This window comes from Mastigoproctus giganteus, chromosome 2 (genome assembly GCF_048544385.1).
Source record: "Mastigoproctus giganteus isolate SK-2022 chromosome 2, ASM4854438v1, whole genome shotgun sequence".
Taxonomy (NCBI): domain Eukaryota; kingdom Metazoa; phylum Arthropoda; class Arachnida; order Uropygi; family Thelyphonidae; genus Mastigoproctus; species Mastigoproctus giganteus.
The window spans coordinates 267,055,925-267,632,640 of NC_143576.1; the positions used below are offsets into that span (position 1 = coordinate 267,055,925).

General features: G+C 38.8%; 2 protein-coding genes across 2 annotated transcripts in view; both read right to left on the bottom strand.

Moving 5' to 3' along the window:
• Window positions 1-11,895: 11,895 nt before the first annotated feature.
• Eogt (EGF-domain O-GlcNAc transferase) lies at window positions 11,896-269,822 on the bottom strand. Its single transcript, XM_090390322.1, has 17 exons — window positions 269,718-269,822; window positions 253,353-253,542; window positions 247,432-247,529; window positions 233,745-233,853; window positions 217,908-218,008; window positions 196,002-196,106; window positions 177,210-177,316; window positions 168,634-168,737; window positions 145,023-145,109; window positions 104,251-104,322; window positions 82,699-82,785; window positions 76,520-76,588; window positions 57,981-58,067; window positions 29,720-29,811; window positions 18,569-18,671; window positions 17,727-17,890; window positions 11,896-11,977 (listed from the first exon to the last, which is right to left on the bottom strand). The coding sequence occupies exons 2-17, from the start codon at window positions 253,536-253,538 to the stop codon at window positions 11,896-11,898; spliced, it is 1,653 nt and encodes a 550-aa protein (XP_090246448.1). The 5' UTR covers window positions 253,539-253,542; window positions 269,718-269,822.
• A 116,102-nt stretch (window positions 269,823-385,924) lies between these two features.
• Window positions 385,925-576,716, bottom strand: part of LOC150090458 (uncharacterized) — a 246,823-nt gene continuing 56,031 nt past the window's right edge. Inside the window, exons 2-8 of the mRNA XM_090390323.1 lie at window positions 490,553-490,673; window positions 481,068-481,219; window positions 455,275-455,340; window positions 438,946-439,065; window positions 424,125-424,257; window positions 386,139-390,209; window positions 385,925-386,038 (exon numbers count right to left, since the gene is read on the bottom strand). Of these exons, the coding sequence (XP_090246449.1) occupies window positions 385,989-386,038; window positions 386,139-390,209; window positions 424,125-424,257; window positions 438,946-439,065; window positions 455,275-455,340; window positions 481,068-481,219; window positions 490,553-490,673 (4,713 nt within the window). The 3' untranslated portion in view covers window positions 385,925-385,988. The remainder of the gene's footprint in view (window positions 386,039-386,138; window positions 390,210-424,124; window positions 424,258-438,945; window positions 439,066-455,274; window positions 455,341-481,067; window positions 481,220-490,552; window positions 490,674-576,716) is intronic.

Genomic DNA, 576,716 nt, shown 5'->3' on the forward strand with positions numbered 1-576,716 from the left:
TGTGGGATAGGTGGCTGCATACGTCTTACATTCCACTTACATTGTGGAATGGTAATCCCTTTAAAGCGCGGATGAGCTGTTGCTGAGGTAGCGCATTATAGAAGTAGTGTTGATGTCAGTGATATAACTACAAAGGAATTAGAAAATCAGATTGTTTATGTTTATATATCTAGTATAAAATCACAGAACCAAAATATTGTGAAATATAGTACTTTAGCATTATAACACAAACTAAAAATATGCAATGTAGGTGTATTATTTTAATTGAATTTTTCTCGCTTTGAAGGACCTTTCACAAGAAGCTACTGTTACAGGCAGGGTAAGAAAAATTTATAGTGCTATTTCTTTATTTAGATAAGATTCTATTAGACAATACTCATGAAGTAATTGGAGAAGTTGTAAAAGGGTTACAGATTTTATATCCTGCAGAATTGACAAAACATGATTTTTCAAATATCCATTGAAATATCAAAAGATATTTGAAAAATTGTTTGTCTTCCAGTGATTAGCAGTGGAGGACAAACTGAAAAGCTCAGAGGTGCGACGTCACAAAACGGGCCATACTTCATAAAAATAATGGAGTTTCTCTGTTATTTTCGAAATTTATAAAACACTGTCCCTCCCTGATATTTTTTTCTTTAAGTGATTATAAATCCCGAATTTATACTTTTTTTCACTCTCACAAAAATTTCTTGAATCATAAGTAGCATATACAAAGATAATGCAGTATGTATTTTAATAAAATTTTTATTTTTAAGTTGACCAGACGCTATTATCCGTGTCGGAAATATGCATTAATCTTTTGAATGGCTATAGAAAGCAGTTGACTAGCATGACTTCTCGGTATGCGGGATAGGTGGCTGCATACATCTTGCATTCCACTTACATCATGGAATGGTAATCCCTTTAAAGCGCGAATGAGCTGTTGCTCAGGTAGCACATTACGCAAGTAGTGTTGGTGTCAGTGATGATGATATAGTTCACACACGTGGCAATCAGTTGTTGAGTTTCTGCGAGGAAGAAAGGTAATCCCTTTAACCCTTAATTTGCACTTTCTAATTGCTTAAATTGCCTAAAGGCCGAAGATGGAAACAAAGCATACAAAGTTAAGCCTCTTGTAATTTGTTCGTTATGTGGAAATTTTCTTCATTCTACAGAAACTTTTAAATGTAATTACCAAAAGGAATTCAAAAAATCTGCTATAAAGAAGTTCTTTAAACACAGGTCAGCCTGAAATTAAATCAAAATGAAGCAATTTTAAAATATATAACTGGTCAGATGCACCCTTAAAGTGCTGCACCTGGGACTCGCACCCCACTCTAGTTCTGGCTCTGCATGTACTCATTTCTCGTCTGGCTTATGAAATCTACCGAGTTAATTTGTATCAACAAGTTCCAGACCTGAAGCAACCTTCTCCACACATTCTAATTGAGAACCACCAAAACTTCAACTCTTCACGTATTTTCATTGAAGTCTTTTAGAAGAGAATACTTCTTCATGAATTAACTCCTCCTTGAGACATATATGAAGTGTTTGGTGTTGGCCTTGAGGAGTTTCAATAGTTCAAACTGTAGCATAACCTCAGGGACTATCTGGTGAGTATGGGCTTGGCATACCCACGGTCCTGACCTGAATGTCATCATTCTTCTCTTTCTTGGTGATTCCCTTCTACTTTTGACTCTCTCAGGGTAACTCGGGAATTTTTTTTTTTTTGGCTGGTGCAGCACAAGCCTCAGGCTTCCTTGCACCATATAGCTAATAAATATAATATATATATATATATATATATATATATAAAGTTCTTTTTGATAGGTCACAGTTCACTTAATGAAAGTTAATTAATTTTAAAATTAATTAGATATCAGTACTATTATTGAATTTAATTTTAAACTTAACTCACACTATTTCTAGAGGTTTTTATCCTTTTGCCAATTTTTTCTGTTCTTTCTTAAAAAGTAAATATTGATTGCAGCTCTTAAATTTATATACTGAGCTTGGGCTCATTTTACTTGATCTTAAATAATTATGTAAAAATCCATAGTGTCTTGGGCTATTTTTTTGGATTATGTTTTTGCCACTAATTTCCCTATTCTATTTTTGGGATGGTAAATCTGTGTGCCTTTTAGAAACGTGAAGTAATTTCTTATTTTTCCATAATTTTGGAATGACATCTAGCATTAAATTTACTAGTTACAAAATATGAGCTTTTTTCATTTTGGCAAATTATTTTATCATGGGTCTCAAGTTGCCTAACATGGCCGTTAACAATTTCATGGACTTACTCCATGAACCCTTATAAAAATATGTCATCATCATCATCATCAGCCATTTTCAATCCACTGCAGAATGAAGGCCTCTCCAGCAACTTCTCAGTTACTTTTGTTTTGTGCAATGGCCATCCATTTACTACCCACGAACTCGCGAATTTCATCTGTCCATCTCCGTTGTTGTCTTCCAGGTTTTCTTCAAGCTCCTCTTGGGTACCATTCTGTTATTTCCTTAGTCCATCTGTCATCATGTCTTCCAGCTATGTGTCCTGCCCAGGACCATTTTAATTCTTTAGTTTTGATAAGAATGTCCTTTACTTGAGTTTGCTGCCTAATCCATGTGTTTCTCTTCTTATCTAACTGTCTGATTCCTGATATAATTCGTTCCATTCTTCACTGTGCAAAGCCATTAGAAAGAGACTCAGAGAGGACATAAGAAGATTTAACACAAGAAAAGTAGAATGAGCATTAAGGGAAAACAAAGGACTTAAATCAGCAGCCATAAGTAATACAGAAAGATAAATGATACTGAAACCAAAGAATAGCGATGGTGTACTTATAAATAGCAGAGAATGCATAATTCAAATAGCAGAAGACTACTATAGATAATTATACAAGGAGCAAGGGAATGATGCCAGCAGTGGGGAAGATGGATCACAAATTAGTAACACATACGACATACCCAATATCCTTACTGATGAGGTAGAACATGTGTTGCAGAAAATGAAGAATCAGAAAGCCCCTGGGAAGATGAAGTTATTGTAGAGTTGTTATAATTGGGAGGAAGAGACATGATACAAAAACTGCCAAGACTCTTCACAAAATGCATTAGAAAAGGTGTGACACCTAAGGAGTGGAATAATGCAATCATAGTTTTGCTGCATAAGAAAGGAGATAAATCTGAAACTGGAAATTAGAGATTAATTAGCTTGTTATTCCACATCTACAAGTTGTTCACATGGGTCATTACTAACAGATTAGAAAGAATACTTGATGAGAATCAACGGAAATGCAAGCTGGCTTTAGGACAGGATTCTCAACTATGGATGTAACATCTTTCACGTAATATCACAGTTAACGGAGAAAGCAAACGAATAAAAAACACCATTATGCCTGGCATTTGTGGATTATGAAAAGGTATTTGACTTCATACAGCATAAGGCAATGTTTCGGGCACAGGAAAGACAAGACATAGATACCTCATATATTATGATTTTGAAGAAAATATATGAAAACGTTACCTCCTTTTTAGACTACCCAAAGATAGTACCAAATTTAAAATTGGGAAAGGAGTCACAATATTTCCGAAGTTGTTTACTGCTGCACTTGGGGAAGCTTCAAGAAGATTAGAATGGTTGCAGAAAGGAGTCAATGCAAATGGAGAGTGCCCAAACCATTTATGATTTGCAGATGACATTGTGATAATAAGCCGTGATCCCAGAGAATTAGAGGAAAATCTTAATCAGTCATGCACAGTTAGCAAGGATTTCGAACTAAAGATGAAATGACTAAAACAAAAGTAATGACGAACAAGTATCACTGATGTTGGAGTAATTGAAAAGGTGGATTCATATACTTATCTGGGACAAGTCATTAGCTGTAATAATGATAAATGGCTGAAAGTCAAGAGAAGAATAAATCTTGGATGGATATCATTCAGAAAATATAGTCACATACTGAGGAGCAATATCCCAATTTGTCTGAAACGTAAAATCACGAACCAATGTATACTCCCCATCATGACACGGAAGTGAAACTCACCAAAAGAACGGAAGAGAAGCATAAATGGCTAAATTATCAAAATAAGAGACTTGGTTTACATTATGTAAACATTACATAAAAAATATTCCAATTTGTTTACATTATGTAAACAAATTGGAATACTGGAGTGGAAAAGAAATAGGAATGAAGATTTCTAAGGAATGGGCAAACAATGAAGCTATCAATTTTGGCAAAGGCAGACAGCAACAGCTACTGTCTTTCATAAGAAAAAAAAAAATTTCGATCACAAGGAAACAGCGAGACATAAGGTTGCTATAAAACTGATTGCAGAAGCTGAGAAAGAGGCCTCAGAAAATCTGTTTAAAGAATTTATCTCAGAAAAATTAATAACAGCAAAAATGTTTTGCACTGCATATAAGGTGGCCAAAGAAAATCAGTCTTTTCATAATTTTGAATCAGAGAACCTATCAGAGAAAGAATTAAATGGGATTGCCATGGGTCATATCCTTCATTCAACTAATGCTTGCATTAATATCTTGAACCACACACATTAGTGATGAAATGTGAAAAAATTTGGCTAATAAAATCGTTATGTTGAAGAGTAAAATTTCATTGATAATTGACGAATCGACCAAGCTGAGTAAGAAATCCACATTAATCGTTTACGTTGGAACTTGAATATTTGACAGTGAAATGAGATCTCCTGTAAATTTATTTTTGGACTTGATCAAACTCGAAAGTTTTGCTGCAAAAGGGATATTTGGTTCTCTGCTTGATTGTCTTCAGTTATATGGTATGGCAGAAAACTATTTAAAAACTCAATTTGTATCACGTGATGATGAAGGTGTTATGATAGGTAGTAAAAGTGGCATTATGAAACTAATGAAAGAAAAATTCCCTTCTTTAATAGTGTGGCGATGCGCTAATCACTGATTAGAACTATTAGTTGGTGATATTGTGTAAATCCACTGCAGGTATTAATAGGTTTAAAGCATTTATTGATAAACTTTATGTCATGTATAATGCGTCACGAAAAATGCCAGAGAATTGAAGGTGTAATTAAAATCGGTTTGATCACCAGTACCCTACTTTATTTTAGAGAGCCGGCCGGGCTAGCTGGGTGGGTAAAGTGCCTGCTTGGCAACCCAAAGGTCGCGGGTTCGATTCCCGCCTAGGGCTTGGATCAAAGTACTGCAAAAACCTTGGGAGGTGCATTATGGCCACAGAAGCAGATGCGCCAACAACTACCAAAAAAAAATTATTTTAGAGAGCCGGTTGTTAAAAATTTACCAGCACACCCCTGAGTGTAACCATTGTCTTGTATAGAGGGATAACAATATCTTTTTCCCTACTAGCAAAGGTAGTAGAAAACACAGACAGGACACCATGTACTTTCTGATCCACCTGTTTACACTGTATGGGAAATTTCATGCCAGATTTAATTTGTAATACCTAAGTCTTTTTCATCTTGAACCACTTTTAGCTCTTCTTCCCTACCTTAAATGTGACTAGAATTTCTGTTCCCCAAATGTACAACCATACATTACAAGAATTAAACTTTAGCTACTATTTTCCATGAAAATATATGCAATTTATCAAAGTATTTTCTGAAACAATATGACCTGGCTTGAATTAACTGCACTTCCCACTTCATCACTGGAAAACAATAGCTTCCCTTGGATATTCTTGTCAATGTGAAAATCAGAACTAGGAAGAGATCCAACATTGTGCCTTCAGGTACCCCACTTTTTAACACTGGTTCACCCTGAAGGCTGACTGTCTTCTATTTTTTAGCCAGCCTTGATCCAGCAATCACAGTGCTTTTATAAATATTCATTGTTTTCAGTATTCTGCTGTTTATATTTATTGACAATATATAATGTAAATTCTTTGGATGAACATCTCATCTGTTGTGAAAGAAACCTTTAATAAACATATAATTTATTAAGATTCGTTAATAAACAACTATCCATAAGTAAATTAATAAGCCTTTCATTTTGAGAGTATGAAGGTAAAAAGCTGTTTTTCTTTTTTTTAACACAATCCATGACATTAAACGAACATTTTTAATTCTTCAGCTTACTTGGTCACGAATAATGTTTATCAGTATATATCAAAATCTAAAAGAAAGATAATAAAACTAATTTTCTATTTGTATAGAACACAGAATTATGTATCTTAAGTCATAAAATTTCATGTGCTAAGACATATCCTGAGATATAATTTATTAACAATAACACAGAAACAATTATACCCTGTTTCCTGCATAAGAACATACTAAAAATACATTAACTGCAAATCGGGCCTGCTATTAATAAAAATTATACAGAAAAACTAAAACTATAATGGCCAAAAAATAAATTTTAATGTATGTTAATGCATCAGCAAATATCACAGAAAAAATAAGAAGATATCCAGCAAATGTTTGTAAAGCAAAGAATAGTATCCTTATATCATATACAAAAAATATATATATGTACATTATATATAAAATACAGATATGTTAGAGTCTGATTTCTTTCAACTAAATGAAAATGTATTCTACAATTTCCTAGCTACAAAGAGGTTGCATCTTCCTAACTACAATTTTGTTATTCACAAATACCATGTAATGAAAAAATAACTTTCTCAGCTCATTCATTATAGGTGGGAGTGAGGCATCCTTAGAATAGACACAGATTTACAAAATTCAACACTGAAGACAGCAATTTATTTAGTTGCCTTGGTTGTAATTTAATACTATTTGTTTAAATTTACTTTTAAAGAAAGATTTTCGACTGTTCTCTTTACAGTACGGAGAGCTATGTAAATAATCAACAATATATTAAATTTAAAAAATTGGCTTTTAAAGTAAAGATGCAGAAATTGATATTTTGCAATTATGACCATTAAATCATAAATTGTTAATTCTTTGCATAAGTATTTATATTCACAAAATAAACAAACCTCAATTGTTTTTTTTTTTTTTTTTTGAGGGGAGGGTCTCCTAATATTTTTTCTTGCTGGTAAAATTTCATATCCATAAGACAGTTTTACTTTCTTCATCCAGACCACTTGCTGGTCACAACTCTTTTTTTTTTTTTTTTTTTTAATTGTAAATGGAATTTTACTTTTCAAAAAATTTCAGCACAGTTCAGGCACTTATCCCATCTGTATGTTAGATTTTTTATATGGTAAACACATTGCTTCAGAATACTTGAGAAATAATAGCAACCACTGACTAGGCTTTTGTCTATACTGAAAGTATATACCAAACACCCTGCAACAGTCTGATTGGCATTTACCATCAGTTAAAAAATTTTCACAAAACAGCAAATTTAACTCACAGAGAGTTAGAAGGCAGGCCTTACTTTTGTTTATCACCACTGTAAGGTTGCTCATGACAGTATCAGATAGTCTGATAAAGTAACTGAAATACTACATGAATATTTCTGTTCTCTTTTATGACCACTGAAGTAAATTGTTGAAATACAATATTGTACTTAAGTCACTGAAGAAACTGTAAATAAGCCCAAATTTATATGAAGAGGGAAAGTAACCAGTGTTATTATTATTATTAGTAGTAGTAGTAGTACTGACAAATGATTCAAGAAAGCAACCTCATACAGCATCAGCTAAAAAAAAAAATGCCCCAATACCCACCTCCCTGTCCATCCCTCTAATAATATGTCAAATTCTTCCTTAAATTTATTGAAGCTATCCTCTTCTACAACATCAGATAACAGTTTCCAAACAGATGGCAGTTTCCAATAATTACTCTCCAGTGAGAAGCAAATTTTTACACACCTATCCTGCAGTCATCAATTTAAGTTAACTCCGTTCACTTAAAGCCCAAGTGACCAGAAAGTGTGCAAATCTGAGTGTTTCCGATAAATGGAAAGTAAATGAAAAGTTGGGAGTCTGGTGTTTCTACAAAGGAAAGAGGAAGTGGGAAAAAACTGATGGTTAATGGCCACTGATAGACCAACAACCATAATTGTATAATGTATAGCTGCTGAGAAAAGAAAAGTAAAGGAGAAAGAAAAAAGGAATGATGAGAGTAGATTAGCATAGCTACTAAAAATGGTGAAAAAAAAAAAAAACATTTTAAATGGTATTAGCATTAGCAAGGGCACATGTGCAAGAAAGCAAATTTATATAGCATCAGCCAAAAAAAACCCCCTTATTTCACCCACCCCCCTCGCTCCAAATGTTTGTCAAGTTCTGTCTTGAATCTATTTAAGCTATCAACTTCTACAACAACAGATGGAAGTTTGTTCCAGCAATCAACCACCTGCTGGCTAAAGGCAAACCTCCACACATCTATCCTACAACCGTCTTTCCTCAATTTGAATTTATGCCCTCTCAGGCGATTATACTGAGCAAGAGGAAGAATCCCATCACCATTGAGCATGCTCAAACCATTAAAGGCTTTATACACCTAAATCAGATCACCTCGCAGGTGCCTAGTCTGCAGACACTAATTTGCAAAACTTAAGCCTATAGAAGTAAACTCTTATATATAATTATGTTGCATATGGCACAATTCTAGTGTTTTTTTTTTTTTCACCTTTTTTAGTAGCTATACTACCTACTCTCAGTTTTTCTTTACTAGGATTTTTCCTCACTACTTGCTTCCATCAGTCTGACACAAGCAGGGATTCATCTGATATTCCAGTGAGGGTATTCAGGAGCTCTGCAGACTCTGATAAGCTTTAGTTGGAGTTTCTACTGCCATTACATAACATGGCATGGCAAAATTTAAACTACTACTTCTCCAGACAACTGATAAGTGCAGTAAAATACTGTATTATAACATCTAATGTTTTATATCAGTATAACATAATTTAAATATTCTGGGATGACCATGCGGTCAGAGGAGTTCACATGATAGAGAGAATACAAGAAACTGCACTGTATTTAGCAGTAATGGGTTTGAACCCTGGTCACTCAAGGCATGAGTACTAATGCACCTGCACCTGACCACTTTGCTATCTTTTTAATAGCATTGTAGCAACTTTGGCAATTAAATTACTTCCTTTGAGTTTTCACGTATATAAATATATATATATATATATATACATACACAGGCAACCCCCATATAACATGGTACTTCTACAACATGGTTTCGCTCTAATATGATTGATAAATTACGGCAATCCCTGCACAGTACTTCTACAACAAGGTTTGAGAATTGCTGGAAATCTCGTATAACACAGTTATTTTTGAGCTTTAGTGCTGGGAAAACCTTGCTATTATGTTATGTGTAATTTTCAACATTTCCATTCCTTTTTTGTGAATCACTGCTGTTTACTCGCTAGTTGTTACTGCCTTCGTGATATTTTTCTAAAGCACATTTCTGGAGGTAACTAACATAAAACAATTTGCAGTTTCCAGTTTAATAATAATGGAGGCAAATAATGGAGTTATTTATTTTGGCGAAAGCAGACAGCAACAGCTATTGTCTTTAAGAAAGAAAATTTTCGATCATAAGGAAACAGTGGGACATAAAGCTGCTATAAAACTGCTTGCGGAACTGAGAAAGAGCTCCTTGAAAATCTGTGTCTAAAGAGTTTATCGCATGAAAAATTAATAACAGCAAAAATTTTTTGCACCGCATATAAGGTGGCCAAAGAAGATCAGTCTTTTCATAATTTTGAATCAGAGATTGACCTACAGGAATTAAATGGGATTGACATGGGTCATATTCTTCATTCAAAAAACGCTTGCATTACTATCTTGAACCACATTAGTAATGAAATGAGAAAAAATTAGTTTAAAAAAATCGTTATGTCGAACAGTAAAATTTCATTGATAATTGACAAATCGACCACGGTGAGTTGTTATGTTGTTGTTTGGAGCATTAGCAACTAAGGCCATATTGCTCGGGAGATATGCGGTGGTCATTGCCTGACCTTTCCGCATCCTCCATATTTGGTGGGCACGGGCCCGAACCCCGGTCCAATCAAGAAGCGCATGCTATGCACTGCTGCTCCTGCCCACCTGGCTACGGAGGCGCCCCACGGTGAGTAGGAAATCCGCTTTGATCGTTTACGTTCAAACTTGTATATTTGACTGTGGAATGAGAGCTCCCATAAATTTGTTTCTGGACTTGATTGATTGAACTCAAAAGTGTTACTGCAAAAGGGATATCTGATTCTCTGCTCGATTGTCTTCGGTCATACAGCATGACAGAAAACTATTTAAAAACTCACTTAGTTTGTGTCACATGTGCTGGTGCAGCTGTTATGATGGGTAGTAAAAGTGGTGTTACGAAACTAATGAAACAAAAATTCCCTTCTTTAATAGTGTGGCATTGCGCTAATGACCGATTAAAACTATCAGCTGGTGATACTGTGAAATCCGTTGCAGTTATCGATAGATTTAAAGCATTCATTGATAAACTTTATGTTATGTATAACGCGTCACCAAAAAAATGCCAGAGAATTTAAGGTGTGCGCCAAATCGCTGGATATTGAACTATTAAAAATTGGCAGAATTTTAAGCACACGATGGGTGGCATCGAGCTTCTGGTCTGTTTCAGCTGTTTGGAATAACTATGAGGCATTAGTTAATAATTTTCAAGAAGTAAAGAATGACTCGATGCGGGACCAAAAAGAAAGATGTACATATGAAGGATTCCAGAAGAAAATTATGACTACAAGCTTTATATTAGACTTAGGTTTAATGTGTGATGCTCTTCAAGAATTATCAGACTTGAGCTTGGACTTGCAGAAGCATGATATAGATTTGTACAGGGCGAATAAAAAAATAAAAATTATTGCACAACTTTTTCTCGAAAGACAAACAGTTCCGGGACAGTATTACAGAAATTCCGCCAAAGCTGCCGAAAATGTACGATTTCAAGGAGTTTCACTTCATGGGACAGACTACAGAAATTATTCTCCAATCAATCCAGAAGGTTTCTACAGAATTTTGAAACAATCAGTAGAAAGTAGGCTGCTTGATAGTAAAAGTGCTGATTTGGCAGCGTCGGCCCAAGTACTTGATAGGAAACATTTGGCCTGAATATACTAACTCTCAAGTGACATTTGGTGAGAATGAAATTAGAAAATTATCAATTAGGTTTCAGTTAAATGATAGAGATACAATTCGTGGGTTTCGGGAATATCTAATTGAAAAGATGATTTCGGAAGAATTAAAGAATTTAATGAATGCTCTGAGTACGATACCAGTTTCATCAAGTGAATGTGAATGAGGATTTTCACAAATGTATCTGATCGTCAGCCCAACCAGAGCTTCGATGATGACAAAAACAGTTTCTTCACTACTGTTTCTTAAAATTGTAGGTCCACCGCTGACACGCTTCGATCCAGCAAAATAGGCCGATTCGTGGCTGCTTCAGAAATGCCATCTAGCAACAGACACAAACAGTAAGAAAGAATTCGGCATATTGGGTCGGATGAGAACTTAATAAAAATTTGGAATATTTTATAAAACTTCATTATGAAATTATTTTTACTTAGTACTTATTTTTATTTTTTACTTATTACTTTTTATTTATTAAATAAGACTCACCTTTGACTTATTTTTTATACATTTTTCTTATTTTTTTATATACTTGTATAATAAATTTATGCTTAATAAACTGTGTTAATATACTTAATTTGTTGTTCTTATTCCAAAAACATTACTACTGAAGTAATGATATCAGGAAATAATTTTTTAGTTTACTTTTCATATCCTTTTAATTTTCAATTTTTCCTGATAGCAAAGAATGAGTACCGCCACATATTTTTTTTTACAAAAAAAAGCACTGTACACACACACACACACACACACACACACACACACACACACACACACACACACACACACACACACACACACACACACACACACAGCTCTGCTTATGAAAAATTCTTGGTTGCAGTATTTTATTTATTTATTTTTAAACTGTTTTATGTCATTTCGTTTGCACAGCTGTAAAATCTGGCATAAAAGTGGATTGTAATAAAACAAACCATTGTAAAGCAGGGCTGACTATACTGAAATGGAACAAAACAAAAAGATAAATCAGCTGAAAGTTATCTATGTACTACACCTTCAAAACAACCCTTTAGTATACTAGTGTTACTACATATATAATTACTACAAAAATAAGATGCAGGATATTTCAGAGACTGCTGGGAATCATTGGGGTACAAGTAAACACATGGGTTGTGTTAGGGTAGCTAAGAAAAAGAACAGGTGCATGTATACTTGTGTGTACACCAATGCTAGGAGTTTAGTAAATAAATTTGATGAATTTGAGGTATTGCTCAAAACATCAAAGGCAGATATTGTGGGGATTTCAGAGACGTGGTGTCACACAGATATAAGAAATGCAGAACTGGAATTTGGGGAGTACAATGTCTACAGAAAGGATAGACAGGATAGGAAGGGAGGAGGGGTTATGCTATTAGTTAAAAAACACATAAAATCCAAGGAAGTGAAGCCAGTCGACATCGCTGGACAGTGCAGTGTCGAGTCAGTTTGGTGTGACATAAGCATTGGGAGATCAAAATTGATAGTAGGAGTGTGCTATAGGCCTAATGACTCTGATGAGTATAATAAGAAACTGTTCGGAGAAATAGAGTGGGCCAGTAAATCAGAGAGTCTTATAATGGGGGATTTTAATTTCCCAGATATTGACTGGAATTTGGGGGCTGGTCACTCACACAGTAGCAAGGCTTTTGTGGATTTATTGGATGATTGTTTTCTACATCAGCATGTTCGGGAGGCAACTAGAGGGAGTAATACTCTTGATTTGATTATCAGTAGTGATTCTTCATGCATTAAGAATCTGCAGATAAATGAACCACTTGGTGGCAGTGATCACAGTGTGCTGAAGTGGGAGTTACTCAAAGAGGTAACTACCATTAGGGGTAAAGGGAAGGGGTATTGCTTTCGTAAAGGCGACTACAATGGACTGAGACAGTATTTAAATTCTATACAGTGGGATCAACTGATGATATTGCCAACAGCAAATTCAAAATGGGAAGCATTCAAAGAACTTATCGTGGAAGCTACTAGGCTTTACATACCAACTAAGAAATATTGTTCAAGGTTTAGGCCTAAATGGTTGTCAGATGAACTAATGAGGCATATGGCAGAGAAGAAAAATGCATGGGATACATACAAATTAACACGTGACACGGACGCCTATGATAGATACAAGTTGATCTGTAACCAAGTTACAAAGGAGGTTAGGCAGGCGAAGGCAGATTACGAGAGATCCTTGGCAAGGGATGCGAAGAAAAACAGCAAAGAGTTCTTTACTTATGTAAACTCTAGAAGGAAGGGGATGAATCAGATTGGTCCACTTGAGATCGATGGGTCAACTGTTGATGACCCTGCTCGGGTAGCTAACAAACTAAATGATTATTTTGCATCGACATTCACACATGAGGAGTTATTCAGTGAGGGGAATGCCAGAGGTGTATTCAATTCTAGCAGTAAGCTAGAGAATCTTGTAATAACTGAGAGCAAAGTGGAGGAGAAATTGTTGAAGATAAACACAAGAAAGGCACCTGGGGTGGATGGGATCTATCCAGTTATATTAAAGGAGGCAGCAAAGGAGGTAAGCAAACCCTTAGCCATAATTATGAGAGCTTCCTTGGACTCAGGGGAGGTACCCATTGACTGGAGATGTGCAAATGTGACCCCAATTCACAAAGGGGGATCAAAGGCTGACACAAGTAATTATAGACCTGTGAGTTTAACTTCTGTTCCCGGAAAATTAATGGAGGCACTGGTGAAAGAAGCACTGCAGGATCATCTAGACAAGACTTCAGTTATAGCTAGGACACAGCATGGTTTTGTTAAGGGGAAGTCTTGCCTGACCAATTTGATTGGATACTATGATGCAGTCACAAAAGAACTGGATGCAGGGAATAACTTTGATATTATATACTTGGATCTTAGAAAGGCTTTTGATACTGTTGCACATGGAAGACTGCTGTACAAATTGGAGCAGTGTGGCATTGGAGGCAAGTTGCTGCTATGGATAAAGGGGTGGTTGAGGGGGAGAAGACAGAGAGTGGTAATCAATGGACACTGCTCATCGTGGACTAATGTTATTAGTGGAGTCCCTCAGGGTTCAGTATTGGGGCCTTTATTGTTTTCTGTATTTATAAATGATATTGATGATGGTATATCAGGCTTAATGTCCAAGTTTGCAGACGATACGAAGGTTGGCAGGGTTGTCAAGGACACTACTGACACTATGCTGCTGCAACAGGATTTGGAAAGGTTGAGCAGATGGGCTTCGAGGTGGCAAATGAAGTTTAACATTGACAAATGTAAAGTACTACATATGGGAAACAGCAACCCCAGAGCAGCGTATCAACTCTGTGGTACTACACTGACAGTGGTAGAGAATGAAAGGGACCTGGGGGTGGTGGTGCAGGCAGATATGAAGTTCTCTGAGCAGTGCAGACGAGCTGCAAGAGTAGCTCATGGTGTATTGTCAATGATATATAGGAATTTTTCTAGCAGGGATAAGGAGGTGATTATTCCCTTGTATAAGGCAATGGTCAGGCCACACCTAGAGTACTGTATACAGGCCTGGAGGCCTCATTTCAGGAAGGATGTAGAGCTGCTGGAACGAGTACAGAGAAGGGCAACTAGATTGGTGAATGGGACAAAGGGGTTCTCTTACGAAGAAAGGCTTAAGTTTTGCAAATTACAGTGTCTGGAAACTAGGCACCAGCGGGGTGATCTGATAGAGGTGTACAAAGCCTTGAATGGTTTGAGCATGCTCAATGCTGATGGGATTCTTCCTCTAGCTCAGAAAAATCACCTGAGAGGGCATAAATTCAAATTGAGGAAAGACAGATGTAGGATAGATGTGCGGAAATTTGCCTTTAGCCAGCGGGTGGTTGGTGGGTGGAACAGACTTCCATCCCTTGTCGTGGAAGTTGATAGCCTAAATAAGTTTAAGGCTCAGCTGGACAGGTATTTCGAACGAACAGAGGGGTGAAGTGGAAGTGGTTATTTTTATTTATTTATGTTACTTTTTTTTTTTTTTTTTTTTTTTGGCTGATGCTGCATAAGCTTGCTTTCTTGCATCAAATGCCTCTACTAATGCTAATGCTAATATTCTAGCATGCCTCTCTAACATTCTGTTTTCTGCAGCAGCAGCATGTTAGAGAGTCAACAAGAGGAAGTAGTACTCTTTATCCGGTTATCAGCAGTGATTCTTTACGCATTAAGAATCTGCAGACATAATTACTGTCAACAGTTAAGGGAAAGGCTTTTGCTTTCATAAGAGTGACTACAGAGGTTTAAGACAGTTTTTAAATTGTGCGCAGTGGTTCCAACTAATGATGTTACCAACAGCAAATTCTAAATGGGAAATATTCAGGAAAGTAATCAAAGAAGTACTAGGCTTTTCATACCAACAAAGAAATACTGTTCAAGACTTAGACCTAAATGGATATCAGATGAAATATTGAGACATATGGCAGAGACAAAAAGTGCACGAGATGCATATAAATTATTAGATGATCCAGAAGCCTATGGCAGAAATCTGTAATCAAGTCAGAAAGGAGGTTAGGCAAGCTAAGGCAGATAATCAGAAGTCTCTGGCAAAGAATGCAAACAAAAACAGCAAAGACTTCTGTGCTTGTACTAACACTAGAAGGAAAGGGTTGAATCATATCAGGCCATCTGGGGTTTGTGGATTAACTGTTGATGACCCTCCTCAGGTTGCGGATAAATTGAATAGGTATTTTGCATCTATATTCACACGAGGAATTTTTAGGAAAGTGGATGCCAGGAGCTAAATGACTTTGTGATAACTGAAAGGAAAGTGGAGGAGAAATTGTTGAAGATGGATAAGAAAAGGAACCTGAGGTGGATGGAATCTATCCAATTATATTAAGAGAGACAACAAAGTAGGTAAGCACACCTTTGGCCATAATTATGAAAGCATTCTTGGATTCAGGGGAGGTGCCTAGAAACTGGAGATGTGCAAATGTATCCCCAATTCATAACAGGGATTCAAAACCTGACATGAGTAATTACAGACCTGTTAGTTTAAGGTCTGCTCCATGCAAAATAATGAAATTACTGGTTAAAGAAATAATGCATGACCATTTGGATAGGAATGCAATTATACTGTAATCACAGTATGGATTTGTTAAGGTGCAGCCTTGTCTAACCAATCTGATAGGTTATTATGGCGCAGTGACCAAGGAACTGGATGTAAAAAATAATTTTGGCATCATATACTTGGATTTCAGGAAGGCTTTTGATACTGCTGCACATAAAAGACTGCTGAACAAACTGGAGCAATGTGGCATTAAAGGCAGGTTACTGATATGGATGAAGGGATGGTTAAGTGGAAGAAAACAGAGAGTGGTTATCAGTGGGCACCACCCTTTGTGGACTAATGTTATTTGTGGAGTTTCCCAGGGTTCAGTGCTGGGCCCATTGTTGTTTTCAATATTTATAAATTATACTGATGAAGGTACATCATGCTTAATGTCTAAATTTGTATATGATTCTAAGGCTGGCAGGGTGGTTAACAACAGTCATCATGGTAAGCTACTTTAACAAGATCTAGGAAAATTGGATCGATGGACTGAGAAATAGCCATTGAAGTTAAACATTGACAAATGCAAGGTACTGCTCATGGGTGGCAGTAACTCCAGAGTAACTTATCGACTGTGTGGTACTACACTCAGGGTAGTGGAGAATGAAAAAGACCTGTGGGTAATTGTGCAATCAGACGTGAAATTCTCTGAGCAATACAGACAAGCTGACAGGACAGCTCATGGTGTTTTGTCATTGACATAGAAACTTTGCTAGCAGGGATAAGGAGGTGATTATCTCCTTGTATAAGGCTATGGTTTGACCACATCTTGAGTACTGTATTCAGGTCTGGAGGCCCTTTAGGAAGGATGCAGATCTGCTGGAACAGGTGCACAGAAGGGCAACCAGATCGGTGAAGGGAACAAAAGGCTGTACTTAGCCAGAAAGGCTTCTGTTCTGCAAACTGTAGCATCTCTAGACCTGCTGGGAGATCTGATTGAGGTGTTTAAAGCCTTGAATGGATTGAGTAAGTCGAATGTTAATGGTATTTTTGCAGAGTGCGCACATAAAGGGGTAGAAATTCAAGCTGAGGAAGGATGGTTACTGGACAGATGTGCGGAAGTTTGCCCACAGTCAGCGGTGGTTGAATAAATTCAAGGGAGAACTGGACAAATTCTTGGATGGTATGGATGGTTTTTTTTTTTTTTTTTGGCTGATGCTGTGTAAGCTTGCTCTCTTGCATTTCTTTCTTTGCCATTACTACTATAATAATAAGAAAAATTAAAATACCTGAAATGCAGCTTAAATTTAAGTTCTCTGTATATCACAATGAAATATTTAAATTTAAAGGCTAATTAAATATTTTCATTTATAGTTACACAAAATAAAAGTATTTACAAAACACTTTTTTTTTCAAGGAATGGATAAATATTCATTTGATGAATGGTATACCAGACAGATCCACTACTGACTATCACAGTTTTTAAAATCATTGCTGGTTTTGTAAATAGAGAATTGTGTATTGCAAATACATCTTAGATATATTATACAACCAAGTTTTTCTTGATTTCAAAACTATAGAAATACTCTTTTAAAAAATAGACTTAGTGATTAAATTAATCAATAGTCACTAATCCAGTTTTGCATTAAAGTAGTCTCCTCAATAGAGGCACACGTAACAGGGATAAATAAATAAGTATTACCTTACATATTACTTACAGGTCATGATGTATAAAAAATTTATTGGCTTTTCTATGAGTTGCTATAAAAGCTGGATGCTGTCTTACATGATCTGCAGCTATCTGTAGAAGTGTCACGAATTCTTCAATGTCGAAAGCATAATTAGTAAACTTGGCATGAGCTCCTAATGTTGGATGATGGCCCTGTATATCATTTAAGTATGTTGTAATAGTTAACATTTTTTTTTAAATCTAAGAAATATATAGTACAATATGCAGATTAACTGTTATTTAACAAAACTATTAATGAAAAAATACTTAGTTGAGAAATTTAACACTGATCAGCTTCAAACTTTAATCAAAAATTTTTAATATTGATTAAAATGATTGAATTAATATCAGATCTAGTCAGATAAGAAAGGTCATGGTTAGGCCACATCTCGAGCACTGTGAACAGGTCTGGAAGCTTCATTTTAGAAAGGATGTGGATATATCAGAATAACTGCAAATAAGAGCAATAAGATTAGTCAGGAACTCAAAACGGGCACTCTTAACGAGAAAAACCTCAGTTTTGCAAATTATGGTACATGGAAACTAGGCACCTACACAGAGACGACTTTAAATGGATTAAGCAAACTAAATGCTGAGGACATCCTTACTCTTCTTTGGACAAGAATTAAGGGGGAAAAAATTTAAACCAAAAGAGAATTGTTGGGAAAACTTCCATCTAGCATTATGGAAATAGGTAGTTTGAGTAAATTTAAGTAAAGATTAAACAGATTGTTAGAGGGGAATGAAGTACAGATTAGGGGGATATTTTTTTTTTTTTTTGGCTGCACTGTATACGCTTTACTTTCTACTAATAATACAAATTCACATTACCTCATCTTCTGGATATAATTTCTCCTTCTTTTCCCAGGTAGTGTAGTAAAGTCCTCTCAACCTTGCTAAGTCTGCATAGCAGTTTTCATCATCACAGTTGTAGCTTTAAAAATGTGAAATTTGTAATATAATTTTTTATTAAATACAGTGTACTTTACTTATATATTTATTAAATGACATTGAAAAAATTAAATTTATGAGAGAGAGAGAGAGAGAGAGAGAGAGAGAGGGAGGGAATTAGTGAAGGATAATCCTGCTGTTGATTAATATTTACCCCTTTTTACAAGAAAAGACTTCAATCATGTGGACTACAGAGCTTGGCAACCAAGCACCTTAGAGGGTAACCTGATTGATGTTAATAAAACTCTAAGAGGGGTTGGTAAAATGAATGAAGGAAGAATTTTCACTGCTATAAAGAATTCTAGGTGCCATAAATTCAAGTTACAGGGAAGAGGTTTAAACTAGGCTGTAGGAAGTGTTCTTTTAGCCAATTAATTGTTGATTACTGGGATACACAGGTAGTTGAGGCTGATAGTCTGATGAAATTCAACAAAATTTGGACAACTGGATAGGGTAAAACTCTAGATCTTGGGTACCAGTCCATATTTCAACAAATGGACAGGAACAAAGCAATGATTGGAAGGTGCCACTCACTGCTTTCCCTGCCCACTGTCCTCCTAGGTTGATATGCCTAGGGCATTTCCCCCACCACTTTCTGCTGTTTTTAAATCGGGAACTTGTTTTCCGATTTTAAAACAGCAGGATGGGAGTATAAGTGCCCCTCCTTAACAATCAGAAAGAAAACGTCTTCACAATAATTACCCAATCACAGAACCTGACTGTACAATTACTCCATTTTTACGACCACGCCCACTGCGTGGAGACAAGTGGTACCCAAATAATGGAGTTCAGCCCTGGATAGTTACCTACATCAGGAGGGAAGTGCATAATCTGCATTTTCTTATTTGCGTTTTACTTTTTTTTTTTTTTTTTGGATGGTTCAGGAAAAGCCTGTGGTTTCCTTGTATTATATGGCTAATACTGATACTAATTTGGAAATCAGAATTCTAAAACTTTTAATACAGATCTTCATTCAACTGTCAGGACTATTCAAACTGATATGGAATTCAGTTTGAATAGCATGCAATTTTAAGTAATATATAATACAAAAAAAGTTAATGCAAAGCATCATTTTAGTTCATAGTAAATCAGAAATAAGTGAAATGGCATCATTTTTGTTACATCTCATATTGCACTACCTCAAATAAGGAATGCTTCCACAGTAGAGAAGACTAATGTTACTCATTCTAGGCAGATACCACCAGATGTCACAGTTTTGAGGCTTGTTGGCCTGTCATTAGTTGGCAGTTATGTACTCCACTGAAACAATGACTGACAACCCAGTTATGAAGTTAACTCCACAACATGAGAGATGACAGACAGTGTGCGACAATAAAGTACTATAAAGGGTTTGTGGCTAAAAGCCTCAGACTATGGGAAATTTACTAGACAAACAAGTTATTGCCTAGCATCATTTTAGTTCGTAGTAAATCACCAAAGTAGGTGAAATGGCATCGTTTTTGTTACATCTCATATTGTGGACACCTTCACAACGAATTTCCCATTATTGCACTATCTCGAATAAGCAGTGGTTTCCCAGCATAGGAAGACTAATGTTATTCATTCTCGTACCACCACCCAGACGGCACCATTTTTGAGACTTGGCGGCCTCTCATCAGTGGGTGGGTGGGTGGGTGGGTACTGCAGTGATACAATGAGTGACAACCCAGTCATGAAGTTTAACTCAATAATGTGAGAGATGCCAGATGGTGTGCAATATTAAAAGTACTTAAAAGGGTTTAGGACAGAAAGCCACAGACTACAGAAAATTTACCAGACAAAATTTACTAAACCCTTTTTAGTACTTCACTATTGTGTACCATCTGGCATCTCTCATATTGTGGAGTTAACCTTCATAAAAGGGTTTATGATAACTAAAATAAGAGAGGTATATGTAAGAGATACATAAGACGTACGTAACAGATGTATCACTGGGGTACCTAACTGCCTAGCTGGAAGACAAGATACAACGGATTTATGATAACTAAACTAAGAGATATATACAGTAAACCCCCACTATTCGCGGGGGTTATGTTCCTGAGAAATGCCGCGAATACTGAGTTATGGCTCCCATAGTAATAAAGAGGTTCTGTTCCAAAGTATGAAATATATAAGAAAAACTAGTCTAAAATTTTGTCTATGTATGTATTATACAGTAAATCCCCGCTATTTGCGGGGGTTACGTTCCTGAGAAATGCCGCGAATACCGAGACACGAATACTGAGTTATGGCTCCCATAGTAATAAAGGGGTTCTGTTCCAAAGTATGAAATATATAAGAAAAACTAGTCTAAAATTTTGTCTGTGTATGTATTATGTACCTTCATAATATGACTATGTACATAGACAGTACATGGTGAAATGCAAGCATACAGCATCGAAATGAAAATAAGAAACAATTTAATATTAAATGTAATATTTATTAGAAATTTCAAACAAATCTTTCAAACAAATCTTTCAAACCAGCGTTTTTGCTAGCTAAAAAACTTATCCCGCCAGTGCTTTCACCAGTTTCGCTAAAGTGTTGATAAAGGAGTTTTGCCTCTTCACGAATGATGAGTGAACTTAACAGAATTTTATTTTGAGTTCGGTCTTCTATCCACAGATTTAAAGCCTTTTCCATTTTTTCTAATTTAACTTCACGAGTTACAGAGCAAATTTTTGAAGCAATTAGCGCGTTTTCACGGACACTACGGCGGATTTTTTCTTCCAATTTTTTGATTGATCATACCATTGACTCATTGATTTTATAATGTTTTGCCACTGAGGAGACACTTTCACCATTAGAAATTTTGTCTAATAACTCAATTTTATTTGCTAATGTCATCATCTTCTTTGATCTTTTCGCATTTCCCTTGTTATTCGTAGCCATATTTTTGTACGGGTTAGAAAGAACTTGTCCACAATAAAGTCACTTTCTTCCGTTAACACACTTGAAAAAAGTCTATTTTACACTGCAAAACAGTAGATTTATCACTTTTGTAAGCATATCAATTTATAAATTCATTCAATTTATAAGCATATAAATTAAAAGCAAACGACGAAACCCTTCCACGACAAGCGCATAACACATACTGAACAAGGATTAGCGAGAAACATCCACCTTGCAATTTTTTCACCCCTCTCCCCCACCCACTGATCGCTGTTTTGACCAGGAAAGATAATTTTAGCCATGGCCATGTTTTTTTTATGGCGGAAAATGTTCATGGCGCTTTAGGTTTTTTTTTAGGTTTCATTTTATATTAAATCAGCGATCGTGAATATGCAAAAAACCGCGAATACAGATACCGCGAATAGCGGGGGTTTACTGTACTTGCGATTGCAACATATCTAAATGTCTCCTGAAAACATCGTTGATTGAGGTACCCGATCTTGTAGATGAAATTGAGGGATTAGTGTTGAGAGTTAGACTGAACATTTCTAGCAGGAAAGTAATTAACGGTTTAGTTTCAGTCCAAAATTAGTTTAATACGGGCATATCGCCACTTATGATCATGGGTATGCGATATGTCAATTATATCCTGTATGCCTTTTCGAGAAATATAGAAAACTGTTATATCACTTGGCCGTTGGGTAACAAGCACTCCACTGTACATATATAGCCAATGGGCCAAACATTGATTGTTGGACCAGATGACAGATGACATCTAAGTATGCTGCAACAATGCATACCTCGTCCATCTTGAACCATGCACTGTATGTTTAACATTGATACCTCCGTCTTTATTTTCTTAGGTTGGCTTGCTTGATACGCTCAACAACATTCTGCATTTGACTTTGGTATCACTGAGCATTCAGCTATAGCAGCATGGCAGTCAGTCTCTTTCACTAATCTGAAAATTATTGATGTGAAAACATCTATAGTGACACCTAACAATGGAATGTAACAGAAATGTGGATTACAACAATACAAATACTTGTATTGTTGCAATTCACAAAGGGGGATCGAAGGATGACATTGGTAATTAAACCAGTTAGTTTAACTATTGTTCCAGGTAAAATAATGGAGTCACCAGTTAAAGATGCATTGCAGGATCATCTAGGCAAGACTGCAGCAATAATTCAGACACAGCATGGGTTTGTTAAGGGAAAGTCTTGTCTGACAAATTTGATTGGATATTATGATGTGGTTACAAAGGAACTAGATGCAAAAAATAACTTCGATATCATATATATGGATCTTAGAAAGGCTTTTGATACTGTTGCATATGGAAGACTGCTGCACAAATTGGAGAAATGTGGCATTGGAGGCAAATTGCTGCTGTGGATAAAGGGATGGTTGAGTGGAAGAGAGAGAGTGGTAATCAATGGACACTGCTCTTCATGGACTAATGTTATTAGTGGAGTCCCTCAGGGTTCAGTGTTGGGTCCATTGTTGTTTTCTGTATTTATAAATGATATTGATGATGGTATATCAGGCTTAATGTCCAAGTTTACAGACGATATGAAGATAGGCAGGGTTGTTAATGATACTAATGACAGTACGCTGCTGCAACAGGATCTAGAAAAGTTGAGCAGATGGTGAGAGGTGGAAAATGAAGTTTAACATTGACAAATGCAAAGTACTGCATATGGGTAGAAGTAACCTTAGAGAAATGTACCAGCTGTGTGGTACTACATTCAGGGTGGTAGAGAATGAAAAAGATCTGAGGTAACGTGCAGGCAGATATGACGTTTTCTGAGCAGTGCAGACAGGCTGCAAGAACAGGTCATGGGGTCTTGTAAATGATATACAGAAATTTTGCTAGCAGAGAAAAGGAGGTGATTATCCCTTTGTATAAAGCAATGGTCAGGCTGGGTCTTGAGTACTGCATGCATGTCTGGAGGCCTCATTTTAGAAAGGATGTAGAGCTGCTGGAATGAGTACAGAGAAGGGCAGCAAGATGGGTGAGGAGAATGAAGGGATACTCTTACCAAGAAGGGCAGATTAGAGATTCGTATGTGCTGAGAGCAAAAAAGAATACTTTTTTCTTTTCTTTTTTTTTTATGAAGAGGAAGCAATATTTATGAAGTGCTTATGGTTATAATAGGTATAGGAGAAAATTTTCTTGTTTTATACTCCGGCAGACCACCATGTCAGTGCAACTTTCCTATAAATGAATCAATACAAATGTGACTGGTAAATTCGTATTTACCAGTCACGGGCTTGAACCCTGGTCAGCTTAAAGAGTGTGTGCTACTGCACTCATACTCCTGACCTACATCAAAACAACTGTGACATTTATAATGTGTTTAGGAAAGATAGGCAAATGAGGAAGGGGAGGTTGGGGTCCTCCTTATCAAAAGCAGACTGAATGCAACAAAAGCACTGCAAGGTTCAGAGCTTATATGCCAGCACTGAATTTACTATACTATGATTGTCATTGAAGATAAGCACAGGAGCAGTTGACTTTGTTTTCTGAGATATATAAATTACAACTTATCAAGTTCAACTTATCAACAAGTTCAAGGAAGAACTAGACAAACATCTGGAGTGAATGGATAGGTGAAATGGAAAGGATTGGATTAGAAAACAGGCCTCGCGCGTTGGGTTGCATATCATCCAAGTTTCTTGTGACAACTGAAGTCAGTCGGCGCAAGAAACTTGGATGAATGGGAAGGGTGGTTTTTTTTTTTTTTTTTTGTCTGATGCTATATAAGCTTGCTTTCTTGCATAATATGCCCTACTAATGCTAATATATATAAGTCATAATTTATTGGGTTTTGGGTTCGAATCCCAATTTGCTGTAAGTAGGTTAGTATATTCTTTAATTTTAACGGGTTAGTAAAGCAGACAAAATTTTTTTGGTTACAAAGAAATTTTATTGGGACTATAGAAATGGGTATGCATGGGACATTTTGTATGGCTTTCTCTCTGTTCAACGCCCCTGACAAAGTAGCGGAGGTATGGCTAAGTGGATGAATGTATTTTTCCATTTCCTGCTTAACCCATTTCTGTTCCTTTTTCACTTTATTTTATTCTCTTTGCTCTTTTATTTTATTTATTGCTTTTTATCATAGTTTTTTAACTATAAGATTATACAAATTAGTAATTAACTAGTAAAAAACCCAGTCAAACTGGCTACCACTAACACACCAAATTGTTAGTCAGTGGCAATAAAATAGGCCTTAATGCTTAAAATGCATCATTCCAAGTTATAAATACACCTGCAAAAATTGATCCAAAAATGATTACGATCATGCCCTAAGAAAAATAATGTGAATATAATGTTTAATTGCTAACCCTTCTCCATGTCTTCCATCGTGCAGTATGACTGATGACCTTTGAGGTTATGATGAACATCATGGCAAGATCCAATCTTCTTCACATTTCGAGGGTACAGCTCTAAAACTGTGTTTACAGGCTGGACGCTAGTTAGTACACCGGACCTAACCTACTGGTAACACTTTAGGAGGATTCTGGTTCAGCTAGTGTAACCTTGCTACCTCTACTCTGCCAGATAGTGACTAGAGGGAGTCAGTGTAGTGTGTATGTGGAGGGCATGTCGAGGCCACGAGGCAAAGTTATGTCAAGGATTTGGGTATATTCTTACCATGTGTATGCCATATCCAAAAATTTCATTACTTCATACAGCATGTCTCTCCCACTTTTTCTTACTATTGAATATGCCGTGAATTGTCAAACTAATAGAGTTAGCTTATATGCGAAAAGATCTAAACCTCCCAAACACTTTCTATTTCATTTCACAAATATACGTGGTCTCAATTGCAATCTCAACGATGTCTATTTCCACTTGCAGCCTGCCAAACCCTATGTACTTTTTCTGACAGAATTTCAGTTATCGGTAGATTCAACTACTGCTCATCTCGGTTGCCCAAATAATTCACTGTATGATTCCTTTCGCCTCAAAGGTGGTACTTGTGCATATGTCCATTCCGATATTCCCTGTGAGAGACTGGTAATTTGGAATCTCCTCTTTTCAATCTTCTCTGGCTTAAAATCTCAATACCTCATTATGTCAAATTCATTTGTTGTCTCTACCATTCTCCCAACTCCATTAATCACTTAAAACTCTTTGACTTCCTCTCTTTGAAATTTGACTTTCTCCAGTCAAACTTTCCTAACAGTGAGGTAATTTTCCTTGGTGATTTTAATGTTCACAACTCCAGCTGGCTTTTGTTTTCTAGTCACACCGACCCGGCTGGTCAACATGTTGAGCCTTTTGCAATTACTAAAGACCCTGCACGGATTGTTCATTTACCTACAAGAATACCGGACAATCCTAACCATACAGCCAACACACTTGATCTTTTTCTCACAAACAACTCTTCTAAGTATACCGTTGAAATGAGTGGTCCTTTAGGCACCTCAGATCACAACTTAGTGATTGTCTCTTCTCCGATGGAGCCTTTATCTCATGGCTATTCCCAAACTCTTATTGTTTGGCATTACAAGAATGCAAAATGGGACGACCTTTGAGATTTCTTCTCTTCTTTTCTTTGGTCGGATTACTGTTTCAAAACTTCTGATGTCAATGTTTTCTCAGATCGTGTAAGTGAAATTATTCTTGTAGGAATGGAATCCTTTATTCCAAACTCCATTTTAAAATCTAATCCTTTATCTAAACCTTGGTTTTCCAATAAATGTGTTAATGCTGTTCAAGAGAACATTGCATATCGTAATTGGCTTGTTTCCAAATCTTCAGTTTGATTTTCTGCCTACACCAAATCTCGCAACAATTGTAAAGCAGTTATTAATCAGTCCAAACTAGATTTTGAACAGGCTAAGAGTAGAAAACTTGCTTCTTGCCCTAATGGTAGCTGAGCATTCTGGTCTTTTGCCAAAGCTATTGGCTGCAACTTTTGCCATCTCTGCTCTCACCTCTGTCTAAACTAAATGGTTCTGTTGTCACTTCAACCAATGATAAAGCTGACCTGCTAACATCCCATTTTTTTTCCAACCCACGTATTAATGATCTTGGTAAAACACCTCCCACCGTTCCCAACACGCTCTATTGCCTCCTGTGGTCGTCCGTCAAACCAACCGTTCCCAATACGCTCCATTGCTGCAATGCCTCCTATGGTCTTCCGTCAAAAGGATATCAGAAGGCTTTTAATGAATCTTGATGCTAAGAAAGCCCCAGGTCCTGATGGTATTTCTCCACTTGTTCTCAAAACCTGTGCTCCTGAACTTACTCCTATTCTTTGCCACCTTTTTTCACTTTCTTATTCCAAAGGTGTTTTTCCTTCTGCTTAGAAATTTGCTCATATCCAGCCAGTTCCTAAAAAGGATGACAAATCCCTCTCATCCAATTATCATGCCATTGCAATTACTTCTACTATTTCTAAAGTAATGGAGAAATCAATTACCAGCCAACTCTTAAAATACTTAGAAACCTTCCGTCTGATCAACGATTGCCAGAATGGATTCCGTCAGTGTCAATCCACTGGTGATATTCTGGCTTATGTTACCCATTTATTCACAAATTCAATGGAAAAGTTTGGGGAAACACAAGCAGTTGCTCTTTACATCTCAAAAGCTTTCAATCGTGTTTGGCATAAAGGTATTCTAAAAAAAAGCTTCCATCTTATGGTTTGCCAACTGTTTTTTGTAATTGGTTATCGAGTTTTCTCTCCGATCGCTCACTGAGGGTGATAGTAGCTGGCTCTCTGTCTTCTAACTTCTCCACTAGTGCTGGTGTCCCCCCACTTTTCAGTTCTTCCACCGAGTCTTTTCCTCTTGTATATTAATGACCTTCTTCCACTGACTGGAAATTCTATCCATATTTTTTCCGATGATAGCACATTGCATTCCACTTTCCATTTTGAGAAACCGTGCCCTGCTCAATCGGCTTCAACTTCTCGAATATCCGCTACCAATTCCTTAAATGCTGATCTCCAGGCAATTCTCCAATGGGGCAAAGACAACTTAGTTGATTTCAATCCTTCTAAAACTCAGTCTTTTTTTATATTTCGCAAAAAGGATTCTTCTGTTCCTATACTGCACGGTATTATCTTTGGTGACACTCTGATTTCGAGGCAAAATGATATATCTCTTTTGGAGATTACCCTGGCTTCTAATCTCTCTTGGCATAAGCACATTACAAATATTGCTTCCTCTGCATCTAAAAAACTTGGGATTTTCTTTCACTCTTACTGTTACTTTTCTTTCAAACAGCTATTCACTCTGTACAAATCGCAAATCTGCCCTACCATGGAATATTGTTTCCACATCTGGGGCAATGCTCCCAAAACCTCTCTCAGGCTTCTAGAATTCATTCAGAAGAGGGCAGTTAGGTTAATTAATGACTCCTCTCTAACAGAGTCTCTCCGTTCTCTGTCTCCCAACTTCAAACTCACAGAACCAGCTTTTCATCTTCCGTGTTTATTCATTCAACTGCCGTTTCCTGGAACAGCCTTCCTTCATACGTATTTCTTGAAAATTACAGTCTACAGAAGTTCAAGTCCAATGTCAACAAATATCTTCTTTCGTCTTCTCAACCTCCAACCCAAGCACGGTATTAAGTACTATTGGTTCTAATACCTCTCATGTTTGGGGTTTTCATAAAAAAAAAAACCCTATTGCAACAGCATTAATGTCAATTTAAATAGCACCAATATCAATAGCCAGCAGCAAAAAACATAAAATAAGAAATAATGGTTGGCTCTGCAGCTATGAGCATTTCCAGTTTTTTAATTGTAAATCCCCACTTTTCAAATCTAATTCCAGCCAGAAATGGCAGGAAAGACTTTATGTTGAAACCTCATGCCCTGTGAATTAAGTTGAGTTTAGAAGGATTTTATTTTGTAGAGATGGAATACATTTGAACAAAGGTAGTGCAGAAGTCTTTACCAATATCACTGAAGCCTTCAGCAATGATTATGAGCACTTCCTTGGATTCTGGGGAGGTCTTTATGGACTGGACTGGAGATGCGCAAGTATATCCTCAATTTGCAAATGGAAATAAAAGGAGTGACAAGAGTAATTATAGATCCAATAGCTTGATTTCTGTTCCAGGAAAAATAATAGTGTCACTGGTTAAAGAAGTAATGCAGTATCCTCTGGACAGAAATGCATTTACACTGCAAGCACAGAATGGAATTTTGAAGAGGCACATGTGTCTGATCAATCTGATTAGATACTATGGTGCAGTAACATAGTAACAGAATGTAAAAATAATTTTGGCAGAAAAGCTTTTGATACGGTTTCACATAAAACACTGCTGTATAAACTGGAGCAGTGTTGCACTAAGGGCAAGTTATTGCTGTGGGTAAAGGGATGGTCGAGTGTGAAAAGATAGAGAATGCTTATCAATGAGCACTGCTCTTCTTGGACTAAAGTTATCAGTGGAGTTCTCCAGGGTTCACTGCTGAGCCTATTGTTGTATTCTATATTTATTAATGATGAAGGCAATAATATTGTTGATTCTACTGCGACAAGATCTAAAAAAATTAGGTAGATCGGTCTAATTTTTTGACAATTAGCGATTGAAGTTTAACATTGACAAATGCAAGGTATTGCATATGGACAGCAGTAATCCCAGATTAATGTACCAGATGTGTACTACCACACTCAGGGTAGGGGAGAATGAGAAAGACCTGGGGAGTAATTCAAATTGTGCAGTCGGATGTGAAGTTCTCTGAGCAGAGCAGACAGTTGCCAGGACAGCTCATGGGGTTTTGTCAATGATTGCCGGTATTTTGCCAGAAAGCATAAGGAGTGATTATCTCATTGTAAAAGGCAATAGTTAGGCTGCATCTTGAGTAGTGTATACAGGTCTGGAGGAATCATTTTAGGAAGGATGTGGCTTTGCTGGAACATACGTACAGAAGAGCAATGAAATTAATGAGATAAATAAAAAGATCCTCTTACTACAACATCTCAAGACTAAGCATCTGTGAGGAGATCTGACTGAATTGTTTAAGGAAGAACTATACAAAATATTAGAGAGGATAGACAGGTGATATGGGAGGTATTTTTTTTTTTTTTTTTTTGCTATTGTTGCTGTATAAGCTTGATTTCTTACACCATTTTGCACTACTAATACTATTATCTAAAGCAAGTATTCATAAAGGCACTATCAATACTTACATTTCGAACACTGCCCCCCAGTCTGGCATAAACAGCATGTGGGTCAATCCTGCTCCATGAATTCCTATTAAAATATCTGTATTGTGACTTGTCTGAAAAAGGATAATAAGTAAATTCACCTACAGGGTCATATTACAAACATATAAAAGTAGTTTTTTTTTTTTAAAATCTTCTAATTCTGAAATCATGTTGATCTTTAAAAACAATCATGATTTCAGAGGTGTAACAAGGGGTGTTTCTGGGCAAGTTAAAAATTATATATTTTAAGCTTGGTTTTCCTGAGAGTATTCATTTAGTATTAATATAACTAGTGGCAAAATGATGCAAAGAGGCAAAGTTTATGGGGCATTAACCAAAAACCCACTTTATCTGCCCGCCCATCATTTATCCAATCCTTCTAGAACTTTATTAGAGGGAATGAGTAAATGCTTCCACAAATGTAGGCAGTGGTTTATTCCAATCAATTACTTTCTGGTTAATCAATTACTCTCTGGCAATTTAATTCTGAGACTATCATTTATCAATTCTAGAACTATTTATTGTAAAGACGTGTATTTATCAATAATAATGGAATTTTACAGATTTATAGTTGTTTATTTGTTATTTGGTTTTTAGGAGCATTAGCAACTAAGGCCATATTGCTCCGGGGATATGCGTTAGTCATTTCCTGGCCTTTCCACATTCTCTGTATTTGGTAGTCATGGGCTCGAACCCCGGTCTAATCAAGAAGCGTAGATTTATAGCTTTTGATTTACTCGCCGTTAGGGAAAAATATTTTACAGGGCTCTTTTATAGATAAATATGTTCCATTCTGCCACATGTCATTTTAATATGAATTAGTTAATGCAAAGGTTTGAAGTAATCACAGTGAGTACATATATTGTCCATGCTGACACAGAGAATTTCAATAAATTATAACTTTTTAAACAATTAATGAAAATTCATAAAATTTTAATTGAGCAGTAACTAGTACCAAGCCATCTCTATACTAAGATTCTCCTTAATCAAAATATTTTTTTGAGATCCAAAGAAATCTTGTCAGAGCACACTTTCCACACAACCTACAGATAGAAGTTAATGATGGATAGTTATACAGAAATGAGAGACAGGTCAGAGGGAAGGACTTATGCTCTTGATTAAGAAGCGCACAGATTCCAGGGCAGTACATCCAACTAGTATGGGTTGCCAGCGTTGCACTGGCAACCCATACTAGTTATTTCTGAGATAAGCACTCAGAAAATAAAGCTGAGAATGTTATAGGCCAAATGACTGTGATGAGTACAATGATAATAAACAGAACAATATATATACGGCGATGAGCCAAAATATTATGTTGTTGTTATTTGGTTTTTTAGGAGCATTAGCAACTAAGGCCATATTGCTCCGGGGATATGTGGTGGCCATTCCCTGACCTTTCTGCATCCTCGGTATTTGGTAGTCACGGGCTTGAACCCTGGTCTAATCAAGATGTGTGTGCTATGCACTGCTGCTCCTGCCCACCTGGCTACGGAGGCACCCAAAACATTATGACCACCTACCTAATATGATGCTGGTCCTCCATGTGCAGCCAAAACAGCTTGTACCCGGCGAGGCATGGATGCTACAAGATTTCTAAATGTCTTGTGGGACCTGGTACCAACGCATAACCAGCAGATCCTTTAACTCCTGTAAGGTCCATGGTTGAGAAGCTGCAGATCGGAGTTGCTGTTCCAACGCAAACCACAGATGCTTGATGGGATTGATGTCTGGAGAATTTAGAGGCCAAGGAATACCTGGAAGTCTTCCTCATGTCTTCTTCCTGCAAACCAGTCTCAAACAATCCGGGCAGTGTGGCATGTTGTATTATCCTGCCGAAAGATGGCACTGCCATAGGCGAAGACTGCTGCAATGAAAGGGTGTACCCGGTCAGCAATGATGTTTAGGTAGGTAGGTAGTAGATGTCAGAGTGCCCGGCACATGGATAACTGGACCCAGGGTATTCCTGCAGAACATCGCCCAAAGCATGACATCACCGCCACCGGCTTGTTTTCATCCCACGGTGCATCCAGGTGTCATCACTTCCTCAGGTAAACAATGCATACATACCCGGCTGTCCACATGGTGCAACAGGAAACATGATTCATTGGACCAGATAACCTTCTTCCAATCACCCAGTTTCGATGCTCGCGTGCCCATTGTAGGTGCTGTTGCCGGTGAACTGTGGTTAACATGGGCACTTTGAGCAGCCTGGGGCTACGCAGCCCCATTTTCAGCAGGGTTCTATGTACTGTGTGTTATGACACATTACTCTTTCGCTCATTCTCGAGCATTGATGCGCCGCAGTCATCCAACACCTCGCTGGTGGTTCGTGGGTTTTCCTCAGACCACTTTTGGTAGGTACTAACCACGGCTGACCGTGAGTATCCCACCAGCTGTGCCATTTCGGATATGCTCTGACCCAGTCGTCTGGCCATTACAATTTGGCCTTTGTCAAACTCGCTGAAGTCCGCTGCTTTTTCCATCTGAAGAAAAAGGGTAACACTAATTAACGGAGCTCAGTATCAGGGGTTTTTTATACCATGTCCCGACCCGCGCACAGGGCATAGTTCAACCCATGCACACACCATAGTTCACCTGCAGTTGTTTCGATCTGCATAACGACTTGCTGGTCATAATGTTTTGGCTCATCCATGTATAACAAATATAGATAAACAGAGTGAGCCAATAATCAGAATGCCTTATTGTGGGGATTTAAATTTTCCAGATATTGACCGGAACCTGTGGGTTGATCACTCGCTCAGCAGCAGAATACAGTGGACCCCCTGCTTTACGATTGGTTCACTGTATGATCAAATCATGAACTCTCCATAATAAAATACTGATCACTATGAAAATAGGATGAGACTTTTGAAAATGTTACGAAACAAGCGTTATTAATTTAATACTATTTCCTTTTCAACACGAGCCTTTAATACGGGCACTAATCTCATTTTCCTTCACATTTCAATTAATATTACTCCTATGAAAATAGGAGTAATATTAATATGTAAGCACCAGTCATTGTGATCACATTTGCCAATTGATTTTAATTGTATTAAACGGCAATTCAAATAAGTGAAAATAGGAGTAATATTATTCACAGACTACAAAATTAAGATATAAAGCACAAATTCACTTTATTACCTTACCAATTAACAAAATTAAATGATACGTGAAAATTGGAAGAATATTTTCCACAGTTGGCAAAACAAAAATAAATTTATGCTTACATACATAATTAATACTATAATATATACACGCTAACTAATTGATATTTCAGTTCATTGATATTTTAGGGGGGTAAAATTTAAAACAGTAAAAGAGAAGCAATCAGTATCGAAGAACATGAATGGGTTGAGCACGCTGAATTCTGACGGGATCCTTCCACTTGTTCAGATTACGAACCTAACGGAGCATAAATTCAAATTAAGAAAAGACAGATGCAGAATAGATGTGAGGAAATTTGCCTTTAGCCAGCGGGTGGTTAATTGCTGGAACAAACTTCCATCTGTCGTGGAAGTTGATAGGTTAAATAAATTTAAGGAGGAACTGAACAAGCATTTGGAGGGAATGGTGTGATTTCTTTTTTTTTTTTGGGTGATGCTGCATAAGCTCATACGCTTGCTTTCTTGCATCACGTGCCATTACCACTACTACTACTACTACATGGCACACAAATTGCACAAGTGAGATATGGAGTAACAAGTTTATGAAGCTTCTGAGAAGATTCTGAAAATTTATTTATGTTTTTTATATGATTGAAGATTTTAGTGAAGGGAAAACACATTTCACCATAATAATGTAAGAACCCACAGAATTCCAACTCACTCAGCAGCAGAATATAGTGGACCCCAGCTTTACAATTGGTTCATTGTATGATCAAATCACTTTATTATGAACTCTCCATAATAAAATACTGCTCACTATATGATACGCAGTAAGTGCCAGTGATCACATTTGCCAATTGAATTTTAATTGTATTAAATAGAAATTCTAATAAGCGAAAACAGGATGAATATTATCCACAGGCTATAAAAGTAAAGATGTAAAATAAAGCACATATTCACTTTATTACAATGTAAAAATCCACAGAATTCCAGCTATCGGTATTATCGCAAATGAAATAAGATTGAGTTTACTACCCGTTTATAACAGATTGCACTAACAGAAAAGCCCAATAAACCGGAAAATGCAAATTATTTATTTTTTTTATGGTTGTGACCTCCAGAAATGTGCTTTAGAAAAATATCACAAAGGCATTCAAAACTGATTCTTATAACCGAACACATGATAATGAAGAAAGTGCAGTGCATTTTAAAGATTTGAATTGATTTTTTGAAATTTGATTCTATAAAGTGCTAATTCTACTAACCAGTGATCATTTTAACTGGCGCCTCTCTTATTTTTACTTTATGATGGGCTTAAGACTGTCTCTGACCGGACCATGTGGTCCTTTATCTCAGGCAATAACAGTTTTTGTAAACTTGTACCTGTGTCTTGTTTTCGCATCCTTTGGTGGAAGTGATGTTTTGTGTTGTTCTTATTTGGCATAAATTTATATAAAACTAATACAATTTCCATTATAAAAATTACCTTTTAGAGAGATAAATAGCTTAATTATATGGGGAAATTTTCAACTATTGAGGTCTTAGAACAAATTACCAAAAAAATGTGTTATTGGGTTCACATGATATTGTCATGATGTTTGTTTGTTTGTTATTTGGTTTTTAGGAACATTAGCAACTAAGGCCATATTGCTCCGGGATATGCGGTGGTCATTCCTTGACCTTTTCCGCATACTCCGTATTTGGTGGTGACGGGCTCGAACCCCGGTCTAATCAAGGAGCGTGTGCTATGCACTGCTGCTCCTTCCCACCTGGCTACAGAGGCGCCTTATTTTCATGATATGACGGAACGATTAACATCATAAAGCCAGGGTCCACTGTATTCTTGATCAATGATCTTATTGTCAGCAGTGACTCATCATGCATTAAGAATCTCAGGTAAATGAACCACTAGATGGCAGTGATTGTAGTGTGCTAATGTGGGGTTTGTGTCATGATTGACTCCTGTCAAGGGTGATTATAATGCCCTTGGACATTTAAATCCTTTACAGTTCAACCCAACTTATGCTATTAACAACTACAACTAAGCCAGGGAAGTAATAGAAGAAGCTACTAAACATTTTCTATCAACTAAGAGATACCATTTAAGGTATAGATCAAAATAGATACCAGATGATATGATGTGCCTAATGGCAGAGAAAAAATACATGGAATGGAAGTTATCAGTGGACAGAGAAGCCTATAGCAAGCATAAACTAGCCTGCAATCAAGTTACTGAAGGTGTTGAGCTGGCTAAGGCAGATTATGAGAAGTTACTAGTTAAGAATGCAAAGAAAAGTAGAAATTGTTGAAGTTAAAAATAATTAAGGAATCTGGGACTGATGGGATCTATGCAATTATATTAACTTAATCAAAAGAGGTAAGATCTTTATTATAAATTATTAGAGCATCCTTGGATTAAGAGGAGATTCCTACAGAATCAAGAAGTGCAACTGACTCTATCCTATTCACAAAGGGGGGGAATCAAAAGGCAAAGTGAGTAGTGACAGACCTATAAATTTGACTTCTATTTCATTATTTTTTCTATTCCAGAGAAAATAATTGAGATAGTGTTTAAAGAAATACTGCAAAATCATCTTGACAGGAATGCAATTATATGGAAATCACAGCATGGATTTTTTAAGGGCAGATCTTCTTTGACTAATGTCATTACCTACTATGAGGCAATCACATAGGAAATGGATGCAAAAAATTTTGACAACACAACACTTATATTTCAATAAAGCTTTTGATGCTCTTCCATGTTAATCAATGCAAACCAGACAAACTGGAGCAATGTGCCATTAGGGGGACAAGATGCTGCTATAGATAAATGGATGGTTGAGTGGAAGGAGACAGAGTTGTTATCAATTGCGCCTACCCCTGATGGACTAATGTTATCAATGGAGTCCTCTTGGGGTTTAGTGTTGGATCCCTTATTGTTTTCAATATATGTGTAGCACTGCACGTGTAATTTTGCAAATTACATATGAGCACTAATGGGATCTGCAAAGAATGACAATATTCACACATAACACGCTATCAAAACTATGACATGACTCAAGATCTCAACGTGCAAAAGTGTGAGATGGTAACATTGCACATTCCATTTTGCAACGAGGAAACAGAGATCCTGTCAGAAATGGAATATGTCAAGATCAATGACAATGAAGAGCTCATACTAGAACAGCATAAATTGTATGAATCAGACTTGGACATTCGCAAATCGATTGAAATATATAAGACTATGTGTCAATACAATGACGATGTCGACCCTGACAAAGCATGCGGTATTCCTTAGCCTTGAAACGTGAATGTGAGAAGAGGACCCCTTTTGAAACTTTTACAATCATCCAACCAGCAAGATGAATGAGAATCCAAAGCTTGCCACATTCAACCGACACGGTGAAATTGCAAAGAAATGCAAAAACTCGATGAATGAGGACTTCAGTAACTTAATGAGAATGGCCAACGACAAACAAAAGATTCTAACTCATGCATCTATCTGTGCAGGCAGCACATTATTATCATCACCATCCTCCCCACACCAGGTGGAAAAGGCCTGGGTTCAATCCTGTCAATGACACGAAGAACTTTTATGAGCTTTTTTCACTCCGCGGCTGAGTTAGTCGGTCTCAGGTAGCAAGGTTTTATGCCCAGAAACTGGGGTTTTTCATCAAGCAAAACAGACAAATCGACCAAAGAACACACAATTTATAAACACAACACACATGGGTATATGTAATATATTTCAGGGTGACCATAATGTAATAGTTTTAGTGCTCATGCATGTAATTTGGAGTTGGAGTTGGTTCTCTCCCAATTGGGAACTGATTCAGATATTCTTGACCAGCCAAGCAGGTTATGGCAAAACAAAATGAGGCCTCCAGACCTGTATGTAGTACTCAGGGTGAGGACTGGCCATTGCCTTATAAAGGTATGATAACCTCCTTGTCTCTGGTAGCAAAATTTCTATACATCATTGACAAAACTCCATACCTGCTCTGGCAGCTCATCTGCACTGATCAGAGAACTTTATATCTGACTGCACAATTACCCACAGGTCTTTTTCATTCTCCACTGCCCTGAGAGTAGTACCACACAGTTGGCATGATTCTCTTGGGTTACTGCTACCCATATGCGGTACTTTGCATTTGTCAAACTTCAGTTGCCACTTCTCAGCCCATCTACCTAACTTTTCTAGATCCTCTTGTAGTAGCATACTGTCTTTACTATCATCAACAACCCAGCCACCCTTTGTATCATCTGCAAACTTAGACATTATGGCTGATATACCTTCACTGATATAATTAATAAATATACACAACAACAATTGCCCAGCACCGAACCCTGGGGATTCCACTAATGACTTCAGTCTACATAGAGCAGTGTCCATTTATTACCACTCTCTGCCATCTCCCACACAACTTTCCCTTTATCCATTGCTGCAACTTGCCCTTAATGCCATAACGCTCCAATTTATACAGCAGTCTTCCATGTGCAACAGTATCAAAAAACTTTCCTGAAATCCAAATACACAATATCAAAATTATTATTTGCCTCCGGTTTGAAACCTTTGTGATGACAACATCATAGTATCCAATCAAATTGGTCAGACAAGACTTCCCCTTAACAAACCCATGTTGTTTCTGAACTATTACTGCAGTCTTGTCCAGGTGATCCTATATTACCTCTTTAACCAGTCACTCCATTTGTCACCCTTAGCAGCCCCTTTTGAATTGGGGATACATTTGCATATCTCCAGTACATTAGGACTTCCCCTGAATCTAAGGATGCTCTCATAATTATGGCTAAGGGTTTGCTTACTTCTCTCGTTGCCTCCTTCAATATAACTGCATAGATTCCTTCTGCCCCAGGTGGCTTTTCTTACAGAATTCCTCATGGGTGAATGTAGATGCAAAATACTCATTCAGTTTGATAGCTGTCTGAAAAGGATCATCAAAAGTCAAACCACAACATCAAGTGGACCAATCTGATTCATCCCCTTCTTTCTAGAGTTTACATAAGTAAAGAAGTCTTTGTTGTTTTTCTTTGCATCCTTTGCCAAGGATTTCTCATAATCAGCCTTTGCTTGCCTAATCTCCTTTGTGACTTGATTACAGACTAGCTTATATCTGCCATAAGCTTCTGTGGCACATGCTAATTTACATGCATCGCACGCATTTTTCTTCTCTGCCATGAGCAGAGAAGAAAAATTTGTGGATGATCCATAAAATATTTACAATACAAAAGTTCTTCTATTTCGTAATCAATATATACAAATCAAAATATCTAAAAGAAATGCAAAAGTGACTGACACTAACTTTTCTACACCTGAAAGTTAGAGAGGTAACAAGAGAAAGAAATACCCTTGATCTGATTATCAACAGCAACCCATTACGTATTAAGAATCTGCCGATAAACGACCTACTAGATAGCGGTGATCAGAGTATTAGCATTAGTAAAGGCATATGATGCAAGAAAGCAAGCTTATGCAGCATCAGCCAAAAATAAAAAATACTTCCACTTCCTTCACCCTTCCGTTCGTTCGAAATACCTGTCCAGCTGAGCTTTAAATTTATTTAGGCTATCAACTTCCACAACAAGGGATGGAAGTCTGTTCCACCAACCAACTACCCCCTGGCTAAAGTCAAATTTCTGCACATCAATCCTACATCTGTCTTTCCTCAATCTGAATTTATGCCCTCTCAGGTGATTATTCTGAGCAAGAGGGAGAATCCCATCGGCATTGAGCATGCTCAAACCATTCAAGGCTTTATGCACCTCTATCAGATCACCTCACCGGTGTCTAGTCTCCAGACACTGTAATTTGCAAAACTTAAGCCTTTCTTTGTAAGAGCAACCCTTTGTATTAGCATTAATAGAGGCATATAGTGCAAGAAAGCAAGCTTATGCAGAATCAGCCAAAAAAAAGGGGGGGGGGTAAACACTTCCACTTCACCCCTCCATTCGTTCGAAATACCTGTCCAGCTGAGCCTTAAATTTATTTAGGCTAACAACTTCCACAACAAGGGATGGAAGTCTGTTCCACCAACCAACTACTCACTGGCTAAAGGCAAATTTCCGCACATCTATCCTATATCTGTCTTTCCTCAATTTGAATTTATGCCCTTTCAGTTATTCTGAGCAAGAGGAAGATCCCATCGGCATTGAGCATGCTCAAACCATTCAAGGCCTTATACATCTCTATCAGATCACCCCGCTGGTGCCTAGTCTCTAGACACTGTAATTTGCAGAACTTAAGCCTTTCTTTGTAAGAGCAACCCTTTGTTCCATCCACTAATCTTGTTGCCCTTCTCTGTACTTATTCCAGCAGCTCTACATCCTTCTTGAAATGAGGTCTCCAGACCTGTATACAGTACTCAAGATGTGGCCCGACCATTGCCTTATACAAGGAAATAATCACCTCCCTATCCCTGCTAGAAAAATTCCTGTGTATCATTGACAAGACGCCATGAGCTACTCTTGCAGCTCGTCTGCACTGCTCAGAGAACTTCATATCTGCCTACACAATTATCCCCAGGTCCTTATCATTCTGTACCACTGTCAGTGTACCACAGAGTTGCCCTGGAGTTGCTGTTTCCCATATGTAGTACTTTACATTTGTCAATGTTAAACTTCATTTTCCACCTCTCAGCCCATCTGCTCAACCTTTCCAGATCCTGTTGCAGCAGCATAGCATCAGTAGTGTCTTTAACAACCCTGCCAACTTTTGTATCATCTGCAAATTGGACATTAATCTTGATATACCATCATCATAAAATCTCATCTTTTTCCAATAAATGTACTAAGGCTGTTCAAGAGAAGAATGTTGCATATCGTAATTGGCTTGTTTCTAATTCTTCAGTTTCATTTTCTGCCTACACCAAAGCTCGCAACAATTGTAAAGCAGTTATTAATCAGTCCAAACTAGAGTTTGAACAGGCTAAGAGTAGAAAACTTGCTTCTTGCAAGTTTATTGGCTGTAACTTTTGCCATCTCTGCTCCCACCTCTCCAAACCAGATGGTTCTGTTGTCACTTCAGCCAAGGATAAAGCTGACCTGCTAGCATCCCATTTTTCTTCCAGCTCATGTATTAATGATCTTGGAAAAACACCTCCCACCATTCCCAACATGCTCCATTCAATGCCTCCTGTGGTCTTCCGTCAAAAGGATATCAGAAGGATTTTGATGAATCTTGATGCTAAGAAAGCCCCAGGTCTTGATGGTATTTCTCCACTTGTTCTCAAAACCTGTGCTCCTGAACACACTCCTATTCTTTGCCGCCTTTTTTCACTTTCTTATTCCAAGGGTGTTTTTCCTTCTGCTTGGAAATTTGCTCATATCCAGCCAGTTCCTAAAAAGGGTAACAAATCCCTCCCATCCAATTATCATCCCATTGCAATTACTTCTACTCTTTCTAAAGTAATGGAGAAATCAATTAACCGCCAACTTTTAAACTACCTAGAAACCTTCCATCTGATCAACGATCACCAGTAAGGATTCTGTCAGTGTCGATCCACTGGTGATATTCTGGCTTATGTTACCCATTTATGGATTAATTCAATGGAAAGGTTCGGTGAAACACAAGTAGTTGCTCTTGACATCTCAAAGGCTTTTGATCGTGTTTGGCATAAAGGTCTTCTAAACAAGCTTCCATCTTATGGTTTGCAACTGTTTTTATTAATTGGTTATCCGGTTTTCTCTCTGATCGCTCACTGAGGGTGATGGTAGATGGCTCTCTGTCTTCTAACTTCTCCACTAATGCCGGTCTCCCCCAAGGTTTAGGTCTTTCCCCCACTCTTTTCCTCTTGTATATTAATGACCTTCCTCCATTGAATGGAAATTCTATCCATAGTTTTGCCGATGATAGCACATTGCAGTCCACTTTCCATTTTGAGAAACCTTGTCCTGCTCAATCAGCTTCAATTTTTCGAAAATTTGCTACCAATTTCTTAAATACTGATCTTCAGGTAATTCTCCAGTGGGGCAAAGACAACTTCATCATCATCATCATCAGCCATTTTCAATCCACTGCAGAATGAAGTCCTCTCCAGCAACTTTCCAGTTCCTTCTGTTTTGAGCACTGGCCTTCCATTTACTACCCAAAAACTCATGAATTTCATCTATCCATCTCCGACTTTGTCTTCCAGGTTTTCTTCTAGCTCCTCTTGGATGCCATTCTGTTATTTTCTTATTCCATCTGTCATCATGTCTTCGAGCTATGTATCCTGCCCAAGACCATTTTAGTTCTTTAGTTTTGATAAGAATGTCCTTTACTTGAGTTTGCTGCCTAATCCATGTTTTTCTATTCTTATCTAACAGTCTGATTCCCAATATATTTCATTCCATTCTTCGCTGTGTAGTTCTCAGCTTCTCTTCCATTCTTTTGGTGAGTGCCCAAGTTTCACTTCCATAAGTCATGGTGGGGAGTATACATTGATTCATTATTTTACATTTCAGACAAACTGGGATATTGCTCTTCAGTATGTGGCTATATTTCCTGAATGCTATCCATCCAAAATTTATTCTTCTCTTGACTTCCAGCCATTTATCATTATTACAGCTAATAACTTGTCCCAGATAAGTATATGACTCCACCTTTTCAATTACTGCTCCTTTAATCATTATTTTCCTTTCCGTGGCATACTTGTTCATCATTACTTTTGTTTTAGCCATATTCATCTTTAGTCCAAAATCCTTACTAACTGTGCATAACTGATTAAGATTTTCCTCTAATTCTTTGGGATTGTGGCTTATAACCACAATGTCATCTGCAAATCGTAAATGGTTTAGGTACTCTCCGTTCACATTGACTCCTTTCTGTGACCAGTCTAATCTTCTGAAAGCTTCCTCAAGGGGAGCAGTAAACAGCTTTGGAGATATTGTCTCCCTGTCGAACTTCTTTCTCGATTTTAAATTTGCTACTGTCTTTGTCTAGTCTAATAAAGGAGGTAGCACTCTCATATATTTTCTTCAAAATCATAATATATAGGGTATCTATGCCTTGTCTTTCCAGTGCCTGAAACATTGCCTTATGCTGTATGGAGTCAAATGCATTTTCATAATCCACAAATGCCAGGCATAATGGTGTTTCATATTCATTTGCTTTCTCCATTAGCTGTGATATTACGTGAAGGTGATCCATAGTTGAGAATCCTGTCCTAAAGCCAGCTTGCTCTTTCGGTTGATTCTCATCAAGTATTCTTTCTAATCTGTTAGTAATGACCCTTGTGAACAACTTGTAGATGTGGGATAACAAGCTAATTGGTCTATAATTTCCAATTTCTGATTTATCTCCTTTCTTATGCAGCAAAACTATGATTGCATTATTCCACTGCTTAGGTATCACACCTTTTCTAATGCACTTTGTGAAGAGCCTTGCCAATTTTTGTGTTATGTCTCTTCCTCCCAATTTTAACAACTCTACAGTAACTTCATCTTCCCCTGAGGCTTTCCGATTCTTCATTTTCTTCAATGCATGTTCTACCTCATCAGGAAGAATATCGGGTATGTCGTATGTGTTGCTACTTTGCAATCCATCTTCCCCACTGCTGGTATCATTCCCCCGCTCCTTGCATAATTCTCTATAGTAGTCTTCTGATATTTGAATTATGCTTTCTCTGCTGGTTATAAGTACACCATCGCTATTCTTCAGTTTCAGTATCATTTGTCTTTCTGTATTACTGCTCATGGCTGCTGATTTAAATCCTTTGTTTTCCCTTAATGCTTGTTCTACTTTTCTTGTGTTAAATCTTCTTATGTCCTCTCTGAGTCTCTTTCTAATGGCTTTGCATAACTCAGTATACTCAATTTTCTCCCTGTCAGTGTTTTTCTTGCTTTTCATTTGTCGTCTTCAGTTCATCATGACAAGTGTTTCTTGACTAATTTTTCCTTCTTTGGATTTCTGTTTCCCTATAGGTTATTTTTGTTTCCCTAAAGACAACTTAGTTGATTTCAACCCTTCTAAAACTCAGTCTTGTCTTATATCTCGCAAAAAGGATTCTTCTGCTCCTATGCTTATCTTTAGTGACACCGATTTCTAGACAAAATGATATATCTCTTTTGGGGATTACCCTGACTTCTAATCTCTCTTGGCACAAGCACATTACAAATATTGCTTCCTCTGCATCTAAAAAACTTGGTTTTCTCTTTCGCTCTCGGCGTTACTTTTCTTCCAAACAGCTGCTCACTCTGTATAAATAACAAATCCACCCTGCCATGGAATATTGTGCCCACATCTGGGGGGGTGCCCTCAAAACCTCTCTCAGGCTTCTTGATTCCATTCAGACGAGGGCAGTTAGGTTAATTAATGATTCATCGCTAATAGGGTCTCTCCACTCGCTTTTTCATAGACATACTGTTTCTGCTGCATGCCTCTTCTACAGATACTTCCATGGGGACTGTTCTTCTGAATTGGCTTCTATAATTCCCGCTCTCTCTTTCAGAATAGTCTGAACACGTGTCGTCACCAGCCAACATCCATTTACTGTTCAACTTCAAAGTCACAGAACCAACTTTTCATCTTCCTCATTTATTCATTCAACTGCCATTTTCTGGAATAACCTTCCTTCATACGTATTTCCGGAAAATTACAGTCTACAGAAGTTCAAGTCCAATGTCAAGAAATATCTTCTTTCGCCTTCTCAACCTCCAACCCAAGCATGGTACTAAGTACTATAGGTTCTAAAACCTCTCGTGTTTGGGGTTCACATAAAAAAAAAAAAAAAAACCGTTGACCCATCAATATCCAGTGGACCAATCTGATTCACCCTTTCCTTCTTGAGTTTAAATAGGTAAAGAACTCTTTTCTGTTTTTCTTTGCATCCTTTGCGAAGGATTTCTCATAATCTGCCTTTGCCTGCCTAATCTCTTTTGTAACTTGGTTACAGACCAACTTATATCTATCATGGGCTTCCATGTTACCCATTAATTTGTATGTATCCCATGCAGTTTTCTTCTTTGCTATATGTCTCATTAGTTCATCTGACATGCATTTAGGCCTGAACCTTGAACAATATTTCTTAGTTGGTATGTAAAGCCTGGTAGCTTCCAAGATTAGCTCTTTCAATGCTTCCCATTTTGAATTTGCTGTTGGTAACATCATCAGTTGGTCCCACTGTATTGAATTTAAATACTGTCTCAGACCGTCATAGTCACCTTTACGAAAGCAAAAACCTTTCCCTTTACCTGTGATGGTAGTTACCACCTTGAGTAAATCCCACTTCAGCACACTGTGATCACTGCCACCAAGTGGTTCATTTATCTGCAGATTCTTAATGCATGAAGAATCAATACTGATAATCAAATCAAGAGTATTACTCCCTCTAGTTGCCTCCCGAACATGCTAATGTAGAAAACAATCATCCAATAAATCCACAAAAGCCTTGCTGGTGTGTGAGTGACCAACCCACAAATTCCAGTCAATATCTGGCAAATTAAAATCCCCCATTATAAGACTCTCTGATTTACTGGCCCACTCTATTTCCCTGTACATTATCTTATTATACTCATCAGAGTCATTAGGCCTATCATCATCATCATCATCATCAGCCATTTTCAATCCACTGCAGGATGAAAGCCTCTCCAGCAACTTTCCAGTTCCTTCTGTTTTGAGCACTGGCCATCCATTTACTACTCAAAAACTCTTGAATTTCATCTATCCATCTCCGCCTTTGTCTTCCAGGTTTTCTTCTAGCTCCTCTTGGGTACCATTCTGTTATTTTCTTAGTCCATCTGTCATCATGTCTTCGGGCTATGTGTCCTGCCCAAGACCATTTTAGTTCTTTAGTTTTGATAAGAATGTCCTTTACTTGAGTTTGCTGCCTAATCCATGTGTTTCTCTTCTTATCTAACAGTCTGATTCCCAATATAATTCGTTCCATTCTTCGCTGTGTAGTTCTTAGCTTCTCTTCCATTCTTTTGGTGAGTGCCCAAGTTTCACTTCCATAAGTCATGGTGGGGAGTATACATTGATTCATTATTTTACGTTTCAGACAAACTGGGATATTGCTCTTCAGTATGTGACTATATTTCCTGAATGCTATCCATCCAAAATTTATTCTTCTCTTGACTTCCAGCCATTTATCATTATTACAGCTAATAACTTGTCCCAGATAAGTATATGACTCCACCTTTTCAATTGCTGCTCCTTCAATCATTATTTCCCTTTCCGTGGCATACTTGTTCATCATTACTTTTGTTTTAGCCATATTCATCTTTAGTCCAAAATCCTTACTAACTGTGCATAACTGATTAAGATTTTCCTCTAATTCTTTGGGATCGTGGCTTATGACCACAATGTCATCTGCAAATCGTAAATGGTTTAGGTACTCTCCGTTCACATTGACTCCTTTCTGCGACCAGTCTAATCTTCTGAAAGCTTCCTCAAAGGCAGCAGTAAACAGCTTCGGAGATATTGTGTCTCCTTGTCGAACTCCTTTCTCGATTTTAAATTTGCTACTGTCTTTGTCTAGTCTAATAAAGGATGTAGCACTCTCATATATTTTCTTCAAAATCATAATATATGGAGTATCTATGCCTCGTCTTCCAAGTGCCCGAAACATTGCCTTATGCTGTATGGAGTCAAATGCCTTTTCATAATCCACAAATGCCAGGCATAATGGTGTTTTGTATTCATTTGCTTTCTCCATTAGCTGTGATATTACGTGAAGGTGATCCATAGTTGAGAATCCTGTCCTAAAGCCAGCTTGCTCTTTCGGTTGATTCTCATCAAGTATTCTTTCTAATCTGTTAGTAATGTCCCTTGTGAACAACTTGTAGATGTGGGATAACAAGCTAATTGGTCTATAATTTCCAATTTCTGATTTATCTCCTTTCTTATGCAGCAAAACTATGATTGCATTATTCCACTGCTTAGGCACCACACCTTTTCTAATGCACTTTGTGAAGAGCCTTGCCAGTTTTTGTGTTATGTCTCTTCCTCCCAATTTTAACAACTCTACAGTAACTTCATCTTCCCCCGGGGCTTTCCGATTCTTCATTTTCTTCAATGCATGTTCTACCTCATCAGGAAGAATATCGGGTATGTCGTATGTGTTGCTACTTTGCAATCCATCTTCCCCACTGCTGGTATCATTCCCTCGCTCATTGTATAATTCTCTATAGTAGTCTTCTGTGATAGGTATCATTCCCTCGCTCATTGTATAATTCTCTATAGTAGTCTTCTGCTATTTGAATTATGCCTTCTCTGCTGTTTATAAGTACACCATCGCTATTCTTCAGTTTCAGTATCATTTGTCTTTCTGTATTACTGCTCATGGCTGCTGATTTAAATCCTTTGTTTTCCCTTAATGCTTGTTCTACTTTTCTTGTGTTAAATCTTCTTATGTCCTCTCTGAGTCTCTTTCTAATGGCTTTGCATAACTCAGTATATTCAATTTTCTCCCTGTCAGTGTTTTTCTTGCTCTTCATTTGTCGTCGTTGGTTCATCATGACAAGTGTTTCTTGACTAATTTTTTCTTCTTTGGATTTCTGTTTCCCTATAGGTTTCTTGGGCTTTATCACTTTCAGAAAGTTGTAATATTCCTCGTCGATATCTTGGTCCTGAGCAGTCTGCAGAAGCTCAAACTTGTTCTTAAGTTCCAGTACATACTGCTTTTTCTCCTCCTCTGTTATTTCAAAGACCTTTGTATTATTTACTCGAGTCAGTTTTTTCCTTTCCTACATCTATATCAAGTGTACATCTTACCATTCTGTGATCACTTCCAACATTTACCTTATTCAGGACGGTAACATCATTCACAATATATCTTCTGTTAGTGAGGATGAAGTCTATTTCATTAGTTGTTAATCCATTTGGACTCTTCCATGTCCACTTTCTGTTCACCCTTTTCTTGAAAAAAGTGTTCATTACTGACAGTCCTTGAGATTCTGCAAATTAGCATTAGCATTAGCATTAGTAGAGGCATTTGATGCAAGAAAGCAAGCTTATGCAGCATCAGCCAAAAAAAAAAAAAAAAAAAAAAGTAACATAAATAAATAAAAATAACCACTTCCACTTCACCCCTCTGTTCGTTCGAAATACCTGTCCAGCTGAGCCTTAAACTTATTTAGGCTATCAACTTCCACGACAAGGGATGGAAGTCTGTTCCACCCACCAACCACCCGCTGGCTAAAGGCAAATTTCCGCACATCTATCCTACATCTGTCTTTCCTCAATTTGAAGTTATGCCCTCTCAGGTGATTTTTCTGAGCTAGAGGAAGAATCCCATCAGCATTGAGCATGCTCAAAGTCTTTCACCTCGTTTATTTCTTTCACCAATTCCAAAATTTCCTATAGTTCCTCTTTCTGCGCTGTTTTGCCTTTTTCCAACCTTAGCATTGAAGTCCCCCATAATAATAGTGTAGTGGGTTTTCTGCTCATCTAGAAGACTCTCAATTTCAGTGTACATTTCTTCAACCTCTCCATCATCATGGCTCGATGTTGGTGCATAAATCATTATAATCTTTAGCTTGTACCTCTTAGAAATCTTGAATATTAGTCTTGACACCCTTGGTGATGTACTTTTGAATTCCAAAATGTTGTTTTTAAAATCTTTATGGACCAGAAACCCAACTCCACCTTCACTCCTTTCACTGTTTCCATTGGTGTACAGCAGATTTCCACTTGATAGACTTATAAGTGATTCATTTCTTCTTCTTGTTTCAGCCAAACCGATGATATTCCAATTCACATTTTCTAATTCCTTTTCCAGCTCTAATATCCTGTCTTCACCGATGAGTGATCGTACGTTATAACAGGCCAAGTTCAATTTCCGTGCATGGCAGCCTGGTCGTACCCAGAGATTCTTAGCACCCTCTGCTTCCACTCTGATCCTCTCGCTGCCGTAAGAGGGAGAGTGAAAGCTGCTGGGGACTGAGGGCCATTTGTATTGTTGTGCTCTCATTGCTGGAGGGTTTAGTCTTTTCCTCTTCACACTGACCAGGCGTCTTGAAGAGAACCACTCTACACGTTCGTTGCCACCTAAGTGACATAACAGGGCTTACCATCGAGAAGGTGTGCATGAGTGGATTTTAGGGAGGCAGGCCAACCGGACTTCTCCTAAATCTTCTGTAATAGAGAGATATTGGATCCATCAGTGTTTTAGGCTGAGTGTCTGATAACACACAGGATACCTGTTCCCCTCTAGACCATTAGGCCTATAGCACACCCCTACTCTAAATTTTGATTTCCCTATGCTTATGTCACACCAAACTGAATGATTACTGCCCTGTCCGTCGATGTCGATTGGCTTCACTTCCTTGGATTTATGTGTTTCTTAACTAATAGTATAACCCCTCCTCCCCTTTCTATCCACATTGTATTCCCCAAATTCCAGTTCTGCATTCCTTATATTTGTGTGACACCATGTCTCTGATATCCCAACAATATCTGCCTTTGATGTTTTGAGCATTACTTTGAGCAATTCTTGCACTGCTTCTATTGGAATGAGCAGAAGCCTGAAAAACAAGATTCAGGATATTTCAGAGACTGCTGGGAGTCATTTCGGTACAAGTAAACACATGGGTTGTGTTAGGGTAGCTAAGAATAGAAATAGGTGCATGTATACTTGCGTGTACACCAATGCTAGGAGTATAGTAAATAAATTTGATGAATTTGAGGTATTGCTCAAAACATCAAAGGCAGATATTGTTGGGATATCAGAGACTTGGTGTCACACAGATATAAGGAATGCAGAACTGGAATTTGGGGAGTACAACATCTACGGAAAGGATAGACTGGATAGGAAGGGAGGAGGGGTTATGCTATTAGTTAAGAAATACATAAAATCCAAGGAAGTGAAGCCAGTGGACATTGCTGGACAGTGCATTGTCGAGTCAGTTTGTTGTGACATAAGCATTGGGAGATCAAAATTGAGAGTAGGAGTGTGCTATAGGTCTGATGAGTATAATAAAAAACTGTACAGGGAAATAGAGTGGGCCAGTAAATCAGTGAGTCTTATAATGGGAGATTTTAATTTCCCAGATATTGACTGGAGTTTGGGGGCTGGTCACTCACACACTAGCAAGGCTTTTGTGGATTTATTGGATGATTGGTTTCTACATCAGCATGTTCGGGAGGCAACTAGAGGGAGGAATACTCTTGATTTGATTATCAGCAGTGATTCTTCATGCATTAAGAATCTGCAGATAAATGAACCACTAGGTGGCAGTGATCACAGTGTGCTGAAGTGGGATTTACTCAAAGAGTTAACTACCATTAGAGGTAAAGGGAAGGGTTATTGCTTTCATAAAGGCGACTACGATGGACTGAGACAGTATTTAAATTCTATACAGTGGGACCAACTGATGATGTTACTAACAGCAAATGCAAAATGGGAAGCATTCAAAGAACTTATCTTGGAAGCTACTAGGCTTTACAAACCAACTAAGAAATATTGTTCAAGGTTTAGGCCTAAATGGATGTCAGATGAACTGATGAGGCATATGGCAGAGAAGAAACATGCATGGGATACATACAAATTAACACATGACACAGAAGCCTATGATAGATACAAGTTGATCTGTAACCAAGTTACAAAGGAGGTTAGGCAGGCGAAGGCAGAGTACGAGAAATCTTTGGCAAGGGATGCAAAGAAAAACAGCAAAGAGTTCTTTACTTACGTAAACTCTAGAAGGAAGGGGATGAATCAGATTGGTCCACTTGATATTGATGCGTCAACTATTGATGATCCTGTTCAGGTAGCTAACAAACTAAATGAATATTTTGCATCGACATTCACACATGAGGAGTTATTTAGCGAGGGGAAAGCCAGAGGTGTATTCAACTCTAGCAGTAAGCTAGAGAATCTTGTAATAACTGAGAGTAAAGTGGAGGAGAAATTGTTGAAGATAAACACAAGAAAGTCACCTGGGGTGGATCGGATCTATCTAGTTATATTAAAGGAGGCAGCAGAGGAAGTAAGCAAACCCTTATCCATAATTATGAGAGCTTCCTTGGACTCAGGGGAGGTACCCATAGACTGGAAATGTGCAAATGTGACCCCAATTCACAAAGGAGGATCAAAGGCTGACACAAGTAATTATAGACCTGTGAGCTTAACTTCTCTTCCAGGTAAATTAATGGAGGCACTGGTTAAAGAAGCACTGCAGGATCATTTAGACAAGACTTCAGTTATAGCTCAGACACAGCATGGTTTTGTTAAGGGGAAGTCTTGCCTGACCAACTTGACTGGATACTATGATGCAGTCACAAAAGAACTGGATGCAGGGAATAACTTTGATATTATATACTTGGGTCTTAGAAAAGCTTTTGATACTGTTGCACATGGAAGACTGCTGCACAAATTGAAGCAGTGTAACATTGGAGGCAAATTGCTGCTGTGGGTGGCTGAGGGGGAGAAGACAGAGAGTGGTAATCAATGGACACGGCTCGTCGTGAACTAATGTTATTAGTAGAGTCCCTCAGGGTTCAGTATTGTTTTCTGTATTCATAAATGATATTGATGATGGTATATCAAGTTTAATGTCCAAGTTTGCAGACGATACAAAGGTACGCAGGGTTGTCAAGGACACTAGTGACACTATGCTGCTGCAACAGAATCTGGAAAGGTTGAGCAGATGGGCTGAGAGGTGGCAAATGAAGTGTAACATTGACAAATGTAAAGTACTACACATGGGAAACAGCAACCCCAGAGCAATGTATCAACTCTATGGTACTACACTGACAGTGGTAGAGAATGAAGGGGACCTGGGGGTGGTTGTGCAGGCAGATATGAAGTTCTCTGAGCAGTGCAGACGGGCTGCAAGAGTAGCTCCTGGTGTATTGTCAATGATATATAGGAATTTTTCTAGCAGGGATAAGGAGGTGATTATTCCCTTGTATAAGGCAATGGTCAGGACACACCTAGAGTACTGTATACAGGTCTGGAGGCCTCATTTCAAGAAGGATGTAGAGCTGCTGGAACGAGTACAGAGAAGGGCAACAAGATTAGTGAATGGAACAAAGGGATGTTCTTACAAAGAAAGGCTTAAGTTTTGCAAATTACAGTGTCTGGAGACTAGGCACCAGCGTGGTGATCTGATAGAGGTGTATAAAGCATTGAATGGTTTGAGCATGCTCAATGCTGATGGGATTCTTCCTCTCGCTCAGAATAATCACCTGAGAGGGCATAAATTCAAACTGAGGAAAGACAGATGTAAGATAGACGTGCGGAAATTTGCCTTTAGCCAGCGAGTGGTTGGTTGGTGGAACAGACTTCCATCCCTTGTCGTGGAAGTTGATAGCTTAAATAAGTTTAACGCTCAGCTGGACAGGTATTTTGAACGAACAGAGGGGTGAAGTGGAAGTGGTTTTTTTTTTTTTTTTTGGCTGATGCTGCATAAGCTTGCTTTCTTGCATCAAATGCTTCTACTAATGCTAATGCTAATACCTCAAATTCATCAAATTTATTTACCAAACTACTAGCATTTGTGTACATGCAAGTATACATGCACCTGTTCTTATTCTTAGCTGCCCTAACACAACCCATGTGTTTACTTGTTCCGCGATGTCTCCCAGCAGTCTCTGAAATATCCTGCATCTTGTTTTCCAGGCTGCTGCTCATTTCAATAGAAGTAGTGCAAGAATCACTTTCACCTCTGCCAGTGGCTACTGTTAATCTATTAGTCCTTGTCCCCAAACTAGAAGTCCCCTTAGTCCCTAAACCAGAAGTTTTCCGACCCACCTAACACTGCCTTGACAGCATCAGCAAATATTCTTGCATCCTTTCTATTTAAGTGTATCCCATCCCTGTAGAAGCAGTCTCTCCTGTTAACAACTACAGACCAGGCTGAAAAAAAATTCTATCCCTTGAGAGCCTTGCAAAAGGGGTAGAATTTCCAGGGCCAAATTTATCAACAAGGCTCTCATCATATACTCCCTCTTATTGTGTCTGGGCAGAATTGCAGACACTTTTAAATTCATCCCTACTTCACAGCTTTTTTTCAATAGTGACCTGTACTTGTTAAGTAATTCCGCCGGTCTCCTACTCTTAATACCATTAGTGCCAACGTGTACAACTATATCACCTTTTGTGCCCTTAAAGATGATATCCGCTCTACGTCATCAACCTTTGCCCCTGGCAGACATACCCTGTTCCACCTATCATTTTGGTTCCACCATCCATTTTGACATAGTTACGCATGAGCTGGATTTAGGTAATAATTTTGATATAGTTTATTTGGATTTTAGCAAAGTCTTTGACTCGGTCCTTCATGAGCGGTTACTGTATAAGCTTGAACAGGTTGGGATTACTGGTAAGATTCTAAGATGGAGTGCTAGGTGGCTGCAGGGCAGAAGACATAGGGTTGTGATTAATGGATATTCTTCAGATTGGTGTAATGTCAGGAGTGGAGTCCCTCAAGGATCGGTTCTTGGACCGCTGTTGTTTCTCATTTTCATAAATGACATCAACAAAGGGATAGAAGGCATGATGTTAAAATTTGCAGATGATGTAAAGATTGGTTGAGTTGTTAAGGATCGGTGCCAAGCAGGGCTCTTTCAGGATGACCTGAACAGACTTAAAAGATGGTCAGAGAAGTGGCAGGTATGTTTTAATGCTGCTAAATGCAAGGCTAAATGCACTTGGAGAATAGCAACCCACAAATAAATTGTACACTTGATGGGGTTGAATTAAAAACAGTGGAGGAGGAGGAACAGGATCTGGGAGTTACAATATATGCAGATATCAAGCTTTCTGAACAGTGTAAACAGGCAGCCAGGAATCCTTATGGTGCCATATCGATGATTTATTGAACGTTATCTGGTAGAGATAGGGAGCTCATAATCCCACTGTATAAAGCAATTCTAAGACCACACACTTGGAATACTGTGTTCATGTATGGAAACATCATCTGAAAACAGACTGAGCTTCTTGAAAGAGTCCAAAGACGGGCAACTCAAATGGTGAGATTGGCAGAAGGACACCCATACGAGGAAAGACTGATTACGTGGGCTGCAGAGCTTGGAAATCAGACATGGAAGAGGCGAACTGATTGAGGTTTACAAGGCTTTAAGAGGGATTAGTAAAATGAATGAAGGTGGAATTCTCACTGTTATAAAGAATTCCAGAACTAGTGGTCATAAATTCAGACTACAGGGCTTGAGGTTTAGATTAGATTGTAGAAAGTTTTCTTTTAGCTAGTGAGTCATTGATTGTGGGAACAAGTTATCCAGTACAAGTTTGTCTAGTTGTCCAACGACTTTACAGGCAGTTGAGGCTGACAATTTGAATAAATTCAAAGGTCAACTGGATTGTTAACCATGTGAGGAGGGAAGCACATAGGCCTGACGTAGACCAGTGGTTAGGCCTATGTGCTTTTGTTTTGTTTGAGAAAAATGGGCATAATTTCCGTCTTGGCCTAGTGGTCTTTTTATTCCCTAGGATCCTGATGTATGACGCACATTTTTCGTAACTATTTAGGATATGCTCAAAGAAGAAGTTCGTCGCAATTTCAGGATCATCTGTAGCAATCACCCCATCCCACAAATACTGCTGGAGATCATAACAGAGCTGATTGAGAGAGCCTGGAGTCACAGATCTCTAAGTGTGCATGATCTCTTCCACAATTTCTTCATTTTCAATTACCATTAAGATGGGACGATGATCAGAAATGGTTGCATCCAGTACTGCATAGGTTAGTGAGCATTCCCCAATTGCGAAGTAAAGAAGGGAATTGTGGGACTCTCCCCATATGATGATGCAAGAAAGCAAGCTTATACAGCATCAACCAAAAAGGAAAAAAAAAAAGAAAAAAAAAAAACCTGAAATGTTTGTCTAGTTCAGCCTTAAATTTATTTAAGCCATCAACTTCCACAACAACAGATGTAAGTCTGTTCCAGCAATCAATTACCTGCTGGCTAAAGGCAAACTTCTGCACATCTATTCTACAACTGTCTTTCCTCAATATGAATCTATGCCCACTCAGGTTCTTAATCTGAGCAAGCGGAAGTATCCCATCAGCATTGAGCCTGCTCAAATCATTCAAGGCCTTATACACCTCAATCAGAACACCTCTCAGGTGCCTAGTCTCCAGATGCTGCAACTTGCAGGACTTAAGCCTTTCTTCGCAAGTGCACCCCTTTGTTCCTCTTACCAATCTTGTTGCCCTTCTCTGTACTCGTTCTAGCAACTCTACATGCTTTCTAAAATGAGGCTTCCAGGCCTGGATACAGTACTCAAGGTGTAGCCTGACAAAGGGATAATCACCTTCTTGTCTCTGCTAGCAAAATTCCTATATACCATTGACAGAACTCCATGACCTACCCTGGCAGCCCCTCTGCACAATTACCCCGAGGTCTTTTTCATTCCCACCTTCCTGAGTGCAGTAACACATAGTTGGTTATCTTTCTCTTGGGTTGCTGCTACCCATATGCAGTACTTTGCATTTGTCAATATTAAATTTCAGTTCCCACCTCTCAGCCCATCTACCTAACCTTTCTAGATCATGTTGCATGGGATACTGTCTTTATTGTCATTAACAACCCTGCCGATCTTTGCATCATCTGCAAACTTGGACATTAATCCTAATATATCTTCATCGATATCATTGATAAATAAACAAAACAACAATGGGCCCAGCACCGAACCCTGGGGGGATTCCACTAATGACATTAGTCCATGTAGCAGGGTCCATTTATTACCACTCTCTGCCATCTCCCACTCAATCATCCCTGGGTTTTTTTTTTTTTTTGGCTGATGCTGCATAAGCTTGCTTTCCTGCATCAAATGCCTCTACTAATGCTAATGCTAATGCTTTATCCACTGCTGCAACTTTCCCTTAATGCCATAACACTCCAATTTGTACAGCAGTCTTCCATGTGCAACAGTATCAAAAAACTTTCCTGAAATCCAAGTATATGATATCAAAATTATTATTTGCATCCAGTTCCTTTGTGACAACATCATAGTATCCAATCAAACTGGTCAAACAATACTTCCCCTTAACAAACCCATGCTGTGTCTGAACTATTACTGCAGTCTTGTCTAGGTGATCCTGTATCACCTCTCTAACCAGTGACTTCATTTTTTTTTCAAGAACAGAAGTTAAAAATAACAGGTGTATAAGTATTTGCCCCCTCTGCACCCCCTTTGGAATTGGGGATACATTTGCAAGCTACCCTTTTTTAGGCCCTGAGGCAAAGAACATGTTCGCGCCACTACTTAATTAATGAAAATTGCAAAAAGAGGAGACAGCCAAAGACGCCAGGCCTCTAAAGGCTCCAGGCCAGGAGGCAATTGCCTTGCCTGCCTAAATGGTAGCTACGCCACTGTTTGCACATATCCAGTCAATAGAGACTTCCCCCGACTCTAAGGATGCTCTCATAATTATGGCTAAGGTTTTGCTTACTTCTCTTGCTGCCTCCTTCATTATAACTGGATTGATTTCATCTGCACCCAGGTGCCTTTTTTTATGTTTCACTTCAACAATTTCTCCTCTACTTTGCTCTTAGTTACTACAAAATCACTTAGCTCCCTGTTAGAGTTTGATAAACCTCTGGCATTCCCCTCCTTGAATAACTCCTCATGTGTGAATGTAGATGCAAAATACTCATTCAGTTTATTGGCTATTTGAACAGGATCATCAATAGTCGAACCATGTATGTTAATCGGACCAATCTGATTCATCCCCTTCCTTCTAGAGTTTATATAAGTAAAGAACGCTTTGCTGTTTTTCTCTGCATCCTTTGCCAAAGATTTCTCATAATCTGCCTCTGCCTGCCTAACCTCCTTTGTGTCTTGATTACAGACTAGCTTATATCTGTCGTAGGCTTCTGTGTCGCCTGAAAATTTATATACAACCCATGCATTTTTCTTCTCTGCCACGAGCCTCATTAATTCATCCAACATCCATTTAGGCCTGAACCCCGAACAGTATTTCTTAGTTGGTATGAAAAGCCCAGCAGCCTCCAATATTAAGTCTCTGAAGGATTCCCATTTAGAATTTGATGATATTACCCTTGATAATATCATCATTTGATCCCACTGTATAGAATTTAAAATCTATCAGACCACTGTAGTCACTTTTACAAAAACAAAAATCCTTCCCTTTACCCTTGATGGTAGTTACACCTTTAAGTAAATCCCACATCAGTACACTGTGATCACCGTCACCTAGTGGTCTCTTTATCTGCAAATTCCTTATGCATGAATAATCACTGCTGATAATCAGATCAAGTGTATTACTTCCTCTGGTTGTCCCCTCAAACATGGTGCTGTAGAAAACAATCATCCAATAAATCCACAAAAGTCTTGCTAGCATGCGAGTGACCAACCCACAAGTTCCAGTCAATATCTGGAAAGTTAAAATCCGACATTCTGATTTACTGGCCCACTCTATATTTCTCTGCACAACTGTTCATTGCACTTATCAGAGTCATTAGGCCTATAACACACTCCTACTATCATTTTCCCTTTCTCAGTGTTTATGTCACACCAAACTGACTAGTTTAAATCCTTCTTACTATTAAACATGAGATGGTATGTAAGTCCTCTTGCTTTTTCAAAATTATGAAAAAGGTCATACAGGTCGACCATCATTAATCCGGCAGCATTGGGACCTGTGGGGTGCTGGATTAGTGATTTTGCCGGATCACCGGTGGTTATTTCAGAACATACACTTTACTCAACAGTTAACTACCTCATCATACCTTTAAGACGTTCACTGCCAAGGTAATTGAAGAAAAAAAATTCCCCAGGGACCAAAAAATATTTAGCAAATAATTTGAATTAGCAAAAAATATTTAGCAAATATTGTAATGTCAGTGAAAAAAGGACATTACAATAAATATTGTAATGTCATTTTTTCACTTAAAATATCAAAAGAAAAGAGTTTTTTTTTATGTCGCATATATGTGGCTGACGTGGCCCAGTAGGTTACTTTATTTCTTAAGAAACCGTGTCGGCCACATACATGTGACGCTATTACGGCATACATATGAAGGTCCACAGAGAAGTACGTTACTACCCTGTGTGAAGGTCGTTTGTAATTAGTTTATTGCAAGCGCGGTGAGCGCTGCAATAAAACTAATTGCGATAAAATAAACTCTCAAAAATGTCGCAATAAGTTTGTCAGTATTGTTAGAGATTTTGTGAAAACAAGTTTGTTAGTGCACTGTATTATGCATCATATTGTGTTGTGTTTTTCCGCAAGTTTGTACAAGTGTGTTTAAAAAAAAAAAAAAAAAAAGCTAAAAAGGAATGGCTAAAAGAAAATTACTAAAATAAGAGGAACTGAGAGAAATTACTGGAATTTACAACTAAGCAGAATTAAACTTCTCACATATACACCGCTGTCGAGGTTTTTCAGAAGTTCAACTTTATCTGTTATTGACAATGTACAGTGTTTGTACTTTACTGGCCCTTCACAAGAGGCACTTCCTTCATGCATTGGAACCATGGCTAAATATGAGCAGATTATAATAATAAATGCAGTAAAGCAAGTATAAATGGCTTGCCAGTGTTTAGAAGTTTGTGCCAACAGCTGATGCTGCAACCAATGCCACCAAAACAGTATCAGCAGGTCGGTGTGCCGACCCAGGAAATTTGAAATAACGTTCACAGAAATTATGTCCAAATTAGTGGTGGAACCGGATTAGTGATGGTTGCTGTATTAGCTATTTTATGATTCAGAGTTCTAAATTTAGCACATTTTAAAACTGCCCAAAATTTGTAATTACTAACGAAACAAACTGTTGTTATTTTATTAATTAATGTTGATCAAAATGGGTGGAGTTTTATGATCAGATGGATTTCTTGTACACCAAACACAGCCAAGCTCAATAAAATTGGTTGTGAGGAAATAATAGTATATAACTGATGTCAATGGCTATCAACTAACTGATTTGAAAATGCCTTGGAAAATTTTCAAGCAAGATGAAAGTGCGAATTAGCAGGTAACAAAGAGAGTTGCTTGCTGAATTCGGTCATCAATGGCCTAATTAAGATTGATGTCAGCAATATTACTATTTTGAAAATTCTGCAAGGAATGCCAATATTATCAGCAATTTTGGCCTTAATAATGAGTTTGATATCTTAGTTTTAAAGAAAACAGAAAAATTCATTCCAAATATGTACTCAGAGTTCTGCTTTTTTTTACCTTAGCTACAGAAAATAAGGGAGATCTAATTTACTTACCATTAATTGTTCAATAAATGGCATTTGTCTGTTAAAGTTTACTTTTTTGACTTGGAAATCCGACACAGTCTTCATTACTTGAATTATCTTCAGCACACCAAATGAGAGAAAGCAAATTATAAAATTAAATTTCTGTATAATATTTAGTTTAAACCTTTGGTAGGAATACCCTATAATTGATGAAGCAGCTCTATGCTGAGAGTTGTTTCTCAAAAAATATGGGATTTCTACCAAAGCTTACAGTTAATATAAGAAGAAGAATTTAAATGATAGGTTTCTATTAATTAGCACACTGACAAGTAATTCACAGCTCCAAATAGTAACTGTGGATTACGTGACCATATTTACAACCAGTAGCGTTAGGGTCTTTTTAACACAGTGCCTCGAAAAACAGTTTAATTTTTGTGTAAACATTATTTATTTATTTATTATTATTTTTATAATGATCACCACAAACAAAGGTATTGGAACCTATTAAAGATAAATGCAGACCCAGATTTAGTGGTGAACTCCAGGTATGGGCATGGACCCAGATCAAGATTTTGCTTGATACCACCCAGGCGTGCTCTGTAAATGAATGGTTTTTTTTTTTTTTTTTTGCTAATTTCTTGGGAGAAAGACATAGCTTGTTTATTTTCGGTGTTTATGAATGATATTGATGATGGGATATCAAGTTTAATGTCCAAGTTTGCAGATGATACAAAGGTTGGCAGGGTTGTTAAGGACACTACTGACGCTATGCTGCTGCAACAGGATCTGGAAAGGTTGAACAGATGGGCTGAGAGGTGGCAAATGAAGTTTAACATTGACAAATGTAAAGTACTACATATGGGAAACAGTAACCCCAGAGCAACGTATCAACTCTGCGGTACTACACTGACAGTGGTGGAGAATGAAAAGGACCTGGGGGTAATTGTGCAGGCAGATATGAAGTTCTCTGAGCAGTGCAGACAAGCTGCAAGAGTAGCTCATGGTGTCTTGTCAATGATATACAGGAATTTTTCTAGCAGGGATAAGGAGGCGATTATTCCCTTGTATAAGGCAATGGTTAGGCCACATCTTGAGTACTGTATACAGGTCTGGAGGCTTCATTTCAAGAAGGATGTAGAGCTGCTGGAACGGGTACAGAGAAGGGCAACAAGATTAGTGAATGGAACAAAAGGTTGCTCTTACGAAGAAAGGCTTAAGTTTTGCAAATTACAGAGTCTGGAGACTAGGCACCGGCGAGGTGATCTGATAGAGGTGTATAAGGCTTTGAATGGTTTGAGCATGCTCAATGCCAATGGGATTCTTCATCTTGCTCAGAATAATCACCTCAGAGGGCATAAATTCAAATTGAGGAAGGACGGATGTCGGATAGATGTGCGGAAATTTGCCTTTGGCCAGCGGGTGGTTGGTTGGTTGGTGGAACCGACTTCCATCACTTGTTGTTGAAGTTGATAGCCTAAACAAATTTAAAGCTCAACTGGACAGGTATTTCGAACGAACGGAGGGGTGAAATGGGAGTGGTGTTTTTTTTTTTTTTTTTTTTGGCTGATGCTGAATAAGCTTGCTTTCTTGCATCATATGCCTGTACTAATGCTAATGCTAATTAACTAATTATAATAAGAGATTAACCAACACTGCAATCCACAGTTTTTTTTTTTTAGTTTCTGGTATTAGATTAACATAGACAAATATGCTGCTACTAAATTGTGCCTTTAGACATCTAGCATTAGTCAGTATCATGCAGACTTAATCTACTTTAAGGATACAAAAGGTGATATTGTTGTACATATTGGAACTAATGACATTAAGAGAAGGAGACCTACAGACTTATTTGACAAGTACAGGGAAATGTTGAAAAAAAAAAGTCACAAGAATTAGAGTTAATTTGAAAGTGTCTGCAATTCTGTCAAAACACGATAAAATTTTTCTCAGCATGGTCCGTGATTGTTAACAGGAGAGACTGCTTCTACAGGGATTCGATACTTTTAAATAGAAAAGGTGCAAGGATATATGCTGATGCTATCGAAGCAGTGTTAGGCGAATTGGAAAACTGCTAGCTTGGGTAGGATACACAGACTAATAGATTAACAATAGCAACAGACAGAGTTGAAAGTGATCCTTGCACCGATTATATTGGAACAAGCAGCAGTCTTGAATGCAGGGTGCTGGAGATTTTAAGGACTGCTGGGAGTCATCACTAATATACCTTCATCAATATTATTGGTAAATACACAAAACAACAATGGGCCTAGCCCTGAACCCTGGGGGACTCTGCTAATAACATTAGTCCATGTAGAGCAGTGTCCACTCATTCTCTGTCGCCTCCCAATCAACCATCCCTTTATTGCGGTAAATTGCCCTTAATGCCATACCGCTACAATATTACGGCAGTCTTCCTTCCACATGGAACAGTATCAAAAGCTTTGCTTAAATCTCAATAGTAGTCTTCTGCTATTTGAATTATGCCTTCTCTGCTGTTTATAAGTACACCATCGCTATTATATCAGTTTCAGTATCATTTGTCTTTCTGTATTACTGCTCACGGATAGGCACCTCCGTAGCCAGGTGGGAAGGAGCAGCAGTGCGTAGCACACGCTTCTTGATTAGACCGGGGTTCGAGCCCGTCACCACCAAATACGGAGGATGCGGAAAGGTCAGGAATGACCACCACATATTCACGGAGCAATATGGCCTTAGTTGCTAATGCTCCTAAAAACCAAATAACAACAACAACAACTGCTCACGGCTGCTGATTTAAATCCTTTGTTTTCCCTTAATGCTTGTTCTACGTTTCTTGTGTTAAATCTTCTTATGTCCTCTCTGAGTCTCTTTCTAATGGCTTTGCATAACTCAGTATACTCAATTTTCTCCCTGTCAGTGTTTTTCTTGCTTTTCATTTGTCGTCTTCGGTTCATCATGAGAAGTGTTTCTTGACTAATTTTTTCTTCTTTGGATTTCTTTTTCCCTATACGTTTCTTGGGCTTTATCACTTTCAGAAAGTTGTAATATTCCTCGTTGATATCTTGGTCCTGAGCAGTCTGCAGAAGCTCAAACTTGTTCTTAAGTTCCAGTACATACTTCTTTTTCTCCTCTTCTGTTATCTCAAAGACCTTTGTATTATTTACTCAGTTTTTTCCTTTCCTACATCTATATCAAGTGTACATCTTATCATTCTGTGATCACTTCCAATATTTACCTTATTCAGGAGGGTAACATCATTCACAATATATCTTCTGTTAGTGAGGATGTAGTCGATTTCATTAGTAGTTAATCCATTTGGACTCTTCCATGTCCACTTTCTGTTCACCCTTTTCTTGAAAAAAGTGTTCATTACTGACAGTCCTTGAGGTTCTGCAAATTCCACAAGTCTTTCACCTCTTTCATTTCTTTCACCAATTCCAAAATTTCCTATAGTTCCCCTTTCTACGCTGTTTTGTCTTTTTCCAACCTTAGCATTGAAGTCCCCCATAATAATAGTGTAGTAGGTTTTCTGCTCATCTAGAAGACTCTCAATGTCAGTGTACATTTCTTCAACCTCTTCATCTTTCTAATTCCTTTTCCAGCTCTAATATCCTGCCTTCACCGATGAGTGATCTTACGTTATAACAGGCCAAGTTCAGTTTCCGTGCATGGCAGCCTGGTCGTACCCAGAGATTCTTAGCACCCTCTGCTTCCACTCTGATCCTCTTGCTGCCGTAAGAAGGGGAGTGAAAGCTGCTGGGGACTGAGGGCCATTTGTTTTGTCGTGCTGTCATATGCTGGAGGGTTTGGTCTTTTCCTTTTCACGCTGACCAGGCGTCTTGAAGAGAACCACTCTACATGTTCGTTGCCACCTAAGTGACATAACAGGGCTTACGATCGAGAAGGTGTGCATGAGTGGATTTTAGGGAGGCAGGCCAACCGGACTTCTCCTAAATCTTCTGTAATAGAGAGATATTGGATCTATCTGTTTTAGGCTGAGTGTCTGATAACACACAGGATACCTGTTCCCCTCTACTACCCCCAAACTCATGAATTTCATCTATCCATCTTCGCCGTTGTCTTTCAGGTTTTCTTCTAGCTCCTCTTGGGTACCATTCTGTTTACTTTCTTAGTCCATCTGTCATCATGTCTTCGAGCTATGTGTCCAAGACCATTTTAGTTCTTTAGTTTTGATAAGAATGTCCTTTACTTGAGTTTGCTGCCTAATCCATATGCCCATCTTGCATCACATGCCTCTACTAATGCTAATGCTAAAAATAAACACAAACTCAGGGCCAATGGTACCTCGGAACAGATGCACACGGGGAAGGATTACCTCAGTACAGTAGCGTGCACCAGTTACAGTACCGCCTTCCAATATCTGGAGTTGTGTATGTCCATTCAAAATAATGCCTCCCCAGATGAGAACACCTCGACCGCAATATCAATCCCTTTCAGTGATGTTTGAGGGCTGATACTGTGTGCCAACCTCTCACCAGATTAGCTGACATCCAGAATCTCTGCTGAGACTGAATCTACTGTCATCAGTAAAGAGTACCTTAGCCCACTGCCCTGCTGTCCATTCCTTGTGTTCAATGCACCACTGTAAACGATGTCTCCAATGGGCAGGTGTTAAACGGACATAACGTACTGGCCATCAGGCAAATAGTCCCCCTTTGTGGAGTCGTTTGGCCACAGTAAACTATGATATCCTGCGTTCTTTGCTCCTGTGCAGCTGGTTTGCAATGGATCCTGCTGTCGGGTGTCGGTCCCTCTTGGCCTGCAGGAGTATATAGCGGTCATCATTGGGCGTTATTTTTTGTGGACGACCACCACTGGTCCTTCAAACAGCTGTACCTGCCATTCTGAAGGCCAAACACGCAAGTCAGATGATGCTATGGATGGGGTGATACCAAACTCTGCAGCCACACTCCTTGCACTTCGAGCTTCCCAATTATTCGACCCCGGGTAAAGTCACAAAGATGGTGTCTACTGGCCATTTCATTGTCTGTAGTGCTGTATGTAACCAATCGAATGTGTGTAAGAATCGTGCTCACCATTTGGTAATTTGCTCATAATTTGCACTGCTGAACTGCTGTTCGTTGCACATAACTGCTTAATGTTATTAGTGGAGTTCCCCAGGGTTCAGTGTTGAGTCCATTGTTATTTTCTGTATTTATTATTGATATTGATGAAGGTATATCAGATTTAATGTCTAACTTTGTAGATGATACAAAGGTTGGCAGGGTTGTTAATGACACTAATGACAGTGCACTACTGCAACAGGATCTAGAAAAGTTGAGCAGATGGGCTGAGAGATATCAACTCAAGTGTAACATTGACAAATGAAAAGTACTGCATATGGGTAGCAGCAACCCAAGAGTAATGTATCAACTGTGTGGTACTACGCTCAGGGTGGTAGAGAATGAAAAGGAAATGGGGTAATCAATGGACACTGCTTCATATCTGACTGCCTATGCAGTGAGATATGAAGTTTTCTGAGCAGTGCAGACAGTCTGCACTGTGATTATGTGATTATCCCCTTATATAATGGTCAGGCCACACCTTGAGTACTATATACAGGTCTGGAGGCCTCATTTTAGGAATAATGTAGTGGTGCTAGAATACAGAGAAGGACAACAATATTAGTGAATCGAATAAAGGGTTGCTCTTACAAAGAAAGGCTTAAGTTTTGAGAATTGCAATGTCTGGAAGACTAAGCACCTGCGAGATAATCTGATTGAGGTGTATAAGGCCTTGTAATGGCTTGAGCAAGCTCAGTGCTGATGGGATTCTTCCTCTTGCCTAGATTAATTGCTTGAGGGGACATAAGTTCAAATTGAGGAAAGACAGTTGTAGAATAGATGTGTGGAAATTTGCCTTTAGCCAGCCGGTGGTTTATTGCCTGAACAAGCTTCCATCTTTTGTTGTAGAAGTGACAGTTTAAATAAATTCAAGGTAGAACTAGACAAACATTTGGAGCAAATGGATGGTGGGTGAAATGGGAAGGTTTTTTTTTTTTTTTTTTAGTTGTTGCTGTATAAGCTTGCTTTGTTGCATCATATGCCTCTAATAATGCTAATATGATACTTTTAAATCTCTGGCCTTTACAGCATACTGTAACACGACAATCTATACTATGTGGAGATGGGGGAAACCCTTGTGCCGTTAGACCCTAAACACACTTTACACTAATGCTAATATGCTTGCTTTCCTTCATCATTTGCAAGTGTTAATGCTAATACTATTATGGCAGCAAAAATGAAACTCTGGAATCTTTGTTAATATGTGTGAGGAATTCACACACCTTTTCACTTTTTTTTTAAATTCCATTGTAAAACTCTTTTCTCTGAAGCATATTCATTGTTATTCAATCTCATATTGGACATTTAAATGCAGATGTAAAGCATTTGCAATGGAAATCATGCATTTTCAGTGATCAGTGTATTTTGGTTTCAGTGGTGTGAACAAAGTGGATTACCTGCTGCGTACCTGTACAATTGATTGCTGATTGCTGGAACAAACAGTTCTACAACAAATCTATCATTATAGAAGTTGAAAGCTTAAATAGATTTAAAGCCATACTAGAAAACATTTGGAGCAAGTGGATGGGTGAAATGAGGTTTTTTTTTTTTTTTTTGGCTGCTATATTAGCTTGCTTTCTTTCATCATGTGCCTTTACTAATTCATCATGATTCCAAATAAAGTTTTTGGAGAAATAGATAGAAATGAATAATTTAAAGCAGATTAGCACATTTTTGTTCTAGTTCCATTTATTTTTTTGTAATGATGATTGACCATAGTTGACTTTGGTAATCTTTTTTAAGACAATCTATTCATAAGTCACGAGACTTCAAATTTCATTGTAAATGTATTTTGAATTATCTGTACTAAAATGCATAATATGAACCCTATATTTTTCATAGGGGGAAATGGAATGGAGTCAACTTCAATACACCATGCACTTCAAAATACATTGCTTTTCCAATTATTCACTCCCGCAGATTGATGCTTTATCATGGTGGGAGTTTGCACATGCCAATGAAGCTGAGAACTGTGCCACTGGGATCATATACTCCTATCAGGGGCACCCACGATGCACAGATCCAAGCTAACAAACCAGATTAAGGTCATCCAATATCTGCCAACCTGCAGAGGCTAGTGTGGCAATTGTGGTCCATTCCCTCAAAATGGTCTCACAATAAAATAAACAGCCCTCATTCTCTGGAGGCTTGCACACTACTACCTACGGTAATGGGAAGACCAGCTCAATGGCACAGGGTACTAAGAATCACTGGGTTTGATCAGACTGCCTTTAGATTTTAAACATTGGATACTAATAATAGAACAATTGCTTAAAAAACGGTACTCACATTGAATAAATCTGCAGTGGTATATTGAGAAGAGGTGGTTAGTATTTAGGTTGGATTGTTAGCTAAGAAACTAAGGGGGGAAAATGAAGAAAAACGGAATTTAAAATAAGCGCAAGGAGGTAGAAGTGTACACATCCGATCCTTGGTTGTCATTGAAAAGGGAAGAAGTATTTTGAAAGCTTGAATAAAATAATACGATGAGGCCAATAGTCATTATGAAGGACTTTCATTAAATAATAATGTCTTCAGTTGGCAATTGAATGGGCAGAGAACGTGTGTTATTTTAAAGGTTTAAGTTTATACTCTTGTGATGCACTTTTTGACACGTGGGAAATTTAACCGTGAAAGGTTCCAAGCTGGTGAAAGGTTGAAGGGGAGTTTGGCGTTAATATTTTTAAGATTAGAATGATGTCGACACCATTCAATCATGAGTGCTTCATATTGAAGAATTCTATAATTAGATTTGAGTTTAATAATGGAAATAGCAGAGTCGACGAGAGGGGTGTGATTGTGAGTTTGGGCATGAATTGTGAGTTCTGTACGGGCTTGACTTGTTCTACAACTGTTGAAATGGTAATATGCACAGGTGTTGGAAGATTTGGAAGAACCGAATTTGGTGGTAGTACTGCCAATGTAACAGGCGTCACAGTTTGGCTGACATTTTATGAGGTATATTATATTATTGAGATCTCTGGTGGAATAAGTGTGTGTATCTTTATAGGAATTAAAAAAAGATCCTAGTTTATTGTAAGCGGAAAAGACGAGAGAAATGTCTGTGTTATTAAGAATACGGCGGAATTGTCCTGCAAGTTCATTATGGTAGGGGAGGACTATACGAGTGTTGGTTTTGTTATTGTGTCCGGTTGGATTGATAATTCTATTTTTGGCGGTGGAAACTGTGTTTAGGATGAATTGAGGGGGGTAACCTCTGGCTAGAAATTTTTTGGTAAGGTATTGAAGTTCATTATGTAGGTCATCTTGTGAGGAGCTAAATTTTAAGGCGTTGTGAATTTGGTTGTGTAAGACAGCTTTTTTAGTGCTGAGGGGGGGGGGGTGAAGAGAAATGTAAGTACTTGCCATATAGAGAGTGAGATTGAGAAAATTGATCTTGTTGTTCATTCCGAATTCAAGGGTGAGTTTTAGCCTGTCATGTACTGAATTAAATTTTGAAAAGAGATTGTTAATGATGGGTCTATTGCCTATAATTAGGATGTCATTGGCATAGCGTAAGTATAATTTTATTTCAGAGGGAAAGGGTTATAAAATTTGTTTCTCGATAGTGGCTAGGTAAATTTCGGACAGGGGAGCAGAAATGCCTAGGTCTATTGGTAACCCGAATGTTTGTTGGAAAATTTTATTGTTAAATCTAAAATACCTGGCATCTAATAAAAGTGTGATGAGTTCAAGGATATGGTCGACAGCGTTTGGCTAAAGTATCATCTGCAGTTAAGAATTCCCGTAAAGCTTGCAGAGTAAAAGGGATATGTACATTAGTATAAAGGGATATGACGTCAAAGGATGCTAATATGTCTCCGTCAGATATTACAGTATTGTCTATTTTTTGGAAAGCTTGATTGGTGTTATTAATTTTGAATGTAGAGAATCTGGTGAGAGGTAATATAATTTTGACAAGACAGGTGGTAAATTGGCAAAGGCTGATCTGCTGAAAGAAATAATAGGTCTTAATGGGTAGCCGGGTTTATGTAACTTGGTAATCCCGAACATGTGGGAAAGGATGTTATTGCGAATTCCTATTTGTTGTAATGTAAAAAGATTAATTTCCTTGTTTTGTCTGGCCTAGTTTCCTTGTTTTACCTAGCCACTATCGAGAAACAAATTTTAAAACCCTTTCCCTCTGAAATAAAATTATACTTACGCTATGCCGATGACATCCTAATTATAGGCAATAGACCCATTATTAACAATCTCTTTTCAAAATTTAATTCGGTACATGACAGGCTAAAACTCACCCTTGAATTCGGAATGAACAACCAGATCAATTTTCTCAATCTCACCCTCTTCTCAATATACCACTGCAGATTTATTCAAGGTGAGTACCATTTTTCAAGCAATTGCTATTCTATTATTAGTCCACCAATACAGTATTATAAGATTTCTAAACTTTTACATTGGATACTTAACATCTGGTCTATGAGAACAGATTCACACCTAGAAGAACCTTTACAAGAACTGAAAAACATTGATTGGGCATCATCGGTTTATGTGAGATTTGAAGAAAAGGAGAAGATTTTGTCAAACTAGAAGATGGACATTGGCAGTAATACAAAGGAACAAACAATGGATGATGTAGAAGAATTGAGTTCCCGAACAACAAAAGACTAACAGATTGAATCATAAAAGTAGAAGATATTACAGAAAAAACTGCTTGCTATGCTATTCAGTTAAGCAGTCTCTATTCTGACAGAATCCCAGTTATCAGTTGATTCAACCACTGCTCATTTCAGTTGTCCAAATTATTTGCTCTACGATTCCTTTTGCTTCAAAGGTGGTATTTGTGAATATGTCTGCTCTGATATTCGCTGTCAGAGACTTAGTAATTTGGAATCTCCTCTTTTTGGTCTCCTCTGGCTTAAAATCTCTCTACCGCATTGTGTCAAATTCATATGTTGTCTCTACCGTTCTCCCAACTCCACTAATCACTTGGAGCTCTTTGACTTCCTCTCTTTGCAACTTGACTTTCTCCAGTCCAACTTTCCTAACAGTGAGGTAATTTTCCTTGGTGATTTTAATGTTCACAACTCCAGCTTGCTTCCATTTTCTAGTCACACTGACCCAGATGGTCAAGATGCTGAAGCTTTTGCAATTACTAATGACCTTGCACAGATTGTTCATTTACCTATCAGAATACTATACAATCCTAACCACACAGACAACAGCTTGACCTTTTTTTCTCAAAAAACCCTTCTAAATATGCAGTTGAGGTGAATGGTCCTCTAGACACCTCAAATCACAAATTGGTGCCTTTCTCAACCTCATGTTGTTTGGCATTAAAAGAATGCAAAATGGGATGATCTGCGTGATTTCTTTTGGTTGGATTACTTTTTTGAATCTTCTGATGTTAATATTTCCTCAGATCATGTCAGTAAAATTATTTTTGTAGGGATGGATGTCCTTTATTCCACACTCCACCTTAAAATCTCATCCTTTATCTACACCTTGGTTTTCCAATAAATGTGCTAAGGCTGTTCAAGATATGAATGTTGCATATCGTACTTGGCTTGTTTCCAATTCTTTGGTTTCATTTTCTGCCTACACCAAAGCTTGCAACAATTGTAAAGCAGTTATTAATCAGACCAAACTAGATTTTGAACAGGCTGAGAGTAGAAAACCTGCTTCTTGCCCTAATGGTAGCTGAGCATTCTGGTCTTTTGCCAAAGCTTAAGCTGACCTGCTAGCATCCCATTTTTCTTCCAACTCGTGTATTAATGATCTTGGTAAAACACCTCCCACCATTCCTAACCCGTTCTATTCAATGCCTCCAGTGGTTTTCCATAAAAAGAATGTCAGAAGGATTTCGACAAATCTTAATGCTAAAAAACCTCCAGGTCCTGATGGTATTTCTCCTCTTGTTCTCAAATTTTTTTTTTTTTGGTAGTTGTTGGCACATAGGCTTCTGTGGCCATAATGTACCTCCCAAGGTTTTTGCAGTACTTTGATCCAAGCCCGAGGCAGGAATCGAACACGCGACCTTTGGGTTGTCAGGCAGGCACTTTACCCACCTGGCTAGCCCAGTCGGCCTTGTTCTCAAAACCTGCACTTCTGAACTTACTCCTGTTCTTTGCCACCTTTTTTCACTTTCTTATTCCAAAGGTGTTTTTCCCTCTGCTTGGAAATTTGCTCATATCCAACCAGTTTCTAAAAAGGGTGACAAATCCCTCCCATTCAATTATCTTTCCACTGCATTTACTATAACTAATAACATTTGTCCACGAAGAGCAGTGTCCATTGATTACCACTCTCTGTCGTTTCCCATTCAACCATCCCTTTCTCCATTGTAGCAACTTACCCTTAATGCCATACCTCTCCAATTTGTACAGCAGTCTTTTATGTGCAACAGTATCAAAAGCTTTCCTGAAATCCAAGTATAAGATATCAAAATTATTTTTGGTATTCAGTTCATTTGCGACCACATCATAATATCCAATCAAATTGGTCAGACAAGACCTCCCTTTAACAAACTCATGCTGTGTCTTAACTATTACTGTAGTCTTGTCTAGATGATCCATCCTGCAATGCTTCTTTAACCAGTGATTCCATTATTTTCCCTGGAACACAAGTTAAACTAACAGGTCTACTTGCATCACTTTTTGAACCCCCTTTGTGAATTGGTGATACATTTGCACAGTTCCAGTCCATGGGGACCCCCCCCCCCCTCCGAGTCCAAGGAAGCTCTCATAATTATGGCTAAGGGTTTCTTACTTCCTTTGCTGCCTACTTTAATATAACTGGATAGATCCCATCCACCTCAGGTGCCTTCCTTATGCTTAACTTCAACAATTTCTCCTCCACTTTCGCACAGTTATTACAAAATCACTTAGCTCCCTGTTAGCGTTTAATAAACTTCTGGCTCGGGTGCCTCCGTAGCCAGATGAGAAGGAGCAGCAATGCGTAGCACACGCTTCTTGATTAGACCGGGGTTCGAGTCCATCACCACCAAATACGGAGGATGCGGAAAGGTCAGGGAATGACCACCGCATATTCCCGGAGCAATATGGCCTTAGTTGTTAATGCTCCTAAAAACAAAATAACAACAACAACTTCTGGCTCTCCCCTCATTGAATAACTCTCACGTGTGAATGTAGATGCAGTCTACATTCACACATGAGTTAATAATCTTTAGGACTGTAAACTAGGTGATAATGATAATTTATTCTCACTAGATGTTACTTTGTTAATACAAATGTAAACATTGAATGCACATTAGATATTCTTTGGGATGTATTAAATAATATCACTCTATGGATTAATTATGCAAAATTCCTTTTAAGGAAATTTTTCACTTAATTAAACTTTTAGTTGAAGGCAACTATATCACCTTTCGAGACAAAGTATACAAACAAATTTTTGGTTTGACAATGGGATTGAGTGTAAGAGGCTCAATATCAGAGATCTAATCTCTCAGTGGTTCAGCATACACATTTGATGCCTTTTCTACCCCATATTTATGAGAGCTTCCTTGGACTCAGGGGAAGTACCCATGGACTGGAGATGTGAAAATGTGACCCCAATTCACAAATGAAGATCAAAGGGCGACACAAGTAATTATAGACCTGTTAGTTTAACTTCTGTTCCCGGAAAATTAATGGAGGCACTGGTTAAATAAGCACTGCAGGATCATCTAGACAAGACTTCAGTTATTGCTCAGACACAGCATGGTTTTGTTAAGGGGAAGTCTTGCCTGACCAATTTGATTGGATACTATGATGCAGTCACAAAAGAACTGGATGCAGGGAATAATTTTGATATTATATACTTGGATCTTAGAAAGGCTTTTGATACTGTTGCACATGGAAGACTGCTGCACAAATTGGAGCAGTGTGGCATTGGAGGCAAATTGCTGCTATGGATAAAGGGGTGGTTGAGGGGGAGAAGACAGAGAGTGGTAATAAATGGACACTGCTCATCGTGGACTAATGTTATTAGTGGAGTCACTCAGGGTTCAGTATTGGGTCCATTATTGTTTTCTGTATTTATAAATGATATTGATGATGGTATATCAAGCGTAATGTCCAAGTTTGCAGACGATACAAAGGTTGGCAGGGTGGTCAAGGACACTACTGACACTATGCTACTGCAACAGGATCTGGAAAGGTTGAGCAGATGGGCTGAGAGGTGGCAAATGAAGTTTAACATTGACAAATGTAAAGTACTACATATGGGAAACAGCAACCCCAGAGCAACGTATCAACTCTGTGGTGCTACACTGACAGTGTTAGAGAATGAATGAGACCTGGGGGTGGTTGTGCAGGCAGATATGAAGTTTTCTGACAGTGCAGACGGGCTGCAAGAGTAGCTCATGGTGTATTGTCGATGATATATAGGAATTTTTCTAGCAGGGATAAGGAGGTGATTATTCCCTTGTATAAGACAATGGTCAGGCCTCACCTTCAGTACTGTATATAGGTTTGGAGGCCTCATTTCAAGAAGGATGTAGAGATGCTGGAACGAGTACAGAGAAGGGCAACAAGATTGTTGCCCTTCCCTAATGCTAATAACTGTCACTTAAAAGAAGTTGTCTACTTTGAAGTACGTAACTTTTTTTATTTATGCCTGTTTTAGACTTGAGTCTAAAAGCAGGCATAAATAAAAAAAAAAAGTGGCTTCAAGAAAGTAACCTTCTATAGTGATTCAGTGCCAAAAACCAAATGTGAACTAATAAAATTAAATAAGCTGTAACTGAGAAAATATTATATACAGTATATTATTTGGCCTACAGGAAATATAGAAATGGATAGCTTGCTACTAAATGAAGGAGGACCCCAGCAATTTATAAAAAAAATAGTAATTAGTATTGGCAATGATCATCCATATCTTGAAGAAAAAAAAAAAATATATATATCATACTATTGGAGGTATTTAGACAAATTTCTTATTAGTGATAGTAGCACTTTCAAGACATTTTATATTTGTTTAATAATATTTATCCTAGACTCAATTTTACATTGGAAAAGGAAAATATGGATACTAAATTATTAAATTTCTAAATTTCATGCTTACTTGGGACATAAGTAAATTTCAATTTAACATCTATCGTAAACCAACAAACACCAGTATGCTTCTACATTATAACAGCTATCACCTGTTTACCTACAAAAGATCTATTATTTTAATCAGTTTCTGAATGCCTATAAATATTCAACAACGGAATCTACTTTAGACTCAGAAATACAGATATTAACCAGCAGATTCTTAAACAGAGGTACCCCTTTGCTAAAAGAAACTGTATTAGGGTACAAGCTAAGGATATGATACAAAAACTACACCAACCAACAATGGTAACATAAAAAAATACTTTATTTCTGTTCCATACATTGAACAGTGGCAGCAGCTTAATAGATTCTTTAAAGATACCGAATTTCAGATTGTGACCAGACCAATATGGAAATTACATGCTATATTGAACAAGTCATCATCATCATCATCATCAGCCATTTTCAATCCACTGCAGGATGAAGGCCTCTCCAGCAACTTTCCAGTTCCTTCTGTTTTGAGCACTGGACATCCATTTACTACCCACAAACTCATGAATTTCATCTATCCATCTCCGCCTTTGTCTTCCAGGTTTTCTTCTAGCTCCTCTTGGATACCATTCTGTTATTTTCTTAGTCCATCTGTCATCATGTCTTCGAGCTATGTGTCCTGCCCAAGACCATTTTAGTTCTTTAGTTTTGATAAGAATGTCCTTTACTTGAGTTTGTTGCCTAATCCATGTGTTTCTCTTCTTATCTAACAGTCTGATTCCCAATATGATTCGTTCCATTCTTCGCTGTGTAGTTCTCAGCTTCTCTTCCATTCTTTTGGTGAGTGCCCAAGTTTCACTTCCATAAGTCATGGTGGGGAGTATACATTGGTTCATTATTTTACGTTTCAGACAAACTGGAATATTGCTCTTCAGTATGTGACTATATTTCCTGAATGCTATCCATCCAAAATTTATTCTTCTCTTGACTTCCATCCATTTATCATTATTACAGCTAATAACTTGTCCCAGATAAGTATATGACTCCACCTTTTCAATTACTGCTCCTTCAATCATTATTTCCCTTTCTGTGGCATACTTGTTCATCATTACTTTTGTTTTAGCCATATTCATCTTTAGTCCAAAATCCTTACTAGCTGTGCATAACTGATTAAGATTTTCCTCTAATTCTTTGGGATCATGGCTTATGACCACAATGTCATCTGCAAATCGTAAATGGTTTAGGTACTCTCCGTTCACATTGACTCCTTTCTGCGACCAGTCTAATCTTCTGAAAGCTTCCTCAAGGGCAGCAGTAAACAGCTTCGGAGATATTGTGTCTCCTTGTCGAACTCCTTTCTCAATTTTAAATTTCCTACTGTCTTTGTCTAGTCTAATAAAGGATGTAGCACTCTCGTATATTTTCTTCAAAATCATAATATATGGGGTATCAATGGCTTGTCTTTCCAGTGCCCGAAACATTGCCTTATGCTGTATGGAGTCAAATGCCTTTTCATAATCCACAAATGCCAGGCATAATGGTGTTTTATATTCATTTGCTTTCTCCATTAGCTGTCATATTACATGAAGGTGATCCATAGTTGAGAATCCTGTCCTAAAGCCAGCTTGCTCTTTCGGTTGATTCTCATCAAGTATTCTTTCTAATCTGTTGGTAATGACCCTTGTGAACAACTTGTAGATGTGGGATAACAAGCTAATTGGTCTATAATTTCCAATTTCTGATTTATCTCCTTTCTTATGCAGCAAAACTATGATTGCATTATTCCACTGCTTAGGTATCACACCTTTTCTAATGCACTTTGTGAAGAGCCTTGCCAGTTTTTGTGTTATGTCTCTTCCTCCCAATTTTAACAACTCAACAGTAACTTCATCTTCCCCCGGGGCTTTCTGATTCTTCATTTTCTTCAATGCATGTTCTACCTCATCAGGAAGAATATTGGGTATGTCGTATGTGTTGCTACCTTGCAATCCATCTTCCCCACTGCTGGCATCATTCCCCTGCTCCTTGTATAATTCTCTATAGTAGTCTTCTGCTATTTGAATTATGCCTTCTCTGCTGTTTATAAGTACACCATCGCTATTCTTCAGTTTCAGTATCATTTGTCTTTCTGTATTACTGCTCATGGCTGCTGATTTAAATCCTTTGTTTTCCCTTAATGCTTGTTCTACGTTTCTTGTGTTAAATCTTCTTATGTCCTCTCTGAGTCTCTTTCTAATGGCTTTGCATAACTCAGTATACTCAATTTTCTCCCTGTCAGTGTTTTTCTTGCTTTTCATTTGTCGTCTTCGGTTCATCATGAGAAGTGTTTCTTGACTAATTTTTTCTTCTTTGGATTTCTTTTTCCCTATAGGTTTCTTTGGCTTTATCACTTTCAAAAAGTTGTAATATTCCTCGTCGATATCTTGGTCCTCAGCAGTCTGCAGAAGCTCATACTTGTTCTTAAGTTCCAGTACATACTGCTTTTTCTCCTCTTCTGTTATCTCAAAGACCTTTGTATTATTTACTCGAGTCAGTTTTTTCCTTTCCTTTCCTACATCTATATCAAGTGTACATCTTACCATTCTGTGATCACTTCCAACATTTACCTTATTCAGGACGGTAACATCATTCACAATATATCTTCTGTTAGTGAGGATGAAGTCGATTTCATTAGTAGTTAATCCATTTGGACTCTTCCATGTCCACTTTCTGTGCACCCTTTTCTTGAAAAAAGTGTTCATTACTGACAGTTCTTGAGATTCTGCAAATTCCACAAGTCTTTCACCTCTTTCATTTCTTTCACCAATTCCAAAATTTCCTATAGTTCCCTTTTCTGCGCTGTTTTGTCTTTTTCCAACCTTAGCATTGAAGTCTCCCATAATAATAGTGTAGTGGGTTTTCTGCTCATCTAGAAGATTCTCAATTTCGGTGTACATTTCTTCAACCTCCTCATCATCATGGCTCGATGTTGGTGCATAAATCATTATAATCTTTAGCTTGTATCTCTTAGAAATGTTGAGTATTAGTCTTGACACTCTTGGTGATGTACTTTTGAATTCCAAAATGTTGTTTTTAAAATCTTTATGGACCAGAAACCCAACTCCACCTTCACTCCTTTCACTGTTACCATTGGTGTACAGCAGATTTCCACTTGATAAACTTATAAGTGATTCATTTATATTGAACAAGTGCTCAGTCCTTTCTTCTTTTGTGATTCAAATAAATGACATATACACCATTTCTTATAGTGATTTGACTCGTCACACCAAGGATCTACGCGATTTCCACTGAATATTCGAGTAAAACAGCACGCATCCTCGGCACATGTTTTTGTTCCGCAGGGTCAGAATTAGCCTTCCACGTTGTTAACGAAAACCGAACATTTTTATTTGACGAGGCCAAAATTCTTAGTGTCCAATGTTATTATACGAGACTACTAACTACAGAAACCATCCAAATTAAATTACACAAGAATTCTATTAACATTCACCGTACATATCTAATATCCGATTCGTGGTCATTTGAGCACATGCATGAAGACAAATAATCACAGCCTTTGACGTGGGAGGACAAATTATCTATCTATTTAGGATTCAAGCTCATATACTACATAATTTCCATTCCTGTGATCACGACATATGGTCAAAAAGCACTGTCAGCTTCAGAAAGGAAAATCATTTTTCAAATCGTTTTTATCTTAAAACTTCTTAAATAATTTTTAAGTAATTTTTTTTAGATTGTTTTTTGAATTGTTTCCAATTGATTTTTTATTGTAATCATTTTGTGTTAATCTTTTATTCATTTTAATTTCTGGAGAGTATCATACGGAAGTGTTCTACATATCATAATGAGGTAAATTTCTCTTATTCTTCTACAAATATTCATATTAACGTAGAACGTATTGAGCATCACAGCTCTGTTATATACTAATAAATCCTTCTAAACAAATTAAGAAGGTACATACAGGTATTTAGTTACAAATAATAATATCCAATAGTAATAGAAGTAATAACTAATAATTAAATGTACACTAAGAGTAAAGGATAAACAAAAACTAACGTGATAAAATTTACCAAGAATATGGGGAAGTGTAACACATTACACCAATATTTACATTTTTCTTATACAAATGCTGTACACAATGGGAAATTTTTCTTTTTTTTTATAAATCCTTCTAAACAAATTAAGAAGGTACATAAAGGTATTTAGTTATAACTAATAATAAAAGTAATAAACAATAATTAAATGTACACTAAGACCAAAGGAAAAACAAAAACTAACATATCAAACATAGCACTGAGCTATTGTAGCATTACAGTCACATATTATATTTCTCAGTGTGAGTGTGTTTGGCATGTTGCAGTGCCATGAAAATTCACGGTAAAAGTGTGAAATTCAATCACACTTAGATCAAATCATGCCTCATAAGACAGGGTTTATAACCTGTTAAACCAACCCTACTTTCAATAAATTATCAATAAATTAACTTCTTATATTAGAAATATGAAATAGTTACCTCATTTTCATTCAGAATCTGACGATACTGTGTGCTCCGTGATATTAAAGTTATTCGAATTTTACCTTCCTGTAATAAGAAAAATGATAACAGTTTCAGCTTAATGGCAAGAATAAAAATATGAATAAAAACACGTTAATTTATCAATATTAATAAAATTTGGGATATAGAATGAGATCACAGATAGTTTTATTTTAAATTTTGAAATGATAAAACAGTATATTACATTGCATGGGTACCATTCAAAGTTTACCACACACACACAGCAAACAACCTTCAAAAATTCTTACAAGTGTGAAGTGAAAGATCACAAGCAAGTGAGAAGGGAGAGAAACCATTCTCTTCCTTTATAGCTTAAATTACTCAAATACTTAAATTACTTTATAGCTTATAAAACAGGAAATATATTGTGCAAAAGGATAGGAAGAACAGGACCAGGGTATGCCTGCAAGGGAAAAAGTTAATGAAGTCATAGAGCAGCTCTCACGTTTTTAGGACATAAAAGGTGATCTTGCTGTAAGTATTAGGACTGCGTTTTAGACTGAAATTAACTAAGTTATCTTTACCCCATTGGAGAATTACCTATGGATAATTTAAGAAATTGATAGTGGATATTCGAGAAGATGAAGCTGTTTATGCAAGGTTTTCAAATTAGAAGGTGGAATCTAGTGTCATCAGCAAAGCGAATTACCTCCTTCTGCTCACTTAGTGACTTAGTGTTTATTGTCTGGCAGCACCGCAGATCTCTCCCAACTCTGCATAGTACTGTGTGTTGCATACAGTTCTCTGTAAAGGCCAGAATATGCAGTATAGTCAGAGGCATTGCTAGAGTATGTGGTGCCCAGGTGCCAATTGCAATTTGATGCTCAGGTGCCAATTGAAATTTGGCACCCCCCCTTTAAAATTTTCTTCATATGTCTATGTAAGTTTCAAGTTTTCAGGTGCCCCTTGAATGTTTGCGCCCGGGTGCAGTGCACCTCAGGATGGCCCACTCCTGAGTAAAGTGTTCAGTTGTGTTGTTCTGGCTGTTTAGCCAGGACCCCCTTGTGAGACCCCATGTTGCCTGTAACTAACCTTGTGGAGGTAGGCCAGGCAGTAGAAAAGAACTCTGGCTAGGCAACCCCAAGAAACACCTGAGCTTTCTACGGGTGCCTAAAAAAAAAAAAAAAAAAACCGCATGTGTACCCTGTATGCACAAAAGTTGTTTTATGTGAAAACATCTTTGACGAAAATCAGAACTGTTTTAAAATCGAACAGCTAGAACCGAGGTCACAAATGATGTAACGTTTCATGGTCACGTCCACTACTAATCTACCGAAAAGAGATGCTTGGAAGAGGTTAGCAAAATCCAAGCCAATAGCCTAATAGCCAATAGTAATGTCAAGTTTTCCCTTTAATAAAATGGCCTTGGTTTTGTCTGCTGCTATGGAGAGTTTGCATTCCTCAATCCAGTTGGAGAGGAGGCTAATAGAACTGTTAGCTCGATCTTCAAGGAGGTGTCTAGAGTCTGCCCGAATGATGAGGACAAGATCGTCAGCAAATGCCCAAGATCCAAGGTGAGGAATTCATTCAGAAGAACTGACAAAAAGGAATGGTGCAAGGGCCAAACCAACCCTGCAGGTAACCTCTCAACCAAGTTACCTTAATAACAGATCCATCTCTGTTGAAATGGATATGTAATGAGTACAGATGGGTGTTGGCAGCTTGGATGAGATGATAGATTGTATCAGTGGTACTGCAGCCAACCTTGAAGCTAAATTGGAGGCAGAGCTGAGATTTTGAGTCTTGTTGTGGGTTGAGAGGCGAAGGAGTCGCTCAAGGACTTTTCTGAAGACAGAAAGCAGAGCAATTGGGGGATATGATCTAGGCAGGTGGGGTGGTTTCTCAGGATCCTTGAGTATCAGCTTAACATTTGCCAGGTGTCTGGGAAAGTGTCTTCTATAAAGCACCTATTGAACAAGGAGAGCATAGTGTTTAGGCAGATTTCTGCCAGTTTCTTCAGGTTGTTGTTTTGGTTTTTAGGAGCATTTGCAACTAAGGCCATATTGCTCCGGGATATGCGGTGGTCATTCCCTGATCTTTCCGCATCTTCCGTATTTGGTGGTGATGGGCTCAAACCCCGGTCTAATCAAGAAGCGTGTGATAAGCACTACTGCTCCTTCCCACCTGGCTACAGAGGGGCCCAGTTTCTTCAGGACCTCTACCTCAACTAGATCAGGTCCAGGGCACCTCCTGTCCTAAGGCAATGAAGAGCTCTTCTCTGGTAAATGGTTATTCAGTTAGTGGGTTGCAGTAGTTCTGATTGTGGGTGCATGTTTCTATTTGATGTGCTGAAGAAGGCTGTTCATCCTCAGGGAAAAGGTGGTCCAAGATGTTTTTGACTGTGGCATTCCAGGAGCAAAGTTATAGTGCCTGCAGGAGTGATCGTTGATTAAGCAATTTCGCCTCTGGGGAGCTTGTCAGTTATGACAGTAGACAAGTTCCCATGGGTCACTTGTCCTGTAGAAGAGACAAGGGTGTGCCAATGAAAGATACAAGAGGAAAAGCATGAGAGAAAAAACTGAACTTTGTGGAACACGAGTATTAGAAGAACAGTGAGAAGAAAGAGAGCCGCCTATGATCAACTGCAGCGAGCGGTCTGAGAGAAAACTCGATACCCAATTACGAAAAATAGTTCATAAATTATAAGATGGAAGCTTATTTAGACCTTTAGGTCAAACATGACCAAAAGCTTTGAAATGATAAGAGCAACTGCTTGAGTTTCACCAAACGTTTTTATTAAATTTATCCACAGATAGGTAACATAATTAAGTACATCACCAGTGAATCAACACTGACAGAATCCATTTTTTGCTAAGATGGAAGGTTTCAAGACATTTAAGAATTGATGGTTAATAGATTTCTCCATTACTTTAGAAAGAGTAGAAATTTAGAGCAATGGGACAATAACTGGATGGGTTGAACTTGTTACCCTTTTAGGAATTGGCTGGATATTAGTAAATTTACAAAAAGAATGAAAAACACCAGCAGAATAAGAAAGGGTAAAAATATGACACAGAACTGGAGTAAGTTCAGGATTTAAAAACTGGAAAAATACTATCAGAAACTAAAGCTTTCTTGGCATCAAGATTGTTCAAAATTCTTCTGATATCTTTTTTGACAGAAGAGCACAGTAGGCATTGAATGGGGTGTGCTAGGAATAGTAGGAGGTGGTTTTACAAGGTCATCAATACAAGAGTTAGAAGATGAGTAGGATAATAGCAGGTCAGCTTTATCTTTAGCTGAGGTGGCAATAGAACCAATAGGTTTTAATAGAGGTGGGAGTACAGATGGGTATAAGTTGTAGCCAATAGCTTTGGCAAGAGACCAAAATGCTCCACTAATGTTTGAACAAGCGACAAGTTTTCTACTCTTAGCCTGTTCAAAATCTAGTTTGAACTGATTAATAACTGCTTTACAATTGTTAGGGGCTTTGGTGTAGGCAGAATATGAACCTGGAGATTTGGATACAAGCCAATTGCAATACGCAACATTCTTATCTTGAATAACCTTTGCACATTTATTAGAAACCAAGATTTAGATAAAGGACAAGATTTTAAGGTGGAGTGTGGAATAAAGGGTTTCATACCTAGAAGAATAATTTCCATGACATGATTTGAGCAAACATTGACTTCAGAAGATTTAAAATAGTAATCCAATCAAGGAAAAGAAGAATAGAAATCTCGCAGTTCATCCCATTTTGTATTCTTTAACAAAATACCAAAAGTGTCAAAGGTTCCACTGGAGAAAAGACCATCACCAAGTTGTGGTCTGAGGTGCTTAGAGGACCATTCACCTTGAATGTGTACTTGGAATGGTTGTTTGTGAGAAAAAGATCAAGCGTGTTGGTTGTATGATTAGGATTGTCTTGTATTCTGGTAGGTAAATGAACAATCTTTGCAATGGCATTAGTAATTGTAAAAGCCTCAGAATCTTGACCAGCTGGGTCTATTTGAGTAGAAAACTGAAGCCAACTGGAGTTATGAACATTAAATTGCCAAGCAAAATAACCTCACTGCTAGGAGAGTTGGACTGGAGAAAGTCAAGCTTCTAAAGAATTCCAAGTGATTAGTGGAAGATAGATAGAGCCAACAGATGAATTTGATAGAATGAAGTTGAGATTTTAAGCCGGAGAAGGTCAAAAAGAGGAGATTCCAAATTAATAAGTCTCTGACAGGGAATATCAGAGTAGACATGTGTACTACCTTTGAAGCAAAAGAATCACACAGCAAATAATTAAAACAGCTGAGATGAGTAGAGGTTGAATTATCTGATAATTGGGATTCTCTCAGAAAAAGTAAGTGGGGATTGGCAGACTAAGTGAAAATGGACATCACTGAGATCATGTATATTTGTAAAATGAATGTGAAAGTGTTTGAGAGGGAGGTTTAGATCTTTTTTTGCAGATTTGTTTGTTTTATAAGTTTGATTATTTATGATGTAGTCAGTAGTAAGAAAAGATGGGGGGACGTGTAATGAAAGTAATGAAATTTTTGGATATGACATAAACAGGAAGAAAATACCCAGCTCCTTGTCATACATGGTTTTCACAATGTCCACACTACTTGGACTCCCTCCATTTGCTATCTAGCAGAGTAGAGGCAACAAAAATTAAAAACTAGCTCATCCAGATGAAACCTAGAGATTTACTAATAGGTTCAGTCTGGTGGGCTATCTAGTGGCCATCCTGCGAACACCATTTTAGAGCTGTACCCTTGATATGTAAGGAAGAACGAATCTCAAAAAACCTCACACTGAATGATGGAAGCGATGGTGGGCATATTTGTTAGTTTATCATAACCAAAAAGTTATTTGTTATGTTAAATAGAGGGAAAGGAATGAACCACACTGATACACCAGATACAACCAGTATATCCATTAATGAATCTGTTCTGGCTGCTGATGAACTAAATAAATACTTTGCATCTATGTTTACAGATGGGTACACAAGAATTATACCAAGTGATACTTCTAGTATCACTTGGTATCACTTCTAGTATCACTTCTAGGAGCTGAATTTAGGATAAATGAGAGGAAAGTGGAAGAGAAATTATCAAGGTTAAAAGTAAATAAGGTTCTGGGGCTGATGGAATCTATCAAATTATATTAAAAAGAGCAGCAAAAGAGTAAACATTCAGTAAACATTCAGCCATAATTATGAGAGCATTCAGCTTCCCTGAATTCAGGAAAGGTCCTTATAGATTCGAGATGTGCAAATATCTCCCCTATTTCTAGAGGGAATGAAAGGGAGAAGTGAGTGATTAATAAAAGCTCTTTTATTAATCTTTATTACTTTGTAAACTGACAGAAGGCATTATCCCATATTGTTGTATTACAATGGAAATGAAAAACAAATTTTTTTTTTTATACTAGTTTAACAATTACATCAAACTACTCTCAGATGTTTATCATGGCTGCACTCATAAAAAAAAAAAATTTAAAAATGGGAAAACACTATCATACCAATTCTAATACAATAGTGTTGAAAAAGAGAGTTCAAACTGAGTCAAAAATATGGATTCTCCATCATAAATCTGGAGAGTTGGCAGATATGGTAATATGATTTTATTTCATTCTTATAGAAATTTCACTCCAATGAATATCACTGAAGATTATTTTTAAAGAACTGCTATTTGTTCAAATAATTTCTGTGTTATTTTATGTGTTATGTAATTTGACTTTAAAATTAATAATAAAATAAACGTATTTGTAGAAAGATTGTTTTGAGGACATATGTTATTTTTAAGAAATGCAGTACAGTATAAAAACTTATTATAATTTTCATATATGAATTTTAATTTTCATTGTTTATTGTTATTTTATGATCATTAATACAAAAATTTCATTTTAGCAGAATCTAAAATGTGCATCATGAGAATTCATCAACTGCAATAGATTATAAACTATGATTTTCTGCCAAACAAATGAATTGCTTAAGGAAAAGTTTCTAGAGCAAATGACTTTAAATCATGAGAGGTAAGCCTTTTTGCAAACAGTTATGGTAGTTTTTTTTTTTTTTTTTCTGTCCACTGAGGTCCATATCTGCTTTTCTTATGTTTCTTTTAATATGAGCAGCACACTTTAAAGTTAGAAGTAGTAATATACTGACACTTAAGTTATGTACAGTAATAAAGACTTACAGTATTCATATCCTGCTTAACATCTAATTTATGGAGAATATGCCTGTTAAAAGCATGAAATAACCCACTACTGTGACAACCTGGCACCTGAAAAAGAAATTAATAAAATAGTTACTGAAGGACATTACAGAGGAGCTTTAGAAGTATTTAAAAATTAAAACAAAAAACTCTAAAACATTTATGCTACAGTTAGAATTCTTTGTGGGGTGCTTCTCTTCTGATAACTGTGGATTAATTTTTTTTCTTTTAGCTTTTGTTTAATTTCTCTTAATTTACAAACTATGGAATGGTGAGGGATTAAAGCACTCTTAATTTAGCTCCCAATGGCCCAAAGAAGTTTGGACTTGAAAGCAGCTTAATTTTGAGTAATTATTAATAAGCACATTTTATTTTATATATATATATATATATATATATATATACAGTGTTTTTAAATTATTATTATAAATGTCTAAATGATTATTTTCAATTTATCACTTGCAACGTTAATGCTATTGCCGTGTAGCAATTAGACATTATACGTGCTTGATATATTATAGTTCGATTGTTTAAACTACTTCAATTTTCTAGTATTTATTTTCTATAAAGGTATTAAGGTGTATACGGAACAGGGAATTCAGTTAGAATGTGTAGTCTAACCTATTCCTGGGGGTCTGTAATGGTATTAAAGATATGATTAAGACAATGAAGGTAAAGTTAAAATTATAATTATTTTAACAAACTTTAAATAGCATTAATTAATCATCAAATCAATATCAACTAAACATTCCTTTGCCTGGTCATCTACCCGCTACTTCATTGGGGGCTTTGAGCGGATCGATAGCCAGATTAAAGGAATGTCTCATAATTACCTGTTTCTGTTAACTCCTTATCAATTTTGACATTGTACTGGGATTATTTTTGCTCTTATAAATTTAGTTAATTGAATATGGATAGATACAATTTAATTTGTAATATCAGATAATTTTAATTTTTAGAAAGACTAATCTTAGCATCCTAATCGGCAAACTGGTGGAGGAGAAACAAAGCCCAATGGATAATTATTGGAATAAGGGAGAAGAGTTATACTTACGGTATCTGTCCATTGGTGGTCTGTCGGAAAAAGAGGGGTTAGGCCCGTTCTCTGTTTGTTATATAACAGGGTTGGTTTTGAGTGTGCAGCCGCGCCTATTTTTAATTGATATTGTTGCAGTGCGATGCAATTTGTAGGTCATGAGATGAGAGGTCTGATTTCTACGTAGGCCGGGGGTGGGGGGGGCTGAGTCCGGGGGGAATACTTCCGATTTATTAGAAATTACGTGGTGAAAATAACATATACACGAATTGGTTGTTTGTTATTTACACGCGTTGTCTATTGTTATTTACATGAGTTAGTTGTTGCTATTTACATGAATTAGTATTTGCTATCCCTTTGGACTGGGCCGGTATAGCTTTTCTAAGGCATAACGGCCCATATTGTCCTAGGGGATAGCTATTTACATATATATACAGCCTCCTATCAAGTGAATGTTTACCTTGCGTCGTTCATCTTAGTTATGTTCTTTTGTACGGTGTTATTTCCATTTTAGATTTTTAATTTTTGGATGGGTGAGTTAATATGGGATAACGGATTATAGTGCGGTCAGAGGACGAGCCTCCTCTGAGCGCAATAAATCCGGACCTCAATTTAGGTAGTTTTTCTTTTGCATTAAGAATTAGACATTTATTCTGATTCTGGTTTACAGTTGTTTTATTGTATTGTCAATAATATTATATGTGCAGATGTTTGGTTGATTTTTGATGTTCATAAGTATGGCCGCTTTTATGTGGCGTTTGCTGTAATTGTTGGGAATATTGTTTTTTTTTAGGGTTTTTAGCAGTTTTATAATTGCTTCTGTTGTGTTTTCTGTACTGTTGCATATTTTTTATTAATCTGGTTGTTTGGTTTCTAATAGTGTTTCCATATGTGTTTTGCGATGTTGCTATCCCAGCGGATGAGCTTTATGGGCGGGAAGTTGAAGTGGTCTCTTTTATCATAATGTTTAGTTTCGATATTGTTATTGTTGATGGTGATCTGGCTGTCGAGGTAATATATTTTTTTTTTATGAAAAACCCCAAACATGAAAGGTATCAAAACCTATAGTACTTAGTACCGTGCGTGGGTTGAAGGAGAAGTATGCTTGCATGTTGCTATTTTGGTTGGTCCATTCTATGCTGTTGTTGTTGTTATTTAGGAGCATTAGCAACTAAGGCCATATTGCTCCGGGATATGCGGTGGTCATTCCCTGACCTTTCCGCATCCTCGGTATTTGGTGGTGACGAGCTCGAACCCCGGTCTAATCAAGAAGCGTGTGATACGCACTGCTGCTCCTTCCCACCTGGCTACGGAGGCGCCTCCATTCTATGCTGAGGTCAGTAGGGTAGATTACTTGGGCTAGTGTTTCAAAATTGTCGTAGTCGATGACTAGGACATCATCGATGTATCTATATATGTTGATTTCTTCTGTGATGTTATTTTCAAAGTGGTGTAAGTATAGGTTGGCAATTGTGCTGGAGCAGCAAGATCCCATTGCTATCCCTCTGGTCTGTAAGTAGATTGTTGTTTCCCATCATTACGTAGTTATTTTTGACATTGAGATCGATTAGATCGTACCAGTATTGTTTGTTGCATTTTAAATTATTTTGGTGGTTTTGAAAGTATATTAAGAGGACTTTAATTAGATTGTCATGTGATATGCTAGTGAAAAGGTTTTTGAAGTCGTAGGTGTATATGCTTTTGATCTTACTGCTATTGTTTTGGATATTATCTAGATATGTTTTGTTGCTGGTGATGATTTTGGTGCTAGTTAATTCGCTGATTATAACTTTAAGCTTATCTTTCACTAGGTTGCTGGAAAGTTTTGTATAACTGTTTTTCCCTGATGTTATGAACCTTTTGCCAGTGGGTATTTTGTGGAACTTGGGGATCCAGTAAATGAAAGGGTATTTTGTATTGTCTAATTTCAGTTTGAGTTTTTTGTGTAATGCTATAATCTTTTTACTGATGCTATTAGGTGTGGATTCTACTTGTTTGTATGTTTCACTGTGGTTCATTTCTTCTTTAATAGTGTCTATGTAAAACTTTTTGCATATTATACTAAAATTGTTGTTGGCCTTGTCTGTGTTTGTTATAACGAATTTCTTTTGTAGTTCTTTCGTCTTTTGGCTAATGCTTTTCTAATTGTATTGTTTGACGTAATTCTGTATTGTTAATACTCCTTGGATTCTATTCATAATTTTTTCTGTGGTATTGTTTATCCATATTTGGAATGCCTCTATAGGTGTATGTATTAAATTTGTATGCAGTTTTGAATGCAAATTGTAGCAAATCCTTGTATATGGATTTACATGTGTTAACTAAATTGGTTGGGCTATTGGGTCTGAATCTGGTTCCTTTTTCCATTATTTCTTTAAGTGTGTGATCCTCTATAATGCTGAAGTTGCCTGTAATGATGCGGTTGTGATGTGGATCTAGGTATTTTTTGTATTTCTTATCTTGGCAGTGGGCAAAGTTGATCAATATTGTTCATATTTCTAATGGTGTTTTTGTAGTTTCATATGGTTATGCCTATCGGTTTTGTGAAACTATTTCTGACTTTAATGCTAATGTTTTTGATAGGTAGGAACTTCTTGGTGTTATTCATAATGTCACGGATGTTAACGTGGTCAAATGTTCGGTTCAGGAATTTGATGATGCAGTATTCTTTAATTGTGCTGTCTTTGTAATCAGCGCCGATTCTGAATTTGAAAACATCTTCAAATTGCTGAGGTGTATGTTCTGAATCTTGAGTTTTTGGTGAATTCTATTTAGTGCTTTAAGTTTGCTGATTTTAAGTGTAAATAGGGTATTGTGGATGTTTTTAACGTTAATGGGGTCCGTATCCCATTCTGTGATGAGTTTTTCGAAGTTGTTTAGGCTTTGTGTTTTGCTTTTACTATCTTCGTTAATTTCTTGTTTAATTTTACTGTTTTAATCCATTTTTGTGCCAGTCTTTGTTGAGCTGAAATATAATGTATGTACATTGGCCGGGGTTGGTGTATGTAAAGTTTCTTCCATTGAATCTGTTGTTAAGTCTGTATGGGTATAGGGATTTATACATTATTATTAACATGTCCTCCATGTTTTCTCTTTCAGCTGTATTTTCTATTATGGCTAGGATTGCAATAGTTATATTTGTAAATTTGTGCTGTTGAAAGTGTTTGTATTCTATTTCATTGGTGTATTTGTCTGCGGTGTTGCTTTTTGTAGGGTTTCCTCTATATTTCTTTATTTGTGACCAGTGCAGGTTTATTCTTATGTGCAGTTCTGTGCTGATTTGTCCTATGTATTGTATTCTACATGTTTTACAAGTAATTAAGTAGATGACATTTTTGGTGTGGCAAAACTTTGGTGCATTATCGTCGTTACGTTGGTGTATGCTATGCATTTGCGGGCATGTTTTTCACAATTTACTGTTACATTTATTAAATTTTAGTTTATTCTGGTGTCGATGGAATTCTCCGTAGCTTTCTTTGTTTGGGATGTTATGGTGTTTGGATTCACTTGTGATGTGGTGGCATTGCATACTATATGACCGTTATCAGGAAATATTGGGTCCTGTATAGTCATGTGTGATCCAGGGGTGCAATTTATGCTGTGATACCCGTACAGCATGTTATTTTTTTTTGTATGTTCGTTCATATTTATTCCATTTTTACAATGTAATTTAAAATTGTAGGCCCCGGTTCCTTGTGGTTACTCCGCAATACCTTATATTCAAGTTTTGTCGATTTTGTATTATTACAATTATGATGCATCACGTTGATGGAAGGCTCAGAATTTGGCGAAAACAACATGAATCCATGGACTTAATCATGTCTGACGACTACTGTACAAGGTGGTGGGGGCATTGTTATGGTTTGGGGAATGTTTTCTTGACACACGTTGGGTCCATTGATACCCATAGATTCACATCTGAATGCCACATTGTTGTGGACCAAGTGTATCCGTTCATGTTGACAGCTTATCTTCAGTCAGATGGTTACATCCAACAAGATAATGTGCTGATGCTCAAATCCCGAATCACTATGGAATGGTTCCAGGAACATAACAATGACTTTTCTTTGCTGCAGTGGCCCGCTCACTCCGCAGATCACAATCCTATTGAACATCTTTGGGATGATCTGGACAGGGCTGTTCATTGCAGGCCTACACCTCCGTTAAATCAGAAGGAACAGTGTGACACACTCGTGTCTGCATGGTACTTCATTCCTGCACAACATTTTCAGCATCTTGTTCAATCCATGTCTAGACGAATTGAGGCTGTTTTGAAGACTAAAAGAGCTCAACACACTGCTAGGTAGGTGTACTTAATATAGTGGCAGCACAGTGTGTATATATATATATATATATATATATATATATATATATATATATATATAAAAAACAGTAAAGTGCAGCCATTATCAATCCACTGCAGGATGGAAGCCTCCTCAACAATTCATGTTGAGGGAAATGGACTATAATCTGCCACACCGGTCCAGTGCGGGTTGGCAGATCGACCGTATTCAGAAGTTAGGGGCTTGAACCCCAGTCTACTCAGAGCGTGTGCTACTGCACTCCTGCTCCTGCCCACTCAGCTACGGAGGCCTATATATATATATATATATATATATATATATATATATATATGTAAAGTCTCTCCCTGAATAATTAAATACATCAAAACTTAGCAATAATAAACATAAAAAATGTAACAAGGTGCTACATGGCTTCTATCAATTTGGTAAATAGCAAACAGAGCACATAGAATTATGGTAGAGTCACAGAAGCCTTCAATGGTTATATACTATTAAGAAAATAGCATTCCCATTAGTAGGGATATGATGCAAGAAAGCAAGCTTATACAGCAGCAGCCAAAACAAAAAAAAAAAAAAACCTTTCCCATTTCACTCATCCGGCCACTCCAAATATTTGTCTAGTTCAGCCTTAAATTTATTTAAGCTATCAACTTCCACAATAACAAATGGAAGTCTGTTCCAGCAATCAAATACCTGCTGGCTAAAGGCAAACTTCACATCTATTCTACAACTGTCTTTCCTCAAGTTGAATCTATGCCCCCTCAGGTTCTTAATCTGAACAAGAAGAAGTATCCAATCAGCATTGAGCCTGTTCAAGCCATTCAAGGCCTTATACACTTCTATCAGATCATCTCACAGGTGCCTAGTCTCCAGATGCTGCAACTTTCAGAATTTAAGCCTTATTTTGAAAGTGCACCGCTTTGTTCCTCTCACCAATCTTGTTGCCCTTCTCTGTACACATTCTAGCAACTCTACATTCTTCCTAAAATGAGGCCTCCAGACCTGCATACAGTACTCAAGGTGTAGCCTAACCATTGCCTTATGCAAAGGGATAATCACTTCCTTGTCTCTGCTAACAAAATTCCTATATATCATTGACAAAACTCCATGACCTGCTCGGGCAGCCCATCTGCACTGCTCAGAGAACTTCATATCTGACTGCACAATTATCCCCAAGTCTTTTTCATTCACCTCCCTGAGTGTAGTACCACACAGTTGGTACATTTCTCTTGGGTTACTACTACCCATATGGAGTACTTTGCATTTGTCAATGTTAAATTTCAGTTGCCACTTCTCAACCCATCTGCCTAACTTTTCTAGATTCTGATGCAGTAGCATACTATCTTTACTGCCATTAACAATCCTGCCAACCTTTGTATCAACTGCAAACTTGGATGTTAAGCCTGATATACCTTCATCGATATCATTGATAAATACACAAAACAACAATGGGCCCAGCACCGAACCCTGGGGGACTCCGCTAATAACATTAGTACACATAAAGCAGTGTCCATTTATTACCACTCTTTGCCATCTCCCACTCAACCATCCCTTTATTCATTGTAGTAACTTGTCCTTAATGCCATATCGCTCCAATTTGTACAGCAGCCTTCCATGTGCAACAGTATCAAAAGCTTTCCTGAAATCCAAGTATATGATAAAATTATTTTTTGCATCCAGTTCCTTTGTGACCACATCGTAGTATCCAATCAAATTGGTCAAACAAATAAACCCATGCTACAAGGAGGAAATATAGCATAAGGAGGATGCCAAGATGGATGAAAAGTGAGCGGGCCTGTCTAACAGAGAAAAAAGAGATGGCATGGGACAGTGAGAGAGAGAGAGAGAGAGAGAGAGAGAGAGAGAGACAAAAAGTACTGAGGCCTATGACAGCTACAAGTTAATCTGCAATAGTACTACAGAAGGCATTACGTTGGCAAAGGCATGTTATGAGTAATTACTGATAAGAGAGAGCAAAGAACAGGAAACAGTGATCTTTTCATGGATGCAAATACTAAGAATAAAAAAAAGAATCAGATCTGAACCTTATATGATGGGCATAGGAAAGTCTTAACTAACATAACTACCACTGTGGACAAACTGAACAGGTACTTTGCAACACTGGTATTTAGAGAAAAAACGTTCTTTGTAATGGGAGGAACCATGTGAGTGAAACTAGCACAGTTTTCACTCATAGCGAATCACTATTGCTGAAAATAGCAATATTGAAATTTCAGACTATTTATTAGAAAATCTTTTGAGCCTAAAGGCAAATAGAGCTCCTATTAGTAGTGACAAATGATGCAAGAAAGCAAGCTTATACAGTATCAGAAAAAAAAAAAACAAAACTCTCACATATCAATATTCACCCCACTCCGACAGTCTAATTCTTCTTTGAATTTATTTAAACTACCCACAATCTCAATGGCAGATGGAAGTTTGGTCCAACAATCAACTACATGCTGGCTGAAGGCAAACTTCCTCACATGAATCCTGCAACCACCCTTCTTCAATTTGAATTTATGTCCCTTCATGTGCATGTAGTCCGAGCATAAAGAAGAATACCATCAGCACTGAGACTGCTCAATTCATTCAAAGCCTTAAACACGTCAATCAGATCACCTTGCAGGTGCCTAGTCTTCAGATGCTGCAATTTGCAGAGCTGAAGCTTTTCTTGGTAAGAGCAGCCCTCTTTTCCACTCAACGATCTGTGGCATTCTCTGCACCTGTTCCAGTATCTCTACATTCATCCTAAACTGAGTTCTCTGGACCTGTAGGCAGTACGCAAGATATAACATAACCATTGTCTTGTACAATGGGATAATGAACTCCTTATCCCTGCTAGCAAAATTCCTGTATATCATTGACAAAACCCCGTGAGTTGTGCTGGCAGCCTGTCTGCACTGCTCAGAGAATTTCATACCTGGCTGCACTATTACCGCAAGTCTTTTTCATTTTCCACCATCCTGAATGTAGTACCACATAGTTGGTATATCAATCTACTGCTCTTAATGGACAAATATTATTAGCGGAGCCCCTAGTATTCATCATTGCTGCACCCATTATTGTTTTCTGTATTTATTAATAATACTGATGAAAGCATACAGGCTTAATGTCTAAGTCTGCAGATGATACAAAGGTCGGCAAGGTGATCAATGACAGCAATAAAGGTATTGTACATAAAGTACAACAATCCTACTGCAACAAGATCTACAAAAATTTGGCAGGTGAATTGAGAAATGGTAATTTATGTTTAACATCAACAAATGCAAGGTACTGCATATGCGTAGAAGTAGTCCTATACAGCACTGTGGGGAGATGAGATGGGTCATTGCATATGTCTCTGTGATACCCTAAGGGTTCACCAGAGACTTATGTGACACATGATAAGCACGCGCACACGCACGCACGCGCACACACACACACACACACACACACACACACACACACACACACACACACACACACACACACACACACACACACCACAATACCCCCAGAGGTCAAAGCAAGGAGAGTTGTCAAATTGGGGAAAGTCAAGTCAAGTCAAGTCAAGTAGGATAAGCTTAATGGGATTTGGATTGATTGTCAGTTTGCACTATTTCTAAGGTGCAGGGGAAGGGGATTGGCACAACATTTTGTCTCAGGTTCTGTCTGTGTGTTTGCAATAATCTTTGTGCTTATTTAGGTAATGGCTATATAGTAGGCTTCTTTGGAAATACAGAGATGTTCATGATCTCTAGGTAAGAGCTGATCCTTGAAATTAGTAGACTCCAGAGGCTGTCTTAATTTGGGCACCCATACAGCAAGTGTTGCCAATTTTAAGGAGCGCCACAGGTACAGCATGGTTCATCAGCCAGTCCAAGCTGGTGGAGCTTGGCCTTAAAGGATCCATGTCCAATTATAATGATATAGTTATGCTTAGTCCAGAAGAACAAGGGAGGTGGTCTCGGAGCAAATAAAACTACATTTGGTAGGGATCATCAATTCTCCCTTGGTGGTCGGCTCTCAGTCTGCCTAAAATCTTTGCTTTTTTTTTTTTTTTTTTTTAAAAAAACCCCAAACAAAAGTGGTTTTTTTTTTTTTTTTTTTTATGTGAACCCCAAATACGAGAGGTATTAGAACCTATAGTACTTAGTATCATGCTTGGGTTGGAGGTTGAGAAGACGAAAGAAGATATTTTTTGACATTGGACTTGAACTTCTGTAGATTGTAATTTTCAGGAAATATGTATGAAGGAAGGTTGTTCCAGAAAACGGCAGTTGAATGAATAAATGAGGAAGATGAAAAGTTGGTTCTGTGGGTTTGAAGTTGGACAGTAAATGGATGTTGGCTGGTGGCGGCACATGTTCGGACTGTTTTGAAAGAGAGAGAGAGAGTGGGAATTATAGAAGCCAATTCAGAAGAACAGTGCCCATGGAAGTATCTGTAGAAGAGGCATGCAGCAGAAACAGTACGTCTATGAGAAAGTGAGTGGAGAGACTCTGTTAGAGATGAATCATTAATTAACCTAACTGCCCTCTTCTGAATGGAATCAAGAAGCCTGAGAGAGGTTTTGGGGGCACCACCCCAGATGTGGGAACAATATTACATGGCAGGGTGGGATCTGTGATTTATACAGAGTGAGCAGCTGTTTGGAAGAAAAGTAACGCCCAAAGCAAAAGAGAAAACCAAGTTTTTTAGATGCAGAGGAAGCAATATTTGTAATGTGCTTGTGCCAAGAAAGATTAGAAGTCAGTGTAATCCCCGAAAGAGATGTATCATTTTGCCTAGAAATCGGAGTGTCACCAAAGATAAGCATAGGAGCAGAAGAATCCTTTTTGCGAGATATAAGACAAGATTGAGTTTTAGAAAGATTGAAATCAACTAATTTGTCTTTGCCCCATTGGAGAATTACTTGGAGATCAGCATTTAAGGAATTGGTAGCGGATATTAAGCTGATTAAGCAGAACAAGGTTTTTCAAAATGGAAAGTGGAATGCAATGTGCTATCATCGGCAAAACTATGGATAGGATTTCCAGTCAATGGAAGAAGGTCATTAATATACAAGAGGAAAAGAGTGGGGGAAAGAACTGAACCTTGGAGGACACCGGCTAGAAGACAGAGAGCCATCTACCATCACCCTCAGTGAGCGATCAGAGAGAAAACTGGATAACAAATTACTAAAAACAGTTGGCAAACCATAAGATGGAAGCTTGTTTAGAAGACCTTTATGACAAACACGATTGAAAGCCTTTGAGATGTAAAGAGCAACTGCTTGTGTTTCCCCAAACGTTTCCATTGAATTAGTCCATAAATGGGTAACATAAGCCAGAATATCACCAGTGGATCGACACTGACGGAATCCGTACTGGCGATCATTGATCAGACAGAAGGTTTCTAGGTAGTTTAAGAGTTGGTGGTTAATTGATTTCTCCATTACTTTAGAAAGAGTAGAAGTAATTGCAATGGGACGATAATTGGATGGGAGGGATTTGTCACCCTTTTTAGGAACTGGCTGGATATGAGCAAATTTCCAAGCAGAAAGAAAAACACCTTTGAAATAAGAAAGTGAAAAAGGTGGCAAAGAATAGGAGTAAGTTCAGGAGCACAGGTTGTGAGAACAAGTGGAGATATGCCATCAGGACCTGCGGCTTTCTTAGCATCAAGATTCATAAAAATCCTTCTGATATCCTTTTGATGGAAGACCACAGGAGGCATTGAATGGAGAGTGTTGGGAATGGTGGGAGGTGTTTTACCAAGATCATTAATACATGAGCTAGAAGAAAAATGGGATGCTAGCAGGTCAGCTTTATCCTTGGCTGAAGTGACAACAGAACCATCTGGTTTGGACAGAGGTGGGAGCAGTGATGGACAAAAGTTGCGGCCAATAGCTTTGGCAAGAGACCAGAATGTTCGGCTACCATTAGGGCAAGAAGCAAGTTTTCTACTCATAGCCTGTTCAAACTCTAGTTTGGACTGATTAATAACTGCTTTACAATTGTTGCGAGCTTTGGTGTAGGCAGAAAATGAAACTGAAGAATTGGAAACAAGCCAATTACGATATGCAACATTCTTCTCTTGAACAGCCTTAGCACAGTTATTGGAAAACCAAGGTTTAGATAAAGGACGAGATTTTAAAGTGGAGTGTGGGATAAAGGATTCCATTCCTGCAAGAATAATTTCACTGACACGATCTAAGCAAACATTGACATCAGAAGTTTTGAAACAGTTATCCGACCATGGAAAAAAAGAAAAGAAGTCTCGCAGGTCATCCCATTTTGCATTCTTGTAAGGCCAAACAACACGAGGTTGGGAATAGCCATGAGATAAAGGTTCCATTGGAGAAGAGACAATCACCAAGTTGTGATCTGAAGTGCCTAAAGGACCTCTCACTTCGACTGTGTACTGTGTACTTAGAAGGGTTGTTTGTGAGAAAAAGATCAAGCGTATTGGCTCTATGATTAGGATTGTCCGGTATTCTTGTAGGTAAATGAATAATCTGTACTAGGTCATTAGTAATTGCAAAAGATTGGAAGCAAGGGTAGGCAGGACAGAAAGCTACCCCCAGCAGAGGGCCAAATGGCCAGATAATCCCACACCTCTCAGTTGACCAGCATCAGCAGAACCCCTTCAATGATGGTTAAAATCCTGCCTGGGGAGTGTCCCAGGCTAGCAAAAGAGCCCGAAAGCATTGTAATCCCACACTGATGGAGAGGCAACATCAGCAGCAAAGGAGCTTCAAGGAGAAGAGGTGAAGGCAGGAATCCCATTGGTTTATCCCCTGCAGAGAGAAGTATCAGCGTTGGCAAGAATCTCTGGTGGAAGCTTTGTCAAGAGAAGTTGAGAATCACCCGGTGAAGTCTTCTAGGAGCAGCAAAGAACATGTTGGAGCACTGCAAGAGAAGATGAAGTTACTGTGGATGGACAGGGAAAAAAATTAGAGGCGGCTCTTAAGTGGCCACATAATAGAGACTTGGTGACATGATTCCAATGGTGCATCCTGTGAAGTTGAGAATCATTACTGGGTTTGGTATATCCTTATGGCTGAAAAGTTATTTAATTTCTGGTGTGACTGGTAGTGGGGAAGCTATTCCACAGAATGAGCTGCGGTAGTCATAGATGTGCCAGTTTGTGGTTATGAGTGATAGCGGCGTCAATTTAAGACTGTGGTAGCACAGGTCAAGAATGCTTTGTAGGCTTCTTCTGATTCCAATACCCTAGCCTCTGGATGGAGTGTCGGTACACTGAGGGCCATAAGAAGCTGGTAGCGGTGGTCAAGATAGATCGCACAGGAGTGCATCACATGGTTCCAGTCCTCTGACTCTCCACAGATGCAAAAAGCATCTGTCAGCCAGAACAAAGTCGAGAAGATGCCTTTTAAATGATACATGGCCAGTCAAAAGAAAGGACGTGTTGACGTTAGGATAGACCCAGTTACAACGTTGTTTGTTGAGGAAGGTGACATCTGAAATAAAGAGTTTAGTAATTTCACCTGTTGATGAGTTATTCCATCATGTCTGCCATAAGGAAACCAGTTCAGTCCACACACGCTTTAATGGTGAGTATTTCAGCCTCTTTATTCTTCTTGATGGCATGAGAGAGGCAGAAGTATATGACATGGAGATCTAGGACTAGGCATCCAGTAAGAACTTGTAGTGCAGCGGTTGATATGGTTCAACATGCACAAGTCATTTGCAGCATCATACGCCACTGGACCTGAAGGATCAGATGTTGCATTCTTATTATCGTTATCCTGTTATACCACACTGTGGCACCATATGTGACAATGGGAATAAATACAGCTGTGTAAAGATGATGTAAAACCCGGCCTTTGAGGCCGCAGTCTTTGAAGGTGAAGTGCCAACCTGGTAATATAGGCTTTAATTTTCTCTTCAATGGAACATAGGTGGGGAATGAAAGTTCCATCCAGTGTAATACTCAGATATTTGACAGCACGTTGGTTTTTGAGTGATTGCCCTTTATAACGGATGGACAGAGGCCTCCTCACATCCAACTCCTTTCAGTAGAAGAGTTTTGCTCTTTTCAGTAGAGACTGAAAGTTTGTTGTTCTCGGCCCACTCGGAAAGAGCAGACAGTACTGCACTGGCCCTAGTTTGTATTGTAGCTCTCGTAGGTCCTTCAATGATGATGACAAGGTCGTTGGCATAAGAAGTTTCTGTGACATTGGGATATATCCTCAGAAGCGATTGACTGGAAATCCTATCCATAGTTTTGCCGATGATAGCACATTGCATTCCACTTTCCATTTCGAGAAACCTTGTCCTGCTCAATTAGCTTCAATTTCTCGAAAATCTGCTACCAATTCTTTAAACGCCGATCTTCAGGTAATTCTCCAGTCTGGCAAAGAAATTTAGTTGACAACTTAGTTGATTTCAACCCTTCTAAAACTCAGTCTTGTTTTATATCTCACAAAAAGGATTCTTCTGCTTCTATGCTTATCTTTAGTGACACTCGGATTTCTAGGCAAAATGGTATATCGCTTTTGGGAATTACCCTGACTTCTAATCTCTCTTAGCACAAGCACATTACAAATATTGCTTCCTCTGCATTAAAAAACTTGGTTTTCTCTTTCGCTCTCGGCGTTACTTTTCTTCCAAACAGCTGCTCACTCTGTATAAATCGCAAATCCGCCCTGCCATGGAATATTGTTCCCACATCTGGGGTGGTGCCCCCAAAACCTCTCTCAGGCTTCTTGATTCCATTCAGAAGAGGACAGTTAGGTTAATTAATGATTCATCTCTAACAGTCTCTCCACTCACTCTCTCATAGACGTACTGTTTCTGCTGCATGCCTCTTCTACAGATACTTCCATGGGCACTGTTCTTCTGAATTGGCTTCTATAATTCCCTCTCTCTCTCTTTCAAAACAGTCTGAACATGTGCCGCCACCAGCCAACATCCATTTACTGTCCAACTTCAAACTCACAGAACCAACTTTTCATCTTCCTCGTTTATTTATTCAACTGCCGTTTTCTAGAGCAACCTTCCTTCATACGTACTTCCTGAAAATTACAGTCTACAGAAGTTCAAGTCCAATGTTAACAAATATCTTCTTTCATCTTCTCACCTCCACCCAAGCACGGTACTAAGTACTATAGGTTCTAATACCTCTCGTGTTTGGGGTTTACATAAAAAAAAAAAAAAAAAAAGAAGCCAATCATGCAGGATCATATTCCACACTGCTGGACCAAGGATGGAACAGCCTCTGGTAAGTTGCCGGGTGATGGAATGGAACTGTGTTTTGATGGCGAGACTTTGGTTAGAGAAGTAGCTCTTGAGGCAGTCGAACAGATTCTGAGGAGAGCAATCGGTGGCCCTGACCTTCTGTAGGATTGCCAGCCACCAAACGGTGTCAAAGGCACCCTTAAAATCTATAAAAATTGCATAGACATAGTGGCCTCAGAATCTTTTGCAAGTTTCAGAATCGTGGTCAGATCATCAATTGTGGAACAACTCTGCCTGAACTCAAACTGGAGGGGAGCTGCAAGACTTTTAGTTTCGTATGCAAGCTGGAGGCGAAATAGCAGGAGTCTCTCAAACATTTTACCAGTATTGGTAAAAGTGCTATAGGACGATAAGCTGATGTCCTGCCAGTGGGATCCTTTGGTAGAAGTCTCAAGTTTTAAAGCTTCCAGCATGATGGAAATATGCCATCTTTCAGGCAGGTGTTGAAAAGCTGAATGAGGATAGCAGGAGTGATAGTCCAAAGACATTGGACAGATTCCGCCTCGATGAGGTCCACACCAGGAGCCTTGCCATTCTTGATCTTGTTGTTGGCCATGGCCACTTCCTCTTCAGTAAAAGATCTTCAATAGCGGTAGGTTGGAAGTTTTGGTTGTCGATAGTGACTTGATTATGGAAGTCTGTGTTTAGGGTAGCATCATCTTGGTAAATCAAATCATCCAGAATTTTGTTCATTGTGTCCAGCCAATTTGTTGTCTCAGGAGTGCCATTATTGTGTATGGAATCGATGATGTCTGTACACCTGATTTGTTCCTGACAAGTTTATGCACCAGGCCCCCAAAGGTTCCTCTTCCCTTCTGTCTCTACCAGTGTGAGCCATGAGTTTTTTTTTTGGCATGGTAAATCCTATTGCAATATTCTCTGCGAAGGGCTCTGAATCTTCCTTTGTATTGATCAGCAACGTGGGGAAGCTCAGTTCTGCATTCATGCTGGTATGCTCGAGATCATTCCGCAGGTTAGTAAGATCCTGAGACCACCAGGGGACAGGACCTTGGACTTTTAGAACATTTCATCGATTCTTGTGAGGCTTTCAGGAGCAATGATCGAACAAAATCAGTTTTCTGGGTACTATTCATGGAGTGATACCTATTGAGGGCAGAGGGGCTGCAGGTGGCTTCTCGGATGATCTCATCAAAAAATGTCTCATCAAAAAAATATTACAACTTTTTGAAAGTGATAAAGCCCAAGAAACGTATAGGGAAAAAGAAATCCAAAGAAGAAAAAATTAGTCAAGAAACACTTGTCATGGTGAACCGAAGACGACAAATGAAAAGCAAGAAAAACACTGACGGGGAGAAAATTGAGTATACTGAGTTATGCAAAGCTATTAGAAAGAGACTCAGAGAGGACATAAGAAGATTTAACACAAGAAAAGTAGAACAAGCATTAAGGGAAAACAAAGGAATTAAATCAGCAGCCATGAGCAGTAATACAGAAAGACAAATGATACTGAAACTGAAGAATAGCGATGGTGTACTTATAAACTTGTCGATCAATTCGGCCCTGGAAAGACTGTGCAAGGCTCAAGGGGTAGAATTTTTTTCAGCCTGGACTGTACTTGTTAACAGGAGAGATTGCTTCTACAGGGATGGGATACACTTAAATAGAAAGGGTGCAAGAATATTTGCTGATGCTATCGAGGCAGTGTTAGGTGGGTCGGAAAACTGCTAGCTTGGGGGGAGACAAAGACCAATAGATTGACAGTAGCCACTGGCAGAGGTGAAAGAGATTCTTGCACTGCTTCTATTAGAATGAGCAGAAGCCTGAAAAACAAGATGCATGGTATTTCAGAGACTGCTGGGAGCCATTGTGGTACAAGTAAACACATGGGTTGTGTTAGGGTAGCTAAGAATAGAAACAGGTGCAGGTATACTTGTGTGTACACCAATGCTAGGAGTTTAGTAAATAAATTTGATGAATTTGAGGTATTGCTCAAAACATCGAAGGCAGATATTGTTGGGATATCAGAGACGTGGTGTCACACAGATATAAGGGATGCGGAACTGCAATTTGGGGAGTACAACGTCTACAGAAAGGATAGACAGGATAGGAAGGGGGGGGGAGGTGTTATGCTATTAGTTAAGAAACACATAAAAACCAAGGAAGTGAAGCCAGTCGACATCACTGGACAGTGCAGTGTGGAGTCAGTTTGGTGTGACATAAACATTGGGAGATCAAAATTGAGAGTAGGAGTGTGCTATAGGCCTAATGACTCTGATGAGTATAATAAGGAACTGTACAGGGAAATAGAGTGGGCCAGTAAATCAGAGTGTCTTATAATGGGAGATTTTAATTTCCCAGATATTGACTGGAATTTGGGGGCTGGATACTCACACACTAGCAGGGCTTTTGTGGATTTATTGGATGATTGTTTTCTACATCAGCATGTTCGGGAGGCAACTAGAGGGAGTAATACTCTTGATTTGATTATCAGCAGTGATTCTTCATGCATTAAGAATCTGCAGATAAATGAACCACTAGGTGGCAGTGATCACAGTGTGCTGAAGTGGGATTTACTCAAAGAGGTAACTACCATTAGGGGTAAAGGGAAGGGTTATTGCTTCCGTAAAGGCGACTACGATGGACTGAGACAGTATTTAAATTCTATACAGTGGGACCAACTGATGATGTTACCAACAGCAAATTCAAAATGGGAAGCATTCAAAGAACTTATCTTGGAAGCTACTAGGCTTTACATACCAACTAAGAAATATTGTTCAAGGTTTAGGCCAAAATGGATGTCAGATGAACTAATGAGGCATATGGCAGAGAAGAAAAATGCATGGGATACTTACAAATTAACACATGACACAGAAGCCTATGATAGATACAAGTTGATATGCAACCAAGTTACAAAGGCGGTTAGGCAGGCGAAGGCAGATTACGAGAAATCCTTGGCAAGGGATGCAAAGAAAAACAGCAAAGAGTTCTTTACTTATGTAAACTCTAGAAGGAAAGGGATGAATCAGATTGGTCCACTTGATATTGATGGGTCAAGTGTTGATGATCCTGCTCAGGTGGCTAACAAACTAAATGAATATTTTGCATCGACATTCACACATGAGGAGTTATTCAGCGAGGGGAATGCCAGAGGTGTATTCAACTCTAGCAGTAAGTTACAGAATCTTGAAATAACTGGGAGTAAAGTGGAGGAGAAACTGTTGAAGATAAACACAAGAAAGGCACCCGGGGTGGATGGGATCTATCCAGTTATATTAAAGGAGGCAGCAAAGGAAGTAAGTAAACCGTTAGCCATAATTATGAGAGCTTCCTTGGACTCAGGGGAGGTACCCATAGACTGGAAATGTGCAAATGTGACCCCAATTCACAAAGGAGGATCAAAGGCTGACACAAGTAATTATAGACCTGTGAGCTTAACTTCTGTTCCAGGAAAATTAATGGAGGGACTGGTTAAAGACGCACTGCAGGATCATTTAGACAAGACTTCAGTTATAGCTCAGACACAGCATGGTTTTGTTAAGGGGAAGTCTTGCCTGACCAACTTGATTGGATACTATGATGCAGTCACAAAAGAACTGGATGCAGGGAATAACTTTGATATTATATACTTGGATCTTAGAAAGGCTTTTGATACTGTTGCACATGGAAGACTGCTACACAAATTGGAGCAGTGTGACATTGGAGGCAAATTGCTGCTATGGATAAAGGGGTGGTTGAGGGGGAGAAGACAGAGAGTGGTAATCAATGGACACTGCTCATCGTGGACTGATGTTATTAGTGGAGTCCCTCAGGGCTCAGTGTTGGGTCCATTATTGTTTTCTGTATTTATAAATGATATTGATGATGGTATATCGGGATTAATGTCCAAGTTTGCAGACGATACAAAGGTTGGCAGGGCTGTCAAGGACACTACTGACACTATGCTGCTGCAACAGGATCTGGAAAGGTTGCGCAGATGGGCTGAGAGGTGGCAAATGAAGTTTAACATTGACAAATGTAAAGTACTACACATGGGAAACAGCAACCCCAGAGCAACGTATCAACTCTGTGGTACTACACTGACAGTGGTAGAGAATGAAAGGGACTTGGGGGTGGTTGTGCAGGCAGATATGAAGTTCTCTGAGCAGTGCAGACGGGCTGCAAGAGTAGCTCATGGAGTATTGTCAATGATATACAGGAATTTTTCCAGCAGGGATAAGGAGGTGATTATTCCATTGTATAAGGCGATGGTCAGGCCACACCTAGAGTACTGTATACAGGTCTGGAGGCCTCATTTCAAGAAGGATGTAGAGCTGCTGGAACGAGTACAGAGAAGGGCAACAAGATTAGTGAATGGAACAAAGGGGTGCTCTTACGAAGAAAGGCTTAAGTTTTGCAAATTACAGTGTCTGGAGACTAGGCACCAGCGAGGTGATCTGATAGAGGTGTATAAAGCCTTGAATGGTTTAAGCATGCTCAATGCTGATGGGATTCTTCCTCCAGCTCAGAATAATCACCTGAGAGGGCATAAATTCAAATTGAGGAAAGACAGATGTAGGATAGACGTGCGGAAATTTGTCTTTAGCCAGCGGGTGGTTGGTTGGTGGAACAGACTTCCATCCCTTGTGGTGGAGGTTGATAGCCTAAATAAGTTTAAGGCTCAGCTGGACAGGTATTTTGAACGAACAGAGGGGTGAAGTGGAAGTGGTTTTTTTTTTTTTTTTTTTTTTTGGCTGATGCTGCATAAGCTTGCTTTCTTGCATCAAATGCCTCTACTAATGCTAATGCTAAACAGCAGAGAAGGCATAATTCAAATAGCAGAAGACTACTATAGAGAATTATACAAGGAGCGAGAGATTGATGCCAGCAGTGGGGAAGATGGATTGCAAAGTAGCAACACATACGACATACCCAATATTCTTCCTGATGAGGTAGAACATGCATTGAAGAAAATGAAGAATCAGAAAGCCCCAGGGGAAGATGAAGTTACCGTAGAGTTGTTAAAATTGGGAGGAAGAGACATAACACAAAAACTGGCAAGGCTCTTCACAAAGTGCATTAGAAAAGGTGTGACACCTAAGCAGTGGAATAATGCAATCATAGTTTTGCTGCATAAGAAAGGAGATAAATCAGAAATTGGAAATTATAGACCAATTAGCTTGCTATCCCACATCTACAAGTTGTTCACAAGGGTCATTACTAACAGATTAGAAAGAATACTTGATGAGAATCAACCGAAAGAGCAAGCTGGCTTTAGGACAGGATTCTCAACTATGGATCACCTTCACGTAATATCACAGCTAATGGAGAAAGCAAATGAATATAAAACACCATTATGCCTGGCATTTGTGGATTATGAAAAGGCATTTGACTCCATACAGCATAAGGCAATGTTTCGGGCACTGGAAAGACAAGGCATTGATACCCCATATATTATGATTTTGAAGAAAATATATGAGAGTGCTACCTCCTTTATTAGACTAGACAAAGACAGTAGGAAATTTAAAATTGAGAAAGGAGTTCGACAAGGAGACACAATATCTCTGAAGCTGTTTACTGCTGCCTTTGAGGAAGCTTTCAGAAGATTAGACTGGTCGCAGAAAGGAGTCAATGTGAACGGAGAGTACCTAAACCATTTACGATTTGCAGATGACATTGTGGTCATTAGCCACGATCCCAACAAATTAGAGGAAAATCTTAATCAGTTATGCACAGCTAGTAAGGATTTTAGACTAAAGATGAATATGGCTAAAACAAAAGTAATGATGAACAAGTATGCCACAGAAAGGGAAATAATGATTGAAGGATCAGTAATTGAAAAGGTGGAGTCATATACTTATCTGGGACAAGTCATTAGCTGTAATAATGATAAATGGCTGGAAGTCAAGAGAAGAATAAATTTTGGATGGATAGCATTCAGGAAATATAGTCACATACTGAAGAGCAATATCCCAGTTTGTCTGAAACGTAAAATAATGAACCAATGTATACTCCCCACCATGACTTATGGAAGTGAAACTTGGGCACTCACCAAAAGAATGGAAGAGAAGATGAGAACTACACAGCGAAGAATGGAATGAATCATATTGGGAATCAGACTATTAGATAAGAAGAGAAACACATGGATTAGGCAACAAACTCAAGTAAAGGACATTCTTATCAAAACTAAAGAACTAAAATGGTCTTGGGCAGGACACATAGCTCGAAGACATGATGACAGATGGACTAAGAAAATAACAGAATGGTATCCAAGAGGAGCTAGAAGAAAACCTGGAAGACAAAGGCGGAGATGGATAGATGAAATTCATGAGTTTGTGGGTAGTAAATGGATGGCCAGTGCTCAAAACAGAAGGAAAGTTGCTGGAGAGGCCTTCATCCTGCAGTGGATTGAAAATGGCTGATGATGATGATGATAGAGAACCTGGAAGTATCATGCATGTAAATTTGGCGAGGGGTAACTTGATCAGTAATACAGTATGGGATAAGGCGGTGATCACTGGTGGTCGCATATTTGTGCACCTGCCATTGTTGGAGAATTTCTGATTGAAGGCATTATAAGGGTAACATCCAAATTGGAATCCCCAGTTCCTGAAGAATAGGTGGTAGGTTGACCCAGTAGATTAGTGATCTCCAATCTGCGGCCAGCAATAGCTAGGAACTAGAAGCCTCGTTAATATAAAGCTACTTCTAGAAAATAAATTAATATGCCAATTAATGTCAATAAAACGGCAAATTTTAAGAAAAATGTCTATTAGCTGGAGCTGTAAAATCTTCCATATGTTAGTATAAGCAAATTTATGCAAGGAAGAAAGCTTATAGGGCATCACCAAAAAAAAAAAAAACAAAAGAAAAACTTTACCCATACCTTTTAATAATTAAACCCACCAATTTCCAAATCATTAGGCTGAAGTTAGAATAATCTAACTATGAAACATTGATATAGCTTTCATTAGCAATGCTAATTATATAAAATATAATGTTTTCAAACTATAAGTAAAAGATTACTTACAAGTGGCATATTATAGTACATGCCAAAAATCATTCTTGGCAATAACGGGAAAACAGCATCTTTAAAACAAACCTGTAAGTACAGTATTCAAAAAATAGGCATTTTAAAAGGAATGTAGAAAACACAAATTTACAACAGCTATTTATATAAACTATTTTAAGAGTATGGTTTTAAAAATGAACTATTAAAAACAATGCAAAACAAAAATAGCAACCGATTAATTATCATGCTATTTATTCTCTCATTCTACCCCAAACTTCACCAGGTTTAAAACAGGGAAATACACTTTTACTACTGCTTTTTAATCTACCTTTGGAAAACGAAATTAGAGGAGTCAGAAAAGAACAGGAACAAAATATAATATGATGATGTATTAACATGATGGCAGAAGATGAATGGAGCATAAAACAACACTTACAATAAGCTTACAAATCAACCAGAACAAAATTAAACCCTCATTAATCCAGATTAATTGGGGGGGGGAGGTCATCTGGATTAAGTGATAATCCAGATTAGTGAAGCAAAAGATAGCCCTAAAAGACAAAAGAACTTAGAACACAAATAAATGGAAAATTTAATGATATAGGTAGTGCTGACTAAAATAAATAAAAAAAAATAAAAAAAAAATCACTGTAGAGAATTTATTTATATAGAAGACTCGGAAGCTGTACTTGTTTTTAAATGTAATAATGCAGGTTTGAAGAAACTGTCAAGTTTTGTCTGAAAGGAAATCTGCTGCTGTTCTTTAATTAGGATCTCCCTCACAATTCTCAGGTGTTCATAATACCCCTGCAATTTCTAATTTGTTGAAGTGTCCACATAATTGATTACTGCATTAATGCCTTCTCTTGAAAAGCTAAGAGGTTTCTTCTTAATTGTAGATTTTTGTAGTTCTAGTTCATTATCTGATTCATCAGATAATGCAGTTTAAAGGTTTAGTACAATCCTTAATAACATCTGCAGCAATTTCTTCCTCTGTCAGAAGCCAAAATCCAGGATCTTCTTCTTCCAGTTCAAGCTAATCTTGGATATTTTCTTGCGTTATTTCAGTCTCTCCAGCTGCCATCAACACAGTGTGAAAATGATCTAGCTCTAATCCTTTAAAGTGAATATCACCATTTATATTTTGCAAGAGTTTTTTCCAGCCATTCATTAAAGTTTCCTTTTCAGTGTCCCTCCATGCATTGTGGCCTCCAAGCAGACTTGATATTGTATGATATTTTCCAGCGTTCTTCTTCCTCGTGTCATTATCTTCATCCATTCTGTCTACCAACACTAAAATCACCTCATCAAGGTACTTGCACTTGTAGAGCCTCTTGCAGGCCATAATGATGCCTTGGTCCATGGGCTGTATTGAGGCAGATGTATTTGGCAGCAAAGCCAAGAACATTATTTTACCATCCTTACTGGACATATTTTCAACATCTGGATGTGCAGGTATTGTCGAGGATTAGAAGTTGTTTAATCTGCTAATCTGAAAATTTCAACAATTCTTTCTGGTACCTCTTGACTTTGGGTATGAAGTGGTTATGGAACCAATGCTTTCTTGTGTGAACCAAGCATTTTGCAAGTTGTAGTACACAACAGGCAACATGTGCATACAGTCTTTTAATGCCCTTGGATTCTTAGCCTTGCCGACCACAACAGACTTTAGCCAATGAGTTTCATCTGCATTGGCACAAAGAAGTGCTGAAATCTTCTGCTTGCTCTTTTTCCACCCTGGTGTTAACTGCTCTGTACGAGATGCTTTCAGTTTTGTTTTAGAGGGCTAAAACATAAGTAATGATGAACATGTATGCCACAGAAACGGATATAATGATTGAAGGAGCAGTAATTGAAAAGGTGGAGTTAGTCATATACTTATCTGGGACAAGTCATTAGTTGTATTAATGATAAATGCCTGGAAGTCAAGAGAAGAATAAATTTTGGATGGATAGAATTCAGGAAATATTAGCATTAGTAGAGGCATATGATGCAAGAAAGCAAGCTTATTCAGCATCAGCCATAAAAAAAAAAAAAAAAAAAAAAAAAAAAAACCACTCCCATTTCACCCCTCTGTTCGGTCGAAATACCTGTCCAGTTGAGCTTTAAATTTGTTTAGGCTATCAACTTCAACAACAAGTGATGGAAGTCGGTTCCACCAACCAACCACCCGCTGGCCAAAGGCAAATTTCCGCACATCTATCCGACATCCGTCCTTCCTCAATTTGAATTTATGCCCTCTGAGGTGATTATTCTGAGCAAGATGAAGAATCCCATTGGCATTGAGCATGCTCAAACCATTCAAAGCCTTATACAGCTCTATCAGATCACCTCGCCGGTGCCTAGTCTCCAGACTCTGTAATTTGCAAAACTTAAGCCTTTCTTCGTAAGAGCAACCCTTTGTTCCATTCACTAATCTTGTTGCCCTTCTCTGTACCCGTTCCAGCAGTTCTACATCCTTCTTGAAATGAGGCCTCCAGACCTGTATACAGTACTCAAGATGTGGCCTAACCATTGCCTTATACAAGGGAATAATCACCTCCTTATCCCTGCTAGAAAAATTCCTGTATATCATTGACAAGACACCATGAGCTACTCTTGCAGCTCGTCTGCACTGCTCAGAGAACTTCATATCTGCCTGCACAATTACCCCCAGGTCCTTTTCATTCTCCACCACTGTCAGTGTAGTACCGCAGAGTTGATACGTTGCTCTGGGGTTACTGTTTCCCATATGTAGTACTTTACATTTTTCAATGTTAAACTTCATTTGCCACCTCTCAGCCCATCTGTTCAACCTTTCCAGATCCTGCTGCAGCAGCATAGCGTCAGTAGTGTCCTTAACGACCCTGCCAACCTTTGTATCATCTGCAAACTTGGACATTAAACTTGATATCCCATCATCAATATCATTCATAAACACCAAAAACAACAACGGACCCAACACTGAACCTTGAGGAACTCCACTAATAACATTAGTCCACGTTGAGCAGTGTCCATTGATTACCACTCTCTGTCTTCTGCCACTCAACTATCCCCTTATCCATAGCAGCAATTTGCCTCCAATGCCACACTGCTCCAATTTGTGCAGCAGTCTTCCATGTGCAACAGTATCAAAAGCCTTTCTAAGATCCAAGTATATAATATCAAAGTTATTCCCTGCATCCAGTTCTTTTGTGACTACATCATAGTATCCAATCAAATTGGTCAGGCAAGACCTGCCCTTAACAAAACCATGCTGTGTCTGAGCTATAACTGAATTCTTCTCTAGATGATCCTGCAGTGCTTCTTTAACCAGTGCCTCCATTAATTTACCTGGAACAGAAGTTAAACTAACAGGTCTATAATTACTTGTGTCAGCCTTTGATCCTCCTTTGTGAATTGGGGTTACATTTGCACTTCTCCAGTCTATGGGTACCTCCCCTGAGTCCAAAGAAGCTCTCATAATTATGGCTAGGGGTTTGCATACTTCCTTTGCTGCCTCCTTTAATATAACTGCATAAATCCCATCCACCCCAGGTGCCTTTTTTATGTTTATCCTCAACAATCTCTCCTCCACTTTCCTCTCAGTTATTACAAAATCATCCAGCTCACTGCCAATGTTTACTTTACCTACATCATTCTCCTTCCTGAATAACTCCTCATGCGTGAATGTAGATGCAAAATACTCGTTTAGATTGTTAGCCACCTGAGCAGGATCCTCAACTGTTGAACCATCAATATCCAGTGGACCAATCAGATTCATCCCTTTCCTTCTCGAGTTCAAATATGTAAAGAACTCTTTTCTGTTTTTCTTTGCATCCTTTGCCAAGGATTTTTCGTAGTTTGCCTTTGCCTGCCTAATCTCCTTTGTGACTTGGTTACAGACCAACTTATATCTATCATAGGCTTCCATGTCACCCATTAATTTGTATGTATCCCATGCATTTTTCTTCTCTGCCACATGTCTCATTAATTCATCTGACAACCATTTAGGCCTAAACCTTGAACAATATTTCTTAGTTGGTATGTAAAGCCTGGTAGCCTCCAAGATTAGTTCCTTGAATGCTTCCCATTTTGAGTTTGCTGTTGGTAACATCATCAGTTGTTCCCACTGTATAGAATTTAAATACTGTCTCAGACCATCATAGTCGCCTTTACGAAAACAAAAACCCTTCCCTTTACCTCTGATGGTAGTTACCTCCTTGAGTAAATCCCACTTCAACACACTGTGATCACTGCCACCTAGTGGTTCATTTATCTGCAGATTCTTAATGCATGAAAATCACTACTGATAATCAGATCAAGAGTATTGCTCCCTCTTGTTGCCTCACGAACATGCTGATGTAGAAAACAATCATCCAATAAATCCACAAAAGCCTTGCTAGTGTGCGAGTGACCAACCCACAAATTCCAGTCAATATCTGGGAAATTAAAATCCCCCATTATAAGACTCTCTGATTTACTGGCCCACTCTATTTCCCTGTACAATATCTTATTATACTCATCAGAGTCATTAGGCCTATAGCACACTCCTACTCTCAATTTTGATTTCCCTATACTTATGTCACACCAAACTGACTCGACACTTTCCTGTCCATCGATGTCGACTGGCTTCACTTCCTTGGACTTTATGTGTTTCTTAATTAATAGCATAACCCCTCCTCCCCTCCTGTCCTGTCTATCCTTCCTATACACATTGTATTCCCCAAATTCCAGTTCCGCATTACTTATATCTGTGTGACACCACGTCTCTGATATCCCAACAATATCTGCCTTTGATGTTTTGAGCAATACCTCAAATTCATCAAATTTATTTACCAAACTCCTAGCATTGGTGTACACGAAGGTATACATGCACCTGTTTCTATTCTTAGCTACCCTAACACAACCCATGTGTTTACTTGTACCGCAATGACTACCAGCAGTCTCTGAAATATCCTGCATCTTGTTTTCCAGGCTTCTGCTCATTTCAATAGAAGCAGTGCAAGAATCACTTCCACCTCTGCCAGTGGCTACTGTTAATCTATTAGTCCTTGTATCCCCGCCCAACTAGCAGTTTTCCGACCCACCTAACACTGCCTCGACAGCATCAGCAAAAATTCTTGCCCCCTTTCTATTTAAGTGTATCCCATCCCTGTAGAAGCAATCTCTCCTGTTAACAAGTACAGTCCAGGCTGAAAAAAATTCTACCCCTTGAGCCTTGCACAATCCCTCCAGGGCAGAATTGATCGACAAGGCTCTCATCATATACTCCCTCCTATCGTGTCTGGGCAGAATTGCAGACACTTTCAAGTTCAACCCTAATTCACGGCTTTTTTTCAACAGTGACCTGTACTTGCTAAGTAATTCCGCCGGTCTCCTACTCTTAATATCATTAGTGCCAACGTGTACAACTATATCACCTTTTGTGCACTTAAAAGATGATATCCGCTCTACAACGTCATCAACCTTTGCCCCTGGCAGACATACCCTGGTCCTATTCCACCTATCCTTTTTACAAAGCATGTTCCCGTTTCCCTGACAATAGAGTCACCAACAACTACTAGTTCCTGTGGGACCAGCGCATTCTGCCTAGGGGGCTGCTTCTGTGTTGCCTGATGACCAAGTGCAAGCTCTGGCGTTGATGTGGGCAGCTGAGAGCTTGATGGGCCCCTCAATTTATTTCCTTCGAGGGCATCCACCCTGTCCTTCAAGCTCTCATAAAGGCCCATAACAATGCTGAGTTGTCGCCTGATTTCCTTGCACTCCTTACATCGTGCACACACAAAGACATCCCCCTTGGCAGTATCATGTCCCGTACCCGACTGCTCCGCAAACATCAAGCAAACAGTGCATTTTAATAGACTGTGATTCAGAGGGCAACTGCCCCCCTCAGTTCTCCCCTGAACCACAGCACTCCCATTAGCTTGAGCCTTTTGCTTTGCTGCTCTGGTCAGAGTCATGATTCCGATTTAATTCAATAAAATTCAAAACAAAAATTAAATCCTTAAGTTATATCCCAAAACAGTTATGTTATATATATATTTTTTCGGTATCTAGTGTTTTCTACGAGTTCCCTTTATACAACTTCCGTATCACGTGTACCACTATAGTTATGTATTAATTATTTGTTACGATTAAGTCGTTATATATATATAGAGTTAAAAATACAATTTAATTGACAATAAAGTTTATCAAGATTAATAGATTTACTGATTAATTGACAATATTATATTATGCACTATACTACACTAAGCTTATGCTATCGTGTAAAAATGGCGGGAATTCACGAACGGTATTTCTACGGACTCGTAAGTATTGATTAGCTTCCAAATCTCGCTATCTCAATTTAGAATAAATTAAGGATCCTAACTAGGTCTATAATCTACTTATAGAAGATAATTTGATATAACAATTGGTTAATAAATCGACTAAATTTGGTTAAAAAAAAAAGAAAAAAAAAGACCTCTCGTTCAATTTGTGACATGTGGATTTGATACCGTTACCGATACTAAGTAATATCTACAAAATCTCTGTCTAAGTTAAACTTTAAACTAAGTATCGTAACTAGGAATATAAAGCTACTCTAGAAAATAAGTTAATATGACAATTTAAACTAATAAAGCAGAAAATAAATCAGGAAAAACTTCTCTGTTTCAAGAGCTTTAAGGAGCAACGTCCGCACAGGCTAACCTCGCACCCAGACTTTTGTCACATACTGAGTCACATACTGAGGAGCAATATCCCAATTTGTTTCAAATGTAAAATAATGAACCAATGTATACTCCCCACCATGACTTATGGAAGTGAAACTTGGACATTCACCAAAAGAATGGAAGAGAAGCTGAGAACTACACAGCAAAGAATGGAACAAATTATATTAGGAATCAGACTGTTAGATAAGAAGAGAAACACATGGATTAGGCAGCAAACTCAAGTGAAGGACATTCTTATCAAAACTAAAGAACTAAAATGGTCTTGGGCAGGACACATAACTCGAAGACATGATGACAGATGGACTAAGAAAATAACAGAATGGTACCCAAGAGGAGCTAGAAGAAAACCTGGATGACAACAACAGAGATGGAGAGATGAAATTCACGAGTTCATGGATAGTAAATGGATGGCCACTGCATAAAACAGAAGGAACTGGAAAGTTGCTGGAGAGGCCTTCATCCCGGAGTGGATTGAAAATGGCTGATGATGAACTTTGTTGAATGTCTGGTGCGTCAATCGTTAGTCAGTGGGAAAAGTGGCACTTAGGATCCCTCACCATATCCCTGTCGTTAGGCTCACAGTTTGTGTGTGCAATTTGCAGGAGGTGTTCCGTATTTTCATCAGTAAGCGAGCTCCTGTATCTTGACTCGATGAATGTAATGAGCTAAAAGCACTTTCACAAATCCATGTTGACCCAAACCTTGTTAGAATTTTTACTGCACACTGTTGTAATTTCAGGATATTCGTTGTTGGTTTGCAATTCTATCCAAAATTTTATGTAGTAAATAGACTTAAATAATTCAGTAACCTTTGATTTTGTTGCAAATTCACATATTTCCAATTTAAACTGAGCCTCATCTATTCAAACCATTCTTTTATTTCCCGAATCCATTTAGATGTGATTTCTACTAATAGAAGGCTAGCAGCAAATGATAGCACACTCTGTTTACCTTCCAGATATTTGAATCAAACACCCTTCAGTTTATTTAAGAATTCTAATATTATATCAGTTTCATACATATTTGTTACTTCATTTTGAAAATTTTTAAGAGTGGGGAAGAAAATAAAGTTATTACTTCTTACATCTTGAGTGAAAAGTTCAGATTTCTTTTTGAAACTTAAAATAGACTCACAGAGATCACTGATGTTTTTAACTTTTCCTTGGAGACGAATGTTTAGATCATTAATGTAAGAAAAAATATTAACCAAAAATGCTAGATTGGGAAAATGGTAGGTGTTCCTCAAAATTTCAGCAGTGATTAAGTTTTATCACTGTCTTCAATCTTCTGCAAAAAACTCAATTTCACTTCCTAAATCCTATATCTTTTTAGCATTCTTCACTTGCTTAATCACCACACATTGTTATAAGCAACCAGTTCAGCATAAACATTTTTTTAGCTGCCTGTGTGACAGTGCTGATTTTGATCACAGAAAATTAACTAATTTGGTCATTTCAGTCAGAGAAAGTGAAAGACCCCACTCAGTTTTGAGCAGTGTGGAAGTATGATACAGTGATAGGAAATAAGATTGTGTTTTGTTTCTTTAAGCCTGACAACAAGCCCACTGATTTCACCTATCATGGTTGGAGCTCCATTTGTTGTAATGGAAAACACATCTTCAGTTCTAAGTTCTTTTGAAGTTAATAATTTTAAAACTTCATTAGAGATTATTTCTACTGTTGTCTGTCCACGTAGAGCTATTAATCCCAATAAATCTTCAAAAAAAAATACATTACCATTAAAGAATCTCACAAAAGCTACAAGTTCAGCTGTATCTGTGCAATCCAAAGTTTCATTTATAGCTAAACAAAAGTATTTGCCTGCAAGCAGTTCAGCAAGTAATTGATCAGATACATTGTTTGTGAGTTCAAGACAGCATTATGTAGCCATATCATTTGATAAAGGAATTTTTTAAAACTTTTTGACTGTTTCTTTCCCCCTCTAATATGCAGTGTTTCACCACCTCAGCATGAGTGAAGAGTAGCATTTTCTTACCTTGAATCCACAATACGGTCAAAGAAGTTTCCACGCATTTTTCCTGTTATGCAGAAGGTCTACACAATATTACACTAGCCTGCATGTATGATGCTTTTAAGTTATCTAGCTTACTTTCTCTGGATTTTGAGTGTGTGGGAAATTTTACATGAAAATTGTTATGCTTGGTCTCATAATGTCTTCTCAGATTACATACTTCAACAATTGACAGGCCTTCATTACAGATTAAACACATGGGTAAATTATTATTAAGTAGTATGAAACAAAAGTCATTTTGTCCATTCTGTTTTAAATTGATGGTTTCACAGTCAACTTTTCTTTGTTTGTGGAAGTCATTTTCGGCTAAAACTGAATAAAAAGAATAAAAGAGGAACATAATTAATTTACACCACATAAAATGCATAAAAAAAGACAATTATAATAAAGTCATGGCTTGCTAGAACACAATGCTACCATCTGATAAAGATAAAATAAATGGGTGTAATTTGTTTTTTTTCTTTTATATTAAAATTGTTTTTAAAAGTGCCTAAAATGTGAATAACACAAATTCAGGAATTCTAAAACAAATTTTCCATTTTTTTAAAGAGCTATTCTAGGGTCGAAAAATGGTTGGATTTCAAACATTTACATTGAATTTTAAAATGGTTATATTGGAAACCATGCAGATATCAGCTCTCTCAGGAAGCAACTTTCATCATGATAGAGATGTGCTACGCTGTAATGGCAATTATCAGTAATTACAACAATTTAGCTATTCTCAGATTGGTGGAAAATTCAAAATAACTTCTATGAAAATGAATTCATATTTATTAAACTCATACTGATTTTTTTCTGCAATTTTCAAACTCTTTGGCTACTAATTGGTGGGCCAGTTCAAACAACCTTTAGCCATTTGAGTAGCTCAAGTATAAGGCAATTATAAGACTGCATACGGAATACAGGTGACCCCCGCTTAACGCTGATCATTCGTTCCGGAAAAACAGAGCGCTAAGTGAATCCGCGCTAAGTGAGCGCCACTTTCCCATAAGGTAACATATGTATTTGTGAGCTGCGGTCGGTGCCATAGGATATTTCCTAATCAACAATAAACGGTAATGAAAAGATGCACAAATGTCGGTCAAAATATTTAATATTCAAATATTTGCATTACATACGTATAATTATGTGGTAACTACTTGCGTATCAAAAGTAAACTTAAAATTCCAATTAAAATAATGAATTTAATTGATTTAATTTAATGGATGAATTTAATCATGGAAAATGTGTGGATTTTGAGTTGAACTTTGGCCCTCTTCCAAATAAACTAAAAGGGGTATTAATTTTAAATGGCCTGCAGCGTTACCACCCAACAATAAAGTCAACTGATCCTTCGCCGCTTTGAAATTTGGCATATTTTTTGTTCTTTCAATATGAAACTTCTTTTAGGCATTCGTTTCCACAAAAGTCCCGCTTCATCTATATTAAAAAGTTGTTGAGAAATATAACAGCTGAGCCTTAAACTTATTTAGGCTATCAACCTCCACCACAAGGGATGGAAGTCTGTTCCACCAACCAACCACCCGCTGGCTAAAGACAAATTTCCGCACGTCTATCCTACATCTGTCTTTCCTCAATTTGAATTTATGCCCTCTCAGGTGATTATTCTGAGCTGGAGGAAGAATTTTAACAAGTTCTTTTTTGAAAGTTTTGGCTCCTTGATCTGCACTAGCGGCTTCTCCCTGGGGTTTAAATATATTCTACCAGCCCTTACCAGTTTTAAATGGTTTCACATTTTTTTTTTTTTTTTTTTTTTAGGCGAGTTTTCTTCAGATCATCATATTGGCTAATCTCTTTCTCTCTCTCTCTCTTTTTTTTTTAAATATTTAACTTAACTGACTTCTGCATTGGAATATTATCTTCAATAAAATTAGTCTTTCCATTTCAATCCTAATAGCCGTCCTAGTTTCTTGCAGTGGAACAGCTATCTTTGCAGCTGATAAAATTAATTTTTTATAATTGTTCTTACAGTTAAACTTGCAAGTCCTAAATTATGGCACACATCCGCTTGTCGTTGACCGGAATCGATTAGCTTCAAAACGTCTAATTTAATTTTCAAATTCAGTCTTTTTCTTACATTTATAGTCTTCGTACTGCGCCCAGACGTTGTTGCTTTTTCATTCCTGTCGGTCATTATTAACTCTTCGAAAATATAACTGCGTTGGTTGAATTAATTATGATACAATGTTCAAGTAAACTTTCCGTAACGCACGATGTCTAATACTGTACTGAGTGATGACTAGACTTCGGATAAATGCATATAACCCAAATATTACAAGCAATATATTCGATCATTTTTTAAAATGTTGATCTCGGAACTACATAACAAGTCACTGTACTGCAATTAAATTAGCGTGCGAGAAAATTTCACTGAGCGTGGGAAAATTCCTCAAGTCGGCGTGGGAAACGTTTTAATGCTGTTTTGCTATTCATTTGCAAGCTATCGACTCCATCAAATGAAACGATTTTGTTAAATTTGTCAAAAATGTAATCTGTAAAAGAGCGTTATAGTGATCTGTGACAGCGTTATAGTCAGATACGGGTTATAATATAAGAAGAGCGTTATAGCGAATCAGCGTAAAGCAAACCGCGTTATAACGGGGGCCTGCTGTACTGTGTCCAAATATGGAGATCTCATCTGAAAAAAAGACATTCAGCTTCTTGAAAGTTCAAAGATGGGCAACTCGCATGGTAAAATCAGCAAAAGGGTGACCATAAGAGGTAAGACTTCGATTGGGACCTGAATGAGGATTAAAAGTTAAAATGAATGAAGGTAGAATTTTCACTGCGATAAAGAATTCCAGAACTAATGTGCCATAAATTCATATTACAGGAGAAAACACTTTGATTAGATTCAAAGAGGTTTAGATTAGACTGTAGGAAGTTTTCTTTTAGACAACGAGTTGTTGATTACTGGAATAAGATGACTCTACAGATAGTTGAGGATGACAGTTTGAAGAAATTAAGGTCAACTGAATAGTTATCTATGTGAAGAGGGGGGGGGACCATAATTTGTATTTTATCTATTTTTTTTTTTTTTTTTTTGGATAGTTCAGTAACAGCCTATGGCTCCCTTGCCCTATAGGGCTAATACTAAATCAGGAGCTTTACTTGCCTTTAAGCTTGAAAGTTTTTCTAATAAACAATCGTGTGATATTTCAGTATAGCTGATTTTATGCCTCCCAGCTTCTCTTCACCAATTTCTCCTCCCCATTTCATTTGTAAATATTGACTCCAATAAATATAAATTCTTACAAACACTGGGGGGATGTAGATTAAATAAGTAGGTTAACAGGTTCTGCTTTAAGGTGGATCTAATAAAATACAGTTCAAGTAAAGGGTAAAGCCTCAAGATTTATCATGGGATGATATCTGAACTGAGAGACGATGACTTTTTTTAAAAATGAAACTTACAGTTCTTAGCACCAGGTGAGGGTTATACACTGAGAAGACTGAATATACGATATGTGACAATAAAGTTCCCAGACTGGGGCAATAAAAAGAACATAATGTGAAGGAGCTCAAAAATAGTTTTATTCAAAGTAATCACCACCTGATTGCCTGCACTTATTACACGGTTCTAAAAGTGTCCGAAAAGTGTCAGCAAAGGAGTCCAAAGAGATGATGTTCAGTTTGGCTGGTACATTTTTCTTTACGACCTCAGTACAATGCCATGTTTCATCAGAAATGTTTTCACACGTGCAGAATGGGCAGTGGCACTGTCATGCAATAAGAACCAGCTGCATTTCTCTTGAAACTGTGAACTCACCCGAAACGCAGTTCAATAGTTTTTGAAGCACTTGTATGTACTGACTCTGTCTCTCCCTCCCTTTCAGGTATAAATTCCTTGTGAATCAACATTTGTTGAAAAACATGATGACCATCATCTTGATCTTGGCAAACAAAACTTTTTGGGTGTTGGTGATGATTTTGAAGTCCACTGCATGCTCTAACGCTTTGTCTCTGGGTTGTACTAAAACATGCAACTCTTATCTCCATTTACAATGAACTCAAGCAAATTAGTATTGCCTCAACAAGTCTGGATGAAGTCATTGCATGATGACACTCCTTGCTGTTTCACTCATCAGTGAGGTTGTGTGGTACAAATTTTTCATGGACCTTCCTTTTACCTAAATATTCGTGCAATTCTACATGAAGATTTAGGAAAAAGGAATTATTCATATCCAACTAATCAGCCATCATTCTGAGGGTCAAATGACAATCTCTTGCCAAAATATCTTGAACTTTTGCAACTGTATCCTCATTTTGAGAAGTTGACAGATGCCCATCTCCCGGTTCATCATGAACATCCTCACGCACGTCTTAGAACCACTTATACAATTCAAACACACTGGTATGACTTAATGTTTCATCACCATAAACAGTTTTTACCATCTAAAAATATTTTTAAATGTTAAAAACAATGTTTTTAACATTATTTCTGTTGTAGATGTTCCTGGTTTAAAGAAAAATTATTTGATATTCATTCATTGCTGAGAGTAAAGAGGAGGAGAAATTGTTGAAGATAAAAATAAGAAAGGCACCTGGAGTGGATGGAATCTATCCAGTTATATTAAAGGAGGCAGCAAAGGAAGTAAGCAAACTGTCAGCCATAATTATGAGAGCTTCCTTGGACTCAGGGTAGGTACCCATGGATTGGAAATGTGCAAATGTGACCCCAATCCACAAAGGAGGATCAAAGGGAGACACAGGAAATTACAGACCTGTTAGTTTAACTTTTGTTCCAGGAAAATTAATGGAGGCACTGGTGAGAGAAGCATTGCAGGATTATCTAGACAAGACTTCAGTTAAAACTTGGACACAGCATGGGTTTGTTAAGGGGAAGTTTTGGCTGACCAATTTGATCGGATACTATGATGTAGTCACAAAGGAACTGGATGGAAGGAATAATTTTGATATCATATATTTGGATCTTAGGAAGGCTTTTGATACTGTTGCACATGGAAGACTGCTATGCAAATTAAAGCAGTGCGGCCTTGGAGGCAAATTGCTGCTATGGATAAAGGGATGGTTGAGAGGGAGAAGACAGAGTGGTAATCAATGGATACTGCTCTTCGTGGACTAATGTTATTAGTGGTTGTTATTAATTAATTAATTAAGTGTTATTAATGATATCGATGATTGTATATCAGGCTTAATGTCCACGTTTACAGATGATACAAATATTGGCAGGGTTGTTAATGGCACCAATGACAGTACACTGCTGCAACAGGATCTAGAAAAGTTGAGTAGATGGACTGAGTGATGGCAACTGAAGTTTAACATTGACAAATGTAAAGTACTGCATATGGGAAGCAGAAACCCCAGAGTAACGTCTCAACTGTGTGATAAAGGCAGAGAGTGAAAAGGACCTGGGGTAATTGTGCAGGCAGGTATGAATTTTTCTGAGCAGTGCAGGCAGTCTGCAAGAGCAGCTCATGGTGTCTTGTCAATGATATACAGGAATTTTTCTAGCAGGGATAAGGAGGTGATTATCCCCTTGTATAAAGCAATGGTCAGGCCACACCTTGAGTATTGTATACAGGTCTGGTGGCCTCATTTTAAGAAGGATCTAGAGCTGTTGAAATGAGTATAGAGAAGGGCAACAAGATTAGTGAATGGAACAAAGGGTGGCTCTTACGAAGAAAGGCTTAAGTTTTGCAAATTAGTGTTTGGACACTAGGCACCTGCGAGGTGATTTGATTAAGGTGTATAAAGGCTTGAATGGTTTGAGCATGCTCGATGATGGGATTCTTCCTCTTCCTCAGAATAATCACCTGAGAGGGCATAAATTCAAATTGAGGAAAGACAGTTGTAGGGTAGATGTGCGGAAATTTGCCTTTATCCAGCGGGTAGTTGGTTGGTGGAAAAAGCTCCCATCTGTCGTTGTGGAAGTTGACAGCTTCAACAGATTCAAGGAGGAACTAAACAAACATCTGGAGTGGCTGGATGGGTGAAATGAGAAGGGTGTGTGTGTGTGTGTGTGTGTTTTTTTTGGCTGAGGCTATATAAGCTTGCTTTCTTGCATCATGTGCTAATGCTAGAAGTATAGCAAATAAATCTGATGAATTTGAAGTGCTGATCAAGGCATCAAAAGTGATATTGTTGGGATATACTCAAGATGTGGCCTAAGGCAATGGTTAGGCCACATCTTGAGTACTGTATACAGGTCTGGAGGCCTCATTTCAAGAAGGATGTAGAGCTGCTGGAACGGGTACAGAGAAGGGCAACAAGATTAATGAATGGAACAAAGGGTTGCTCTTATGAAGAAAGGCTTAAGTTTTGCAAATTACAGAGTCTGGAGACTAGGCACCGGCGAGGTGATCTGATAGAGGTGTATAAGGCTTTGAATGGTTTGAGCATGCTCAATGCCAATGGGATTCTTCATCTTGCTCAGAATAATCAGCTCAGAGGGCATAAATTCAAATTGAGGAAGGACGGCTGTCGGATAGATGTGCGGAAATTTGCCTTTGGCCAGCGGGTGGTTGGTTGGTGGAACCGACTTCCATCACTTGTTGTTGAAGTTGATAGCCTAAACAAATTTAAGGCTCAACTGGACAGGTATTTTGAGCAAACAGAGGGGTGAAATGGGAGTGGTGTGTTTTTTTTTTTTTTTTGGCTGATGCTGAATAAGCTTGCTTTCTTGCATCATATGCCTCTACTAATGCTAATGCTAATATCAGAGACATTGTGTCATACAGATATAAGCAGTGTAGAATTGGAATTTGGGGAGCACAGTTTGTAAAGAAAGGATAGACAGGGTAGGAAGGAAGGAAGGGTTATGCTGTTGGTTAAGAAACACATAAAATCTAAAGAAGTGCATCTAGTTGACATGGGTTGACAGTGCAATGTTGAGTCAGTTTGGTGTGACATAAACACTAGGAAAGGGAAAATGAGATTAGGATTGTGTTATAGGTCTAATGACTCTGAAGAGTACAACAAATAATTGTGCAGAGAAACAGAGTGGGCCAGTAAATCAGAATGACTTGTAATGGGGGATTTTAACTTTCAAGATATTGACTGAAACTTGTGGATTGGTCACTCACACACTAGCAAGACTTTTGTGGATTTATTGGAGGATTGTTTTCTACAGCAAAATGTTCAAGGACTAACCAGATGGGGTAATACTCTTGATCTGATTATCAGCAGTGATGAAGCATGCATTAGGAATTTGCAGATAACAGAACCGCTAGGTGACAGTGATCACAGTCTACTGATGTGGGATTTATCTAACTACCATCAAGGGTAAAGGAAAGGGTATTTGTTTTTGTAAAGGCAACTACAGTGGTCGCAGGCAGTTTTTGAATTCTATACAATGTGATCAACTGTTGATGTTAACAATAGTGAATTCTAAATGGAAGGCCTTCAGTGAATTAATCTTGGAAGCTACTAGGCTTTTCATACCATCTAAGAAATATTGTTCAACATTTAGGCCTAAATGGATGTCAGATGAACTAATGAGACATGTGACAGAGAAAAAAATTGCATGGGATAAAGATAAATTAACAGGTGACACAGAAGCCTACGGCTAGTCTGTAATCAAGTTACAAAGGAGGTTAGGCAAGCGAAGGCTGATTATGAGAAATCCTTGTCAGAGGATGTAAAGAAAAACAACAAACATTTCTTTACTTATGTAAAGTAGGATCGGTAAGGGTATCTAATCGATGAGCTGGACAAGTTTTGCAGACCCAGTGAACGCTAATTTTTTAATTATATTTAGCCGGTTTATTGAGTTAAATTATTATTGTTTTTTTTTATGGAAACCCCAAACACGAGAGATATTACAACCTATAGTACTTAGTACCGTGCTTGGGTTGGAGGTTGAGAAGAAGAAAGATGATATCTGTTGACATTGGACTTGAACTTCTGTAGACTGTAATTTTCAGGAAAGACATATGAAGGAAGGTTGTTCCAGAAAACAGCACTTGAATGAATAAGCGAGGAAGATGAAAAAAGTTGGTTCTGTGAGTTTGAAATTGGACAGCAAATGGATGTTGGCTGGTGGCAGCACGTGTTTGGACTGCTTTGTTAGAGAGAGTGGGAATTATAGAAGCCCATTCAGAAGACAGCTAGGTTAATTAATGACTTCTCTCTAACAGAGTCTCTCCACTCGCTGTCTCATAGACGTACTGTTTCTGCTGCATGCCTTTTCTACAGGTACTTCCACGGGGCACTGTTGTTCTGAATTGTAACACTGAGAGTGAAAGAGGAAACCAAGTTTTTTAGATGCAGAGGAAGCAATATTTGTAATGTGCTTGCGCCAGGAGAGATGAGAAGTCAGGGTAATCCCCAAAAGAGATATATCGTTTTGCCTAGAAATTGGTTTATTGACTTAATTGTTAGATTAAATTATTTCTATAAGTAGCTTATAGACCTAGTCTATAAGCTACTTATAGACCTAGTCTATAAGCTACTTATAGAAATAATTCTAGGGGCTTATCAGATACTCAGCCTAAAACACTGATGGATCCAATATCTCTCTATTACAGAAGATTTAGGAGAAGTCCGGTTGGCCTGCCTCCCTAAAATCCACTCATGCACACCTTCTCGATGGTAAGCCCTGTTATGTCACTTAGGTGGCAACGAACGTGTAGAGTGGTTCTCTTCAAGACGGTCAGCGTGAAGAGGAAAAGACCAAACCCTCCAGCACATGAAAGCACAACGAAACAAATGGCCCTCAGTCGCCAGCAGCCGACCGGGCTAGCTGGGTGGGTAAAGTGCCTGCCTAGCAACCCAAAGGTCGCAGGTTCGAATCCCGCCTTGGGCTTGGATCAAAGTACTGCAAAAACCTTGGGAGGTGCATTATGGCCACAGAAGCCGATGCGCCAACAACTACCAAAAAAAAAAAAAAAAGTCCCCAGCAGCTTTCACTCTCCCTCTTACGGCAGGAAGAGGATCAGAGTGGAAGCAGAGGGTGCTAAGAATCTCTGGGTACGACCAGGCTGCCATGCACGGAAACTGAACTTGGCCTGTTATAACGTAAGAACACTCATTGGTGAAGACAGGATATTAGAGCTGGAAAAGGAATTGGAAAATGTGAATTGGAATATCATCGGTTTGGCTGAAATAAGAAGAAGAAATGAATCACTTATAAGTTTATCAAGTGGAAACCTGCTGTACACCAATGGAAACAGTGAAAGGAGTGAAGGTGGAGTTGGGTTTCTGGTCCATAAAGATTTTAAAAGCAACATTTTGGAATTCAAAAGTACATCACCAAGAGTGTCAAGACTAATACTCAAGATTTCTAAGAGATACAAGCTAAAGATTATAATGATTTATGCACCAACATCGAGCCATGATGATGAAAAGGTTGAAGAAATGTATACCCAAAACTGAGAGACTTCTAGATGAGCATAAAACCCACTACACTATTATTATGGGATTTTTTTTTTTTTTTTGATTTGGTAGTTGTTGGCGCATCGGCTTCTGTGGCCATATTGCACCTCCCAAGGTTTTTGCAGTACTTTGATCCAAGCCCGAGGCGGGAATCGAACCCGTGACCTGTGGGTTGCCGGGCAGGTACTTTACCCACTCGGCTAGCCCGGTCGGCATTATTATGGGAGACTTCAATGCTAAGGTTGGAAAAAGACAAAACAGCGCAGAAAGGGGAACAATAGGAAATTTTGGAATTGGTGAAAGAGGTGAAAGACTTGTGGAATTTGCAGCATCTCAAGGATTGTCAGTAATGAACACTTTTTTTTCAAGAAAAGGGTGAACAGAAAGTGGACATGGAAGAGTCCAAATGGATTAACTACTAATGAAATCGACTTCATCCTCACTAACAGAAGATATATTGTGAATGATGTTACTGTCCTGAATAAGGTAAATGTTGGATGGGATCACAGAATGGTAAGATGTACACTTGATATAGATGTAGGAAAGGAAAGGAAAAAACTGACTCGAGTAAATAATACAAAGGTCTTTGAGATAACAGAAGAGGAGAAAAAGCAGTATGTACTGGAACTTAAGAACAAGTATGAGCTTCTGCAGACTGCTCAGGACCAAGATATCGACAAGGAATATTACAACTTTTTGAAAGTGATAAAGCCCAAGAAACCTATAGGGAAAAAGAAATCCAAAGAAGAAAAAATTAGTCAAGAAACACTTGTCATGATGAACCGAAGACGACAAATGAAAAGCAAGAAAAACACTGACAGGGAGAAAATTGAGTATACTGAGTTATGCAAAGCCATTAGAAAGAGACTCAGAGAGGACATAAGAAGATTTAACACAAGAAAAGTAGAACAAGCATTAAGGGAAAACAAAGGAATTAAATCAGCAGCCATGAGCAGTAATACAGAAAGACAAATGATACTGAAACTGAAGAATAGCGATGGTGTACTTATAAACAGCAGAGAAGGCATAATTCAAATAGCAGAAGACTACTATAGAGAATTATACAAGGAGCAGGGGAATGATGCCAGCAGTGGTGAAGATGGATTGCAAAGTAGCAACACATACAACATACACAATATTCTTCCTGATGAGGTAGAACATGCATTGAAGAAAATGAAGAATCAGAAAGCCCCGGGGGAAGATTAAGTTACTGTAGAGTTGTTAAAATTGGGAGGAAGAGACATAACACAAAAACTGGCAAGGCTCTTCACAAAGTGCATTAGAAAAGGTGTGACACCTAAGCAGTGGAATAATGCAATCATAGTTTTGCTGCATAAGAAAGGAGATAAATCAGAAATTGGAAATTATAGACCAATTAGCTTGCTATCCCACATCTACAAGTTGTTCACAAGGGTCATTACTAACAGATTAGAAAGAATACTTGATGAGAATCAACCGAAAGAGCAAGCTGGCTTTAGGACAGGATTCTCAACTATGGATCACCTTCATGTAATATGACAGCTAATGGAGAAAGCAAATGAATATAAAACACCATTATGCCTGGCATTTGTGGATTATGAAAAGGCATTTGACTCCATACAGCATAAGGCAATGTTTCGGGCACTGGAAAGACAAGGCATTGATACCCCATATATTATGATTTTGAAGAAAATATATGAGAGTGCTACCTCCTTTATTAGACTAGACAAAGACAGTAGGAAATTTAAAATTGAGAAAGGAGTTCGACAAGGAGACACAATATCTCTGAAGCTGTTTACTGCTGCCTTTGAGGAAGCTTTCAGAAGATTAGACTGGTCGCAGAAAGGAGTCAATGTGAACAGAGAGTACCTAAACCATTTACGATTTGCAGATGACATTGTGGTCATTAGCCACGATCCCAAAGAATTAGAGGAAAATCTTAATCAGTTATGCACAGTTAGTAAGGAATTTGGACTAAAGATGAATATGCCTAAAACAAAAGTAATGATGAACAAGATTGCCACAGAAAGGGAAATAATGATTGAAGGAGCAGTAATTGAAAAGGTGGAGTCATATACTTATTTGGGACAAGTCATTAGACAGCGAAGAATGGAATGAATCATATTGGGAATCAGACTGTTAGATAAGAAGAGAAACACATGGATTAGGCAAGAAACTCAAGTAAAGGACATTCTTATCAAAACTAAAGAACTAAAATGGTCTTGGGCAGGACACATAGCTCGAAGACATGATGACAGATGGACTAAGAAAATAACAGAATGGTATCCAAGAGGAGCTAGAAGAAAACCTGGAAGACAAAGGCGGAGATGGATAGATGAAATTCATGAGTTTGTGGGTAGTAAGTGGATGGCCAGTGCTCAAAACAGAAGGAACTGGAAAGTTGCTGGAGGGGCCTTCATCCTGCAATGGATTGAAATGGCTGATGATGATGAGACCTAGTCAAGCATCGTGGTTTATTTTGAATTTAGATAGTGTGATTTTGAAAGTAATTAATACCTTGTGTTCGCAGATTACCATTCGTAACTTGCCGCCATTGTTATACGATACATGTACCCCAAACTAGTTGGTGTACGGTTTAATGGAAAACTAGATAGCAAGTATAGTAGCATAAATTAATCAGTAAAATTTACTAATCTTATTAAATTTCAATTAAATTGTACTTTTTTAACTAAATACATATAATGATCTACTTTTTACAAACGTAACATTATATTAATACATATAACTTGATGAGATGAGAAAGTCATATAAATGACTCGGAGATAATATTCGATACTGAAATATATACAAAGGGTACTAGGAAAGTTTTGCAATATGACGCAACAATGAATCACAGGAAGCTGCTTGTTGCTGCATGTTGAGACATGTTCATACGTGCATAGTAGCTGCCGCGCCAAGTCGATGGGCTCAGTTATTCATTAGTAGTGAGAGTGTAAAGTGCTTGCGATGGCATCGTGGTCACGAAATGAGATAAGGACAGTTTTGCGGTATAATTTCGTGCGTGGTTTAACCATAGACCAGTGCTTAGAAGAAATTACTCTTGCACTAGATGATGATTGTCCACATCGTACAATGATATTCAGGTGGTATAGAGAATTCCAAAGGGGAAATTTCACTGTGGAGGATTCTGAGAGGCCGGGAAGGCCACGAACGTCAGTTACGGAGGAAAACGTTACTGCTGTGAGGAAAATGCTTGACGAAAACAGGCGAGTGACCTACCAACGGATAGAGGATACTTTGGGCCTAAATGCACCAGCAATTCGTTCGATTCTGCAAGATCATTTGCACGTGAAGAAACTTTGTTCTCTCTGGGTGCCGCATCAACTGACTGAAGAGCAGATGACACGACGTGTGACTTGGTGCCGGGAGATGTTAAAAAAGTTTGATAAGGGACAATCTCGGTATGTGAACAACATCGTGACAGGTGACGAGACTTGGCTGTACTATTACGATCTGCCGACCAAGGCTCAAAACAAAGTTTGGGTCTTTGATGATGACGACACACCCGTAATTGTCAGAAAATCCCGATCTGTAAAGAAGAAAATGATAGCTGTATTTTTCAAATCGAGTGGAATTGTGGAACGTGTCGTTTTGGACACGCAGAAGACAGTCACAGCTAAGTGGTATACTGAACAATGCCTGCCTAAAGTCATTGGATCTATGAAGAACCTGCGGCCAAAGTCAAAAATGGACACCTGGTACCTCCATCACGAAAATGCTCCAGCTACCGCGCCAAAGCCTGCACCGAATATTTGACCACGACAGGACTGAAACTTCTCAAGCACCCTCCCTACAGTCCAGACCTTGCTCCCTGCGACTTTGCACTGTTCCCGCATGTGAAAACGAAGCTAAAAGGAAGGCGGTTTTCCAGTGATGAGGACCTTCTACGGGCTTGGGACAACGAGTGTGCTTTACTCCCTAGTGAAACTTGGCAGAACTGGTTTAAAGATTGGTTTCGGAGGACAGAGAGGTGTATTGAATGTAGAGGAAATTACTTTGAAAAAATTAAATAAACAAAGCTGTATTGCAAAACTTTCCTAGTACCCTTTGTATATAGTGTTCTAACTGCATTGGGAGTGAAATTATATTTTGTATTTTGTATTGGAATTTTATTTAAAATTTAATAGAAATCATGACTCAGACCAGAGCAGCAAACAAAAGGCTCAAATTAATGAGAGTGCTGTGGCTCAGGGGAGAACTGAAGGGATCGGCAGTCCTCTGATTCACAGCCTTTTGAAATGTACTGCTTGTTTGATGTTTGCGGACAATCAGAAACAGGACATGATATTGCCAAGAGGAATGTCTTTGTGTGCATGCAATGTAAGGAGTGTGAGATAATCAGGTGCCAACTCAGCATTTTTATGGGCCTATATGAGAGCTTGAAGGACAGGGTGGATGCCCTCAAAGGATTTAAATTGAGGGGCCCATCAAGCTCTTGGCTGCCCACATCAATGCCAGAGCTTGCATTTGAACATCACGCAACACAGCAGCAACCTCCAAGGAGGAATGCGCAGGTCCGAAAGGAACTAGTTGTTGTCGGTGACTCTATTGTCAGGGAAATGGGGAACATAGTGTGCAAAGAGGACAGGTGGTACAGGACCAGGGTATGCCTGTCGGGGACAAAGGATGATGATGATGTTGTAGAGCAGATATCATCTTTTAAGGGTACAAAGGGTGATATTGTTGTACACGTTGGCCCTAATGATATTAAGAGTAGGAGACAGGCGGAATTACCTAACAAGTACAGGTCAATGTTGAAAAAAAGCCGAGAGGAGGGAATATATGATGAGAGCCCTGTCGATCAATTCGGCTCTGGAGAGATTGTGCAAGGCTCAATGAGTAGAATTTTTTCTCAGCCCGGTCTCTACTTGTTAACAGGAGAGACTGCTTTTACAGAGATGGGACACATTTAAATAGAAAGGGTGCAAGAATATTTGCTGATGCTATCGATGCTGAGTTAGGTGGGTCGGAAAACTGCTAGCTTGGGGAGGATACATGGATTAATGGATTAACAGTAGCCGCTGGCAGAGGTGAAAGTAATTTTGCACTGCTTTTATTGAAATGCAATCGAGCAGCAGCCTGGAAAGCAAGGCAATGGGGATTTCCAGGCCTGCTAGGAGTCATAGTGGAACAAGTAAATACATGGGCTGTGTTAGGGTAGCTGGAGCTGGAACAGGTGCACGTATACTTCCATGTACACCAATGCTAGGAGTATAGTTAATAAATTTGATGAGCTTGAAGTGCTAGTCAAGACATCAAAGGCAGATATTGTTGGGATATCAAAGACGTGGTGTCACACAGATATAGGCAGTGCAGAGTTGGAATTTTTGGAGTACAACGTGCATAGACAGGATAAGAAGGGAGGAGGAGTTATGCTGTTAGTTAAGAAACACAAAATCTAAGGAAGTGCATCCAATTGATGCTGGTGGACAATGCAGTGTTGAGTCTTTTGGTGTGAAATAAGCACTGGGAAAGGAGAAATGAGAGTACATGTGTGTTTTAGGCCTAATGAATCTGATGAGTATAATGAGGAATTGTGCAGATAAAGAGTGGGCCAATAAATCAGAATGTCTTATAATGGGAGATTTTAACTTACCAGATATTGACTGGAACTAGTGAATTGGTCACTCGCATACTAGCAAGACTTTTGTGGATTTATTGGATGACTGTTTTCTACAGCAACGTGTTCAAGAGGCAACCAGAGGGAGTAATACTCTTTATCTGATTATCAGCAGTGATTCTTCATGCATTTCTGCAGATAAAAGAACCACTAGGTGGCAGTGATCACAGTGTGCTGAAGTGGGATTTACTCAAAGAGGTAATTACCATCAAGGGTAAAGGGAAGGGTTTTTGCTTTCGTAAAGTCGACTACGGTGGTCTATGACAGTTATAAACCCCCCGCTATTCGCGGTATCTGTATTCGCGGTCGCTGATTTAATATAAAATGAAACCTAAAAAAATTTGAATTTTAAAGTACCGTGAATATTTTATGCGATAAAAAACATGGGCGTGGCTAAAATTATCTTTCCCAGTCAAAACAGCGCTCAGTGGGTGGGGGGGAGAGGGGTGACAAAATCGCGAGCGTGGATGTTTCTCGCTAATCCTTGTTCAGTATGTGTTATGCGCTTGTCATGGAAGGTTCCTTCGTTTGCTTTTAATTTATACTTATAAATTTATAAATTGATATGCGTACAAAAGTGATAAATCGACCGTTTTGCAGTGTAAAACAGACTTTTTCGAGTGTTAATGGAAGAAAGTGACTTTATTGTGGACAAGTTCTTTCTAACCCGTACAAAAAATATGGCTGAATAACAAGGGAAATGTGAAAAGATCAAAGAAGGCGATGACATTAGTGAATAAAATTGAGTTATTAGATAAAATTTCTAATGGTGAAAATGTCTCCTCACTGCCAAAACATTATAAAATCAATGAGTCAATGGTACGATCAATCAAAAAATCGGAAGAAAAAATCCGCCGTAGTGTCCGTGAAAACGTGCTAATTCCTTAAAAATTTTGCTCTGTAACTCGCGATATTAAATTAGAAAAAATGCAAAAGGCTTTAAATCTGTGGACCGAACTCAAAATAAAATTCTGTTAAGTTCACTCATCATTCGTGAAAAGACAAAACTCCTTTATCAACACTTTAGTGAAACTGGTGATAGCACTGGGGGGAAAAAATATTTTTGCTAGCAAAGGTGCTGGTTTGAAATTTCTAATAAATATTACATTTAATATTAAATTGTTTCTTATTTTCATTTCGATGCCATATGCTTGCATTTCACTATGTACTGTCTATGTACATAGTCGTATTATGAAGGTACATCTAATACATACATAGACAAAATTTTAGACACGCCCATGCATTCGGAGCAAATGTATGAGTGAAACGAGAAGGGTGTGTGTGTTTTTTTTTTGTTTTTTTTTTTTATGGCTGATGATATCTAAGCTTGCTTTCTTGCATCATGTGCTTTTGCTAATGCTACAAGGAAGGGGATGAATCTCATTTGTCCACTTGATGTTGGTGGTGCGACTGTTGATGATCCTTTTCAGATAGCTGACAAACAATGAATATTTTGCACCTACATTCACAAATGAGGAATTCTGTAGCTAAATAATTTTGTAATAACGGAGTGCAAAGTGCAGGAGAAATTGTTGAAGTTAAACATAAAAAAGGCACCTGGGGCAGCTGGAATCTATCAAGTTATACTGAAGGAGGGGGTAATCGGAGAAATGAAAATGTATCACCAATTCACAAAATGGGTTCAAAGGGCAATGCAAATAATTATAGACCTGTAAGTTTAATTTCTGTTGTGGGGAAAATAGTGGAGTTACTGGTTAAAGAAGTGATGCAGGATCACCTAGACAAGACTGCAGTAATAGTTCAGACACAGTATTTGTTTGTTAAGGGAAGTCTCGCCTGACCAATTTCATTTGGCTATTACGATGTGGTCACAAAGGAACTGGATGCAAAAAATTATTTTGATATCTTATACTTGGATTTCAGGAAAGCTTTTGATAATTTTGCACATGTAACTGCTGTACAAACTGGAGTGCAATGGCATTAAGGGCAAGTAGCTGCAATGTATAAAGTAATGGTTCAGTGGGAGATGACAGAGAGTGGTAATAAATCGACACTGCTCTACATGGACAAAAGTTATTAGTGGAGTCCCACAAGGTTTGGTGTGTTAGCAAGGGCACATGATGCAAGAAAGCAAGCTTATATAGCATCTGCCAAAAAAAAACAAAAAAAACACACAGCCTTCTCATTTCACTTGTCCACTCGCTCCAAATGTTTGTCTAGTTCTGGCTTGAATCTATTTAAGCTATGAACTTCTACAATGACAGATGGAAGTTTTTACAGCAATCAACCACCCGCTGGATAAAGGAAACTTCCGCACATCTATCCTACAACTGTCTTTCATCAATTTGAATTTATGCCCTCTCAGGCAATTATTCAGAGAAAGAATCCCATCAGCATTGAGCATGCTCAAACCAGTCAAGGCTTTATACACCGCAATACGATCGCCTTGCAGGTGCCTAGTCTACAGACAGTGTAATTTGCAAAACTTAAGCCTTTCTTCGTAAGAGCAACCCTTTATTCCAACAGCTCTACATCCTTTTTAAAATGAAGCCTCCAGACCCGTATACAGCACTCAAGGTGTGGCCTGACCATTGCCTTATACAAGGGAATAATCACCTCCTTATCCCTAATAGAAAAATTTCTGTATATCATTGACAAGTCATCATGAGCTAATCTTGCAGACCATCTGCACTGCTCAGAAAAATTCATATCTCCTTGCACAATTATCCCCAAGTCCTTTTCATTCTCTACCACTTTCAGTGTAGTACCAAAAAGTTGATACGTTACCCTGGGGTTACTGCTTCCCGTATGCCGTACTTTACATATGTCAATGTTAAACTTCAGTTGCCACCTGTCAGCCTATCTACTCAACTTTTCTAGATCCTGTTGCAGCAGCGTACTGTCATTAGTGTCATTAACAACCCTGCCAACCTTCAGATCATCTGCAAACTTGGATATTGAGCCTGATATACCATCATCAATATCATTGATGAATACAGAAAACAACAATGGACACAACCCTGAACCCTGATGGACTTCACTAATAACATTAGTCCACGAAGAGCAGTGTCCATTGATTACCATTCTCTCTGTCTTCTCCCACTCAACCATCCCTTTATCCATAGCAGCAATTTGCCTCCAATACCACACTGCTCCTTTTTGTCCAGCAGTCTTCCACGTGCAACAGTATCAAAAGCCTTAGTAAAATCCAAATATATGATATCAAAATTATTCTTTGCATCCAGTTCCTTTGTGACTACATCATAGTATCCAATTAAATTAGTCAGACAAGCCTTCCCCTTAACAAAGCCATGCTGTGTCCAAGCTATAACTGAAGTCTTGTCTAGCAATGCTTCTTTAACCAGTGCCTCCATTAATTTCCCTGGAACAGAAGTTAAACTAACAGGTCTGAAATTACCTGTCTCCCTTTGATCCTCCTTTGTGGATTGGGGTCACATTTGCACTTCTCCAATCCATGGGTTCCTCCCCTGAGTCCAAGGAAGCTCTCATAATTATGGCTAAGGGTTTGTTTACTTCCTTTTCTGCCTCCCTTAATATAACTGGATAGATTCCATCCACCCAGTGGATTGGAATCTATCCAGATTGTGATTTTTTTTTTTTTTTGGCTGATGCTGCATAAGCTCATACATTTGCTTTCTTGCATCACATGCCACTACTACTACTGCTACTACCCCAGGTACATTTCTTATGTTAACCTTGAGAAATTTGTCCTCCACTTTTCTCTCATTTATTACAAGATTATCTTGCTTACTGCCAGAGCTTAATACACCTCTGGCATTTCCCTCCCTGAATAACTCCTCATGTGTAAATGTAGATGCAAAATATTCATTTAGTTTGTTAGCTACTTGAGCCGGATCAACAGTTGAACCATTGCTATCAAGTGAACCAATCTGATTCATCCCGTTCCTTCCTGAATTTACATAAGTAAAGAACTCTGTGCTGTTTTTCTTTGCATCCTTTGCCAAAGATTTCTCGTAATCTGCCTTTGCCTGCCTAACCTCCTTTGTGACTTTGTTACAGACCAGTTTATATCTATCATAGGCTTCTGTGTCACCTGTTATATGTATCCCATGTATTTTTCTTCTCTTCCACATGTCTAATTAGTTCATCTAACATCCATTTAGGCTTAATCATGAACAATATTTCTTAGTTGGTACGAAAAGCCTAGTAGCTTCCAAGATTAATTCTTGTCATTTTGTGTATTTATTAATGATATCAATGAAGATATATCAGGCTAAATGTCCAAGTTTCCAGATGATACAAAGGTTGGCAGGGTTGTTGTTTGTTTGGTTTTTTTTTTTTTTTTAGGAGCATTAGCAACTAAGGCCATATTGCTCCGGGATATGCGGTGGTCATTCCCTGACCTTTCTGCATCCTCCGTATTTGGTGGTGACGGGCTCAAACCCCGGTTAATGATAGTAAATATAGTATGCTACTGCAACAGGGTCTAGAAAAGTTAGGTAGATGGGCTGAGAAGTGTCAACTGAAGTTTACTATTGACAAAAATCAAAGTACTGCATATAGGTAGCAGTAACACAAGAGAAATGTACCAACTGTGTGGTACTACACTCAGGGAGGTGGAGGATGAAAAAGCCTGTGGGTAATTGTGCAGTCAGGTATAAAGTTCTCTGAGAAGTGCAGACGGGCTGTGAGAGCAGATCATGGAGTTTTGTCAATGATATATAGGAATTTTGCTAGCACAGACATGGAGGTGATTATACCTTTGAATTATGCAATAGTCAGACCACACCTTATGTATTGAATACAGGTCTAGAGGCCTCATTTTAGGAAGGATGTAGAATTGCTAGAATGAGTACAGAGAAGGTAACAAGATTGGTTGGAGGAACAAAGGGGGTTCTGTTACCAGGAGAGGCTTAAATTCTGTCAGTTGCAACATCTGGAGACTAGGCACCTGTGATGTGATCTTATTGAGATGTACAAGACTTTGAATGGTGTGAGCATGTTCAATGCTGATGGGAGACTTCCACTTGCTGAGATTAAGAACCTGAAGGGGCACAGGTTCAAACTGAGGAAAGGCAGTTGTAGAATAGATGTGCAGAAGTTTGCCTTTAGCCAGCGGGTAGGTGATTGCTGGAACAGACTTCCATGTGTTGTTTTGGAAGTTGATCACTTAAATAAATTTAAGGCTGAACTAGACAAAAGTATGGAGTTACCGGATGAGTGAAATGGGCTTGCTTTCTTGCATCATATACCTCAACTAATGCTAATGCTAAAACTAGACAGAGAATATCAGAGTGTATACATATACATAAGTACTACCCTTGAAACAAAAGGAATCATGGAATGAATAATCAGAGTAGCTGAGATGAGCAGTGGTTGAGGCAATCAATAACTGGGATTCTGTAAGAAACAGTAAGTGGCTTTTCAGGCTGTATGTGGAAATGGACATCAGTGAGATTCAGTAGATAAATGAAAAGTAGAAATGTGACATGTTGTCTGAAGTAATGAACTTTTTGGATATGGCATATGCACAGCAAGAATGTACCCTGACAATCACCCCTGCATACATACATACACTACTTAGACTCCCTCTAGTCACTATATGGCAGAGATTATACACCAGCTGATCTGGCCTCCTAGAGAGTTACCAAAAGGTTTGGTTTGGTCTGGTGGACTATCTAGCAGCCAGTCTGTGAATAATGTTTTAGAGCTCTACCCTTGAAATGTAAGCAAGACTGAATCTTGCCATGATGTTCTTCATAACTTCAAAAGACATCATTTATACAGCATGATCAAAAAGATGGAGTTACTGGAGCTTTGCTCTGGACACTAAGCATGGGTTTCACCACTTCAAGTCTCTAGGAAGCAAAGTTGGAATATTGCACAGTTGATGAAAATCATCTACATTTTAGAATTGCCTGGTGACACGGAGGAACGGCATTCTTCTGTGTAGTGTGGACAACACTTCTTGACTCTGCTTACTGTTCACACAATGTTTCTGAAATTGCAAATTGGGGTAATGGTATATCCAGAGTTACCAACAGTCCCATGTAGAGGAGTTCTTTCTCACAAAATGATTGGTATTCACTGAAATTTGGTCTACTTGAATTACAAGTGTCACGTGAATATCAGTTCCATCAGCAATTTAGGCTCCATGGTAGCAGCCATAGCTTGTCCAAGAATCATGGACTGAAACTGAAGCTGTTGTTGTTGTTATTTGGTTTTTAGGAGCATTAGCAACTAAGGCCACATTGCTCTGAGGATATGCAGTGGTCATTCCTCAACCTTTCCACATCCTCCGTATTTGGTGGTCACGGGCTCGAACCCCGGTCTAATCAAGAAGCGTGTGTTACGCACTGCCGCTCCTGCCCACCTGGCTACGGAGGTACCTTATGAAAGCATAAGAACTTTCCCATGTCTCCTAGCTGTTTTTTTTCTTCTTTCTTTTCAAGTTTATAGAAATATCTCTGGATTCCAGGAAATGAGATAATAGTGGAATTTATAAAAGCTGTCTTCTCCACAAGGCCAGATGATTAGTATATCATCCTTTGGACTAATATTATTAGTGGAGTCCCTCAGCGCTATTATTAGTGTTGGGTCCATTATTGTTTTCTGTATTTATAAATGATATTAATGATGGTATATCAAGCTTAATGTCCAAGTTTGCAGACGATACAAAGGTTGGCAGGGTTGTCAAGGACACTACTGACACTATGCTGCTGCAACAGGATCTGGAAAGGTTGAGCAGATGGGCTGAGAGGTGGCAAATGAAGTTTAACAGTGACAAATGTAAAGTACTACACATGGGAAACAGCAACCCCAGAGCAACGTATCAACTCTGCGGTACTACACTGACAGTGGTAGAGAATGAAAGGGACTTGGGGGTGGTTGTGCAGGCAGATATGAAGTTCTCTGAGCAGTGCAGACGGGCTGCAGGAGTAGCTCATGGAGTATTGTCAATGATATACAGGAATTTTTCCAGCAGGGATAAGGAGGTGATTATTCCATTGTATAAGGCGATGGTCAGGCCACACCTAGAGTACTGTATACAGGTCTGCAGGCCTCATTTCAAGAAGGATGTAGAGCTGCTGGAACGAGTACAGAGAAGGGCAACAACATTAGTGAATGGAACAAAAGGGTGCTCTTACGAAGAAAGGCTTAAGTTTTCCAAATTACAGTGTCTGGAGACTAGGCACCAGTGAGGTGATCTGATAGAGGTGTATAAAGCCTTGAATGGTTTGAGCATGCTCAATGCTGATAGATTCTTCCTCTAGCTCAGAATAATCACCTGAGAGGACATAAATTCAAATTGAGGGAAGACAGATGTAGGATAGACGTGCGGAAATTTGCCTTTAGCCAGCGGGTGGTTGGTTGGTGGAACAGACTTCCATCCCTTGTCGTGGAGGTTGATAGCCTAAATAAGTTTAAGGCTCAGCTGGACAGGTATTTTGAATGAACAGAGGGGTGAAGTGGAAGTGGGTTTTTTTTTTTTTTTTTGGCTGATGCTGCATAAGCTTGCTTTCTTGCATCAAATGCCTCTACTAATGCTAATGTTAATCCATATACACTATCTCAGCACGGGAGCTCTTCCCATGGATTCATACACCTTCAGACCTTGAACTGAATGCTTCCACATGGAGTAACAAGTTGTTTGTCCATTTTAGCATTTAGCATTAGCATTTAGCATTAGTAGAGGCATTTGATGCAAGAAAGCAAGCTTATGCAGCATCAGCCAAAAAAAAAAAAAAAAAAAAAAAAAAAAGTAACATAAATAAATAAAAATAACCACTTCCACTTCACCCCTCTGTTCGTTCGAAATACCTGTCCAGCTGAGCCTTAAACTTATTTAGGCTATCAACTTCCACGACAAGGGATGGAAGTCTGTTCCACCCACCAACCACCCGCTGGCTAAAGGCAAATTTCCGCACATCTATCCTACATCTGTCTTTCCTCAATTTGAATTTATGCCCTCTCAGGTGATTTTTCTGAGCTAGAGGAAGAATCCCATCAGCATTGAGCATGCTCAAACCATTCAAGGCTTTGTACACCTCTATCAGATCACCCCGCTGGTGCCTAGTTTCCAGACACTGTAATTTGCAAAACTTAAGCCTTTCTTCGTAAGAGAACCCCTTTGTGCCATTCACCAATCTAGTTGCCCTTCTCTGTACTCGTTCCAGCAGCTCTACATCCTTCCTGAAATGAGGCCTCCAGGCCTGTATACAGTACTCTAGGGTGTGGCCTGACCATTGCCTTATACAAGGGAATAATCACCTCCTTATCCCTGCTAGAAAAATTCCTATATATCATTGACAATACACCATGAGCTACTCTTGCAGCTCGTCTGCACTGCTCAGAGAACTTCATATCTGCCTGCACCACCACCCCCAGGTCCCTTTCATTCTCTACCACTGTCAGTGTAGTACCACAGAGTTGATACGTTGCTCTGGGGTTGCTGTTTCCCATATGTAGTACTTTACATTTGTCAATGTTAAACTTCATTTGCCACCTCGAAGCCCATCTGCTCAACCTTTCCAAATCCTGTTGCAGCAGCATAGTGTCAGTAGTGTCCTTGACAACCCTGCCAACCTTCGTATCGTCTGCAAACTTGGACATTAAGCCTGATATACCATCATCAATATCATTTATAAATACAGAAAACAATAAAGGCCCCAATACTGAACCCTGAGGGACTCCACTAATAACATTAGTCCACGATGAGCAGTGTCCATTGATTACCACTCTCTGTCTTCTCCCCCTCAACCACCCCTTTATCCATAGCAGCAACTTGCCTCCAATGCCACACTGCTCCAATTTGTGCAGCAGTCTTCCATGTGCAACAGTATCAAAAGCCTTTCTAAGATCCAAGTATATAATATCAAAGTTATTCCCTGCATCCAGTTCTTTTGTGACTGCATCATAGTATCCAATCAAATTGGTCAGGCAAGACTTCCCCTTAACAAAACCATGCTGTGTCCTAGCTATAACTGAAGTCTTGTCTAGATGATCCTGCAGTGCTTCTTTCACCAGTGCCTCCATTAATTTTCCGGGAACAGAAGTTAAACTCACAGGTCTATAATTACTTGTGTCAGCCTTTGATCCTCCTTTGTGAATTGGGGTCACATTTGCACATCTCCAGTCAATGGGTACCTCCCCTGAGTCCAAGGAAGCTCTCATAATTATGGCTAAGGGTTTGCTTACCTCCTTTGCTGCCTCCTTTAATATAACTGGATAGATCCCATCCACCCCAGGTGCCTTTCTTGTGTTTATCTTCAACAATTTCCCCTCCACTTTGCTCTCAGTTATTACAAGATTCTCTAGCTTACTGCTAGAGTTGAATACACCTCTGGCATTCCCCTCGCTGAATAACTCCTCATGTGTGAATGTCGATGCAAAATATTCATTTAGTTTGTTAGCTACCCGAGCAGGGTCATCAACAGTTGACCCATCGATCTCAAGTGGACCAATCTGATTCATCCCCTTCCTTCTAGAGTTTACATAAGTAAAGAACTCTTTGCTGTTTTTCTTCGCATCCCTTGCCAAGGATCTCTCGTAATCTGCCTTCGCCTGCCTAACCTCCTTTGTAACTTGGTTACAGATCAACTTGTATCTATCATAGGCGTCCGTGTCACGTGTTAATTTGTATGTATCCCATGCATTTTTCTTCTCTGCCATATGCCTCATTAGTTCATCTGACAACCATTTAGGCCTAAACCTTGAACAATATTTCTTAGTTGGTATGTAAAGCCTAGTAGCTTCCACGATAAGTTCTTTGAATGCTTCCCATTTTGAATTTGCTGTTGGCAATATCATCAGTTGATCCCACTGTATAGAATTTAAATACTGTCTCAGTCCATTGTAGTCGCCTTTACGAAAGCAATACCCCTTCCCTTTACCCCTAATGGTAGTTACCTCTTTGAGTAACTCCCACTTCAGCACACTGTGATCACTGCCACCAAGTGGTTCATTTATCTGCAGATTCTTAATGCATGAAGAATCACTACTGATAATCAAATCAAGAGTATTACTCCCTCTAGTTGCCTCCCGAACATGCTGATGTAGAAAACAATCATCCAATAAATCCACAAAAGCCTTGCTACTGTGTGAGTGACCAGCCCCCAAATTCCAGTCAATATCTGGGAAATTAAAATCCCCCATTATAAGACTCTCTGATTTACTGGCCCACTCTATTTCTCCGAACAGTTTCTTATTATACTCATCAGAGTCATTAGGCCTATAGCACACTCCTACTCTCAAGTTTGATCTCCCAATGCTTATGTCACACCAAACTGACTCGACACTGCACTGTCCAGCGATGTCGACTGGCTTCACTTCCTTGGATTTTATGTGTTTTTTAACTAATAGCATAACCCCTCCTCCCTTCCTATCCTGTCTATCCTTTCTGTAGACATTGTACTCCCCAAATTCCAGTTCTGCATTTCTTATATCTGTGTGACACCACGTCTCTGAAATCCCCACAATATCTGCCTTTGATGTTTTGAGCAATACCTCAAATTCATCAAATTTATTTACTAAACTCCTAGCATTGGTGTACACACAAGTATACATGCACCTGTTCTTTTTCTTAGCTACCCTAACACAACCCATGTGTTTACTTGTACCCCAATGATTCCCAGCAGTCTCTGAAATATCCTGCATCTTATTTTCCAGGCTGCGGCTCATTCCAATAGAAGCAGTGCAAGAATCACTTTCACCTCTGCCAGTGGCTACTGTTAATCTATTAGTCCTTGTATCCCCCCAATCTAGCAGTTTTCCGACCCACCTAACATTGCCTCGATAGCATCAGCAAACATTCTTGCACCCTTTCTATTTAAGTGTATCCCATCCCTGTAGAAGCAGTCTCTCCTGTTAACAAGTACAGACCAGGCTGAAAAAAATTCTACCCCTTGAGCCCTGCACAATCTTTCCAGGGCCGAATTGATTGACAGGGCTCTCATCATATACTCCCTCCTATCGTGTCTGGGCAGAATTGCAGACACTTTCAATTTCAACCCTAATTCACGGCTTTTTTTCATCAGTGACCTGTACTTGTCAAATGTTGATGTACTTGTCCATGTTGAATCCCTTCCCTAAAAACAGAAAATAGCAATGTAAGGAAAGCAAGCATTAGCATTAGTAGAGGCATTTGATGCAAGAAAGCAAGCTTATGCAGCATCAGCCAAAAAAAAAAAAAAAAAAAAAAACCACTCCCACTTCACCCCTCTGTTCGTTCAAAATACCTGTCCAGCTGAGCCTTAAGCCAGCAAGTGGCTGGTTGGTGTTCCACCAACCAACCACTCGCTGGCTAAAGGCAAATTTCCACACGTCTATCCTACATCTGTCTTTCCTCAATTTGAATTTATGCCCTCTCAGGTGATTATTCTTAGCGAGAGGAAGAATCCCATCAGCACTGAGCATGCTCAAACCATTCAATGCTTTATACACCTCTATCAGATCACCTCGCTGGTGCCTAGTCTCCAGACACTGTAATTTGCAAATCTTAAGCCTTCCTTTGTAAGAGCACCCCTTTGTTCCATTCACTAATCTTGTTGCCCTTCTCTGTACTCGTTCCAGCAGCTCTACATCCTTCTTGAAATGAGGCCTCCAGGCCTGTATACAGTACTCTAGGTGTGGCCTGACCATTGCCTTATACAAGGGAATAATCACCTCCTTATCCCTGCTAGAAAAATTCCTATATATCATTGACAATACACCATGAGCTACTCTTGCAGCCCGTCTGCACTGCTCAGAGAACTTCATATCTGCCTGCACAACAACCCCCAGGTCCCTTTCATTCTCTACCACTGTCAGTGTAATACCACAGAGTTGATACGTTGCTCTGGGGTTGCTGTTTCCCATGTGTAGTACTTTACATTTGTCAATGTTAAACTTCATTTGCCACCTCTCAGCCCATCTGCTCAACCTTTCCAGATCCTGTTGCAGCAGCATAGTGTCAGTAGTGTCCTTGACAACCCTGCCTACCTTTGTATCGTCTGCAAACTTCGACATTAAGCTTGATATAATATCATCAATATCATTTATGAATACAGAAAACAATAATGGACCCAACACAGCCCTGAGGGACTCCACTAATAACATTAGTCCACGACGAGCAGTGTCCATTGATTACCACTCTCTGTCTTCTCCCCCTCAGCCACCCCTTTACCCACAGCAGCAAATTGCCTCCAATGTTACACTGCTCCAATTTGTGCAGCAGTCTTCCATGTGCAACAGTATCAAAAGCCTTTCTACGATCCAAGTATATAATATCAAAGTTATTCCCTGCATCCAGTTCCTTTGTGACTGCATCATAGTATCCAATCAAATTGGTCAGGCAAGACTTCCCCTTAACAAAACCATGCTGTGTCCGAGCTATAACTGAAGTCTTGTCTAAATGATCCTGCAGTGCTTCTTTAACTAGTGCCTCCATTAATTTTCCTGGAACAGAAGTTAAACTCACAGGTCTATAATTGCTTGTGTCAGCTTTTGATCCTCCTTTGTGAATTGGGGTCACATTTGCACATCTCCAGTCTATGGGTACCTCCCCTGAGTCCAAGGAAGCTCTCATAATTATGGCTAAGGGTTTGCTTACTTCCTTTGCTGCCTCCTTTAATATAACTGGATAGATCCCATCCACCCCAGGTGCCTTTCTTGTGTTTATCTTCAACAATTTCTCCTCCACTTTACTCTCAGTTATTACAAGATTCTCTAGCTTACTGCTAGAGTTGAATACACCTCTGGCATTCCCCTCGATAAATAACTCCTCATGTGTGAATGTCGATGCAAAATATTCATTTAGTTTGTTAGCTACCTGAGCAGGATCATCAACAGTTGACCCATCAATATCAAGTGGACCAATCTGATTCATCCCCTTCCTTCTAGAGTTTACATAAGTAAAGAACTCTTTGCTGTTTTTCTTTGCATCCCTTGCCAAAGATTTCTCGTAATCTGCCTTCGCCTGCCTAACCTCCTTTGTAACTTGGTTACAGATCAACTTGTATCTATCATCTGTGTCATGTGTTAATTTGTATGTATCCCATGCATGTTTCTTCTCTGCCATATGCCTCATCAGTTCATCTGACATCCATTTAGGCCTAAACCGTGAACAATATTTCTTAGTTGGTATGTAAATTCTAGTAGCTTCCAAGATAAGTTCTTTGAATGCTTCCCATTTTGCATTTACTGTTGGTAACATCATCAGTTGGTCCCACTGTATAGAATTTAAATACTGTCTCAGTCCATCGTAGTCGCCTTTACGAAAGCAATAACCCTTCCCTTTACCCCTAATGGTAGTTACCTCTTTGAGTAAATCCCACTTCAGCACACTGTGATCACTGCCACCTAGTGGTTCATTTATCTGCAGATTCTTAATGCATGAAGAATCACTGCTGATAATCAAATCAAGAGTATTCCTCCCTCTAGTTGCCTCCCGAACATGCTGATGTAGAAAACAATCATCCAATAAATCCACAAAAGCCTTGCTAGTGTGTGAGTGACCAGCCCACAAATTCCAGTCAATATCTGGGAAATTAAAATCTCCCATTATAAGACTCTCTGATTTACTGGCCCACTCTATTTCCCTGTACAGTTTCTTATTATACTCATCAGAGTCATTAGGCCTATAGCACACTCCTACTCTCAATTTTGATCTCCCAATGCTTATGTCACACCAAACTGACTCAACACTGCACTGTCCAGTGATGTCCACTGGCTTCACTTCCTTGGATTTTATGTATTTCTTAACTAATAGCATAACCCCTCCTCCCTTCCTATCCAGTCTATCTTTTCTGTAGACGTTGTACTCCCCAAATTCCAGTTCTGCATTCCTTATATCTGTGTGACACCAAGTCTCTGATATCCCAACAATATCTGCCTTCGATGTTTTGAGCAATACCTCAAATTCATCAAATTTATTTACTAAACTCCTAGCATTGGTGTACAAGCAAGTATACATGCACCTATTTCTATTCTTAGCTACCCTAACACAACCCATGTGTTTACTTGTACCGCAATGACTCCCAGCAGTCTCTGAAATATCCCGAATCTTGTTTTTCAGGCTTCTGCTCATTCCAATAGAAGCAGTGCAAGAATCTCTTTCACCTCTGCCAGTGGCTACTGTTAATCTATTTGTCTTTGTATCCCCCCAAGCTAGCAGTTTTCCGACCCACCTAACACTGCCTCGATAGCATCAGCAAATATTCTTGCACCCTTTCTATTTAAGTGTATCCCGTCCCTGTAGAAGCAATCCCTCCTGTTAGCAAGCATTTTAGCTTACAGAGTGATAACTTGCTTATAAAGTGTGAGCAGCTAGAATGGCAACATGGATACTATCTTTCAAAAGGCCAGGGATGTTTTGCCAGCTGTAAGGGAACATTGATGTATATGGTACATACATCAACATTGGCTCAGATATTGCCATCTTGAAGGCGTTCGGTCGGATGTAGAACATCATGTGAATTTCTTTTAGACCTGGGGGTGAGTTCCAAAGGATAAAGACAGAAAGAATGCCTACTTTAATTCTGTACTGAAACATCACCATTCCTTACATTCCCGACCTCAATGAACAGACTGATAGGTTAGCAAAAATAGGGTTATGAATAAAATGAAAGTTACTAACATAGCATGCCTAAATAACTAAATGACACCACCATGGACTGCAGGAAAGCAAATGAAATTTACGATTAATTTTCAATAAAATTAATTATAATTAATATGATGAAATATGGCATTAGTATTAGTAATGGCCTCATGGTACAAGAAAGCCTATGGCTTTCTAAGTGGTAGATGACTTTCATCAACCAGTGAAATACCACCACTTTGCTATTTGAGGCTTGAAGTGGTGAAACCCGTTTAGTCTCTAGAGCAAAGTTTCCGGCATCCCCCTGTCCTCATACTTCTCCTTCAACCCATGCACGGTACTAAGTACTATAGGTTTTGATAACTTTCGTGTTTGGGGTTTTCATTAAAAAAAAAAAAATGCTGCACCAGCCAAAAAAAAAAAAACAACCCGAATAAAAATAAAAGAAAAGGAAATTAAACCTATCATCCTATGCATTTCCCTCAACCGAAGGTACTATCCAGATGACCTTTGAATTTCCCCAAACTGCCAGCCTCTACCACCCATGTAGGCAACTTATTCCAGTAATTTATAACTCGCTGGCTAAAATAAAACTTCCTACAGTCCAATCTAAACATCCCCCCACCCCCGTTACTTGAATTTATGTCCCCTAGTTCTAGCATCATTTATAATCTTGAAAATTTTGTCCTCATTCATTTTACTGATGCCTCTCAGAGCCTTAAACACCTCAATTAAATCTCCTCTAAGGTGTCTAGTTTCCAAACTCTGCAACCCACATATTCGAAGTCTTTCTTCATAAGGACGCCCTTTTGCCAATCTAACCAGGTGAGTTACCCGTCTTTGCACTCTTTCAAGAAGCTCAATGTCTTTCTTTCTTTAGGTGCGGTCTCCATACATGAACACAGTATTCCAAGTGTGGTCTAACAAAAGCTTCATATAATTGGACTACCACGTCCCTATCTCTCCTTGCAAAAGTTCCATAGATCATCGATAGGACACCATGGGCCTTCCTTGCAACCTGTTCACAATGCTCAGAGAATTTCATGTCTGACCATATCGTAACACCCAAATCCCTTTTCTTTATTACTGGGTTTAGTTGAACTCCACCAAGTGAATAAGTTATTTCGGGATTACTGTTTCCAAGGTGTAATACCTTACACTTTGGATTAAAGTATAGCTGCCATTTTTCTGACCATTCATGAAGTCTATCTAGGTCTCTCTGAAGAAGCTCAGTTTGATAGTGATCATTAACTACTCTACCAATTTTAACATCATCTGCAAATTTAGACATCACGCCCTCTATCCCTTCATCAATGTCGTTTATGAAAATTAAAAACAACAGTTGTCTTAAGATACTTGGGGAACCCCACTTCTTACATTAACCCAATCTGAGGAGTAGCCATTTATCACAAACCTCTGCTTCGAAGCCATCCTGATATCCATCTAAGGATTTTCAGTGATTCCAACCTGTTCCAGCTTATATGTTCCCGCTCATGTGGGACTGAGTCAAAAGTTTTGCTGAAATCTAAATAAACAATGTCGAAATTATTCCCTAAATCCAGCTCATGAGTGACCCTTTCAAAATAGTGAACCAGGTTTGTTAAACATGATTTTCCCTTTAAAAAATCATGCTGAGTATCCTTGAGAATTTCAATTCTATCCAAATGATCCTGATTTCTACCCTTGATCATTGCCTCCATGATTTTCCCTACCACTGAAGTCAGATTGACAGGTTGATAATTTCCCACTTCACTCTTACCCTTATGTATGGGAGATACATTGGCACTTTTCTAATCCAACGGAATCTCCCCAGAATCTAGTGATGCTCGCATAATTAGCCTCAATGGTTCAATGCACTCACTTGCCACCTCCCTCAAGATATCACAGGGTATATTCCACCAACTCCAGGAGCCTTACTGGCCTGTAGGCGCTAAAGTTTTTCCATTAAATAATCTTGCGAAATTTCAATATCATTAATTACATATTTTTCAACTTCGCTCCCACAATTTCCCATTGCCACAAAAGGTTTTTCTTCTGTAAATATCAATGCAAAATAACTGTTGAGTTCATCTGCAATGGTAGCTAGTGTATTTAATACTATCGCCTTTCCCTTAAGTAAAGGTCCAATCTGGTTTGTCTTGCTCTTCTTAGCATTTATATATGCGAAGAATTCCTTATATAATTGGACTACCACATCCCTATCTCTCCTTGCAAAAGTTCTCTTTGCTCTGTTTGCTAGCAATTTCTCATAAACTACCTTTGCCTGTCGAACCTTTTCTGTGGCTCTATTACAAATCATCTTGTAGCTGTTATAGGCTTCAGTACTTTTTATTGCTCTGTAACATTTCCATGCCACCTCTTTCTTCTCAAGTAATGTGGCAACTTCACTATTCATCTAACTTGGAACCCTCCTCGTGGAGTATATTTTTAATGGTAAATATGCATTCAAATAAATACCAATAAATGTTATTTATTTATTAATGTAATAAACTATTCAAATAGTATAAAAGTTTTTAAAAAACCTATTTCTTAGAATTAAAGTAACATTTTACTTTATAGTTCATTTTCTTTTGCAACACTGCACTTAATGATATAATTTTTTTCACTTTACCTTTTTGCCTCTGAATTGACCAAGGTGCAAAACAGGATAGTCTGTAAAGGCCTTCCATGTAATATCAAAATTGCTATGATATGGAATCTGAAATTTAAAAATTGAGCATTAATATATTTGTGAATATATTAATATATATATTTGAACTAATGAGACAAACTCATTTCAGGTGCTGGGCTACTCTGATTGCACACTTCCTGAACATTTCTAAGTATCCTTAAACATCAAAGTAATTTTTTACCCATGTAATATAATAAATAGCCACCTTTGGTGAGTTAGTGGTTATAAGTTGGCAGTGTTGCCTAGGCTATATTGTACCTATTTATAATATTATAAATATACTATATAAGAAGTCTGTCTTATTCAAAACAGTAAAGTTCATATAGCTATATTTTTACGAGGTAAGCAAAAACTTCATCCAGATTTGTATTATTTCCTATAATCTGGGAAAGTGATAATAATTATTGCAGTTGTACTTGAGAATGGAAGTAGTATTTCTGATATGAAAATAATGTGCACATTCCAAAAGACACCTTTTGCAGTAAGGCAGGATGAACAATGCATCTGAGGAAATTTTGACCGGTAGTAAAAATGAATTAGTGTTGTTATCCTTGCCAATAGTATTCCCTCTTGTCAGTTTTATCAAAAACTGGGTTCCATAGTTGTGGCTCACATTTTGTTTGCAAGAATTTATTGTTTGCTTGCAACTGCCAAATTTTTAACCATTGGAATCTGAAACCTCATTGGATATGAACCAGAAAGTCTACACATGCACTTGAAAAGATGTAGTTATAGTTCTTTGGCTACTTGATTAGCATGCTTATTCTCTGAAATACCAGTATATCCAGGTATCAAACAAAACGTGACAGAATGGTTGGTATCACATAAACCTTTCCCAGATGACAAGATCGATTTTATTATTGGCTGTAAGGTTGAGAATTTATTTTCTAACTTCCAGATCATGCTCATAGAATCTGAGTATATTAAGCTCCATGTGTTGGGCAAACATTGATATTATCCATAACTAACTTCATTGCAAACAGTACTGCTATATAACTACCACATTCAATTGGGAGAAATATAACATTAGCATTAGTAGAGACATACAATGCAAGAAAGTAAGCATATGCAGCATCAGACAAAAAAAACAAAAAAAACCCAACCCTCCCATTTCATCCCTCCATTTGTTTCAAATGCCTGTCCAGCTCAGCCCTAAATTTATTTAGGCTATCAACTTCCACAACAAAAGATGGAAGTCTGTTCCACCAATCAACTACCCACTGGCTAAAGGCAAATTTCTGCACATCTATTTTACAACTGTCTTTCCTCAATCTGAATCTGTGCCCCCTCAGATTCTTAATCTGAGCAAGAGAAAGAATCTGATCAGCATTCAGTTTACTCAACCCATTCAAGGTCATATACACCTCAATCAGAGCACCTCGCAGGTGCCTATTCTCCAGTCGCTGCTATTTACATAACCTAAGCCTTTCTTGGTAAGAGCACCCCTTTGTTCCCCGTCACCAATCTTGTTGCCCTTCTTTGTACTTGTTCTAGCAACTCTACATCCTTTCTAAAATTAGGCCCCCAGACCTGTACTCTAGGTGTGGCCTGACTACTGCCTTATATAACAGAATAATCACCTCCATGTATAGAAATCATATAAAACAGAAAGACTGTAGCAGTACCCATGGCAGAGTCAGTTTTAAAGCAATCAATTTTTGACTATTGTTATTAGCATTAGTAGAGGTATATAATGAAAGAAAGCAAGCTTATACATCGTCAGCAAAAAAAAAAAACCTTCCCATTTTTACCCATCCATTCACTCCAAATGTTTGTCTAGTTCTGCCTTGAATTTATTTAAGATATCAATATCCACAATGACAGATGGAAGTTTGTTCCAGTAATCAACCATCCGCTGGCTAAAGGAAAATTTCTGTATATATATTCAACAATTGTCTTTCCTCAATTTCAATTTATGTCCTCTCAGGCAATTAATCTGGACAATAGGAAGAATCCCATCAGCACTGGGTTTGCTCAAACCATTCAAGGACTTATACACCTCAATCAGATCACCTCGCAGATGCCTAGTCTCCAGACAGTAATTTAAGCCTTTCTTTGTAAGAGCAACCCCTTGTTCCATTCACCAATCTCATTACCCTTCTCTGTACTCATTCCAGCAACTCTACATCTTTCCTAAAATGAGGCCTCCAGACCTGTATACAGTAATCGAGTTGTGGCCTGACCACTGCCTTATACAAGGGGATAGTCACCTCATTATTGCTGCTAGAAAAATTCCTGTATAACATTGACACCACGAGCTACTCTTGCAGATTGTCTGCACTGCTCAGAAAACTTCATATCAGACTGCACAATTACCCACCGGTATTTTTCATTCTCCACTACCCTGAGTGTGGTACCAGGCAGTTAATATGTTTCTCCGGGGTTACTGCTACCCATATGCAGTACTTTACATTTGTCAATGTTAAACTTTAGTTGCCAACTCTCAGCCCATCTGCTCAATTTTTCTAGATACTGTTGCAGTAGTATACTGTCATTAGGGTGACCAGATTAACAATTTGAACTCGGGGTACTCATGGTTATGTTTGAGGTATTCATTCCTCGTTTTGGGGTACTCGAATTATATCTTTGAAAAAAAAACGAACAATTTTAATAACAAATATTTTATTTTTATATTTTGTTGATTTACAAGTTCATGGAATGCAAAATTAGTCAAATTTTAATAAAATTAACTGATTTATAGCCTGTGCTTTAATTAAGTTAATTTGGAAAATTTTATTGCAAGTGTTACAAACACTAAAGGAAACTTTTATAGATATTAACATCAAATTTTTACATAATTGTTTACAATACATATTCGATAAACCTGATTTATTTTATCAATAAGAAAATATTTACCTAGCAATATTTTTCATTTGAGCGAATTTTCTTTAACAGTTTTTCATTTTTAGTGCACATGCATAAAATTCTTAGCATGACATATTGCGATTGGTTTTCACCAATTATATATCTCCAATTATATAAACCATCCTTTTCTGATGCACATGCAAGAGAGAGGTTTCACTTAAACTCACTTCATGCAAGAGCTTCACCCTTTGCTGGAGAAAGAAAGAAAGAATCACATGCTTTGATACAACATCTCCTTTAGTTTGTTGCCTGAGCCTTAAAAGATTACAATGAAATAAAAAAGAAGTCAAGTAGAATTTAAAAGGTCACAAAGTAAGCATAATATAAATATTCCTTAACCCTCTTTGTAAATAGAATAGACTGTCATTTTTTGAGTCTTTAAGGGTGCATTTCAACAACAACTTTATTGTCAGTTAATTCTTTCTTCCTAAATAATCATCTAAACAGGGTGTTTTATGATTTCTGCTTTTTTCAAATAGCCATTTCAAATTTTAAAAAAGGGGTATCTTGGAAATATAATTCCAACAAAGGGGTATTATGCCCCAATATGAGGTATGTCTGACAAACCTAACTGTCATTAGTGCCAATAACAACCCTGCCATTCTTCGTGTCATCTGCTAAATTGTAAATTAAGCTGATATACCTTCATCGATATCATTAAGAAATACAGAAAACAACAATGGGCCCAATGCCAAACCATGGGGGACTTCACTAATAATATTAGTCCCCAAAGAGCAGATCCATTTATTACCACTCTCTGTCTGGTCCCACTCAATCATCCCTTTATGCCATACTGTTCCAATTTGTAGAGGAATCTTCCATGTGCAACAGCATCAAAAGCTTTCCTGAAATCCACGTACAGTCAGTCCTCATATAACACGTGTTTAAACTACACGAATTCGATCATACACAATTTATAAATAGGGGAACGATATCATATATAACACAAACCGAATTCGCTTATGCACGATTCGCCTTTGTGTTTACAAGAAACAGCAGTCGAATGTGGAGTCACCCCAACTGAACGCAATATAGGAATGAAGAGAAGATTCTGAAAATGTACAGTATTTGTTTTTTATATCAGTGAAGGGGAAACACATTTCACCATAATAATGTAAAAATACCAATGCAATTAGATCGATTTTACTACCAGTTTATAACAGATTCCACTAGCAGAAATGCAACCGGAAACTGTTTTATTGTTTTATGGTAGTAACCCTATGTGAGCTAGTGAGGTGTTAATACTGTGTCTCTGCCTTTACAGTGTTGTTTATTCAGTTGCTACATGTGCGCAGCTTTGTTTATGTGTATCAAGCGTGCCTCCTCATTTTGTAATTGTGCTTTATTCCCTAAAAATGAGTAAAATTCTTAAATGGTGTGAAGAGGAAGCGTCCTGGTGAAGACACTACAGATTCAGAGAGAAAAAGAAAAGCAATATCGATACAGAGGTGGACTGGGTCAAAAATTCTTATCCAAGAAAATTTGTAGCGGTCTCATACTAGCGTTTATGGCCAAAATCACACTGGCTTCCGGCCCACCCGGGGAAATATGAAAATATGAAATTGTGAAACGCTTTGAGCGAAATGAAAGCCCATGTGATATTGCACGTGCTACAGGCTTAAATGAGGCAATGCCGAGAATTAGAAAGAATGCAGAGAAGATACTTTCATAGCAGGAACAACTCAAAATGTAATTAAAATCTATTGGATCAAGACACAAAGAATTGGAAGAGATGGAACGGCTGTCATCTGTTTGGATAGAAAATCAAATAAAGAACAAATTTGCTTATGATAGAAGCAAAAGCATTAGCAATAATTTATTACGTAAGTATTTTATTATGATTATTTATTGTGTTTGGTAATGTTTTGGTTACAAATGTGTGTTCAATCTTGGGTGGTCGGCACCTAACCCTATTTTTCCATTAGGGCCTGTTGTTTATATTGCACGATTTTGCATTGCACGAGGGTTTCTAGGAACACAACTATCGTGCTATATGAGGACTGACTGTACATGATATCAAAATTATTTTTGCATCCAGTTCCTTTGTGACCATATCATAGTATCCAATCAAATTTGTCAGATTAAAACTTTCCCTCAACAAACCCATGCTGTGTCTGAATTATTATTGCAGTCTTGTCTAGATGATCCTGCAATGCATTTTTAACCAGTGACTCCATTATTTTCCCCAGAACAGAAGTTAAACTAACTGGTATTTAATTACTCGTGTCATCCTTAGATCCCCCTTTGTGAATTGAGGACACATTTGTATATCTCCAGTCCGTGGGGACTTCACCCAAGTCCAAGGATGCTCTCATAATTATGGCTAAGGGTTTGCTTACTTCCTTTGCTGCCTCCTTTAATATAACTGGATAGATCCCACCACCCCAGGTGCCTTTCTTATGTTTAACTTCAACAATTTCTCCTGCACTTTGCTCTCAGTTATTACAAAATCATTTAGCTCCCTGCCAGAATTTTCATAAACTTACTGCATTCCCCTCACTGAATACCTCCTTACATGTGAATGTAGATGCAAAATACCAATTCAGTGTCAGCTACCTGAATAGAATCATCAACAGTCAAACCATCGATATCAAGTGGATCAATCTGATTCACCCTCTTGATTGCGACTTGATTACAGACCAGCTTATATATACCATAGGCTTCTGTGTCGCCTGATAATTTATATGCATTCCATGCATTTTTCTTCTCTGCCACAAGTCTCATTAGTTCATCTGACATCCATTTGGACCTAAACCTAAAAAAATATTTCTTAGTTGGCATGAAAAGCCTAGAAGCTTCCAAGAATAATTCTTTGAAATGCTTCCCATTTAGAATTCACAGTTGGTAACATCATCAGTTGATCCTACTGTATAGAATTTAAAAACTGTCTCAGACTACTGCAGTCACCTTTATGAAAGCAAAAACCCTTTTTTTACCCCTGATGGTAGTTACAACTTTAAGTAAATCCCAGACACTGATCACTGCCACCTAGTAGTTCCTTTATCTGTAAATTCTTAATGCATGAATAATCACTGCTGATAATGAGATCAAGAATGTTACTCCCTCTGGTTACCTCTCTAACATGCTGCTGTAGAAAACAACCATCCAATAAATCCACAAAAGCCTTGCTAGTGTGCGAGTGACCAACCCACAAGTTCCAGTCAATATCTGGGAAGTTAAAATCCCTCATTATAAGACAATCTGATTTACTGGCAACTTCTATTATGATCACATCCCTCATGGAATTGTTGCATATTATGATTTTTCAGAGTTGTTTTCCCCATTATCAAAAATAATTATCACAGAGGGTAAGGTTTAACAATAGTGTGGATCAGGTGTGTAGGTCTCTTGAAAAAATATCAATGGATATTCCAGCTGTGCATCGATTCTTGCAGCCTAATGCCATTGGTCCTATTCTCAGAAGGTTCACTGTCATAAAAAGTTGTTCACTAGAGATTAAAGTGTAGAAATTACATTTGAATGCACTAGAAAACTGAATTTTGGCCAATTTCTGAGGAAAAGCATTTTCCTTCTGAGGCGAAGAGGGATTGATTTGCCTTTATATAGGGGCTTTGGACAGATGTTTAAAAGGCCACTAGGGTAGCACAAAGGGCATTTCATTGAGTGATGCAAAGCTTTGAGAGTATGCTTTTTTTTGTAGCTGAATCATAAGACAACAGAAAAATAGTTTAGATGGGTTTAGATGAGGGCACAGCACAAAAGCAGAGTGAATCTACTTGAAGCCCATGTCTCAACAGAAAGGGCTGGGCTCTTAGTACGTTTAGTTTCTTCATGCAGATATACCTTAAGTATTTTATTAGATGAAGCAATAGTGAGTTTGGAGACTAGCAGTTCAGAAAATGAGACCATCTTCGGATTCATGGGAAATTCCTGTGGATTGGAGATCTGCAAAATTATCTCCAAACACAAGTTACGCTTACAGATCTGTTAGCTTAACTTGTGTTTTGGGGAAAATAACAGAGTCACTCGTTAAAGAAAAGCATGACCATCTAGACAAGAATGCAATTATACTATGGTCACAGCATGGATCTGTTAAGGAGTGATGTCGTCTGACCAATCTGATTGAATACTATGATGCAGTAACAAAGGAACTGGATAAAAAAAAATTAATTTTGATGTGGTACATTTGAATTTTGGGAAAGATTTTGATGCCGCTGCACATAAGGCACCAACTCAGCGTTCTGATGTGTATCTATGAGAGCTTGAGGTGTGGGGTAAATGCCCTCGAAGAAATTAATATGAGGGATTCATCAAGCTCTCAGCTGCCGAGCTCAAGGACAGAGCTCACTCCAGTGCATCAGGCAAAACAGAGGCAATCTGAAAGGCAGAATGCGCTGGTCCCAAAGGAACTAATTATTGTTGGTGACTATTGTCAGAGAGATGGGGAATATACTGTGCAAGAATGATAGGTGGAACAGGACCAGGGTATGTCTACCAGGAGTGAAAGTTGATGACGTCGTAGAGCAGACATCCTCTTTTAAAGGTACAAAAGGTGATATTGTTGTACATGTTGGCACTAATGAACTTAAGAGTAAGAGATCTGCAGATTTACTTAACAAGTATAGGTCAATGCTGAAAAAAAGTCGCAAGTTAGAGTTGAATACGAAAGTGTCTGCAATTCTGCCCAGACACAATAGAAGCGAGTATATAATGAGAGCCTTGTTGATCAATTCGGCAATGGAGAGATTGTGCAAGGCTCAAGGGGTAGAATTTTTTTTAGCCTGGTCTGTGCTTGATGACACAAGAGAATGCTTCTACAGGGATGGGGTACACTTAAATAGAAAGAGTGCAAGAATATTTGCTGATGCTAGCAAGGCAGTGTTAGTTAGGTCAGAAAACTACTAGCTTGGGGAAGGGGGGGGGGATACACAGACTAAAAGATTAATAGTGGCCACAGGAAGAGGCAAGAGTGATTCTTGCACTGCTTCTATTAGAATGAGCAGCACCATGGAAAACAAGGCAATGGAGGCTTCCAGGAATGTTGGGAGTCATAGTGGAACGAATAAATACATGAGTGGGTTAGGGTAACTAAGAGTAGAAACAGGTGCATGTATACTTGCTGTTTGTTTGTTTGTTATTTAGTTTTGTAGGAGCATAAGCAACTAAGGTCATATTGCTCCGGGAATGTGCGGTGGTCATTCCCTGACCTTTCCGTATCCTCCGTATTTGGTGATCACGGGCTCGAACCCTGGTCTAATCAAGACCGGGGTTCATAACTAACAGCATTACGTGTGCTACACACTGCTGCTGCTCCTGCCCACCTGGTTACGGAGGTGCCTACCCCATGTATACTTGCATGTACACCAATGCTAGGAATATAGTTAATAAATGTCATGATTATGAAGTGCTGATCAAGATATCAAAGGTAGATATTGTTGAGATATCAGAGACATGGTATCACACAGTTAAAGCAGTGCAGAATCGGAATTTGGGGAGTACAATGTGTACAGAAAGGATAGACAGGATAGGAAGGGAGGAGGGGTCATGCTGTTAGTTAAGAAACACAAAATCTAAGGAAGTGCATCCAACAGATGTTGATGGACAATGAAGTATTGAGTCTGTTTGGTGTGAAATAAGCACTGGGAAAGGAAAAATGAGAGTAGGTATGTGTTATAGGCCTAAATAATCTGATGAGTATAATGAGCAATTCTGCATAGAAATAGAGTGGGCCAGTAAATCAGAATTTCTTATAATGAGGGATTTTAACTTTCCAGATATTGACTGGAACTTGTGGGTTGGTCAATTGCCCACTAGAAAGACTTTTGTGCATTTATTGGATGACTGTTTTCTATAGCAACATGTTCGAGAGGCAACCAGAGGGAGCAATACTCTTGATCTGATTATCAGCAGTGATTATTCATTCTTTAAGAATTTTCAGATAAGGGAACCACTGTGTGACAGTGATCACAATGTACTGAGGTGGAAATTACTTAAAGAGGTAATTACCATAAAGGGTAAAGGGAAGGGTTTTTGCTTTTGTAAAGTCGATTACGGTGGTCTCAGACAGTTTTTAAATTCTGTACAGTGGGATCAACTGATGATGTTACCAACACTGAATTCTAAATGGGAAGCCTTCAGGGAATTAATATTGGAGGCTAATAGGCTTTTCTTTCTAACTAAGAAATACTGTTCAAGGTTTAGGCCTAAATGGATGTCAAATGAATTAATGAGGCTTGTGGCAGAGAAGAAGACTACGGGATGCATATAAAGTATCAGATGACACAGAAGCCTATGACACGTATAAACTAGTCTGTAATCAAGTCACAAAGGAGGTTAGGCATTTCAAGGTAAATTATGAGAAATCTTTGCAAAGGATGCAAAGAAAAACAGCAAAGAGCTGTTTACTTATGCAAACTCTAGAAGGAAGGGGATGAATCAGATTCAAACACTTAACATGGATGGGTTGACTATTGATGATCATGCTCAGGTAGCTGATAAACTGAATGAGTACTTTGCATCTACATTCACACATGAGGAGTTATTCAATGAGGGGAGTGCCACAAGTTTAACAAAGGCTAACAGGGAGCTAAGTGATTTTGTAATAACTGAGAGCAAAGTGGAGGAGAATTGTTGAAGGTAAACATAAGGAAGGCACCTGGGATTTTAGCATTAGCTTTAGTAGAGGCATTTGATGCAGGAAAGCAAGCTTATGCAGCATCTGACAAAAAAAAAAAAAAGTAAAGTAAATAAATAAAAAATAACCACTTCCACTTCAGCCCCCTGTTCATTCGAAATACCTGTCCAGCTGAGCCTTAAACTTATTTAGGCTATCAACTTCCACGACAAGGGATGGAAGTCTGTTCCACCTACCAACCACCCGCTCGCTAAAGGCAAATTTCCACACATCTATCGTACATCTGTCTTTCCTCAATTTGAATTTATGCCCTCTCAGGTTATTTTTCTGAGCTAGAGGAAGAATCCCATCAGCATTGAGCATGCTCAAACCATTCAAGGCTTTGTACACCTCTATCAGATCACCTCGCCAGTGCCTAGTCTCCAGACACTGTAATTTGCAAAACTTAAGCCTTTCTTCGTAAGAGCACCCCTTTGTTCCATTCACTAATCTTGTTGACCTTCTCTGTACTCGTTCCAGCAGCTCTACATCCTTCTTGAAATGAGGCCTCCAGGCCTGTATACAGTACTCTAGGTGTGGCCCAACCATTGCCTTATACAAGGGAATAATCACCTCCTTATCCCTGCTAGAAAAATTCCTATATATCATTAACAATACACCATGAGCTACTCTTGCAGCCCGTCTGCACTGCTCAGAGAACTTCATATCTGCCTGCACAACCACCCCCAAGTCCCTTTCATTCTCTACCACTGTCAGGGTAGTACCACAGAGTTGATACGTTGCCCTGGGGTTGCTGTTTCCCATATGTAGTACTTTACATTTGTAAATGTTAAACTTCATTTGCCACTTCTCAGCCTATCTGCTCAACCTTTCCAGATCCTGCTGCAGCAGCATAGTGTCAGTAGTGTCCTTGACAACCCTGCCAACCTTCGTATCGTCTGCAAACTTGGACATTAAGCTTGATATACCATCATCAATATCATTTATAAATACAGAGAACAATAAAGGACCCAATACTGAACCCTGAGGGACTCCACTAATAACATTAGTCCACGATGAGCAGTTCCATTGATTATCACTCTCTGTCTTCTCCCCCTCAACCACCCCCTTATCCATAGCAGCAATTTGCCTCCAATGCCACACTGCTCCAATTTGTGCAGCAGTCTTCCATGTGCAACAGTATCAAAAGCCTTTCTAAGATCCAAGTATATAATATCAAAGTTATTCCCTGCATCCAGTTCTTTTGTGACTGCATCATAGTATCCAATCAAATTGGTCAGGCAAGACTTCCCCTTAACAAAACCATGCTGTGTCCAAGCTATAACTGAAGTCTTGTCTAGATGATCCTGCAGTGCTTCTTTAACCAGTGCCTCCGTTAATTTTCCGGGAACAGAAGTTAAACTCACAGGTCTATAATTACTTGTGTCAGCCTTTGATCCTCCCTTGTGAATTGGGGTCACATTTGCACATCTCCAGTCCATGGGTACCTCCCCTGAGTCCAAGGAAGCTCTCATAATTATGGCTAAGGGTTTGCTTACTTCCTTTGCTGCCTCATTTAATATAACTGGATATATCCCATCCACCCCAGGTGCCTTTCTTGTGTTTATCTTCAACAATTTCTCCTCCACTTTACTCTCAGTTATTACAAGATTCTCTACCTTACTGCTAGAGTTGAATACACCTCTGGCATTCCCCTTGCTGAATAACTTCTCATGTGTGAATGTCGATGCAAAATATTCATTTAGTTTGTTAGCTTTTTTTTTTTTTTTTTGATTTGGTAGTTGTTGGCGCATCGGCTTCTGTGGCCATATTGCACCTCCCAAGGTTTTTGCAGTACTTTGACCAAAGCCCAAGGCGGGAATCGAAGCCGCGACCTTTGGGTTGCCGGGCAGGTACTTTACCCACTCGGCTAGCCCGGTCGGCTAGTTTGTTAGCTACCCGAGCAGGGTCATCAACAGTTGACCCATCGATATCAAGTGGACCAATCTGTTTCATCCCCTTCCTTCTAGAGTTGACATAAGTAAAGAACTCTTTGCTGTTTTTCTTTGCATCCCTTGCCAAAGATTTCTCGTAATCTGCCTTCGCCTGCCTAACCTCCTTTGTAACTTGGTTACAGATCAACTTGTATCTATCATAGGCTTCTGTGTCACGTGTTAATTTTTATGTATCCCATGCATTTTTCTTCTCTGCCATATGCCTCATTAGTTCATCTGACATCCATTTAGGACTAAACCTTGAACAATATTTCTTAGTTGGTATATAAAGCCTAGTAGCTTGCAAGATAAGTACTTTGAATGCTTCCCATTTTGAATTTGCTGTTGTTAACATCATCAGTTGATCCCACTGTATAGAATTTAAATACTGTCTCAGTCCATCGTAGTCGCCTTTACGAAAGCAATACCCCTTCCCTTTACCCCTAATGGTAGTTACCTCTTTGAGTAACTCCCACTTCAGAACACTGTGATCACTGCCACCTAGTGGTTCATTTATCTGCAGATTCTTAATGCATGAAGAATCACTACTGATAATCAAATCAAGAGTATTACTCCCTCTAACTGCCTCCCGAACATGCTGATGTAGAAAACAATCATCCAATAAATCCACAAAAGCCTTGCTAGTGTGTGAGTGACCAGCCCCCAAATTCCAGTCAATATCTGGGAAATAAAAATCCTCTGGATGGGATCTATCCAGTTATATTAAAGGAGGAAGCAAAGGAAGTAAGCAAACACGTAGCCATAATTATGGGAGCTTCCTTGGATTCAGGGAAAGTCCCCATGAACAGAAGGGGTGCAAATGTATCATCAATTCACAAAGGGGTTTCAAAAGGTGTCACAAATAACTACAGATAATCATCCAATAAATCCATAAGACCTGTTAGTTTAACTTATGTTAGGGGGAAAATAATGGAATCGCTGGTTAAAGAAGCATTGCAGGATCATCTAGACAAGACTGCAGTAATAGTTAAGACACAGTATGGGTTTTTTAAAGAAAGGTCCTGTCTGACCAATTTGATTGGATACTATGATGTGGTTGCAAATGAACTGAATGCCAAAAATAATTCTCATATCATATACTTGGATTTGGATTTCACCGGCCTCTATAGCCGAGTGGTAAGGAGCGGGAATGCAGTAGCACACGCTCTTTGAGTAGACCGGGGTTCGATCCCCTGACTGCCAAATACGGTTGATCTGCCAACCTGCACTGGACCAGCGTGGCAGATTATGGTCCATTTTCCTCAGCATGAATTGTTGAGGAGGCTTCCATCCTGCAGTGGGTTGATGATAATGGCTGCAGTTTACCTTTTTTACTTGGATTTCAGGAAAGATTTTGATATTGTTGCACACGGAAGACTGCTGTACAAATTGGAGAGGTATGGCATTGCTAATGCTAATTAAATGGAAGTTGCTACAATGGATAAAGGGATGGTTGAGTGGGAGACGACAGAGAGGGGTAATCAATGGACACTGCTCTACGTGGACAAATGTTATTAGTGGAGTTCGCCAGGGTTCGGCCTATTATTATTTTGTATATTTATCAATGATACTGATGAAGGTATATCAGGTTTAATATCCAGATGATACAAAGGTTGGCAGGGTTGTTAATGAGAATAAAGACAGTATGCTACTCCAACTGGATCTAGATAAGTTGGGAAAATGGGCTGAGAAGTGGCAACTGAAGTTTATCAATGACAAATGCAAAGTACTGCATATGGGTTGCAATAACCGAAGAGAAACGTACCAACTCTGTGGTACTACACTCAGGGAAGTGGAAAGTGAAAAAGACCTGGGGGTAATTGTGCAGTCAAATATGAAGTTCGCTGAGCAGTGCAGACGGACTGTCATGGAGTCTTGTCAATGATACATAGGAATTTCGCTAACGGGGACAGGGAGGTGATTATCCACTATACAAGGCAATGGTGAGGCCACAGAGTACTATGTACAGGTCTGGAGGCCTCAATTTAGGAAGGATGTAGGGTTGCTAGAACAAGTACAAAGAAGGGCAACAAGATCAGTGATGGGAAACAAAGGGGTGCTCTTACCAAAAAAGGCTTAAGTTCTGCAAATTGCAGTGCCTGGAGAGTAGGCACCTGCGACGTGATCTGAGGTGTATAAGTTCTTGAATGGGTTGAGCAAGCTGAATGCTGATGGGATTCTTCCTCTTGCTCAGACTAAAAACCTGAGGGGGCACAGTTTCAAAATGAGGAAAGATAGTTGTTAAATAGACGTGTAGAAATTTGCCTTTAGCCAGCAGGTAGTTGATTGGTGGAACAGGCTTCCATCTTTTGTTGTGGAAGCTAATAGCCTAAATAAATTTAAGGCTGAGCTGGAACGGCATTTAGAATGAATGGAGGGGTGAAATGGGAGGATTTTTTTTGGCTGATGCCGCATAAGCTTGCTTTCTTGCATCATATGCCTCTACTAATGCTAATGCTAATAAAAGACTGCTGCACAAATTGGAGCAGCTTGGTATTAATGTCAAGTTCCTGCTCTGGATAAAGGGATGGTTGAGAGGGAGAAAATAGAGAATGGTTATTTATGGACGCTGCTCTTCATGGACTAATATTATGGACTTAATATTGACAAATAATATCAACTTAATAGTCATTAAATTTTACTCTATAGGTAGATTTATTGTCCTAGTCACACTTGTTATTTTATTTTTTAAATTAGCTAGAAATTTTGTAAGTTACTACATAATATACATAAAACCTTATATCATTCAATTCTTGCCACCATTGTTACAGTTAGAGAGTGAATGATAGGAGAGTTCAAACTGTGGTAAATGGGTAGTTTTAATGTTCAAATAATTTAGGTTGGGATTAGTTAGATAATTTTGTTATATATTATAATTTTATAATTAACTTATAAATTTCAACCACTTGTTGCGTACATATCTTTTTTGTGTTAAGGATATAACTAATTTAACACTGTGATCATTACTGTAATGTAATGTATATCTCGAACTTGATAGTGTAAGGTAAAATGTAAAACTAGATAGCTTAAGGCATATAAAAATGCATTTCGGAATCTATTAGCTTAGTGTATTATTGTCAATTAATCAATTAAATTGTATTTAAAATGGAAATCATGCCCCAGACTACAGCTGCAAAGCAAGGGGAACAAAGTAAACAAAGCAGTTTGAGTCTGTGACTTGGACGGGAATGGAAAGGGACGATTCTGCAACACATCACAGCCAAAAAAATATGCAACTTGTGAAATGTTTGCGCACCTTGGCTAGATCATGTCCTGGAACAGGACATGATCTAGCCAAGCAGAATGTCTTTGCATGTGCTAGATGTAGAGAGTGTGTGAAGAAATTAGGTGCCAACTCAGCATTCTGATAGGCATCTATGAGAGTTTGAAGAGTGGGGCAGATGGACATCTATCCCACTCTTCAAACAAAGGCATCAAGCTCTCAGATGGCTAATACAATGCCAGAGCTCACTCTTGTGAATCAGGCAACACAGTGGCAACCTTTAAGGCACAATGCGCTGGTACCACAGGAGCTAGTTATTGTGGTTGACTCTATAGTCAGGGAAACATTGTGCAAAACTGATAGGTGGAATAGGACAAGGGTCTGTCTGACAGGGAAAAAATTGAAGATGTAGAGTAGATATTGTCTTTCAAGGGCACAAAAGGTGATATTGTTCTACACATTGGCACAATTACATTGAGAGCAGAATATCTGCAGACTTACTTAAGTACAGGGCAAAGTTGAAAAAAAAAGTCGAAAGTTATGACAAAATTTGAAAGTGTCTGCAATTCTGCCCAGAAAGAAGGAAGAATAACAGCCCACTCTATAAGATAAGAGCCTTGTCAATCAATTTGGTGCTGGAGAGATTGTGCAAGGTTCATGGGGAAGAGGTTTTCTCAGCTTGGTTTGTGCTTGTTAACCAGAGACTGCTTCTACAGGGATGGGATACACTTAAACAAAGGATGCAAGAATATTTTCTGATGCTATCAAAGGCATTGTTAGGTGGGTCGAAAAACTTTTAGATTGGAGGTAGATTCACAAACTAATAGATTAAGAGTAGCTGCAGGCAGAAGTGATTCTTGCACTGCTTCTATTAGATTTAGCAGCAGCCTGGAAAGAAAGGCACTGGGGATTTCAAGAACTGCTGGGAATCATCATGGAACAAGTAAATTTTGAGGATACACAGCTCTAAAGGGTACACTTCGAGGGTACAGCTCTAAAACGGTGTTCACAGGAGAGCCACTAGTTAGTACACCGCACTGAACCTATTAGTAACTCTCTAGGAGGCTTCTGGATCAGTTAGAGTATAATCTTGCTAACTCTACTGTGCCAGATAGTGACTGGAGGGAGTCCAAGTAGAGTGTATGCGGGGAGCATTGTCGAGGCCACGTTATGTCAAGGATCTGGGTATTTTCTTACCACTGCTCATCTCAGATGCCCAAATTATTCGCCGTATGATCCCTGTTGCCTCAAAGGTGGTACTTGTGCATATGTCCATTCTGATATTCCCTGTCAGAGACTTGGCAATTTGGAATCTCCTCTCGTTGATCTTCTCTGGCTAATCTCTCTACCTCATTGTGTCAAATTCAGCTGTTGTCTCTACCGTTCTCCCAACTCCACTAATCACTTGGAGCTCTTTGACTTCCTCTCTTTGCAACTTGACTTTCTCCAGTCCAGCTTTCCTAACAGGAGCACAGGTTTTTACAATTACTAATGACCTTGCACAGATTGTTCATTTACCTACAAGAATACCGGACAATCCTAACCATACAGCCAATACGCTTGATCTTTTTCTCACAAACAACCCTTCTAAGTACATGGTCGAAGTGAGAGGTCCTTTAGGCACCTCAGATCACAACTTGGTGATTGTCTCTTCTCCAATGGAACCTTTATCTCATGGCTATTCCCAACCTCGTGTTGTTTGGCATTACAAGAATGCAAAATGGGATGACCTGCATGACTTCTTTTCTTCTTTTCCTTGGTTGGATTACTGTTTCAAAACTTCTGATGTCAACGTTTGCTCAGATCGAGTCAGTGAAATTATTCTTGCAGGAATGGAATCCTTTATCCCACACTCCACTTTAAAATCTCATCCTTTATCTAAACCTTGGTTTACCAATAAATGTGCTAAGGCTGTTCAAGAGAAGAATGTAGCATATCATAATTGGCTTGTTTCTAATTCTTTCAGTTTCATTTTCTGCCTACACCAAAGCTCGTAACAATTGTAAGGCAGTTATTAATCAGTCCAAACTAGAGTTTGAACAGGCTAAGAGTAGAAAACTTGCTTCTTGCCCTAATGGTAGGCGAGCATTCTGGTCTTTTGCCAAAGCTATTGGGCGCAACTTTGGCCCATCTCTGCTCCCAGCTCTGTCCAAACCAGATGGTTCTGTTGTCACTTCAGCCAAGAATAAAGCTGACCTGCTAGCATCCCATTTTTCTTCCAGCTCATGTATTAATGATCTTGGTAAAACACCTCCTGCCATTCCCATTCAATGCCTCCTGTGGTCTTCCGTCAAAAGGATATCAGAAGGATTTTGATGAATCTTGATGTTAAGAGAGCTCCAGGTCCTGATGGTATTTCTCCACTTGTTCTCAAAACCTGTGCTCCTGAACTTACTCCTATTCTTTGCCGCCTTTTTTCACTTTCTTATTCCAAAGGTGTTTTTCCTTCTACTTAGAAATTTGCTCATATTCAGCCAGTTCCTAAAACGGGTGACAAATCCCTCCCATCCAATTATCGTCCCATTGCAATTACTTCTACTTTTTCTAAAGTAATGGAGAAATCAATTAACCGCCAACTCTTAAACTACCAAGAAACCTTCCGTCTGATCAACGATCGCCAGTATGGATTCCGTCAGTGTCGATCCACTGGTGATATTCTGGCTCATGTTACCCAGTTAAGGACAAATGCAATGGAAAAGTTCGGTGAAACACAAGCAGTTGGCTCTTGACATCTGAAAGGCTTTCGATCGTGTTTGGCATAAAGGTCTTCTAAACAAGCTTCCATCTTATGGTTTGCCAACCGTTTTTAGTAATTAGTTATCCAGTTTTCTCTCTGATTGCTCACTGAGGGTGATGATAGATGGCTCTCTGTCTTCTAACTTCTCCACTAATGCTGGTGTCCCCCAAGGTTCAGTTCTTTCCCCCACTCTTTTCCTCTTGTATATTAATGACCTTCTTCCATTGAATGGAAATCCTATCCATAGTTTTGACGATGATAGCACATTGCATTCCACTTTCCATTTTGAGAAACCTTGTCCTGCTCAATCAGCTTCAACTTCTCGAAAATCTGCTACCAATTCCTTAAATGCCGATCTTCATGTAATTCTCCAGTGGGGCAAAGACAACTTAGTTGATTTCAACCCTTCTAAAACTCAGTCTTGTCTTATATCTAGCAAAAAGGATTCTTCTGCTCCTATGCTTATCTTTAGTGGCACTCTGATTTCTAGGCAAAATGATCTCTTTTGGGGATTACCCAAAAGCACATTACAAATATTGTAATGTGCTTGTGCATCTAAAAAACTTGGTTTTCTCTTTTGCTCTCAACGTTACTTTTCTTCCAAACAGCTGCTCACTCTGTATAAATCGCAAATCTGCCTTGCCATGGAATATTGTTGCCACATCTGGGTTGGTGCCCCCAAAACCTCTCTCAGGCTTCTTGATTCCATTCAGAAGAGGGCAGTTAGGTTAATTAATGATTCATCTCTAACAGAGTCTCTCCACTCGCTTTCTCATAGACGTACTGTTTCTGCTGCATGCCTCTTCTACAGATACTTCCATGGGCACTGTTCTTCTGAATTGGCTTCTATAATTCCCGCTCTCTCTTTCAAAAAGAGTCCGAACACGTGCCGCCACCAGCCAACATCCATTTACTGTACAACTTCAAACCCACAGAACCACCTTTTCATCTTCCTCATTTATTCATTCAACTGCCGTTTTCTGGAACAGCCTTCCTTAATACGTATTTCCTGAAAATTACAATCTACAGAAGTTCATGTCCAATGTCAACAAATATCTTCTTTCATCTTCTCAACCTCCAACCCAAGCACGGTACTAAGTACTATAGGTTCTAATACCTCTCGTGTTTGGGGTTCACATAAAAAAAAAAAAAAAAATACATGGGCTGTGTTACATTAACTAAGAATAAGAACAGGTTGTTGTATACTTGCATGTACATCAATGCTAGGAGTATAGTAAATAAATTTGATGAATTTGAAGTGCTGGTCAGGAAAACAAAGGCAGATATTGTTGGGATATCAGAGGCCTGGTGTCACACAGATAACGAATGCAGATTTGAAATTTCGGGAGTACAATTTTTACAGAAAGAATAGACACGATAGGGAGGGATGGTTATGCTGTTAGTTAAGAAACACAAAATCTAAGAAAGTGCATCCAGTTGACACAGATGGACAGTGCAACGTTGAGTAAGTCTGGTGTGCCATAAGCACTAGGAAAGCAAAAATGAGGGTAGGAGTTTGTTAGAGGCAACCAATACTCCAATTGGTTGCCTCTCACTCGCACACTAGCAAGACTTTTGTGTATTTATTAAATGATTGTTTTCTACAGCAACATGTTTGAGAAGCAACCAATTGGAGTAATACTCTTGATCTGACCATCATCAGCAGTGATTATTCATGCATTAAGAATCTGCAGATAAAGGAACCACTGGGTGACAGAGATCACAATGTACTGATATGGGAATTACTTAAAGATGTAACTACCGTCAAGGCAAAAGGGATGGGTTTTGCTTTCCTAAAGGTGACTACAGGGGTCTCAGACAGTTTGTAAATCTGTACAGTGGGATCAACTGAGGTGTTACCAACAGCAAATTCTAAATGGGAAGCATTCAAGGAATTAATCTTGGAAGCTACTAAGCTTTTCATACGAACTAAGAAATACTGTTCAAGGTTTAAGCCAAAATGGATGTCAGATGAACTAATGAGACTCGTGGCAGAGAAGAAAAATGCAAATGATGCATATAAATTATCAAGGGAAACAGCGGCCTACAGTAGATAAAAGCTAGTCTGTAATCAAGTCACAAAGCAACTTAGGCAAGCAAAGGCAGATTACAAGAAATCTTTGGCAAAGCATGCAAAGAAAAACAGCAAAGACTTCTTTACTTATATAAATTCTTGAAGGAAGGAAGGGAATGAATCAGATTGTCCACTTGATATCAATGGTTCGACTGTTGATGATTATGCTCAGGTAGCTGCCAAACAGAATGAATATTTTGCATCTACATCCATGAGGAATTCCAATAATAAACTCTAACAGGGAGCTAAATGATTTTGTAATAACTGGGAACAAAATGTTGAAGTTAAACATAAGAAAGGCACCTGAGTTGGATGGGAACTAGCCACGTATATTAAAGGAGGCAGCAAACGAAGTAAGAAATCCTTAGCCATAATTATGAGAGAGCATCCTTAGATTCAGGGGAGGTCCACTGGGACTGGAGTTGTGCAAATTTATCCCATCCCTGTTCACCAAGAGTGACATGAGTAATTACACATCTATTAGTTTAAATAATGGAGTCACTGGTTAAAGAAGCATTGTAGGATCATCTAAACAAGACTGCAGTTATAATTCAGATGCAACATTTGTTTGTTATGGGGAAGTGTTATCTGACTAATTTTATTGGATACTGTGATGTGGTCACAAAAGAACTGGTGAGGGAAAAAAGCTTTGCTCTTACCATGAAAGGCTTAAGTTCTGGAAATTGCAACAACTGGAAACCATTCAGGACCTTATACACCTCAATGAGATTGCCTCACACCTGTGAGGCAATCTCATTGAGGTGTATAAGGTCCTGAATGGTTTGAGCAAGCTCAATGCTGATAGGATTCTTTCTCTTACTCAGATTATGCAACTGAGTGGGCATAAATTCAAACTGAGGAAAGTTGGAAAATAGATGTGTGGATGTTTGCCTTTAGCTAGCAGGTGGTTGATTGCTGGAAAAAACTTCAAATCTGTTGTTGTGGAAGTTGATAGCTTAAATAAAATCATGAAAGAACTGGAGTGAATTTTATTCACTCCAGTTTTTACCCATCCATTTTGGAGTGAATGGATGGGTAAAATAGGGTTTTGTTTTGTTTTTTTTTTCCCTAGCTGATGCTCTATAAGCTTTCTTTCTTGCATCATATGCCTCTACTAATGCCAATGCTAATTAGTGAATCCCAGTGCTGGCTGGCTCAGCTATTGTTTTCTTTATTTATTAATGATACTGATGAAGATGTATAGGCTAATGTCTAAGTTTTCAGAAGATACAAATACTGGCAGGGTGGTTAATGAGAATAATCAAGGTAAGCTAATTTTTCGAGATCTATAAGATCTCAAAAAATTAGGCAGTTCAAGTTTAACCTTGACAAATGCAAAGCACTGCATATGGGTAGAAGTAACCCCAGAGAAACATATCAACTGTGTGGTACTACACTTAAGGTGGTAGAAAATGGAAAAAGACCTGGGAGTAATTGTGCAGTCAGATATGAAGTTTTCTGAACAATGCAGACAGGCTGCCAGGGTAGGTCATGGGGTTTTGTCAATGATATATAGGAATTTTTCTAGCAGGGCAAAAGGAGGTGATTGTCACTCTGTATAAGGCAATGGTCAGGCCATGCCTTGAGTACTGCATACAGTTCTGGAGGTCTCATTTTAAGAAGGATGAAGATTTGCTTGAGCATGTACAGAGAAGGGCATCAAGATTGGTGAGGGGAAACGAAGGGATCCTCTTACCAAGAGAGGCTTAAGTTCTGCAAATTGCAGTGGCTGGAGACTAGACACCTGCGTGGTGATCTGATTGAGGTGTATAAGGCCTTGAATGGGTTGAGCACGCTGAATTCTGATGGGATCCTTCCACTTGTTCAGATTACGAACCTACGGGGGCATAAATTCAAATTAAGAAAAAACAGATGTAGAATAGATGTGTGGAAATTTGCCTTTAGCCAGTGGGTAGTTAATTGCTGGAATAAACTTCCATCTGTCGTTGCGGAAGTTGATAAGTTAAATAAATTTAAGGAGGAACTGGATAGGCATTTGGAGGGAATGGTGTGATTTTTTTTTTTTTTTTTTTTTGGCTGATGCTGCATAAGCTCATACACTTGCTTTCTTGCATTACATGCCTCTACTACTACTACCACAAGATTGGTGAGAGGAACAAAGATTTGTGTTACCAAGAAAGGCTTCAGTTCTGCAAACTGCAGCATCTGGAGACTCGGCACCTGCAAGGTGATCTGATTGTGCTTAAAGCTGATTGTGATCTGATTGCAAGGTGTTTAAAGCTTTGAATGGTTTGAGCAAGCTCAATGCTAATGGGATTTTTCTTCTTGCTCAGATTATGCAACTGAGAGGGCATAAATTTGCCTTTAGCCAGCAAGTGGTTGATTGCTGGAACAAACTACCATCCGTTGTTTTGGAGTGAATGGATAAATGAAGTGGGAAGTGTGGGGTTTTTTTTTTTTTTTTTTTGCTGATGCTGTATATGCTTCCATTCTGGCATCATATGCCATTACTAATACTAATATATTTTTAAATTGTACTGCCATTGCTCTTTTCTTCAGCAAAAGCTGAGAATCTCTCCATGATCAAAATCAAATGCAAGTATAGCACAGCATAGCATTTGATTCAAATTTATTTGAATCAAAATTCAAATAAATCTCCAGCAATTGTATAGCACTGTATCTCATAGGGCCAAAACAGCTCAGTTCTTGGGTTAAGGTAAATATAGCAGCTATCTTGTTTGTAAATGAGTTTTACTTTTATACATCAGTTGGTTGTTCAATTAGAAAAAATACATTATTCACAGTTTGGCATACTATGAGAGAGACTATCCACCAGCTGATGAGAAGCCAGTAAACTTTAAAACAGCTGTCTTGGTGGTATCTAAGATTTTTAAATGTATAATGGGTGATACTGGGCAAATCTATCTGGGTGATGCTGTACCGTTTAAAACATGGTTAGCAACTTAGGCAGAAACTTGAATAATGTATTTGTCTTTATCTTGAATAAGTCCAAGCCTTAACACTGAGTACCTGGTCTTCAATGAGAGCAAAAATTTCTCCACAATCGAAATCAAATGGGTAAAGCATGTTTTGATTTGTTCACTTAATCATTTACATGACACTATGGGCCTCCTTGCCACCTGTCTACACTACATGGATTTCATATCTGCCTTTGCCCAAACTCCCAAATATCTTTCTTCCTCAACCATGCTTCATTGAACTCCTACAAATGTATAAGTTACTTTGGAGTTGCTATTTCACAATAGTACAAGACCTTCGGTTTTGCTTCATTTAAAACATAGCTGCCACTTCGGTGACCATCCTTGAAACCTATCCAAGTCATCTTGAAGGAGCACTGCTTAGATAGAGTACATTTCTGTGATCCTTGATCATTGCTTGATCATTAAAAGAAAGCTAATCTGTGCTTTAATGGAAATTCCAATCATAATTAAACATTCCCAAAACTTTCAGGTATATTCTGTCATTGGTTCTCCATTAATGGCAACAAGAAAAAATTATAAGTATTAAAAAATTATGCTTAAGTGGACTCCAAAATCTATTATTCTTTTTTAGAAAAAAAGTAATTCAATGTTGAACATTACTGCTGTACAAAGCTTTCTCCAAATAAACTTTTTTATTTATTTATTTTTATTAAGAGAAATAAAATATTTCTCTTAATAAAAGACTCATGTAGCATATATTAGATATGGTAGCAGTCTTGTGTACTTCTAACAAACTCACAAACAATATCAAATATTGTTTGTAGGTTTGTGAGAAACTAATTCATTCAGTCTCTCTCTCTCTCTCTCTCTCTCTCTCGCCATTTGAAAATTTGCAATGAATTATTGTCACATGGTCTGATATGCAAAGTAAATATTTTTATCAAAGCTTTGAGCAGTATTAAAAAGCATACAAAGAGTGCAGAATTTTACTGTATAAAGACAAAATTAAATGCAGTTAATTTTAAATTAAGAGAACTTCCCACACGAAACAAGCAAGTACTCAGTGGGTAATCATACATTTGTGATTATTTATATACAAATGAATAAATTTCCACTAAATATTTTAACTTCTTTCTTCGTAAACAGTTTCAAATAATTTATTACCATTGAAGCTAACTTACCGTGTCCCAGATAAGGATGTCAACAGCAGTAGAAAATGAATTGTTTAAATGAAGAGTGGCATACAAATTCAGGAAGTCACAGAAATGATGATACATATTTACAGCTGAAAAAATATAAACTACCTTCAGATATCAGAAGTAGTACTTCACATACATGTCTCAACCAAAAACAGAGCTATCTCATCTATAATATAATATTATTGATGAATTAGTTCTCCTCAAATGTGTAATATTGTTAAATAATTACAAACAATACTGGATATAACTTATTGTGTCTTATCAACTGCAAGTACATAGGTTTACTGTTTACATGCTTAACTTTTCTTCTGGTATTTACAAATTAATATAAATAACTTTTTAATGCAAAGGAATGTATTCAGGCTTATAGCAGCACCTAATGTAATTACCATCATTAATCCAGTTACTTGCTACTAATTATTTTCAGATACAAAGAGTAAAATACTGCTTTCATACTAATATCACACACACACACACAACCCAGGGCATGAATCTGAATTTAATCAAGACCTTGTTAGATATTTGGAAAAAAAATGCCAGACAGTGGCAAACTGCCAATAATTATACAAAACCTGAGAAGCTTCTTCTTACAGGAATACTCTAAAACCAGCTGAGATACCTGACAACCACTGGAATCAATGCCAATATGTAAAAACTTCCAAGCCCATTTATAACTAACAGTTTTTGTTAAAAATCAAAATTTAATTAACAACTGTATTTATAAGTACAGATATTAACAAAAATGATTTTTCTGCTCCTATGCTTATCTCTGATGACACTTAGATTTCTAGACAAGACCTTAATTACCCTGACTTCCAACCTCTCTCTCTTGGCATAAGCACATGAAAAATATTGCCTCCTATGCATCTAAAAACTGGGTTTTCTCTTTCGTTCATGGCATTACTTTTCTTCCAAACATCTATTAACTCTGTATAAATCTCAAATCTGCTTAACCGTGGAATACTGTTCCCACATCTGGGGCAGTGGCTCCAAAACCTCTCTCAGTCTTCCAGAGTCCATTCAAAAGAGGGCAGTTATGTTAATTAATGACCCATCTTGTTAACAGGAGAGATTGCTTCTACAGGGATGGGATACACTTAAATAGAAAGGGTGCAAGAATTTTTGCTGATGCTGTCGAGGCAATGTTAGGAGGGTCGGAAAACTGCTAGTTGGGGGGGGATACAAGGACAAATAAATTAACAGTAGCCACTGGCAGAGGTGGAAGTGATTCTTGCACTGCTTCTATTGAAATGAGCAGAAGCCTGAAAAACAAGATGCAGGATATTTCAGAAACTGCTGGGAATCATGGGGGTACATACAAGTAAACACATGGGTTGTGTTAGGGTGGCTAAGAGGAAGAGCAGGTGCATGTATACTTGCGTGTACACCAATGCTAGGAGTTTGGTAAATAAATTTGATGAATTTGAGATATTGCTCAAAACATCAAAGGCAGATATTGTTGGGATATCAGAGATGTGGTGTCACACAGATATAAGGAATGCTGAACTGAAATTTGGGGAATACAATGTATATAGAAAGGATAGAGAGGGGAGGAGGTGTTATGCTATTAGTTAAGAAACACATAAAATCCAAGGAAGTGAAGCCAGTCGACATCGATAGACAGGACAGTGTCGAGTCAGTTTGGTGTGACATAAGCATAGGGAAATCAAAATTGAGAGTAGGAGTGTGCTATAAGCTTAATGACTCTGATGAGTATAATAAGATATTGTACAGGGAAATAGACTGGGCCAGTAAATCAGAGAGTCTTATAATGGGGGATTTTAATTTCCCAGATATTGACTGGAATTTGTGGGTTGGTCACTCACACACTAGCAAGGCTTTTGTGGATTTATTGGATGATTGTTTTCTACATCAGCATGTTCGTGCGGCAACAAGAGGGAGCAATATTCTTGATCTGATTATCAGTAGTGATTCTTCATGCATTAAGAATCTGCAGATAAATGAACCACTAGGTGGCAGTGATCACAGTGTGTTGAAGTGGGATTTACTCAAGAAGGTAACTATCATCACAGGTAAAGGGAAGGGTTTTTGTTTTCATAAAGGCGACTATGATGGTCTGAGACAGTATTTAAATTCTATACAGTGGGACCAACTGATGATGTTACCAACAGCAAACTCAAAATGGGAAGCATTCAAGGAACTAATCTTGGAAGCTACCAGGCTTTACATACCAACTAAGAAATATTAGCATTAGCATTAGTAGAGGCATATGATGCAAGAAAGCAAGCTTATTCAGCATCAGCCAAAAAAAAAAAAAAAACACACACACCACTCCCATTTCACCCCTCCATTCATTCGAAATACCTGTCCAGTTTGTTTAAGCTATCAACTTCAACAACAAGTGATGGAAGTCGGTTCCACCAACCAACCACCCGCTGGCCAAAGGCAAATTTCCGCACATCTATCCGACATCCGTCCTTCCTCAATTTGAATTTATGCCCTCTCAGGTCATTATTCTGAGCAAGATGAAGAATCCCATTGGCATTGAGCATGCTCAAACCATTCAAAGCCTTATATACCTCTATCAGATCGCCTTGCCGGTGCCTGGTCTCCAGACTCTGTAATTTGCAAAACTTAAGCCTTTCTTCGTAAGAGCAACCCTTTGTTCCATTCACTAATCTTATTGCCCTTCTCTGTACCCATTCCAGCAGCTCTACATCCTTCTTGAAATGAGGCCTCCAGACCTGTATACAGTACTCAAGATGTGGCCTAACCATTGCCTTATACAAGGGAATAATCACCTCCTTATCCCTGCTAGAAAAATTCCTGAATATCATTGACAAGGCACCATGAGCTACTCTTGCAGCTCGTCTGCACTACTCAGAGAACTTCATATCTGCCTGCACAATTACCCCCAGGTCCTATTCATTCTCCACCACTGTCAGTGTAGTACTGCAGAGTTGATACGTTGCCCTGGGGTTGCTGTTTCCCATATGTAGTACTTTACATTTGTCAATGTTAAACTTCATTTGCCACTTCTCAGCCCATCTGTTCAACCTTTCCAGATCCTGCTGCAGCAGCATAGCGTCAGTAGTGTCCTTAACAACCCAGCCAACCTTTGTATCATCTGCAAACTTGGACATTACACTTGATATCCCATCATCAATATCATTCATAAACACCGAAAACAACAACGGACCCAACACTGAACCCTGAGGAACTCCACTAATAACATTAGTCCACGTTGAGCAGTGTCCATTGATTACCACTCTCTGTCTTCTGCCACTCAACCATCCCCTTATCCATAGCAGCAATTTGCCTCCAATGCCACACTGCTCCAATTTGTGCAGCAGTCTTCCATGTGCAACAGTATCAAAAGCCTTTCTAAGATCCAAATATATAATATCAAAGTTATTCCCTGCATCCAGTTCTTTTGTGACTACATCATAGTATCCAATCAAATTGGTCAGGCAAGACCTGCCCTTAACAAAACCATGCTGCTTCTGAGCTATAACTGAATTCTTGTCTAGATGATCCTGCAGTGCTTCTTTAACCAGTGCCTCCATTAATTTACCTGGAACAGAAGTTAAACTAACAGGTCTATAATTATTTGTGTCAGCCTTTGATCCTCCTTTGTGAATTGGGGTTACATTTGCACATCTCCAGTCTATGGGTACCTCCCCTGAGTTCAAAGAAGCTCTCATAATTATGGCTAGGGGTTTGCTTACTTCCTTTGCTGCCTCCTTTAATATAACTGGATAGATCCCATCCACCCCAGGTGTCTTTTTTATGTTTATCCTCAACAATCTCTCCTCCAATTTCCTCTCAGTTATTACAAAATCATCCAGTTCACTGCCAATGTTTACTTTACCTACATCATTCTCCTTCCTGAATAACTCCTCATGCGTGAATGTAGATGCAAAATACTCGTTTAGATTGTTAGCCACCTGAGCAGGATCCTCAACTGTTGAACCATCAATATCCAGTGGACCAATCTGATTCATCCCTTTCCTTCTTGAGTTTAAATATGTAAAGAACTCTTTTCTGTTTTTCTTTGCATCCTTTGCCAAGGATTTTTCGTAGTCTGCCTTTGCCTGCCTAATCTCCTTTGTGACTTGGTTACAGACCAACTTATATCTATCATAGGCTTCCATGTCACCCATTAATTTGTATGTATCCCATGCATTTTTCTTCTCTGCCACATGTTTCATTAGTTCATCTGACAACCATTTAGGCCTAAACCTTGAACAATATTTCTTAGTTGGTATGTAAAGCCTGGTAGCCTCCAAGATTAGTTCCTTGAATGCTTCCCATTTTGAGTTTGCTGTTGGTAACATCATCAGTTGGTCCAACTGTATAGAATTTAAATACTGTCTCAGACCATCATAGTCGCCTTTACGAAAACAAAAACCCTTCCCTTTACCTCTGATGGTAGTTACCTCCTTGAGTAAATCCCACTTCAACACGCTGTGATCACTGCCACCTAGTGGTTCATTTATCTGCAGATTCTTAATGCATGAAGAATCACTACTGATAATCAGATCAAGAGTATTGCTCCCTCTTGTTGCCTCACGAACATGCTGATGTAGAAAACAATCATCCAATAAATCCACAAAAGCCTTGCTAGTGTGCGAGTGACCAACCCACAAATTCCAGTCAATATATGGGAAATTAAAATCTCCCATTATAAGACTCTCTGATTTACTGGCCCACTCTATTTCCCTGTACAATATCTTATTATACTCATCAGAGTCATTAGGCCTATAGCACACTCCTACTCTCAATTTTGATTTCCCTATGCTTATGTCACACCAAACTGACTCGACACTGCCCTGTCCATTGATGTCGACTGGCTTCACTTCCTTGGATTTTATGTGTTTCTTAACTAATAGCATAACCCCTCCTCCCCTCCTGTCCTGTCTATCCTTTCTATACACATTGTATTCCCCAAATTCCAGTTCCGCATTACTTATATCTGTGTGACACCACGTCTCTGATATCATAACAATATCTGCCTTTGATGTTTTGAGCAATACCTCAAATTCATCCAATTTATTTACCAAACTCCTAGCATTGGTGTACACGCAGATATACATGCACCTGTTTCTATTCTTAGCTACCCTAACACAACCCATGTGTTTACTTGTACCGCAATGACTCCCAGCAGTCTCTGAAATATCCTGCATCTTGTTTTTCAGGCTTCTGCTCATTTCAATAGAAGCAGTGCAAGAATCACTTCCACCTCTGCCAGTGGCTACTGTTAATCTATTAATCCTTGTATCCCCCCCCAACTAGCGGTTTTCCGACCCACCTAACACTGCCTCGACAGCATCAGCAAAAATTCTTGCACCCTTTCTATTTAAGTGTATCCCATCCCTGTAGAAGCAATCTCTCCTGTTAACAAGTACAGTCCAGGCTGAAAAAAATTCTACCCCTTGAGCCTTGCACAATCCCTCCAGGGCCGAATTAATCGACAAGGCTCTCATCATATACTCCCTCCTATCGTGTCTGGGCAGAATTGCAGACACTTTCAAATTCAACCCTAATTCACGGTTTTTTTTCAACAGTGACCTGTACTTGCTAAGTAATTCTGCCGGTCTCCTACTCTTAATATCATTAGTGCCAACGTGTACAACTGTATCACCTTTTGTGCCCTTAAAAGTTCAAGGTTTAGGCCTAAATGGTTGTCAGATGAACTAATGAGACGTGGCAGAGAAGAAAAATGCATGGAATACATACAAATTAATGGGTGACATGGAAGCCTATGATAGATATAAGTTGGTCTGTAACCAAGTCACAAAGGAGATTAGGCAGGCAAAGGCAGACTACGAAAAATCCTTGGCAAAGGATGCAAAGAAAAACAGAAAAGAGTTCTTTACCTATTTAAACTCAAGAAGGAAAGGGATGAATCAGATTGGTCCACTGGATATTGATGGTTCAACAGATGAGGATCCTGCTTAGGTGGCTAACAATCTAAACGAGTATTTTGCATCTATATTCACGCATGAGGAGTTATTCAGGAAGGAGAATGACGTAGGTAAAGTAAACATTGGCAGTGAGCTAGATGATTTTGTAATAACTGAGAGGAAAGTGGAGGAGAGATTTTGAGGATAAACATAAAAAAGGCACCTGGGGTGGATGGGATCTATCCAGTTATATTAAAGGAGGCAGCAAAGGAAGTAAGCAAACCCCTAGCCATAATTATGAGAGCTTCTTTGGACTCAGGGGAGGTACCCATAGACTGGAGATGTGCAAATGTGACCCCAATTCACAAAGGAGGATCAAAGGCTGACACAAGTAATTATAGACCTGTTAGTTTAACTTCTGTTCCAGGTAAATTAATGGAGGCACTGGTTAAAGAAGCACTGCAGGATCATCTAGACAAGAATTCAGTTATAGCTCAGACGCAGCATGGTTTTGTTAAGGGCAGGTCTTGCCTGACCAATCTGATTGGATACTATGATGTAGTCACAAAAGAACTGGATGCAGGGAATAACTTTGATATTATATATTTGGATCTTAGAAAGGCTTTTGATACTGTTGCACATGGAAGACTGCTGCACAAATTGGAGCAGTGTGGCATTGGAGGCAAATTGCTGCTATGGATAAGGGGATGGTTGAGTGGCAGAAGACAGAGAGTGTTAATCAATGGACACTGCTCAACGTGGACTAATGTTATTAGTGGAGTTCCTTAGGGTTCAGTGTTGGGTCCGTTGTTGTTTTGGTGTTTATGAATGATATTGATGATAGTATATCAAGTTTAATGTCCAAGTTTGCAGATGATACAAAGGTTGGCAGGGTTGTTAAGGACACTACTGACGCTATGCTGCTGCAACAGGATCTGGAAAGGTTGAACAGATGGGCTGAGAGGTGGCAAATGAAGTTTAACATTGACAAATGTAAAGTACTACATATGGGAAACAGTAACCACAGAGCAACGTATCAACTCTGCGGTACTACACTGACAGTGGTGGAGAATGAAAAGGACCTGGGGGTAATTGTGCAGGCAGATATATGAAGTTCTGTGAGCAGTGCAGATGAGCTGCAAGAGTAGCTCATGGTGTCTTGTCAATGATGTACAGGAATTTTTCTAGCAGGGATAAGGAGGTGATTATTTCCTTGTATAAGGCAATGGTTAGGCCAAATCTTGAGTACTGTATACAGGTCTGGAGGCCTCATTTCAAGAAGGATGTAGAGCTGTTGGAACAGGTACAGAGAAGGGCAACAAGATTAGTGAATGGAACAAAGGGTTGCTCTTACGAAGAAAGGCTTAAGTTTTGCAAATTACAGAGTCTGGATACTAGGCACCGGCGAGGTGATCTGATAGAGGTGTATAAGGCTTTGAATGGTTTGAGCATGCTCAATACCAATGGGATTCTTCATCTTGCTCAGAATAATCACCTCAGAGGGCATAAATTCAAATTGAGGAAGGACGGATGTCGGATAGATGTGCGGAAATTTGCCTTTGGCCAGCGGGTGGTTGGTTGGTGGAACCGACTTCCATCACTTGTTGTTGAAGATGATAGCCTAAACAAATTGAAGGCTCAACTGGACAGGTATTTCGAACGAACGGAGGGGTGAAATGGGAGTGGTGTATTTTTTTTTTTTTTTTTTTTTGGCTGATGCTGAATAAGCTTGCTTTCTTGCATCATATGCCTCTACTAATGCTGATGCTAATGCTAATCTCTAACAAAGTCTCTCCACTCTCTTTCTCACAGATGTTCTGTTTTTGCTGTATGCCTTTTCTTTTTCATGCACTGTTGTTCTTCACACCGTTCTGAATTGTCTTCTACAATTTGCACTCTATCTCTCTCTTCCAAACTAGTCCGAACACGTGCTGCAACCAGTCAGCATCCTTTTTTTTGTTCAACTTCAAACTCACAGAATCAACGTTTCGTCTTCATTATTTATTCCTTCAACTTCCTTTTTCTGGAACAACCTCCCTTCATACATATTTTCAGAAAATTACAATCTACAGTAATTCAAGTCTAATGTCGACAAGTATCTTCTTTCATCTTCTCAACCTTCGACTCATGCAGAGTACTAAGTACTATGGGTTCTAATATCTTTTCGTGCCTAGGGTTTTCATTAAAAAAAAAAGTATCGATACTATCATGAATAGAGAGAGAATCAACATTATCCAGATAAGCCATAAAAATGGGACTAATAAATACCACCTTGTTCTACGAAATGAATGAAGTACATCCTACTATCAAATTTAATTACTGCAATGCATGAAACATTACTGATGACAGAATTATGCATATTTAAATTTTATCAATTATTATGTGGTGTATTCTTCCGTAACACTGATTTATTAATATTGTGCCTGATGTAACCTGATGTAATTTGTATAACCTAATCTGCTCAAAACAAAATAACACGCAATTTGTAGGTTAGCTCTAAAAACTGTCTATTCTGTATGAAGAAATAGCTTTAAAAACTATCTATTCCTATATGAAGAAATGTTCCTTTGTATTATTATTATCATCACACCTACCATCTCCCTCAATATAACATGCACACCTCATTAACTTAGTTTTAAAGGACAACTGATGTTAAACATTTTATAATCAAAATTTTTAAAAATATCATACTTGCATCAAGCTTCATGATAAATGTTGGTCTATTAAGTACAACATCACAATGTTTATCCTGAATAGGACGATAAGGCAGCTCTGAGAAGTGTTCAAGTTCTGCAAACCTAAACAAATTAAAGTTTATTTTGCAAGACAGTAAATCTTCTATAAAATATTCCTATACAATATAATAATATTCATAGGGAATAGAAACAAGCACATTCAACCACTAGGGGAAAGTCATATCTAATGAAAATCAGTCATAACTTTGTGGATACACTCTGCATGATTAATCAAGGCTGCTACATGAGTGGGTGTGTACGATGTGCACTGCAGGGAGGCATATAATCAAGAGGGGATGCCATCCAAAAGTTTAATTGTTTACAAAATTTTAAAATTAAAAATGGCAATGACTGTTCTCATTTTTAATTTTGTATTAGTATTAATAGCAACAAATGATGCAAGAAAGCAAGCATATATATATATATACACAGCATCAATGGAAAAAAAATTTAAAAGAAATCTCCTACGGGAGTTTGTACAGTTATTCATTAGCATTAGTAGAGGCATTTGATGCAAGAAAGCAAGCTTATGCAGCATCAGCCAAAAAAAAAAAAAACCCACTTCCACTTCACCCCTCTGTTCGTTCAAAATACCTGTCCAGCTTATTCCTAATTTTTTTTTATGTAAACCCCAAACACAAGAGGTATTAGAAGCTATAGTACTTAGTACCGTGCTTGGGTTCGAGGTTGAGAAGGCGAAAGAAGATATTTGTTGATTGGACTTGAACTTCTGTAGACTCTAATTTTCAGTAAATATTTATGAAGGAAGGTTGTTCCAGAAAATGGCAGTTGAATGAATAAACGAGGAAGATGATGTTTGCCATTTGGTTTTTAGGAGCATAAGCAACTAGGGCCATATTGCTACGGGATATGTGGTGGTCATTCCCTGATCTTTCCGCATCCTCCGTATTTGGTGGTTACGGGCTCGAACCCCAGTCCAATCAAGAAGCATGTGCTACGCACTGTTGCTCCTTTCCACCTGGCTATGGAGACACCTCCGAGGAAGATGAAAAGTTGGTTCTGTGAGTTTGAAGTTGGACAGTAAATGGATGTTGGCTGGTGGCGGCAGGTGTTCAGACTGTTTTGAAATAGAGAGAGAGTGGGTTGGCTGGTGGCGGCAGGTGTTCAGACTGTTTTGAAATAGAGAGAGAGTGGGAATTATAGAAGCCAATTCAGAAGAATAGTGCCCATGGAAGTATCTGTAGAAGAGGCATGCAGCAGAAACAGTACATCTATGAGACAGCGAGTGGAGACACTCAGTTAGAAATGAATAACCTAACTGCCCTCTTCTGAATGGAATCAAGAAGCCTGACAGAGGTTTTGGGGGCACCACCCCAGATGTGGAACAATATTACATGGCAGGGCGGATTTGCGATTTATACAGAGGGAGCAGCTGTTTGGAAGAAAAGTAACGCCGAGAACGAAAGAGAAAACCAAGTTTTTTAGATGCAGAGGAAGCAATATTTGTAATGTGCTGTGCCAAGAGAGATTAGAAGTCAGGGTAATCCCCAAAAGAGATATATCATTTTGCCTAGAAATCGGAGCGTCACTAAAGATAAGCATAGGAGCAGAAGAATTATTTTTGCGAGATATAAGACATGACTGAGTTTTAGAAGGGTTGAAATCAACTAAGTTGTCTTTGCCCCACTGGAGAATTACCTGAAGATCGGCATTTAAGGAATTGGTAGCAGATTTTCGAGAAGTTGAAATTGAACAGGGCAAGGTTTCTCAAAATGGAAAGTGGAATGCAAAACTATGGATAGGATTTCCAGTCAATGGAAGAAGGTCATTAATATACAAGAGGAAAAGAGTGTGGGAAAGAACTGAACCTTGGGGGACACTGGCATTAGCGAAGTTAGAAGACAAAGAGCCATCTACCATCACCCTCAGTGAGCAATCAGAGAGAAAACTGGATAACCAATTACTAAAAACGGTTGGCAAACCATAAGATGGAAGCTTGTTTAGAAGACCTTTATGCCAAACACGATTGAAAGCCTTTGATATGTCAAGAGCAACTACTTGTGTTTCACTGAACCTTTCCATTGAATTAGTCCATAAATGGGAAACATAAGCCAGAATATCACCAGTGGATCAACAGTGACGGAATCCATACTGGCGTTCATTGATCAGACGGAAGGTTTCTAGGTAGTTTAAGAGTTGGCAGTTAATTGATTTCTCCATTACTTTAGAAAGAGTAGAAGTAATTGCAATGGGACAATAATTGGATGGGAGGGATTTGTCACCCTTTTTAGGAACTGGCTGGATATGAGCAAATTTCCAAGCAGAAAGAAAAACACCTTTGAAATAAGAAAGTGAAAAAAGGTGGCAAAGAATAGGAGTAAGTTCAGGAGCACAGGTTTGGAGAACAAGTGGAGAAATACCAGCAGGACCTGGAGCTTTCTTAGCATTAAGATTCATAAAAATCCTTCTGACATCCTTTTGACAGAAGACCACAGGAGGCTTTGTTTGTTTTGTTTGTTTTTGGTTTTTTATTGGCGCATTGGCAGCTGTGGCCATAATGCGCCTCCACAGGAGGCATTGAATGGAGTGTGTTGGGAATGGTGGGAGGTGTTTTACCAAGATCAATAATACATGAGTTGGAAGAAAAATGGAATGCTAGTAGCTTAGCTTTATTCTTGGCTGAAGTGACAACAGAACCATCTGGTTTGGACAGAGGTGGGAGCAGAGATGGGCAAAAGTTGCAGCAAATAGCTCTGGCAAAAGACCAGAATGCTCGCCTACCATTAGGGCAAGAAGCAAGTTTTCTACTCTTAGCCTGTTCAAACTCTAGTTTGGACTGATTAATAACTACTTTACAATTGTTGCGAGCTTTGGTGTAGGCAGAAAATGAAACTGAAGAATTAGAAACAAGCCAATTACGATATGCTACATTCTTCTCTTGACCAGCCTCAGCACATTTATTGGAAAACCAAGTTTTAGATAAAGGACGAGATTTTAAAGTGGAGTGTGGGATAAAGGATTCCATTCCTGCAAGAATAATTTCACTGACACGATCTGAGCAAACGATGACATCACAAGTTTTGAAACACTAATCCGACCACGGAAAAGAAGAAAAGAAATCACGCAGGTCATCCCATTTTGCATTCTTGTAATGCCAAACAACACGAGGTTGGGAATAGCCATGAGATAGAGGCTCCATTGGAGAAGAGACAATCACCAAGTTGTGATCTGAAGTGCCTAAAGGACCTCTCACTTCGACCATGTACTTAGAAGGGTTGTTTGTGAGAAAAAGATCAAGCGTATTGGCTGTATGATTAGGATTGTCTGGTATTCTTGTAGGTAAATGAACAATCTGTGCAAGGTCATTAGTAATTGCAAAGCCTCAGCATCTCGACCAGCTGGGTCGGTGTGACTAGAAAACGGAAGCCAGCTGGAGTTGTGAACATTAAAATCACTAAGGAAAATTACCTCACTGATAGGAAAGTTGGACTGGAGAAAGTAAACTTACAAAGAGAGGAAGTCAAAAAGCTCCAAGTGATTAGTGGAGTTGAGAGAACGGTAGAGACAACAGATGAATTTTACACAATGAGGTAGAGAGACTTTAAGCCAGAGAAGATCAAAGAGAGAAGATTCCAGATTGGCAAGTCTCTGACAGGAAATATCAGACTGGACATATGCACAAGTACCACCTTCGAGGCGAAAGGAATCATACAACGAATAATTTGGGCAGCTGAGATGTGCAGTAGTTGAATCAACCAATAACTGAGATTCTGTCAGAAAAAGTACATGGGGTTTGGCAGACTGCAAGTGGAAATGGACATCGTTAAGATTAGAATTGAGACCACGTATATTTGTGAAATGAATTAGGAAGTGCTTGAGAGGTTTAGATCTTTTCGCAGATAAGCTTGCTCTATTAGTTTGACAATTCATGGTGTATTCAATAGTAAGAAAAAGTGGGTGGGACATGCTTTATGAAGTAATGAAATTTTTGGATATGATGTACACATGGTAAGAATATACCTATATTCTTGACATAACATGGCCTCAACAATGCTCCCCGCATATACACTACTCGCACTCCCTCCAGTCACTATCTGGCAGAGTAGAGGTAGCAAGGTTATACACTAGCTGATCCAGAAGCCTCCTAGAGAGTTACCAATAGGTTCGGTGCGGTGCACTAACTGGCGGCCAGCCTGCGAACACCATTTTAGAGCTGTACCCTCGAAATGTAAGGAATATTGGACCTCGCCACGGTGTTCATCATAACCTAAAAAGTTATCAATCATACTGCATGATGGAAGAGATAGGGAAGGGTTCTTGAAGTTATTTAAGCTACCCACTTCGACAACAACAGAGGAACTTTGTTCCAATAATCAATTACCTGCTGGCTGCAGCCAAACTTCCACACATATATCCTACAGCTATCTATCCTTCCCCGATTTGAATTTATGTGTGCAATTTGAGAGACATTAGTATTGAGCTTGCAAAGCCTTAAACATCTCATTGAAATCACTGCAGATGCTGCAATTTACAAAACCGAAGCCTTTCTTGGTAAAGTACACCCCTTTGTTCCTCTCACCAATCTTTTTGTCCTTCTCTACACCTATTCGAGTAGATTGAAAATTTTTATTGAGGTAAAAACATTACTAAAAAGATAACAGCCAATTACATTATCATCTAAAATTTGTTTCTGACTATAGCTTATAACAAACAGAATGATAAAAACTCTGAGTTGTCGGGTTTTTTTTTTTTTTTTTTTTTATTTTAAATTCTGGAATGAATTTTGTTATTTTTTTGCTGACTAGTATGAAATACATTAAAATAACTTTCTGCAATTATTTTCTTTCTCTTTTCTGGCAGAGCACCCATTACACTTTATAAACATAGGTGCCTCATAGTTATATAGCAGCATTCTTGTGCACAATGAATCAATTGAAGTTGGAAGTAATATCTCACATATTTTGACACTGTGCTGGTTTGAATGCAAATTCTCTGCTATACTGTCAATATTTTGCATGTAAGCTCATCAGTTCAAAGCAATGTGGACACTTCACATATTGCATCAATTAAACTTCCATCTATTAATGGATTGAGCACGCTGAATTCTGATGGGATCCTTCCACTTGTTAAGATTGCGAACCTAAGGGGTCATAAATTCAAATTAAGAAAAGAAAGATGTAGAATACATGTGTGGAAATTTGCCTTTAGCCAGCGGTTGGTTAATTGCTGGAACAAATTTCCATCTGTCATTGTGGAAGTTGATAGGTTAAATAAATTTAAGGAGGAACTGGACAGGCATTTGGAGGGAATGGTGTGGTTTTTTTTTTTTTTTTTCTGGCTGATGCTGCATAAGCTCATACACTTGCTTTCTTGCATCACATACCACTACTACTACTACTATAAAAATCGACTACATGATGCTAATGTGTTATGTCAGTAGAGGCGGAATGGAATGGAATAGAAAACAAACTTCAATCTGTCGTAACAGAGGTCAACAACTTAAATAAGTTCAAGGCAGAACAAAGCAAAACAGCAAAAGGCTTTTTACTAATGTAAACTGTAGAAGGAAGGGGGTGAATCAGATTGGTCCACTTGATATCAATGGTTTGACTGTTGATGATCCTGCTCAGGTAGTTGACAAACTGAATGAGTATTTTGCATCTACATTAGCATTAGCATTAGTAGAGGCATTTGATGCAAGAAAGCAAGCTTATGCAGCATCAGCCAAAAGAAAAAAAAAAAAAAAAACACTTCCAATTCACCCCTCTGTTCGTAGCTGAGCCTTAAACTTATTTAGGCTATCAACATCCACGACAAGGGATGGAAGTCTGTTCCACCAACCAACCGCTGGCTAAAGGCAAATTTCCGCACGTCTATCCTACATCTGTCTTTCCTCAATTTGAATTTATGCCCTCTCAGGGTGATTATTCTGAGAGAGAGGAAGAATCAAATCAGAATTGAGCATGCTCAAACCATTCAAGGCTTTATACACCTCTATCAGATCACCTCGCTGGTGCCTAGTCTCCAGACACTGTAATTTGCAAAACTTAAGCCTTTCTTCGTAAGAGCACCCCTTTGTTCCATTCACTAATCTTGTTGCCCTTCTCTGTACTTGTTCCAGCAGCTCTAGATCCTTCTTGAAATGAGGCATCCAGACCTGTATACAGTACTCTAGGTGTGGCCTGACCATTGCCTTATAGAAGGGAATAATCACCTCCTTATCCCTGCTAGAAAAATTCCTATATATCAATGACAATACACCATGAGCTACTCTTGCAGCCCGTCTGCACTCCTCAGAGAACTTCATATCTGCCTGCACAACCATCCCCAGGTCCCTTTCATTCTCTACCACTGTCAAGTGTAGTACCACAGAGTTGATACATTGCTCTGGGGTTGCTGTTTCCCATGTGTAGTACTTTACATTTCTCAATGTTAAACTTCATTTGCCACCTCTCAGCCCATCTGCTCAACCTTTCCAGATCCTATTGCAGCAGCATAGTGTCAGTAGTGTCCTTGACAACCCTGCCTACCTTTGTATCGTCTACAAACTTCGACATTAAGCACAATATACCATCATCAATATCATTTATGAATACAGAAAACAATACTGAACCCTGAGGGACTCCACTAATAACATTAGTTCACGACGAGCCGTGTCCATTGATTACACTCTGTCTTCTCCCCCTCAGCCACCCCTTTATCCACAGCAGCAATTTGCCTCCAATGTCACACTGCTTCAATTTGTGCAGCAGTCTTCCATGTGCAACAGTATCAAAAGCCTTTCTAAGACCCAAGTATATAATATCAAAGTTATTCCCTGCATCCAGTTCTTTTGTGACTGCATCATAGTATCCAATCAAGTTGGTCAGGCAAGACTTCCCCTTAACAAAACCATGCTGTGTCTGAGCTATAACTGAAGTCTTGTCTAAATGATCCTGCAGTGCTTCTTTAACCAGTGCCTCCATTAATTTTCCTGGAACAGAAGTTAAGCTCACAGGTCTATAATTACTTGTGTCAGCCTTTGATCCTCCTTTGTGAATTGGAGTCACATTTGCACATTTCCAGTCTATGGGTACCTCCCCTGAGTCCAAGGAAGCTCTCATAATTATGGCTAAGGGTTTGCTTACTTCCTCTGCTGCCTCCTTTTATATAACTGGATAGATCCGATCCACCCCAGGTGACTTTCTTGTGTTTATCTTCAACAATTTCTCCTCCACTTTACTCTCAGTTATTACAAGATTCTCTAGCTTACTGCTAGAGTTGAATACACCTCTGGCTCTCCCCTCGCTAAATAACTCCTCATGTGTGAATGTCGATGCAAAATATTCATTTAGTTTGTTAGCTACCTGAGCAGGATAATCAACAGTTGACCCATCGATATCAAGTGGACCAATCTGATTCATCCCTTTCCTTCTAGAGTTGACATAAGTAAAGAACTCTTTGCTGTTTTTCTTTGCATCCCTTGCCAAAGATTTCTCGTAATCTGCCTTCGCCTGCCTAACCTCCTTTGTAACTTGGTTACAGATCAACTTGTATCTATCATAGGCTTCTGTGTCACGTGTTAATTTGTATGTATCCCATGCATGTTTCTTCTCTGCCATGTGCCTCATCAGTTCATCTGACATCCATTTAGGCCTAAACCTTGAACAATATTTCTTAGTTGGTATGTAAAGCCTAGTAGCTTCCAAGATAAGTTCTTTGAATGCTTCCCATTTTGCATTTGCTGTTGGTAACAGCATCAGTTGGTCCCACTATACAGAATTTAAATACTGTCTCAGTCCATCGTAGTCGCCTTTATGAAAGCAATAACCCTTCCCTTTACCCCTAATGGTAGTTACCTCTTTGAGTAAATCCCACTTCAGCACACTGTGATCACTGCCACCTAGTGGTTCATTTATCTGCAGATTCTTAATGCATGAAGAATAACTGCTGATAATCAAATCAAGTGTATTCCTCCCTCTAGTTGCCTCCCGAACATGCTGATGTAGAAAACAATGATCCAATAAATCCACAAAAGCCTTGCTAGTGTGTGAGTGACCAGCCCCCAAATTCCAGTCAATATCTGGGAAATTAAAATTTCCCATTATAAGACTCTCTGATTTACTGGCCCACTCTATTTTCCTGTACAGTATCATTATTATACTCATCAGAGTCATTAGGCCTATAGCACACTCCTACTCTTAATTTTGATCTCCCAATGCTTATGTCACACCAAACTGACTCAACACTGCAGTGTCCAGCGATGTTCACTGGCTTCACTTCCTTGGATTTTATGTATTTCTTAACTAATAGCATAACCCCTCCTCCCTTCCTATCCAGTCTATCCTTTCTGTAGACGTTGTACTCCCCAAATTCCAGTTCTGCATTTCTTATATCTGTGTGACACCACGTCTCTGATATCCCAACAATATCTGCCTTTGACGTTTTGAGCAATACCTCAAATTCATCAAATTTATTTAATAAACTCCTAGCATTGGTGTACACGCAAGTATACATGCACCTATTTCTATTCTTAGCTACCCTAAAACAACCCATGTGTTTACTTGTACCGCAATGACTCCCAGCAGTCTCTGAAATATCCTGAATCTTGTTTTTCAGGCTTCTGCTCATTCCAATAGAAGCAGTGCAAGAATCTCTTTCACCTCTGCCAGTGGCTACTGTTAATCTATTCGTCTTTGTCTCCCCACAAACTAGCAGTTTTCCGACCCACCTAACACTGCCTCGATAGCATCAGCAAATATTCTTGCACCCTTTCTATTTAAGTGTATCCCATCCCTGTAGAAGCAATCTCTCCTGTTAACAAGTACAGTCCAGGCTGAAAAAAATTCTACCCCTTGAGCCTTGCATAATCTTTCCAGTGCCAAATTGATCAACAAGGCTCTCATCATATACTCTCTCCTATCGTGTCTGGGTAGAATTGCAGACACTTTCAAATTCAACCCTATTTCACGGCTTTTTTTCAACAGTGACCTGTACTTGTTAAGCAATTCTGCCGATCTCCTACTCTTGATATCATTAGTGCCATCGTGTACAACTATATCACCTTTTGTGCCCTTAAAAGATGATATCTGCTCTACAACGCCTACATTCACAAATAAGGAGTTATTTAAGGAGGGAAATAGCAGTAATGGAGGAATGTGATGAAAGAAAGGAAGCTTTTCCCTACAGGTCTTATGGTAGCATCTGCCAAAAAAAAAAAAAAAAAAAACCCCCAATTTCGCACATCCATCTAACTGCTTGTCAAGTTCTTCCTTGAATTTATTTAAGCTATCAACTTCCATAACAACAGATAGAAATTTGTTCCACCAATTATCCACCCGCTGGCTAAAGGCAAATTTCTACATATCTATTCTACAACTGTCTTTCCTCAATTTGAATGTATGCCCCATCAGGTTCATTATCTGAGCAAGTGAGAGAATCCCATCAGAAATCAGCATGCTCAATTCATTCAAAATCTTATACGCCTTAATCAGATCACCACACAGTTGCCTTATAGCCGACCGGGCTAGCCGAGTGGGTAAAGTACCTGCCCGGCAACCCAAAGGTCGCGGGTTCGATTCCCGCCTCGGGCTTGGATCAAAGTACTGCAAAAACCTTGGGAGGTGCAATATGGCCACAGAAGCCGATGCGCCAACAACTACCAAATCAAAAAAAAAAAAAAAAAAAGTTGCCTTATTTCCAGCCACAGCAATTTGCAGAAATTAAGCCTTTCTTCATAAGAGGACCCCTTCGTTCCCTGCACAATCTAATTACCCTTCTCTGTAGATGCTCAAGGTCTATACATCCTTCCTGAAATGAGGCCTATAGACCTGTACACAGTACTCAAGGCGTGGCCTGACCATTGCCTTATACAAAGGGATAATCACCACCTTTTACCTACTGGCAAAATTCCTGTATATTGTTGATAATACTCCATGATCTGCTCTGGCACAGTACTCAAGTACTGTGTCAGAGTACACTGGCAGCCTGTCTACATTCCTCAGAAAACTTCATATCTGACTGCAGAATTACTCCCAGATCTTTTTCATTTTCTACCACCGTAAGTGTAGCTACACAGTAAAGAACATATGCAATATTTTGCATTTGTCAATGCTAAACTTCAGTTGCCACTTCTCAGCCCATTTGCCTTCACCTGCCTAACCTCCTTTGTGACTTTATTACAGACAAGCTTATATCTACCATAGGCTTCTGTGTAACCTGATAATTTATATGCATCCCATACATTTTTCTTCTCTGCCACGACTCTCAGTAATTCATCTGACATCCATTTAGACCTGAACCTCGAACAGTATTTCTTAGTTGGAAAGAAAAGCCTAGTAGCCTCCAACTTATCTAGATCCAGTTGGAGTAGCATACTGTCTTTACTGTCATTATCAACCCTGCCAACCTTTGTATCATCAGCGAACTTGGACATTAAGCCTGTTTTCCTTCATCGATATCATTGACTAATACACAAAACAACAATGGCCCCAGCACCGAAGTCTGGGAAACTCCACTAATAACATTTGTCCATGAAGAGCAGTGTCCATTGATTACCACTCTCTGTCATCTCACACTCAACCATCCATTTATCCATTGTAGCAATTTACCCTTAATGCCATACCTCTCCAATTTGTACAGCACTCTTCCATGTGCAACAGTATCAAAAGCTTTCCTGAAATCCAAGTGTATGTTATCAAAATTATTTTTGGCATACAGTTCCTTTGTGACCACATTATAGTATCTAATCAAATTGGTCAGACAAGACCTCCCTTTAACAAACCCATGCTGTGTCTTAACCATTACTGCAGTCTTGTCTAGATGAACTGTAGATCATTTATAGTTCATGTAGGTCTATAGTTACTTGTGTCACCTTTTGAAACCCCTTTGTGAATTGGTGATACATTTGCACACCTCCAGTCCATGGGGATGTCTCCTGAATCCAAGTAAGCTCTCATAATTATGGCTACGGGTTTGCTTACTTCTTTTGCTGCCTCCTTTAATATAACTGGATAGATCCTGTCCACCCCAGGTGCCGTTCTTATGTTTACCTTCAACAATTTCTCCTCCACTTTGCTCTCAGTTATTACAAAATCACATAGTTCCCTGTTAGAGTTTGATAAACTTTTGGCATTCCCCTCATTGCATAACCCCTCATATGTGAATATAGATGCAAAATACTCATTCAGTTTATCAGCTACCTGAGCATGATCATCAATAGTTAACCCATCTATGTTAAGTGGTCCTATCGGATTCATCCCTTTCCTTCTAGAGTTTATATTAAAACCTAGTTTACAAAGTAAAACAAACTAGGGTTTAAAAAGTAAAGAAATCTTTGCTGTTTTTCTTTGCATTCTTTGCCAAAGATTTCTCATAATCTGCTTTCGTTTAATAAATTCTAAACTCCTTTGTGATTGATTACAGACAAGCCTATATCTACCATAGGCTTCTGTGTCACCTGAAAATTTATATGCATCCCATACATTTTTCTTCTCTGCCATGAGCCTCATTAATTCATATGACATCCATTTAGGCCTGAACCTTGAACAGTATTTCTTAGTTGGAATGAAAAGCCTAGTAGCCTCCAAGATTAAGTCCCTGAAGGCTTCCCATTTAGAATTCAACATTGGTAACATCATCAGTTGATCCCACTATACAGAATTTAAAAACTGTCTGAGACAACCCTAGTCACCTTTACAAAAGCAAAAGCCCTTCCCTTTTCATCTTGATGATAGTTACATCTTTAAGTAATTCCCATATCAGTACATTGTGATCACTCTCACCCGGTAGTTCCTTTATCTGCAAATTCTTAATACATGAATAATGAGTGCTGATAATCAGATCAAGAGTATTACCTTCTCTGGTTGCCTCTTAAACATGGTGCTGCAAGAAACAGTCATCTAATAAATCCAAAATGTCTTGCTAGTGTGTGAGTGACCAACCCACAAATTCCAATCAATATCTGGAAAGTTAAAATTCCCCATTATAAGATATTCTGATTTACTGGCCCACTCTATTTCGATGCACAATTGCTCATTATACTCATCAGATTCATTAGGCCTATAACACACACCAGCTCTCATTTTTCCTTTCCTAGTGCTTATTTCATACCAAACAGATTCAACACCGCATTATCCACCAACATCAATTGGATGCACTTCCTTAAATTTCACGTGTTTCTTAACTAATAGCATAACCTCTCCTCCCATCCTGTCCTGTCTATCCTTTCTGTATACATTGTACTCCCCAAATTCCAATTCTGCACTGCTTATATCTGTGTGACACCACGTCTCTGATATTGCAACAATATCTGCCTTAGATGTCTTGACTAGAACTTCGGTCCCTCCATATCCGGGTGGGCAGGAGCAGCAGTGCGTAGCACACGCTTCTTGATTAGACCAGAGTTCGAGACCGTGACCACCAAATACGGAGGATGCGGAAAGGTCAGGGAATAACCACTGCATATAAATAAAAATAATAAATTTTCTCTTTATACTCCGGGACGACCAAACGGTCAGAGGAGTTCACAAGATAAACAGAATACAAGAAACAGCACCATATTCAGCAGTCACGGGCTTGAACCGCGGTCACTCAAGGCACGTGTACTTATGCACCCGCGCGCCTGACCACTAGGCTACGGCGGCTATGGCCTTAGCTGCTAATGCTCCTAAAAACCAAATAACAAACAAACAAACAACTAGCACTTCAAGCTCATCAAATTTATTAACTATACTCCTAGCATTGGTGTACATGCACCTGTTTCTACTTTTAGTTACACTAACACAACCCATGTATTTATTGTTCCATTGTAATCTTCATTGCCTTGCTTTCCATGCTACTGCCCATGCTACCTGCAGCCACTTTGATGATGCTTCGATAGCATCATCAAATATTCTTGCGCCCTTTCTATTTAAGTATACCTGATCCCTGTAAAAGCAGTCTCTCCTGTCAACAAGCACAGACCAGGATGAAAAAAATTCTACCCCTTGAGCCTTGCACAATCTCTCCAGGGCCAAATTCATCAACAAGGCTCTCATCATATACTACCTCTAATCGTGTGTGAGCAGAATTGCAAACACTTTCACATTGAACCCTAAACTCGTGACTTTTTTTTCAACATTGACCTGTACTTGTTGAGTAAATCTGCAGATCTCTTACTCTTAATGTCATTAGTTCTAACGTGCACAACAATATCACCTTTTGTGCTCTTAAAAGATGATATCTGCTCTACAACATCATCAACTTTTGCCCCTGGCAGACATACCCTGGTCCTGTTCCATCTATCCTTCTTGCATAGTACATTCCCCGTCTCCATTACAATAGAGTCACCAACAATAACTAGTTCCTTTGGGACCAGCGCATTCTACCTCGGAGATTGCCTCTGTGTTACCTTTGATATGGGCAGCTGAGAGCTTGATGCACCCCTTCATATTAATTTCTTTGATGGCATTCACTGTTCACCTCAAGCTCTCATAAACGCCCATCAGAACGCTGAATTGGTGCCTAATTTCTTGACACTAGGTATCTAGCAGACACAGAGACATTCTCCTTGGCTAGATTATGTCCTGTTTTAGAAAGTTCAGCAAACATTTCACATTTCGCACATTTTTGAGACTATGATCCATTGGAGAATCGCCCCCTTCATTTCTCCCCATTTCATTTCATAGCATTCGTTAGCCCCATTCATTTCACAGCACTCGCTAGTCTGTGATCTTTGCTTCGCAGCTCTAGTCTGGGTCATGATTTCTGTTTAAATACAGTTTAATTAACAATGGAATTTAATAAGCTTAATAAATATTTTTGATTAATTGATAATACTATACTAAGCTAACAGATTCCGAACACACTGCTTCGTATTACATTATCTAGTTTTACGTTATACTTATGCTATCAGTTCGAGATATATACGTTGTGCTTTTTCTTATCGATTACAATATGGGGGCTAGTTCAACAATATTGGCGCCTACACCAGTTGTCGTAACTTCCAAAAAAATCACTAGTTAAATTCAAAATAAGAAGCTAACAAATGCTATTAAACCTATTTAATATCTTTGTAAAACACAATGTAGTATGTTAATTAATGACGAATACAGTAAAACTATCTAAATACTTATCCCTTTATAGCAGCAAAAAATCCACCAAATGTTCTCTTCCAAAACACAGTGCCCTGCAATATGGCTTTAAAATTAAGCTTTAAAAATGGCTGTCCTAACCATGACTCATTTGTTGAAGTAGCAAAATATTTTAAATTAATATAAAACTAAAGTTGGATATGAATGATTTATTTGATGAGGTTTCAGCACTGAAAAAAAAATTATGAACTGCTTCAGATGTTACAGAAGGAAGACTACTGTACAAATTGGAGCAGTATGGCATTAAGGGTAATTTTAAGGGTAACTCATGTATTAATGATCATGGTAAAACACCTCCCACCAATTCCCAACCATTCAATGCCTCCTGTGGTCTTCCGCCAAAAGGAAGTCAGAAAGATTTTCATGAATCTTGATGCTAAGAAAGCTCCAGGTCCCGATGGTATTTCTCCACTTGTTCTCAAAACCGGTGCTCCTGAACTTACTCCTATTCTTTGCCGCCTTTTTTCACTTTCTTATTCCAAAGGTGTTTTTCCTTCTGCTTGGAAATTTGCTCATATCCAGCCAGTTCCTAAAAAGGGTGACAAATCCCTCCCATCCAATTATCGTCACATTGCAATTACTTCTACTCTTTCTAAAGTAATGGAGAAATCAATTAACTGCCAACTCTTAAACTACCTAGATACCTTCCGTCTGATCAATGATCGCCAGTATGGATTCAAATAATTTATTGAGGATACCTTAAAGGTTAAGGGAAACTGCTAGTTTGGGGGGGGAACAAGGGTAATATAGATACACGTATATCTGAAAATATTCGTCAGAGTATCACTTGCACAAACCTCAAGAATTCTTGTTTGTTATCTCAACAGAACATATTAGCAAGATGTTCTGTGGGCAGAAATGTTAACATTACCATTATTTGAGGAATATGATGCAAGAAAGTAAGCTTATAGAGCATCAGCCAAAATAAAAAAAAAAAGAAAAAGCCTTCCGATTTTGCGCATCCGGTCACTCCAAATGTTTGTCTAGTTCAGCATTAAATTTATTTAAGCTATCAACTTCCATAACAACAGATGGAAGTCTGTTCCAGGATTCAACTACCTACTGGCTAAAGGCAAACTTCTGCACATCTATTCTACAACTGTCTTTCCTCAATTTGAATCTATGTCCCCTCAGGTTCTTAGTTTGAGCAAGCAGAAGTATCCCGTAAGCACCGAGTCTGCTCAAACCATTCAAGGTCTTATACACCTCAATTAGATCACCTTGCAGGTGCCTAGTCTCCAGATGTTGCAACTTGCAGCACTTAAGCCTTTCTTTATAAGCACACCCCCTTTGTTCCTGTCGCCAATCTTGTTGACCTTCACCGTACTCATTCTAGCGACTCTACATCCTTCCTAAAATGAGGCCTCCAGAAATTTATGCAGTACTCAAGGTGTGGCCTGACCATTGCCTTATACAAAGGGATAATCACTTCCTTGTCTCTGCTAGAAAAATTCGTATATATCATTGACAAAACGCAATGACCTGCTCTGGTTAGCCTGTCTGCACTACTCAGAGAACTTCATATCTGACTGCACAAATGCTCCCAAGTCTTTTTCATTCTCCACCTCCCTGTAGTACCACACATTTGGTAAGTTCTCTTGGGTCACTGCTACCCATATGCAATACTTTGCATTTGTCAATGTTAAACTTCATTCATTTTACTTATCCCCCAGGGTTCACCGAACCCTGGGGACTCCACTAAAAACATTAGTCCATGAAGAGCAGAGTCCACTGAGTGATTTCTACTGTGTCATCTCCCACTCAACCACCCTTTTATCCATTGTAGCAACTTGCCCTTAATACCAAACTGCTCCAATCTGTATAGTCTTCCATGCACAACAGTATCGAACATTTTCCCGAAATCCAGGTTTATGATATCAAAATTATTTTTTGCATCCAGTTCCTTCATAACTACATCATAGTATCTAATCAAATTTGTCAGACAACACTTTCCCTTAATAAAACCATGCTGTGTCTGAATTATTACTGCAGTCTTTTTTGGATAATCCTGCAATGCTTCTTTAACCAGTGACTTCATTATTTTTCCCGGAACAACAGTTAAACTAACAGGTCTATAATTACCCGCGTCAACCTTTTGATTCCCTTTGTGAATTGGGGATACATTTCCACATTTCCAGTCCATGGGGACTTCCCCTGAGTCCAAGGATGCTCTTGCAATTATGGCTAAGAGTTTGCTTATGTTGCTGCTGCAACAGGATCTGGAAAGGTTGAGCAGATGGGCTGAGAGGTGGCAAATGAAGTTTAACATTGACAAATGTAAAGTACTACACGTGGGAAACAGTAACCCCAGATCAACGTATCAACTCTGTGGTACTACACTGACAGTGGTAGAGAATGAAAAGGACCTGGGGGTAATTGTGCAGGCAAATATGAAGTTCTCTGAGCAGTGCAGATGAGCTGCAAGAGTAGCTCATGGTGTCTTGTCAATGATATACAGGAATTTTTCTAGCAGGGATAGGGATGTGATTATTCCCTTGTATAAGGCATTGGTCAGGCCACACCTTGAGTACTGTATACAGGTCTGGAGACCTCATTTCAAGAAGGATGTAGAGCTGCTGGAACGAGTACAGAGGAGGGCAACAAGATTAGTGAATGGAACAAAGGGTTGCTCTTACGAAGAAAGGCTTAAGTTTTGCAAATTACAGAGTCTGGAGACTAGGCATCGGCGAGGTGATCTGATAGAGGTGTATAAGGCTTTGAATGGCTTGAGCATGCTCAATGCCGATGGGATTCTTCCTCTTGCTCAGAATAATCACCTGAGAGGGCATAAATTCAAATTGAGGAAGGACGGATGTCGGATAGATGTGCAGAAATTTCCTTTAGCCAGCGGGCAGTTGGTTTGTGGAATAGAATTCCATCACTTGTTGTTGAAGTTGATAGCCTAAACAAATTTAAGACTCAGCTGGACAGGTATTTCGAACGAACAGAGGGGTGAAATGGGAGTAGTGGTTGTGCTTTTTTCTTTTTTTTATTTTATTTTTTTTTTTTGGCTGATGCTGAATAAGCTTGCTTTCTTGCATCATATGCCTCTACTAATGCTAATGCTATTTCCTTTCCTGCCTTTAATATAACTGGACAGATCCCATTGACCCCAGGTGCCTTTCCTATGTTTAACTTGAACAATTTCTCCTACACTTTGCTCTCAGTTATTACAAAATCATTTAGCTTCCAAAGTTTAATAAATTTAAACTTTGGAAGCTAAATTCCAAAGTTTAAATTTATTTATTTTATTTATTAAATTTATTTATAACTGCATTCCCCTCACTGAATATCTCCTTATGTGTGAATGTAGATGCAAAATACTCATTCAGTTTGTCAGCTACGTGAATAGGATTATCAACAGTCAAACCACCGATATCAAGTGGACCAATCTGATTCATCCACTTCCTTCTAGAGTTTATATAAGTGAAGAAGTCCTTGTTGTTTTTCTTAGCATCGTTTGCCAAAGGTCTCTCATAATCTGCCTTCACTTGCCTAATTTCCTTTGCCACTTGATTACAAACTAAAGACGTATGGTAATAAACAGTATTACTATTAGTAATGGCCGCATGGTGCAAGAAAGCCTATGGCTTATGCTGCACTAGCTAAAAAAAAAATGAATAAAACAATGATAAAAAAAAAACAAAACAAAAAAAAAAACTAATAATTAATAAAAGAAACTGAAATTAAACCTATCATCCTATGCATTTCCCTCACCCGAAAGTACTATCCAGATGACCTTTGAATTTTCCTAAACTGTCAGCCTCTACCACCCATGTAGGCAACTTATTCCAGTAATTTATAACTCGCTAGCTAAAATAAAACTTCCTGCAGTCCAATCTAAACATCTCCCCCCCACCGTTACCTGAATTTATGTCCCCTAGTTCTAGCATCATTTATAATCTTGAAAATTTCTTCCTCATTCATTTTACTGATGCCTCTCAGAGCCTTAAACACCTCAATCAAATCTCCTCTAAGGTGTCTAGTTTCCGAACTCTGCAACCCACATATTCGAAGTCTTTCTTCATAAGGACACCCTTTTGCCGATCTAACCAGGTGAGTTACCCGTCTTTGCACCCTTTCAAGAAGCTCAATGTCTTTCTTTAGGTGTGGTCTCCATACATGAACACAGTATTCCAAGTGTGGTCTAACAAAAGCCTTATATAATGGGATTATCATGTCCCTATCATTACTTGCAAAAGTTCAATAGATCATCAATAGGACACCACGGGCCTTCCTTGAAAACTGTTTACAATGCTCAGAGAATTTCATGTCTGACCGTATCGTAACACCCAAGTCCCTTTCCTCCAATACTGAGTTTAGTTGAACTCCACCAAGTGAATAAGTTAGAAAGAAATTTCTTTGGAGATCCCTCCAAAGAGCCTTCATTTTCCACCTTCAGCTGTGGACGTAAGCGTTTGAATAAATTTAAGAAAGAATTAGGCAAACTATTAGGGAGGAAGAAAAGAGGAAGTGGGGATTTTTTTTTTTTTTTTTTGACTGATGATAAGCTTGATGATATTTTTGATAAGCTTGCTTTCTTACATTATTTGTTAATACTAATAATTAATATTGATACTAATCATTTCCAAAATATTATCTCAGTCCCCAAACCTTTTATATGCACTTATGTTAAACATTATACTTATCAAAAAAAAAAAAAAAAAATCACTCACCATGACTGAAGTGGACTTTTATGATAATTTTCACGGGATAAAGCTTCTTTTTTTAATTTACAGTGTCCTCCAACTTGCCCTTCTTTTATTACATCATCTCGATATCTGAAAGAAATTAATTTTTTGTTGCTACTAGAAATTTTCTTAATTATATACACCATTAAGAGCATAAACAGTAAAGCTATCACTAAGAATGGGAGAACTCCAATTCTACATTAATCTGATAACAGCTGGAGTGAAATGAAAACCTTTCAACACTTTATGGATATTGCACTCATAATATTCAACTGGTTGCAGACATTATATATCATAAACTAGAGTCTATAATAAGCCTGCATTAGAGGTTTATTATTATATTATACAGGTGTAGCATTAGCATTAGTAGAGGCTTATGATGCAAGAAAGCAAGCTTATTCAGCATCAGCCAAAAAAAAAAAAAAAAAAAAAAACCCTCTCCCATTTCACCCCTCCGTTCGTTCGAAATACCTGTCCAGTTGAGCTTTAAATTTGTTTAGGCTATCAACTTCAACAACAAGTGATGGAAGTCGGTTCCACCAACCAACCACCCGCTGGCCAAAGGCAAATTTCCGCACATCTATCCGACATCCGTCCTTCCTCAATTTGAATTTATGCCCTCTGAGGTGATTATTCTGAGAAAGATGAAGAATCCCATTGGCATTGAGCATGCTCAAACCATTCAAAGCCTTATACACCTCTATCAGATCACCTCGCCGGTGCCTAGTCTCCCGACTCTGTAATTTGCAAAACTTAAGCCTTTCTTCGTAAGAGCAACCCTTTGTTCCATTTACTAATCTTGTTGCCCTTCTCTGTACCCGTTCCAGCAGCTCTACATCCTTCTTGAAATGAGGCCTCCAGACCTGTATACAGTACTCAAGATGTGGCCTAACCATTGCCTTATACAAGGGAATAATCACCTCCTTATCCCTGCTAGAAAAATTCCTGTATATCATTGACAAGACACCATGAGCTACTCTTGCAGCTCGTCTGCACTGCTCAGAGAACTTCATATCTGCCTGCACAATTACCCCCAGGTCCTTTTCATTCTCCACCACTGTCAGTGTAGTACCGCAGAGTTGATACATTGCTCTGGGGTTACTGTTACCCATATGTAGTACTTTACATTTGTCAATGTTAAACTTCATTTGCCACCTCTCAGCCCATCTGTTCAACCTTTCCAGATCCTGTTGCAGCAGCATAGCGTCAGTAGTGTCCTTAACGACCCTGCCAACCTTTGTATCATCTGCAAACTTACTTGCTAAGTAATTCCGTACTTGTAATTCCTGTACTAAGTAATTCCTGTACTTGCTAAGTAATTCCGCCGGTCTCCTACTCTTAATATCATTAGTGCCAACGTGTACAACTATATCACCCTTTGTGCCCTTAAAAGATGATATATGCTCTAAAACTGATGACAGCTAAGTTACTTATTACAATGAGATCCCAAGTACTATAAATATTAGCAAAACATATAGAATAAGAAATATAAAATAATGATATTAAAAGTGGTTGAAAACTTTTTTTTTTTTTTATATTCACCTTCATAACAGCCATGAAATGCAGAATACTAGTGATAAAACAAAACAGAGATTAAAATAAAGTTTAACATCTGAAATAAAAGGCTAAATTCCCAAAAGACAGCGTGTGCATAGCTTTTGTGTCTGTTGATTACAAAAAGAAAGCGTGTGACATGTTCCAGAAAGTAAAAACCTAACACACACAGAAAAAATTACAAATTATCAAAAAAGGTTGCATTACTGACTCATACCACACATAGTTTTATATAACTTTTTTAGAGACTTTTGCATTTACTCCTCATGCAGATTGTTCATTTACCTACCAGAGTATCAAACAATCATAACCACACAACTATATACATAGTTATATATAATGCATGGTATACCAGTTATGCAAATGAAATTACAAATGGTTATAACTTTAAACCCATTGTGGGCACATCTGAACCTCAAAGTGCTACAGAGGCCATTAAATGTAAATTAAACATCATCTACCAGAATGACACTAATATCAATTTTAGTATTTCTCATTTATTGCAATTCTTTTTGATCTGAATCATTCTTTTGTTAATCAACACGGTTGGCCACAAACAAATAAAATAACATGTTTACATTAAATTAATATAAACAATGATTAAAAATATGAATTTAAAATTAGCAATGTCTTTCTGTCTAATTCACATAACATTTATCACCACATGCTTCAGCAACATCTTGAATAGTTGATGCATGCAGGCTTACGGACACATTCCAAGTGCCAGTAAAAAAAATTGCAGAAGTTTCATTTTTGCAAGTGCAAACAAGGGATATTCAAGTAAACAAGTTGAAAACCAATAAAAAGGGAATGTGGGAGTTTTGTTTTAACAAGTGCAGTAAGCATTATCAATGCACCTTCACAATGGTGGGAGTGTTAGCAACTCTGAGCACATGTTTTGCAAGAAACTCTGTTTCTGCCACGTTTTTTCTATACATATACTTTCACAGGTACTGTTCTTCTGAATTGACTTCGATAATTCCTGCTTTCTCTTCCAAACCAGTCTGAACACATGCCCCAACCAGTCAGCATCCTTTTACTGTCCAACTTCAAACTCATAGGACCAACTTTTCTTCGTCCTCGTTTATTCCTTCAACTTCTGTTTTCTGGAACAATCTTCCTTCATGTGTATTTCCTGAAAATTACAATCTACAAAATTCAAGTCTGAATTTGTGTATGAGGGGACATTGTTGAGGCCACATAATATCAAGGAGCTGCATATGTTCTTGTGTATGCCATATCCAAAAATTTCATTACTTCAATTCAACATACTCCCCATCTTTTCTTACTACTGAATACATCATGAATTGTCACTCTAATAGAACAAACTTATCTGCGAAAAGATCTAAACCTCCCAAACACTTCTACATTCATTTCACAAATAGAGTGGTCTCAGTTCCAATCTCAATGATGCCCATTTTCACTTCATCATCATCATCATCATCAGCCATTTTCAATCCACTGCAGGATGAAGGCCTCTCCAGCAACTTTCCAGTTCCTTCTGTTTTGAGCACTGGACATCCATTTACTACCCACAAACTCATGAATTTCATCTATCCATCTCCGCCTTTGTCTTCCAGGTTTTCTTCTAGCTCCTCTTGGATACCATTCTGTTATTTTCTTAGTCCATCTGTCATCATGTCTTCGAGCTATGTGTCCTGCCCAAGACCATTTTAGTTCTTTAGTTTTGATAAGAATGTCCTTTACTTGAGTTTGTTGCCTAATCCATGTGTTTCTCTTCTTATCTAACAGTCTTATTCCCAATATGATTCGTTCCATTCTTCGCTGTGTGGTTCTCAGCTTCTCTTCCATTCTTTTGGTGAGTGCCCAAGTTTCACTTCCATAAGTCATGGTGGGGAGTATACATTGGTTCATTATTTTACGTTTCAGACAAACTGGGATATTGCTCTTCAGTATGTGACTATATTTCCTGAATGCTATCCATCCAAAATTTATTCTTCTCTTGCCTTCCAGCCATTTATCATTATTACAGCTAATAACTTGTCCCAGATAAGTATATGACTCCACCTTTTCAATTACTGCTCCTTCAATCATTATTTCCCTTTCTGTGGCATACTTGTTCATCATTACTTTTGTTTTAGCCATATTCATCTTTAGTCCAAAATCCTTACTAGCTGTGCATAACTGATTAAGATTTTCCTCTAATTCTTTGGGATCATAGCTTATGACCACAATGTCATCTGCAAATCGTAAATGGTTTAGGTACTCTCCGTTCACATTGACTCCTTTCTGCGACCAGTCTAATCTTCTGAAAGCTTCCTCAAGGGCAACAGTAAACAGCTTCAGAGATATTGTGTCTCCTTGTCGAACTCCTTTCTCAATTTTAAATTTCCTACTGTCTTTGTCTAGTCTAATAAAGGAGGTAGCACTCTCGTATATTTTCTTCAAAATCATAATATATGGGGTATCAATGCCTTGTCTTTCCAGTGCCCGAAACATTGCCTTATGATGTATGGAGTCAAATGCCTTTTCATAATCCACAAATGCCAGGCATAATGGTGTTTTATATTCATTTGCTTTCTCCATTAGCTGTGATATTACGTGAAGGTGATCCATAGTTGAGAATCCTGTCCTAAAGCCAGCTTGCTCTTTCGGTTGATTCTCATCCAGTATTCTTTCTAATCTGTTAGTAATGACCCTTGTGAACAACTTGTAGATGTGGGATAACAAGCTAATTGGTCTATAATTTCCAATTTCTGATTTATCTCCTTTCTTATGCAGCAAAACTATGATTGCATTATTCCACTGCTTAGGGGTCACACCTTTTCTAATGCACTTTGTGAAGAGCCTTGCCAGTTTTTGTGTTATGCCTCTTCCTCCCAATTTTAACAACTCTACAGTAACTTCATCTTCCCCCGGGGCTTTCTGATTCTTCATTTTCTTCAATGCATGTTCTACCTCATCAGGAAGGATATTGGGTATGTCGTATGTGTTGCTACTTTGCAATCCATCTTCCCCACTGCTGGCATCATTCCCCTGCTCCTTGTATAATTCTCTATAGTAGTCTTCTGCTATTTGAATTATGCCTTCTATGCTGTTTATAAGTACACCATCGCTATTCTTCAGTTTCAGTATCATTTGTCTTTCTGTATTACTGCTCATGGCTGCTGATTTAAATCCTTTGTTTTCCCTTAATGCTTGTTCTACTTTTCTTGTGTTAAATCTTCTTATGTCCTCTCTGAGTCTCTTTCTAATGGCTTTGCATAACTCAGTATACTCAATTTTCTCCCTGTCAGTGTTTTTCTTGCTTTTCATTTGTCGTCTTCGGTTCATCATGACAAGTGTTTCTTGACTAATTTTTTCTTCTTTGGATTTCTTTTTCCCTATAGGTTTCTTGGGCTTTATCACTTTCGAAAAGTTGTAATATTCCTCGTCGATATCTTGGTCCTCAGCAGTCTGCAGAAGCTCATACTTGTTCTTAAGTTCCAGTACATACTGCTTTTTCTCCTCTCCATTTTCACTTACAGTCTACCAAATCCCAGGTTCATTTTCTGACAGAATCCCAATTATTGGTAGATTCAACCACTGTTCATCTCAGTTGTTTTGTTTGGGGTTTTTTTTTTTTTTTTTTAGGAGCATTAGCAACTAAGGCCATATTGCTCCGGGAATATATGTACACGTTGGCACCAATGATATTAAGAGTAGGAGACCGGCGGAATTACTTAGCAAGTACAGATCACTGTTGAAAAAAAGCCGTGAATTAGGGTTGAACTTGAAAGTGTCTACATTTCTGCCCAGACACGATAGGAGGTAGTATATGATGAGAGCCTTGTCGATCAATTCGGCCCTGGAGGGATTGTGCAAGGCTCAAGGGGTAGAATTTTTTTCAGCCTGGACTGTACTTGTTAACAGGAGAGATTGCTTCTACAGGGATGGGATACACTTAAATAGAAAGGGTGCAAGAATTTTTGCTGATGCTGTCGAGGCAGTGTTAGGTGGGTCGGAAAACTGCTAGCTTTGGGGGGAGACAAGGACTAATAGATTAACAGTAGCCACTGGCAGAGGTGGAAGTGATTCTTGCACTGCTTCTATTGAAATGAGCAGAAGTCTGAAAAACAAGATGCAGGATATTTCATAGACTGCTGGTAGTCATTGCGGTACAAGTAAACACATGGGTTGTGTTAGGGTAGCTAAGAATAGAAACAGGTGCATGTATACCTGCGTGTACACCAATGCTAGGAGTTTGGTAAATAAATTTGATGAATTTGAGGTATTGCTCAAAACATCAAAGGCAGATATTGTTGGGATATCAGAGACGTGGTGTCACACAGATATAAGTAATGCGGAACTGGAATTTGGGGAATACAATGTGTATAGAAAGGATAGACAGGACAGGAGGGGAGGAGGGGTTATGCTATTAATTAAGAAACACATAAAGTCCAAGGAAGTGAAGCCCGTCGACATCGATGGACAGGGCAGTGTCGAGTCAGTTTGGTGTGACATAAGCATAGGGAAATCAAAATTGAGAGTAGGAGTGTGTTATAGGCCTAATGACTCTGATGAGTATAATAAGATATTGTACAGGGAAATAGAGTGAGCCAGTAAATCAGAGAGTCTTATAATGGGGGATTTTAATTTCCCAGATATTGACTGGAATTTGTGGGTTGGTCACTCGCACACTAGCAAGGCTTTTGTGGATTTATTGGATGATTGTTTTCTACATCAGCATGTTCGTGAGGCAACAAGAGGGAGCAATACTCTTGATCTGATTATCAGTAGTGATTCTTCATGCATTAAGAACCTGCAGATAAATGAACCACTAGGTGGCAGTGATCACAGTGTGTTGAAGTGGGATTTACTCAAGGAGGTAACTACCATCAGAGGTAAAGGGAAGGGTTTTTGTTTTCGTAAAGGAGACTATGATGGTCTGAGACAGTATTTAAATTCTGTGCAGTGGGACCAACTGATGATGTTACCAACAGCAAACTCAAAATGGGAAGCATTCAAGGAACTAATCTTGGAGGCTACCAGGCTTTACATACCAACTAAGAAATATTGTTCAAGGTTTAGGCCTAAATGGTTGTCAGATGAACTAATGAGACATGTGGCAGAGAAGAAAAATGCATGGGATACATACAAATTAATGGGTGACATGGAAGCCTATGATAGATATAAGTTGGTCTGTAACCAAGTCACAAAGGAGATTAGGCAGGCAAAGGCAGACTACGAAAAATCATTGGCAAAGGATGCAAAGAAAAACAGAAAAGAGTTCTTTACATACTTGAACTTGAGAAGGAAAGGGATGAATCAGATTGGTCCACTGGATATTGATGGTTCAACAGTTAAGGATCCTGCTCATGTGGCTAACAATCTAAACGAGTATTTTGCATCTACATTCACGCATGAGGAGTTATTCAGGAAGGAGAATGATGTAGGTAAAGTAAACATTGGCAGAGAGCTGGATGATTTTGTAATAACTGAGAGGAAAGTGGAGGAGAGATTGTTGAGGATAAACATAAAAAAGGCACCTGGGGTGGATGGGATCTATCCAGTTATATTAAAGGAGGCAGCAAAGGAAGTATGCAAACCCCTAGCCATAATTATGAGAGCTTCTTTGGACTCAGGGGAGGTACCCATAGACTGGAGATGTGCAAATGTAACCCCAATTCACAAAGGAGGATCAAAGGCTGACACAAGTAATTATAGACCTGTTAGTTTAACTTCTGTTCCAGGTAAATTAATGGAGGCACTGGTTAAAGAAGCACTGCAGGATCATCTAGACAAGAATTCCGTTATAGCTCAGACGCAGCATGGTTTTGTTAAGGGCAGGTCTTGCCTGACCAATTTGATTGGATACTATGATGTAGTCACAAAAGAACTGGATGCAGGGAATAACTTTGATATTATATATTTGGATCTTAGAAAGGCTTTCGATACTGTTGCACATGGAAGACTGCTGCACAAATTGGAGCAGTGTGGCATTGGAGGCAAATTGCTGCTATGGATAAGGGGATGGTTGAGTGGCAGAAGACAGAGAGTGTTAATCAATGGACACTGCTCAACGTGGACTAATGTTATTAGTGGAGTTCCTCAAGGTTCAGTGTTGGGTCCGTTGTTGTTTTCGGTGTTTATGAATGATATTGATGATGGGATATCAAGTTTAATGTCCAAGTTTGCAGATGATACAAAGGTTGGCAGGGTCGTTAAGGACACTACTGACGCTATGCTGCTGCAACAGGATCTGGAAAGGTTGAACAGATGGGCTGAGAGGTGGCAAATGAAGTTTAACATTGAGAAATGTAAAGTACTACATATGGGATACAGTAACCCCAGAGCAACGTATCAACTCTGCGGTACTACACTGACAGTGGTGGAGAATGAAAAGGACCTGGGGGTAATTGTGCAGGCAGATATGAAGTTCTCTGAGCAGTGCAGACGAGCTGCAAGAGTAGCTCATGGTGTCTTGTCAATGATATACAGGAATTTTTCTAGCAGGGATAAGGAGGTGATTATTCCCTTGTATAAGGCAATGGTTAGGCCACATCTTGAGTACTGTATACAGGTCTGGAGGCCTCATTTCAAGAAGGATGTAGAGCTGCTGGAACGGGTACAGAGAAGGGCAACAAGATTAGTAAATGGAACAAAAGGTTGCTCTTACGAAGAAAGGCTTAAGTTTTGCAAATTACAGAGTCTGGGGACTAGGCACCGGCGAGGTGATCTGATAGAGGTGTATAAGGCTTTGAATGGTTTGAGCATGCTCAATGCCAATGGGATTCTTCATCATGCTCAGAATAATCACCTCAGAGGGCATAAATTCAAATTGAGGAAGGACGGATGTCGGATAGATGTGCGGAAATTTGCCTTTGGCCAACGGGTGGTTGGTTGGTGGAACCGACTTCCATCACTTGTTGTTGAAGTTGATAGCCTAAACAAATTTAAAGCTCAACTGGACAGGTATTTCGAACGAACGGAGGGGTGAAATGGGAGTGGGTTTTTTTTTTTTTTTTTTTTTGGCTGATGCTGAATAAGCTTGCTTTCTTGCATCATATGCCTCTACTAATGCTAATGCTAATGCTAATATGCGGTGGTCATTCCCTGACCTTTCCGCATCCTCCGTATTTGGTGGTGACGGGCTCGAATCCCGGTCTAATCAAGAAGCGTGTGCTACGCACTGCTGCTCCTTCCCACCTGGTCATCTCAGTTGTCTTAATTATTTTATATGATTCTTTCACTTCAAAGGTGGTACCTGTGCAAATGTCTGCTCTGATATTCCCTGTTAGAAACTTAGTAATTTGAAATCTTCTCTTTTTGATCTTCTCTGGTTTAAAATTTAGTATCTTCTTTCAAGTAAACAAGTATCTTCTTTTGTCTTCTCAATCTTTAACCCAAGCAAGATACTAAGTACTATATGTTCTTATACTTCTCATGCTTGGGGGTTTATATAAAAAAAATCTATTCTTGGTGAAGCAAACCACAGCAAAACAACAAATCATGTCACACATTAAAAAGGGGGAGCTCAGTTTGAACAAGAACAAACATGCATGTCACAAGGGTTTAATGAAAAAAAAAATTTAAATAAAAAATATAAATTTTCAATTTTAAAAAAAATGGACAATTTTTAATTGTTTCCTGTCAATAAAAGTTTGTAAAAAGGTAGCACTTAGGGGGAATAAAATATGAAATACTTAAAATATGCTTTATTATGAAAAATTAAAATATTCAAGAGTTATTCTGGTTTATTTTTTATTTTTATAAATTTTGCAATTAAGTTATTTTTATTTAAATACCAATAAAAATGGGGAAATGGTATATCTTTCTGTCAAGCATAGATAGTACAAACTGAAATTTGTATAACTCTGGACAGGGTTAAATTTGTTCTTTTTTGACTTCTTTACACATCTATTTTTGGTGTCTGTTCCTCTTTTTGGCATCCAGCAGTAGTTTGCTGTTATACTGACATACCCTCCCCTGGTACAGTTTTCCCATTTCTTTTATATCCTGATGGACTCTTCACAATAATTTTCACTTAAGAAAACTAAATTTCCTTGGAAATAGTTGGGAGTACCTCACAGTTGGTACATTACTCTGCTTTTTCTGCTATCCATATGCAAAGTGTTGCATATGGGTAGCAGTATAAATATAGTAAATATAGTAAACAACAATGAGCCCAATGCCAAACCCTGAGGGACTCCACTAATAACATTAGTCCATGAACAGCAGAGTCCATTGATTACCTCTCCCTGTCTTTTTCCACTCAACCATCACTTTACCTTTGGCAGCAATGTGCCCTTAATGCCTTACTGCTCCAATTTGTACAGCAGTCTTTTATATGCAACAGTATCAAAAGCTTTCTTGAAATCAAAGTATAAGATATGAAAATTAATTTTTGCATTCAGTTCCATTGTGACCACATCACAGTATCCAGTATCCAATTAAATTTTGCCAGACAAGATTTCCCCTAACAAACCTATATTGTGTCTGAAGTACAAATGCAGTCTTGTCTAGATGACTGCATACTTCTTAAACCAGTGACTCCATTATTTTCCCAGGAATAGAAGTTAAACTAACAGGTCTGTAATTACTTGTGTCACTTTTTGATCTCCCTCTGTGAATTGGGGGATACATTTGCACATCTGTGGGGAGCCCCCCCCCCCCAAATTCAAGGATGCTTTCATAATTATGGCTACTTCCTTCACTGTCTCCCTTAATATTGCATAAATCCCATCCATCTAAGGTGCAGTTCTTATGTTTAACTTCAACAATTTCTCTTCAACTTTCCTCTCACTTATACAAATTCATTTAACTCCCTTTTAGAGTTTGATAAATGTCTCGCCTCCACTTCCCTAAAGAATTCCTCATGCATGAATGTAGATGCCAAATATTCATTCAGTTTGTTAGAAACCTGAGCAGGATCACCAACAGTCAAACCATCAATATCAAGTGAACCAATTTTATTCATCCCCTTTCTTCTAGAGTTGACATAAGTAAAGAAGTGTTTGCTGTTTTTCTTTGAATTCTTTGCTAAAGATTTTTTGTAATCTGCCCTTGCTTGCCTATCCTTTGTGATTTGATACAGACTAGTTTATATCTATCTTAGGCCTCCATGTCACCTGTTAATTTATATGCATCCCATACATTTTTCTTCTCTGCCACGAGTCTCATTAGTTTATCTAACATCCATTTAGGCCTAAATCGTGAACAGTATTTCTTAGTTAGTATGAAAAGCTTGGTAGCTTCCATGATTAATTCATTGAATGCTTCCCATTTAGAATTGGCTCGTGGTAACATGATCAGCTGGTCCTACTGTATAGAATTTAAAAAGTGTCTGGGGCCACTGCAGTCAGATTAGTGAAAGCAAAAACCCTTCCCTTTGCCATTGACAGTAGTTATATCTTTAAAGTAAGGATGCCAAAAGCATTCATTTTAATCAATCCATTTAAAGACTCCAATAATCTAATCAGGTTTCCTTGCAGGTATGTAGTTTCCAGACACTATAATTGATAGGTTGTATAGTGATATTTCATTTATCTATGAATTATTCCAAGGTCTTCTGTTAAAATTCAGGAGTTTTCCTAAAATGTCTATATTATTGATGTAAGAATAAAACTAAAACCACCATTTATTAGCAAGGGGTGTGCTAAGACAAAAATCTTATAATCTGTTAAAGCTGTGCTACCTCTTTGTCGCAACGTGGACAGTGTGAGATCTCAGCACTAATACTGCCAATAACAACAGAAGTATGGAAAAGACTTCCAAAAGCTCACAATCACACAATAATACCTACACTCAATTAAACTTAAATTCTTGGAAAAGTGATTGTAACTGAAGTGTAAAATTCCTTTTACACTTCACTTACTAATAATTAAACTTCAAGGAAGTTTAATTATTAGTAAGTGAAATATTAATAATAAAAGAATCTTAAATATACTTTAAAAATCGAAAGACAAGACCTTGAACTTCGAAAATGCGCACGCACACACAAAGGAAATCTGTTCTACATAATCAATTTGTAAATGCAGTGAAACTCAATGTGACATCGGAAGACAAAAGTTAGAAATCAATAACCTTGTATGAAGATTTCTACACTATGGTTAGCCTGCATTATTTACAACACACAGAATTACATTAATTTATGTAAAAAATCAGTCCATAGTTCCCAACAACCCATCCCAATCATAATAGTAAAGTCCTAATGACTCCCAACATTCCTGGAAGTTTCCAATGCCTTGCTTTCCATAGTGCTGTTCATCAGCTAGGAAAATAAAAAAAAATAAAAAAAAAACCCTGCTCCCATTTCACACCTCTGTTCATTCCAAATACCTGTCCAGCTCAGGCTTAAATTTATTAAGGCTATCAACTTCCACAACAAAAGATGGAAGTCTGTTCCACCAATCCACTGCATATAAAGGCAAACTCCCGCACATCTATCCTACAACTATCTTTCCTCAATTTGAATTTATACCCTCTCAGTTGATTATTCTGAGCAAGAGGAAGAATCCCATCAGTATTGAGCATGCTCAAACCATTCAAGGCTTTATACACCTCAATCAGATTACCTCGCAGGTGCCTAGTCTCCAGACACTGTAACCTGCAAAACTTCAGCCTTTCTTCGTAAGAGCAACCCTTTGTTCCATTAGCATTAGCATTAGTAGAGGCATTTGATACAAGAAAGCAAGCTTATGCAGCATCAGCCAAAAAAAAAAAAAAAAAACCCACTTCCACTTCACCCCTCTGTTTGTTCAAAATACCTGTCCAGCTGAGCCTTAAACTTATTGAGGCTATCAACCTCCACCACAAGGGATGGAAGTCTGTTCCACCAACCAACCACCCGCTGGCTAAAGGCAAATTTCCGCACGTCTGTCCTACATCTGTCTTTCCTCAATTTGAATTTATGCCCTCTCAGGTGATTTTTCTGAGCTAGAGGAAGAATCCCATCAGCATTGAGCATGCTTAAACCATTCAAGACTTTATACACCTCTATCAGATCACCTCGCTGGTGCCTAGTCTCCAGACACTGTAATTTGCAAAACTTAAGCCTTTCTTCGTAAGAGCACCCCTTTGTTCCATTCACTAATCTTGTTGCCCTTCTCTGTACTCGTTCCAGCAGCTCTACATCCTTCTTGAAATGAGGCCTGCAGACCTGTATACAGTACTCTAGGTGTGGCCTGACCATCGCCTTATACAATGGAATAATCACCTCCTTATCCCTGCTGGAAAAATTCCTGTATATCATTGACAATACTCCATGAGCTACTCTTGCAGCCCGTCTGCACTGCTCAGAGAACTTCATATCTGCCTGCACAACCACCCCCAAGTCCCTTTCATTCTCTACCACTGTCAGTGTAGTACCACAGAGTTGATACGTTGCTCTGGGGTTGCTGTTTCCCATGTGTAGTACTTTACATTTCTCAATGTTAAACTTCATTTGCCACCTCTCAGCCCATCTGCTCAACCTTTCCAGATCCTGTTGTAGCAGCATAGTGTCAGTAGTGTCCTTGACAACCCTGCCAACCTTTGTATCATCTGCAAACTTGGACATTAAGCTTGATATACCATCATCAATATCATTTATAAATACAGAAAACAATAATGGACCCAACACTGAGCCCTGAGGGACTCCACTAATAACATTAGTCCACGATGAGCAGTGTCCATTGATTACCACTCTCTGTCTTCTCCCCCTCAACCACCCCTTTATCCATAGCAGCAATTTGCCTTCAGTGTCACACTGCTCCAATTTGTGTAGCAGTCTTCCATGTGCAACAGTATCAAAAGCCTTTCTAAGATCCAAGTATATAATATCAAAGTTATTCCCTGCATCCAGTTCATTTGTGACTGCATCATAGTATCCAATCAAGTTGGTCAGGCAAGACTTCCCCTTAACAAAACCATGCTGTGTCTGAGCTATAACTGAAGTCTTGTCTAAATGATCCTGCAGTGCTTCTTTAACCAGTGCCTCCATTAATTTTCCTGGAACAGAAGTTAAGCTCATAGGTCTATAATTACTTGTGTCAGCCTTTGATCCTCCTTTGTGAATTGGGGTCACATTTGCACATTTCCAGTCTATGGGTACCTCCCCTGAGTCCAAGGAAGCTCTCATAATTATGGCTAAGGGTTTACTTACTTCCTTTGCTGCCTCCTTTAATATAACTGGATAGATCCCATCCACCCCGGGTGCCTTTCTTGTATTTATCTTCAACAGTTTCTACTCCACTTTACTCCCAGTTATTTCAAGATTCTGTAGCTTACTGCTAGAGTTGAATACACCTCTGGCATTCCCCTTGCTGAATAACTCCTCATGTGTGAATGTCGATGCAAAATATTCATTTAGTTTGTTAGCTACCTGAGCAGGATCATCAACAGTTGACCCATCAATATCAAGTGGACCAATCTGATTCATCCCCTTCCTTCTAGAGTTTACATAAGTAAAGAACTCTTTGCTGTTTTTCTTTGCATCCCTTGCCAAGGATTTCTCATAATCTGCCTTCGCCTGCCTAACCTCCTTTGTAACTTGGTTGCATATCAACTTGTATCTATCATAGGCTTCTGTGTCATGTGTTAATTTGTAAGTATCCCATGCATTTTTCTTCTCTGCTATATGCCTCATTAGTTCATCTGACATCCATTTTGGCCTAAACCTTGAACAATATTTCTTAGTTGGTATGTAAAGCCTAGTGGCTTCCAAGATAAGTTCTTTGAATGCTTCCCATTTTGAATTTGCTGTTGGTAACATCATCAGTTGGTCCCACTGTATAGAATTTAAATACTGTCTCAGTCCATCGTAGTCGCCTTTACGGAAGCAATAACCCTTCCCTTTACCCCTAATGGTAGTTACCTCTTTGAGTAAATCCCACTTCAGCACACTGTGATCACTGCCACCTAGTGGTTCATTTATCTGCAGATTCTTAATGCATGAAGAATCACTGCTGATAATCAAATCAAGAGTATTACTCCCTCTAGTTGCCTCCCGAACATGCTGATGTAGAAAACAATCATCCAATAAATCCACAAAAGCCCTGCTAGTGTGTGAGTAACCAGCCCCCAAATTCCAGTCAATATCTGGGAAATTAAAATCTCCCATTATAAGACTCTCTGATTTACTGGCCCACTCTATTTCCCTGTGAAGTTTCTTATTATACTCATCAGTCATTAGGCCTATAGCACACCAAACTGACTCGACACTGCACTGTCCAGCAATGTCGACTGGCTTCACTTCCTTGGATTTTATGTATTTCTTAACTAATAGCATAACCCCTCCTCCCTTCCTATCCTGTCTATCCTTTCTGTAGACGTTGTACTCCCCAAATTGCAGTTCTGCATCCCTTATATCTGTGTGACACCACGTCTCTGATATCCCAACAATATCTGCCTTTGATGTTTTGAGCAATACCTCAAATTCATCAAATTTATTTACTAAACTCCTGGCATTGGTGTACACGCAAGTATACCTGCACCTGTTTCTATTCTTAGCTACCCTAACACAACCCATGTGTTTACTTGTACCGCAATGGCTCCCACCAGCAGTCTCTGAAATACCATGCATCTTGTTTTTCAGGCTTCTGCTCATTCTAATAGAAGCAGTGCAAGAATCTCTTTCACCTCTGCCAGTGGCTACTGTCAATCTATTGGTCTTTGTCTCCCCCCAAAGCTAGCAGTTTTCCGACCCACCTAACACTGCCTCGATAGCATCAGCAAATATTCTTGCACCCTTTCTATTTAAGTGTATCCCATCCCTGTAGAAGCAATCTCTCCTGTTAACAAGTACAGTCCAGACTGAAAAAAATTCTACCCCTTGAGCCTTGCACAATCTTTCCAGGGCCGAATTGATCGACAAGGCTCTCATCATATACTCCCTCCTATCGTGTCTGGGCAGAATTGCAGACACTTTCAAATTCAACCCTAATTCTCGGCTTTTGTTCAACAGTGACCTGTACTTGTTAAGTAATTCTGCCGGTCTCCTACTCTTAATATTATTAGTGCCAACGTGTACAACTATATCACCTTTTGTGCCCTTAAAAGATGATATTCGCTCTACAACGTCATCAACCTTGTATTCACTAATCCATTCCATTCACTAATCTTGTTGCCCTTCTCTGTACTTGTTCCAACAGCTCTACATCCTTCTTAAAATGAGGCCTCCAGACCTGTATACAATACTCACGGTATGACCTGACCATTGCCTTGTACAAGGGGATAATCACCTCCTTATCCCTAATAGAAATATTTCTGTATATCATTGACAAGACACCATGAGCTACTCTTGCAGACCGTCTACACTGCTCAGAAAACTTCATATCTGCCTGCACAATTATCCCCAGGTCCTTTTCATTCTCTACCACTGTCAGTGTAGTACAACAGAGTTGATTTGTTACTCTGGGGTTACTGCTTCCCATATGTAGTACTTTACATTTGTTAATGTTAAACTTCATTTGCCACCTCTCAGCCCATCTGCTCAACTTTTCTAGATCCTGTTGCAGCAGTGTACTCTCATTAGTGTCCTTAACTACTCTTCTAGCCTTCGTATCATCTGCAAACTTGGACATTAAGCCTGATATACCATCATAAATATCATTTATAAATACAGAAAACAACAATGGACCCAACACTGAATCCTGAGGGACTCCACTAATAACATTAGTCCACAAAGAGCAGTGTCCATTGATTACCACTCTCTGTCTTCTCCCACTCAACCATCCCTCTTGATCTGATTATCAGCAGTGATTCATCATGAATTAAGAATCTCCACATAAAAGAACCACTAGATGGCAGTGATCATAATGTATTAGTATTGGCAAATAATACAAGCACGCAATCAAGCTTATTAGCATTAGTAGAGGCAGATGGTGCAAGAAAGCAAGCTTATACAGCATCAGCCAAAAAAACTTCCCATTTCACCCATCCATTCTCTCCAGACATTTGTCCATTTCTTCCTTGAATTTATTTAAGATATCAACTTCCACAATGACTGATGGAAGTTTTTTCCAGAAACCAACCACCCACTGGTTAAAGGCAAATTAACACACAACTCTCTTTCCTCAATTTAAATTTATGCCCCCTCAGGTGAGTTATCTGAGCGAGAGGAAGAATCCCATCAGCATTGAGCTTGCTGAAACCATTCGAGGCCTTATACAATCTCATTACAGCATCAGCCAAAAAAAAAACTTGTTTGTGCCCTATGCATGAAAGATGTTTTACATGAAAACATCCTTGGCTTGTGGATGAGATTTGAAAAATCCAAGCCAATAGCCTAAACTTGGGAAGTATGATTGTAGCCATTTGTTGAATAGTATGATTGCAACAATACAAATATTTGTCAACAATCTCTTTTTTCATCTCGCATTTTAATTACATTCCATTTTAGTGATGCTATAGATGTTTTCACATCAAAAAATTAAAAAACACTTCCCATTTCACTATCCATTCCCTCCATTTGTCTAGTTCTTCTTTGAATTTATTTACGCTATCCACTTCCGCAACAACAGATGGAAGTCTGTTCCAGCAATCAACCCTCAGATGGCTAAAGGCAAACTTCTGCACATCTATTCTGCAATCATTCTTCCTCAATTTAAATTTATGCCACCTCAGGTGCATAGTCTGAGCAAGAGGAAGAATTCTATCAGAATTGAGGCTCACTCAATCCAATGAAAGCATTAAACACTTCAATCAGATCACTTTGCAGGTGCCTAGAATCTTACCATGAAGCCTTTCATGATAAGAGCTGTTGTTGTTGTTGTTGTAGTAGTAGTGGCATGTGATGCAAGAAAGCAAGTGTATGAGCTTATGCAGCATCAGCCCAAAAAAAAAAAAAAAATCACACCATTTTTAGGAGCATTAGCAACTAAGGCCATATTGCTCTGGGGATATGCCATGATCATTCCCTGATCTTTCCGCATCCTCCATATTTGGCCCACGGGCTCGAACCCCGGTCTAATCAAGAAACGTGTGCCACGCACTGCTGCTCCTGCCCACCTGGCTACGGAGGCACCCATGATAAGAGCACTCCCTTTGTTACCCTCACAAAAGTTAAATATGGTGGATGGGATCTATCCAGTTATATTAAAGGAGGCGGCAAAGGAAGTAAGCAAACCATTAGCCATAATTATGAGAGCATCCTTCGAATCAGGGTAGGTCCCCTGCAGACTGGAGATGTGCATTTGTATCCCCAATTCACAAGGAGGGGGGTCGAAAGCTGACACGAGTAATTACAGACCAGTTAGTTTAATCTATTCTGAGTAAAATAATGGAGTCACTGGTTAAAGATGCATTGCAGGATCATCTAGACAAGACTGCAGCATTAATTCAGACACAGCATGGGTTTGTTAAGGGAAATTCTTGTCTGACAAATCTGATTGTTTATTATGATGTGGTTACAAAGGAACTGGATGTAAAAAATAATTTTGATATCATTTACTTGGATTTCAGAAAAGCTTTTGACACTGTTGCGCATGGAGAACTAATGTACAAATAGGAGTACAATGGTGTTAAGTGTAAGTTGCTACAATGGTATTAAGGGTAAGTTGCTACAATGGATAAAAGGATGGTTGAGTGGGAGAAGACAGAGGGTGGTGATCATTGGGTGCTGCTCTTCGTGGACTAATGTTATTAGTGGAGTCCCACAGGGTTCGGTGTTGGGTCCACTGTTGTTTTGTGTCATATTTATCAATGATATTGATGAAGGTATATCAGGCTTAGTGTCAAAGTTTGCAGATGATACAAAGGTTGGCAGGGTTGTTAATGACAGTAATGGCAGTGTGCTACTGCAACAGGATCTAGAAAATTTGGGCAGATGGGCTGAGAAGTGGTAACTGAAGTTTAACTTTGACAAATGCAAAGTACTGCATATGGGTAGAAGTGCCGACCAGGCTAGCCAGGTGGGTAAAGTGCCTGCCTGGAAACCCTGGAAACCCGTGGGTTCGAATCCCGCATCGGGCTTGGATTAAAGTACTGCAAAAACCTTGGGAGGTGCATTATGGCCACAGAAGCCGATTTGCCAACAACTACCAAAAAAAAAAAATGGGTAGAAGTAACCCCAGAGAAACGTACCAACTGTGTGGTACTACACTTAAGGTGGTAGAAAATGAAAAAGACCTGGGAGTAATTGTGCAGTCAGATATAAAGTTTTCTGAGCAATGCAGAAAGGCTGCCAGGGCAGGTCATGGGGTTTTGTCAATGATATATAGGAATTTTTCAAGCAGGGAAAAGGAGGTGATTGTCCCTCTGTATAAGGCAATGATCAGGCCACGCCTTGAGTACTACGTACAGGTCTGGAGGCCTCATTTTAGGAAGGACGTAGATTTGTTTGAGCGTGTACAGAGAAGAGCAACAAGATTGGTGAGGGGAATGAAGTGATCCTCTTACCAAGAGAGGCTTAAGTTCTGCAAATTGCAGCGGCTGGTGACCAGGCACTTGCACGGTGATCTGATTGAGGTGTAATAAGGCCTTGAATTGGTTGAGCACGCTGAATTCTGATGGGATTCTTCCACTTTTTCAGATTACAAACCTAAGGGGGCATAAATTAAAATTAAGAAAAGACAGATGTAGAATAGATGTGCAGAAATTTACCTTTAGCCAGCAGGTGGTTAATTGCTGGAACAAACTTCCATCTGTCGTTGTGGAAGTTGATAGGTTAAAAAAATTTAAGGAGGAACTGGACAAACATTTAGAGGGAATGATTGTGTGAAATTTTTTTTTTTGGCTGATGCTGCATAAGCTCACTTGCTTTCTTGCATCAGATGCCACTACTGCTACTACTACCAATCTTCTTGCCCTTCTCTGTACCTATTCCAGCAGCTCTAAATCCTTTGTATGATGTACTGATGTGGAATTTACTCAAAGATATAACTACTAACAACCAAGTTGCTGTTCTCACTGAAAATCTACCAATCTGCTTTGACTCGTACCAACCTTGACAGCTAAATTTGCACTTTTGAATGTAGCTTGTAGGGAAGGTTAGTGTCATGCCATCTTACAATCCAAAGATCTTCTTTTAAGTTTCTGGGCAAAAGAGTTTTCTCACCACTCTTTTCTGAACCAAGGTCCTGCCAAATTCCTGTTAGGATATAAATTGAAACTGAAAATGTTACTTGCAGAATAGATGTGCCCAAAAAATTTGCTTTTAGGCAGCGAGTAATTGATTGCTGAAATGAACTTCCATTTGGTGTTGTACAAGTGAGCAGTTTCAATAAATTTAAGACAGGATAAATAAATTGCTAGAAGGGATGGACAGATTATTATCATTATTTTGTCTCATTTTGCATAATGCTTACTTCCTTTCATCATTTTCCCTACTAATAACCATGTTCTGTGAAATTACTTTTACATTATTTGTTGCAAAAAATGTTAAAAATGATGACTATCATCCACAGTTGGACCTGGCAGTACGGTAGTTTTGCCACTGTTTTATTCATGGCAAAACATTAAGGCAATCTGTGAATGTAGCATGCCAGATTTAAGGCCTTCCAATCAGTTAAAAACAAACTTTTACTTGCATAATTTCCCACTGCATTGCTATTTTTGACTGCTATTTTTAATGAAGTTCTATCAGAAAATGGGAAATAAACCTTTAAGCTTTTAATTTCAAAATTTTCAATTACAGGCACTCCCCAGCTTACGTAATATTCATCTTATGGAAATTCGACTTTACGTAAGTTTTTGCCGGCAAGTGCACACTTAAAATCATGGAAAAGTATTTTCCATCCCATAGGAATAAATGGAGGTATTGTGAAAATATCGTAATGTGAACCCAATAACACACTGTTTTTTTAGTAATTCATTCCAAGACCTCGGAAGTTTAAATTTTCACTATATAACTAAGCTATTTATCTCTCTAAAAGGTAATTTTTATAATGGAAATTCACTACACTTTCATCTTTATCATATGTTCCATTATATGAATCAATTTTGAACGCCTGTGTGATATTTTTCTAAAACGCATTTTTGGAGGTCACTGCCATAAAACAATAAAAACAATTTGCACTTTCCGGTTTATTGGGCTTTTCTGTTAGTGTAATATATTATAAATGGGTAGTAAACTAGATCTTATTGTATTTGTGATAATACCAATAACTGGAATTCTGTGGGTTTTAGTTATGGTATTATGGTGAAATGAGTTCTCCTTCACTGAAATCTTCAATCATATAAAAAACATAAATAAATTTTTAGAATCTTCTCTTTATTCCTATTTACTTATTACAATGGTGAAAGGAAAGGGCCCAACAGAAAGTGCAAGTGCTGGCAGTGCTAGGATACGAAAAAAAATTGGTTTAGAAATGAAGATGATTAATTAAGTACGAAGCAGGACAAAGTTTGTCATCTATTGCACAGAATTAGGTCTCGCTGCTTCAACGGTGAATGCTGTCTCAAAGGACAACATATTAAAAGAACATGTTAAAGGAGCAATGCATTTAGGGTCAACAGTGATCACAAAACAGCATTCAGGTGCTATATCGAAGATGGAAAAGCTATTAATAATATGGATGGAAAATCAGATTAAGAAGCAAGTGCCCGAGTCCGATGTCATTCAAGCAAAAGCAAGAAGTATTTATGAAGATATATTTAGGATAAGTACGGCAAATCCCAAGCAAAGTTCGTGGCAAGCAACAGGTGATTTAATAGGTTCAAGCATCGTGCTGGTTTCCAAAACATTAAAGTATGAGGTTAAGTTGCCAGTGCTGATTCTGCAGCTGCAGAGAAATTTTGTGATGTGCTGGAAAAAACCGCTTCTAAATCTCCACAGCCCTCAACTTCCACAGTGGTGTGCTTATTAGCTGGAGAGTTAATTCTGGCAAACGATACTCGAGGGTAAAACTTGCTGACATTATGCCTGTCTCCTCTCTCTTTTTTGTAATTTTATAATTTTGAAATTTTGTATACTTTTGTAATTTTTCCTGCACATGAGATAAAAAAAATTGAATAAACAATTCTATTTACATGTTCGTTGAACATTTCTTTTTTGCTTCAATCAAATTCAGCATGCATAGCTGCAAGTGCTGCATAAGCATTTAGGGAAATTCCGACTTACATAAAATTCGACTTACAGAGAATTCTGCGGAATGCAACCCTTACGTAAGTCAGCAAGTGGCTGTAGAGATAACTTAAACGAAGTTATATTGGAAAATGGGAAATAAACCTTAAGCTTTTAATTTACAAAATTTCCAATTACAGCTAACTTGCATCATATGCCTCTACTAATGCTAAATTATCCATACTATACACACCACAACAAAAATATTTTTTCATTAACTTGTACAATGAAAATTTGAATCAAGATTCAATGTGATAAATAAGACAAAATAATTATAAGTTTTCGTCTTAACTATCTAAACCAAATAAATATCGAAGCGTTTAGGTATGTATTCATAATTAAGAAATACTCACCTCATTGGTTCAGGAATATCCAACAAATTTTCAAAATTAAACAAAATATTTTTAGCTCTACAAAAGCGGGTAAACTTGGAGCATTCCAGTAATGTATCATCCTAAAATTAAACATTAAAATTAATATTATCACAAAAAAAATACATTTTTATGAATTCTAACACTGCTATATTATCTGACATTTGAAATTATTTTAAAATTTTCATTTATTACTTATAATATGGTCAGTAAGAAAGTGTTTTGTAAGTAAGTTTTAAAAAAAATCACACTTTACCATATGAATAATATTTTAATCAGTTTGTCAGTAGGAAAATAATAATATTATTATAACCTTGTCTTCATATCCAAGATTAAAAAGGGACTATGTTTATGAATAGTCCATATTGCATTCCATCTTTGTACCAAGTTTTGGGTTTCACAGAGATTACATGGCTCAAAGAGAATTAATTCAAAGGTTATATTTTAAGACAGTTTAATAAAATATAATCTTGTAATTAATTCTTTTCCTACTACTATATAATCTTTGTAAAATTCCAAAATTAGGTCCAAAGACAGAATTGAAAATATAATTCAGAAACACAACCACTTTTTAATATGAATATTAGGATTGATTAGAGCAAGGTTGTAATACTTTTATCATTTTCCTACTAAGAAACTAATTTCACAAGTTTAAATAAGCTTTAAATATTCATATGTTAAGTTTTATATCTTAAAACTTGCTCAGTAGCATATCCGCAGATTTTTGTTCTCTAACTCAAATAGGAATGTCTTCTAATTATCTCTGAAGTCGATTGAGACCATTAGAGTAAGGGGGAAAAGGAACTCATCACTGAAACATTTGAAACTCCATCTTCTTGTAGACTAATATTATTAGTGCAGTCCCCCAGGAGTTCGTGTTGGGCCCATTGTTGTTTTCTGTATTTATCAATGATTTCGATGAAGGTATATCAGGCTTAATGCCCAAGTTTTCAGACAACACAAAGGTGGGTAGTGCTGTTAATGACAGTAAGGAAGGTATGCTACTGCAACAGGATCTAGAAAAGTTGAGCAGACGGGCTGAGAGCTGGCAACTGAAGTTTAACATTGACAAATGCAGAGTACTGCATATAGGTAGCAGTAACCCAAGAGAAATGTACCAACTGTGTGGTACTACACTCAGGGAGATGGAGAATGAAAAAGACTTGGGGAGGGGTAATTGTGCAGTCACATATTAAGTTCTCTGAACAGTGCAGACAGGTTGTCAGAGCAGGTCATGGAGTTCCAACAGCAAATTCTAAGTGGGAAGCTATTAAACAATTCATACCCATTAAGAAATACTGTTCAAGGTTTACGCCTAAATTGTTGTCAAATGAACTAATGAGACTCGTGGCAGAGAAGCAAAATGTATGGGATGCATGTAAATTATCAGATGACACAGAAGCCTAGGGCAGATATAAGCTAGTCTGTAATCAAGTCACAAAGGAGGTTAGGCTGGCGAAGGCAGATTACGAAAAATCCTTGGCAAAAGATGCTAAGAAAAACAGCAAGAATTTCTTTACTTATATAAACTCTAAAAGGAAGGGAATGAATCAGATTGGTCCACTTGATATCGATGGTTTGACTGTTGATGATTCTGCTCAGATTTGGTTTTTGTTTTTTTGTTTTTTTTTAGGAGCATTACCAACTAAGGCTATATTGCTCCGGTGATATACGGTGGTCATTCCCTGATCTTTCCACATCCTCCATGTTTTGTGGTCATGGGCTCGAACCCTGGTCTAATCAAGAAGCGTGTGCTACGCACTGCTGCTCCTATCCATCTAGCTACGGTGGCACCGCTCCTGCTCAGATAGCACACAAACAAAATGAGTATTTTGCATCTACATTCACACATGAGAAGTTCTTAAGGATTGAAAATGCCAGAAGGTTATCAAATTGTAGCAGGATGCTTAATGATTCTGTGATAACGGAGAGCAAAGTGGAGGAGAAATTGTTGAAGTTAAACATAAGAAAGGCACCTGGGGTGGATGGGATCTATCCAGTTATATTAAAGGAGGCGGCAAAGGAAGTAAGCAAACCCTTAGCCATAATTATGAGAGTATCGCTGGACTCAGGGGAGGTCCCCACAGACTGGAGATGTGTAAATGTAGCCCCAATTAACAAAGAGGGATCGAAGGGTGACACGAGTAATTACAGACTAGTTAGTTTAACTTCTGTTGCGGGTAAAATAATGGAGTCACTGGTTAAAGATGCATTGCGGGACCATCTAAACAAGACTGCAGCAATAATTCAGACATAGAATGCATTTATTAAGGGAAAGTCTTGTCTGACAAATTTGATTGTATATTATGATGTGGTTACAAAGGAATTGGATGGAAAAAATAATTTTGATATCATATACTTGGATTTCAGGAAAGCTTTTGACACTGTTGCATGCATGGACCACTACTTTACAAATTGGAGCAGAATGGTATTAAGGGTAAGTTGCTACAAGATAAAAGGATGGTTGAGTGGAAGAAGACAGAGGGTGGTAATCAATGGGTGCTGCTCTTCGTGGACTAATGTTATTAGTGGAGTCCTACATGGTTTGGCTGGGTCCACTGTTGTTTTGTATATTTATCAATGATATTGATGAAGGTATATCAGGCTTAATGTCAAAGTTTGCAGATGATACAAAAGTTGGCAGGGTTGTTAATGACAGTAATGGCAATGTGCTACTGCAGGATCTAGAAAATTTGGGAAGATGGGCTGAGAAGTGGCAACTGAAGTTTAACATTGACAAATGCAAAGTACTACCTAGGGTAGAAGTGACCCCCCAGAGGAACGTACCAACTGTGATTAAGGTGGTAGAAAATGAAAAATACCTGGGAGTAATTGTGCAGTCAGATATGAAGTTTTCTGAGCAATGCAGACAGGCTGCCAGAGCAGGTCATGGGGTTTTATCAATGATATACAGGAATTTTGCAAGCAGGGAAAAGGAGGTGATTGCCCCTCTCTATAAGGCAATGGTCAGGCCATGCTTGAGTATTGCATACAGGTCTGGAGGCCTCATTTTAGGAAGGATGTAGATTTGCTTGAGCGTGTACAGAGAAGGGTAACAAGATTGGTGAGGGGAATGAAGGGATCCTCTTACCAAGAGATGCTTAAATTCTGCAAATTGCAGCTGCTGGTGACTAGGCACCTGCGAGGTGATCTGATTGAGGTGTATAAGGCCTTGAATGGGTTAAGCACACTGAATTCTGATGGGATTCTTCCTCTTGTTCGGATAACGAACCTAAGGGGACATAAATTCAAATTGAGGAAAGACAGCTGTAGAACAGATGTGCGGAAATTTACCTTTAGCCAGTGGGTGGTTAATTGCTGGAACAAAGACCTGGGAGTAATCGTGCCGTCAGATATGAAGTTTTCTGAGCAATGCAGACAGGCTGCCAGGGCAGGTCATGGGGTTTTGTCAATGATATATAGGAATTTTGCTAGCAGGGAAAAGGAGGTGATTATCCCTCTGTATAAGGCAATGGTCAGGCCACGCCTTGAGTACTGCGTACAGGTCTTGAGGCCTCATTTTAGGAAGGATGTAGATTTACTTGAGCGTGTACAGAGAAGGGCAACAAGATTGGTGAGGGGAATGAAGGGATCCTCTTACCAAGAGAGGCTTAAGTTCTGCAAATTGCAGTGGCTGGAGACTAGGCACCTGCGCGGTGATCTGATTGAGGTATATAAGGCCTTGAATGGGTTGAGCACGCTGAATTCTGATGGGATCCTTCCACTTGTTCAGATTACGAACTTAAGGGGGTATAAATTCAAATTAAGAAAAGACAGATGTAGAATAGATGTGCGGAAATTTGCCTTTAGCCAGCGGGTGGTTAATTGCTGGAACAAACTTCCATCTGTCGTTGTGGAAGTTGATAGGTTGAATAAATTTAAGGAGGAACTGGACAGGCATTTGGAGGCAATGGTGTGATTTTTTTTTTTTTTTTTTGGCTGATGCTGCATAAGCTGATACACTTGCTTTCTTGCATCACATGCCACTACTACTACTATTACAAACTTCCATCTGTCATTGTGGAAGTTGATAGGTTAAATAAATTTAAGGAGGAACTGGACAAACATTTAGAGAGAATGATTGTGTGAATTTTTTTTTTGGCTGATGCTACATAAGCTCCTATGCTTGCTTTCTTGCATCACATGCCACGATTACTATTACTATTATTCTCGGGTAATACCACCACCCAGATGGCACCGTTTCAAGGCTTGTTGGCCTATCACCAGTGGGCCTGTAGGTACTGCAATCATGCCAATCCAGTTGTGAAGTAAAACTGCACAATAAGAGAGATGCCAGCTGGTGCACACAGTAATAATACTAAAAAGGATAAATGCACAAGGTGTAATAATCCATGGACTGATAATTCGTTATAAGAATATCAGTGATACATCATCATATTTTTCTGTGGTAGTAGAAAAAAATCTAATGCAATATATGGTTACTCATTGTGAAGGTAGTCACAATATGAAATACAATTAAATCAATGCCATTTACACTACTTCTGTATTTTCTTTTACTACTATGGAGAAATATGGTGATGTATCATTGATATTGGTAATTCTTATAGTGAATTACCAATCCGTAGCCTATTACACCTTGTGCATTTATCCTTTTTAGTATATCCAGTCTATAGGAATAATTATTGCACAAATTAGTTAAGAGTAGCGGGCTCATGGTAAACTTTATGTGATCAATGGGGGGGGAGAGAAAGCATGCACTGCATTTTTCCAACAACCAAGCAGATGGCGGAGTATTTTAATGGCAGTTGGCAGAATATTTTAATAAATAAAAGTAGATACAAAAAAAATACAAATAAATAAATAAAGCTGAAAAAAAAAAAAAAAAAAAACACTCTGCTAAAATTTTTAGGTGAAATGTTTTCAAGTAGCCATAAGGGATGCGTCAGGGCTCTAAGCTAGAAAATACAAAAATTTAATATTCAATTGACTATACAGCTAGGCCAGGAGTACTGTAAATAAAGTAAATGAATTTGGGCTTTTGATTAGGCCAACTAATGCTGATATGATAGGACTAGTGGAGACATAATGACATCCAGAGAAAGGGGGTGAAGAAAACCTATCTCTGCATGGACTGCTGTCTTCCCTTTACTGCAAAGCTGAAAAAAAAAAAAAAACACTCTGCTAAAATTTTTAGGTGAAATGTTTTCAAGTAGCCATAAGGGATGCGTCAGGGCTCTAAGCTAGAAAATACAAAAATTTAATATTCAATTGACTATACAGCTAGGCCAGGAGTACTGTAAATAAAGTAAATGAATTTGGGCTTTTGATTAGGCCAACTAATGCTGATATGATAGGACTAGTGGAGACATAATGACATCCAGAGAAAGGGGGTGAAGAAAACCTATCTCTGCATGGACTGCTGTCTTCCCTTTACTGCAAACTATCTTGTGCAGTAAAGGGAAGATAGTTTGCAGTAAAGGGAAAACAACAATATGTTACAGACCAAACGATTCTGAGGAGTATTACAAAAACAATTTTAGGCAACATGAAGGGATGTTCAAGCATGATTAATTGTGGACTGCAATTAATCATGCTTGATTAATCATGCTCTAAATTGTGGACTGCAATATACCACGGAGAACCAGATTTTTGAGCTATCTGGAGTAATTGTTATTTATTCCAATATGTCAAAGGAAGTATAAGAGACTCTAATATCTTTGAAGTGGTTCTCACTTCAAAGGGATTCAAACTACATTCAAAATTTGAAAGTATAGCAATCAATAGCAAGTAGTGACTACAATGTCATAAAATGGGTAGTGCTCAAAGAAAAAGCCAAGGTCTTCAATTCCAAGAAAGGGAGCCTATAGTGCACTGAGCTCTATTAATTAGTAAAAAAACTATTCGGTTTGATCTTAGTTCATTATGGTACGTTTTCAAAGGAAGCTATATCCTGGAAGCTAGATATGCATTTGTTCCAATGGAAAAATCCTAGAAATAAAGGTGCCCAAGTGGATGAACAAGAGTGTTAAAGGTTTAATTGAGCAAAAGATAAAAAAGAATGGAGATAGTTACAGACTATTAAAGAACCTGATTTATATGAGTACTATAAGAGTGTGTGTGTGTGTGTGTGTGTGTGTGTATATATATATATATATATAAAAAAACACTGACAGCTTTTTTTATATATATTTTTGAAATATTATATATTTAATAGTATGAATCAGAGCTATAATGCTCAATACATTCTATGTTGATATCAGTATTTGTAAAAGAATAAGAGAAGTTTAACTCAATATGATACGTAGAACACTTCCATATGATATTCTCCAGAAATTAAAATGAAAACAATAAAAAAATCAAAAATCTTACATTAAAGTAAGAAATAATTAACGATAATTAAAAATCAAATGAACACAATTAAAAATCAAATGAACACAATTAAAAATCAAATGAACACAATCAAATGAACACAATTAAAAAATTAAGTACAAAATTAATTTAACAAAGAAAATTGCAAAACGATTTTCCTTCCTAGATATAGCCGGCGAGCTTTAACAGAATTCTCATGTAATTTAATTTTGACAGTTTCTGCAATTAATTTGGCCTTGTTAAATAAAAAGTATGTTTCTCATTAATAGCATGAAAGGCTAATTTTGATGCTGCTGAATGAGAAGCATGAACTGAGGTTGCGTGTTGATTAATACGAAAATTCAGAGGAAACCACATAGAATCCTGATAAGACAAGTCACAATCACCGCAAGAAATGTTGTATACTAGGTCATTTATTTGTGTTGCAAACGAGGAAAGCAGACAGAGAGTAGTCATAAATGGATGTTGCTCAGTGTGGACTAGTGTAGCAAATGAAGTCCCTCAGATATCAGTACGAGATTAAGACCACTCCTGTTTCTGATCTTCCTTAATGACAGTGACAAGGGAGTGCAGGGGCAGTTTTCAAAGATGCTGATGATTCAAAGGTAGGAAGGGTGGAAAGTTAATGTTTAGAACTGTGCTATTTTGCTTCAAAATGACATCAGTTACCCAAATGTTCTGAACAATGACAATTGAAGTTTAATGCTTTTATTCACTTCGGGTGTGTCCGCCATGATGGGTTAATGCAGTGATTTTCAATCGGGGTGCTGCAACAACATTCCAGGGGTGCCATGTAATTTGGGTTTAAGTTATTTAAACTTTTTTTTTCAATATATATATTTATTTCATTATAAAAAGGTACATCCTTATCTTAACCTATGTGAGTTAGAATTTTCTGTGCTTACCACGATGAAAACTAACAAGGGGAAAGACTACAAATGATTGAGGAAGAAATGAGCAATGAGCGTACTTCACTCCAATATTCCACCTAATATCAAAGAGATCTTTTCTCAGTGAAAAGTTACATAAACTGAATGTTTAAATACCTTCCATTGTACAGTATCTTTTTAATTTTGTGGTGATCTATAATTGATGTTTATTTAGCACCACTATATAAAGAATAAAATTATTATATAAGTATACATAATTTGTATTATGAATTGTAATTTTGTTTATAATTATATTATAACTAATAACTATCATATAACAATTTTTTAAAATATTATATATATATATATAATGTTTAGCTTGTAAAATAGATAAAGTGTCTGTAAAAATGAAACTAAGAGAAGATTAAGAAATAATCAAAAGTGGAAGTGAAGTAGTGGTTAAACAGGTGAAAGAATTTGAAAAACCTAGTACAAAAATGAACTGAATCTGAGGAAGCAAAAAAAAACAAAGAAATAAATAAGTAAATAACACTATATTCAGATATGGGAGAGTAATTTTAGCAAGAGGTCAAATCAGGGTCAATTTGCAAATATGCAAAATCTGAATATAGTAAATGAAAATATGATACATAGTCAGGAAATTCATCAGGGGAAATAACTCTTGACCATGTATCAGGCACTGCATTCCCAAACTTGTCTGTAGTATTAGAAAAAGGGGAAAGCAAATATGTGGTCTTTATCGTAATACTAGTAGACAAGGTAGTCCCCCTATGCAGTGTAAAAATAAAGTTAATAATGTAAAATTAAAATAAATACAAATTTACAAAACTGTAATGTGAAATATAATACAAATGTCAAGTCCGGAAAGGATGAAAGGTTATTAAATTAATGTGGTTGAAAATTAGAATTCAGACATAAAGCAGAGAAATTTGAACAAAAAAGTGTGGACAAGCAGATTTGTAATACGAGGATGATACAAACGCTCTGTCTATCCTCAATCCTATCGCTATTTTCGGCTTCAATTGACCATCTTTTTCTTCCCTTCCCCTCCACAAGAATTTTATCATTCCCTATACCATTTGCTTGTCCACACTTTTTCATTCAAATTTCTCTGCTTTGTATCTGAATTTTAATTTACAATCACGTTAATTTAATAACCTTTCACCCATTCTGCACTTCACATTTGTATTATATTTCACATTACACTTGTGTAAATTTGTATTTATTTTAATTTACATTACTAACTTTATTTTTACACTGCGTAGCAACTACCTTGTCTACTAGTACTACAAAAAGGCCGCGTACTTGCCTGCCCCCTTTTTCTAATACTACAGACAATTTTGGAAACAGTGCCTGATACATGGTCAGGAGAAGTCCCCCTGATGAATTAGCATTAGCAGAGGCACACGATGCAAGAAAGCAAGCAGCATCAGCCAAAAAAAAAAACTCTCCCATTTCACCTCTCTGTTGGTTCCAAATACCATGTCCAGCCCGGGCTTAAATTTATGTAGGCTATCAAGTCTGTTCCACCAACCAACTACCTGCTGGCTAAAGGCAAACTTCCACACATCTATCCTACGTCTATCTCTCCTCAATTTGAATTTATGCTCTCTCAGGTGATTCTTCTGAGCAAGAGGAAGAATCCCATTAGCAGTGAGCATGCTCAAACCATTCAAGGCTTTATACACCTCAATCAGATCATCTCGCAGGTGCTTAGTCTCCAGACACTAATTTTCAAAACTTCAGCCTTCCTTCGTAAGAGCAACCCTTCGTTCCATTCACTAATCTTGTTGCCCTTCTCTGTACTCATTCCAACAGCTGTACATCCTTCTTATGAGGACTCCAGACCTGTATACAGTACTCAAGGTGTGGCCCGACCATTGCCTTATAAAAGGGGATAATCACCTCCTTATCCCTGCTAGAAAAATTCTAGTATATCATTAGCATTAGCATTTTAGCATTAGTAGAGGCATTTGATGCAAGAAAGCAAGCTTATGCAGCATCAGCCATAAGCTTGCTTTCTTGACAAGACACCATGAGCTACTCTTGCAGACTGTCTGCACTGCTCAGAAAACTTCATATCTGCCTGCACAATTACCCCCAGGTCCTTTTCGTTCTCTATTACTGTCAGTGTAGTACCACAGAGCTGATACGTTACTCTGGGATTACTGCTTCCCATACGTAGTACTTTACATTTCTCAATGTTAAACTTCATTTGCCACTTCTGAGCCCATCTGCTCAACTTTTCTAGATCCTGTTGCAGCAGCGTACAGTCATTAGTGTCCTTAATAACCCTGCCAACCTTAGTATCGTCTGCAAACTTGGACATTAAGCTTGATATACCATCATCAATATCATTTATAAATACAGAAAACAACAATGGACCCAACACTGAATCCTGAAGGACTCCACTAATAACATTATTCCACAATGAGCAGTGACCATTGATTAAAACTCTCTGTCTTCTTCCACTCAACCATCCCTTTATCCTTAACAGCAATTTGCCTGCAATGCCACATTGCTCCAATTTGTTCAGCAGACTTCCTTGTGCAACCATATCAAAAGCCTTTCTAAGATCCAAATATATGATAACAAAGTTATTACCTGCATCCAGTTCCTTTGTGACCACATTATAGTATCCAATCAAATTGGTCAGGAAAGACTTTCCCTTAACAAAACCATGCTGTGTTCGAGCTATAACTGAAGTCTTGTCTAGATGATCCTGCAGTACTTCTTTTTCCAGTGCCTCCATTAATTTTCCTGGAATAGAAGTTAAACTAACAGGTCTATAATTACTTGTGTTGCCCTTTGATCCTCCTTGGTGAATTTAGGGTCACATTTGCACATATCCAGTTCATGGGTACCCCCCCCCCCCCCCGAGTCCAAAAAAGCTCTCATAATTATGGCTAAGGGTTTGCTTACTTCCTTTGCCACCTCCTTTAATATAACTAGATAGATCCCATCCAACCCGGGTGCTTTTTTATGTTTATCTTCAACAATTTCTCCTCCGTTTCCTCTCAGTTATTACAAAATCATCTATCTCACTGCCATAGTTCAATTCACCTCTGGCATTCCCCTCCCTAAATAACTCCTCATGTGTGAATGTAGATGCAAAATACTCATTTAGTTTGTTAGTCACCTGAGCAAGATCATCAACAGCTAAATCATCAATATCCAGTGGACCAATCTGATTCATCCCTTTTCTTATAGAGATTACATAGGTAAAGAAATCTTTGCTGTTTTTCTTTGCATCCTTTGCCAAAGATTTCTCATAATCTGCCTTTGCCTACCTAATCTCCTTTGTGACTTGGTTACAGACCAGCTTATATCTCGCATAAGCTTCCATGTCACCCATTCCCATGCATTTATCCCATGCATTTTTCTTCTCAGCCTGTCTCATTAGTTCATCTGACATCCATTTAGGCCTAAACCTTGAACATTATTTCTTAGTTAGTATGTAAAGCCTAGTAGCTTCCAAGATTAATTCTTTGAATGCTTCCCATTTTGAATTCGCTGTTGGTAACATCATTAGTTGATCCCATCGTATAGAATTTAAATACTGTCTCAGACCACCGTAGTCACCTTTATGAAAGCAAAAACCCTTCCCTTTAACCCTGATGGTAGTTACATCTTTGAGTAAATCCCACTTCAGCACACTGTGATCACTGCCACCTAGTGGTTCCTTTATCTGCAGATTCTTAATGCATGAAGAATCACTACTGATAATCAGATCAAGAGTATTGCTCCCTCTAGTTGCCTCCCGAACATGGTGATGTAGAAAACAATCATCCAATAAATCCACCAAAGCCTTGCTAGTGTGTGAGTGACCAACCCACAAATTCCAGTCAATATCTGGGAAATTAAAATCCCCCATTATAAGACTCTGATATATTGGCCCACTCAATTTCCCTGCACAGTTTCTTATTATACTCATCAGAGTCATTAGACCTATAACACACTCCTACTCTCAATTTTGATCTTTCAATGCTTATATCATATACTAGGTGGTAGATGACTCTCATCAACCGGTGAAATACCACCACTTTGCTTATTGGAGGCTTGAAGTGGTGGAACCCATGTTTAGTCTCTAGAGCTAAGTTCCGGTCAACCCTTCCCTATCTTTTCCATCATGCAGTATGATTGACGACTTTTGAGGTTATGATGAACGTCGTGGCGAGATCCAATATTCCTTACATTTCGAGGGTACAGCTCTAAAATTGTGTTCGCAGGCTGGCCGCTAGTTAGTGCACTGGACCGAACTTATTGGTAACTCTCTAGGAGGCTTCCGGATCAGCTAGTGTATAATCTTGCTACCTCTACTCTGCCAGATAGTGACTGGAGGGAGTCCGAGTAGTGTGTATGCGGGGAGCATTGTCGAGGTCACGTTATGTCAAGGATCTGGGTATATTCTTACCACGTGTACGCCATATCCAAAAATTTCATTACTTCATACAGCATGTCTCACCCGCTTTTTCTTACTATTGAATACACCATGAATTGTCAAAATAATAGAGCAAGCTTATCTGCGAAAAGATCTAAACCTCCCAAGGACTTCCTAATTCATTTCACAAATATACGTGGTCTCAATTCTAATCTCAATGATGTTCATTTCCACTTGCAGTCTGCCAAACCCCATGTACTTTTTATGACAGAATCTCAGTTATCGGTTGACTCAACTACTGCTCATCTCAGATGCCCAAATTATTCGCTGTATGATTCCTTTCGCCTCAAAGGTGGAACTTGTGCAATGTCCGTTCCCTGTCAGAGACTTGGAAATTTGGAATCTCCTCTCTTTGATCTTCTCTGGCTTAAAATCTCTCTACCTCACTGTGTCAAATTCATCTGTTGTCTCTACCGTTCTCCCAACACCACTAATCACTTGGAGCTCTTTGACTTCCTCTCTTTGCAACTTGACTTTCTCCAATCCAACTTTCCTAACAGTGAGGTAATTTTCCTTGGTGATTTTAATGTTCACAACTCCAGCTGGCTTCCGTTTTCTAGTCACACTGACCCAGCAGGTCGAGATGCTGAGGCTTTTGCAATTACTAATGACCTAGCACAGATTGTTCATTTACCTACAAGAATTCCGGACAATCCTAATTATACAGCCAATATGCTTGATCTTTTTCTCACAAACAACCTTTCTAAGTACACGGTTGAAGTGAGAGGTCCTTTAGGCACTTCAGATCACAACTTGGTGATTGTCTCTTCTCCGATGGAACCTTTATCTCATGGCTATTCCCAACTTCATGTTGTTTGGCATTACAAGAATGCAAAATGGGATGACCTGCGAGACTTCTTTTCTGCTCTTCCTTGGTCGGATTACTGTTTCAAAACTTCTGACGTCAACGTTTGTTCAGATCGTGTCAGTGAAATTATTCTTGCAGGAATGGAATCCTTTATCCCACACTCCACTTTAAAATCTCGTCCTTTTATCTAAACCTTGGTTTTCCAATAAATGTACTAAGGCTGTTCAAGAGAAGAATGTTGCAAATCGTAATTGGCTTGTTTCTAATTCTTCAGTTTCATTTTCTGCCTACACCAAAGCTTGCAACAATTGTAAAGCAGTTATTAATCAGTCCAAACTAGAGTTTGAACAGGCTAAGAGTAGAAAACTTGATTCTTGCCCTAATGGTAGCCGAGCATTCTGGTCTCTTGCCAAAGCTATTGGCCGCAACTTCTGCCCATCTCTGCTCCCACCTCTGTCCAAACCAAATGGTTCTGTTGTCACTTCAGCCAAGAATAAAGCTGACCTGCTAGCATCCCATTTTTCTTCCAACTCATGTATTAATGATCTTGGTAAAACACCTCCCACTATTCCCAACATGCTCCATTCAATGTGTCCTGTGGTCTTCCGTCAAAAGGATATCAGAAGCATTTTGATGAATCTTGATGCTAAGAAAGCTGCAGGTCCCGATGGTATTTTTCCACTTGTTCTCAAAACCTGTACTTCTGAACATACTCCTGTTCTTTGCCTCCTTTTTTCACTTTCTTATTCCAAAGGTGTATTTCCTTCTGCTTGGAAATTTGCTCATATCCAGCCAGTTCCTAAAAAAGGGTGACAAATCCCTCCCATCCAATTATCGTCCCATTGCAATTACTTCTACTCTTTCTAAAGTAATGGAGAAATCAATTAACCGCCAACTCTTAAACTACCTAGAAACCTTCCGTCTGATCAACGATCGCCAGTATGGATCCACTGGTGATATTCTGGCTTATGTTACCCATTTATGGACTAATTCAATGGAAAGATTCGGTGAAGATTCAATGGAAAGATTCGGGTTTTGATCGTGTTTGGCATAAAGGTCTTCTAAACAAGCTTCCATCTTATGGTTTGCCAACTGTTTTTTTATAATTGGTTATCCAGTTTTCTCTCTGATTGCTCACTGAGGGTGATGGTAGATGGCTCTGTCTTCTAACTTCTCCACTAATGCTGGTGTCCCCCAAGGTTCAGTTCTTTCCCCCACTCTTTTCCTCTTGTATATTAATGACCTTCTTCCATTGACTGGAAATCCTATCCATAGTTTTGCCGATGACAGCACATTGCATTCCACTTTCCATTTTGAAAAACCTTGTTCTGCTCAATCAGCTTAATATCCACTACCAATTCCTTAAATGCTGATCTCCAAGTAATTCTCCAATGGGGCAAAGACAAATTAGTTGATTTCAATCTTTCTAAAACTCAGTCTTGTCTTATATCTCGCAAAAAGGATTCTTCTGCTCCTATGCTTATCTTTGGTGACACTCCGATTTCTAGGCAAAATGATACATCTCTTTCTGGGATTACACTGACTTCTAATCTCTCTTGGCACAAGCACTTTACAAATATTGCTTCCTCTGCATCTAAAAATCTTGGTTTTCTCTTTCACTCTTAGCGTTACTTTTTTTCCAAACAGCTGTTCACTCTGAACAAATCACAAATCCACCCTACCATGGAATATTGTTCCCACATCAGGGGGGGGTGCCCCCAAAACCCCTTTCAGACTTCTAGATTCCATTCAGAAGCAGGTAGTTCGGTTAATTTATGACTTCTCTCTAACAGAGTCTCTCCACTCTCTGTCTCATAGATGTACTGTTTCTGCTGCATGCCTTTTCTACAGATATTTCTACAGATACTTTTTCTGAATTGGCTTCTATAATTCCCGCTCTCTCTTTCAAAACAGTCCGTACACGTGCTGCCACCAGCCAACATCCATTTATTGTCCAACTTCAAACTCACAGAACCAACTTTTCATCTTCCTCATTTATTCATTCAACTGCCGTTTTCTGGAACAACCTTCCTTCATACGTATTTCCTGAAAATTACAGTCTACAGAAGTTCAAGTCTAATGTCAACAAATATCTCCTTTAGTCTTCTCAATCTCCAACCCAAGCATGGTACTAAGTACTATAGGTTCTAATTCATCTCATGTTTGGGCTTTTCATTAAAAAATAAAAAAAAAAAAATTTGAAAAGTTGAAAACCACTGGGTTAACATATGCTGTTCAGCATTACAATAAATGAAGGTTTTAAACCTGAAGAAATCTAGGAGTTACTTATAAGCTAGGGGGCGAGGAGTTAAAAGTGGTACAGGATTAAAAAAAAAAGCACTTAAGGAAAGGATTATGATTCAGTCAGACATGAACTTTTCCATGCAGTGTAAACAAATAGCTAGGAAATGCATTTAACTTTGTGGCTTTCTCTCATGTATCAAGATCATTTATACATGTACCTTTGGAAGCAGGAAAAAGGATGTCACTGTCCTTTCATATAAGACAATGGTGAGACTGAATTTACAATATTGTATTAGGTCTGTAGGTAACCTGATTAATGCAAGGCACGAATTAATGCCCATGTGAAAAACAGCTCAAGAAGGTTGGACTGTGTGGCAAAAGCTTGGCAACTAGGCACCTCATACAGCACTTATTGGGGTATAAAAGGCAATGAAGCACATGAATTAAATTAATGAGGGAGGTATATTTTCACTAGTAAAAGACAGAAGAATTAGGGGTGACAAAAATATTATATTAGGAAGTAACAGAAGGCTGGAGCTCATGATGCTTTCGGCAGCAATTTGTAGATCCTTAGAAAAAATTGCTTGCCACTGTTGTGGTCCAGGAGAAGGGCTTGGTAAAGTTCAAAGTAGAATTGGATAGCCGATCTTTTGATGATAGGGAAGGTATGAGTGATTGAGAATTTTTTCCCTTTCTTTTCCTCCCAGTTTTCTTTTGTTTTTTTTGGAAGATGCATAAAAAGTCCTTTCACAGATTATTCAGCTATTACAATTCCAAAGTCAAAATATATGTAAGTAGCCTTTGGAGAATAATATTTCTTGTAGCTGATGCAGAAATGTTAATTTTTTTTGGCACTGTTAATGCTACTGTTTTATTCAGCTTTATTATTTTAACTCATTTTATCTTCAAATTTGCTGTTTTAATTTTAGTTTTATGTATTTTAGTTACTATCTGTTTATTTATCTGCCATTTTTCCTTTTGTCACAAAAATGTGTATGTTATGTTTACTGCTGACATTCATTTCATTTTGCTCAATAACGCTCAATTCGTTTATTTATAATACTAATCATGCTTAATAGTAGAAGAAAATAATAACATGAGCTTACAGAATGCTCAGGTCTACAATAAATAAAGAGTTCCTGCTGCCTTTCTTTCACATAACCAAAATCACCTTGTCTGAAGAATGTATTCACCTGTTCATCCTTTGTTTTAACCCTATAAAGAAAAAGAGAGAGAGAAATGTTAAAAGGAATGATAATATGTAATGGACCAGTAAAATGCAAAAGTTAGCATATACTCATAAAAATAATCTACATCGTTTATACATGTATCAAAACAAGTTGAGAGGAAAAGATATATACAAAATATCTATAACTATATTTCAGTTTAAGAAAACAATATATTTTGAAATTAAATACACTTTAAATATACACAAATAATATATAAATAAAAAACATTTAAGGGCAAGATAGCTGGAAAAAAAAAAGTCAAAAATTTGGTTCAGTGAAGCAGTAGTATCAGTATTAGCCATACAATGCAAGGAAGTCACAAAAAAAAAAAAAAAGAAGTACATAATAAAATACAAATTATGCACTTCCCTCAGGTTACTATCTGGTTAACCTGCGAATTTCTTCAAATTATCAGCCTCAACTATCTGCAGAGGTAAGTTGCTCTAGTGATCAACAATTTGTTGGCTATAAGAAAACTTTCTACAATCTGGTCTAAATCTCTTCCCTCAAAATTTTAATTTATAGCCCCTAGTTCTGAAATTCTTTATAACAGTGAAAATTTCAACTTCACTCATGTTCCAATTCCCTCTCAGAGCTATATAAACCTCTATCAGGTCTGCTCTAAGGCACCTAGTTCCCAATCTCTGTAGCCTACATAATTAAAGTCTTTCCTAGTACGGCCAACCCCTTTGCCAAACTCCCCATGCGAGCTGCCCGCCTTTGGACCCTTTCAAGAAGGTCAATGTCATATTTCAGATGAGGTCTCCATATGTGGACACATTATTCCAAGATTATTCATAGTTTTACAACCACCTTATACAGTGAGATTATGACTTCCTTATTTCTACATCATTGATAGGACACCATGGGCTTTTCTGGCAGCCTGTTCACACTGCTCAGAGAACTTCATATTTGTAATAACTCCCAGATTCCTTTCTTCCTCTACTGTTTTTAATTCAACCCCATCAAGTGTAGCGTATAAGATATTTTGGAGTTCTACTTCCCCAAGCGTATAATGTATAGTGTTAATTGTAATGTGGCTCCAGTAAAAAAAAAAAAAAAAAAAAAAGTAAAAGTGCAGCCATTATCAACCCACTGCAGGATGGAAGCCTCCTCAACAATTCATGCTGAGGGAAATAGACCATAATCTGCCACGCTGGTCCAGTGTGGGTTGGCAGATCCACCGTATTCAGCAGTCAGGGGCTTGAACGCTGGTCTACTCAAAGAGCGCGTGCTACTGCACTCCTACTCCTGCCCACTCGGCTACGGAGGCATCTCCAGTGGTTTCCCCCAAATCTGCATCTAAAAATGTGATGAATATATGCTCTGTAAAGGCCAGATTTATGTAAGTTAGTGCATGTTCATGCAATGTTAGTGTGGCTATGTTGGTTTGTTCATCTGGCCTCAGCCTAGGGGGCTTGTGTTTTGACACAAAATCTCTAGTTTACCATCAAGTGCCACAAGGATAAGGGCCGGGCAGTAGGGAGTGTGAAGCACTGGTAGGATGAACTCTGAGGTAGACAAGGCTACAGGCAGGGAGAAACTAGTAAAAAAAAAAGAAAAAAAAAAGTGAAATTTAGGAAGGAGTAATGAGGAAATAGGAAGTGGGGGGGAAGATAAAGTGGTAGAAGGATATAGGGCAGCAGAAGTGAAGGGGGACACAGGATGCTCATCCTGCTCCAGGGGTGAGAGTTAAAAGTTGACAGTGGGGTGACCCACTGGCAATTGGGGGGGGGGGGGGGGGAGAGAGAACAACCACTCCAGGTGGTAGGACTGAAATACCCACGTTGGAGTGCTTGGAAGGGGTTCTGTCCCACGCTGGCCAGTGTCAGCAACCCGCATAATGCTAGCTAAGGAGTCACAGCATGATGTCTGCATGTGGCCATATGCCCATCAGTCTGTCCAGTGAGGGAGGTAGGGGAAATGCAATTTATTACATTCAGCTTTCATTCATGCTATTTTAAGATTTTTTCTTACATATTCTTTTTATAATTTATTATTATTATTTTTTTTTTTTTGAATTCTATGATGATTTTTTTTCCCTGTTATTCTTCTTTCACACACTGGGGGGGGGGGGGATGCAATGGTATGTAGTGTACTTAAATTAAGATAAGGAGATACATAGCATATAGATTAACATAAGGATTACTAACTACATAATATCTAGATAAATATTATTTCAAGTGTATAAATGTGTAATCCTTCACACACACATTCAGCATTCGTTTTGCACACTCGGTATCTTTCTTTCTTTCTACACTGCATCTGTGGGCACCTGAAGCAGCCAGTGCAGATATGGGAGCTGCTTCATTGTATCTGAAAACTTTCAAGAATGTTATTGCGACTGAGGGCTATCTAGTAAGTCAAGTGTTTAATGTTGATGAGACCAGTTTATTTTGGAAGCTTATGCCAAGCCGAACATTCACTTCAAAAGAAGAGTAAACTGCCCCAGGTTTCGAAACTGCAAAAGATAGGTTAACACTTTTGTTATGTGGCAATGCAGAGGGTGATTTTAAGTGTAAACCACTTCTAATTTATATGTCAGAAAATCCTCGTGCTTTTAAAGGAATATCAAAAAGCTCCTTATCAGTTCACTGAAAATTGAGCAAAAAAGCCTGGATGACAGCTCAAATCTTCAAGGATTGGTGTTTAAATTGCTTTTGCATCAAAACAAAAAAATATTGCCTGAAGAAGAACATAGCATTCAAAATCTTGCTCATTCTTGACAATGCCCAGAAATCCTGCACATCTGTCTGATCTGCACCCAAATGTGAAAGTTACCTTTCTTCCAGTGAATACAAGTTTGTTAATTCAGAAATAAATTTGTTAATTCAGAAATGTTATAGCTTCCTTTAAACTTTATTACCTAAGAAGATCTTTTTTACAATTGGTTGAAACTACTGATGGAATAGGCAGTCTTTCAATTCAAGATTATTGGCAGAATTATAACATTTTTGATGCTGTAAAAAATATTGAACTCGCATGGGGTGAAGTTAAGAACTCAACAATGAATGCAGTGTGGAAAAAGCTGTGGCCATAAAGAAGCCATGGTTGAAATGCCGGAGGTAGTTGAGATTGTGAGAACTGGCAAAATGATTAGCGGAGAGAGATTTGAAGAACTGGAACTAGCAGATATCACAGAAGTCCTTGAATCTCATAGAGAACGATTATCAGTGAACAATATTTTTCGCAATGTGAAGTAGAAGATAACAAAAATGATAAAAACGAAGAATATGCACACAAAAGTTTGACTGCAAAGAGACTAGCTGAGTTTTTAAGACTTGCAAATCAGCTTAGCCAAGAAGCTGTGGATAGGGATCCCAATTTGGAGGAGTTTAAATTTTTGCAGAACTTTACCATTAGCTTTAGTTCCTTATGAAGAAATTTATAGAGAAAAATTGCATGCTTCTAAGCAAACAATTTTAACTAATTTTTTTCAAAAAGTGCTGGATACTGTTGCAAGTTTATCACAAGAAAACAGCAATGAAGAAGCAATGAATTTAGATTAAAAATCTAGAGGTAAATATTAGAAAGATTAATTTTATAGACATGTTTCTAATTTTTTTTCTTTTTTTTTTCTTACTGAATGAAGACAATTTTTTTCCATTTAATTTTTTTTGCACATGTTTTTTTTTTTTTGCGTACAGGTATGGAACCCTCATTATGTCGTATAAACTGTTTCACATTGCGCGTATTTTGACTGTGCAGTGTTTTCCCGGAATGTAACCCCTGTGCAAATTAGGGGACGACTGTACTCTATATTTGAAAAAAAAAAAAAGTTCCTCTCTTATTGAGTGCCTGGGTTCCGTAAACCCAGGAACTCTTAAGGCAAAAACTTGAAAAGCAGGAACTACCAATTGGGGGGGGGGTAACTCCTGCCTGTACTTATAAAACTAATAACAAAGAAACTTATAACTTATTAATAAAAATATCCATACTAAGTATATCATCAAAATGTAAAGTGTGTTTTCTTTCACCCAATCCCATTCACTCACATCAGTTATTCCCATTTACCATAAGAGTTGGTCACTCACTTTTATCCTACTGGTCCACTTCCACTCACCATAACTCACATTCATTCCCTTTTACCACAATCACTATTACTCTACAGACTTACACATTGTCACAGTCAGTGAGCACCTAGTACATTCATACTACTCGCATTCTGCTCTCATCCAATCATTCAGTCACTTTCTCTCATTCATTCCATTCATCCATCTCTTTCTCTCTACATTGCACCCCAGGTATCTCAGCTTACTATTATTTTTAAGCTGAGGTGCCTCCCTGGCTGCATGAACTTCACCCTCCCCTCTGATCACTACTGGCAGCCCCTGGACTCCAGGGCTCCCACAACAAAGCAGGGTGACCCAGAGGAGGGAGGGGTTAGGCCCTATTACCAATCCAGTAGTTGTCAAAGCCAGGTATCTGTATAGAATGCTGATACAACTACCCTACCAGATTTAGATGTCATCATCTGGGTGTGGTGGGAGACATAGGCAGTGTTGGCTAGTGATTATTACTTGGCTGTGGGGAGGTTGTAGGGCCTGTCTTTGCAGATTTCCTCTTATTTCGAATACTCTTTAAGTGTAGTTTTCAAACAGAAGTGGACTGGCCATAAGACTTACCAGGGAGAACCCATGGTGGGCCGGGGACAAATGAAGGCTGCCGTGATTTTGGCTATACACACTAGTATGAGGATGCTACAAGTCTTCTCTGGTAAAAATTTTGAACTAGTCTGCCTCTATTTACAAAAGCTTTGTATATATTTTCTTCTAATATAAATAAGTGTTCTTGTCCACTTAGAAGGGAGCCAATTTCTGCTTATTAATTGTGTTCTAGAAATATCATATATTAGAATTATCATATACTATATATAATATACTATCATATATTATATATAGAATGTGTGCCCAGTCTTCACTCTTGCTGTAGGTACAGTTTGGATCATCAGTCAACCCCAAGGAAGTAAGTTTTGTCTTTAAGGAGCCATGACCAGTCAGAATATAGGTTATGTAGAGTCCCGGGGCATACCACTTTGGTGGCTTTGGACTGACCATAGCCACCTATCGCAGAAACCTTTTGGTGACAGCACTTCCGGTTTCTTGCTCTCAATTATTTTGCCATAACTTGTGGAGTTTTGTGGAAACTTTTTTTCCTTTAAGCTTTGATGTTGTTGACTGTGTCTAGGGCTATCCCCAGAAATTCTGTGGGTATGCCCTTCTGAAGGAGAACTGCTTGGAGTACCAAGCAGTGGTCCTTCAAGATTAACGACTCTCCTAATCTTTACATTGTCTGCAAATTTTGACATAGTGCCCTTTATCTTTCATCAATGTCGTTTATGAAAATCAGAAACAACAGTGGTCCAAGAACCAATCCTTGGGAAAACCCACTTCTGATATTTTACCAAGCTGAAAAATATCCATTAATCACAACCCTCTGCCTTCTGCCCTTAAGCCATCCTGTAATAAATCTTAGAATTTTACAATAATCTGAACATTTGGCAGTCTATATAGTAACTTCTCACAAGAGATTGGTCAAATGCATTGCTCAAATTGTTTCCTATATCCAGCTCATGGGTAACTGTGTCAAAATAGTTTATCAGGTTTGTTAAACATTATTTTCCTTTAACAAAACTGCACTGTGTATCCTTCAGAATGCCATTTTATCTAAATGTCCATGGATTGCACCTTTAATCATTGCCTTTAAGATTTTCCCTACCACTGGGTTGGGACTAACCAGTCTGTAGTTACTAACTTCACTCTTAGCATTAGCATTAGCATTAGCATTAGTAGAGGCATATGATGCAAGAAAGCAAGCTTATTCAGCATCAGCCAAAAAAAAAGAAAAAAAAAACAACCACTACTCCCATTTCACCCCTCAATTCGTTCGAAATACCTGTCCAGCTGAGCCTTAAATTTGTTTAGGCTATCAACTTCAACAACAAGCGATGGAAGTCTATTCCACAAACCAACTACCCGCTGGCTAAAGGCGAATTTCCGCACATCTATCCGACATCCGTCCTTCCTCAATTTGAATTTATGCCCTCTCAGGTGATTATTCTGAGCAAGAGGAAGAATTCCATCGGCATTGAGCATGCTCAAGCCATTCAAAGCCTTGTACACCTCTATCAGATCACCTCGGCGATGCCTAGTCTCCAGGCTCTGTAATTTGCAAAACTTAAGCCTTTCTTCGTAAGAGCAACCCTTTGTTCCATTCACTAATCTTGTTGCCCTTCTCTGTACTCGTTCCAGCAGCTCTACATCCTTCTTGAAATGAGGCCTCCAGACCTGTATACAGTACTCAAGGTGTGGCCTGACCAATGCCTTATACAAGGGAATAATCACATCCCTGTCCCTGCTAGAAAAATTCCTGTATATCATTGACAAGACACCATGAGCTACTCTTGCAGCTCGTCTGCACTGCTCAGAGAACTTCATATCTGCCTGCACAATTACCCCCAGGTCCTTTTCATTCTCTACCACTGTCAGCGTAGTACCACAGAGTTGATACGTTGATCTGGGGTTACTGTTTCCCATATGTAGTACTTTACATTTGTCAATGTTAAACTTCATTTGCCACCTCTCAGCCCATCTGCTCAACCTTTCCAGATCCTGTTGCAGCAGCATAGTATCAGTAGTGTCCTTAACAACCCTGCCAACCTTTGTATCGTCTGCAAACTTGGACATTAAGCCTGATACACCATCATCAATATCATTTATAAATACAGAAAACAACAATGGACCCAACACTGAACCCTGAGAAACTCCACTAATAACATTAGTCCACGTTGAGCAGTGTCCATTGATTACCACTCTCTGTCTTCTGCCACTCAACCATCCCTTTATCCATAGCAGCAATTTGCCTCGAATGCCACACTTCTCCAATTTGTGCAGCAGTCTTCCATGCGCAACAGTATCAAAAGCCTTTCTAAGATCCAAATATATAATATCAAAGTTATTCCCTGCATCCAGTTCTTTTGTGACTACATCATAGTATCCAATCAAATTGGTCAGACAAGACCTGCCCTTAACAAACCCATGCTGTGTCTGAGCTATAACTGAATTCTTGTCCAGATGATCCTGCAGTGCTTCTTTAACCAGTGCCTCCATTAATTTTCCTGGAACCGAAGTTAAACTAACAGGTCTATAATTACTTGTGTCAGCCTTTGATCCTCCTTTGTGAATTGGGGTCACATTTGCACATCTCCAGTCCATGGGTACCTCCCCTGAGTCCAAAGAAGCTCTCATAATTATGGCTAGGGGTTTGCTTACTTCCTTTGCTGCCTCCTTTAATATAACTGGATAGATCCCATCCACCCCGGGTGCCTTTTTTATGTTTATCCTCAACAATTTCTCCTCCACTTTCCTCTCAGTTATTAGAAAATCATCTAGCTCACTGCCAATGTTTACTTCGCCAATGTTCAATGTTTACTTAGAACCACCTTTATGTATTGTTACTTTAGCACTTCTCCAATCCAAAGGATTTGCTCCCAAGTCCACACCCACAACAGATGGAAGCCTGTTCCAACAATCAACTACCAACTTGCTAAAGGCAAACTTCATGCACCTATCCTGCAACCATCCTTCCTAAACTTAAATTTATACCCCTCAAATAGTCTCAGCAATAGGAAGAATGCCATTCACATTCAAGTTACTCAATCCATTCAAGACCTTAAACACATCAGTCAGGTCACCCTGCAGGTGCCTAGTCTCCAGATGCTGCAATTTGTTCCGACAGATCTACATCCTACCTAAAGTGAAACCTTCTGACCTGTATACCATAAAGATATGGCCTAACCGTGGCCTTGTACAAAGGGATAATCACCTCCTTATCACTGGTTATCAGCAGTGATCATTCGAGTAATACGAATTTGCAGATAAAGACTAGGTGGCAGTGATCACAGTGTACTGATGTGGGATTTACTTAAAGATACAATTACCATCAGGGGCAAAGGAAAGGATTTTTGCTTCCGTAAAGATGACTACAGTGGTCCCAGACAGTTTTTCAATTCTGTACAGTGGAACCAACTGATGATGTTGATAACAGCAAATTCTAAGTGGGAAGCATTCAAGGAAATAATCGTGGAAGCTACTAAAAGTTTCATACCTATTAAGAAATATTATTCAAGGTTTAGGCCTAAATGGTTGCCAAATGAACTAATGAGACTCGTGGCAGAGAAGAAAAATGCATGGGATGCATATAAATTATCAGGCGACGTAGAAGCCTATGCCAGGTACAAGCTAGTCTGTAATCAAGTCATAAAGGAGGTTACACAGGTGAAGGCAGATTACGAGAAATCTTTTGACAAAGGATGCTAAGAAAAACAGCAAGGATTTCTTTGCTTATAAAAACTCTAAAAGGAAGGGGATGAATCTGATTGGTCCACTTGATATCAATGGTTTGACTGTTGATGATCCTGCTCGGATAGCAAACAAACTAAATGAGTATTTTGCATCTACATTCACACATGAGGAGTTATTAAGGTTTGAAAATGCCAGTAGGTTATCAAATTGTAGCAGGGTGCTTAATGATTTTGTAATAACTGAGAGCAAAGTGGAGGAGAAATTGTTGAAGTTAAACATAAGAAAGGCACCTGGGGTGGATGGCAACTATCCAGTTATATTAAAGGAGACAGCAAAGGAAGTAAGCAAATCGTTAGCCATAATCATGGAAGCATCCTTGGACTCGGGAAGTCCCCAAGGACTGGAGATATGCAAATGTATCCTCAATTCACAAAGGGCAATCGAAGGTTAACACGAGTAATTACAGACCAGTTAGTCTAACTTCTGTTCCGAGTAAAATAATGGAGCCACTGGTTAAAGATGCATTACAGGATCATCTAGACAAAACTGCAGCAATAATTCAGATACAGCATGCATTTGTTAAGGGTTTGTTGTTGTGTCTGCTTGTTATTTTTAGGAGCATTAGCAACTAAGGCCATATTGCTCCGGGGATATGCGGTGGTCATTCCCTGACTTTTCCACATCCTCTGTATTTGGTGGTCATGGGCTCGAAACGCGGTCTAATCAAGAAGCATGTGCTATGCACTGCTGCTCCTGCCCACCTAGCTATGGAGGCACTGTTTGTTAAGGGAAAGTCTTTTCTGACAAATTTGATTGGATATTATGATGTGGTTACAAAGGAACTGGATGCAAAAAATAATTTTGATATCATATACTTGGATTTCAGGAAAGCTTTTGACACTGTTGCACATGGAAGACTACTGTACAAATTGGAGCAGAATGGTATTAAGGGTAAGTTGCTACAATGGATAAAAGGATGGTTGAGTGGGAGAAGACAAAGGGTGCTGCTCTTCGTGGACTAATGTTATTAGTGGAGTCCCACAGGGGTCTGTGTTGGGTCCACTGTTGTTTTGTATATTTATCAATGATATTGTTGAAGGTATATCAGGCTTAGTGTTGAAGTTTGCAGGTGATACAAAGGTTGGCAGGGTTGTTAATGACAGTAATGGCAGTGTGCTACTGTAACAGGATCTAGAAAATTTGGGCAGATGGGCTGAGAAGTGGCAACTGAAGTTTAACCTTGACAAATGCAAAGTGCTGCATATGGGTAGAAGCAACCCCAGAGAAACGTACCAACTGTGTGGTACTACACTTAAGGTGGAAAAAAATGAAAAAGACCTGGGAGTAACTGTGCAGTCAAATATGAAGTTTTCTGAGTAATGCAGACAGGCTGCCAGGGCAGGTCATGCGGTTTTGTCAATGATAAACCGGAATTTTGCTAGCAGGGAAAAGGAGGTGATTGTCCCTCTGTATAAGGCGACACTTTGAGTACTGCGTACAGGTCTCAAGGCCTCATCTTAGGAAGGATGTAGATTTGCTTGAGTGTGTACAGAGAAGGGCAACAAGATTGGTGAGGGGAACGAAGGGATCCTCTTACCAAGAGAGGCTTAAGTTCTGCAAATTTCAATCGCTGGAGACTAGGTACCTGCGAGGTTTTTTTTTTTTTTTTTTTTTTATGAGAACCCCAAACACGAGAGGTATTAGAACCTATAGTACTTAGTACCGTGCTTGGGTTCGAGGTTGAGAAGATGAAAAAAGATATTTGTTGGACTTGAACTTCTGTAGATTGTAATTTTCAGGAAATACGTATGAAGGAAGGTTGTTCCAGAAAACGGCAGTTGAATGAATAAACAAGGAAGACGAAAAGTTGGTTCTGTGGGTTTGAAGTTGGACAGTAAATGGATGTTGGCTGGTGGTGGCACATGTTCGGACTGTTTTGAAAATGAGAGCGGGAATTATAGAAGCCAATTCAGAAGAACAGTGCCCATGGAAGTATCTGTAGAAGAGGCATACAGCAGAAACAGTACGTCTATGAGAAAGCGAGTGGAGAGACTCTGTTAGAGATGAATCATTAATTAACCTAACTGCCCTCTTCTGAATGGAATCAAGAAGCCTGAGAGAGGTTTTGGGGGCACCACCCCAGATGTGAGAACAATATTCCATGGGGCGGATTTGCGATTTATACAGAGTGAGCAGCTGTTTGGAAGAAAAGTAACGCCGAGAGCGAAAGAGAAAACCAAGTTTTTTAGATGCAGAGGAAGCAATATTTATAATGTGCTTGTGCCAAGAGAGATTAGAAGTCAGGGTAATACCCAAAAGAGATATATCATTTTGCCCAGAAATCGGAGTGTCACTAAAGATAAGCATAGAAACAGAAGAATCCTTTTTGTGAGATATAAGACAAGACTGAGTTTTAGAAGGGTTGAAATCAACTAAGTTGTCTTTGCCCCACTGGAGAATTACCTGAAGATCGGCATTTAAGGAATTGGCAGCAGATTTTCGAGAACTTGAAGCTGATTGAGCAGGACAAGGTTTCTCAAAATGGAAAGTTGAATGCAATGTGCTATCATCGGCAAAACTATGGATAGGATTTCCAGTCAATGGAAGAAGGTCATTGATATACAAGAGGAAAAGAGTGGGGGAAAGAACTGAACCTTGGGGGACACCAGCATTAGTGGAGAAGTTAGAAGACAGAGAGCCATGTACCATCACCCTCAGTGAGAGATCAGAGAGAAAACTGGATAACCAATTACTAAAAACAGTTGGCAATCCATAAGATGGAAGCTTGTTTAGAAGACCTTTATGCCAAACACGATCAAAAGCCTTTGAGATGTCAAGAGCAATTACTTGTGTTTCACTGAACCTTTCCATTGAATTAGTCCATAAATGGGTAACATAAGCCAGAATATCACCAATGGATCGACACTGACGGAATCCATACTGGCGATCGTTGATCAGACGGAAGGTTTCTAGGTAGTTTAAGAGTTGCCGGTTAATTGATTTCTCCATTACTTTAGAAAGTGTGATCTGATTGAGGTGTATAAGGCCTTGAATGGGTTGAGCATGCTGAATTCTGATGGGATTCTACCACTTGTTCAGATTACAAACCTAAGGGGGCATAAATTCAAATTGAGGAAACACAGATGTAGAATAGATGTGCAGAAATTTGCCTTTAGCCAGCGGGTGGTTAATTGCTGGAACAAACTTCCATCTGTCGTGGAAGTTGACAGGTTAAATAAATTTAAAGAGGAACTGGACAAACATTTAGAAGGAATTGTTTTGTAAATTTTTTTTTTTTTTTTTTTTTTTGGCTGATGCTGCATAATCTCATACACTTGCTTTCTTGCATCACATGCCACTACTACTACTACTGGTGGTGGTGGTGGTGGTGGTGGTGGTGCTGCTGCTAGCAAAATTTCTGTATATCACTGACGAAACCCTGTGAGCTGTCCTGGCTACATGTCTGCAATGCTCAGAGAATTTGATATCTGACTGCAAAATTATCCCTGGGTCTTTTTCATTTTCCACTACCCTGAGTGTAGTATCACACGGTTGATAAGTTTACCCAGTACAAAAGGGTCTACCTTTCTTATTGAGTGCTTTCTCATACTCACCCTTGGTACCTGAGCAACTCTTCATTCCAGAATTCAACATTTATATATTCTTCATTTTGATTGACCAAGAGAGAGAGGAAGTATGAATCTATTCAACAAGACGGGTTATTTTATAAGACATAAGTTTTTCTACATGAGCAATTATATATTCTTTCCAACGAGGTACATTTTGAAATTTAAACTAGTTTTAATCTGGAACAATACTTCCTTTTTTCATTTGTGTTACCTACCTTACCCTGCCCCACCCCCCCAGCTGGGTTAAGGAGGTAATCACCAATCACCTCCTTATCCCTGCTATCAAAATTCCTGTATATCATTGACAAAACCCCACGAGCTGTTCTGGCAGCTTGTCCGCACTGCTCAGAGAACTTCATATCAGACTACAATTACTCCCAGGTTCTTTTCATTTTCCACTACCCTGAATGTAGAACCACAGTTGATATGTTATTCTGTGATTACTGCTACCCATATGTAGCACCTTGCATTTGTCAATGTCAAACTTCAACTGCCATTTCTCAGCCCATCTGCCTAATTTTTCTAGATCTTGCTGTAGCAATATACCTTCATTACTGTTGTTAACTACCCTGCCAACCTTTATACCATATGCAAACTTAGGCATTAAGCCTGATATACCCTCATCAACATCATTAATAAATATAGAAAACACCAACTACTGAACCCTATGGGACTACACTAACATTATTAGTCCACGAAGAGCAGTGTCCATTGAGTTGACCTTTCTAAATGATGCCAAAATACTTCATTAAAAAGTAGAAGTGAACTGAATTCATCAATCCACTTCCTTTAAAAGCTACAGCAACAGTGATGGTATCCTGCTGTTTGCCTTCTGAATTTCCAGCTTCTAATTGGTGGATAATTTTGTAAAAATTCTTAGTTTTTTTCTTTGATAGTATTAGTAGTATTATTAGCAGTGACAAATGACAAGAAAGCACACTCATTACAGTATCAAACAAAAATAAACTACCTGTGACAGCTGTCCCTCCCCTCTAATAATTTCTAATTCTTGTTAAAATTTATTCAAACCATTCACTGCCAAAACACCTTCTGCAACAATCAAATGTTCTCTGGGTAAAAGAAAATTTTTGTGCATCTATCTTGCAACATTTTTTTTCAATTTAAGTTTCTCTCCTTAAGTATGTTGTCCAAGAAAGAGTAAGAATGCATTAGCATTTAGTTTACTTACTCCACTTAAATGCCTAGTTTAAGGCTACTGCCTAGTTTGAGGCCTCATTCCAAGTTTAATCTTAAATAATTTTTAATGCTTCCTTCAATCCTCAGGGCAGATTTTCCATTTTTATGCAAACTTTTTATTCTCCTCAAAAGATTAACCTTGATACCATATTTGTCTAAATTTGAAAGAAAAGACGTATAGGTACTTTGCCCTTTGCCATTTAAAGATTAATGAAATTATTATTGAAAATATCTGATAACTGTCTAATTCTTTAATACAATCTCTTCCCCAAGGTTGTATTAAAGAATACTGCCTTCTTCTTCTCTAAGAATTACCATACCTCTAATCATACCTTTATGTATATACAACTAAATCTTTATTTGTTAATAATTGTGTTATTCATATATACTGTATATATATATAAAAAAAAAAACATTTAAGAAAACTAATCTTACCATCCACGACTATTACCATCACATATAGGTCTAGAATACTGTCTTTCACTGGAACAATTTTTCTCATAACCCCAACAGACATTTTTGTTTAGGTGATTCTGAAACAATTAAAAGTTCGAATAAGAAATTTTTCCTTACATAGCATCCCTCTCTCTCCAACCAAAATGTTCTCATTAATACAGAAACCATTTATAAAAGCAGTTTTTTTTTTTTATAAGTTAAAAACTGATTATCAGCAGTGATTCATCATGCATTAAGAATCTTCACATAAAAGAACCACTAGTTGGCAGTGATCACAGTGTACTGATGTGGGATTTACTTAAAGATGTAATTACCATTAGGGGGTAAAGGGAAGGGTTTTTGTTTTCATAAAGGTGACTACAGTGGTCTCAGACAGATTTTAAATTCTATACAGTAGGACCAACTGATGTTAACTACTGCAAATTCTAAATGAGCAGCTGTTTGTTATGTGATTTTTAGGAGCATTAGCAACTAAGGCCATATTGCTCAGGAGGATATGTGGCAATCATTCCCTGACCTTTCCGCATCCTCAGTATTTGGTGGTCACAGGCTCAAATCAAGAAGCATGTGCTACGCACTTCTGCTCCTGCCCATGGAGGCGTCTAAAAATGGGAAGCATTCAAGGAAGTAATAATCATGGATGCTACTAGGAGGTAGTTGACAAACTGAATGAGTATTCTGCATCTACATTCACACATGAGGAAGTCTGTAAGGGAGAGGAGGCCAGAAGCTTAGCAACCTCTGGCAGGGAGCTAAATGATTTTGTAATAACTGAGAGCAAAGTGGAGGAGAAATTGTTGAAATTGAACATAAGAAAGGCACCTGTGGCGGATGGGATCTATCCAGTTATATTAAAGGAAGCAGCAAAGGAAGTAAGCAAATCCTTAGCCATAATTATGAAAGCATCCCTGGACTCAGGGGAGGTTCCCACAGACTGGAGATATGCAAATGTGTCCCCAATTCCCAAAGGGAGATCAAAGAGTGACAAGAATATTTACAGAAGTGTTAGTTTAACTTCTGTTCCAGGAAAAATAACAGAGTCACTGGTGAAAGAAACAATGCAGGATCATCTAGACAAGAGTGCAGTTATAGTTTAGACACAGCATGGGTTTGTTAAGGGGAAGTCCTGTCTGACAATTTTCAATGAATACTATGATGTGGTCACAAAGGAATTGGATGCAAAAAATAATTTTGATATTGTATACTATGGCCTCCGTAGCCGAGTGTTCAGAAGTGGGAGTGCGGTAGCACACGCTCTTTGAGTAGACCAGAGTTCAAGCCCCTGACTACTAAATACGGTCGATTTACCAACCTGCACTGGAGCAACACAGCAGATTACGGTCCATTTCCCTGAATATAAAATTGTTGAGGAGGCTTCCATCCTGCAGTGGGTTGATAATGGCTGCAGTTTACCATTTTTTTTTTTTTACTTGGAATTTAGGAAAGCTTTTGATACTGTTGCACATGGAAGACTACTGCAGAAATTGGAGCGAAATGGTATTAAGGGCAAATTGCTACAATGGATAAAAGGATGGTTGAGTGGGAGAAGACAGAGTGGTAATCAATGGACACTGCTCTTCATGGACTTATGTTATTAGTGGATTCCCCCCAGGATTCAGTGTTGGGCCCATTGTTGTTTTCTGTATTTATCAATGATATTGATGAAGGTATATCAAGGTTAATGTCTAAGTTTGCAGATGATACAAAGGTTGGCAGTGCTGTTATTAACAGCAATGATAGTACACTACTGCAATAGGATCTGGAAAAGTTGAGCAGATGGGCTGAGATGTGGCAACTGAAGTTTACATTGACAAATGTAAAGTACTGCATATGGGTAGCTGTAACTCCAGAGTAATGTACCAATTGAGTGGCACTACACTCAGGGTTATGGAGAATGAAAAGAAAGGTCCTGAGGGTAATTGTGAAGTCAGATATGAAGTTTTCTGAGCAGTGCAGACAGGGTGCAAGAGTAGCTCATGGTGTCTTGTCAATGATATACAGGAATTTTGCTAGTAGGGTTAAGGAGGTAAGTGTCCCCTTGTATAAGGCAATGGTCCAGCCACACCTTGGGTACTGCATATGCCTGGAGGCCTCATTTTAGGAAGGATGTAGAGCTGCTAGAATGCATACAGAGAAGGGCAACAAGACTGATGAGTGGAAAAAAGGGTTGCTGTTACCAAGAAAGGCTTAAGTTCTGCAAATTGCAGCACCTGGAGACTAGGACGCTACTAGGAGGTAGCCTCAGTTAGATCAAATGTGATCTAACTGAGGTGTATAAGGCCTTGAATGGTTTGAGCAGGCTTAATGGTGATGGCATTTTTCGTCTTGTTCAGATTACTCATCTGAGGGGTTAAATAAAATAAAAATAAATTGCAGCCATTATCAACCCACTGCAGGATGGAAGCCTCCTCAACAATTCATGCTGAGGGAAATGGACCATAATCTGCCACGCTGGTCCAGTGCGGATTGGCAGATCGACCGTATTTAGCAGTCAGGGGCTTGAACCCTGGTCTATTCAAAGAGCGTATACCACTGCACTCCCGCTCCTGACCACTCGGCTACGGAGGCCTCATCCAAGGGGTTACTCATCATAAATTCAAACTGAGGAAAGACAACTGTAGAATAGATGTGCAGAAATTTACCTTTAGCCAGTGTGTGATTGATAGTCAGAACAAACGTCCTTCTGTTGTAGTGGAGGTTAACAACTTAAATAAGTTCAAGGCAGAACTAGACAAATATTTGGAGTGAATGGATGAGAAGATTTTTTTTTTTTTTTTTTTTTCCTGATGCTATAAGCTTGCTTCCTTGCATCATTAGTAGTAATGGCATTAGTAGTAATGCCAACTGTTTCCAATGGAATAAAATACACATTTTTATATTTTTTTCAGATATTTTGTATTGGCAAAAATAGCCAAAATTTTTTAATTAATAGGAAAAAATAAATAAATGTTAATAATTTAGTATGTGAAATGCATTTTATTTCTGACCATGTCCAAGGTTTCCCATAAGTCTGCTTCTGGAAAAGTCAATTACTTGAAAAAAAAAAAAAAAAAAAACAGTAAAAGAGGGGGGGGGGGAGTTGTTGCAAATCACACTTCCAATCCGAAGCACTAGAATTTTTTTTTTTTTTTTTATCTGACGGGCTTTTATGGCAATACACACTCGGCATATCAAAAGTAAATGGTGTCAGTGGTATTGCCACTTTGATACAAAGGAAAGATATTCATTCATCAACATTTTCATAAAGCTGGCTGCTCGTCTTGATCTTGACCCTAAAGTCTAGAAGTCTGAGAGAGGTTATAGGAATAATATTCCATGGCAGGGCAGATTTGAAATTTGTACAGAGTGAGTAGCTGTTTAGAAGAAAGGGAACATGCAATTTTTTAGATACACAAGAAGCAATATTTATGATATGCTTATGCCAAGGGTGATTAGAAGTCAGGATAATCCCTAATAGAGTGTGACCTTGACTAGAAATCCAAGTATCATCAAAGATGACTGCAGGAGGCACTGAATAGAGTGTACTGGGAATGGTAGGAAGTAGTTTACCAAGATCATTAATACAAGAGTTAGAAGAAAAGTATGTCGGCTAGCAGGTTGGCTTTATTTTTGGCTGAGGTGGCATAGAAGCAAAATATTTTTTTGTGAGATAAAAGACAGGACTGAGTTTTAGATGGATTGAAATTAACTAAATTGTCTTTACCCCACTGGAGAGTTACTTGGAGATCAGAATTTTGGGGAATGGCAACCCACAAATAAATTATACACTTGGTGGGGTTAGATTAAAAACAATGGAGGGGGAAAGAGATCTGGGAGTTACAATACTGGAAGATATGAAGTTTTCTGAACAGTGTAAACAGGCAGCCAGGAAAGCCCATGGTGTCTTATCAATGATTTATTGAACATTATCCGGTAGAGATAAGGAGGACCTAATCCCACTGTATACAGAATTGTAAGGCCACATTTGGAATACCGTGTTCAAGATATGGAGACTTCATCTGAAAAAAGACTGAGCTTCTTGAAAGGGTCCAAAAACGGACAACCCGAATGGTGAGATGAGCAGAAGGATGACCATATGAGGAGACAGCAATTATGTGAGCTACAGCTTGGCAACCAGGCACCTCAGAGGTGACCTGATTGCTGTTTACAAGGCTCTGAGAGGGATTAGTAAAATGAATGAAGGTACTCACTGTTATAAAGAATTCCAGAACTAGGGGTCATAAATGCAAATTACAGGGCTTGAGGTTTAGATTAGATTGTAGGAAGTTTTCTTTTAGTCAGCAAGTCACTGATTGCTGGAACAAGTTGCCTTCGCAGGTAGTTGAGGCTGATAGTTTGGATAAATTCAAGGGTCAACCTGGATAGTTACCTGTGTGCGGAGAGAAGCATGTAATTTTTATTTTCTTATCTACTTGGTATTGTTTTTTTTTTTTTCCAGTGCAGCAAAAACATGCGGCTTCCTTGCACTATATGGTGAATAATATTACTATGTATATTAGTCTAACATTCAATGCATTCAAACCATTCAAGGCCTTAAATACCTCAATCAGATCACATCACAGATGCTATTCTCCAGACACTACAATTTGCTCCCTTCACCAATCTGGGTGCACTCTGCACCCGTTCCAGGCAGTTCTACATCCTTCCTAATGTGAAGCCTGCAGACCTATATTCAATATTCAACGTGCAGCCTAACCATGGCCTTGTACAAAGGGATAATCACCTCCTTTTCTCTGTTCACAAAGTTTCTATACACTTTGTGAGCACGGAAAAGGAGGTGACAAAAACCCTATGAGCCGTCCTGGCAGCATATCAGAACTGCTCAGAGAATTTCATATCTAACTGCACAATCACCCCCAGAAACTTTTTCATTTTCCACTACCCTTAGTGTAGTATCACACAGTTGATGTGTTACTCTGGGATTACTGCTACTCATATGCATTTACCAATGTGAAACTTCAACTGTCATTTCTCAGCTCATTGAGCCAATTTTCCTACACGTTATTTCAGTAGCTCACCCTGATGACTGTTATTAACTACCCTACCAACCTTTGTATCTTCTATAAACTTAGACATTAAACCTGATATACCTTCATCAATATATACCGAAAACAACAATGGGACCAGCACTGAATCCTGGGATACTCCACTAATAACATTAGTCCACAAAGAACAGTGCCCATTGAATAACATTGCTCGTGTTTGTACAGCAGTCATTCATGTGCAACAGTATCAAAACCTTCCTGAAATCCAAGTATATGACATCAAAATTATTTTTTGTATTCAGTTCTAGGCTTACCCAAGAACAACCTCCTCTATTCATGTGTACTATGTCCATAAATTTGTGTGTTCTCTGGTCAGTTTGCCAATTTCTTGTTTGACAAAAAATGAGTTTCTGGGGGAAAAAAAAAAACCTTGAAAAAAAAAAAACTAACTCAGCCATGGAGTGAAAAAGCCTATAAAAGAACCTTGTGTCATTCATATGATTCAAACCCGATCCTTTTCTACCTGGTGTGGAGCAGATGACGAGCAGTTCATTTAACACTACCCTCTGTCTTCTGCCACTCAAGTATCCCCTTTAGCCATAGCAGTAACATGGCCCAGTAAAGAAGTTTGGCAAACTTTTCTTAATAGTGAGACTAAGCTAGCTCATATAACATATGTACAAGGTGAACATTTTATGGCCATAGGTTTTCATATTCAAAAATCACGGGTTACCAGATTTATGTCAAAATATCCTAATTATTTTCTTCTCTGCATGAATAACATTTTGTTCACAAAAAAAAAAAAAAAAATTCACATTTACATTTTTTTATAGCAACCGAGGCACTTTTAAAATAAGCAAGAAAGCTCATTGATTTTGAAATATGTGATTTATTCAAAACATTCATAAAACTAACCTTATAAGGACAGTCTTTATCTCTTCTACAAGATGCAGCAGCTTCAGGATGATTGTTGAAGAAATATGTCATGTGCTCTGGAGGTATATTAATATCATAAAGTGTTGATTTATTGGTGTATCCAGTAATAACAGCAGTGTAGATAATTTGCGTCAGAAAAAGAAGCCAACACATCACACCTTTCATCTCCCTAGAAAATGAGAAAAACAAAGTGATTTCTAATAGAGATATCTAATATTTTCTGCAGTTTCTATAGTGACTTTTATTTACATACCAACAGACAAAAGAAAAGAGAGGGGGGAAAAATAGATGAATTACAGTTTAAATTAAGTTAAATTAGTCAAAATTTAAATACACCAGTTAAACATGACAAAGTAATGCTGATGAGAAAGGATGAAAAATGCTTGATGAATACTTCAAGCAAATGCTGGACATAGGGACAAATGCTGTTAATTCTTTTTCAGCATAATTTCTTTCTCCGCCTTTCTCCTCCCTCACCTTCTTTAATTCGGAACACTGCCTCCACAATGTGAATTGGTCCATACACACTGCTCCCCCCCCCAGTGTTTGTGTGGATCAATTCACGAACTCTGTCACAGATCAAGCATATGTATACAAAGCCACCACTACTCATGCATCATTCCATTGCATATCTTGGCAACTCATTCAGGTTAAGTATAGTGCTGGACATGTTTACTTTTCTTCACCCTTGCTTGATTTGCATTCCCAACATCCATGGCATTCATTCCATTCCATTCTATCCGGGAATTTCCTGTATCATCAAACAGACTTTGAAAGTGGAAGGTGTTTGGTATATCTAACTTTCTGTTTTTATTTTTACCATTATGTTTTAAATTTTCGTTGACTGGAGATAAAGAATTTTATTGACAATATTCATCATTAACACAGAAAAACACTTCTGCCCAGGGTTACGTGGTGCAGATCTGAGGAAAGCTTACAATATGAATTAACCTTGCTATCATCAAAAAACTTTAGTGTGTACAGTGTAGCATCATAATTAAGACTACTAGCAGATCTGGGTAATTATTACCCAATAAGCAACTATAATTTGAGGTTGGGTATATATTTTAAGTTGCAAAGTTAGGAAAAGAACATTCATTTGACATTGTTGAGTGCATTTTTGGGAATAAAGTAGCGGACCATCATCCTACAGTGCAGCTGCACCATGACTCAGAACTTTTATGAAACAGAATGCTTGTTAATAAAATTTTATTTTTTAATAACAAGCATGGTTATAGCATGACCAATGCAAGTGGTATATGGGATGTGTTAGGGTAACTAAGAATAAGAATAGGTGCATGTACACTTGCATGTATACCAATGCTAGAAGTATAGAAAACAAATTTGATGTATTTGAAGTGCTGGTCAAGACATCAAAGGTGAATATTGTTGGAATAGCAGAGACATGGTGTCACACAGATATAAGGAATGCAGAATTGGAACGTGGGGAGTACAATGTGTACAAAAAGGATAGACAGGATAGGAAGGGAGAAGGTGTTATGCTGTTAATTAAGAAAAACAGCAAATCAAAAGAAGTGCATCCAGTTGATATAGATGAACAGTGCACTGTTGAGTCAGTTTGGTGCGACACTGCGAAAGCAAAAATAAAAGTAGGAGTGTGTTATAGGCCTAATGACTCAAATGAGTACAATGAACAATTGTACAGAGAAATAGAGTGGGCTAGTAAATCAGAATGTCTTATAATGGGGGATTTTAACTTCCCAGATAATGACTGGAACCTGTGGGTTGGTCACTCACACACACTAGTAAGACTTTTATGGATTTACTACATGATTGTTTTCTGCAGCAGCACGTTCGAGAGGCAACTCTTGACTGGTTATCAGCAGTGATCATTCATGTATTAAGAATTTGCAGATAAAGGAACCACTAGGTAGAAGTGATCACAGTGTACTGATGTGGGATTTATTTAAAGATATAATTACCATCAGGGGTAAAGGAAAGGGTTTTTGCTTCAGTAAAGGTGAGTACAGTGGTCTCAGACAGTTTTTAAATTCTGTACAGTGGGATCAACTGACGATGTTACCAAAAGTAAATTCTAAGTGGGAAGCATTCAAGGAATTAATCGTGGATGCTACTAAAAGATTCATACCTATTAAGAAATATTGTTCAAGGTTTAGGCCTAAATGGTTATCAAATGAACTAATGAGACACTTGACAGAGAAGAAAAATGCATGGGATGCATATAAATTATTAAGCGACTCAGAAACCTATGGCAGATATAAGCTAGTCTGTAATCAGGTCACAAAAGAGGTTAGGCAGGCGAAGGCAGATTACGAGAAATCTTTGGCAAAATATGCTAAGAAAAACAGCAAGGATTTCTTTACTTATATAAACTCTAAAAGAAACAGGATGAATCTGATTGGTCCAGTTGATATCGATGGTTCCACTGTTGATGATCCTGCTCAGATAGCAAACAAACTGAATGAGTATTTTGCATCAACATTCACACATGACGAGTTATTAATGTTTGAAAATGGCAGAAGGTTATCAAATTGTAGCAGGGTGCTTAATGATTTTGTAATAACTGAGAGCAAAGTGGATGAGAAATTGAAGTTAAACATAAGAAAGGCAGATGGGTGAATGGGTTCTATCCAATTATATTAAAGGAGGTGGCAAAGCAACTAAGCAAACCCTTAGCCATAATTATGAGAGCATCCTTGGACTCAGGGGAGGTCCCCACGGACTGGAGATATGCAAATGTATCCCCAATTCACAAAGGGGGATCGAAGGGTGACACGAGTAATTACAGATCAGGTAGTTTAATTTCTGTTCCAGGTAAAATAATGGAGTCACTGGTTAAAGATGTATTGCAGGATCATCTAGACAAGACTGCAGCAATAATTCAGACACAGCATGGGTTTGTTAAGGGAAAGTCTTGTCTGACAAATTTGATAGGATATTATGATGTGGTTACAAAGGAACTGGATGCAAAAAATTATTTTGATATCATATATTTCGATTTCAGGAAAACTTTTGACACTGTTGGGCATGGAAGACTATTGTACAAATTGGAGCAGAATGGTATTGAGGGTAAGTTGCTACAATGGATAAAAGGATGGTTGAGTGGGAGAAGACAGAGGGTGGTAATTAATGGGTGTTGCTCTTCATGGACTAATGTTATTAGTGGAGTCCCACAGGGTTCGGTCCTCTGTTGTTTTGTATATTTATCAATGATACTGATGAAGGTATAGCAGGCTTAATGTCGAAGTTTGCAGATGACACAAAGGTGGGCAGAGTTGTTAATGACAGTAATGGCAGTGTGCTACTGCAACAGGATCTAGATAATTTGGGCAGATGGGCTAAGAAGTGGCAACTGAAGTTTAACCTTGACAAATGCAAAGTACTGCATATGGGTAGAAGTAACCCCAGAGAAACGTACCAACTGTGTGGTACTACACTTAAGGTGGAAAAAAATGAAAAAGACCTGGGAGTAATTGTGCAGTCAAATATGAAGTTTTCTGAGTAATGCAGACAGGCTGCCAGGGCAGGTCATGCGGTTTTGTCAATGATAAACCGGAATTTTGCTAGCAGGGAAAAGGAGGTGATTGTCCCTCTGTATAAGGCAATGGTCAGGCCACACTTTGAGTACTGCATACAGGTCTCAAGGCATCATCTTAGGAAGGATGTAGATTTGCTTGAGCGTGTACAGAAAAGGGCAACAAGATTGGTGAGGGGAACGAAGGGATCGTCTTACCAAGAGAGGCTTAAGTTCTGCAAATTTCAATCGCTGGAGACTACGCACATGCAAGGTGATCTGATTGAGGTGTATAAGACCTTGAATGGGTTGAGCAGGCTGAATTCTGATGGGATTCTACGACTTGTTCAGATTACAAACCTAAGGGGGCATAAATTCAAATTGAGGAAAGACAGATGTAGAATAGATGTGCAGATTTTTGCCTTTAGCCAGCGGGTGGTTAATTGCTAGAACAAACTTCCATCTGTCGTGGAAGGTGATAGGTTAAATAATTTTAAAGAGGAACTGGACAAACATTTAGAAGGAATTGTTTTGTAAATTTTTTTTTTTTTTTTTTGGCTGATGCTGCATAATCTCATACACTTGCTTTCTTGCATCACATGCCACTACTACTACTACTGGTGGTGCTGCTGCTAGCAAACTTTCTGTATATCACTGACAAAACCCTGTGAGCTGTCCTGGCTACATGTCTGCAATGCTCAGAGAATTTGATATCTGACTGCAAAATTATCCCCAGGTCTTTTTCATTTTCCACTACCCTGAGTGTAGTATCACACGGTTGATAAGTTTACCCAGTACAAAAGGGTCTACCTTTCTTATTGAATGCTTTCTCATACTCGCCCTTGGTACCTGAGCAACTCTTCATTCCAGAATTCAACATTTATATATTCTGCATTTTGATTGACCAAGAGAGAGAGGAAGTGTGAATCTATTCAACAAGACAGGTTATTTTATAAGACGTAAGTTCTTCTACATGAGCAATTATATATTCTTTCCAACGAGGTATATTTTGAAATTTAAACTAGTTTTAATCTGGAAAAATACTTCCTTGTTTCATTTGTGTTACCTACCTTACCCCCCCCCCGGCTGGGTTAAGGAGGTAATCACCAATCACCTCGTTATCCCTGCTAGCAAAATTCCTGTATATCATTGACAAAACCCCATAAGCTGTTCTGGCAGCTTGTCCGCACTGCTCAGAGAACTTCATATCAGACTGTACAATTACTCCCAGGTCCTTTCCATTTTCCACTACCCTGAATGTAGAACCACAGTTGATATGTTATTCTGGGATTACTGCTACCCATATGTAGCACCTTCCATTTGTCAATGTCAAACTTCAACTGCCATTTCTCAGCCCATCTGCCTAATTTTTCTAGATCTTGTTGTAGCAATATACCTTCATTACTATTAGCATTAGCATTAGTAGAGGCATTTGATGCAAGAAAGCAAGCTTATGCAGCATCAGCCAAAAAAAAAAAAAAAAAAAACCCACTTCCACTTCACCCTTCTGTTCGTTCAAAATACCTGTCCAGCTGAGCCTTAAACTTATTTAGGCTATCAACCTCCACCACAAGGGATGGAAGTCTGTTCGACCAACCAACCACCCGTTGGCTAAAGGCAAATTTCCGCACGTCTGTCTTACATCTGTCTTTCCTCGATTTGAATTTATGCCCTCTCAGGTGATTTTTCTGAGCTAGAGGAAGAATCCCATCAGCATTGAGCATGCTTAAACCATTCAAGGCTTTATACACCTCTATCAGATCACCTCGCTGGTGCCTAGTCTCCAGACACTGTAATTTGCAAAACTTAAGCCTTTCTTCGTAACAGCACCCCTTTGTTCCATTCACTAATCTTGTTGCCCTTCTCTGTACTCGTTCCAGCAGCTCTACATCCTTCTTGAAATGAGGCCTGCAGACCTGTATACAGTACTCTAGGTGTGGCCTGACCATTGCCTTATACAATGGAATAATCACCTCCTTATCCCTGCTGGAAAAATTCCTGTATATCATTGACAATACTCCATGAGTTACTCTTGCAGCCCGTCTGCACTGCTCAGAGAACTTCATATCTGCCTGCACAACCACCCCCAAGTCCCTTTCATTCTCTACCACTGTCAGTGTAGTACCACAGAGTTGATACGTTGCTCTGGGGTTGCTGTTTCCCATGTGTAGTACTTTACATTTGTCAATGTTAAACTACATTTGCCACCTCTCAGCCCATCTGCTCAACCTTTCCAGATCCTGTTGCAGCAGCATAGTGTCAGTAGTGTCCTTGACAACCCTGCCAACCTTTGTATCATCTGCAAACTTGGACATTAAGCCCGATATACCATCATCAATATCATTTATAAATACAGAAAACAATAATGGACCCAACACTGAGCCCTGAGGGACTCCACTAATAACATCAGTCCACGATGAGCAGTGTCCATTGATTACCACTCTCTGTCTTCTCCCCCTCAACCACCCCTTTATCCATAGCAGCAATTTGCCTCCAATGTCACACTGCTCCAATTTGTGTAGCAGTCTTCCATGTGCAACAGTATCAAAAGCCTTTCTAAGATCCAAGTATATAATATCAAAGTTATTCCCTGCATCCAGTTCTTTTGTGACTGCATCATAGTATCTAATCAAGTTGGTCAGGCAAGACTTCCCCTTAACAAAACCATGCTGTGTCTGAGCTATAACTGAAGTCTTGTCTAAATGATCCTGCGGTGCTTCTTTAACCAGTGCCTCCATTAATTTTCCTGGAACAGAAGTTAAGCTCACAGGTCTATAATTACTTGTGTCAGCCTTTGATCCTCCTTTGTGAATTGGGGTCACATTTGCACATTTCCAGTCTATGGGTACCTCCCCTGAGTCCAAGGAAGCTCTCATAATTATGGCTAAGGGTTTGCTTACTTCCTTTGCTGCCTCCTTTAATATAACTGGATAGATCCCAGTTATTATTATATTATTAACTAGTTATTATTAACTGTAACCCAGTTATTATTAACTATTGTTAACTACCCTGCCAACCTTTATACCATATGCAAACTTAGGCATTAAACCTGATATACCCTCATCAACATCATTAATAAATACAGAAAACACCAACTACTGAACCCTATGGGACTACACTAACATTATTAGTCCACGAAGAGCAGTGTCCATTGAGTTGACCTTTCTAAAGGATGCCAAAATACTTCATTAAAAAAATAGAGCATGCTGAATTCTGATGGGATCCTTCCACTTGTTCAGATTATGAATAAGTGGATTGGGGCATAAATTCAAATTCAGAAAAGACAGATTAAGAATAGATGTGCGGAAATTTGCCTTTAGCCATCGGGTGGTTAATTGCTGGAACAAACTTCCATCTGTCGTTGTGGAAGTTGATTGGTTAAATAAATTTAAGGAAGAACTGGACAGGCATTTGGAGGGAATGGTGTGATTTTTTTTTTTGGCTTATGCTGCATAAGCTCATACACTTGCTTTCTTGCATCACATGCCACTACTACTACTACTACTACGTGAACTGGAACAGCATTCTGGTACGCTCTATTCCTTTCTGAACCCTCAACTGTTTCACTTAACAAGATACTTTGGAGAACTGAAATACACTTTCTATTCTCTCCGCTAAAAGTAATTAATGCCTTAAAATCCAATCCCAAAACATCATTAATGCTACACTTGCAAGTAATGTAGTGGATATGATCCTCATCCTACTCATAACAGGTAGAAAAGTTCTGGGTTCAAATCCCATCAAAGATGTGAAGAATTTTATGGACTTTTATCACAACATGGCTGAGTCAGTTGGTCTCAGGTGAAACGTTGTATGGCTTGGAGGTTCAGATTTTTCATACAACAAACAGGCAAATCAACCACAGAATATATGAAATTTACAGACACAATATACTACACCTCCTTGCCTTAGTTACTTTGGTGCTTGACACATATACCGTTATTTCCTCACACATCACACTGCTACTTTCACTAAATATAGCAGACTCTTGATTATCTTGTGTGGAGCAACTAAGTTGTAGATTAACTGGGGTCTCTGTGACCAAGGAAGTCCAAGTCAAATTAAGATAACAAAAAACAAATCTTTGGATTGCTCTTACTTTGAATTTCTCAGTCACTTATGGATTTACTATGATACAATAGTAAATTCATAAGTGACATGATATGAGGTTTCAATAATCATCAATAATGAACTGAAGTTTCAATAACCTTCAGCTTATTACTGATGAACTAAAGTTTCAATAAAGATCAAGAGATACAAATCTTTAAGAAAGATATGGATCTCTCGGAATAGGCACAGAGAGGTGAAGAACATGAAGGAGTACCCTTACCACAAAAGACTTCAGTTCTACAAATTGAAGTGCTTGGAAACTAGGCACCTGCAAGGAAACCTGATTGAAGTATTCAAGGCTTTAAATAGATTCAGTAAACTAAATGATGATGGTATTTTAACTCTTTCTTAGACAACACACAAAAGGGGACATAAACTGAAAAAAGGATTACTGCAGGTAAATGTGCAAAAATTTGCTTTCAGCCACAGAGTACCTGACTGTACCATTGAAAAATTTAATAATCTTAAATAAAAATAATTAAATAATAAATTGAATAAATTTAAGAAAGAATTAGACATACAGTATTATTAGATAGGTGGGTAGTGTGGTGGTTGTTTTTATTCTTTTTCTGCTTTTGTTGTTGGCTGATGCTGTATAAGTTTGTTTCCTTACATCATTTGGATAAACAGAAAAAACAAAACGCGCTGAAATGTCAAGTTTAATGAGTCTCCACGGAACTACATGAAGCAACAAGGATATAGAACCCAAAGATGACTTCAAAATTTATGTAGTACTATTCACAGGAAGGCAAACAAAGTTAAACAGCAACCTGCACTTTTTCGAGAAACAAGATCGGTATTAAATTTTATGTCAAATTTTCTCATGCTATTCTTAACCAACAAAAATAAAGAAGTAACAACAACAACCAACTACCTATCTACCTATCAACATCCCATCTAATAGTATGTTACTTTTTTAAATTTGAATAAGGAAGAATTAGAACTGGTTGGAATTTTGGAGTTGAGGTGGGTAGTGCATTTTTTTGGCTGATGTGTGTTTCCTTGCATCATTTGCCACTACTAATCCAACTCTTCTACTACTACTACTACTAATAATAATAATAATACAGTAATAGTCCATATATATATTTACTCTTTCATTATACATGAATTTTACATTAATTCTGTAGATTATCTAGAAATATTTATTTCCCATTATGATAATCAGGAGTCAACTGTAATTAGGTTTCCATAACTTAACACACATATAACTATAATGATATTTGACCATCAAGATCAAGCGTCATTACAGTTATTGTTATTATTATTAGCTGTATGGTGCAAGGAAGGTTGAAACTTATGTTGCACCAGCCAGAAAAAAATTCCCGAGTTACCCTAAAAGAGAGATAGAGAGTCGGTCAGAAATAGAAGGGAATCACCAAGGAAGAGAAGAATGATGATATCCAGCTCAGGTTGATTATGAATATAAATGTAAAAGCATCTATAGGAATTTGCATTAGCATTAGTGGTAGCATATGATGCAAGAAAGCAAGCTTATATAGCATCAGCCAAAAAAAAAAAAAAAAAAAAACACTTCACTTCACTTATCCATTCCCTCTAAAAATTTGTCTAGTTCTACCTTAAATTTATTTAAGCTATAAACTTCCACAATGAAAGACAGTAGTTCCAGCAATCAACCGCTCATTGGCTAAACGCAAATTTCCTCACATCTATTCTGTAACCATCTTTCCTCAATTTGAATTTATGTCCACTCAAGTGCATAATCTGAGCAAGAGGAAGAATCCCATCAGCACTGTGCTTAAGCCAATAAAGCCTTAAACACCTCAATCAGATCACCTCGCAGGTGCCGAGTCACTAGACACTGCAATTTACAGAACTGAAGCCGTTCTTGATAAGAGCACCCCTTTGTTTCCCCTCACTAATCTCATTACGCTTTTCTATATTCATTCCAGCAGCTTTGCATCCTTCCTAAAAGAGGCCTCCAGACATGTATGCAGTACTCAAAGTATCTGACCATTGCCTTATACAAAGGGATAATCACCTCCTTATCCCTATTATATTTTACACAATATAGCAAAATTCCTATATATTATTATTTATTATTATTATTAGCTATATGGTGCAAGGAAGCCTGAGGCTTATGTTGCACCAGCCAAAAAAAATTCCCGAGTTGTTATTGTTATTTGGTTTTTAGGAGCATTAGCAACTAAGGCCATATTGCTCGGGAATATGCGGTGGTCATTCTCTAACCTTTCCACATCCTCCGTATTTGGTGATGACGGGCTCGAACCCCGGTTTAATCAAGAAGCGTATGCTACGCACTGCTGCTCCTTCCCACATGGCTACGGAGGCGCCTAATTCCCGAGTTACCCTAAGAGTGAGAGAGACAAAAGTAGAAGGGAATCACCAAGAAAGAGAAGAATGATGATATCCAGCTCAGGACCCTGGGTGTGCCAAGCCCATACTCACCAGATGTGAGCCCCTGTGGTTGCATCATGGATAAATCCTCATGGGCCATCCTGGTAGCCTGTCTGCACTGCTCAGACTTCATATTTGACTGCACAATTACCCCCAAGTCTCTTTCATTCTCCACTATCCTGAGTATGTTACCCTGGGGTTACTGCTACCCATATGCAGTACTTATGTTAAACTTCAGTTGCCACTTCTGCCTATCTGCCAACCTTTTTTAGATCCTGTTGCAGTATCATACTGCCAACTTTTGTATCATCTACAAACTTGAACAATAAGCCTGATATATCTTATTGCATATCACTGATAAATATAGAAAACAACAATGGGCGCAAACTGAACCATGGGGTGCCTCCACTAACATTAGTCCAAGAAGAGCAGTGTCCATTGATTAGCGCCTTATCTTCTCCCACTCAACCATCCCTTTATGCATAGCAATCCAAGATTGCTCTCATAATTATGGCTAAGGGTTTGCTTTTAGTGCCACACCACTCCAATTTGTGTAGCAATCTTTTAAGTGCAGTATCAAAAGCTTTCCTGAAATCCAAGCCTATGATATCAAAATTATTTTTTGCATCCAATTCCCTTGTGACATCATAGTATCAATCAAGTTGATCAGACAAGACCCTTAACAAACCAATGCTGTGTCTGAACTAGAACTGCAGTCTTGTCTAAATAAAACTGCATTACTTCTTTGCCCGGTGACTCCATTATTTTCCCTGGAACAGTAATTAAACTAATAGTTCTGTAATTACTCATGTCACCCTTTTAACTCCCTTTGTGAATTGGAGATACATTTGCACTTCTCTGGTCTGTGTGGACCTCCCATGAATCCAAGGTTGCTCTCATAATTATGGCTAAGGGTTTGTTTATTTTCTTTGCTTCCTGGCTTAATATAATTGGATAGGTAGAACAGGACCAGGGTATGTCTGCCAGGGGCAAAGGTTGATGACGTTGTAGAGCGAATATCATATTTTAAGGGCACAAAAGGTGATATAGTTGTACACGTTGGCACTAATAATATTAAGAGTAGGAGACCGGCAGAATTACTTAACAAGTACAGGTCACTGTTGAACAAAAGCCGAGAATTAGGGTTGAATTTGAAAGTGTCTGCAATTCTGCCCAGACACGATAGGAGGGAGTATATGATGAGAGCCTTGTTGATCAATTCGGCCCTGGAAAGATTGTGCAAGGCTCAAGGGGTAGAATTTTTTTCAGCCTGGACTATACTTGTTAACAGGAGAGATTGCTTCTACAGGGATGGGATACACTTAAATAGAAAGGGTGCAAGAATATTTGCTGATGCTATCGAGGCAGTGTTAGGTGGGTCGGAAAACTGCTAGCTTGGGGGTGAGACAAAGACCAATAGATTGACAGTAGCCACTGGCTGAGGTGAAAGAGATTCTTGCACTGCTTCTATTAGAATGAGCAGAAGCCTGAAAAACAAGATGTATGGTATTTCAGAGACTGCTGGGAGCCACTGCAGTACAAGTAAACACATGGGTTGTGTTAGGGTAGCTAAGAATAGAAACAGGTGCAGGTATACTTACGTGTACACCAATGCTAGGAGTTTAGTAAATAAATTTGATGAATTTGAGGTATTGCTCAAAACATCGAAGGCAGATATTGTTGGGATATCAGAGACGTGGTGTCACACAGATATAAGGGATGCAGAACTGCAATTTGGGGAGTACAACGTCTACAGAAAGGATAGACAGGATAGGAAGGGGGGGAGGGGTTGTGCTATTAGTTAAGAAACACATAAAAACCAAGGAAGTGAAGCCAGTCGACATCGCTGGACAGTGCAGTGTGGAGTCAGTTTGGTGTGACATAAACATTGGGAGATCAAAATTGAGAGTAGGAGTGTGCTATAGGCCTAATGACTCTGATGAGTATAATAAGGAACTGTACAGGGAAATAGAGTGGGCCAGTAAATCAGAGTGCCTTATAATGGAAGATTTTAATTTCCCAGATATTGACTGGAATTTGGGGGCTGGTTACTCACACACTAGCAGGGCTTTTGTGGATTTATTGGATGATTGTTTTCTACATCAGCATGTTCGGGAGGCAACTAGAGGGAGAAATACTCTTGATTTGATTATCAGCAGTGATTCTTCATGCATTAAGAATCTGCAGATAAATGAACCACTAGGTGGCAGTGATCACAGTGTGCTGAAGTGGGATTTACTCAAAGAGGTAACTACCATTAGGGGTAAAGGGAAGGGTTATTGCTTCCGTAAAGGCGACTACGATGGACTGAGACAGTATTTAAATTCTATACAGTGGGACCAACTGATGATGTTACCAACAGCAAATTCATAATGGGAAGCATTCAAAGAACTTATCTTGGAAGCTACTAGGCTTTACATACCAACTAAGAAATATTGTTCAAGGTTTAGGCCAAAATGGATGTCAGATGAACTAATGAGGCATATGGCAGAGAAGAAAAATGCATGGGATACATACAAATTAACACATGACACAGAAGCCTATGATAGATACAAGTTGATAAGCAACCAAGTTACAAAGGAGGTTAGGCAGGCGAAGGCAGATTACGAGAAATCCTTGGCAAGGGATGCAAAGAAAAACAGCAAAGAGTTCTTTACTTATGTAAACTCTAGAAGGAAGGGGATGAATCAGATTGGTCCACTTGATATTGATGGGTCAAGTGTTGATGATCCTGCTCAGGTAGCTAACAAACTAAATGAATATTTTGCATCGACATTCACACATGAGGAGTTATTCAGCGAGGGGAATGCCAGAGGTGTATTCAACTCTAGCAGTAAGCTACAGAATCTTGAAATAACTGGGAGTAAAGTGGAGGAGAAACTGTTGAAGATAAACACAAGAAAGGCACCCGGGGTGGATGGGATCTATCCAGTTATATTAAAGGAGGCAGCAAAGGAAGTAAGCAAACCCTTAGCCATAATTATGAGAGCTTCCTTGGACTCAGGGGAGGTACCCATAGACTGGAAATGTGCAAATGTGACCCCAATTCACAAAGGAGGATCAAAGGCTGACACAAGTAATTATAGACCTGTGAGCTTAACTTCTGTTCCAGGAAAATTAATGGAGGCACTGGTTAAAGAAGCACCGCAGGATCATTTAGACAAGACTTCAGTTATAGCTCAGACACAGCATGGTTTTGTTAAGGGGAAGTCTTGCCTGACCAACTTGATTAGATACTATGATGCAGTCACAAAAGAACTGGATGCAGGGAATAACTTTGATATTATATACTTGGATCTTAGAAAGGCTTTTGATACTGTTGCACATGGAAGACTGCTACACAAATTGGAGCAGTGTGACATTGGAGGCAAATTGCTGCTATGGATAAAGGGGTGGTTGAGGGGGAGAAGACAGAGAGTGGTAATTAATGGACACTGCTCATCGTGGACTGATGTTATTAGTGGAGTCCCTCAGGGCTCAGTGTTGGGTCCATTATTGTTTTCTGTATTTATAAATGATATTGATGATGGTATATCGGGCTTAATGTCCAAGTTTGCAGACGATACAAAGGTTGGCAGGGTTGTCAAGGACACTACTAACACTATGCTGCTGCAACAGGATCTGGAAAGGTTGAGCAGATGGGCTGAGAGGTGGCAAATGAAGTTTAACATTGACAAATGTAAAGTACTACACATGGGAAACAGCAACCCCAGAGCAACGTATCAACTCTGTGGTACTACACTGACAGTGGTAGAGAATGAAAGGGACTTGGGGGTGGTTGTGCAGGCAGATATGAAGTTCTCTGAGCAGTGCAGACGGGCTGCAAGAGTAACTCATGGAGTATTGTCAATGATATACAGGAATTTTTCCAGCAGGGATAAGGTTTGATTTTGATTTGATTTTTTATGGCGCATCGGCAGCTAAGACCATAATGCGCCACAGGGATAAGGAGGTGGTTATTTCATTGTATAAGGCGATGGCCAGGCCACACTTAGAGTACTGTATACAGGTCTGGAGGCCTCATTTCAAGAAGGATGTAGAGCTGCTGGAACGAGTACAGAGAAGGGCAAAAAAAGATTAGTGAATGGAACAAAGGGGTGCTCTTACGAAGAAAGGCTTAAGTTTTGCAAATTACAGTGTCTGGAGACTAGGCACCAGCGAGGTGATCTGATAGAGGTGTATAAAGCCTTGAATGGTTTAAGCATGCTCAATGCTGATGGGATTCTTCCTCTAGCTCAGAAAAATCACCTGAGAGGGCATAAATTCAAATTGAGGAAAGACAGATGTAGGATAGAGGTGCGGAAATTTGCCTTTAGCCAGTGGGTGGTTGGTTGGTGGAACAGATTTCCATCCCTTGTGGTGGAGGTTGATAGTCTAAATAAGTTTAAGGCTCAGCTGGACAGGTATTTTGAACGAACAGAGGGGTGAAGTGGAAGTGGGTTTTTTTTTTTTTTTTTTGGTTGATGCTGCATAAGCTTGCTTTCTTGCATCAAATGCCTCTACTAATGCTAATGCTAATTGGATAGATCCCATCCACCCAAGGCCTCTTTCTTATGCTTAACTTCAACAATTTCTCTTCCACTTTCCTCTTAGTTATTACAAAATCATTTAACTCCCTGTTAGAGTTTGATAAGCTTTGGGCCTCCACTTCCCTACAAAATTCCTCATGTGTAAATGTCGATTTAAAATACTCATTTATTTTGACAGCTACCTGAGCAGGATCATCAACAGTCAAACCACTGATGTCAAGTCAACCAACCTGATTCATCCCTTTCTTTCTACAATTTACATGAGTAAAGAAGTGTTTGCTGTTTTTCTTTGCATTTTTTTTCTTTGTCAAAAATTTCTCGTAATCTGCCTTTGCTTACCTAACCTTTCTTGTGACTTTATTACAGACTAGCTTATATCTACCATAGTCTTCTGTGCCTCCTAAAAATTTGTCTCCCATGCATTTTTCTTCTAAGCCATAAGTCTCATCAGTTCGTCTGACAAACAATTAGGCATAAACTTTGAACAGTATTTTTTAATTGACATGAAAAGCCGAGTAGTTCCTATGATTAATTCCTTGAATGATTTCCATTTAGAATAGACTGATGGTAACATCATCAGTTGGTCCCACTGTACAGAATTTAAAAACTGTCTGAGACTACCACAGAATTGTTAAATGTTGCTAAGCAAAAGTGTAAGAATAAAATCATATAATTATGTGGTGTATATATTATAAATATTTATATTACTGAATTTTTTCATTAGAATTATACAGAATACAGTTTTAGTATTAATAAAACAAATCAATGCATGGTTGTCATGTTTATTCGGCAATTAAGAAGTCGCCTGGTTTTACCCAAGTTATCAAGATATGTATGCATAAAGAGGTATTGGAAGGTCCAGCCTTCCAATACCTCTTGATATACACGTATTTCATAAATAAACGAATCTCCTGATATTTTCTTCTGTCTTCTCAACCTTTAACCCAGAGGTTCCCAACCTTTATCGGTTCACGGCACCCTTAGTGCCCCAGTAATTTTTCCAGGGCACCCCTAGGCCAAAAGAAATAACTAACACAGTGTTTTTGACCTTTTAATATATACCTATATGAAAATTTTATTCTTTATATAGAGGTACTAAATAAAGATCAATTATCGATCACCACCAAATTAAAAAGATACGGTACAACGGATATTGTACCGTACCCTTTTATAATGAAATAAATATATAAATTTCAAAATAATAATAACTTAAGTAACTTAAACCCAAATTACATGGTACCCCAAGATGGTTGTTGCGGCACCCCGGTTGAAAACCACTGCACAGTACTAAGTACTATAGCATCTAATACCTTTAGTGTTTGGGGTTTCATAAAAAAAATTAATTTTCTCGTGCAGCTGGAACTGAATAACCAATCTGTACTGCAGTATGATATTCCTTTAGTACAAGCACACTGCTGTTATAAACTTGCTCACTTTCTTTAAAAAAACATGAAACCATAATATTAAAATTGAGTTGAACTGACTGTTTTCACTATATTAATAAGTTCTCGTTTATACTCGGTACGGCCATCGAGGTTTACAACTTTATTATTAGCGTTTTGCCGCAGCCGGTATTCCAGCGTAATATCAATGGGCCGTGCATTTGTGCCAAGTTATACGGGCATGATCACCGCGTGCGTTACCACAACCACGGAGTAGTAACATATCTTACTTCTCCGTGACCAGGATCACAGCCAGATCATGACACTAGATAAAAAGTTTCACATCACACGCTTCATTATGAAGTCTTTGAATTATTCTGTTTTCCACACGAAACTCATTCAACGTTATTTAGAATAAGAGAAATCATACTGCTTAAATGAAACTTACTGTATGCATAAACCATTTTACTATGCCTAATAACACGAAGGAAAACGTGATTTTTATGACCACATACTTTCTGTTAATGATGTATGTGGCACATTTCATGAAGACCCTCTCACCTCTTCCCCATAAAGGGCCAAGTGCAAATTATTACGCAAATTGAATATTCTACTCTCTTCCCCGAAACAGCACCAGATTGCTTTAAATGAACACGTGTCGGCGTATCAAACAGTATCCAATTCAATAAATCTGATTCCGCAGCTGAGTTGCAATAATGATAAACTGATATTTTCTTCAATTACCGATGTAAATGTAGCTTTTATATATATTTTCACGTTAAATGTCATATTAATTTGGGGTACATAGATCATATGCACATTCCATACGAAAATTTTAAGAAATGTATATACAGTAGAGGTAATAACAGTACATCACTATAACCTTTGTTGAGAACAATCGACTAAAAACTATCGACTTATTAAATTGTTATTAAACCACTCAAAGATTCATTCGATTTTTAATCCGAACATACAAACTATCAATTACACGACATGTGACGCTGCAGGCTATCATTAATTGTTTACATTATTATTATTATTAGCCATATGGTGCAAGAAAGCCTGAGGCTTATGCTGCACCAGTCAAAAAAAAAAAAAAAATCCAGCATTACCCTGAGAGAGAGAGAGAGAGAGAGAGAGAGAGAGAGAGAGAGAGAGAGATGTAGGAGGGAATCACCCAAAAAGCAAGAAAGAAAAGAATGATGATATCCAGCTCGGAACCCTGGGTTTGCCAAGCCCATACTCACCAGATGTGAGCCCCTGGGGTTATTTAGCGTTTCGTAGGGTTTTTGGAAGTTTAATGGTCGGAAACAAAGATTCGATGGTTCAGAACAAAGTTACAAATATCGGAAAGTCTAAAGTCCATCGGACCAGGGTGGCCGTTCACAGTCAGAAACTTTCGAGTTTCACAAAAGCATAATTAAACACTGTACTGGAAAAGCTATCTCAACCCAGCTATGTTAAGCAATATTTGGATGTGCGTGATAACAGTAAAAAGCATGTCCTGATTTGTAAGATGTCATGCATTATTATTAAACCTAACCATAAAAGATTAAATTTAAAAAAAATAATAATAATAATTAACAGTGGGTAAAATCCTTCCAGGTCGTGGTTGAAAAACAATTGTGCTGTTTTTGAAGGATTTTGACCGTATCATCGACTTATTATTATTATTGTTGTTGCTCATATATTATGTCTCATTGATTGGGGGATTCTACTCCGTGACGGGTACTGCTACCAAGTACACAGGGTGGTTGTAATGTCTGGTGTTACTGTTGGTCGAGGAAATCTCTGACTATCCTACAGGTGTTCAGGATTGCGACTTTCTGGAGTTCCTTATAGGTGTTCTCTGGGAGATCTATTGCTGCTAGGCTGCTATGTAGAGTTTTTGGTACCATACCGGTAGTTGACGCGATGATCGGGATGGTTCATACTTCTTGCATATGCCACATCTCCTTGACCTCATGTCTCAGGTTCATGTACTTCCTGAATTTTTCCTCATGGGTTTTCTGGACATTGCTAGTGTTGGGCACCGCTATGTCAATCAGGTAGGTAGCCTTTTCCATCTTGTCCACAAGGGTTATGTCCAGTCTGTTGTGCGCGATGGTCTTATCCGTTTTTATGGCGCGGTCCCAGTACAGCTTGTAGGTTTGGGTCTCTAGTACTGCTTCGGGTTCGTACTTGTAGCACGGTACACTTTCTCTGGTCAACTGATATTTCTCTGCTAGCTGCTGATGTATTATCCTCACTACCTGGTAGTGTCTATGAGTGTACTCAGTCTGGGTGAGCACCTTGCACCCCGCGGTGATGTTGGATCGTTTCTGACGCCAGCTAGCATCGTCGACGTGTGTCATCTGACATTCCGAGCTGCTTTGGGATGTATTTTCTATAGTTTACAATTAATCCACTATCCGCAATCCGCTAATGTTAGAGATCACAAGAGATCACTTTCCGATTTAAAATTAGCTCCAAATCAAAGAACACTTCGAATTGGGTGTTTGACTTTACCCCACGTATTTTTTCAGCTATTTCTACCTTAGACAGGTTATTTATTGGGTGGACCGCTCACCGATTTAAGTCGTTCATTGTTGTGACGAAGTGCTATTGTTGTCTTGCTTTCGGACACATTTCAAGTACGTGTAAACAAGAAAGACCTTCTTGTGGACATTGCGGAAAACTAGGCCACATCTTTGCTGACTGCCCCAGCATTAATTGCAAGAGGCACAAACATGATGCTCATCATTCGGTCAGAGATATCAACTGTCCTGAATACATAAAGGCTCAAGACACAGTAAGGCAACGAACAATTCCCTTCTAATATCACAGTCTTATCGAGTTCAAGCGATTCCCAGTCAAATATCTCGACTGTAAACTTAATATTTCTGCAAGCCAATGCTCACCATTCACGCACCGTGGCAGAGGAGCTACGTCGCGTATCTGAGGAGGAACTCATTGACATTCTCATTCTTCAAGAACCATATCATAGAAAAGGACGAATTGTCGGTTATCCTTGCTCTTCTCGGATTTTACAACCGACTCATACAGATCCTAAGGTAGCCATCGTAATAGTTAATAAAAATGTTGACGTTTTACTCTTGTCCTGTTTAACATCACAGCATGCCATTTGCATTCAAGTCTTGAGTCCTAATCATTCGACTTATGTTATCTCAATGTATTGCCCCCCGTCATCTGACTTGATTCCTCACTTACACTATATCGATTCTGTATTCAGTTTATTAGGCCCTGTTCCTCTGTTAATTTTACTCTACTCAAACTCCAAGTCTGCATTGTGACATAGTTCTTTCACAGATGCGCGGGGATTACTGCTTGAGGATACCATCTTCTCCCATCAGCTTACTGTCTTGAATCAACCAAACCAGCCATGTACCTTTTCTAATTCCCTGGGTGAATCAAATATAGACATCTCTCTGGCCACAGCCCGCATTGCTCCTTATATATTACTGACTGACCTAACGAAACTGACCTAACAACAAGTGACCATCGTTCTATCGTCTTCCTGCTGGGATTAACTCTTCCTCTCTTCAACAACCTCTTCGTAATCTCATACGTTACTCTCTTAGAAACATAAAATGGGAACGTTTTAATCGTTCCGTTCTCTCTCACTTGCCTGAAGACAACCTAGAAAATTTTAATTCTCTTACCACCGAACAACTAGCACTGCAGATTCAAAACATTATCATCACTGCAAGAAACTAAAAACTAACTGCACACCTTGGTGGAATAACGAACTTTCCTCTACTCGGAAACTTGTACATAAAGCCAGAAGAAATTTTCAGCGCAAACGGCGTACTTGGCCTCAAGAAGAAGTCAACAGATTACATGAAGAATACAAAACTCTCAAAAGAAAATACGTAAAATTGATTTATGAAAGCAAATTGCAATCCTGGCACAATTTTGTCCGTACGTCTGGAATTAATAATCCTTGGGGCGTCATTTATAAAATTGCTAAAAATAAAATGATCTTGAGTGACATTTTTAACTCCATTACCTCCAACAGTATGGAAACTATTACACTAACAGACTCCATAAATGCCATCTTGGACCAACTGCTACCTAATGATGATCTCACTAATGACGCTTCACACCATATATCTATTCGAGATTTAAACCAAAAATACCTTCCTTTAGAAGAAACAAGTCCATTCACTGTAGAGGAACTTACTTCAATCTTGAATAAAATTCAATTAAACAAATGTCCTGGCGATGAACTGATTGACAATATATTTATAAAACACTTTTATGATCTAAGGCCCAAAGTTCTACTTAAATTATTCAACAACTGCTTAAATACTGGAACGTTTCACAAACCATGGAAACACGCCATTCTTAGGATTTTACATAAACCTGGTAAGCCACTAGATAATGTCAGATTCTACCTCCCCATAGCCTTGCTCTCTCACCTGGGAAAAGTGTTAGAGAGATTAATCACCAATAAAATAACCACACTGCAGGGTGCCACAAGCTCCACATCCCCTCTTCAATACGGATTTAGGCAAGGATGCGAAGATGCCTTATTAGAACTCCATCACCTCATTGACAGCTGCACTTCCAAGTACGTTATGGCAATCTTTATCGATTTTGAGGGGGCTTTTGATACTTTATTGTGGGAGAGTGCCCTCAGTAGACTCCGTTCCAATCACTGCTGTCTTCAGCTTTATAAACTTGTTAGAACTACTTTGCTGATCGCACCGTCACCGTCATCACTAAAAGCACGAAGATTCACAGATCTGTCTCCCGTGGTTGCCTCCAAGGATCAATTTTGGGTCCCTTGATTTGGAACCTAGTTCTCGATGATTGGCTGCTTAGGACGACTGAATTTCAAAATGTGCAACAACTTGCGTGTGCAGATGACATTATCATTTTAGTGAATGGAAATTCAAGATCTGAATTAGAACTCTATTCCAATAAAGTACTCTTTGAACTATCGTCCTGGTCCTCTAAGAACAAATTAAAATTATCCCCAACCAAATCGATGATCATGATTTTTAAACACAAATTAGACTAGGGCAGACCACTAGTTGTAAAACTTGACAAGAAATCTCTTCCACTTGTCCGAAGCACCAAATTTTCAGGAGTTATCATCGACGACCGCTTTTCCTTTACTGAGCATATTCAACATCTGTCCGTCAAAGTTAAGAGTTTTACCGCAATGCTACTCCAAATTACCAGACAAGACTGGGGATTGAACACTAAAATCCTACATCTATTTTATAATGCTGCCATAATCCCAATTACGACCTATGCTGCCAGCCTTTGGTTTAGACTTACTGCACTTAAAACTGTTGAAACTAAGTTATCCACTATCCAACGTTATTTTCTTCTTAGCCTACTTCACGTTTGCCGAACAGTATCAACTCCAGCTCTACAGACTCTTGCAAGTACTATACCACTTGACCTGCTTGAGAGCTTTGTTTTTACATCCGCAAAGGCATTTCTGCGGAATTTCAGGGAATCATTGTTAACCCCCAGGCTGATCCCAAAACTGGGAGAACCAGATGCTGGAATTTGTTAGTGAACACCTGGCAGAATAGATGGAATTCTGCCGAAAAAGGAGTTACGACCAAAAACTTCGTTCCCGACGCAACTGCACTACTCTCATCGTCCAGCAGAAAATGGTTTTCACCCTCACTGTTTACCTCCTACATACTAACTGGGCATGGTTCGCTTAACGCAAAACTCTACCAATTTCAGATTTTCCAATACAGTCTCCTGTCGATGTGGGCTACTGGAAGACTCTCCTCACGTACTTTTTGAATGCTCCATTTACGAGGACAAAGATCGGCTCTTAAGGCAACAGTACCAAACTTGTGTCCCAGAGGTGAGATGATACTCATTTCTGCCAACAATTTCCAGGCCCTTCAAACCTTCTGCAATGCAGCTTTTAATCGGAGGAAGGCTCTCACCTCAATGTTAATTCAAGAAATCAAACTTAAAACACATCATAAATCATAATGCAACTGTGCGCTGCCTCGTCGTCCTGATGACGTCACATACAAAATTGTTGTGGTTTTCAAGAACACGCAAAGATTTTAACAGATGCTGCATTTTTCTGACTTATCCTTTATCAAGACTCTCTGCAACTAAATCCTTCCTCTGCTCAGAGATACCATCATCGACCAGAGACTTCTGACCCCACTCCAGATTAACAGAATTCAGAAATATATCTAGAACTTGTTCCTGCCGATCATGTTTGGATGACATTACTACTTCTGTTTGACAATACACCTTTTTCTCTTTGGGGACCACTTTGGGCAGCACTACATAAAGACGTGGGCAAGAATTCGATAAAGATTTTATTTTATTTTGTTTTTATTTTTATTTATTTTTTATTATTATTTTTTCTTTTCTTTTTTATTATTTTTTTATTTATTTATTTTTATTATTATTTTTTTCCTTCTTTTTTTTCTTTTCTTTTTTATTATTATTTATTTTTTCTTTTTTTTCTTTTCTTTTTTTATTATTATTTTATTTTTATTTATTTATTTATTTATTTTTTTTTTTAAATTTAAAAAAAAATTTTTCTTTTCTTTTTTTATTATTATTATTTTTTATTTTATTTATTTATGTATTTATTTATTTTTTTTACTTTACGCTATTCTCATCCTTATTTCTTGGTCTTCTGCTGTCCTGTCTCATGGGAGAGAGAGTGTGTGTGTGTGTGTGTGTGTGTGTGTGTGTGTGTGTGTGTGTGTGTGTGTGTGTGTGTGTGTGTGTGTGTGTGTGTGTGTGTGTGCTATTGCTGGCTTGCTGGCACGGGGTTCTTTTGAATGGCTCCAAACCCTCTTTGGACATTCAGTGTGTGACTGTTGAGGTTGGCCGTGGTTCATGCGCAGTTGTGTCCCACCTCCCCGAGGTGTAGACGGACACTGGGTAGGCTTTCCAGGTGATCGCCTGTTGAAAAAACGGCCAGAAACAACTAAACAACACACACACACTGCAAGAACATAACGTTACACACATTTCTGGCCTGTTACAGTGCTTTGTAACCATCACAGCGTACAAAGACGGAGTTGAACTTTCGTTCAGGTGCCGTCCTACATAAGATACTCTACATGTCTGCATAGTTTACAATGTTATCGATGTGATCTTGGTGGAGTTGGTGGAGGTCATTGTGGTGTCTGCCAAGAAGTGTCTCCGTTGCCCATCTTTCTAACTTAGTTTCTTGTTCCATCTGTGCAGAAGGGGGTTCCTCGCGTAGGTTGTGTGGGGTATACCACTTATCTATCTTCCTTATGGCCTGGTGGAGTGCTGCTGTGTTGTTCGGGAAGTAATCCTTCAGGGTAACTATCGCTGTTTTCTGTTGCTCTATCAAGTCTATCAGGCCCGGTCCCCCCCCCCTCTTTCCGAGCTATTGAGTTTTCCGAGAATTATGAGCATCCTTCGACTCAGGGAAGGCCCCACGGACTGGAGATTTGCAAATGTATCCCTAATCCACAAAGGGGGATCGAAGGGTGACACGAGTAATTACAGACCAGTTACTTTAACTTCTGTTCCGGGTAAAATAATGGAGTCACTGGTTAAAGAGGCATTTCAGGATCATCTAGAGAAGACTGCAGCAATAATTCAGACTTAGCAAGAGTTTGTTAAGGGAAAGTCTTGTCTGACAAATTTGATTGGATATTATGATGTGGTTACAAAGGAACTGGATGCAAAAAATTATTTTGATATCATATATTTGAATTTCAGTAAAGCTTTCGACACTGTTTCGAATGGAAGACTACTGTACAAATTGGAGCAGAATGGTATTAAGGGTAAGTTGCTACAATGGATAAAAGGATGGTTAAGTGGGAGAAGACAGAGGGTGGTAATCAATGGGTGCTGCTCTTCGTGGACTAATGTTATTAGTGGAGTCCCACAGGGTTCGGCGTTAGGTCCACTGTTGTTTTGTATATTTATCAATGATATTGATGAAGGTATATCAGGCTTAATGTCGAAGTTTGCAGATGATACAAAGTTTGGCAGGGTTGTTAATGACAGTAATGGCAGTGTGCTACTGCAACAGGATCTAGATAATTTGGGCAGATGGGCTAAGAAGTGGCAACTGAAGCTTAACCTTGAGAAATGCAAAGTACTGCATATGGATAGAAGCAACCCCTGAGAAACGTACCAACTGTGTGGTACTACACTTAAGGTGGTAGAAAATGAAAAAGACCTGGGAGTAATTGTGCAGGCAGATATGAAGTTTTCGGAGCAATGCAGACAGGCTGCCAGGGCAGGTCATGGGGTTTTGTCAATGATATATAGGAATTTTGCTAGCAGGGAGAAGGAGGTGATTATCCCTCTGTATAAGGCAATGGTCAGGCCACGCCTTGAGAACTGCATACAGGTCTGGAGGCCTCATTTTAGGAAGAATGTAGATTTACTTGAGCGTGTACAGAGAAGGGCAACAAGATTGGTGAGGGGAATGAGGGGTTCCTCTTACCAAGAGAGGCTTAAGTTCTACAAATTGCAGTGGCTGGAGACTAGGCACTTGTCCGGTGGTCTTATTGAGGTGTATAAAGCCTTGAATGGGTTGAGCACGCTGAATTCTGATGGGATCCTTCCACTTGTTTAGATTACGAACCTAAGGGGGCATAAATTCAAATTTCGAAAAGACAGATGTAGAATAGATGTGCGGAAATTTGCCTTTAGCCAGCGGGTGGTTAATTGCTGGAACAAACTTCCATCTGTCGTTGTGGAAGTTGATAGGTTAAATAAATTAAGGAGGAACTGGACAGGAATTTGGAGGGAATGGTGTGATTTTTTTTTTTTTTTTGCTGATGCTGCATAAGCTCATACACTTGCTTTCTTGCCACTACTACTACTTACTAAACCTTCAACAATATTTCTTAATCTGTATGAAAAGCCCAGTAGCTTCCATGATTAGCTCATTGAATGCTTCCCACTTCGAAATGGATGTTGGTGACATCGTCAGTTGGTTCCACTATACAGAGTTTAAAAACTCTATGAGACCACTGTACTCACCTTTAAGGAAGCCAAAACTTTTCCCTTTACCCCTGATGATAATTATATCTTTAAATAAATCCTACAACTGTACACTGTGATCACTGCTACCTTGATCTGCAAATTCTTTATATGCGAATAATCACTGCACTTCATTTTTAATTAACAGTATAACCCCCTCCTCCCTTCCCAGTCTGTCTGTTCTTCCTGTACACATTATACTCCTAAAATTCCCACTCTGTACTGCTTATATCTGTGTGATATCACATCTCTGATATCCCAACAATATCTGCCTTTGAAACGGCCGATAAAAATTCCTCACATCATTCGAACTGGTGTCTTTTCTAACTGTTGTAGAGAGGACGGCGATTATACTAACTGTGCTAACCAGAAGGCTGAGAATACTAGCAAAATACGTAACGCCTCTGAAAGAATTGAGCTGCATGGATCCAATGTCTTTTCTGACCAACCTGGTTAGATGCAATGATGTAGTAACAAACGTAATGGCTAAAAATGATTTGATTTCATATACTTGGGTATCAGTAAATATTTCAATGGTGGTCCACATATTAACTGCTGCCTGAATTAGAGCAGTGTGACGTGACATTCAGGACAAGTACGGATGAAGGGAGAATTTAGTGTAAAGTGTATTTAGGATCAGACGGCACCAGGGGTTTCCCCCATTTCCGCGTAGTTTACATTGTTGTGTGATACAGTTCGGTGTAAAGGCCAGAGATTTAAAAGTGTGTGGATCTTGGAATGGTGGTGTCATGTATCGTTATTCTTCTGGCCATTTAGCTGCCAGACCTCTACTGAGGCCGACGTTGTCCGCACTTCGCCCGTGGAGGCAGACCAGGTACCTAATAGTTTGTATTTACTCTGGCAGCACCAGCTACCTAATTTCATGAGTTTTCAGTGGCTAGGACCTTAAAAAAAAAGAAGTAAATAAAAAAAAAAGAAATAATAATAAATAAATAAGAATAAATAAATCTATACCGTATATACATATAGTGATTATTTAATAATCGATTGCGTGAGGAGAGCGCTTGAACTCTGAGAGGTCAAAATGTGAGCGAAAATTAATTTGGACAAAGGTAGGTTTTGACGTGTGGGGCGTATGCTACCGTGAAGATAGAGAGGGGAGGGCGATTGAAGGCTGGGGGGGAGAAAGGCAGAAAGATGGGGTCAATAGTGAAGACGACCGCAATCAGATGTCAGTGGGGCATGCCCATGTCTTACTGGAGAGGAAAGGAAGGTATTAGGTATTAGGTATGTTGAGGGTCTAACGGTTCCTGGGATTTCTCCCATCTCTGCGTATGTTCTCTGTATCGGTCAAGCCAGAGATTTAAAAGTGTGTGGGATATGTACTATGTAGTATGTTGTGCCCATTGTTCATCCGGCTTGTTAGCCGCCGGGCCCCTAGTGGGGCCCGACGTTACCAATACCAGCCACGATGAGGACAGCCGGGTGTTAACAGTGATTGAAACAGTACTCTGGCAGGTCCTGCCACCTACTTTCCTGGGATTTCAGTGGCTAGGACCAAAATAAATAAAATATAAATTAGAAAAATAAATAGTCACGAGGATGTTTTATTGCGTATTTGGGGTTTTGCTTTAGGAGCACTGTTTGGGGTTTTACGCTGAAGGTCTTGATAAAGCCTAATTGGGTCGGGCAAGAATTTTGGTGTGCTTAGAATTTTGATGTAGGGCTAATCGCTGTGTGAGATGACAGATTTGGGTGGGGAGACAAAAGGCTGGGGGGTGAAATAGGAAGCAGAGGGGTCGATAGGGAAGGTGACCCCCCGTTTTTCAGTGGGGCATGCCCATGCCTCACCAGAGGGAAATAGGGTTGGCGAGGGGGAGGGGAGCGTGTGTCTCTCCCCCCACCAGGGATTAGGGTTTTAAAGAAATCTCGCAGGTACGAGATTTGATAGCCAGATGGCACTCTAGTTCTGATGTCATTCCATTTTTCATCATTTTCAGGAACTTCGTTGGGCGCGCTTGTATCAAGTCAGAGCTGGTTGGCCGCAGGATTCTTGCTTTGGTCTCTCCCAGGAGGAGTAGCCCTGCGCAGGTCTCTTGAATTTCAAATGGCGTGTCTATTTCTTCATGCTGAGATTTTATTCTTTTGCTCTTGCTTTGACTCTTCTGTATCTCTCCTTTATTTTTATTTCGTCCATGACATTTGGTTTTTGATATATCTGTTGGGTGTTATTGTCCTCTCGAGGATCAGGTTGCATTGAGATAATTGTTTTCCTTCTTGTGAATAATTGTATTGCGAAGTTAGTTAGTGCTGTGTACTCTTCCTCAGTGTCCAATAGTCGAGACTCTTGGTGAATTGGGTTATACTAAATTCTTACAATAAGTCTTGCTCTTATATTTTCATAGTGGTCGCAGTCATGCACGGCGTGATTCCAAGTCTCTGGTTCTCCACATGGACAATTCCTGTCTTCTATTATGCCCATTGTGTTTAGTTTATCTCTGAACGGGACGTGGCCTGTTAATAAGTAGGTAGTGTTGAGGCCCGGGTATATCCATGCTGGTGCTTTTGGGTACATTTTTGTTACAAGGGGAATAAATTTGTGGGTTATTGCTCCTTTGGTGGTTTCATTCCACCTTGTCTGCCAAATGTGAGTTAGGTGTGCATCAATTCTTTTTTGCTCCTGCTTCCAATCATTGGTAACATTGAGGGATAAGCCGTTAGTTGTGATTGGTATTGCCTTTTTGTAATAATACATTAATCCAGTTCGTACTACCTCTAAGTCAAGGGGCAGTGCACCAGCAATGACCTGAAGCGCCGCCGTACTAGTTGTATTGCTTGCCCTAGTGATGGTGAGTAGTATGTTCCTTTGTATTGTTTCTAATATTTTCCTATTTGTTATTATGTTAGTCTTCGTCATCCATATAGGTGAGCCGTAGATAATTGCTGGTATAAATAAGGCTTTATAATATAAGGAAATGGTCCTCTTGTTTAGTCCCCAGTCCTTTCGCGTTATTCTTATTATGAGTCCTGTATATTTGCGTATTTTCTTCCCGAGGTAATTTAGATGAGGTTTAAATGAGAGATTGCTATCTATAATTATCCCTAGATACTTTATCTGGTTGGTTAGTCTGACAGTGGTACCTTCTATTTTGATTTGTGGCGGCCGGTTTAATTTAAGCTTTCCTCTAAGAAGAACGGAGCTGCTCTTTTCCGGTGCTATTTTTAGATTGTTTATTTTGGCCCACTCCTGTAGGGTTTGCAGTGCTTTGTTTGCTTTTCCAGATTTGCTCGTGAGTTCGCTGCTGTGGATAAGACCAAATCATCAGCAAAGGCCTGTGCCTCCACATCGCCCAGGTCCTTGCAGAGAAAGTCATCTAGAACAATGTTCCACAGGAGTGGCCCCAGGACCGATCCCTGGGGGCAGCCCCTGCGGACAAGACGGGTGAGGCTAGCATAAGGTGTGAGGATCTGCACTTCCCTGTTCGTGAGATAGGTTTTTAGGCTGTCATAAAGATTTTGTGGCAAAGAAGCAGCACGGAGCCTTGCCAGGACGCTCGGCCACCAGAGGGTGTCGAACGCCCCAGCAAAGTCCACTGCAATCACTAGAAAATACTTGTTGGTGCATTGTGTGGCTTTGTTGAGAAGATCCAGAATTGCATCTGTGGTTGAAGAACCCTGTTAAAAGCCATATTGTTTTGGACTGCTGAGATTTGCTTCTGTGTAGTAGTGTTCGATTCTCTTGTGCAATAGCCTTTCGTAAATCTTGCTAACTGTCGATAACAGGGCTATCGGTCTATACGATGTTGGTAACTCCAGTGGTTTTGTTGGGCTTTTTGGTATCAATTGTAGTATAGCTGTGAGTTGGGAAGTGGCCTTGCGCCAAGCAGCAGTTATAGAGTCGCAGAAGGAGTTGGGGAACATATTCTGCTGTCTTTTTAATCATTTCTGGTTCGATTAGATCTGAACCTGGACATCGCTTGTTTTTTTGTTCTGCTTGTAGCCTCTTGTATATCCCTTCAAGAGTGAATGGTGGTTCTCTTTGGGTGTTTGCATATTGCGCGTTTGTTTGGCATATTTCTGTCTGCTCCAATGTCATCTCTGTTGGCGGTTCCTGTATGATTGTTGCAAGAATATTTGTTACTGAGTCTTTCCAGGTTGTGGTCATAGTGCCTTGCGGGGTTTTGGTTGCCGTTGTCACTTCACCTCTGGGCAGCCTGCTGGTTGTGATTTTGTACACCACACCCCAGGGATAAGTATTTCCTGTTGTTTGGACAGAGTTTTCCTGTTTTCCTGTTGTTTATGCCAACTTTCCCTTTTGCTCTTTTTGATTTTGTCCGTGTACTGGTTTCTGAGTTGACGATATCGATTTCTCAATTCCTCAACTTCCGCTGCCGGCCACGTTCTTCTTGCCCTTTGGAATTCTTTTCGTTTCGCTTGTACTATCTTTCTCAGTCTTTGGAGCTCTGGTGTCCACCATGGTGTTGCTCTGGTTTTGGATACTCTTCTTTTCATGGCTACTTCGGCTGCCGTGGTAATCATTTCGGTCACTTTTCTTTGCAGTGTTTCGGGATTTTCCGTCTCAGGAGCCAGATTTCCATGCGTTTCCATGTAGAGTTGCTCCTGGTTACGGAGAGGAAAGGAAGGGTGGCGAGGAGGGGATAGGAGGCCTGTCAACCTCCCCGCCACCAGGGAGGTTAAAGTGGGCCAGACAAGGGAACTGGCACAGTTCGCCAATAAGGCTTGGTGACAATATACTTGTTGTTTGGTCAAATCTTTGGGTCAAGTCCGTGGGAAGTCCCTGGTTATCACACCGATGTGTTTGGTTCAGTCCGTGATTGTCACGTAGTAGCAATATGTCTACTTTTGATCAGTTCCTTGGGTCGAGTCCATGGGTCTTGCCTGTGGTTGTCATATCCAGGGTCTGGTCCAGCCCAATCAGTGTTTATCTTTCATGGGATGTGGTCCTATCCTAAGTAGTTTGGTTCAGTTGGCTGAGTGTCCGTCCATGGAAATTGTATAGTGGTTTACATGGCCAGGTTATTCATGGTTGGTTTGGTAGATTCCAGTGATCTTTGGTTGTTTCGTTGAGGGAGTTGGTTAGGGTTTATATTGGTTGTGGTTGCTGGGATTGTGGCACAGGAAAGGTTCGTCTTCTGTCAAAGAGGTCCCGTGCATATTTTGTTAGTGCCTTGTAACTACCCTCCTCCTCCTCCTCCAGTATACGGTCCTCTTGGTTCTGCAATACATATTGGATTTCAGTGATAAGGTAGCATTACAGGTCGTCATATAAATGACAGTGGTGCAGAAGATGTTCAGGGGAGCATCTTCTGCACCACTGTCATTTATATGAAGAAGAGCATAGGGGAGTGTCACTGAGACCAAAGTTTGATAGTTTATGTCTGATGGCACCGTGACCAGTAAGCAGGTACGTAACCAGCAATCCTGGGAGAACCAGTGCGGATATTACAGGTATACGGCTTGTAGTATTGGCACGAATTTCGGTGTAATTTGTCCTTTTGATGAGTTCTCCAAGCGTGTTTGTCAGACTTGTTGAACATGTAAGATGAGTCTCCTCTTCTCTATTTTGGGGTCATTGGTTAAGTCTAGTGTGAAATCTTGACAGGTAGCAGGTTTGCCTTTGCTGTGGCCTCCTCTAAAAAATGTTGTAGAATAGGCCACAGCGAACTATCTCTAGTTCCAGGGGAAATGCTCCCATAAGGACCTGGAATATATGAGTTCTGATCGTGTTGCAAGCTCGGGAGATCATGAGCAGGATGTATCTTTGTACAGTTTCAAGCTTTCTTCTGTTTGTTGCGGTTGTTGCTTTTTTATCCCAGACTCCCGACGCATACAGAATGACTGGCAGAAAGACAGTTTTGTGGAAGAGGGCGAGGGTATTTTTCCTCAGACCCCAGTCCTTACAGGTGATTCTTGCAAAGAGAGAGGAGAAATTTCTAATTTTGTTCCAGAGGTAGCTTATATGGGGGGGGGGGTGAAGGATAAATTTCTGTCTGGAATGACACCGAGGTGCTTCATTTCTGTTGTGAGCTTGATAGTGGTCCCATTTACTTTGATTTGGGGAGATCCCCTGAAGTCCAGGATCCCCCCGGGAGTAGGATTGAGCTAGTGCTGAACATATTGCTAGGTTGTTTCTATCGGCCCATTGTTGTAGGGTAGCAAGCGCCCGGTTTGCTGCATTTTCCAAATTTGTTCTGCTGTCCTCTGCCAGCATCAGAATGAGGTCGTCTGCGTAGGCTTGGGATGTTACATTTCCCAGATTGAGATTTAGAAATCCGTCCAGGACGGAGCCTTGTGGGCATCCTCTGATCTTGTTACTGTGCAGTATGGAGCAGTGACTTTGACAGATCTGTTGGATAGGTATGTACTTATGCACTTAAATAGGGTGATTGCAAGGTTGGCCTCCCGGAACCTGGCGAGGACGCTTGGCCACCAGAGGGTGTCAAAAGCCCCGTGGAAGTCGATTGCAATGACGAGGAAGTATTTCCGATCTGTTGTTGTGGCAGCATTGACAATGTTCTGCAGGGCATCGGTGGTGGAGGGTCCTTTCCTTGTTGGTTCCTTTGCACATGGACATAAAATTGTTGGTTTTGCTGCTGATACCAGAGTTATAAGTGCAGTTGATGTAAAATCAGTAGTACGTTGGCATTCGAGGTGAGCGGACGCGCTTAGACAGGGCTCCTCAGTTAAGTGGTTTACTTTTGGACAGTGCTTTTAAATAATTGATTTATTTAGATATTGTTGGATTATTTTGTTATAGGTTTTCCTGTAACTGTTTGATTTTAATAATATTATAGATATAATTTTTCAAAGTTACTTTCATTGATATTTATTTAATTTTATAATGGTAGTTACGAGATCTGCCTTAAACAGGTCACAGGGTATCGTGACTCACACGGAAATAGCAGATGGCGATTTACGGGTGAGTCATGATTTAATCCGTTGTGGAACCTGTGGAATGTTTTCCAAGGTCGACCTGGTGACTAATCCTACCTCACCTGGGGATTCTTTTCTTTGTGATCGATGTAAGGAGTGCACGGATCTTAAATTACAATTTGGTGCACTGATGGAACAATTTGAGTCCCTGAAAAAACGAGTGCTTGCCCTCGAAAATAATGCTTCTGGGAGCACGTCAGGGACTCAAAACTCCAGCAATCTACCAAGTGATGCACACCCGATTCGAGCCTCAAAACAGAAAAACCAAGTGCAAACTACCCTGGTTAAAAAGGACATTGTTTTATTAGGAGACTCCATTGTCAGGGAAACGGGGATATTTTTTGTAATAAAGATAGGTGGAGCAGAACCAGGGTATGTCTGCCAGGAGCAACTATTGATGATGTCACCAACAGACTGTCAGATTTTAAAGGGGGTAAAGAAAATATTATTATTCATGTGGGACAAACGATATTAAACGTACACGATCTGACGATTTGTTGGAAAAATACAGGACCATGCTGAGGAAATGTCGCGAGCTAGGCCATAATGTCTATGTGTCTGCAATTCTGCCCAGACACGATAGGAGGGATTATATGTTAAGAGCCTTGGGGATTAACTCAAGACTTGAAGGAATCTGCAAGGCTTTAGGGGGTAAATTTCTATCAGCATGGCCCACACTTGTAGGTACAAGGAATTTGTTTTGTATTAGCATTAGCATTAGCTTTAGTAGAGGCATATGATGCAAGAAAGCAAGCTTATTCAGCATCAGCCAAAAAAAAAAAAAAAAAAAAAAAACACACACCACTCCCATTTCACCCCTCCGTTCGTTCGAAATACCTGTCCAGTTGAGCTTTAAATTTGTTTAGGCTATCAACTTCAACAACAAGTGATGGAAGTCGGTTCCACCAACCAACCACCCGCTGGCCAAAGGCAAATTTCAGCACATCTATCCGACATCCGTCCTTCCTCAATTTGAATTTATGCCCTCTGAGGTGATTATTCTGAGCAAGATGAAGAATCCCATTGGCATTGAGCATGCTCAAACCATTCAAAGCCTTATACACCTCTATCAGATCACCTCGCCGGTGCCTAGTTTCCAGACTCTGTAATTTGCAAAATTTAAACCTTTCTTCGTAAGAGCAACCCTTTGTTCCATTCACTAATCTTGTTGCCCTTCTCTGTACCCGTTCCAGCAGCTCTACATCCTTCTTGAAATGAGGCCTCCAGACCTGTATACAGTACTCAAGATGTGGCCTAACCATTGCCTTATACAAGGGAATAATCACCTCCTTATCCCTGCTAGAAAAATTCCTGTATATCATTGACAAGACACCATGAGCTACTCTTGCAGCTCGTCTGCACTGCTCAGAGAACTTCATATCTGCCTGCACAAATACCCCAAGGTCCTTTTCATTCTCCTCCACTGTCAGTGTAGTACCGCAGAGTTGATATGTTGCTCTGGGGTTCCTGTTTCCCATATGTAGTACTTTACATTTGTCAATGTTAAACTTCATTTGCCACCTCTCAGCCCATCTGTTCAACCTTTCCAGATCCTGTTGCAGCAGCATAGCGTCAGTAGTGTCCTTAACAACCCTGCCAACCTTTGTATCATCTGCAAACTTGGACATTAAACTTGATATCCTATCATCAATATCATTCATAAACACCAAAAACAACAACGGACCCAACACTGAACCCTGAGGAACTCCACTAATAACATTAGTCCACGTTGAGCAGTGTCCATTGATTACCACTCTCTGTCTTCTGCCACTCAACCATCCCCTTATCCATAGCAGCAATTTGCCTCCAATGCCACACTGCTCCAATTTGTGCAGCAGTCTTCCATGTGCAACAGTATCAAAAGCCTTTCTAAGATCCAAATATATAATATCAAAGTTATTCCCTGCATCCAGTTCTTTGGTGACTACATCATAGTATCCAATCAAATTTCAAATTGGTCAGGCAAGACATGCCCTTAACAAAACCATGCTGCGTCTGAGCTATAACTGAATTCTTGTCCAGATGATCCTGCAGTGCTTCTTTAACCAGAGCGTCCATTAATTTACCTGGAACAGAAGTTAAACTAACAGGTCTATAATTACTTGTGTCAGCCTTTGATCCTCCTTTGTGAATTGGGGTTACATTTGCACATCTCCAGTCTATGGGTACCTCCCCTGAGTCCAAAGAAGCTCTCATAATTATGGCTAGGGGTTTGCTTACTTCCTTTGCTGCCTCCTTTAATATAACTGGATAGATCCCATCCACCCCAGGTGCCTTTTTTATGTTTATCCTCAACAATCTCTCCTCCACTTTCCTCTCAGTTATTACAAAATCATCCAGCTCACTGCCAATGTTTACTTTACCTACATCATTCTCCTTCCTGAATAACTCCTCATGCGTGAATGTAGATGCAAAATACTCGTTTAGGTTGTTAGCCACCTGAGCAGGATCCTCAACTGTTGAACCATCAATATCCAGTGGACCAATCTGATTCATCCCTTTCCTTCTTGAGTTTAAATATGTAAAGAACTCTTTTCTGTTTTTCTTTGCATCCTTTGCCAAGGATTTTTCGTAGTCTGCCTTTGCCTGCCTAATCTCCTTTGTGACTTGGTTACAGACCAATTTATATCTATCATAGGCTTCCATGTCACCCATTAATTTGTATGTATCCCATGCATTTTTCTTCTCTGCCACCTGTCTCATTAGTTCATCTGACATCCATTTAGGCCTAAACCTTGAACAACATTTCTTAGTTGGTATGTAAAGCCTGGTAGCCTCCAAGATTAGTTCCTTGAATGCTTCCCATTTTGAGTTTGCTGTTGGTAACATCATCAGTTGGTCCCACTGTATAGAATTTAAATACTGTCTCAGACCATCATAGTCGCCTTTACGAAAACAAAAACCCTTCCCTTTACCTCTGATAGTAGTTACCTCCTTGAGTAAATCCCACTTCAACACACTGTGATCACTGCCACCTAGTGGTTCATTTATCTGCAGATTCTTAATGCATGAAGAATCACTACTGATAATTAGATCAAGAGTATTGCTCCCTCTTGTTGCCTCACGAACATGCTGATGTAGAAAACAATCATCCAATAAATCCACAAAAGCCTTGCTAGTGTGCGAGTGACCAACCCACAAATTCCAGTCAATATCTGGGAAATTAAAATCCCCCATTATAAGACTCTCTGATTTACTGGCCCACTCTATTTCCCTGTACAATATCTTATTATACTCATCAGAGTCATTAGGCCTATAACACACTCCTACTCTCAATTTTGATTTCCCTATGCTTATGTCACACCAAACTGACTCGACACTGCCCTGTCCATCGATGTCGACGGGCTTCACTTCCTTGGACTTTATGTGTTTCTTAATTAATAGCATAACCCCTCCTCCCCTCCTGTCCTGTCTATCCTTTCTATACACATTGTATTCCCCAAATTCCAGTTCCGCATTACTTATATCTGTGTGACACCACGTCTCTGATATCCCAACAATATCTGCCTTTGATGTTTTGAGCAATACCTCAAATTCATCAAATTTATTTACCAAACTCCTAGCATTGGTGTACACGCAGGTATACATGCACCTGTTTCTATTCTTAGCTACCCTAACACAACCCATGTGTTTACTTGTGCTGCAATGACTCCCAGCAGTCTCTGAAATATCCTGAATCTTGTTTTTCAGGCTTCTGCTCATTTCAATAGAAGCAGTGCAAGAATCACGTCCCCTCTGCCAGTGGCTACTGTTAATCTATTAGACCTTGTATCCCCCCAACTAGCAGTTTTCCGACCCACCTAACACTGCCTCGACAGCATCAGCAAAAATTCTTGCACCCTTTCTATTTAAGTGTATCCCATCCCTGTAGAACCAATCTCTCCTGTTAACAAGTACAGTCCAGGCTGAAAAAAATTCTACCCCTTGAGCCTTGCACGATCCCTCCAGGGCCTAATTGATCGACAAGGCTCTCATCATATACTCCCTCCTACCATGTCTGGGCAGAATTGCAGACACTTTCAAATTCAACCCTAATTCACGGCTTTTTTTCAACAGTGACCTGTACTTGCTAAGTAATTCCGCCGGTCTCCTACTCTTAATGTGATTAGTGCCAACGTGTACAACTATATCACCTTTTGTGCCCTTAAAAGATGATATCCGCTCTTAAAAGATGAAATCCGATTTGTAGAGACGGGATACACTTAAACAAAGGTGGTGCAAAAGTTTTTGCCAGTATTATTGAGGATACCTTAAAGGCTCAGGGAAACTGCTAGTTAGGGGGGATGTGGGTAATACTGACACGCGTTTATCAGATAATATTGGTCAATGTAACTCTTGCACATACCTTAAGAGTTCTTATCTGTAACCCCAACTGAACGTATTATCTAGATGTTCTGGGGCCAAAGACGTTTCACGTGAGCGGGTAGCTAATATCAGGGAAGAGAGCCTAAAAAACTTCAAGGGTTGTGTTACGGTTGTTAAATATACAAGAACAGTAAATCTTAATAGTTTATACAGTAACGTTAGAAGTGTCGTTAATATAATGAGCGAATTCGAACTGCTGGTTAAAACAAGTACGGCTTGTATAATGTATTTAGGAAGGATAGAGTAGATAGAAGGGGTGGTGGGGTAATGCTTCTTATCAGAAGCAGCCTGAGTGCGACGATAGCTTTCCCAGATTCAGACTTTTCACATGCTAGTATAGAGTCTGTATGGTGTGAGATAGTTGGAAACAAAGGTACAATGCGAGTAGGAGTAATCTACAGACCAGGTGATTGTGAAGATTATGACAAAAGCCTCTACATGCAAATGGAATGGGCAAGTAAGCGTCAATGCCTAATTATGGGTGATTTCAATTTGCCTCTAATTGATTGGAGTAAATGGGAAGGAAACTCGACATGGGGAACAAAATTTTTAAATCAACTAGATGACTGTTATTTGTATCAACATGTCAGGGAAAGTACTAGAGAAAAGAATATCCTAGACCTCATCATCACACATGAATCAGATGACATAACAGGGCTGAGAGTAGAGGAACCAGTAGCAGGAAGTGATCACGGAGTTCTAAGGTGGATGATGACGAGAGAGGTAGCAGAAGTAAAAGGCAAAGGAATGGGTTTTAATTTCAGAAAAGGAAATTACGATGCCTTAAGGTACTACATGGCCTCTATTAACTGGGTAGATATCGCGCAGAGAATGAATACAATTGAACTGTGGTACGCTTTTAAAACATTAATCACAGATGCCTTGAATGCGTATATACCATTAAAAAAATACTCCACGAGAAGGGTTCCAAGTTGGATGAATAGTGAAGTTGCCACATTACTTGAGCAGAAAAAGGTGGCATGGAAAAGTTACAGAGCAATAAAAAGTACTGAAGCCTGTAACAGCTACAAGGTGATGTGTAATAGAGCCACAGAAAAGGTTCGACAGGCAAAGGCAGTTTATGAGAAATCACTAGCAAACAGAGCAAAGAGGGGGGATAAAGAATTCTTCACATATATAAATGCCAAGAAGAGCAGGACAAACCAGATCGGACCTTTACGTAAGGGAAAGGGGATAGTAATAAATACACCAGCTGTTGTTGCAGATGAACTCAACAGTTATTTTGCATCGATATTTACAAATGAAAAGCCTTTTGTGGCAATGGGAAATTGTGGGAGCGAAGTTAAAAAATATGTAATTAATGATATTGAAATTTCGCAAGATTATTTAATGAAAAAACTTGCGAGCCTACAGACCAGTAAGGCTCCTGGAATTGATGGAATATACCTTATAATCTTAAGAGAGGCGGCAAGCGAGTGCATTGAACCACTGCGAGCATCAATTATGCGAGCATCACTAGACACTGGGGAGATTCCCTTGGATTGGAAAAGTGCAAATGTATCTCCCATACATAAGGGTGGCTCTAAAAGTGAAGTTGGAAATTATCGACCTGTCAGTCTGACTTCAGTAGTAGAGAAAATCATGGAGGCAATGATCAAGGGTGGAATTCAGGATCATTTGGATCGAACTGAAATTCTCAAGGATACTCAGCATGGCTTTGTAAAGGGAAAATCATGTTTAACAAATCTGGTTCGCTATTTCGAAAGGGTCACTCACGAGCTGGATTTATGGAATAATTTCGACATTGTTTATTTAGATTTCAGAAAAGCTTTTGACTCAGTCCCACATGAGCGGTTGCTTTATAAGCTGGAACAGGTTGGAATCACTGGGAAAATCCTTAGATGGATAGAAGGATGGCTTCAGGGCAGGAGGCAGAGGGTTGTGATAAATGGCTATTCCTCAGATTGGGTTGATGTAAGAAGTGGGGTTCCCCAAGGATCAGTATTAGGACCACTGTTGTTTTTAATTTTCATAAACGACATTGATGAAGGGATAGAGGGCGTGATGTCTAAATTTGCAGATGATGTTAAAATTGGTAGAGTAGTTAATGATCACTGTCAAGCTGAGCTTCTTCAGAGAGACCTAGATAGACTTCAGGAATGGTCAGAAAAATGGCAGCTGTGCTTTAATCCAACAAAGTGTAAGGTATTACACCTGGGAAACAGTAAGCCTAAAATAACTTATTCACTTGGTGGAGTTCAACTAAACCCAGTACTGGAGGAAAGGGATTTGGGTGTTACGATACGGTCAGACATGAAATTCTCTGAGCATTGTAAACAGGTTGCAAGGAAGGCCCATGGTGTCCTATCGATGATCTATCGAACTTTTGCAAGTAGAGATAGGGACGTGATAATCCCATTATATAAGGCTTATGTTAGACCACACTTGGAATACTGGGTTCAAGTATGGAGACCGCACCTAAAGAAAGACATCGAGCTTCTTGAAAGGGTGCAAAGAAGGGTAACTCGCCTGGTGAGATCGGCAAAAGGGCGTCCTTATGAAGAAAGACTTCTAATATGTGGGTTGCAGAGTTTGGAAACTAGACACCTTAGAGGAGATTTGATTGAGGTGTTTAAGGCTCTGAGAGGCATCAGTAAAATGAATGAGGACAAAATTTTCAAGATTATAAATGATGCTAGAACTAGGGGACATAAATTCTAGTTACGGGGGGAAATGTTTAGATTGGACTGCAGGAAGTTTTATTTTAGCCAGCGAGTTATAAATTACTGGAATAAGTTGCCTTCATGGGTGGTAGAGGCCGACAGTTTGGGGAAATTCAAAGGTCATCTGGATAGTACTTTCGGGTAAGGGAAGCGCATAGGATGATAGGATTAATTTCCTTTTTATTTATTTTTTATTTCATTTTATTATTATTTTTTTTATTTATTTATTAATTATTATTATTTAGTTATTTCATTTTATTATTATTTTTTTTATTTATTTATTAATTATTATTATTTAGTTATTTCATTTTATTATTATTTTTTTTTATTTATTTATTAATTATTATTATTTAGTTATTTATTTTATTTATTTTTTGTTTTTATCATTGTTTTGTTCGGATTTTTTTTTTTTTTTTTTGGCTGGTGCAGCATAAGCCATAGGCTTTCTTGCACCATACGGCCGTTACTAATACTAACCTAAAACAGCAATAGTGGTCTTTAATAAGTTATTGCAGATAACTGTCCTCTCTGGGCTGTGTAGTCAGAACTCAACATGTGTGAACATTAGTACTCCTAGGTTGTCTTTTAATTTAATATCTCTTTATTGTCCTCCAAGTCACGAAATTGTTAATTCTATCCATTATATGGAAACAGTTTTCAGTGAAATCGATTGTAGTAATTTAATTATTATTGCATTGGATTCCAATGCAAAGTCTAACTTATGGTTTAGTGGCCTGACTGATCAGAGAGGTCGCTTAATGGAGGACTTTATTTTAATGAATAATTTGCGTGTAGTCAATATATCAGGTCAGCCTTATACTTTTAATAATGTTCATGGCAGGTCGAACATTGATTTGACTTTAGTTACTCAGGGGTTATCCAGAAGAATCTGTCATTGGCTTGTGAAAACGGACTATACGAATAGTGATCATAGATCTTTGGTTTTTCATATTAATTGGGCTGATTTAAATACTTCTTTAGATTTTGATAATTTTGAATTAACTAGATTTACTTATAAGATTAACTGGTCTAGTTTTGCACGGTCAGTGGCTTTAGATTTTTCAGAAGACAATATGGTTAATTTGAATTTTTTAAATGCTTGTGAGTACGCTGCTTTCGTTCAGTCTTCATTGCTTAGAGCCCTCAGTTGTGCCTCAAAAAGACAACGAGTTAAGAGGCGAGTTGTTAATTGGTGGAATTCGGAATTAACCAGGTTAAGGAAAGAAGTATTTTTATGTAGGAAGACATATCAGAGGTATAGGCGGTGGGGGCTGAATGAGGCTCAATTTTATCACACATGTTAAAGGAATAAAAAGAAAATTTATTATAGGGCTATTTATGAGAGTAAATTAAAGGCTTGGAGAAATCTAGTTACTAGTGTGGACAATACAGATCCTTGGGGATTAATTTATAAACTAAGTATGAATAAAGTAAGACCTGGAGAGATAATGGATACCGTGATCGTCAATGGTGTGGAAACAACTGATTGGATTACAACAGTGCAGGCAATAACATCGGAGTTGTTTCCTCATGAGGAAGAAAGGGGGGGGGGGGAAGACAACAGAGCAAGAAGGTATGAAGAACTCTAATGTAACATACCTTGGGTCTGTTGATATTAGCTTATTTTTAGAGGAATTGAGAGCCGTTTCTAAGAAAGTTAACATTTCAAAAGCTCCGGAGATCGATTTAGTAGAGAATATCGCTGTTATTAAAGTGATTGAGCTTTATCCTAACATCTTGTTAAACGTATATAATAAATGGTAACTTCAAGGTACCTTTCCTGGGATCTGGAAAGTTGGTTTGATTAAGCTGTTAGTTAAGCCGGGTAAAAAATCAAATGACCCAAGAGGGTATAGACCAATTTCGTTATTGGTAAATCTTGGCAAATTTTTTGAAAGATTGTTATTATTATTAGTAATAGTGGCATGTGATGCAAGAAAGCAAGTGTATGAGCTTATGCAGTGTCAGCCAAAAAAAAAAAAAAAAAAAAAAAATCGCACCATTCCTTCCAAATGCCTGTCCAGTTCCTCCTTAAATTTATTTAACCTGTCAACTTCCACAACGACAGATGGAAGTTTGTTCCAGCAATTAATCACCCGCTGGCTAAAGGCAAATTTCCGCACAGCTATTCTACATCTGTCCTTTCTTAATTTGAATTTATGCCCCCGTAGGTTCGTAATCTGAACAAGTGGAAGGATCCCATCAGAATTCAGCGTGCTCAACCCATTCAAGGCCTTATATACCTCAATCAGATCACCGCGCAGGTTCCTAGTCTCCAGCCACTGCAATTTGCAGAACTTAAGCCTCTCTTGGTAAGAGGATCCCTTCATTCCCCTGATAATCTTGTTGCCCTTCTCTGTACACGCTCAAGTAAATCTACATTCTTCCTAAAATGAGGCCTTGAGACCTGTGCGTAGTACTCAAAGTGTGGCCTGACCATTGCCTTATACAGAGGGATAATCATCTCCTTCTCCCTGCTAGCAAAATTCCTATATATAATTGACAAAACACCATGATCTGCCCTGGCCGCCTGTCTGCATTGCTCAGAAAACTTCATATCTGACTGCACAATTAGTCCAAGGTCTTTTTCATTTTCTACCACCTTAAGTGAAGTACCACACAGTTGGTACGTTTCTCTGGGGTTACTTCTGCCCATATGCAGTATTTTGCATTTGTCAAGGTTAAACTTCAGTTGCCACTTCTTAGCCCATCTGCCCAAATTATCTAGATCCTGTTGCAGTAGCACACTGCTATTACTGTCATTAACAACCCTGCCAACCTTTGTATCATCTGCAAACTTCGACATTAAGCCGGATATTGTAAGGACCCAGCTTTACAATAAATTATAAAGTTTGTTAAATATTGGAAGAATTATTTGTGGCGAATATAGTTAGTTTCAGTCAAGTATCATATCATTTGTTAAGAAACACTGAAATTCGAAGGTTAGTCCAAACACTCCCAGTTAGTTAAATCTCGGTTGTAAAGAATTCCTTAAGCGAGTCAGTAAAAGTAATTATAATGGACCGAAACAAATCCCACTTAAGACAGGAGCATATACACTATAGAAAGGGCACTGAGTGCGGAAGTGGCCCTATTAATAAATTTCACGGTTCGACCTCTAGCAGGTGTGGGCGACGTAGTAATGGGGGTGAGGTCACAAAGAAAGCCTGAAACTCTCTTAGCTGACCGGAACTTACGTTTAATTTCTAGAATGTACCAGTAATTTCCAGACTAAAGGAAGTTCGGTCACACTAGGAAAAAGAAAACACGCCCACGGAAATGAAGGGAGACGAATAGGATCACGTAGGAAAGGATGAGGAAGTCAGCGATTGGCCAGGAAGAAAGCGGTGGGACTTTTGAGAGAAAGGAGAGAAGGAAAAAAAAAATTGATACTGGGTTCATTCGGAGAGGAGTTTTGTGGTGGAGAGAGTGAGAAGAGGAGTCGTGATCTAAGTTGGGTGGTGGAAGCAATCCTGGGGAGATGGAAGCTGTAGTGGGAGAATTTATTATAAGAATTTATTTTGTGAAAGTCTAGAGTCGGAAGTATCGTTCCCTTGAAGAAGTTAATGCAGTCTATGGAGGAAGAATGGTGAAACGCCCTAGAGGCAAATTTCTCGATTGAGCAGTTGAGTGACTAGTCGACCCGGAAGGTATCCCAGTCCTCGGACGCAACGCAGATGAAGGAAGAAAGGAGATAAGATCCGGTATTATCTTCAGCCGTGCAGTACCCGGTAGAGAAACCCTGGATAGATTACTGTGTTCCCCGGATGAGCAACCTTTCGCTTTCCAGTCCTCACCCCGAGCAGATAGGAAGAGAGACGGAGCAGGGAGGAATACCAGACCATTGCGTAAGTGCTAGAATAAGTACTGAGGATATAATTTGTAAAAAGGGGAACTAATTTAATAATGAAAAGGACTCTAGGAGGACGCTATAAATTTTAAGAGAGAATGTCAAAGCACTAACTATATATATATATATTTGAACGAGTGTAATACTTAAGGAGTGATAATTCAATTTAGTATAGAGATCAGAGTAATGCAATCTAAGAGTAAGTTAATCTGTAGTAGGAAGTAAAAATTTTGTCCTTGAATTATTGTGAATGTTAAATTGCTGTGAGTATGACTTATTTGGGGTAGAAAATGATTAAACAGGTAAACAATTAAATGAGCTTCTAGCCCTAATTATGAAATAGTGGATTAATTGAACGGAAGGGTAACTAAGTATATTGGTTGGATATTGTTGATTGTTGACATGTTTGCAAGGAAGGATTCTTGAATGAATATATATGTATTTCCTAATAAGTTGGGAAACGAGCATTTATGAAATTATAATTTTGTCTGTTCATTGGCTGATGGTGGTTTATGGACTTACATGGACTGTTAAGGAGCAAAGAGACAGATTTTTCGTTGTGAGGGGTAATAAATGCCCGGACCTACTGAAATCTTTGTGGAGCAACATGAAGAGACACAATGATATATATATATATATATATATGTAGATATATATAAGTATTAGGATTTAGTAGTTCTTTTGATAACAAGGTTGTCTGTAAATTACAAGATATATACACATTTAAAAAATTAGTAAAATAACAAGTGTCAAACTAAATACTGTATTCTGTTAAAGGTTATTGTAATTTTCTTATATATGATATGACAATAAAAAAAAAATTTTATATTCTACATTCTTGTGTGTGTGTCTGTCATTTCTAAACTCAGCCAGTCCAGTGGAAGAATACCTTAATATATTTGGGGTCCCCGTGAGTCTGGGAATTTTCTGAAATCAATCAAGTCAGGTGTTAAAGTGGGAGGGGTTTATAAGGGGATATATAAATAAAATAAATATAATAAATAAATATAAATAAATTAATACAAAAAAAAAGAAGATACAAATAAAATAACATCATCATTTACCACCCCCCACAATATACCTTCTTCAATATCATTGATAAATATACAAAACAACAGTGGACCTAACACCGAACCCTGTGGGACTCCACTAATAACATTAATCCACGAAGAGCAGCAACCATTGATTACCACCCTCTGTCTTCTCGCACTTAACCATCCTTTTATCCATTGTAGCAACTTACCCTTAATACCATTCTGCTCCAATTTGTACAATAGTCTTCCATGCGCAACAGTGTCAAAAGCTTTCCTGAAATCCAAATATATGATATCAAAATTATTTTTTGCATCCAGTTCCTTTGTAACCACATCATAATATCCTATCAAATTTGTCAGACAACACATTCCCATAACAAACCCATACTGTGTCTGAATTATTGCTGCACTCTTGTCTAGATAATCCTGCAATGCATCTTTAATAACCAGTGACTCCATTATTTTACTGGGAACAGAAGTTAAACAATTATTCGTCTGTAATTATTCGTGTCACCCTTCGATCCCCCTTTGTGAATTGGGGATACATTTGCACATCTCCGGTCCATGGGAAACTCCCCTGAGTCCAAGAACGCTCTCATAATTATGGCTAAGGTTTGCTTAGTTGCTTTGCCGCCTCCTTTAATATAACTGGATTGATCCCATCCACCCCAGGTGCTTTTGTTATGTTTAACTTCAACAATTTCTCCTCCACTTTGCTTTCAGTTATTACGAAATCATTAAGTATCCTTCTACAATTTGATAACCTTCTTCCATTTTCAAACCTTAATAATTCCTCACGTGTGAATGTAGATGCAAAATACTCATTCAGTTTGTTTGCTATCTGAGCAGGATCATTAGCAGTCGAACCATCGATGTCAAGTGGACCAATCAGATTCATCCCCTTCCTTTTAGAGTTTATATAGGTAAAGAAATCCTTGCTGTTTTCCTTAGCATCTTTTGCCAAGGATTTTTCGTAATCTGCTTTCGCCTGCCTAATCTCCTTTGTCACCTGATTACAGACTAGCTTATATCTGCCATAGGCTTCTGAGTCGCTTGTTAATTTATATGCATCCCATGCATTTTTCTTCTCTGTCAAGTGTCTCATTAGTTCATTTGATAACCATTTAGGCCTAAACCTTGAACAATATTTCTTAATAGGTATGAATCTTTTAGTAGCATCCACGATTAATTCCTTGAATGCTTCCCACTTAGAATTTACTGTTGGTAACGTCGTCAGTTGATCCCACTGTACAGAATTTAAAAACTGTCGGAGACCACTGTACTCACCTTTACGGAAGCAAAAACCCTTTCCTTTACCCCTGATGGTAATTAAATCTTTAAGTAAATCCCACATCAGCACCCTGTGATCATTGCCTCCCAGTGGTCCCTTTATCTACAAATTCTTAATACACGAATGATCACTGCTGATAACCAGATCAAGAGTATTACTTTCTCTGGTTTCCTCTCGAACATACTGCTACAGAAAACAATCATCAAATAAATCCACAAAAGTCTGACTAGTGTGTGAGTGACCAACCCACAAGTTCCAGTCAATATCTGGGAAGTTAAAATCCCCCATTATAAGACATTCCGATTTATTAGCCCACTATTTCTCTGCACAATTGTTCATTGTACTCATTCGAGTCATTAGGCCTAAAACACACTCCTACTCTTATTTTTGCTTTCGCAGTGCTTATGTCACACCAAACTGACTCAACATGCACAGTTCATCTATATCAACTGGATGCACTTCTTTTGATTCTATGTTTTTCTTAATTAACAGCATAACACCGTCAGCGTACTCCCTCTAGTTGCCTCCCGAACATGCTGATGTAGAAAACAATCATCCAATAAATCCACAAAAGCCTTGCTAGTGTGTGAGTGACCAGACCCCAAATTCCAGTCAATATCTGGGAAATTAAAATCCCCCATTATAAGACTCTCTGATTTACTGGCCCACTCAATTTCCCTGTACAGTTTCTTATTATACTCATCAGAGTCATTAGGCTTATAGCACACTCCTACTCTCAATTTTGATCTCCCAATGCTTATGTCACACCAAACTGACTCGACACTGCACTGTCCAGTGATGTTGACTGGCTTCACTTCCTTGGATTTTATGTGTTTCTTAACTAATAGCATAACCCCTCCTATCCAGTCTATCCTTTCTGTAGACGTTGTACTCCCCAAATTCCAGTTCTGCATTCCTTATATCTGTGTGACACCACGTCTCTGATATCCCAACAATATCTGCCTTTGATGTTTTTAGCAATACCTCAAATTCATCAAATTTATTAACTAAACTTCTAGCATTGTATACATGCACCTGTTCTTTTTCTTAGCTACCCTAACACAACCCATTTGTTTACTTGTACCCCAATGATTCCCAGCAGTCTCTGAAATATCCTGCATCTTATTTTCCAGGCTGCTGCTCATTCTAATAGAACAGTACAAGAATCACTTTCACCTGTGCCAATGGCTACTGTTAATATATTAGTCCTTGTATCTCCCCAATCTAGCAGTTATCCGACCCATCTAACACTGCCTCGAGAGCATCAGCAAACATTCTTGCACCCTTTCTATTTAAGTGTATCCCATCCCTGTAGAAGTAGTCTCTCCTGTTAACAAGTAAAGACCAGGCTGAAAAAAATTCTACCCCTTGAGCCTTGCACAATCTTTCCAGGGTCGAATTGATCGACAGGGTTCTCATCATATACTCCCTCCTATCGTGTCTGGGCAGAGTTGCAGATACTTTCAAATTCAACCTTAATTCACGGCTTTTTTTCAACAGTAACCTGTACTTGTTAATTAATTCCGCCGGTCTCCTACTCTTAATATCATTAGTGCCAACGTGTACAACTATATCACCTTTTGTGCCCTTAAAAGATGATATTCGCTCTACAACGTCATCAACCTTTGCCCCTGGAAGACATACACTGGTCCTGTTCCACCTATCCTTTTTGCAAAGCATGTTTCCCGTTTCCCTGAGAATAGAGTCACTAACAACTACTAGTTCCTTTGGGACCAGCGCATTCTGCCTTGGGAGCTGCCTCTGTGTTGCGTGATGACCAAGTGTATGGCATGGTATGGTATTGGTGTGTGTGCAGCTGAGAGCTTGATGGGCCCCTCACTTTTAATCCTTAGAGGGAATCCACCCTGTCCTTCAAGCTCTCATATAGACCCATAACAACGCTGAGTTGTCGCCTGGTTTCCTTACACTCCTTGCATCGCGCACACAGAAAGACATCCCCCATGGCAGTATCATGTCCCGTACCCGATGTCCATAAACATCAAGAAAGTAGTGCATTTTAAAAGGCTGTGATTCAGAGGGCAACTTCCCCCTCAGTTCTCCCCCTGAGCCACAGCATTCCCATTCGCTTGAGCCTTTTGCTTTGCTGCTCTGGTTTGAGTCATGATTTCGATTTGATTTCAATAAAAGTTTAATTTCAGTACAAAATTAAAACCCTAAACTTGTATCCCAACTCAGTTATAACGCTATATTTATGTTTCAGTAACGAGTGTTATCTACGAAATCCCTTTATATAACTTCCGTATCAAGTTAAGTATTAATTATTTATTTTTTTTACTAATTATTCATGTTACGTAACCCAAGTCGTTATATGTATAGTTAAAAGTACAATTTAATTGACAATGAAGTTCAACAAGATTAATTATCTGATTAATTGGCAATATTATGTACTATACTATACTATATTAAGCTTATGCTATCTATTGTCGCGTAACAATGGCGGCAAATTACGAACGGTAAACACGTGGATTTCATACCCTTACCCACCCCACCGATACTATGAATACCTACAATATCTCTATCTAAGTTACTTTAAACTAAGTATCGTAAATAGGAATATAAAGCTACTCTAGAAAATAAGTTAATATGCCAATTAACTAACCCAATCTAACCCAAGCACGGTACTAAGTACTATAGGTTCTAATACCTCTCGTGTTTGGGGTTCACATAAAAAAAAAAAAAAAAAAAAAAAAAAAATTAACTAATAAAACAGAAAATAAATCAGAAAAAACTTCTCTGTTCCAGGAGCGGCAAAAAGCTACGTCCACACAGGCTACCCTCGTTCTCAAATATTAGAGAACCATACGGAGTTATCAAAACGAGGTCTCCATAGAAATATAGAACCATTTATTTAATTTATTATTGCAATTAAAACCCACATTCGGAATAACTAGATAAGTTGTTCTCCCAGTCTGCCTAGAGTCCCAACAAATGTTCTGCAATTACTTTATTGCAAGTAATTGCAATAAAGTAATTTATTGGAAGTAATTGCAGAACATTTGTCGACTCTTTTACATACCTTCAGTATAGTCAGTAACATGATTCTCTGAATGGAAAGTAACTTCTGTTTGAATTTGACATTACCTATGTTGGGATACCAAATTGATGCCCCATATACTACTATTGGAAGGAACTATGTATGTATGTATGTATTTGTCTTGGGCGTCACCTGAAACGTTATTTCATCTCCGCCTCGTTTCACTTTTAAATTAGAGGATTCTGCAGAAATGGCCAGAAGTGAACTGGCTGTTTGGCTACCCGGATCAGCAGGTCGGAAACGCGCCGCCACCACCGCCACGGGAAGGCAGACCAGGGGCAACAAACCGGCGGCAGCAGAAGAGAGGGATGCCAAGAGCCCAACAAAGTACGAGCCAAAAATAGTAAAAAAAAAAAAAGAAAAAAAAAAAAAGGGAACTTGTACAAATATACACTGAGACAGTACGTGTTTTTCTGGGACTGGCCCACCTTCCCGTGGTGTGGACGAGTACCCAGAATCATCTGTCCAGGCGACTGATGCTTCTGGGTAGCCAAGTGGCCAGAACATAACAACAGAACACACACATAATACACACAAACGTACGTCACACACATATCTGGCCCATTTGTAGTGATACTGTTCTTCACAGAGATACGAGGCGGAGTTGAACAAACGTTCTAGGTGCCGCCCTTACATATACACATGTCCACATGTACAAATATACAAAGATTAAATACTGTACAAAAAATAACCTCAACAGATTGAGGTAAACACAGACGACACTTTGACATTTCAAAGTAAACAATGAAAGTAATCTTATGCACAATTCTAGCCATCCTCCTCTGACCTCTCTCTCTCTCTCTCAACAACAAGCAATTTTCTTTCAGAGTGCTGTTGATAGGATGTTTTCTGTTCTTTGCACCATTGTGGATACCCCCTTGAAACTATGGTGCATGAAAAGTTCAGGAAAACTGCCGTTTGATAGATGCTTTATCCAGCACGTCATGCACCTACTACCATGCCACGTTTGAAATCAATTAGATCACTCTTTTCCCAATTCTTGCTACAGTTGTACGCTTAACTGATACAAGAAAGGTTGATCTGCTGCATTTATATCCATAACTGTGGTCATGTGATTTGCAACATTGTGGGACAAACCATTTGTGTGCAGAGCAGGGGTGTATCTAATAAAGTGGCAGCATAGTTTATGTACAGTACCTTTCAGCTCACCTTCCCAACTTTTCTGGATCCTGTTGTAGTAGATACTGTCATTGGCAAACCTGCCAACCTTCGTATCGTCTGCAAATTTGAACATTAAGCCTGATACACCTGATATACAATATAATTGATAAAGATAAAAAATAACAATGGGCCCAACACTAAACCCTGGGGGAGTCAACTAATAACATTATTCCACGAAAAGCAGTGTCCATTCATCCACTTAAGCTCACTGACAAGATGTGAGTCACAATTACCAGCAAACAATCATGCCATATAGACGAGCCAACCATAAAGAAGACCACCTAATTCAACATCATCATCAGCCATTTTCAATCTAGTGCAGGTTGAAGGCCTCTCTGGAACTTCCCACTTCCTTCTGTTTTGTCCAATGGCCAACCATTTAATACCCACGAACTCTTTAATTTCATCTGTCCATCTCCGTTAGTGTCTTCCAGGTTTTCTTTTAGCTCCTCTTGGGGACCATTCTGCTATTTTCTTATTCCATCTGTCATCATGTCTTTATAGCTGTTTTTTTTTTTTTTTTTATGTAAACCCCAAACACGAAAGGTATTAGAACCTACAGTACTTAGTACCGTTCTTGGGTTGGAGGTTGAGAAGACGAAAGAAGATATTTGTTGACATTGGACCTGAACTTTAATGACTGTAATTTTCAGGAAATACGTACGAAGGAAGGTTGCTCCAGAAAACGGCAATAAATGAGGAAGATGAAAAGTTGGTTCTGTGGGTTTGAAGTTGGACAGTTCATGGATGTTGGCTGGTGGTGGAACGTGTTCGGACTGTTTTGAAAGAGAGAGTAGGAATTATAGAAGACAATTCAGAAAAACAGTGCCCATGGAAGATAAACCATCTATCTGTAGAAGAGGCATGCAGCAGAAACAGTACGTCTATGAGAAAGCGAGTGGAGAGACTCTGTTAGAGATGAATCATTAATTGACTCAACTGCCCTCTTCTGAATGGGTTCAATAAGCATGAGAGAGGTTTTGGGGGCACCACCCCAGTTGTGGGAATAATATTCGATGGCAGGGCGGATTTGCGATTTATACAGAGTGAACAGCTGTTTGGAAGAAAAGTAACGCCGGAGCGGAAGAGAAAACCAAGTTTTCTAGATGCAGAGGAAGCAATATTTGTAATGTGCTTGTGCCATGAGAGATTAGAAGTCAGGGTAATCCCCAAAAGAGATATATCATTTTGCCTAGAAATCGGAGTGTCACTAAAGATAAGCATAGGAGCAGATGAATCCTTTCTGCGAGATATAAGATAAGACTGAGCTTTAGAAAGGTTGAAATTAACTAATTTGTCTTTGTCCCATTGGAGAATTACTTGGAGATCAATATTTAAGGAATTGGTAGTGGATATTAAGCTGATTGAGCAGAACAAGGTTTTTCAAAATGGAAAGCGGAATGCAATGTGCTATCATCGGCAAAACTATGGATAGGATTTCCAGTCAATGGAAGAAGGTCATTAATATACAAGAGGAAAAGAAAGGGAGGAAAGAACTGAACCTTGGGGCACGGCATTAGTGGAGAAGTGAGAAGACAGAGAGCTAACTACCACCCTCACTGAGCGATCAGAGAGAAAACTGGATAACCAATTACTAAACCCAGTTGGCAAACCATAAGAAGGAAACTTGTTTAGAAGATCTTTATGCCAAACACGATCGAAAGCCTTTGAGACGTCAAGAGCAACTACTTGTGTTTCACCCAACCTTTCCATTGAATTAGTCCATAAATGGGTAACATAAGCCAGAATATCACCAGTGGATCGACACTGACGGAATCCATACTGGCAATCGTTATTATTATTATTAATATCCATATGATGCAAGGAAGCCTGAGGCTTATGCTGCACCAGGAAAAAAAAAAAAAAAAAAAAAAAAAAAAAAACAGTTCCCGAGTAACCCTGAGAGAGAGAGAGTGTGTCAAAATTAGAAGGGAATCACCAAGAAAGAGAAGAATAATGATATCCAGCTCAGGACCCTGAGTGTGCCAAGCCCATACTCACCAGATGTGAGCCCCCAGACAGGTTTCTAGGTAGTTTAAGAGTTGGCGGTTAATTGATTTCTCCATTACTTTAGAAAGAGTAGAAGTAATTGCAATGGGACGATAATTGGATGGGAGGGATTTGTCACCCTTTTTAGGAATTGGCTGCATATGAGCAAATTTCCAAGCAGAAAGAAAAACACCTTTGGAATAAGAAAGTGAAAAAAGGCAGCAAAGAATAGGAGTAAGTTCAGGAGCACAGGTTTTGAGAACAAGTGGAGAAATACCATCGGGACTTATAGCTTTCTTAGCATGAAGATTCGTCAAAATTCTTCGGACATCCTTTTGACGTAAGACCACAGGAGGCATTGAATGGAGCGTTTTGGGAATGGTGGGAGGTGTTTTACCAAGATCAATAATACATGAGTTGGAAGTAAAATGGGATGCTAGCAAGTCAGCTTTATCCTTGAAGTGACAACAGAACCATCTGGTATGGACAGAGGTGGGAGCAGAGATGGGTAAAAGTTGCGGCCAATAGCTGTGGCAAGAGACCAGAATGTTCGGTTACCATTAGGGCAAGAAGGAAATTTTCTACTCTTAGCCTGTTCAAACTCTAGTTTGGACTGATTAATAACTGCTTTACAATTGTTGCGAACTTTGGTGAAGGCAGAAAATGAAACTGAAGAATTAGAAACAGGCCAATTACTCTATGCAACATTCTTCTCTTGAATAGCCTTAGCACATTTATTGGAAAACCAAGGTTTAGATAAAGGACGAGATTTTAAAGTGGAGTGTGGGATAAAGGATTCCATTGCTGCACGAATAATTTCACTGACGCGATCTTAGCAATCGTTGACATCAGAAGTTTGAGACAGTAATCCGACCAAGGAAAAGAAATCTTGAATATCAGTTCCATTAGTGTTTTTGATTCCCAGACAGCAAGTACAGCTTGTCTGGCATATTTGAGAGAATGTCTGTGACAACCTGAAGTGTCCCGCCCAAGTGCATTTCAGTTGTTTTGTTGTGATTAGAATATCCTTTACTTATGTTTCCTACCTAATCGATGTGTTTCTCTTCTTATCTAACAGTCTGATTCCTAATATGATTTGTTCCATTCTTTGCTGCATAGTGTACAACATCTCATCCATTCTTTTGGTGAGAGCCCAACTTTCACTTCTATAAGTCATGGTGGATAGTATGCATTGCTTCATTATTTTACGTCTCAGACAAACTTCGATATTGTTCCTCATTAGGTGACTATATTTCCCGAATGCTATCCATCTGAAATTTATTCTTCTCTTGACATCCATTCATTTATCATTATTATCGCTAATAACTTGTCCCAGATAAGTATATGACTCCACCTTTTCAATTTCTGCACTTTCAATGATTATAACCCTTTATATGACAGACTTGTTCATAATTATTATTGTTTTATGCCTATTCATCTTTAGTGAGAAATCCTTACTAACTCTGCATAACTGATTAAGATTTTCCTTTAATTCTTTGGGATCATGGCTTATGATCACAATGTCACTGCAAATCCTAAATGGTTTAGGTACTCTCCATTGACGCTGACTCCATTCAGCGACCAGTACAATCATCTGAATGCTTCTTCAGTAGTAAAGAACTTCGGAGATATTGTCTCCTTGTCAAACTCCTTTCTCAATTTTTAATTTGCTACTCTTTTTGTCTAGTGTAATAAATGAGTTAGCGTTCTCATATATTTTCTTCAACATCATAATTTATGGGATGTCTATGCCCTGTCTTTCCAGTGCCCGAAACATTGCCTTATGCTGTATGGACTCAAATGCCTTTTCATAATCCACAAATTGGATGGATTTATTGGATGACTGTTGAAAAAAAGCCGTGAATTAGGGTTGAACTTGAAAGTGTCTGCAATTCTGCCCAGACACGATAGGAGGGAGTATATGATGAGAGCCTTGTCGATCAATTCGGCCCTGGAGGGATTGTGCAAGGCTCAAGGGGTAGAATTTTTTTCAGCCTGGACTGTACTTGTTAACAGGAGAGATTGCTTCTACAGGGATGGGATACACTTAAATAGAAAGGGTGCAAGAATATTTGCTGATGCTGTCGAGGCAGTGTTAGGTGGGTCGGAAAACTGCTAGTTGGGGGGGATACAAGGACTAATAGATTAACAGTAGCCACTGGCAGAGGTGGAAGTGATTCTTGCACTGCTTCTATTCAAATGAGCAGAAGTCTGAAAAACAAGATGCAGGATATTTCAGAGACTGCTGGTAGTCATTGCGTTACAAGTAAACACATGGGTTGTGTTAGGGTAGCTAAGAATAGAAACAGGTGCATGTATACCTGCGTGTACACCAATGCTAGGAGTTTGGTAAATAAATTTGATGAATTTGAGGTATTGCTCAAAACATCAAAGGCAGATATTGTTGGGATATCAGAGACGTGGTGTCACACAGATATAAGTAATGCGGAACTGGAATTTGGGGAATACAATGTATATAGAAAGGATAGACAGGACAGGAGGGGAGGAGGGGTTATACTATTAATTAAGAAACACATAAAGTCAAAGGAAGTGAAGCCAGTTGACATCGCTAGACAGGGCAGTGTCGAGTCAGTTTGGTGTGACATAAGCATAGGGAAATCAAAATTGAGAGTAGGAGTGTGCTATAGGCCTAATGACTCTGATGAGTATAATAATATATTGTACAGGGAAATAGAGTGGGCCAGTAAATCAGAGAGTCTTATAATGGGGGATTTTAATTTCCCAGATATTGACTGGAATTTGTCGGTTGGTCACTCGCACACTAGCAAGGCTTTTGTGGATTTATTGGATGATTGTTTTCTACATCAGCATGTTCGTGAGGCAACAAGAGGGAGCAATACTCTTGATCTGATTATCAGTAGTGATTCTTCATGCATTAAGAACCTGCAGATAAATGAACCACTAGGTGGCAGTGATCACAGTGTGTTGAAGTGGGATTTACTCAAGGAGGTAACTACCATCAGAGGTAAAGGGAAGGGTTTTTGTTTTCGTAAAGGTGACTATGATGGTCTGAGACAGTATTTAAATTCTATACAGTGGGACCAACTGATGATGTTACCAACAGCAAACTCAAAATGGGAAGCATTCAAGGAACTAATCTTGGTGGCTACCAGGCTTTACATACCAACTAAGAAATATTGTTCAAGGTTTAGGCCTAAATGGTTGTCAGATGGACTAATGAGACATGTGGCAGAGAAGAAAAATGCATGGGATACATACAAATTAATGGGTGAGATGGAAGCCTATGATAGATATAAGTTGGTCTGTAACCAAGTCACAAAGGAGATTAGGCAGGCAAAGGCAGACTACGAAAAATCCTTGGCAAAGGATGCAAAGAAAAACAGAAAGGAGTTCTTTACATACTTGAACTCGAGAAGGAAAGGGATGAATCAGATTGGTCCACTGGATATTGATGGTTCAACAGTTGAGGATCCTGCTCAGGTGGCTAACAACCTAAACGAGTATTTTGCATCTACATTCACGCATGAGGAGTTATTCAGGAAGGAGAATGATGTAGGTAAAGTAAACATTGGCAGTGAGCTGGATGATTTTGTAATAACTGAGAGGAAAGTGGAGGAGAGATTGTTGAGGATAAACATAAAAAAGGCACCTGGGGTGGATGGGATCTATCCAGTTATATTAAAGGAGGCAGCAAAGGAAGTATGCAAACCCCTAGCCATAATTATGAGAGCTTCTTTGGACTCAGGGGAGGTACCCATAGACTGGAGATGTGCAAATGTAACCCCAATTCACAAAGGAGGATCAAAGGCTGACACAAGTAATTATAGACCTGTTAGTTTAACTTCTGTTCCAGGTAAATTAATGGAGGCACTGGTTAAAGAAGCACTGCAGGATCATCTAGACAAGAATTCCGTTATAGCTCAGACGCAGCATGGTTTTGTTAAGGGCAGGTCTTGCCTGACCAATTTGATTGGATACTATGATGTAGTCACCAAAGAACTGGATGCAGGGAATAACTTTGATATTATATATTTGGATCTTAGAAAGGCTTTTGATACTGTTGCACATGGAAGACTGCTGCACAAATTGGAGCAGTGTGGCATTGGAGGCAAATTGCTGCTATGGATAAGGGGATGGTTGAGTGGCAGAAGACAGAGAGTGGTAATCAATGGACACTGCTCAACGTGGACTAATGTTATTAGTGGAGTTCCTCAAGGTTCAGTGTTGGGTCCATTGTTGTTTTCGGTGTTTATGAATGATATTGATGATGGGATATCAAGTTTAATGTCTAAGTTTGCAGATGATACAAAGGTTGGCAGGGTCGTTAAGGACACTGCTGACGCTATGCTGCTGCAACAGGATCTGGAAAGGTTGAACAGATGGGCTGAGAGGTGGCAAATGAAGTTTAACATTGACAAATGTAAAGTACTACATATGGGTAACAGTAACCCCAGAGCAATGTATCAACTCTGCTGTACTACACTGACAGTAGTGGAGAATGAAAAGGACTTGGGGGTAATTGTGCAGGCAGATATGAAGTTCTCTGAGCAGTGCAGACGAGCTGCAAGAGTAGCTCATGGTGTCTTGTCAATGATATACAGGAATTTTTCTAGCAGGGATAAGGAGGTGATTATTCCCTTGTATAAGGCAATGGTTAGGCCACATCTTGAGTACTGTATACAGGTCTGGAGGCCTCATTTCAAGAAGGATGTAGAGCTGCTGGAACGGGTACAGAGAAGGGCAACAAGATTAGTAAATGGAACAAAGGGTTGCTCTTACGAAGAAAGGCTTAAGTTTTGGAAATTACAGAGTCTGGAGACTAGGCACCGGCGAGGTGATCTGATAGAGGTGTATAAGGCTTTGAATGGTTTGAGCATGCTCAATGCCAATGGGATTCTTCATCTTTCTCAGAATAATCACCTCAGAGGGCATAAATTCAAATTGAGGAAGGACGGATGTCGGATAGATGTGCGGAAATTTGCCTTTGGCCAGCGGGTGGTTGGTTGGTGGAACCGACTTCCATCACTTGTTGTTGAAGTTGATAGCCTAAACAAATTTAAAGCTCAACTGGACAGGTATTTCGAACGAACGGAGGGGTGAAATGGGAGAGGGTTTTTTTTTTTTTTTTTTGGCTGATGCTGAATAAGCTTGCTTTCTTGCATCATATGCCTCTACTAATGCTAATGCTAATGCTAAATGCCAGGCATAATGGTGTTTTATATTCATTTGCTTTCTCGATTAGCTGTGATATTACATGAAGATGATCAACAGTTGAGAATCCTGTCCTAAAGCCAGCATGCTCTTTCGGGTGATTCTGATCAAGTATTCTTTCTAATTATTTACGACCTAAGTAATTATTTTGCTTTAACTGTTTCTCTCTATAAGTCTATTGTTAGACTGGGTCGGATTTGCACAGGCAGCTAGATGGTGATTGGTGCCAAGATTAAGAGCAAATTTAGGTCGTCAAATAATAATAATAATGAAAAATGATAAGTGACTGTAATGGGGCCACAATCTTTGGGAGCCCCTCTTCTAAAGAAAGATGAAGTACTTCTGCAGACGGTGATGAGTATAGAGCTCTAAGACGAGTGGTTCAGCATACGTGATGTGCAGAGTTGGAAATCCCACACCTTAAGATTTGATTGCTCTGAAAATGCACTGAGGGATAAGGAAAATAAAGGAGAGAAAAATATTCTCGCATGTGAAGGGATAACTATAAAACAATAGAGAGGAAAAGCACACCATACCTTATAGAATCAGTTCCCAAACTACTGAGATTTACGAACCCCTTCAAAAAAGAAAACCCAGTATGAACACTGGGTTTTCTGAAAATAAAATTCAAAGTTGAATGTGTAAAATAAGTCAAGTTTTTTCTTATTTTTATACAAATATATAATAATAACTTTATTTTTCATTAATTTGCTATACATAGAACGAATTTGAAATATGGATACAATTATATACACTAATCGTATCGAAAATAAGTAACGTTCTATGACGAAGTTCATTGGGATTCTGTCAGTATATTTTTTAAGAAAATAAACACATATTACTTGATACCTTCGGTAAGTTTCGCGGACCCCCCCCCCCGGAACTGGTTTACAAATGCCCAGGGGTGTGCGTACCCCAGTTTGGGCAATGCTGCCCTATAGAATAAGTTCACAGGGAGCGTAGCTGAGGAAGAGAACCCCGGGGGCTCACATCTGGTGAGTATGGGCTTGGCACACCCAGGGTCCTGAGCTGGATATCATCATTCTTCCCTTTCTTGGTGATTCCCTTCTACTTTTGACTCTCTCTCTCAGGGCTACTCGGGAACTTTTTTTTTTTCCTGGTGCAGCATAAGCCTCAGTCTTCCTTGCATCATATGGATAATAATAATAATAATAATAATAAAATGTCTTATAACGGGAGGAGGAAATCTGATTTTATTATAATGGTGGAATATATTGAATGGAACTTGTGGATTTATTGGATGATTTGTTTTCTACAGCAGCATGTCTGAGAGTCAACCGGAGGGAGCAATACTCTTGATCTGATTATCAGCAGTGATTATTCATGAATAAATAATCTGTAGATAAAGGAATCACTACATGGCAGTGATAACAGTAGACTCATAAGGGATTTACTTAAAGATGCAATGATTACCAGTGGTAAAGTTTTTGCTTTCGTAAAAGGTGAGTATAATGGTCTCACACAGTTTTTAAATTCTATGCAGAGACCAACTGATGACATTATCAACAGCAAATTCTAAATGGGAAGCATTGATGGAATTAATCTTGGCAGTTACTAGGCTTTTCATACCAACTAAGAAATATTGTTCAATGTATGGGCATAAATGTATGCCAGATGAACTGAGACTCGTGGCAGAGAAGAATAATTATTGAGATGCATGTAAATTATCAGGCGAAAAAAAAACCTATAGTAGATATAAGCTTGTCTAAAATCAAGTCACAAAGGAGTTTAGACAAGCGAAGGCTTCTCTATAAGGAATATTAGCATTAGCATGCAAGAAAGCAAGCTTATACTACATCAGAAAAAAAAAATCCTTCCCATTTCACCCATTAATCCACTCCAAGAGTTTGTTCACTTCTTCCTTGAATTTATTTAAATTATCAACTTCCACAATGACAGATGGAATCTGTTCCAGAAATCAACTATGCCCCCTCAGGTTCGTAATCTGAGCAAGAGGAATTATCTCATCAGAAATAAGACTGTTAAAACCATTCAAGGCCTTATACTCCTCAATCACGTGACATTATGGATGTTGAGTCTCCGGCACTGCAATTTGCAGGATGTAAGCCTTTGTTCCTCTCACCAACTTGTTGCCCTTTTTACTCGTACTCCTTTTTACTCCTACTAGCCACTCTACAACTTTTCTAAAATGAAGCCTCTAGACCTGTACGCAGTACTCCAATTGAGGTCTGGCTATTTCCTCATACAAAGGGATAATCACCTTATCTCTGCTAGCAAATTCCTGAAATCACTGACAAGACTCCCATGAGTTGCTCTGGCAGCCTGTCTCCACTGCTCAGAAAATTTCAAATCTAGCTGCACGTGTTCGAACTGTTTTGAAAGAGAGCGGGAATTACAGAAGCCAATTCAGAAGAACAGTGACCATGGAAGTATCTGTAAAAAAACCATGCAGCAAAAACAGTACATCTATGAGACAGCGAGTGGAGAGACTTTGTTAGAGATGAGTCATTCATTATCCTAACTACCCTCTTCTGAATGGAATCTTGAAGCCGGACAGGTTTTGGGGGCCATGCAATATTGTTCATACAATATTGCATGGTAGGGCTGTTGTTGATTAATGGTTTTAAGACACAAGGGCATCAATGGCCAATATGTGTCTTTCCAAGTTTTTAATGTAAATCAAACATTTTTTTTTCAGATTTGTTTATCAAATCTGATTTGCCGAATAAAATTAAACAATTCATGTATATTCGCATTATTGTCTAAGATCTGTTGAAGGGTAACTGGATTCTGGTTATTGTATGAACTCTGAAAACAAAGGAATCTGGAATTTCTGAATTGAGGGCATACCAAAAGAATGTTTTACTGAATGCTGGACTTGACATTGAACACAGAGTGGGGGATTTTTGTTTGTCAATAGATGAAAATGAGTAAGATGAGTATGGCCAATTCTCAGTCTGGCAAGTATTACTTCTTCTCTGCGACTCTCGCTGATGCTGGAGTTTCATATTTCTGGATTAGGTTTTATTTCCTGTAGTTTATTGTTGACTTCATTTTTCCATATTTGGGCCCATTCATTTTCACTTTCTCTAATAATGATTAGACTAAAATCAGTGTGTGGAACTATCATTGTTCTGTTTGGCAGTTCTGATGCTGACTTAGCTGCAATGTCTGCTTTTTCATTGCCTTCTATTTCGCAGTGTCCTGGGATCCAGCAAAGAGTTATGTCAGAGTGTTTCTTTTGACAGAGGTTGATTTGAAAGTCAATTTCTTTTAGAAGAGGATGACGAGAATGTCGTTTACCTTGTATGGCTGAAATAGCACTGAGTGAATCCGAGTATATTAAGACAGAGAGGGACGACTGTTGACATATTTCACTTAATGCAAGCTGTATAGCATACAGTTCTGCAGATAGAATGCTGCACGCAACTGGAAGAGAATTTGAAATTACATGCGAAGGGAACACGGCTGCTGCACCTACATGTGACTGGGTCTTAGATCCATCCGTATAGATTATGAGTTTCCCAGTGTGTTGTGAAGTACAGTTGGCATGCAACTGTCGGATATTACATAGTGGAATGGTATTTTTTGGCCACTGAGAGAAGTAAAGATCAATGTTTATATGATGTCTATTCCATGGAGGTAAAGGCATATTTGCACTTTCCGCAATTTTGTTGAGATCGAGTTTCCACTTTTTATTACTTCTTGAAGACGAATGCCAGCAGGTCTGGATTCATTAGGCTTGGATTCATAAAGTGTTGGCCCTAAAGGTTGGTTGAGGTATACCCAACAGGGGTGAGTTGGAAAGCTTCTTATTTTGGCAGCGTATTGGCAGAGTAGGTGTTGTCTTCTAAGATAAAGGGGAGGGTCGTGTGCTTCTATATACAAGCTTTGTACTGGCGAGGTTCTGTAGGCGCCTAGTGCTGATCGAAGGTCACTGTGTTGAATGGTGTTCACAGACCGTACGATGCTGTTTTTAGCTGATGCATACACTATACACAAAATAAGAAGCTTTCCAACTCACCCCTGTTGGGTATACCTCAACCAACCTTTAGGGCCAACACTTTATGAATCCAAGCCTAATGAATCCAGACCTGCTGGCATTCGTTTTAAGAAGTAATAAAAGAAGCGCTGCAGGATCATTTAGACAAGACTTCAGTTATAGCTCGGACACAGCATGGTTTTGTTAAGGGGAAGTCTTGCCTGACCAATTTGATTGGATACTATGATGCAGTTACAAAAGAACTGGATGCAGGGAATAGCTTTGATTTTATATACTTGGATCTTATAAAGGCTTTTGATACTGTTGCACATGGAAGACTGCTACACAAATTGGAGCAGTGTGACAATGGAGGCAAATTGCTGCTATGGTTAAAGGGGTGGTTGAGGGGGAGAAGACAGAGAGTGGTAATCAATGGACACTGCTCATCGTGGACTAATGTTATTAGTGGAGTCCCTCAGGGCTCAGTGTTGGGTCCATTATTGTTTTCTGTATTTATAAATGATATTGATGATGGTATATCAAGCTTAATGTCCAAGTTTGCAGACGATACAAAGGTTGGCAGGGTTGTCACGGACACTACTGACACTATGCTGCTGCAACAGGATCTGGAAAGGTTGAGCAGATGGGCTGTGAGAGGTGGCAAATGAAGTTTAACATTGACAAATGTAAAGTACTACACATGGGAAACAGCAACCCCAGAGCAACGTATCAACTCTGTGGTACTACACTGACAGTGGTAGCGAATGAAAGGGACTTGGGGGTGGTTGTGCAGGCAGATATGAAGTTCTCTGAGCAGTGCAGACGGGCTGCAAGAGTAGCTCATGGAATATTGTCAATGATATACAGGAATTTTTCCAGCAGGTATAAGGAGGTGATTATTCCCTTGTATAAGGCAATGGTCAGGCCACACCTAGAGTACTGTATACAGGTCTGCAGGCCTCATTTCAAGAAGGATGTAGAGCTGCTGGAACGAGTACAGAGAAGGGCAACAAGATTAGTGAATGGAACAAAGGGGTGCTCTTACGAAGAAAGGCTTAAGTTTTGTAAATTACAGTGTCTGGAGACTAGGCACCAGCGAGGTGATCTGATAGAGGTGTATAAAGCCTTGAATGGTTTAAGCATGCTCAATGCTGATGGGATTCTTCCTCTAGCTCAGAAAAATCACCTGAGAGGGCATAGATTCAAATTGAGGAAAGACAGATGTAGGACAGACGTGCGGAAATTTGCCTTTAGCCAACGGGTGGTTGGTTGGTGGAACAGACTTCCATCCCTTGTCGTGGAGGTTGACAGCCTAAATAAGTTCAAGGCTCAGCTGGAAAGGTATTTTGAACGAACAGAGGGGTGAAGTGGAAGTGGGTTCTTTTTTTTTTTTTTTGGCTGATGCTGCATAAGCTTGCTTTCTTGCATCAAATGCCTCTACTAATGCTAATGCTATAGCTCCATAGTCTAATCGTGACCGGATTACAGAACGATATAAATTCAGAAATGACTGTCTGTCAGCACCCTAAGATGTTGAGGATACTGCACGAAGGATGTTTAGTTTCTGGAGTCGCGTAGTTTGTAGATAGGTTACATGTTTACGGAAATTTAATTTGGTGTCTAGGTTCAGACCCAATAATCTTATGGAATCTGTCATCGGTATTTCTCTGCCTTTTAGTTTTAATACAGGTTCCGGATGAAGCGATCGTAATTTACAGAAGTGTATTGCTGCTGTTTTCCCCTCGGTTAATTGATAGCCGTTGCTTTCTGTCTAAGTTTCAAATTTGTTTATTGCTATCTGTAGTTGTCTTTCAATGGTAGCCATGTTCGATGATTGACATGAAATAGCAAGATCGTCTGCATACATGTAAACTTCTACCGTGGCTGGGATGTCTCTTATAATGCTACTACTATGTAATGCAATGAGTGTGGCACTTAAAATCGATCCCTGAGGTACTCCTTCTTGTGTGTGAATTTTGGACAGCTCATTCTGGAATCTTACTTGAAAGGTCCTGAGCATTAGCATTAGTAGACGCATATGATGCAAGAAAGCAAGCTTATGCAGCATCAGCCAAAAAAAAAAAAAAAAAAAAAAAACACTTCCACTTCACCCCTCCATTCGTTCGAAATACCTGTCCAGCTGAGCCTTAAATTTATTTAGGCTATCAACTTCCACAACAAGGGATGGAAGTCTGTTCCACCAACCAATTACATGCAGGCTAAAGGCAAATTTCCGCACATCTATCCTACATCTGTCTTTCCTCAATTTGAATTTATGCCCTCTCAGGTGATTATTCTGAGCAAGAGGAAGAATCCCATCAGCATTGAGCATGCTCAAACCATTCAAGGCTTTATACACCTCTATCAGATCAACTCACAGGTGCCTAGTCTCCAGACACTGTAATTTGCAAAACTTAAGCCTTTCTTTGTAAGAGCAACCCTTTGTTCCATTCACTAATCTTGTTGCCCTTCTCTGTACTCGTTCCAGCAGCTCTACATCCTTCCTAAATTGAGGCCTCCAGACCTGTATACAGTACTCAAGGTGTGGCCTGACCATTGCCTTATACAAGGGAATAATCACCTCCTTATCCCTGCTAAAAAAATTCCTGTATATCATTGACAAGACACCATGAGCTACTCTTGCAGCCTGTCTGCACTGCTTAGAGAACTTCATATCTGCCTGCACAATTACCCCCAGGTCCTTTTCATTCCCTACCACTGTCAATGTAGTACCACAGATTTGATACGTTGCTCTGGAGTTGCTGTTTCCCATATATAGTACTTTACATTTGTGAATGTTAAGCTTCGTTTGCTACCTCTCAGCCCATCTGCTCAACCTTTCCAGATCCTGTTGCAGCAGCATAGCATCAGTAGTATCCTTAACAACCCTGCCAACCTTTGTATCGTCTGCAAACTTGGACATTAAGCTTGATATACCATCATCAATATTATTTATAAATACAGAAAACAATAATGGACCCAACACTGAACCCTGAGGGACTCCACTAATAACATTAGTCCACGATGAACAATGTCCATTGATTACCACTCTCTGTCTTCTCCCCCTCAACCACCCCTTTATCCATAGCAAATAATATGCCTCTAATGCCACACTGCTCCAATTTGTGCAGAAGTCTTCCATGTGCAACAGTATCAAAAGCCTTTCTAAGATCCATGTATATAATATCAAAGTTATTCCCTGCATCCAGTTCTTTTGTAACTGCATCATAGTATCCAATCAAATTGGTCAGGCAAGACTTTCCCTTAACAAAACCATGCTGTGTCCGAGCTATAACTAAAGTCTTGTGTAGATGATTGTATAGTACTTCTTTAACCAGTGCCTCCATTAATTTTCCTGGAACAGAAGGTAAACTGACAGGTCTATTAGCATTAGCATAGGCATTTGATGCAAGAAAGCAAACTTATGCAGCATCAGCCAAAAAAAAAAAAAAAAAAAAAACCCCACTTCCACTTCACCCCTCTGTTCGTTCAAAATACCTGTCCAGCTGAGCCTTAAACGTATTTAGGCTATCAACCTCCACCACAAGGATGGCAGTCTGTTCCACCAACCAACCAGGTTGTATCGAATGCTTTAGTAATATCGAAAGTTATCATTATCATGTGCTGTTTTTTAAGAAAAGCATTTCGAATGTGAGCTTCAACCTTGATGTGGACATCAGTTGTACTCCTGTTACGGCGGAAACCAAATTGATGGCATGATATAGCATCTTGATCTTCAACAATCCAGACAAGTCTCTTGTGAACCATCTTTTCTATTATCTTTCCTAAACAGCTGGTCAAAGATATAGGACGATAACTATTGGGGGAGGAAGCATCTTTACCGGGTTTTGCTATGGCTACCACAACTGACTGATGCCATGTATCAGGGTAAACATTCTCCTCAAAGATTCTATTGTAAAATTTGAGTAGTATAGATTTTGAGTTTGAGTTGAGGTTGCGAAGCATTATTATTATTATTATTATTATCAGCCATATGGTGCAAGGAAGCCTCAGGCTTATGCTGCACTGGCCAAAAAAAATTTTTTTCCTATTACCCTGAGAGAGAGAGAAGTAGAAAGGATTCACCAAGAAAGAGAAGCATGTAGAAAATGCCATCTGGTCCAGCAGAACTATTTCTAGAATTCTGGAGAGCTTCGCTGAGTTCATTCATAGTGAAAGGAAGGTTATAAGAATAAGATTGTTTTGTAACAAAGTTAATTTTATATTTTTCCACGGACATTTTTTTGCGTCTAAATGAGTCTTCATAAGATTGAGATGATGAAGTGACTGCAAATGTTTTTGCTAAAGTCTCTGCAATATGAGTTGGAGAAGAAATATCTATTCCTTTCCAGGACAGGATTTGGGCTTTGGTTTTTTGACTTTCCACTGAGAATGCGGATCTTTCTCCAAATTATTCTGGGGTCAGTGTTTCTGTAGATAGTAGAACTGAATCGAATCCACGCATCCTGTTTAGCTTTTCTACGAATTCGGCGTGCTTCAGCTTTCAGCCGTTTATAGTTTATAAGGTTCTCCATTGTAGCATTTCGGCGAAAAATATTCCTAGCTTTGTTTTATTTCCTTTTGGCAAGATAGCAATTCTTTGTCCCCCAACTATTATACCTTTGTTTCGTAAGGTTAACTTTTGGTATTGCACTAACAGCAGCTCCAAGTAGTTCTTCTACTATATGTCTAGTGGCATTATTAATAGGTGCAGTAAGAATCAAATGGTTATCAAATTGCACTGTTTTCGAAAACTTCTCCCAGTTAGCTCGGTGAAAATCACGTAATTCTTTGGTTAGATATATAGTTTGTATCCGTCTGTATTTTGCAAATTATAGGAAAGTGATCGCTGTTGTGAAGGTCAATTAATACTGTCCAATCAAAGCTAGGATAAATGGACAGATCCAGAGCAGAGCTAGAACCTGTAGGCAAATGGATATAAGTATGCACACCGGTATTCAGTAGTGTTAAATGATGGTTACCAAGTACAGTTTCGATCATTCTCCCTCTACGATCTATGTTCGGGGAACCCCACAAAGGATGATGAGCATTTAGATCACCTAGAGAGCATACAGGTTGGGGCAGTTGATTAAGTAAGTTGTCAAGTCCGCAATGGAACATGAAACGTTTGGTGGAATATAAATGGAGATAAGAGTGAGACAAGAACAAGAATAAGAGACAAGAACAATACGAACGGCTACTGCTTCTAGATTAGTGGAAAGCTGAACGGGTTTCGATGGTACATTACTACGAACTAATATTGCTACTCCTCCTCTTGCTGGAGACTCAGAACATCTGTCACGTCTATATAGCGTATACTTTGGGGTATAATTTGATGATAAATAAGTTTCCTGTAGACAAATACATGCAGGATCATGCTGGTGCATTAAGTATTTTAATTCGTCAAGATTGCTTCTTTGTCCTCTACAATTCCATTGAATAATTTTCTGCATTACTTGGGTTTAGGTTAGGTGGATTGATCTGATCGTTTGTTTTTCCCTCGATTCTGTTTATATTTCTCTCGTTTTGAAAAGACTGGGCGAGTAATATCCATCTCATCGTCAGCATGAAGCAGGAGAACAGCATCTTCATTATCTGACTTCTCATCGATTTCCATAGTTCGTTCAGTTGGTTTATTTTGTGTATGATGAGCATCTTTCTACTTTGATAATGTGCCTGAGTTGGGAACGTCTTGTGGCTTGGATGGCTTTGTATTAGTAACATTTGATGGACTCTTTGTCTTTGTTGCTGTCAGTGTCTCACCATCCGCAAGGATGGATCTAGCCCATTGAGTAAGAGATAATTTAGGAGGAATAGTAATATAAGTCTGTGTAGAAAATTCTTCAGTGTTTTTGACTGCATTGGAATATGTTTTGGCAGGCATTACATTTAATATCTGTTTACGTGCCTCTTGGTAAGATACATTTTTCTCTACCTTTTACTTCATTATTTTCTTTCCCATTTTCCATTATTCGCAAGTTCTAGAATATGCGGGGTGAGTACCCTGGCAATTGGGACACTTTGATGTTGCTGCTGTACATTCAGTTTGGGAATGGTCTGATGAGCCACACAGTGGACAGATTGCATAACCCTGGCATGCTGTTTGAGAATGACCATACTTCTGGCATCTAAAGCATCTAAGTGGATTTGGTATATAAGGTCGGATCTTACAGGAAAGGTAGCCAGCTTTTACTGATTCTGGGAGATTCGGACTGCTGAAGATAAGGATAACATTTCTTGTGGGTGTAAGGACACCATCTTGTTTGGTCATAATTCTCTTAGCACCGACAACACGTTGTGCTTTAAGTTCTTCGGCAATTTCTTCCTCAGAAACATTAAGGAGGTCCCATTACGAGATGATTCCCTTTGAGGTGTTTAAACATCTGTGCGGGGTCACCGAAATGGGAAGGCCTCCGAAGGTCGTTCGCTTCAGTTGTCTAGAATGACTGGGACTGGAAGTTTCTATAAGAAGATCTCCTGAGCGAAGGCGTTTGACAATTTTTGGAGTATCTGCTACAGCCTCTATGCTTAGTAGCTTATCGCCAAGAAATAGCGATAAGCTACTAAGAGGTTTCGTTGATAAAGAGTGTAAAATTAGAAAAGCAGGCAGGTCATGTGAAGAATCATCTTTTTTGATTCTTTTTGCTTGAGATGACTCAAGTTCATGCGAGCACGTAGGCTCTACAGTCGGTGATATTAATGGGTCCATAATTGCTCCTTTTCGTCCCGAGCATTGGATTTATACTCAGACTAACAGCCCCGCCACGTGGAGGCAGGAGCGGTGCCACTAGTGACCAAGCGATACGAGATTGATGGTTAGTTTGTTAGAGAAATTGGTTATATATATATATATATATATATATATAAAAGAAAGGTGTCTTTCCTTCCTTGATACGAAGCTTAGTTATTTAGAAAAAGCCAAAATTAAATAACTTTAAATAAAGAGGGTTTTAATAATCTCTACAATCTGTTGCTTAGAGAAGATGCTTTCAAATCACTTTGGAAGAAAAGTAATGCCGAGAGCAAAACAGAAACGAAATTTTTTTAAATGCAGAGGAGGCAATATTTGTAATGTGATTGTGCCAAGAGAGAGATTAGAAGTGAAGGTAATCCCCAAAAGAGATATATTTTGCCTAGAAATCAGAGTGTCACCATTGATAAGCATACGAGCAGAAGAATCCTTTTTGCGAGATATAAGACAAGACTGAGTATTAGAAGGATTGAAATCAACAAAGTTGTCTTTAACCCCACTGGAGAATTACCTGGAGATCGGCATTTAAGGAATTGGTAGCAGATTTTCGAAAAGTTGAAGCTGATTAATGGAAGAAGGTCATTAATATACAAGAGGAAAAGAGTGGGGGAAAGAACTGAAGCTTGGGGGCCACCAGCATTAGTGGAGAAGTTAGAAGACAGAGAGTCATCTACCATCACCCTCAGTGAGCGATCAGGTAGAAAACTGGATAATCAATTACAAGAAACAGTTGGCAAACCATAAGATGGAAGCTTATTTAGATCTTGATGCCAAACAATCGAAAGCCTTTAGATATCAAGAGCAATATTGCATGGTAGCTTTTTGTGTTTCACTAAAGTTTTCCATTGAATTTGTCCATAAATGGGTAGTATAAGCCAGAATATCACCAGTGGATCGATCCTGATGCAATTCATACTGGCGATTGTTGATTAGACAGGTTTCTATGTATTTAATTCATCAAAATCCTTCTGACGTTAGACCACAGGAAGAATTGAATGGAACGTGTTGGGAACAGTGGGTGGTGCTTTACCAAGATCACTAATACATAAGTTGGAAAAAAATGGGATGCTAGCAGGTCAGCTTTGTCTTTGGCTGAAGTGACAACACAAATATCTGGTTTTGACAGAGGTGGGAGCAGAGATGTCAAAAGTTGCGGCAATAGCTTTGGCAAGAGACCAGAATGCTCAGCTACCATTAGGGCAAGAAGCAAGTTTTCTACTCTTAGCCTGTACAAAATATAGTTTGGACTGATTAATAACTACTTTACAATTGTTGCGAGCTTTGGTGTAAGCAGAAAATGAAATTGAAGAATTGGAAACAAGCCAATTATAATATGCAACATTCTTCCCTTGAACAGCCTTAGCACATTTATTGGAAAACCAAGGTTTAGATAAATGATGAGATTTTAAATTGGAGTGTGGGATAAAAGATTCCATTCCAACAAGAATAATTTCATTGACACGATCTGAGCAAATGTTGACATCACAAGTTTTGAAACAGTAATCGGACTAAGGAAAAGAAGAAAATAAATCTCGCAGGTCATCCCATTTTGCATTCTTGTAATGCCAAACAACACGAGGTTGGGAAGAGCCATGAGATAAAGGCTCCATTGGAGAAGAGACAATCACCAAGTTGTGATCTGAGGTGTCTAAAGGACCACTCATCGACCGTGTACTTAGAAGGGTTGTTTGTGAGAGTGTGTTGGCCAAGTGTGTTGGCTGTATGGTTAGGATTGTTTGGTTTTCTTGTAGGTAAATGAACAATCTGTGCAAGTTCATTAGTAATTGCAATTGGTCATTAGTAATTAGCCTCAGCATCTCGACGAGCTGGGTTGGTGTGACTTGCAAACGGAAGCCAGCTGGAGTTGTGAACATTAAAATCACCAAGGAAAATTATCTCACTTTTAGGAAAGTTGGACAGGAGAAAGTCAATTTGCAAAGAGAGGAAGTCAAAGATCTCCAAGTGATTACTAGAGTTGGGAGAACGGTAGAGATATCAGATGAATTTGACAGAATGAGGTTGGGAGATTTTAAGCTGGAGAAGATTTGCCTGTTACAGACTGTCCAGACTACGCATTAGTGGAGAAGGGTCCACTTGACTTGAGTGTCAGACGAATATCAGTTCCCCCAGAGTTTTAGACCCCCAGGTAGCAAGTCCAGCTTGTATGGCATATCTGAGAGAATGTCTGTGACAATCTGAAGGACCAAATACACTGTGCTGCCACTTTATTAGTTACACCCCTGCTGTGCACACAAATGGGTTGTTCCACAATGTTGCAAATCACATGACCACAGTTGTGGATATAAATGCAGCAGACCAACCTTTCTAGTATCAGTTAAGCATACAAACTGTAGCAAAAATTGGGAAAAGGAGTGATCTAACGGATTTTGAACATGGCACGGTAGTAGGTGCAAGACGTGCTGAACAAAGCATCTCTCAAACGGCAGTTTTCGTGAACTTTTCCTGCACCACAGTTTTAAGGGAGTATCGACAATGGTGCAATGAACAGAAAACATTCTCTCAACAGCACTCCTGTGGAACAAAATTGCTTGTCGATGAGAGAGGTCAGAGGAGGATGGCTAAAATTGTGCAAACAAACAGACGGGCCACAATGTCGCACATCACGTCAGAATACAACCTTGGTGTGCAGAACAAAATATCACAACAGACCAGTAGTCGCACTTTGTTGCGAATGGGCTGCAAGAGCCTATGGCCACATCGCATACCTTTGCTGTCAATGAAAAACAAGAGAGCACGCCTCCTGTGGGCACAGCAACACCAGCACTGGACTATCGAGGATTGGAAAACAGTTTCTTGGTCTGATGAATCAAAGTTCTTGGTGCATCATGTTGATAGAAGGCTCAGAATTTGGCAAAAACAAAATGAATCCATGGACCTGTCATGTCTGACGACTACTGTGCAAGGTAGTGATGGCAGTGTTATGGCGTGGGGAATGTGTCCTTGGCACATGTTGGTTCCATTGATACCCATAGATTCATGTCTGGATGCCACATTGTACCTAAACATCATTGCTGACCAAGTACATCCATTCATGTTGACAATTTATCCTCAACCAGATGGTTACTTCCAGCAGGATAATGTGCTGGTGCGCAAGGCCTGAATCACTATAGAATGGTTCCACTTACATGATAATGACTTTTGTTTGCTGCAGTGGCTCGCTCAGTCAGCGGATGTCAATCCTATCAAACATCTTTGGGATGAACTGGAAAGGGCTGTTCGCTGCAGGCCTACACCTCCATCGAATCTCAAGGAACTGCGTGACACACTCATGTCTGCATGATACTCCATTCCTGCACAACATCTTCAGCATCTTGTTTAATCCATGCGTAGATGAATTCAGGCTCTGTTGAAGGGTAAAGGAGGCTCAACATTCTACTAGGTAGGTAGGTGTACCTAATAAAGTGGCAGCACAGTGTACATACTGTTTATATATACTGTAAGCATCTGTATCACCTGAAAATTTATATGCATCACATGCATTTTTCTTCTCTGCCACAAATCTTAATAGTTTATCTGAGTGACATCCATTTTGCATCTGCCTGAAACAGTGTTTCTTATTTGGTATGAAAAGCCTGCTAGCTTCTACCACTACTTCCCTGAATGCTTTCCATTTAGAACTTTCTTCTTGTAACATCAACAGCTGGTCCCACTGCATAGAATTTCAAACTGTCTGAGACAACTGTAGTCACCCTTATGAAAGAAAATTCCCATACACTTATCCTTGACAGTAGTTGTCTTTAAGTAAATCCCACATCAGTATACATCAAATTACTGTGTCAACCTTATAATGATATCACAAAAACCAGTGTTCAGTGACTAAACACAGATATGATTTATAAGTTGTAAATTTTGTAATCATATTTGCTTGTAAAATTTTACAAGCAATTTTACAAAATTTCAAAATTTTAAAATTTTGACCATTATAATGCAGAGTGGTTATAATGGTTTTGCTATTTTTGATTCAAAAATCATTCTGTGTGTTCATAATTTGTGGTACTTTTCCAGTAAATTTTTGCTCTAGTTTCTCTATGAGAAAATTGAGGAATCTTGGAACCTTAAAAAATGATCCTCAAAGTAGAAATATAGGAAGGATGTAGAGTTGCTAGAACAAGTACAGAGAAGGGCAACAAGATTGGTGAGAGGAACAAAGGGGTGTTCTTATGAAGAAAGGCTGAAGCTCTGCAAGTTGCAGTATCTGGAGACTAGGCACCTGGGAGGTGATTTGATTGAGGTGTACAAGGCTTTGAATGGTTTGAGCATGCACAATGCTGATACTTCAGGACAGGATACTTCCGCTTGCTCAGGCTAAAAACCTGAGGGGGGCATAGATTCAAATTGAGGAAAGACAATTGTAGAATAGATGTGCGGAAGTTTGCCTTTAGCCAACGGGTAGTTGATTGCTGGAACAGACTTCCATCTGTTGTTGTGGAAGTTTATAGCTTAAATATATTTAAGGCTGAACTAGACAAACACTTGGAGTGATTGGATGGGTGAAATGGGACGATTTTTTTTTTTTTGTCTGATGCTGTATAAGCTTGCTCTCTTGCATCCTATGCCTCAACTAATGCTAATGCTGTTATACGATTTCAAGCATGTCAGCAGGCTAACCCACACGTAGTTTAGCAAATTAGGTTTCCTTCAAACCTAATGGGTTTTTATATAGTTTGTTTAGAAAAATATTTAATAATTCCATTCATTTAATCCCAGTATGCAATTTCTTATAACTTTACACCAACCAGTCCTTGCACCCTCTACATAAATAAAAAGTAAAGTGCAGCCATTATCAACCCACTGCAGGATGGAAGCCTCCTCAACTTTTCATGCTGAGGGAAATGGACCATAATCTGCCACGCTGGTCCAGTGTGTGTTGGCAGATCGACCGTATTCAGCAGTCAGGGGCTTGAACCCCGGTCTACTCAAAGAGAGTGTGCTACTGCACTCCCGGCTCCTGCCCACTCGGCTACGGAGGCCGTTACATAAATGACAAGTACAAATGTCTAGTTTGTTCAGCTACTTCAGAAGCTGGGTCACCACTGCTTCTGAAGTAGCTGAACAAACTACTTCATAACTGAAAATACACTTTCCAAATGCATTCTGTTATCCACAGAAAGTGCTAAAATTCAACTTCAGAAAATGGAGAATTCAAAAATATCTGTAACATGCACAAATTTGTGCATCTGTAACAGAAATTGACAAAAATGAACAGAACTCTCTTGAAACCTCTCCCTCTTCATTATGCCACATTTCTGGGAAGAAACTAAAATAAATTTTCTGGCATAACATTGCTTTTATCCTCTTCACTGCTTTGGGTCAAACTATGTATGCGAACACAAGCAGCTGATCCACAGATTCTTTACTTTCTGTTCAAAAGATTGCACATGTGCCCAGTTTACAAATCAGTAGTAGTACTAGCTATATTGAGCAAAGAAAAAAAAAAAAAAAACCCTAGGCTTTTGCTGCACTGGGGAAAATAAAAAAAGTTTAATTATTTAGAATATAAAAATAATAACAGATAAACAAGAAAATAAAATACCTGTTCGACTTCCTCCTCATGGTGGAACTATCCAGCTAATCTTCAGATTTCCCTATACTATCAGCCTCAATTCTGTAAGAGTAACTTATTCCAGTATTTAAAAACTTGTTGGGTAAAAGAAATCTTTCTGTAGTCCAGTCTAAACTCTTCCTTTACAATTTGAATTTAAGATCTCTGGTTCTGGTATCATTTATAACCGTGTAAATTCCACTCTCATTCATTTACTTTTGCCTTCAGTACTTTATATACCTCAATGAAGTTTCCTCTAAAGCTTCTAGTTCCTAAGCTCTGTAAGCCCACGTATTAAATACATTTCCTCATATGGATGCACTCTTTCCATATTCATACCAGCTGTGTTTTTGAACCCATTCAAGAAGTCAATGTTTTTTTTTTGGGGGGGGGAGATGTAGTCTCCACACTTGAACACAGTATTCCAACTGTAATATTCCAATATTACAATTGTCTAGTCTAGTGGGATTATACTTCTCCATCTCTATAAGCAAATGGTTAATAAATCATCAATAGGACATGATAGGCCATTCTTTCTGTCTGTCTGCACTGTTCAGAGAACTTCATGTCTGACTGTATTGAAACTTCCAAATCGCTTTCTTCCTCTGCTGTTTTTAGTTAAACTCTGCCAAGTGTGCAAGTTATTTTGGGGTTGCTATTCCCCAAACATAAGAACTCGCCATTTTGCTGCATTAAAATGTAGCTGCCATGTTTCTGAGCATCTCTCAAGCCTATCTCAGTTGTCCTTCTTGAATGATCATTAATTACTCAACCAGTCTCGATATAATTTGCAAATGTCATTTAAGAAAATCAAAAACAACAGTGATTCCAGTTAAGTTTTCCCTCTAAGCTATGTGGCTATGCAGTGGTTATGGAAATTCTGCACACTAAATATTTTGAGCATACATTATATTCTGGAATGCAGCCAAACATGGCCACAGGTTGCAGTATACCATGAACTCTTCATGAAAGGTTTTCATATTTCTATTACTGGAATACAAATTATGCTTTATACTTGTAAGGAACCAGATGGAACCATTAGAAACCTATAACAAATTTTATACAAAACAAGAGTGAATATTTGGAAACAAATCCTTATAGCCACAATAGCCACAGGAGGTCAAAGCGATTATTCTTGTACTGCTTTTATTGGAACATGAAGCAACATGCCCAAAAAGCAAGGTATCAGGGATTTCAAGGCCTGCTGTTGGTCACCTTGGAGCAAAGAAATACATGTGCTGTGTTAGAGTAGCTAAGAGTAAGAAAAGGTGCATGTATACTTGCATGTACATCAATGCTTAGGAGTAGAGTAAATAAATTTAGTAATTTGAGTAAATAAACAGTAGAGTAAATAAATTTAGTAATTTGAGTAAATAAACAGTAGAGTAAATAAATTTCATGAATTTGAAGTGCTGATCAAGACATCAAATGCAGACATTGTGAGGATATCAGAGACATTGTCACTCAGATATAAGGGATACAGGATTTGAATATATTGAGTACAATGTATACAGGAGGGATATAGTGTACAGTGTTTACTGTCTTGAGGCACCGATGATCCCCCAACTATATGTAGTAACTCTGTGTCACATATGCAAACTCTGTAAAGGCCACAGATAATGTCAGTTATTGCGTAGTCTATGTCGTGTAATGTAGTGTAGTGTGGGATTACATTGGTATATTGTTCCTCTGGTCACTTAGCCATGGGGAAATGAGCAGGAAATGGGAGCCATCAGAACATTCTGATGGCTCCCATTTCCTGCTCAATGCCACGAGGTGGTGGACTAGGTTGTGGAGCACAGGGTTCTCATGTTGGGGCAAGCACTGGTGTCAACAAAGTTTGGTGGCACCCTTACAAAAAACAAACAAAAAAAAACAAAAAAAACCCCAGAGGTTTCTGTTGGAAATGGGCACTGGGAAGACTGCTTGATTAGGGGAGTAGAGAAGGTAAAGAAGGTGAATGATATGGTTGTTGTGTTTAATGATACAAGGGCTACAGTAGCCAAATTCTTTGTTCATAGTTTATGTACAGGCAACACACTGTTATATAACAATATGTTGCCTGTACATAAACTTTTGATATATTTAAGTTGTATTGGCCTGTTCAGGAGGCAACTGCCTCCTGAACAGGCCAATACATCTTAAATATATCAAAAGTTTAATAATTTCAAATAGATATTTACAGTATACCCAGTTATAAAATATAAGTACAAATTCAGTAGCTTTCGGAACACGTGTCCCTTTATCAACTGACAAATTTGAATACATTACAAGCAAAGTGTGGCACGTTACTCATGCGTCATTGTTGTAGCACGGACGTGTGCTGCCTTACGCCAGTGATCATCCATCAATAAAACGGTTGTCTCTAGGATGGGATGTATACGCATGCCTTTCTGGCGATTTAATACCTTAGGGTTGTTTATTATGTTTAGTGACTTTAGCCATAGGCGGTGGCGAAAGTGTCGTGCGTGGTCCACTATCTCAAAGTCGCGCTTGGGGTCAAGATCGTGGTTGGTAGCCCAAAAATGTTCTGCAAGCACGGACTGGTCAGTTTCAGCAAGCCGGATTGCTCTGTCGTGTTCCGTGAGGCGATCCTGGAGACGTCTCGATGTCTCACCTACGTAGCAACTGTTACAGGCCCTACAGGTGATACGGTACACTACATTGCTGCGTAAGACAGGTGTGACAGGGGTCTTCACACTGGAGACAAGTGAACGTAGGTTCCTACCTGGTAATTGCACACATTTGATGTTGTAACTTCTCAGGATCTTCGAGATACGTCCTGACACTCCTGGATAGTACGGAATGTAGGCGGACGATATGCCGACTTGCTTCGGAGGTCTTGGGTTGGAAGTAAGTTCTTGTGCCTGTAACAAGCATCTGTTTAGTACATGGGATGGATAACCGCATCTGGTTAGGTCCGCCTTCACACGGGAGATCTCGTTACGTCTAATTGTGTCGGTGCTGGAATGGCTCCAGGCCCTGGAGAACAGGGTGCGGGCAGTGTTATTGAGATGGCTTGGAGCGTGGCCGGACCCGTAGTTGGTGAATTGACCGCACCACATGGGTTTGCGGTATACTGAGGTCTCTAGACGTGGGCCTACGCGATGCACTAGCACGTCCAGAAACGGGAGCGAACCGTCCACCTCTGATTCTACGGTAAACTGGATAGAGAGTTGAGGTGTTCTAGTAGTACCGTTTCAGAACCACGTGGTATTATGGTAAAAATATCGTCGACGTATCTACACCACGTTGTAATAGGTGTAGGTGGGTTCTGGTGTATCTGCTCCTCCAGATATTCCATGGCGATGTTAGCTACTACGGAACTGACAGGGGCACCCATAGCAGTGCCATGTACTTGTTTGTAGAGTGAGTCTTCAAAGGTGAAGATGCTGCTAGAGAGGCATAGGTTGAGGGCGGTACAGATGTCATCAGTGGATAGTGACGTCCTGGATTGGAGGCTTAAGTCGCTCTCAAGGAGCCTTCTGGCGCAGTGCACGGCCTGTTGGACGGGAATCGAGGTGAATAAAGAAACCACGTCAAATGATGCCATGACAGAGTTATCAGGGATTGAAATGTCCTTAATGATGTTAATGAATTCACTGCTGTTTTTAACGGTGTGGGATGTATTACCTATAAGAGGCGAGAGGAGGCTCGCGATGTGTTTGGACAGTTCATACGTTGGGGCACTGCAGCAAGACACTATAGGTCTGAGAGGAATACCCGGTTTATGGATCTTTGGTAATCCGTAGAATTGCGGTAGTTGGCAGCCAGTAGCACGTAGAAGATGGTGAGTCGCGGTCGGGATCTTCTTATCTTTAAGCCATGCGTGGACAAGTTTATTAACATTTGCTTCCAGACATTTCAAGATTTTAACGGGAGGATCAGGTAGAGGTTCATATACGTTAGGATCGAGTAATAGGGCCAAGGCTTTCTCTCGGTAGGCTGATCGGTCCAGCACAACAGTCTGGCGCCCTTTATCCGCAGGAAGTACAACGATGGAGTTGTCTTTTCTTATAGATGACAGGGCGGCACGCTGGCGGTGGTTGAGGTTTGAGTACGTTTTTCGAGTGTTGCGGAGGACTGCTGCAGTCTTGAATCGGATCTCGTTGGCAGTTTCTTCGGGAAGGTTAGTAATACTGGCTTCTATACCCATAGCGAGCTGTGTGATGGGAGGTTTCGATGGTATAACGGCGAATTTCATACCGTTTGATAAAACACTCAGCTGCTCGTTGGACAGTTGTTTGTTACTTAGATTCAAGACGAAAGAAGTCGTGTCGTCTGAACGAGTGTTCGCCTTTAAGGAGTTAGCTTCTATGCTTAAGTTTATGAACTTGCGCTGTTGGCGTAAACGGTAGGTATCCGAGGTCTGACTAGCCCGATGGCAGATGGTATGTATAAGGTTTGTAAATACAATAGGCGAGACCTTACCTTGTAGATGTTGTAACAGTCTGGACTTGTTGTAGTCAGCGTTCCTGATTTCACGGTGGAGATGGGATATCCACAAATTTAATGTGCGTAGGCTGAAGTTAAAGCAGGCACGATCCATATGAGAGTTGTGGAACGGGGCTTTGTATCGGAACCCTTTAGGTATAATTCGATTGCTTTTGCATCTGTGTGCGAAGCGTAAATGTTGCCTGTTGCGGGCTATTGAGAGGAAGGACTTTTGTAACTGCACACAATCGTTGTAGGTATTATGGCCATAAAGTGATCGAATAGTGACAAATGGGCCTGGAGTACTGGGGTCCATAGTTTAATAATTTCAAATAGATATTTACAGTATACCCAGTTATAAAATATAAGTACAAATTCAGTAGCTTTTGGAACACGTGTCCCTTTATCAACTGACAAATTTGAATACATTACAAGCAAAGTGTGGCACGTTACTCATGCGTCATTGTTGTAGCACGGACGTGTGCTGCCTTACGCCAGTGATCATCCATCAATAAAACGGTTGTCTCTAGGATGGGATGTATACGCATGCCTTTCTGGCGATTTAATGCCTTAGGGTTGTTTATTATGTTTAGTGACTCTAGCCATAGGCGGTGGCGAAAGTGTCGCGCGTGGTCCACTATCTCAAAGTCGCGCTTGGGGTCAAGATCGTGGTTGGTAGCCCAAAAATGTTCTGCAAGCACGGACTGGTCAGTTTCAGCAAGCCGGATTGCTCTGTCGTGTTCCGTGAGGCGATCCTGGAGACGTCTCGATGTCTCACCTACGTAGCAACTGTTACAGGCCCTACAGGTGATACGGTACACTACATTGCTGCGTATTACAAACCTTATACATACCATCTGCCTTCGGGCCAGTCAGACCTCGGATACCTACCGTTTACGCCAACAGCGCAAGTTCATAAACTTAAGCATAGAAGCTAACTCCTTAAAGGCGAACACTCGTTCAGACGACATGACTTCTTTCGTCTTGAATCTAAGTAACAAACAACTGTCCAACAAGCAGCTGAGTGTTTTATCAAACGGTATGAAATTCGCCGTTATACCATTGAAACCTCCCATCACACAGCTCGCTATGGGTATAGAAGCCAGTATTACCAACCTTCCCGAAGAAACTGCCAATGAGATCTGATTCAAGACTGCAGCAGTCCTCCGCAACACTCGAAAAAACGTACTCAAACCTCAACCACCGCCAGCGTGCCGCCCTGTCATCTATAAGAAAAGACAACTCCATCGTTGTACTTCCTGGGAATAAAGGGCGCCGGACTGTTGTGCTGGACCGATCAGCCTACCGAGAGAAAGCCTTGGCCCTATTACTCGATCCTAACGTATATGAACCTCTACCTGATCCTCCCGTTAAAGTCTTGAAACGTCTGGAAGCAAATGTTAATAAACTTGTCCACGCATGGCTTAAAGATAAGATCCCGACCGCGACTCACCATCTTCTACGTGCTACTGGCTGCCAACTACCGCAATTCTACGGATTACCAAAGATCCATAAACCGGGTATTCCTCTCAGACCTATAGTGTCTTGCTGCAGTGCCCCAACGTATGAACTGTCCAAACACATCGCGAGCCTCCTCTCGCCTCTTATAGGTAATACATCCCACACCGTTAAAAACAGCAGTGAATTCATTAACATCATTAAGGACATTTCAATCCCTGATAACTCTGTCATGGCATCATTTGACGTGGTTTCTTTATTCACCTCGATTCCCGTCCAACAGGCCGTGCACTGTGCCAGAAGGCTCCTTGAGAGCGACTTAAGCCTCCAATCCAGGACGTCACTATCCACTGATGACATCTGTACCGCCCTCAACCTATGCCTCTCTAGCAGCATCTTCACCTTTGAAGACTCACTCTACAAACAAGTACATGGCACTGCTATGGGTGCCCCTGTCAGTTCCGTAGTAGCTAACATCGCCATGGAATATCTGGAGGAGCAGATACACCAGAACCCAGCTACACCTATTACAACGTGGGGTAGATACGTCGACGATATTTTTACCATAATACCACGTGGTTCTGAAACGGTACTACTAGAACACCTCAACTCTCTATCCAATTTCATCAAGTTTACCGTAGAATCAGAGGTGGACGGTTCGCTCCCGTTTCTGGACGTGCTAGTGCATCACGTAGGCCCACGTCTAGAGACCTCAGTATACCGCAAACCCATGTGGTGCGGTCAATTCACCAACTACGGGTCCGGCCACGCTCCAAGCCATCTCAATAGCACTGCCCGCACCCTGTTCTCCAGGGCCTGGAGCCATTCCAGCACCGACACAATTAGACGTAACGAGATCTCCCGTGTGAAGGCGGACCTAACCAGATGCGGTTATCCATCCCATGTACTAAACAGATGTTTGTTACAGGCACAAGAACTTACTTCCAACCCAAGACCTCCGAAGCAAGTCGGCATATCGTCCGCCTACATTCCGTACTATCCAGGAGTGTCAGGACGTATCTCGAAGATCCTGAGAAGTTACAACATCAAATGTGTGCAATTACCAGGTAGGAACCTACGTTCGCTTGTCTCCAGTGTGAAGACCCCTGTCACACCTGTCTTACGCAGCAATGTAGTGTACCGTATCACCTGTAGGGCCTGTAACAGTTGCTACGTAGGTGAGACATCGAGACGTCTCCAGGATCGCCTCACGGAACACGACAGAGCAATCCGGCTTGCTGAAACTGACCAGTCCGTGCTTGCAGAACATTTTTGGGCTACCAACCACGATCTTGACCCCAAGCGCGACTTTGAGATAGTGGACCACGCGCGACACTTTCGCCACCGCCTATGGCTAGAGTCACTAAACATAATAAACAACCCTAAGGCATTAAATCGCCAGAAAGGCATGCGTATACATCCCATCCTAGAGACAACCGTTTTATTGATTGATGATCACTGGCGTAAGGCAGCACATGTCCGTGCTACAACAATGACGCATGAGTAACGTGCCACACTTTGCTTGTAATGTATTCAAATTTGTCAGTTGATAAAGGGACACGTGTTCCGAAAGCTACTGAATTTGTACTTATATTTTATAACTGGGTATACTGTAAATATCTATTTGAAATTATTAAACTATGGACCCCAGTACTCCAGGCCCATTTGTCACTATATCAAAAGTTTGTTTATATTTGCTTAATTTCCTACGATATTAGATAAATCATGTGAGATATTCAACATTGAAAGTGACTGAAAGGTCCGTAAAGTTAAGAAATTGACGGACCGTAAGTTGTCTTTGACAGTATAAGCACTGCGGTGGATTTTCTCCCAATAATAGGAAGATATTGAGGTATTGCTCAAAACATCAAAGGCAGATATTGTTGGGATATCAGAGACGTGGTGTCACACAGATATAAGGGGTGCAGAACTGGAATTTGGGGAGTACAACGTCTACAGAAAGGATAGACAGGATAGGAAGGACGGAGGGGTTATGCTATTAGTAAGAAACACATAAAAGCCAAGGAAGTGAAGCCAGTCGACATCGCTGAGCAGTGTTGAGTCAGTTTGGTGTGACATAAGCATTGTGAGATCAAAATTGAGAGTTGTTGTTGTTGTTGTTGTTGGGTTTAAAGACACAAGGGCAACTGAGGCCAAATGGTGTCTATTTATCGTTTAATTGCATGACCCTATCTTTATTGTTGTTAAATTATATACTTTTGTATAGGCCAATACATTTTAAGTATATTAAAAGTTCTTCAATATTTGCATTGTTTTCTAGGATATGAGATAAATCAGGTGATACGTTAAGCCTGGAAACTGATTGAAACGTGTTTGACCAGATGGTTGAATGCAAGGGACAATCAAGCAGAAAATGGCGGACCGTAAGCCGACAGTTACAGGATGAACACTGAGGTGGGCTTTCTCCCAATAGCAAGTAGAGATGGGTATGATGTGTATGTCCAAAACTTAGCCTTGCCAACACCACTTCCTCATGTCTGTTTGGTCTGAAGCAAGAGGGCCACAGCTTTGGTTCTTGTTTTATTTGGTAAAGTTTGTTGTTAGTATTCCTTTTCCATGTCTGTGACCAGTTGTCGTAACATGCTTTACGAATTACAGGCTTGTAATCAGTGTGTAAAGTGAAGTGTAAAGTGTGTTTAGGGTCAAGCGGCACCAGGGGTTTCCCCCATCTCCGCGTAGGTTACATTGTAGGTGAACCAGTTTACTGGAAAAGCCAGAGATTTAAAAGTGTATGGACTTTGTATATGTGTGATGCCTTGTACCGTTGTTCATCTGGTCATTTAGCCGCCAGACCTCTACTGAGGCCCGACGTTGCCCCACTTTCGCCCCGTGGAGGCAGACCAGGTATCCACTTGAATATAGTTCACTCTGGCAGGTCCTGCCACCTAATTTCCTGAGATTTCAGTGGCTAGGACCTAAAAAAAAAAAAAAAATAAAATAAATAATAATAATAAAAAAAAAATAATAAAAAAATAAAATAAAATAAAATAAATAAATAAAAATGTGATCACGTTGAGGAGGAAGTGCTAGGAGGTCAAAAGAAATGATGGGTGAAATTGATTTTCACTTGTGGAATTTAGATTGTGTGGGGCATTCACTAGCGTGCAGGTAGAGTGGGGAGGGAGACTGAAGACTGGGGGGGAGATAGATAGAAGTATGGAGCCGATAGGGAAGACAACTCCAGTTTACAGTGGGGCATGCCCATGCCCCACCAGAAGGAAAAGAAGGGGTGGCGAGAAGGGGAGGTGACAGCAGTGCTGTCCCCTCAACCCCGGCCAGGGAAGGGTAGAAAGTAGGCCAGGCAAGGGAGCTGGCCTATTCGCCAACAGGGCATACATATGGGGTGGCTTCAGTCGGGCGCCAAGGCGTCAGGGCTGCCTCATTTGGTATTCCCAGGAGTGGAGTGAAGATATCTCTGTCCAGGTTTTCAGTCCAGGTCTGTATGACATTTGTGCAGATCATGCTTGGTCTTTTATTAAGTAGTTACTCATGGGATCCAGGTCCATCCACTGGTGGATATTCAGTAGGATAGGCTTCAGTCACAGTCAGGGTGGACTCCCGAAGGTCCGATTGTAGTCAATGCGTTTGGTTAACAGTTCTCAAATGGAATCGGTGTCCTCCATCGGTCAGTATTTTGGAGAATGCAGTTCAGGCACAGTCCAGTTTTATCTTGGTTCATCATTTGTTGTGATTGTTGTTGTATTTATCCTAGTTGTCCTAGATTTTCCGGCAGAGGAAGAGTCTGGCGTCTTACAAAGAGGCACTGAGCAAAGTTGGTTAGGGCATTGTAGGTTCCCTCGTCCTCCAATAGGTAGTGCTCCTGATTTTTGGGGTTGAACTGGACTTGTGTGATGAGGTGTCCACGCAGATCTTCGTACAGTTCACACTCGTGTAGCAGGTGGTCCCAGGTCTCGAGGGAACCACATGCGCAGGCTGGGTTATCTGTCAGTCCAAAGAGGTTTAGCTTGTGGCGGATAGCTCCATGTCCTGTGAGAAGGTAGGTGACGTGGAGACCAGGGCAGAGCCATGTCGGATATTTTGGGTACACCTTTTGCAAGTTCGGAAAGAACCTTCGCGTGATGTCTCCTTTGTCAGAAATCGTCCAGCGTTGTTGCCATATCGATGTCAAGTACGTTTGCAGCCTGTATTTCTCAACTTTACAGTTATTAGCCGGGTCCGTAGTGTGGTCCTGGAAGGTTGTGACTTTGCCACGTCTGAGTTGCTGAAGCATGCCATTGCGAATCACCTCAAGATCAAGAGGGAGAGCGCCCGTGATCACTTGTAGTGCATGAGTAGAGACTGTCTTGCATGCTCGGGTGAGGGTCAATAGGATGGGTCTATGTATGATATCCAGTCGTCTGCGGTTTACCGCTGTTGAGGCTTTGTGGAACCAGACACCAGAGGTGTATGCGATTGCCGGGATAATGGCTGCTTTATAAAGGATCGCAAGTGTGCGCCTTTTCAGGCCCCATTCGCAACGTGTGACTCTGGCAAGCATGCCAGCGTATTTTTTCATCTTAGCCTGTATATATTTTAGGTGTGGGGTGAAAGACCGATTACGGTCCAGGATAACTCCCAGGTACTTTAGTTCTGTGACTAGCTTAATTGTCCTACTGTTGATTCTTATTTGTAATCAGTGTATGGGACCTGAGGATGTTGTGAGAGAGTGGGTTGAGGATGTTTAGCGGCAAAGTCTGCACTTTCATTTCCCGGAATGCCACAATGGCCAGGGATCCAGCAAAAGCTGATTGGACGCACCACAGGAAAATAGTTGGGAATGAATTTCTTTCAATGTAGGATGAGAAGAGGAGAAATTCTTCCTTATAGAATAGATAGCACTGAGGGAATCAGTGTAAATTATTGCGGGTGAGATGCAAAGTTCAATAATCTTATTAAGTGCTAACTTGAAAAATTGAGAGTAGGAGTGTGCTATAGGCTTAATGACTCTGATGAGTATAATAAGAAATTGTACAGGGAAATAGAGTGGGCCAGTAAATCAGAGAGTCTTATAATGGGAGATTTTAATTTCCCAGATATTGACTGGAATTTGGGGGCTGGTCATTCACACACTAGCAGGGCGTTTGTGGATTTATTGGATGTTTGTTTTCTACATCAGCATGCTCGGGAGGCAACTAGAGGGAGTAATACTCTTGATTTGATTATCAGTAGTGATTCTTCATGCATTAAGAATCTACAGATAAAGGAACCACTAGATGGCAGTCATCCCAGTGTGCTGAAGTGGGATTTACTCAAAGATGTAACTACCATTAGGGGTAAAAGGAAGGGTTATTGCTTCCGTAAAGGCGACTACGATGGACTGAGACAGTACTTAAATTCTATACAGTGGGACCAACTGATGATGTTACCAACAGAAAATTCAAAATGGGAAGCATTCAAAGAACTTATCTTGGCAGCTACTAGGCTTTGCATACCAAGTAAGAAATATTGTTCAAGGTTTAGGCCAAAATGGATGTCAGATGAATTAATGAGGCATATGGCAGAGAAGAAAAATGCATGGGATACTTACAAATTAATACATGACACAGAAGCCAATGATAGATACAAGTTGATATGCAACCAAGTTACAAAGGAGGTTAGGCAGGCGAAGGCAGATTACGAGAAATCCTTGGCAAGGGATGCAAAGAAAAACAGGAAAGAGTTCTTTACTTATGTAAACTCTAGAAGGAAGGGGATGAATCAGATTGGTCCACTTGATATTGATGGGTCAACTGTTGATGATCCTGCTCAGGTGGCTAACAAACTAAATGAATATTTTGCATCGACATTCACACATGAGGAGTTATTCAGCGAGGGGAATGCCAGAGGTGTATTCAACTCTAGCAGTAAGCTACAGAATCTTGAAATAACTGGGAGTGAAGTGGAGGAGAAACTGTTGAAGATAAACACAAGAAAGGCACCCGGGGTGGATGGGATCTATCCAGTTATATTAAAGGAGGCAGCAAAGGAAGTAAGCAAACCCTTAGCCATAATTATGAGAGCTTCCTTGGACTCAGGGGAGGTACCCATAGACTGGAAATGTGCAAATGTGACCCCAATTCACAAAGGAGGATCAAAGGCTGACACAAGTAATTATAGACCTATGAGCTTAACTTCTGTTCCAGGAAAATTAATGGAGGCACTGGTTAAAGAAGCACTGCAGGATCATTTAGACAAGACTTCAGTTATAGCTCGGACACAGCATCGTTTTGTTAAGGGGAAATCTTGCCTGACTAATTTGATTGGATACTATGATGTAGTCACAAAAGAACTAGATGCAGGGAATAGCTTTGATATTAGATACTTGGATCTTAGAAAGGCTTTTGATACTGTTGCACATGGAAGACTGCTACACAAATTGGAGCAGTGTGACATTGGAGGCAAATTGCTGCTATGGATAAAGGGGTGGTTGAGGGGGAGAAGACAGAGAGTGGTAATCAATGGACACTGCTCATCGTGGACTAATGTTATTAGTGGAGTCCCTCAGGGCTCATTGTTGGGTCCATTATTGTTTTCTGTATTTATAAATGATATTGATGATGGTATATCAAGCTTAATGTCCAAGTTTGCAGACGATACAAAGGTTGGCAGGGTTGTCAAGGACACTACTGACACTATGCTGCTGCAACAGGATCTGGAAAGGTTGAGCAGATGGGCTGAAGTTTAACATTGACAAATGTAAAGTACTACACATGGGAAACGGCAACCCCAGAGCAACGTATCAACTCTGTGGTACTACACTGACAGTGGTAGAGAATGAAAGGGACTTGGGGGTGGTTGTGCAGGCAGATATGAAGTTCTCTGAGCAATGCAGATGGGCGGCAAGAGTAGCTCATGGAGTATTGTCAATGATATACAGGAATTTTTCCAGCAGGGATAAGGAGGTGATTATTCCCTTGTATAAGGCAATAGTCAGGCCACACCTAGAGTACTGTATACAGGTCTGGAGGCCTCATTTCAAGAAGGATGTAGAGCTGCTGGAACGAGTACAGAGAAGGGCAACAAGATTAGTGAATGGAACAAAGGGGTGCTCTTACGAAGAAAGGCTTAAGTTTTGCAAATTACAGTGTCTGGAGACTAGGCACCAGCGAGGTGATCTGATAGAGGTGTATAAAGCCTTGAATGGTTTGAGCATGCTCAATGCTGATGGGATTCTTCCTCTAGCTCAGAATAATCACCTGAGAGGGCATAAATTCAAATTCAGGAAAGACAGATGTAGGATAGACGTGCGGAAATTTGTATTTAGCCAGCGGGTGGTTGGTTGGTGGAACAGACTTCCATCCCTTGTAGTGGAGGTTGATAGCCTAAATAAGTTTAAGTCTCAGCTGGACAGGTATTTTGAACGAACAGAGGGGGTGAAGTGGAAGTGAGTTTTTTTTTTTTTTTTTTTTTGGCTGATGCTGCATAAGCTTGCTTTCTTGCATCAAATGCCTCTACTAATGCTAATGCTTTATCGATAGCAGCAATTTGCCTCCAATGCTACACTGCTCCAATTTGTGCAGCTGTCTTCCATGTGCAACAGTATGAAAAGCCTTTCTAAGATCCAAGTATATAATATCAAAGTTATTCCCTGCATCCAGTTCTTTTGTGACAGCATCATAGTATCCAATCAAATTGGTCAGGCAAGACCTGCCCTTAACAAAACCATGCTGCTTCTGAGCTATAACTGAAGTCTTGTCTAAATGATCCTGCAGTGCTTCTTTAACCAGTGCCTCCATTAATTTTCCTGGAACAGAAGTTAAGCTCACAGGTCTATAATTACTTGTGTCAGCCTTTGATCCTCCTTTGTGAATTGGAGTCACATTTGCACATTTCCAGTCTATGGGTACCTCCCCGGAGTCCAAGGAAGCTCTCATAATTATGGCTAAGGGTTTGCTTACTTCCTTTGCTGCCTCCTTTAATATAACTGGATAGATCCCATCCAGCCCAGGTGCCTTTCTTGTGTTTATCTTCAACAATTTCTCCTCCACTTTACTCTCAGAGATTACAAGATTTTCTAGCTTACTGCCAGAGTTGAATACACCTCTGGCATTCCCCTCGCCAAATAACTCCTGATGTGTGAATGTCGATGCAAAATATTCATTTAGTTTGTTAGCTACCTGAGCAGGATCATTAACAGTTGACCCATCAATATCAAGTGGACCAATCTGATTCATTCCCTTGCTTCTAGAGTTTACATAAGTAAAGAACTCTTTGCTGTTTTTCTTTGCATCCCTTGCCAAGGATCTCTCGTAATCTGCCTTCGCCTGCCTAACCTCCTTTGTAACTTGGTTACAGATCAACTTGTATCTATTATAGGCTTCTGTGTCACGTGATAATTTGTATGTATCCCATGCATTTTTCTTCTCTGCAATATGCCTCATTAGTTCATCTGACATCCATTTAGGCCTAAACCTTGAACAATATTTCTTAGTTGGTATGTAAAGCCTAGTAGCTTCCAAGATAAGTTCTTTGAATGCTTCCCAATTTGAATTTGCTGTTGGTAACATCATCAGTTGGTCCCAAATGTATAGAATTTAAATACTGTCTCAGTCCATTGTATTCGCCTTTACGAAAGCAATAACCCTTCCCTTTACCCCTAATGGTAGTTACCTCTTTGAGTAAATCCCACTTAAGCACACTGTGATCACTGCCATCTAGTGGTTCCTTTATCTGTAGATTCTTAATGCATGAAGAATCACTACTGATAATCAAATCAAGAGTATTACTCCCTCTAGTTGCTTCCTGAACATGCTGATGTAGAAAACAATCATCCAATAAATCCACAAAAGCCTTGCTAGTGTGTGAGTGACCAGCCCCCAAATTCCAGTCAATATCTGGGAAATTAAAATCCCTCATTATTAGACTCTCTGATTTACTGGCCCACTCTATTTCCCTGTACAGTTTCTTATTATACTCATCAGAGTTATTAGGCCTATAGCACACTCCTACTCTCAATTTTGATCTCCCAATGCTTATGTCACTCCAAACTGACTCTACAATGAACTGTCCAGCGATGTCGACTGGCTTCACTTCCTTGGATTTTATGTATTTTTTAACTAATGGCATAACCCCTCCTCCCTTCCTATCCCGTCTATCCTTTCTGTAGACATTGTACTCCCCAAATTCCAGTTCTGCATTCCTTATATCTGTGTGACACCACATCTCTGAAATCCCAACAATATCTGCCTTTGATGTTTTGAGCAATACCTCAAATTCATTGAATTTATTTACTAAACTCCTAGCATTGGTGTACACGTAAGTATACATGCACCTGTTCTTTTTCTTAGCTACCCTAACACAACCCATGTGTTTACTTGTACCCCAATGATTCCCAGCAGTCTCTGAAATATACTGCATCTTATTTTCCAGGCTGCTGCTCATTCCAATAGAAGCAGTGCAAGAATCACTTTCACATCTGCCAGTGGCTACTGTTAATCTATTAGTCCTTGTATCCACCGAATCTAGCAGTTTTTCGACTCACCTAACACTGCCTCGATAGCATCAGCTAACATTCTTGCACCCTTTCTATTTAAGTGTATCCCATCCCTGTAGAAGCAGTCTCTCCTGTTCTTGTTGCTGGTTAAGTGTAGTCTTTTCCCACCCAGCACAAACACACAAATGAATATATATATACATTTGTATATGTGGACCCACACGTATTTCTACTTACATTCACAGACATATTTTCACACACCCATTTATACATGTGGGCATTCATACTTTTTACATGCACATGAACATACATAAATACATGCACTCACACATATGCATACTTGCCTTACACACATATATACCTGCAAACAGTCTTCTCATATGTGAATACACATATGCATATATCCACTGGTGGATCCAGAAAAATATGACGAGGAGTGCCATTTTTTGCCCTATTTGTGCACAAACAAATTTGTGCATAAAATAAGAAAACAGAAGAAAACAAATATGACACTCAAACTTAATGTGACTGGTGGACACAGGCACACAGCTAAACTCTGAAGTAAACATTACGCAAGACCAAACTGTACAATGCCTCAAATTAGAAGGGCAATCACATCAGCATCAGTGTTGCCAACTGTAGTCAGTTGAAAATAGTTGAGCCACAATGCAAAAATAGATAAAATCCTGTTAACAATGAAAAAAAAAAAAAAAAAAAATTTTTCTTTGGAGCTAAAAGGAATTTAAACGATTGGTGTATATTCTCCAAAATATGACAGGGGGAGACACATACCCCAGTGTCCCTACCTTGAATCTGCTTAAGCACATATCTGATGTATATACTCACATATAAATGCTCATGTACACTTGGTCGTCGACTTACGACCGGCCGCATTTACGACCACAAAAAAAAAAAAAAAAATTAATTAATAATAAATCAGGAAGTCACTACTGAGGACACTCATAACCCAGGTGAGGAGGCACATTGATGACGGGAGGCCTGAGGACACCACCAGGCACATACACCCAGTCGCTTTCAAGCATCTGCTGCGTGTGGTGTATTAATTAAAATTCTACTGAAATACCCATAAAATGTTTAGTAAAAGGAAAATGCCTTCATCTACATATTCGCTAGCTAAGAAGTCAAGAAAAACTATTGATTTAGAGTGTAAAATAAAAGTTATCCAGCAGTATGAAGGCGGAAAGAAAGTGAAAACGATAGCACGTGACTTGAAGTTATCACACATTCCATGGTATTGACGATATTTAAGGGCAAAGAAAGAATTCGGGAAGCTGTGAAAGGTTCTGCACCTATTAAGTCTACAATTTTAACCAAACAACGACAGGAGCCCATCCATGAAATGGAGAAATTGTTGTTTATGTGGATGGAAGATTTAATACAAAAAAATACACCCATGAGCCTTCACACAGTGCAAGCGAAGGCTAGAAGTTTGTTTCAGAGTTTAAAATCACGCACCGGAGACGATTACGCAGAAGATTTTCAGGCTAGTACTGGGTGGTTTAAGCATTTAAAAAAAAAGATTTGCTTTGCATAATGTACATGTCACAGGAGAAGCAGGAAGTGCAGATGAAGATGGAGCCAAAAAATGCGTTGATAGTATCGATCCTTTAATCGAAGAAAAAGGTTATCTACCGGAACAAATATTCAACATAGATGAAACCGGCTTGCAATGGAAACGCATGCCTAATTGTACGTACATACACCAAGAAGCAAAAAGGATGCCAGGATTCAAAGCTTTTAAGGATTGGTTAACTTCGTGGCTTGGTGGGAATGTTGCAGGTTTTAAGCTGAAGCCTTTTCTCATTTATCATTCAGAAAATCGTCGTGCATTTAAGCACATCAACAAGCACACACTGCCCATTTACTACTGTTCAAACCCTAAAGCTTGAATGACTCAAGCACTGTTCAAAGACTGGTTCATGAACTGCTTCATTCCCCAGGCTCGTGAATATTGTGCGGAGAGAGGTATCCCTTCCAGGATTTTATTGGTTATGGAAAATGCCCTGGCCACCCCCTTCATCTGGACTACCTTCATCATGATGTTAGAGTGGTTTTTATGCCACCTAACACAACCGCTCTTATTCAACCCATGGATCAGGGTGCTATTTCAGCATTCAAGGCTCACTATCTCAGAACGACATTCGCACAAGCCATCGAAGCGATAGATTCTGATGCTGATTTATCTTTGCGAGACTTTTGGAAGCAGTACAACATTCTTCAGTGTATCAAGAATATTTTGACTGCATGGGAATGTGTAACAAAGAATTGCATGTCGGGAATTTGGAAAAAGTGTCTAAAATGTTATGCGAATACTACATTTGAAGGATCTGAAAAATGAGAGTAGCTGGAAGTGATTACACAAAAAATAGTTAAACTTGCAAAAATTCTTAAATTAGAATGTGAAATAGAAGACGTAGAGGAGTTGCTAGATTGTGAGACAAAAGAACTTTCGGATGAAGAGTTCATTGAATTGGAAGCACAGAGATGGCACAAGAAAAAGCGAGAGAAGATGAAGAGAAAGAAGAAGAAGAGCCAGAAAAGAAATTCGCTGCAAAGGATTTATCAGATTGTTTTTTGCAACTGAATAAAACTCTTGCAGTTTCGAAGCAATGGACCCTAACGTTGAACGATTTACAAAGGTTGACCGTATTATTCAAGATGCTGTGCGTTGCTATCGTGAGATATATGAAGAAAAAAAGAAACAAACTGTTCAAACAAAGCTCAGCATGTTCCTCATCAAGAAAACATCTCCTACCTCAACCCAAGAACATGACCCTGACGATCCACAATCCAACATGCAAAGATTAAAAATTGATTTTGTAAATTTCATTTGTACTAATTTTTACATTAATTTTAGATTGTATTTTTGTGTTTAGTATTAGCATTTAGCATTAGTAGAGGTATATGATGCAAGAAAGCAAGCATATGCAGCATCAGCCAAAAAAATTAAAAATAAATAAAAAATAAAAAAAACTACTCCCATTTCACCCCTCTGTCATTCGAAATACCTGTCCAGCTGAGCCTTAAATTCATTTAGGCTATCAACTTCCACAACAAGGGATGGAAGTCTGTTCCACCAACCAACTACCCGCTGGCTAAAGGCAAATTTCTGCACATCTATCCTACATCTGTCTTTCCTCGATCTGAATTTATGCCCTCTCAGGTGATTACAGTACATTATGTACAGTATTATTTTTCACATTATGTACAATATAATTATAGATTGTAGTTTTGTATTTTTATAAACAGTATGAATAATAAACCAATTAAAATGTAGAGAATGTTTGAATTTAACCTCATAGAGAGAGATAGCCTAGGAGTAGAAACGAAGGTATGTACAGTATCGCTAAGTAAAAGATAAAAACATTACTGTATTTAAAATGAAAAATAAAAGATGATAAAAATTTAAAAGATTATAAAAATAAAGATGACGAAAACATTAGAAAGATTAAAAAATACTGTTAATAAATATATGGACGACTTATGACCAGATCGACTTACGACCTGTCAGTCAGAACAGAAGTCGGTCGTAAGTCGATGACCAACTGTACATATATAGCTTATATTAGTATACCAGGCCACATTCATTCACATAAATATTTAGCATTAGTTGAGGCATAAGATGAGATGCAAGAGAGCAAGCTTATACAGCATCAGCCAAAAAAAAAAAAAAAAAAAAAAAACACCTTCCAATTTCACCCATCCGGTCACTTCAAATGTTTGTCTAGTTCAGCCTTTAATTTATTTAAGCTATCAACTTCCACAACAAAAGATGGAAGTCTGTTCCAGAAATCAACAATCCACTGGACTGGCTAAAGGCAAACTTCTGCACATCTATTTTACAACTATCTTTCTTCAATTTGAACCTATGCTCCCTCAGGTTCTTAATCTGAGCAAGCGGAAGTATCCCATCAGCATTGAGCCTGCTCAAACCATTTAAGGCTCAAACCATTTAAGGTCTTATATACCTCAATCAGATCACCTCATAGGTGCCTAGTCTCCGGCCATTGCAATTTGCAGAACTTAAGCCTCTCTTGGTAAGAGTATTCCTTCATTCCCCTCACTAATCTTGTTGCCCTTCTCTGTACATGCTCAAGCAAATCTACATCCTTCCTAAAATGAGGCCTGTAGACCTGTACGTACTACTCAAGGTGTGGCCTGGCCACTGCCTTATACAAAGGGATAATCACCATCTTGTCTCTGCTAGCAAAATTCCTATATATCATTGACAAAACTCTATGACCTGCTCTGGCAGCCCGTCTGCACTGCTCAGAGACCTTTGTATCTAACTGAACAATTACCCTCAGATCTTTTTCATTTTCCACCTCTCTGAGTGTAGTTCCACACAGTGATATGTTTCTCTTGGGTTATTGCTACCCATATGTAGGCTTTGAATAGATTGAGCAAGCTCAATGCTGTTGGGATTCTTGTTCAGACCACACATATGAGGAGGCACAAATCCAAATTGAGGAAGGATGCTTGTAGAATACATCTGCAAAAATTTGCCTTTAGCCAATGGGTGGTTGATTGTTGAAAGAAACTTCCATCTGTTGTTGTGGGAGTTGAGAGTTCAAATAAATTCAAGGCAGAATTGGACAAACTACTGGAGGGAGGTGTTATTTTTTTATTTATTTATTGGCTAATGTATAAAGTTGCTTTCTTACATCATTTGCCACTGCTAATGCTAATACTAATCTGTGGGGATGGTAGTTGCGACAGCTCCACAGGTACATTTAGAACCCTGGGTGAATTCCTAGTTAATAGTTTCATAAAACCATGTTCCAAAGGTTACATAGAGACCAAGGCCATACTGGTGGGGGGGGACTAACTTAAAACTCTAAAGTCAATGGCTTAGATTGCTAGAATTACAATTTTTGTTGTCCACTAGAAACAAACACTTGTGGTTGGTAGTTTTCAATCAAAAAGCAACTTCTCTCATGAGCGGTTGCTTTCTGATTTGTCTTATGATGACAATCTCTCTGAATATAGAATCTCATCCCATCTATTTTGCCATAGTTGGTAGAGAGCATCACGAATTTTTTTCTCTTTAAGTCACAGTCCAAGTTCAAGTAATAGCGACAGCCATCTGGTGCAAGGAAGCCACAGGCTTTTGCTGCACTAGCCGAAAAAAAAAAAAAAAAAAAAGTAAAAAATTAGATAAGAAAATACAAATTATTTGTTTCTCTCCTCTCCTCACATAGGTAGCTATCCAGTTGACCATTCAATTTATTCAAAATGTTAGTCTTAACTACCCATGAAAGCAAACTGTTCCACCAACAAGAGTCACAGACAACAACTAGCTCCTGTTGGACCACCGCATTCTGCCATGGGGTGTTGCCGCTGCATTGCGTGATGTTCAAGTGGAACCTCTGGCGTTGATGTGGCAGCTGAGATTTGCAAATTTGACCCCAATTCACAAAATGAGGATCAATGGGCGACACAAGTAATTACAGCCATGTTAGTTTAAGTTCTGTTTCAGGGAAATTAATGGAGGCACTGGTTAAAGAAGCACTGCAGGATCATCTGCACAAGACTTCAGTTATAGCTCGGACACAGCATGGGGTTTGTTAAGGGGAAGTCTTGTCTGACCAATTTGATTGGATACTATGATGTGATCATAAAGGAATTGTATGCAAAGAATAATTTTCATATCATATATTGGATCTTAGAAAGGCTTTTGATATTGTTGCACATTAGCATTAGCACCAGTACAGGCATTTGATGCAAGAAAACAAGCTTATGCAGCATCAGCCAAAAAAAAAAAAAAACCCACTTCCACTTCACCCCTCTGTTTGTTCAAAATACCTGTCCAGCTGAGCCTTAAACTTATTTAGGCTATCAACCTCCACTACAAGGGATGGAAGTCTGTTCCACCAACCAACCACCCGCTGGCTAAAGGCAAATTTCCGCACGTCCATCCTACATCTGTCTTTCCTCAATTTGAATTTATGCCCTCTCAGGTGATTTTTTGAGCTAGAGGAAGAATCCCATCAGCATTGAGCATGCTTAAACCATTCAAGGCTTTATACACCTCTATCAGATCACCTCGCTGGTGCCTAGTCTCCAGACACTGTAATTTGCAAAACTTAAGCCTTTCTTTGTAAGAGCACCCCTTTGTTCCATTCACTAATCTTGTTGCCCTTCTCTGTACTCATTCCAGCAGCTCTACATCCTTCTTGAAATGAGGCCTCCAGACCTGTATACAGTACTCCAGGTGTGGCCTGACCATTGCCTTATACAAGGGAATAATCACCTCCTTATCCCTGCTGGAAAAATTCCTGTATATCATTGACAATACTCCATGAGCTACTCTTGCAGCCCATCTGCACTGCTCAGAGAACTTCATATCTGCCTGCACAAACACCCCCAAGTCCCTTTCATTTTCTACCACTGTCAGTGTAGTACCACAGAGTTGATACGTTGCTCTGGGGTTGCTGTTTCCCATGTGTAGTACTTTACATTTGTCAATGTTAAACTTCATTTGCCACCTCTCAGCCCATCTGCTCAACCTTTCCAGATCCTGTTGCAGCAGCATAGTGTCAGTAGTGTCCTTGACAACCCTGCCAACCTTTGTATCGTCTGCAAACTTGGAATTAAGCTTGATATACCATCATCAATATCATTTATAAATACAGAAAACAATAATGGACCCAACACTGAGCCCTGAGGGACTCCACTAATAACATTAGTCCACGACGAGCAGTGTCCATTGATTACCACTCTCTGTCTTCTCCCGCTAAACCACCCCTTTATCCATAGCAGCAATTTGCCTCCAATGTCACACTGCTCCAATTTGTGTAGCAGTCTTCCATGTGCAACAGTATCAAAAGCCTTTCTAAGATCCAAGTATATAATATTAAAGCTATTCCCTGCATCCAGTTCTTTTGTGTCTGCATCATAGTATCCAATCAAATTGGTCAGGCAAGACTTCCCCTTAACAGAACCATGCTGTGTCCGAGCTGTAACTGAAGTCTTGTCTAAATGATCCTGCAGTGCTTCTTTAACCAGTGCCTCCATTAATTTTCCTGGAGCAGAAGTTAAGCTCACAGGTCTATAATTACTTGTGTCAGCCTTTGATCCTCCTTTGTGAATTGGGGTCACATTTGCACATTTTCAGTCTATGGGTAGCTCCCCTGAGTCCAAGGAAGCTCTCATAATTATGGCTAAGGGTGTGCTTACTTCCTTTGCTGCCTCCTATAATATAACTGGATAGATCCCATCCACCCCGGGTGCCTTTCTTGTGTTTATCTTCAACAGTTTCTCCTCCACTTTACTCCCAGTTATTTCAAGATTCTGTAGCTTACTGCTAGACTTGAATACACCTCTGGCATTCCCCTCGCTGAATAACTCCTCATGTGTGAATGTCGATGCAAAATATTCATTTAGTTTGTTAGCTACCTGAGCAGGATCATCAACAGTTGACCCATCAATATCAAGTGGACCAATCTGATTCACCCCCTTCCTTCTAGAGTTTACATAAGTAGAGAACTCTTTGCTGTTTTTCTTTGCATCCCTTGCCAAGGATTTCTCGTAATCTGCCTTCGCCTGCCTAACCTCCTTTGTAACTTGGTTGCATATCAACTTGTATCTATCATAGGCTTCTGTGTCATGTGTTAATTTGTAAGTATCCCATGCATTTTTCTTCTCTGCCATATGCCTCATTAGTTCATCTGACATCCATTTAGGCCTAAACCTTGAACAATATTTCTTAGTTGGTATGTAAAGCCTAGTAGCTTCCAAGATAAGTTCTTTGAATGCTTCCCATTTTGAATTTGCTGTTGGTAACATCATCAGTTGGTCCCACTGTATAGAATTTAAATACTGTCTCAGTCCATCGTAGTCGCCTTTACGGAAGCAATAACCCTTCCCTTTACCCCTAATGGTAGTTACCTCTTTGAGTAAATCCCACTTCAGCACACTGTGATCACTGCCACCTAGTGGTTCATTATCTGCAGATTCTTAATGCATGAAGAATCACTACTGATAATCAAATCAAGAGTATTACTCCCTCTAATTGCCTCCCGAACATGCTGATGTAGAAAACAATCATCCAATAAATCCACAAAAGCCTTGCTAGTGTGTGAGTGACCAGCCCCCAAATTCCAGTCAATATCTGGGAAATTAAAATCTCCCATTATAAGACTCTCTGATTTACTGGCCCACTCTATTTCCCTGTACAGTTTCTTATTATACTCATCAGAGTCATTAGGCCTATAGCACACTCCTACTCTCAATTTTGATCTCTCAATGCTTATGTCATACCAAACTGACTCAACACTGCACTGTCCAGCGATGTCGACTGGCTTCACTTCCTTGGTTTTTATGTGTTTCTTAACTAATAGCATAACCCCTCCCCCCTTCCTATCCTGTCTATCCTTTCTGTAGACGTTGTACTCCCCAAATTGCAGTTCTGCATCCCTTATATCTGTGTGACACCACGTCTCTGATATCCCAACAATATCTGCCTTTGATGTTTTGAGCAATACCTCAAATTCATCAAATTTATTTACTAAACTCCTAGCATTGGTGTACACGCAAGCATACCTGCACCTGTTTCTATTCTTAGCTACCCTAACACAACCCATGTGTTTACTTGTACCGCAATGGCTCCCAGCAGTCTCTGAAATACCATGCATCTTGTTTTTCAGGCTTCTGCTCATTCTAATAGAAGCAGTGCAAGAATCTCTTTCACCTCTGCCAGTGGCTACTGTCAATCTATTGGTCTTTGTCTCCCCCAAAGCTAGCAGTTTTCCGACCCACCTAACACCGCCTCGATAGCATCAGCAAATATTCTTGCACCCTTTCTATTTAAGTGTATCCCATCCCTGTAGAAGCAATCTCTCCTGTTAACAAGTACAGAACAGGCTGAAAAAAATTCTACCCCTTGAGCCTTGCACAATCTTTCCAGGGCCGAATTGATCAACAAGGCTCTCATCATATACTCCCTCCTATCGTGTCTGGGCAGAATTGCAGACACTTTCAAATTCAACCCTAATTCTCGGCAGAATTGCAGACACTTTCAAATTCAACCCTAATTCTCGGCTTTTGTTCAACAGTGAACTGTACCTGTTAAGTAATTCTGCCGGTCTCCTACTCTTAATATTATTAGTGCCAAAATGGAAGACTTCTGCACAAATTGGAGCAGTGTGGCATTGGAATCAAATTGCTGCTATGAATAAAGAGATGGTTGATTGGGAGAAGATGGAGAGTGGTAATCAATGGATACTGCTCTTTGTGGACTAATGTTATTAGTGGAGTCCCCCAGGATTCAGTGTTAGGTCCATTGCTGTTTTGTGTATTTATTAATGATATTGATGATGGTATATCAGGTTAATGTCCAAGTTTGCAGACAATACAAAGGTCAGCAGGATTGTTAATGACACTAATGACAGTACGCTACTGCAACAGGATCTAGAAAAGTTGAGAAGATGGGGTGAGAGGTGGCAACAGAAGTTTAACGTTGACAAATATAAAGTGCTGCATATGGGAAGCAGTAACCCCAGAGTGGCATATCAACTGTGCAGGACTACAATGACAGTTGTAGAGAATGAAAAGGACCTGGGGGTAACTGTGCAGGCAGATATGAAGTTTTCTGAGCAGATGGTCTGCAAGAGTAGCTCATGATGTCTTGTCAATGATATACAGGAATTTTTCTAGCAGGGATAATGAGGTGATTATCCCCTTCTATAAGGCAATGGTTAGGCCACACCTTGAGTACAGTATACAGGTCTGGAGGCCTCATTTTAAGAAGGATGTAGAGCTGCTGGAATGAGTACAGAGAAGGGCAACAAAATTAGTGGATGGAACAAAGGGCTGCTCTTATGAAGAAAGGCTTAATTTTTGCAAATGACAGTGTCTGGAGACTAGACACCTGTGAGGTGATCTGATCGAGGTGTATAAAGCTTTGAATTGTTTGAGCATGCTCAATGCTGATGGGATTCTTCCTCTTGCTCAGAATAATCGCCTCAGAGGGTATAAATTCAAATTGAGGAAAGCCAGTTGTAGGATAGATGTGAGGAAGTTTGCCTTTAACCAGAGGGTGGTTGATTGCTGGAACAAACTTTTATCTGTCATTGTAGAAGTAGATAGCCTAAATAGATTCAAGGCAGAACTAGACAAACATTTGGAGCGAGTAAATGGGTGAAATGAGGTTTTTTTTTGGCTGATGCTATATAAGCTTGCTTTCTTGCGTAATATTCCTTTATTATTGCTAATGCTAATAGTAACAGCCATCAAGCACGAGGGTGCCAGAGGCTTTTACTGCACTAGCTGAAAAAAAAAAAAAAGTAAAAAAGTAGGTAAGAAAACACAAATTATTTACTTCTCTCCTCACATAGGTAACTATCCAGTTGACCATTGAATTTATTCAAAATGTTAGCCTCAACTACCCATGAAAGCAAACTGTTCACTGGCTAAAATTTGAATTTATACCCATGAGTTCTGGAATTCTCTTTAATAGTAAAAATTCTATCTTGGTTCATTTTACTAATCCTTCTCAGAGCCTTATAAACCTCAATCAACTCCTCTCTCAGGTGCCTGGTTGACATGCTCTGTAGCCCACATATTTGGAGTCTGCTCACATGGTTGCCCATTTGCAGATCTCAACCATGTGATCTTTGGATCCTTTCTTTGGATCCTTTCAAGAAAGCTCATCTTTTTTCAGATGAGCTCCCCACACTTAAACATAGTAGTCCAAATGTGGTCTTACAATTCCATTATACACTGATACCATGATCTCCATATCTGCACAGGATAATGTTTGATAAATCATTGATAAAATTAGAATTGTATCCTATCGATAGAACACCATGGGCTTTCCTGGCTGCCAATTTACACTGCTCAGAAAACTTCATATCTGCCTGTAAAGTGTGTTTAGGTCAAATGGCACCAGGAGTTTCCCCCATCTCCATGTAATATAGACTGTCGTGTGTTACAGTACACTGTAAATTCCAGAGATTTAAAAATCTATGGATATTGTTAAGTGTAATGTTGTGTACCATTGTTCATCTAGCCATTTAGCTGTTGGCCCTCTATTGAGGCCCACCGTTTCCCACACGGCCCCCGTGGAGGCAGACCAGGTACACCAGTATTTTAAATGGTACTCTGGTAGGCCCTGCCACCTAATTTCCTGAGATTTCAGTTACTAGGGCCTATGAGGAAAAAAAATGGGGGGGGGGTGAATTATGCTAAAATTTTGCTAGGCCGAAAGGGTCATGACTGATTTGAATTCGGATATTTCTAATTTTCACTGCATGGGACGTATGCTTGTGTGAAGGTAGAGTAGGGGAAAGAGACTGAAGGCTGGGGGGAAGTCAGAAATATGAGGACAATAGAGAAAGTCCCCAGGAGTGTCCTGTGGGGCATGGGCTGCCCCACAGGGAGGAGAAAGAGGGGTGACTTCTTATTAATAAACGCCTCTTCTTATTACTTCTAAATCCAGATGGTATGTACCATATCTGCCTGTCTGATAACTCCCAGAGTTATCAGACAGGCAGATATGGCAGTTATCTGATAACTTTCTTCATCTACTGTTTTCGATTCAACCTCACCAAGTGTGTAATTTATTTTGGGGTTGCTATTCCACAAGTGTCTAAGATCTTGCATTTTGCTGCATTAAAACACAGCACTTTTCTGACTATTCTTACAGCCTGTTCAAGTCATCCTGAAGGAATGCAGCTTGGTACTGGTGAAGTACTCATTAAGTACTCTACCAATCTTTAGGTCATCTGCAAATTTTGACATCAAGCCTTTCTACAATCTATCACATTGTCGACATCGTTTATGAAAGCCAGAAACAACAGTGGCCCAAGATCCAATCCCTGGGGAACTCAACTTTGGACTTTACACCAGTCTGAAGAATATCCATTAATCACAACCCTCTGCCTTCTGCCTAGCCACCCAGCAATCCATCTTAGAATTTTTTTCAGTAATTCCAACATGATCCAGCTTATACAGTAACATCTCATGAGGAAAAGAATAAAATGCCTTGCTAATATCTAAATAAACTAAGTCGAAATTGTTTCCTACATCCAGTTCATGAGTAACTACGTCAAAATAGCTTACTAAGTAAGTTAAACGTGATTTTCCCTTAACAAAACGAAAATGTGTGTTATTCAGAATGCCATATCTATCTAAATGTCCCTCCGCTGCACTCTTAATCATATTGTTTCTAGATTTTACCGACCACTGAATTCAGACTAACTGGTCTGCAGGTTTATGTAATTAAGGCCTCTTCTTATTACTTCTAAAGCCAGATGGCATGTACCAGCTAGGACCTAAAGAGCAGGTGTGCTTGCAGTAAAAAATTCTCTTATGATGATCAATAATATGACTGCATGATTATGTCTAATTTAGCCATGTTCCTGGTCAGAGTTGCTCTGGTAAACCAGATGCTTGCACAGTAAATCATTTCTTGTAGGAATGTAGCTGTATAAATAAGTGCAATAGTCTTCCTTTTTAAGACCCCATTTGGCAAGGCTAATTCTTGCGATCAATCCAGTATAGTTCTGCACTTTCCTGGAAACATACGAAAGATAGGGATGAAAGGTAAATTTTTGGTTGAACATTATTCCTAGGCATTCCCCTCTCCTCTCCCCATACTTCTCCTTCAACCCATGCACGGTACTAAGTACTATAGGTTTTGATACCTTTCGTGTTTGGGGTTCTCATAAAAAAAAAAAAAAAAAAAAAAAGGCATTTTAATTCTGATACTAAGGCTACAAATGTTAAAGGTAAACTAAATAGACACTCACAAATCAGAATCTGAGGGTAAACACCCTCAGATTTCAACCTTTAGTTTACCTTTAGGCAGTATTGATTTGGTTTTATTGTTAGATATTTGTAGTTTATGGGTATTTGCCCATTCCTGTAGAGTATTTAATGCAGAATTTACATGTTGTTCTTTGACAGCTTTAGTATTTGCCTTGACTAGAACAAGGTCATCTGCAAAGGCAACCTTGTCAACTGGGCCAATATCCATCCCCAGAAAATTCATCCAGCACCAGGTTCCAAAAAAGGAACCCAGCACTGAATCCTTGTGTTATTTTGCTAGTGATACAATTGTATCTTGTCTTAAGTAAAACCCAATTGTTAATCAAATTGTTAATCAAAGAAATGTTAATTGTTAATCAAAGAAATCAAATTGTTAATGTCTTGAAACCAAACTGTTTATCAGGTTGTAAACTGCACTTGAGTAATGAGTGTCCAGGCACAGAGTAGGATCATCCTTTCCATCAACTTACCCAGGACAGGTAAGTTGATGGAAAGGTAGTCATGCTTCTTATCAAAAGCAGCCTGAGCATGGAAAGAGCTTTTGCTGTCTAAAGTTACATCTGCCAGCATGGAATCTGTGGTGTGCAAGTTCATTGGAAGAAAAGGTATAATAAAAGTGGAAGTAATCTGCAGACCACAGGACTGTGACGAGCATGACAACAGTCTCTACATGCAAATGAAATAGACAACCGAGCAAGCACTTCTTATTATGGTTGACTTCAATCAGCACCATATTGATTGGAATAAGTGGAAGGGAAACTCACAATAGGGAAAATTTCTTTTTAAAATAAACTAGATGATTTTTTTCTTTTTAAAATAAACTAGATGATTTTTTTCTTTTTAAAATAAACTAGATAAAAATAAACTAATTGTATCAGCATGTTAGAGAAAATACTAGGGTTAAAAATATTCATGACCTCATCTTTACCCATGAATCAGATTAGCATTAGCAGAGGCATATGATGCAAGAAAGCAAGCTCCAGCAGCATCAGCCAAAATAAAGAAAAAACCCTCCACTTCACCCCTCCATTCGTTCCAAATGCCTGTCCAGCTCAGGCTTAAATTTATTTAGGCCATCAACTTCCACAACAAAAGATGTATGTTGCACCAACAACTACCCACTGGCTAAAGGCAAATTTCCGCACATCTATTCTACAACTGTCTTTCCTCAATTTGAATCTATGCCCCATCAAGTTCTTAATCTGAGCAAGAGGAAGAATCCAATCAGCATTCAGCTTACTCATCCCATTCAAGGCCTTATACACCTCGCAAGTGACTACTCTCCAGGCACTGCAATTTGCAGAACTCAAGCCTTTCTTGGTAAGAGCACCCTTTGTTCCCTTCACCAATCTTGTTGCCCTTCTTTGTACTCGTTCCAGCAACTCTACATCCCTCCTAAAATTAGGCCTACAGACCTGTACACAGTACTCTAGGTGTGGCCTAATCATTGTCTTGTATAATGGGTTAATCACCTCCCTGTCCCTGCTAGCAAAATTCCTATATATCATTGGCAAGACTCCATGACCTGCCCTGGCAGACTGTCTGCACTGTTCAGTGAACTTCATATTTGACTGCATAATTACCCCCAGTTCTTTTTTCACTTTCCACTTCCATGAGTGTAGTATCACACAGTTGATATGTTTCTCTTGAGCTATTGCTACCCATATGCAGTACTTTGCATTTGTCAATGTTAAACTTTAGTTGCCACTTCTCAGCCCCTTTTCCCAACTTATCTAGATCCAGTTGGAGTAGCATACTGTCTTTACTGTCGTTAACAACCCTGCCAACCTTTAAGCAAACTTGGACATTAATCCTGATATACCTTCATCAATATCATTGACAAATATACAAAACAACAATGGGCCCAACACAGAACCTTGTGGAACTCCACTAATAACATTTGACCACGAAGAGCAGTGTCCATTGATTACCACTCTCTGTTGTCTCCCACTCAACCATCCCTTTATCCATTGTAGAAACTTACCCTTAATGCCATACTCTCCAATTTGTACATCAGTCTTCCATGTGCAACAGATGATATCACAGGACTTAAAGTACAGCAACCACTGTCAGGAACAAGTGACACTGCAGAGTAAGGGTGAATATGTTTGAATTATGGAATACCTTTAAAGCAAAAATCACAGATGCCACAAATGCATACATACCATTAATAAAATATTGAATAAGGATGATGAATACAGAGCTGGCCAGTCAGAGCACAAAAACATAGCATGGGATAGTTACAGAGTGACAAAGAGTACTGAAGCCAACAACAGGTACAAGCTGATGTGTAACAGTACCACAACTATGGTTAGAGAGGCCAAGGCCTGTGTACAAGAAAGCAGTGGCTAAGAGTGGCTATGACGGGGACAAAAAAATGTTTCATGTTTGTGAATACAATGAAGAAGAAAGATAATCAGACCAGACTCTTGTGTGTGTGTGGGCGTGAAAAGTCTTACATAACCCACCTGATGTTGCAAATTAATTGAAGAGGTATTTTATATCTGTCTTTACTAACAACTTTAAAGGCCCATCATGATGAGATACTGTGTAAGTGGGGGGCTGAGCCATATGAAATGAGTAAGTTTGAAATTACAAATGACTTTAATAGAAAAACTTTTGTGCATAAATGCAAGTAAGGCTTCTGGAGTTGATGGCATAAAATATTGAGGGAGGGTACTGAACTATTGAGGTTAATTATGATGGCATCTTTGGATTTGGGAGAGATTCCTTTGGATTGGAGAAGTACCAACATATTGCCAATACATAAAAGCAGTTCTAATAGTGAAGTTGAAAACTACAGAGCAGTTAGTCTGACTTCAGTGGCAGGAAAAATCTTAAGAGGAAATGATTACAAGTGCAATCCAAGGACATTTAGATAGACATGGCACTCTGACACCAGGAACATTTTGATAGATATGGCATTCTGACACCAGGAACATTTAGATCTGGGTTTGTTAAGTAAAATCATGTTTAACTAACCTAGTAGGCTATTTTGACACAGTTTCTCATGAGCTGGATGTAGGAAACAATTTCGATATAGTTTATTTTGATTTTAGCAAAGCATTTGACTCAGTCCCTCATGAGAGGATACTGTATTAGTTGGAACACATTGGGATTACTGGGAAGATTGTAATATGGATGGCTGAAGGGCAGAAGGTTGTGATTAATATATATAGTAGAATATCAGTTATCTAGAATAATTTTAAAGGCTGATCTTTCTTCTTTTTTTTTCTTTCATTAACGGTAGTAGGGTAAGCACTGGTTATAGTGATCACGTTTACAAATTGAATTTTGATTCTAATAAGCGAAAGATCGAGTTAACTACCCGTTTATAACAGATTGTACAAACAAAAAGCCCAATACACCAAAAACTGCAAATTGTTTTTATTGTTTTATGGCTGTGACCTCTAAAATTCTGTGACCTTCAGAAATGTGCTTTATAAAAATATCACAAAATGCTATAACCTGGGGTTTCTCAGAAACCATGAGTGAATTTTAATTAGTTTAGCTCCAGATTCGGTAAGAATAATATAGGCCCGAAACTGTGCGATTTATTATTTTTCTCAATGTTTTACAGTAAAATGTAAATGAAATAAAAACACGTAGTTTTAACATTGTAACAAAAAACAGATATTACAGTAAACGCTTGATTTAACGGACTAATAGGGGAGAAGGGGTGTCCGTTAATTCTGAAAGTCTGTTAAATCGAATGTAACCTGGGGGGGGGGCATTTTTTATTGTTCTTAATGTAAAAAAAAGCTTTAATACATGTTGCAATTTGTCCTTTGATTTACAGATATCAGAAACACTTTGTTTTTTTACACCGTAAATTTCACAAACGTGTTACTGAGACGCCTTGTTCTAATTTCTCAATTAGCTCTAATTTCTGTGCCACATTTGAGTTCACACGCTTTCTTTTAACTCCTCTATCACTTGATGCCATTTTAAATTGTAAGGATTGCAAAATTATTTAATAAAGTCACAATTCAGAAATCACACAAACACTCTGTATACAACCTGACCGCACGATAATTTGAGGCGGACTGAGACCGAAACAAAGAGAGTCGGTAGACCTGCAGTTTAGTGTCCCAAGTCAGGATTAAGCTTGCAAGTCACCACTTGCTCTTATCTGTTATCTGGGAAAACGGCTATTTGAACATGTTTTCAGAAAGAATAAAAAACAATTTCCTGAATTTGATTATAAAAATAAAAGTAGGTAATTACCAAAACAATAATGGAAATAGGCAATTATTATTAATTTTTAATTAATAATAACACTGAAGTTTTGTATAACTTAAAAAAATAATATGGTTGAGATTAATATGTACATTACTGTATTATTATTTGTCCGGTCCATTAAATCCAAAATCCGTTATATGGGGGTCTGTTAAATTGAGGGTTTACTGAATTATTAGAATTAGAAAAGGTGAAAATTTAGGAAATCTCTCCAAAGAGTTTAATGTGGGGACTTCAACAATTTACAACATCAAGAAAAATTCCAATGCTATAACAGAATTTGTGCTGATTGTGGATAGTGAAGGAGGTCTAGCAGGAAAAAGACGATGTCGAAACCTGAAAGTGCTGCTTTAGAGAGTGCACTTTATTTGTGGTTTCTTCAGAAGTGAAGTTTAGGTAAACCAGTGTCTAGTCCAATGTTGTGCGAAAAAGCATTGGATTTTAATCGAAAATTAAGAGGTAATGAAGATTTTAAGGCAAGCACAGGTTGACTGAAAAACTTTAAACTGAGACGCGATATACGTGAAGTAGACATTCAAGGCAAAAAACTTTCTGGAGATGAATCAGCAGCGGTGTCCTTTAAAAGTAAGTTTGCATCAGTTATAGCAAATTACAAAAATAAAATGATTATAATGTTGATGAGATGGCTTATTATGGAAAGCATTACACAGAAAAATCCTAGCCACTAAAAGAGAAATGCCTGCACAAGGTTTAAAGATGAGAAAATAGCAAGTTACAACTGCTATGTGTGCAAATGCTACTGGAACACACAAGATTGTCTGTGCTCGTTATTGGTAAGTCGAAAAAACCGAGAGCATTTAAAAATCTTTCTGATTTTCCTGTTTTGTATAAAAATCATAAAAATGCCTGGATGACTGTTTCTGTTTACCGAGATTGGTTTATATATTTTTGTTTATTTAATTCAGAGAGAGTGGTAATCAATGGACACTGCTCTTTGTGGACTAATGTTATTAGTGGAGTTCCCCAGGGTTCGGTGCTGGGCCCATTGTTGTTTTGTGTATTCATCAATGATATTGATGAGGGTATATCAGGCTTAATGAGCAAGTTTGTAGATGATACAAAGGTTGGCAGGGTTGTTAATGACAGTATGCTACTGCAACTGGATCTAGATAAATTGGGCAAATCGGTTGAGAAGTGGCAACTGAAGTTTAACATTGGCAAATGCAAAGTACTGTATACGGGTAGCAGTAACCCAAGAGAAACGTACCAACTGTGCGGTACTACACTCAGGAATGTGGAGAGTGAAAAAGAACTGGGAGTAATTGTGTAGTCAGATATGAAATTCGCTGAGCAGTGCAGATGGGCTGCCAGAGCAGGTCATGGAGTCTTGTCAGTGATATATAGGAATTTTGCTAGCAGGGACAAGGAGGTGATGGCACTGGTGTACGAAACAATGGTCAGGTCATACCTTCAATACTGTCTAAAGGTCTAGAGGCCTCATTTTAGGAATGATGTAGAGTTGCTAGAATGAGTATAAAGAAGGGCAACAAGATTGGTGGTGGGAACAAAGGAATGCTCTTACCAAGATAGGCTTAAGTTCTTTGAAATGCACTGCCTGGAGAGTAGGCACATGGGGGTACAAGTGAACACATGGGTTGTGTTAGGGTGGCTAAGAGGAAGAGCAGGTGCATGTATACTTGCATGTACACCAATGCTAGGAGTTTAGTAAATAAATTTGATGAATTTGAGGTATTGCTCAAAACATCAAAGGCAGATATTGTTGGGATTTCAGAGACGTGGTGTCACACAGATATAAGGAATGCAGAACTGGAATTTGGGGAGTACAATGTCTACAGAAAGGATAGACAGGATAGGAAGGGAGGAGGGGTTATGCTATTAGTTAAGAAACACATAAAATCCAAGGAAGTGAAGCCAGTCGACATCGCTGGAAAGTGCAGTGTCGAGTCAGTTTGGTGTGACATAAGCATTGGGAGATCAAAATTGAGAGTAGGAGTGTGCCATAGGCCTAATGACTCTGATGAGTATAATAAGAAATTGTACAGAGAAATAGAGTGGGCCAGTAAATCATAAGAATCTTATAATGGGGGATTTTAATTTCCCAGATATTGACTGGAATTTGGGGGCTGGTCACTCACACACTAGCAAGGCTTTTGTGGATTTATTGGATGATTGTTTTCTACATCAGCATGTTCGGAAGGCAACTAGAGGGAGTAATACACTTAATTTGATTATCAGTAGTGATTCTTCATGGATTAAGAATCTGCAAATAAATGAACCACTAGTTGGCAGTGATCACAGTGTTCTGAAGTGGGAGTTACTCAAAGAGGTAACTACCATTAGGGGTAAAGGGAAGGGGTATTGCTTTCATAAAGGCAACTACGATGGACTGAGACAGTATTTAAATTCTATACAGTGGGATCAACTGATGATGTTACCAACAGCAAATTCAAAATGGGAAGCATTCGAAGAAGTTATCTTGGAAGCTACTAGGCTTTACATACCAACTAAGAAATATTGTTCAAGGTTTAAGCCTAAATGGATGTCAGATGAACTAATGAGGCATATGGCAGAGAAGAAAAATGCATGGGATACATACAAATTATCACACGACACAGAAGCCTATGATAGATACAAGTTGATCTGTAACCAAGTTACAAAGGAGGTTAGGCAGGCGAAGGCAGATTACGAGAGATCCTTGGCAAGGGATGCAAAGAAAAACAGCAAAGAGTTCTTTACTTATGTAAACTCTAGAAGGAAGGGGATGAATCAGATTGGTCCACTTGATATCGATGGGTCAACTGTTGATGACCCTGCTCAGGTAGCTAACAAACTAAATGAATATTTTACATCGACATTCACACATGAGGAGTTATTCAGCGAGGGGAATGCCAGAAGTGTATTCAACTCTGGCAGTGTATTCAACTCTCTCAGTTATTACAAGAGAATCTTGTAATAACTGAGAGTAAAGTGGAGGAGAAATTGTTGAAGATAAACACAAGAAAGGCACCTGGGGTGGATGGGATCTATCCAGTTATATTAAAGGAGGCAACAAAGGAAATAAGCAAACCCTTAGCCATAATTATGAGAGCTTCCTTGGACTCAGGGGAGGTACCCATGGACTGGAGATGTGCAAATGTGAACCCAATTCACAAAGGAGGATCAAAGGCTGACACAAGTAATTATAGACTTGTGAGTTTAACTTCTGTTCCCAGAAAATTAATGGAGGCACTGGTTAAAGAAGCACTGCAGGATCATCTAGACAAGACTTTAGTTATAGCTCGGACACGGCATGGTTTTGTTAAGGGGAAGCCTTGCGTGACCAATTTGATTGGATACTATGATGCAATCACAAAAGAACTGGATGCAGGGAATAACTTTGATATTATATACTTGGATCTTAGAAAGGCTTGATACTGTTGCACATGGAAGACTGCTGCACAAATTGGAGCAGTATGGCATTGGAGGCAAATTGCTGCTATGGATAAAAGGGTGGTTGAGTGGGAGAAGACAGAGAGTGGTAATCAATGGACACTGCTCATCATGGACTAATATTATTAGTGGAGTCCCTCAGGGTTTAGTATTGGGTCCTTTATTGTTTTCGTATTTATAAATGATATTGATGATGGTATATCAAGCTTAATGTCCAAGTTTGCAGACGATACGAAGGTTGGCAGGGTTGTCAAGGACACTACTGACACTATGCCGCTGCAACAGGATATGGAAAGGTTGAGCAGATGGGCTGAGAGGTGGCAAATGAAGTTTAACATTGACAAATGTAAAGTACTACATATGGGAAACAGCAACCCCAGAGCAACATATCAACTCTGTGGTACTACACTGACAGTGGTAGAGAATGAAAGGGACTTGGGGGTGGTTGTGCAGGCAGATATGAAGTTCTCTGAGCAGTGCAGACAGGATGCAAGAGTAGCTCATGGTGTATTGTCAATGATATATAGGAATTTTTCTAGCAGGGATAAGGAGGCGATTATTCCCTTGTATAAGGAAATGGTCAGGCCACACCTAGAGTACTGTATACAGGACTGGAGGCCTCATTTCAAGAAGGATGTAGAGCTGCTGGAACGAGTACAGAGAAGGGCAACAAGATTAGTGAATGGAACAAAGGGGTGCTCTTACGAAGAAAGGCTTACGTTTTGCGAATTACAGTGTCTGGAGACTAGGCACCAGCGAGGTGATCTGATAGAGGTGTACAAAGCCTTGAATGGTTTGAGCATGCTCAATGCTGATGGGATTCTTCCTCTTGTTCAGAATAATCACCTGAGAGGGCATAAATTCAAATTGAGGAAAGACAGATGTAGGATAGATGTGCGGAAATTTGCCTTTAGCCAGCGGTTGGTTGGTAGGTGGAATAGACTTCCATCCCTTGTCCTGGAAGTTGATAGCCTAAATAAGTTCGAGGATCAGCTGGACAGGTATTTCGAACGAACAGAGGGGTGAAGTGGAAGTGGTTATTTTTTATTTATTTATTTTACTTTATTTATTTATTTTTTTTGTCTGATGCTGCATAAGCTTGCTTTCTTGCATCAAATGCCTCTAGTAATGCTAATGCTAAACTGCTAATTTCTCCTTCACTTTGCTTTCAGTTATTACAAAATAATTAAGTATCCTGCTACAATTTGATAACCTTCTTCCATTTTCAAACCATAATAATTCCTCATGTGTGAATGTAGATGCAAAATACTCATTCAGTTTGTTTGCTATCTGAGCAGGATCATCAACAGTCGAACCATCGATGTCAAGTGGACCAATCAGATTCATCCCCTTCCTTTTAGAGTTTACATAAGTAAAGAAATCCTTGCTGTTTTTCTTAGCATCTTTTGCCAAGGATTTCTCGTAATCTGCCTTCGCTGCCTAACCTCCTTTGTGATCTGATTACAGACTAGCTTATATCTGCCATAGTCTTCTGAGTCGCTTGATAATTTATATGCATCCCATGCATTTTTCTTCTTTGTTACGAGTCTCATTAGTTCATTACATAACCATGTGGTCTAAACCTTGAAAAATATTTCTTAATAGGTATGAATCTTTTGGTAGCATCCACGATTAATTCCTTGAATGCTTCCCACTTAGAATTTACTGTTGGTAACATCGTCAGTTGATCCCACTGTACAGAATTTAAAAACTGTCGGAGACCACTGTACTCACCTTTACGGAAGCAAAAACCCTTTCCTTTACCCCTGATGGTAATTAAATCTTTAAGTAAATCCCACATCAGTACACTGTGATTACTGCCACCTAGTGGTTCCTTTATCTATAAATTCTTAATACGCGAATGATCACTGCTGATAACCAGATCAAGAGTATTACTTTCTCTGGTTGCCTCTCGAACATGCTGCTGCAGAAAACAATCATCCAATAAATCCACAAAAGTCTGACTAGTGTGTGAGTGACCAACCCACAAGTTCCAGTCAAAATCTGGGAAGTTAAAATCCCCCATTATAAGACATTCCGATTTACTAGCCCACTCTATCTCTCTGTACAATTGTTCATTGTACTCATTCGAGTCATTAGGCCTATAACACACTCCTACTCTTATTTTTGTTTTCGCAGTGCTTATGTCACATCAAACTGACTCAACAGTGCACTGCTCATCTTTATCAACTGGATGTACTTCTTTTGATTTTATGTTTTTCTTAATTAACAGCATAACACCTCCTCCCTTTCTATCCTGTCTATCCTTTCTGTACACATTGTACTCCCCAAATTCCAGTTTGATATATGATATTTGATATAATATATTTGGATTTCAGGAAAGCTTTTGACACTGTTTCGCATAGAAGACTATTGTACAAACTGGAGCAGAATGGTATTAAGGGTAAATAATAACTAGTTGCTACAATGGATAAAAGGATGGTTAAGTGGGAGAAGACAGAGGGTGGTAATCAATGGGTGCTGGTCTTCGTGGACTAATGTTATTAGTGGTGTCCCACGGGGTTCGGTGTTAGGTCCACTGTTGTTTTGTGTATTTATCAGTGATATTGATGAAGGTATATCAGGCTTAATGTCGAAGTTTGCAGATGATACAAAGGTTGGTAGGGTTGTTAATGACAGTAATGGCAGTGAGCTACTGCAACAAGATCTAGATAATTTGGGCAGATGGGTTAAGAAGTGGCAACTGAAGTTTAACCTGGACAAATGCAAAGTACTGCATATGGGTAGAAGTAACCCCAGAGAAACGTACCAACTGTGTGGTACTCCACTTAAGTTGGTAGAAAATGAAAAAGACCTGGGAGTAATTGTGCAGTCAGATATGAAGTTTTCTGAGCAATGCAGACAGGTTGCCAGGGCAGGTCATCGGGTTTTGTCAATGATATATAGGAATTTTTCTAGCAGGGCAAAAGGAGGTGATTGTCACTCTGTATAAGGCAATGGTCAGGCCATGCCTTGAGTACTGCATACAGTTCTGGAGGTCTCATTTTAAGAAGGATGAAGATTTGCTTGAGCATGTACAGAGAAGGGCATCAAGATTGGTGAGGGGAATGAAGGGATCCTCTTACCAAAAGAGGCTTAAATTCTGCAAATTGCAGTGGCTGGAGACTAGGCACCTGCGCAGTGATCTGATTGAGGCGTATAAGGCGTTGAATGGGTTGATCATGCTGAATTCTGATGGGATCCTTCCACTTGTTCCGATTACGAACCTAAGGGGCATAAATTCAAATTAAGAAAAGACAGATGTAGAATAGATGTGCGGAAATTTGCCTTTAGCCAGCGGGTGGTTAATTGCTGGAACAAACTTCCATCTGTCGTTGTGGAAGTTGATAGGTTGAATAAATTTAAGGAGAAACTGGACAGGCATTTGGAGGGAATGGTGTGATTTTTTTTTTTTTTTTTTTCGCTGATGCTGCATAAGCTCATACACTTGCTTTCTTGCATCACATGCCACTACTGCTACTACTACTACAGTTGCAGAATAGATGGGTGAAAATTTGCCTTTAGCATGCGAGTGGTTGTTTGATGGAACAAACTTCCATTTGTTGTTGTTGTGGAAGTTGATAGCATAAATAGATTCAAGGAAGAACTGGACAAACCTTTGGAGTGAATGAATAGGTGAAATGGGATTTTTGGATTTTTTTTTTGCTGATGCTGTATAAGCTTGCTTTCTTGCCTCATATTATTATTATTATTATTATTATTATTAGCCATATGGTACAAGGAAGCCTGAGGCTTATGCTGCACCGGCCAAAAAAAAAAAAAAAATACCCTATTAAACAAACTTAGTGGTTGTTCAGCAGCTGCGCATGTTCTCCAGACAATATGCTAGCTTTTCATTAGTAGCCCATGATATTGATAAGCTACCAGTAAATCAACTCCTACCTATAATTCAACTCCCATCTATCTAAGCATAGCTACATTATGTAGCTTTCAAACTAATTGGTTATAATTATATACTACAGATTAATAGTTAATATGGAGTGGAGGACGTGAACGGTCTCCGTAGGTCAGGAGCGGGAGTGCAATAGCACACGCTCTTTGAGTAAACCGTGGTTCAAACCCCTGACTACTAAATACGGTCGATCTGCCAACCCGCACTGGACCAGCGTGGCAGATTAATGGTCCATTTCCCTCAACATAAAACTGTTGAGGAGGCTTCCATCCTGCAGTGCGTTGATAATGGCTGCAGTTTACCTTTACATTTTTTATAGAGTGGACACCTTGGATGTTTATTATCATTTGGCAAATATTCATATCCTAGCCAAGCTATTGACATGAAGATGCGCCAATACTTACAGGCACACAAGAAGTCAAAAGGTAATCATGCAGCCTGCAAATTATGTCACTTTGCTCTAATCTAATCTCCTTGAAAAAAAAAAAGTTTAAACAGGATGTTCCCACTAATTACCATAAAAACCATAAACCGTTTCAGGTTAACTGTGAAAAACAATGCTCCAATAAGGTCTACAAAGACTATCTACCAAAAACACAATTAAGTCGCAACACTAGTAGCTGGAACACATCGTCTTTTAGTTACTCTCAGTTATGCTGTCATCATGGCGTTCGAGTGCGAAATTAATAAATTTTAGTGTTGCGAATGCTCCTCTACGAAGACATCCAGGAATGAACAATTTTATTATTAATATATATACGAGGGGGCTTCGCTCCTGCTTGCCAACCCCGCGCACGCTTTTCTGCGTAAGAGGTAGAGATATGGCGGAGTAAGTCAAATCTTTTCTACGTAAAAGACACCTGTCGAAATGTGCTGATCGATATTTAATCACGAAAAATGACCTATGTAATTATTTACCTGTGCATTTGTAGTGAGTGACGCAATTTCCCCGCCCACTTGTACCACATGCCCCTCATTCCTCTTCTCTCATTGGCTACCCAACCCGACCACCACGCAGCATTCTCAACGTCGAATAAATATCACTAATTATTTACCTATGTTTAATAAGTCACTTAGGAAAAGGCCTTTTGCTTTGGATTCCATAATGCTGTTTGTTTAAGGGCTTTACGGCGCAAGGAGTTCCATAATGCATGAGGAATATTGTTGCTTCCGAAAGAGCAGGACTAAAATATTTAACTAAAATATTTGCAAACAATACAAATATTTAAAAAACACTAAACTATTTACAAATATATATGCTACTACTAATGATAAAAAAAAAAAAAAAATCTTCAGTTCATTTTGCATCATCTGAAATTTAAACACCTGCAAGTTAATCTGATTGAGGTGTTTAAGGTTTTGAAAGGCTTGAACAAGCTCAAAGCTGTTCAGGCTATGCACCTGAGGGAGCATAAATTCAAACTGAGGAAAGATGTTTGCAGAATAGATGTGTGAAAGTTTGCCGTCAGCCAATAGGCAGTTGATTCCTGGAAAAAGCTTCCAATCATGTGGATAGTTCATATCAATTAAAGGAAGAACTAGTCAAACTATTGGAGGAGACGGATAAGTGAAACAGGATTTGTTTTTGGCTGATGCTGTATAAGCTTGCTTTCTTGCATCATTTTGCACTACTAATAAGAGATCGCATTGTCTTAACATTAGTAAAGGATGAACGAGATCCTGCATCCTTTATGAATAAGTTTTTATAAAATTTCTTAAAACTGTCAAGCATGATGGTTTCATAAAAGCTAATTTTGTATTTGTAAAATCTATTTAATCTAATAGTTTTGATTATCTGTTATTATATAGTTTATTTTCCAATTTTCCAACTCTCATGCAGGACTGAGTTAAATGCTTTTCTGAAATACAAGTAAACAATGATGAAATTATTTCCTGCATCCAATGCATAAGTGGCTCTGTCAAAAAAAGCCAAACATGATTTTCCCTTAAAAAAACCCATGCTGTTTCATGCCAAATTCCATTTCTATCTAAATGATTCTCTATTGCACTCTTGATCATGGCCGCCATGATTTTCCATACCAGTGAAGGGAGACTGTTTTGTTAGTAATTAACCACTTCATTCTTAGAACACCCTGTATGTATTGGTGATACACTGGCACTTTTTAAATCCAAGGGAATCTACCTGGTCCAGTCCAGGCCACCCTCAATAGTTAGCCCTAATGGTTCTGTGCACTCTGCTGCTGCCTTCCTGAAAATTATTGGATATATGCCATCAACTCTTGGAGCATTACTTGCCTTTAGGTTTGAAAGTTTTTCTAATAAGTAATTTGAAGTTTCAGTATTAGTAATTTCATATTTTCCAGTTTCATTCACACAGTTTCTGCTCACCATAAAAAAAAAGAAAAAAGAAAGACACTGTTACAAACTTTGCCATCTTCAGAAATATTGAGTCACATGTTTGTTCATAACAATGGCGCTGCTGTCTAGAATTCACTGCCAGCAGCACTTCCAAAACTTCACCAGAAAGAGAAAATCTGAACACAGTTTGTTTTTCTAACTTGGCTGAATATTCTCACACTCTGTACTGTTATGAGAAATTGTTAAAATGCCTAGCACGGAATTTTTTAAATATTTTAAGCTTTCTTGTGCACTTCCCAGCTGCCCAGCCAAGGACCACTGTATGACCTTTGCAATAGCAGTAGGAATAGTAGTGGCAATGATGCAAGAAAGCAAGCTTATATAGCATCAACAAAAAAAAAAAAAAACACTACACTTCACCCATCCATACCCTTCACAAATTTATCTATTTCTTCCTTGAATTTATTGAAACCATTCACTTTCACAACAACAGATGGAAGCCTGTTCCAACAGTCAACCTCCCGTTGGCTGAAGAAAAACTTCTACACATCTATCCTGCAACCAACCTTCCTCAACTTAAATTTATGCCTCCTCTTGTGTGTAGTCTCAGCAAGGGGAAGAATGCCATTTACATTCAGAAAATGCCTATGATTAAGTCAAACCATCCTTGTTTAGTCTGCTATGGTAATCAATTTCCAAACTGGAAGTGGAAGATTTGTAAACTTGACAAAATAAATTTGCACATAACATTCTTCAATGTATCTAGAGGTAATGCCTTCAGTAAGTGGATATGAGGTATGTTCGATTGAAGAGCTGCATTTGGATTTTTAAATGGCATTGCATTTAAAAGAAACAGGCAAAATGTTTCATTCAAACCAGGAGAGTCACATGAAGACTTTCTGCACAAGTAAGTGGAGCATGCCTAGAATTATCAGTATAACTGCTTTTACAAGTTTGCAATTAAAAAGTATTTTTTTTAAAGTTTTTTAATTTTATATTCTTTTAAAAACTTTTAGATCATAAACTAGAATTTTGAATATAAATCAATGGCACTCATTCGTGATCACTCTAAGTACTTTTCAATTTGGTAACTCTTAGAAGTGCTCATACAGTTTTTCTCGCCCCTTTTATCCTTTTTTCTATAGGAATTATCATTGTTCTAACTCTAACAGTCTATTTATACATTTAACAGAAGACAGTCAACATGTACACACATGTTTTGAAATCTTTTTTTTTTATTACTTCAGTGGTATGCATCATTTTAAACCGTTTAAGTCTATCTTTCCTTTTAGTACCTCTCTCTAGACAATAATAAATGTCTACCAAGTATTCATCCACTTTCACAGGAAAGCATGCAGCTCCTTTTTCAGGACACAAATTAATAAAATGACAAGGAAAATCTATTACCACCAAGTATTCAATCTCTTTTAATACACTTGCTACTCAGTTTTTAGATATAACATAACAAGTGCATAATTAACACCAAGTGCCAGAGAGAGTTTTTTGGAGTCCCAGATCCTTTCAAGTTGTTCAGAAAATGTCCAGTGTTGTATCCTGTAGTCATCTTCCAATGCTTGGACTGAGAGCAAGCTACCTTTACTTTGACTTTCTTCTTCTTCTTATTTTTTTTTTTTTTTTTTTAACAAAAGGTTACCACAATGGGATATAGCTTGGAATCACTTTGATTACTGCCATCTGAAACAACTGAAAATGGTCCATTCCATAATAAATGCTTGTTGTTTTTGTTCTTCCACAACTGTATTTATTTTTGTTTGCTATTGGAAACAAAATTCTGAAAAACACAACTGTATGATCATCATATTATTTTATGATAAAAGATGCAAATAAAATCCAGTGCATGTGACTTCACCACTACCATGAGATGCAACATCCATTTTTGAATTTCATTCTATGCACTGCATGTGTTTTCAAAAGAGTTGCTATTTTGTTTTGTTAAACTCCAATTTTTAAAATAATTTGTTTTTCTATCTTACTAATACCCATAACTGTGCACTGTGTCCATTTATAACCAAGGAAGGATCAAATTAGTTTTCCCACATGGTATTGGAACTTATCATCTGTTCCTCTCATGCTTCTTAATTTATAAAAAAGAAAAAATATGGCCTATAAATGAATCTGTTTTACCAGAACAGGGAAAAATTCTATTAAGATGTTTGTTATCTACTTTAAGTGGATGCCACCAAAGAACTTTTGGACTTTATAACTGAAGGGAAAAAAAAAAAAAAAAATGATATTGATCTGACTGAAAAGAATACGAGAATCCTTTGGAAACAAGTATTCATATTTGTTTATTCAAAATCACATTCTTTTCGAAGGGATATTTAATTTGATCAGTCATCAACCTGTTCCTGTTGTCACAGAAGACAATAATTAGTGCAAAATGCACAGTGAGAATGATAAATAAAATTCTCTATTACATGACAAGTTGTTGTTGTTTTGGTTTTTAGGAGCATTAGCAACTAAGGCCATATTGCTCTGGGATATGCGGTGGTCATTCCCTGACCTTTCCGCATCTTCCGTATTTGGTGGTGACGGGCTCGAACCCCGGTCTAATCAAGAAGCATGTGATACGCACTACTGCTCCTTCCCACCTGGCTACGGAGGCGCATTACATGACAATCAGAAATGCAAAATAATGAAACATGTATTGCATTTTCAATGCTTTAAATATGTTCTTGTGAAAACAATTTTTTTTTTTTTTTTTTTTTTTGTATTTTCTTCCTTTAAACTGCCAACTTTACAAACTAAAACTGGCTTGTTATGATATAATTGTCCTAAAAAATTCAGTTTTAGTTTTTAAAGTTGGCCTTTTAAAAGAAGATGAGAGCTCAATTAGGTGAATCTAGTAAATGGAATTTGACTGTTCTGATTGTTAAATTTCTGTAATTTTAAGTATTAAAGTATTTCAAGAAAATTATTTATTTAACATAGCGAGGAATTAGAATTTTTTGAACAAAAGTTTCAAAGTTTTCAACAGCCAATTTCAAATTTAGATGTTATATTATATTTGCTAAAAATAAAATAGATTAATTATTACAAGTACACATATCACAGATTTTTCATCTTAAAGAGCACAAGAATGATGTGTAAGTTGCTTATGTGAATTGGATATGTTTAAAACTATCCATATTAATTAATGCCTTCAATATATGTACCTGGGAATTTTGTTTTGCTACCATTAAACTTTACAAGATTCAAACCTTATTACAATAACAGCATGTGCAATCAAAACACATACCTGATAATGCCAAAACAATCGTTAGCTATATACAGCAAATCTACAGTCCTGCAGATAGAATTTTTTTTGTTTCTTATTTCTCTAAGTTATTAGAAAGGCACATAGGTGATATATAAGAATTAAGCTGCCATGTATTTAAAAGTTGCATGTACAATTAAAAAGAAATTAGAAGAGAATTATATACATAAAAATACAGAGATCTGGCAAAAAAATACAATAAGCAATAAAATCTTTAAACAAATTTAAGGCAACTATAATTTAATATTTAAACAGATGAGAAATTAAATATAACTAAATAAAAAAAATTATGAAAACAGCACTGAAACATAAAAATGGCATTTAAGAATTAAGACTATGAAAGCAAAAAACATTGCTTATATTAAGCTATGAAATGTTATGCGAAAATAAATATGTACATATTTAGGTATGAACAGCAGCCACATTTTATAGTAAATGAGACTACAAATCATGATCTAAAAAATTATCAATGAGATCATCACAAATATTTCAGATTTGATCTACTGGCATAATAATTTTTTAAATAGAAATATAAAAAATATTGGACCCACAGAGCTGAAAAGGCAGTGCTCATCATATTAACTGATAAGTGCAATTTCTAATGATAGAGAACAACATAGTTATATACTGAAATGGCAAGTTGAGAAAGAAATGTGTTTCAAAGGCATATCAAATGAAAATACCATTTCTTTACCTTATACATATAAACCTTCAAATTTTATGTATTTTTAAAAATCACAAATTACCAGCAGTGGGTGGCTAGGTTACCAGTTGGCACAACCACCAGTTTTTTCTAATCAAATGAAATTGGTATATAATTATAAATTATTTCAATTATTCAGTAGTAATTATTCTAGTAAAAAATCTGCTATAAATCGATATATTTTTTACTTTTCTAAACAAATACAATATATGATGAAGTTTGTTATCCCATGCTGTTGGTGCAATCAGCTAGAAAACACAGCTTGGAGATGTATAACCTCCTCTGCCTTTTAGCAATCATACTGAACTAACCTCCCCCACCCAAGCTCTTTACCTCTGCCCTTCAGTGGCAATATGGTAGTTATGCTACTAATCCACTGACAGTTTGGTTGGACTGCAGAATGTACACTCAGTAGCCTAGTGAATGTCTTTTTTGTTGTGCTTTTGGCACAAATGAAAAAAAGTGCAGAATTTTGTCATTATAACAATTTTCTGATCACAGTTTAGTTTTAAATTTAAAAAATAACTATAAAAATAATTATATGTAATAATTTTTGAAACTAGAATGTTTCAAATGTCTAAACACAAGCTGCAACTACAACTTGCCTATACCATGAGTTAAGCTGACACTACAAATTACACATTCTGATATTTTAATCCTTGAAAACAATAGTCTAAAAAAAAACATTTAATAACAGTTTAAATGGCTTTATGAATACATTGATATAAAAATGTTTGCAAAATATCCACAATTTATGAATACACAGAAAAAACACCATGACAATAAAATCTGCTGCATATAGCAATTAAAAAAAGCCACCAAATTAAAAGGGCTCAAGGAATGAAAGTTGTCTGATCAAGCAGAAGGCAATTATAAGACATATATGACAAAAAAAGGTTGCTAGTTGTTTTAACTCTATATAATGAACTAGCTAATCAAAGCAGTTTGATTTCTCAGGTGGCAGTCAAAATGCCAGCCAAATATCACTATCTGTTGTTTTTAGATAGATTGGCTATATTGCACCATTGTGTGGCATGTCTATACAAGTGTGTGTGTGTGTCCGCGCGCATGCGCACACACCAATCTGCATGTTGTGTAGGCTAAAAACTCAGAATAACTTGTGGCAAAAACCCTACACCCTCTGCCTGAGATTGGCTAACTACAATCTTGACTGAAGAGGATTTTAGAAATTCCTCTAGTCAGGAGCAGGATTAGAGAAGACAACAGACAGTCTTCTGTTGTCTTCTCTAGTCCTAAAAAGTTAAATTATATTGAAATATTCATTAATGAATATTCCAATATAATTTAACTTTTAAATAAATGAGAGTGAAATTTAGCTAAATAAAAAACACATCAGATAACTCTGAAACATACCTATGGCATTTAAGAAATGAGAAATTTATTAAATGAATATATTTATTAATTTTAAAAAAATTAAATGAATATATTTATTAATTATTTATTTAATTTAATTTTAGTATTATTATTTTACTTTTTTTTTTTGGCAGGTGCAGCATCTAAGTCTTAGGCTTCCTTGCATCATATGGCCATTACTAATATTAATATAGTAAACTCCTATTATAATTACTGCTTATAGCACTATCCCACTTTTAATGCTCCACTCTTTTGGCCACATGGCCCCATCACATGAAGTTCCGTGAATTTTTTAATGTCTATAGCACTCTCAAACACTTTTCCACTTATACTGCTTTCTTGGGGACTCAAGAAGGAATAAACCTGAACCCTTAGAACCGTTCTTTTCCTTGATTTTTTTAGTTTTGGGAAAAGGATTATAGAGACTAAATTCTAGGAATCATTTATAGTGCAGTTTATTTACTCAGCTTCCCCCCCCCCCTTAAATTTTGCACTATTTGTCCTCTTTCTTTGTTTTAATAATCAGTGTCTTTTTTGTGTGTATCTCCAATATGGCATCAATAAATTTTGTTAATGAAAGCAATATTATTATTCAGTTTTATCAAGTTTATAATACTCAAGATATATTTAGTTTAATTTAATTTATTTTTTAAATTTTTTTTTTAATAGCGTGAAAAAAGGTTGAAGGCATAAAAAAAGCAAGAGTAGTACATTAAGTACGAGTGTTCTCAAGTAACAAGTAAACACTAGGAGGGGGGGATGAAAAATCACTGTTACCTATCAGAATATCAATGACATAAGAAATATGAAAAATAGGTCTAATAAGGGGTTCTTGGTTATACTCTTTTCCACTTACACTGCTTTCTGCCTTTTATAGCTGGTTCCGTCAAAAGTGCTATAATGAGAGTATTAGAAACTTTATAGCAGAATCCTTTGCTATTAGGAAAATTAACAGAGTGCTCAAGCTTAATCAATAACTACAATTAATGAAACATGGCATCAAATTATACAAAATGATTCAAAATGATTAATGGCAACTACTTGATTATAACGGTTTTAGTTTATTAAACAGTTCTTTGTTTTTGTAGGGTGTTTTATTCTAGTAGACAAGTATGCATTTTAATGAAATAAAATAAATAAATAAAGTTCCCATTTATTCTCTAAAGAGCTGAAGCCAGAAGAGTTTACATATTCATTGTGACTGCATGATACTAAGTTATTAAGAGCAGCCAGATTTTCAGGGCTGATGTTCAAAATGGATCATGCAATATTTTTTTTTGTGGCAGTGTATGGACTCAAACAAGGAGATAAATCAGAAATTGGAAATTATAGACCAATTAGCTTGTTATCCCACATTTACAAGTTGTTCACAAGGGTCATTACTAACAGATCAGAAAGAATACTTGATGAGAATCAACAGAAAGAGTAAGATGGCTTTAGGATAGGATTCTCAACTATGGATCACCTTCATGTAATGTCACAGCTAATGTGACATTACATGAAGAGCAAATGAATATAAAACACCATTATGCCTGGCATAATGACATAATGACAAATTCAAAGAACTTATCTTGGAAGCTACTAGGCTTTACATACCAACTAAGAAATATTGTTCAAGGTTGAGGCCTAAATGGATGTCAGATGAACTAATGAGACATACGGCAGAGAAGAAAAATGCATGGGATACATATAAATTAACATGTGACACAGAAGCCTATGATAGATATACGTTGATCTGTAACCAAGTTACAAAGGAGGTTAGGCAAGCGAAGGCAGATTACGAGAAATCTTTGGCAAGGGATGCAAAGAAAAACAACAAGGAGTTCTTTACTTATGTAAGTGGTTTGGGCTTCCTCGAGTCTTTTGCTTTGCTGCTGTGGTCTGAGGCATGATTTTGGTTCAAATTCGATATAATTAAAAATACCTCACTCAACTTATAATCTAATGCAGTAATAACAATTTGCAATGGTTATGCTATGAAGTTTATGTTATTGAATATATATATATATATTTCAATATCAAACTTACGAATTTTGTATTTTCATTATCTCCTACCAAGATTACGTTATATGAATTCCGTATCTCCTCTCAAGTTTGTTATATGTATTTTGCTATAACATTATGTTTGTAAGAGATACATTCCAGGATTTCTTACATAAATCGATTTCATGTAACTTGAGAAGACTAATAAAATATTGCTACTATATCCCTGAAATGTCAAAATTTCAAAAACCACATAATATCCTCAGAAGAATGAAGAAAAATAGTTATATACCATAACAATTAAAAATTTATCTGTCGACAACGGTGAATTAACCGCAGTGGCACATAAGAAAAGGAAGAAAAATGCATGTTATTGTGCTGTAAAAACTGATATATTTTGTATGCCATGTAGGCTTTATAAGGGCTAATAAGGGAATCAAAATCAAAGTGTACATATTTAAGAAAATTGGTCTGTACCACACAATGAATCAAAGTTTATACACTTCAGGTGTGATGATCTGAATCTTTAAAACGAACCTGAAGCATTAATAAGACACATTAATCACATCGTGCTGTGGGCTGAGTAGAGGTCGGGGAGATAGTACGTAATATGAACTCTTCGACCTTCATCTGTTTCGTATGCTTTTTTTCCCTCTTCATAAATTTTGCGATAAATAATCTTGAACTTTTCTTTCTGTTTTCAAGAAACGTTCAGTGTTTTCATCCATTCCATCAAACATAAAGACCTTCCTGAATTTTACGAAACACTTCTGCCATTTCCTTTAATTTGAACTGCTTCTTAGGTTGCTCTGTTTCATCAATGGATACGGCTCTCCCTTCATCATCATCATCATCAGCCATTTTCAATCCACTGCAGGATGAAGGCCTCTCCAGCAACTTTCCAGTTGCTTCTGTTTTGAGCACTGGACATCCATTTACTACCCACAAACTCATGAATTTCATCTATCCATCTCCGCCTTTGTCTTCCAGGTTTTCTTCTAGCTCCTCTTGGATACCATTCTGTTATTTTCTTAGTCCATCTGTCATCATGTCTTCGAGCTATGTGTCCTGCCCAAGACCATTTTAGTTCTTTAGTTTTGATAAGAATGTCCTTTACTTGAGTTTGTTGCCTAACCCATGTGTTTCTCTTCTTATCTAACAGTCTTATTCCCAATATGATTCGTTCCATTCTTCGCTGTGTGGTTCTCAGCTTCTCTTCCATTCTTTTGGTGAGTGCCCAAGTTTCACTTCCATAAGTCATGGTGGGGAGTATACATTGGTCCATTATTTTACGTTTCAGACAAACTGGGATATTGCTCTTCAGTATGTGACTATATTTCCTGAATGCTATCCATCCAAAATTTATTCTTCTCTTGACTTCCAGCCATTTATCATTATTACAGCTAATAACTTGTCCCAGATAAGTATATGACTCCACCTTTTCAATTACTGCTCCTTCAATCATTATTTCCCTTTCTGTGGCATACTTGTTCATCATTACTTTTGTTTTAGCCATATTCATCTTTAGTCCAAAATCCTTACTAGCTGTGCATAACTGATTAAGATTTTCCTGTAATTCTTTGGGATCTCCCTTACTCTTTAACTAATTTGCACGTTCAACTGGGCTAGGTCTTCTGTTTTTAGATCTTCACTTCGTTCATCCACAAGCTCGTCTACGTTCTCCAGGACCAGCTGGAACTTCTGGGCTAAGTTTACAATTTGTTTGGTAACAGAAGACATCAGCTCATCTTTGTTGAAGCCTTTGTTGTTAAGCTTGGAATTTTTTAAATTTTTGCAATCTCCACTCATACAAGTTGTTGGTAAATCAATCCAGGCTCTTGAAATGCTGCGTATTCCATTAAGGATGTTAAAGAGCTGGTGTTTAATTCTCCGAAGAAAAGCTGATGTAGCACAGTCCACGTGGATTAAATGTTATGAGGGTTTCTCTGAAGTGCTTTAACGTAGTTCACCTGTCTCAAACACATGTATGTCAAATTTCTTCAGAATTTTTAAAGCAGAAAATGAAATTTATTTACTTAGATTCTAGTTATGCCACTGGTTATTATCCAACATAATTTGTATGGGAACGAAAATAAAACTTATACTTATTGTTCCTTCACTCGACTTCACTCTTAAAAATTATACAAAAAGTATTTTTGCAATTAACAAAAAAATTTACGTAAGTCCGAATTTATGTAAGTCAGGCTTACTTAAGTCTGGGACTAATTGTAGTTATAATAGATAATAAAATTAACTATCTATTTGCCAACCTACGTAATTCAAACTCTCTCTCAACCGACCTATTTCAGATATTATACCTGTGCCAAATGACATACTAAAACCTCTATGAATATTAATGTCATAAGTTATGAAATATGTAGCAGTAGCAGTAGTAGTGGCAAATGATGCAAGAAAGCAAGCTTATATAGCATCAGCCAAAAAAAAAAAAAAAAAAAACTTACACACTTCACCCATCCATACCCCTCCAAGAATTTGTCTAGTTTTTCTTTAAATTTATGCAAACCATTTATTTCCAACAACAACAAATGGAAGCCTATTCCAACAAGCCTGTTGTGCTGGCTGAAGGCAAACTTCCACACATCTATCCTGCAACCATCCTTCCCAAAATTGAATTTGTGTCCCATCAGGTATGTAGTCTCAGCAAGAGGAAGAAAATGCCATCAACATTTAGCTTACTCAATCCGTTCAAAGATTTAAACACCTCAATGAGATATCCCCCACAGGTGCCTAGTCTCCAGATGCTGCAATTTGTAGAACTAAAGCCTTTTTTTGGTAATAGCACTCTTTTGTCACCAGTCTGGTGCCTTTCTTTGCATGCATTCCAGCAGATCTGCACCCTTCCTAAAGTGAGGCATTCAAGACCTGTATGCAGTACTCAAGGTGAGGCTTAACCATGGCCTCGTACAAAGGAATAATCACCTTCTTATCCTTTCTAGCAAAGTTTCTGTATATCATTGACAAAATCCCATGAGCTGGCCTGCAGCCTATCCCCACTGTTCAGAGAATTTCATACCTGACTGCACAATTACTCCCAGGTCTATTTCAGTTTCCATTACCCCGAATGTAGTATCACACAGTTGGTAAGTTACTCTGGGATTACTGCTACCCATATACAGTACCTTGCATTTGTCAATGTTAAACTTCAACTGCCATTTCTCAGCCCAGTGACCTAATTTTCCTAGATTTTGTTGCAGTAGCTCACCCTAATGACTGTTATTAACCACCCTGCCAACCTTTATATCATCTGTAAACTTAGACATTAAGCCTGATATTCCTTCATCAATATCATTAATATATAATGAAAACAACAATGGGTCAGCACTGAACCCTGGGGAACTCCACATTAACATTAGTCCACAAAGAGCAATGCCCACTGATAACCACTCTCTGTCTTCTACCATTCAACCATCTCTTTATCCATAGCAGTAACTTGCCCTTAATGCCACATTGCTCCAGTTTGTACAGCAGTCTTTTATGTGCAACAATATCAAAAGCCTTGCTGAAATCCAAGTAAATGATATCAAAATTAATTTCTGCATCCAGTTCCTCTGTTACTGCATCATTGTATCCAACAAAACTGGTTAGACAGAACAGACCCTTAACAAATCCATGCTGTGACTGCAGTATAATTACATTCCTGTCTAGATGGTCCTGCAGCTCTGCATTACTTCTTTAGCCAGCAACTCCATTATTTTCACTGGAACAAGAAAATTATGGGCGTTATGCTAACAGGTCTGTAATTACTCATGTCACTTCTTAATCCCCCTTTATGAATTGGATATACATTTGCACATCTCCAGTCCATGGGGAACCTCTCATGAATCTAAGGATGCTCTCATAGTTATGGCTAAGGGTTTTCTTACATCCTTTGCTGCCTCCCTTAGAGGGAAGGGGATGAATCAGATTGGTCCACTTGATATCGATGGTTCAACTGTTCATGATCCTGCTCAGGTAGCTAACAAACTAAATCAATATTTTGCATCTACATTCATACATGAGGAGTTATTCAGGAAGCGGAATGCCATAGATGAAGCAAACACTGGCAGTGAGCTAGATGATCTTGTAATAATTGAAAGTAAAGTGGAGGAGAAATTGTTGAATATAAATACAAGAAAGGCACCTGGTGTGGATGGGATCTATCCAGTTATATTCAAGGAGGCAGCAAAGGAAGTACCCACAGACTGGAGATGTGCAAATGTAACCCCAATTCACAAAGGAGGATCAAAGGCTGACAAAGTAATTATAGACCTGTGAGTTTAACTTCTGTTCCAGGAAAATTAATGGAAGCACTGGTTAAAGAAGCACTGCAGGATAATCTTGACACGAATTCAGTTATAGCTCAGCATGGTTTTGTTAAGGGAAGTTCTTGCCTGACCAATTTGATTGGATACTATGATGTAGTCACAAAAGAATTGGATGCAGGGAATAACTTTGATATTATATATTTGGATCTTAGAAAGGCTTTTGATACTGTTGCACATGGAAGACTGCTGCACAAATTGGAGCAGTGTGGCATTGGTGGCAAATTGTTGCTATGTATAAAGGGATGGTTGAGTGGCAGAAGACAGAGTGGTAATTAATGGACACTGCTCATCGTGGACTAATGTTATTAGTGGAGTCCCTCAGGGTTCAGTGTTGGGTCCATTGTTGTTTTCTGTATTTATAAATAATATTGATGATGGTATATCAAGCTTAATGTCCAAGTTTGCAGACGATACAAAGGTTGGCAGGGTTGTTAAGGACGCTACTGACGCTATGCTGCTGCAACAGGATCTGGAAAGGTTGAGCAGATGGGCTGAGAGGTGGCAAATGAAGTTTAACCTTGACAAATGTAAAGTACTACATATGGAAAAGAGCAACCCCAGAGCAACGTATCAACTCTGTGGTACTACACTGACAGTGGTAGAGAATGAAAAGGACCTGGGGGTAATTGTGCAGGCAGATATGAAGTTCTCTGAGCAGTGCAGACGGGCTGCAAGAGTAGCTCATGGTGTCTTATCAATGATATACAGGAATTTTTCTAGCAGGGATAGGGAGGTGATTATTCCCTTCCATAAGGAAATGGTCAGGCCGCACCTTGAGTACTGTATACAGGTCTGGAGGCCTCATTTCAAGAAGGATGTAGAGCTGCTGGAACGAGTACAGAGAATGGCAACAAGGTTAGTGAACAGAACGAAGGGTTGCTCTTAGGCTTAAGTTTTGCAAATTACAGTGTCTGGAGACTAGGTACCGGTGAGGTGATCTGATAGAGGTGTACAAACCTTGAATGGTTTGAGCATGCTCAATGCTGATGGAATACTGCCTCTTGCTCAGAATAATCACCTGAGAGGGCATAAATTCAAATTGAGGAAAAACAGATGTAGGATAGATGTGTGGAAATTTGCCTTTAGCCAGCAGGTAGTTGGTTGGTTGGTGGAACAGACTTCCATCCCTTGTCGTGGAAGTTGGTAGCCTAAATAAATTTAAGGCTGGACAGGTATTTCGAAAGAACGGACGGGTGAAGTGGAAGGGTTTTTTTTTGGCTGATGCTGCATAAGCTTGCTTTTTTGCATCATATGCCTCTACTAATGCTAATGCATTTGTGGATTATGAAAAGGCATTTGATTCCATACAGCATAAGACAATGTTTCGGGCACTGGAAAGACAAGGCATAGATACCCCGTATATTATGATTTTGAGTAAAATAATAAGAGGAGTTTACCTCAATATAATACGTAGAACACTTCCGTATGATACCCTCCAGAAATTAAAATGGAAAAATCGACAACTTACCGGTACATTAGAGTAAAATTTAAATTAAATAATTTAACACAATTCAAATCAATTTAAAACAATTAAAAATCAAATTAATGCAATTAAAAGAATCTAACGAAAATATTCAAAATGATTTTCCTAAGGAAGGAAAATCGTTTTGAATATTTTCGTTAGATTCTTTTAATTGCATTAATTTGATTTTTAATTGTTTTAAATTGATTTGAATTGTGTTAAATTATTTAATTTAAATTTTACTCTAATGTACCGGTAAGTTGTCGATTTTTCCATTTTAATTTCTGGAGGGTATCATACGGAAGTGTTCTACGTATTATATTGAGGTAAACTCCTCTTATTATTTTACTAATATTATTATCAATGTAGAACATATTGAGTATTACAGCTCTGATTCATACTATCTAATTATGATTTCGAAGAAAATTTTTGAGAATGCTACCTCCTTTATAGACTAGACAAAGACAGTAGTAAATTTAAAATTGAGAAAGGAGTTCAACAAGGAGACACGATATCTCCGAAGTTGTTTACTGCTGCCCTTGAGGAAGCTTTCAGAAGATGAGACTGGTTGCAGAAAGGAGTCAATGTGAATGGAGAGTACTAAACCAATTACGATTTGCAGAGGACATTGTGGTATAAGCCAAGATCTCAAAGAATTAGAGGAAAATCTTAATCAGTTATGCAGAGTTAGTAAGGATTTCGACATTGGATTTTACTGAAATTACTGACATTGGATTTTGGACTAAAGATGAATATCTTTAGTCCAAAATCCAAAATCAAAAGTAATGATGAACAAGTATGCCACAGAAAGGGATATAATGATTGAAGGAGCAGTAATTGAAAAGGTGGAGTTATATACTTATCTGGGACAAGTCATTAGCTGTAATAATGATAAATGGATGGAAGTCAAGAGAAGAATAAATTTTGGATGGATAGCATTCAGGAAATATAGTCACATACTGAGCAGCAATATCCCAATTTGTCTGAAACATAAAATAATGAACCAATGTATACTCCCCACTATGACTTATGGAAGTGAAACTTGGGCACTCACCAAAAGAATGGAAGAGAAGCTGACAACTACACAGCGTAGAACAGAACGAATTATATTGGGAATCAGACTGTTAGATAAGAAGAGAAACAAATTATTTTATTTTTTTGCTAAAAATAAAATGTTGTTCTCCTCACTGATTAGTGGTAACATGTATATAAGATAACTGCATCATCACAATGATTCTTTGTTATAATTATTTTAAAAATAATTTTAATGTTAAATACAACAATAATTATAACAGAAGAATGGCTGATTGAGGAATAACAAAACTGACATTAATAGAGAAAATATTCAAATTATAAAGATATAAAATTAAAACAAAAACCCTTATTAAACAAAGTAATGAATGTCTACTGCCACACACACACACACACACACACACACACACACACACACACACACACACACACACACACACAATTGCCAATGTATTCTAATCACAATATAAACATTCATTAATGAAACTATAACCTTATTCTTTCAAATTACGGAATAAAATTCACATTTCTTTCCTTTTGTTCAAGGCACTTTAGAAGTAGTTCAGGTAACCAACATTTCCTTTTTCATTAAAAATACTTTTTAAGAGTACGGACAGTGTGTATTATTTGTTCAATCAACCTATGTACTTGTCCATATTTTTATTATATCATGAGTTATATGCGAGATGTTCCTTTGGTTCCTTAAGCAAGAAAATTGGACTTCCCTAAATTTCTGGAAGTGTATAAGGATCATTTTATTTAAGACTCTAAATAGCTAAAAAATAACTATTCTTCTGTTTCTAAATTTTCTAACATAGTGTTTATGTACACAAAAGACTTATTTCAAACTTCACTGTGATTACTGACAAGCTTTAAAATATGGAAAAAAAAAAAAAAAAAAAAAGAATTAGTATGAGCTGGAAGAACTCTTAACAAAAATGAACAGTACAATATGGTATTGTTGCCAATGTCTTCTATACATGTATAAAGATTTTTGGCCAATTTCAAAAATTGGATTTCATCAAAAACCTTAATATTTCAGGCTCTTATACTTATTAAGAGGAAAAATACCATAGTAGAGAGGAGGAATGGATGCAAAATATCAAAAATTACATATATCCAGACTGATACTCCCATGCTACAATGAACTTGGCACACCAGGTTTACTGTGGTTTTGTAATCGTATTTATGTGTATGGAACTAGCCTGTTGTGGTTTTTTTTTTCGAAAAATCGAGTGCATAAGATAATGGAGGTTTGGGAAATACATTTATGGAGCTTCAATCTAAAATTAAATTGGAATATGGGGATGCTTCTCTTTGTCTTTATAGGGAATTAAATTTTGCTGCCCTCTTGTTGGGGATACCTCGATGAAACTTTGTGGAGACAATTGGAAAAGTTTTGGTATCACAGGTTGTAGATTATGTTTTAAGACTTTTCCCCTAAGTGTGGTACACGTATCCCCAGGAATATGCAAAAGGGTACATGACAAAATTTTTTTATTACTTTATCATAGTTTTTTTTTTAGCTGTAGAAAACAATTCATTAAAATTTAATATGGTGGGTTCTGCTTATAAGAATCACTGGTTAATTAAATCAAAACTTGAAACCCTGAACTCTTTATATACTGCAATGTGTAAAACTCTTCTCTTATTAGAATCGCAATTTCAGTTCTTTCTTTTTTTTTTTTGTTAGTTGTTAGCGCATCAGCTTCTGTGGCCATAATGCACCTCCCAAAGTTTTTGCATTTACTCTGACCCAAGCCCGAGGCGGGATTCGAACCCGTGACCTTTCTCCCGCGGTTTTCTCCCCCAATCTAATTTTATTGGATCTACACTCTTAACTAATCCGGTATATGCGTATTAGTTCACAGCATGTGTGCACGTGTTGTTTGCATGTAGTGACCCAAACATTGCTTGGGTTCCTTGATAATCACTTTATAATTATGCCTTTTATTTACTGTTGTCTCCTCTTTCTGAGAATGAACTCTACTGTGTTGTATGTATGAACAGCAACTTGGTTAATTTTAGAATGCCAGTAATAGCAGCTTTTTCAAAAAGTGTGCTTTGTTAAATTTTGACTATCCTTTATTACTCAGTGATTGTTGTAAGTCGTGTAAAACATAAAAAAAAAAAAAAAAAAAGTGTTTGGTGTATAACTATTTAAAATTCATTAAATTTATACATTTTAATACCAAAATAGTATTAAAAAATGTGCTTGCTTCACTAGCTAACATGTGCCCTTTAATTTCAGACTATATGGTAGATATATCTACCATATATATCTATGCTGACCTGTCAGAATGTTTGTTGACTTTTATTATCGCTTCCATTTTTTTAAAATGATTATTTCTATATATAGAAATAATAATTAAACAATTAATAAATGAATAAAATATATTTTACTGTATTTGCTCTAGCCCAGATAAAACAGTATTAAAACTATCCCCAAATTATCTTTGCCTGAGAAAGGGGTACGCTAGTAAGACTAAACTCTCAAAAGGGGTACGCAATTATTTTAAGTTTGAGAAACATTGTTTTAGGATAACAGCTGTGTGTTGGTCTCTCCAACCAAATGGTTGGAGAAAAATTCTGAGTGACATAACTTTCATAGTTCTGTCACATGCACATACAGAGAATCAGTTTCAGTTGTACTGACCATAATACAAACAAAACCAGATTTTGGAGATCAAGGACTTGTAGTTATAATTAGCACTACTTTATACGCAAACGTTAAGAGTAACACAATGTATATTGTGTTATACTCACCACTGAAATCAAAAAGAATCACATTATTAATTTTACATATTTGAAAGGCATCCAAAATACCAATAAATTTACAGTCTAAATATTTACAGCATTCCTTTCTATACATGCCATTTCAGTAATTAAAAAAAAAAAAAAAAATACTGTATTACTATCCTTAATTTATTTGCCTTAGTGGAAAGAATCACATATTTTCATTGCCTGACGAAGAACCTCACGAGGACTTTTCAAATCATCCATGAAGGATGGTAACATCTGATGAATTCTGAAACCAAAATCTTCATTGTTCGAATCATGTAACATAAATGAATCTTTTGCTAATGAATTAGCGCTTGCATATTTTTTATATCCATCAGAAACTGGAGAAGTAGCATGTATTTCTTCATGATTGTGTGAATAATTATGTTCAGAAGGACAATTAATTGGTCTTAAACAGTCAGAGGTAAGCATTTCATCTAAAAGGTTCTGAGCATTATTTTCATGTCTGTGGATCCAAAATTCATCTTCCAAATTTACCTCATCTACTTGAAACCTGGGATTATTAAATGCCACTGATGGTTCAAAATATTCAAAACTTGAGGATCGCGATATGTTCACTGTACTTTCAGACTTAAGAGATGACAGTGTACTAAATTGTTCGGTGTATGAATTTTTCTTGTACAGTCGTGGACTATTATTACTTAACTTATTTTGCAGATTATAATTTTCCCATAGAACGCCATATGGTTTTATAAATAACTGACTATTAGTAAAAGGGTCTTTAGAACATAAGCTGTCATAAAATGTACAGTGTGAAAAATTAGACTTTGGAAATTCTTGAGCGTCTTCTTGAAGAGAATTAATAAAACTAAATTCAGCTGACCCTGCAGTAGACACGGATGCTTCTAGACTGTCAGGTGTCAATATTCCATCTGGAGTTGTTTCTACTGGTTCCCTCATAAAAGTGGCTTTAGTCTTCTTACCACTGGCTTCAAGTTCTTTCAGTTCCTCAGCCAGCTTTTCAGGACTAAGACTGGCTTTTGTTGACTTGCTGTAAGATTGTTCAGAGTTATTAGTGTCCATGCAGGGCTTTGAGCATGCAATAGTTGTTTTCTCACCAAGGTAATTAGAGGAAATAGGACTGTTCTTACCTCTTGAATGGATGCTACTGTTGTTGTTTTGGTCTTGTACATCTCCTCCAAGCTCGCATTTTAGAGATGATATTTTCTGCTGCCTTTCAGGATAACAATGACCTGCTGCTGCCGAACCTCTGGACATCTGGGTTGTTTCATCCACTGAGTTATCAGGAAAAAATCTGTAAGTAGTATTTTTATGTTCCTGATCTGTAGAAGATAATGTCTCACTTAAAGGATCAGTGGGTTCTTGCCTTACTGAAGACCTAAGAATTGATGTAGCTGGCTCCTTCTGGTGCCACACACTGCCCGATGGTTGTTGCTGAGATGTGACGTGGATCACTGGACTATCACTGCTGCTACTACCACTACGATTAAAAGAGACTCTCATTTGTAGAACAGGATGACTCGATGATCCTGTTGGAATTACTTGTTCCATTACCATACCTCCTGCATTTGTTGTAAAAGTAGAACCTGGAAGATTGTCACTAAAGGAACGGACATATTTTGTTGCTCCATGTAACTGCTGTTGAGAAGCTGATGATCTTCTGTCACTGATAGTAAAGTTTATTTGATGTACTGGTGATGACTGGCTGCTGTCAACCTGATGGATAACATGTTTTCGTTCATTATCTTCTGACACAGTTCTATAAACTGAAGTTTTTACTCGACCAGACCCGTCTTTACTTACTTCATTGTAGTAGAGAGGTTCTCTACTTTCACTATCTTGTATACTCTGTGATCTCTGTGTTTCATGAACATTGCCATATTTTCCATCAGAATCAACTAATTTTTCACTTGCAGAACGGTTGTATTTCATTATACCCCTTGGTCTTAATGTTCCATATACAGAACATTTCTGGTTCTGGAAGTGTGATGGTGTTCCTTTATGTGGAAAATCACTGTATCCACTTTCACCTATGGCAAGAGGAAACTCTGGACTTTCCACATCAGTCATATGCAACCACTGTTCCACACGATGTCGTTTACTTTCGGCTAAATTTTCTGATTGGTTCTGTATATATTTATCTTCTTGCAAATTCTGTCTGTTTGCAGGAGTTACAGGTGAGGACAATTCTTTCGACCAAGGTTTCACAAAATGTTGACTACTACTTGGATGTACCATTTTATACACAGAATGATGAGCTGCAGCCTCAGACTTTGAAGGCCTTCCAGAAGCTGTATTACACGTGGAATATTCAGAATCATAGCCATCACTACCCAAACCACTATCTCTACGACTTTTTGCCAGAATACTAGGAGCAGTTGCTTTTGTAGACCAAGAATTCATAGGAGACAGAGGTGATTCCAATTCATTAAGTTTTTCAGAAGCTTTCTTTTCTGGAGATTCAACAACAAATCGTAAAACAGTTTCCCTAGGTGACTGCGTCCGATCAATACTGAGCGATCGGGTTCCTGTACCATAACCACTACTATTCCGAGACTCGCATCTTTTTCGATCCAATTTTGGTTCAGGTCTTTCCTGACTTGAAGACCTAGGAAAGCCACTCGTATGAAAAGGATCTCTAGAAAATTCTTTTAAGTGATGTGGGAAACCTCTACTAGATGATTTTAGGAGCTGCCAAAGGCGGTGAGATCCATATACCACAGGATTAGAATCATCAAAATGGATATCAAAATCTTCTTCATTATCTGACAATTCTTTATCAGTCGAACATCCTCGATTCCATTCGATTCTGGGATATGCTTTTCCTTTATTCTCACTTTCTGTTCTGTGGAACTCCCTAAATGGAATTCTTTTCTTCCTTCTGCTTCGGAGGAAAGAATTCTGGGCAAAATTATCAAAAACATCTTTCATTTTAGCAACATTACAAAATGCAGAGTCTCCTGTCCAGCTATCAAATATATCATCAAAAATATCATTAGAACCTGATGAACTTTGACTGTTTGATCTTGTTAAACAAGGGGAATCATCTCTGAAGTGTCTGTGTGGTAATTTTTCAAAATTTTCATTTTTACCTGGGCGAGTGGTAATTGTAGTCTTTTTTTCAACCCTTGTCCAGGATCCATCAGCTCCAGGTGTGGTGTATATTTTTTTTGTTTCAGTGATGCATGCACCGTCTTTAGTGAAAGTTAATTTTTTATAGCTGCGAGTAATTGGAGTTGGACCAATAGGTCTTAAATCTAAATCTTCTTCTTTTTTACTTCCAGATTCTATTTTTGCTACATTTTTGTTATTATCCTCCTCCTCCTCCTCATCTGGAGAAAGCTTTCTTAGGCTGTCTTCCATCTGCTGCCTCCAGTTGTTCATTTCGGAATCCAAAGTGGAAGACAAAGCATTCCAATCCATACATCTGCCATGCAGTTGTCGATGATAATGTCGCATTTTTGAAGGCACAGAAAGAGGAGTTCCCCAGATTGACTCATTTGCTTCTGAACCTGCAATGTCAATTTTTTGGCTTGCATTGCTGAAAAGTTTGGTTTCTGGTGCACCTAACACTATTTCTGCTTTGCTCTGTATACTTTCCAAACCATCTTTAGAATAAGGTTTAGGCATTTTAAAAAATGAAGGCCCACTAGAAACTTCTGGACTTTCAGTAAGAGAAGGAGATAGTTCACTAGCTGTTGTAGGTGGATTAACAGATTCTTTTTCTGAATCAAGTGAGCTCTGTTGAGATAGTCGTTTTTCTAATAACTTAGCTTTTGCAATGCCTTTCTTTAAAATGCCCTTTGCAGCAACTTTCTTTATTTCATCTGCATTTCCTGCTGCATCAGTTGGTTCTTCAGTATTCTCAGAAGGTTCTTGACTCAATGACTTATCTTCTTTTTCATTTGTTAATAAATCTGTTTTTTTTCCTGAAATTCGCTTATCATTGGGATCTTGTTTTTCATCATCTATCTGTACATCTTTAGCAGCTTTTGCTAAGTTATTTTTCTCAGGAACATCATGAAGTGCTACAGTTTCAGTATTACTTTTTAAATTTTTATTCTTTTCCTCATTTTTAACTGGTGAAGCTAATGGTTTTGTGTCAGTTGTTTTTGGAGATGTAGGTGACTGTGGCGATTCTAAAAATTTTGGGATTGTTATTTTTCCTGGACGCCTACCTGGAACAACTGCCACTTTAGCTTCCTGTGGTTTATCTTCAAAGACCTCCTTTGTCTTAGAAACAGATCCTTTTCTTTGTTTGTTGCCAATATCTGGACTTTCTACGTGACCCTTTTCTGTAAATGCCAGTTTTTCATTACTTTGGGAATTATTTCTGCTTGTCACATCAACATCCAATATTACATTTTCAGAAGATATTTCTGCAGGAGCCTCAAAAATATCATGTTCCAAGTGATTTACATTTTCACTTGTATCACCACTTTTGATGTTGGAATCATTATTGGAATTCTGCTGGACATTCTCTGCAGCTTTTTCACTTATAAGGATATTTTCTTTATCTTTTTCAGACTGATTCAGTTCAGCATTTTTAGTTTTATCATCTGAACTACTAGATCCCTTTGACATTTCAGTTGATGTTACTTCACTTTTATTTTCCAAATTTTCAGACTCTGACTTACGGGGTTTCTTGCTTTTATGGGCTAAGCTAGCTATTCTCATCAGACTTCCTTCAAATGACATTTCAGCCCTTCGTTTAGCACTCTGACCATCAAGTGCTGCAGCTAATTCAGCAGGAAGAAATTCATCCTCATCTTCTTCATCTTTTTCCTGTTCTTCTATATTATGAAGATTTGGAAAACTAGCACTGAGTCTGCCAGTGGAAGAACCTTTCACATAGGCAAAACTGTTTGTTGTGGTCTCTGTGTTATCTATGTCTTCTTCATCTATCTCTTCACCATGAATGCTTTCTTCAGCAAAAAGATCACAAGGACCTTTCTCTTTTGAAGGTGGCTGAGGTGTCACATACGATTCTGCATTGCATTCAACGGGGGGAGTTGGTGAGGCAGGAGCTAATGCTAACAACAAATCAATACGAACTGGAGTTAAATTAGCCATATCTTCAGCAACTTGTAACAGTAAGTTATCATAACTTTCATTCACCCAAGCATTTGTGCAAATGTCAACTATGGTTGCACGCTTTGCAGGATTTACAGTCAAAAGATGCTTGACAAGGCCAGAAGCATCTGAAAATAAATCATACACATAAGAAATTCTGTAGCTTTAAAAAAAAAAAAAAAAAATATATATATATATATATATATATATATATATATATATTAACAAAATAACAAATAATTACATTTTAATTAATTTAGCAATATTTATTTTTTTTTTTGACAAGAGTGCTCATATTATGTATTTTTGACACAAGAATGAAATACAGAAAAAACTTTTTTTTATCCTGCATATTACTATTCAGAATGCTAAAGTAACTGACATCTGCCAATTACATCAGCATTACGAATGTGTACTTCGCTCAAGTACACATACACATCTATGTGTACTTGAGCAAAAGTCTTAGACTGATTACACTTATAAGTGTAGTCTTAAACTATATTATTAGTGTAGTGTTAAGTTATGCTACTTCACTTTGTAACTTGGTCCTGGATGATTGCAGGTAGTCTGGAGGCAAGTATGTTTTGCATAGACATTTGATTGATTTTATGTTTAATGTATTATACATTTAAATTACACTTATTTTATAGTACTGCCAGGTGTAGTCTGCGGCTCAGACCACAACCCAGTAGTTTGTAGGAGAAAGATAAAAGTAAAAAAGATGAAAAGGAGTAACAATTAAAAAAAAAAAAAAAAAATGGAACAAGAAAAATTTAACAACAGGAACAAAATGGATGCATTTAATGATAAACTAAAGCGAGAAATAAAGCCAGCAACTCAACGCAGGGCACATTGAATAAAAAGATGGAACAGGTTTAAAGGAATTACACAAGAAAGAGTTGAGGCAGAAATAAGATACCAAAGGGAAAATAGAAGGAAACCACGGATTTTGGAAGGCAGGAAAAACAAAAATGGCCTGAAGAAAAGTGTAAAGAAATTGATGATAAAAAAACATGACACTAACAGAATGCACAGGATCATAAAAGAAATTCAGTAGAAGGAAAGAAGAGTGAGTCTTAGGACGAGTTAAAGATAAGAATTTTAAAATATTATATGAAGAAAAAGACAGAAGGAAAGATTGAAGGAATATGGGGAAATGGAAATTCCAGAGGAGGAAGCTGGGTTATCAATTATGAGGTAAGGAATGGAAGAAGCAATAAAGAGAATAAAGAATGGAAAGCCTTACAGAATGGTTAATATTCTTATAGAATTCTTCAATATGAATGAAGAAGCTTTGGAGACATTCACAGAACTTATGAATGATATTTACATGACAGGAAAGCTAGTTGAAGATTATGAGCAAACAATAATGATCCCCATATCCAAGATGTAGATTAGCCTAGATTGCAGCAAACTACAGAACAATAAGCATCATAATATGTGCTTTTGAAATTCTATTAGGGGTAATACTGGGGTAATACTAAGGAGGATAAAGAGAGAAGAAATGAAGAATATGTAGGGTGATTGATCAATATGGATTCAGAGCGAACAGAGGAACAAGAGATACAATAATGGAATTAAATACCATTGCTAAGAGGATAATAAAAGATCATAAAATGTTGTACATTCGATTTGTGGATTTTTCAAAAGCTTTTGACAGAGTCAACTATGGGAGAATGCTCAATATGCTTAAGAAGATACGAGTTGAGGGAAAGGATTTAAAAATTATAAGAAACCTATACCAAAAGAAAAAGGCAGCTTTCAAAATAAATAACAAAATGACAGAGTGGTTCGAGGTCAAATGCAGCATAAGACAAGGTTGTGATCACCCTCCTTCCTATATAGTGAGGAATTAATTTCAGAATCTTTAGAAGACATTAAAGTATAAGAATAGGTAGAACTAATTTCAATAGGATTAGATATACAGATGACACTGTCTATTATAATTACTTGAAGTAAATCAGAACTAAAGCAAGCACTTTACAAAATTCAGACAATGGGAGCAGTGTATGGCATGAGATTAAACATGAGCAAAACAAAAATAATGCTATTCAGTGAAAACAAAAATTTAGAATGTAAAATTAGAATAAATGGAAGGTTAGTAGAACAAGTAACAGAATTTAGATACCTTGGAAGTTTGACAACAGTAGATGGAAGGAGCACCAAAGAGATTCATACAAGAATGGAATGGCAAAGGCAGCTTTCTGGAAAACAAAGAACTGATGAGAAGGAATGTGAATAGGGAAATAAAATTAAAGGTAGTGAGAAGCTATGTATGGTCAGTCTTCTTATACAGGTGCAAAACTTGGATTCTAAAAAAGAGAGCAAAGTTAAAATCAACACTTTTGATATGTAGTATGCTTGAAGAATGCTGAAAATTAAATGGACTAATAAAAGAAGTGAAGAAAAGGAAGTGGATGTATGCTGGACATATTATGAGAGGATCCTCTGGAAACAGACTAGTTGCAGCATGAGAGAGAGAGAGAGACCAAGAAGAGGATGGCTTAAAGAAATGGTGCAACAGGAAGAAATAGTTTGATCTGAGGAGACTTGTCCGAGACAGAAAGCTTCGGCAAATTGTGACTGCAAACCTTTGACACAGAGATCCGCCTAATGATTGTTGTTGTTATTTTGGTTTTTAGGAGCATTAGCAACTATGGCCATATTGCTGCGGGGATATGCGGTGGTCATTCCCTGACCTTTCCGCATCCTCCTTATTTGGTGGTCACAGGTGCGAACCCCGGTTTAATCAAGAAGCGTGTGCTACGCACTGCTGCTCCTGCCTACCTGGCTACGGCGGCACCCCCACCTGATGATGATGAAAGAAGAGTCTGAAACAAAATCTGAAAGATATGCTTTTTTTACTACCATATCAGTGTTATGTTATAGGTGCATGCCATGTGGCGCAAAATTTTGTTTCATTGTAATGTACAGACGTTACTTTAAATATAATACATTATTTTATACAATATATTAATGTAAACAGTGCTATAGTATAACACCACAATCTAAAACTGCTTCAATGCTTCTCTACAATCAACTCAAAAGGTACTATATTGAATTCAAGTAAGTATGTGTGGAAAAGGTAGTTAAAGGATAAAATATAGGCTTAATCTGTTGCTTTAAAAGTTTATAAATAACTTTGAACAAGAGTGTTACAAGTTTAACCATTTAAAGATTAATAATAATAAAATAAAGATCCTTATACAACATGATTAGGCATTAAAAATTGTATTGAGAATCTCAACATTGAAATGATAAAAAGGCTATGTTTCAGAAAATACTAAATCTTGTCATAAGGCCCTGCAAATGTGGAAAGCTTACGGAGACCAGAGATCAGATATCGACTGAGGCAGACTAGCCGAATCAATAACTGATTTCCATCATGGAGATTAGTTATTAATTAATAGATATTAAATGAGAGATATTTAATAGATAGCTTTTGACATTTGCAAGGACTCATGAAGAGATGTAATATTGTCTTTAAATGTAAGCTTTCAGTCATTAAGAGTATTGAGGTCTTCTCGTTAAAATTCTTAATATATAATTATGTAGTATAAAAGTATTTATTTCATTATTATTAATCGTTAATATAATTTTTTATAATCTAGACTCTTGAATAGTTTTTTGTTACAGTGTGTGTGTGTATATATATATATATATATATATATATCTGATAATTAAAATAAATATGATATTTAAAATAAAATAAATATAATTATTAAAATAAAAACATCAGCCAGTAGTACGGCAATAATGCAGAGCGAAGCGAAACGAAACGCAAAATCATATAAAATAAACAAACAGGGAAGGGAAAGTAGAGATAATAGGACAAAAAGGTAGTCGATAATCCCCTGTATAATTTAGTCAATTAAGTCATTAAACCCAATTAATAAAACATAATGTAAATTTAAAATAATGCCAATTATAAATAATTTAGCGGAACCCCCTCGAAGGTACCAGTTCCAAAAGACGTGAAATATCACCAAAAAAGGGTTAAAGAAGCTACCAAAAAATTAAAATATCAAAATAATAGACTGACCATCATGCCCCATATCGACAGAGGACCACGAGGCCAATAATGGTCATGGAATCGCTGCATTTCAATCGTCATACAAATCGTCGCAAAGGCAGAAATATCGAAGAACCAAACCACCCCTCCATTCTCCGATAGATAAACCAATGCAGAGGATTTGCATGGCGGTGGTCCTTATGCAGCGAAAAATAATCTATAGAACAGACAGCACTCTAGATCAGAGCCACACCACTGACATAAATTTCCTTTCTATTATATAAGCTGGTTAAGCTTGCATTATGTCAGTGGTGTGGCTCTGATCTAGAGTGCTGTCTGTTCTATAGATTATTTTTCGCTGCATAAGGACCACCGCCATGCAAATCCTCTGCATTGGTTTATCTATCGGAGAATGGAGGGGTGGTTTGGTTCTTCGATATTTCTGCCTTTGCGACGATTTGTATGACGATTGAAATGCAGCGATTCATTGACCATTATTGGCCTCGTGGTCCTCTGTCGATGTGGGGCATGATGGTCAGTCTATTATTTTGATATTTTAGTTTTTTGGTAGCTTCTTTAACCCTTTTTTGGTGATATTTCATGTCTTTTGGAACTGGTACCTTCGAGGGGGTTCCGCTAAATTATTTATAATTGGCATTATTTTAAATTTACATTATGTTTTATTAATTGGGTTTAATGACTTAATTGACTAAATTATACAGGGGATTATCGACTACCTTTTTGTCCTATTATCTCTACTTTCCCTTCCCTGTTTGTTTATTTTATATTATTTTGCGTTTCGTTTCGCTTCGCTCTGCATTATTGCCGTACTACTGGCTGATGTTTTTATTTTAATAATTATATTTATTTTATTTTAAATATCATATTTATTTTAATTATTAGATATAATTAGGCATCATGTGGAGGATGTGCATTTGCTGCCTCTAATGATAGCTACATAGCCATATTTATTTATTTTTATTACTTTTGCCTAATTTTTACCTCACATAATATATATATATATATATATATATATATAATATACTGGCAAAATTTGGTGAACATGACATAGCTCCTATATAACTGGCATATTTGATTAATTGGCAACACAAATTCTTTATGGATGCTGAATAATAAAGCATTTGATGTATTTCAATTGTTTTTTAAAAATATAAGCTTATTTTTTAATCCAACTTATATGTTTGTGTGTTTTTGTTGTTGGGTTTGTAGGCACACCAACAGCTTAGACCATCAGCATTGAGCAGGCTCAATGTTGATAGGATTCTTCCTCTTGCTCAGATATGAACCTGAGGGGGCATAAATTCAAATTGAGGAAAGACAGTTGTATTCCATCTGTTGTTGTGGAAGTTGACAGCTTAAATAAATTCAAGGAAGAACAGGACAAACTTTTGAAGCAAATAGATGGGCTTGTGAAATGGGAAGTGCTTTTTTTTTTTTTTTTTTTGGTTAATGCTGTATAACCTTGCTTTCTTGCATCATATGCCTCTACTAATGCTAATGCAGCAGCACCATCATGCCTATATAAGTGTGTTTGTCAGCAGATTTACCCATTGTGCTGTTGGAAAATCCTGGAATAACTCATACGTGAGATCAATTAACTATAGCCCCAACTGAAGAGGCCTTTAAAAATTCTTCTAGTCTACGAAAGGATTCAAACCCAGACCTGCTTGAATGAGTGACAAGTGGTGAAACCACTACACTGTCAAGAAGAATATTTAGCAATGGAATGGTTATGCTGTAAAGTGTAAAAATAACAGTATCTGTTGAAATAAATGCATGAACTAATTGCCTTTATTTCATATATTTTTAAGAACCTATTTTTTTTTTGTTTTTTGTTAATTGATGTGAAAACAATCTTTGGTGGCACCTACTAAATTTTGGACTGAAATAAACCCAATTTGTCACAAAAATGACACAAATTACATCACTTCCAAAATGATGCTAACTCAATCACTAATGTTGATTCAATCGCTAATGTAGAGTAAATAGCAGACTGAAATAATGTGGTAACGAAATTGCGAGACGGAAATGATGCAATTTCCGCAAAGGTTACTAATCTTCATGTTTCTTTTAAATTTGCATATATTGATTAAGAAATAAAAGGCCTCTGTATTGTAAATATTTTACTGATCATTTCACAAATTTCCATAATTTCAGTTCAAAGACAAGATACAACTGATTTCTGATAACTAAAGTAAGAGATGTATACTTGTGATTGCACATTTCTAAATGTCTCTGGATAACAGCATCGATTGAAATACCCAACCTTGTAGTAGAAATTGATGGATTAGTATTGAGAGTTAGATTGAACATTTCTTGCAGGAAAGTTAGTTTCTTCCAATCCAAAGTTAACGTTGAAATTGCCACTCATGATCATGGGTACGGCAACAAAACGAAATGAATGAAGTCAATTATATCCTGTATGTCACTCTGAGGAGTAGACAAATAATATTCCATATGTCACCCTTAGGGTAGATAAAGATGTTCAACTTAGATAGCACTGGAATGGTGTTGTTCTTAAGTGATCCTCTATAGCTATTACAACAGGGATCCTGTTGATGTCAACATTGGGAAATGCAGTGCATCTCAATGGTATATCTTTAGCAGCGGTTTCTTTGTGTCAAAGCACAGACGTTTCGCAAATGTAGCATACAGAACATAAATCACTTTTCATAAATATTCTTTCAGCCTCTCAATGCACATTCTTATGTAAATAGTAGTCGGTGTATGGAAAGGAAGCTTGATCATTTAAACTCATCTTCTCTGCAACTGCAGAAATGTTCTGTTGTACATAATTAATACTTACTTCGGGTACATTGTTAGATGGAGCGGCACTGCTTGTTGAAGGCACTGCTAAATCCAATGTTTGATTTTCTGTTTGTCTTTTAAGCAATGTTGATAGTCTGTTATTCTCATGCACTCATTGGTAACTCTTTATATTCTTTGGTTGGCTTGCTCAATACTCTTGACAACATTTGACTTTGGCATTGTTCAACACTCAGTTATAGTAGTGTGGCTTTCAGTTCCTTTTACTAAGCAGAAAATTATTGATGTGAAAACATCTATAGTGACACCTAACAATGGAATGTAACAAAAATGCAGATTGCAACAATACAAACACTTGTATTGTTGCAATCATACTATTCAACAAATGACAACAATCAAATGGGTAATTAGGCTTGGAATTCGCTAACCTCTTCCAAATGTTGATTCGGTAGAGTAAGTAGTGGCTGAGCATAAAATGTTACATCGTTCATACTAAATATTTCGGACTAAAGTATTTTATTTGATTTCTCAATTGAAATTACAGAAATCCTTGTCAATTACAGTATCAGGGGAAAGTTATTGTTACAGTTAAAGATATGGTTAAGTGGTTAAGAGTGGGGTACAACAGGAGTCAGTACTGGGGCCCTTATTTGTTCTAAATATTTATTAATGACAATGATGTGGGATTTCAAGCTTGATATCTAAGTCTGCTGATGATATAAAGGCAGACATGGTGGTTAATTACAATAATCACAGAATAACATACCATTTGGGTTGGTTTGTTGTATTGGGGTTTATTGGAGCATGAACTACACAGCTCATAATATGCCAGTTCATATGGTATGTTGGGTTTCAGAGGTGCTGACTTTGGATTTGACTCATTTTGGATTTGAGTTGTTCCTTGTAGCCTGGTTCATACTTCATTAGATTAGTGATATAGATTAATAGCTTTAAGAAAGGTGAAAACATCTGTAAGGTCATCCTATCATTCAAGAGGTCCATCAGGGTAATGGTGTGATGTGTCCTATAAACTTCTTGAGGCTTGTTTGCATTCATTTGTATATGTATGACAGTCTATTAATATATGTTGGACTGATTGGATACTGCCACAAGTCTGGCATTGTGGTGGTTCTTCTGCTCACAATAAGAATGACTGCATAATATGGGTATGCCCACTTACTTATATTATTGATTGTGCATTGCAGTTGCCTCTCAGTTCTCATGTTCTGTGACTGACTGGAGATGCTAAAGTCCTTGACATAAAGTGCATGTGACACCGAAGGAGGGAGTTGATTTGTGATTGAATTAATCTTTATGGCGCCAATTGGGTAGCACGAAACTCAAAGTACATGATAAGGAAAAAGATCTAAGGTTAATTAGGATATGCCTGTCATGAAATTGTCTGAGCAATGCAAATAGGCTATTAGAGCAGCCCATGGGTTTGAGGCCATTCTAAAGATATATTCAGTAGAGAAATTAAAGTTAGATAAAATTCCATATACTTCTAAAAGTAGGGGATGCAAATATAAGAAAATTAACAAACCAGCATCATCTTGATCCTGGACTTGAAAACTAAACTTTTTTGGCCTTGGTGATTATTTTGAAGTCCACTGATGGTCTGATGGGTTGTACACATCTCCAGTGACAATTGTTGTTGTTATTTGGTTTTTAGGAGCATTAGCAACTAAGGCCATATTGCTCCGGGATATGCGGTGGTCATTCCCTGACCTTTCCGCATCCTCCGTATTTGGTGGTGACGGGCTCGAACCCCGGTCTAATCAAGAAGCGTGTGCTACGCACTGCTGCTCCTTCCCACCTGGCTACGGAGGCGCCTCCAGTGACAATACCATGACAACTAATCATTTATGCAACAGCCTTTCTATGTTTCAGCAAGCCTGCAATCAGCGCAGGATTCTAAAATTTCAACTTGTTTCCCAGTTTATATAGCAGCCCATGACATGGGATGGTATCAAAAAGTTTATGAAGGTCTAGATACATAATGTCAAAATCGTCAGGTGTTAAACATATCCGTATCTATGTTTAATGACTATTAATCAGACATGACCTCCCTTTAATGAATTCATGCTGGGATCTATTCATTATATACATACCATTCTTGCAAAGATGATCCTGAATTTCATCCTTAACCACAAATTCCAAAATTTTCACTGAAATCAAACTCACTAGTCTGTAATTACTCGTGTCTGGTAACTGGTCTGTAATTACTCGTGTCACCCTTCGATCCCCATTTGTGAATTGGGGGTACATTTGCACATCTCAAGTCCGTGGGAACCTCCCCTGAGTCCAAGGATGCTCTCATAATTATGGCTGAGGGTTTGCTTAGTTGTTTTGCCGCCTCCTTTAATATAACTGGATAGATCCCATCCACCCCAGGTGCTTTTCTTACGTTTAACTTCAACAGTTTCTCTTCCACTTTGCTCTCAGTTATTACAAAATCATTAAGTATCCTGCTACAATTTGATAACCTTCTGCCATTTTCAAACCTTAATAATTCCTCATGTGTGAATGTAGATGCAAAATACTTATTCAGTTTGTTTGCTATCTCAGCAGGATCATCAACAGTTGAACCATCGATGTCAAGAGGACCAATCAGATTCATCCCCTTCCTTTTAGAGTTTATATAAGTAAAGAAATCCTTGCTGTTTTTCTTAGCATCTTTTGCCAAGGATTTCTCGTAATCTGCCTTTGCCTGCCTAACCTCCTTTGTGCCCTGATTACAGATTAACTTATATCTGCCATAGGCTTCTGAGTCGCTTGATAATTTATATGCTTCCCATGCATTTTTCTTCTCTGTTACGAGTCTCATTAGTTTAAGAAAGGTGGTCATTTGACAACCATTTAGTCCTAAACCTTGAACAATATTTCTTAATAGGTATGAAACTTTTAGTAGCATCCACGATTAATTCCTTGAATGCTTCCCACTTAGAATTTACTGTTGGTAACATCGTCAGTTGATCCCACTGTACAGAATTTAAAAACTGTCGGAGACCACTGTACTCGCCTTTACGGAAGCAAAAACCCTTTCCTTTACCCCTGATGGTAATTAAATCTTTAAGTAAATCCCACGTCAGTACACTGTGATCACTGCCACCTAGTGGTTCTTTTATCTGCAAATTCCTAATACATGAATGATCACTGCTGCTAAACAGATAAAGAGTATTACTTTCTCTGGTTGCCTCTCGAACATGCTGCTGCAGAAAACAATCATCCAATAAATCCACAAAAGTCTGACTAGTGTGTGAGTGCCCAACCCACAAGTTCCAGTCAATATCTGGGAAGTTAAAATCCCCCATTATAAGACATTCCGATTTACTAGCCCACTCTATTTCTCTGTACAATTGTTCATTGTACTCATTTGAGTCATTAGGCCTATAACACACTCCTACTCTTATTTTTGCTTTCGCAGTGCTTATGTCACACCAAACTGACTCAACAGTGCACTGTTCATCTATATCATTAACTGGATGCACTTCTTTTGTTCATCATCTGGATGCACTTCTTTTGATTTTATGTTTTTCTTAATTAACAGCATAACACCTCCTCCCTTCCTATCCTGTCTATCCTTTCTGTACACATTGTACTCCCCAAATTCCAGTTCGGCATTCCTTATATCAGTGTGACACCATGTCTCTGATATCCCAACAATATCCGCCTTTGATGTCTTGACCAACACTTCAAATTCATCAAATTTATTTACTATACTTCTAGCATTGGTATACATGCACCTATTCTTATTCTTAGCTACTCTAACACATCCCATATACCCACCTGTTTCACGATTACTGCCACCCATTCCTGAAACCCCAACACCCCTTGCTCCAGGTCGCTACTTATTCTAATAGAAGTTGTGCAAGAATCACTGCCTACGGCTACTGTTAAACTATTAGTCCTGGTATCCCCTCAAGCTATCAGTTTTCCGACCCACCCAACACTGCCTCGATAGCATCAGCAAATATTCTTGCACCCTTTCTATTTAAGTGTATCCCATCCCTGTAGAAGCAGTCTCCCCTGTTAACAAGTACAGTCCAGGCCGAAAAAAATTCTATCCCTTGAGCCTTGCACAATCTTTCCAGGGCCGAATTGATTGACAAAGCTCTCATCATATACTCCCTCCTATCATGTCTGGGCAGAATTGCAGACACTTTCAAATTCAACCCTAATTCACGGCTTTTTTTCATCAGTGACCTGTACTTGTTAAGTAATTCTGCCGGTCTCCTACTGCTGATATCATTAGTGCCAACGTGTACAACTATATCACCTTTTGTGCCCTTAAAAGATGATATCTGCTCTACAATGTCATTAACCTTTGCCCCTGGCAGACATACCCTGGTCCTGTTCCACCTATCCTTTTTACAAAGGATGTTTCCTGTTTCCCTGACAATACAGTCACCAACAACTACTAGTTCCTGAGGGACCAGCGCTTTCTGCCTTGGGGGTTGCCGCTGTGTTGCGTGAAAACCAAGTGCAAGCTCTGGCATTGATGTGGGCAGCTGAGAGCCTGATGGGCCCCTCAATTTAGATCTTTCGAGGGCATCCACCCTGTCCTTCAAACTCTCATATAGGCCCATAACAACGCTGAGTTGTCGCCTGATTTCCTTACATCGCGCACACACAAAGACATCCCCCATGGCAATATCATGTTCCGTTCCAGATAGTTCGGCAAACATTTCACAAGTTGCACATTTTTTTAGGCTGTGATGCGTTGGAGAATCGCCCCCCTCAGTTCTCCCCCCGAGTCACAGCACTCCTGCCACTTTGTGCCCATTGCTTTGCTGCTCTAGTTTGGGGCATGATACTTTAAATTAATAAAATCAATAAATTAAATTAATTAAATGTCAATACTAAGCTATCTAATAGAAACAGTGAAGCGTATTACTGTTTCTATAATTATACGTTAGAGCTACCTCAATTAAAAATTTGAATTCCGTATCACTATATACAAAAACAATGCCTGCAATATTCGAACGAAATAACGGTTTTATAAAGTATTACGTATATCTACGAAAACTGTTTATATAAATTAAAATAAAAATAACCAGCATAATTAAAACTATAAGACTACGTATTAAGTACAATATAAAATAACAATTATGAAAATAAAAAGCAAACACTTATCGTTTTTTTCGGAGCCTGTAACTCGCAGCTGTATTTTCTAAAGAGAGTCAGCGCCCTCTTTAGGTTTGGAAATGGCAGACGGTTATCAAATTGTAGCAGGATACTTAATGATTTTGTAATAACTGAGAGCAAAGTGGAGGAGAAATTGTTGAAGTTAAACATAAGAAAAACACCTAGGGTGGATGGGATCTATCCAGTTATATTAAAGGAGGCGGCAAAGCAACTAAGCAAACCCTTGGCCAGAATTATGAGCGCATCCTTGGACTCAGGGGAGGTTCCCATGGACTGGAGATGTGCAAATGTATCCCCAATTCACAAAGGGGGATCGAAGGGTGACACGAGTAATTACAGACCAGTTAGTTTAACTTCTGTTCCGGGTAAAATAATGGAGTGACTGGTTAAAGATGCATTGCAGGATCATCTACACAAGACTGCAGCAATAATTTAGACACAGCATGGGTTTGTTAAGGGGAAGTCTTGTCTGACAAATTTGATAGGATATTATGATGTGGTTACAAAGGAACTGGATGCAAAAAATAATTTTGATATCATCTATTTGGATTTCAGGAAAGCTTTTGATACTGTTGCGCATGAAAGACTATTGTACAAATTGGAGCAGAATGGTATTAAGGGTAAATAATAACTAGTTGCTACAATGGATAAAAGGATGGTCGAGTGGGAGAAGACAGAGGGTGTTAATTAATGGGTGCTGCTCTTCGTGGATTAATGTTATTAGTGGAGTCCCACAGGGTTCGGTGTTGGGTCCACTGTTGTTTTGTATATTTATCAATGATATTGATGAAGGTATATCAGGCTTAATGTTGAAGTTTGCAGATGATACAAAGGTTGGCAAGGTTGTTAATGACAGTAATGGCAGTGTGCTATGCAACAGGATCTAGATAATTTTGGCAGATGGGCTAAGAAGTGGCAACTGAAGTTAACCTTCAGTTTCCACTTCTGGCAGTAACCCCAGAGAAATGTACCAACTGTGTGGTACTACACTTAAGGTGGTAGAAAATGAAAAAGACCTGGGAGTAATTGTGCAGGCAGATATGAAGTTTTCTGAGCAATGCAGACAGGCTGCCAGGGCAGGTCATGGATAGGAATTTTGCTAGCAGGGAAAAGGAGGTGATTATCCCTCTGTATAAGGCAATGGTCAGGCCATGCCTTGAGTCCTGCATACAGGTCTGGAGGCCTCATTTTAGGAAGAATGTAGATTTACTTGAGTGTGTACAGAGATGGGCAACAAGATTGGTGATGGGAATGAAGGGATCCTCTTACCAAGAGAGGCTTAAGTTCTGCAAATTGCAGTGGCAGAAGACTAGGCACCTGTGCGGTGATCTGATTGAGGTGTACAAGTATCTGTACAAGAACTTGAATGGGTTGAGCACACTGAATTCTGATGGGATCCTTTCACTTTTCAGATTACGAACCTAAGGGGGCATAAATTTAAATTAAGAAAAGACAGATGTAGAATAGATGTGCGGAAATTTGCCTTTAGCCAGCAGGTGGTTAATTGCTGGAACAAACTTCCACATGTCATTGTGGAAGTTGATAGGTTGAATAAATTTAAGGAGGAACCGGACAGGCGTTTGGAGGGAATGGTGTGATTTTTTTTTTTGGCTGATGCTGCATAAGCTCATACACATGCTTTCTTGCATCACATCCCACTACTACTTTATAATTCCACTTTGATAGGAACGAAATTATTATTTTGATAGAAATGGGGCCATAAGGTGTTCTAAGAGGTCATCACAAAAGAACTGAATATAAAAAGTAATAGAGACACCATATAACTAGATTTCAGTAAAGCTTTTAATACTGTTCCAGATAAATGACTGTTGTATAAATCAGAGAAATATGGCATTAAGAGAAAGTTATCACCATGGGTAAAATTAGGTGCCAACTCACCATTCTGATTGGCATCTATGAGGATTTGAAGAATAGGGTAGATGCCCTCGAAGGAATTAAAATGGGGAAACCATCAAGCTCTCAAACTGTCCAACTCAAGGCCAGAACTCACTCTTGTGCATCACGGACCAGCAGCAACCTTTGAGGCAAAATGCAGTGGTCCCACAGGAGCTAGTTATTGTTGGCGGCTCTATTGGCAAGGAAATGGGAAATATATTGGGCAAGAAGGATAGGTGGAATAACCACAGGTTACGTTTGCCAGGAGCAAAAGTTGATGATATTGTAGAACATTGCAGAACAGATATCATACAGAACATTGTAGAACAGATATCATACAGAACATTGTAGAACAGATATATTGTAGAACAGATATCATCTTCTAAGGGCACAAAAGTTAATATCGTTGTACATGTCGCCACTAATAACATTAAGAGTGGATCTGCAGATTTACTTAACAAGTACAGGTAAATGTTGGAAAAAAGTCACGGGTTGGGGTTAAATTTGAAAGTGTCTGAAATTTTGCAAAAACACAATAGAAGGGAGTACATGATAAAAGCCTTGTCAATCAATTTTGCCCTAGAGAGATTATGCAAGTTTCATGGGGTAGAATTTTCTCAGTGTGGTCTGTGCTTGTTAACAGGAGAGATTGCTTCTACAGAAATGGAATATTTGCTGATGCTATCAAGGCAGTGATAAGTGGGTTGGAAAACTGCTAGCTTGGGGGGGGGGGGGGAGAATTCCCATACTAATAGATTAACAGTAGTTGCAGGCAGAGGTGAAAGTGATTCTTGCACTGCTTCTATTGGAATGAGCAGCAGCCTGGGAAGCAAGGCTGCTGGGGATCATCATGGAACAAGTATATACATGAGCTGTGTTAGGGTAATTAAGAGTATGAACAGGTTTTTTTTTTTTTTTTTTTGGTAGTTGTTGGCGCATCGGCTTCTGTAGCCATAGTGCACCTCCCAAGGTTTTTGCAGTACTGTGATCCAAGCCCGAGGCGGGATTCGAACCCGCGACCTTTGGGTTGCCAGGCAGGCACTTTACCCACCTGGCCAGCCCAGTCGGTGGGTATGAAGTGGTACAGGTATACAGATACTAGGTACAGGTTCCTAGCATTGCATGTACACCAATGCTAGGAACACAGTAAATAAATTTGATGAATTTGAAGTGCTGATCAATATATTAAAAGCAGACATTGGATATATTAGAGACGAAGGCGTCAGCCAGATATAAGGGATGCAGAATTTGAATATGGGGAGAACAATTTGTACAAAAAGGACAGACAGGATAGTAAGAGAGGAGGGGTTATGCTGTTAGGCTATGGCAGGAAACACATAAAATCAAAGGCAGTTCATCAGTAGACACAGGTGGAAAGAGCAATGGCGAGTCAATTTGGTGTGACTGAAGCATTGGGAAAGCAAATATGACAGTAGGAGTATATTATAGGCCCACTGACTCTGATGAGCCAGTAAATCAGAATGTCTTATAATGGGGGATTTTAACTTCACAGATATTGCCTGGAACATACAGATTGGTCACTCAAAAACTAGCAAGACTTTTGTGGATTTATTATGAAAGTTTTCTACAGCAACATGTTAGAGGAGCAACCAGAGGTAGTAATACTCTTGATCTGATTATCAGCAGTGATTATTCATGCATTAAGAATCTGTAGTTAAAAGAGTCACCAGTAAGCAGTGATCACAGTGTGCTGATGTGGGATTTGATGAAACTACCATCAAGGTTAAAGGGAAGGGTTTCTGCTGTCATAAAAGTGATTACACTGGTCTCGGACTTTTTTAAATTCCATACAGTTGGACCAACTGATGATGTTACCATAAGCAAATTATAAATGGAAAGCATTCAAGGAATTAATCTTGAAAGCTACTAGGCTTTTCATACCATCTAAGAAATACTGTTCACAGTTTAGGCCTAAATGGGGATGTAAGATGAACTAATGAGACTTGTGGTAGGAGAAATATGCATGTGATGCATATAAATTATCAGGCAACACAGATAAAAGCTAGTCAGCAATCACAAAGGAGATTAAGCAACCGAAGGCAGATTATGACAAATATTTGGCAAGGACGCAGAGAAAACAAAGACTTCACTGAAAGAAAATGTAGAAAAACAGGGGGGTTAATCAGATTGGTTCTGATTGGTTCACGATATTGCAACTGTTGATGGAACTGAACACGTATTCTGCATCTATATTCACAAATGAAGAATTCTGTAGGGAAGTGGAGGCCAGAAGTTATCAAGCTAAAATAAGGGAGATAAATGATTCTGTAATAACTGAGAGCAAAGTGGAAGAGAAATTAGTATTAGCATTAGTTGAGGCATATGATGCAGGAAAACAAGGTTATAGAGCATCAGCCATAAAAGGAAAAAACCTTCCCATTTCACCCATCCAGTCACGCCAAATGCTTGTCTAGTTCAGACTTAAATTTTTATTTAAGCTATCAACTTTCACAACAAGAGATGAAAGTCAGTTCCAGCAATCAACTACCTGCTGACTAAAGATAAACTTCTGCACATCAATTCGACAATTGTCTTTCTTCAATTTGAATTTATGCCCATTCAGGTTCTTAATCTAAGCAAGTGGAAGTATGCCATCAGCATTCAGCCTTCTCAAAATGTTCAAAGCGTTGTACACCTCAATCAGATCACATGACAGGTGCCTAGTCTCCAGATGCTGCAACTGACAGAATTTAAGCCTCTTCTGGTAAGAGAACCCCCTTTGTTCCTCTCGCCAACCTTGTTAGCATTAGCATTAGTAGAGGCATACGATGCAAGAAAGCAAGCTTATGCAGCATCAGCCAAAAAAAAACACTTCCATTTCACGCCTCTGTTCATTCGATATACCTGTCCAGCTGAGCCTTATATTTATTTAGGCTATTAACTTCCACAAGGGACGGAAGTCTGTTCCACCAACCAACTACCCGCTAGCTAAAGGCAAATTTCTGAACATCTATCCTACATGTCTTTCCACAATCTGAATTTATGCCCTCTCAGGATATTATTCTGGGCAAGAGAAAGAATCCCATCAGCATTGAGCATGCTCAAACCATTCAAGGCTTTATACACCTCTATCAGATCACCTCGCCGGTGCCTAGTCTCCAGACACTGTAATTTGCAAAACTTAAACCTTTCTTTGTAAGAGCACCCCTTTGTTCCATTCACTACTCTTGTTGCCCTTCTCTGTACTCGTTCCAGCAGCTCTACATCCTTCTTGAAATGAGGCATCCAGACCTGTATACAGTATTCAAGGTGTGGCCTGACCATTGCCTTATACAAGGGAATAATCACCTCCTTATCCCTGCTAGAAAAATTCCTGTGTATCATTGACAAGACACCATGAGCTACTCTTGCAGACCATCTGCACTGCTCAAAGAACTTCATATCTGCCTGCACAATTACCGTCAGGTCCTTTTCATTCTCTACCACTGTCAGTGAAGTACCCAGAGTTGATACGTTGCTCTGGGGTTGCTGTTTCCTATGTGTAGTACTTTACATTTGTCAATGTTAAACTTCATTTGCCACCTCTCAGCCCGTCTGCTCAACCTTTCCAGATCCTGTTGCAGCAGCATAGCGTCAGTAGTGTTCTTAACAACCCTGCCAACCTTCGTATCGTCTGCAAACTTCGACCATTAAGCTTGATATAGCATCATCAATATCATTTATAAATACAGAAAACAACACTGAACCCTGAGGAACTCCACTAATAACATTAGTCAACGATAAGCAGTGTCCATTGATTACCACTCTCTGTCTTCTCCCACTCAACCATCCCTTTATCCATAGCAGCAATTTGCCACCAAGGCCACACTGCTCCAATTTCTGCAGCAGTCTTCCATGTGCAACAGTATCAAAAGCCTTTCTAAGATCCAAATATATAATATCAAAGTTATTCCCTGCATCCAGTTCTTTTGTGGTCAGGCAAGACTACCTCTTAACAAACCCATGCTGTGTCTGAGTTATAACTGAAGTCTTGTCTAGATGATCCTGCGATGCTTCTTTAACCAGTGCCTCCATTAATCTTCCTGGAACAGAAGTTAAACTCACAGGTCTATAATTGCTTGTGTCAGCCTTTGATCCTCCTTTGTGAATTGGAGTCACATTTGCACATCTCCAGTCTATGGGTACCTCCCCTGAGTCCAAGGAAGCTCTCATAATTATGGCTAAGGCTTTGCTTACTTCCTTCCTTTGCTGCCTCCTTTAATATAACTGGATAGATCCCATCCACCCCAGGTGCCTATCTTGTATTTATCTTCAACAATTTCTCCTCCACTTTACTCTCAGTTATTACAAGATTCTCTAGCTTACTGCCAGAGTTGAATACACCTCTGGCATTCCCCTCGCTGAATAACTCCTCATGTGTGAATGGTGATGCAAAATATTCATTTAGTTTGTTAGCTACCTGAGCAGGATCATCAACAGTTGACCCATCGATATCAAGTGGACCAATCTGATTCATCCTCTTCCTTCAAGAGTTTACATAAGTAAAGAACTCTTTGCTGTTTTTCTTTGCATCCCTTGCCAAAGATTTCTCGTAATCTGCCTTCGCCTGCCTAACCTCCTTTGTAACTTGGTTACAGATCAACTTATATCTATCATAGGCTTCTGTGTCATGTGTTAATTTATATGTATCCCATGCATTTTTTTTTCTCTGCCATATGTCTCATTAGTTCATCTGACATCCATTTTGGCCTAAACCTTGAACAATATTTCTTAGTTTGTATGTAAAGCCTAGTAGCTTCCAAGATAAGTTCTTTGAATGCTTCCCATTTTGAATTTGCTGTTGGTAATATCATCAGTTGGTCCCACTGTATAGAATTTAAATACTGTCTCAGTCCATCGTAGTTGCCTTTACGAAAGCAATAACCCTTCCCTTTACCCCTAATGGTAGTTACCTCTTTGAGCACAATGTGATCACTACCACCTAGTGGTTCATTTATCTGCAGATTCTTAATGCATGAAGAATCACTACTGATAATCAAATCAAGAGTATTACTCCCTCTAGTTGCCTCCCTAACATGCTGATGTAGAAAACAATCATCCAATAAATCCACAAAAGCCTTGCTAGTGTGTGAGTGAACAGCCCCCAAATTTTAGTCAATATCTTGGAAATTAAAATCCCCCATTATAAGCCTCTCTGAATTACTGGCCCACTCTATTTCCCTGTACAGTTTCCTATTATACTCATCAGAGTCGTTAGGCCTATAGCACATTCCTACTCTCAATTTTGATCTCCCAATGCTTATGTCACACCAAACTGACTCAACACTGCACTGTCCAGCGATGTCGACTGGCTTCACTTCCTTGGATTTCATGTGTTTCTTAACTAATAGCATAACCCCTCCTCCCTTCCTATCCTGTCTATCCTTTCTATAGACGTTTTACTCCCTAAATTCCAGTTCTGCCTTCCTTATATCTGTGTGACACCACGTCTAGAAATCCCAACAATATCTGCCTTTGATGTTTTGAGCAATACCTCAAATTTATTTACTTAACTCCTAGCATTTGTGTACACACAAGTACACATGCACCTGTTTCTATTCTTTGCTACCCTAACACAACCCATGTGTTTACTTGTACCGCAATGACTCCCAGCAGTCTCTGAAATATCCTGCATCTTGTTTTTCAGGCTTCTGCTCATTCCAATAGAAGCAGTGCAAGAATCTCTTTCACCTCTGCCAGTGGCTACTGTTAATCTATTAGTCTTTGTCTCCCCCCCAAGCTAGCAGTTTTCCAACCCACCTAACACTGCCTCGATAGCATCAGCAAATATTCTTGCACCCTTTCTATTTAAGTGTATCCCATCCGTGTAGAAGCAGTCTCTCCTGTTAACAAGTACAGTCCAGGCTGAAAAAAATTCTACCCCTTGAGCCTTGCACAATCTTTCCAGGGCTGAATTGATCGACAAGGCTCTCATCATATACTCCCTCCTATAGTGTCTGGGCAGAATTGCAGACACTTTCAAATTCAACCCTAATTCGCAGCTTTTTTCAACAGTGACCTGTACTTGTTAAGTAATTCTGCCGGTCTCCTACTCTTAATATTATTAGTGCCAACGTGTACAACTATATCACCTTTTGTGCCCTTAAAAGATGATATTCTCTCTTCAACGTCATCAACCTTTGCCCCTGGCAGACATACCCTGGTCCTGTTCCACCTATCTTTTTTACAAAGCATATTCCCCGTTTCCCTGACAATAGAGTCACCAACAACTACTAGTTCCTTCGGGACCAGCGCATTCTGCCTTGGGGATTGTCTCTGTGTCTCGCGATGACCAAGTGCAAGCTCTGACATTGATGTGGGCAGCTGAGAGCTTGATGGGCCCCTCAATTTAGTTCCTTCGAGGGCATCCACCCTGTCCTTCAAGCTCTCATATAGGCCCATAACAACGCTGAGTTGTTGCCTGATTTCGATACACTGCTTGCATCGTGCACACACACAAAGACATCCCCCATGGCAGTATCATGTCCCATACCTGAATGCTCCACAAACATCATGCAAGTAGTGCATTTTAAAAGGCTGTGATTCAGAAGGCAACTGCCTCCCTCAGTTCTCCTCTGAGCCACAGTACTTCCATTAGCTTGAGCCTTTTGCTTTGCTGCTCTGGTCTGAGTCATAATTTCTATTAATTTCATTAAATTTTCAATTATAGTTCAAAATTATAACCCTAAACTTGTATCCCAACACAGTTATAACGGCATATATATTTTTCAGTGTCAAGTATTAATTATCTACCAGTTCCCTTTATATAACTTCCGTATCAGTTATGTATTAATTAATTATGTAACATTTTTAATCTAAATCGTTATATGTATTTAGTTAAAAGTACAATTTAATTGACAACGAAGTTCAACAAGTTTAATAGATTCTACCGATCAACTGACAATATAACCTATATTATACTAACGCTATCTATGACAAAGGTGACAAGTTACGAACGGTAAAGTATTAATTAACTTTCAAATCTCGCTGTCTCAATTCAGAATAAACTAACGATCTTTACTAGGTTTATAAGCTACTTACAGAAAATAATTTGATGTAAAAAATATTCAATAAAGCGACTAAATATGGCTAAAAAACTTCTCGTTCAGCGGAGTTGCAACTTGTAACACGTGGATTTTATACCCTTACCGATACTTTTATGCAATTACAAGGCCGAGTAAAGAATAAATACACCAGATTAATCAGAAAATCACAAAATAATGCTATATTACTAAATTTAAATCAAAAGTTTTAGAAAAACAATAATTTCAAATCAATAAATAAGAAAAATCCACTTAGCGGCTTTGAACACGTCTGGCTCCTACTAGCCTCGTCAGCAGATTCATCATAACCTCAAAAGTCACCAGTCATACTGCATGGTGGAAGAGATAGGGAAGGGTTGACCGGAACTTAGCTCTGGAGACTAAACATGAGTTCCACCACTTCAAACCTCCAATAAGCAAAATGGTGGTATTGCACCGGTTGATGAGTCATCTACCACCTAGTATTGCCTCTTAACACAGAGCAGCGGCATTCCTCCATGTGGTGTTGGTGCCACACTTCGACCCCTGCTTACGTTGATTCACACCTGGGTGGTCATCCAGTGTGTTTGTGCACTGAGGTTATACCCAGTATTACTAACAGTCCCACTATCATGAAGGTGCAAGCAGAGCATTTGGCTGACACAGACCGTCTGGACTTCGCCAAGATTGGGTCCACCGAATATCTGTTCCATCAGCGTTTTAGACACTCAGGTAGCAAGTAGAGAGAATGTGTCTACCTCATTCTCTCAACCTGTGACAATCTTTGGGACCAATTGGGCCTAAATCTTGAACAGTATATCATAGTTGGTATGAAAAGCCTAGTAGTTTCCAAGATTAATTCCCTGAAGGCCTCCCATTTAGAAATCACTGTTTTTAACATCATCAGTTGATCCCACTGTAAAGAATTCAAAAACTGCCAGAGACTACTTTAGTCACCTTTACGAAACAAAAAACCTTCCCTTTACCCTTGATAGGAGTTACATCTTTAAGTAAATCCCACATCGGTAGACTGTGATAACTGTCACCTTGTTGTTCCTTTATCTGCAAATTCCTAATGCATGGGTCATCACTGTTGATAATCAGATCAAGTGTATTACCCCCTCTGGTTGACCCTTGAACATGTAGTAGAAAACAATCTTCCGATAAATCCACAAAAAGTCTTGCTAGCGTGCAAGTGACCAACCCACAAGTTCCAGTCAATATCTAGAAAGTTAAAATCCCCCATTACAAGACATTCTAATTTACTGGCCCACTCTATTTCTCTGCACAATTGTTCGTTGTACTCATCAGAATGAATAAAAAATTGTTGAAGTTAAACATAAGAAAGACACCAGGTTTGGATGGCATCTATCCAGCTATATTAACAGAGGCAGAAAAGGAAGTAAGCAAACCATTAGACATAATTATGAGGGCATCCACCGATTCAGAGGAGGTTCCCACAGACTGGAGATGTGCAAATGTATACTGAATTCACAAGGGGGGGAATCAAAGGATGACACCAGTAATTACAGACCTGTTAGTTTAACTTCTGTTACAATAAAAATAATGGAATCACTGGTTAAAGAAGCACTGCAGGATTATGAAGCCAAGGCTGCAGTTATAGTTCAGACACAGCACGGGTTTGTTAAGGGGAAGTCTTGTCTAACCAATTTGATTGGATACTATGATGTGGTCACAAAGGAACTGGATGCAAAAAATAATTTTGATATCACAAAATCACATTGTCACAACAGTGTCAAAAGAAGCTTTTGATACTGTTGCAAATGGAAGACTGCTGTACAAATTGTAGTGGTAGGCATTAAGGGCAAGTTGCTGCTATGGATAAAAGGAATGTTGAGTATGAAAAGACAAGACAAGACAAGACAAGACAGGACAAGACTCTGCGTGGACTAATGTTATTAGTGAAATCCTCAGGGTTTGGTGTTGGGCTCATTATTGTTTTGTATATTTATCAATTATAATGATGAAGATATATTAGGCTTAATGTGCAAGTTTTATTATTATTATTATTAATAGCCATATGGTGCAAGAAAGCCTGAGGCTTATGCTGCACCAGGATAAAAAAAAATTCCCGAGTTACCCTGAGAGAGAGAGAGAGAGAGAGAGAGAGTCAAAAGAAGAAGGGAATCACCAAGAAGAGAAGAATGATGATATCCAGCTCAGGACCCTGGGTGTACCAAGTCCATACTCACCAGATGTGAGCCCCCGGGGTGATACAAAGGTCGGCTTGGTTTGGTTTGAATTTTATTGGCACATTAGCAACTAAGGCTATAATGCGCCAAGACCAACAAAGGTTGGCAGGGTTCTTAATGACAGTATTCTGCTGTGACAGAATCTAGAAAAATTTTGGAGATGGGTGACAACTGAAGTTTAACATTGAAGAATGCAAGATACTGCTAATGGGTAGCAATAACCAACTGTCTGGTACTGCACTCAGGGTAGTGAGAACGAAAAAGACCTGGGGTAATTGTTCAGTGAGTTATGAAGTTTTCTGAGGAGTGCAGACAGTTTGCCAAAGCAGCTCATGGTGTCTTGTCAATGATATACAGAAATTTTGCTGGCAGGGATAAGGAGGTGATTATCGCCTTGTATAAGGCATGGTCAGGTTGAGTACTGCCTACAGGTCGAAGCCTTATTTTAGGAAGAATGTAGAGCTGCTGAAAGAGTGCAGAGTAGGGCACTGATATTGGTGAGGGGAACACAGTTTTGCTCTTACCAAGAAAGGTTAAGTTTCTGCAAATTGCAGCCTCTGGAGATAAGCACCCGAGAAATGATCTGATTGAGGCATATATGGCCTTGAATGGTTTGAGCAAGCTCAATGCTGATGGGATTCTTCCTCTTGCTCAGATTACGCACTTGAGGGGGAATAAATTCAAATTGAAGAAACATAGTTATAGAATAGATGTGTGGAAATTTGCTGTTAGCTAGCAGGTGTCTGATTGCTAGAACAAATTTCCATCTGTCATTGTGAAAGTTGATAGCTTAAAAAATTGAAAGAAGAACTGGATAAGCTTTTGGAGCAAATGGATGGATGAAATAGAAAGGGTTTTTTTTTTTTTTTTTTTTTGGCTGATGCTGTATAAGCTTGCTTTCTTGCATCATAAGCCTCTACTGATGCTAATGCTAAACATATCCAAAGTGGTAGAACAAAGTGTATAAATGCCTTTGTTCATAGATTCATATTATGAATGAGGTAACACAGAGTCTAGTGTTGGGGCCACTTACTGGTCTTAATATTTACTAATGACATTGATTTAGGTATTTCAAACTTGATGTCTAAGTTTTCTGATGAGTCAAAGGCAGACACAGTGGTTAATGCCAATAATTAGAATATACTACTTTAAAAAGATTGAGATAAATTAATCATATGGATGATAAAAAATGGCAACTGAGGTTTAACATTGATAAATGCAAGGTACTGCATTTGGTTAGCAATAATCACAGAATGACATACCAGTTAGTTAGCAAAAGTAGTTAATAAGGAAAACAAGACCGAGGGATAATTATACATCTGACTTGAAGTTCATTGAGCAGTGCAAACAAGTTGCCAGAACAGCTGATGGGATTTTAGCATTAGCATTAGTAGAGGCATATGATGAAAGAAAGAAGTTTATGCAGCATCAGATAAAAAAAAAAAAAAAAAACTCCCATTTCACTCCTCCATTCGTTCCAAATGCCTGTCCAGCTCAGCCTTAAATTTATTTAGGCTATCAACTTCCACAATAAAAGATGGAAGTCTGTTCCACCAATTAAATACCTGCTGGCTAAAGGCAAACTTCCGCACATCTATTCTACAACTGCCTTTCTTCAATTTGAATCTATACCCCCTCAAGTTCTTAATCTGAGCAAGAGGAAGAATCCCATCAGCATTCAGCTTGCTCAACCCTGATTTTGTCAGTGATATACAGAACTCTGACTGGAGTTACAAAAAAGGTAATTATCCCACTGTATAAAGCAATGGTAAGGAAACATCTGGAATACTGCATACAGCTTTGGAAACAACATTTTAAGGAATGACATAAAATTGTGGCACAGAGATGATCAATAGGATTAGTTGTTGACAAAAGGGTATTCTTACCAAGAAAGATACTGGGGATTGTGTAAATTTCAGGGTCTTAAAACTAGACACCCATATGGTGACCTAATGGAACAGCTTAAAGGCTTCGAATGTGTTCAATAAACTAAATGCTGATGGCATCTTTAAATTTTTCTCAGGCATGACTCACTAACATTCACATACAAAATTTCAAGAAAAAGAAAGAAGGGAAATCAGTTTACTTTATGCCTTCAGCATAAAGTAAACTGATTGTTGGCCAAATTCAACCAAACAGTCTGAATAAATTTAAGGAAGGTTTGGACAAACTATCAGAAGGAATGAGCAAATGAAGTTGGCTATAATTTTTTTTTTTTTTTTTTTTTTTTTGTGGCTGATGCTGTATAAGCTTTTGCTTTCTCAACTAATAGCAACAATTCTTTGTAACAGTTTATGTGTTATAATATAAACATGAAATAATATAAACTTATTATTTCATGTAAACTTATTATTACTATTAATGAAATCAAAACATTTCTAATGAAAGAAGATACAGGACTAATGTGAAGTGTGATGGCCAATCTACTGCATATGTCCAAATATAAGCCAAAATGATAGTGCCTTCAAATGAAAAAAACATTTTATACATTTTTGACTTTTGAATAGTATTTTCCTCACTTTTCTCATTATAGAATTAAAGTACTTAACTGTTTATAGAAATTTATACAGAAAATCAATAATTTTGTTCTGTCTTTTGAAAAAAGCTTAAACCTTAATCAATTTCACCACTGACTCACTTCTCAACATTTTCACTACTGATCTCACTTTTCCAAAATTCTGTCACACCACAGCACACTTACCACTGTCCATGGTACACAATATAAGCCACTATGGATACAATTTCTTGATGTGGTCCTTAAAAGGCTTAATAATAACCACATCATGAACGTAGTTGGAAAGTCACACCATTTAGTATAACTAGTCTTTAACTCTAACTTAGTAGTCCATCCCTTCAGCAATACCCTTTAGTATGATTACTAGATCAGAATAAAGGAATGTAATTAGTATTAATAGTGCAAGGAAGCTTGCTTATATAATTAGAATCAGCCAAAAAAAAAAAAAAAAAAAAAAGTATCCTACCTCATCTGTCCATCCCCTCCACAACACCGTATGGTAGTTTGGTCTACCCATATCCACAACACAAGATGAAAGTTCATTCCAACAATTAATTAATCACTCTCTGACTGAAAGCAAATTACCACATATTATTTTCCTCAAGGATAAGTTGCCCTTTGAAAATATTTAACAAGAGCACTGGCCTACATTTAAAAGAGCACTACTACCACCCCATTTCTTGGATTAAAACAATTTCCCTCCCCCAGGCAATTGTTTCTCTGCATATTTTTTCTATTAGTATTAGTAATGGCTGCATGGTGAAAGAAAGCCTATGGCTTATGCTGCACCAGGCAAAAAAAAAAAAAAAAAAAAAAAAAAATTTTTTTTATTCAATCACAGATGGAGATAATTTTCAATCATGGGAAGATATCACAGATAGAGGCAATTTTTAGTCATGGGCTGTGCCTAACATTGCCATTTGCGCAGCTTTTCATTTTCTGTTGTCTTTAATAGAACTAACGTGGTACCTTTCTCTTTAAAAAGGATAGATGGAACAGGACCAGGGTATGTCTGCCAGGGGCAAAGGTTGATGACGTAGAGCGGATATCATCTTTTAAGGGCACAAAAGGTGATATAGTTGTACATGTTGGCACTAATGATATTAAGAGTAGGAGACCGGTGGAATTAATTAACAAGTACAGGTCACTGTTGAAAAAAAGCCGTGAATTAGGGTTGAATTTGAAAGTGTCTGCAATTCTGCCCAGACACGATAGGAGGGAGTATATGATGAGAGCCCTGTCGATCAATTCGGCCCTGGAAAGATTGTGCAAGGCTCAAGGGGTAGAATTTTTTTCAGCCTGGTCTGTACTTGTTAACAGGAGAGACTGCTTCTACAGGGATGGGATACACTTAAATAGAAAGGGTGCAAGAATATTTGCTGATGCTATCGAGGCAGTGTTAGGTGTGTCGGAAAACTGCTAGATTGGGGGAGGGATACAAGGACTAATAGATTAACAGTAGCCATTGGCAGAGGTGAAAGTGATTCTTGCACTGTTCTATTAGAATGAGCAGCAGCCTGGAAAATTAGATGCAGGATATTTCAGAGACTGCTGGGAATCACTGGGGTACACGTAAACATATGGGTTGTGTTAGGGTAGCTAAGAAAAAGAACAGGTGCATGCATACTTGTGTGTACAACAATGCTAAGAGTTCAGTAAATAAATTTGATGAATTTTAGGTATTGCTCAAAACATCAAAGGCAGATATTGTGGGGATTTCAGAGACGTGGTGTCACACAGATATAAGGAATGCAGAACAGGAATTTGAGGAGTACAATGTCTACAGAAAGGATAGACAGGATAGGAAGGGAAGAGGGGTTACGCTATTAGTTAAGAAATATATAAAATACAAGGAAGTGAAGCCAGTCGACATTGCTGGACAGTGCAGTGTCGACTCAGTTAGGTGTGACATAAGCATTGGGAGATCAAAATTGAGAGTAGGAGTGTGCTATAGGCCTAATGACTCTGATGAGTATAACAAGAAACTGTACAGGGAAATAGAGTGGGCCAGTAAATCAGAGAGTCTTATAATGGGGGATTTTAATTTCCCAGATATTGACTGGAATTTGGGGACTGGTCACTCACACACTAGCAAGGCTTTTGTGGATTTATTGGATGATTGTTTTCTACATCAGCATGTTCGGGAGGCAACTAGAGGGAGTAATAATCTTGATTTGATTATCAGTAGTGATTCTTCATGCATTAAGAATCTGCAGGTAAATGAACCACTAGGTGGCAGTGATCAGTGTGCTGAAGTGGGATTTACTCAAAGATGTAACTACCATTAGGGGTAAAGGGAAGGGTTATTGCTTTTGTAAAGGCAACTACGATGGACTCAGACAGTATTTAAATTCTATACAGTGGGACAAACTGATGATGTTACCAACAGCAAATTCAAAATGGGAAGCATTCAAAGAACTTTGAATGCTTCCCATTTATCGTGTCTGGAATTCTGCCCAGACACGATAGGAGGGAGTATATGATGAGAGCCTTGTCGATCAATTCGGCCCTGGAAAGATTGTGCAAGGCTCAAGGGGTAGAATTTTTTTCAGCCTGGACTGTACTTGTTAACAGGAGAGATTGCTTCTACAGGGATGGGATACACTTAAATAGAAAGGGTGCAAGAATATTTGCTGATGCTATCGAGGCAGTGTTAGGTGGGTCGGAAAACTGCTAGCTTGGGGGGGAGACAAAGACCAATAGATTGACAGTAGCCACTGGCAGAGGTGAAAGAGATTCTTGCACTGCTTCTATTAGAATGAGCAGAAGCCTGAAAAACAAGATGCATGGTATTTCAGAGACTGCTGGGAGCCATTGCATTACAAATAAACACATGAGTTGTGTTAGGGTAGCTAAGAATAGAAACAGGTGCAGGTATACTTGCGTGTACACCAATGCTAGGAGTTTAGTAAATAAATTTGATGAATTTGAGGTATTGCTCAAAACATCAAAGGCAGATATTGTTGGGATATCAGAGACGTGGTGTCACACAGATATAAGGGATGCAGAACTGCAATTTGGGGAGTACAACGTCTACAGAAAGGATAGACAGGATAGGAAGGGGGGAGGGGTTATGCTATTAGTTAAGAAACACATAAAAACCAAGGAAGTGAAGCCAGTCGACATCGCTGGACAGTGCAGTGTTGAGTCAGTTTGGTGTGACATAAGCATTGGGAGATCAAAATTGAGAGTAGGAGTGTGCTATAGGCCTAATGACTCTGATGAGAATAATAAGGAACTGTACAGGGAAATAGAGTGGGCCAGTAAATCAGAGTCTTATAATGGGAGATTTTAATTTCCCAGATATTGACTGGAATTTGGGGGCTGGTTACTCACACACTAGCAGGGCTTTTGTGGATTTATTGGATGATTGTTTTCTACATCAGCATGTTCAGGAGGCAACTAGAGGGAGTAATACTCTTGATTTGATTATCAGCAGTGATTCTTCATGCATTAAGAATCTGCAGATAAATGAACCACTAGGTGGCAGTGATCACAGTGTGCTGAAGTGGGATTTACTGAAAGAGGTAACTACCATTAGGGGTAAAGGGAAGGGTTATTGCTTCCGTAAAGGCGACTACGATGGACTGAGACAGTATTTAAATTCTATACAGTGGGACCAACTGATGATGTTACCAACAGCAAATTCAAAATGGGAAGCATTCAAAGAACATATCTTGGAAGCTACTAGGCTTTACATACCAACTAAGAAATATTGTTCAAGGTTTAGGCCAAAATGGATGTCAGATGAACTAATGAGGCATATGGCAGAGAAGAAAAATGCATGGGATACTTATAAATTAACACATGACACAGAAGCCTATGATAGATACAAGTTGATATGCAACCAAGTTACAAAGGAGGTTAGGAAGGCGAAGGCAGATTACGAGAAATCCTTGGCAAGGGATGCAAAGAAAAACAGCAAAGAGTTCTTTACTTATGTAAACTCTAGAAGGAAGGGGATGAATCAGATTGGTCCACTTGATATTGATGGGTCAAGTGTTGATGATCCTGCTCAGGTAGCTAACAAACTAAATGAATATTTTGCATCGACATTCACACAAGAGGAGTTATTCAGCGAGGGGAATGCCAGAGGTGTATTCAACTCTAGCAGTAAGCTACAGAATCTTGAACTAACTAGGAGTAAAGTGGAGGAGAAACTGTTGAAGATAAACACAAGAAAGGCACCCGGGGTGGATGGGATCTATCCAGTTATATTAAAGGAGGCAGCAAAGGAAGTAAGCAAACCCTTAGCCATAATTATGAGAGCTTCCTTGGACTCAGGGGAGGTACCCATAGACTGGAAATGTGCAAATGTGACCCCAATTCACAAAGGAGGATCAAAGGCTGACACAAGTAACTATAGACCTGTGAGCTTAACTTCTGTTCCAGGAAAATTAATGGAGGCACTGGTTAAAGAAGCACTGCAGGATCATTTAGACAAGACTTCAGTTATAGCTCAGACACAGCATGGTTTTGTTAAGGGGAAGTCTTGCCTGACCAACTTGATTGGATACTATGATGCAGTCACAAAAGAACTGGATGCAGGGAATAACTTTGATATTATATACTTGGATCTTAGAAAGGCTTTTGATACTGTTGCACATGGAAGACTGCTACACAAATTGGAGCAGTGTGACATTGGAGGCAAATTGCTGCTATGGATAAAGGGGTGGTTGAGTGGGAGAAGACAGAGAGTGGTAATCAATGGACACTGCTCATCGTGGATTAATGTTATTAGTGGAGTCCCTCAGGGCTCAGTGTTGGGTCCATTATTGTTTTCTGTATTTATAAATGATATTGATGATGGTATATCAAGCTTAATGTCCAAGTTTGCAGATGATACAAAGGTTGGCAGGGTTGTCAAGGACACTACTGACACTACACTGCTGCAACAGGATCTGGAAAGGTTGAGCAGATGGGCTGAGAGGTGGCAAATGAAGTTTAACATTGACAAATTTAAAGTACTACACATGGGAAACAGCAACCCCAGGGCAACGTATCAACTCTGTGGTACTACACTGACAGTGGTAGAGAATGAAAGGGACTTGGGGGTGATTGTGCAGGCAGATATGAAGCTCTCTGAGCAGTGCAGACGGGCTGCAAGAGTAGCTCATGGAGTATTGTCAATGATATACAGGAATTTTTCCAGCAGGGATAAGGAGGTGATTATTCCATTGTATAAGGCAATGGTCGGGCCACACCTAGAGTACTGTATACAGGTCTGGAGGCCTCATTTCAAGAAGGATGTAGAGCTGCTGGAACGAGTACAGAGAAGGGCAACAAGATTAGTGAATGGAACAAAGGGGTGCTCTTACGAGGAAAGGCTTAAGTTTTGCAAATTACAGTGTCTGGAGACTAGGCACCAGCGAGGTGATCTGATAGAGGTGTATAAAGCCTTGAATGGTTTAAGCATGCTCAATGCTGATGGGATTCTTCCTCTAGCTCAGAAAAATCACCTGAGAGGGCATAAATTCAAATTGAGGAAAGACAGATGTAGGATAGACGTGCGGAAATTTGCCTTTAGCCAGCGGGTGGTTGGTTGGTGGAACAGACTGCCATCCCTTGTGGTGGAGGTTGATAGCCTAAATAAGTTTAAGGCTCAGCTGGACAGGTATTTTGAACGAACAGAGGGGTGAAGTGGAAGTGGGTTTTTTTTTTTTTTTTTTTTTTGGCTGATGCTGCATAAGCTTGCTTTCTTGCATCAAATGCCTCTTCTAATGCTAAAAAAAAAACTTATCTTGGAAGCTACTAGGCTTTACATACCAACTTAGAAATATTGTTCAAGGTTTAGGCCTAAATGGATGTCAGATGAACTAATGAGACATATGGCATAGAAGAAAAATGCATGGGGTACATACAAATTAACATATGACACAGAAGCCTATGATAGATACAAGTTGATCTGTAACCAAGTTACAAAGGAGGTTAGGCAGGCGAAGGTAGATTACGAGATATCTTTGACAAGGGATGCAAAGAAAAACAGCAAAGAGTTCTTTACTTATGTAAACTCTAGAAGGAAGGGGATGAATCAGATTGGTCCACTTGATATCGATGGGTCAACTATTGATGACCTTGCTCAGGTAGCTAACAAACTAAATGAATATTTTGCATCGACATTCACACATGAGGAGGTATTCAGCGAGTGGAATGCCAGAGGTGTATTCAACTCTGGCAGTAAGCTAGAGAATCTTGTAATAGCTGAGAGTAAAGTGGAGGAGAAATTGTTGAAGATAAATACAAGGAAGGCACTTGGGGTGGATGGGATTTATCCAGTTATATTAAAGGAGGCAGCAAAGGAAGTAAGCAAACCCTTAGCCATAATTATGAGAGCTTCCTTGGACTCAGGGGAAGTACCCGTGGACTGGAGATGTACAAATGTGACCCTAAATTCACAAAGGAGGATCATAGGGCAACACAAGTAATTATAGACCTGTTAGTTTAACTTCTGTTCCAGAAAAATTAATGGAGGCACTGGTTAAAGAAGCACTGTAGGATCATCTAGACAAGAATTCAGTTATAGCTCAGACGCAGCATGGTTTTGTTAAGGGCAGGTCTTGCCTGACCAATTTGATTGGATACTATGATGTAGTCACAAAAGAACTGAATGCAGGGAATAACTTTGATATTATATACTTGGATCTTAGAAAGGCTTTTGATACTGTTGCACATGGAAGACTGCTGCACAAATTGGAGCAGTGTGGCATTGGAGGCAAATTGCTGCTATGGATAAAGGGGTGGTTGAGGGGGAGAAGACAGAGCGTGGTAATCAATGGACACTGCTCATCGTGGACTAATGTTATTATTGGAGTCCCTCAAGGTTCAGTATTGGTTCCTTTATTGTTTTCTGTATTTATAAATGATATTGATGATGGTATATCAAGCTTAATGGTCCAAGTTTGCAGACGATACGAAGGTTGGCAGGGTTGTTGAGGACACTACTGACACTATGCTACTGCAACAGGATCTGGAAAGGTTGAGCATATGGGCTGAGAGGTGGCAAATGAAGTTTCGCATTGACAAATGTCAAGTACTACATATGGGAAACAGCAACCCCAGAGCAACGTATCAACTCTGTGGTACTACACTGACAGTTGTAGAGAATGAAAGGGACCTGGGGGTGGTTGTGCAGGCAGATATGAAGTTTTCTGAGCAGTGCAGACGGGCTGCACGAGTAGCTCATGGTGTATTGTCGATGATATATAGGAATTTTTCTAGCAGGGATAAGGAGGTGATTATTCCCTTGTATAAGGCAATGGTCAGGCCACACCTAGAGTACTGTATACAGGTCTGGAGGCCTCATTTCAAAAAGGATGTAGAGATGCTGGAACAAGTACAGATAAGGGCAACAAGATTAGTGAATGGAACAAAGGGGTGCTCTTATGAAGAAAGGCTTAAGTTTTGCAAATTACAGTGTCTGGAGACTAGGCAACAGTGAGGTGATCTGATAGAGGTGTATAAAGCCTTGAATGGTTTGAGCATGCTCAATGCTGATGGGATTCTTCCTCTTGCTCAGAATAATCACCTGAGAGGGCATAAATTCAAATTGAGGAAAGATGGATGTAGGATAGACGTGAGGAAATTTGCCTTTAGCCAGCGGGTGGTTGGTTGGTGGAACAGACTGCCATCCCTTTTCGTGGAAGTTGATAGCCTAAATAAGTTTAAGGCTCAGCTGGACAGGTATTTCGAATGAACAGAGGGGTGAAGTGGAAGTGGTTATTTTTTATTTATTTATTTTTTTTTTTTTTTTTGGCTGATGCTGCATAAGCTTGCTTTCTTGCATGAAATGCCTCTACTAATGCTAATTGTAGCTTCATGGAGAAAGGCGCAAGATGCATGTGGAAGAAAACTTGATGTTTCATTATTTTTTAGATTTGGCCATGTAGATAGTTATGCTCCTTATGTACTACAATAACATGACACCAGTAGGAAGCAAAATGTTTGGTAAAATCTGCCAGCAAACTTTATGCTAAAGTTTTTCGATTGATGTGCCCAGAACATTAGTCAATTTAATGTGCCAGGACCAGTTATTAATCAGACAAGGACATTAACCGAATAATAATTTTCAACTGATATACACATTATTTCTTTTTTTTTTTTTTTAACTCTTGCAAAAGAAAACATGTATATGAATTTTTGGATGCTTGTCATGTTTAAGCCTCATGAATGCTTTATATATGGAAAATGCTATTTCATAGTTTAGGTTTTGGAAACAACTAACAGCAGACACACTTGATTCATTAAGTCAAAACTTCCTAACAGCTTCTCTTTTACTGATTGTACCTGCATGCCACAGGATAGCTCTTTTTTGAAATGCACCATGCATTTCAAAAAATGCAAACAAATAAAAATGAGCAATCAAAATATTTAAAGAATTAAATATACTGGTACATAACTGATTTTTATAAAAAAAAACCAAACAAACTTATTAAATATCTCTCATAGACTACCTGATTTCTTTTTGGGTTCATAATAATCCCCTTCAGATATCTGTTTGACTAGGCGTTTGAAGTTACTCCCATCAAAAGGCATTGCTCCATAAACCAATGTATACAGCAATACTCCCATACTCCAGCAGTCTACCTATATCACCAACAGTTAATTGAAGTGAGATGCTTTATTAATAATTAGCAAAAATATGTAACTCTGAATAAAATACAATTTTTTAAATATACATTCATTTGAAATCAGCATATTAAGATGCTTTTGCATCCTACCAAAAAAAATCATTTTTAGATATAGAAATTATTATTTATAGAAGATATGCCTTCCCTTATTTATTTATTTTAGAACATTATAAATTTAAATTCTGACTCAAAATACTTTATTAATAAAATAATATACATAAATAAAAAGAAGTTTAATGAAATGATGCTAGATTTTCACAAGTAATAATTTTTCATGACGTCACTATAGTTGGTTGGCTGGTATATGTGTTTATCAGTACAAGGATTTCTAAGGTCAAGATGTGCCTATTTTCAAGTTTGTTTGTGCTACAGGAGAGAATTTTTAGGATTATGTTAAGCTCATAAACAACAGTTTTGTCAATCAATTTGGTACTGGAGACTGTGCAAAGCTCATGGGACAAAATATTTTCCAGCAAAATCTGTGCTTGTTAACAGGAGAGACTGATTTTACATAGATGGGATATACTTAAACAGAGAGGGAGGTGCAAAAAAATTTGCTGATGCAACGAGACAGAGTTAGGTGGGTTGGAAAATTGCTATCTTGGAGGGTGGGATATAGAGATGAGCAGATTAACAGTGGCCAGAGATAAAATTGATTCTTGCACTGCTTCTACTAGGATATGCCGCAGCCTAGAAAGCAAGATGTCGGGAGATTATAAAGACTGCTGGGTGTCATCATGGGACAAGAAATACATAGGCTGTGGTAGGGTTATTAAGAACAAAAACAGGTGCAGGTATACGTGTGTACACAATCTGGAGGACCAGCAGTATCATTGGGCGGTCCCACACTATATGGTGATGCCCATGTCAAGAGGAATTTGGTTCACTAAACATAAGGCCCCACAGCATAATAGAAGATTATATCTTGTGAAGTTTGCTTATGGGAAGCAAGTTGTCGAGTGCTGGAATAAGTTGTCACACAAAATGGCAGAGGCAGCGAGTCAAAGCGAAATTTGATGATCACCTTGTGGGAATGCATTTTACTACATATACAATGTCTAGTAACCTACCAAGTGATGCACTCCCAATTCGGGCGCCAGAACAGATTAAACAAGTGCAAACTGCTAGGAGTCTCCTAACAGAACTAACAGTTCTGTTAGGAGACTCCATTGTCAGGGAAACAGGAAATATTTTTTGTAATAAGGATAGGTGGACTAGAACCAGGGTATGTCTGCCTGGAGCAACAATCAATGATGTCACCAACAGATTGGCAGATTTTAAGAGGAGTAAAGAGAATACTATTATTCATGTGGGGACTAATGATATTAAGTGCACACAATCTGATGATTTGTTATACAAATAAAGGACCATGATATCTGTGCGTCTGCAATTCTGCACAGGCATGATAAGAGGGATTATATGCTGAAAGCCTTGTGGATTAACACAAGACTTGAAGGACACTGCAAGGCTTTTGGGGAGGAAATTTTTTTATCAGCTTGGCCCGAACTCGTAGGTAGAAGGAATCTGTTTTGTAGAGATGGGATACATTTAAACAAAGATTGTGCAAGAGTTTTTACCAGTACAGTCAGTCCTTGTATAACACGTGTTTACACTACAAGAATTTGATCATACATGATTTATAAATAGGGGAACGATATCGTATATACCACGAACTGAATTCTCTTATGCACGATTCGCCTTTGTGTTTACAAGAAATGGCAGTCGAACGTGGAATCACCCCCAACTGAATGCAACATGATAGGAATGAAGAGAAGATTCTGAAAATGTATTTTTGTTTTTTATATCAGTGAAGGGGAAACACATTTCACCATAATAAGGTAAAAATCCACACAATTCCAGCTATCGGTATTATCGATGCCATTAGATCGAGTTTACTACCAGTTTATAACAGATTCCACTAGCAGAAAGGCAACTGGAAATTGTTTTCATTGTTTTATGGTAGTAACCCCCAGAAATGTGCTTTAGTAAAATGTGAGGTGTTAATAGTGTATCTCTGCCTTTACAGTATTGTTTATTTAGATGCTACACGCGCGCAGCTTTGTTTATGTGTATCAAGCATGCCTCCTCGTTTTGCAATTGTGCTTTATTCCCTAAAAATCAGTAAAATACTTAAAAGGTGTGAAAAGGAAAAGCGTCCTGGTGAAGACACTACAGATTCAGAGAAAAAAAGAAAAGCAATATCGATAAACAGAGGCGGACTGAGTCAAAAATTCTTACCCGGGGAAATTTGTAGTGGCCTCATGCTATGGTTTATGGCCAAAATCACACTGGCCTCCGGCCCACTGGGGTTTTCCTGTTAAGGCCGGAGGCCAGTGTGATTTTGGCCGCCTCTGTCGATAGAGAAAAAATATGAAATTGTGAAAGCTTTGAGCAAAATGAAAGACCATGTGGTATTGCACGTGCTACAGGCCTAAATGAGGCAATGCCGAGAATTAGAAAGAATGCAGAGAAAATAAAAACAACTTTCATAGCAGGAACAACTCAAAGTGTAATTAAAATCAAATAGATCAAGACACCAAGAATTGGAAGAGATGGAACGCTATCATCTGTTTGGATAGAAAATCGAACAAAAAAACAAGTTTGTTTACAATAGAAGCAAAAACATTAGCAATATTTTAATACGTAATGGTCATAATAAAATACTTACATATTTTATTATGATTATTTATTGTGTTTGGTAATGTTTTGGTTACAAATGTGTGTTCAATCTTGGGTGGTCGGCACCTAACCCTATTTTTCCCATAGGACCTATTGTTTATATTGCACGATTTTGCATTGCACGAGAGTTTCTAGGAACACAACTATCGTGCTATACGAGGACTGACTGTATTATTGAGGTTACCTTAAGGGTTCAGGGAAACTGCTGGTTTGGATGGACAAGAGCAATATATATATAGGCATTTATCTAATGATATTGATCAAAGAAATCCTTGCATATACCTCAAGAGTTCTTGTTTGTTATCACAACAGATCACATTAGCAAGATGTTATTAGCAAGAAGGGCAGAAATGCTTCAAATGAGCAGGTAGCTAACATCAGTTAAGCAATCTTAAATAACTTCAAGGGGTAGTTAACTATACAAGAATACTGTCTTAATTGTTTATACAGTAATGTCAGAAGTGTCGTCAATAAAATATAAAATAAAAACGAGTGAATTCTAACTGCTGGTTAAGAGAAGTAACGCTGACATAATAGGGCTTATGGAAACATGGTGCCACCTGGAGATAGGAGATGATACATTTCAGTATGGTATGGGCAGATAGAAAGGGTGATGGGGTCATACTTCTTATCAAAAGCCACCTGAGTGCAATGAAAGCCTACCCGGATTCAGATGTTTTGCATGCTATCATAGAATCTGTATGGTGTGAGATAGTTCGAAGCAAAGGTATAATGAGAATGGGAGTAATCTACAGGACAGGTCATTGTGAAACTTATGATGAAAGCCTCTACAGGCAAAAGGAATGGGCAAGTAGTGTGAATGCCTTATTATGGGTGATTTTAATTTGCCTTTAATTGATTGGAGCAATTGAGAAGGAAACTCTACATTAAAATCAACTAGATGAATGTTATTTGTATCAACATGTCAGGGAAAAGAATATTCTAGACCCAATCATCACCAATGAACCAGATGATATAATAGGTCTGATAGTACAGGAACCACTAGCAGGAAGTGAACACTGAGGTCTACATTAGCATTAGCATTAGTAGAGGCATTTGATGCAAGAAAGCAAGCTTATGCAGCATCAGCCAAAAAAAAAAAAAAAAACACACCACTCCCATTTCACCCCTCCGTTCGTTCGAAATACCTGTCCAGTTGAGCCTTAAATTTGTTTAGGCTATCAACTTCAACAACAAGTGACGGAAGTTGGTTCCACCAACCAACCACCCGCTGGCCAAAGGCAATTTTCTGCACATCTATCCGACGTCCGTCCTTCCTCAATTTGAATTTATGCCCTCTGAGGTGATTATTTTGAGCAAGATGAAGAATCCCATTGGCATTGAGCATGCTCAAACCATTCAAAGCCTTATACACCTCTATCAGATCACCTCGCCGGTGCCTAGTCTCCAGACTCTGTAATTTGCAAAACTTAAGCCTTTCTTCGTAAGAGCACCCCTTTGTTCCATTCACTAATCTTGTTGCCCTTCTCTGTACTCGTTCCAGCAGCTCTACATCCTTCTTGAAATGAGGCCTCCAGACCTGTATACAGTACTCTAGGTGTGGCCTGACCATTGCCTTATACAAGGGAATAATCACCTCCTTATCCCTGCTGGAAAGATTTCTGTATAACATTGACAATACTCCATGAGCTACTCTTGCAGCCCATCTGCACTGCTCAGAGAACTTCATATCTGCCTGCACAACCACCCCCAAGTCCCTTTCATTCTCTACCACTGTCAGTGTAGTACCACAGAGTTGATACGTTGCTCTGGGGTTGCTGTTTCCCATGTGTAGTACTTTACATTTGTCAATGTTAAACTTCATTTGCCACCTTTCAACCCATCTGCTCAACCTTTCCAGATCCTGTTGCAGCAGCATAGTGTCAGTAGTGTCCTTGACAACCCTGCCAACCTTTGTATCGTCTGCAAACTTGGACATTAAGCTTGATATACCATCATCAATATCATTTATAAATACAGAAAACAATAATGGACCCAACAATGAGCCCTGAGGGACTCCACTAATAACATTAGTCCACGATGAGCAGTGTCCATTGATTACCACTCTCTGTCTTCTCCCCCTCAACCAACCCTTTATCCATAGCAGCAATTTGCCTCCAATGTCACACTGCTCCAATTTGTGTAGCAGTCTTCCATGTGCAACAGTATCAAAAGCCTTTCTAAGATCGAAGTATATAATATCAAAGCTATTCCCTGCATCCAGTTCTTTTGTGACTGCATCATAGTATCCAATCAAATTGGTCAGGTAAGACTTCCCCTTAACAAAACCATGCTGTGTCCGAGCTATAACTGAAGTCTCGTCTAAATGATCCTGCAGTGCTTCTTTAACCAGAGCCTCCATTAATTTTCCTGGAACAGAAGTTAAGCTCACAGGTCTATAATTACTTGTGTCAGCCTTTGATCCTCCTTTGTGAATTGGGGTCACATTTGCACATTTCCAGTCTATGGGTACCTCCCCCGAGTCCAAGGAAGCTCTCATAATTATGGCTAAGGGTTTGCTTACTTCCTTTGCTGCCTCCTTTAATATAACTGGATAGATCCCATCCACCCCGGGTGCCTTTCTTGTGTTTATCTTCAACAATTTCTCCTCCACTTTACTCCCAGTTATTTCAAGATTCTGTAGCTTACTGCTAGAGTTGAATACACGTCTGGCATTCCCCTCACTGAATAACTCCTCATGTGTGAATGTCGATGCAAAATATTTATTTAGTGAATAATGAACAGTGAACAATGAAGAGAGAGAGAGAGAGAGAGAGAGAGAGAGAGAGAGAGAGAGAGAGAGAGAGAGAGAGAGAGAGAGAGAGAGAGAGAGAGGTAGCAGTAGTTAAAAGGCAAAGAAATGGGTTATAATTTCAGGAAATGAAATTATGATGGCTTAAGGTGATACATGGTCTTAACTGGGAAGATATCTCACAGAGAGTGAATACAACTGAATTATGGTATTCTTTTAAAAAAACATTAATCACAGAAGCCTTGAATGCATCAATACCATTAAAAAATACTCCATGAGGATGAGTCCAAGTTGGATGAATAATGAATTTGCCAGATTACTTGAGCAGAAAAAGACAGACCGGAAAAATTACAAAGCAATAAAAAGTACTAAAGCCTATATCAGCTCCAAATTGATCTGTAATAGTGCCACAGAAAAGGTTAGACTGGCAAGGGCAGATTATGAGAAATCACTTGCAAAGACAGCAAAGTGTGGGGATAAGTAATTCTTCAAATGTATAAATACAAAGAAGAGAAGGGCAAATCAGATCCAACCCTTATGGACTGGATGGGGGGGGGGTAGTATTGCATAACCCCAGCTGACGTTAGGATTAAATTTGAAAGTGTCTGCAATTATGCCCACACATGATAGTAGGGAGTATATGATAAGATCCTTGTCAATCACTTCGGCTCTGGAGAGATTGCAAAAGGCTCACAGAATAGAATTTTCTTGGTGTGGTCCATGCTTGTTAATAGGAGAGATTGTTTCTAAATGGATAGGATAAGCTTAAATACAAAGTGTGCAAGAATATTTTCTGATGCTATCGAGGCAGTGTTAGGTGAGTTGGAAAACTGCTAGGTTGGGGTGGGGAGATTCACAGACTAAGAGATAAATGGTAGCCACAGGCAGAGGTGAAAGTGATTTTTGCACTACTTCTATTGGATTGAGCAACAGCCTTGAAGGAGAGGTGCTGGGGAATTCAAGGCCTGCTGGGAGTCATCGTGGAACAAATAAATACATGGATTGTGTTAGGGTAACTAAGAGTAAAGAATAGCTGCATGTATACTTGCATGTACACCACTGCTATAGTAAATACATTTGATGATTTGAATATTTCACGAGGCTACTAGAGACGGTCGTGTTCAAAGCCGCTAAGTGGATTTTTCTTATTTATTGATTTGAAATTATTGTTTTTCTAAAACTTTTGATTTAAATTTAGTAGTATAACATTATTTTGTGATTTTCTGATTAATTTGGTGTATTTATTCTTTACTCGGCCTTGTAATTGCATAAAAGTATCGGTAAAGGTTTCCATGTGTTTCAACTCCGGTACCGTTCGTAATTTTCCCGCCTTTGTGATACGATAGTTATATACCGTACTAGACGATAGTTATATACCGTACTAGATAGCGTTAGTTGAACTTCGTTAGCAGTTAAATTGTACGTTTAAATAAATACATATAACGACTTAGATTACAAACGGAATATCATTAATTATATTTAACATAATTAATAACATAACATAATTAAATATAATTAATTAATTAATTAATAGAATCATGACTCAGACCAGAGCGGCAAAGCAAAAGGCTCAAGCTAATGCAAGTGCTGTGGCTCAGAGCAGAACTGAGGGGGGGCAGTTGTCCTCTGACTCACAGCCTTATAAAATGCACTGTTTGCTTGATGTTTGCAGAGCAATCGGGTAAGGGACATGATACTGCCAAGTGGGATGTCTTTGTGTGTGCGCGATACAAGGAGTGTATCGATATCAAGCAACAACTCAGCGTTCTTGTGGGCCTATACGAGAGCTTGAAGGACAGGGTGGATGCCCTCGAAGAAACTAAATTGAGGGGCCCATCAAGCTCTCAGCTGCCCACATCAACGCCAGAGCTTGCACTTGGGCATCGCGTGATACAGAGACAACCCCCAAGGCAGAATGCGCTGGTCCCGAAGGAACTAGTAGTTGTTGGTGACCCTATTGTCAGGGAAACGGGGAACATGCTTTGTAAAAAAGATAGGTGGAACAGGACCAGAGTATGTCTGCCAGGGGCAAAGGTTGATGACGTTGTAGAGCGAATATCATCTTTTAAGGGCACAAAAGGTGATATAGTTGTACACGTTGGCACTAATAATATTAAGAGTAGGAGACCAGCAGAATTACTTAACAAGTACAGGTCACTGTTGAACAAAAGCCGAGAATTAGGGTTGAATTTGAAAGTGTCTGCAATTCTGCCCAGACACGATAGGAGGGAGTATATGATGTGAGCCTTGTCGATCAATTCGGCCCCGGAAAGATTGTGCAAGGCTCAAGGGGTAGAATTTTTTTCAGCCTGGACTGTACTTGTTAACAGGAGAGATTGCTTCTACAGGGATGGGATACACTTAAATAGACAGGGTGCAAGAATATTTGCTGATGCTATCGAGGCAGTGTTAGGTGGGTCGGAAAACTGCTAGCTTGGGGGGAGACAAAGACCAATAGATTGACAGTAGCCACTAGTAGAGGTGAAAGAGATTCTTGCACTGCTTCTATTAGAATGAGTAGAAGCCTGGAAAACAAGATGCATGGTATTTCAGAGACTGCTGGGAGCCATTGCGGTACAAGTAAACACATGGGTTGTGTTAGGGTAGCTAAGAATAGAAACAGGTGCAGGTATACTTGCGTGTACACCAATGCTAGGAGTTTAGTAAATAAATGAATTTGAGGTATTGCTCAAAACATCAAAGGCAGATATTGTTGGGATATCAGAGACGTGGTGTCACACAGATATAAGGGATGCAGAACTGCAATTTGGGAATTACAACGTCTACAGAAAGGATAGACAGGATAGGAAGGGGGGAGGGGTTGTGCTATTAGTTAAGAAACACATAAAAACCAAGGAAGTGAAGCCAGTCGACATCGCCGGACAATGCAGTGTTGAGTCAGTTTGGTGTGACATAAGCATTGGGAGATCAAAATTGAGAGTAGGAGTGTGCTATAGGCCTAATGACTCTGATGAGTATAATAAGGAACTGTACAGGGAAATAGAGTGGGCCAGTAAATCAGAGAGTCTTATAATGGGAGATTTTAATTTCACAGATATTGACTGGAATTTGGAGGCTGGTCACTCACACACTAGCAGGGCATTTGTGGATTTATTGGATGATTGTTTTCTACATCAGCATGTTCGGGAGGCAACTAGAGGGAGTAATACTCTTGATTTGATTATCAGCAGTTATTCTTCATGCATTAAGAATCTGCAGATACACGAACCACTAGGTGGCAGTGATCACAGTGTGCTGAAGTGGGATTTACTCAAAGAGGTAACTACCATTAGGGGTAAAGGGAAGGGTTATTGCTTCCGTAAAGGCGACTATGATGGACTGAAACAGTATTTAAATTCTATACAGTGGGACCAACTGATGATGTTACCAACAGAAAATTCAAAATGGGAAGCATTCAAAGAACTTATCTTGGAAGCTACTATGCTTTACATACCAACTAAGAAATATTGTTCAAGGTTTAGGCCAAAATGGATGTCAGATGAACTAATGAGGCATATGGCAGAGAAGAAAAATGCATGGGATACTTACAAATTAACACATGACACAGAAGCCTATGATAGATACAAGTTGATATGCAACCAAGTTACAAAGGAGGTTAGACAGGCAAAGGCAGATTACGAGAAATCTTTGGCAAGGGATGCAAAGAAAAACAGCAAAGAGTTCTTTACTTATGTTAACTCTAGAAGGAAGGGGATGAATCAGATAGGTCCACTTGATATTGATGGGTCAACTGTTGATGATCCTGCTCAGGTAGCTAACAAACTAAATGAATATTTTGCATCGACATTCACACGAGGGGTTATTCAGCAAGGGGAATGCCAGAGGTGTATTCAACTCTAGCAGTAAGCTACAGAACCTTGAAATAACTGGGAGTAAAGTGGAGGAGAAACTGTTGAAGATAAACACAAGAAAGGCACCCGGGGTGGATGGGATCTATCCAGTTATATTAAAGGAGGCAGCAAAGGAAGTAAGCAAACCCTTAGCCATAATTATGAGAGCTTCCTTGGACTCAGGGGAGGTACCCATAGACTGGAAATGTGCAAATGTGACCCCAATTCACAGAGGAGGATCAAAGGCTGACACAAGTAATTATAGACCTGTGAGCTTAACTTCTGTTCCAGGAAAATTAATGGAGGCACTGGTTAAAGAAGCACTGCAGGATCATTTAGACAAGACTTCATTTATAGCTCGGACACAGCATGGTTTTGTTAAGTGGAAGTCTTGCCTGACCAACTTGATTGGATATTATGATGCAGTCACAAAAGAACTGGATGCAGGGAATAACTTTGATATTATATACTTGGATCTTAGAAAGGCTTTTGATACTGTTGCACATGGAAGACTGCTGCACAAATTGGAGCAGTGTGACATTGGAGGCAAATTGCTGTTATGGATAAAGGGGTGGTTGAGGGGGAGAAGACAGAGAGTGGTAATCAATGGACACTGCTCATCGTGGACTAATGTTATTAGTGGAGTCCCTCAGGGCTCAGTGTTGTGTCCATTATTGTTTTCTGTATTTATAAATGATATTGATGATGGTATATCAAGCTTAATATTCAAGTTTGCAGATGATACAAAGGTTGGCAGGGTTGTCATGGACACTACTGACACTATGCTGCTGCAACAGGATCTGGAAAGGTTGAGCAGACGGGCTGAGAGGTGGCAAATGAAGTTCAACTTTCCAAGAGTAGCTCATGGAGTATTGTCAATGATATACAGGAATTTTTCCAGCAGGGATAAGGAGGTGATTATTCCCTTGTATAAGGCAATGGTCAGGCCACACCTAGAGTACTGTATACAGGTCTGGAGGCCTCATTTCAAGAAGGATGTAGAGCTGCTGGAACGAGTACAGAGAAGGGCAACAAGATTAGTGAATGGAACAAAGGGATGCTCTTACGAAGAAAGGCTTAAGTTTTGCAAATTACAGTGTCTGGAGACTAGGCACCGGCGAGGTGATCTGATAGAGGTGTATAAAGCCTTGAATGGTTTTAGCATGCTCAATCCTGATGGCATTCTTCCTCTAGCTCAGAAAAATCACCTGAGAGGGCATAAATTCAAATTGAGGAAAGACAGATTTAGGATAGACGTGCGGAAATTTGCCTTTAGCCAGCGGGTGGTTGGTTGGTGGAACAGACTTGCATCCCTTGTGGTGGAGCTTGATAGCCTAAATAAGTTTAAGGCTCAGCTGGACAGGTATTTTGAACGAACAGAGGGGTGAAGTGGAAGTGGGTTTTTTTTTTTTTTTTTTTTTTGGCTGATGCTGCATAAGCTTGCTTTCTTGCATTAAATGCCTCTACTAATGCTAATGCTATACGTGGTCTCAATTCTAATCTCAACGATGTCCATTTCCACTTGCAGTCTGCCAAACCCCATGTGCTTTTTCTGACAGAATCTCAGTTATCGGTTGATTCAACTACTGCTCAACTCAGATGCTCAAATTATTTGCTGTATGATTCATTTCGCCTTAAAGGTGGTACTTGTGCATATGTCCGTTCTGATATTCCCTGTCAGAGACTTGGCAATTTGGAATCTCCTCTCATTGATCTTCTCTGACTTAAAATCTCTCTACCTCATTGTGTTAAATTCGTCTGTTGTCACTACCATTCTCCCAACTCCACTAATCACTTGGAACTCTTTGACTTCCTCTCTTTGCAACTTGACTTTCTCCAGTCCAACTTTCCTAACAGTGAGGTAATTTTCCTTGGTGATTTTAATGTTCACAACTCCAGCTGGCTTCCATTTTCTAGTCACACCGACCCAGCAGGTCGAGATGTTGAGGCTTTTGCAATTACTAATGACCTAGCACAGATTGTTCATTTACCTACAAGAATACAGGACAATCCTAATCATACAGCCAATACGCTTGATCTTTTTCTCACAAACAACCCTTCTAAGTACACGGTCGAAGTGAGAGGTCCTTTAGGCACTTCAGATCACAACTTAGTGATTGTCTCTTCTCCAATGGAACCTTTATCCCATGGCTATTCGCAACCTCGTGTTGTTTGGCATTACAAGAACACAAAATGGGATGACCTGCGAGACTTCTTTTCTTCTTTACCTTGGTCGGATTACTGTTTCAAAACTTCTGAGTCAACGTTTGCTCAGATCGTGTCAGTGAAATTATTCTTGCAGGAATGGATTCCTTTATCCCACACTCCACTTTAAAACCTCGTCCTTTATCTAAACCTTGGTTTTCCAATAAATGTTCTAAGGCTGTCCAAGAGAAGAATGTTGCATATCGTAATTGGCTTGTTTCTAATTCTTCAGTTTCATTTTCTGCCTACACCAAATCTTGCAGCAATTGTAAAGCAGTTAATAATCAGTCCAAACTAAGAGTTTGAACAGGCTAAGAGTAGAAAACTTGATTCTTGCCCTAATTGTAGCCGAGCATTCTGGTCTCTTGCCAAAGCTATTGGCCGCAACTTCTGCCCATCTCTGCTCAAACCTCTGTCCAAACGAGATGGTTCTGTTGTCACTTCAGCCAAGGATAAAGCTGATCTGCTAGCATCCCATTTTTCTTCGAGCTCATGTATTAATGATCTTGGTAAAACACCTCCCACCATTCCCAACACGCTCCATTCAATGCCTCCTGTGGTCTTCCGTCAAAAGGATATCAGAAGGATTTTGATGAATTTTGAAGCTAAGAAAGCTCCAGGTTCTGAGGGTATTTCTCCACTTGTTCTCAAAACCTGTGCTCCTGAACTTACTCCTATTCTTTGCCGCCTTTTCTCACTTTCTTATTCCAAAGGTGTTTTTCCTTCTGTTTGGAAATTTGCTCATATCCAGCCAGTTTCTAAAAAGGGTGACAAATCCCTCCCATCCAATTATCGTCCCATTGCAATTACTTCTACTCTTTCTAAAGTAATGGAGAAATCAATTAACCGCCAACTCTTAAACTACCTAGAAACCTTTCGTCAGATCAACGATCGCCAGTATGGATTCTGTCAGTGTCGATCCACTGGTGATATTCTGGCTGATGTTACCCATTTATGGACTAATTCAATGGAAAGGTTCGGTGAAACACAAGTAGTTGCTCTTAACATCTCAAAGGCTTTTGATCGTGTTTGGCATAAAGGTCTTCTAAACAAGCTTCCATCTTATGGTTTGCCAACTGTTTTTAGTAATTGGATATCCAGTTTTCTCTCTGATCGCTCGCTTAGGGTGATGGTAGATGGCTCTCTGTCTTCTTACTTCTCCACTAATGCCGGTGTCCCCAAGGTTCAGTTCTTTCTCCCACTCTTTTCCTCTTGTATATCAATGACCTTCTTCCATTGACTGGAAATCCTATCCATAGTTTTGCCGATGATAGCACATTGCATTCAACTTTCTATTTTGAGAAACCCTGTCCTGCTCAATCAGCTTCAACTTTTCGAAAATCTGCTACCAATTCCTTAAATGCCGATCTTCAGGTAATTCTCCAGTGGGGCAAAGACAACTTAGTTGATTTTAACCCTTCTAAAACTCAGTCTTGTCTTATATCTCGCAAAAAGGATTCTTCTGCTCCAATGCTTACGTTTAGTGACACTCCGATTTCTAGGCAAAATGATATATCTCTTTTGGGGATTACCCTGACTTCTAATCTCTCTTGGCACAAGCACATTACAAATATTGCTTCCTCTGCATCTAAAAAACTTGGTTTTCTCTTTCGCTCTCGGCGTTACTTTTCTTCCAAACAGCTGCTCACTCTGTATAAATCGCAAATCCGCCCTGCCATGGAATATTGTTCCGACATCTGGGGTGGTGCCCCCAAAACCTCTCTCAGGCTGCTTGATTCCATTCAGAAGAGGGCAGTTAGGTTAATTAATGATTCATCTCTAACAGAGTCTCTCCACTCACTTTCTCATAGACGCACTGTTTCTGCTGCATGCCTCTTCTACAGATACTTCCATGGGCACTGTTCTTCTGAATTGGCTTCTATAATTCCCGCTCTCTCTTTCAAAACAGTCCGAACGCGTGCCGCCACCAGCCAAAATCCATTTACTGTCCAACTTCAAACACACAGAACCAACTTTTCATCTTCCTCATTTATTCATTCAACTGCCGTTTTCTGGAACAACCTTCTTTCATACGTATTTCCTGAAAATTACAATCTACAGAAGTTCAAGTCCAATGTCAAAAAATATCTTCTTTCGTCTTCTCAACCTCCCACCCAAGCACGGTACTAAGTACTATAGGTTCTAATACCTCTCGTGTTTGGGGTTTACATAAAAAAAAAAAAAAAAAAAAAATAAGACTGAAGTGAGAAATTACCGACCGACCAGTCTAACTTCCTTGAGGTTGTTACAGACGTTCTCTCAGATATGCCAGACAAGCTGTATTTGCTGCCTGAGTGTCTAAAATGCTGATGGAACTGATATTCGGGTGACATTCAAGTCAAGTGAACCCAATTTCGGCGAAGTCCGGAAGGTCTGTGACAGCCAAATCTTCTGCTTGCACCTTCACGATGGTGAGACTGTTAGTAATCCTGTGTATAACTTTCATGCACAAGCACACTATGAGTGACTACCCAAGGTGTGAACCAACGTAAGCAGGAGTCAAGGTGTGGCACCCACACCACATGGAGGGATGCCGTCCCTCTGTGTTACCTAGCAATACTAGGTGGTAGATGACTCTCATCAACTGGTGCAATACCACCACTTTGCTTATTGGAGGCTTGAAGTGGTGGAACCCATGTTTAGTCTCCAGAGCTAAGTTCCGGTCCACCCTTCCCCATCTCTTCCATCATGCAGTATGACTGATGACTTTTGAGATTATGATGAACATCATGACGAGATCCAATCTTCCTTACATTTTGAGGGTACAGCTCTAAAATGGTGTTCACAGGCCGGCCGCTAGTTAGTACATCAGATTGAACCTATTGGTAACTCTTTCGGCGGCTTCCGGATCAGCTAGTATATAATCTTGTTACCTCTACTCTGCCAGATAGTGACTGGAAGGAGTCAGAGTAGTGTGTATGGGGGGGGCGGGGGGTATTGTCGAGGCCACGTTATGTCAAGGATCTGGCTATAATCTTACCATGTGTATGCCATATCCAAAAATTTCATCACTTCATACAGATGTCTCCTCCCCCCCACTGAGTTGAGTGTGCCATTTGTCTTTCTTTCTTCTTCTTTTTATTATTATAAAAATACTGACATTAAGTTATTCACTCTATTATTCTTTCGTCATTATTTTGATATAGCAAAAACATACCTCTGGTCCATAATAAGGAACACCTTTCACAATTTCAGGTGATGCATACAGTGGGCTCCCACAAAAGGTATTTAATAAATGACGCTCATCATAAACATTTGAGAGGCCAAAGTCAGCTATCTATAAAGAAAAATAAAAAACGTAAAAGTAATAAGTTTCATTTAGTTTCTATTTGAAATTTAGAAAAGATAACAGACAAAGAAACTGCTTAATATTATAGCTTTATGTTATAATTTATAATGTAAAATTACAAATACCAAATATCTGTGATGGCAGAGAAGAAAAGTGCATGGGATGCATATAAATTATCATTATAAATTATCATGGTTGTAACAAGTCACAAAGGAGGTTGTTGTTGTTATTACCTGGTTTTTAGGAGAATTAGCAACTAAGGCCATATTGCTCTGGGGATATGCAGTGGTCATTCCCTGACCTTTACGCATGCTCCGCATTTGGTGGTCATGGGCTCGAACCCCGGTCTAATCAAGAAGTGTGTGCTACGCACAGCTGCTCCTGCCCACCTGGCTACAGAGGCACCGCACAAAGGAGGTTAAAGCAAGATAAGACAGATTATGAGAACCCTCAAAGAGCACCAGTAAAGACTTCTATGACTCAAAGAGGTAACTACCGTTAGGGGTAAAGGGAAGGGTTATTGCTTTCGTGAAGGCAACTACGATGGACTGAGACAGTATTTAAATTCTATACAGTGGGACCAACTGATGATGTTACAAACAACAAATTCAAAATGGGAAGCATACAAAGAACTTATCTTGGAAGCTACTAGGCTTTACATACCAACTAAGAAATATTGTTCAAGGTTTAGGCCTAAATGGATGTCAGATGAACTAATGAGACATGTGGCAGAGAAGAAAAATGCATGGGATACATACAAATTAACATGTGACACAGAAGCCTATGATAGATACAAGTTGATCTGTAACCAAGTTACAAAGGAGTTTAGGCAGCCGAAGGCAGATTACGAGAAATATTTGACAAGGGATGCAAATAAAAACAGCAAACAGTTCTTTACTTATGTAAACTCTAGAAGGAAGGGGATGAATCAGATTGGTCCACTTGATATCGATGGTTCAACTGTTGATGATCCTGCTCAGGTAGCTAACAAACTAAATGAATATTTTGCATCAACATTCACACATGGCAGTTATTCAGCTAGAGGAATGTCAGAGGTGTATTCAACTCTGGCAGTAAGCTGGATAATCTTGTAATAATTGAGAGTAAGGTGGAGGAGAAATTCTTGAAGATAAACACAAGAAAGGCACCTGAGGTGGATGGGATCTATCCAGTTATATTAAAGGAGGCAGCAAAGTAAGTAAGCAAACCCTTAGTCATAATTATGAGAGCTTCCTTGAACTCAGGGGAAGTATCCATGTACTGGAGATGTGCAAATGTGACCCCAATTCACAAAGAAGGATCAAAGGCTGACACAAGTAATTATAGACCTGTGAGTTTAACCTCTGTTCCAGGAAAATTAATGGAGGCACTGGTTAAAGAAGCACTGCAGGATCATCTAGACAAGACTTCAGTTATAGCTCGGGCACAGCACGGTTTTGTTAAGGGGAAGTCTTGCCTGACCAATTTGATTGGATACTATGATGCAGTCACAAAAGAACTGGATGCAGGGAATAACTTTGATATTAGCATTAGCATTAGTAGAGGCATTTGATGCAAGAAAGCAAGCTTATGCAGCATCAGCCAAAAAAAATAAATAAAGTAAAATAAAAAAATAAAAAATAACCAGTTCCACTTCACCCCTCTGTTCATTCGAAATACCTGTCCAGCTGAGCCTTAAACTTATTTAGGCTATCAACTTCCACGACAAGGAATGGAAGTCTGTTCCACCTACCAACCACCCACTGGCTAAAGGCAAATTTCTGCACATCAAACCTACATCTGTCTTTCCTCAATTTGAATTTATGCCCTCTCAGGTGATTATTCTGAGCAAGAGGAAGAATCCCATCAGCATTGAGCATGCTCAAACCATTCAAGGCTTTGTACACCTCTATCAGATCTCCTCGCTGGTGCCTAGTCTCCAGACACTGTAATTCACAAAACTTAAGCCTTTCTTCGTAAGAGCACCCCTTTGTTCCATTCACTAATTTTGTTCCCCTTCTCTGTACTCGTTCCAGCAGCTCTACATCCTTCTTGAAATGAGGCCTCCAGGCCTGTATACAGTACTCTAGGTGTGACCTGACCATTGCCTTATACAAGGGAATAATCACCTCCTTATCCCTGCTAGAAAAATTCCTATATATCATTGACAATACACCATGAGCTACTCTTGCAGCCCGTCTGCACTGCTCAGAGAACTTCATATCTGCCTGCACAACCACCCCCAGGTCCCTTTCATTCTCTACCACTGTCAGTGTAGTACCACAGAGTTGATACGTTGCTCTGGGGTTGCTGTTTCCCATATGTAGTACTTTACATTTGTCAATGTTAAACTTCATTTGCCACCTCTCAGCCCATCTGCTCAACCTTACCAGATCCTGTTGCAGCAGCATAGTGTCAGTAGTGTCCTTGACAACCCTGCCAACCTTCGTATTGTCTGCAAACTTGAATATTAAGCTTGATATACCATCATCAATATCATTTATAAATACAGAAAACAATAAAGGACCCAATACTGAACCCTGAGGGACTCCACTAATAAGATTAGTCCACGATGAGCAGTGTCCATTGATTACCACTCTGTCTTCTCCCCCTCAACCACCCCTTTATCCATAGCAGCAATTTGCCTCCAATGCCACACTGCTCCAATTTGTGCAGCAGTCTTCCATGTGCAACAGTATCAGAAGCCTTTCTAAGATCCAAGTATATAATATACGGAAAACTGCTAGATTGGGGGGATACAAGGACTAATAGATTAACAGTAGCCACTGGCAGAGGAGAAAGTGATTCTTGCACTGCTTCTATTGGAATGAGCAGCAGCCTGGAAAATAAGATGCAGGATGTTGAGCTGCCAGGCCAGCTCAACATTGTTTTGTGAATGATATACAGGAATTTTGCTAGCTGGGATAAGCAAGTGATTATCCGTTGTACAAGGCCGTGATTATCCGTTGTACAAGTGATTATCCGTTGTTAGGATGAATCTTGAATACCACCACATACAGGTCTGGAGGCCTCAATTCAGGAAGGATGTAGATTTCCTGGAATGAGTGCAGAGAAGGACCAGATTGGTGAAGAGAACAAAAGAGTGCTCTTAACAAGAAAGGCCTGATTTCTGCAAATTCCAGCATCTGTAGACAATGCATTTGTGGGGAGATATGATTGAGGTGTTTAAGGCCTTGAATGGATTCAGTAATCTAAATGTTAATGGCATTTTACTCTTACTGAAACTACACATATGAGGGGACACAAATTCAAGCTGAGGAAGAATGGTTACAGGATAGATGTGTGGAAGTTTGTCTTCTACAGTGGTGGTTGATTGTTTGAACAAAATTCTATCTGTTGTTGTGCAAGTGGGTGGGTTGATAAATTCAAGGAAGAACTAGGCAAATCTTTAGAAGGTATGGATAGGTGAAGTCTGTAATTTTTTTTTTTTTTTTTTTGGTTGATCCTTTATAAACTTGCTTTCTTGCCTCATTTGCCATTACCGGTACTAATACTACAGACATTCGATTTTTCAGATTCTTTATTTAAGGCACTCCCCATCCAGTTGATAGGTGGAATAGGACCAGGGTATGTCTGCCAGGGGCAAAAGTTGATGACGTTGTAGAGCGGATATCATCTTTTAAGGGCACAAAAGGTGATATAGTTGTACACGTTGGCACTAATGACATTAAGAGTAGGAGACCGGCGGAATTACTTGACAAGTACAGGTCACTGATGAAAAAAAGCCGTGAATTAGGGTTGAAATTGAAAGTGTCTGCAATTCTGCCCAGACACGATAGGAGGGAGTATATGATGAGAGCCCTGTCAATCAATTCGGCCCTGGAAAGATTGTGCAGGGCTCAAGGGGTAGAATTTTTTTCAGCCTGGTCTGTACTTGTTAACAGGAGAGACTGCTTCTACAGGGATGGGATACACTTAAATAGAAAGGGTGCAAGAATGTTTGCTGATGCTATCGAGGCAACGTTAGGTGGGTCGGAAAACTGCTAGATTGGGGGGATACAAGGACTAATAGATTAACAGTAGCCACTGGCAGAGGTGAAAGTGATTCTTGCACTGCTTCTATTGGAATGAGCCGCAGCCTGGAAAATAAGATGCAGGATATTTCAGAGACTGCTGGGAATCATTGGGGTACAAGTAAACACATGGGTTGTGTTAGGGTAGCTAAGAAAAAGAACAGGTGCATGTATACTTGTGTGTACACCAATGCTAGGAGTTTAGTAAATAAATTTGATGAATTTGAGGTATTGCTCAAAACATCAAAGGCAGATATTGTGGGGATTTCAGAGACGTGGTGTCACACAGATATAAGAAATGCAGAACTGGAATTTGGGGAGTACAATGTCTACAGAAAGGATAGACAGGATAGGAAGGGAGGAGGGGTTATGCTATTAGTTAAAAAACACATAAAATCCAAGGAAGTGAAGCCAGTCGACATCGCTGGACAGTGCAGTGTCGAGTCAGTTTGGTGTGACATAAGCATTGGGAGATCAAAATTGAGAGTAGGAGTGTGCTATAGGCCTAATGACTCTGATGAGTATAATAAGAAACTGTTCGGAGAAATAGAGTGGGCCAGTAAATCAGAGAGTCTTATAATGGGGGATTTTAATTTCCCAGATATTGACTGGAATTTGGGGGCTGGTCACTCACACAGTAGCAAGGCTTTTGTGGATTTATTGGATGATTGTTTTCTACATCAGCATGTTCGGGAGGCAACTAGAGGGAGTAATACTCTTGATTTGATTATCAGTAGTGATTCTTCATGCATTAAGAATCTGCAGATAAATGAACCACTTGGTGGCAGTGATCACAGTGTGCTGAAGTGGGAGTTACTCAAAGAGGTAACTACCATTAGGGGTAAAGGGAAGGGGTATTGCTTTCGTAAAGGCGACTACAATGGACTGAGACAGTATTTAAATTCTATACAGTGGGATCAACTGATGATATTGCCAACAGCAAATTCAAAATGGGAAGCATTCAAAGAACTTATCGTGGAAGCTACTAGGCTTTACATACCAACTAAGAAATATTGTTCAAGGTTTAGGCCTAAATGGTTGTCAGATGAACTAATGAGGCATATGGCAGAGAAGAAAAATGCATGGGATACATACAAATTAACACGTGACACGGACGCCTATGATAGATACAAGTTGATCTGTAACCAAGTTACAAAGGAGGTTAGGCAGGCGAAGGCAGATTACGAGAGATCCTTGGCAAGGGATGCGAAGAAAAACAGCAAAGAGTTCTTTACTTATGTAAACTCTAGAAGGAAGGGGATGAATCAGATTGGTCCACTTGAGATCGATGGGTCAACTGTTGATGACCCTGCTCGGGTAGCTAACAAACTAAATGAATATTTTGCATCGACATTCACACATGAGGAGTTATTCAGCAAGGGGAATGCCAGAGGTGTATTCAACTCTAGCAGTAAGCTAGAGAATCTTGTAATAACTGAGAGCAAAGTGGAGGAGAAATTGTTGAAGATAAACACAAGAAAGGCACCTGGGGTGGATGGGATCTATCCAGTTATATTAAAGGAGGCAGCAAAGGAGGTAAGCAAACCCTTAGCCATAATTATGAGAGCTTCCTTGGACTCAGGGGAGGTACCCATTGACTGGAGATGTGCAAAGGTGACCCCAATTCACAAAGGGGGATCAAAGGCTGACACAAGTAATTATAGACCTGTGAGTTTAACTTCTGTTCCCGGAAAATTAATGGAGGCACTGGTGAAAGAAGCACTGCAGGATCACCTAGACAAGACTTCAGTTATAGCTAGGACACAGCATGGTTTTGTTAAGGGGAAGTCTTGCCTGACCAATTTGATTGGATACTATGATGCAGTCACAAAAGAACTGGATGCAGGGAATAACTTTGATATTATATACTTGGATCTTAGAAAGGCTTTTGATACTGTTGCACATGGAAGACTGCTGCACAAATTGGAGCAGTGTGGCATTGGAGGCAAGTTGCTGCTATGGATAAAGGGGTGGTTGAGGGGGAGAAGACAGAGAGTGGTAATCAATGGACACTGCTCATCGTGGACTAATGTTATTAGTGGAGTCCCTCAGGGTTCAGTATTGGGGGCCTTATTGTTTTCTGTATTTATAAATGATATTGATGATGGTATATCAGGCTTAATGTCCAAGTTTGCAGACGATACGAAGGTTGGCAGGGTTGTTAAGGACACTACTGACACTATGCTGCTGCAACAGGATTTGGAAAGGTTGAGCAGATGGGCTTCGAGGTGGCAAATGAAGTTTAACATTGACAAATGTAAAGTACTACATATGGGAAACAGCAACCCCAGAGCAACGTATCAACTCTGTGGTACTACACTGACAGTGGTAGAGAATGAAAGGGACCTGGGGGTGGTGGTGCAGGCAGATATGAAGTTCTCTGAGCAGTGCAGACGAGCTGCAAGAGTAGCTCATGGTGTATTGTCAATGATATATAGGAATTTTTCTAGCAGGGATAAGGAGGTGATTATTCCCTTGTATAAAGCAATGGTCAGGCCACACCTAGAGTACTGTATACAGGTCTGGAGGCCTCATTTCAAGAAGGATGTAGAGCTGCTGGAAAGAGTACAGAGAAGGGCAACAAGATTAGTGAATGGAACAAAGGGGTGCTCTTACGAAGAAAGGCTTAAGTTTTGCAAATTACAGTGTCTGGAGACTAGGCACCAGCGAGGTGATCTGATAGAGGTGTACAAAGCCTTGAATGGTTTGAGCATGCTCAATGCTGATGGGATTCTTCCTCTAGCTCAGAAAAATCACCTGAGAGGGCATAAATTCAAATTGAGGAAAGACAGATGTAGGATAGATGTGCGGAAATTTGCCTTTAGCCAGCGGGTGGTTGGTGGGTGGAACAGACTTCCATCCCTTGTCGTGGAAGTTGATAGCCTAAATAAGTTTAAGGCTCAGCTGGACAGGTATTTCGAACGAACAGAGGGGTGAAGTGGAAGTGGTTATTTTTATTTATTTATGTTACTTTTTTTTTTTTTGGCTGATGCTGCATAAGCTTGCTTTCTTGCATCAAATGCCTCTACTAATGCTAATGCTAATGCTCCCAATTCACATGTCATTAATTGATATTAGAAGTGTAATCTAAAATACAAAATTGTATTTGTTGCATCTTCTCTAACAGTTATAGTCTGTGTTATATCTTATCATGTCTTTATATAATCAATACATACTTTAATCAAAAGACATTCATCTATCTTTTATAAAAAAACAAGGTAAGCAACAACACAGTTTCTTAAAGAAAAGATGAAAGTAATTTTTAATGGTCTCTCTTGTGTTCAGAGACTGTGAGGCTGTTCAATCTCCAACAAACCTTTATTTATTACTTTAGTGTTCTATAAAAAAATAGATGGAAATATTTTGAATTTTAAATAGTTATACTCACAGACAAATTCTAAATCTATAGCTAAAATTCTATAAGTTAAGTTTAAAATTATAATTAATATGTATAAAATATATTAATACTAAAATATCTTTTAAACCAGGATCACTTTTTTTAACCCTACTTTTTCTACAGGCTTTAAACTTTCCAACTGCAGAAATCTCTAGGGAACATAATACCTACAATCAATAGAATCATACTGTAATTTTCTAAATTGGCGATACAAACATGATTAATATGTTGATCATATCTGTGTACAAATGGTACACAGATATGATCACAACTATGGAATAATAATTCCCTCCCTATAATGGGAGGGAATTATTATTCCATAGTTGCATAATTGAGATTATAGCTGTACAGCCAAAAGAACCCAAGGTCACCACCAGATGCAGTATATTTTAGAAGAAAGGATGGTGGGATGATTAGAGCATTTTTAGATTAATTTTAACCCAAAAGTAATCATATAAATGTATGAAATAATGTATACACTTGATTCTAATCTCATTTTGAACTTAGTATAATATAAATGCAATATTTGTAGTCACTCTTTTCTTTTTTTTTCTAGTTTACTAATCGCTCTACATCTTAAACACATTATGTATGGCAGTGACTTTGGGTTCATCTCTGCAGAATGCTTTTGACACGTTGAGGTATTCATGCCAACAACTTGAGGCTGTTTTGACTGCTAAAGGAAGTGCTACAAGGTTGATGTACATAAACATTAAAAACCATAGCATTCCTTGCCTTAACAGAATTAGCAAAAACACACAAGAGTCAAACATGTAATGGATTTAGATAAGTGCTGGGCTTGTCTGATGATATGATGTAATAACCCAACTGTACAAAATTATTTCTTTGTATCAAATTCAATTTTCTAAATTGTATAATTTATACATGGAAATTGTATTTTAAACTACATAAGTCATTCAAATGCAAACCGCAAAAGTTAAATAAAAGTTTTATTTCACATATGAGAAGGAAACTATGCATGTCAGCCTTCCTCTCACGTGTACTAATGGTGTGAAATGTCATTTGTTGGGATTTGCAGACCACAAAGATTTGGTTGCTGTTAAGGGGGTCAATTTTACATTATCCATTTGACAAGTGGATATAGAATTGAGGAGCAATTCTATATCCACAGCTGAGGCTATTCCTCAGCATCAGTATTCAGGAGAGAATAAACTTGCTCATTTAATAATTTTTCACCCAATTAGCCTCATTTTGTGGGATTTACCTAAAGGTGTAACTACCATCAAAGATTAAGGGAGGGGCTTTGGCTTTTGTAAAGGAGACTACAGTGGTCTCAGTCAGTTTTTAAATTCTATCCAGTGGGATCAACTGATGATGTTAACGATGATGAATTCTAAATGGGGCCTTCACAGACTTAATCTTGGATGCTACTAGGCTTTTCATACCAATTAAGAAATACGGTACTAAGTACTATAGGTTCTAATACCTCTCGTGTTTAGGGTTTACATAAAAAAAAAAAAAAAACAATTCAGAAATACTGTTCAAGGTTTAGGCCTAAATGGGTGTCAGATGAATTAATGAGGCTCGTGGCTGGGAAGAAGAATGCATGGGATGCATATAAATTATCAAGTGACACAGAAGCCTATGGCACATATAAGCTAGCCTGTAATCATCACAAAGGAGGTTAGGCAGACTAAGGCAGATTACGAAAAAATCTTTGGCAACGCATGCAAAAAAAAATGGTAAAGACTTCTTTACTTATGCAAACTCTAAAAGGAAAGGGATGAATCAAATTGGTCCATTTAACATGGATGGATCAACTATTGATGATCAAGCTCAGGTAGCTGATAAACTTAATAAGATTTTTGCATCTACATTCACACATGAGGAGTTATTCAAGGAGGGGAATGCCAAATTGGAGCAATATGGTATTAAGGGTAAGTTGCTACGGATAAAAGGGTGATTGAGTGAGAGAACACAAAGGGTAGTAATCAATGGGCGCAGCTCTTCATGAACTAATGTTATTAGTGGAGTTCCACAGGGTTCGATGTTGGGCCCACTGTTGTTTTGTATATTTATCAATGATATTGATGAAGGTATATCAGGCTTAGTGTCAAAGTTTGCAGATGCTACAAAGGTTGGCAGAGTTGTTAATGACAGTGTGCTACTGAAACAGGATCTAGAAAATTTGGGCAGATGGGCTGAGAAGTAGCAACTGAAGTTTAACCTTGACAAATGCAAAGTACTGCATATGGGTAGAAGTAACCCCAGAGAAACATACCAACTGTGTGGTACTACACTTAAGGTGGTAGAAAATGAAAAAAACCTGGGAGTAATTGTGCAGTCAGATATGAAGTTTTCTGAGCAATGCAGACAGGTGCAAGATCAGGTCATAAGGTTTTGTCAATGATATACAGAAATTTTGCTAGCAGGGAAAAGGAGGTGATTATCCCTTTGTATAAGGCAAAGTGAGGACACGTGCTGAATACAGGTATGGATGCCTCATTTTAGGAAGGATGGAGATTTGCTTGAACATGTACAGAGAAGGGCAACAAGATTGGTGAGGGGAATGAAGGGATCCTCTTACCAAGATAGGCTTAAGTTATGCAAATTGCAGCAGCTGGCAGGTTAGGCATCTGCGAGGTGATCTGAATGAGGTATATAAGTCCTTGAATGGGTTGAGCATGCTGACTTCTGATGGTATTCTTCCACTTGCTCAGATTACAAACCAAATGGGGAATAAATTAGAATTGAGGAAACAGAGTTGTAGAATAGATGTGTGGAAATTTGCCTTGAGCCAGCAGGTGGTTAATTGCTGGAACAAACTTCCATCTGTCATTGTGGAAGATGATAACTTAAATAATTTCAAGGAGGAACTGGACAAACATTTTTGGTCGTGTGAATTATATTTTATTTTATTTTTTGGCTGATGCTACATAAGTTCATATGTTTGCTTTCGTGCATTACATGCCTGTATTACTATTACTAAAAGGTGACAAAAGTAACTATAGACCTGTTAGTTTAACTTGTTTTCTGGGGAAAATAATGGAATCACTGGTTAAAGAAGAATTGCAGGATTATCTAGACAAGACTGCAGTAATAGTTAAGACACAGCATGGGTTTGTTAAAGGGAGGTATTGTCTGACCAATTTGATTGGATACTATGATGTGGTCACAAAGGAACTGAATGCAAAAAAATAATTTTGATATAATATACTTGGTTTTCAGGAAAGCTTTTGTTTCCTATATGTAGTACTTTACATTTGTCAATGCCAAACTTCATTTGCCACCTCTCAGCCCATCTGCTCAACCTTTCCAGATCCTGTTGCAGCAGCATAGCATCAGTAGTGTCCTTAACAACCCTGCCAACCTTTGTATCATCTGCAAACTTGGACATTAAGCTTGATATATCATCATCAATATCATTTATAAATACAGAAAACAATAATGGAACCAATACTGAACGCTGAGAGACTCCAATAATAACATTAGTCCACGATGAGCAGTGTCCATCGATTACCACTCTCTGTCTTCTCCCCCTCAACCACCCCTTTACCCATAGCAGCAATTTGCCTCCAATGCCATACTGCTCCAATTTGTGCAGCAGTCTTCCACGTGCAACAGTATCAAAAGCCTTTCTAAGATCCAAGTATATAATATCAAATTTATTCCCTGCATCCAGTTATTTTGTGACTGCATCATAGTATACAATCAAATTGGTTAGGCAAGACTTTCCCTTAACAAAACCATACTGTGTCCGAATTATAACTGAAGTCTTTTCTAGATGATCCTGCAGTGCTTCTTTAACCAGTGCCTCCATTAATTTTCCTGGTAGAGAAGTTAAACTAACAGGTCTATAATTACTTGTGTTTTCCTTTGATCCTCCTTTGTGAACTGGGGTCACATTTGCTCATCTCCAGTCCGTGAGTACATACCATGAGTCCAAGCAAGCTCTCATAATTATAGCTAAGGGTTTGCTAACTTCATTTGCTGCCTCCTTTAATATAACTGGATAGATCCCATCCACCCAGGTGCCTTTCTTGTGTTTATCTTCAACAATTTCTCCTCCACTTTACTCTCAGTTATTACAAGATTATCCAGCTTACTGCCAGAGTTGAATACACCTTTGGCATTCCTCTTGCTGAATAACTTCTTGTGTGTGAATGTCGATACAAAATATTCATTAAGTTTGTTAGCTACCTGAGCAGGATCATTAACAGTTGAACCATCGATATCAAGTGGACCAATCTGATTCATCCCCTTCCTTCTAGAGTTTACATAAGTAAAGAACTCTTTGCTGTTTTTCTTTGCATTCGTTGCCAAAGATTTCTCATAATCTGCCTTCGCCTGCCTAACCTCCTTTGTAACTTGGTTACAGATCAACTTCTACCTATCATAGGCTTCTGTGTCACATGTTAATTTATATGTATCCCATGCATTTTTCTTCTCTGCCATATGTCTCATTAGTTCATCTGACATCCATTTAGGCCTAAACCTTGAACAATATTTCTTAGTTGGTATGTAAAGCCTAGTAGCTTCCAAGATAAGTTCTTTGAATGCTTCCCATATTGAATTTGCTGTTGCTAACATCATCAGTTGGACCCACTGTATAGAATTTAAATACTGTCTCAACTCTAAAACTAAGGGGATGAATCTGATTGGTCAACTTGACATCGATGGTTCGACTGTTGATGATCCTGCTCAGATAGCAAACAAACTGAATGAGTATTTTGCATCTACATTCACACATGAGGAATTATTAAGGTTTGAATATGGCAGAAGGTTGTCAAATTGTAGCAGGATACTTAATGATTTTGGAATATCTGAAAGCAAAGTGGAGGAGAAATTGTTGAAGTTAAACATAAGAAAAGCACCTGGGGGTGGATGGGATCTATCCAGTTATATTAAAGGAGGCGGCAAAGCAACTAAGCAAACCCTTATCCATAATTATGAGAGCGTTCTTGGACTCAGGGGAGGTTCCCATGTGCAAATGTATCCCCAATTCACAAAGGGAGAATCGAAGGGTGACACGAGTAATTACAGACCAGTTAGTTTAACTTCTGTTCCAGGTAAAATAATTGAGTCACTGGTTAAAGATGCATTGCAGGATCATCTAGACAAAACTGCAGCAATAATTGACAAAACTGCAGCAAATGAGGCCTCCAGGTCTGGAGGCCTCATTTTAGGAAGGATGTAGATTTACTTGAGCGTGTACAGAGAAGGGCAACATGAGTGGTGAGGGGAATGAAGGAATCCTCTTACCAAGAGAGGCTTAATTTCTGCAAATTGCAGTGGCTGGAGACTAGGCACCTGCACGGTGATCTGATTGAGGTGTACAAAGCCTTGAATGGGTTGAGCAAGCTGAATTCTGATGGGATCCTTCCACTTGTACAGATTACGAACCTAAGGGGGCATAAATTCAAATTAAGAAAAGACAGATGTAGAATAGATGTGCAGAAATTTGCCTTTAGCCAGCGGGTGGTTAATTGCTGGAACAAACTTCCATCTGTCATTGTGGAAGTTGATAGGTTGAATAAATTTAAGGTGGAATTGGACAGGCATTTGGAGGGAATGGTGTGATTTTTTTTTTTTTTTTTATTTTTGGCTGATGCTGCATAAGCTTATACACTTGCTTTCTTGCATCACATGCCACTACTACTACTACCATCGTAGTTGCCTTTACGAAAACAAAAACCCTTCCCTTTACCCTTATTGGTAGTTACCTCTTTGAGTAAATCCCACTTCAGCACACTGTGATCACTGCCACCAGTGGTTCCTCTATCTGCAGATTCTTAATGCATGAAGAATCACTACTGATAATCAAATCAAGAGTATTACTCCCTCTAGTTGCCTCCCGAACATGCCGATGTAGAAAACAATCATCCAGTAAATCCACAAAAGCCTTGCTAGTGTGTGAGTGACCAACCCACAAATTCCAGTCAATATCTGGGAAATTGAATTCCCCCATTATAAGACTCTCTGATTTACTAGCCCACTCTATTTCCCTGTACAGTTTCTTATTATACTCATCAGAGTCATTAGGCCTATAGCACACTCCTACTATCAATTTTGATCTCGCAATGCTTACGTCACACCAAACTGACTCGACACTGCACTGTCCAGCAATGTCGACTGGCTTCACTTCCTTGGATTTTATGTGTTTTTTAACTAATAGCATAACCCCTCCTCCCTTCCTATCCTGTCTATCCTTTCTGTAGACATTGTACTCCCCAAATTCCAGTTCTGCATTTCTTATATCTGTGTGACACCACGTCTCTGAAATCCCCACAATATCTGCCTTTGATGTTTTGAGCAATACCTCAAATTCATCAAATTTATTTACTAAACTCCTAGCATTGGTGTACACACAAGTATACATGCACCTGTTCTTTTTCTTAGCTACCCTAACACAACCCATGTGTTTACTTGTACCCCAATGATTCCCAGCAGTCTCTGAAATATCCTGCATCTTGTTTTCCAGGCTTCTGCTCATTCCAATAGAAGCAGTGCAAGAATCAATTTCACCTCTGGCAGTGGCTACTGTTAATCTATTAGTCCTTGTATCCCACCAAGCTAGTAGTTTTCCAACCCACCTAACACTGCCTCAATAGCATCAGGAAATATTCTTGCACTCTTTCTATTTAAGTGTATCCCATCCCTGTAGAAGCAGTCTCTCCCCGGATTCTTCCTCTTGCTCAGGATTATGAACCTTAGGGGACATTCATTCAAATTGAGGAAAGACAGTTGTAGAACAGATGTGCAGATAGTTGCCTTTAGCCAGCGGATAGTTGATTACTGGAACAGACTTCCATCTTTTGTTGTGAAAGTTGATAGCTTAAGTAAATTTAAGGCTGAGCTGGACAGACATTTGGAGCGAATGGATGGGTGAAATTGGAGGTTTTTATTTATTTTTTTTTGCTGATGCTGCATAAGCTTGGTTTCTTGCGTCACATGCCTCAACTAATGCTAATGCTCATGCTAATTTTTCTGAGCAGACCCACGTGGGATGATATCTGCTTACATTACATATACAAAGGAAGTGGTAGTTAAGTAACTAATTTTTCAAACATTTTGTATGTGAAATGATGAATTTGAAAGAGATATAATGAGTCCACTGTTAGTGTAAACTGGATTGAGATTCGCATGACTACTGCTTCTAAGGATGGTTGAAGTAGATATGTTTCAGGGGAATTGATTAGAAACATCACTCCACAGTGGGCACCAGTGGAAGAGGAAATCTTCTTTTCTGTATATAGAGTAGCATTTTATTGCTACATTTACTTGTGAAGTTTAGTTTGTTTCTTGGAGACATTTGCCTGTGCATTATGCTTATTAATCATCATGAATGTCATCGAAACAGATAGAAATTCTAAACCTAAGTGGTGCATGCTATTGTATGCATCACTTAGGTTTGTTTCTGTGCCTTTTGTATTTGTGATGCACTGAACCAGGAGTCAGGTCCAGATGACATATGACCACAATATCAATCATCTGATTAGAACTGGATGGTACAGAGGTTGTTTGTTGTATTTAGTATTGTATTGTGCCCAATCTGATGTTGAGATGTTAGGAGGGACTAAGTCATCAGTTTGTAGCAGTCTTTTATTTCTGCTGTTTTAGAGTTTCTGCATAACAATGTGTAGTAACAAGCGGTGATATTTGCTTTTTTTGCTTCCAGATACATGACTTTATGCTCTATTTTGTATTTCTGCATTATTTTTCTCTTTTCTACATGTCACAGTGATTAAAGCTTAGGCTCTCTATGCTTAGGCTCAAAGGTGGATATTAGTTACCTTTATCAAAGGAGAAACAGGCTTGGCCTACAGTTCCCATCCAGAGCTTATTTTATTTTACTATTTCTATGGGAATGGATATAGTGTGATTTTGTTAATGAAAGAAGTGATAGCTTCAGAGAGATAGATGTCGGTAAACAGACTTGACATTGAAGCCTTCCAATATATCTTCTTCCTGGAATCAAAGCTGCGAGATTCTGTTAATAAAATTTGAAAAATTTCTTAATGTAAGAAATTGGGGGATTGCAGAGGATGGGGGAGTTCCTGTGGTAATTTTACTATACTGTACCTAAGGTGCTGTCTTCTGCTCACCTCTTCTGGAAGTTGTCTTGCTTATGAGCCTTAATGTTGGCAAATATCTGGGGGAGGGAACTCCCACATCTTTGTTCAGATGGGATATCTTTGTCCCTTCAGAGTTTATGGGATTCAGTATTTTGTCCATCTTTTTTTCACTATTTTTGTTCTCTCTCTCTCTCTGGAGCAAATTACGCTCCTTTTTGAAGAACCCTAATTGCAGCCATCAGCAAGAAGTCTGTTACTATGGTTGTGAATAAACTAATACTGTTATTTAAGTTAGTGCCTATTCATTAAAGTTTGTGTATGGTTGGGATGTGGGGTTGTTCCAACAGGCCACAATATTTCATTTCACTGGTTCCTAGGTTTACACTTGCAAATACAAGATGGTCTCTAAACCCAAAATATGTATGAAAATGCAAAATTCCCGTCACTAATTTCAGGCTTAGAGGCTCTGCAAATGTAATCTCAGGAACAGCAGAAAGGCATCCATGTATACTCAAAAATGTCTGTATTTATTTTTTATAAAGAAAAAATTAAAATAAAATTGAGCATTCTAAGTTTGAAATTGAAACATATGTCATGAGGTGCAACCAATAAACAAAACAAATAAGAAAATGTTTCTTCCTCATTTTAAAAAAAATTAATGCTTAATTGATATAAGAAACCATTACAGATTATAAGAATTACTGCTGACTTATATTTCAAAATTAAACAAAATATAAAAAAGTGTACTCACTTTGGCATTTCCCTTTTCATCTAAAAGTATGTTCTCCAACTTCAAGTCTCGATGGCAGATTCTGTTCTAGAATATTATATTTTATATTATTAAAATTTTTCATTGATTATTTACAATTTTAACATGAGAAAATTCACAATTTCACATGAGTAGCTGAAACTGAAAAAAAAAAAAAAAAACCTTTGATCATTCATTTCACACAGTTTGTTATTTGGTTTTTTTTTTTTTAGCAGCATTAGCATCTAAAGCCATTTGCTCCGGGGATATGCGGTGGTCATTACCTGACCTTTCCGCATCCTCCATATCTGGTAGTCACAGGCTTGAACGTCGGTCTAATCAAGAAGCGTGTGCTACGCACTGCTGCTCCTGCCCACCTGCCTACGGAGGCGCCTTTCACACAGTCATGCTGCTACTAGGTCTATTGTATATGTATAACATATTGTATCATGAATATTGCATATTGTCTAACAAAAATGTTGAATCAAATTATTTATGAAGTATTATTATAAAAGACAATTGCATTATAATCCATAATATTTTTATTAGATATGATTTCCCTCATACATACCACAAAAATAAACCAACCTGCTAACTGTCACGCAAAATACACAACAGATGACATACATACGTGCACTTGCACATACATAACAGGACAGCGTCCTCATTGCAACTTTCTATTATCTACTGTTTCCTTGAAAATCATCTTCAATACAAAAGAGTTCAAGGAAATTGTTAAGAATGCAAGGGTGAACAAATTGTAAAACAAAGGCACTAAACTGCACTGAATCAATATAATAAAACAAAACTTTAATTAACGAATCATTTTAATAACAAAATAATTTTCAAACAATCGTATTATTTTCCATTTTTCTAACATTAAATCTAATGTTAAACTAAAAAGCAAAGTATTTATTAGCTCTATAATTTCTTCCAGAACTTAATATGGCACTAATACATATTTTCAGGTGGTAGATGACTTTCATCAACCGGTGAAATACCACCACTTTGCTTATTGGAGGCTTGAAGTGGTGAAACCCATGTTTAGTCTCTAGAGCAAAGTTTCCGGCATCTCCCCCCATACTTCTCCTTCAACCCATGCACAGTACTAAGTACTATAGGTTTTGATACCTTTCGTGTTTAGGGTTTTCATAAAAAAAAAAAAAAAAAAAAAAAATGTTCGTTCTCATATACCTTGTAAGGTATATCAGAACAAACCATAATCATTTTAATTATGGCTAAGGGTTTTCTTACTTCCCTTGCTGCCTCCATTCGATTAGACCAGGGTTCTAATCAAATAGATAGATTCCATCTGCCACAGGTGCCTTTTTTTAGCTTTAACTTCAACAATTTCTCCTTTACTTTGCTCTCAGTTATCATGAAATCACTTAGCACCCTGTTAGAGTTTGATAAACTTCTGGCATTCCCCTCCTTGAATAACTCCTCATGTGTGAAAGTTCATGCAAAATACGCATACAGTTTATCAGCTACTTGATCAGGATCATCAATAGCCGAACCATGTATTTTAAGTGGACCAATCTGTTTCATCCCCTTGCTTCTAGAGTTTACATAAGTAAAAACTCTTTGCTCAGACATAGCATGAGTTTGTTAAGGGGAGGTCTAGTCTGACCAATCTGATTGGATTCTATGATGTGGTAAGAAAGGAACCGGATGCAAAAAATAATTTTCATATCATGTACTTAGATTTCAGGAAAGTTTTTGATACATTTTGCACTTGGAAGACTGCTGTGCAAATTAAAGAAGTATGGCATTAGGGGCAAGTTGCTGCTATGAATAAAGAGATGGTTGAGTGGAAGAAGACAGAGAGTGATAATCAATGGACACTGCTCTTCATGGAATAATGTTATTAGTAAATTCCTCCAGGGTTCAGTGTTGGGACCATCGTTGTTTTTTGTATTTATCAACAATATCGATGAAGGTATATCAGGTTTAAGGTCCAAGTTTGCAGATGATACAAAGGTTGGCAAGGTTGTTCATGACATTAAAGACAGTATGTTACTGCAAATGGATCTAGATTGGGCAAATGGGCTCAGAAGTGGTAACTGCAAAGTACTGCATATGGGTAGCAGTAACTCAAGAGAAATGTACGAACTGTGTGGTACTACACTCAATGAAGTGGAGAGTGAAAAAGACATGGGAGTAATTCTGCAGTTGGAAATGAAGTTTGCTGAGCAGTGCAGATGGGCTGTCAGAGCAGATCATGGAGTTCTGTCAATGATCGACAGGAATTTTGCTAGCAGAGATGTGATTATCGCGTTGTACAAGGCAATCGTCAGGTCACCCCTTCAATACTATGTACAGGTCTGAAAGCCTCATTTTAGGAGGGATGTGGAGTTGCTAGAATGAGTACAAAGAAGGGCAACAAGATTGGTGAGGGGAACAAAGGGATGTTCTTACCAAGTTAGGCTTAAGTCTGCAAATTGCAGCACCTGGAAGACTTTGAATGGGTTGAGCAAGGTCAATGCTGATGAGATTCTTCCTCTTGCTCAGATTAAGAATCTGAGGGGGAATAGATTCAAACTGAGGAAAGACAGTTGTTCAAAAGATGTGCAGAAATTTGCCTTTAGCCAGCAGTAGGTGATTGCTGGAACAGACTTCCATCTCTTGTTGTGGAAGTTTGTAGTTTAAATAAATTTAAGGCTGAGCTGGATAAGCATTTGGAGTGAATAGATGAGTGGAATTGGAGGGTTTTTTTTTTTTTTTTTTTTTTGAGTGATGCTGCATAAGCTTGCTTTCTTGCATTGTATGCCTCTGCTTAGGGTAAAGTCAAGACAGATAGAGAGACCAACAAATACCTCAGGATGATGCAGGCTCGGCAGTTACAGCACAAAAAACACTGAGGCCTGCATGACCGAAAAATACCATCAGAGACTCAGAATTAGCATTAGTAAAGGCATTTGATGCAAGAAAGCAAGCTTATGCAGCATCAGCCAAAAAATAAATAAATAAATAAAAAAAAATAACCACTTCCACTTCAACCCTCTGTTCATTCGAAATACCTGTCCAGCTGAGCCTTAAACTTATTTAGGCTATCAACTTCCACGACAAGGGATGGAAATTTGTTCCACCAACCAACCACCTGCTGGCTAAAGGCAAATTTCCTCATGTCTATCCTACATCTGTCTTTCCACAATTTCAATTTATGCCCTCTCAGGTGATTATTCTGAGCAAGAGGAAGATTCCCATCAGCATTGAACATGCTCAAACCAGTCAAAGCTTTATACACCTCTATCAGATCACCTTGCTGGTGCCTCGTCTTCAGACACTGTAATTTGCAAAACTTAAGCCTTTCTTCGTAAGAGCACCCCTTTGTTCCATTCACTAATCTTGTTACCGTTCTCTGTACTCGTTTCAGCAGCTCTACATCCTTCTTGAAATGAGGCCTCCAGACCTGCATACAGTACTCTAGGTGTGGCCTGACCATTGCCTTATACAAGGGAATAATCACCTCCTTATCCCTGCTAGAAAAATTCCTATATATCTGACAATACACTATGAGCTACTCTTGCAGCCAATCTGCACTGCTCAGAGAACTTCATATCTGCCTGCACAACCACCCCCAGGTCCCTTTCATTCTCTACCACTGTCAGTGTAGTACCACAGAGTTGATACGTCACTCTCGGGTTGCTGTTTCCCATATGTAGTAGTTTACATTTGTCAATGTTAAACTTCATTTGTCACCTCTCAGCCCATCTGCTCAACCTTTAAAGATCCTGTTGCAGTAGCATAGTGTCAGTAGTGTCCTTGACAACCCTGCCAACCTTCGTATAGTCTGCAAACTTGGACATTAAGCTTGATATACCATCATCAGTATCATTTATAAATACGGAAAAGAATAATGGACCCAATACTGAACCCTGAGGGACTCCACTAATAACATTAGTCCACGATGAGCAGTGTCCATTGATTACCACTCTATGTCTTCTTCCCCTCAACCACCCCTTTATCCATAGCAGCAATTTGCCTCCAATGCCACACTGCTCCAATTTGTGCAGCAGTCTTCCATGTGCAACAGTATCAAAAGCCTTTCTAAGATCCAAATATATAATATCAAAGTTATTCCCTGCATCCAGTTATTTTGTGACTGCATCATAGTATCCAATCAAATTGGCCAGGCAAGACTTCCCCCTTAACAAAACCATGCTGTGTCCGAGCTATAATTGAAGTCTTGTCTAGATGATCCTGCAGTGCTTCTTTAACCAGTGCCTCCATTAAATTTCCGGGAACAGAAATTAAACTAACAGGTCTATAATTACTTGTGTCGCCCTTTGATCCTCCTTTGTGAATTGGGGTCACATTTGCACTTCTCCAGTACATGGGTACTTCCCCTGAGCCCAAGGAAGCTCTCATAATTATGGCTAAGGGTTTGCTTACTTCGTTTGCTGCCTCCTTTAATATAACTGGATAGATCCCATCCACCCAGGTGCCTTTCTTGTGTTTATCTTCAACATTTTCTCCTGCACTTTACTCTCAGTTATTACAAGATTATCCAGCTTACTGCCGGAGTTGAATACACCTCTGGCATTCCCCTTGCTGAATAACTCCTAATGTGTGAATGTTGATACAAAATATTCATTTAGTTTGTTAGCTACCTGAGCAGGATCATCAACAGTTGACACATCGATATCAAGTGGACCAATCTGATTCATCCCCTTCCTTCTAGAGTTTACATAAGTAAAGAACTCTTTGCTGTTTTTCTTTGCATCCCTTGCCAAAGATTTCTCGTAATCTGCCTTCGCCTGCCTAACCTCCTTTGTAACTTGGTTACAAATCAACTTGTATCTATCACAGGCCTCTGTGTCACGTGTTAATTTGTACGTATCCCATGCATTTTTCTTCTCTGCCATATGTCTCATTAGTTCATCTGACATCCATTTAGGCCTAAACCTTGAACAATATTTCTTAGTTGGTATGTAAAGCCTAGTAGCTTCCAAAATAAGTTCTTTGAATGCTTCCCATTTTGAATTTGCTGTTGGTAACATCATCAGTTGGTCCCACTGTATAGAATTTAAATACTGTCTCAGTCCATCGTAGTCGCCTTCACGGAAGCAATAACCCTTCCCTTTACCTCTAATGGTAGTTACCTCTTTGAGTAAATCCCACTTCAGCACACTGTGATCACTGCCACCTAGTGGTTCATTTATCTGCAGATTCTTAATGCATGAAGAATCACTGCTGATAATCAAATCAAGAGTATTACTCCCTCTAGTTGCCTCCCGAACATGCTGATGTAGAAAACAATCATCCCATAAATCCACAAAAGCCCTGCTGGTGTGTGAGTAACCAGCCCCCAAATTCCAGTCAATATCTGGGAAATTAAAATCTCCCATTATAAGACTCTCTGATTTACTGGCCCACTCTATTTCCCTGTACAGTTCCTTATTATACTCATCAGAGTCATTAGGCCTATAGCACACTCCTACTCTCAATTTTGATCTCCCAATGCTTATGTCACACCAAACTGACTCAACACTGCGCTGTCCAGCGATGTCGACTGGCTTCACTTCCTTGGTTTTTATGTGTTTTTTAACTAATAGCATAACCCCTCCCCCCTTCCTATCCTGTCTATCCTTTCTGTAGACGTTGTACTCCCCAAATTGCAGTTCTGCATCCCTTATATCTGTGTGACACCACGTCTCTGATATCCCAACAATATCTGCCTTTGATGTTTTGAGCAATACCTCAAATTCATCAAATTTATTTACTAAACTCCTAGCATTGGTGTACACACAAGTATACCTGCACCTGTTTCTATTCTTAGCTTCCCTAACGCAACCCATGTGTTTACTTGTACCGCAATGGCTCCCAGCAGTCTCTGAAATACCATGCATCTTGTTTTCCAGGCTTCTGCTCATTCTAATGGAAGCAGTGCAAGAATCTCTTTCACCTCTGCCAGTGGCTACTGTCAATCTATTGGTCTTTGTCTCCCCCCAAGCTAGCAGTTTTCCGACCCACCTAACACTGCCTCGATAGCATCAGCAAATATTCTTGCACCCTTTCTATTTAAGTGTATCCCATCCCTGTAGAAGCAATCTCTCCTATTAACAAGTACAGTCCAGGCTGAAAAAAATTCTACCCCTTGAGCCTTGCACAATCTTTCCAGGGCCTAATTGATCGACAAGGCTCTCATCATATATCTCATCTTGATAGTGTTTCACACAAACGGTCTACTTTTGACTAATTCTTTGTTTGTATACCACAAACAATATCATAGGCAGCGAATAGGTTTGTCTGAATTGGTTCCTGATGGTTGCTATTGTAATTATAAAGTGTCCCATGGCTTTCAGGGAAAGGCTAAATGTCTGGGGAGAGAGGAGACTCCATTGCAACCACTAATTCAATTGTCAGCTATTTTGCTTTATGGCTGTCACATTCCCTTTATTTGTTTTTTTGACAGCAAGGGTCTATTTGTGGCTAATTCATCCTTTGTATACCGCAAACAAGATGGTTTGGTCACAACCTATAACCAATACACTTTATAACCTTTTTATTATATATATGCATCTGTACTGTAATATTGCATGAAGATAAACTTAGAGGGCCCGAATGAATTATGGGAAAAACTTAAAATGAAGTGATTGATACACATGAAAAAAAAAGCAAAGAAGAATAAGTTTATTACAATACAGTACTTGCATGTTTGATTATAATTTGTATATATATATATATATATATATATATATATATATATATTTTTTTTTTGCAAATTTTAATTGGTGAATTTCATATTATTAAACTGTGATTATTGTCAGTAATGTGGGTTTTGTGAACTGACTATTAGTATTTAGATGTTAAATAATAAGTATTTCCTTTTGTTTCCGCATATTCTCTTATTATAAGATTAGCATTAGTAGAGGCATACGATGCAAGAAAGCAAGCTTATGTAGCATCAGCCTATTTTGGCTGATGCTGCATAAAAAAAAATGTAATAAAAAATACCCTCCCATTTCATCCTTCCATTCATTCCAAATGCCTGTCCAGCTCAGCCTTAAATTTATTTAGGCTATTAGCTTCCACAACAAAAGATGGACGCCTGTTCCACCAATCAACTACCCGCTGGCTAAAGTCAAATTTTCAGCACATCTATTCTACAACTATCTTTCCTCAATTGGAAACTGTGTCCCCTCAGGTTCTTAGTCTGAGCAAGACGAAGAATCCTATCAGCATTCAGCTTGCTCAACCCATTCAAGGCCTTATACACCTCAATCAGATCACCTCGCAGGTGCCTACTCTCCAGGCGCTGCAATTTGCAGAACTTAAGCCTTTCTTGGTAAGAGCAACCCTTTGTTCCCCTCACCAATCTTGCTGTCCTTCTTTGTACTCTTGCTAGCAACTCCACATCCTTCCTAAAATGAGGCCTCCAGACCTGTACACAGTACTCTAGGTGTGGCCTGACCATTGCCTTGTATAACGAGATTAACACCTGCCTGTCCCTACTAGCAAAATTCCTATATATCGTTGACAAAACTCCATGACCTGCCCTGGCGCCCATCTGCACTGCTCAGCAAACTTCATATTTGGCTGCACAATTACCCCAAGGTCTTTTTCACTTTCCCCTTCCCTGAGTGTAGTACCACCCAGTTGGTACGTTTCTCTTCGGTTATTGCTATCCACAAAAGGGGAAGTAACGAGGAAATTTCTGCCTGATGTCAGAAGATTATACCCAAAAGCACTATCATGGTTTCACTCTGGACTGTACACTACGTATCGTTTAACAGGTCACGGGGACCTGAATACCAAACTAAACAGTTTTAAATTAGTAAACGATCCCTGCTGTGTCTGTGGGGAAGTGGAGATATGGTCTCACATAATGTACAACTGTGAAACTATGAGGATCTCCGCTGCCTCCTGATGACAAAGGTGACTTACTTCCTTCGCGACAGGGAATCAAACCTGTTGGACTTGCAACAGGAGTATAAGGAGTTGACAAAATTCGCCCAGGGACTGTTCACACGAAGGAGGACACTTATTGCTATCTACAGGGATCAAGAAGAGGCACCACGACTAAACAAACCATCCTTAGACTCAACGAAACTGGCTCTCACCCAGATACAAGACCATCCTTTGGGACTCTATAAAATTTTTTTTTTTTTTTTTTCTTTAAGCCACGCTCCCTTGCGTGGCCTCCACTCTCCGGGCGGGGGGGGGGGGGGGGGTGTAACCTCTGGGCTCCTCCTCCCCTCGTCGCCCCTCTCTTCCCTCTGGTGAGGCATGGGCCTGCTCCACTGATTTGGGGGGTCATCTTCTTTATGGACCCCTTATTTCTGTCTTTTCCCCCCAATCTTCAGTCTCCCCACCCCCCTCTCTCTCTCTCTTTTAATTATAATTACTAGTGTCTGAACCATTGTTAAATTGCTTGAGCCCTACACCCAAAAACTTAACATTTATTTGCATAAATAGTACTTCTTTTTGGCTGACCCATAACTATAACGGTTTTTTTAAAATTTTTTTATTTATTATTATTATTTATTTATTATTTTTTTAGGTCCTAGCCACTGAAATCTAAGGAAATTAGGTGGCCGGCCCTGCCACAGTAAATAACTATAATAGTGGTGTACCTGGTCTGCCTCCATGAGGCAGTGTGGACAATGTTGGGTCCCATTAGGGGCCCAGCGGCTAAATGACCAGAGGAACAACGGTTCACGACACTACACATATTACAAAATCCATACACTTTTAAACCTCTGGCATCGACAGTGTTCTGTTTCCCACCCACAATGTATAGCACACGGAGATGGGGGAAACCCCTGGTGCCGTTTGACACTAAACACACTCTACTCATATGCAGTACTTTGCATTTGTCATTGTTAAACTCCAGTTGCCACTTCTCAGCCCATTTACCCAACTTATCTAGATCCAGTTGGAGTTGCATACGGTCATTACTGTTGTTAATAGCCCTGCCAACCTTTGTATCATCGGCAAACTTGGACATTAAACCTGATATACCTCCATCAATATCACTGATAAATATGCAAACCAACAATGGGCCCAACAAAGAACCCTGGGGAACTCCTAAATATGCACAAATTTATATTTATGCATATACATATAAGTTGAATTAAAAAGTTGTATTAATATATTGAATTAAATATGCATAAATGGATGTGATAGTTATACAAAGTGCCAGCAAATAGCAGGGTGAGCAAAGTAGAAAAAGAAGTGTAGTAGATTTATGAACGGTGAAAGAATGTTAAAATCCAAGAGACTATGATAAATTAAGAAAAATTATAGACTGAATTACCAAGCCAATATAAAGTGGGGGAACTGTAAAGGAAAATAGTACATTTTGTGGATTTATTGGATGATTGTTTTCTACATCAGCATGTTCGGGAGGCAACTAGAGGGAGTAATACTCTTGATTTGATTATCAGCATTGATTCTTCATGCATTAAGAATCTGCAGATAAACGAACCACTAGGTGGCAGTGATCACAGTGTGCTGAAGTGGGATTTACTCAAAGAGGTAACTACCATTAGGGGTAAAGGGAAGGGTTATTGCTTCCGTAAAGGCGACTACGATGGACTGAGACAGTATTTAAATTCTATACAGTGGGACCAACTGATGATGTTACCAACAGCAAATTCAAAATGGGAAGCATTCAAAGAACTTATCTCGGAAGCTACTAGGCTTTACATACCAACTAAGAAATATTGTTCAAGGGTTAGGCCAAAATGGATGTCAGATGAACTAATGAGGCATATGGCAGAGAAGAAAAATGCATGGGATACTTACAAATTAACACATGACACAGAAGCCTATGATAGATACAAGTTGATATGCAACCAAGTTACAAAGGAGGTTAGGCAGGCGAAGGCAGATTACGAGAAATCCTTGGCAAGGGATGCAAAGAAAAACAGCAAAGAGTTCTTTACTTATGTAAACTCTAGAAGGAAGGGGATGAATCAGATTGGTCCACTTGATATTGATGGGTCAACTGTTGATGATCCTGCTCAGGTAGCTAACAAACTAAATGAATATTTTGCATCGACATTCACACATGAGGCAAGGGGAAAATTAATGGAGGCACTGGTTAAAGAAGCACTGCAGGATCATTTAGACAAGACTTCAGTTATAGCTCAGACACAGCATGGTTTTGTTAAGGGGAAGTCTTGCCTGACCAACTTGATTGGATACTATGATGCAGTCACAAAAGAACTGGATGCAGGGAATAACTTTGATATTATATACTTGGATCTTAGAAAGGCTTCTGATACTGTTGCACATGGAAGACTGCTACACAAATTGGAGCAGTGTGACATTGGAGGCAAATTGCTGCTATGGATAAAGGAGTGGTTGAGGGGGAGAAGACAGAGAGTGGTAATCAATGGACACTGCTCATCGTGGACTAATGTTATTAGTGGAGTCCCTCAGGGCTCAGTGTTGGGTCTATTATTGTTTTCTGTATTTATAAATGATATTGATGATGGTATATCAAGCTTAATGTCCAAGTTTGCAGATGATACAAAGGTTAGCAGGGTTGTCAAGGACACTACTGACACTATGCTGCTGCAACAGGATCTGGAAAGGTTGAGCAGATGGGCTGAGAGGTGGCAAATGAAGTTTAACATTGACAAATGTAAAGTACTACACATGGGAAACAGCAACCCCAGAGCAACGTATCAACTCTGTGGTACTACACTGACAGTGGTAGAGAATGAAAGGGACTTGGGGGTGGTTGTGCAGGCAGATATGAAGTTCTCTGAGCAGTGCAGACGGGCTGCAAGACTAGCTCATGGAGTATTGTCAATGATATACAGGAATTTTTCCAGCAGGGATAAGGAGGTGATTATTCCATTGTATAAGGCAATGGTCAGGCCACACCTAGAGTACTGTATACGGTCTAAAGGCCTCATTTCAAGAAGGATGTAGAGCTGCTGGAACGAGTACAGAGAAGGGCAACAAGATTAGTGAATGGAACAAAGGGGTGCTCTTACGAAGAAAGGCTTAAGTTTTGCAAATTACAGTGTCTGGAGACTAGGTACCAGCGAGGTGATCTGATAGAGGTGTATAAAGCCTTGAATGGTTTAAGCATGCTCAATGCTGACGGGATTCTTCCTCTAGCTCAGAAAAATCACCTGAGAGGGCATAAATTCAAATTGAGGAAAGACAGATGTAGGATAGACGTGCGGAAATTTGCCTTTAGCCAGCGGGTGGTTGGTTGGTGGAACAGACTTCCATCCTTGTGGTGGAGGTTGATAGCCTAAATAAGTTTAAGGCCCAGCTGGACAGGTATTTTGAACGAACAGAGGGGCGAAGTGGAAGTGGGTTTTTTTTTTTTGGCTGATGCTGCATAAGCTTGCTTTCTAGCATCAAATGCCTCTACTAATGCTAATGCTAATGCTTTGGCAAGGGATGCAAAGAGTTCTTTACTTATGTGAACTCTAGAAAGAAGGGGATGAATCAGATTGGTCCACTTGATACCGATGGGTCAACTGTTGATGATCCTGCTCAGGTAGCTAACAAACTAAATCAATATTTTGCATCGACATTCACACATGAGGAGTTATTCAGCGAGGGAAATGCCAGAGGTGTATTCAACTCTGGCAGTAAGCTAGAGAATCTTGTAATAACTGAGAGTAAAGTGGAGGAGAAATTGTTGAAGATAAATACAAGAAAGGCACCCGGGGTGGATGGGATCTATCCAGTTATATTAAAGGAGGCAGCAAAGGAAGTAAGCAAACCCTTAGCCATAATTATGAGAGCTTCCTTGGACTCGGGAAGTACCCATGGACTGGAGATGTTCAAAAGTGACCCCAATTCACAAAGGAGGATCGAAGGGCGACACAAATAATTTTAGACCTGTTAGTTTAAATTCTATTCCTGGAAAATTAATGGAGGCACTGGTTAAAGAAGCACTGCAGGATCATCTAGACAAGACTTCAGTTATAGCTCAGACACAGCATGGTTTTGTTAAGGGAAGTCTTGCCTGACCAATTTGATTGGATACTATGATGCAGTCACAAAAGAACTGGATGCAGGGAATAACTTTGATATTATATACTTGGATCTTAGAAAGGCTTTTGATACTGTTGCACAGGGAAGACTTCTGCACAAATTGGAGCAGTGTGACATTGGAGGCAAATTGCTGCTTTGGATAAAGGAGTGGTTGAGGGGGAGAAGACAGAGAGTGGTAATCAATGGACACTGCTCATCATGGACTAATGTTATTAGTGGAGTCCCTCAGGGTTCAGTATTGGGTCCATTATTGTTTTCTGTATTTATAAATGATATTGATGATGGGATATCAAGCTTAATGTCCAAGTTTTCAGACGATACGAAGGTTGGCAGGGTTGTCAAGGACACTACTCGCACTATGCTACTGCAACAGGATCTGGAAAGGTTGAGCAGATGGGCTGAGAGGTGGCAAATGAAGTTTAACATTGACAAATGCAAACCGTAAATTGTTGGTTTACATTTTATGTAAACCTGAGAGGGCATAAATTCAAATTGAGGAAAGACAGATGTAGGATAGACGTGAGGAAATTTGCCTTTAGCCAGCGGGTGGTTGGTTGGTTGGTGGAACAGTCTTCCATCCCTTGTCGTGGAACTTGATGGCCTGAATAAGTTTAGGGCTCAGCTGGACAGGTATTTCGAACGTACAGAGGGGCGAAGTGGAAGTGGTTATTTTTTATTTATTTATTTATTTTTATAATTTTTTTTTTTTTTTTGGCTGATGCTGCATAAGCTTGCTTTCTTGCATCAAATGCCTCTACTAATGCTAAGTAAAGTATTCAAGATATGGGAAGAAGGATCCAGTAAAAAAAAAAAAAAAAAAAAGTTCCAAAATCTCCAATAGGGGATAAATGGCACTGAACAAGAGGAAATACATGACAAAGTTATCAACAAATAAATAACTAAGACAAATCTTAATGAAATTACAAATTTTTATTTGTGCTCTTTGCAAAAAAACAGAAAGAAACTGAATTGAATTAAAGTTTTAAATCCAAACTAAAAAATGAAACACTTAAGAGAGCAGAAATTTGCATAAATCTGAGTTAATTTAATTTTACCAGCAGCAGAGAGCTATGAAGACACAGTGCGAACATCGCAAGGATATTCTGTATAAAACTTTCTCCTAATAATGCGTCTCACCCTGCCTGATTGCACTTTAATTACGAAATTCTATATTAATGGATGCAATGCAGCAGCCACTCCATGTGAATTTAGGCGCTGTAAGAACTTACGTCTAGGTCCTTAATCAGCTGCGGCAGTTAGAAGGATGATTAACAAATTTGAGGAAATTGGATCCTTTCTTGTTAAGCCTGGAAGAGGAAGGAAGACTGTTTCGCCTCAGGTAGCACAGGAAGCTGCAACGGCTATTGTGAACTGATCCACGGATACAGCTACTAGAACTAGTAGCAGAGAACAGGGAGCAGCAAGGCAATTGGTTGTCTCATATTCTTCCTTCTTCCTAGGATTTATTCCGTTATTACAACAGTTCTCCTTAACCTAACATAAAAAAGTCATTTCTTTATTCTATTTTTTCCATTTTCTTCTATCTTCCCAATCTCCATCCACCAGTCCTCTTCTATTCATGGCTGCTCTCACACCCTCTATCCACGTCCTTCTTGGCCTTCCTCTCTTTTTTCCTTCTCCATGACATCCATTCTACGGCTCCTCAGGGAAATCTGTTGTCCTCCGTTCTCTGCACATGGCCAAATCACTCCAATCTTTTCTCCTTTATTTTATTAATGATGTTTTTTTGGATATTCATTGTATTCCTTATCACGTCATTTCTAACTTTTTCAGTCCTAGACTTTCTTGCCCATCTTTGCCAGAAATCCATCTCAATGGCCAGTAGTTTAATTTTTTTTGGTCTTTCAGTTAAGGTCGAAGTCTCACATCTATATAATAAAACACTTTATAATATTGGATTATATATTGGATTGTTTTGTTAATATTTTTATTCCATAGCACAGAATTAAGCATTCCTTCCCTCACCCAGTCTTTATCAATTTCCTGCGCAGATGATTCTGGATAATTGCACAGAGGTATTTAAATTGCTGTACAGTTTTCACCTGTGTTCCATCTAAATCCAGAACCTTGTTCCATATTCCATTGTGTGGAAAATTCTACAGAAAAGTAATCCACTATTATCCATACAAGATCAGTCATCAGCAGCAGCTGCAAAGAGATGGCCCTGAAAAACAAATGGCATTTGCTCTAACGTTTTTGGTCAGAATGGAAGTGGACGATACCTGGCCATGGAATGTTCTTTGGGGATATGAGACCCATTTTTATCTCGATGGACTGTCAACACTCAAAACTGAAGAATATGGGCTCCAAAAGCACTGCATGCTATTTAGCAAATCCCATCGCACTCGCCAACACCATCTGGTGTGGTGTGACTTCAAATTTCATCCTAGGGCCGTACTTTTTCGAGGAATTGGACCCAGCAGGAGCAGCCACCTGTTCCATTACAGAACAAAGATATTACCACATGCTGAGCAGTTTCATTATTCTTCAACTGCAGCAAAGAGGATGCCTAGATGAGACAATTTTTATGCAAGATGGGGCTCCTCCTCATATTGCATGAAAGTGTCATTAATCGTTTGTTTCCTATTGCATGGCCACCACATTTGCCTGACCTTACACTGTGTGATTTTTGGCTGTGGGGGTCACCTCAAGGCCAATGTCTATCGAGGAAGCATTAGCATTAGTAGAGGCATTTGATGCAAGAAAGCAAGCATATGCAGCATCAGCCAAAAAATTAAAATAAAATAAAATAAAATAAAAATAAAATAAATAAATAAAAATCAACCACTTCCACTTCACCCCTCTGTTCGTTCGAAATACCTGTCCAGCTGAGCCTTAAACTTATTTAGGCTATCCTTCCACGACAAGGGATGGAAGTCTCTTCCACCAACCACCTGCTGGCTAAATGCAAATTTCCTCACGTCTATCCTACATCTGTCTTTCCTCAATTTGAATTTATGCCCTCTCAGGTGATTTTTCTGAGCTAGAGGAAGAATCCCATCAGCATTGAGCATGCTCAAACCATTCAAGGCTTTATACACCTCTATCAGATCACCTCGCTGGTGCCTAGTCTCCAGACACTGTAATTTGCAAAACTTAAGCCTTTCTTCGTAAGAGCACCCCTTTGTTCCATTCACCAATCTTGTTGCCCTTCTCTGTACCCGTTCCAGCATCCCTACGTACTTCTTGAAATGAGGCCTCCAGACCTGTATACAGTACTCTAAGTGTGGCCTGACCATTGCCTTATACAAGGGAATAATCACCTCCTTATCACTGCTAGAAAAATTCCTATATATCATCGACAATACACCATGAGCTACTCTTGCAGCCCATCAGAACTGCTCAGAAAACGTCATATCTGCCTGCACAACCACCCCCAGGTCCCGTTCATTCTCTACCACTGTCCGTGTAGTACCACAGAGTTGATACGTTGCTCTGGGGTTGCTGTTTCCCATATGTAGTACTTTACATTTGTCAATGTTAAACTTCATTTGCCACCTCTCAGCCCATCTGCTCAACCTTTCCAGATCCTGTTGCAGTAGCATAGTGTCAGTAGTGTCCTTGACAACCCTGCCAACCTTTGTATCGTCTGCAAACTTAGACATTAAGCTTGATATACCATCATCAATATCATTTATAAATACAGAAAACAATAATGGACCCAATACTGAACCCTGAGGGACTCCACTAATAACATTAGTCCACAATGAGCAGTGTCCATTGATTACCACTCTCTGTCTTCTCCCCCTCAACCACCCCTTTATCCATAGCAGCAATTTGCCTCCAATGCCACACTGCTCCAATTTGTGCAGCAGTCTTCCATGTGCAACAGTATCAAAAGCCTTTCTAAGATCCAAGTATATAATATCAAAGTTATTCCCTGCATCCAGTTCTTTTGTGACTGCATCATAGTATCCAATCAAATTGGTCAGGCAAGACTTCCCCTTAACAAAGCCATGCTGTGTCTGAGCTATAACTGAAGTCTTGTCTAGATGATCCTGCAGTGCTTCTTTAACCAGTGCCTCCATTAATTTTCCGGGAACAGAAGTTAAACTAACAGGTCTATAATTACTTGTGTCGCCTTTTGATCCTCCTTTGTGAATTAGGATCACATTTGCACATCTCCAGTCCATGGGTACTTCCCCTGAGGCCAAGGAAGCTCTCATAATTATGGCTAAGGGTTTGCTTACTTCCTTTGCTGCCTCCTTTAATATAACTGGATAGATCCCATCCACCCCAGGTGCCTTTCTTGTATTTATCTTCAATAATTTCTCGTCAACTTTACTCTCAGTTATTACAAGATTCTCTAGCTTACTGCCAGAGTTGAATACACCTCTGGCATTCCCCTCGCTGAATAACTCCTCATGTGTGAATGTCGATGCAAAATATTCATTTAGTTTATTAGCTACCTGAGCATGATAATCAACAGTTGACCCATTGATATCAAGTGGACCAATCTGATTCATCCCCTTCCTTCTAGAGTTTAAATAAGTAAAGAACTCTTTACTGTTTTTCTTTGCATCCCTTGCCAAAGATTTCTCGTAATCTGCCTTTGCCTGCCTAACCTCCTTTGTAACTTGGTTACAGATCAACTTGTATCTATCACAGGCTTCTGTGTCACGTGATAATTTGTATGTATCCCATGCATTTTTCTTCTCTGCCATATGTCTCATTAGTTCATCTGACATCCACTTAGGCCTAAACCTTGAACAATATTTCTTAGTTGGTATGTAAAGCCTAGTAGTTTTCAAGATAAGTTCTTTGAATGCTTCCCATTTTGAATTTGCTGTTGGCAACATTATCAGTTGGTCCCACTGTATAGAATTTAAATACTGTCTCAGTCCATCGTAGTCGCCTTTACGAAAGCAATAACCCTTCCCTTTACCCCTAATGGTAGTTACCTCTTTGAGTAAATCCCACTTCAGCACACTGTGATCACTGCCACCTAGTGGTTCATTTACCTGCAGATTCTTAATGCATGAAGAATCACTACTGATAATCAAATCAAGAGTGTTACTCACTCTAGTTGCTTCCCGAACATGCTGATGTAGAAAACAATCATCCAATAAATCCACAAAAGCCTTGCTAGTGTGTGAGTGACCAGCCCTCAAATTCCAGTCAATATCTGGGAAATTAAAATCCCCCATTATAAGACTCTCTGATTTACTGGCCCACTCTATTTCCCTGTACAATTTCATATTATACTCATCAGAGTCATTAGGCCTATAGCACACTCCTACTCTCAATTTTGATCTCCCAATGCTTATGTCACACCAAACTGACCCGACACTGCACTGTCCAGCAATGCCGACTGGCTTCACTTCCTTGGATTTTATGTATTTCTTAACTAATAGCATAACCCCTCCTCCCTTCCTATCCTGTCTATCCCTTCTGTAGTTCTGCATTCCTTATATTGTCCCTAACCTGGCTGTCTTAAAGGACAACGTAATGCAGCATATGCAGAACATTAATCCAAAGATGTTGCATTCTGCAGTTGAGTACACTGTGCATTGAATGCAATTTCTAGTCCAGAACAATGGTAATCACGTCGAAAACCAACTTCACCATCAGCAACATCATTGACCATCAGGAGTAAACTGCGAGTGAGTTTGGAGCTGTGAAACCATTTCCTCTGGCAGTTTAGTTCAGTTTCTTTCTGTTTTTTTTTTGCAAAGAGGACAAATAAAAATTTGTAATTTCATTAAGGTTTGACTTAGTTATTTATTTGTTGGTACTTTGTCATGTCTTCTCTCTTGTACAGAGCCATATTATCCCCTATCGGCAGATTTTGGAACTTTTTTTTTTTTTTTTTTCCACTGGATCCTTCTCCCCATGCCTTCAATAGTTTACTTACTAATTTTGGTGGCATTCTGCTTATTACCTGGCTTCTGGCAGAGGTCGATGTTCTGCACCAGTGCTACCGGGCGGCAAGAAATACACTGGTGTTCAAAGAAAGTGCATGACTTAGGAATTTCACATTTATAACCCTTTTTTTGAAATGGTATGTTAAACTAATGACTAGCATCACAAATAAAAATATAAACAAAAGATATTTATTAATAGTTAAGGCAAAGCTAAGTAATATTTGACAGGTGCTCTCAAAATATTCCAAAATGAACATTTGAAACTTTTATACGGAGAACAGTTTTGGTAAACATGACAATTATGGCTGAAATGTTATCAGAAGCAATCAATTTGCTTCAGTTTATCATTTTAAATAGAAACAAAATAAATTTCACCAGGTGCAAACTAATATTTAGTTGAGCCGCCTCTGGCCCTGATGATAGCACCACACCGTTGAGGCATTGACAAGATCAATTTCAGAAGATAATCAACTGATAGTTCGGGGTTCCAATCATGAATTATGGCTTCCTGAAGTTCACGAAATGTCTTTGGTTACTTTCTGGAAACTGCAAATTCCACAAGATGCTAACAGTTCTCTATAGGATTCAGGTCCAGCCGGGTTGTTTCTGGGCCAGCTAAGAGTTGTAATGGACCGTTCTTCCAACCATTTTTTCACCTGTACCAAATGTAAACACATTACTGTCGAACCTCTAATGCAGAAATGAAGCTAAAGTAACTACAGCAGTGCCTACTTACACTTTTCGCCTGATGACAAGGGGCAGAATCGTCTTGAAAGATGCAGTTACTTGGCAGGTTGAAATGGTCTCTAATGGTTGGTAGAAATTTGCCTTCCAATATAACCAGGTATCCATTGGTAGCCAGACGGAACCTTTTTTAAACTGCAGGTGACCTACTCCGCAATACGAAATGCACCCTCATATCATTTGGCTGGTAGGGAATTTCACTGTAGCCAACATACAGTCTGGATGGCATTCTTTACATCTACGGTGAATCATTTGTCTCTCATCCGAGCCATGCAGGTTGAATTTCTTCTCATCTGAGAAAAGAACTGGACTTCCACTGCTCAGGGGTCCATTTGACATACTCCTTACACCAAATTAATCGGGCCTTTTTCATTTTTTGTATGAGGAGGGGGCTTCTTCTTAGGACGACAAGCTATAAGTCCAATTTTGAAGAGGTGTCTTCTGACTGTTATTGCACTTGCTACCACTCCTGTATGTTCTTCCCATTCTCTTTTCAGCTCAGATGAAGCTTTACGGGTTTTAAGTCATAAGCGCTTCAAAATGCAGTCCTGTTTTGGCATAGAGACTTGTTTGCGTCCGGTTCCTTTTTTCCTATCAGCAGAACTAGTATTCTTGAGTTTGGAAAGAAATCTACTCACTGTTGACTGATTACAAGACACTCTATAAGCAATATGATGGGAAGAACATCCTTCCTCATGTAAAGTAACAACAATAGCACTGTTTCTTTGTGGTGTCAACTGCACGTAACGCTCCATCCTGACACAAGCAAGGAATGACTGCAACTCTTGCAGAGTGTGCTTATATAGCTGAACGTAACAGGTGATGCAATATCACGTCATCACGTATGCGTGTCAATCTTATCTGATGCAATCTGTAAGAAATATTGCAATATACTTAAGTTATTCAGATGACAATTACAATTTTAAGAGGTGATGCACTTTCTTTGAATACCAGTGGATATACACTGCAATGATCAGGCAGAGGAAAAAACTCTCCTGGGATCACCTTGTATCCACCATTGGCAATGACAACCCCTGGGGGGTGGGCTACAGGATCACCACAAACAAGCTCCCCAGGGGGAGAGTTCTTCCCTCGACAAAAACCCCACAAAACTGCATGATTAAATCATGGCATGAATCGATTGGAAATATCCTGGACACTGTCTACAAACTAGTGACGCTCCCCAACACATTGAAACAAGACACCCTATGTGCAGAAAATGAAAACTACCACGTGGACCAAACAGAGGGCCCCTTCACAGAGACCAAACTCGCACTGGTATCCTACAAACTGTGGAACAAGAAAAACTCCCAGGACTGGACCTCCTACAACTGGAGATTATCAAGAAGACTACTGAACCTCACCTGCTCCTAAACCTTTTTAACAACTGCCTCCAAAACGGATACTTCCCTCTGGAGTGGAGAAAAGCCAATGTCTGACTAATTTTGAAGAACCTGTCGAAACCTCTAAACTGTCCAAAATCATACTGTCCCATCGCCCTTCTCTCTGTCATAAGCAAAACCTTGGAACACCTCCTACAACAACATATCACTATCCACTACAACAATGCTGGCCTCTCCTCTGACAAACAGTATGGCTTCAAAAAGGGCAAATCCCCAACAGATGTTTGTTATTTGGTTTTTAGGAGCATTAGCAACTAAGGTCATATTGCTCCGGGATATGCGGTGGTCATTCCCTGACCTTTCCGCATCCTCCATATTTGGTGGTGACGGGCTCAAACCCCGGTCTAATCAAGAAGCATGTGCAACACACTACTGCTCCTTCCCACCTGGCTACGGAGGCGCCCCCCCAACAGATGCCCTCAATAACATAATCAACACTGCCAATGATTGAACCAAAAATACTTCCTAATGATAACCATTGATTTTGCTGGTGGGTTTGACACCCTCTGATGGCCAAGCATCTCAGACTCAGAGAGGCTAAACTACCAAGCAACATATAGTTGCATAAAACATTACCTCTCCCAAAGGAGCCAAAGTAAGAGTGCCATACTGCCAAGTAAACCGACAAGTCCATCGAAGCTGCCCACAAGGCTCCATTCTCGGTCCCCTTCTTTGGAGCATAGTGCTTGATGAGTTCCTCAACTTGGACCTTGGCAATGTCAAAACCCAGGCTTATGCTGATGATTTGGTACTGATGCTGGCTGCAAATAACAAGGACCAATTGGAGGCCTCCACCAATAGGGCAATCTCCACCCTGCAGGACTGGGCAACACACCACCATTTAGCAATCTCCCCTACCAAAACCCAATCAATCCTCCTGAAAGGCCATTTCGACTTGAACAGACCACCACAAATCAAGATCCACAATAAAATGATCAAACACGTAGCACAGCTAAAATACCTGGATAAAAACCTCACCAGCTCTACATACAAAAGATGAAAAGCTACACCTCATTAGTCGAAAAATAACAAGAAGGGACTGAGAGTTGACCAACCGTCACCTACGCTGCCTGTCATTTGGTACAGAAAAGCAACTGCTACAGTCAACCACAGTCAACCAAAGGAAGTTGGACACGATACAGTGTTCCATGCTGCTCACTACCACATGCACGTTCGCCGCACCGTCAGTACACATACCCTCCAGGTCCTTGCAGGTGTTCTCCCACTGGACCCGGAGGTCGTCCAACAGGGCATGCTGGCAAACCTGTTCAATGGGAAAGACTACTAATTTCAGAGACTATACCACAGACATAACTAATGGCCGGCTGAAGGAAGAAAGACTACTGACCACCTACCTACAAAATATTTGACTGCAGAGATGGGAAATCTCTGGAAAAGGAGCAATAACCAAGAAATTTCTACCGGATGTAGGAAAAACCTTTCCAAAATCTCTACCCTAGCTATCCCCAGGCCTGAGGACCACATACCTGTTAACTGGACACGGTGCAATTAATGAGAAAATTGTGACACTGTTCGTGTGGACAACTGGAGATGTGGGATCATCTCATGCACCACTGCCCCCCTCTATGAGGATCTCTGATGTAGCCCAATTACAGAAATACAATTTATCCCCAGAGACCACTACCTTCTGGAGTCAGAAGAAAATACACAGCTTTCTCAAATTTTGCCCAAAATTTCTTTGCGAGACGCTGGACTATCCCACCGAGACAACAGCAACAACCAATGTAAAACCCAACCTAACGCAACTGCATCACGGATCGACCGGCCCCTAGCTAACAACGAATGAACAATGTCACTCTGCAAAAGTCATCAAACAGGTGCAATGTGCAGGATCGAAGACATCGCACGTGACCACATTCACAAAAGACTACAAAACAAACTAAAAAGAAGACACCTACATCAAGAACAAGAACTGGACCAGAAGACAACATCCCAAGCATGAAAAAATACTGGACTGGACCGTGAATGACAGTGCAGCTACGCTGCTCAACGCCAGTACTGGCAATCACAACCAGACTCTCTTGCCTGGTTCCCCTTTCAATTCTCCCTTCCCTTGGCAGGGGGGGAGGAGATGGGCCCATCTCCTCCCCCAGCCATCCCCCTCCTTTCGCTTTGTGAGGCGCGGGCCTGCCTCACTGACGTAGCCTTCTCTATTGTTCCCATATTTCTACCTCTTCCCCTCTGAATAGGGATACTTTAATTATGGCAAACCTGTATATGCATATTATTCATAAATTTATATTTATGCATATTTTAAATTTATATTTATGCATAAATACAGATTTGTTTGTAATATATATATATATATATATATATATATATATATGCATATACATGTACCCCCGAAGTTTACATTCTCCCCCCTGTGTATGTACCTCTGAAGTTTATATCCCCCCCCAAGACTGCACCGTTTCAGAGCTTATTGTCTTGAATTTTAGTCTTCAATATGCTAAAATAATGCCAATTAAATTGCATTATTATAGCTTTTTAACTCTGTTTTATATTTATTTTTTATTTATAGTTGAATTTATTCCTTCCTTTTGGTCTGCCGAGTCGGCTACGATATATATGTATACGTTTCGAACATATACATCATAACAAACAGAGACCCTGTTTATTGCAATGGTCCTACGGTTTTGACTGCCAACTCTATGAAGAAGTAGCTAAAAGTACCATCGTTATTAGCATTATTATTTTTTGTTAATCTAATTTAATTTTAGGTTATCTCTTTTACCTTGCAGACATTCTCAGCTTTTTTCCATGGTAATTATAATTGACAGGCCAGGACCCCTACTCAATACACTGAAAATAAACATTTGTCTATATATATATAGGGTTATTCAAAATGAAGTCCGGGGTTTCAATATGAGCAGACATATTTCCAGAATGCAAGTATAGTAATGAAGTTTTTTTACATACCTCATAAATGTTCAATATGAGAGCCTTTAGTGATCCGGCAGACATCAACTCAGAAAAGGAATTCTTCGCACACACGGCTTAGTAAGTCAGGAATGATGCTGTCAATGGTTTTGGTGAACTAATCTTTCAGTTCTGGTATAGTCGCAGGTAAGGGAGACACAAAAATGTTATCCTTTACAAAACCCCACAGGAAGAAATCGCATGACATTAGGTCGGGAGACCGAGGTGGCCAGGATTCGATCTGCTGATCTGCAGCACTCCCACGTCCGATCCATCGCTGCGGTAAACGGCAGTTTAAAAAATTCCGGACTATGTGATGAAAGTGACATGGGGCACCATCTTGCTGTAGGATGAAGTTCACACTATCGTCCTGTAGTTGGGGTAGAAGCCATAAGCGTAATAAATCCAGATAAATCTCCCCAGTTACAATCTTTTCACAAAAGAAAAATGGACCGTAAACTTTCCTTTGAGATATGGTGCAAAAGACATTTACTTTTGGAGAGTCCCACTCATGTTCCACATGTGTATGCAGATTTGATGTCCCCCAAAATCGCACATTCTGCTTATTCACTTTCCCCGATAAATGGAAGGTCGATTCATCAGAAAAAAAAATCACTCTATCAGAAAATGTGTCATCTTGTTACATGCAGCTCTGCAGTGCAGTGCAGAAGTTACTCCTCGTGCACAGATCATCTGGTTTCAAAGACTGCAACAGGGTTAGACAATACGGTTTCATTAGTAATCGCTTCCGCAAAACACGCCAAACTGTAGTTTGCTGGATGTGAAGTTCTTTGCTTGCCCTCGTAGTGGATTTCCTTGGGCTCCTTAGAAAAGTTTCCCTAATGCGTTCCACATTAGCATCTGATACAGGCGAGCGACCGGGACTTTTTCCCTTGCACAGACATCCTGTCTCCTTAAACTGTGTATACCACTGTTTAATTGTCTTGTCTGTCGGCGGATCTTTCTTAAATTTTGTCCGAAAGTGGTGTTGCACAACGGTAACAGATTTACTTACATGAAACTCCAACACAGTAAAAGCTTTGTCATTACATTCCGAAGCCTTGTCGCAACAGAACAGCACTGGCATCACAGGCAAACGAACGACTGCACGGCGGTATGTGTCCAACACTAACCATCTGGTGGTTAGCCGTGCAGCATACCGAACATCGCGAGTGTGGGAACGAAACAAACTTGAGATATTATGCGTTCTTTCGAGATGACTACAAATGATTATGACACATGCGCTTTCCCAAAGAAAAATTCTGAAACCCCGGACTTCATTTTGAATAACCCTGTATATATATACATAAATAACTGTATATGAAGTTATGTAAAAGAATATAAGAAACAGAAAAAGAGAAAGAGAGGCAGAACACATTAATGCCATCAAATTTATGACTGTACATTACATCTGTCTGTATATAAGAATTTTTTAGGTTAATTATAATACCAACTAGATAAATTGGAGAATTTAGCATAGAAGTATTAGGAGTGAAAACTATACTCATTAGTTCACAGGACCAAGTATTTAGGTAACCTTAAAGGGTACAACAAAGAAGTCCAACTTAGGTTACCTAAATACTTGGCCCGTTGAACTAATGGCTCACAGGACATAAAAAGTAGGGACAAGTAAAGCAGAAAGATGAATGAAATAGAGGAAAATAGTTGGGCTCGGGTAGTTCGGGGTTGCAAACCTGTTCCTATAGATAGGACCCTGAACGAAGGTCTGGGAGTGAGCACATCATGTATTTAGGTCAGTTGTATGATAAATGGATAATGAAACGAAAATGAAAATGAAAATTAAATTAAATTAAATTAAATTATATACATAGTTAATACACTGTTAGGCCAATTGTTGGGTACAAGTTTTCTGGGCTGTAAGACACCACAGAGGCCTAATGTATTGTATATACACTATTTACAAACTTGGTGTATATGGGTTTTTTTTGTCATCAATTATTGTTGATTATGTTATCTATATTGATGTCACATAGTTTTTTATGTTTGATTATGCTGATGGCTTTACAAAAGTGGTAGCAAAGATATGCTGCAGGAAAAAGGTTGTTTGCCAGTTTATTGTATAGCATCTTGATGTTATTGATGGTTATTTCCTTATTGCTGCAGATGGTTGCTATCCTGATATAGTATAACATTGGCATGCACTCCTACCATAGATTCAATATGATTAAACAAAACCTTCTTTATACTTTCTTCATAATAATAATAATATATATATATATATATATATATATATCCATGTTAGGCGAAGAATTATTTGTAAATTTTAAATCATAGGTAACTTAAGGTTATTAATAAAATATATATATATGAGTTAAGTTAATAATGGTTAGAGTTTTTTTTTTAAAAATAAAATATGATATACTAGCTTATCAGGTAAACCATAAACCATGGTGAGTACCCAACGTGACCTGGAAAAAATCAATCTATGCCATGACATAAGCAATAAAAATATATAAAAATACCATTAAAATGTTAGTTATGGCAATCAGATACATTGCAAGGGACTTTTTTCGAGGGCTAACCCTTACAATGTATCAACCATAATTAACGAGCTATCCGTTTCTGTAGTCATCGTCCAGCATAACTATGTCCTAATATACGTAAAATAGTATTAAGTTAGAGCCAATGGTATAAATATAAAATTAGTATAAATATAAAATTAGATATATATATATATATATATATATATACAGAGAGAGAGAGAGAGAGAGAGAGAGACACATCGGTCAGAATAAAAAGAAAAAATTAGATAAAACTAATATATTAGAATAGTTACTATTTTCGACAAAGAACACTACCTTAAGATTACATCTCTTTAGATACTTACTTTATGGCAATAATATACAGCTGCAGCAACTTGCCGAAATATACGTCGTGCTTCAACATTTGAAAGTACTTTCTTTTCACTAAGATAATCGTATAATTCTCCACCACTGGCATATTGCATCACCAAGACAATTTTATCCTTGTTTTCGAAAACTGTACAGAAATAATTAACAATAAATTAAAATATTTGTTATAAAATAAGAAGTAATTAATGACAAGTATTTATGACTATATCAGAAAAAAAAGAGTACATATATATTAATAAGCACAATAAAGTAATGTCCTTGAATATTAATTATTAGAAAATTTTATAAAACTAACAGTCATTTTTTTATTTTTTTTTATTTATTTAGTTTTTTTGGTTGGTGCAGTAAAAGCCTGTGGCATCCTTGAATAGGGAAAATACTATACTATACTAATATTGATTTTATACAACTAACCGCAGAGTTTGCTTACAAGAATGCCAGTATTCCAAATTTAAAAGCAAATATATGATTTTTGTTGGTAGGAGGTTCAAAGTGAAATTCAACCAAAGTAATTTACTGTAACAATGACAAGAGGCGGCTAGTTGGTAGGCACTGCAAATCTGAAGCACCCCCAGCTTTTTAAATCTAAATATACAGTCAACGGAATTATATGAAATTTTTCGAAGAACAATACAATGCAATGAATATTTTTATTAACAGGACCCGCTTACAGTATATTCATCCTCTATTTCCAATAATAATTTCAATAATAAACAAATAAAAACATGAAATCGTTTTCAACTCTGATGTTTAACCAACTCGTGTATTAATGATCTTGGTAAAACACCTGTCACCATTCCCAACACTATCCATTCAATGCCTCCTCTGGTCTTCCGTCAAAAGGTTGTCAGAAGAATTTTGAGGAATCTTGATGCTAAGAAAGCTCCAGGTCCTGAAGTTATTTCTACAATTGTTCTCAAAACTGTACCTGAACTTTTGTTTTTTTATGAATGCCCCAAACATGAGAGGTATTAGAACCTATAGTACTTAGTACCATGCTTCGGTTGGAGATTGAGCAGACGAAAGAAGATATTTGTTGACATTAGACTTGAACTTCTGTTGACTGTAATTTTCAGGAAATACGTATAGTTGATTTCAATCCTTTCAAATTTTAATTTCAAAGGATTGAAATCAATCCTTTCAAATTGAAAGGATTGATTTCAACCCTTCTAAATCTCAGTCTTCTCTTATATCTCGCAAAAAAGGATTCTTCTGCTCCTTGCTTATCTTTGGTGACACTCCTATTTCTAGGCAAGTTGAGATATCTCTTTTGGGGATTACCCTGACTTCTAATCTCTCTTTGCACAAGCACATTACAAATATTGTTTCCTCTGCATCTAAAAAACTTGGTTTTCTTTTTCGCTCTCGGCGTTACTTTCCTCCAAACAGTTGTTCACCCTGTAGAAATCGCAAACCTGCCTTACCATGGAATATTGTTCCCACGTCTGCCCCACCAAAACTCTCTCAGACTTCTAGATTCCATTCAGAAGCAGGCAGTTAGGTTAATTAATGACTCCTCTCTAACAGAGGCTCTCCACTCTCTGTCTCATAGATGTACTGTTTCTGCTGCATGCCTTTTCTACAGATACTTCCATGGGCACTGTTTTTCTGAATTGGCTTCTATAATTCCCGCTCTCTCTTTCAAAACAGTCAGTATACATGCTGCCACCAGCCAACATCCATTTACTGTCCAACTTCAAACTCAGTGAACCAACTTTTCATCATCCTCGTTTATTCATTCAACTGCCGTTTTCTGGAACAACCTTCCTTCATACGTATTTCCTGAAAATTACAGTCTACAGAAGTTCAAGTCTAATGTCAACAAATATCTTTTTTCGTCTTCTCAACCTCCAATCCAAGCACAGTACTAAGTACTATAGGTTCTAATACCTCTCGTGTTCGCAGTTTTCATAAAAAAAAAAAAAAAAAACATCTTAATTTACCTTTACCTTAATTTAATCTCCACGGAGTCAACAAGCATTCTTTGTTATAAAGATACATGACCAACCACCACCTAATAAAACTGGAGAGGAGGGGGAGTTCTACTTACAGACTGTGCATGCAACATAACTTATAAAATGGGAGTGTTAGAATAAACGGACTCTTTGTCTTCCATTTTATCTTTGTTGGTATAATGAAACACCTCACTGAAAAATGGGATGTCTGATAACAGTGTACAGTATATATAATATGCAGCATATACATGCCACATACAGTCGAACTTCTATATAACGAAATCAATCAGTCACTTAAAAAAATTCATTAAACAGAAATTTAGTTACAAAGAAATATGAAGTTTCCAACGATGAAAAATACTAATTCAGTATTCAGAAATATAGTAAAAGATGGGAAATAAATCAGAAATAACTGGGAATGATTAAATTTTCTAGCATTTTAAAACAATTAATTTATTAATACATACATATTAAGAAATGGCTACTTACATGATGCGCTTAATATATTAATGTTTAAGTAAAACTAATTGCAACTAGGCATAATATTTTTAAGAGTTATAATTATCTATATAATAATGGTGTAAAACACCATACACAACTCTTGAAGGAAAAAACTACGAAACTAGTATAAAGGGTATTCATTTCAACTGTATCTCATATTGTGCCCATCTTTCACAACGAGTTACAATGTATTGCACACCCTCGAATGCCGACTGGGCTAGCAGGTGGGTAGTGCCTGCCTGTCAACCCAAAGGTCGCAGGTTTGAATCCTGCCTCGGGATTGGATCAGAGTAAAATGCAAAAACCTTGGGAGGTGCACTATGGCCACAGAAGCCGATGCGCCAACAACTAACATAAAAAAAAAAAAAAAAAAAAACAACCTCGAATAAGTAACACTTCACTAATAGAGAAGACTACTGTTACTTATTCTCAGTGATCACCACCACCCAGACAGCACCGTTTCAAGGCTTGTTGGCCATTTCATTGGTGGGTGGGCAGGCACCCTGAAATTGCAAATACAACAACACAGTTGTAAAGATAATCCCACAATATGAATGATGCCAAACGGAGTATGTGATAATGTTTAAGTAAAACTAAATACAACTAGGCATAATATTTTTAAGAGTTAGCATTAGTAGAGGGATACAATGCAAGAAAGCAAGCTTATGCAGCATCAGCCAAAAAAAACCCTCTCATTTTACACCTCCATTCGTTCCAAATGCCTGTCCAGCTCAACCTTAAATTTATTTAAGTTATCAACTTCCACAACAAAAGATGGAAGTCTATTCCACCAATCCAATATCCTCTGGCTAACGTTAAATTTCCTCACTTCTATTCTACAACTGTCTTTCCTCAATTTGAAACTGTGCCCCCTGAAGTTCTTAATCTAAGCAAGAGGAAGAATCGCATCAGCATTGAGCATGCTCAACCAATTCAAGGCCTTTATACACCTCAATCAGATCACCTCGCAGGTGCCTAATCTCCAGGCACTGCAATTTGCAGAACTTAAGCCTTTCATGGTAAGAGCACCTCTTTGTTACCCTCACCAATCTTGTTGCCCTTCTTTGTACTCATTCTAGAAACTCTACATCCTTTCTAGAATGAGGCCTCCAAACCTGTACACAGTACTCTAGGTGTGACCTGACCATTGCCTTGTATAATGGGATAATCATCTCCCTGCTAGCAAAATTTCTATATATCATTGACAAGATTCCATGACCTGCCCTGGAAGCCCATCTGCTCTGCTCAGCGAACTATATATTTGACTACACAATTATCCCCCCATGTCTTTTTCACTTTCCACTTCCCTGAGTGTAATACCACACAGTTGGTACGTTTCTCTTCGGTTATTGCTACCCATATGCAGTACTTTGCATTTGTCAATGTTAAATTTCAGTTGCCACTTCTCAGCCCATTTGCCCAACTTATCTAGATCCAGTTGGAGTAGCATACTGTCTTTACTGTCATAAACAACCCTGCCAACCTTTATATCATCTGCAAACTAGGACATTAAACCTGATATACCTTCATCAATATCATTGATAAATATACAAAACAACAATGGGCCCAACACCGAACCTTGGGGAACTCCACTAATAACATTTATCCACAAAGAGCAGTGTCTGTTGTTTACCACTCTCTGTTGTCTCCCACTCAACCATCCTTTATCCATTGTAGCAATTTATCCTTAATGCCATATCTCTCCAATTTGTACAGCAGTCTTCCATGTGCAACAGTATCAAAAGCTTTCCTGAAATCCAAGTACTATATATGTTATCAAAATTATTTTTGGCACTCAGTTCCTTTTGTGACCACATCATAGTATCCATGGTATCCCTCTGTAGCTGAGTGGTCAGGAGCGGGAGTGCAGTAGCACATACTCTTTGAGTAGACCGGGGTTCAAGCCCCTGACTGCTGAATACGGTCGATCTGCCAACTCGCACTGGAGCATGGCAGATTATGGTCCATTTCCCTCAGCATGAATTGTTGAGGAAGATTCCATCCTGCAGTGGGTTGATAATGGCTGCACTTTACCTTTTTACCATAGCATCCAATCACATTGGTCAGACAAGACCTCCCTTTAACAAACCCATGCTGTGTCTTAACTATTACTGCAGTCTTGTCTAGATGATCCTGCAATGCTTCTTTAACCAGTGATTCCATTATTTTCCCCAGAACACAAGTTAAACTAACAGGTCTGTAGTTACTTGTGTCACCTTTTGAACCCCATTTGTGAATTTTTTTGGTTGATGCTGTATAAGCTTGCTTTCTTGCATCATATGCCTCTTCTAATGCTAATCTTTCTCTTTATCGTCCATGGTAGAACTCTGTGATCACTCCTGCTACTGGTTCCTGTACTGTTAGCCCTATTATGTCATCTATTTTATGGGTGATGATCAGGTCTAGAATATTCTTTTGCCTAGCACTTTCCCCGATATGTTAATACAAATAACAATCACCTAGTTGATTTAAGATGGTGTGCAAGAGCAGAGACTAAGACAATTTTTTGGGCTAAAGCCTCAATCTACAGATAGATTCACTAAACAGACAGGTTAATGCAATTGCATCATATTAGTACAATGCAAAATTACCAAAGTACATAAAGTGGCAGCATTTTTATCATATATCATATAGTGAAATCCTCCAGTATCCACCAAAAATAAGTAACATTGGTGAAGCATTGCTTGTTCAAGGTAGTACAATATCAGGGCAATTCGTTGTGAAGATGTTCAGAATGAGATGGGATAAATTGCATCATATGTGCTAATATGATGCTGACTTGTCCATTTAGTGAATCTAGCTGTAATTTGAGGCTTTAGCCAAAAAAATTCTCTTAGTCTAAAACAGGAGTTCCCAAACCTTTTTACTTATTTTAACTTAAAAATTTACTTTTGAAGTCTCCATTTTTTTCTGAATTCCTCTGTAAAAATAAAACATTAAAAATAAATTAACATATTCTTTATTGAATTTTATAATCATATTAAATATTATATTTAATTGAACATCATTTATGTGAAGGATGTGGGTGATTGGTTTTAACAAGCTCTTTAATAATAGGTTTGAGGTTTGTGAGTTTTAATCTTAACTCACCATGCTCTTCCAAGTTTAGTCAGTCCTCTCTTTTATTAAAAGGCCATTTATGTGACTAAAATCAGCTTTGACCATGTAAGTGCTCGGAAACGCAAGTAAAAATGCTTCAACATTTTTTGGTTGGCAAAAATGGTTCTTTACTTATGTAAACTCTAGAAGGAAGGGGATGAATCAGATTGGTCCACTTGATATCGATGGGTCAACTGTTGATGATCCTGCTCAGGTAGCTAACAAACTAAATGAATATTTTGCATCGACATTCACACATGAGGAGTTATTTAGCGAGGGGAAAGCCAGAGGTGTATTCAACTCTAGCAGTAAGCTAGAGAATCTTGTAATAACTGAGAGTAAAGTGGAGAAGAAACTGTTGAAGATAAACACAAGAAAGGCACCCGGGGTGGATGGGATCTATCCAGTTATATTAAAGGAGGCAGCAGAGAAAGTAAGCAAACCCTTAGCCATAATTATGAGAGCTTCCTTGGACTCAGGGGAGGTACCCATAGACTGGAGATGTGCAAATGTGACCCCAATTCACAAAGGAGGATCAAAGACTGACACAAGCAATTATAGACCTGTGAGTTTAACTTCTGTTCCAGGAAAATTAATGGAGGCACTAGTTAAAGAAGCACTGCAGGATCATTTAGACAAGACTTCAGTTACGGCTCGGACACAGCATGGTTTTGTTAAGGGGAAGTCTTGCCTGACCAATTTGATTGGATACTATGATGCAGTCACAAAGGAACTGGATGCAGGGAATAACTTTGATATTATATACTTGGATCTTAGAAAGGCTTTTGATACTGTTGCACATGGAAGACTGCTGCACAAATTGGAGCAGTGTGACATTGGAGGCAAACTGCTGCTGTGGATAAAGGGGTGGCTGAGGGGGAGAAGACAGAGAGTGGTAATCAATGGACACTGCTCATCGTGGACTTATGTTATTAGTGGAATCCCTCAGGGCTCAGTGTTGGGTCCATTATTGTTTTCTGTATTCATAAATGATATTGATGATGGTATATCAAGCTTAATGTCGAAGTTTGCAGACGATACAAAGGTAGGCAGGGTTGTCAAGGACACTACTGACACTATGCTGCTGCAACAGGATCTGGAAAGGTTGAGCAGATGGGCTGAGAGGTGGCAAATGAAGTTTAACATTGACAAATGTAAAGTACTACACATGGGAAACAGCAACCCCAGAGCAACGTATCAACTCTGTGTTACTACACTGACGGTGGTAGAGAATGAAAGGGACCTGGGGGTGGTTGTGCAGACAGATATGAAGTTCTCTGAGCAGTGCAGACGGGCTGCAAGAGTAGCTCATGGTGTATTGTCAATGATATACAGGAATTTTTCTAGCAGGGATAAGGAGGTGATTATTCCCTTGTATAAAGCAATGGTCAGGCCACACCTAGAGTACTGTATACAGGTCTGGAGGCCTCATTTCAAGAAGGATGTAGAGCTGCTGGAAAGAGTACAGAGAAGGGCAACAAGATTAGTGAATGGAACAAGGGGGTGCTCTTACGAAGAAAGGCTTAAGTTTTGCAAATTACAGTGTCTGGAGACTAGGCACCAGCGAGGTGATCTGATAGAGGTGTATAAAGCATTGAATGGTTTGAGCATGCTCAATGCTGATGGGATTCTTCCTCTCGCTCAGAATAATCACCTGAGAGGGCATAAATTCAAATTGAGGAAAGACAGATGTAGGATAGACGTGCGGAAATTTGCCTTTAGCCAGTGAGTGGTTGGTTGGTGGAACAGACTTCCATCCCTTGTCGTGGAAGTTGATAGCCTAAATAAGTTTAAGGCTCAGCTGGACAGGTATTTTGAACGAACAGAGGGGTGAAGTGGAAGTGGTTTTTTTTTTTTTTTTTTTTTTTTGGCAGATGCTGCATAAGCTTGCTTTCTTGCATCAAATGCCTCTACTAATGCTAATGCAACAGCTACAGAAAGTTGGGATATTTTGTTGTAATGTTTATATTCTTCCAATAATCACTGATACTTTTATTATTAAATAAAGATTTAGCTTCTTCAACATATATATCAATCAATTCACTGTTTAAGTGACCTGGTTCAACTCCATTTTGATATTTATACCAAATGGTGTAATGATCCAATCAGCTACATTCATTTCCTCCAGGTCCTTGAAACGTATTTTAAAGTCTTCCCTTAATTTTTCAAGATGCTCTATGTATTTCATCATTTTTTTCGCATAACAAGGCAAACAGACGTGAATTAAGTGGATGTGCTTTAATTTTATTAATTGATATGATAATCACTTTTAGAGCATCATGCAGCTTGCCACTGAGTTTCTTTGCTACAAGATGGTGTCTGTGTAACACACAATGAACAGTGCGTACTTCCGGAACCTTTTTGAGAAGGGCGGCAAATCCACTATAATGGCCAACCATTGCTGGTGCACCATCGGCAGTTATATTGCTGAGGGAAACATTGTTTTTCTTAAAGTACTCTTCCAAACATTGTAAAATTGTCTCACCTTTTCCATCAACTTTCATATACCCGGAAAATAAAAACTCGTCAACAATACATTTGTGGCTTTGGCTATAATACCTCACATAGGCCATTAGAATATTTGAACTGACGAAAGTTGACTCATCAAGTTGGATGGAGATTTGTGATTTTGAAGCTCAGACACCAAGGTTTTCTCTACATCATTGGCCATCTCATCAATGCGTCGTTGCACTGTATTCACACTTAATGGCAAACATTTTAAAACAGGATAGGAATCCTTCTTCATAATTGTTTCATAATTTTCAATCACCTCTTTATAATTGCTGGTATTATAATCTCCTCACCAATGGTATATGCTTTTCCTTTCTTTGCTATAATAAGAGATATTAAATGATGCCTTCAGTCCTTCTTCATTATCAGCATGAGAGGATGTTTTAAAAAATTTATTTAACTTTAACCGATTTTTGAATTTTTCCTTCAGCCCCTTAAAAAATTTAAGATCTTCATTTTTCTTTATCAGAATGAATCTGTTCAATGGGTTCTTTCATCTTCGAAGGTTTCATGGCATCATTACTAAAAGTATTTTCACATAAGAGGCACATAGGCAGTGTTTCATTGTTAATCGAGGGCACAAATCCAAATTTCATGTAATCTTGTGAATATTGTCGACATTTTTTCTTAGATACAGTGACAGCCACTGTACTTATTGGGGTTGTGGCTCAATTTATATTTTAGAGTAAGTGCAGATGTGAAACATCCTGAAAGAAAGTAATTGGGTTCGATTAAGATTATCTCTCAATTTAGTATTCATAGCAATAACAATATAACAGAAAACAAGGTAATGGTAACGTTCTGGGGAAACTATATTAAATCAGTAAATTAATTTCAATATTAAAAAAATATATTTTTGGGTCATTCAAAAATGACTAAATTTTCTCCATATAAGCTATAGATATTTTATAGTTTTGTATTTTATTTAATATTAAAATCTTGGCTATTTCTTCTATTTCTGGACTTGGCCTGAAATTTATGAATACGAGTTTAATTGACCCCCAATTGACCTCTTGAAGATTATCGACCCATGGGGGTTGATATTGACCACTTTGGGGACCCCTAGTCTAAAACATTCTGATTTATTGGCCTACTTTTTTTTCTCTGTAAAAGTTGTTTGTTATACTCTTCACAGCTATTTGACCACTGAGTACAGCAAACTCCTACTCTCATTTTTGTTTTTCCCACTGCTTATGTCACACTAAACTGAATGAACATTGCATTGGCAACCCATACATCTGAGTGTGCTGCCTTAAATTTATTAAATTATTAATTAAGGTCCTAAAGCTTTTGTTTATTTTAATTTAATTTATAACTTAGAGCATAAATAAAAAAACTGTTTGAAGGCTTTAGTATATCCCAATACACTGATATGAACAATTAAGAAAACTTACCTTCATATATATGAATAATATGAGGATGTTGAATTGAAGACATAATCTGAATCTCTCTTCTAATACGAATCAAATCTTGCTCACTTTCAATCTTCACTTTCTTTATTGTCTTAATTGCAACCTATAGAGATATTTCATACATCAATATTTAAAACTTTTTTCGGTGAAGGTAAAGAAAACCAACACGGGAACCATGGCAAAATATGTACTGGACAAACTGGTTTGCCGCTACTGCAGTTTCTCTCTTCATTCTTGCAGAGAGAAACTGCAGTAGAAGTCAAGAACGATGTACTGATTGACACGTAGGTGTGACAGATAAGGTACTGATTGGTATGTGAACACAACAGACAATATCATCATAGCATTAAGTAAGACTGATGTTATGATACGCATATATAAAATCGATACCTTTACACTACTTATGTAGTTTTTCATTATGAGTTCACTATGGTGTATTTAGACCAATATTTTATAGTGTATTTTCATATAAGAGGCATACAAGCATCGATAATATATAACTATATCTTATCGATGTTAAATAACATTGATAATACTCATAATATACACTAGTGTGCAAAATTTAAGGACCAGTCAGATTTTCACCTGTAGCTTCTCATAGGAGGACCTGGATATGGGAAAAGCATACCAAAAGAACCTCATGAGGTACAGAAATGATGAAGGAAACAACAAAACAACAGAAACAAAACCCCAGGGGCTCACATCTGGTGAGTATGGGCTTGGCACACCCAGGGTATCATCATTCTTCTTTTTCTTGGTGATTCCCTTCTACTTCTATCTCTGTGTTTCTCTCTCTCTCTCTCTCGGGGTAATTCGGAAAATTTTTTTTGGCTGGTGCAGCATAAGCCTCACGCTTCCTTGCACCACATGGCTACTACTAATAATAATAATAAAAATGGTACAGAGGGACTTTATTCAAAAATGGCAACATAGCACTGGCTGCCATGATACAGATGCATCACTGCCAAAGATTAGGGAAGAAGTGATCCTCAGTTGGAGATACGGCCACCCCTAATGTCAATGCAGGCTTTGCACCTCCTGTCCGTACTTAGAACAATGTTGTTGATAAGTTCTTGCGGTAACATCGTTCATTCCTCTGTCAGCACCATCTTCAGCTGGTGAACATTTTCTGGTGGGTGTGGACGTGCCGCTGGGCATCTCCCCAGAGCGTCCCATACGTGTTCGACAGGATTTAGATTGGTGGAACAGGCAGGCCAATCCATATGAATAATGTCCTCCCTTTCCAAAAGCATATCAACAGCTGCAGTAAGATGGGGTGTGGCGTTATCATCCATAAACACGAACTCTGAGCCAATGGCACCTCGGAACAGACGCACATGGGGAAGGATTACCTCAGTACAGTAGCATGCACCAGTCACAGTACCACCTTCCAGTATCTGGAGTTGTGTATGTCCATCCAAGATAATGCCTCCCCAGACGGGAACACCTCGACCAACACATCGATACCTTTCAGTGATGTTTACAGGGTGATACCGCATGCCAACCTCTCGCCAGATTAGCTGACGTCCAGAATCACTGCTGAGACCGAATCTACTTTCATCAGTAAAGAGTACCTTAAGTAAAGATTTTGTGGTTGTAACCTTTAGAAATAGTGTTGGTCCTTAAGCTGGCATTTATATTTTATTTAAGTATTATCTTGCACACCTTTTGGCATCTCTCACATTGTGGAAATAACTTCACAACTGGGCTGGCATGATTGCAACACCAGGGTACCTGCACACCCACAGAGGATAGGCCAACAAGCCTTGAAATGGTGCCCACTGAGAATAAGTAACAATAGTCTTCTCTATTAGTGAAGCGTTACTTATTCCAGGTAGTGCAATACATGGTAACTCATTGTAAAGGTAGTCACAATATGAGATACAATTTTTTTTTTTTTTTTGGCAGTTGTTGGCGCATCGGCTTCTGTGGTCATAATGCACCTCCCAAGGTTTTTTTCAGTACTTTGATCCAAGCCCGAGGTGGGATTCGAACCCGTGACCTTTGGGTTGCCAGGCAGGCACTTTATCCACCTGGCTAGCCCGATCAGCTAGAGATACAATTAAATTGATGCCTTTACACTACTTATGTAGTTTTTCCTTTTGAGTTCACTATGCATTTACACCGACATTTTATAGGATAGGCATATATACGTATATATATAAAGAATCTTTCCTTCTCTTCCTATTATTTCATAACCTAACCTTTAAAGTTACGTAAGGAAACCTTTTTCTATTCATTTCTAACCTAACATATAAGGTCAGGTTAGCAAATGTAATGAAAAATAAAGAAACCTTGGTAAAACTCCAGAACAGGGTGTGCAATCCATCGTAACATATCCTAATCTTTTTTCACTAACCTGCTTGAATCCTCCTAAATTTGTGGCATATACTAACCTAACCTTTTTTTCACTTGCCAAAAATGAAAAGTCTATTAAAAAACCCAGACTAAAAACAACCCACACAATTAAAAAATGACAATAGTCTAGAGGGTGCACCCTGTTTTGAATTTTAACCAAAACCAATAAACCTTTTCCTTTTTCCAAACCTAACCTTTAAGGTTAGGTTTGGAAAAAGTTATGAAACCTAACCATTAAGATTATGTTTCATAACTATTCACTTCACGTACAAAGAAATCAGTAATATGGTTTTTTTTAATAGAGAAAACACTCGTGAACTCTAATAATCTGCTTTTAATAATGAGAAAAAACTAATCATTACATCATTTGTCATGCCTGTGTGACAATCAATAAATATCATTCTTGATTTTTACTGCTGCTACCGATATAACATGCAATGTTTGTTTATCGAGAATACAGGGAGAAACTGCAGTAGCAGCAAAACAGTTTGTCCAGTAAGTTTTCCATAGTTTGCCAAGGTTCTTGTGTTGGTTTTATTTACCTTAGCCCCTATTTCGTTTGTATGCTCAACATACAAACACACATTTCTTCAATGTCCAATTAGTATTAAAATGGCAAAATGATGCAAAGTAGCACCTCCTTATGTAGCACATGCTATATAAATAAAAGAAAAAATAATAAAGGAAAAAAATAAAATAAGTAAATAAATGAAAAATCTCCCAATTCTTATATTTTACCTCCTTCTATGAAATATTTATGTCACCTTTTTACTCATTCAGGCAAGCAAGCAGATAAGTTATCTCTAATCATAACTTTAAATGAGTCATTACCATCGTGGATTTTTTTATGAAACCCTAAACACATACCGTGCATGAGTTGGCGGTGGAGAAGATGAAAAAATTATGGCTTATTTCCATTAAGACAACTACAATTTAAACCACTGTTACGCCACTATCTTTTGATGCGATGCAACATTGGTTTAAATTGGAGTAATCGCTGAATGGAAAGAAAACTCATTTAAAGTCATGATTAGGAATCTTGTGGAGAGAACAAAGTCCAATCTATGGTAGGAAGTAGTGCATGTAACCAAAGGACAGGCACAATTTAGAAGATGATGCTTTTTAAAAAGATACTTATTGGTGCATAATATTGGTTTAAATTGTAATTATCCCTTAAGGAAAAAAAAAAAAAAAAACCTGATGCCAGGTGGTGAGGATTGGGAGTACAGCAGCACATGCTCTTTGAGAGGACTGTAGTTTGAGCCTATGTAACTGGAAAACTTGAACAAGTTTTCTGAAACAAGGCCATCCAAGTCCTTTATGCACCATTCAATGTGTGGTTTGACCACTGGTTTGCACAGCAGGAATACCACCTCTTCATCTGTTATGGCAATATTATTATATAACATAACAGTAACCTATGCACTGTCTTAGCAATTTACCATACTACTGGGAGAACTTATAGGTCCATTTCTAAACAGTGTTTAGAAATGGACTATTCCTAAATGCGCTTTTTTTTTTTTTATTATTAATTGTTAATTTGGCTAATTTTTGTTCTAATAACATGCCCTGATATTTTCATGTAACAAACCTACCGACCCATGTTAAACCTAACATCTGACATCCTAAATAGATATCAGATGAACTGATGAGACTTGTGGCAGAGAAGGAAAATGCATGGGATACATATAAATTTTCAGATGATACAGAAGTCCACAAAAGACATAAACTAGCCTTCAATCAAGGATGCCAGCAGCATGGTGCAAGTGCACCACCTTTGGATTTCAAAGTAATACACAATTTTTAATATTTTCATTAATTTATTGAAACATTAGTAGTAGTAGTAGTGGCATATGATGTAAGAAAGCAAGTGTATGAGCTTATGCAACATCAGACAAAAAAAAAAAAAAATTTCACACAACCATTCCCTCTAAATATTTGTCCAGTTCTCCTTAAATTTATTTAACCTTTTTGAGGGTACAGCTCTAAAACGGTGTTCGCAGGTCGGCCGCTAGTTAGTACACCAGACCGAACCTATTGCTAACTCTCTAGAAGGCTTCCGGATCAGCTAGTGTATAATCTTGCTACCTCTACTCTGCCAGATAGTGACTGGAGGGAGTCCGAGTAGTGTGTATGCGGGGAGCATTGTCGAGGCCACATTATGTCAAGGATCTGGCTATATCCTTACCATACGTATGCCATATCCAAAAATTTTATTACTTCATACAGCATGTCCCACCCACTTTTTCTTGCTATTGAATACACCATGAATTGTCAAACTAATAGAGCAAGCTTACCTGGGAAAAGATCTAAACCTCCCAAGGACTTCCTAATTCATTTCACAAATATACGTGGTCTCAATTCTAATCTCAACGATGTCTATTTCCACTTGCAGTCTGCCAAACCCCATGTACTTTTTCTGACAGAATCTCAGTTATCGGTTGATTCAACTACTGCTCATCTCAGATGCCCAAATTATTCACTTTATGATTCCTTTCGCCTCAAAGGTGGTACTTGTGCATATGTCCGTTCTGATATTCCCTGTAAGAGACTTGGCAATTTGGAATCTCCTCTCTTTGATCTTCTCTGGCTTAAAATCTCTCTACCTCATTGTGTCAATTCATCTGTTCTCTCTACCGTTCTCCCAACTCCACTAATCACTTGGAGCTCTTTGACTTCCTCTCTTTCCAACTTGACTTTCTCCAGTCCAACTTTCCTAACAGTGAGGTAATTTTCCTTGGTGATTTTAAATGTTCACAACTCCAGCTGGCTTCCGTTTTCTAGTCACACCGACCCAGCAGGTCGAGATGCTGAGGGTTTTGCAATTACTAATGACCTAGCACAGATTGTTCATTTACCTACAAGAATACCGGACAATCCTAATCATACAGCCAATACGCTTGATCTTTTTCTCACAAACAACCCTTCTAAGTACATGGTCGAAGTGAGAGGTCCTTTAGGCACTTCAGATCACAACTTGGTGATTGTCTGTTCTCCAATGGAGCCTCTATCTCATGGCTATTCCCAACCTCGTGTTGTTTGGAATTACAAGAATGCAAAATAGGATGACCTGCGAGACTTCTTTTCTTCATTTCCTTGGTCGGACTACTGTTTCAAAACTTCTAATGTCAACATTTCCTCAGATAATGTCAGTGAAATTATTCTTGCAGGAATGGAATCCTTTATCCCACACTCCACTTAAAATCTCGTCCTTTATCTAAACCTTGGTTTTCCAATAAATGTGCTAAGGCTGTCCAAGAGAAGAATGTTGCATATCGTAATTGGCTTGTTTCTAATTCTTCAGTTTCATTTTCTGCCTACACCAAAGCTCGCAACAATTGTAAAGCAGTTATTAATCAGTCCAAAGTAGAGTTTGAACAGGCTAAGAGTACAAAACTTGCTTCTTGCCCTAATGGTAGCTGAGCATTCTGGCCTCTTGCCAAAGCTATTGGCCGCAACTTTTGTCCATCACTGCTCCCACCTCTGTCCAAACCAGATGGTTCTGTTGTCACTTCAGCCAAGGATAAAGGTGTCCTGCTAGCATCCCATTTTTCTTCCAGCTCATGCATTAATGATCTTGGTAAAACACCTCCCACCATTCCCAATACGCTCCATTCAATGCCTCCTGTGGTCTTCCGTCAAAAGGATATCAGAAGGATTTTCATGAATCTTGATGCTAAGAAAGCTCCAGGTCCTGATGGTATTTCTCCACTTGTTCTCAAAACCTGTGCTCCTGAACTTACTCCTATTCTTTGCTGCCTTTTTTCACTTTCTTATTCCAAAGGTGTTTTTCCTTCTGCTTGGAAATTTGCTCATATCCAGCCAGTTCCTAAAAAGGGTGACAAATCCCTCCCATCGAATTATCGTCCCATTGCAATTACTTCTACTCTTTCTAAAGTAACGGAGAAATCAATTAACCGCCAACTCTTAAACTACCTAGAAACCTTCCGTCTGATCAACGATCGCCAGTATGGATTCCGTCAGTGTCGATCCACTGGTGATATTCTGGCTTATGTTACCCATTTATGGACTAATTCAATGGAAAGGTTCAGTGAAACACAAGTAGTTGCTGTTGACATCTCAAAGGCTTTTGATCATGTTTGGCATAAAGGTCTTCTAAACAAGCTTCCATCTTATGGTTTGCCAACTTTTTAGTAATTGGTTATCCAGTTTTCTCTCTGATCGCTCGCTTAGGGTGATGGTAGATGGCTCTCTGTCTTCCAACTTCTCCACTAATGCCGGTGTCCCCCAAGGTTCAGTTCTTTCCCCCACTCTTTTCCTCTTGTATATCAATGACCTTTTTCCATTGACTGGAAATCCTATCCATAGTTTTGCCAATGATAGCACATTGCATTCAACTTTCCATTTTGAGAAACCTTGTCCTGCTCAATCAGCTTCAACTTCTCGAAAATCTGCTACCAATTCCTTAAATGCCGATCTTTAGGTAATTCTCCAGTGGGGCAAAGACAACTTAGTTGATTTCAACCCTTCTAAAACTCAGTCTTGTCTTATATCTCGCAAAAAGGATTCTTCTGCTCCTATGCTTATCTTTAGTGACACTCCGATTTCTAGGCAAAATGATATATCTCTTTTGGGGATTACCCTGACTTCTAATCTCCCTTGGCACAAGCACATTACAAATATTGCTTCCTCTGCATCTAAAAAACTTCGTTTTCTCTTTCGCTCTCGGCGTTACTTTTCTTCCAAACAGCTGCTCACTCTGTATAAATCGCAAAACCACCCTGCCATGGAATATTGTTCCCACATCTGGGGTGGTGCCCCCAAAACCTCTCTCAGGCTTCTTGATTCCATTCAGAAGAGGGCAGTTAGGTTAATTAATGATTCATCTCCAACAGAGTCTCTCCACTCACTTTCTCATAGACGCACTGTCTCTGCTGCATGCCTCTTCTACAGATACTTCCATGGGCACTGTTCTTCTGAATTGGCTTCTATAATTCCCGCTCTCTGTTTCAAAACAATCCGAACACGTGCCGCCACCAGCCAACATCCATTTACTGTCCAACTTCAAACCCACAGAACCAACTTTTCATCTTCCTCATTTATTCATTCAACTGCCGTTTTCTGGAACAACCTTCCTTCATACGTATTTCCTGAAAATTACAATCTACAGAAGTTCAAGTTCAATGTCAACAAATATCTTCTTTCGTCTTCTCAACCTCCAACCCAAGCACAGTACTAAGTACTATAGGTTCTAATACCTCTCGTGTTTGGGGTTCACATAAAAAAAAAAAAAAAAAAACCTATCAACTTCCACAACGACAGATGGAAGTTTGTTCCAGCAATTAACCACCTGCTGGGTAAAGGCAAATTTCCTCATATCTTTCCTTAATTTGAATTTATGCCCCATTAGGTTCGTAATCTGAACAAGTGGAAGAATCCCATCAGAATTCAGCATGCTTATCTATTCTGCAGTCATTCATGTTTAATTTGAATTAAAAAAAAAAAAAAAAAATTTGAATCAAAAAAATGCATCAAGTTCAACATGACACAGACCTGTTTTTTAAATATTATTTATATATTTACAAAATAATTATTTATATTTTTATAATTATTATGCTATATAACAAAAATCGTCTCCTTTTTTGGTGTTCTTTTTTGAATTTTATAGTATTAGTAGTGACAAATGATACAAGAAAGCAAAGAAGGTATCTTTTCCATTTCATCTGTTCATTCCCTCCAACAGTTTGACTAGTTCTTCCTTTAATTTATTTAACTATCAACTGCTGCCTGAAAGAAGACTTCAGCACATCTATTATGCAACTGTTCTTCCTCAATTTGACTTTGTGTCCCTCATGTGTGTGTTATTGGAGCAAGGAAAAGAATCCCATCAGCACTGAGCTTGCTCAATCCATTCAAAGCCTTAAACACCACAGTCAGATCACCTCACAGGTGCCTAAGTCTCCAGATGCTGCAATTTGCAGAACTTAAGCCTTTCTTGGTATAAGCATCCATTTGTTCCCCTTCTCTGTACTCATTCTAGCAACTCTACATCTTCCTAAAATGAGGCCTTCCAGAGATGTATGCAGTGCTCAAGGTGTGTGACTATTGCCTTATACAATGGGATAATGACCTCCTTATCCTTGCTATCAAAATTCCTGTATATCATTGACAAAATCCCTTGAGCTGTCCTTGAGCCTGTCTGCACTGCTCAAAGAACTCCACATTTAACTGTTCAATAATCTCTAGGTCTTTTTCATTCTCCACTATTCTGCATACTCATTCTCTGTGTTTCATTCTCCACTACTCTTGGGTTACTGCTAACCATATGCACTACTTTATGTTTGTCAATATTTAACTTCAGTTGCCACTTCTCAGCCCATCTGCCTAACTTTTCTAGATCCTGTTGCAGTAGCATACTGTCATTATTGTCATTGACAACCCTGCCAACCTTTGTATGCAATGATGATGCACTGGAGAAATTGGTGAAAACTATCCAAAACTAATAAAAAAATACTATATGGGTATATTTGTAGACTTTGCAGGTTCATTTGACACTAGTCAATGGGACACAGTTTTAATGGTGTTGCACATGGCAAAATGCAGCCTGGAGATCTCCTCTCAGATAAAAAAATACTTCTATAATAGGTTTATCATTGTAAATTCATCTTGTAGAAGCATTAGGCAAAGAATGGTTAGAGATTGTCCACAGAGATCATTTTTCAGAGACCATTAATGTTGAATCTGGTGTTGAATGAGTGGTTGCTGAGAACATTTCTGAACATGTATATGGTAGCATGTGCTGGTACAAGGCAATTCAAGACAACAGTTGGAGGAAAATTCTAATTCTGCATTGATGGAGCTGCATTGTTGGAGCAGATTGCAGAAGTTGTCAGTTTCACAGAGTAAAAGTACAACAATCCTCCTGAAAGGATGCTTATCTATAAATAGAAACCCGTTAAATAGCATTGGAGATGTTAGCCTGAAATGTCTCAAGGGTTCAAATATCTAGGAATTAAAATAGATTGGCAATTATAATTTGTATCGCATGTTAGACACATTGAAGTAATGGTTCAGCATTTTGTATATATGATTGCTAGAGTCACGAGAAAGTAGTGAGGAAATAGAGGAAGTTTGTTGGAAAACTAATATGACTCCATCTTCCTGACAATTGCAGAACTCAAGAACGAGAGAAGCTCCATGAGGGCGAAGTTTTTACAACTCATGCTAATAGAGACGTTTTTCTTAAATTTTTGCCATTTTATTGACATAATTGGCATATTAATTTATTTTCTAGATGTAGCTTTATATTCCTAGTTATGATACCTAGTTTATTTTGAATTTAGATAGAGATTTTGTAGGTTGTTACTTAGTATCAGTAAAACTTGTACCTTTTGAAACTTGCCGCCATTGTTATAATATATTAGATCATTACGGAATATCCCGAACTTCGTAGCGTACAGTATAACATAAAACTAGATAGCGTACTATGTGGCACTATATTAGGAATCTGTTAGCTAAGTATACTATTGGCAATTAATCAATTAATTTACAAATCTTATTAATTTTTATTGCTAATTAAACTGTATTTAAACGGAAATAGTGTCCCAGACTGGAGCAGCAAAGCAACATGCACAAAGTCGGAAAAGTGCTATAGTTCAGGGGAGAGCTTGAGGGGGTGATTCTCCAACTCATCACAGTCTAAAGAAAAGTGCAAAATGTGACGTTTCCAGACCTTTCTAAAAGAGGACATGATCAAGCCATGGAGCATGTCCTTGTGTGTACTAGGTGCATAGAATGTGAAGAAATTAGACACCAACTAAGATTTCTGATGGGAATCTATGAGAGTTTGAAGAGTCAGTAAGATGCCCTCAAAGAAATTAAAATGGGGGGAAACAACAAGCTCTCAACGTCAGAGCTCACTCATGCACCAGGCAACACAGCGATATTCTTCAGGGCAGAATGTCCTGGTTCCACAGGAGCTAGTTATTGTTGGTAACTCAATTGTCAGGGAAACAGGAAATATACCGTGCAAAAAAGGATAGGTGGAATAGCAGAAGATTATATTTAAAGGGGCAAAAGTTGATGATGTTGTAGAGCAGATATCTTTTAAGGGCACAAAAGGTGATTTATCATTGTATCATTTATCATTGTACACGTTGGCACTAATGGCATTAAGCAAATGGCACTAATGGCATCAAGTAAATGGCATTTTAGGGTTGAATTTGAAAGTGTCTGCAATTCTTCCCAGACATGATAGGAAGGAGTATATGATGAGAGCCTTGTTCATCAATTCAGCCCTGGAAAGATTGAGCAAGGCTAAAGGGGTAGAATTTTTTTCTACCCCTTGAGCCTGAAAGACTGCTTCTACAGGAATTGGATACACTTTAATAGAAAGGGTGCAAGAATATTTGCTGAGGCTATCGAGGCAGTGTTAGGGGGGTCAGAAAACTGCTAGCTTGGGGGGGATACAAGGACTAATAGAATAACAGTAGCCACTGGCAGAGGTAAAAGTGATTCTTGCACTGCTTCTATTGGATTGAGCAGCAACCTGGAAAACAAGATGCAGGGTATTTCAGAGACAACTGAGAGTCACTGCGGTACAAGTAAACACATGGGTTCTGTTACGGAAACTAAGAATAGGAACAGATGCAGGTACACCAATGCTAGGAGTTTGGTAAATAAATTTGATGAATTTGAGGTATTGCTCAAAACATCAAAGGCAGATATTGTTGGGATATCAGAGACGTGGTGTCACACAGATATAAGGAATGCAGAACTGGAATTTGGGGAGTACAATGTACAGGAAGAATAGACAGGATAGGAAGGCAGCAGGGGTTATGCCATAAGTTAAGAAACACATAAAATCCAAGGATATGAAGTCAGTTGACATCGCTGGACAGTGCAGTGTCAAGTCAGTTTTGTGTGACATAAGCATTGGGAGATCAAAATTGAGAGTAGGAGAGTGTTATAGGGATAATGACTCTGATGAGTATAATAAGAAACTGAACAGGGAAATAGCGTGGGCCAGTAAATCAGAGAGTCTTATAATGGGGGCTTTTAATTTCCCAGATATTGACTGGAATTTGTGGATTGGTCACTCACACGCTAGCAAGGCTTTTGTGGATTTATTGGATGATTGTTTTTTACATAAGCATGTTCAGGAGGCAACTAGAGGGAGTAATACTCTTGATCTGATTATCAGTAGTGATTCTTCATGCATCAAAAATCTGCAGATAAAGGAACCACTAGGTGGCAGTGATCACAGTGTGCTGAAGTGGGATTTACTCAAAGAGGTAACTACCATCAGGGATAAAGGGAAGTGTTTTCCCTTTTGTGAAGGCGACTACGGTGGTCTGAGACAGTATTTAAATTCTATACAATGCGACCAACTGTTGACATTACCAACAGCAAATTCAAAATGGAAAGCATTCAAAGAAGCTACTAGGCTTTACATACCAACTAAGAAATGTTGTTCAAGGTTTAGGCCTAAGTGGCTATCAGATGAACTAATGAGACATATGGCAGGGAAGAAAAATGCATGGGATACATATAAATTAATCGGTAACATTGAAGCCTATTATAGATATAAGCTGGTCTGTAATGACGTCGCAAAAGAGTTTAGGCAGGAAAAGGCAGATTATGAGAAATCTTTGGCAAAGAGTGCAAAGAAAAACAACAAAGAATTCTTTACCTATGTAACCTCTAGAAGGAAAGGGATGAATGAAATTGGTCCACTGTATATTGTTGGTTCAACTGTTGATGATCCTGCTCAGGTGGCTAACAAACTAAATGAGTATTTTGCATCTACATTCACCATAGAGGAGTTATTCAGGGAGGGGAATGCCAGAGGTGAAGTAAACTCTGGCAGTGAGCTAGATGATTTTGTAATAACTGAGAGGAAAGTGGAGAGAGAAATTGTTGAAGATAAACACAAGAAAGGCACCTAGGGTGGATGGGATCTATCCAGTTATATTAAAGGAGGCAGCAAAGGAACTAAGAAACACATAAAATCTAAAGTGCATCCAATGTTTCTGGACAATGCAGTGTTCAGTGTGTTTGGTGTGAAATAAGCACTGAGAAAGGAAAAATGAGAGTCAGTGTGTGTTATAGGCCTAATTAATCTGATGAATAATGAGCAATTGTGCAGAGAAATAGAGTGGGCCAGTAAATCAGAATGTCTTATAATGGGGGCTTTTAACTTCCCAGATATTGACTGGAATTTGTGGGTTGGTCACTCACACACTAGCAAGGCTTTTGTGGATTTATTGGATGATTGTTTTCTACATAAGCTTGTTCGGAAGGCAACTAGAGGAAGTAATACTCTTGATCTGATTATCAGCAGTGATTCTTCATGCATTAACAATCTGCAGAAAAAGAAACCACTGGACGACAATGATCACAATGTATTGATGTGGGAATTATTTAAATATGTAACTACCATCAAGGCTAAATGGATGGGCTTTTGCTTTTTCGAAAAGGTGACTACAGAGATCTCAGACAGTTTTTAAATTCTGTAAAGTTGGATCAACTGATGATGTTACCAACAGTGAATTCTAAATGGGAAGCCTTCAGGGACATAATTTTGGAGGCTACTAGGCTTTTCATATCAAATAAGAAATACTGTCCAAGGTTTAGACCTAAATGGATATCAGATGAATTAATGAGGTTAATGGCAGAGAAGAAGAATATATGGGATGCATATAAAGCATCAGGCAACACAGAAGAAGCCTATGGCAGGTATAAACTTGCAAATGCTATCGATGCAGTGTTAGGTGGGTTGGAAAAGTCATGCTAGTGTGGGGAATACACAGACTAAAAGGTTAACAGTGGCCACGGGCAGAGGCAAAAGTGATTCTTGCTCTGCTTCTATTAGAATGAGCAGCAATCAAGTAATCAAGTCACAAAGGCAGGCGAAGGCAGATTATGAGAAATCTTTCGAAAAGGATACAAAGAAAAACAGCAAGGAGTTCTTTACTTATGTAAACTATAGAAGGAAAGGGATGAATCAGATTGGACCACTTACCATAGATGGGTTGACTATTGATGATCATGCTCAGGTAGCTGATAAACTGAATAAGTACTTTGCACCTACATTCACACATGAGGTGTTTTTGAATGAGGGTTGAGCCAGACGTATATCAAATGCTAACAGGAAGCTAAGTGATTTTGTAATAAATGAGTGGTGGAGGAGAAATTGTTGAAGTTAAACATAAGGAAGGCACCTGGGGGTGGATGGTATCTATCCAGTTATATTAAAGGAGGCAGCAAAGGAAGTAAGCACACCCTTAGCCATAATTTTGACAGCTGGTTAAAGAAGCATTGCAGGATCATTTAGACAAGACTGCAGTAATAGTTAAGACACAGCATGGGTTTCTCAATGGGAGGTCTTGTCTGATCAATTTGATTGTTTACTATGATGTGGTCACTAAGGAACTGAATGCCAAAAATAATTTTGATATCATATAATTAGATTTAGCATTAGTAGAAGCATTCGATGAAAGAAAGCAAGCTTATGCAGCATCAGCCAAAAAAAAAAAAAAAAAAAAACACCACTTCCACTTCACCCCTCTGTTAGTTATTTAGGCTATCAACTTCCACAACAAGGGATGGAAGTTTGTTCCACCAATCAACTACCCACTGGCTAAAGGCAAATTTCCACACATCTATCCCACATCTGTCGTTCCTCAATTTCAATTTATGCCCTCTCAGGTGATTATTCTGAGCAAGAGGCAAAATCTCATCAGCATTGAGCATGCTCAAACCATTCAAGGCTTTGTACACCTCTATCAGATCACCTCGCCGGTGCCTAGTCTCCAGACACTGTAATTTGCAAAACTTAAGCCTTTCTTCGTAAGAGCAACACTTCGTTCCGTCCACTAACCTTGTTGCCCTTCTCTGTACTCGTTCCAGTAGCTCTACATCCTTCTTGAAATGAGGACTCCAGACCTGAACACAGTACTTAAGGTGCATCCTGACTATTGCTTATACAAAGGAATAATAACCTCCCTATCCCTGCTAAAAAAATTCCTGTATATCATTGATAAGACACCATGAGCTACTCTTGCAGCCTGTCTACACTGCTCAGAGAACTTCATATCTGCCTGCACAATTACCCCCAGGCCCTTTTCATTCTCTACCACTGTCAGTGTAGTACCACAGAGTTGATACGTTGCTCTGGGATTGCTGTTTCCCATATGTAGTACTTCACATTTGTCAATGTAAAACTTCATTTGCCACCTCTCAGCCCATCTGCTCAACCTTTCCAGATCCTGTTGCAGCAGCATAGCGTCAGTAGCGTCCTTAACAACCCTGCCAACCTTCGTATCGTCTGCAAACTTGGACATTAAGCTTGATATACCATCATTAATATTATTTATAAATACAGAAAACAACAATGGAATACTAACACTGAACCCTGAGGGACTCCACTAATAACATTAGTCCACGATGAGCAGTGTCCATTAATTACCACTCTCTGTCTTCTGCTACTCAACAATTTCTTTTTCCATAGCAACAATTTGCCACCAATGCCACACTGCTCCAATTTGTGTAGCAGTCTTCCATGTGCAAGAGTATCAAAAGCCTTTCTAAGATCCAAATATATAATATCAAAGTTATTCCCTGCATCCAACTCTTTTGTGACTACATCATAGTATCCAATCAAATTGGTCAGGCAAGACCTTCCCTTAACAAAACCATGCTGTGTCTGAGGTATAACTGAATTCTTGTCAGGATGATCCTGCAGTGCTTCTTTTACCAGTGCTTCCGTTAATTTTCCTGGAACAGAAGTTAAACTCACAGGTCTATAATTACTTGTGTCAACGTTTGATCCTCCTTTGTGAATTGCGGTTACATTTGCACATCTCCAGTCTGTGGGTAACTCCCCTGAGTCCAAGGAAGCTCTCATAATTATGGCTAATGGTTTGCTTACTTCCTTTGCTGCCTCCTTTAATATAACTGGATAGATCCCATCCACCCCAGGTGCCTTTCTTGTATTTATCTTCAACAATTTCTCCTCCACTTTACTCTCAATTATTACAAGATCATCTAGCTCACTGCCAGTGTTTACTTTATCTATATCATTCCCCTTCCTGAATAACTCCTCATGTGTGAATGTAGATGCAAAATATTGATTTAGTTTGTTAGTTACCTGAGCATGATCACGAACAGTTGAACCATCGATATCAAGTGGACCAATCTGATTCATCCCCTTCCTTCTAGAGTTTACATAAGTAAAGAACGCTTTGCTGTTTTTCTTTGCATCCCTTGCCAAGGATTTCTCGTAATCTGCTTTCGCCTGCCTAACCTCCTTTGTAACTTTTTTTTACAGATCAACTTGTATCTATCATAGACTTCTGTCTCATATGTTAATTTATATGTATCCCATGCATTTTTGTTCTCTGCCATATGTCTCATTAGTTCATCTGACATCCATTTAGGCCTGAACCTTGAACAATATTTCTTAGTTGGTATGTAAAGCCTAGTAGCTTCCAAGATAAGTTTTTTGAATGCTTCCCATTTTGAGTTTGCTGTTGGCAACATCATCAGTTGGTCCCACTGTATAGAATTTAAATGCTGTCTCAGACCATCGTAGTCGCCTTTACAAAACCAATAACCCTTCCTTTTACCCCTGATGATAGTTACCTCCTTGAGTAAATCCCACTTCAGCACACTGTGATCACTGTCACCTAGTGGTTCCTGTATCTGCAGATTCTTATTGCATGAAGAATCACTACTGATAATCAAATCAAGAATATTGCTCCCTCTAGTTGCCTCCCGAACATGCTAATTTAGAAAACAATCATCCAATAAATGCACAAAAGCCTTGCCAGTGTGTGAGTGACCAACTCACAAATTCCAGTCAATAACTGGGAAATTAAAATCCCCCATTATAAGACTCTGATTTACTGGCCCACTCTATTTCCCTGTACAGTTTCTTATTATACTCATCAGATTCATTAGCCCTATAGCACACTCCTACTCTCAATTTTGATCTCCCAATGCTTATGTCACACCAAACTGACTCGACACTGCACTGTCCAGCGATGTCGATTGGCTTCGCTTCCTTGGATTTTATGCGTTTCTTAACTAATAGCATAACTCCTCCTCCCTTCCTATTCTTTCTGTAGACGTTGTACTCCCCAAATTCCAGTTCTGCATTCCTTATATCTGTGTGACACCACGTCTCTGATATCCCAACAATATCCGCCTTTGATGCTTTGAGCAATACCTCAAATTCATTTACCAAACTCCTAGCATTGGTGTACACGCAAGTATACATGCACCTGTTCTTTTTCTTAGCTACCCTAACACAACCCATGTCTTTACTTGTACCCCAATGACTCCCAGCAGTCTCTGAAATATCCTGCATCTTATTTTCCAAGCTGCTGCTCATTTCAATAGAAGCAGTGCAAGAATCACTTTCACCTCTGCCAGTGGCTACTGTTAATCTATTAGTCCTTGTATCCCCCCAATCTTGCAGTTTTCCAATCCACCTAACACTGCCTCGATAGCATCAGCAAACATTCTTGCACCCTTTCTATTTAAGTGTATCCCATCCCTGTAGAAGCAATCTCTCCTGTGAACAAGTACAGACAGGCTGAAAAAAATTCGACCCCTTGAGCCTTGCACAATCTGTCGAGGGCCGAATTGATCGACAGGGCTCTCATCATATACTCCCTGCTATCGTGTCTAGGCAGAATTGCAGACACTTTCAAATTCAACCCTAATTCACTGCTTTTTTTCAACAGTGACCTGTACTTGTTAAGTAATTCCGCCGGTCTCCTACTCTTAATATCATTAGTGCCAATGTGTACAACTATATCACCTTTTGTGCCCTTAAAAGATGATATCTGCTCTACATTGCTTCTGTTTGGAGCTTATCTTAGCACCTTTAGGTTTTGCTGTTTACTACACATATTGGAAACTTAAATGAAAATTATAAGCGTGAAAATGTCACTTAGGCCTATTGAAACTGTGGTGTAGTTAATATGTAGTTTAGCGAAATTTTTTGTTTTTGGTTTTGTTTTAGTTATGGTTGAAACATACCTTAGCATTCTTTTAGATTTTAGTGATTACCAAACAAATTGGAATGTAATTAAATGTAAACCGTCAGTTGAAAATTTTGGTTAATTTTGTTTTGATATAATGAAATTAAATCTCTATTTTAATGGTAATTATTTACTAAACATAAAAGTAAAGCTAATGAATATATTTAATGTTATAAATCCCACTCCTTTTTATTTTTATTATTCGTTTCTCTATCAGTACTCAGATCTGGGAAAACAGAGTACAGAGTTTTTGCATCCAATAGTTTGGCACTACCTCCAGTGGATGCTGATTTGTGTACTTAGCACAGAAAGGGACTAAAGCCCAGTTCCTCATTCCAAGGGGCAGGCACCAGGCAGCACCTGCCCAGGTGTTGGCTGCTCCCTGGTGATAAACAGACCTGAGGCAAACAACACACACATCAGTACATGCATAAACTGGATACACGCATAAACTAATATAACTGGATAGATCCCATTCACCCCACGTGCCTTTTTTATGTAACCTTCTGAGTAACCTTCAGAGGGCTACATAACATTCGGTATGGGGGTGTAAATGAACTGTAGGATGAGCAAAAACTTTCATATAAATATATATATACTCTGTATATATATACAGGCTGGCCTCTATTAACCCGATTAATTCGTCCCGCGAGCGCATCGCGTAAAACGGAAACGCGTTAATCGAATATTGTAATCAACAGGAAAAATTATAATTGGTCATTAACCTTCTGGAATGTCTATAAAGAATTTTAAAAATACTTTTTAAATAACTTTTTAACTGTATACAATGTAAAATATAATGAAACTAATTATGGAATTAAATGTTTATTGCATAAAATTGCGGTTCTCAAACTGCGCCGCGGGATATTTTAAAGTTTTGAGGTTAACACAGCGATACTCGACATCTTTCAGATACCGCGCGAACTATTAGCTCGAGGTAGTTCACAGTTTCACATTTCTTATTAAGTTGTTTGGACCTAAACGGAACTGTTATGTATTTCTTTTGGTCTAGGTGTGCCGTGAAAATATTACTGTGACACTAAGAGCGCCATGAACCGAGAAAGTTTGGGAACCTCTGACATAAAATACACAATGAAGAAATGACTGTTACGGAAATATTTGAACAGTGTTGACTTTCTCTTTTCATCAATCAATTTCCGATAGCCGACAACAATCTTCTCTGGGCCCTGGCAAAATAAATATCATAGAGAACTGAAACCTTTTGTTTGAGGTTCTCTACGATACGAAAGGTTTCATCTAGTTCTTTTACCGTTATCTCCTTCGCGGTAACATTTTCATCTGGCTCATTTAAAAATTTTAATTTTTAAATGCAAGTCTGCATTGACTTTATTAGCAGGAGACAAACAAGTAACACGTCTTTTTCCGATTGTGGATGGAACACGCCGAGGCGGGCAGCAGGCAAACGTTTGTTTATTGCCCGTCCGACGCGCGGTAAGCTTGACGCGCAATTCAAATCTTTTCCAACTACTACATAAACAAGTAATATAAAAAAAAAAATTTAAAGTCAATTCCTACTTAGGTCAACAAAGAAAAATTTTATTTTAGTTACTTTTTATTAAATAATTACAATTAATATAAATATGTATATACATATGACAGAATCACAATATTAAGTGGCAAAATAGAAAGCGAATTTCCTTGCAATTTTCCATTTTCCTTTCTATATATGGTGTTGGACTATTATTTTTATTCACACGTTTCATTTTCCATTTTGTTCCCTCCTTGACTCAGACTAGAACCCAGAATGAAAAAAGAATCTGAAAACGAAAATTTTTTCCAGCGATCTACAGCTATCTTCGCCACTGACGGTATTTATTCCTAAATTTATATCCTGCTAAATATCTTATATAAGAGAAATTTTTTTCTCCCATATAAAACTAAAATTAATTAATTAAATTTAATTAATGAATTAATATTTGAAAAAACTGTATTAACATCAAGTGTCATCCACTACAAGTTTAAAAAAATTTATTTGAACTTGAGTGGATGAATCAAAAGTATTTTATTAACGAAAATTTGAACTTGAAAAAAAATCGCGTTAACTGGAAATTTGCGTCATGTAAAGTGATATAATTTTTTCAAATAGTGGTAACTGAAACGCGCGTTAATCGAACTCGCGTTATACGAGGACGGGCTTTATACATAATAATTCTTCTGTTTATACTCCGACAGGAACACTACGTCAAAGGAGTTTACAATTAATCATTTCGATAATGAATACAATGTATTTAGCAGTCACGCAGCCTGAACCACAGCCCATCTAATGTGTGTAATCGCGCGAGTGACCACTGAGATACGTTGGTACATATAGATATATATGCTGTATTACCGAAATTACATATTAAATTTAATATAAAATTAAAATCACAATTAAAACATATGCCTTTTATGATAGCTTTATATTTATTTTATATATTTATTCTATTTTATTTTCATAATGTCATTATTAATACATACACAGGTAACCCTCGTATTACACGGTTATTAGGTTCTTCCTGTAAAATGTTGTGTTGTGCAAAACCATGTAGCAAAAGTACAAAAAGGGGGATTACGTTCAAAAAGCTAACAAAAATACGCTATTTCGTTAAAAAAAAATGTTAACAAAAATATACCATTCTAGATTTTATGTATCTTCTACTCTCATTAAAAAATCAGCAATCTGAGTTTGTTTGCTTTTGCTTGATAAATCTTTGTGAATTTCATCGTATGGAACTAATTTTTGAAGCCAGCTTTTGAACTTTGTGCTCCTTTAAATTCAAGAATCTGCATTCAAAAAATAAGATTCTAATTGCTCGGCTAACTTCATGCCTTCCCATATGCTTTTTAGTGTAACATTTAAAAGTTTAGAATTTTCATCTGCGATATCGTCTGAATTGATTTGATTTTACCTCCGATGCCATTTGCACCAAATTCGCTATGCCAGCTTCTCTTTCTACCAGTAATTCTTGAATGTCTTCAGTAATCATATCTTTTTTTTATTTTTTTAGGAACATTGGTGATGAAGGCCATTAAGGGCAGCAAGATTAGTGAAAGGAACAAAGGGTTGCTCTTATGAAGAAAGGCTTAAGTTTTGCAAATTACAGCATCTGGAGACTAAGCACCTGTGAGGTGATCTGATTGAGGTGTATAAAGCCTTGAATGGTTTCAGCATGCTCAATGCTGATGGGATTCTTCCTCTTGCTCAGAATAATCGCTTGAGAGGGAATAAATTCAAATTGTGGAAAGACAGTTCTAGGATAGATGTGCGAAAGTTTGCCTTTAGCCAGCGGGTGGTTGATTGCTGGAACAAACTTCCATTTGTCGTTGTGGAGGTTGATAGTTTAAATAGATTCAAAGCAGAGCTAGACAAACATCTGGAGTGAGTGGATGGGTGAATTGAGAAGGGTGTTTTTTTTTTTTTTTTTAGGCTGATGCTATATAAGCTTGCTTTCTTGCATCATGTGTCTTTGCTAATGCTAATCTGTGTCCTCAGGTCGATTATTTTCTGTTTTTCTGAACGAAAAACACGAGTTTCCGGGAGAAAAAACCATGCTACACTCATCCAAGCCTGACTAACTCAGCCACATTGTGAAAAAAAGCCATAAAAATTCCTCCCGCCATCAATGGGATTCGAACCCTGGTCTTTTCCAGCCAGTGTGGTGGGGAGGAGGACGATTCTATGAACCGTGCTACCCACGAGGGCTTCAGTAGCCATATCATCAAAACTTTCCCCTCCTACCGATGTAGCAAGTTCCACTATCGCACCAATTCCATTTTCTGCTCGTTCGATCATACTTCCTAAATGAACTGACTGTGGCTATACATTTTTCCAACACGCACCTGTTGGCAGTTTTAATTCTTTCAACGATAAAGCAATGATTCTGATACAGTCACAATTCAGAAATGTCACCTGAATAATCACCTGAGAGGGCATAAATTCAAATTGAGGAAGGACGGATGTCGGATAGATGTGCGGAAATTTGCCTTTAGCCAGCGGGCAGTTGGTTTGTGGAATAGACTCCCATCGCTTGTTGTTGAAGTTGATAGCCTAAATAAATTTAAGGCTCAGCTGGACAGGTATTTCGAACGAACGGAGGGGTGAAATGGGAGTAGTGGTTGGTTTTTTTTTTTTTTTTTTTTTTTTTGGCTGATGCTGAATAAGCTTGCTTTCTTGCATCATATGCCTCTACTAATGCTAATGTTTCCATGCCTCCATTACTTTAATAGATTCGGAATCAATTTTTTCAAAAATCCATTGTAACGATTTTCTGATATGAGTTTTAAAGGTGGATATAATGTCTTGATCTAATGGCTGAATGTTTGTTATTTTTTGTTATTTGGTTTTTAGGAGCATTATCAACTATGGCCATATTGCTCTGGGGATATGCGGTGGTCGTTTCCTGACCTTTCCGCATCCTCCGTATTTGGTGGTCAAGGGCTCGAACCCCGGTCTAATCAAGAAGAGTGTGCTACGCACTACTGCTCCTGCCCACCTGGCTACGGAGGCGCCTTGGCTGAATAAAAGAAGTTGAATAAACCCAGTATTACTCTGGCAGTAGGAACACAACTTCAACGTTTGTATGGCCTGGTGTGCTAATAGTAATAAAACTGAAATAGATTTTTCCACAACATCGATAGCACAGAACGTAACAATTCGTCCGGGAATTTCCCAGCAAAATAAAATACACGGATTTTTTTTTTTTTTTTTTTTTTTTGACTAGTGGGTCAATAGTGCAGATTCAAAAAGACTGGAAATGTTAAAAAATTACATCCAACCTAATAATAAGGTTCCCCATGCACAAAAGCTCAAAACTACCGTGTTATGCGTGGGTTAGCTAAATTCTCTGAGTTAGAGCGAAACTGTGTTGTGCGAGGATTGTTAGAGCGAAACCGTGTCAGCATTAGTAGAGGCATACGATGCAAGAAAGCAAGCTTATGCAGCATCAGCCAAAAAAAAAAAAAAAAAACCTCCCATTTCACCCATCCATTCATTCCAAATGCCTGTCCAGCTCAGCCTTAAATTTATTTAGGCTATCAACTTCCACAACAAAAGATGAAAGTCTGTTCCACAAATCAACCCCCCTCTGGCTAAAGGCAAATTTCCGCACATTTATTCTACAAATGTCTTTCCTCAATTTGAATCTATGCCCCCTCAGGTTCTTAATCTAGGCAAGAGGAAGAATCCCATCAGCATTCAGCTTGCCCATTCAAGGCCTAATATACCTCAATGAGATCACCTCACAGGTGCCTACTCTCCAGGTGTTGCAATTTGCAGAACTTAAGCCTTTCTTGGTAAGAGCACCCCTTTGTTCTCCTCACCAATCTTGTTGCCCTTCTTTGTACTCGTTCTAGCAACTCTACATCCTTCCTAAAATGAGGCCTCCAGGCCTGTACACAGTACTCTAGGTGTGGCCTGACCATTGCCTTGTACAACGGGATAATCACCTCCCTATCCCTGCTAGCAAAATTCCTATATATCATTGACAAGACTCCATGACCTGCCCTGGCTGCCCATCTGCACTGCTCACTGAACTTCATATTTGACTACACAATTATCCCCAGGTCTTTTTCACTTTCCAACTGCCTGAGTATAGTACCACACAGTTGGTACGTTTCTCTTGGGTTATTGCTACCCATATGCAGTACTTTGCATTTGTCAATGTTAAACTTCAGTTGCCACTTCTCAGCCCATTTACCCAACTTATCTAGATCAAAGTTGGAGTAGCATACTGTGTTTACTGTCGTTAACAACCCTGGCAACCTTTGTATCATCTGCAAACTTGGACATTAATCCTGATATACCTTCATCAATATCATTGATGAATACACAAAACAACAATGCGCCCAGCACCGAACCCTGGGGAACTCCAGTAATAACATTTGTCCATGAAGAGCAGTGTCCATTGATTACCACTCTGTCGTCTCCCACTCAACCATCCCTTTATCAATTGTAGCAACTTTCCCTTAATGTCATACCTCTCCAATTTGTACAGCAATCTTCCATGTGCAACAGTATCAAAAGCTTTCCTGAAATCCAAATATATGATATCAAAATTATTTTTTACATTCAGTTCCTTTGTGACCACATCATGGTGTAAGATACAAAATCTTACTGAATAAAAGTAATGCTGAGAAGTTGGTTTTATTAATTAAGGAATTCTTGTTACTAGTTGAATAAGATAGTAATATCGTCTGATTTCAATAATAAGAATTATTCAGTATGAAATATAAATTTAATGGGTAGTAAGAAATAAAGGCAAGCGCCATTAGCCTTCAACTTCCATTATATTTTCGGGATATACAAAGAGAAAACTACGACAAAGCAGCATGGGGTCTGGCGCAAACAGACAAATTAAGGTTTATGCGGGGTCGCAAACAGGAAGTGGGTTCTTGACCAACACATAAGTTTCCAAAGATAGATGCTGTGGTCACTAATGGGAGTTTCGTGGTTTTAGAACGCTACGGGGACAAGGCGTTGGATGAGAGGGGAGTGTTGTTTTTTGAATAATCGGCTAACATCTAAGAGCACACAGTATGGGAGAAAATCTGGTAGAATTGTAAAAAAGTGGGTGTATTGTAACACGTCCTACTGGGCAGGCTGAGTAAAGGCCTTCTAACAAATGAAAGGAGAAGAATTCGTAGATGGATATAAGATTGGAGGGAATCACTGGTAATAGGCGTGACGAAGTCGGGAGCCAGATGTGGGAGGAGCAGAACAAAAAGGGAAGCCCAAGAAAAAAAATCATTCTGTCAGAGTTGAGCAAGTTTTTGACAAAGTTGAGGATGGTATAGTCAGTCAGTGTCAGTAAGTTGAGTAGTTGTAGCATAAGTTAGTGTTGGAGAGAAGAAAGGGTATCAAGTTAAGATGTAGCAGTCAGTCAGTTAGTCAATCCGTCAGCAAGTCAGTAGCAGACAGTATTTTTGAGTGAAGGAGTGAAAGGGTTGGAGAAAAGTGCCGTGCAGAAAAATTAAAATTGTCGGACATTAAAGGAAGCCCGATGTATTGTCAGTAAAGAGCAGAAGGCAACTAAAATAGTTGAGAAGGCAGAATACGGTAGAAGTTAGCTCATTGTAGGATCTTATACAATAATTGAGAAGGAAACAAGATGTTTGATGCCCAGGAGATAATGGTGCTGAAGCCGATAAAATCCGGAGCCGGACCGAAGGGAGAACAAACATGCTGACCAGATGAAATGAATCGCTTTTAAGGAGAAAAGGTACCCGAAACCCAAGAACCAAACCCGATAACTCCTGTCGAACTCTCTAAGAGTTTGTGAGAAAGATGAAGGACATGCCGCAGAGCCCTTCAAGATAACTAAGTAAGTGATTAGTTTTCTTAAGTATTCTCACCATCACACAAAAGACTGTAGATATTCCAATAGCCGAATTGGTAGAACTTTTAACAGAACGCTGTGAGATATGTATAAGAATTACTCAGTTTCAGTTATAAGGATAGGTTATTGTAGGATATGTGCTGAAGGATATGTTATTGTAGGATATGTGCTGAAGCCAGGGCAAGTTAATAGATATATAAATAATTTTGGAAGGGAATACATATATATAAAATATTTGAAGTAATTGATGCCTTGTTTATAATTGCTTGATAGGCTACAATTAAATGTTTTGGATGGGAATTAGAAGTGAGTGATACCTGTTAATAATCATTGTAATAAGTAAATAAATAAGTATTGAATTTTGTAAAGGAATAGAAAGGGATTGATATTTTGTTATTAATGGTTTTAAGTGATGCAGGATTAAATATATGTAGAAAGGAATAGAACGGAATTGATATTTGTTATTAATGGTTTTAAATGATGCAGGATTGAATATATGCAGAAAGGAATTGGACGGGATTGGTATTTGTTATTAATGGTTTTAACGGATGCATGATTAAGATATATATGTATAAGAAGATGAGACTAGATCATGTTTGGGTTTAATCATTTTGGTTTTGATGTATTCATATAAATATGTACAATAAACTGAATTTTATATATAACCTTTGTGTGTTTTTTGTTGTTCTGAGTACGAGCCTATTCGAAGGGAATTACTCTTAGAAAAGCTCTTAGATGTATGTGAAATACATCTAAGAGCTTTTCCCCGAACCTAAAATTTTCTGAGAAGGTAATAGTCAGATGCGCAAGTGGGGAGTTTATTCTAAAGGGGAAATAACAAAAAAAAAAAAAAAAAATGGAAAGATAAAAAAATAAAGTAAAATAATAAAAATCAGCCACCCCCCACAATGGTATCCAATCAAATTGGTCAGACAAGACCTCCCTTTAACAAACCCATGCTGTGTCTTAACTATTACTGCACTCTTGTCTAGATGATTCTGCAATGCTTCTTTAACCAGTGACTCCATTATTTTCCCCGGAACACAAGTTAAACTAACAGGTCTATAGTTAGTTGTGTCACCTTTTGAAACCGCTTTGTGAATTGGTGATATATCTGCACACCTCCAATCCATGGGGACCTTCCGCTGAGTTCAAAGAAAGCTCGCATAATTATGTCTAAGGGTTTGCTTACTTCCCTTGCTGCCTCCTTTAATATAACTGGATGGATCCTGTCCATCCTGGGTGCCTTTCTTACGTTTAACTACAACAATTTCTCCTCCACTTTGCTCTCAGATTACAAAATCACTTAGCTCCCTGTTAGAGTTTGATATTGTCTGACGTTCTCCTCTTTGAATAACTCCTCATATGTGAATGTAGATGCAAAATACTCATTCAGTTTATCAGCTATCTGAGCATGATCATCAATAGGCAACCCATCTATGTTAAGTGGTACAATCTAATTCATTCCTTTCCTTCTTGAGTAAAGAAGGAAAGGGATGAATTAGAATAAGTAAAGAAGAAGTAAGTAAGTAATTAGATGAATAAATAAAGAACTCTTTGCATTGTAGAAGTACCGTGTTATATATATATATATATACATACATACACATATATATACACACTGTATGTGTATATATATACATAAATATATATATATATAAATAAATAAATAAATAAATAAATAATGTATGGTTTGTAAAATAGATAGTGTCTGTGAAAATGGAACATTAGGCATACGATAACTTTTGTTATTTTCCTTCTTAATTTAACGGTTGTATATTACCGCTATATATATTGGGGGGGAAAATCCCAGCCTTTTCATGAAATGAAGGTAAATAAAGAATTCCCACGAATGGTTTTTGAGTGCTTTACAATTAAATTTTTGCAGAAAATACCAAGTTGCCTAGGTGTGTAGAATATTTGAAGGGCGGTAAAAAAAGATTATACAGCGCTTAAAATTAAGCATAGGGAAAGCTAATAATATTTTAGGGCAGAAAGTCTCAAACTATGTAAAATTAAAACTATACAGAATGGGATGAAAAGGAGATATTTCCAGTTGAAATTATGAGAAAAGCAGCTCAGCTTGGATTTGGAGCAATATATGTATCAGAGGAGTATGGAGGGTCTGGTATGTCACGTGTAGATGCTTCTGTCATATTTGAGGCCTTATCTCAAGGTTGTGTGAGCACCACTGCATATATCTCCATTCACAAGTTAGTGGCACTTCTGTTTTTGCACATCTGAAACAGTTGCAAAGATTTGGTGGGAAGGGAGAGAGTATCTTTTGGCTGTAGTGAAAAGATACTATCTTTTTGACAGACAGAGAGACAGAGAATTACCATAGTGAAAAGATAGTATCTTTTCACTAGAGAGAGAGAGAAAGAATTACTTCACTTGGTTCATTTGTTAGTTTTTTTCAATTATTTCTCCAATACCTCTTTAAATTTAGGTAAACTTCCAAACTCTGTTTGAATAGATAGGAGTTAAGTACTGTAATACAGGTCGACCCTCACTAATCTGGTTCCACCGCTAATTCGGACATAATTTCCGCAAACGTAATTTCAAATTTCCCGGGTCGGCGCACCAACCTGCCACTACTGTTTTAGTACCATTGGTTGCAGCATCAGCTGTTGGTGAGAACTTGTAAACACTGGCAAGCCAAGCCAGGCGCCTCCGTAGCCAGGTGGGAAGGAGTAGCAGTGCGTAGCACATGCTTCTTGATTAGACCTGGGTTCGAGCCCGTCACCACCAAATACGAAGGATGCAGAAAGGTCAGGGAATGACCACCGCATATTCCTGGAGCAATATGGCCTTAGTTGCTAATGCTCCTAAAAACCAAATAACAACAACAACTGGCAAGCCATTCCCACTTGTTTTTCTGCATTTATTATAACTTGCTCACATTTAGCCCAGCCATGGTTCCAAAACATAAAGGAAGTGCCTCTTGTGGTGTAAAGCGCAAACATCATACATTGTCCATAACAGATAAAGTTGAACTTCTGGAAAAACTTGACAGTGGTGTGTCTTTGAGAAGTTTAACTCTGCTTAATTGTAAATTCCAGCAATTTCTCTCAGTTCCTCTCTCTTATTTTAGTAATTTTCTTTTAGCTATTCCTTTTTTTTTTTTTTTTTTTTTTTTTTTTACAAAACACTTGTACAAACTTGCGGAAAAACACAACAAAGTATGATGGATAATACAGCGCGCCAATGAACTTGTTTTCACAAAATCTCTAACAAGACTGACAAACTTATTGCAACGTTTGAGAGTTTATTTGGTAATACTCCAGATCTTGGGTACAAGTCCATATTTCAACTGATGGTCAGAAACAATGCAGTGATTGACAGCTGCCACTCACTGCTTTCCATGCCCACATGTAACATGCCAAAGTCATGTGATATCGTAATACATCAAGGCCTAAATGAACATAAAGAGAAACTACAATAAATTATTAAAATAAGCGAAAATAATTATAAATTTTGAAAAATAAGTCCGTTTTTTTAATTAAATATCTTCCTAAGTTTCGTAAAAACCTAATCTTTGGTTTAAATATCTTTTACAGCTGTTTTTTAAATAGGGATCATTTTTTTTCACTATAAAACAGTGTTTAGTTAGTTATTTGGTATTTAGGAGCATTAGCAACTAAGGCCATATTGCTCCGGGATATGCGATGGTCATTCCCCGACCTTTCCACATCCTCCGTATTTGTTGGTGACGGGCTCTAACCCCGGTCTAATCAAGAAGTGTGTGCTACGCGCTGCTGCTCCTTCCCGCCTGGCTACGGAGGCGCCATAAAACAGTGGTGAGGAGGGGAATGCAAAGCCTAACTAAGATTCCAGATAGCGAGGGTTGGGCATAATCTTTGGTTAGAATATCCATTACCGCTGTTTTTAAATAGGGAAGTAATTTTCTGCTATAAACACAGCGGTAAGGATGGGGATAAACATCCTAACTAAGACTGCAGATAGCGAAAGCTGGGCATAATTTTTGGGTAGAATATCCGTTACTGCAGTTTTTTTTTAAATAGGGAACTCATTTTCCGCTACAAAAACAGCTGTATGGTGGGGGTTAAACACCACATTCACATTTCGCATTCACTCGCTCCATTGGGACTAAACAAGGGACAACAACAACAAAATAATAGGGAAAATAACACGTGACGGCAGTAGAGCACACAGCAGCAGAGAGTAATATGTATAAATGGCACAATAACGAAAGCAGAAAACACCTAACACGACAAGCAAAAGGTAGCACAAAATATTGAAGGAGCAGCAGTGCATAGCTCACGCTTCTTGATTAGACCAGGGTTCGAGCCAGTCACCACCAAATACAGAGGATGCGGAAAGGTCAGGGAATGACCACTGCATATCCCGGAGCAATATGGCCTTAGTTGCTAATGCTCCAAAAAACAAACAACAACAACATTTATATAAAGCACAAAATATACTAACAGCACCAGGAAAATGGCGACAAAAAAACCAAACGCACATGTGCAAATGATAACTTCGTACTTCCTTCTAAACCAAACTAAATTCACATCCAGTGAAACAATCAGAAGCAAAAATTACGCATGCACAATAATCACCCAATCACAGAACTCGACTCTGCTATATCTCCAGTGGGCGTAGTTTAAGACCACGCTCACTGCGCAGAGAAAACTTGTACCCAAATTCTGGAGTATAGCGGTTTATTTTATCGCAATTAGTTTTATTGCAGCACTTGCTGCGCGTGCAATAAATAATCGCAAACGACCTTCATATGTATGCCATAATAGTATCACATGTGTGTGGTCATCACGGCTTCACAAGAAATAAAGTAACCTACTGGGCCATGTCAGCCACATATGTGCGACATAAAAAAAGACTTTTTTTTGTTTGTTATTTTAAGCGAAAAGACGACAACACTGACATTACAATATTTATTTTAGAATTACTAATCAAATTATTTGATAAATATTTTTTGGCCCCTGGGGAATTTTTTTTTTCTTAAACTAGCTTGGCAATCAATGTGTTAAAGGTAGGTTAGCTTTTGGGTAAACTGTATGCGCTAAAATGACCACTAGTGATCCGGCAAAACTCACTCATCTGGCACCCACAGGTTCCAACGCTGCTGGATTAATGACGTTCGACCTGTATAATGTTTGAATGGTATGTTTTATAGGTTATCTTGATTAAAATACTAGAAATGAAAGTGCTTCACCTGCGTAAGGTTTAGAATCTGTTTATTACTAACACAGTCAACGATTTCCACAAAATGTATGATTTCTAATGAAATCATGCATTTTGTGGATTTTTTTTTTTTCTCATCTGCTTCTTCAGTGACTACAGAATTAAAAAGAAAGATGGTGTACTTACTTTTTTTTTTTTTTTACTTATATTAATTTTTGTTTTCAGTTATTATCTTAATTTTTATTCTCGATTTTACTTTTTAATCTTTTAATATAATCTAATCCAGGCAAAGGTGTAAACAAAATAAATAATAACAACAACAAGACAAAGAAGAACCTTCAAATAAGAAAAAAAGAAAAAACTTTTCATGGTGTGTGTGTGTGTCGTTGGCACCATGCTAAAACCATGAATTTGCAATTTTGTCACTTTTTACCAAAATGCATTCTTGAGATTGTTTCTTGGTCAATTACACCCTGCCGAAAATGTTACATGCATTTTCACTTATCTGTGAAAAAAACACTTCTCACCATGCATATTCACAAATGTGGCACTTTCGTTAGTTTGGCATGATAAATACTGTCAGAGCAATTCGCGGAAGTACCGCTTTCGTGTTTTTGCATCAATAGGTGGTAGATGACTCTCATCGACCGGTGCAATACCACCACTTTGCTTATTGGAGGCTTGAAGTGGTGAAACCCATGTTTAGTCTCTAGAGCAACGTTTCCGGCATTCCCTCCATACTTCTCTTTCAACCCATGCACGGTACTAAGTACTATAGGCTCAGCTAGACAGGTATTTTGAACGAACAGAGGGGTGAAGTGGAAGTGGGTTTTTTTTTTTTTTTTTGGCTGATGCTGCATAAGCTTGCTTTCTTGCATCAAATGGCTCTACTAATGCTAATGCTATATCAGGAAGTGCATTTGCATTATGTAGTTAAATTGTTTAGGCAAACCGAAGTTTGCACGTCATTGTAACATCTTATACTTCATATAAGTAACTGCTTCCCAATTAGAGATGACTACTCTTACTTATGTAGTTTAAATAAGAAAAGACCACCGTTACTTATTTTGCTTAAATAAGTAACCGTTGTCTTTTCTAATAGAGAAGTGTTACTTATCTGAAGTAAGGACGACAACTCGTGAAGGATTTCACAAGATGGGATGTTACAGTAATGTACAAGCTTCGTTTGCCTAAAAAATTCAACTACGGTATACAGTAATGATGGAAATGCAGCAACTAATGTCATGGCGTGGGATAAACTTAAACCCTGGTGCTGTTTGATTCCAATAATAAAACAATCAACGGAAAGAAATTTAAATAACCCATAAAGGTTGTCCGCGTCCGAACGAACGAGATATCTGAAACGCATCCACGCAAATTTTTCTGTGTCGTAATTTGAGCGAACGTTTTGGCGGACGTGTTCACGCAGATTTCCTGGCGACTGCATTCAATTAATCTCCAAATGTAGTTGACGAAACTTTTTGTACGAAGAAAGACGAATAAAATGATGTGCAACTGTTACTGACGTGCACCGACAAGGGAGACGGCCAAAATGCAAATTGCGGAGGCCACTGAACTCTGCGTTCCTAGCAGCGAGAGCAATTCATATGCCCATAAAGTTTGTCGCGTCGGGACGATATATTTGCCAATCGCGATGGTGGGTTCCCTCGGTTATTCTGGAAGTCCCGTGTCACGATTTTCGAGAAATAAGACTACACACAGTCATATTTTTGGAATGCTATCCTTAAAAGCAGATTTCAAAACAGAAAAGTCGTATGAACTGATAAGCTATGCCATATTTCATCGCATACAGCGATGCTTTTCATTTTAATGCAGCATTCATAAATATGTATATAGTGTATACACTATACAGTAGTTAGTAAATTAATAAGAGGAGTTTACCTCAATATAGTACGTGGAACACTTCCGTATGATACCCTCCAGAAATTAAAACGGAAAAAACGAAAAAATCGACAACTTACCGGTACATTAAAGTAAAATATAAATAATTAAAGTAAAATATAAATAATTAAATAATCAATTTAACACAATTCAAAACAATTAAAATTCAAATTAACGCAATTAAAAGAATCTAACGAAAATATTCAAAACGATTTTTTCGTTATTTTCGTTAGATTCTTTTAATTGCGTTAATTTGAATTTTAATTGTTTTGAATTGATTTTGAATTGTGTTAAATTGATTATTTAATTATTTATATTTTACTTTAATTATTTATATTTTACTTTAATGTACCGGTAAGTTGTCGATTTTTTCGTTTTTTCCGTTTTAATTTCTGGAGGGTATCATACGGAAGTGTTCCACGTACTATATTGAGGTAAACTCCTCTTATTAATTTACTAATATTATTATCAACGTAGAACATATTGAGTATTACAGCTCTGATTCATACTAACTATACAGTAGTGTATAGTGTTCATTGAAAATAAATGAAAATAAAATTGAAGCCAACTCATGTCAGACACATCGCAAGCCTCTGCTGGAACACTAAAGGCAGTTTTAGAAACTCAAGTGTCGAAAAGAAAACGACTAAATGGAACTGTCAAGTTCATACTGAGACTATGTATATATTAAGTGCAATAGCATCATTAATACACAGCCATTTCTGAATGAACAGAATATTTATAAGGCAGCATCGTTTTAAGTTTTATCTCATATTGTGAATACCTTCACAACGAGTTGCCATGATATTGCACTACTTCGAATAAGTAACGCTTCATCTAAGGAGAAGACTAATGTTACTTATTCTCAGTTGGGTGGAATAAGTAACATTAGTCTTCTCCTTAGATGAAGCGTTACTTATTCGAAGTAGTGCAATATCATGGCAACTCGTTGTGAAGGTATTCACAATATGAGATAAAACTTAAAACGATGCTGCCTTATAAATATTCTGTTCATTCAGAAATGGCTGTGTATTAATGATGCTATTGCAGCACTTTATGTGCATAATCTAAATTTTCTCGCAGCTTGAGGCTTTAGCCCTAAATGCATCTTAGTTCATACTGAGATAAACTCATTTCTGGAACTGACGGTCGAGTCTGTTGTTTCCTAAGTTTTGCCAAGTGTATATGGTGCTTTAACTCTGGCATTATCTGAAGGTTACTCCCATTCCTCTTGCTCAGAATAATCGCCTGAGAGTGCATAAATTCAAATTGAGGAAAGATGGTTGTAGGATAGATGTGCGGAAGTTTGCCTTTAGCCAGCGGGTGGTTGATTGCTGGAACAAACTTCCATCTGTCGTTGTAGAAGTTGACAGCTTAAATAGATTCAAGGCAGAACTTGACAAACATTTGGAGCGAGTGGATGGGTGAAATAAGGGTGTTTTTTTTTTGGCTGATGCTATGTAAGCTTGCTTTCTTGCATCATGTGCCTTTGCTGCTAATGCTAATATACGAGAGACAAAAAATAAACATTGTTACTATTACTTTCTTTACTGTGTTTATTTATTTATTTATCGGTGAACTGATTTTTTCGATAAATTGTATTTTCGTGGTGAATTTTTCGGATTCCTGCCAGAATAAAGTCTTCTTTGCGTACTTTAACGTAGAGTCCCAAGACATGATTGTCAGTTTCATATGATAGAATTTACTTGACCTTTGTTCATTCCATAATATTTGGCATAATATTTATTTTTATATTTATTAAAAATAAAGGCGGCACCCAGAGCATAAGTTGAAATCCGCCTAACAACTCTCAACTGAGTACCTTACATCTTTCATAAAATAAATAAATAAATAAAACATTGTAAATACATAAAATATATAAATTAATTAAAAAATTAATTAATTAATTAAAAAAAAACAACAAAATTTACACTAGCAACTCATCCATATCTTAAACAACTGTGGCTATCAAGAACTGACTTTTAAACACTAAGTATTGTCCAGGTCTTCTTGGTAAAACGAATCTTATTGTCCAATATTATCTTCAGACTTCATTTTCTGGGGCTGAACCGGATTCGCCCCCAGAATAAGCCTTCGAGCAAAAACGTCTTTTGCAAAGGCCTGGAGTGCTGCAAGATTACTTCGTGTTTGAATTAGTTGTTCCACTACAGTTGGGAAGAATCCCTGGACGTTATTTGTCAGCTATTCTCTGGATTCATCATATATAGCACAGTCGAAGAGTATGTGAGACCAGTTCTCCTTCGCTCCACAGAAACAAAGCTCTAACTCTGCAAGCCTATATTAAAACAATTTCTCATTTGAGGGCCCCATGTCCTGTGACTAGATAGGAGGTTTCTATCGAGAGAGTAAACCACATTTCGTAACGTATTTTGCCATGGCAAAGGTAACATCCAGTATGAAGTTTTTCGTGACTAGTCCCTTGTTGGTTGTGTCCCATCGTGTCTGCCATATATGAACTAGCTCATTATATCGGCTTCTCTCTTTTCACGTCCGTGTCTAAGTTAAGGTGGATGCCAAGAATTGCTGCAGGAATCCTCTTTCGGATTCTGTAGCATAGTCCCCTATAAACTACAAGGAAATCCAGTGGAAGAACTTCTGCAATGACTTGTGTCGTCGCTGTGGAGACCGTTTTGCAGATCCGATGGGTGGCCAGGAGAAGTCCCCGTTGCAGAGTTCAGTTTCTCTAACTTTAGACTTAATTGCGGTGAAACCACGCCCCTGCAGCGAACGTGACTATAGGGAGGAACACCGCCTTGTAGTAAAGGAGTATTCTGTGCTTGGAGAGCCCCCAGTCACTCCTAGAGCTCCTGACTGTAGAGGCTGAGAAGTTTCTTACTTTTATGTTGAGATTCTGAAGATGAGGGAGGAAAGTAAGTCTATGATCGATGATGACCCCCCTAGGACTCCGGTTTGGGTCACAAGAGGTAACTGCATGCCTTGGATTTTTAACTTGGGAGGCCTTCGAAGGTCGAGTTTGGCTCCAAAGATCATCATATTGGTTTTTGTTGAATTGATTCGGAGCTTAGTGGTTTGAGTCCAGTCAGAAAGGTCGTCAAGAACGCGGTTTGCAGTGGTCTCAAGGGCCCGCCGCGAGCAGCCCGAGAAGGTGATGGTGAGATCGTCTGCAAATGCAATTTTCATGGTACTGTCGAAGCTGCGGCGAAGCCAGTCCTGAAGAACCAGATTCCAGATTAAGGGACCCAATACGGAGCCCTGTGGGCATCCCCTATAAATTGGTCGTGTTAGTTGCCTATGTCTTGCTAGTAGTAGTAGAGGTGTTCAGCCATCTTGGTGGATATCTAAGTTTATGGCTGGGATTCTCCGTTCTTGCCTTCTGCGAACTGCTTGAGATGATAACTGTTGTTTTTGTGCAGTGTATTAATTACCGATCACAATTTAAAAGACATCGAGATGTACGCCCATATACTGTACTGTAACGGTTCTGTCGGTGAAGTAGTTTCTGATTAAACAATAGAGTTTTGGTGGGAAATCAGCAGAGTGCTCTCCCACCATAGCCGGTCAAAGGCCCCCTCAAAGTCTATAAAGACGGCCAGTTCGTACTTGGCTTTGGAGGTTTCCAGATGGAGTATTATTTCTGAGAGTGCATCCTCACAGGAGCCACCTTGTGTGAATCCATATTGCGAAGGAGAGATAAGTCCTTTGTCTTGAAATATGCTTACAGATTTTATCGCTATGAGTCGTTCCAGAATTTTACCAAGGTTGGGTAAGAGAGCAATGGGGCGGAGTGACCGAGGTTCTGTTGGTGGTTTGTTAGGCTTTGGAATGAGTCGAAGAAGTGCAACTTCTCCGACTCATTCCGAAGCCTAACAAACCAGGGCTCAGGGAAGAGAGATTCCGAAATCTAACAAACTAGGGCTCGGGGAAGAGATTCTCTAAGGCAGCCGTTAAAAAGGAGAAGTAGGTGCTCTGGTTTCAGATTGAACACCCTTTGTATGAATGCATACTCAATAAGATCAATGCCAGGGCATTTATTCAGGTTGATTCTGTTCATTGCTATCTCCAGTTCTTGGGGTGTAAAAGGTTCATCAGGTGAGGTTGATGTGTAGAGTGAATTTCTTCTGATATATGCATGTTCAGGTTTGTCTTCCATTGGATCGTCTGTGGGGAAAGTTCATCAATTATGGCACTGATCGAATCGTGTCAGGTTATGGTTTCCTGTTCGCGAAGCTGTACTGAGCCAAAGACATCTGAGGTGTATATCTTCCCACTGGAGATTTTATAAAGGAGTCCCCATTGGTTAGAATTTCCTGAATCCTTGAAGTCCATCCAGGTTTGTTTTTTTTCTGTTGGCAACCGCTTTGGTAAAGGTGTTCTTTTTAGCGAGGTAGATGGTATGCAGTTGTTCAACATCTTTTGGCGGCCAATTTCTGTGACGCTGGTACTCCTTACGCGCTCTGTGTGCCTCTTTCCTTAGTACAGTTAGCTCGGTTCCACCAGGCACAAGTTTTAGGCTTTATGGTCTTTTTCTTCGCCGAGCGATATGCAGCTAATTGGAGTGATTTAGCATAATACACTGGCGAAGAACTACTGCGCAGATGTTTTTGGAATAGTATGTGTTGCATCTTCTATTACACTGTCTGTCACATGGTTTTAATCGGCATTAAAAGAATCGTGAAAATTTTTAGATGCTTCAAAAGGTAGCATTTGCCGGTAAGCAAACCAATCTGCACGACAGTTTCCAGTGTGGTATACTGTTAGGAAGGCGGGGTCTTCCATCAATCAAAGTAAATATTAAGGGAAAATGATAACTCCCAAGATGGTTAGTATTTACCCCCGTTACATAATAAACACACACACACGCGCGCAAGGTAATTCTCGGGTGGTCCTTTTCTTTTCTTTTTTACCTCTTACGTTTTGTTTCTTTGTATTTCTACCAAGATCATTACCAACAAAGCTTCACTGCCTTCCAAAACTTCGTCAAGAAATTGTTTCAAAAAACGCCACCATCTTCATGGCTAGCCAAATCTTCTTGAAACTGCAACTTCTGGAACTTCATATGTTTCAATTATACCAATAATTCTATGCACGTCTATATACTCTACTGGGTCTATATTCCTTCCATGTATTTGTATTAGCATCAGTAGTCGCAAATGATGCAAGAAAACAAGCTTATATAGCATCAGCTAAAACACATACACACACTTCCCTAACCACTATAATAATCTGCCTAAACTTGCAGCAAACCTAGCCGTATATTGGACATCAGCAGTGGTTCTACATGCATTAACAATTTGCAGGTAAAATACCCACTGGGTGACAGCAATCACAGTGTACTAATGTGCATTTAATTAAAGACATAACTACTGTCAAGAGTAAAGGGAAAAGGCTTTTTCGTAAGGTTGACAACAGTGGTCTCAGACAGTTAAATTAAATTCTATGCAATAGAACCAACTGCTCATGTTATCAAAAGCAAATTCTAAATGGGAAGTATTCAGGGAAGTAATCACAGAAACTAGTAGGCTTTTCAGACCAACGAAGAAATACTGTTTTCAAAGCTTACACTTAAATGGATGTCAGATGAATTATGGAGACGTGCCAGAGAAGAAGAGTGCGGGGGATTCATATAAATTATCAGATTTTTAGAAACTTATAAAATTCTCAGCTTGTATTTTCCAGAGAAGTCTCTGGCAAAGTACGCAAATAAAAGCAGCACATACTTCTATGCTTACATTAACAGTAGAAAGAAGGGGTTAAATCACATTCGGTCACCTGATGTCAATGGGTTAACTGTTGATGATCTTGCTCAGGTTGCTGACAATTTGAATAAATATTTTGCATATATATTCACACATGTGAAATTCTTTAGGGGAGGGAATGCTAGAAGTTTATCAAACTCCAACGGGAAGCTATATGACTTTGTGATAACTGAAAGGAAAGTGGAAGAGAAATGGTCGAAGATGAACATAAAGTACCTGGGTGTGAATGGGATCTATCCTATCATACTGAGGGAAGCAGCAAAGAAAGTGAGAAAATCTTTAGCCGTAATTATGGGTTTCCTATGTATGGACCAAAGATTTTCGAATTACATACTTGTTAGTTTAACATCTGTACCAGGGTTAATAATGGAGTCACTAGTTAAAAAAGGAATGCAGAGCCATCTAGACATGAATGCAATTATACTGCAGTCACAGCATGGATCTATCATGGGGCTATCTTGTCTAACCAATCTGATTGGATTCTATATCTAGAGGCCGCCGTAGCCTAGTGGTCAGGCGCGCGGGTGCATAAGTACACGTGCCTTGAATGACCGGGGTTCAAGCCGGTGACTACTGAATACGGTGCTGTTCCTTGTATTCTGTCTACCTTGTTAACTCCTCTGACCGTTTGGTCGTCCCGGAGTATAAACAGAAAATTTATTTATTTTATTTATTTATGATGCAGTAACATAGGAATTGAATGCGAAATATAATTTTGATATCATATACTTGGATTTCACGAAGGCTTTTAATACTGTTGCACATAATAGATTGCTGTATAAACTAGAGCAATCTGGCATTTGGGGAAAGTTACTGCTTTGGATAAAGGGTTGTTAAATGGAAGAAGACAGCCTTTATCAATGGGCACTGCTCTTCGTGGACTAATGTTATCAGTGGATTTTCCCAGGGTTCAGTGCTGGCCGTATTATTGTTTTCAATATTTATTAATATACTGATGTAGGTATATCAGGCTTAATGTCTAAGTTTGCAGATGATACAAAGGTCGGCAGGATAGTTAACGGCAGTAATTATTATATGCTGCTGCAACAGGATCTAGAGAAGTTAGACATGTAGACATGTTTAGTATCTTATGTAGGACGGCACCTGAACGTCAATTCATCTCCGCCTTTGTACACTGTGATGATTACAGAAAGCACTGTAAAAATCCAGAAATGTGTGTAATGTTATGTTCGTTCAGTGTGTGTAATGTTATGTTCGTGCAGTGTGTGTGTATTGTTATGTTGTTTTTGGTCGTTTTGTCACCAGGGAGGCGATCACTTGGAAAGCCTGCCCAGTGTCCGTCTATACCATGGGGAGGTAGGCCACAACTACGCATGTATCGCGACCGCCCTCCGAACGCTCTGGTTTACCAGCTCTTACTGCCCTAATATCAGAGCAAAACAAAAAAATAAAAATAAATAAAAAAATGAATAAATTTTAAAAAATAATAACAATAAAAAATATATATATGTAAGAAAATAATAAAAACTAGATAATAAAATCCTATCCATCGGGCAGCCCAAACCCAGGGAACCAGCAAAAATAAATAAGTAAATAAATACAAATAAAAAGTGAAGAAATAAAAAAAAAAGAAAAAGAAATAAAAAAAAAGAAAAATAAATAATAATAATAAAATTAAATTAAATTAAAAAAACAAAATAAAATTAAATTAAAAAAACAAAATAAAATTAAATTAAAAAAACAAAATAAATAAAAAATGATAAAATAAATAAAAAATAAAAAATGATAAAATAAATAAAAAATAAAAAATGATAAAATAAAAAATAAATAAAAATTAGAAAAATAAAAATAAATAAATAAAATATAAAATTGAGACGTTAGGAAGATTGGCTGAGAAATGGCAGTTGAGTGCAAGGCAGTGCATATACATACTGCAAGGTACTGCATAATGGCAGTTGAATGTGCCGCCTTTCTTCAAACCAGGAGAGTACTAAACATTACACTTTATAAAGCGTTTAGTTCTTTCCGGGAACATCAGCATAATTACCGACCAATCGCTCTTACTCCCTCTTAACAACTATCTCGGCAAATTCTTGTAGAAATCCACAAAGGAGCATAAATGGTACATGGAGTCGCACTCTTTAATGCAGCAAAAACAGTGCCTCGTCATGGCGTATCTCGATATTCAAAATGCCTTAAACATCACTTGCCGTTTTAGTGTCCTTCGAGGTCTGCATACGCTCACCCTGCGAGGAAGATTACCTCTTCTAATACAGTTTCCTGTAATGCCATATTACTTTTCCGATCCGCTATCAAAATACCCACTCCCAGTCTCTCACTCAAGAAGAAAGTTCCACAGGGCTCGGTCCTCAGCATATAGGTTGAAATATACATATATGCTAATGACCTTACTCTCTCATGTCATTCTCAAAACGTGAACTACACTGAACGACTGATTTGATTTTAATGTTGAATAAATAAAATAGAGCTATGGATATTATAGAATGGGTACCGCCTCTCAGAACAGAAAAACCATTGCTGTACACTTTTTTTTTTAAATTATTTTTTAAACGAAAATTGCACTCTGAAACAGAATTACTATTGAGTACGACGTAGCCGAGTGGTCAGGAGTGAGAGTTCATAGCAAGCGTTCCTTGAGGACCCGGGTTCAAGCCCGTGACTACTAAATACGATAAATATTTGTACTGGCGATTTATTGTAAACTCTACTGACGGTTGTCGTACCTGAGTGTAAACAGAAAAAAATTTACTGACTCCTTAATATTTCTGAGTGTGTCTGTTTCTTAGGCCTAACTCTTAGCATTACGCTTACTTTTCTAAAACACAATAAATATAATACGAACAGCATGTCAAAAAAAAAAAAAAAAAAGGGTGATTATACTTAGAGCAATGGCATAGGTGCTGACCGATTCATGCTATTTGTACTGCACTCTTACTAGATCTCGATTGGACTAGGGTGCACCCAGTGGTGAGCTATAGGGAGCTCACGAGAGCCCGTTGTTATTTATTTTTTTGAAAATTTGCGAGCCAATTGTTCAGACGTTCATTTATTTTACAATTGAAATCCTGAATGCAATTATTGAGTATCTAGAGCCGAAACTGCAGTGGGGCGAGCGGGGCCCCATTCCCAGCATTTTAATGGCGCAATCGATTGGTTATGTATTTTAAAATTGCTTCATTTTTGATTTAATTACAGTCGGACCTCTGTTTAACGAACTTCTTTATAGTAAATTTTTTTGATTCCCCCTTGGTAATTACATTTAAAATAGTTTCCGGTGAACGAAGAAAATTTACATGTAACGAACGGGTTAGGAAAGACAACTCCTAACCCGTTTGTATGCAATAAAGAGTTCTTCTTCTTCTTCTAACTTTGTATACAATGTTTTACCTCTGGCCTTTAGGCAAGGCGCCTCTGTAGCCAGGTGGGAAGGAGCAGCAGTGCGCAGCACACGCTTCTTGATTAGACCGGGGTTCGAGCCCGTCACCACCAAATACGGAGGATGCGGAAAGGTCAGGGAATGACCACCGCATATCCCGGAGCAATATGGCCTTAGTTGCTAATGCTCCTAAAAACCAAATAACAACAACATAACAACAGCCTTTAGGCAATTTTGGTAATTAAAAAGCGCGAGTTAAGGATGAAAGGGAATACCATTTCACAATGTTAGTGGTGTCCATAAAACCTATGCAGTCACACACCGAGAAGTCCCGCTAGTCAATATGCTTTCCATACCTAGTCACAGGATTAAGAAGATTTTCGACACGGATTATAGCCTGTGGTCAACTGTATTGTGGTTCCCCTTTACTCTTACAAGAAGTCATGTGTTTTTCGGAGAAGAGAGTGATCCTTGCCTTCAAGTAAATGTCTCCTGTCTATGTTTACATGGTCACAGTGGCAGAATATTCATGTGATTACGAATTTTGCCCTGTATTCAAAGAACTAGTAAGAGTAGCAACGTTGAGGGGGGATTGAGGAGGAGGAGGGGGAAACTTCAAGGCTTTCACTGTGCAGAAAATGTTCTAAAATATGGCATACAGCCGGCTAAATACCAACACTTTGCTTATTGGAGGCTTGGAGTGGTGGAACCCATGTCTAGTCTCTAGAGCTAAGTTCCGGTCAACCCTTCCCTATCTCTTCCATCATGCAGTATGATTGACGACTTTTCAGGTTATAATGAACGCCATGGCTAGATCCAATCTTCCTTACATTTCGAGGGTACAGCTCTAAAACGGTGTTCTAGGAGGCTTCCGGAACAGCTGGTGTATAATCTTGCTAACTCTACTCTGCCAGGTAGAGACTGGAGGAAGTCCGAGTAGTGTGTATGCAGGGAGCATTGTCGAGGCCACGTTATGTCAAGGATCTGGGTATATTCTTACCACGTGTACGCCATATCCAAAAATTTCATTACTTCATACAACATGTCCCACCCACTTTTTCTTACTATTGAATACACCATGAATTGTCAAACTAATAGAGCAAGCTTATCTGCGAAAAGATCTAAACCTCCCAAGCACTTCCTAATTCATTTCACAAATATACGTGGTCTCAATTCTAATCTCAACGATGCAGTCTGCCAAACCCCATGTACTTTTTCTGACAGAATCTCAGTTATTGGTTGATTCAACTACTGCTCATCTCAGATGCCCAAATTATTCGCTGTATGATTCCTTTCGCCTCAAAGGTGGTACTTGTGCATATGTCCGTTCTAATGTTCCCTGTCAGAGACTTGGCAATTTGGAATCTCCTCTCTTTGATCTTCTCTGGCTTAAAATCTCTCTACCTCATTGTGTCAAATTCATCTTTTGTCTCTACCGTTCTCCCAAATCCACTAATCACTTGGAGCTCTTTGACTTCTTCTCTCTGTAACTTGACTTTCTCCAGTCCAATTTTCCTAACAGTGAGGTCATTTTCCTTGGTGAATTTAATGTTCACAACTCCAGGTGGCTTCCGTTTTCTAGTCACACCGACATATCAGGTCGAGATTCTGAGGGTTTTGCAATTACTAATGACATAGCACAGATTGTTCATTTACCTACAACAATACCGGACAATCCTAATCATACAGCCATTACGTTGATCTCTTTCTCACAAACACCCCTTCTAAGTACACGGTCGAAGTGAGAGGTCCTTTAGGCACTTCAGACCACAACTTGGTGATTGTCTCTTCTCAAATGGAGCCTTCATCTCATGGCTATTCCCAACCTCGTGTTGTTACTGTTTCAAAACTTCTGATGTCAACGTTTGCTCAGATCGTGTCAGTGAAATTATTCTTGCAGGAATGGAATCCTTTATCCCACACTTCACTTTAAAATTTCGTCCTTTATCTCAACATTTGTTTTCCAATAAATGTGCTAAGGCTATTCAAGAGAAGAATGTTGCATATAGTAATTGGCCTGTTTCTAATTCATCAGTTTCATTTTCTGCCTACACCAAAGCTCGCAACAATTGTAAAGCAGTTATTAATCAGTTCAAACTAAGAGTTTGAACAGGCTAAGAGTAGAAAACTTGCTTCTTGCCCTAATGGTAGACGAGCATTCTGGTCTCTTGCAAAAGCTATTGGCCGCAACTTTTGCCCATCACTACTCCCACCTCTGTCCAAACCAGATGGTTCTGTTGTCACTTCAGCCAAGGATAAAGGTGTCCTGCTAGCATCCCATTTTTCATCCAGCTCATGTATTAATGATCTTGGTAAAACACCTCCCACCATTCCCAACACGCTCCATTCAATGCCTCCTGTGGTCTTCCGTCAAAAGGATATCAGAAGGATTTTGATGAATCTTGATGCTAAGAAAGCTCCCGGTCCTGATGGTATTTTTTCAACTTACTCCTATACTTTGCCGCCTTTATTCACTTTCTTATCACAAAGGTGTTTTTCCTTCTGCTTGGAAATTTGCTAATATCCAGCCAGTTCCCAAAAAGGGTGACACATCCCTCCCATTCAATTATCGTCCCATTGCAATTACTTCTACTCTTTCTAAAGTAATGAGAAATCAATTAACCGCCAACTCATAAACTACCTAGAAACCTTCTGTCTGATCAACAATCGCCAGTATGGATTCAGTCAGTGTCGATCCACTGGTGATATTCTGGCTTATGTTACCCATTTATGGACTAATTCGATGGAAAGGTTCGGTGAAACACAAGTAGTTGCTCTTGACATCTCAAAGGCTTTTGATCGTGTTTGGCATAAAAGTCTTCTAAATAGGCTTCCATCTTATGGTTTGCCAACTGTTTTTAGTAATTGGATATCCAGTTTTTCTCTGATCGCTCGCTTAGGGTGATGGTAGATGGCTTTCTGTCTTCTAACTTCTCCACTAATGCTGGTGTTCTCCAAGGTTCAGTTCTTTCCCCCCACTCTTTTCCCCTTGTATATTAATTACCTTCTTCCATTGACTGGAAATCCTATCCATAGTTTTGCTGATGATAGCGCATTGCATTCCACTTTCCATTTTGAGAAACCTTGTCCTGCTCAATCAGCATCAATTTCTCGAAAATCTGCTACCAATTTCTTAAATTCCGATCTTCGGGTAATTCTCCAGTGGGGCAAAGACAACTTAGTTGATTTCAACCCTTCTAAAACTCAGTCTTGTCTTATATCTCGCAAAAAGGATTCTTCTGCTCTTATGCTTATCTTTAGTGACACTCCGATTTCCAGGAAAAATGATATATCTCTTTTGGGGATTACCCTGACTTCTAATCTCTTGGCACAAGCACATTACAAATATTGCTTCCTCTGCATCTAAAAAACTTAGTTTTCTCTTTCGGAGTTACTTTTCTTCCAAACAGCTGCTCACTCTGTTTAAATCGCAAATCCGCCCTTCCATGGAACATTGTTCCCATATCTGGGGTGGTGCCCCCAAAACCTCTCTCAGGCTTCTTGATTCCATTCAGAAGAGGGCAGTTAGGTTAATTAATGATTCATCTCTAACAGAGTCTCTCCACTCGCTTTCTCAAAGACGTACTGTTCCTGCTGCATGCCTCTTCTACAGATACTTCTATGAGCACTTTTCTTCTGAATTGGCTTCTATAATTCCCGCTCTCTCTTTCAAAACAGTCCGAACACGTGCCGCCACCAGCCAACATCCATTTACTGTCCAACTTCAAACCCACAGAACCAACATTTCATCCACCTCATTTATTTTCAACTGCCGTTTTCTGGAACAACTTTAATTCATACGTATTTCCTGAAAATTACAATCTACAGAAGTTCAAGTCCAATGTCAAAAAATATCTTCTTTCATCTTCTCAACCTCCAAACCCAAGCACGGTACTAAGTACTATAGGTTCTAATACCTCTCGTGTTTGGGGGTCACATAAAAAAAAAAAAAAAATACAGGCAGTAATTAAAAATACAAAATTGTGTCACCAATCTCCAAAAAACCAGCGCGAATTAAAGATGGTTGCTATAGAATTTCTTGCGAAAACTATAAAGATCGGGCCACAACGGGCAGCTTGTAACTTACGGACGGCAATTGAGGGTTGGAGGAATTATCCCACTTTGTGCAAACATTTTGAATCAGAAAATTAATTAAATATTCTGGATTATTAACCGACTTTTCAATCTGGAATGAATTTCTTAACGATTTAGCACTAATGATCGACACCTGCACGAGGTCTCTTACCTTTCAGAAGCTTTACAAATTCCCAGAATCACTATAGTAAAAGCAGATAAATTAATTATTCTAACTATCAATGCTATCGCTAATTTCAAAAATTCTGAAGGAAGTTACGAAGCTAAAATTGAGAGCATATTCAAGTTGAAAGAATTTAAAGGAATCGAAAGTAAGAACACATTTAAAAAAATTACCTCGCGACACTGATTGGTCCACTTGATATCGATGGTTCGACTGTTGATGATCCTGCTCAGATAGCAAACAAACTGAATGAGTATTTCGCATCTACATTCACACATTAGGAGTTATTAAGGTTTGAAAACGGCAGAAGGTTATCAAATGTTAGCAGGGTTCTTAATGATTTTGTAATAACTGAGAACAAAGTGGAGGAGAAATTGTTGAAGTTAAACATAAGAAAGGCACCTGGCTTGGATGGGATCTATCCAGTTATATTAAAGGAAGCAGCAAAGGAAGTAAGCAAACAGACATAATTATGAGAGCATCGTTGGACTCAGAGGAGGTCCCCAAGGACTGGAGATCTGCAAATGTATCCCCAGTTTACAAAGGGGGATCGAAGGGTGACACGAGTAATTACAGACCAGTTGGTTTAACTTCTGTTCCGGGTAAAATAATGGAGTCACTGGTTAAAGATGCATTGCAGGATCATCTAGACAAGACTGCAGCAATAATTCAGACACAGCATTGGTTTGTTAAGGGAAAGTCTTGTCTGACAAATTTGATAGGATATTATGATGTGGTTACAAAGAAACTGGATGCAAAAAATAATTTTGATATCATATATTTGGATTTCAGGAAGGATTTTGACACTGTTGCGCATGGAAGACTATTGTACAAATTGGAGCAGAATGGTATTAAGGGTAAGCTGCTACAATGGATAAAAGAATGGTTGAGTTGGGGAAGACAGAGGGTGGTAATTAATTAGTGCTGCTCTTCGTGGACTAATGTTATTAGTGGAGTACCACAGGGTTCGATGTTGGGTCCTCTGTTGTTTTGTATATTTATCAATGATATTGATGAAGGTATATCAGGCATAATGTCGAAGTTTGCAGATGATACAAAGGTTAGCAGGGTTATTAATGACAGTAATGGCAGTGTGCTACTGCAACAGGATCTAGATAATTTGGGCAGATGGGCTCAGAAGTGGCAACTGAAGTTTAACCATGACAAACGCAAAGTACTGCATATGGGTAGAAGTAACCCCAGAGAAACGTACCAACTATGTGGTACTACACTTAAGGTGGTAGAAAATGAAAAAGACCTGGGAGTAATTGTGCAGTCAGATATGAAGTTTTCTGAGCAATGCAGACAGGCTGCCAGGGCAGGTCCTGGAGTTTTGTCAATGATATATAGGAATTTTGCTAGCAGGGAGATGGAGGCGATTGTCCCTCTGTATAAGGCAATGGTCAGGCCGCGCCTTGAGTACTGCGTACAGGTCTGAAGGCCTCATTTTAGTTAGGATGTAGATTTGTTTGAGCGTCTACAGAGAAGGGCAACAAGATTGATGAGGGGTATGAAGGGATCCACTTACCAAGAGAGGCTTAAGTTCTGCAAATTGCAGTGGCTGGAGACTAGGCACCTGCGCGGTGATCCGATTGAGGTGTATAAGGCCTTGAATGGGTTGAGCACGCTGAATTCTGATGGGATCCTTCCACTTGTTCAGATTACGAAGCTAAGGAAGCATAAATTCAAATTAAGAAAGGACAGATGTAGAATAGATGTGCGGAAATTTGCCTTTAGCCATCGGGTGGTTAATTGCTGGAACAAACTTCCATCTGTCGTTGTGGAAGTTGATAGGTTGAATAAATTTAAGGAGGAACTGGACAGGCATTTGGAGGGAATGGTGTGATTTTTTTTTTTTTTTTTTGGCTGATTCTGCATAAGCTCCTACACTTGCTTTCTTGCATCACATGCCACTACTACTACTACTACTTTCTAATCCATGCAATAATTTCAAAGAATCTCCGCACACGTGTGTGTGTGTGTGTGTGTTAGTTTCTCCATTTAACTGAGAAAGAAAGAAAGAAAAAATAAAAAAAATCGACCACAGAGGAAAAAGGTCGTACGCAATTTTGAAATGCTCCAACGATCATCAACGACACTACATTTAATTAATTCATTTAAGACTTTTGTGACGCCCTTTTAAACTAGAGCTTCGAGGACATTAACCTAATAACAGTTTAATCCACTGTCAGCCAACCTGTTCTAGGTCAACCAACCAGTTACGGTAGGAGGGATGACCTTCGCTTCACAGTCACGCACTGCAGCTGTCTTCTGCTACTGTCCTCGAAATTTTGCCACGAAAGTTGTATTTAAATTAAGGCGTGGCAACGTACTCGAATCGAACCGAAACGAGCACCGTGGATATTTCTGATCGAAGAGAAACCAAAAAGGAAAGTAAATATGCACCTAAACTGAAAACCGTTTATTTATTTTGGCTCTTCCGTTTTTGAAAATACTTGAACAAAGGTGGGATTTCCTAACACCAACCTGCCAATATTTTGTGTTCTTTCAATTAATGGGTTGAAAAGAATGGGAATAAAGAGGGAAATTTCAGATGAATATTAGTTGCCACCGTTGCTTCGGGTTTGTCAAAAACATCATATCAGTATGAAGTGGGGTTTGTATTACAGGTATAATTACATTGCCTAAATGGGAGTTTTCGGTCCTCAACTGGACGGCGGTTAAATTTCATCCGTATGTACTTCACCTTCAGCAATAGTTCTGGATCGTTTCAAATGACAGATATTCGCTTGACGGTACCGTAGTGGTAATACTTGCACGGGACATTTTTTTTTTTTTTTCTCCTCGCCTTTCCCCATTTTATATATATATATATATATTTTTTTTTATTTTTTTTTATTTTGATTGCTTAGATTACTTAAATTTTTCTGGTATCTATTTTCTATAGGGTATTAAGGTGTATAATGAACAGGAGATTTAGTTAGCGTTTTTATAATTATTATAGTTAGCGTATATAATTACAGTTACCGTTTAAAATAATTATTATTAAAACTAAATTCATTATATATTATATAATTTAATACCATTACAGACCCCCAGGAATAGGTTAGAATAAAAACGCTAACTAAATCTCCTGTTCATTATACACCTTAATACCCTATAGAAAATAGATACCAGAAAAATTTAAGTAATCTAAGCAATCAAAATAAAAAATATACATCAAGCACGTACAAAGGGTACTAGGAAAGTTTTGCAATATGACGCAACAATGAATCACAGGAAGCTGCTTGTTGCTGCACGTTGAGACATGTTCATACGTGCATAGTAGCCGCCGCGCCAAGTCGATGGGCTCAGTTATTCATTAGTAGTGAGAGTGTAAAGTGCTTGCGATGGCATCGTGGTCACGAAATGAGATAAGGACAGTTTTGCGGTATAATTTCGTGCGTGGTTTAACCATAGACCAGTGCTTAGAAGAAATGACTCTTGCACTAGATGATGATTGTCCACATCGTACAACGATATTCAGGTGGTATAGAGAATTCCAAAGGGGAAATTTCACTCTGGAGGATTCTGAGAGGCCGGGAAAGCCACGAACGTCACTTACGGAGGAAAACGTTACTGCTGTGAGGAAAATGCTTGACGAAAACAGGCGAGTGACCTACCAACAGATAGAGGATACTTTGGGCCTAAATGCACCAGCAATTCGTTCGATTCTGCAAGATCATTTGCACGTGAAGAAACTTTGTTCTCTCTGGGTGCCGCATCAACTGACTGAAGAGCAGATGACACGACGTGTGACTTGGTGCCGGCAGATGTTAAAAAAGTTTGATAAGGGACAATCTCGGTATGTGAACAACATCGTGACAGGTGACGAGACTTGGCTGTACTATTACGATCTGCCGACCAGGGATCAAAACAAAGTTTGGGTCTTTGATGATGACGACACACCCGTAATTGTCAGAAAATCCCGATCTGTAAAGAAGAAAATGATAGCTGTATTTTTCAAATCGAGTGGAATTGTGGAACGTGTCGTTTTGGACACGCGGAAGACAGTCACAGCTAAGTGGTATACTGAACAATGCCTGCTAAAGTCATTGGATCTATGAAGAACCTGCGGCCAAAGTCAAGAATGGACACCTGGTACCTCCATCACGATAATGCTCCAGCTCACCCCGCCAAAGCCTGCACCGAATATTTGACCACGACAGGACTGAAACTTCTCGAGCACCCTCCCTACAGTCCAGACCTTGCTCCCTGCGACTTTGCACTGTTCCCGCATGTGAAAATGAAGCTAAAAGGAAGGCGGTTTTTCAGTGATGAGGACCTTCTACGGGCTTGGGACAACGAGTGTGCTTTACTCCCTAGTGAAACTTGGCAGAACTGGTTTAAAGATTGGTTTCGGAGGATGGAGAAGTGTATTGAAAGTAGAGGAAATTACTTTGAAAAAATTAAATAAACAAAGCTGTATTGCAAAACTTTCCTAGTACCCTTTGTATGATAGTCCAATTGCCACAGGGCAATGGCATTAACGTAGCAAGCGATAAATTAAAAATAATCAATTAGACATTAACAATAATAATAATAACACAAAAAAAAAAAAAAAAAATATATATATATATATATATATATATATATATATATATTAGAATCGCAAATTACTGCGTTTAAAATGTTAAAATAAAATAACATAAAATATTGCATGTTAAATATGGAACGAATCGATTAATGCCATCGTGAGATGGCATTAATTGATTCGTTCAAACAATCGATTTTCAAACTATGGAGGGTTCTTGCACTATAACTTATCTAATTATGGTGTGTATATATATATATATATATATACACACCATATGTATATATATATATGGGGTCAGCGTTTTTATTGTTTTGGCACGAATTTTTTTAAGGCCAGATGCCCTTCCTGACGCCAACCTCACCATTTATACAGGTTCGGGATGTGCGGTAGTCATTTCCAGACCTTCCACATCCTCCGTATTTGGTGGTCACGGGCTCGAACCCCCGTCTAATCAAGAGGCGTGTGCTACGAAACTACTGTTCCTGCCCACGGAGGTGCCAAAAGTTGCACTGGTCAATAGAAAATACAAACAGAACTTGGCGGTTGAGACAAACGATTACTTTCTTACGGAGGGTATTTAGCGACTCAAGGTCAATCACTAGGCTCCCACTCCGGTAGATGGAGGATGAGCTACTATCAGGTTTTAGGGATATACTAGACGGGCGCTTAAACAGCCGGCGTCAGCTGGCATTGTAAAAGCCCCCAAGACAGCTAACTACACATAGCGTTTTTAACGTCAGATCCTTTCAAACGTTTAGTTGCAACGTTTGAAACGATCTGACGTTAAAAACGCTGCATTGGATTTTTTCTTTTTTTTATGAAAACCCCAAACACAAGAGGCATTAGAATCTAAAGTACTTAGTACTGCGCTTGGGTTGGAGGTTAAGAAGACATTTGTTCACATTAGACTTAACTTCTACAGACTGTAATTTTCAGGAAAGACATATGGAAGAGTGTTTCAGAAAACGGCAGTTGAATGAATAAACGAGGAGGATGAAAAGTTAGTTCTGTGAGTTTGAAGTTGGACGGTAAATGGATGTTGGCTTCGGACTGTTTTGAAAGAGAGGGCGGGAATTATAGAAGCCAATTCAGGAGAACAGTGCCCGTGGAAGTATCTGTAGAAAAGGCAATCAGAAACAGCAAACAGAAACAGTACGTCTATGAAACAGAGTGGAGAGCCTGTTAGAGAGGAGTTATTAATTAACCTAACGGCCCTCTTCTGAATGGAATCTAGAAGGTTGAGAGGGGTTTTGGAGATACCACCCCAGATGTTGGAACAATATTCCATGGTAGGGCGGATTTGCAATTTGTACAGAGTGAACAACTGTTTGGAAGAAAACTAAACGGCGAGAGCGAAAGAGAAAACCAAGTTTTTTGGATGCAGAGGAAGCAATATTTGTAATGTGCTTGTGCCAAGAGAGATTAGAAGTGAGGGTAATCCTCAAAAGAGATATATCAACTTGCCTAGAAATCGGAGTGTCACCAAAGATAAACATAGGAGCAGAGGAATCCTTTTTGCGAGATATAAGAAAAGACTGAGTTTTAGAAGGATTGAAATCAACTAAGTTGTCTTTGCCCCACTGGAGAATTACCTGAAGATCGGCATTTAAGGAATTGGTAGCGAATAACAACCCCAGAGCAACGTACCAAATCTGTGGTAGTACACTGACAGTAGTAGAGAATGAAAGGAACCTGGAGGTGGTTGTGCAGGCAGATATGAAGTTCTCTGAGCAGTGCAGACGGGCTGCAAGAGTAGCTCATGGTGTATTGTCAATGATATATAGGAATTTTTCTAGCAGGGATAAGGAGGTGATTATTCCCTTGTATAAGGCAATGGTCAGGCCACACCTAGAGTACTGTATACAGGTCTGGAGGCCTCATTTCAAGAAGGATGTAGAGCTGCTGGAACAAGTACAGAGAAGGGCAACAAGATTAGTGAATGGAACAAAGGAATGCTCTTACGAAGAAAGGCTTAAGCTTTGCAAATTACCGTGTCTGGAGACTAGGCACACAAGCGAGGTGATCTGATAGAGGTGTATAAAGCCTTGAATGGTTTGATCATACTCAATGCTGATGGGATTCTTCCTCTTGCTCAGAATAATCACCTGAGAGGGCATAAATTCAAATTGAGGAAAGACAGATGTAGTATAGACGTGCGTAAATTTGCCTTTAGCCAGCGGGTGGTTGGTTGGTGGAACAGACTTCCATTCCTTGTCGTGGAAGTTGATAGTGTAAATAAGTTTAAGGCTCAGCTGGACAGGTATTTCGAGCGAACAGAGGGGTGAAGTGGAAGTGGTTTTTTTTTTTTTTTTTTGGCTGATGCTGCATAAGCTTGCTTTCTTGCATCAAATGCCTCTACTAATGCTAATATTCGAGAAGTTGAAGCTGATTGAGCAGGGCAAGGTTTATCAAAATGGAAAGTGAATGCAATGTGCCATCATCAGCAAAACTATGGATAGGATTTCCAGTCAATGGAACAAGGTCATTAATATACAAGAGGAAAAGAGTGGCGGAAAGCACTGAGCCTTGGGGAACACCAGCATTAGTGGAGAACTTAGAGAAGAGAGCCATCTACCATCACCCTCAGTGAGCGATCAGAGAGAAAACTGGATAACTAATTGCAAAAAACAGTCGGCAAACCATAAGATGGAAGCTTGTTTAGACGACCTTCATGCCAAACACGATCGAAAGCCTTTGTGATGTCTAGTGCAATTGCTTGTGTTTCATCGAACTTTTCCATTAAATATGTCCATAAATGGGTAACATATGCCAGGATATCACCAGTGGATCGACATTGACGGAAACCATACTGGCGATAGTTGATCAGACGGAAAGTTTCTAGGTGGTTTAAGGGTTGGCGGTTAATTGATTTCTCCAATAATTTAGAGAGTGCAGAAGTAATTGCAATGGGTGAGATTTGTCATCCTTTTTAGGAACTGGCTGGATATGAGCAAATTTCCAAGCAGTAGGAAAAACACCTTTCGAATAAGAAAGTGAAAAAAGGCGGAAAAAAAGAGGAGTAAGTTCGTAAGCACAGGTTTTGAGAACAAGTGGAGAAATACCATCAGGATCTGGAGCTTTCTTAGCATCAAGATTCGTCAAAATCCCTTTGACCGAAGACCACAGGAGGCATTGAATGGAGCATGTTGGGAGGTGTTTTACCAAGATTATTAATACACGAGTTGGAAGAAAAATGGGATGGTAGCAGGTCAGCTTTATACTTGGCCGAAGTGACAACAGAACCACCTGGTTTTGACAGAGGTGGAAGCAGAGATGGGCAAAAGTTGCGGCCAATAGCTTTGGCAAGAGACCGGAATGCCCGGCTACGATGTGCAACATTCTTCTCTTGAACAGCCTTAGCATATTTATTGGAAAATCAAGGTTTAGATAAAGGACGAGATTTTAAAGTGGAATAAAGGATTCCATTCCTAAAAGAATAATTTCACTTACATGATCTGAGCAAATGTTGACATCAGAAGTTATGAAACAGTAGTCCGACCAAGGAGAAGAAGAAAAGAAATCTCGCAGGCATCCCATTTTGAATTATTGTAATGCCAAACAACACGGGGTTGGAAACTGCCATGAGATAAAGGCTCCATTGGAGAAGTGAGGTGCCTAAAGGACCACTCACTGTGACCGTGTACATAGAAGGGTTGTTTGTGAGAAAAAGATCAAGCGTGTTGGCTTTATGGTTAGGATTGTCCGGTACTCTTGTAGGTAAATGAACAATCTGTGTAAGGTCATTAGTAACTGCAAAAACCTCAGCATCTCGACCAGCTGGGTCGGTGTGACTAGAAAATGGAAGCCAGCTGGAGTTGACCAATTCACCAAGGAAAATTAACTCACTCTCAGGAAAATTGTACTTGAGAAAGTCAAGTTGTAAAGAGAAGAAGTCGAAGAGCTCCAAGTAATTAGTGGTGTTGGGAGAACGGTAGAGACAACAGATGAATTTAGCACAATGAGGTAGAGAGATTTTAAGCCAAAGAAGATCGAAAAGAGAAGATTCCAAATTACCAAATCTCTGACAGGGAATATCGGAACGGACATATGCACAAGTACCACCTTTGAGGCGAATTATTGGGTTGGATCAGACGAAAAGTGAACTCTTCTGACCGTTTTGGTCGTCCAGCGAATGGTTTGGGCAACTGATTTTTTTTTTTTTTTTTTTTTGATTTGGTAGTTGTTGGCGCATCGGCTTCTGTGGCCATATTGCACCTCCCAAGGTTTTTGCAGTACTTTGATCCAAGCCCGAGGCGGGAATCGAACCCGCGACCTTTGGGTTGCCGGGTTGGGCAACTGAGATGAACAGTAGTTGAATCAACCGATAACTGAGATTCTGTCAAAAAAAGTACATGGGGTTTGGCAGACTGCAAGTGGAAATGACATCATTGAGATTAGAACTGAAACAACGTATATTTGTGAAATGAACTAGGAAGTGTTTGGGAGGTTTAGATCTTTTCGCAGATAAGCTTGCTCTATTATTTTGACAATTCATGGTGTATTCAATAGTAAGAAAAACTTGGGGGGACATGCTGTATGAAGTAATGAAATTTTTGGATATGGCTACACATTAGTAAGAATATACCCAGATCCTTGACATAACTTTCACAATGCCCTCTACAATGCCCCCGCATACACACTACTCGGACTCCCTCCAGTCACTGTTTGTCAGAGTAGAGGTAACAAGATTATACACTAGCTGATCCGGAAGCCTCCTAAAGAGTTAGCAATACGTTCGGTCCAGTGTACTAACTAGCGGCCGGCCTGCGAACACCGTTTTAGAGCTGTTCCCTCGAATGTAAGGAAGATTGGATTTCGCCATGATGTCTATCATAACATAAAAAGTCATCAGTCATACTACATGATGGAAGAGATGTAGTAGGGTTGACCAGAACTTACCAGCGACTCATTTTTTCTAATCTGTTTTGAGATAAACATAAATAAATTTTCTGTTTATACTCCGGGACGACCAAATGGTCAAAGGAGGTCACAAGATAGACAGAATACAAAAAACAGCATTGATGTTGTTCAAGTTGGATGTATTGCGCATTTATGTATATAGTTGATTGCGAGTAGAAAGAGAAAACGACGATGGTGGATTCATCTAGAAAATTCAAATAGGTTAAAACCAGGAGAGTTTTATTATTATGTTTGAAACACATAGGAAGTTTCCCGAGAAGTTTTTTTATTTTTATTTTACAGAATGTCGATACAGAGTTTTGATGAAATTGGATGGGATTCTTTTTCTACATATTTCAATGGTGTCGGCGCCCTTTCATGGCAAAATACTAGAATATAATTACAATAAAATTTATCCTATTTTTTAAAATAAATATTAGTATTTAGTAGAAAATTTTAATTCTGAAAAATGAGAAATTATCTACAACGAATTTGAATAAAATGTATGTGGCAATCAAAGATTTTTTTAAAATTATTTAATACTTTCCCTCACATACAATAAATTTCATTAAACCCTTTGTTATTCCTCTGGGGTAGTCCTCTGTTAGTCCTGAACAAATGAATGCATACTGGCAAGGCACCAGACCCTGCCAATAGAAGGCAAATATCGAACGCCAATATAATATAATACTTACGTTTGTTAATATGATGATGCTAAATTTTTCGGTGTCAAACAGTCTTCTCCAAATAATAACAAACAAACGAATAAAGGCCAACCACCCCATGCAGGGAGAGAATTTCTTCTCAAGCAAGTCGCTGGTGCTTTCAACGCCTCCGACGGCGTCAGGAGGCAATGAACGCCAGCTAACGTCGTCCAAAGCGGCGCTGAAAACCCCCATCTAGTTTGTATGCCTTTTCCCTCTGCTTTCTGTAAAACAGGGTATTCGAAGGTGTTTTCAACGCTGCGCTTTAAGCGCCCATCTAGTATAGCTCTCATTCAGCAGTGGGCAATACTAGTGAGTAACTCAGAACTGCCAAGTTTCCATTCTCAGTGATTTGAAACTACTCCCTCTACGATACCGTCAGGCAAATATCGTTCATTTGAAATGATCCAGAACTATCGCTATACCTTTTATTACTCTGAAATAATAAAAAAAAATTCCTAAAGCCTTATGCTCATGATAAGCGCGCGTGTTTATACGATCAAATTTTTTGTGTCAATCGAAAATTTTAAACTCCGAACGAATCTTACTTTGCTAGCTTCCACTGAACAGAAATTGCTGATGTTGTTTATATACTGTTCACGCAGACCACACGAAAATTTCGCGAGAACTTGAGCAAAAATAACTGCAGGCCCCTTAAAATCAGGAACTAAAATATTATTAACTATTACCTCTATACACCAAATATTTATACATTTACAAATTAAATTCATTACTGACTTTTTAATACCGCGATTAACGCAATTGCCTTTCCAAGCATTTCCAAGATTTCGCACTTTTGCGCTAATCGCGCAAAAGTGCGGAATCTTGGAATATTCGTTCATCCGTAAAGGTGCACGTTTCGGGACCACATAAGTGACCCTCGAAAAAGAATAGTCCAGTTATGAAATCTGCTGTGACCAACACAAAAAAGAAACGCACTGGAGAAAAACTTCACAGAAAACATTCGGCTGAGCTGCATAAAATGCAACCAGGTGTTAACGTCTGCAGCTAATACAGATCGCATAATTCACGCTTGTAGCCCTTAACCATCCCTTTATCGATAATAGTAAATTGGTTGACTGCACACGGATTTCTAAACAAAAAAAAAAAAATATATATATATATCTATATATATATCTATATATATATATATCCTGATTGCTAAAACAATAGAAACATGCAATTTTATCAGAAAACACAAAAATTTATTGCATAAATGATTTTCATAAAATATCATATACAATAGCGAATAATTATACATCAATTATATAGGTAAATTATATACAAAAAACAGTTTTCGGACTCCCCTACTAGCAAAATCACGACACGGAATTCTGTCGCTGTGTATGTAAACTTATTGCTGATGGTGATTTTTGAGCAGTTTGGCGCTAACTCCATTTATTTAGCTTTCTTCAGAGTCATTTTGCGAATCTCTAAGTTCGTGTTCAGTAATCTTTCACAATCACTGCTTTACAACGACGATGAATTTTAACGAATAATGAGGTTTTTACTAGTACAATGTAGGAAGGTAGCGCTGTTGTGTTTGCATAGGTATATGCAAACAACTTAATTTGCTTAGAATATGAGATTTGGGAGGAAGAAGAACAGTCGATCAGGAAGTCTCACAACTGGTGAACCTCATGAAAATAAAGCATAAAACTACTGGTAGAAGAAATTCAGCCTCATACATGGGCACATAACGGAGCAGTTCACCAAGATAATAACGCACCCTAACACAATCCCAGAGTCTCTCAAGGAATCACCTATTTGAAGGCTAAGGACACCACAAACCCAGCGAAGTGCACACCAATCACCTGTCTCCCAACAATGTACAAGATCCTGATAAGCTGCATAACTAAGAAAATAACAGACAATTTGCAGAGCCAAAACATCATGGCTGAGCAGCAGATGGGATGTAAGCAGCAATTGCATCCTCAGACGCTCCAGTTATGGAGAAAGTGTAGAGGAAGCACAATCTGTAAATGGCCTAGAGGCGCCTCCATAGCCAGGTGGGAAGGAGCAGCAGTGCGTAGCACACGCTCCTTGATTAAACCGGGGTTCGAGCCCGTCACCACCAAATACGGAGGATGCGGAAAGGTCAGGGAATGACCACCGCATGACCCGGAGCAATATGGTCTTAGTTGCTAATGCTCCTTAAAAAAAAAAACCAAACCAAACAATGGCCTAGATCACTTTCAACCAGAGACTGCTCTGGTCGAAGGTGATCTACTTTTATTGGGGGGAATCTATTGTCAGGGAAACGGGTATTTTTTTTTTCTTTTTTTTTTTTTTTTTTTTTTTGTAATAAAAGATATCTGGTCCAGAACCAGGGCGTCTTTTCCAGGAGCAACAATTGCTGATGTTAAAAAACAAATTGTCATATTTTAAGGGAGGTAAAGAAAGCATTATTATTCACGTGGGAATTAGCAATACTGAGCTGCTAACACGAGCTGACGATATACCGAATAAATACAGGATCATGATGCAAAAATGCAACAAATTACGTCAGAATGTGTACATGTCTGCAATTATGCCCAGACAATCGCAATTTACGGACAGTATACACGGCGAAATATGGCCTTATCAGCTGATGCTCCTAAATATTCTACTACAACAACCCAGACACGATAGGAGTGATTGTATGCTGAAAGCCTTGTGGATTAACTCGAAACTGGAGGGACTCTGCAAGGCTTTTCGGATTTTTTTTTTTTTTTTTTTTTTTTTTTTAATCAGAATGGCTCGCACATGTAGGTAGAAGGAATCCATTTTGTAGAGATACAATTCACCCCATCATTAATTATATTGATTTGTTGCATGTAAAAACATGCGCGCATGTTCTATGTTAAATATAAAATTTCGTCAAAATGGGTAAGTAAAACTATTTTTGAAAAAAAAAACGTAATTTTCAAATTAAACAAGTAAAGTTCATTGACCTTGGCAGGAAGAAAGTTCAGTTTCCGATAAAAATCACTTAAAAAATATTGGTAAAAAACAGCATTGGGTTTTTGAAACAGTGATTTTTCGGCCCAAGGCAGATGTCTCTTTTTGCCTATAGGATAACGCGCTGCTGCAGGCAGCCATGGTAGCTGGTTTTCCCCTCAGAAACTCGGATTTTTCGTCTAGCAAACAGGTAAATCGACCTCGTATTACATGCAATTTACCGACATAACATGCTGACGCCTCATAGCCTGAACTGCTTTTGCGCTTACGTATATACAAACAGACATAAACAACATAATATTCTCTAATAAATTTTTGTTTGAGATAATAGGGTCATTTGAAAGAGGAAGATACGCGGTTAGTCATTAACGAAATAAATACAGTACTGTACATTGTTATATGGCGTGAATACCTTTTAAGATGTTTATGAAGTGTTATCACATCGACCTACATTTAGGGAGAAAGCACTTATTAATGAGTAAAATGATATTGAACTGGATAGCTGGTCTCCTCAGTACTGTAATCTGCAAAACTTAAGCCTTTCTTCGTAAGAGCATCCCTTCGTTCCATTCACTAGTACTTGTTCCAACACCTCTACATCCTTCTTAAAATGAGGCCTCCAGACCTGTATACAGTACTCAAGGTGTGGCCTGACCACTGCCTTATTATACAAGGGGATAATCACCTCCTTATCTCTGCTAGAAAAATTCCTGTATATCATTGACAAGACACCATGAGCTACACTTGCAGATCGTCTGCATTGCTCAGAAAACTTCATATCTGCCTACATAATTACCCCAAGGTCCTTTTCATTCTTTACCACTGTCAGTGTAGTACAAGAGTTGATTCGTTAATCTGGGATTACTGCTTCCCATATGTAGTACTTAAAGTTTGTCAATGTTAAACTTCCTTTGCCACCTCTCAGCCCATTTGCTCAACTTTTCTAAATCAGCATACTGTCATTAACAACCCTGCCAAACTTCGTATCGTCTGAAAACTTGGATATTAAGCCAGATATACCATCATCAATATCATTTATAAATATAGAAAACAATAATGGACCCAACACTGAACCCTGAGGGACTCCACTAATAACATTAGTCCACAAAGAGCAGTGTCCATTGATTATCACACTGTCTTCTCCCACTCAATCATCCCTTTATCCATAGCAGCAATTTGCCTCCAATGCCACACTGCTCCAATTTGTGCAGCAGTCTTCCATGTGCAACAATATCAAAAGCCTTTCTAAGATCCAAATATATGATATCAAAGTTATTCCATGCATCTATTTCCTTTGTGACCACATCATAGTATCCAATCAAATTGGTCAGACAAGACTTCCCCTTAACAAAACCATGCAGTGTCCGAGCTATAACTGAAGCCTTGTCCAGATGATTCTGCAGTGCTTCTTTAACCAGTGCCTCCATTAATTTCCCTGGAACAAAAGTTAAACTAACAGTTCTATAATTACTTGTGTCGCCCTTTGAAAACTGAGGTCACATTTGCACATCTCCAGTCCACGGGTACCAACCTGAGTCTAAGGAAGCTCTCATAATTATGACTAAGGGTTTGCTTACTTTCTTTGCTGCCTCCTTAAATATATCTGGTGAGATCAAATCCACTCAAGGGAGGCAAATAGAGGGGGTTATACTCTTGATTTGATTATCAGTAGTGATTCTTCATGCATTAAGAATCTGCAGATATAGGAACCACTAGGTGGCAGTGATCACTGTGGGCTGAAGTATTATTTACTCAAGGAGGTAACTACCATCAGGGGGAAAAGGGAAGGGTTATTGCTCTCGTAAAGGCGACTACGATGGACTGAGACAGTATTTAAATTCTATACAGTGGGACCAACTGATGATGTTACCAACAGCAAACTCAAAATGGGAAGCATTCAAAGAATTTATCTTGGAAGCTACTAGGCTTTACATACCAACTAAGAAATACTGTTTAAAGTTTAGGCCTAAATGGATGTCAGTTGAACTAATGACACATATAACAGAGAAGAAAAATGCTTGGGATACATACAAATTAACACAGGACGCAGAACCCTATGATAGATATGTTGATCTGTAACCAAGTTACAAAGGAGGTTAGGCACACGAAGGCAGATTACGAGAAATCTTTGGCAAAGGATGCAAAGAAAAACAGAAAAAGAGTTCTTTTCTTATGTAAACTCCAGAAGGGGATGAATCAGTTGGTCCACCTGATATCGATGGTTCAACTGTTCATGATCCTGCTCAGGTAGCTAACAAACTAAATCAATATTTTGCATCTACATTCACACATGAGGAGTTATTCAGGAAGGTGAATGACATAGATGAAGTAAACACTGGCAGTGAGCTAGATGATCTTGTAATAATTGAGAGTAAAGTGGAGGAGAAATTGTTGAAGATAAATACAAGAAAGGCACCTGGGGGATGAGATCTATCCAGTTATATTAAAGGAGGCAGCAAAGGAAGTAAGCAAACGGTTAGCCATAATCATGAGAGCTTCCTTGGACTCAGTGGAGGTACCCATAGACTGGATATGTGCAAATGTAACTCCAATTCACAAAGGAGGATCAAAGGCTGACACAAGTAATTAACTTCTGCCCAGGAAAATTAATGGAGGCACTGGTTAAAGAATCACTGCAGGATCATCTAGACAAGACTTCAGTTATAGTTCGGATACAGCATGGTTTTTTTTAAAGGGAAGTCTTGCCTGACCAATTTGATTGGATACTATGATGCAGTTACAAAAGAACTGGATGCAGGGAATAACTTTGATATTATATACTTGGATCTTAGAAAGGCTTTTGATACTGTTGCGCATGGAAGACTGCTGCACAAGTTAGAGCAGTGTGGCATTGGAGGCAAATTGCTGCTGTGGATCAAGGGGTGGTTGAGGGGGAGAAGATAGCCAGTAGCAATGAATGTACACTGCTCATGGTGGACTAATGTTATTAGTGGAGTCCCTCAGGGTTCTGTGTTGGGTCCATTATTATTTTCTGTATTTATAAATAATATTGATGACGGTATATCAAGCTTAATGTCCAAGTTTGCAGACGATACAAAAGTTGGCAGGGTTGTTAAGGACACTATTGAAGCTATGCTGCTACAACAGGATCTGGAAAGGTTGAGCAGATGGGCTGAGAGGTGGCAAAGGAAGTTTAACATTGACAAATGTAAAGTACTACATATGGGAAACAGTAATCCCAGGGCAACGTATCAACTCTGTGGTACTACACTGACAGTGGTAGAGAATGAAAAGGACCTCGGGGTAATTATGTAGGCAGATATGAAGTTTTCTGAGCAATGCAGACAGGCTGCAAGAGTAGCGCATGGTGTCTTATCAACGATATAAAGGAATTTTTCTAGCAGGGACAAGGAGGTGTTTATTCCCTTGTATAAGGCAATGGTCAGGGCACACCTTGAGTACTGTATATAGAGGTCTGGAGGCCTTATTTCAAAAATGAGGATGTAGAGCTGCTGGAACGAGTACAGAGAAGGGCAACAAGGTTAGTGAATGGAACAAATGGTTGCTCTTACGAAGGAAGGCTTAAGTTTTGCAAATTACAGTGTCTGGAGAATAGGCACCGGCGAGGTGATGTGATGTGATAGAGGTGTATAAAGCCTTGAATGGTTTGAGCATGCTCAATGCTGATAGGATTCTGCCTCTTGCTCAGAATAATCACCTGAGAGGGCATAACTTCAAATTGAGGAAAGACAGATGTAGAATAGATGTCCGGAAATTTGTCTTTAGCCAGCGGGTAGTTGGTTGGTGGAATAGACTTCCATCCCTTGTTGTTGAAGTTGATAGCCTAAATAAATTTAAGGCTCAGCTGGACAGGTATTTCGAACGAACGGAGGGGTGAAGTGGAAGTTTTTTTTTTTTTTCTGGTTGATGCTGCATATGCTTGGTTGCTTGCATCATATATGCCTCTACTAATGATAATGCTAACCCTGTGTGGCTTTTTTATGTTTATCTTCAACAATAACTCCTTCACTTTTCTGTCAGTTATTTCAAAATTATCTAGCTCACTGCCAGAGTTTAATTCACCTCTGCCATTTTCCTCCCTGAATAAATCCTCATGTATGAATGTAGATGCAAAATACTCATTTAGTTTGTTAGCAACCTGAGCGGCGCCTCCTCAGTCAGTTGGGCAGGAGCAGCAGTGCGTAGTACACGCTTCTTGATTAAACCGGGGTTCGAGCTCGTGACCACCAAATACGGAGAATACGGAAAGGTCAGGGAATGGCCACCGCATATCCCCGGAGCAATATGGCTTTAGTTGCTAATTCTCCTAAAAACCAAATAACAACAACAGCAGCAGCAACCTGAGCAGGATCATCAACAACTGAACCATCAATATCCAGCGGACCAATCTGATCCGTCCCTTTCTTTCTAGAGTTTAAATAGGTAAAGAACTTTTTACTGTTTTTCTTTGCATCCTTTGCCAAAGATTTATCATAATCTGCCTTTGTCTTCCTAATCTCCTTTGTGGCTTGGTTACGGTCCAGCTTATATCTATCATAGGCTTCCATGTTACCCATTAACACGGAAACATGTTAATGGGTAACATAGAATTTATATGTATTCCATGCATTTTTCTTCTCTGCCACGTTTCATTAGTTCATCTGAGATGCATTTAGGCCTAAACTTTGAACAATATTTCTTAGTTGGTATTAAAGCCTAGTAGCTTTCAAGAATTATTTGAATGCTTCCCATTTTGAATTTGCTGTTGGTAACATCATCAGTTGGTCCCACCGTAAAGAATTTAAATACTGTCTCAGACCTCCGTAGTCATCTTTACGAAAGCAAAAACGCTTTCCTTTGCCGGTAATGAGTAAATCCCACTTGAACACACTGTGATCACTGCTACCTAGTGGTTCCTTTATCTGCAGATTCTTAATGTGTGAAGAATCACTACTGATAATCAGATCAAGAGTATTAATCCCTCTAGTTGCCTCCCGAACATGCTGAGGTAGAAAACAATCATTCAATAAATCCATAAAAGCCTTGCTAGTGTGTGAGTGACCAACCCACAAATTCCAGTCAATATCCGGGAAATTAAAATCCGCCCCCCCTTATAAGACACTGATTTACTGGACCACTCTATTTCCCTGTACATTTTTTTAATTATACTCATCACAGTCATTAGGCCTATAACACACTCCTACTCTCAACTTTGATCTCCCAGCTCTAATGTCACCCACACTGACTCGACACCGCACTATCTAGCGATGTCGACTGGCTGCGTTTCCTTGGATTCTGTGTGTTTCTTATCTAATAGCATAACCCACTCTCCATTCCTATCCTGTCTATCATTCCTGTACACATTGTACTCCCCAAATTCCCGTTCTACATTCCTTATATCTGTGTGACACCACGTCTCTGATATCGCAACAATTTCTGCCTTTGATGTTTTTACCAACACCTCAAATTCATTAAATTCATTTACCAAACTCCTAGCATTGGTGTACACGCAAGTATACATGCACCTGTTCCTATTCTTAGCTACCCTAACACAACCCATGTGTTTACTTGTACCGCAATGACTTCCTGCAGTTTCTGAAATACCCTGCGTCTTGTTTTCTAGGCTGCTGCTTATTCCAATAGAAGCAGTGCAAGAATAACTTTCACCTCTGCCAGTGGCTACTGTTAATCTATTAGTCTTTGTATCCTCCCCAAGCTAGCAGTTTTCCGACCCACCTAACACTGCCTCGATAGCATCAGTAAATATTGCTGCACCCTTTCTATTTAAGTGTATCCTATCCCTGTAGAAGCAGTCTCTCTTGTTAACAAGTACAGTCCAGGCTGAAAAAAATTCTACCCTTTGAGCCACAATCTTTCCAGGGCCGAATTGATCGACATGGCTCTCATCATATACTCCCTCCTATCATGTCTGGGCAGAATTGCAGACACTTTTCAAATTCAACTCTAATTCACGGCTTTTTTTCAACAGTGACCTGTACTTGTTAAATAATTCCGCTGGTCTCCTACTCCTAATATCATTAGTGCCAACCTGTACAACAATATCACCTTTAGTGCCCTTAAAAGATGATATCTGCTCTACAACGTCATCAGCCTTTGCCCCCTGGCAGACATACCCTAGTCCTGTTCTACCTATCCTTTTTACACAATATGTTCCCTGTTTCCCTGACAATAGAGTCACCGACAACTACTAGTTCTTGTGGAACCAGCGCATTATGCCTTGTTCGTTGCCGCTGTTTTGCATGATGTTCAAATGCAAGCTCTGGCCTGACGTGGGCAGCTGAGAGCTTGATGGGGCCCCCTCAATTTAGATCCTTCGAGGGCATCCACCCTGTGCTTCAAGCTCATATAGGCCCATAACAACGTTGAGTTGTCGCCTCATTTTCTCAAACTCCTTACATCGCGCACACACACAAAGCCATTTCCCCTGGAAATATCATGAAGGGTTCAGAGAAGAGCGAAAGAATCTATTACGAGTGCGAAGCGATGCACATAAGAACGGTTGATCATGGACTGCAAAGTTTGACAACCAAATATATAACGGTGATTTAATTGAGATGCATAAGTCACTGAAGGGATAAAGTAAAACGAATGGGAAAGGTTTGTTCTCTCTCGTGGGTGAGCCACGACACAGGGACGCAAACATAAAATCTTAGAGAATAACAGAAGACTACATCTCATGAAGATCATTTGTCGGCAGCCGGTTGTCGAACATTGGAATAAGCTGTCACTCAATATGGAGGAGACTATAGTCTGATGAAGTTTACAGCAAAATCCATGATAACCTTGTGGAAATGGAAATAATAATCGAAATATTCTGTTTTATTTGAATTATTTTTATTATTTTATTTATTTTTTTTCGAATTTTTTCTGCATGCAGAAAAAATTCGCTTCCTTGCATTACTAGGCCTTACTAATAGTATTAGGAAGGCAGCATAAATTCCGTTACATTCATCATTGCTTCCTTTAGCCTCTGATTTTGGAGATTTTGGTATCGCCAGGTCTTCATTATGTGAAACATGTCTTATTGCAGATAAGATAATCTACTTCACAATAAAGATTTATTTATTTATTTATATGTTAGGATAATCGCTTTTTCTGATATTATTGTCATACAGAAATAACAACTGTAAAAGACATACTTTTAATTATCCCAGTTAGACCCACCATCAGATGGAGGAATACAATGCATATCCCATCCTCACATGGAGAATACAAATACCTGAGCACCAATGTTGAAAAGTACAAACAATAGGAACGTTCAGAATACCGTAGGTTTTCTTCCTCAGTTTTTGTTGTGAACTATGCACACTTGTAGCAGAAACTTTCAGTTGATTTAGGCGTTTCCTTTGCTTAGAATATTTTAACAATATCATGTAAGCAAAACACAGGAGAAACAAGCAATAATACGCACATAAAGTGTACACGTAATCACTCCGACTGCAACTGACTTTCCGTTACTGAACGAGACAAGTAGGGAATACAGACATTAGCATTAGTAGAGGCATATGATGCAAGAAAAATTTGGGCTGATGCTGCATAAGCATCAGCCAAAAAAAAAAAAAAAAAACCCTTCCACTTCACCCCTCTGTTCGTTCGAAATACCTGTCCAGCTGAGCCTTAAATTTATTTAGGCTATCAACTTCCACGACAAGGGATGGAAGTCTGTTCCACCAACCAACTACCCGCTGGCTAAAGGCAAATTTCCGCACATCTATCCTACATCTGTCTTTCCTCAATTTGAATTTATGCCCTCTCAGGTGATTATTCTGAGCAAGAGGCAGTATCCCATCAGCATTGAGCATGCTCAAACCATTCAAGGCTTTATAAACCTCTATCAGATCACCTCGCTGGTGCCTAGTCTCCAGACACTGCAATTGAAACTTAAGCCTTTCTTCGTAAGAGCAACTCTTCGTTCCGTTCACTAACTTTGTTGCCCTTCTCTGTACTCGTTCCAGCAGCTCTACATCCTTCTTGAAATGAGGCCTTCTGAAATGAGACATGGTTAAAGGGAAAGAGAAAATCTTTACTGCAACTAATACAATGTAGATAAATGTAATTAAAGTGGCAACACAAAGGCTCACATCACAATTAAACAATTATGTACACAAAGATATAAAAAGTAAAAATTAAAAAATGAAATGCTATCATGATACACATGATGCAAGTATTAACTGTATTTACAATTCTACATCATGTCAGCTTATACTAACAATATATATAATATACACCAATGACATTCACACTGTCACTGTATATACTCATTGATGCGCTCTTGTTCACAGAAGCATGGGTACGTGTACTAAGCCTCCGCACGTTGCGAACGAATTTATTCGAAGCACAGGAGAGCTTGGCAGATGGAGAGGAACACGAGCTTGTTCTTATTGGCTTCTAGAATTCTGGCTAGCTGCTAAGACCTCTTTCCTATAGGTTCTAATGGTGCAAAATTTATTTAAGTCGGCATCGAGGTGCTGCACTTCCGTTTGCATTTGATGGAAAGCGATTTGAAATATGAAGTTTCCAATGCTTAGAGCAGAACATCAGGGTTGACCGAAGTTCTGGCTTGGGTATTCGCCATAAACACGAATCCCAAATGTACGGCGTCGAGATTTCGCCCGTGATCATTTTAATGTAGCTACCAGTCGTCGTGTTAAACATCCCCATCATTACTGCTACCTATGAGCACATGATGATCTTAAGATCTACTCAGCAGTGAAGGAGACAACGGATTCTCAACAGCTTCAATGCGCCCTCAATAAATTCTCTCTGTGGCTATCTCTGAATGGATTGTCTGCTAACCCCTCGAAGTGCAAAGTAATCTCTTTCTCATCCTTGGGGATTCTCTTCTCCAGTAGTGCTAAATTTGATGCCCATGTCCTTAAAATCACCATCAAAGCATTCAAAACACTGGGATTTATCAAACGGAACATCCACAAGTTCAAAAACTACAGATATGCTGTCATCCTTTATAAACTATAGTTCTTCCAATCCTTGAATTCAGCACACTCATCTGGAATCCTTACACGAAAACTTTAACAAAATTGAAGCAGACCAAAAATATTTTGTCCGTTACTTTACGTTCCCTAATCCTCTATTTTATCACACAGTGTACTATGAATCGCTGTGCGATTACTTTCGTCTGAGGCCTCTGTGCACTAGAACAGTTATTGCTGACATCACCCTTCTAGCCGAAGTAATCACTGGAACTTATGAAGCATCTGATATCCTTAGTAAAAGAAACTTCAATGCTTCTTGTAGACAAATTAGGAACCTTACACTGTTTCGCCTTGACTCTGCCACTACGTACTTTATGAAGTTCAGTCCACTGAACAGAATTAGCAAATGACTCTCTCATTGACAACTCCCAATCACTGATGAACTCCATCCACAAGTTTGCCTCTTCTCTTCAAATGCAAAGTGACTAGCTCTCATCTACTTATTGTAGTTTATTATTATTTTTTAAAATGATTTTTCTATTCTCTAACTAATTAATTTATTATTTATTTAACGGTCACTTAACTCAATGCAATCCTCTTTTGTACATATGATTTTAATTTTTAAATCTATATCAATGTTTATCTTCCTGTTGGATTTCATATTATTGTTATCAATTGTGTTCATTATTCTGCTCTCAGATACACCGTTGATGATTACCTGTTGTGTATCTTGTTGTTAATAAAATAAAACAAAATAAAGCATGCACACATTATTATTTGCAGATCAATGTCATATCTACTTCCTTTAATATATGAAAAATCTACTTCCCTTAATAAATGTATGAAATATGAAAAATGAAGGCCTTGAGGTGTATAAGGCCTTGAATGTGTTGAACAAGCTGAATGCTGATGGGATTCTTCCTCTTGCTCAGAGGAAGAACCTGAGGGGGCACAGTTTCAAATTGAGAAAAGATAGTTGTAGGTGTGCAGAAATTTTCCTTTAGCTAGCGGGTACCTGATAGGTGGAACAGGCTTCCATCTTTTGTTGTGGAAGCTAATATATGTGGAAGGTAACCTAAATAAATTTAAGGCTGCGCTGGACAGGCATAAGCTTGCTTTCTTGCATCGTATGCCTCTACTAATAGTAATGTGAAATATATGAAAAATGAAGCACAAAAACTTGTAAATATAGTAACTGTCAAGTATTGTGAAATTTTAAGAATTAGGTTTTAAAATAAATGAATCCGAAATATTCACTGTTATAAATGATTCCAGAAGTATGCGCCATCGATTCAGATTACGAGGAAGGAGGTTTAGATTGGATTGCAGAAAGTTTCCTTTTAGCCAGCAAGTTGTTACGGTAATCACTGGAATAAGTTAGCGCCGTGGGTAGTTGAGGGCTAGAGGAAACACAATTATTTTTATTATTATTATTTTTTTATTTTTGGATAGTCCAGCAAAAGCCTGGCGTCTCCTTGCACCATATGCCTAATAAATCCCGACTCGTTAAAATGTAGCTAAAGGGTTTTGTGACGGTTTGACGATTTTTGTGGCCTGCATTAAAATGAAGTTAGTTTACTACTTATACACGCGACCTTTATAATTTAATGCTTCACCTTGTTCTAGTGACCCTGCCCGATTTCCAGTTGCTTTGATTGTCATCCGTTACTGGTATGAACGGTAACATTCCTCGTACTGCATCAAGATGCTGTATTATGATCCGCCTTTATATGACTACCGAACAGCGACCAGTATCTAAGTGATAACTGAAAAATGAGGAAATTATGTCAAATCCAGTTAATCAAAATTCAAAGCACACGGTTCCGTATGACTCCACTGACACTTTGCGAACAGTTGCTTCTGCTCTCTAGGTCACAACCACATAGCGAAGTTCAACTTCAAGGAGTTGAGCTAATCAAAAATTTCGTTAACGAGATTTTTTAAATTTCTGAATATTCCCTTCTTAGTAACACTTCATAACAACGACCGAAATTCCAAACCCCGTGACAAAAATCTCATTTTTTATTATTTTTGAAAAAAGCAGTCCGCCGCATCGCGAATTTCATTGGAATCCTCTCCTCTTTCCGTAAACTATTTTGTGAATGACCCCTTATATGCTGTCACTATTTGAAGTGATATTCTTTCTCCGTGAAAGAATATCACTTCAAATTCTGTGAAAGAATAGTTTTCTTTTTATTTTTTTTATATTAAGAACCCCAAACATGAAGGATATTAGAACCTATAATACTGAGTACTACCATGGCGGCGCCTCCGCAGCCAGGTGGGCAGGAGCACACGCTTCTTGATTAGACCGGGGTTCGACCCAAATACGGAGGATGCGGAAAGGTCAGGGAATGACCACCGCATATCTCGGAGCAATATGGCCTTAGTTGCTAATGCTCCTAAAAACCAAAACAACAACAACTACCATGGCAGAACATACTCGTTGACTTTAGACTTACGTGTAATAACCATCAAAACAAGGCTAAGCTCCAGTCTAATACACTCGTAAATTGCGTGTATACTGCGGTCGGTTTGCCTGTTCCTGAACGAAATACGAGCGTTTCCGAGAGGGAAAAATATGCAAACCTCGTGTAAGACCGACTAACTGAGCGACGTTGAAAAAAAAAAAAAATCTTCACAATCTTCACATCACGAAGGGATTCGAACTCAGAACTTTTACACGAATGTGAGGAAGACTGTGATTATATTCACTGGGCTACACGCGAGGGCTACTTTAAAATTAAATTTCTGTACATTGTGATTTTCGGAAAATACGCTTGAAGGAAGGTTGCACCAGACAACAAAGGTTCAGGAAATAAATGAGGAAAAGTGGTGAACTCTTGAAAGTGGTTGAACAGTGAAAATATGCTGCTTGGGTGAGGCTTTGGACTGGTTTGGAAGACGTCTGCGGGTTACAGATGCCCGTGGAAATATCTATAAAAAATGTCAAACAGTAGAAACTGAACGTCTATAAGACAACGTGTGTGGGGGGGGGGGAGAGAATTCATGAGAAACGGATCATTAATTAAGCAGACTGATCGCTTTTGATTTGAGCTTATGGGCTTGAAAAAAGTTTTCGGAACGCCACCTCATATGTGGGAACAATATTCCATGGTGGTACGAATTTTACATATGTACATAGTAAATAGCTGTTTACTGGAAAATTGACGCCTGGAGGGGAGAAATCAACTTTCTTATAGATGCAGATGACGCAATATTTGTGATGTGTTTATGCAAAGACTGATGCACTCGTAAATTGCGTGTATACTGTGGTCGGTTTGCCTGCTTCCTGAACGAAATACGAGCGAAATATGTATATATATATATATATACACACACACGCGGATATATACAGAGAGAGAGAGAGAATGGGATCTAACAGGCATAAAATTGAGTAAGGGTGCCCCAAAATAAAATAAATTACTTAGGGATGCCGCTATTAAAAAAAGGTTGAAAACCACTGCACTAGACAATTATTTGGAGACTGGTGTCTAATGAACTGCTGGTGGATTCGAGAAGTTGAAGCTGTTTATACAAGACAAAGTTTCACAAACTGAAAGGTGGAATATTTTACTTTATTTCAGGAAAGTATACACAAGTAATGCAACAATAAAAATACATTGAAAGGACAATAATTGTCAACAGGACAATTACAATACCTACATCAAAATATTTGCAATATAAAGCTGATGTTACTTCGTAGAATATTTTTTTAATATTGATTTTTTTATATATTTTTTCACATTTAAATGAGATTTTTTAAAATAAAGTTTACCGTTGTCTTACGAAAGATAATTTCTGTCTGTTTGCTTGTTACCATCCCAATCCCATAGTGATGTCCGCGTCGCGAATGGGATTGTGAACAGAGCGACAGTCGCTGTGAGCTAAACTCAAGTCGTAACTTGCCTCATTGTCTGCACGGTCGAAATAAGCTGGTTTTTAATGTCTGAGCAGAGGCGGACTGAACCTTTTTCTGGCCTGTCTGCCAACTGTTGCGCAATCGTAACTGCGCACAAAGACACCAAATGATAGGTTAAAAGTTACGAGATGGTCTTTTCGTCTGTACAGTAGTGACGTACAAAATTTTATTTCTGCTGCTATTGCGAGTTCAGTCGTGGTTATTCACTCTGCAGCACAAAGTCGCAATGAAATGAATCCTAGCATAAACAGAATACAATCACGACACTTTTTGTGGCAACTGATTTATTGTTCCCAAAGTTCTACAATGCGTTATTGCGCCCCTTGCATTCGGACAAGCTCGATACGCACCAGCCGGGATTTGTATTTGCAAGAAAAAAAAATAATAAACGGTTTGCAGTCATGAATACATATAGTTATTAAGAGACCTACAAATTATTACAGCCGATTGTTAACGGCAGCACGTTCTTCTTCCAGCTTCTTGGTCACACTGGTCACACATACCACTCCTGTCCATAGAAGCTCAAGCTCTGTCTATTCTAATATGGAATTCGACTCGCTTACACTGATAGGATGCGTCAACTTTATGCTTATGGGAATGACTTTTCTGTCTCTACGTTTTCTCAAAAAATCTATATAAAGATGGGCCTTGACATTCTTCTCACCGAGTCTCCTTTGCTCTTCGGACTGTGTTCTGCCCATACGTCGCGGGAAATAACCGGTGAAATATGGACAGTCACATGGGGGTACGTAGGAAATAACCTGCGAAGTAAACAGTGGTTCATGTGACCAAGGAACTGAAAGAATTTGCGGGGAGTGACGCTACTACTAATAATACTAATCGCGGTGTGACCATTTGTAGTTATCTTTTGATGGAAATAACCCGCAAAGTAAACGACTTAGTCATCATTAGACACAAGGACATTAGTCATCATTAGACACAAGGACATTAGTCATCATTAGGCACATTCAGAACCTTCAATAAGTTCAAAGGAATTCTCACACGATGGCAATCATTCTATAATGTTTAAACAGGATTTCACTCAGTTCGAAGGCAATCACCGCTGCAACTGCGTTCTGCACGTACGGAAATAACATATAAAATATTTATACCGACAACAAGAAAATGACCTACTCCCGCAACCGATAGAAGAACTGCTACTTCTCACCCAAAAATAAGATGCTTATCTCACATAGCCAGCTTAAGACAACTGTCGCACTGAGCTATTTAGCTGCCACTGCTCTGGTATTCACCTCCCCACAACATCTATCATACGGATACACACTTCCGTATTACCTACGTCGCTAAAAATATCGTTGGTTGTTCTTTTCCTCCTGCTTCCTGAAATAAGTTTCTTTCTCAAACTGGATAAAAGATATTTTTGTAATTCGAAGTGACTAACTAAAACAAGAGCCCTTGAAGTCAAGTCATCAAACAAAACCAAAGGTATAAAAAATATTGAGGTCAAGCATTGATGCTATTTGGGTGAGAGAAAAAAAAAAAAAAAAACGTAGCTCAACGTTCGTATGGATGTCCATTCAGTGCACAGCTACAATAAAGCGAAGTTTAGCTATCGTTGCGTTAAACCAGTTCATCAAAAGTTCCCGAGGTGTGCCAATTCTCAATCTACAGTTGAACGCCGATTCTCTGAACTAATTGAGGGGTGATCAGTGTGGGAAAAAGTGCAGATTCAATTTTAAAACTGACGCAACAGTTTTTTTTTTTTTTTTTTTTTTTTGTTAATATATGTCCGAATTTTTTTAGTGGCACCATAATTTATCGCGACAGTTAAAAGTAATCAGAATTCCAAACATCCACATATATAAATTATGGCAGCAGCAAAGGCTGTACGTTTCACAAACGGTTGTCTTAAAAGAAAGGACTGGAAGGAGGAAACATTCGTGCAAAAAAAAAAAAAAAAAAACCGTTACTATTAGTATTGGCAAAATGATGCAAGGAAGAGAGTTTACGCAGCACCAGGCAAAAGTAAATAAAATAAACAAATTGTACAGTATTGTACAAATTATAGCCAGGCATGAAGTTTTCTAATCAGTGAAGACAGGTTGCTAGGATAGTTCGTGGGATTTTGTCCATGGTATATAGCAGAGGAAGGCAACGTAATACGGCCCGCAATCGTTTTAAAAATAAATATAATAAACGGCGGGCCTTTATTATATATATTTTTGAATTAAAGAAATCTCTGACTTAAATTTAGAAAATACTCTGCGCATTTCTACGACAAATATCGATCCAGATATCGTTTCACTGATAAAAACGAACAGTATCAAACATCTCATTAAATATATAAAAATAAAATATTGTAATTTTTGTCACTGGAACTGTATTTGCATTTTATTACAATAATTGTATTTTTGTAATTTTATCTTGAATTTCTATTTTATTTTTCTTATCAATAAAATTAATTATACGTACGTATAAATATTACAATAACATAAAACTGTTTGTGACATTTTTTTTTTCATTTTACACCATTTTAATAATCCTAAAAATCGTGGAATTAGCCGTCGGGCTCCTAGTGAGATCCAGCGTTTCCATACTTCCCCGCGGGGAGGCTAGCTAGGTATACCAGTTGTCAATATACATTACTCTGGCAGGTCCTGCCACCTATTTTCCTGAGATAAAGATAAAATGAACGCGGTTGGCTTTTTTTTTTTTTTTTTAGTAAGTAGTTATTAGAAACGCCAGACGGGCGTTTCTAGTTGTACGCTTAAAATGATAAAGAGCCTAAAAGCTTGGGCAGGAATTTTGATGTTATATAAATTTGGACTCGTGGGGCAATACACTGTGTAAGGAAAAAGTGCTGGGAGGGGAGGCGGAAGACTGGGGGTAGGAAAACAAAAGAAAGGGATCGATAGAAGAAGATCCCCGTGAGGCAGTGGGGCTTGCCTATGCCCCACCAGAAGGAAAAGTGTGTGGTGGTAGGGGGGGATGAGACAGCAAAATGTCACCTCCCTCCTGTCAGGGAAAGGAGTGAAAGCAGGCTGAGCCAGATGTTCAGCCTTGGGTCGCCTAATGGCTTGGTGGCAGCCAATTGCTGCAATCATGGTCAAGCATTGGTCCAGTTCAGTCCTAGAGTGTCATGTTTCGTTTGTCTTGCTCTAGGTTGGTATTTCGTCTAGCTCCTGGTGATGGCGTCAATGCGTGGACTCGTGTACGACAATCCTCTCATAGGTTGCATTTATATTTGAGGTGATTAAGTTTTAGTCATTATATTGTCATGTTCCAGTTTCCTTGCGTTGAGATGGTCCCAATGAAATGCAGGGACGTGTCCAGAAAGTGCATTTCATGGTTTTGCATTCCTTGATGTTAGGATTAGGTGATTTGTCACATGTGAGTTTTCTTGCTACCAGCTGGCAGATCCAGGTGATGTTTCAACGTTTGCGTTTCTTGGTGGAAGGTTTCAGTCTTTTGGTCACTGCTACAGTTGAGTTTGCTGGAATGTCCTTCTAATTTCAACGAGATCTTTGGCAAACTGAGCAAATGCCTGGTATGTGTCCTCCTCTGTTATTACAAGGTGCTCCTAGTCTCGGAGGGAGAGACAGATCCTAGTGATTAGCCTGCGGTGCAGGTCCTCATAGAGAGGGAAGGTGTAAAGTAAATGTTCCCACGTTTCTCGGGAGCCACAGTGACACAGTGGGGTATCGCTGAGTCCAAAACTCTGAAGCTTGTCTCTAAAGGCCCATTGGCCAGTGAGCAGATAGGTGGCACAGAGCCCAGGGGCAAGCCATGACGGGTATTTAGGATATACCATTTGTATTGTAGGCAGAAATTTGCGCTTGATTTGTCCTTTGCTGTATGCTTCCCAGCGGGTTTGTCAGGTCACCTGGAGGTGAGCAGAGAGGCGTTTCCTTTCATTTTTAAGATCATTTGAAGGGTTAGTCGTAAAGTCAAGGCAAGTGGCCACCGGCCTTTTGCCAGCTGATAAAGCAGTCCACACTGGATGATCTCCAGGTCCATGGGGAGGGATCATGTAAGGGCCTGGAGTGCGTGAATACTGACTGCATTACAAGCTCTTGAGGCGGTTAGTAATATACACGTTTGTATTGTCTCCAGCTTTCTCCTGTTTACAGCTGTTGTGGCCTTGTGGAACCAAATTCCAGCTGCGTACGATATTACCGGTAGAAAGATGGCTTTATAATCGAGGCTGAGGGTTTTTCTCCTCAGACCGCAGTCCTTGCGTGCTATTCTTGTAAACAGTGCAGAGTAGACTCTGATTTTCTTGTGTATACAAATTGTAATGAATTTGTATATTTGATATGTGGTGTATACGATAGATTTTTTTTATCAAGAATCACTAGGCATTTCAATTTAGTAGTCATCTTGATAGTTACACCCTGAATCCTAATTTGGGACGGTCGCCTGATATCCAAGGTTCCTCTGAGCAGAATGGATCTTGTTTTCTCTGATGAAATTTTTACGTTATTGCTTGCAGTCCAGTTCTCAAGGGTGCCAATTGCCAAAGTAGCGGTAGTCTCCAGTTGGGCTCTGGAATCCCCAGGAAGCATCAGAACCAAGTCATCCACGTAGGCCGAGGAAACGACGTTGCTGAGATCCAGGTTCAGGAGTCATCGAGAACCATGTTCCAGAGGAAAGGGCCTAAGACAGAGCCATGTGGGCAGCCCCTGAACACCTCTTTTGTCACGGAAGAGTATGGAGCTCGAACAGTTACATATCTAACAAATAGATATTTATTTAAAGTATACCCAGTATAAAATAAAATAAAATAAAATATTTCAGAAGCTTCTGAAATATTTTATTTTATTTTATACTGGGTATACTTTAAATAAATATCTATTTGTTAAACTATGGACCCCAGTACTCCAGGCCCATTTGTCACTAGTTACATATCTGTTAGTTAAGTATGATTTCATACATTGGAACAGGTTTTTTGGAAGGTTGGCCTTCCGGAGCCGGCCGAGGACGCTTGGCCACCATAAGGTGTCAAACGCCCCGATAAAGTCTATTGCAATAACAAGGAAATATTTGCGATTTGTTGAGGTTGCAGCTTCATTGATGTTTTCGAGGACATTTAGAGTTGTACAGTTTTTCTTAATGCCAAACTGATTTTGCGACTGTAGGCCCGCTGCATTGTAATGAATTTCAATCCGATTTTTCAGAATCGAACAGCTTGCTCAGTACGGAAAGGAGAGCGATTGGTCTGTCTATACGACTCCGGAAGGTCCTGTTTCTTACTGGGATTTTTGAGAATGAGACGTAGGTTTGCAGTTTTCCAAGCCTGCGGGAAGAGGCCCTCCCTAAGGCAGTGATTGAACAGATTGAGTATCACCTCTGGAATGGCTTCGACGGCCCTTTTAATGATCTCTGGCTCTAGGAGGTCAATGACAGGAGACTTCCTGTTCTTGATCTTCAGTGCTGCTATGTCCAGTTCTGTTTTGGTGAGAGATTCTTCTTAGGTAGTTGTGTGATAGCTGTCATTACCCTGACATAGGATATTCTGTTCCTGACTGGAAGAGCTAGGGGTTCCAAAAACTGAAAGTAACAGCTGATGCAATATTACGTCATCACCTACGCGTGTCAATCTTATCTGATATAATCTGTAAGAAATATTGCCACATACTTACGTTATTCGGACGACAATTACAATCTTAAGGGGCAATGCACTTCCTTTGAACACCAGTGTATATATAAACTTAGCGTTCGCTGGAGCTACAAAACTCTTGGCCAACACGATAACTCGTACCCAGGTCCTGACTAGAACATGGATTCTAAGAGCATTCCACAGATTTTACTACCAAGGAATGGCCTCCCCTTCATCCGACATGAACTCTGTGGAAAAGTCCGCTCGAGCTTAGGATCCTCCACCCAGGAATGCGACGGAATTATGGACAGCAGTCAAGCAAGCAAGGATGTCGGAAATACCTGTGGAACGCTTTCATGAATTAGCGGATTCAATGCCTCGCCATGTGACGGCCCTTATCCGGGGGAAAGGTGGGCCTACCCATTACTAGGTAGGTATCCCATGATTTCTGTCCACTAAGTGTATAAGGGAATGTTAGGCCTCATTTTTAAGTACTGAAATTAAGTGTGGAGATTAGGGAAACAAGACTGGTGGGGGAATGAAAAGGGTGCCCTTAACTTAAGAGGCTTTCTCGAATTGATGCGTTTGGAGACTAGACACCTGTGAGGTGATGTGACTGAGGTACTTATGGATTGAGCAAGCTCAAAGCTGATCGCATTCTTCCTCTTGCTCAGCCCACAGTCACATGACACGGCACAAATTCAAACTGAGGAAGGATGGATCAGCTTCCATCCATGGTGTTATAGAAGTGGATAATTTTAATATATTTGGAGAAGCAGTAGACAAACTGTTAGAGGGGATGGACAGGTGATATATCTGTTGGTCTCTTTTTAATTTTTTTTTTTTTTTGATGATGCTGTATAATCTTGTTTTCTTGCATCAATTACGCTACTAAAACTAATACTAAAATTAAAGTAGTTTTTAAACCAATTTGTCATTTAAATTTAATTTTTCATTACTGATAGATAACAATTTTGCCCTCAATAATGAGAAAACATATCTTTTAAAATTATATGAATTTATATTTACAGTTATATTTGTTCGTATATTTATAAGAGGCTGTTCAATAAAGAATGATCATAATTTTTCACGGGCAACCGTACTACTTGCTATTTCCAACTGAGCTGCAGAATTCAAGACCAAACCAAGCTGCATCACATAGCAACTGCAGAGTTGATCTGCATAAACTTAACTGACCGTCGTGAAACTGAACAGGCATAAACTTGACTGACCGTCAAGTTTATGCCTGTTCAGTTTCACCTAAGTAACAATGGACGTGACACGCTACATACGGCATGCTGCTCTCAAATTTTGTTTCCGTCTTAAGAAAACATCAGCTGAAGTATATGAAATGTTAAAAGAGGCTTATGGTGAATCTACGTTTCCGTATAGTACAGCTCGGAGGTTGTTTAGAATGTTTAAAGGAGGACGTGATTCTATCACAAAAATCGGCGGTCCTGGAGCTCCAACACTGCTGTCATCACAGAAACCATAAACCCGCTTCTGTAATCGTGAGTGAAGGCCGTCGTATAACAGAAAGGTAACTGACAGAGATGTTGAGACTATGAGTAGGAAGAATGCACGGTATTCTCCTTGACCATTTGCATATAACAAGTGTTTGTACACACTGGGTTTCAACACTATTTGCACCCGATAACAGCAAGTTCGCATGGAAGTTTGTCAGGAGCTGCAATGGATGATTACTGAAGATAGTGAAGTTTTACAAAAGTGATTACAGCGGAAGAGAAATGGCGACATTTTTTATTTTAATAATCTCATCGCGCCTTTCATCCATTGAACTGGAATGAGTCCAGGCGTAGGTCAGTAGGACTCGCGCGGTACAGAGAAGCTGGCTGTGAGCGTGTGCTGACCGGTAGTTGGTGAAGTGGCCAGAAGTTTTTAAGTGCGTGCCCTCGCGTCGAACAAGAGTATCTAAAAAGGGGAGAATATTGCCCGACTCCAGTTCAATGGTGAATTGAATAAAGGGCGACAAAATTGAGGTGTCGTGTAGCGATGACACTACCTCGATCGCCTTTATCCCCTACTACCCGGGCGTGTCACAACAGCTCTCTAAAATCTTATGGGCCCACAGGATAAAGTGCTTGCAGCTACCAGGCACGAGAGAGCAATCCGTTCCGCAGATTCGGAACATTCGGCGATCGCGGAGCACTTCAGATCTTCCCAGCACAGCCTCGAACCGCGCCGGGACGTTGAAATTATCGACCAATCCCGACACTACCGTCATCGCATCCGGTTGGAATCGTTCCACATTTCCTGTTGTCGAGGTGCCTCTAAGAGAAATAAAGGAGAACGCATCCATCTCATCATGGCAGCAGTTATCCTCCAGAATGATAAGCGTTGGCACAAGCTTCATACTCAAACACTACAGTTACAACCACAAGCCTCTACTTACAACAACTGATTGTTAGCGACACCAGTGTCGCGCGTTTCACCTCGCATGACCACCATGGCTGGGAGCCTGGTATTATTTATTTTATAATAACGCTCATTCCCCAACTGAAGAAGGACTACATAAGTCAGAAAGCTTTTGGTAGATTTATTTATTTTGTTTAACTTACCAGTATTAAAGGATTTTTTGCTTAAACCTTATTGTTTTTATTCGTCTTTCCGGTCTACTGAAAAATATATAGATTGTGTTTATATTTTTATATAAAAATATAAACACAATCGCATGTTCCGATTAATTGAACAGAAAGCATTGCAAATTGGGACAACGTTTCAAACAAGAAAATTCCAAGTTGATTACGAAAGTGCAGTGATCGGATTCATAGAAGAAACATTTTCTAATGCTGATATTAGGCGCTGTTTATTTGATTTCAGTCAAGCAATTTGGCGGAAAGTAAAACATTTAGGATTAAGACTGGCATACATCGAGGAACAAATTGTCAGAAAGTTAGTGGTCACTTATGGGATTAGCATTTGTTTCTTTAGAGGAACTAGAGGAAGCTTGGAAAGGAATCATTCGAGAACGCTCACCGCCAGAACATCCTTCGTATGAAAGTGTGAAGAGCTTATAAGATGCTTCGAAACAAACTGCATTGGACCCACTGCTCACTTTCCGCCATCGTTGTGGAATTATCATGCTAATTTTGGTCCTCGGACAATAAATCATGAGGAAGGATGGCATTATGCCTCATTAATCTGTAGGGCACTATCGTATTAATATAGGGAAGATGATTACCATTTAAAAAAAACAACAAGCGAACTTTAAGATCATACTAGGATAAGTAAATGTTGGAAATCTTCCACCTCGTAAAAACCGTAAATACGAGGGTATTAAATAAGAAGTTAATGAAATTAAGAGCAGATAGACAAAAACGGGGACATCGATTTACACACTTTTGTGCAAGCAGTTGATTAATTTCTTCCACTAAATGATTACTATTATTTTATCGGTTTATTTATCTAACACCCCTGTACAGACATTATGGCTAATACAGACATTCTACAACAAATTAGATGGCAACAAAGAAAATCAGAAACTACATAAGAATAAATAAATCAATAAATACATCAACAGTCACGTGATGCAAGCACTATGAATGAATCTCATAGAATTTCTGCTGTCCTCACAGAGTCTTTTGAAGACTCGTTCATTACAGATGATCAACAGTTCAAATTCAACACAAATGTACACTCTCCTCTTCATTAAATTTAAACTTTAATAATTTGTATTTTGAACCAGTGTTTATTTCTTTATTTGATATCAAGATATTTGTATTTTAATAAAGAAAAGAAATTGATTATTATTTTGATGTTATTTTTGTTTGTTTTTTTTCATTGTTTTTGAAGTCCATTTTTATATTTTTATCGCTCCGAAAAAACAGGAAAGTGTTACATACACACAACAGTAGCAGTCGCATGTGATGCAAGAAACCAAGTGTATGAGCTTATGCAGCATCAGCCAAAAAAAATATATATATATATATATATCACACCATTCCCTCCAAATGCCTGTCCAGTTCCTCCTTAAATTTATTCAACCTATCAATTTCCACAATGACAGATGGAAGTTTGTTCCAGCAATTAACCACCCGCTGGCTAAAGGCAAATTTCCGCACATCTATTCTACATCTGTCCTTTCTTAATTTAAATTTATGCCACCTTAGGATCGTAATCTGACAAGTGGAAGGATCCCATCAGAATTCAGCGTGCTCAACCCATTCAAGGCCTTATACATCTCAATCAGATCACCGCGCAGGTGCCTAGTCTCCAGCCACTGCATTTTGCAGAACTTAAGCCTCTCTTGGTAAGAGGATCCCTTCATTCCCCTCACCAATCTTGTTGCCCTTCTCTGTACATGCTCAAGTAAATCTACAGCCTTCCTAAAATGATGCCTCCAGATCTGTACGCAGTACTCAAGGCGTGGCCTGACCATTGCCTTATAAAGAGGGACAATCACCTCCTTTTTCCTGCTAGCAAAATTCCTATATATCATTGACAAAACCCCATGACCTGCCCTTGCAGCCTGTCAGCATTGCTCAGAAAACTTCATATCTGACTGCACAATTACTCCCAGGTCTTTTTCATTTTCTACCACCTTAAGTGTAGTACCACATAGTTGGTACGTTTCTCTGGGGTTACTTCTACCCATATGCAGTACTTTGCATTTGTCAAGGTTAAACTTCAGTTGCCACTTCTTAGCCCATCTTCCCAAATTATCTAGATCCTGTTGCAGTAGCACACTGCCATTACTGTCATTGACAACCCTGCCAACTTTGTATCATCTGCAAACTTCGACATTAAGCCTGATATACCTTCATCAATATCATTGATAAATATACAAAACAGCAGTGGACCCAACACAGAACCTTGTGGGACTCTACTAATAACATTAGTCCACGAAGAGCAGCACCCATCGATTACCACCCTCTGTCTTTTCCCACTTAACCATCCTTTTATCCATTGTAGCAACTTACCCTTAATACCATTCTGTTCCAATTTGTACAATAGTCTTTCATGCGCAACAGTGTCAAAAGCTTTCCTGAAATCCAAATAGATGATATCAAAATTATTTTTTGCATCCAGTTCCTTTGTAATCACATCATAATATCCTATCAAATTTGTCAGACAAGACTTTCCCTTAACAAACCCATGCTGTGTCTGAATTATTGCTGCAGTCTTGTCTAGATGATCCTGCAATGCATCTTTAACCAGTGACTCCATTATTTTACCCGGAACAGAAGTTAAACTAACTGGTCTGTAATTACTCGTGTCACCCTTCGTTCCCCCTTTGTGAATTGGGGTTACATTTGCACTTCTCCAGTCCGGGGAACCACCCCTGAGTCCAAGGATGCTCTCATAATTATGGCTAAGGGTTTGCTTGTTGCTTTGCCGCCTCCTTTAATATACCTGGATAGATCCCCATCCACCCCAGGTGCTTTTCTTATGTTTAACTTCAACAATTTCTCCTCCACTTTGCTCTCACTTATTACAAAATCATTAAGTATCCTGCTGCAATTTGATAACCTTCTGCCATTTTCAAACCTTAATAATTCCTCATGTGTGAATGTAGATGCAAAATATTCATTAAGTTTGTTTGCTATCTGAGCAGGATCATCAACAGTCGAACCATCGATGTGAAGTGGACCAATCAGATTCATCCTCTTCCTTTTAGAGTTTATATAAGTAAAGAAATCCTTGCTGTTTTTCTTAGCATCTTTTGCCAAGGATTTCTCGTAATCTGCCTTCGCCTGCCTAACCTCCTTTGTTGCTTGATTACAGACTAGCTTATATCTGCCATAGGCTTCTGAGTCGCTTGATAATTTATATGCATCCCATGCATTTTTCTTCTCTGTTACGAGTCTCATTAGTTCATTAGATAACCATTTAGGCCTAAATCTTGAACAATATTTCTTAATAGGTATGTGTAAGAACCCAATTCTTACACTTATCCTAGGGAAATAAATATTATAACATAACAAGAAAAAAAAAAAAAATATATATATATATATATATATATATATTATATAATATTATTTACATAGGATGATTTTCAGCTTTGATTGCGATCGCTCTGTACCGTACAGTTAAGTAGGGAAGAATTAGCGTAACAATGGGGGGACAGCTGGACAGGGCACAAAAGTACAATGGGAGCACCGTAAAGGGCAGTTCAAGTCGCTATAAACAGAAAGTGGGCAGCTCTTTGAAAGAAAAGAACAAGGGAACCGACTCCCACTTGTGGAGAGGTAGATTTTTAACGACTAAGAGGGTGGAGGGGATCCTGGATGCGGCATACACCGTGTGGAAATGGCTAGCCGCTTGATAAAACAAACCGACTCCTTGAGCACTTACTAATTTCAAGGAGCGGTAGAGAAAAAACAGAGTGGACTATTAGGGGTAAGTGAATCGGAATGATCACAAGGAAATATCTAGAAGTCCGAAAGTTCATCGAAGCTTCTAGTAATTTTGAGAAGTCGGATGTTTCCCCAGGAAAGGGAAGGGCCAAGAAAACGACGGAAGTGGGAGAGAGCGAATGAGAATAAAGGGATGATGAAGAACGAACTACGATTGGATCAGAATAGAAGGGGTGGCTGAAGCAAAAAGGAGATGGAACAGGAGGAAAGAGACAGTTCCAGTTTTTTGACAGTTTGGGCAGTTTTTGGAAGTTTTTGAGAGTTCCTGTGGGTGGGCCTGAGTGATGTGCGGCTGGAAAGAAACCCCGAGAAGTGCCGGGAGAATCGCTGGAGAGTAGCGGACAGAGAAATTAATTTAAGGGAGTTTTTTTGCAGTGAGAGAGTTTTAGAGTTTTCTGGAGTAGTAGGAAGTTTTGAAGAAGGTGGGAGTTCCTGTGAAGGCTCACCAAATACTCAAATTATCGCTGGAATGTGGTAGTGGGAATTGAAGCAGTTTGTCGCAAAGACAATTCGTTAGGCAAGTTCTGGGAGAGGTCAGCCGCAACGTAGAAATAGGAAGGAGATGCCCAATGAAAGATGGAAACACATATGCTGGAGCTGAGTGATAAGGATCGAAAAGTCTCGGTACAGAAAGATAAGGAAGAGTTATACAGTCTGTCTTCTCGATAAAACAGTAAGGAGAGTCTTGATAATTTTATTATGCACCCCAGTATCGTCGAGCTGATCAGACGCCCAAAGCGGGCCAGAGCAAGAAAAGAGTGAGTTCCTGAACGAAGGAGAATTCCTGTAGATGAGCAGCAGTTCCTTAGCCGATGACTAATTCCAGTAAGAGTCTGATGATGCCCTATATTGATGATGATGGCCGCCCCTGAGCTGAGAAAAAGGTTGTGTAAAGAGTGATCCCCTAAGCTGTTATGTAAGTACCAGATAATAGTTTTAAGCTTGATTTGAAGGAAAGGACTTTGGGAATGTTTTAAATTAGTTGACAGTTGATTTGATATTGTTTAGCATAAAGGGAAGGAGAAAGTTCATAAGATATAGATATATGTACTTCATCACAAAGATAAGTTAATAAGCAAGGAAGATTTAGATATATGTACACGAGACTAGTATGTTTTAAGTTGAGACTATGTTCTATGCACATGTAATTATTTTGGAAGGGATAATTAAAGAAAGATTATAGCGGGGATTTATAAAGCTAGGAAAATACACATATAGGTGTTATGCTCACTGCTGTAGTCCCAGTTAGGAAGTTTAAATTGTTAGAAGACAAGAAAATGTTATGAGATGTAACCTAAACCAGAAGGAGAAAAGGCAGAAAGACATGAAATATGAGGTTGTGATTATCTTTACATCTTAGCACACATATAATGCTAGTAATTAACATAATACCCAATTGATGTATGATATATTCTTTTAATGTATATACTGTGAATAAACAATATTGTATATGTTTATCAAGTGTAGTACGAGTCATTCTGAATACTCAGCCAGTCCAGAGGAGACATACACGAATTTCTATTCCCCCAGAATCTGTGATCTTCTGTGCAGTATACAAGTCAGGTGTTAATGTGGAAGGGGGTAAATTAGGGGGAAAATAATAATACCCAATTGATGTATGATATATTCTTTTAATGTATATACTGTGAATAAACAATATTGTATATGTTTATCAAGTGTAGTACGAGTCATTCTGAATACTCAGCCAGTCCAGAGGAGACATACACGAATTTCTATTCCCCCAGAATCTGTGATCTTCTGTGCAGTATACAAGTCAGGTGTTAATGTGGAAGGGGGTAAATTAGGGGGAAAATAAACTGGGAAATACAAAGTTAAGAGAGGTGGGTCTGAAAGTTCAAAGAGATTTATTAATTACAGAAATTATATTTAATAATAATAAAGGTATACATATAATAAAAGTTTTAACATATAATAAAGAATTCTTCTTTCCACCTCCCCCCACATATGAATGTGTGTATGTAACAGTATATAGAAATGTGTGTATGTAACAGTATATAGATATGTCTGTATGTAACAATATATGCCCTAAACGTATATCCCACTTGCCCATTAGGGCAAGTGGAACATAGAGCATATACTTTTAGGGCAAGTATGAAATAGGGCTTAAGCTATTAGGGCAAGTGGGGTAAAGCTTAAATGCATGCATCGAAGAATTTCTTATTACCAAAGCGCCAATTTTTGGCGCACTCCTCTCTTCAGACACATTACTCAATAAAGTTTTTTTTTTTTTTTTTTTTGGTAGTTGTTGGCGCATCGGCTTCTGTGGCCATAATATCCCTCTGGAATGGGCCCCCAGAGGTTCCTGGCCCACCTGCTAACAACAGCAGGTGGGTCAGAGTCTCTTTCGAGACGGTACGTGTTTTACTGGGACTGGCCCACCTTCCCGTGGTGTGGACGAGTACCCAGAATCATCTGTCCAGGTGACTGATGCTTCTGGGTAGCCAAGTGGCCAGAACAGAACAACAGAACACACACATAATACACACAAACCGACGTCACACACATCTGGCCCATCTGTAGTGATACTGTTCTTCATAGAGATACGAGGCGGAGTTGAACAAACGTTCTAGGTGCCGCCCTTACATATACACATGTCCACATGTGTCCACAATGCACCTCCAAAGGTTTTTACAGTACTTTGATCCAAGCCCGAGGCGGGATTCCAACCCGCGACCTTTGGGTTGCTAGGCAGGTACTTTACCCACCCGGCTAGCCCGGTCGGCTCAATAAAGTGAGGCGACATTAGAAAATATTTCATCTCAGTCAAAATTCAATTTAATTCACAAAAATAAAGACGAGCAAATTACGTGTAGAAACAACGACGTTCAGTTGAACGAAAGGGGCGTGTGCAGAACTGATATGTAGGGAAAGGTGAGGAATAATACTATTATAGAAAAAAATAGCATTAAATAAATCGGTCAGCTAGTGAGTGCCGGGCACTCAGGAAAACTGAAAAAAAAAGTTTCTAGTAACCTGGCCTGGCCTAAAACTGAGGAACTAACGAAAACGTTGTCTATTTGAGTCTTTCCAGTTGTTGTGAATGACAAGGGTGGGAGAAGCGACTCTGACTTCTTCCTGGACAAGCGATTAAAGTCTTGGGAGTGAAGTGACTGGCAGGTGAGGGCCGTGCACGACTCCCCACCACC

Bases quoted from the DNA above. Each gene is read 5' to 3' on its own strand.
- Eogt (XM_090390322.1), bottom strand. From the start codon at position 253,538: ATGAAAGGTGTGATGTGTTGGCTTCTTTTTCTGACGCAAATTATCTAC. The intron at 104,323-145,022 runs GTAAAGTGAAAA...CTGTACTTACAG, and splicing joins GTCAATTCAGAGGCAAAAAG to GTTTGTTTTAAAGATGCTGT. The intron at 11,978-17,726 runs GTAAGTAATATG...GTTCCATTTCAG, and splicing joins TTTTTTATACATCATGACCT to TATAGTCAGCCCTGCTTTAC.